Below are 576,716 nucleotides of genomic sequence, written 5' to 3'. Positions count from 1 at the left end.
GATCAGTTGAGTATTACTTAATACAGGCTATACGTTAGTAATTATTTTTACAATTTCCAAAAAAACAAAAAGCGATAATATTAGAAATCGAGTTGCCATTGTGCGTATATAAAAATAGATTTTTAATAGTTCTTTGTTAAAGATATGCAACTCATATTTTTAATACAAAAACAAGTCCTATACAGTTACTTTATTATATGTAAATAGTTCGTAAAGGGCTCGTGCGAAGTTTTTGCCCACAGATAAGGTTAAATGTTAATGCGATCTACGCATTATGATTAAACAAGTTTTTATAAGCGTATAAAAAACAAAACGTAATGGATGGAAAGTGGTGAATATTTAACGATATTTTTATCGTATTTCGTACCACTTATTGCTACTTAAACCTTTTTACATTGAACAATACAAGTTGCGTGCTTCAACGTTTTAAATAATTTCAATAAAATTCAACATTTTATTTTAGTAATTTCGAGAAAGTTCACTTCTGATCATTGTTTTCATTATGTTATTAAAAGTGAATTTATTAGCTGTGCTGGCTTTTTAAAACAAAACAAATGAAAGTCGTTAAAATAACAAGATTGTATTCAATTTTTAAAAGGTCAACAACGTTACATGGATCTTTCATTGTCCATTTTCACTTGGCATAAACGAAGTAGCTCTTGAATTTCACACATTCTAATCAATCAAATAATTATTTCCTAAAATACCATCTTTGGCGGACATAAACGTGAGATATATTAGACTATTTAGGTCGTTTTGAGTGCTTTTCAGTATGTTTATCTAACCTCACGTAAACTTAAAACAATAGATTATTAGTATTCGTTAAAATATAATTAAATTGTGTACAGATATTAACAGAATCTAAGCCAAAAAATACGAGAATTTTGGCCGTCACAGAATAAGTAGAGTATTGAAATGCGAAAAAGGTTTTATATGTCAAATGTATCAACATAGGAGTACCGATGCCTTTTCTTAGACCATGCTAAGCAATATTTCGGTTTTGTTCTAATGAAATCTGAGGCCGGAAAATAATTAAATATAAATAAATCATTGCCGCACAGACTTTTTAGGTCTGGGCCTAATATTTCTGTATCTGAATCATGATCATTTGTCAATCTAATAGGGAAGTAGGTGATCGGCCTCCTGTGACTGACACACGCCGTCGACTTTTTGGGTCTAAGGCTAGCCAGTTCATGTTTTCCTGCCCCGTTCGAAGGAATGTTAAATGCGTACATAGAAAATCCATTGGTGCACAGACGGGGAGTGAACCTACGACCAATGAATCGCACGCTAAAGCCACTAGGCCAATACTGCTCTGGAAAATAATTACGGGTTTTAAAATAATGTATTACTATTTTAAGTTGAATGTCAAAAGGCACGCATCACGCAGACCATTCACAGACACTAACTGAGCCCTTACTCCGTAATTTCCAAAGTGATATCCAGACGAGACAGATCCAAAGTTTTCATATACAAGGTCGATGTAGTTCTCCTAAATTCCGTAGCGCTGTTTCGCAACCTTAATAGCGTGCTATCAAATCGTCGCACAGAACAAAAACTCATTGGAATTGGTATCGCTAAAGCAAGTTACAAAGTAAAGGCCGATTTACATTATCTTAGTGTTTAGGAGAGTGCTTTAGTACAACTTGAAAGGTAAGTTCTTTAGCGTAGCGTTTACTAAAGCAAGTAGCGTTTACATGTTTCAACTAAAGTACTATCCTAAAGCACTCTCCTAAACACTAAGATAATGTAAATCGGCCTTTAGAGCTCTGATAATACAAATGAAAGACAGTCTCTTGTGCAGAGGCTGTCTAAGCGCATAGGAATCAGTCACCCACGTAGTCCTGGAATGCGTGGCTTCTCAACCAACAGAAATCCTGAGACGTGCCCAGCCAATTTCTGAGTTTCTGGAAGGAGCCAGGTTGGTTTAATTACACTGTACAAATAGAAACTTATATTAGTTATTTTGTATTTTTTCTAAGTAAGCAAAATTTATTTGTAATAGTCAAGATATTTTCTAAGTTCGTTCGCGTAATGCGTTCGTTTTGTAAGTTTTATAGCCATAATAAAAAAACGAGTTACGATACGAAAGCTGTTAAAAAGACAACCTTTTGATTATGTAAAATTTATTGATGCCATTACAGGTAAAGATAAAATAATTTGTCCACTTATCATGTTTATTTTACTAAAAGTATTAACTATTACAAATATCAGGTATTTAATAGGAACTTTCAATATATTTAATTTAAATTTAAGGAGCAAAGGACTCTTCAAGATGACCTGGTAATATAATATATACAGGTTCTCACACCATCTATGAGACCGAATTATGGTGAAAATAAAAAAAAACGTTTTTTAGATACGAATTTATCATGTTTCATTTGCAAGCTCAAAAATTTTAAAATATTCAACATAACTATCATGAGAATTGATCGCTATTCTTTACTAGAAAATAGCTACTCCTGCGCATTACAACAGGAAACAATGGAATTCGAGAAAGTACTACGCACTAATCACCTCAACTAAGCTGATGAATTTATCACGAACGGCCTTAATGTTTATAAGTGATCTCTAGCAAACAGTTCTACAGAGGTAAGAACAACACAGAGCAGTGAAGTAAAGAAGACACAAAACAATAAGAGAGATAAGATCCATTTAATAAAAAAAACAGTGGCACAACCCTTAGTCTTCTCCTTTAATTTCTGTATCTCTTTCGCGATATCTTTTTTTTAAAGGCAAGTAGGTGAGTAGTGAGAGGAGTAGTCTGTGCCTGCCACAGGCTATCTGATTTTTGGGTCTAAGGAATGCTTGTTGAATGTTTTTCATTATCGTAGGAGAATGTCAAATGCGCGCATAGAAAGAAATGATCAGTTTAGGTTACATTAACTAAGTTTTCACACGGACCTAGTCTCACACAAACTAGTATTTTCCCTAAATAGAAGAATGACAATTATTTATTTATAATAGTATATAACCGTCATTTGTTTATGTACTAAGTTTTTGTGAGAAAAATGAATAAAGATTATTATTATTATTACATTAACGAAGTTTTTACACGGACCTCTAACTTTTTTGAAATTCTATAGTCTATGTTACGTAGTCACGTCACATGCAACCTATAAATAGAAATCAATCATGAAAAAGATGAAGAAATCTAAGACTGATAAATAATTATAATGATGAAGGTTTCTCATAAAAAACATCTTATGTTGAAGAACTGGGTGATTAATCAAACGTATCTCGAGTACCCATAATGCCCTTGGCGTTAATTTTATCTGTAATTTGGTTTGACAGCTGACAGCTATCATACTTTTTAGCGGGAGATTCTATTAAATGTCCAATGTCAAACAATCAATTCACCTTTAACACCCACACAATTACTGAAAGCGATCAAAGTTCAATTTAATTTCGTGTCAGATTTGATACAGACAGACATGCATTGCAACCTTTTGCAACAATGCTTGTTCATTATATAGTGTTGTGTATCAAATTATCGTTTATTACGATAAGTCCGTAAAAGGTAGTAAGACGAATTCATCTAGATACATTGGAGAAATCATCTAGGTACATCCTAAAAAAGATTCACAAATATTTATTATCAATATGATTAATACCTAGTGGCTTCAGCGTGCGACTCCCATCTTGCAGGTCGGTGGTCCGATCGCCAGCTGTGCACCAATGGGCTGTCTTTCTATATGCGCATTTAACATTCGCTCGAACATTGAAGGAAAATGTCGTGAGGAAACCAGCTGGCCTTAGACCCATAAAGGCGACGAGTGTCAGGCACAAGATACCGATCCTACTTGCCTATTAAATTAAGAAATGATCATGAAAGAAATGCAGAAATCTGAGGCCCAGGCCTAAAAAGGTTGAACTGATTTATTTATTATTATTTACGAGATTAGTATTCCATTCCACCTACACTAATATTATAAAAGAAAGATTCGTTTATTAGAATAGGCTACAAAACTACTCGACAGATTTAAAAATCTTCCACCAAAGAACCCATAAACATAGGCTATAGAATATTTGCACAAAAGTAAGGAATATTTCAGTTTTTGAGTTTGAAAATATACCAATAAAAATACTTATATCGCTTACGCTGCGGAAACTATCCAGAATAGAGCAAAGGTATGTACTACAGTAATATGGAAGACATTGATATCTACAAAATGTCCAAGATATCATATGACTAACTATAGCAAGGCCGGCAACGCACCCACGAAAATAGGGTCCGAGGGCTGCAATGACTGTCCTTTTTGAGCGTCCCGTAAACTCGTTTACTTTATACTATAAAAAGCCATTAATATTAAAATAAATATCATAAATAGATTTCTTTATATTTAAGATAAGAACAGCATTTATGTGAGATATAATATACGTAGAATTGACATACATAACTAAAGTTTAACATAGCAAGACAGTAAGACTTGAATAACAAACAATCATACAATTCATAATTTATTAACGACTTCAGATATCAAGTAAATATATTATATCGGATAATCTTGTAAATATCGACAGACGTCACATCACTAACGCTTAAGCTCCAAGGCCCAAGGTGTTCGGAAATACTATCTTAGTTTGTCATGCCTCCGTAATTCTATATCTAATCATAATAAACCACTACTGCCTTTAATGTAATGCCTATTTATGAACTAGACTCTATCATTGTTTAAAACAAAGGGCCGACACTTAAAAGGCTTGTAAATTGCTCAACAGGGAAATAAACTCATTACGAAATATTTTTTTTTTAGAAGAGGCTTAGCTTATTCGAAATCTTTCCACACGAAAAGATTTTTTTTAATAGAACAGGGCAAATGGGCAGGAGGCTCACCTGATGTTAAGTGATTCCTCCGCCCATGGACACTCTCAATGCCAGAGGGCTCGCGAGTGCGTTGCCGGCCTTTTAAGAGTTGGTACGCTCTTTTAACACGATATGTATTTTTTTAAAGTAACAGTTAGCTAATGGGCAAGAGGCTCATCTGATGTTAAATGATATCGCAGCCCATGGACACTCTCAATGCCAGAGGGCTCGCGAGTGCGTCGCCGGCCTTTTAATAATTGGTACGCTCTTTTCTTGGAGGAATAAGTACTAAGTAATAAGAACCCTAAGTCGAATTGTTTCGGAAATACTTCAGTGGGCAGCTGGTTCCACACAGTGGTGGTGCGCGGCAAAAACTGCCTTAGAAAACGCTCAGTTCCGGAACGACGGACGTCGAGGTGTACGGGTGAATTTTCTGCCTCGGCGTCCGATGATGATACAGCTGCTACCTGCAGCATTAAATCTGATGAAGTACACAGATCAGATTAAATGAAATGCACCATGCAAAACTACTATCTTCGGTGGATTTTTTTGTATAACAAATAGTTTTAATTAAAATCTTCAAGCATCCACTTCATATACTTTCTCTTCTCAAACTTTCTATTTGATATGTCAATACGTTTAAACGTAAACAAACCTCATTTAATCAATACAAATTAAAGTCTTAAGAGATTGTTGATATACAGATCTGGGATAAAAAAATAAATAAATCAGTGGCGCTACAACCATTTTAGGTCTTGGCCTCAGACTTCTGTATCTGCTTCACGATTATTTGTTAATCTAATAGGCAAGTAGCCTGCCTGTGACTGACACACGCCGTCGACTTTTTGGGTCTATGGCAAGCCGGTTTCCTCACGATGTTTTCCTTCACCGTTTGAACGAAACTTAAATGCGCATATAGAAAGTCCATTGGTGCACAGCCGTGGATAGAACCTACGACCTCAGGGATGAGAGTCGCATGCTGAAGTCACTAGGCTATCACTGCTATAGTTGTGGGTTAAACTTAATTAATTTCACGTATTTTAGTACGAAGTATACTTTATACATAAAATAATCCAAAAAAAACGTTTGCGAAAGAAACAATTTTAGTCAAAGAAAATTTGTAGTGTGACATACAGTGACATCACTTTTTATTCACTTTAAAAAAATATGTTCAACACTCACCGTGTACATAAATATTTTTTTGTATACCAGTCACAATGTCTACAATTCTAGCCTGCGTGTGCGCATATTATAACATAACGAGCTGTCAGAAGACACCAAGAAATATGGCCAATTTGAGACATAACGGTAAACATTATTTGCGGCTACCTCAAATTACCAACTAGTTGAAAATGTTTTGAAACGATTCGTTGCTAAGGGAAATTACTCGTACAATGCAATTTAGAACGATGCCTTTAAGGTCGAGTACATATGGTAGAAACGTGTTAGTTTTAGAGAGAGTAGTTAGTTTACGTGAGAGTTTATTGCCAGTTCTTCTCTTCCGTTCTTCGCCCTTGATTTGAGAACTTGCAGTAAATGTAAAATAAGAAGCATTTCATATACATATATTTATTTTTTGACGTTCATAAGTGTATTTTTTTTTACATACATGAATAAATGATTTTTTTTTATTTTTTATTTATTTACACTTCGTTACCATAATATACAAAATCCATATAAAAAACAAAAAAACACGTTACGTAAGTTATTAGGTAGTAGAGAATTTAAATTTTTGGAAAAAAATATGGTAAAAAATTTGGAGCTGTTTTAAGGTGGAGCGACAATTTTACCAAAATTATTATTTAAATGATAATTTGTTTGAAACATTATAATTAATATTAGTTTGATAATGTAATATTATATTTTAATAATGTGATAATGTGCTGACAAAATAATAATGTACCTAATATGTAACTACTATGTAAAATTATTTAATTTGCGAAATTTAGATAGTTCCAACATTATTATGTTAATATTTTTGTTCCATATTCTTGCAATTAAAATAATACTACAACTAATCATTTCTCAACAAGGCCTCCTCCAAATGTCGCCATATTGATCTGTCCTTCGCTATACTATACAATTGTCTGAAATTAAAAGACAGATTTTTAGAGTAAAATAAACGAACGTATTATTTGCAATTTATCCCATTTTCAAGTTATAGAAGAAAACACTTAAAAGTAATTTTATAATAAATATGTTTTTTTTTATGTAATAGTAGGGCAGGAGGCTCACGTGATGTTAAGTGATAGCGCCCATGGACACTCATATTGCCAGAACTCGCAAGTGCGTATGGTATGTATCTATTATTTATTTATTTATTTATTTAAATATATTTATTCACAAAAAAGTTACACCTTAAATCAAACCATGCCCCGCAAAACTGCTTACGCAGTTTGACTGCAGGTGACTCGCCTTAAATAAACATAACTTCTAAATCACTAAATTACTAACACTGCTACTACAACTAATACTAATACACTTAAATTACTTATAGGTTACAGCATATTTAACAAATGTTTTTTTAATAAACCTCTAAATTTATCCAATGAAGTCTCACGTCTTATGTCCTCGGGTAAACTATTGAGCAAGTATGGAATCCGCTTCTTCAACGTTCTATCTCCATAATAATTTTGCACCATGGGTATTTCAAATTTACCTTTGGACATTGACCTTGTGTCAGTTATATGATGCACCAAACTAGTAAAACGATCCTGCTTGCCATGGTTATTTACAAGTACAAGGAATCTATGTTTCAGGCTAGCCGGTAAAATTTTACATATTTTGAATAGTTTATAATAATCTCCTTTACATTGATTCCTTGTCTTTTTATTTACTAGTAATTTTAAAAATCTTATTTGTAATGATTCTACTTTATCAATGTATGTTTTAAATGTTAACCCATAGCAGTCAAGAGCGTAACCTATTATGGAATCCACAAGTGCAAAATATAAACATTTTAGTATGGGCAATGAGACTTTAGTACGTAAATGGTAAAACTTTTCTAATAAAATTCTTAGTTTTCTACACAAAAATTCTATATGGGAATCCCAAGAAAAAGACGTATCTATTTTTACTCCTAGGTAATTTACACAATTAACTTTTTCGATAGGTTTACACGTACAGTTAATTTTGTTGTTATGAAAGCAATCAAAGCCGTGCGCAAAAAGAGGAGGTGGATTATCAATAGAACTTAAATACGGGGAGTGAATAATTATCATCTTTGTTTTGTCAGCGTTTAATATGATGCCGTTATCATGTGACCATTTAACTACCGCATCCACACATTAATGTATAATATGTCTTGATATTTAGTAAAACCATGTCAGATAGAAATTGTTATTCTTTCAAGCAGGGAGAGAGCTGATAGCGAATACCTAAAAGACGCGTGGAAAAAGTCTGATTCACAGTATTTTGATTATTACCTTAAGTGGCAATTTATTGCAAAGTAAACCAAACTAATTATCTCGAAGGAAGTGATTAGACGTATGGAATTCTCAGAATTTTCGTCAGAAAAACATGACTTTCCCGACACTTATTATCGAGGGAAACTTGACATGATCGCGGTAATAATGTCATTAGTTTTCCAAGAAATCGAGTTTCCCGAATTCAAATATGTATTACATAAGTACTAATAGGAGTATATGTAAATTGAAATTCAGGTAACACAATGTACACTTCAATAAAGAAATATTATTAAATGCTAAATGCTTCTAACGTTACATTTACTGCCAGTTCATAAATCAAGGGCGTAGAACGGACAAGAAGAACTGGCAATAAACTCTCCGCCACTCTTTTTAATCGCCAAGTTTTTTGTTTTACAAAATGTTTGTAAGGAGCAGCAACCATAAAACCATGTTCCATGTGTACATACTCGCAAAAGTAAATTAAATTTTTAAAGAACTGCACATCTCAAAGTAGCACGAAAAATTTTAAAATGTAGTTAATTATTTAATATAGAAGTATGTTGATTTAAAACTATAACTTCGGACTGTAGAGGCACTGTGCCATTAAAAACCTAATGAAAAGGGGTCACTTGTAAGTTTATTGATAAGTCATCAAACATGCGCTCTGCTCCTACCATCACCTTCGTGTAATAACACCACTACAACATTAAGCAAACAAAAGGTCCTCAAATATTTTCTCATAGTCATAAATATATGACCAGTATTTGTAGCCAGTCAAACATTAGTAGCCAATTTTACCATACCATATAACATGGACATGCTTTTGAAAAAAAACTTCTAAAAGATCGGCTTGTAGCCTATCGTGTCTATAAAATAGCTAATTGGTTTAATGTAGATAAAAGTTATCTGGAGTAAATATATTTTATGCGAATAGCTATTAAATACGTTTTCGATTGTTTAAATCGACATCTTTATTGTGACATCTTTGACACGGCATATCTTTATTGCAGTTAGATTTTAGTTAGAACACGATATTCTGACGGTTTTCAAATAAATTAACATTGATTTATGAGTTTATAACTGGTTGTCGCGTATTAACGAGGATTTAAATAGAAAAATATTTAAATAACGATGTTTATTCTATCTATTTTACATAACCGCAAAGCAGTCGAAGAACATAAGTTTAGACAAGTTATATGTTTCATTAAAATTACCACACGAACAGAAACAATTCCAGATCTTATCTGCACCACTTCGATGGCAGAATGTGTTCCACAGTCTGCTTTTCTAGGCATTCCCTTTTAAGATCTAGCGAGTTGTGGAATCGGTTTCCATTGATTTTCCTTGAGAGATACGACTGTCAAAATATTAAAATAAAGCATTCTCCTCGAGGTCTTCGGTAGATGTCTGTTATGGCTATTCCGTAGAATTCTCGTTTGCTTCCCTATCATATACAAAATTGTTACATTATATATATACTCTAGTATATTATTATATTTCTTAAACCTTCGTTTTAATAAGTTTTAACAATAAGGCTTCCAAAAATTGCAATTCCAATTTCATCATAAATTTTTCTTTCAAATACGGCTTTTTAAATATTTTCGAAAACTGATTCAGAAATGGGACGCGCGTACCATGATTGCCGTATGTCTTAATCATTTTTAACGGTAAAATATATTTCTCGAACACGGGATTTTCCCGTATGAACGCCGTGTAAACAATTTTTAAGTTTTCATATATATTCTGTTGTCACTACTCTATTCGATAAAATCTCGTATACGGTATATGGGAAAATAATCGCCGTGTGAACGTGGCCTTAGTCTTGTTTATACGTACCAAAAACAAAAGAAGATTTCTTTTGGTGCCTCTACATTACTGGAGGTTTGCCGTCAGTCCCTTAAAGCGTGTATTGTCCTGTGCCAGATGCAGCAACTCTTCCCAGTCGCATTACTCCTTAACTTTACGAGACGATGATTTTTTGTTAAGACTATTAAACAGGGTCAAAGAAGGATCATATATAGGATTTGGAAGCTATAGGGAAATTAATAAGAAGAAAAAAGAAGTCGAAGAACAAATAAATAGTTCTGTATATTGATATATCTATAATAAAATATACACGTTTTGTAAAATATTATTGGAAAATTAAAGATACTTAAAGCTATATACACAGGAAGTTACTCCGACATCACGATTAATGCTAATCTTAGTATTAGTTATGTTTTATCTCTGTCGACTTAATCGCTGCCATTCAACATATAGGTATTTTCCTAACGTGTATTTTAAAGATTAGATTTGATGTCGGGTAAAACATCAAAACGTATTATATATTTATTTAACTGCATTACAAAACCACCTAAATAATAGGAGGTCAACGGCCCCCAGTAGCTGTTTTGTGACTTCTCAGGTACATTTTACGTAAAGCAATATTAAATTATTTATAATGACAGATGACAGAAGCTCAAAAACGGAACCCAAATTGACTGGCCTAAAAGGAAAAAGAAACAAGGGAAGAACAATAGAGCGATGGGCCGACGTGATTGAACGGGTAGCTGGAAAAAATTGGATGACGACAGCACAAAATAAAATAGGGTGGAAAAGTTGAATGAGGCCAGGGGTCACATCTTAAAGTAAATAAAAAAATAGATATAGATATATCTATTTTTGTATAATGTATGTCAATAAGATGTGGATGAATGAATGCTTATTATTATTATTGTATATATACTGTAAGGTAGCTAAAAAATGTATGAGTAAACCAATTATTTCTATATTTTTCCCTTCATAGTTAAATACTTTTGACCGCGATTCTGAAATCGTTAAAAACACATTACATGTACATTTATTTTTCTTAATAGACAAGAAGATCAGCCTAGCAAATACCCCGAACAGCCCGCTTTCTTTCTTTCTTTCGTGCAATGGGCGGGCTGCGACCATATTCGTGACCCGATCGCAAGACCTTAGGGTTAAATGGCGCACGCTCCACTAGACAACCACTGCTGAAATTAGTAAGCGTTTCATTATTGCGTAGAAGATATTCTAACGTAATAAATGGATACATTAATTACGTGGATTTACCATAGACGTTTTTCGTGATAAAATATGTCCACTATAAAGCATGCAATAAGGCATATCTTAATTGACTTCACCTACTTTCCGTTAATGGGACAGTTAAGTGTAAGATCTTGACAGACTAAGAGACATAACAATAAATCAATTGTAATCGCCTTAATTCTCTACAGAAGCTGCGAGTGGCATATTCTTAATTTAGATCACAACAAACATCAAGTTTTAATTAAATTTAGTAGAAATAAACTTTGTCACACAAAGTATTTACACACATATAAACAAATTTTCTGGAACCGTTTTCTTTTAACTAAAGTAGCACCTAACTTCATCGTTTAATCGCGTTTCGTACTTTTTATTTTCGTTCAAATATTAGATAACATTTAGACTCTTTAATTTGTGTAATGGTTGCAGCTCCTTACAAACGTTGTGTAAAACAAAAACTTGGCGATCAAAAAGAGTGGCGGAGAGTTTATTGCCAGTTCTTCTTCTGTTAAAAAAAAAACATGGCGATTAAAAAAAGAGTGGCGGAGAGTTTATTGCCAGTTCTTCTCTTCCGTTCTACACTCTTGATTTGAGAACTGGCAGTAAATGTAAAATTAGAAGCATTAATATTTATTTCTTTATTGACGAATCACAAGTGTACATTGTGTTACCTACGTGAATAAATGATTTTTGAATTTTGAATTTGAATTTGAAGTTATACGCCCTTGATTTGAGAACTGGCAGTAAATGTAAAATTAGAAGCATTTCATATACATTTCTGTTTTTTGACGTTCATAAGTGTACATTGTGTTACCTATATGAATAAATGATTTTGAATTTGAATTTAATGTGACAGCTTAACAAATCCACTGCACCACGGAGGCTATGTGGTACTTACTTTCTATTACTATTGTGGTTGGTACTTTCTGAACATTCTCAGCTAATTTTCATCATCCAGAGGTATTCTTGACGGCATTTCTATTAAAACATCGCAGCCGTGGTTGTAAAAGCGGTCTATTTAGTGCACGTTTTATAATGAAACCGTAGGTGCGGGAGCTCTCGGGTCGCACATTCTACAGGAACATCGGAATTCTTCTTCATCTTATAGTGCACTCTCTTGCCATCTCTCATCATGGCTACATTAATTTTGGACGTCGCGCTTCAAAACAATGACTTAATGCGTTGACCAACTAGTTAATCTAATTTATAAAAATCTCGTGTCACACTGTCCGTTCCCATACTCCTCCGAAACGGCTTGAGCGATTCTTAGGAAATGTTTTATGCATATTCAGTAAGTCTGAGAATTGGCTACTATCTATCTTTCAAACCCCTAACTGATAAGGGATCCAATGTGTCCAGTCCAAAAAAATTTTTTATTTAAATATTTTTTTATGATACAGCATACAAAAACACATACAACCCCTAATTTTTACCCCTCTACGATCAACCCCTATTTTTTATTCTTGTAGATAGTTATTTTTATTCAACTTAAAAAACGTTTGCTAGAAATCATATACATGGCAAAACAACGTTTGCCAGCTAGTATTATATATTTTTATCGAACGTTTCTTGAAAAATACTTGTTGTATCAATTCTCGTGATATATTTTAAATGGATAATCCTCACGTTTCTTATTATATGTATATATTAATGTATTCCGCTAGTAAAATACGAGCAACATAGCCATAAAACTGACTACAACGCTTAAGATATAACTTTCACCGATATAAATTACCATAAAATAAATAAACTTAATGCGAGGTAGAATCAATTTTATGTTAACACATCGTTAATTATGTTTTCAAACCTTTAAGACTGTTTTTGGCCTATCCCTGAGTAGTGTCTTAATATTTTCCTATTGCATATTGCATATATAGCATTGAATAAATGCTCTTTTGGTATTCAATGGGTTACATCAGATTCAAAAACAACTTTACAGGACTTTTCTTTGTAGGAGACAAAACAGAGCTTCAGTAATCAATACTAACACACTTTATATAAAAATCCATATCCATATTACAATCAGTGAATAGAAAAATTTATTAAAGATACGTAAATAATTAAGATGTTCAAGGCAGTTCGGATATACCCATATACAGGGTGGTCAAAAAGTCGTGGATCAAACGCAAAAAGGGGATAGATGTGGTCATCAGCTGCAAAAAATTGATCTACGGGAGGTCTCTAAGCTCAACCCCTGCAGAGTTATAATATATAAAAAAAAAAAGAGTTTTTACTAATTCTTATTAAAATTCGAAAATATCTACAGCCTGTATATTTTTATAATATCCACTAGATTGGTACTGATGAGTTTTTGCTAAATATAAATAATTTATTTCCAACACTCAAATATATTAATAAGTATAATATACAATATTCTTAATTACTGAATTATCTGCTACATTGATTTTTAAAATACCATGCGCTTATTATATTTTAGTATACTAGTTTTTTTGTTCTAGGTACATGGTCTTCACATATAATTCTCAAATCAATGTATACAAGTATGCAAATATTTATGGAGTTTCTTTGCCCAGCATTCTCCACATGAAGAAAGATTTTGGAAGGCGCAGATAGAGTATTTTTTTTCATATTTTAAAAATTGCCTTATTAGCTTATTTGAATTAAATGATTTGACTTGAGTCAGCAATAATAATAATATGTATAAAAAGGCGTGAAGATAATTTACGTATTATTTTAGTGCATTATTACGCAACAAAGTAAGACAATATAATATATTGTGGAAGGTATTTTAAATATTACCGAGCGAAGTAAATCCTTAGTTTCGTATCTCTTATCGATACGCTACCGACTCGATAATCTAAATCGTGATAGTTTAAGACCTCACTCGAATACCGTTTGTTCTAATTTCCATAGAAGTGTGTTCAAGGAGCGTGTACACTTCCTATATCGATTTAGGCTAAACAGAAGATAAACATTATATACTGTTGAGTTAAAAACTATTATAATTAACTATATGACTTTTTAGTGTGTTCTTAATAATTTTTGGTTTGGCAAGGGGATGTTTCTGTACCGTTTAAATATTCGAGTCAATTAAATATATCCGTTACACAAAATAATATTTTTAGCAATATTATTATTATAATTATATAACTAATATCGATTTATTGATTTTCACGTTAGATAACGTTTTTAAACGAATATAAACACGAATTTACGATACCTATAAAACTGGGCGTTTCTAGTGCTTTTTAGAAATATTATTTTTTTCTAAGTTCTACGCCATACAAATACAATATATACTCCAAATAATGGCCAATGTCGGCTTTGCTTGTTTGGATATTTTTGAAGTGAAACTTCTTTAGGCGCATGAGGGTAAAACTTTTAAAGAACGTCACGAAGATGTGCAGCGTTTTTGTCGAAAAGGGAGAGACTGATTGAGATTTTTAAAATTAAAATTTCGTAAAGAGAATTTATGAAATATAAGTATTTTATATTGAAGTCTCAAATGATGAATTGTTAATTAAAATGCCACGTGTTTTTATTATCGAAGAAATAAATTAAAATAAAATAAATTTATTATTTGTATCAATTTTCGACACTTCATATTTTAATGACAATTAAATTCATTAAATTCCTTACATATCTTCCTTTTTCCCTCCCTCTAAGTCTCGGAAATCTTAAGTTTTAGATTTGTATAAATAGTTAAAAGAAGTTTCACTTCTGACATGTGTACTTTGTTCGCACGCACTTTTTTTTCTATGTATTGGAAATAAATACATCGCAAAGTACTCAGGAATAGTGTAACAATGCAACGGTGAAAGAATATCAGAAATCCGACGTTTTAGTTTATTCGTCCGATACATACAAATTTTGTTTTGTAATATTACTAAAGAAATAATACAATATTCAAGTGATGGGTGAAATCATGTTTTCTCATGCCGCCTACGCGCCTCTCTTAACGGGTACATGATGCATTGTTACGAAATATCTTAACTGGGTCATGTTTCTCTGATGAAATTTACGATAGTAAAATAAAAATGTGAACCACTGAAGTATTTCCAAACCAATTCGACTTGGATCTTTTAGGACACGAGCGTACCAATTCTTAAAAGGCGTGTCTATCAAAGTGTCCACGGGCGGCGGTATCACTTAACATCAGTCATAAGTCACACAATGTTCACTTATGAACGTCAAAAAAGAAATGTATATGAAATACTTCTAACTTTACATTTAGTGCCAGTTCTCAAATCAAAGGCGTAGAACGGAAGAGAAGAACTGGCAATAAATTCTCCGCCACTCTTTTCAACGAGCTGTAGCTGCAACCATTACACATGTTCCATATGACTTGTCCTCTATCAGCAGGAGGAATGGTGAAATAGGAGCACACACTTGAAATCTCGTGGGAAATACACCCAAATACATAGTCAAAATAACTAACATCACCGCATACACGAATTCAAGTACGACCAGTCACCACAAGTAGCACCCGTTCACGAGTATGACGCATGGCCATCGGCCCCCTCAGATGAGCCTTCTGCCCGTTTGCCCCTGTTTTATATAAACATATTGAACATTTATTTTGCTTTTAAGCAATATACTAGAGTATTGTCTTGTAAGTTTTGTAGTGGATAACCGACACTGAGGCTAATTATTTCACACACAATAAAAACGTTTCATAGACAAATTCACGTGGTCTATTTCGTCGATTAAAAAATCAATATGGAATTTTGTTTAATTTTAAACAGTTTAAAAGGTTATTTTACCCTTTTGAACTGTCAAAACAACAATTTACAGTGAAAAGACATTATTGTTACGTGTACAATTCATAGAACGAACCTTTTATGTTATAATGAATTTATTATCCCTAGATGTCTAAGAACATGGCGTGATCTGTAAACTACACGCCCGACTCAGTTACATGAATTGGCAACTTCATAATGTCATATAGATTACTTATCCGAGTAACCTATTGGTTAAACGATTCTCAACTCTGGGGTCGTGTATTCAAAGGGTTGTGCCAAGTTAAAATAATTGAATACCATCCGTATCACCTGCTGTATCAGAGCATTTCTTAAGGCAATTTCTATCGCGCACCACCACTATGTGGAACCAGCTGCCCACTCAAAATATTGCCGAACCAATTCGACTTAGGGTCTTTCAAGAAAAGAGCGTACCAATTCTTAAAAGGCCGGCAGCGCGCTTGCGAGCCTTCCGGCAGTGCGAGTGTCCATGGTCGGCGGTATCACTATGTGAGCCACCTGCCCGTTTGCCTCCTGACAGAAAAAAAAGATAGCTAACGCATCAGTGGGATCACATAATCTAAGATGTCTCATTGCAAAACTCCCATAACTCATAGTTTGAGATTCTCACGGGTTAGAACATTCCAAGGATTTGACGAAGGCAGCGATTCGCGAAGACCTGGAGTGGTTGTGTGTTGCTTTTTGGAACTTTCCATGTTTCACAACCATACAGCAGCACTGTCTTTATCTTGTATCGTAAGAATTTGAGCTTGACTCTAAATCTCAAGGGATCATAACTCCTTCGCCCATGCATGTTCTTTTAACTTATAATTTCCTAAGTATGCTTGTCTACTCCATAGTGAATAATAGTAAACCTTTTGCGTATTACAATGACAATTACGACATATTTTTGAACGTTCTTCCTACACGCGGAATAAAAAAACACCCACGCATGGCTACTACTGTCGGCAATAAAAACTGTTTTCATCTAGTAAGTTATTTACATATTAATTAATTTAACTAAAATAGGCTTTCTCGCATAACAATAAACACAATTTCCAAATAATATTAAATTGAAAAAAACCAGTGGCGCTGGTTTTAGGTTTGGACCTCAGATTGAATGTATATGTTTCAAGATAATTTGTCAATCTAATAGGCAAGTAGGTGATCAGCCTTCTGTACCTGACACACGCGGTCGACTTTTCACCGTTCGAGCCAATGGTAAATGCATAGAAAGGAAGTCCATTGGTGAACAACCGGGGGTCGAACCTACGACCTCAGGGATGAGAATCGCACGCTTAAGCCCTTAAAACATTAGAGATTCATATATGAAAAAAATAATTTATTTTTAAAAAATATTGAAAATAATTTTTTTTTTTTAAAGTATAATTCAGATTCGTCGTTTAAGCTAAACTGTTTCAAATAAATATCAGTTAAAACACATTTAAAACGGTAAGATATATTCTTGTAACTTTTGAACGGCTTAAACTATAGAAAATCATCTAAATTGTATTTATTTTACATTAAGCCATAATGAATATACATTATGCACCCAAACCTTCCACATAGGTATCTGGTGAGAACGAGTACTTTTGGGTAGATGGAGAAACATGGGGGACTTCATTTTCTAAATATTTTTCAAACTATAAATATTAGCTAAAATATGTTTTTTACATACTTGACTTAGTTTAGTTTTAATTTTGTTACCTTTATTACTTTAGAAATGCTTCTATCGAGAAAAGTCTTTGTCTTAAAACAGACAGATAATATTTCTTTGAAGTGGCTAACTGAACACTCTATTTTTCTCATATTTATAACGGGAAAATAAATATTAAAAATATGTAGGCAGTATATAATAATTTTATTGACCGGAAGGCAAAACTCATCAATAACTGTGAAATATTGCAAGTTGGCAATACCGTACGGGTACAAATGCGTCGGGTTGCCACAAGTAATATTAACTCAAATTGCCTGTTAAAATACAATCACCTGCGCATTAGTTGTAGAGATTGTAAGTTATAAATATACTCGCGACTTCATATGCGAGCAATTACGATAAAGTAATATCCATTTTTTTGGCAGTCAAAACTGCTTTGCTACTACGAACTAATTTACTTCATTTAAAATGTTTATAATTAAATTTTACATAATAATTGGGGCGTGTTGGCAACCAGTCAGTATAAAGACAATTTGAGATTGGGACGAGACAGTATATTGGTTAGTTACAATAATTAATGTAGGCTCAAGTTATTTCGCATCCCATATTTGTAGAATGGTCGAAAGACCTCGTATTCAGGCCGAAAGGAAAAGAGTAATACTCAAGTAAAGTGACAATTGACATTCGCATTTATAATATTAGAATGTAACTGTACCACATGATAAGTATCAACCTTTGAAACCAATTAGAAATAATCACAAACATCATTTACATTTAAATTCAAACTCGTTAACCAACCGGATTCTTCGTTCATTTAAATGAAAACTGTCTAATATTAATATTTTATTACGCAACTGTATACATTGATTCAAATATACCAAGACACTGAACTGATTTTGGTAAAATTGAATTAATTCGTATAAATGTATATGGTTGGAGTATTACGTGTTACATTTACGACATTTTTCATATACTCGATCATAAGTTTAATTTTGGGGCCTCATAGCCTAGCGGTCTTATTAAGTGGCAGCTAGGTGAGGGGTACCGGGTTCGATTCCCGGTTCGAGGGCAAGTTTTAATTTAATTTAAATTTGATCTCGGCCTTTGGGAGGGTTGTACGGTACCGGGCGAGTGCTTAAAAGCGTACATGGATGGTCGAGTTTCTAAAGACAAGCACGAATTATATTTAAAAAAACCTATACTTGGCTAATGCACAAATCGTGCCAGAGCCATAAATAAAAAAATAAAAGTTATATTTTTATCGATTTATAGTATTAAATTGTCAACCGATGTTTTTCACATTCACATGTTTCTGTCAAATACAACTTCTCTAACTTACTTTTATAAGATTATTTCCATTAGTTCCGTCACGACTCACGCAAATATAAATTTATTTTATTTATTTATTTAAGCGTTGGTAGAATATCTAGATCCGTAAGCAATCCTCAGTTGTGGCCGAAGGACGAGCCATTGGGTTGACGTGGTCCGTGTGAACTTCGAGTTAGTCATAAATTCGCTTAACTTATGACGTGGCTCAAGAAAGAATGCGATGGCGAAGCATTCTGGACACCCTCAGAGACCTAGGGGATATATGAAAATAAGTCATAATTTCTCCATTCTAAATTTTTACAGTCATTTTACAACATATTCGTTCACACCGGTGAAAACCAATCTTATGTGTGCGTTCTTATGAGGTTTTAGAAAAATTCATTTATTTTTAGTGTTTATTTATCCCGAGAATCCCCGTTTGGTGATTTTGCTAGAACAACAGCTGCAACTGACCCAAATGTTTTTCCATGTGATCCAAAGTCTCAGAATCGCAGGGCTGACCTCACGTTGTCAGAGCTATCATCAGACCTTCCCACTTTTTTTATTCAACGCGCTTTAAACTTGAATTAAAATTATAGGTGACATAAAAAAATCCATGTATGCAAGATTCAGTGTTTATTTTTAGAACTAAATTAACTCAAAATTAAGCTTTTAATATATTTGATATAACCCATTATACGTTATTCCAAGTTTCATCATTATCAGAGAGAGTCAATCTCTGGGGTCGTTACCGATTCATTTGGTTTGACCGTTCAATATAAATAAATTATATATCCTTTAAATAATACATATTTAAAGGATACATTTTATCACATAACACGGACACTTTGTTGTGTCTCACACGCAGTGCCTTAGTTCTGTTTCTGAAATAATAATAGATTAAAGAATTAAATAATCCAATTAGTTAATATCATTAAATGAATCACCACGGCCGTAAATATATTTGCACTAAAACTTTTAAACTGAAACTTTGACATACATTATTTATAAATTGAAACACATTACCTTCTCAGTATATTAATCTAATGTCTGTATAATTGAAGATAAATAAACCAAGACTATAAGATAAATGTATGAAAATATTCTATTTATTAGCGTGATTATAGACAGTTACGAAACAATATTAATTTAATGTAATTAAGAGAAATATTTTCTTTAACGATCACATGAAACATGAATGTCGTTTATTACTTGTAATGTATTTAATTTATCAGCTAATGCGATGATTTCCTTTACCGTGTAATTGAAAGAAATGCTACTCCCGTTATATACCACCATAGACAATTTACCACTTTGGTACCACTATTCCAACATAACTTAGTAGTACGAAATTATTGCTGTCAGCTGTTCTTCGGAATATCCAAAAATGTTCAGACAGAGTTTATAAATATATAACATAAATATTATCTATAAAAATATTTGTTATTAGCAATATAAAACACTTCAAACCCCCTAAAGGATATAGTATAATTCCCTCCTACACTTTAAAATCTTACAAAATTGTAATAACATTAATTAATAATTATCTAAAAACAATATATGTTATGTTTCTATATTATTTTAAAAGCTGGAACACAATATATTGTATTTTTGTTTATTGCACTTTTCACATTTTAAAAATCAAAGTGAAAAATTTACGTTAATTCCACTCCGATCTTGGCAACGTCCATACATTTTCCTACTATATCCGAACATTCTGTATATAGATTTAATGTTTCCTTCTGCTCCGTACAGATACCGGCAAACTACTTGAGCATTAAACAAGGGAGTGGGGGAAAATTTGCACATCGTACACATACGAGCAAAAAACTATTTTATTTAACTGAAGAATACTTTATTCATGCCATACCTGGAGAAAAATGAAAGAATATATTTATTTATGTATTTATTAATAACTAGCTGCCCTGCGATTCTGTAACTCACTTTTCGAACTCACACAGCGGTTTTCGCTTCGGCGGTCGATATGAAATCAGTCGTGAAGCAGTCATTTTATGATTTGGCATTCTGAAAAGGTGGAAGCTTGTAGTTTATTGCTTATCAGTTGTGACAACGGAAAACGGGTTTCATTTTTATTTATATAGATTGATCCCAGCCTCTATATGTCACACAGTGTACTTAGGAAGCAAAGGAACGTGGACGCAGCGCGGGTCACAAACGTCAACTGATTTACCAATCACGCGATCGACAATACACTCTCCCGCCGCCCCCCTCCGAGTTATACCTAAAAATCGCTTTTGCGCAGGCAAGGACATTTGTTCAAGATGTTTGCCGGTATCTGTACCCAATATATTAATTAAAAAACTGTATAAGTAAATTACCCGGCTCATTATTTAAATCCTTAGATTTCATTAAGATTATATCAAAACTTCGCCCTAAACATCGTTTTTAATTAATTTTTAATAGTTTTATGGAAATGAAATTATTTTTATAACTGTAACGAACATTTATTTATATGCTCTTGTCACAAAGCCAGTAGTTTTATTGAATTGATTATAGTTTAAATACCCTAACAGGATGCTACTAATACATGTTTTTAACATCTAAATTTAAAACAATGGAGCTTCTTTGTTTGTTTTGCTATCATAGATTATAACAGATTATGAATCAAGTAATAGAGTGCCATACTTGAACAAATTCTATATCTGAAATTTGTACATTTATTTTTACTTAACATTTATTACTACGTTTTGTAAGGGATTTATACCCAAATCTATAATATAAAAATGAATCGCAAAATGTGTTGGTAAGCGCATAACTCAACAACGCCTGGTACAATTTGGCCAATTCTTTTTTTATAATATTCCTTGAAGTACGAGGATGGTTCTTACGGAGGAAATTTTTAAAAAATTGTGTGAAAAAGTCTAAAAACAACACTTTTCTTTATTCCCATACAAAATATTCGTAATAATACTTGAAAGTCAATTTGAACTTTAATACCATATCATAAAGTTCAAGTGTTAGTGGAGGGGTTCCGGGAAGGTAAATTTTTATTTTTTGACATAATGTATTTGTTGTCTTATCAACTTTCTTTTTTTATCTTACTAGCTAGACCGGTGTCCCGAATTATTTGGTGTGCAGAATAAGTATTTAAGAAAAATAAAGAATCGACTGTTAGGCGGTACGTGTTCGCCAGGCCAGCTAGTTTATTATATTATTGACATAATGTTAGGTATCGAGAGTTCAACGAGAGATTGACACAATTTCACAGAGAACTAGATATTATAATTATAGACTAATTGAAGTGTTGCCATAAAGCCTTTGCTGTGAAGTTGGTAGTCTGTGATAATTGGCACCGTCGTAAATCTGACGTCATAGCAACGCCAAACAAATTGTTTGTTCTTGTTTGTACCCATCTTGATGCTTAATAAGTAATATTTTTTTTTATATATAAGTCTTTATCTTGCATTCAGTCAGCTAGACTATGAGCAGATGTATTGAGAGCTGTTAGACGTTCAGAGCAAAATCTCCATCGAGACTGCTCCTCTCTTTCAACCGTGTCTATCAAGACTTAGGATTTGTCGCCTTTTAAGCCTATTTATTAGGTCCGGTATGGTTAGTTGCGTGGCAAGCTTATTAGGATGCATTTCTAGCCTTTTTCTGTATTTCATACTCCAGGTCTTGATCTCCTCTTTGACAGTCCTGATTTACATATTTACATACATGAGCACCTCGCTCATGAAAAATATAAGTAATAATTAAAAGTATTATTTTTATAGCAGTGTGGGCCTAGTGACTTCAGCATGCGACTCTCGTACCTGAGGTCGTAGGTTCGATCCCCGGCTGTGCAGCAATGGACTTTCTTTCAATGTGCGCATTTAACATTTGCTCGAACGGTAAAGGAAAACATCGTGAGGAAATCGACATGTCTTAGATCCAAAAAGTCGACGGCGTGTGTCAGGCACTGGAGGCTGATCACCTACTTGCCTATTAGATTTAAAAATGATCATGAAACAGATTTAGAAATCTGAGGCCAAGACATAAAGAGATTGCAGCGCCACTGATTTATTTTTTATTATCTTTATGAACATTTGACAAATAAGAATTATACCGTCCAAACGTCACTGCCTCGACGGCGCCCTTTTCGCACTCCCTATTTACAATAATCCGCATTTTTATATATCGTGTTATATTTTATTGAAACGTGTAGCGAAAACCTTAGACAATAGTTCATGATCGTTTGTAATTGCCACTTTAAAGTAGATACAATATCTGTTTTGGCTTTTTGGCTTTCTGTATTGTCTAAGTGTATTGTTTTATGATATGTATGTTAGCTGTAAGGTTACTTATAATTAAATAAATAAAAAAAAGTATAAGTACAGCGAACATATACAGTATACTTTTCAATATACTAAACGATATTCTACGGTCCAGGGAAACTCATTGAGTAATTGGCAAGTAAGGATTAAATGTGAAAACGAGTAATTTAAACTTTGGCCCTGCGCAAATGCTTTGATATTATCATTTATCTTGATTAATATTAAATACCGTTATTGTACGACCTTGTAAATATTCACATTCAATCGTACCATTAAAACACTTATAGATTACAAAACACAATACATTTGACGCGTCCGTGAACATAAAAAGTTATTTAGAAAAATAATACAAAAAAACCTGTCAACAATATCTTAATACATAGCTTCCTAGAATTTCAGAAATGTGTTGAGGGATTTCCTCCCAAATTTAAGGGGAATCAATGTTTGGGAGGTTTTTTATGTGGTACATTTATTTCGGAGGATTTTTAGAGGGTAATTTACACAAGATTTTTTTTTAAATGCACGATTCTATGTAATTTATATTAAGCCTAGAACCAAACCAACAAACTACAGCGCAGCTAAAACTGAAATATCAAAATTCTATACTATTTAACACTAATTGAATGTATGTTCGAAATTACCTCTGAAATCGAAAACTAAAAACTAGAACTTTAGAGGGTATTAATCGGTATTTAGGTGTATAAGTTGGCATCACGGAAAGATCTTAGTTTCCAAGAATAATAATTAAATCTATAGGTCAGATCAAAGTTATATATTTGTTTCATTTATTTGCAAGAAAGTGGTACATTTATATCGATCAATTATAAAAATCCACACAATCAGCCACACAAAAATTGGCATGCAAATGACACATTATTTTTCAATAAGTCATAATAAGAACATCAGTCATAATAATAAGTCAAGCTATTTATAATTAATTGTTGTCAAACATATGGGCCAAATATTCGCCCAAGCTATAAATGCACCTTGACTTTAAAAACCTAACACCAAATCTATTGATTCCTATGAAAAAGTTTTAAACGGATTTACTACTTTGGTAATTCAAGGAGGTCGTATACAGCGTAAACAAACCGATGTGAAATGAACTCCACGTAAAAACAACCTCGGGCCACGATTTTCAATTTACAATCTCGTGGAACCCCCGGGCGATTGTAAAGGTTAATCTGTAATAGATACACATCTTTTCTGTGTCATACACATCAATCATAGAAAACGTCACTTGGCTAAATTGAATATTAATTACTTAAAAACAAAAAAATACAGTAATGTGCGAATTGAATAAATTCTTATTCATGAATTTCGTCAATTTTTTTCTCAAATATTACATATGTCTTGCGAAGCCGTAGGATAAGAATAATGACAATATTATCTTGGCGAATAATTGCCTGCATAACATTCACAACAATGTTATTTTTATACGTTAATTTATGTACGTGAATTATATGTAAATTGAAATACATAAGAACCTTTTAAATGCTATGAATGAAGCCGTTATTATTTGCGCTATAACACCATTTTGAGCAGATTGTTTCGTGTCGAACATGATGATTCCTTGTTGGAATTTTTATTCGAAATGTAAATGGTTATTTTTAATAGTCACTTCAGTCGTGGTTCGCAAAAATTTTGCACTTGGAACGTAATTTTCTCCTATGTAATGAAATTGAATATGAAAACAGAGATATAATAATTTTAAACAATAGTCCTTTTGAGAGAGAAAGATAGCCTTTGTATAAAAATGTAATTATTTTAGGACTAGATAGATAATAGGGGATATTTGTTGTTAACAATCCAAGCATTCCAATACAAATTACAAAACACAATTTTATTTATTTAAATAGAACTTCTACAGCTAAATCATGTGTTCATGAAAATAAGTTTATCAATAACAAATTGTTTTAAAACATAACACATATCATAATTAAAATTGATTTAACATACCAAACTTATAAAATATATAGATAGTTATTCTTTTTAACCTACAATAAGTTGTCTCCACCAATAAGTGAAAAAAAAAACAACGAAATTACTATTATTTTTTCTTAATTGTATTTCAACATGCACTGTACTATACGCATAATGGCTTTGCACGATTAAATAACAAACATATTGAATAATTTAATTGTAAAAGTACGTGACAGAAGAGTAAATCCGCGTGAAGAAGAAGAGTATATCTCATACAAATTCCCAGTGTCTCCCGCTACCTCAGCTTGCAGCAGCAGCCTTAAATCCATAATATTAAGAAAAAAATATATGATGACACAAAACAGAACACATCTTCTAATTATAGATAAAAAATGTCTAACAACATAAAAACAAAACACGTACTATAAATATCTGACTAGAAATTCGAATAATTCTCAAGAAAACAGGATAGCGGACATTAGGTGATTATCCTTGCATTTAAAACGCTTTGCAAAACGTTGCATTACGACATTTTCGGATTCCTATACGCTTTAGTTGAAATGTAACTAAATGGCTGCGCAGTTAGAATAACTGCACATAACATCAATTTAAGATTTATGTATTCATCTAAGATTCACTTAAAATAACTTGAGAAACCGCTTGTTTCCGTTGCTTTGTGTTACGCGCTTTGCAACATAAGTATTTACTATTGGCAAATAGATACGTGAATGGGTCAGACGGTAGTGTCTGTTTTCTTAAGCGAAGTAGGTGATCAGCCTTCTGTGCTTTCCGGACGGCATCCATTTTGTCATTACATTACAATCTTCACCTAAAATCAATCAATATTTTAAAGTTTATCGCGTTCGTTCTGACATTGCCGCGGCCAGATTTCAGTATAATTATTATTAATGTATACCTACCTCGCATTTGATACTAATGATTAAACTATTGGAAAATTAATAAATAAAAATTAACTAATCTTAGCATTAACTTTTAATAAAAAAGGCGCCTGGAGGTTTCGTAGGAGCTTTTCCTACCAAACCCTATGATTGATGAGTTTCACAAACTAAATGTATTATTTGTTCTACCATTTACATGGTGTACCTTATTTAAGGGCGTTTCCAAAAATAAACCCAAAACAAAACTAAAAAATGTGACACATATTCGAAAACCAGTCAATTTAAGATTGTAGATTATGTTTCTGAGATTTAACTTAAAAAACATAATTAAATAACCCAGAACCATCACCGCCCGTCCCTATCTAATATTAACTATCCTCAACACAATAAATTTTAATCCACAAATAAACCTATAGTGTAAACATTTTTCAATACAATTTCGAATATTCTGTTCCATCTGATCTATCGATGTTACTAAAACCAAAAGGTCCTAACAAACGTCGGCAAAGCAGTTCATACTGGCTTGATTTTACATTATATAGCAGTTAAAATAATTACCCACTTAATGATATTTTTAATTCAACTAACCATAAATTTATCTCTGTTGACAAGCAAATCGATTTTGATTTCATTAACCTTGGTCAATAAAAAGTGATATTATAAAATAATATTACAATTACCACACAATTTTATTGCCTGTCACAAGTATGAATTACGACTTGTTTTAATCAAGTTTCTTTTGATTTATTGCTCACTTTCAATGCCTCAATATATTTATGTAGGTATCTCACATTTTTTACTATTATGGCTCCGGTCCCATATATATCGTGATAATACAGGTTCTGAGATATGGAATGCAGTCAAAAATGCTTTAATAGGCATTAATTTACTGTAATGAAGACTTCATAAATCATAGTTGCCATTTTTAAACGCCTAAGAATTTTGTATAATTTTGGAAGTTATTTTTATAAGGCATAATTTATTATTCAATTAAATAACTGCCAATTAGTTATTGATTATTTTATTAATATAATTAATGCCATTCATTTGCTTTCATTATATAATATACTAGCGACCCGCCACAGCTTCGCACGGTATCTAATTGGATAAGTATTAATGCTGTATTGGTTAAAATCGCTTAGAAAATTAGCCATTATTTGTCGTTAAAAGTAAATGCCAAAAATTTCTATTGTGGGATATCCATAAGTGATAGACATATACCATCCCGGAGTTTTCTGTAGACCTTTTCAATGTGTACAATACTTAGTACATTATTTTGCTTAATCTCGTAGGGTTCAGCCTGCGTTTGCAATGTATGCGGAAAAAATGTAATTATTTACGACATCACATTAGAAACCTCAAAAATAACAGTATTTCTCCACTATTTAATGGATATTATTATGCATATAAACCTTCCTCTTCAATCACTCTATCTATTAATAAAAACCGCATCAAAATCCGTTACGTAGTTTTAAAGATTTAAGCATACATAGGGATATAGGGACAGAGAAAGCGACTTTGTTTTATACTATGTAGTGATATTAATTATTAATATATATTTGTTTGTAGTGCGTAGTTTGAATGTTGGTATTGCCACTTAAAATTATTTAAAAACTTATTCAAATTGCACTGTTTTAACTAAAGATTATTGTCATCACAGCGTCAATACTATTTCACAAGAAGTGACGAAAGAGAACTTTAGATAACAGTGGAATTTTCCTGATACGTAGATATTTGTTTTCAATATGTAGTCTATTTTCCTATATGGTGCGAAAACGTGGTCGTATGGTAGGAGATCGTCGAAAGGTTGATGCGCTGGAGATATAGTGATGGCTCCTAAAAATACTATGGCACAGCAATTCCATCCTCAAAGAACGTCTAATACACAAAAAGATTTTTGTCGCTTGTACAGATACGGATATTTAAGTTCGGTCGGCTTAAGTTTTCAAGGAATGCAAATTTTGAGAAAGAGTTCAAAGGAGTTGTTCCGATGAATACCTGCAGCTGAGGTTCATCATCGGACGTCAAGGCAGAATACAAAATACCGTCCGTGGTTCCAAAACTGAGCGATTTGCTGCACACCACTACTACATGAAACCAGCCGCTCACTAAAGTATTTCCGAGCCAATTCGACTTAGGGTCCGTCAGGAAAAGAGCGTACCAATTCTTAAAAGGCCAGCCAACGCACTTGCGAGCCCTCTGGCATGGAGAATGTCCATGGGCGGGTGTATGACTTAACATCAGATGAGCCTCCTTCCCATTTTCCCCCTGTTCTAAAAAAAACATCCACGTGACTGATCTTCGACGTGTTGGAGTGCTACAACTGGATCCACTCTGCAACAGTGCTGTCGAGATGCGGAGGATAGTAAAAGTGGAGATCTATAGTGTAGCAAACAGCGGTAACGAGCTAGCAACGATGTGAATGATGACCAGAAACCGACCACCACTCTTAAAAGAGTGCACGTAGAAGAGAAAATATCAAATATTGACACATAACAAGCCGGAGTGAACTGTTTATATTTTTTGTTATTTTCTCTCGTGTACTAGAGTAAATATGGGTTATTTTATGGATCGTCATAAATGTTGACATATTTGTAATTTTTCCTTCAACTCATGAATAATGAATCTACAACGAATAAGCGTTAAATTGAGTTTCAGTATAGTATAAACGTCACCGAAAACACGTTAGAATCACCGAACACACAATGATTTTAAAATGATGATCAACTTTTAAAAAAATATTAAAGACTATTACAATATAAAGCCTAGATGAAAGAAATAGCATTTTAGCCTCGCCAGTCGCCACTAACTTGGTCAACTCCAAGTCAAAACTCAAAACAATCAACCCTGGTGCTTACGACATCGCCGCACATGAAGCGAGCAGATAGGTAAATCAAACTTCATATATAATTACAATATTTGTTGCGTTTATACTTATATATGTATTTCGTACATAAGATCGCAATTTAAACTTGATTTTCAAGAAATATGTTGTTGTTAAAGTTGACATTTGTTTAAACGAAGCTTGTTTAAAAACACATTACAAAAGGTTATTTACGTATAACCGTAAGTGCGTATTATTTTTTGCAAGAAACATTTTTATTCGATAGGTTGTTTAGGGAGCGTTCAAGTATATCGTCACGCAATTTTTGGAGGTTATTGATACGCCCCCCCTGTAACGCGCCGTAACGTTTTTCTGTACCCACGTATAGTAAAACGTTTCGTGACCACCTAGTGACTCATTATACCTAAAAGTAACCATTATGCGAGGTAAACTCGACAGTCGAAAATCATATTAACAATAACGCTTAATTCAATCCCCGCCCCGCATCGTAACGTTGTACAAAAAGACCCCTCCCCCCAAAATTCGTTACGTAATACTTGAACGCTCCCTTACTAAGTACTACTTAATTTTGTTTACACGATAAAACCGAGTAACGCACCACTAAAGTATCGTGTGTCCACATCCAAAGAATACGCAGCATCCACTGATTTTCTAACAAGCTATAAATAATTAATTAATCGTGTGACTGTTAGCCGTATAATGAGGGCGGCGTGCGAACAAAAAGCTTGCTACGAGCGCTGAATCAAGTCTACTTTTTTTTAACCCTGCGGTAGGTATGTGATTCTAGTTACCATACTTCAACATCCGCACTTTTTGCCAAGTTAGTAGGAAAACTAACGGTTTTCTTTACGCTTTTGTGGATAGTGTTGCCATTTTTGGGGTAAGTTTTTGTTGTTGCCCTATGCGGCGCTTTCTGGAATCGTTGCGTGCTAGATAGTTTTATTACGTAAAGTGTATTGGTATTTAGCGTACAGGTTCTGGATTCTATTCGGAGAAGATTTATTTGATTACGTGACTGCTTTCTATTAAATGATCATGTGGTGTGTCTTATTAGAATGGCGTAAGAATACAGAATGTATGTTATTCTTAAGTACACTTAAAAAAAACAATCCAGGATTTTGTATGACCTACAAAATCTTAATAAAAATTCACTACTACCGACTTAGGTACCAGACTTTTGGAGAAATTAGTATCTGCGTAGAAAATATATCTATAATCTAATTTATAAAATTCTCGTGTCACAATGTTCGTTCCCATACTCCTCCGAAACGGCTCGACCGATTCTTATGAAATTTTTTATGCATATTCAGTAAGTCTGAGAATCGGCTACTATCTATCTTTCAAACTCCTAAGTGATAAGGGGTGTCCACCCCAAATACTTATTTTTTTATTAATACAAAAATACATACAACCCCTAATTTTCACCCCTCTACGATCAACCCCAATTTTTTATTACAGTAGATAGTTGTTTTTATTGAACTAAAAAAATGTTTCCTAGAAATAATTAAACTAAACAACGTTTGCCGGGTCAGCTAGTTTAATAATAAAATAGTATTTGTAATTACAAATACGTGAGTAGAACCTTAATAATAGGCCGGCAACACTTGTTTGTTATGTATGAATCTAAAGACCCTGCCGGCCCTTTGTCTCCGTTTCCTCTCTTAAATAAAAGTATAACTGTTAGGTAAAACTCGAAAAGGGACGATAAAAGGAAACAAAAGAACATTATACACGATTTGCTCTTTTTAAGGCGCTTGTAATTACGTTATTCAGGACAAAAAATATATCGTTCCTGGCTTCGATCTTGTTGAAAATTTTATCGATGTCTGAAATGGCTAAACATGGCGTTTTGGCATAGAAATGACAGTAATTTATTTAAATTTCTCTAAAACTATTCCAGAAAAAAAAGAAAATTAAAACTTTTGTTTGGCTTCATTGGCCAATTCATTAGGTATGTTGGTGACCAGACTTTTGTTCCTACCTTAAAAAACTATATGTTGTATAGTTGTAAATCGATTTGACTATGTTTTGTATGACATATACAAATATGTAATCTACACGGAGCGTATATTCATAAATATAAACGTGAAAAATAAAACAAATATAAACAATAGTAAAAATATTTATTCATGTCATTGCCATGTCAAGATAAAAAAATTCTAGATATTTCTAGATTTTTTTTCAACAGTAAAGAGTTTCTATTGAATTCGATACCGAAAACTTTACTAAAACCAGAATCCACAGACTGTATATGCAACAAAAATTTCATCTACATAGGTTATGTATAAAAACATAAATCATTGTTCACGCTCATCACGCGCACCTTCCATCATTATTTTTTATCATGTAATTATTTTTTAATAATCATAAATCGGAAATCTCTTGATTACTTTTTATTAATAAGATCTATTGACAGGTTAAATTGTCCCTTCTCCAAATCGCAGACAACTTGGTAACTCCACTTGTCCGTACTGTTTAGTACTTGTGGGTGTTTCTGAAAAAAAAAACCAAAGCCCCAATGAAGTATTTAGGGATAAATGCTTCATCAATATATGCGCTTTATCAGGACAAGGTAATATAAGGTATAAATGAGTGAATGTGACAAGATTGTTAGAAACTGCAATATATAGACCAAATAGTAATCAATAAAAGGACTATTCAACACAAACAGTGTTTTAATTCAAACCAGTAGTTCCTGGGTTATAAATGGGAATTTACCAAACTCGTCTCTAGTTTACCGCGCGTAATTAACTCATTAAATACTTTTAATGTTTTAAATACTTAAAATGGTACACAATATTTCAAAAAGTATTGAATTTTTTAAATTTTTAAAGTGAAACGTCTTTAGGCGCATGAGGGTAAATTTTTTACGGATGAAACGCAATAATAATAATATTAGCGTCACGAAAATGTGCAGCCTTTTTGTCGAAGAAAAGAGAGAGCAATAAGGGGGAATTACCTTATAGAAATTCTATTTTTAAAACTAAAATTTCGTAAACAGAATTTAAGAAATATTAGTACTTTATATTTTATGCAAAATAATTTATTGAAATCTCAAATGACAAATTGTAAATTAAAATGCCACGTGTTTTTAGTATCGAAGAAATAAATTTAAAAAATGAAATTTATTATTGGTATTAATTTTCGACACTTAATATTTTAATGACAATTTAATTTAACAAATTCATTAAATTCCTAACATATCTTCATTTTTCCCTCCACCAGTCTCGGAAATCTAAAGTTTTAGATTTGTATAAATATGAACAAGAGTTAAAAATTAGTTTGCCAACTTTGTCACTTCTGACATGTGTAACTATGTACGCACGCACTTTTTTCGATTTAAAAATATTTCATTATAAAAAGTTTTAAATATTAAAAAAAGTATTGATTATTTAATACTTGTTTAACTTGTAAATTATTTTAGTATTTTTTTTAATTCCACGTAAGTTACATTATTATGAAATATTTAAGACTATTTCAATTATGTATTTAAAACATTACATTGAAAGTATTTCAAAACAATTCATTATATAAATTATTAAATACTTGATATAGTATCAGATATTTAAAATGTATTAATTGCGTTATTAGTCACAAACTTTCTTATTAAAAAAAAAATATCTACCAATATCTTCACGGCCTGCCTCGTGTGCATGTCCCATTCCACGAGTTGGCCCAGCATTGGCACATCAGTTGGGCCGGCGCTCATTTGCTTGCCGCCAACTATCCACATAGCCCATATCGCAAAACCGTTTATATTGTGGCTTCCATCAGATGCATCTCTAAAAATATTTAATTATAAGAACAATATTGTGACAGTCTATATTTCATTTTTTTTATTGATAATGCAATAACTGTGATGTCATTTAAAAAAAAAATCGACTCGAAAAATCTAAATTATAGAATTTCCCCAAATATCTAAAAACGACTAAGTTTTGATGAAATTTGAACTATTTGAAATATTTCTGTTTCATGATCAAATGTCAATTTAATAGGCAAGTAGGTGATCAGCCTCCTGTGTCTGACACACGCTGTCGACTTTTTGGGTCAAAGCAAGCCGTTTTCCTCACGATGTTATCCTTCACCGTTCGAGCGAATGTTAAATGTGTACATAGAAAGTAAGTCCAATGGTAATGGCAATTAAATTAAAGGACCATTTTCCATGGATCCATTTTCATAATTACAAGAAATGTGTAGAGAACACACACACACACTTATTAAATGAACACACATGCTGTAAAATAGTAAAAAGTTTCTCAATCTATACGTGATTTATATGATAGAAATTGTTTTTCAAAATTTAATTTTTAAATTCTTTTTTAAGATCAATTTACTTCTGCTTGCGAATATTCTTTTATTTATGAATTATATATTTTTACACTTACACAATATCAAAGACGCCATCTCCAGCCATGGTAGTATTAAGGTCTTTGAAGTTGATCTCTGCCAGCTTCCGTGGACTTCCTCGGCACTTGCAAGGGTACTCCCATAGTGGCTGTTCTTCGATCTCGGCATCGCTTATTAATCGAGAATTCTGAACAAAAAAATGTTTCTGAATACTTGCTTGATATAAGCAAAATGTTCCGGATAGCTTGCATCTTTTAGCTGTCTTGAAGCGTCACGCGAAATCAAATTAATTTTTGATAAAACGCTCTTTTGATAGATATTAATAAAAAATTAAGTCATTGTAAACGAGATGTCATGTACTAAATATGTATTTCCATAGTTATAACATTACTGTATAGTCTTTATACACATAAAATTCTCGTGTCACAATGTTCGTTCCCATACTCCTCCGAAACTTTCTTTTGTAAAACGTTACGATGCGGGGCGGGGATTGAATTACGCGTTATTGTTAATATTATTTTCGATTTACACCACATAACAGTAACTAAAGAGTCACTAGGTGGTGACGAAACGTTTTACTATACTCGAGTACAGTATTGTACTTGGGTACTGAAAAACGTTACGGCGAGTTACATGGGGGGGGTTAATAATCTCAAAAAATTGCGTGACGTAATAACTTGAACGCTCCCTAAGTGACAACTGGTTAAGCGATAAAACTCTATTAATGAGATTATGTACCGCCTACTGGGTCCCCGCTCTGCTAAAACCACTATAAGTGAGAACCATTAAGGCTGTAAAAGTGACAGTCATTTTTCATGCGTAAAACCCCTAAAGGTGAAATTGATAGTTGAGATTGAGATTAGCTTTTGCTATTTAAGACTCATTCTCAAATTTCGAGGGAGTGTTATTTAATTCAAACCAAATGTGTGTCTGTTATTGTTTTCTATAGTTTTTTAGACCTCTATATGTGAGTCAAACCCTTCTGTAACTTTGTAACCTAGAAACGGGTAAGTGTGAGTAAATGAACCTCAGAGTATACGTTTAGAGTATTTTTTATATTAGTTTTTAAAGTATACCTTTTTTTAATGTAAATAAATGATGTTTATTAAAAACTTACCTCAACAAGTCCATCAAATATTGTCATGTCAATGCCCTCGCACACATTTAAAGGAACCCGAATTTTATGTAAATCATTAAATTCCACCGGCATCGCCCAAAATTCACAACCGTCAGGCAAACACACAGACTCCAACTTATATTTATGCAATAAATATGCAACTTTTAAATTTTCCCACGGCAATATCGCCGAACTGAAATTCGGGTCACAGATAACATTCGTCACTTCACTGAGAACATCCTTTGTAATCTCTGGTATTATTCTCACGTTGTCTATGGCGTTTTCTTGTATGTAATCATTTAGTATACCGATATGTAGCTGCATAGGTTCCAAAATGTAGACGAATTTTGAAATTTTCGCAGCGGCAACACCGAGGAGGCTGCTACCATTGAGGTCTAACACTATGGAATCTTTTGACAGTTCCTTTTTAATCTGTCCAAGGAGTTTTTTACTTCGTCTTCCGTCATTTAAGTATGAAACGTGTGTTCTCGATAGAGCCATATGTACACCACATTCGCATATTGGCCTTTTATAGTTTTTTGGTTGGGTTTGGTTGTTTTCTGCGAAAAATCTTGTTTTAATATTACATCGATATAAAAATATCGCGATGGGTAGAAGATGGGTCCTATTTTAAGGTATTTATCAATAAAATAAATGAAAATTGTTTTCCTTGCAAAGTAAAATAAAATAATAAATACTTTTTTATACTTAATACCGCCAAAGGTAAAATCCATTTTCAAAACTGATATTATTTTACCTTCTTGAAATCAAAATTGTGGATATATCTTGTCGATTCCAAACCATTATTTAAAAACGTTATTTCATTTAATAACATTAAAATAAATATGTTTAAAATGTTTGACAGATACGAACATTTTGTATTGTATTTTTTTTTCGTCTATATTATGTTTGTATAGTTATTTTATACATTGGATTCTGAAGGCTACTCCGGATAGAGACAATGCAACACATCGGTCCAGCCGTTCTCGAATTTGTAATAATTAAACATTTTTATGTTATTATTTTGTTTTGGTTACCTCATTGATTGATAAAGCTTTTACGGATTTAATTGATACTTTCGTATATGTCGAGTTTCGAAACCTTTCAGGTTTTGAGATGGGTTTTAAAAAAAAAAGTAGATAATTCTACAATAAAACACATACGTAAATAAAACCACAGTGAGTACTCATCCTGACATGAGACCAGGGTGACTTCCTGGTCTTTTGTAACTGCCATGGTTTGTGGAAGATAGTAGACCGCTTGCATCCAGTGGTCTCTCCAGGGTATGGAGTCCTGGGGCCTCTCTGACGACAGGTCAGCATCTGGGTGACCCCACCAAGGTGCACAACTAATTACTATTTTGCCTGAAATTAAAAGTAAACACTTTAATAAACCCTATGGGGTATATATATAAAAGTTATATTTAAATCACTTAATTAATCTTGGAATCCTTTAAGACACAATCTTTTAGAAGAAAAATCATAAAAACTATTTTTTTTTTCATTGACAGAAACATTTCTTTGTTTGTATAGATACCGGCAAACATCTTGAACAAATGTCCTTGCCTGCGCAGAAGCGATTTTAAGGTATTACTGGGAGGGGGGGAGGGCGGTGGTGCGCGGCGGCGACGGTGGTGAGTGACGTGTCGATCGCGTGATTGGTAATTCAGTTTGTACGATGCGCAAACACTCCCTGGTTTATAGCTCAAGAAGTTTGCCGGTATCTGTAATTATGCTATTAAATTATGTATCTACACACTTTTCGTGTTATATATTTGTGTGTTGCATACTATATATTAAATAAAATAAAATTTTTTACCCTCCATGTCCATATTAAGTTCCCACCACATAAACACCATTTGCGCATTCCCAGTTATCATTGAATTAAACTGTTGTTTCACAGTTCGCTTCTTATCAATTGCTGAACGACCGGACCAATCATAATAAAATACGGGTATCTGATCTGATATCTCCTTGAAAGCCTGACGGGGAAGCTGCGATAGCTGAATATCATGAACTGCTGCTGAACCGCCACAATCTTTCATCTGCAATTCAAAATTAAGCATTCTATGTAGTAAAGGGTTTTTCCAGGCCAAACATTTTAAATATCTAAATGTGACTGTTCATAAATTTCAGCATCTTCTTTTCTTAAAATAAAGTTCACAAAAAAGAGTGTGACTTTACATTAATTACAACCTAGCCTATACAATAATTATGGCCAATAAGTAATATTATGTTGACTTAATGTTCTACAATACTAGTGAATAGCTTAGCTTAAACTAAGGTCATGATCATCCCTCCCACCGCGGAACTATGTAGTTCCGCGGGGTCCAGCCTTGTCGTGGCGGGAGGGCTCAGTACCGGCGGCACGGGGCGTACGCCTGAATGTGCTGCTGGAAAGCAAATGGGACCACCACGACGTTATTAGCCGCTCCCGACAGGTTCTCATTAGAAGAACCACGCGAGATGCGGCCGGGTAGAGGGCGCTTTAGCTGTCCGGGCGTTTTTCGGCGCTTTGTGTTTTGTCTTGTTCGTGTCTCAATGTGTTCCCTGCTCCTCAACAGGCTGGTTTGTGGAGCGTTGTGTGCGTGCTCGTTATTTGTATTTCCCGCTTCCCTTTATCCGGCAACGGTGTGTACTTGTATCGGTGTTATTTGTATCTGTGTTTCCTCCTCCCTTGAATGGGCTGGCGGAGAGTGGTGTTTTACGTCCGTCTGTATAATGTTCTTGTGCTGCTTCGTTGCATGCGAAGCCAAGGTGGAGGACAAACGATTACTCATACTGTGCGTCCTATGCGTGGCTGACCCTTCCACGGCCTACATTGGTCTGCCGTACCCGCGCTTTTATTATTACTACAACGTGTATCTCTATGTATACTTTGTCCGTATACAGGTCACCTGAATCCCAAGTTTTGGTTCCCGGCGATGGGATGCATGACCGGGGGGTTTAAACCCGGTCACTAGGGCACCAAAGAGGGGAGCTACCCCTCCTTAAAATTAAAAGCACCTCAAAGCATGGAAAGTAACGGAAAAGTAAAGACTACCCCAGGAGGGTCAAATCCCTCCCATGACCAAGTGGTCATGGCATCCGGTCCGCATCGTATTCTGGGGGCAGACCACGACCATGCGATAGATCCCAAAAACTCACGACCTGGCAATAATACGGAAATAATGAACAAGCTTACGGATCGTAGCGGGCGGTTGGATGAGTGCTCAGGCGCTTTTGCAACACCTTCTACACAAGGAGAGATCGCAATAAGGGAAAGCAATGAGATCGTCCAGCGCACTTCATGTCCATCACCGGTGCGAAGTGCAACCTGGACCTTTCGCGATGGCTGACAATATGAGCTCAGACTCAACAAGCTCCATGTTAAGCATAAGCTCGACACACAATCAACAGAGTCCTCGAGGACTAGGTGAGGCTCCTTGCACCCCAGGGGAGAAGTCGCGCTTCTGGCGACCCCGAAAGAGAACGAGACAGGATGACGAGGAGAGTAGCTGCAGCGACACCCCTATTCTTTCGCACGAACGCACGAAAGCGGGATACCAAAGAGCCCGGAGAGTAGAGAGAGAAAGTGAAGCCGAGGCGGAACTCGCGGCTCTTAACGAGAAACCCACTGAGACAGGTACGGTTGGAAACGCCAGAAGACGCATCGAAGAAAACCTGGCTGCCGTAGAAAAAGTGGCCAGGTGTTCTATGAACCTAAAAGGTACCTTTGTAGCCGCTCTTAAAAAGGCAGTTGTAGCAATCAGAACGGATGCTGATAATCTGGCCGTGCAAACGCTGTCGGATGAAACTCAAGCTCTGCAGCTAGAAAATGAACGCCTCCGTGCACAACTTAATTTACTACAAGGCGAGATGCGCGAGCTGAGGTCGATCTTGCAAGCTCCGAAGGACCACCCAGCTGTCAATGTAGACGAACTGGAGGCTCGGGATCCTCCGACAGGTAGGTGAGCATATCAATGCTCAATTTAAGGATCACGGGTCAAGGCCCAACTTGGAGACGCCAGCCCTTCCCCTTCCGACTGAGAGTAAAAAGAGCAAAAAAGGTAAGGCGAAACCACCTTCCAAATCACCGAAGTCAGCTGCAGCTTCGAAAACAAAACGGGGAAAGGCAACCGTGCAGACGCTTGCCGTTGGAAAGAATGAGCAAAACCGTTTGGCAAACGCGCCGAGAATGGAAATGTTTGAAAGAAATACACCTGTCTCCTCTCCCGCTAGTGCCATTGTATTGCCACACTCCTGGCCCTCGCTGACCACCACCAATGAAGAAAATTGGACGATGGTTACTAAAAAAAGGCAAAAGGCGGCAACGGCGACGCAAAAAAATGTGAGAGCTCCAAAGTCGGCAACATCGAAGGCTGAAAAGCCCCCACCCAGGACACTGCCCAAGCTAAAGGCACCTCGTACCGCTGCAATTGTGCTCACTTTGTCTAAAGACGCTGAAGCTAAGGGTGTTACCTACGCCGCTGCCCTAAAAGAAGCACGGGCTAAAATAGATCTGAAGGAGGCTGGAATTGAGGGCGTTAAGTTTCGCCGAGCGGCAACAGGAGCCACGATAATTCAGATCCCCGGAGCCGGCAGTGGGGAAAAAGCCGATACCTTAGCCAACCGACTCAAAACAGTACTGAGTGACAGCGGAATCAAGATTACACGGCCCGTCCGATGCGCCGATGTCCGCATCTCTGGCCTGGACGACTCTATTACAGCGGATGAATTGCGCGAGGCGATTGCGGCGAAGGGAGAGTGCCCGGCTGATCAAATAAGGATCAGCCGAATACGACAAGATAGATCGGGTCTTGGCGCAGCGTGGGCTAACTGCCCCGTAACGGCCGCCAAAAAACTCTTAGCGGGGCGTTTCTTTGTCGGATGGGTTGCGGCAAATATTAGTGTTGCAAAGCCAAGAGAGCTACGGTGTTTTCGCTGCTTACAAATCGGGCACGTAGCTAGCCGCTGCATGTCCGATACTGATCGTAGCCAACTGTGTTTTCGCTGCGGTCAAGCCGGTCACAGGGCAGCCTCCTGCAGTGAAAAACCCAAGTGCCTACTCTGCGACGAGCCCGGTAGGAAAGCGGATCACAGGCTAGGTGGCAACAGCTGCACAGCTCCCAGTGTGAGGGTACCCAGGCGCCGCTCGTCACCAAAAAAAAAGACGCCCGCAAAGTCTCCGCGCAACAATGCGCGTATGGAGGTTATAGAAACCGCAGCAAAATAACATGGCCCTACGGTTTCTTCAGAGCAACCTAAACCACTGCGCTGCTGCACAAGACCTACTGTACCAGAGTCTGGCGCAGTGGAATATAAACATTGGTATAATTTCCGAGCCCTACACAATACCCGAAAAAACGAACTGGGTTGGCGACCTCGACGGTCTGGCCGCAATTATCGTTACACCGGCAGATGGCTCGCCCTTCATTGGCCCAGTTCGAAAAGGCCACGGCTATGTGGCAGCAAAGTTGGGTAGCAATATGTGTATCGCAAGTACCTACTTCTCCCCCAATCGCTCGCTGGCTGAATTTGAGGCCTTCCTGAACGAACTGGGAAGCCTGGTGCAATGGAGCCATCCGAGACATTTAATCATCGCTGGGGATCTGAATGCAAAGTCTGTGGCCTGGGGTTCACAGGTGTCCAGCCCACGAGGAATTCCGTAGATCCAGAGGAAGAGGCAGAGTGGTTTCGTGGCGCAATGACTTGCATCGCGGATGCTGCAATGCAAAGAAGACGCCCTGGAGCTCACCGGACCAGTGTATTCTGGTGGTCGGCAGAACTCGCCCAGTTGCGGATTGCTTGTGTAGCAGCTCGTCGAGGCTACACCAGGACTCGCAGAAGGCGACCAATTCGCATAGAAGAGGAAAAACAAGCATATAGCGTATACCGAGATGCAAAACTGGCGCTGCGAATAGGTATCGCCGAAGCAAAAAAGAAAGCATGGCAAGAACTGCTTGACACCCTGGAGCGGGATCCCTGGGGACGCCCGTATCAGATTGTCACAAACAAGCTGCGCTCGTGGGCCCCGCCACTCACGAAAAACATGGAGCCGGAACTGCTCAGCACAGTGGTTGCGGAACTTTTTCCTGAACGCGACGCCCTGAGCTCCCCACATGAGACGACCACGGAACACAGTGTCACAGTGTCTGAAGTATCTCCTTCGGAGCTGAAGACAGCAATAACACGCATGACCACTAAAAAAACTGCACCTGGTCCCGATGGCATGCACGGACGAGTGTTAGCTCTGGCCCTCGACGCTGGTCTTGACATGCGCTTTCGAGGCCTACTCACGAAATGTCTTAGAAATGGCCTCTTTCCGTCGACATGGAAGACTGGGTTGCTAGTTCTTCTAAAAAAAGGTGGAAAACCTACAGAGTCACCATCAGCGTATCGACCTATAGTTTTCCTAGATGAAGCCGGTAAGCTCTTCGAGCGTATTATTGCCGGTCGGATTTACAATCATTTGGAAACTATAGGACCAAACATACATAAGGCTCAATTCGGCTTCCGGAAACATAGGTCAACGATCGACGCAATTGCGCGCCTGCGAAGCGTCTGCGAGGAGCAGGTGTCACGGGGCAGAGTGGTTTTCGCGGTATCGTTAGACATCGCGAACGCTTTCAATTCCTTGCCATGGGACTGTATCGCGGACGGCTTACGCCACCACGGCTTACCGGCCTATATAAGAAAATGTGTAGCATCGTACCTCAACGGCCGCCGTGTTATCTTCCCGAAACAAAATGGCATAGGGAGTCACCTCATCAAGTGCGGCGTCCCACAAGGCTCGGTTCTTGGCCCCCTTCTTTGGAACATAGGTTACGATAGGGTGCTGCGAGCGAAACTAGTCCCTGGAGTGTCAACTATATGCTATGCAGACGACACCCTCGTGGTCGCTATTGGAGAAGATTTTAAGGAAGCGCGCCTCCGAGCGACAGCTGGAGTAGCTCGGGTGGTTTCTGAAATCAAGAAGCTCGGCCTTGTTGTCGCCCTTCAGAAATCAGAAGCTATATGCTTCTACGGCCACAGAAAAGCTCCACCTCAAGACGTAGACATCATCGTCAGCGGAGTAGCTATCCGGGTCGGTACTACGCTCAAATACCTTGGGCTGATTCTTGACCCACGGTGGACTTTCAGACCACACTTCGTGGCACTTGCCCCTAAGCTCACCGCCACCGCAAACATGCTCTCGCGCATAATGCCAAACCTCGGCGGGCCGAGTGGGGGGTGTCGCCTCTTATACGCAAATGCGATCCGGGCAAAAGCACTGTACGGGTGTCCCATATGGGCCGACAAACTGACCGGGTACAATCGCACAATACTCAGGCAGTCGCAGCGAGTGGTCGCTGCCAGGGTTGCGAGGGCGTACCGCACTGTGTCTTATGACGCAGTGTGTGTTATAGCCGGTACCGCGCCATGGCATCTCGATGCGGCTGCTTTTAGCGAAGTATATTGGAGGAGGGCCGAAGCTCGGGAAAAAGGGGATAACCCCACACTGGAACAATTAAACGCGTGGCGAGCCTTAGAAGACCAGGAATTGTTAGTAGAGTGGGAAAGAGAGCTGGCGGATGCGAGTGCCGGTAAATATACTACCGAAGCCCTCAGACCTTTGCTTCAACTTTGGGTAAAGAGGCGCTGGGGTCACCTCAGCTATCGACTTGTGCAGATGCTGTCCGGACACGGATGTTTTGGTAGCTATCTGCACAAAGTAGTAGGGTGTGAGGAGTCACCAACCTGTCACCACTGTGTCGGAGACAGCCGGGACGACGCCCTGCATACACTTAGGGACTGCCCAGCATGGGAAGCGGAAAGGAGACCTTTGTTAGATGCCCTCCAGGGCGAGGACGCAATACTGCCAAACGTAGTGAAAGCCATATTGAGCGCAGGAAATGACGGCTCGTGGAAAATCTTCTATAATTTCTGCGAGTCGGTCATGAAAGTCAAAGAAGAAGCGGGAAGAACCAGGGAGCTTTGTCCCGGAACCCGTCCGCGGCGGCGAAAGAAACCGCAGGCCCGTCAAATCCTCGCCACCTAAAGAGTGCCCAAGCGGGGAAGCAGGGGTCCATGCGTTCAAAAGAAGGGATGGTGATCCATCCCTGCAAGCACTGGACCCGATCTCCCCTAGCTATTCCTAAAAGCGTATGGCCCGATCTGTGAAGGATACTTGCTGTGTCAAGTATCTTCACAAATCAACAATGGGCGGGGAGAGGCGGACACAACCGCCGCATCGCATGTCGGGAAGCGGATAAGGCTCTGCTGTTACCGCATCCCGCCTAAGGCGATTGTTGGTGGCGCCTTGGGGTTTTAGTGGGTATGCACATTCGCGAGTCCCACATAACCTTCCCGCACTAAGCAGTCGCACCGCGGTGGGGTATGCGCAATGCATTTCCCCAAGTAAAAAAAAAAAAAAAAAAAAAAAAAGTCATGATCATTAAGTCTTAGTGTTCCATAATGTTTTGACAATATGTTTGTGTACCGTACTTGCACTTATATTCACTACACTAGCTTTATTAACTCAAAACATTTAGTTCTCTTTAGGCGTCTTGTTCCTGTTGAATCCAGAAGTTGGATTGCCTCAGCATTCACATGGTTAAGTAGCCTGTTTAAGTGAGCTAAGAAAAACCGTTTCACCGTAATCAGAACAGTATCCACATTAAGATCCATGGATACTTTCATTTTTAATGCACCATGGTACATTGACAATGTTCCGAAGCACTTTGTTCTGGAACCATTGTATTATTTCTCAATTGCTCTTTGCTGTCCACACAGGTATTATTACTTGTTTATGAAGCAGCTATATGTTATGTATTGACAGGGGTGATGGCCTTCCTATTAACAAGTCTATTTATTTGTACTTATACGTCTAATTCATCTCTTTTCTTTTTCACATGTTCTTTGTAATGCAATTTGGCATCTATGGTCATGCCCAAGTATTTAGCTGTATTAGGATATGAAATTTTTGTGCCGGATTAGTAAAATCAACATGAACAGATTTCGAATGGTTCAGCTTTAGTGAGCGTTCAAGTATTACGTAACGAATTTGGAGGGGGGTCATTTTGTAAAACGTTACGATGCGGGACAGGGTTTGATTTGCGCGTTATTGTTAATATTATTTTCGACTTTCCAGTCGAAACCACCACATGATGGTTATGTATAAAGAGTCACTTTGGTGGTCACGAAACATTTTACTATTGGGTACAGAAAAACGTTACGGCGCGTGACATGGGGAGGGGGGGGGGTGTTAATAATGTCCAAAGATTGCGGGACGTAATACTTGAATGCTCCCTTATTCAGACAATGCAAGGTCTGTCTCGTTACAAGAAAGCATTAATATAATATTATGTGTCAACAAGTTTAACTTTAATAGCTAGAACGGAAGCTTACCTTACTTGGAGCTCTCAGCATAATCTCTAAATCGTCATCTGCCAAATCATTCAGTTTATTCCACTTCTGAAGTGTTGGGCACTCAACCACTTGAGCATAAATCACGGCAGAGTCTGGTACCACAATACAATCCTCCTCCAATAGATTTTTATGTGCATGGTCAAATGTAGATAGAGCTCCTGTAAAATTTAAATGAATCAACAATAGTAAACTAAAAATATGTTTACAATCATTCATAACACATTATCCATATCACCTATATTCACGCCATATTCACACTTCAAATATTATAAAAAGAAAAATCTGTATTGGAGAAACACTACAATTACAAACCAATTTTTCAAAATTCTTTCACTTATATAAAGTAACATCATATTTCAAAAATATCAGCAAGTAGAAAATAATAAAATGCTACAAAGAATCGGGAAAAATTATTTTCTTTAGGATAGAAATACATACCTTCGCCAATTAATTCAGTATCAAAAACTTCAGTGACCAATATATTAGCCTTTTGATTCATATCTCCGTCTTCACCTACTGTTAGGTCAGTAGATCTTTTAGGTATTACTTTAATTTTATGTGAAACTCCATTCCTTTCTAATATCTTAAGGCAACACTCTGCCATTGGTTTAAATGCTTCACAGGCTGTGATAGTATCTGCACCACATTTTGCTGCCATTATAGAGAGGAGCCCGGTACCAGTTCCTGTAATTGAGATTATTTTCTTATTATGCAGTTGAGTTTAGTTGAGGATGAAACAGACTACGTACATAGAATAAATTATACAAATTAACCTATATCTAACACATTCGCCTTTTTTCCATCATTGTGCATCTTCTCTATAGCAAGTTGTAATGCTCTATAATACTTTTTATTTCTTTCAGTATCGTGAAGCATATCTGCAAAAGCCGACCTCGCTATTTCTTGGTGATAATCGTAATCATCGTGTTGAACATCCCATTCTGTACCACCAGTGAGGGGATTGCGCTTCTGAGTAAACACTTGCATTTTAATGCTTTGAAAACTGTAAAACCTAGGGGCAAATTTGTATAAATTAGTTTATGGTGAAATTTTCTGACGTTATATTTGAATTCTAGAAAAACGCCGGTCCTACCTTTTAAAGAAGGATGAAACTACTAAACTACAAACTTTTTTACAAATAACTGTTTGCATCTACAAGAACAAATACATCGTGTCTGTTTATACAAGTTATTATAATGATAACAAATAGTTTAAAAATGCATTAAGATAACCAAAACCCAAATGCTCAATCAAAATTGATCGTAGATATCTCATATGACCATTAGGCATTAACTGTTAAGATTAAAAATAACATGTTTTGATTAGCCAACAGTCAAATGTCAATCATAGAGTAAATGTCAATATCAACTCAAACTCATAATGTACTTATAAGCATAGATTATGACTTATAAGATTTTAGGGCGGTTTTATTTATATGAATAACATATTCTGATCTTTCCAACTACTATGACTGATGAGAGAGAATTTTTATTGTAAGATTAATATGTTTTTTTCATATATATACGAGTTTACAAATCTATTAATCATCTATAAAAAACAGCGATTATGCCAGGCGGTATAATCGCAAAAAATTTAATCCATGGATTACCGACGAATTTTGGTAGAGTAGGATAGTATCTCCTATTTTACAACTGTAACATTCTTCAAGTATACTTGATTTAGATTTTTCGCCAACACAGATTTTAAACGAACTATGTATCAGTTACAGACGATTGTGTTTAAGATACTTTAAACTAGTCTATGAGATGTAATTGTCAAAAAAATGATCAATGCGGTAATAGTTGTCAGTTGAATCGTCTTTCATTACGACGTTTAATATCATGGCGGCCGCCGTAGGCAGAATTTGTGGGGCACGACTTTTGAAAAATTATGGCATAGTTACACCCCAGGTACTAAAACAATAGCTGTAGTTGTTCTATTTGGTGCTAAAATTGCGACAAATACCGTTTTATGGGATCCGGGTGTGTCAAAAGTGAAACCAAAAATTATGCAGAACGATCTCGGGTGCCCGTGTATTTAACGTTTTTTGGGGATTACTCTTCACCGCAGTATCTCTTGGTGTATCGTGATCGCATAGTTAGTTTGTCTGAAGATCGTTTCAAAATGCCCTTTTATTAAATGGAACAGAGGTAACCTTCATAACATTATGTAATAAGTTTTCAAAACTAATGGATATCATCCCTTTCAGGTGTATCAGCTGTCCACTAGTGCTCAAGGATGGACTAAAAGTAGAAAATTGGTACGTAAACAGTTTTCCTACTCCTACATAAGTCTTATTGAATTTTCTCTTTGATAAGTAAATGAAATAAATATCATGTATCTGGAAATGATTGTCTCTAAAATACCAATTTTCCTCATTCTTATTACAAAAATGCATATAATATTCAAAAAAATATATATTTTTAGAAATTTTTATTTGATCAAAAAATAAATATTTGGTATTTAAGGTGTAGGTATCTATTAAGTTGAAATTAATAATATAAATGTAGCAAATACTAGGTTAAACATTATTTGTTAATAATATATTTCAAAATTTAATTAGTTAATATTGGATTCAAGAGCAGTTGTTATAATTCTTTTAGTGTAACATACTTCACAGGATCAATATTTCAGCCATTTATCATTTACCCTTTTGTTTTAAAATTCTATATTTCCTTAAACCCATTTTCAATTGGTTTATATGTATTTTTATTACAGTGGTTATCCACATTAGGTGTAGTTGGCGGAGGCGTAGGAGCATTACTTTTTGCTCTAGAGCAATCTGTTCAGGCAACAGGTTCCGAGGCCCACCCATACCATCAGCCATGGGCTCATGATGGATGGTTTAAGTCTCTTGACCATGCCAGGTATGAATATTGTGTTTGGTTTTACAGTTTGGTAGATCTGCTAGATAGGATCTGCTCACTATTATTAAGATTAAATTAATGATGGGTTGTTACATACTTGTACTTACATATATTTTACTTGACATATATTTTTCATAAAATTATTTTTTTTTAAATAAATAACTAGTATATAAAACTTGGTCCTCATAATCCCAATAAAAAATGTCTCTATAGGTATCTCCTTATCCTTAAGATAAAATGTAATGCATCAATGACTCCTGTCAACCAATGTCTTTGATTCACAAGGCTATGTAAAGTTACTATTGGATTATTACTTTCACAGCGTACGTCGAGGATATGAAGTGTACAAGCAGGTGTGCAAAGCATGCCATTCACTACAGTACATCTCGTACCGTAATTTGGTCAATGTGACCCACACAGAAGCAGAGGCCAAAGCGGAGGCTGCTGAAGTAAGTTGTGGAAGTGTATTAAATTATGTACTTAACAGGACTAACTTTTGTATTTACTCCTACATATTTTTTAACAGACCTTTTAATATTGTGAAGGAAGAGTTTTACAATTAATATGTTTTATTTAATAAAACTACAACAATACCATCTATGATTGAGAAATTATGGAAATATAACTATGCACTGTTGTGGTAGATATGGAATAAATCCTTTCTTTAATTTCCAGTATAAAATATAATTTGGTATAGAAATAACTTCAGCCTGCATGACTTAATAGATTGAGAATTTGCCAGGATAATACCAACTTACACAGAAAATTATTAGGGACAGAATGATAAGATATAAATAAAATTTCAGGTAATGATTAAAGACGGACCGGATGATGAAGGAAACTACTTTGAAAGGCCGGGCAAACTATCTGACTATTTCCCATCGCCATATCCCAATGAAAACGCTGCTAGGGCTGCCAACAACGGTAATTGTTTAATTATATTGCATTATTTAGGTTTTATCTTGCAAGCAGTTTCTACTAGGTCAAATTACCAAACTCTTTTTTTTTTTATTTACCCAGGTAAAATTCATTAAAAGCAATAATTAAAGATTAATTATGAAAAAAATATATTTAAAACTTCTTCAAATATAGTAATTAGTATCAACAGAAATGACAAGCATGCTTTACTAAAGTATGGAAAACATTCTGTAGTTTCTATTAAAAAAATGATTGTAATTTGTTGGCTTTTTCCTTAAAGTACATAAGTCAATATGTTTCCTCCATACTAAGTAAAGTGATCTCGCTAGATTGAAAATAATGGTTGTGATAAATGATTAGTAGATTCTGTTACAAACAATCCATTGAATCTGTCTTAATAGATATGTCTTGGATAGTTTGATGGAAAAACCACAAAAAAAATATTTTAACCTGATCAGACATTTTACTTGGTTTCCAACAAGCAAAGTTGGAGTTTGACTGAGATGTTAGCCATCATGTCAGTGATAATCAAAATGTATATATGTACTGCATTTATTTAACACTTTTTATTCTCAAATATAGTTTATAGCTTTGTCCTCTTGTTACATCTTGTCTAAGCATCACAACCTTGTTTTTGTGATGGAAGAAGAGCTCAGATGTTATTTATCTTTTAAATTTTCAGGTGCTTACCCACCGGACCTATCATTGATAGCATCAGCCCGCCATGGTGGTGAGGACTACATATTCGCTTTACTAACTGGTTACATGGAACCACCGGCTGGAATTCCACTCCGAGAGGGTCAGAGCTACAACCCCTACTTCCCAGGTGGAGCTATTTCTATGGCCCAAGTTCTGTTTGATGAGGTATGTTAAATTTAATTTATAAATATATTTCCAAGTTTGATACTCATCAAATATCTAAAATCTTTTAATTTTATTTAATTTGCCTGAAAATTTGCCTGTAAGCTAAGTAATTTTAGTTAATTAATATATTTATTATAACTTTATATAAATTTTAAAATTAAAAAAAAACATATATAACCTGGAGACTGAAAAATAAAATGTGTTGTCAAAACTGTATCTCATTTTTTTCAAGAATTAATTTTACTAAAAAGTTTTATCACAGGAGTATCGTAAACTTAATGGTTAAATCAGCTGGAATAAATTGCGTTTTGTTTTGTAGTTAAATATAATGTAATTACTAATTATACTACAATTGTCAGTAGTTAATAGGATATTTTGTTGTTAGGCCGCTGAATACACGGATGGAACTCCAGCCACAGCCTCCCAGCTGGCCAAGGACATTTCCACCTTCCTTAGATGGTGTGCCGAGCCAGAGTTAGATGACCGTCGCCTGATGACCATCAAAGCCATCGGCATGTTCTCCATGCTCACGGCCGTAGTCTACTACTACAAGAGACACAAGTGGTCCGTACTCAAATCACGCAAACTAGCCTATAAACCAGTATCTAAGAAATAAAATGTAGAGCTATATGTATCTATCCTTTTAGACAATTTTTTTCAATAGTACCATTACATTATGTTTATATTATTAAATAATTTATTTTATAATCTGGCGTTTATTTCCTTGGTTACCGAACTGTTGGTGCGTGATATGTAATTTATTGTTGAATGAAGCACAGGCATAATATTGTAGTGGTATTGTAATTGTGCTAAGTGATATTCCAGTATCAGCTGTAAACCAATGTACAGTCAATAAATGAGTTATTGAAAAATTGTTGTTTTGATTACAATATGATGTATAAGTGTATAGTTTTATAACATTCTATCTAGATATAGTGCTGAAGTAGCCCGTATTTTTTAGTTCACTTGACATGATGTAATCAAAATGAAAAAATAATTTTGCAATATTAGAAACGTATAATTACGTGGGGTAGGAGCAGAGGTCCTGGGTTTGCATTTTCGGAAAAACAATTTGGATTTCATGAGGCCTGATCACATCCTACTTAATATTGTATTGGATTTATAAAAAACTACTCAGTTAAGTTAAAAAAAATAATTTAATAGTAATCAAGTAGATGTTTATTTTAAAAACATTAAGCTTACGATCGAAATAGAATAGCGAGATTATGTTGAGTGCGTCTGTAAACGATATGTTAAATGGCTAAATGCCAATTAAAAAGGACCATTTTTATGGAGAGATATGACATAAAACTACAAAGATACAAGTTTTATATAGCGTATAAAGGAAAACCGCGAAGCTGAAGAGCATAAGTTGGATGTGATTTATTTATACGAGACTAACATTCCCGGTTCATGTTGAAGTAGTGAAACAAAATACTGCGCCCTTATATGAGATAGATGAAGTATATAAAATCGTTCGGTCACGAAGTTTTAAGACTACCTTATCATTGCACATTGAATCTCATAGAAATAGTTTGGGGTATAATGTTTTTGATAAAAATGTAAATAGACCTGCAAGTGACACAAAATAAAAGATCAAATTGGTGCAAATGATTGGCGAAAATGTTGAAAAAATATAAAGAAATTCGGAACTAAAAGTCATTTTTTAGTTCTGAATGAGGTTTTAATTTATTTGTATGAATATAATAAATTACGATTGATTTATTTTTTCATGACATATTTTCCGGGTTGGATTTAGAATTACGTCGCTTGAATTTGATGATACTGTTTATGTAGGTGTCTCGGGGGACCTTGATTAGAATCCAAGTGATTTTTGCTGCCGATGAACCCGATGTATAACAAAATTCTTCATACAAATAACTAACATGTTCATTAATACTAAAGACAAATAAAAATTTTACGATATGAGATTCCTGTAGAACTATGCGTTTTCCAATTACAGCACTAGAGCGCATTATGCGGCATAATGCTCAACGTTGAATGTTCCAACTACCAGCAACGCTTCGCACAATTGAGCACTCTCAAAACGAATGCTCTCCCGTGCTTCTCGCAATAAATACCAACACAGTGACAGAAAATTGACCAGTGTTTTTCTTTAAGTTGGCATTTATCGAAATTTTCGTTAGTAAATATTATTTATTGTTGAAAAATTTTTAAGGCTTTCGTTTCGTCGTAGATTTTAAAAATAATTAAAGTTATTTCAAACTGCTAAAAAAAATAAATATAAGTATGGATGAAGGTATAAATACCCAGTTACTTTTTTTATATTCCACATTTAAAATATGAATACAATTTTATTTAAAAATCGGATCTGTAAACAAATTTATTTTACAGGATTATACTTTTGTAAACATTGCAATGGTTTTGAAAAAGTATATAATTTTTTTAGAAATCATTTAAAAAAAATTACTCAAAACGTAAATGATGTAAACTTCTTACATGAAACTATATATTTTACTGTTAATTTAGCTTGTTAAAACCTTATATTCTTTAAAGGTTTTCTCTTATTTCAGTAAAAAAATGTTAATGAAATAATTTGATTATTAAAATAAGCGTAAAAAGTTTTCAACCAATTATTATTGTTAACCACATTATTTATACATTAATGAGGTTGCCAACTCTATTCAGAACATTTTTTTTTTTCAACACTGACTTAGCGCACTCTGCTGATGCATTTGAAAACTAATTCACGTTCCAATTAAGCTTCAGCATTATGCGGCATTGTGCGGCACTGAGTCGCATAATGCTCTGTAATTGGAAAACGCACCTAATAGTTAGGCGCATCAGCACATAGCAGTGTTCATAATATATTAAATATCTGTGGATTCATTTCATTAATAATAATGACAATAATTTTTTTGCCTAAAGGTAGATACCAGGCCTAGATACCAGGCCATAAACTCAAAAAAAATAAATAATGACATATGTCAATGTCAGCAGTTACTGCACTATAAAATCAGCTGATATATCAAATAAAAAATATAACAAAACATCAACTTAGACCTGAATTAATCAATATTTATAAATAATAGGTCGATGACATGGTTTTGTGCATACTATTAATAACTTTTATTAAAAGATAATGAATGCTATTATTGGTTTGTGTCACTTCTGTGAAGCCCATGGACCCAGGCCGCTGTTTTGTACTTTTACCACTGACGAAGAACAACACACCACAGAATCATCTAAGGGTCCAGTAGAATGCAGTGGTTGTACTTCTCTTGGTCCCGACACAGTATTAGTTACTAAAGATGATAATGGAATTATGTACTGCAGCAGGGAATCAGTGCCAAATGATGATGTAACTGCGTTTCTTCGACAAGCGGCTTTAAGAAGTATCACTTGCGAAGTAAGGAAATATCAATATTATTTATATATATTTTACAAAGTTTTTATAAAGTAAACTTGAATAAAGTTTTGTAATGCATAATGAAGACTACAGGTAATACTTTTAAGTTCTTTATGACATCAACCAGTCTTAATCGAATTTAGGAGTAATATAGACGAAGACATAACTTCGTCTTTTAAAATTATTTTTAGGTAAGCTGGGATAAATACAGTGGAATTGTATATTTTAGTGAAACCCAAGGACATGTGTTGAGCCACATGTTTCACATGAAAGATACTCGGGCGAGAGGTTTGAAAAGGTTATTTTCAATAGTTGTCCTTATGAAAGATAAAATGTTTTTACTGAATTTAACACCAGTCTTATCAGAGCATATGAAGGTAATTTTTTAATTAATCTGTAAGTCTTTAATCTGCACATAAGTATTTTGTAAAAGTGGCAGTTTAAGAGAAAAAATAAAATTCAATTAAATTGTCTAATATCAACTCAGAGAAATTTTAAAATTGAAGCACATATTTTTTTAGCTTTTACCTTTAATAATTATCTCAACTCATAAAATCTTATATATGTTTCACATATTTACTTTAACAATTAAAATACACAAAATAATTATTTTTGTTTTCTGTAACCTAATCTACAAAAGCATGTGTTATATTTATCTCCTTACAGAAAATATCAAACGAATTGCAACAGCTAGCTGAAACTGTTTACGATAATGAGCAAAGCATATGTTCACAAAGAGCCTTGAGATTAAAAACTGGAAGACATGATTTTGGGCAGTCTCGACCTTTAATGCAACTGACTAGTGAGTGGATATTACTTAAATATTCACTACAAAGAAATCAAAACTGGAGTCCCAAGTTACTTAGGAAGATTAATCTTTTCACTTTAACTTTAAGTTATTAAGAATATTTTTCTATACCTGACAAGATCAATTCAAAATTGCCATTACTATATGATTGCTATATAAATTCAGAAGAAAAATTTAACTATATGATATATAAAATAAATATAATGAAGTGATTGAAATAAATAAATTGAATTTTTTACTAAAATTTATGATTTAACTATAAAAACTTTTAGTAATATAATAACGGTGTTGTATGGTCAATGCTTTCAGATGACACTGACATATTTAAAAGACTACATACACATTTTACATGGATGTTGAAAACTGGAGCCTTAATTTATTCAGAGACTCTTTACACAAGTCGGGAATTGCTAAATAAGCTACAACCAGAAACAACTAGGAGGAGTATTTTTGAAGACACATGCCTTGTTGAAGATAGCAATGAGAAAATGTCTATAAGGAATCTAGCAAATGTATTGGCCACAGATGTGTTTATAAAAGTCTTATATTGTGTATTAACTGGCGTAAAAGTAAGTATTTATATAAAATTATAAAATAATTAAGACAAGCCAGGCATACCCTTTTATCTTGAGCTGCAAGGTTAGGTCTGATATTTTAGGGTGCTTGCCCATCCCAGGATCAAATTCTAGGTTGCCTTAGAAAATTCATAGAGTACTCTGACTTTAAACCGGAAAATATTTTTTTTAATATCCTTACAGATTGTTATCTCTCTAGAACAAAATAATTCAAAAGCTATATTAGAAGCTTTAAAATCACTTCTGCCAAAAGGAAACATACCTATTGAAATAAGTAAAAGCAACAGTCAATTAAATGTGTGTGTTTTAGAAGAATGTCAAAATATCTTTAGTTGCAAATGGAATAACCTTCCTTTCAAAAGTAAGTACATATTATGTTCGCAAAACTTAAATGCTTCTTGTTACTATAAATTTGATTTGACATAATTTTTAAGGTTTATACATTTGCAGATCCAACACTTATGAACAAAATATTGAATGCTATGAATAATGATAAATTCTGTGATGCTGTTTTGGTCCAGCATTTAAAATCGTTACAACTGGAATGGCTAGGGTAATTTATCATTTCACTTTCTAATATTGATTTGAATTTAAAAACATTACTTCTTTTCACAAACAAGATTTATGTTTCAGGATAGCAAAAACTATAAAATCATCAATTCTAGCATCAGGTCAAAATGCAGATGCTGTTAAAAATTTAAAGAAGATATTAGGGGTATCTCAACATGATGAAATCTTAGTTAACTATTGGATGGTAGCATTTTGTGAATAGACCAACTACTTCTGTGATATTAAAAATTTATAAGCAATATTCAATCATGTGTTTATATTCCAATAATGATAGTCAGAATAAAGAGAATGTTAACCCAAAAACCTAAATACTAATTTAATATTACATTAAAATCTAAATAAAGGTGAATAAAATAAAACAAAGATATAGATAGTAGTCCTTATATTAAGATTACTTGTTAGAACGACGATGAGGTCTAGCGCGTTCAAGACCCTTTGATCTAACATAGGGCTTCGTGTGCGAGCGTGGAGCACCAGGTGCTGGGCCAAAGTGACGAACAGCTTCACGAGCATTCCTGCGGCCTTGGACTAGCACTGTCTTGCGGCCAGTGGGTGCACGGAGCGCAAGTTGGTCAAAGGTTAGAATTTCTCCTGAAAGATTAGTTTGGTTATAAAATTTGTCAGAGTACCTGATTCAATAGCATAACAGTTGCCTATTATGGTGATAATGGCAAATAAACATTTTTATTTTGCTTTTTAAATAAAGATGTAATAGAATAATATACATAGTGATTTGCAAATACATTTTAACAAGGTGATACATTTTGTGATTTATAATAAAAATGTCTTTATAATTCTGAATAATAATAATTGATCACATATAACTTTTTAAATAATCTAATATGGTACTTGTCTCTTTTAATTATTATCTTATAGTCTAGGACCAATCAGGTTGTTTTAAAACTGTCGAGATATCATACATAAACTACATAAATAGTAAAATGAAATTAAGAGTATAGGGGTTAAATAAGGATTGTCAAACAACTCCTTGCAAATGATCATTATACATATAAATAACCAAAATATTTTTAATTTTGAGATAGTCAATTATGGAATTTATCAGAACTTTATGTTAATATTGAAGTAAACAAAGAACAATAATATGTATTTAGTAAGTAGGTAACTTCTAAGAATAAAAGTACATACCTCCAGCGGCCAAAATACGGGCACGGGCCTTCTCTGTCACATGGAGAGCAGCAACAGTCAGTTTGGGAACAGTGTAAAGTCTCACATCGTTGGTAACAGTGCCAACAACCACGGCGATCAGACCTTCGCGTGTAGGCTTCTTCATGTGGCGAACAAGACGTGACAAAGAGATAGGAGCACGGTTAATACGGCTCATGAATAACCGCCGCAATATAATTTGGTTGAACTTAGCATCAGTACGTCTTGCCAAGTATCTGTACAGCTGAAAACATTGTATAGGTTAGGAATGTGTTTACCATATAAATTAAGAGTTAGGAAACAATAAGTCAAAGAAAATTTGTTATTCGTGTTTAACTCATACCTTAACAAGCAATCTAAGGTAGACATCCTTAGATTTAACTTCCGTGCGCCGTACTTTCCTATCGTGTTTATGGTTGATGTCGACACCCTGAAATATATAAGATAACACATCTTTATATCACTCTCTAACCATAATATCACTTAAACAATTCACTTCATTAAAGAATTACTGGGATTTTTATTGATAAAAATATTTTTCGTCAGACGAAACCCACCATGTTGACAACCGGAGAGAAAAGAGGGACTATAGATAATAACAAACTTTGACTTCTAGTTCTGTCAGTCCATGTTATGACAGCTGGCGTTTCAATCTCATTCAAATAACGATGTTGCCATTTTGCCTTATACCTACCTGCCTATTGACTATAGAACAAAAATAACTGGCATTAATTCTTTAAATTGGAATAACTTTTATTTAAATTAAAAACAAAAGAATTATAAATGTCGCTAATTTGTCATCGCGACAAATAAACAGTTTCGACCGCCGTTTTTTCGAAAGGGATGGAATTTAATTCGAAACATCGAAAATTATCAAAAAATAAAAATTTCGTTCGTACTTTATCTACTAAGCCCAGACTAACAAAAAAACGAACAGTTATCCGTAAACGAAAATGTGTATGTCTGCCAGAAAATTATTCAGTTGTAGAGTTTCCTTCAATTTGGAACGAGCTAAGGTTGAACGGCCAACTTTGCGATGGCACAATAGTATGCCGAGACATGAAATCAATTCGAGTACATCGAGCTATTCTTTCTGCCGTGAGTCCTTATTTTAAAGTCCTCTTTATAAATTCTCTGAAGAAGGGAGAACCAGAAGAAAAAGAAATATTTGTAGATGTACCGAGTTACTATATGAGTCTCATATTAGATTACGCATATACGGGTACATGTACAGTGTCGGGTGATAACGTCCAATACCTTTTACCATATGCTGATCAATTTGATGTAGTTGGTATTGTACAGTTATGCTGCCAATACCTTTTAAAAGAGTTACAGCCCCACAACTGCCTCGGAATATTCAAGTTTGCTAGATGTTATTTTTGTAATGATTTAGAAAAAAAGGGAAAGCTTTACATAAGACAGCAATTTTCTAAAGTTTTGAAAGAATGTAGTGAATTTAAATCATTATCAAACGAAGAATTGGAAGATGTTTTACGTGATGATGAACTGAACGTTCGAAACGAGGAAGTTGTATTTCAAGCAATCAAAACATGGGTTGAGCACGATTTAGATAATAGAAGAAAGTATTTGCCTTCGTTGTTAACGTGTGTGCGATATGGACATATCAGTTATAAATATTTTAAAACGAAAATTTTACAGTGGCAACCGGTCGTTGATGATGAGGTATGTGTATTGTTTCTAATGTCTGCTAGAGACTTAGAGGTTTCATGTTCAATTATTTTTTTATCTTCAGAAATGCCAAGAAGCGTTATATCCAGCAGTTGTATTTCTAACAGTGTTAGATTCAAGGCCTGAAACGGAAGCTGATCTTAATGATCCTTTGGCAAGACCGCGTATACCATACGAAATACTTTTTGCCGTTGGAGGTTGGAGCGCTGGAAGTCCCACCAGTTTTGTAGAAACTTATGATACAAGGTTCATTTTTTTAAAATATTTACCATAAATGTAAACTAAAGCAATAATCGACATTTGCATTAGCATTAGAATATAAATACCGTATGTTCTATATACTTATGAAGTTTTATCGAGTGAGGTTCACACGAAAATTTTTAACATACTTTACAAGGAGAAAGGAGAATAGTAGTGTTATGAATTTACTCTTCACAGGGCCGACAGATGGTTCCTTTCGATACACATGGATTTGTCACCTCGCGCCTACCACGGCCTGTGTGCCCTTAACAATTTAATATACATGATTGGCGGATTCGACGGCAGTGACCATTTCAATACTGTGCGTTGTTATGATCCAGTTACCAATACTTGGCACGAACGGGCCTGCATGTACCAAGCGAGATGTTACGTCAGCGTTGTTGTTCATGGTTAGCTTTAACTCTTATATCTGGCAACTTTACTGGAATTTAAAAAACAAATATGAAATAATTTACTCTTTATTTTCGTAAATTCTAAATAGTTCTACTCTAATAATCTTAATATTCTAATATAATTTTCTTTATTTATAGTCTACTCAGTAGCCTAAAAAATATCTTATAACGTTACCTTAATACGCGAGTACACATTTATAAGTAAATTAAATAAAACTTCTTTAACGAAAATAAACGCGTATTTATAACCTTATTAGTGAGCAAGATTCCAGTGTACCCGACATGATTGCTATAAAGCTCCCGTTCATATCCGTTAAAACTTTTTTACCTTACACTTGATCGCAGTGTTAAATTGCACTTTTTTTTCTTAATACTAAGTAAACTCAAAGTAACTTTATTCATATAGGTAACCAAATACACTTATGAACGTCAACATCATCATTTAAATTTTAAATAATCGTTAGGTTTATAGAAAGCTTTGTTGAGTATAGTCGCTTGAAACAAAACACACGTATCTACCTATAGTCTTCGTCGTCTTTAGTCGGTTCGTGCTGTTATAGGATATAATTTTACCTTTCTAGATGCTCTTATCTACGCGTTAGGGGGCTATAATGGAAGAACTCGGATGTCGTCGGTAGAGCGTTACTATCCCGATAAAAATCAATGGGAAATGACCACGTCTATGAATAAACAGCGGTCGGATGCTAGCGCTGCTTCTCTCGGCGGAAAGGTACTTGTTTACACGAATCCAATAGTTTAGAAAATTACGACGGCAGAACTTGCAATTTCTATTAAGTCAAAACAGGTGAAATTTTAAAGGAGGTTTTATATTTTTTCTCTGGTTACTCGTACGACGTCGTTATATATTTTTTCCTTTCTTTTTCTCATATAATAGACATGAATCTTTTATAAGAATTAACTTCTTTGAATCTAATACTTCTTACGTTAGTAAAGGTATTTCTTATACGAAAGTAGGTACATATTTTAATAAAAACTTTAGCGAATTATCGTGAATGCAACATGATATTTTATTTCGTTTTGAATATGTAAAAATTTGGTATAATATTTTTTATAGTAAATGAATACCAATGCAATGGAAAACTAATTACTTATACAATAATTAAACTTAAAAAAAACACATGTTTGTAACAAATTTTTAATTTCTATAATCATTTATTATGTAGGTATTACCTCAAACAACGATTTAAAAAATCAATATAGGGGGATGTTTTTACAAAAATCTACAATATATAAATTTATTTCTTCTTTTAAAGGTCGGCAATGTACTTGCGAGCTTTCTGGCAATGTGAGTGTCCATGGGCGGTACCACTTAACATCAGATGACGCTCCTGCCCGTTTGCCGCCTGTTATATAAAAATCATTAATAAAAATGCCCTTTTGTATAAGGTAGGGGGCAAACGAATTTACGGGACAGACATAAAAGACACTCCTTCTAGTAGATGCGTTGCTGATCTTAAGGCCTCGGCATTCACTTTGATTAGTGATTAGTGCAGGTGATTAGTGATTAGAAGAAAACAAGTGTGGACAGCAACTGATTATTGCAGGTGATTAGTTGGCTGTGTAGTAAAGTGATTAGAAGCGTGTTCTATTTTTTTGCGAGTTGACTGCGTACTCGCAGTTCACTCGCAGTAACATCGCGTGCGCCCTCCCTTCCCCCTCACTCGCAGCGTGCCTGCCAAACTAATGACAACTGAATTTACTTAACAAAGCCACTAAACTATAATTGGACACTACTTGCACTACACAACTGCACTAATCATCCTCAATTACTAATCACTTGCACTCGCACTTATCAAAGTGAATGCCGAGGGCTTTAGAGGGAAGAGTAGGTCTTTCTTAATATAACAGCTCGTTTGCCCCCTCTTATATAAAAAAAAAAAAAAAAAACATTTTTTAAGATTTATATCGTTGGGGGTTTTAATGGACAAGAAGTGCTGAGTTCAGCGGAAGTCTTCGATCCTGAAACGAAGCAATGGAGTTTTATCCGATCGATGCAAAGTCCTCGGTCCGGTGTCAGTCTCATTGCGTACAGGGACTCGTTGTATGCTCTTGGTGGGTTTAATGGATACAGCCGGCTTAATACTGGTAAGATTGATTGATCAAGTATCATTTATTCTTGTAGGAATTTTAGAAAAACATCACAAAATTTAAAGTTCTCAAAGTAGAAGTTCGGGACAGAAAGTCTACTGCTCTTCTTTTCTTTAATAATGAGTTTCGTGCTCTGCGCTACATTTTGGGGAAATTAGTTTCGTGCAAGTAATTTCATAATGTAATTTCGGCATAAGATCACGTGCATTTAGATGCTAATAAAAGGTTTCTACCTAAATGCTCTGACCATATTCGTTGATTTTCTTTGAACCTTTATTATAGTATATATTGTTGTCAATAATTATTTTAAAAATGTCTTAAAATGTCCTTGTATTATATTTAAATAGATAGAACAAAATAGTTTATATGTGGGGTGTCTGAAAATCTATTAATGTATTAATTTTAAAATCACTTACGGCGGTAAAATCCTTAGTTTTAGCCTCGGATTTCTGTTAGGAATCTTCTGTATTATATAGAAATAGAATAGTCGATTTGTAGCCGAGTCTCGAAAACACGACCTCAGAGTTAAGCATCACTCGCATTACTAAGTTGCTCTGAAACATTGTGTTGTGTCGTCCAATTCACCTCATAAAACATTAATATTTGTCAGGTGAAAGGTTTTGCCCCCAACGTGGTGGTGAATGGCAGGAAGTAACGGAAATGTTCAGCGCCAGAAGCAATTTTGCGACAGTTCTGCTCGATGATATGATATTTGTTATCGGAGGATTTAATGGTATGGTATCTAATTAAATAATTTTTCCAAAAATCTAATCATTACAAATCTTAACTATATATTTAACAATTTTAAGAAAACAAAACTATAAAATAGTATAGTACGTAATACTCAAACATGTGCACACACACAACACACACATATTTATGAGTTTTCATTTAATTATTATTAATTATTATGTATATTTAGTTTTGTAATTTATAGAAAAACTGGTGGCCACCTAAATAAAATAAATAAATCTGTGTTTAATTTTTGCGTTAAGATTTATTTATTATTTATTAATATACATCATATATCACATAATTCATCTCATTAATCGTATATTCGTTCATATAATTAAAATAATATTAGATAAGTATACTAAAATGGGGTGACAAAGTCATTATTATTATTTATATTTTTCTCTTAACTTTACATCACGCCTGCAGTGCTTGTACTCTGTAACTTTCAATCGGTATGATCACGACGTTTTTGTATGCAATTTCGATGAAGTTCTCTCAATATGCATAGATGTCGTAAGTTTGGCATCGCGGGGAACAAAACTTAATATTCAAGTGGAAATCGTTTATTATTCGAATACCTGCAGCTGAGTTTCATCATCAGTCGAGGCGGAATACGAAATTCCACCCGTATCACCTCGACGTCCGTTGTTCCGCAACTAAACGTTTTTTTAAGGCTGTTTTTGCCACGCACCACCACTAACTGGAACCAGCTGCCCACTGAAATATTTCCGAACCAATACGACGTTGAAGGTCTTTTAAGAAAAGAGCGTACCAATTCTTAAAAGGCCAAAAACCCACTCTCTGGTATTAAAGTGACCAGTGTCCAGACGGCAGTATCACGAAACATCAGCTGAGCCTTCTGTCCTTTTGTCCCCTGTTCTATAAAAATATCGCTATTGAGAGTTGCAGAATATCGATGCAGGGTTGTCAATAGTTTTTGTTTCTCCAAGGTTCCACCACAATTCCCCACGTGGAGTGCTATGACGCCGATACAATGGAGTGGTATGACGCGGCACCAATGAATCTTACTAGATCAGCTCTCAGTGCTTGCGTCCTGGCTGGATTGCCCAATGCCAGGTCTTTCTCATACCTCGCGAAAGCTGTTCCAGCTGCGGGAGCCGACCAGGCGCACAATTCCTAACTTTGGGCTGAAATAATTAAACTCTCCTGTCGTTGTCCTGGATCGATCTCGAAAAATCATAAAATTTCGTGGTAAAACACACCTTTTATACAAATCGAAATTACTATAAGCAACCCGGGTAAAGCATGTTTTCCCTAATTTTTTAACTGGTGTACTTAGATTTTAAAAATGTAGTTGTATATAAAATTGTTTTGAATTTTATCAACTCGTCTGTGATATTTTGAATTTGTAAGAGTTTTTTATAACTGAAATCATGCGAAACATATACATTTATTTGAAATTATATCGCTTTATATGCGTTTTTGTACGATACTAAATCAAAATATTTTAGATGTATTTTATGACAATTTTGAAATTATTAAGTTTTTCTTTACATTGATATGTTTTAATCGACTGTGAGAACATTTTTTTGTGAATTTTGACATGAATATATTGCTTGTAACATCCAGTCAGATGAGAGGAGTCGAAAAAAGCGAAAAATTTACGTGACAAAAATTTATTGTAATCGAAATAGAGAAATTGACAAATAAAGCAAAATCAACGGAAATTGCCTTTTGATTTATATAACCTTGAAGTATACTATAAGTGACACGGCTGAAACACTGAATCGAACGTCGTAGAGTAGCGTTCGTGCGTATATTTACTACAAGGGAAATAGGGGAGAAAAGGGGAACCTCCCCCCCTCAACCCGTGCCCCTTTTCACCCGGCGCGATCGAAACACAACGGTTCTAGTGGCCGCCGCATTTGGGCGCAGTCTTTTCTTTATAATGGAGTTAAAAGGACAAGTAGCTTTAATCACCGGTGCAGCCGCCGGTATTGGACTCTCCTATTCGGAAGAACTCCTCAAGAATGGTGCTAAGGTCAGTGAACTTTGATTTGATTGCCCAAATTTTACGTGAATATTGGAGCTTTTACAAATACTTTACATTGTTAACTGTTAATTTTTCGAAATCGGAAATAGAGTTAATTATTTAAAATTAGAATATAAAGCGTTTCACGACGGCATCTAAAATTGTTATTGATTTGTACCGGCGCTTGGTTGCCCCAACTTTCATTGAGTTTCATTTCAATGATTCACTTATATTTACTATACATAATTGTAGGTATATAAACTTTATTATACGTAGAAACTGTTTTTATTGAAGGCAGCCTAAAATCGCAATAAATTCGATTAATTTGACCAAGACTAAAATCCTTAAACATCGCCGAGATAAAACAAAGATTGGTCCAATCCTCATTCAAACTGATATTTTATATAAGTAGATACGTATACGTTTAATTTCAATTTTAAATTTGTTGTAACTACGTATAGACCGTCCGAACAAATAGGTACTTACTATATATATACGTAAAAGATAACCTAATTATTCGATGAAATGTTATCTAATAACATCTAAATCTTAATCAATACCTAACGAAAAATTATACAATAAGAAAAAATATTATTTGTTTAAGCATTTTCAATTATGTACAAAAACAATTTGTTATAGTTGTTTATAATACAGAAAAATAGAAATTAATTTTAAAGCATCACCCATTGTACTAGTAATGAAGAGATTCGAATTAATCATAAAAATATTCTACGCGTTGGTGCGATACCCTTTGGTACCAGATTGACACAAATATATTTAAATCTGGTCATCGACACATTACAGGTTTCCCTGTGCGATATTGATTCTGAAATAGGGGAGCAAATTGCTGATGAGCTCGGTGTAAAATATGGACGAAAAAACGTATTATTTTGCCAATGTGATGTTACTGATTATCCACAGTATGAAGGTAAGGTTAGGAATATCAAATACACGTAATGAGTCAACCATTCTCCGTCCAACTTTTAATTCATGAAATATTTTATCAGTTATTTATTGTAAATAAAAATAATGACGATTTAAACGACGAGCTTATCCGGAGCTGGATATATTCGGTAGTGGGCTGATCGGTTTTAGAGAAAGCATTGCCTTTCTCGAACCTAATTTCGCTGTTTTGCTGATGATTGTTCTTTTTTTTCTGCTCTAAGTGCCAACAAATTTCTGTAATTTTATTTTATTGTGTGCTTGTATAATCGTACTTATATGTTTTAATTTTTAATTTCTATTTAATTTTGTTTGTGAAAATTATGCTTACATTAATTGTCACACATTTTAGATGTAAGATTTTGTAAAATAATTAGTAGATTTAGTGCTGTGTGTGATGTCGTAGGCTTAATAACTAAATAAAATAAATAAATAAATAAAGTTTTCATGACCTCTGTGGTTTGTTCTTAACCCACGAGGATCGAGTTTGACTAAAATAATTGATTGGAGTTGGATGAAGTTTTAATTCCAGTTTAACCAGACATTTTCTGTTTTAACAGAAGCCTTCGAGATGACAATAAAAGTATTCAATCGATTGGATATAGTAATAAATAATGCTGGGGTGATGAACGATAGATTTTGGGAGCTCGAAGTTGATGTCAACCTGGTATGTAATAATGGATTGACTTATCGAAAATTGTTCGGAATTGCTAAATCGTAAATTACAAAGGAAAGAATTGAAAGATCGATCTGCAAGCGTATTGCAAGTAAAAGTGTGCTGCGTGATAAAACGCATCATCACGACAATATGTAGGTATAATTTAAACATATACCTACCTATTATAATATAGGCACATTGTATTTAGAACAAAGCCTTATTTATGGGAAAAATAGTATGATGAATTTTCTTTTGATAAATCTACGTCTCGTAGCAATTAGTATAAAGGTGCAGTTTTACCAGAAGGTTACCACACAAGGGTACCACGCTTCCACTATGGAGATCCACTCCTGGGCGTCTACCATCGGTACATTCAGCGTAAAATACTTAAGTCTTGTCCGTGTCAGAAAAGAGCGTAATTCTTAAAAGGCCGGCAACGCACTCGCGAGCCCTCTGGCATTGAGTGTCCATGGGCGTCGGTATCACTTAACATCAGATAAGCCTCCTGCCCATTTACTACCTGTTCTTTAAAAAAAAATATAAAACACGAAGACATAAATAAATAGACCCGGTTAAAGTATACTTTTCGCTATTATTGTATAAGACATTCAGCGAGATTAATAAACCGCATAGCATATTATATACGGTACTAAATTGAACTATTCGTTGAAAGCGTTAAAAACTAGTCAATACGTTTTAATAACCTCTTATGGAACAAGCTAAAAGCAGATACAGTAAATATGTAATTTCACATAAGTAATTGTATAGGGACTGCGATAAAATACGTCTTAAGCAAGAAGCGTATATATAATAAATTGTATCAATAGTTTTAACTGTAACACTTTTCAGAACGGCGTTATCCGAGGTACGCTCCTAGCATACCGTTATATGGGCAAAGACCGTGGCGGGCAGGGTGGAACCATAGTGAATACAGCCTCCACTGCCTTCGCCAAACCACAAGTGTCTACCCCCATCTATACGGCTACGAATTACGCAGTTGTCGGGCTGACTAGGGCCTATGGGGTATGTATTAAGTGCAGATTCATATCTGCTTTGTTTGAACAAAAAACTGTTGATTATGAAACAGTGCGCAAACACGCAAATGTAGTCGTAAAAGTTATGGCTTAGTTTTTATTCATCTTAGAAGTTTTTATATTAAGTGTTTTGTTCTAAAATTGCAAAATTAATATATATTCCGGTTTATTTGTTTTTTGCGTTTGATTATTTTAATCTTACACATTCTTCACATTCATTTTGTTGGAGGAGGCCTTTGCCGACTGGCAAACAGATCTCCAGAAAACAGGCAAGATCCAAATATTAGAATATTTATTTCAACCTTCTAATACCTAGTTTAATATAATGAATGTTTACGTGTGTAGTGTGTACCTAAGTCGATCTGAATAAAAGGCTATATATATTACATTCATTTAATTGACGACTGAAATGACGGGTCATTTTCACATCGCTTATTTACGTTAGTCATACTTATCCCTTCACTTCAGGATCAATACCACGTCAACCTCACAGGAGTAAGGAGTATAGTTTTGTGTCCGGGATTAACGGACACTGGACTAATTAAGGACATCCGTAAGCAGTTGATGTCTTCTGAATATGAGGCTGCGTGGCAGAGAGATAATGCTAACTCAAAAACTCAGAGGTGACATTGCAAATAATTTAATGTGCAAAAATTATTTAACAACGCAGAATCTATAGTTTACGGAATTAGGACTCGCTCAATTTTATATCATAAATTAAGAATAGCTTACAAATCTAAAAACCAAAATCTTTTTGGTTAAGGTAATATTTATCTACTCTACCTCACGATGTTTTTCTTCACCGTATAAGCGAGTATTAAAGAATTATAGAATGAAAACTCTTTTTGTGCACAACCGGGGTTCGAACCCACGACCTTTGACGAGTCGCGTGGTCAAGCCCAAAGTCACCGATCATACCTTACACTGTATTATTTATTGCAGCTCTGAACACGTCGCAAGATCTTTGATTGAAATCCTATTGAAAGCTCAAAGTGGATCAGTATGGGTCGTGGAGAACGGTCAGCCGGTGCGCGAATGGCGTGCTTAAACTCTTTTCTACTTCTTTTCGTATACACTTTTGATACGTTTATGAATATTTACTGAACGTCCTTAGATAAATAATTTTGAACTAAGTTTTTATGTAGTTCAAGAGAATATTTTTGTGAATCATCCCTATATTTGTCGCGAAATTACCATTAACAAATCTAATATTAGGGAGCGTTCAAGTATTACGACACGCAATTTTTGGAGATAATTGGACCCCCCCCCGTGTAACGCGCCGTAACGTTTTTTTTGTACCCAAAGGTTTCGTGACCACCTAGTGACTCTTTATACCTAAAAGTTACCATAAGTTGTGTAAAGTACTAGAAAGTGGAAACCCCCCCCCCCGCATCGTAACGTTTTACAAAAGGACCCCCCCCCCAAACTCGTTACGTAATACTTGAACGCTCCCTTAGGTTCTTAGACATGCATCCAAAAAACATCTATTCCTCTAATACAATTCTAATTTACAGTACGTAGGAAATCAGCGTTTTTTTTATTTTGATACATTGGTAAGGCTCAAATTGTAACGCTTCTACCTTTTCTCAAGTATGTATGGTTACATGGTTGTGTAATTTTGTTTCCGTTTAGTATATATTTTTAAATAGGTATAAACTGCTTAATTTTTAAGTATTATTAGCTTTAAATTGTTTTGTATTGTTGCTAATGCTTCTTAATAAAGGTTTAGGTCATATTGTACCAAAGTTCACCGTTTATGGTTCGGGTAATAGTGACAGACCAACAATTCACTAATTGAGATTATCAAGAATATTGATCATCTTCTCAATTTTGGCTACGGGATAAATTATTCCCATGAGTATTATATAAAAACTATTTTATATTTACTAAACATATGATGTACACCAATATTACTATCAGCAAAATCAAGCATTTTACCAAAAATATCTTGAAATCAATTTATTAGTAAGATCTTACGCATGAGACAAACATGTTTTGTTTCATGCTCTCCACAGGAATAGACACTTTCCAAAGGAAACATTATTTTAATAATCTATTATTTTAACATAGTTCATAATGATTAATTAAAATCATATGTCGTATTTGCTGATAGTAGTAAAAGCTTTAAGTTTTGGTTTGCAATAAAAGAATTGTTTAAATACGAAGATGTTTTAATAAAAATAACCAGTTAAGATTTAGAAATGTATATTTTTTAATACAATCCAGGTACACCAGCTTTTAATTTTTAAAAAAGGTTAACAAGTCCCTCATAACAAATGACAAAAAAAAGAAATGAGGAAGCAGTCCTTTAAGAATCATACTAACTGTGATACACTGGATAAAAGCTCCGACTCCTGTGACACATTTAACTACAATATTAACAATACTTAAGAGAATTCCAGTGTTCGGTCACAGGGGGCAGCCCCACGTTTTTCACTGTCAAAAATTATCCAAATCTGTCCAGCAGAATCGGGGCTGCGACTGCCTTTGAAAAGGAAAATGTGCAACAACAAAAAAATATCTATCAATAGGCACATTTTTATCTGACAAGCTATGAAAATATACGATTCGATCGGGCTCACTATTCCACAAAGGCGCATGAATTATTACAAATATAGAATTCAGTTCCGTAGTTCCACTTACAAAATCTCAATTCCAAAACACATTTAATCTAATGGAAATTATAAGGAATGGAATCTCCCCCTTAATATCCGACAACCTTCGACCGCGCTCGCCCACTCGCGCGCATTTGTGGAACGGCTACATAAATAAACTATAATCTATGAGTGATTTGTCAGCCTCAATGATCACATTTATACATTTTAAGCCTATAGTGACATTTAAGGCCTACGACAAGAAATCTTGGAAAATATCACAAGCATTTGAGACTGCACTCAAAATATTAACAATCTAATCGTAGAGTCGGTCCATAGTCATTTCTGTAAGTCGAGAAGATTACCGGCCACCGTTCGAAAGATTGAGTTCCGACTTAATACGTTGAGTGCTCATCTCTAAGATCAAGTTTTCTTGCCAGGGGCACCTCGGTGCTGGCCACGGGCCGGTCGCACGCACATCTTGGACGAATCAATTTCGTTCACGGGAGTTTCGTAACACTTCCAAATATAGGATACAACACTTGTCACTCCAGAGCAATGTCCGTCACAAATCTCTAATCGAACCGATACATTCCCGTGAGTGAGTCCATTTAGACACGTTTCTATAAACATAATACACTTTTCCACTAGTTATAAGTCCTCGCGATAATAAATTAAGATTCGGCTTCCGGTGACACTTCCACCTCTCCTACTTGGCTGAAACAAAATGGTATACATTAATTTTTAATATAAAATTTAATAAATTATTAAAAAATATTAATAAAACGAATTCGGTTCGTTAAATTTGTAAGAATCATTTTTCATTTATTCAGAGTAAATGTTTGAAAAGTGTACATTTCAAATATTAAGTGCTGCCAACTTTCTTCCTTCAATTATAAAATTACCTTCTTCAACTAGATATTTCTTTAATTGTGACACCATTTAGTTAGATCTTTTCAGAATGTAGTGAAATAAAACTTTTCTCGAGAAAAAAACCTTACTTCGGTAGTACAACAAGTTTTTGTGTGTCATTTCATAAATAAGGTTTTAAGATTGTGAGTATTACCGGTAGCAGCGGGTTGCGGGGCGGGTGGCGCGGGCGTGTTGTTCGGGCGTTGTTGGCGGTTGTTGTGATTGTTGTGAGCGTTGTGGTTGTTGTGAGGGTGCATGTTGTTGGGTCGGCCGCGTCCGCCACGCATCGGCCGCCAGCTCGGGAAGTACATCCTGGAATAACACACAACAATGAATATATGACAAAATACGATTTTTACGCATTTCTATTATATGAAAATGCATATTTTTTGTATATTTAATGATGAAAGAAACACGAACAATAAATATTGTAACAGTTCTCACTCCTTCAAAAAAATAAAAAGTTTAAATTAAATTGTCCAAAATGAAATCTCCCATAGATTAACCAGTAAGGTATTTACTATTCTATGGAAACAATTATTAAGAATAGAGATTAAAGACTCACGGATGCTGGTTGTGCATATTGTGCATGTTGTGAGGGTTGTGAGGGTTGTGGAGGTTGTGTGGGTTGTGCCTCCAGGCAGATCGACCGCGCCAAGCCCCGCGACGAGCGGACGCTACGCCGAACGTCTCAGAGTTCAGCTTACGCTCCGTCCGCCAGTCCGTCCGCTGGCTGCGGCCCTTTTGCCTGCACAAGGTTTAAAAACAAACAAACATTAATACTAAGAAACAAATAATGCAAATCAAAACTCATCAACTTAATGTTTTAAATACTGAAATATGATTTAACTATAAAAATCTCCTCAAATAATTTTTAACGATCGAATTTTTGAAGTTATACTTCTTTAGGCGCGTTATGAAAAATTGATGAGAGTGAAATTTTGATGCGCGCGCACCTGAACCACAAAGGGTATGTTCCGATATACACTGCGAGTACTGTATAGTGCTCCCACTGTTCAAAAATTCGTTCCGCTATGGACTGCCAGGATACAGCCGCAGCGTCCTAGGGAAATATATGACGTCACAAATCCCCGCTATACTTCTACTGCGAGCACTGGCGTTTTCGAGGTAAGGTACTCGCAGTGCTTTGATCACGTGATCAATCAAAACCACTTGAATGCCTAACGGCTGATATAACTTACAGTTTAATGACAAACATTTAAAATTCTAACTTACTTTCTTTGTAGTATTAATTCAATTGACAGTTAATATTAATATAGATTTTTTTAATGCGATAATACTCCAATAATAGTTTTTCTTGTTGAATTGAAAAACTTTGATGCACTCATTTGAAAACTGTGTCGAAAAACGAAGCTGACTAGTATACTGGACTGCGTTCCGTTTTAAATTGTAACCAGTATAGCTGGCTATAGAGAAACGGTTTCACAGTATACTAAGTTGACGGTACTCTGTACAGTGGTCGCAGTGTATATCGGAACATACCCAAAGTTGTCAGTGTGATTATAGCCGGCGCGAGCGAGATGGGAATAAGACAATCTACAAGTAAAAAGAAATAGAATATGCGTGAAGTTAGCAGCTATGCCAAGAATTTTGAATGACCATAATGACATTTACCTTTTAAACAAATAAAGGAGTTTTAATTATATTTTCAAAGATATTTAGCAATGTTTTTACTTAGTTAATAGGTTATGAAACATACAAAGTTATTAAATTGAAATAATAATATAATAAAATAATAATAATAATTGTTATTAATATCAATTAATAATTGAATAATATACTACATATTAAATATTATTAAATTGTTTACGTTAAATATTAATTATATTTAAAAAAAAAAAAGAAAGCCAAAGAAGTATAACTTCTTACGCGCGTACATAAGTACACGCACCCTTTTTTTTAATTAAAGTTATAATGCAGGGAGTGCAAGACAAACACTGACCTCTCAACAGCCTCACAAGAGATGTTATCAAAGAAGCTTTTCTTCTTGTCGTAGCCGGTGAAGTCATCCTCAACATCTGGCTCTCCAGCTCCCGTCTCGTTGCCCGAGTCGTCCTTCTTGTCCGGCTCACCCTGTTCAACATCAGGCTTCCAATAGATTGATTAATTAGTTATCCAAACAAAAACTATAAACTTTTTAAAATTCAATATAAGTAAGATAACTAAACAGTCTCTGACGAATGAATTCTCTTTTTGTTATATTTAAAGTTTGCTTTATTTCTGTTAATCTTTACGTGTTATTAATCTATTGATCGTAAGACTTGAAAGAATCAATAGAAGAACCTAAAGGGACAGCAATTCAAACTATTGCCTAACGCCAACCAACATAAACAGTAAATCAAAAAACTACTTTTACATGCATTTGTCGCGCTCCTAAACAATACTACTATGGTTACATCAATACAAACCACCGCGGTTTTGTAATGTAACTTATTATGATTGTATTATATTATGTTGTAAAATAAAGAAATTAAAAAAAATAGATAAGTCTCGAGATGAACCCTTAATAAAAGTTTTTATTAAAGTACACAAACTATCAAATCTATCTCTAAATATGCAACACTACTTAACAATCAAAGCTACTAAATAATATTTACCTCCACTTTAGTTTCACCGTCGGCAATCTTGGCCTTGGCCAGTTGGGTCCTCAGTTCCTCAAACTCGGTGTTGGCTTGCTCAAAGTCATAGTCGTTGTCGAACTTCAGAGTGTTCTTGTTGCGAGGCACGAAGCCCCCGCGACCGCGGCCGCGGGATCTGCCTCTCCAACCACCTCTGTTGTAGCCCATACCTGGATTCATTACAAATATTTAGGGAGCGTTCAAGTATTACGTAACGAATTGGGGGGGAGGGGGGGGCTTTTGTAAAACGTTACGATGCGGGGCGGGGATTGAATTAAGCCGTTATTGTTAATATTATTTTCGACTTTCCAGTGCTTTACACCACATAATGGTAACTTTTAGGTATAAAGAGTCACTAGGTGGGTCACGAAACATTTTACTATTGGGTACAGAAAAACGTTACGGCGCGTTACATGGGGGAGGGGTCAATCTCCAAAAATTGCGTGACGTAATACTTGAACGCTCCCTTAGCACGTTACAGTTTATTAAAAAATATAATGTTAGTAGGAAATTATATTTAGTTATTTTAAAATAACAAAAAAATATAGTAAAAATTTAGCTTCCATGTCAACAAGAAAATATAATTTCTATAAAATAATTATTAGTTATTTAAAACAACTAAATTATTAAATGTTATTCAATTGCAGCTCTACTTTACAAGATAACAACTAATTTGTATAGGAGTAAGTTACGTTCTATTTATTAAATACATTAATTTCTAAATATTTTCTCTCATATGAAGCACATACATATTTTTAATGCAATTAAAAATTACCTTTTAGTTGACAATAGTTAAGTGACAAAAAGTTTGTTAGCGATAATATTCAAGCTCACATCATCAAGTCCCTCGATCAAATGTATGTGCCTTACTTTCAACAAGCTCACCAGGTTGGTGGTGATTATGGTGCGGCTGAGATTGTGGCTGATTCTGCATCTGCTGCTGGGACGGCGGCTGCGATTGCGATCCGCTGGATTGTCGCTGGCGACTGCGGGAGCTCTGACGACGCACTGGTTTGGATGCGTTGGCGCCACGACGAGAATCACGCTGCCCGGACCCACTTGCTCCAGCCTGCTGATTATCATCTGGTTTAGTTTCTTGCAAACCCAAAGCTTGTCGATTTGAAAAGCTTTTCGAAAAATTCGTTAGATATTAATAAGATTAGACAACACTGTTTTCTACTTTACCTGTGTACCCTGATCTGCAGTCGGGCTCTTCCTGTGACCGACAGCCGCAGGTGTTCCTGAACGTGAAGCATTTTGTTGGGAACCTCCACCGATCAAATCTAGCATGGAACCTAAACAGATTAGAATAAAATTAATTATATTCACCAAGAGTTAAAAATGATTTCATTTTGATACTAATTAATTTTATACATCTTTAAAGCTTGCCAAAATATTAACTGTTACAAGTTTGATATCTCCAAGTAAAGTTTATACTACAAAATAGCAGGAAAGTTACATATAGATTAATAAGACAAAAGAAGATACACTAAGACTGAATTAAAAATGAAGCCATATTTAATGATTAAAAGCATGGAACTATGTAATGATAGACTCAAGTACAAAAATACAAGAGGTAATATAAAAATGTGCATCAAGCAGTAGACCAAGGAATGTTCAGTATATTGCGATTTTTTGGGTTAGTAAATATAAGCATTCAATTAGCACTAATATTTAAAAAGCAAAAATAATATTTTTTGCACAATTACAAAGGGAGTTAGTTACATGCTTTGGTAGTAAAGATTAAAAAGGCTAATGTTGGAAATAAAAATAATATTAAGGAGGGTATAGGACTCTAGTTATGGCATCTTTGAGGTCTTTGGGTTATGGATTAAGAAAATGAAGATCAAAATACATTAAAAGCTAAGGCTTTTGTTACTTCATACTAAATAGCAAAAGCAATACATACAGTTACTACATAATAGAATATATTTATGGTATATAATAATGTTTAGTAAACAAGTTACTGGCAGGCATTTTATTTTAAAATTTACCAAAAATACACAATATTATTGTCTAAAATACAGAAAATAATATTGTACATTTATATACAAAAAAACTCTTTTCTTCATTGCACAAAATACTTGCCAATAAGAAAAATCGCAAGATAGCAAATGAGAAAGCAGGCCTACTTATGTTTTAAAAACCTTGGTCTTTCACTTGGTGCTGGACAACTCCAGATCCTATTGGGGCTTTGACAGGCTGCTGGGGGGCTAAATCCACTGAAGTCTGAGGGGACAACTCACTCGTCTTGTTGAGTTGTGTGTGCATACTGCCCGGAAAACCCCCCATAGGGTGATATTGTGGGTATTGGCCCTGACCCACAACTGGATGGCTGTATTGTCCCACAAACTGTGCTTGGTTTCCACTCCCGATGGATGGTGGTACAGACATCTGCACAATGGCAGGGTCGTTTGGCAAGGAGGACACATTGTTAAGAACACGGATATCCTTGATGTCAGAACCTCTGAATAAGATGTAGTCATAGACTTGGCTTTGAGGAGCTACCGGAAATTGAGTCTCCCTATCCTCAGTACCAAATGATCGCACTGCAAAAATAATAAAAATTGTGTCAAGATGTTATCATAACAATGAAAAGTAATTTTTATTTTTCTCAACTAGCTTTTTATTAAAAATGTTGTCAAATATTACATAAATTATTGTTAAGCTAATCACAGTTGAGAAAAAAAAAGTATTTTACAAAGGTCAAAGAACTAGATATGCTGTGACAGTTTATTCAATGAACTGGGAATTATTCAAAAGAAGGTAGGAAGGTCATTGAACTATTGCTGAATCTTGTTTTTACTTTACTACTTGTACTTTACTTTATGATTCCTTTTATTCAATACAATAAACTATCAATTACGACTAATAATTATACAACAAATAGAAAGTTTCCACTTCGATTTCTACTGAATAACGCAAAATAAACATTTTCTTACAAGACTATCGCATATCACAAGATATAAATAATTACTGACGTATATAATCTTGTGATATCTCGTACCGTATATTCCTTTAGAGCATTTCACAAGAGACTTGTTTATAGCTAATAATCGTTATCAACGTCATCAAAATGCAATACGATTATAACGACTATACAAACAAAAGTTTGTTAGGAAGGTAGTAGAAAAACAACGTGGTTTTCGGGCAAAACTTAATAAAACCAAATCAATTCTTACATAAGTACAAATAAATCTGTTAGTTTATTGTGATTTAAAGTACATAACAACTTTGGGAACATGAAATAAAAAGAAAACGACAGAATTTTTCTCGGAAGATTATGTTTAGGCCAAGTAGATCACGTTAATACAATATATAAGTTTAAAAACCGTAGTAATTACCGTATACGTTGACAGAAAACATTATATATCAAAGTATTAGCATCCATTTGTCAACTTACCGCTAGCCAGAGCAATGGTGCATTCTTGAGGATCAACGGTGAATAGTCGACCTTCATAGCGGATATCGGCTTTAGATATTAGGCTTATCTTGGAGCCTAATTCAGGCATTCCCGAACTCATAGTGACACTTTTTAAAAAGACTCTGGATGATTAAGATTTTTATCGATTTCGTTGACCGTAAACCCAACAGCCACCAAAGAAAATGATCACAAAATGACTGACGGGAAGTTGGCAACAAGCGACAAACAAAGACAATAGATTGTGTTCATGACGTTTAGAAACAGCTGTGTGGACAGATAAAAATACCCTAAGTCTTGTTACTCAAATTTTTAAATAAACTTCACCTTCATTGTATTTATTTATTAATATCTACACAATTACCATTGGATAGTTATGTAACTTAATTAGGTATTTTACTAGAACGTAAATATTAAAAAATGCTTTTAATGTTCCAAGCATATGCATGTTCAAAACAGTGTCATAGGCAGCAAGTGCTACTGAATATTATAGTGTATAAAATTTAGCTTCATGAAATTCCACTTCACTTGATTTTTTTTTTCTTTCGGTTTGCTCCACCTCGTCCGCCTCAGGTCTGCACACTCCTTGAGTCCTTCCCAAACAACTCATCTATCACAATTTATTCTTGCATTGAAAGACATACTTTTTGCAAATGCTTAAGTGTTTGTGTATAGTGTGTAATATCCAATCGCTATAGAATTTCAGATCTAAAATCATGGAATTCCGAAAGTAGGATAAAGTTGTATTTTGCAAGATGTATCGTCTTCTGCTCTTGGCCTAGCCCCTCTCTTTAAGTGTATGGTTCTAACACCTGGAGATATTTGAATTAGATATATTATATTATGCGATCTTCACCGTAACATGATTTCTACGTTTAGACATTTTGATAATATTTTCGAGTGATTAAAATTAAAAAGAACAACAAAACGCATGTTCACTGAACAGCGAACGAAAACTGTAAATTCTTCTTTTTATTTTTGTCCGGTGCATTTGCTTTCAGAAAGCACTCTTTGATGAAGTTTTTTAGTGTGTTTTGAAGTCGATTTATCTATTTTCTATAATATATCCACCGTATATGAAGGAGTAGTTAGAGTTTCTCTAGGAACTTGAGACAAAAACACTTTTTTACAGGCGTGACCCACTAACGCTAATTTTTTGAAAATTGAAAGAATTTGTATAGGAAATTTTTGTTCGGAGAATTTATAAAATATATATTACACAAATAAGCTTAAAAACATACACAGATGGTCTTATTGAAAAATTTCCGAATTTTTTGAGATGGTTTTCAAAATAAAAATCTAGACAATAATATGAAATTTTGCAGTTGCTTATGATCTGTGTAGTGAGTAGTGTGAGTAGTTTATGTGATCTGTGCCGAATCAGATTTTTGAAATGCCTAATACCGTTGAGTTTAATTTTGTAAACATTAAAGCTTTACGGTAAAATTTACTTAAAAATTTAATATTATTGGAGTACGTTCTCCTTAGGTGTGTCAGGTTTTTCATAACAAATGTAAAGTTTATGTAAAATGGTGCTCCAAAACATTATAACGTCGACCCCACTAAACACCAGAAAAAGCCTTGGCGGGAGTTTACTTAGGCGACGGAGTCTTAATCCTCAAAGTAGAATAAGTGCTGTCCGTTATCAGGTTAGCCGATTTTTACAAAGAACTTTGGCGTTTACGTATCGTTACTCACAACGAGTTACGTTTATACCATAAGGGCAAGTTCTTAGTCAGTCTCCTTTCAGGAAAGCAATGATGATGACGCGGAAAGGTCCTCTTTGGTGGCTTCAGAGAAAGCAGTGGCCCCATCTACTCCTCAAGGATCACCTAGAAGGACTAGAGAAACTATGACATCATCCCCCATGAAAGAACATTTTCAAGGATGTCTAAAATTATATGCAGAGAATGTATGAAGTGTTGCATAAGTATTTTGAAATCTCACTTGTAGAGTCACGATTTAATATTCTAATCATAATTGTTAAATGTAATATTCAGCATATTTATCGATCACATTGCACACCTGCAAGAATTTACTCCTGTTCTTTGATTTCATTTAAACAGTTTTAATTTCAGAAAATCAATAAAGACAATGCGTGGAATCTTCAATTGATTGATTTTATGACAACTATGATGCACCGGCATGATGCAAGGATGGATAACTTTCAAACAGCTTCCACATTGGTTGATGCTTCTTCAAGAATTTACTCATTCCGAGTGGATGCTGTCCACTATGATGCTTTGAAAGTAGCTGGAGGCTTAAGTAAAGCTGCACAGGTAGGCTCTGAACATTAAAATGATTTTGCAAGTTTGACTGTATTCATTTGGGATATGATTGAAGCACATTGTTCATGCTATAATAACTTTTTAGAAGCAAGGAGATCACCCTTTAAATCAGCCTTACTTAGGAATTCAGGGTTAATTGCTCTAGCATTTGACACAAAAACTCAGTACATGACTATGGTGCCATAGATGCCTTTATGTTACGTTCTAAATAAGATTATTAATAATGAATAGAATATTTTGTTAATAGAAAATTTATACAACAGTATATTATAAACAGTCAAAACCGTTTAGAACAACATGCTGGTTATATTGACCGAAATCAAAGGTTTTAATTATATTATACCACATTATAAAAAGCACCACTTTTAAGGACATTGCTTATTACAACATAACTCTTTTAAGCGACTACATTTAACTGATATTTTCGGAGAGTTATATCTGTCTTTGTATTAATCAAAGGTCCCGGTTGAATTCTATTAGACTGCCTCCTAAAAAACACCCCTTTTAAGGACATCTCTTATTACAAAATAACTCTTTTAAGCAACTACATTTAACTGATATTTTCGGAGAATTATATCTGTTAGAATGACCAGCCCTATTGTAAATTGTTGAGTTATTCGTGAAACTTTTAAAATGTCACTAAGAAAAAGAAAACAAATTACTATAGAATAAAAATTGTGTATTATATCAAAGCTTGAGATTGGAATTCAAAGACTTGGCCTCGAAGTATGGTGTATCACACTCGACAATTTCACTTTGTGCACCAGCTACGGAAGAAGATTGTATAATGTTCAAGAGGAAAATAACAAACAGGAAGAGACTGAAGAACAATTACAGTGCGAACTTTGAATGATGGTCTCAACGCTGTCAATGTATTACGAAAAATCTTTCTTTTTTAATGAACAGTTTTACATGCAGGGCAATACTTTATCAATTATGACAATACTTTAATTAAAATTGAGCGTGAACTACAAAGTGCGTACGTACTATAGAAGTGTTTCAAACAAACTAAAATAACAGATTTTGTTAATGTAGAAAAATTATAATTACATGGATGTAATGTCTTTTTATCATTCATGTGAAATAAATAAAATGTAGTTTTATTTTATACATGAGTATATTAATAACACATTCAATAATATGTATTAGACCCTTAATAACAACGTCATCGGCTGTTACGACTATCGGTTTTTACGACCAAATATGAGTAGTCGATGTTGTTATAATAGAACTTGGCTGTATTTAGTAAACCTGAGATATAAGATTTCTTTTATCCTTTTCTATTATTAATTTCATTATCTTTTCTAATATTTTATTTTATTGAAAAGTGAATTATTTATTTCCCCTTCTCCCTGTTAGTTTTTGAAATATTATTACTTAAAAATTCAAACAGTGTACATGTTTGCCCTTTCAAACAATATTAAATGATTTTTTCCCATTGGCCCATTACTAATATAACATTACCAGATAGTACCTGTTATGAATTGTAAGTTTTCAAATAATTATTTTTTAGAGTAAGCGAGGTAAGAAAGATGACATGGAAACTCAAGAGGAGGGCATGGAAGAAGGAAATGCAGCTGCACCTAAGAAAAAGAAGAAAAAATCTAAAGGAGTTATTGTGGCCAACCTTGAAATGTTAAACGGAGATTTTGAGGCAAATGATTGTGTTGGTGAGTATAAGGCTCTGTTTATTACATATTTAAAAAATAATATGTTAATAATAAATGCAACTTAATTATATTATAAATAAAAGAAACAGTTTCACCGTTGTCCAATCTTTTTCTAATTAATTAGCTAAAGTAAGTTTCAAATAATTTCATAACACGATGTACATAACTAACTAACTTGCTCTAAATTTTCTCGCTAAGTGAATGTAATTCTTTGAGAAATAAAGTATCTATGAACCGAAAGTAGACTAAATGATAACTGAAACAAATATGGCCAAAATTATTTCTTAAGTACATATACCTTTCGAATAAATATGTATGTATGTATTATAATTGCGAAAGTTTGATTTTCCTATTTAGGTAAATAAATCATTTTGTAGGCTATATAATACAAATACATAGTACAAATACTTCATTTTAATGGTTCTTACACATTCCAAATTAGAAACAGGAACATAATGTACTGTGATACAGAGAGATAATTTACATACACACGCACTACACGAAAAACTCTGTTACTAACTAACGTAGAAAGTCTTTATTTGAGTTTGATTTTGACAAACTTTTGTTTAGTAGTAAGTAATAACTTCGTACAATGTTGTGAATTCGTGACATCATTGTTTTCATAAGATCATCATCGAAGTAAGTCTGAACAATCACATTGACCGTTTCCGCAGGCTTCAGAGAGAATTTTGGTGGTATTGGTGTGTAGGTTGTGTATACAAAACATAGGTTGTGTAATGTGTATATTATCATAATTAATGATCGCTATAAGCAGTTGGTGGAAAGAAGCATCTTGAAGTTGAGGAGAATTAACAAAATCCGAAATGTTGACATACGCAAACAACAAAGCTGCACTTAAACACGTTCTAAGTCTAAAATGGAAATGGGCAGGTCATATTGCTAGAACGTGAGATAGAAGATGGTAATAACAGAATGGACTGGACCTACTGGAAAAAGATGTATGGACAGATGACATTATAGAATTAGCGGTGAAACACTGGATGAATTTTGCACAAGAACTAGACCACTAAAAAATAAATCTAACATAAATAATACTAATATTAAGGAATGAATACTAACCAATTGTTGTATGGATTAATAAAGTTTTAATAATAATAATAAGCAGTTGGTCGCTTAAACTAGAGTCGCAGTAAACGGTTATATTTTCTCAGTCCTAATTAAAATTATTATTAAAACCGGTTAGTCATTACAAGCGAAGTCATTGTACATGAATTCTACTGTATATTTATTAATGTGATATTCAGATCCATTCTTCGAACGATTGGCGGCAACTAGTGGTGATGTGACATCCTCTAATCGAGCATTCAATGCAACTTTACCTGTCCACGATCGAACGCTGGCGTTGATGTTGAGGTTGGTATGTTTTTAAAAGCTATAACTTATTTGAGGTGCTTATGGTATAATGACAGGTATAAATATTATATATCGCGTGTATCTCTACCATATATATATAAAAATAAAATAAATAAATAAAAAATGTTTATTATGGATCATAAGATACATGTATCACTTATTCCACGTCATTAAATTTGAATTTGTAGGCATCCCTACTCATCGGCAAAGAAGATAGAGGGTGTAGGCCGAGAGAAAAAGCCGGCGTAAAAAACTCTCGGTACTCTTTTAATATAGCAAATCATCAAACAACACTTATTTTAAAACAGATATCGCAAATTATTTAGAAGTAGCCTGTCTAGCACTAGTCCCAGCCCCCAGGGACCTTTTATTAACTAGATAATCATTAACTTTATAGTAAGCCTTTTTACACAGCTTTTCTTGAATATATTTCTTAAATTTATTAAAAGGCTAGAGATAAAAGAGCCTCTGGGATTTTATTAAAGAAGATTATCCCTTTTCCCAAAAAAGAATTACTAACTTTAGATAGTCTAGTACGGGGAAATTGCAGCCTGCGTTTGTTCCATAGTATATTTTATGTTTGCTTTAAGTGTAAGTTATAGTAATTACAAAGGTAATTTAGTCTCTTGGACTATACATATTTCACACATATATAAGCGCAAATTCGGCCCACACGGAGTACCCACCTATGGGCGGGAACTCCCCAGTACCAGCTCCTTCCGCTTGACCGTATTCAACGAAGAATGAGTCGAATCGTCAACGACCAGTCACTTTCCGTACGGCTTGATCCCTTGGCGTTGCGTAGAGATGTGGGGTCTCTCTGTATCTTCTACCGCATTTCTCACGGAGAGTGTTCAGAGAAGTTGTTCAGACTACTACCTGAAGCTGAGATTCATCATCGGACGTCGAGGTAGAATACAAAATACCATCCGTATCACCTCGACGACCTAAGGCAGTTTTTACCACCACTATGTGCAACCAGCTGCCTACTGAAGTATTTCTGAACCAATTCGACTTAAGGGTCTTCAAGAAAAGAGTGTACCAATTCTTAAAAGGCTGGGAACGCACTCGCGAGCCCTCTGGCATTGAATGTCCATGGGCGGTGGTATCGCTTAATACCTGTTCTATAAAAAAGTTACCCTTCTATTCTTATATATTTTTCTGTGATACTTAAGTACCAATAAATACAATGCCCTATCAACGGGGAGTATGTTTTTATTTTTTTTACTGATTTCAGAACGGATTTACCATTTTTAAAATCCAATAAAGAGAATATTCCCAGTAATGTGAACTGGAACGAGAAATATAGAATACCCAAGAAGTTACCTCCCTGGAGAAAGGAGGATCATATTTGTGAACCGTTCGCCGGATTTTCTATGAATAATTGGGATCCTGATACGGAAGATACGTAAGTATTATTTTCATTTCTAGAAAATTATATTTCTTAATATGGCTATGTATATTGGTCGGAACTTAAACCGACTTTAATATAATTAAATTTATTGTAATTTTGTTTTTAAATTAAAAAAAATAACTTATATTTATTATAAGAAGTAGGCTTTTAGTTTCCAGAAAATTTCTGGAATTCCTGGATTCCTTATACATATTATTGAACAGTCAAAAATTAATTAATCAAAATTTGTTGTTTTATTTTTTTTATACTTAAAATTGGTCAAAACATGTTTATAAGATTACTAGCTCACCCGGCGAACTTCGTTCCGCCTAACAGTCTTATAATATCGTGTTAACTTTAGTTAAACTTAAGATTTCATTAAGATAATAATACAACTTTTTTTGAAAATACCGAAATGTATTATTGCTTGCCATTGCGAAAGAAGAATGGCAGTTTTACACATTAGGCCTCTTCTCTTTAGCTCCATTATTGCGATACTGCATGTTAAAGCACTTTCTGATATACAATTTTTTTTGTTTTGTTATCCGACGCAAGAACAAAGTTAGGTAGGTAGGTTTCTTTTAATGCGTAATTTTGCCAACAGATGGCACCACATGCCATTTGCATTCGTAATTAATTAATTTATTTTTAATCGATAACTTATGCGATATTTTATTACTTATTCTGCTATTCGGAGCGGAGAAGAATCCACCAAAAACGAGATAACTAATATCGGTCCAGCCGATCTTGAGTTATAAGTGGTTTAACTAACACGACTTTGTTTTATATATTTAGACTAGCAGACCGGCCAAGCGTTGCTGTGGCTAAGGTTTTTGTTATATTAAATAGTAGCAAACTATTCAAGGGAAACGGTAGGAGAACACCAGTCTTGGGAACCATCATGCTTTATTGGTGGTTATGCCATTAAATTGTAGCTTATGTAAAACGTTGGTACTTTCAACACAGCGCCATCTGTTAGAATTGTGAATTACAAATAATTTGCAATAAAATAATATTGCGGGTATAAATTAAGATTAAGTTTTATTGGTATTAAGTAATTAATCTATCCTATCTTTTAAGTTGGATCAAACTACACACGGTGTGCAAATTTGATTGATATCGGTTTGGTAGTTTAGGAGTCCATAGCGGACAAACAACGTGACACGTAATTTATATATATATTAAGATTTTGTAAAGTGTAGTATTTGATTAAAAAATATCTATTTTATAGAGAACCTCGAGTTAATAACTGGGTGGAGGATAACAGGCTGAATCTGTCCCAACAAGCGTTGGCCATTGATGTTAATGCAGAAGTGGAGCCCATACCGATGGATGAACCGAATAACGATCTGTTAGGTGAGCGGCCTATACATATTACATTTACATTAATACAAACCACAGCGGCGGCCGTCATAGCGGTGATAAACATTAGTTAAACGTTTTTGGTATGTAGCGGTGCCCATATTTAATTAATAGCGAAAATGATGTTTTTTTTGCATTATGCTAAAAAGTAAAGACGGCCGTTATTAACAACCGTAAAATGACGGCCGTTAGTTAACGGCACCGCTTTTCTAGAAAACCTAAGCTTTAATATGTTATCAACAGAGGACGAGCCCCTCGGCGGCCTCGAGAGCGAAGAAGAAGCGGATGTAGCTGTCGCAGCGTGTGTCGCGCGACTTCCGGCGACGAGTGTCGCGCGACTCACGGATATGAGGCCGACGTTGCCTCACCACTCCAGGTTGGAGTACTCCTACTGTGCCATACGGACGGCCTGGGCTGGGCCTTCGCATTGGAGGCTGAAGACCAATAGAGGTATACTGGTTTTTAACCGACTTTAAAAAGGAGGTATCGGATTGAGTTTTTAGTACTATTGGCTGAAAAAAGACGAGAATTTTTGTAAGTTCGTCAACAAATTTGTCGGAAACTAAAAGTCAAATTGATGATCTTCATATGGTATATTCTAATATAGTGAACAGCACAAGTTTCATAAAAATTGGTTAAGTAGTTTTAGAGATATGAGTACCCGTGATGTTCCCACGAGAATGTCTTGCTCTTATTTCACCATGCCTCCTGCTGATAGAGGACAAATCTTTTGTTTTTAATTTATTTTATTATTATTTATTACTTAAGATGTCTTGTGGAACATGGTGTAATGGTTGCAGCTCCTTACAATCGTTGTGTAAAAAAAAACGTTGCCGATTAAAAAGAGTGGCGGAGAGTTAATTGCCAGTTCTTCTCTTCCGTTCTACGCCCTTAATTTGAGAATTGGCAGTAAATGTAAAATTAGAAGCATTTAATGTATATTTCTTTTTTGACGTTCATAAGTGTACATTACCTATATGAATAAATGATTTTGTATATTTCTGCAGGAAATATTTGTTATATGGGTGAATAATGTTCTCAGGTGTTAAAATCCAGGCGATTTGTTTTTAAATTTACTTATCTAATAAGTTCAGTCAGTGAGTACTCTTTTATTAATTGGAAGCTCTAAAGGTATCTAGCTCACTTCGACTTAAGGTACTTCATGAAAAGAGCGTACCAATTCTTAAAAGGCCGGCAACGCACTTGCGAGGCATTGATGAAGACCGTGGACCTCCTGTTTGCCTTTTTTCTGTTTTGTGTAGTCATTGTTAACTTTTAATTTAAAAAAAATATATCTAAGGAAAAACTTACGATTTTTTAAAGAAAACTTCTTTGCACGACAATTTGTATATTTTTATATGTTGTTTATAAATAATTAATCAACAGCATCAAAACCGGACCGCACCCACTCGACAGCGGCTCGAGTGACGGTGGAAAACAAGAAGGCACGGACGAAACGACAACTCGACTTCATGGGAGCGGGTCTCGCATTCGATTCCACGGAGAAACCGTCGGAGGAATACGAACCGGCTCAACCGGCGAAGATCGCCATCAGCAGGAAGACATTGGCCACTGGGCATACGTGGAACGAAGCCAATTTCAAAACACCTGTTGATCGGTGAGTGTATCTCTCGTCTATGCTCTTGTCTTTGATATATATGTCGCAGCCAACTAGATTAATAAGCCGTTTGATTAATAGTCTAGCCTCTTAACTCTACGGCTCCGTTTAACTAGGGGCCTGAATTATATTCAGCCGTAGCGTATGTTATAACATTTAATAAACTGGCTATGGTTAGGCCATTCGTCCGATAGAGTGACCATGTGGTAGAAATAAAAGAGACATAAAAAAGTGCGTGCGTACAAAGTACACGCCAGAAGTGAAACTTCTTTGGCAAACTAGAGTCTTGTTCATATTTATACAAATCTACAACTTTACATTTCCTAAGAAGGAGGGGAAAAGGAAGATATGTTAGGAATTTAATGAATTTAATTGTCATTAAAAGTGTCGAAAATAAATACAAATAATAAATTAAATTTTTTTTTTCGATAATAAAAACCTGTGGCATTTTCATACAATTACAATTCGTAATTAAAGATTTCAATAAATTATTTTGCACGAAATTTTAATTTTCAAAATAGAATTTCTATAAGGTAATTCACCCGTCTCACTCTCTCTCTCAATTGCTCTCTCCCTTTTCTTCTACAAAAAACGCTACACATCTTCGTGATGTTCCGTAAAATTTTTACCCTCATGCGCCTAAAGAAGTTCCACTTCAAAAATAGGCCGCCAAACGGCTCCGTCCCTCTCGCTCACACAATCGGACGTGGCTGTGACCAATGTTGCCATTATAAAAATTGGTTGTCTCTGGTCCACAGAGTCAAAATAACTTAATGCATTCCACAGAATATTGAGATTATTAATATTTCAGAGGCCTCGACGAGACCCACTTCCTGAAGCTGTGCCTCCGTAGGAACGTGATGCTGCTAAACAAGCGTCACGTGGAACAAAGCAAAGCACAGGAGCCGCTGACGGTGGAGCAGCACGATTACGACTACAACAACGAGAACGACGCCTCGTACTGTACTCAGGCTGTGCCGGTAAGATATGGGAATCGCTGTTTACGTACAATTTTTATATATTTAGTTTATTGAAAAATAATAAAATGAGGAGTGATGGCCTAGTTCAGCGTGCGACTCTCATCCCTGAGGTCGTAGGTTCGATCCCTGGTTGTGCACAAATGGACTTTCTTTCTATGTGCGCATTTAACATTAGCTCGAACGGTGAAGGAAAACATCGTGAGGAAACCGGCATGTCAGACCCAAAAAGTCGACGGCGTGTGTCAGGCACTGGAGGCTGATCACCAACTTGCCTATTAGATTTAAAAATTATCATAAAACAGATTCAGAAATCTGAGGCACAGACCTAAAGTTAACCTTAATTTTGCCAGTCTTTCTATATTAATAAATGATACTAAGGCTAATTCAAAACCATTCCAACCAACCATGTATATAGAAATACCACCTTAAATATGGTAACAATTACCGAATAATATAACACATTCATTATTATGATAATTGCTTAGACAAGTGGGTCTTAGCAAAAAGGTCTTGTTTCTGTGCCCTTATAAAAATACAAAACCAAAAAAAAAAATGGTAATTTAGTTACTATTATTTAACTAAACTACTTGCCTGTCTCTTTTATTCACAGCGAAAACAATTTTATAGAAAGAGACGAAAGAGTAATTTACTTAAATAATTATTAAATATTTGAAAAGTTATCGCAAAGAGACTAAATATACAAGGAGGATGATGCATACACACATACATACATAGACAATTTTGATATTTTATTCAGGTTCATTAAATAATTTTCAGGAGAATAATGAATGGGGAAACGAAGATGGCTTAGCGGCGGGCAGTCCTCACGCGCAGGCTGCCTTCGAGGACAATGGGGAACTTGGGGAAATGCTGGAACCACCCACGAAGGTACGCTTTTTTAAAGGGATATTATTGGTGTTTTTTCTAAACGTGTTTTTAATATATTATTGTTAACTTTCAGATACCAAAAATCTTCATACCCTACGCAATGAGGGCGAAAAAAGTCGACATGAAACAACTGAAGCACTGTACGTGGAAAATGCTGACGCATCAAACGCCACCTGGCGAAAAGGAAGATGTCACCGAAACTACCTTCTTCTCTCTATATTCGAAACTACCCGCAAAATTATCAAACAATATGCGCGAATCTCTCAGCGTACCGCTTGCTTTATTATCAGTACTACATTTGGCGAATGAAAAGGGACTAGTGCTAGAAAAAAGTGCCGACAATAAGGACTTTAATATTCTTGGCTTAATAACGGAAAAATAATTTAAGGATAGCATTTTTGGTGTTTTTATTGCTGATAACAAATTAAATATCCAGAAATTCTGGTAATTTCCTTTCTAGCAATTTTAGCTTTGGTTTACGCGAGTACTACACTTTAATAAAGTTTCGTTTAACGTATATAAACGCGAATGAAGTTCTCAAAGTCGCGTATACATCCGTTTAAGAAGTTTTATCTAAATGTATTTTTTATATTTATATAATTAAAAAGAACTATATATAGTTAAAGTAATTGAAAAATATTTCAAAATTTCATTCATGGTATACGTAAACACAACACTGACTATTATACTCACTTAAATTTAATAAAATATTTGTATATATTAAGAATATTAAAACAATATACAACGCATACAATAGATAATCCTTTTCTATACAAAAATGTTTTTTTTAAACAAATTATATATGTGTTGCGGGTAGACCTTGAAACAATCCGTGTATTACCGTCATTTTTCTTAAAATGTATAAAGCTGTAAGATTGGTTCCCCGTTTGGTCAGAATTTAGTTTTTATTGATGTATCTTTGTAATTGCTATATTATCTTTTTACTTTTAAGATACCAGGTGTAGTACTTTTCATATTTTTAAGTGGTTCACAAATATTGTAAATATTTTTCGTATGTTTTTGCCATATAGTGAACAGAGGTGTATTGTTTGATACAATTTTTGTCAGATTATAATTTCTTATTAAATCGTTGTTTTATTTTTACCTAGTAATCTAAATATATAAAACAAAGTCGTGTTAGTTACACCACTTATAACTTAAGCTCGGCTGGACCGATGTTAGTTATTTCTTTGGTGGATTCTTCTCCGCTCCGAATAGCAGAACAAGTAATAAAATATCGCAAGTTATCGAATAAAAATAAATTAATTAATTTTACGAATTCAAACAGTATGTGGTGCCATCTGTTGACAAAACTATGCATAATTTTATACCGAATTCGTGTCAGATCAAGAAATTCCGATCTTGAGGTGAATTAGGAGATGCATAACAACTGATCGTGACCGAAGACGTGTTACCTCATAAAAACATGTTGTAGGTATATAAGAAAGTGCTTTAACATGCAGTATCGCAATATTGGCGCTAGGGAAGCGTAAAACTGCCATTCTTCTTTCGCAATGGCAAGCATTAAAACATTTATGTATTTGCAAAATAAATTGTTGTTGTTAACCTTAATGAAATCCTGAAATAAGTTTAAATTTTAAGTTAACACACTATTATTGGACTGTAAGGTGGAACGAAGTTCGCCGGGTCGGCTGGAAAAAAACTAACTTAATAAAATAAACTTGTAAAAACCAATGTAGTAGTAACGTAAACGTTGTCGTACCTCAATTAATAGACCTAAACGTATATTACTTTATCTGTTTTCTTTTTCTTAATCTGTAGATGGTTTGCGACTGAGTTAGACACATGTATTTGTTTCATTGATAATTATTTAAGTCTTGGTTTCGCCGGGTTCAAACCTAGAAGGGTTACCTAGGGTTACATTTACCCCAAGAGCACGAGGGCCAGATAAGGCTAAGTTCAGATGACCGCGCGTAGCCGCGCGTCGCCACGCGGTAGGAGCATTCACATGATAGTATAAGATCCCGCTATACAACGACCTTCACCGAGATGCTTATTTAATGAAACATATTTTATATTAAATTTAATATGTCAATAAATATAATCCATATGGGTTGTCTAGCAAATTTCAGTCCAGAGTATGTTTAATTAATAATTTAAAAAAATATTTTTTTTAACATTTCACCGGTATGATTATTAGATAAATTCTATACCAATCGAAAGTATGAAGCCCATAGAATATGCAAACTTTATGCTGCCCATTCTTTTCCGGTCACAACTATCGGGTTGCCAGGTATAAACAGGTAAATCTGTACTAGTATTTTGCAACGGTCTGTTTATTGAATGAAATTTAAATGAAATTCAAGATTATTTTATTCTGAACACGGTGGTATAGGGTTGTCTGCGAAAAATCAGTCCAGAATTGCGATTGTCGAATTTTAAAAAGTAAAATATTGCTCCAAGTGAATGTGTGCGACTGAGAGGTCCCAACCGACCATCCCATGCGATAGAAGGGGACACAGCATAGCAGCTGTTTAAAGTCCGCCCACTTAAAGAATGAGAGTGCGCATGCTATTTGGGCTTGGAAAAGAAAAGGATAGCGATGGACTCGTATAATTATGCATCATTTTGGAGTAGTTTATTATTTAAATAGAGAAATAGTTATTTAATATTTTTTTTAATCAATTAATTATTTATGTGTATATTTTTTATGTGACACTAAAGTATATATACATCTTTAGTAAAAAAGAAGGTTGTAGTGATTCATATATAATACTATCCTGATTAAAAATATTTATTGAAAAAAATTAAAAAATTTACTACATGCAAATTATAAATCTATAAATGTAAACAGAGAAATTGAAATCAATTGAAACTATTGGAAAAAATTCAAAACCCATAAAAGTGAATTTTTGAAGTTATACTTCTTTAGGCGCGTTATGAAAAATTTATGAGAGTGAAATTTTACGATGCGCGCGCACCTGTGACACAAAATTGTGAGTGTGATTATAGCGTGCGCGAGCGAGATAGGAATAAGACAATCTACAAGTAAAAAGAAATAGAATATGCGTGAAGTTCGTATGCCAAGAATGTATGTATGAAGAAGTAATGATTAATTTAAAATTACAGACCGAAATACATACAATAAAAAATTTCATAAATAATTTCATCGGCCCTCACAGCTGCTTCACGCAGTGTATTTTGAGATGAGGGCACTGTTGGTAGTGAGGGCAGGGTCTCTTCATCATCATCAGAGATAGGTTCCTTTTTTAAATCAATGGTTATATTGTGTAATACTGCCAAAGCTACAACACACATCTTAGTGTTTGGTAGAGATGTTCTAAATATATAATAATATATACTTTTAACTTAATAGAATTTATTATTATTCTCTTATACTTAATGTAAGAGAATAATAATAAATATTTATTTATTTAATTTTTCAAATGTAAACTGAACTTTATTGACTATAATGACTCCTTTTCCAGTCTTTGATTATTTAATTTTAATTAATTATTTGCATGCAATCAAAAACTATTTTTAATAATGCCAAAGAAGTATAACTTCTTACGCGCGTACATAAGTACTCGCACCCTTTTTTTTTAATCAGGGTTATCTTGCAAATTGTATTTTTATTATAAGACAAAATAAAAAAACAACAATTAAAAAATTACTTCTATTTATTGTAAAAAATTAAAAATACATTTTTTTTTTAAATTATTCAGAATCCGAGTCATAGGACATAAAACTACGATCTTCAACTTCTGAATCTTCTTCGTCATCACTTTCTGTTTCACTTTTTTCGACAATGTCTTCTATCTTTAAAGGTGTATGATCGCCAATGAATCCTACTGGTTTTAAATATTCATCTAAGAACCGTCCGCAGTTCTCAGGCTCAAATTTCACGCACAGCCACATGGAATTTACGAAAATAAAATATATATTTTAATATATATTTATATTTTAATATATATATTATATTTTAATATAGAAATATAGAAGATGTATTAGCTAAGATAATGTTAAATAATAATAATTTTAGCAATATTTTACTTTTGAAAATTCGACAACCGCAATTCTGGACTGATTTTTCGCAGCCAACCCTATACCACCGTGTTCAGAATAAAATAATCTTTAATTTCATTTAAATTTCATTCAATAAACAGACCGTTGCAAAATGCTAGTACAGATTTACCTGTTTATACCTGGCAACCCGATAGTTGTGACCGGAAAAGAATGGGCAGCATAAAGTTTGCATATTCTATGGGCTTCATACTTTCGATTGGTATAGAATTTATCTAATAATCATACCGGTGAAATGTTTAAAAAAATATTTTTTTAAAATTATTAATTAAACATACTCTGGACTGAAATTTGCTAGACAACCCATATGGATTATATTTATTGACATATTAAATTAAATATAAAATACGTTTCATTAAATAAGCATCTCGGTGAAGGTCGTTGTATAGCGGGATCTTAGACCATGACGGTATATGTACGCGCGTCAGTGTGGCTTCAACAATGATTGACAATGGATGAGGAGGAGGCAATTTGCTTATGGATTTTATATAGAAAACTGAGACGTCGCAGAAGAAGACAAAAACGATACTGGGTGCATCCAATTTTAAGTGACAGACTTTCATCCAGCCTGTTTGTCACTTTGTATCCCGACTTGAGGTTACACGAAGATAAATTTTTTAATCTTCTTTTTATTATTTTATTTGAATAATCTTTAGAATTGAGATTCCAAATTGCATCTCTTTCCTCGATTTCGTCGATAAGCAAATCGATAGGCACAATTTCATCTTCGGTACTCATTTTGCATCTTTCCGTCTCAAGCCATATACACATACAGGTTTGCAAAACTTGTGCAACACGCGGCCGCGTGGAAGCGCGCGGTTCAAGATCTTGCGCGCGGGTCGGAGCGCGCCGCGCGTTGGCGTGCGGTAATGTAGACGATAATTACCGTTTATATTGATCTTGTACCGCGCGGCCTAATGAACTGAGCCTTATTGTGGCGGTTTTGATAAGAAGCCACAACCGTACTAGTAAACAATTATCAATAATAGGCCTTTAGGGGTGAATAAGTAAAACACTCAAATATATAATCATTTTTATAAAGCAACAAAAGGACAATTCAGACAATATCGCTGTAACTTAAACATACAATGTCTTAACACTATCCTTATTCATAAAAACTAAAGCACTGTTCTGTGACAGATTTCAACGTCATCTACTCACGTCAAATCACTGTAATTTTGTTTTTTATAAATAAGAAATAAAAGAGGTTTAAAAGAGGTTTTAAGGAGGCAACAATATGCACACCGTTTGAATATTAAAATGAAACAATGAGTATTGACACGAATACGTCACGGGTATAACATGTTCTTAATCTAAAACAATAAAAAAATTCTATCCTCGCATTAGATAACAAAAAGATTACGCGAACGGTGCATATTTAAACACTTTTAGTATTTAAGAATATCAACGCAAATAAAGTTTAACTGCCACAAGTTTATATCACAATCAGATAACGCATTCAGTCAGATATCAAATGGTTTTTTATATACTCTAAATGTAATTGTTACTTATGTATGAAATGAAACTTATATACAAATGCTTCGCATTTCAATGTTAATTTACGGTTCGGCAGGAGCACCATCAGTTTGTGCCTTTTCAGGAGATTCTTGCTTTTCATTGCATTCTTCCTTCGGCTCTGGCTCTAAAGTTTTTTCATTAATTTCCTCGGACTTTTCACTGACTTTTAAATCGTTAGTTTCTTTATCTTCGGAAATATCATTCGTTTTGTCAGTAGCAATGTCCTCATTTGTAATTGTTTCCAGTTTAGTTTCCGTTTCTGGATGATCATTTTCTTTGTCGTCAATTTCAACAGTGTTTTCAATTACAGTTTTCGCACTATCCATACTTTCATCTAAATCTGTTCGAGGTGACCCAAAATCGTCGGCCGCGTTTGTTTCTTCGGCCTTCAGAGCAACGGGTAATTTGATTTTGTTCTCGGAAAAAAGTAAGGATATGACATCTTCGCCATTAAGTAGGAGCTTCACTAAGGACGGTTCGGTAGTACTATCTAGAAACTCTATTTGGAATGTCGCTAGATCGACGACGTAGTCTTCCAGTTTCGCTTTGGCGGTTTCGTCCGTCGCCGACTCTTCAGTGAGACCGGCCAACCGACAGCTTTTAGCGAGGGGCTCAATCGTCGATAAATCTTCAGGAAGCTGCCGGAAATCGACGCATTTAGACTTATTTCCGTAGTCGATAAACTGCACATGGGCGCCGACGTCGCAGAACTCTAGAATTTTCGCTCGATACCATTTCGCATCTTCGACCCAAAAAGCGGCGCAAACCGATCCAACTTTCAACTCGGGAGCGGCTTCGAAAGTCGCTCCGTCGTCTAAGCTCTCCGTCACTTTGTCTAATTTAGTTCCAGAGTCGTCCAACTGCACATAGAATTCGTTTAACGTGTTCACGTAGCAAATCTTCCCGTTGCTGAGCAAGTCCTGGCCGACGGGAGACGGTCTCTCCGAGGCCGGTTGCTCTTCACAGAGGCCGACCAGTTCTTCGGTGACAGACTTTCCTTCCAAAAACAATTCTATAATGGATATGTCTCCCGACGCTATGAACTGCACATTGAAAATGGTAGCGCCCTCTGCCGCCAATTCGTTGAACTTAATCTCCGATCGTCGCGACCAGGACTTGATTTCTCTCGGCTTCTGTAAGGCACATTTTCTCGATAGCGCCGGTCTGGTTTTGAGATCGTCGGGAAGGCTGCGGAGCTCGTTCGCCATGGACGCGTTTCCATAATCCATAAAGAGCACTTCGGTGCCCTCGGAGCCGTCTACTATGACTTGGGCTCTGTACCACGCTCCGTCTTCCGGGTACTTAGCGGCGCACAAGAGGCCCTCCTCTTTAGATTCGAGGGGCGGGAAGTTCTCCGCGTCGACCATTGCGGCTTCCATCGCTTGCAACTCTGGGGTGGCGGTCTCCAACTGGATCCAGAACTCGGAAGGGGAGTTGACGTGACTGGCGAAGCAAGACGGGAGATCGCCGCACTCGGTCTGCTCCGAGCGCGTCGCGTGGCCGTCGGAGACCAGTTTATCGGTGATATTCTGGCCGTTGACGAAAATGTCGACGTATGTGGTGACGTCTTTGAGAACGATCAGCGCGTCGACCGGCAGCGACAAATCGCCGACGAGGCCAGTGAAGTAGTCCGAAGACGGCTCCGACCACTGGCCGGTTCCCGTCGGGACGGCGTTGACGCTCGATTTGATGGCGAATCGCTCGATCGCCTTCAACTGTTCCGGGATAACTTTAATCAGGCCGGGTTGATTATCGAGAACGTCCGTGTTTCCATAGTCGACGAACCTCACGGTGGTGATGTCGGAATCCGAGTCGAGTATTTCGGCCCGATACCATTGGTCATCAGCGGAATATTTCGCCACACACAAGGTACCGATTTCTCTACTCTCGATTTCGGGGTAGCTTTCGATATTGGCCTGCAGTTCAGCCTGGATTTCCTCAATTTTGTCGACTCTGTCCGCCATTTGAAGCCAGAAGTGGCCGGGGCTGTCGATGTGGCTGATGTAAACTTGGGCGCATCCTTCGGGGAGGGAGACCGGTTGAACCGGTTCCGGGACCGGTTGCACCTCTTCGATCGGGGCGGTCTCCACCTGAGTTGCCGCTAGCTTTTCTTCTATGAGCTTAAGTGATAAGTCGACCCCGTCGAGGTTTAAATTGGCGAGCCAGCCGTCGGAGCCGAAGGCCAAAGTGACCTGTACTTCTTTATCGTTTGTCCAGTCTTGGAGTTTGGCGAGAGTGTCGTCTTGCAAAGCCACGAGGCCCAGGCTGGCCACCAAAGCCAGGCAACACGGCTCATAGAACTTAGGATCCATCTTCTTGATGAATTGTTTTTGGACAGTTTCGGAGTTGCCATAGTCGGAGTATTGCACCTTGGCTTCATCTTCGGTCGCACTCAGTACGTTCGCTCTGTACCAGTTGCCATCTGCAGATTTTGCGACACACAAAGTGTCGGCTTCGAAACTTGTAAGAGATTCGGGAGTTCCTAAAAAACAGAAAATTTTTGAACTCAAGAAATGCCGATATCAAAAACACAAATGTTGCATAATATGTTGCATAATTTGCTAAATTAATTTTCTAGAATTTTATTATAGCAAAGCTAGAAGTAACGCAAACTATAGGGTTTTACATTTATTTATCTGTTTATTAGCAATCCGCAGATTAAAAAAAATTATTTTTAGATTTTAAAAATAAAGCAAAAAGAATTACACATATTTAATATTGACACAGTTTACATACCTTCTTCATAGAACTTGTAAAGCTGATCTAATAACTGGGCGATCTTGTCGGAATCCGACGACCGCTGCAGGTAGAACTCGTTCAGATTCTCCAAATGCGAAACAAAGGCCATTCCAAAGTTGTAATTAAATACGGCCCGAGTGCACAGAGGTACTACTTCGTCATATGCGCCTTCGTCTGGTTCGAAAATGGCCACCTTTTCACCTGTCTTCGGCTCGTATAGAGTTGATATGAGGCTGTAAACATTTTCTAAATTCAGTCAAAACCGTTATATTGACCAAAATCAAAGGTCCCGGCTGAATTCTATTGTATTAGGTACTTAATTTTATTATTATTCATTAACTATTAATTAAATAATATTAAATAAACAATATCGCTATTTTTAACTCGCGAACATATAAAGTAAAACAAACCAAGTCAACACAGTTCTACCGTATACAGTCGTGAGATCCGTGTAATACCAAGTCGGTCAATTTATTCAGTACTTAAGAGACCTTCTGTCATAGGTTATTACGTAATTAATCTAACAACATCTTATATTAACCATAACAATACTAAAAATCGTTTTTTTGCCACACTCGTCAAACGATATGCAAAGTTAATCATTATGTTCCATTATTATCTCTCACTATAAATACTCTCAATGTCCCCAATAGAAAATTAAAACAATATCGTCAGGAAACCGGCTTGCCTTAGACCCAAAAATTCGACGGCATGTGTCATGCACAGGAGGCTGATCACCTACTTGTCTACTAGATTGGCAAATCATGAAACAGACACAGAAATCTGAGGCAAAAACATACTCTGAGAGGAAAAACATACCATATTCCATCAACATCATTGATATAAATGATGAACGTGTTCCCAACGAGTCGAGCCTTGAGTTCCTCTGATGGGATGAGTATTTTGGAGTCCGCTGTGTAGTTATTTAGAGAACATTGCAGGGACTGGTAGTAGTACACACTCAGCTCGGGTGGGAGAATCATTATCTGAAAGAGTGGTTGAAAATTATTATCCAATACATTATACTTACTCTGATTTTTCATTCCGTAGGATTCTGACATTTCATAAGTGTTGCTACTAAAAAGTTTTCCACGGAAAAAGGGACAAATTTGACCCATTTGAGGGAAATTAAAAATAAAATGCTACGTATTTTTATGTTTTACCTGCAAAATGGTAAATCTAAATATTTACTTTAAAGTGACCTAATACAAACATAACAAATATTTCAATATCACGAACAATACGTCGAATTAAGTTTAATTACTTTATTTTATTTTTAGCTGGCATCACTGCCTACTAATTCCAGGTTTAGTAAACCTTTGAAAATTTTTTTTAACTTTACTTGTGCGTTTTTTACTGTTTGTGATGAAAAGGGACTTAATTATCACTTGCCGTTAAATCACTTTTAATGTGAGGCACCGCACTTAATAAAATGTATACATTCACTAACAAATAAAATGTAGGTATACACTCAGATGTTCAGACCCGTATTGAAATTGAAAAATGTGCCCGACTAAAAAGGTTTGTAATCTCTGACATGTCAAAAAATTATAGCAGTCAAAATTCTACAGAATTAAAAATCAGAGTTCAGGCAGCCATTTTTAACTAAACTAATGATAAAAAATTTGGCATCACTATTATCGAGTACTACTTAAGCAATATAGCATTTACTTTAATAAAAATGTAACGCAATTATCTAATATAAATAACATCCAATTGACATACAGGAATATGTCAAACCCTATTGACATACGGGAGTCATAGATCGCACAAAATTTCGTGTCTGTAGTTATTACAAAGAGTATCAACGTGCGGAAAGAGAACCAACAATAGACTTGACGTCGCAGTGCCAATTCTAATTCCTATTATCTTGACAACTGTCATTATAATTACACAGTAATAATAATTGATACTTAATTGAAACCTATAAAATCCTTCCTGGCCACGATAAAGTTCCAGGAATTGAGAAGCTCTTTATTTTAAATGACAACAAACATTTTAGTAGTTCTCTCACCACTCAATACAATACAAATTCCCTGAAGTACTTTCTCCCAAAGTAATGGCTGACTCGAATAAGCTTCCGGAAAGTGTAATTAGTGCATCCTATTTTATTTAATATTAAATAACTCGTCTAAATAACGTCTTCCTGATACCATCCGACACATTTTCAGACACGATATTTTAAAAAAAACTCACATTTTCCGCTGAAGTCCTAATGGTTTTACCATAATCTGGCAACACAGCCTCCACAGACGTACTATCTGACACATCACCCAATATGGCCCTGTATATTTTTCCCTCGTGTCTAACAGTACAATGAATACCGTCCATTATTCTATCTGCTATGGGTGTGAGCTGAAAATATTTTTTTAAATAACAACAAACCATTCAATAGCAAATACCTATTACAATAGGTAATGTGACTGCCACATTTTAATGAAACTTTCCAGTATTAAATAGAAAATAGGATTTTCTGATATTTTTACAGGTAAACCATTAAAATTATTTGGGGCTGAAATCTTTATGCAAGATGGTAAGTGTCAAAAATCACGAAATTTGTGGTTCATAGTTTGGTGTTTAGTGAGTTAAACTAAAATCTTAATACAAAAAAAAGAAAAAGACAAAAATTCCAATACAATTTTCCATGGATTTAGTAACTGTCAAAGATGATGATACCATCCCATCGATACGGAAACTCTTCCCTTACTACACGTTATTAAATCTGTGGCCATAGGTCAGAATATGATAAATGAAATTTTATTACTTTACAGGACAAGCAATTAAATTATTAAGAAATCTTGAAGCCACTATTAAAATATGAAACACTCGATACATTAATGAATGTACTTATCATTGTCTGCGATTCGTGCGAATGTTAAATGTGCACATAGAAAGAAAGTCCATTGGTGCACAGCCGCGCATAGAACCTTCGACCTCATGGATGAGAGTCGCACACTGCTCAACTAGTATTATATGTAATAATAATGTGTATTTACCTTGTTAACATCAAAGTTCGCGATGGCACTCTCAACTAAGTCGGCCTTATCCAAATCAAGTTGTACGTAAAACTTCTCGTACGACTCTACATGAGTCACACGACACAGTATCTGTTGACCCACGATTATCGTGAGATCTATCGCCTCGTCTGAAAAAATACCATGGCGTTAATAATATGAATATACAGTGGCAGTTTTTAAACAAATAGCTATTGATGAAATTGAATAACTATTCATTATAATGTTAATATTTTATTTCCAATCTTTACAAATGTTAAAATACAGTATACATTTGTTACATATACATTTTTTTCCTTGATCAATCAATCAATGAAAATACGTTAATTCAGTTTAGATGCGTTTTAGGGCATGCTTATGAATGTCAAAAACGTTTACGAAATTCGCGAAAGAGCAAGACTACGCCATCCGTTTGCAAAACTACCAGGAGGCCTTGTTCTGAGAAGAACGGGCAAGAAACTTAGCAAGTTTTACCCTCTACTGTCTCTTGTTATTCGATATCCTAACTGCCTTCAGTACCATTGATGTCTCCTTCAAAAGGACTTCCAAATTTATCTATCCATGGCTATCTTTCTCCGTTCGCTTCCTGTTTCTATCCACCTCTTTCTAGGGCGCCTTTTTTAACCTTCACTTCCAAATAGTTGTCTTTGTCCATCTTTTATCTGCGCATCTTGGTAAATGCCAAATATTTATTTTATTAAATACTAGCGGCCCACGGCTTCGCACGGTGTTTAATTGGATAAAGATTAATGCTGTATTGGTTAAAATCGCTTCGAAAATTAGCCATTATTTGTCGTTAAATTAAATGACAAAAAATGTTATTGTGGGCTACATGACAGGTAGACATATACCATCGAGGAGTTTTCTGTAGATCTTTTCAATGTGTACAATACTTAGTACATTATTTTGATAAATCTCGTAGGGTTCAGCCTGCGTTTGCAATGTAAGCGGAAAAAATGTAATTATTTACGACATCACATTAGAAACCTCAAAAATAACATTTTTCTCCACTATTTAATGGATGTTATAAATACATATAAACCTTCCTCTTCAATCATCTATTTTAAAAAAAAACAGCATCAAAATCCGTTGCGTAGTTTTAAAGATTTAAGCATATCCCTATATAGGGACAGAGAAAGCTACTTTGTTTTATACTATGTAGTGATGTCGTCAATCATCTAAGTTTCTTCTTTTCGGTATGTGCCGTATTTATTATTTATTTATTGCCAGTTCTTCTCTTCCGCTCTACACCCTTGATTTACTGGCAGTAAATGTAAAATTAGAAGCATTTAATGTATATTTCTTTTTTGACGTTCATAAGTGTACATTGTGTTACCTATATGAATAAATGATTTTTGATTTTTATATGTAATTGATGTACATCCATGCTTTGTGATTTTCATACATTATGAAATAATAAAACGTCTTGTTTGTTTGTATTATATTCATACGTAGTCTCGTATGAGATTATCAATTTAAACCATTTTCAGACATAAGTGGAACAGATTAGCTGATAATTGGATCGGATTATGAAGACTTAAGAATAAGCTGTCGTTTTAACATAAATAATTTGTCGGCCAGGGTCTCGTGTGAATTGTGTCATATGATATATATGGAAATCTATTATTTAATTAAAAAAATGTATCGAAGGCTGTTTACATTTAAGGAAATTGCCAGTTTATCAGTATTTAAAAGTAAATTAATTATTATTATTTTTATAAATAAAATTAATCGCATCGAAGAAGGCAAACCAATTTTTTTATTAACAACCGAGTATTTTCTTAATTATTCCTTGAACTTTCAGAGTTTAGTTTTAATTAGGTATTTTAACATAGCAAAATGTTTTATAAGTTGGTATGTAGCTAGTATTGTCTTTTATTTATTGACATAACTTTCACACATTTATAACATAAAATTATGGAAAACAATTGTAAATACATAACTTCAATCCGGTAAAAATTGTTTTATTATAAATGGTATGTAGCTACTAAAAAGTTAGGCTAAGTAAAAAGAACATCAAGGCGAAACTAATTTCGCGGGGGCAGCTAGTTATTCATAGATTTAATAAATTAGAAAAAGATCTACCATAATTACTGCACTTAACATTTAGTAGAATGATTTCTACCATAATTATGCGCACTTATCGCTATTAACCACTTTCAGGCAACCCCAACCTCTCAGTATAGTTCTAACGTCTAATGAAGAGACAAACCATACTATATAAAAACACATACATACAAACCAATTAATAAACTTAAACGTACCTTTTAATGTAACAGACGACTGGTGTTCAGATAACGTCGCGAGTCCCTTCTCCACAAGAGAATCAGCAATATTAACGCCATTATTCCACAAAGACACTTTGTATTGCTCATCCACAAACTCTTGGAAGATGCACTGGTATCTCGGAGCGTTGAAACAGAGATCTATCTCTGGATTCGCCTTCCATTCACCATCCGTAGGCGCCACGCCCACTAAGGCACAATGAACCGCCATTTTGGGCAGCTCCATCAGCTCTCTGTCCAGCTGCCAGATGTCTTTAGCGTCGACCAGCTGCTTATTCCCGAAATCGATGTACCGAACGATAAATTTCGAGAACGGCTGGACACCGACCACGGTGGCTCTATAGAGGACACCGTCGGCGGGATAACGAGCCAATACTGACGCTCCAACGGGGACATCACCAGTGTATGACTTCACGCCTTTGTATAGCTGCGGTATTTTGTGCATCATCTCGAGGAATTTCGCTTGCAAAGATAGGATTTGAGTGTAGAAGTTCTCGGGCGATATAATCCAAGTAACGGAGACCTCTTGTTGTGAACCGATCTCTACGGATGGCTCAGTGAATGGGGTGTCTAGAGATACTGGGTCGGTCAATTCCTTGTAGGTAAAACTACGGTTCTTGTAAGGAACGCGGCCGGCGCGGTCATCGTTGTACGATCTCTTTTCGAATCGCTTATCGTCGGAACCAAAAGACCTTTCAGACCGATCCGCCCTATCTCTAGGACTGAAATTACTTCTACCCCCGTATCGATCTCCTCTGTTTTCTCTATCACCCCTTTCACCTCTGCCCCCTCTACCCCCTCTGTCTCCTCTTTCTCCCCTTTCACTTCTATCTCCTCTTTCACCTCTGTCGCCTCTATCTCCCCTTTCACTTCTATCTCCTCTTTCACCTCTGTCTCCTCTATCTCCCCTTTCACTTCTATCTCCTCTTTCACCTCTGTCTCCCCTTTCACCTCTGTCTCCTCTATCTCCCCTTTCACTTCTATCTCCTCTTTCACCCCTGTAATCCCGATCTCCCCGATCTTTAAACTCCCTGTTTTGATGCCAATTTTCCTTCTTGTCCCCCCAATTGTCGCGTCTGTCACCTCGATTCTCTCTTCTGTCAAACTTTTGAAACCTATTGCGTTCTTCGGGCTTATTATCGTCATCTTGTTGATTGAATCTTTCACTGCAAAATACAACATTCAATAACTTAGTTACATAATTATGATTAAATATTAGAATTTTGGGTTATATGGATGAGTTAAATGCATTATTTTATTAAAAAGTCGTCAATATTAAACAATTCGAACTTTACTTTAGTGTGATTAAGATAAGCCAGGATCTAAGGAAAGTTCTGAGAATTAAAGCTACACTTAGAGCCACTAACCATCCACAAAGCTGTGTGATAGTTTTGTTAGCATCAGCTGATATTTAGTTATTAAATTTCATAGCTAGATTGATGTTAGATATATCTATCTCATCATTCGTTAACTAAAACCTCTTTATAAAATCGTGTTAACGCGTTACGCGTGTGATAAAAAAAGGACAGACATAGTTCAAACGGTGCAATTAATATTTTACTTTAGTGGTGACGAAACTGAAAGCAACAATTTAACAAATGAAACATATATCATACAGTGAAACCGAGTTCCGTGAAATTCGCTAAAGGAATAAATGAAAACGTTAATAATTATACAAAAATGTAGCGTTCGATATTCGTAAGCCAAGCGTGTCGGCAAACAAATGGTAGCGAGCGATTTCGGCCAATACTTTATTGAATTTAAAACTTTTGTAAGCTATACAATTCAGATTAGCCAAAAAGTTAAAAGTTCTGGACATAATTATGTGTATATAACAAAATTTTATAAATAATTTACCTACATATATATTTAAACCAAACCAGACGAAAATGAACGTGATACGATGATTTAATATAAAGTAATTTAATGAAATCGTAGGTGAATCATTAGAAATTGTAGAATCAACAGATTTATTATTAAAACACTTTTTAAGGCAAATATTTGTATTTGGTATGTTATTGTGTAACGTATAATCACAAGTCTGATCCAATTTCTCAAACTTTTTCACCGGAATACACATTAGGTACATTATTACCGAGTTACATTTTTAAATATAAAATAGTATTTGCGTGTGTAATGAAACTCCTCGGTGGTCAGATTTTGAAGAAATTATTTGTTTTCTATAGTACAGAAGGCAAACGGCCAGGGGTCTTACCTGAGGTTAAGTTTTTTTTTTTTAGACAATTCACACCAATTGACCGAGTCCCATGCTAAGCTGGTGAAGCTTGTGTTATGGGTACTAGGCAACGGATATACATACATAGATAGATAGACATATTAATACATATTAAAACACCCAAGACCTATGCAAACACCAAATGCTCATCACATCGATGTTCGTCTTAGCCGAGGATCGAACCCGGGACCCATGGATTCGCAGTCAGGGGTACTAACCACTAGACGAATGAGTCATTAAGTGACTGGATACTCCAGAGGACTTTGCCGGCCTTTTAAAAAGTGGTACGCTCTTTTCTCTTCCCCTAAGTCGAATTTGTTCGGAAAAACATACATACATTAGGTTTAGATTTTACAATTCGATAATTTTTTGTTCGACGTGTACAGAGCAACGTGTATCGATTCCACTATTCAAAATTTATATCAAAATACTTCAAAGCAATCATGAGCCACTACATAAAATTATCTTGTTTTTCAAAATTGGGACAGCAAACCCTAATAGCTCAGTTTAAAGCTACAATATCATCAAATTCTTTATAAGAATCGTAACATTTTCTGAAAGTTAACTGCATTCATAATTATGTTCAATTGAAGCGTAACAACACACATCATTAGCTATAAATGTATTCCAAATCAACGACCTCGGATATTGTAATTGAAATGTAATTATTATCGAAGCATAAAAGGTAACAATTAGTATAAATAATTACGCGTTTCTCTATTATACACAAAATTTAAAAAAGTCTTTTAATATAAATGAAACTGTAAATTGGAACAAAAGAGACAGTGGGGAAGGATTGGAAAATAGTGGCGAGGATAAGTGAGTAATGTTGTTCATATCATATCATGTAATCCTGATTATATATTTGATGATGTACAATTTGAAGGAAATAATTTTTACTATGATTTTCGAGTAATAAATTAATTTGTAATATTTTTTGCGAAGAGTTTTATATCAGGAATTAACTTCGATATATTATATTATTTTATTAGTTAAGCCATTTGTAAAACTATATTTATAAAGCTGCAATTTTGTAAACGCCAAAATATTGAAAGCTCCTATCAAAATTTGACGGAAACGTTCAAAAATAATAAGTGTCAACTATCATAGCACCAGAAAACTTTGTTTAAAATATATCAAAAGAATAGTTTTATATTAAATAAATATATATATTAAGACATAATAGATCATTGTGATTGACGAATTATTGAAAAAAAAATTTATATTTTATTTATTTTTATAGAAACATATGTCAAAGAAAGTTTGACTTAAATTTCAAAACTAGAATAGAAATAGAAATAGAAACCTCAAACAAAATTATCGTTCTTTCATTCGGTCTTGCGATGCAAATACGTTTCCGCTAATAGGCGGTCGTGGTACGAAAAAATGCTATAGGTACCTAAACTCAACTTCATCTCAACTGGATTGTTTTAAGACAGTTCATGGTAGGCCCCCTGGGCCTCAGATTTCTGTATATGTTTCATAATCAATCCAATAGGCTAGTAGGTGATCAGCCTGATACACGCCGTCGACTTTTTGGGTCTAAGGCAATCCGATTTCCTCACGATGTATTCCTTCATCGTTCGAGCAAATGTTAAATGCGCACATATAAAGTCCATTGGTGCACAGCCGGGGATCGAACGTACGACCTCAGGTATGAGAGTCGCACGTCTAAGCCTAGGCTCTCCAAAAACATCAAATAATAATAAGAAACGTCAACAAAAACTATTCCGATATAACGAGATTTAAATAATGTTATTTACAAGATATAATTAAAAAGTCAAACCAACACTGTGAAAGAAACAAATGACTGTACAAACTTTTTAGCTGAAACACAAAAACTATGGAGCCAAAAATACAAAATTCAGATAGAACATTAACAGTGCAATATGAAATTAATTTGCGAATGAAACCGTGTAAGTAAAGCGAAGAGGTCTTTTAGACAACAAGACCCTTTTAGCGTATAAAAGAAGATTGCCCATACTTGTATAGAATTAATAAAAAAAAGGGTGCGTGTACTTATGTACGCGCGTAAGAAGTTATACTTCTTTGGCATTATTGAAAATAGTTTTTGATTGCATATAATTAATTACAATTAAATAATCAAAGACTGGAAAAGGAGTCATTATAGTCAATAAAGTTCAGTTTACATTTGAAAAATTAAATAAATAAATATTTATTATTATTCTCTTATATTAAGTGTAACAACATAAATTCTATTATTATTCGAATGTTTTTTTTTAATTATGTCCAATGCCGTAGCATCTTCCGTGGGCAACTTCATTCTGTTAATTTTGTGTCACGGTGCGCGCGCATCGTAAAATTTCACTCTCATCAATTTTTCATAACGCGCCTAAAGAAGTATAACTTCAAAAACTTTTAATATATTTTACTCCGAGCGTAGGGCAATCTCCTTTCCAAAGTGATAGGTGTTGATACAGAAATTTGGTGATTAACACAAAAGGACAAGGCTTTTGTAATGCTTCTGTACCGTTTTAGTCTGTCCTGAATATTTTTATGCGCTTGCGCCACTTCTGTCGCTTGCCGCAACCGTCGACCGACACTCGACTCCTTTTTGTGGCCTTTTTGTCTCTCGTCTGGCCGAGACTTTCTTCTGTTAATACCGCACGTAAAGCAAATATTTAAAATACATATACATACAATACTTGAATATTTAAAATAAAATATATATATATATATATATATATGAACTTTTCGCTTGCCCCGGGGAACAAAGTAGTAAAAAAAAGTAAATATGTTAAATCTATTTTGTTCAGGAAAAATAAAAGAAGGTAATGCTATTATTACAAAGATACTAAAAACTTTTTTTATGTTATACGAGGCAAACCGGCAGGTGGTTCATCTGATGTTAAGTGATAGCCCATGGACACTCACAATGCCAGAAAGCTCGCAAGTGCGTTGCCGGCCTTTTAAGAATTGGTACGCTCTTTTCTTGAAGGACCCTTAGTCGTATTGGTGTGGAATATTACATATACAAAATGATAAACATTGTTGTTATGTATATTATAGTGTAAATGGTCAAAAAATAACTAAATTTTTATTAAATTAAGTTATCTAATTAGACTGAAGAGCAAAGGCCTATACGATGTTTCACAGTTTAAACATACGGACGACACAGTAACCGCACATTACCACTGCACATTTTGACGAATGTCTAGAACGTAAAAACCTATTACCACTATTTTCTCGGAAATATTATGACCTTGGTGAAACAGGGATATATTATTACCAGTCTTTATTCGTTTATAAACTGTCGCTAACTTTTTTATGATTATTTGGTAGAATTATAATAACGAAAACCATCTTTATGGTTGTTTCTCTCTATTTCAGGAAAATAAAATTAGGTAAACAAGTATTACTAATATTGTGACACAAAATAATTTCCTTAGAATAAAAACATCGTCGTGTTTTATAGTAAAAGTTTTGCAAAAATTCTGAAAAAAAAATTGCAGTTATATCACCTAAGGAAGTAAAAAATTAGAAAACATTAAAACAGTCTTAATATTCCTTCACGACTCTATTCCCCGTTGCAAGCGTTTTGTTCTACATATTGTAAATTACGTACTTATCTCTATGGTTCTCTCTGTTCTGTCTGAGCGGCGGCGACTGAACTGACGGAGTTGATGAGTCTTCCCAACTCTCTTCTGCTGACGCTGGTTGCGGGGAGAACTGGTTTTCACGTCTACCACCTCGTCTGAATACCGTTTTAATTTAAATAAAATTGTTACAACTTTTTAAAGTCTAGAATAGCAACTATTATAACACCAATCAGCCATCCATGACGCTTATAAAGTTTCCGCCACATCACATCAATTTGCCTCTAAAATAATACTAAATTATATTAAAAGCAATTTTGCCTTTTTGGCGTACTGGCTGCGTTTAATTCACGTCGCTATTTATAGTAAGCTTCCTATTCTATATATCCAGTAGAAAATAGGGGGTAATTTTGAATATTTTAAGTTTATATTTTCTTTCCATGTATTTCAGTATTAAATCTAATTAAGTAAATGTAACAAAGACCCCATGAAGTACTATCATATGATTTATACGTAAGGGGAGAGGCTTCTCATTTGAAACTAATATTGTTTAGCCAGAAATCAAATCCAACATCCCCTTCAGGTTAGGCAACATAACATACGCAATACGTTACAAATATAATATATTTAAAGAGCTAGAGCTGGCTATTAAATACAAAGAATGTTGTGCATTGTATAATATATCTTAAACCAGTAGCACTGCACCATATTAGGTCTAGGCCTCAGATTTGTGTATCTGTTTCGTAATCATTTGTTTTTTCTAATAGGTTACACAGCCTTCAACTTTTTGGGTCCACGCCAATGCCATGCCATGGTGAGGAAACCCACAATGATTTCCTTACGTACGAGCATGTGCGCATAGAAAGTCCATCGGTGCACAGCCGGGATTCGAACCTACCTCAAAGATTCGCACTAAGCCTACACGCTCTTATAGAAAGACATTCCAATTCACAACAACTAGCAAATAATTTCTGCTTACCTATCACCTCTATCGGGCTTAGAAAGTTTATCGCCGAAGCGTCCAGAACCGGCCCTGTCGAAGCCATCCTTCTGGTCTCTAAAAATTATTTTAACACTCAACTATACAGCAAATATATATTGTATTATAATTATTACCTGTAACGACGTCTAAACATGTTACGAGCTTCGAATCTCAATTCGACTGAGTTTAAGACAGTTCAATGACCCATAGAGATATTACGAAATAGAGGAACTCTCAAAATTCGCTACAAGACGCAGACAATATGTGTGCAGCAATTTCATTTGTATGATTTTCAACTGTTTTTTTTTGTTTGCTTATAAAATTACTAGCTGACCTGGCAAACGTTGTTTTGCCATGTATATTATTTCTAGGAAACATTTTTAGTTCAATAAAATAACTATCTACAATAATACAAAATAGGGATTGATCGTAGAGGGGTGAAAATTAGGGGTTGTATGTATTTTTGTATGCTGTACCTATCATAAAAAAGTAAACACAAAAAAAAATCTAAAAAATAAAAAAAAAATTTTTGGTGTGTACACCCCTTATGACTTAGGGGTTTGAAAAATAGTTGGTAGCCGATTCTCAGACTTACTGAATATGCATAAAGACTTTTAAGGGAACGAACATTGTGACACGAGAATTTTATATATTTGATTTTCCTAAGAAACCAATGTATAATAAAGAACTGCTGTTATATAAGGGCATTGATTGCAATAATTTTAGTCTGTTCAAAATCCCAAAATACATAAATATGTACTAGTAAAAACCAACCAACAGAGAATTACCCATTAATTTATTTGGTTACCCTTGTTATACCACTTGTCTTAATACTCGTTTATAAATAAAAGTCTCCATTCCTGACATTTTTAATTATCAATTCTACTTTCACCTCGCAAAACATTGCAATTATTTATCATTAACTTCGTTATTAGTACGTATTGATAAAATCGTAAAATGGCGTATTATTTATATATTATAAATTCTTAATAATAATATTTATTACTCCTAGTTGTTTCTATACTTTAATAGTAACAAGTTCGAACTGTTTATAATGTAATACGTAATAACTGACTAAAAGACGACTCTATTTCGTAATAGCTCTATAGAGGCTGTGGATGACTCAAATCAATTATTTTTTGCTGTTCGTGAAAAAGTTAACTGAATTCGCTTACGCGCGTAAAGTATGACTCGCTATGCGCTAGTTTTAATTGCAAATCGAGTTGATATCGTGCAATATATCGTCTATAACGTAATTGTCTTGGTCACTTTCAAATAAACATTTTAGTTTCTTCTAAAATAATGAGTACAATAATTTTGCCTACAGCTATGTTACGAAGATTACTTTGCCATTTTTCGAAACTTGAGGGGCATGGAACACACACATTTATGAGTATTTTATTGATTATTATTTGAGTATTACGTCACGCAATTTTTGAAGATTATTTCCCCCCCCCCCATGTAACGCGCCGTAACGTTTTTCTGTACCCAATAGTAAAACGTTTCGTGACCACTTAATAATAATATAGCCTATAAATTCCGAAACTCTGTCACTTTATATATCTGAACTTTAATATATTTTCACTCCAGTATATCTCGGAGTTCGGTTTGCCTCATGGCAAAGGCCTCCTTCTTATGCTCAGCATGCTTCTTTCCATGGCTCTTTGGCAGTGTGATAGCATATTCCTGTGCTGGTTAGATTGTTTGCCCAAGTTTCGCAGCCATAGGTAAGGCAGGGTAGCATACATGTGTTAAAGACTTTTCTCTTTATTTTCTTGCTGAAATCTGTTGTTTTCATGATCTCCCTCAGTGACCAATATCTTTTCCATCCATTTGCTATTCTTCTTTTGATCTCTTTGGTGGTTATATCAGTTAGAGAGATAATTTGCCCCAGATAAATGTACTCTTCAACATATTCTAGAGGTTGATTATTAAGTTTTATTTCGTATGGGATTGAATTTGATAGTAGCTTTGTTTTGCTTGTGTTCATTTCCAGGCCTACTTTCTCACTTTCTTTGTTTAAGTCTTGTATCATTTCTTCAAGTTTATGAGGGTTCTCTTCGAACAATACAATGTCGTCTGCAAATCGAAGATGATGTAGTTTTCTCCCATCTATATTTAGTCCAAATTCATTCCATTCTAGTTTTCGGAATATGTTTTCGAGCACAGCAGAAAATAGCTTTGGAGATAATGGGTCCTCTTGTCTGACACCTCTTTCGATTTTAAATGTGTTTCCATTTGTATTCTTGCATTGCAGTTAGCATATGTTTGTTTTATGATGTTTATATAGGCCCCGGATACTCCTTGGTTTTCTAAGCTTTCCCATATCACTTCATGTTTGATGCTGTCAAAAGCTTTGGTGTAATCTATAAAAGCCATATACACTGTTTTGTTATATTCACTGTATTTTTCTATGATTTGTTTGACTGTGTGTATATGATCTATCGTTGCGAAGTTTTTCCTAAATCCAGCCTGTTCCATGGGTTGGCTCTCGTCTAATGTGGTGCTTAATCGATCTAGTAATATCTTGGAGAAACCCTTATATATGTTTGACATCAGGCTTATTGGTCTATAGTTGGATAAGTCTTCCTTTGAGCCTTTTTTGTATATAAGAATTATGTGCGAGGTTTGCCATTGTTCAGGTATCTGTTCTGATGTTAGGATGTCGTTAAAGATTTTCGTCAGAATGGGCACCAGTTCTTTTAGGGTTCCTTTCAGTAATCCGTTCGTGATCTTGTCTGGACCTGGTGCCTTATCTGACTTTTGGCTTAATATAGCTTTCCTGACTTCACTTTGTAATATATGGTTCTGGTTCTAAGTTTGGAGGGTATATGGTCGTTTTGTAGTTGTTGCACTGTTCGTTTCCTGCGATAGCTGGGTTGGAGTATAGATTTCTGTAAAAATCTGATGCTGTCTTTACTATACTTTTGCGGTTCGTGATGTTAATTTGATTTCTTTTGAGATAAGGTACCCAAGGAGTCGCTTCACGAAGTTCTTTAAGAGCTTTTTTGGTTCCGCCTGATTCAATTATGTGTTTTTCGAGTGTTTGTATTCTTCTTGTTTTCCTGTCCTTGCGTATGCCCTTCCTTATTCCCTTACTTATTTCGGCTATTTCTCTCAGATTCCGTTTGCCGTTTTTGTTCGCAATTAGACTTTTTCTTTTATTTATAAGCTGCATGGTAGAATCACTCAAAATATATTTTTGTTTCTTCTCTTTTCTAGTATTAGCATAGCGAAGTTGATTTTGAAATCTGGTGTATTTGTTTCTTATGTCAAGTCCTTCTGTTTCTTCGATTTCTCTGGTCTGAGTTGCTAGTGGGTATGATGTTGTTTCGTTAGTTTCCGCGATATGGGTTCTGCTATGCAAGTTAATGTGCTTTCTACGGATCTTAGGAGGCGTCATTTTGAGCGATGCTCTAACCATGCGATGGTTAGTATTGAAATTTAACCTAGAAATGACTGTGGTGTCTGTAAATAGCTTTGGGTGGCTACTTATAATATAATCTATTTCATTTCTGTACTTTCCATCAGGGGAGACCCATGTCCATTTGTTGTTTTTATTCTTCTTGAAGATGCTGTTCATAATTGTAAGATTATGTTCTAGAAGGAGATCTATTAATCGTTGGCTATTGATGCTTCTTTTTCCGTAGCCGAATTCGTGACCACTTAATGATTCTTTATACCTAAAAATTACCATTGTGTGGTTTAAAGTACTGGAAAGTCGAAAATAATATTAACAATAACGCGTAATTCAATACCCGCCCCGAATCGTAACGTTTTACAAAAGGACCCCCCCTCTCCAAAAATTCGTTGCGTAATACTTGTACGCTCCAAAAGATAAGAATTTCGTATTAACCAAAATACGCACAATCTATATCTTTATTCAAGTAGGTAACTAAAATCTTTATTCAAGTAGGTAACTAAGTACACTTTTAAAAACAACGTTACGTTTTTCTTTTTAAACCGATTTAGCTGTTTCAGCTCAAAACAAAATCATATACAGTGTAACCTCCATGTAACGTCCCTCGATTTAACTTTCCTAGAAATCCGTTCTTATTTTTTACCAATTGCGCATGCTTGCATATGCTTTATTACGAAGATGCCTCAATATTGCAAGATATGAATTAAATAAGTAAAAAAATACAACATAACTACTGGTACATTACAAAAATAACAGACAACGCAATAGCGTTCAAATACGAATTGTTTTTATATAATTACCAACACAAGACTGAAATAAACTTTCTTTTTATAATACGGATTTTTCTTTCCATTTAACGGCAACTCGTTGTAACGTCAAAATAGTGATAGATAGTGTCGTTATATAGAATTTACACTGTAATATGTAATTAATAAATTTCTATATAAATCGTAAATAAATAACATACCTCCCCCTAAAGCTGCCACCTCTCTGTCCAAACTCTTCATCGCCATCTCGTTTCCTTTCGTCTTTGAAACTCTTTTCCCTTCGGAAACTCTTCTTACGTCCATCATCAGGCACGCTGCCTTCAGGCGAACTGAACTCTGGAGCTTCTTTACGTATCGGAGGCGACGCCTTCTGTTTTAATAAGTCTACATATAATCTACCAGTCAAATAGTTATAGAATAAGTCATATTTTATTCAAATGACTTCAAGAAACAAACTTTTTATAATTATGTTTATTAATATAATTAATTTAAATTTCAAAATTAAATTAGTTAATATAATATATGCTACCTGCATTATATATATTTGTCACGTTAAAACTCGAGAATGGCTGGACTGATTGGGCTAATTATGATCTTGAAATATTTGATAAATACCGGGAACATTCAAACGTTGAGAAACTTGAATAATATATGATAAAAAATAATAATAAAAAAAACAAAAACAAGCCTGAATAATTAATTTTCTAAATCAATTCGTTATTAGTTTTAAAACATTTAATGTCTGTAATGCGTAGTTTTCGTATAAATTTATTTATAGATAAATGCAACAACTAACATAAAAACTAAGTGTCCAAACGTAAAATGCCATGAACAGCCTACCCTAGTAATAAAAGGCCTGATTTTTTTTGTTAGATCGTCTTCTTTTTACTGGAGAAAAGCTATATGCTATGAAACGTCGTGCTGCTATTTTCGGCGGTTAAAACTGGGGGCTGGCTTGTGTTATGATAAAATATAATTTTGACATTTATAAGTAATAACTGACAATAGTTTAAGCTTAAAAAATGCCTTATTACATAATATTTATATTTAAATTACCTCAACATTTCCAGTGCTTCGTGGTTGTGATAGTTGGTTCATCCGCCTGGCAATATCCAAAGGTGGCGATACTGTATCATCAACCAATGTTACTAGCATTGTATCATGAGAATACATGCCAACCACATGAATCATCAATGTTTTTTCTAACGCCAACATCTCCAGTTGGTTTGATGTCTTGCTTTCTACAGCTTTGTCTTCATAGCCCTGTGTTTATAATAAATTAAAAAACCCGAGATTGAAGTAGGCAACCGAGGCCCTATTCTAAGGATAATTTAAGAAATGAAACATAGTCTGTGACCAATATGTCAAAAATGTGGTAAAATTTGATCGTAAGCTAAGAATAAATTTCAAACCATTTTTTCAATATAAATATTATACTTCTTAAGACAAGATTTACTTTCACTTAAGGATACAAGCCTAAGAATAATTTAGAGAAAACTAAAATTTCACCAGCGTTACATTTATCTTTAAAACAAACTTTAAAAAAATACACTAAATAGACTAAAAATAAATATCTTAAGTGTAACAATTTAAGTTCCAAAACAATATTTTTGTACTTACTTTTAAGGCACATTTCATAGCTTGGGCTGGCAACTGGATTAGATCTGGTGTAATTGTCCTAATATCTGCTACAGCTACTTCCTGTTCATTCCCGTAGTCAACATATGCAACAATTATTCTTTCTCCTTTGGTGTCCCTAACCATTGCCCTGTACCAATTGGCATCCTCTGGAAATCTTGCACAGCAAACGGATCCAATTGGCAATGGTCCAGGTGAGGATGTATTTTCACAGTGATTTTTAACTGCTTCCATTACAGCATTTAAGGTATCTATGTTGTCAGATAATTGAATGTAAAATTTAATGCAACTATCAACATAAGATACTAATACTGATTGTTTACTGTGCTGTGGTAATGCATCCAGCCACTTAAATTGTAACTTATCTTTCATGTTTGCCATCAACAAATCTAAGACATTTCTATTATCCAAGTACAGTTCTCCATACTGAATTAGAGGTGGCCCTTCAGGTGCAACCACTCTCAATGACAAAAGCTTTCCATTCACAAGCTGTTTAAATGCCTCATTTAAGTGTGGTCCTTTCTCCAAATTCTTTACACCAGACAAACAAAACCTCATAGCAAATACATTTGGCTTAACAAACTCTTCTGGTATATCAAATATATCATAGTATGACACCATCTCTGTATCACCAAAGTCTACGAAGAATAGTTTACATTGTGATCCTGAAAGGTTCATAACTATGGCTCTACAAATTATTCTATCTCCAGACATTCTTCCAAGACAAACAGTACCGATCATTGGAGGCTCTGTTAGACTGCTATGTGGTCGCCTGTTTATGTCGTCCATCATCTCTTGTAGTTTATTAGCATCCACTGCAAGTTGCACAGCAAATAACTCTGGTCCTTCTTCAGCATATGATACAAAGACCTTATGTGTTGAGTTAATTTCAAGAAGTCTACTCTTGTATGTATTTGATTTTTTTGGAGAAGGAGGAGTTTTGGGTAAACTCATAATTGCAGATGTAGAAGAAACTGCCCCTACAGCCCCAGCTGTAGAAAAAGGTTGTTGTGGTTGACGAATAGGTGCTTTTAAATTTACAGTATTCCTGGCAGCTCGATTTACTAGGAGTCTTTGAGCTACCATAGATGGAGGTGGAATAGTAGTGGAATAGGAGACAGAAGCATTTTGCCGCATAGCTGTTGCTGGATTAGGGAAATTCTGATTAAGTAAAAATGGTACATGTTCAGGATAAGCTGGAGAGTCAGTCATTAATGTTGGAGACCAATTAGGAATAAGTTGATTCTCAGGTACCTGCAATAACAGAAATTCTTGTTTCTCTAAAGGTAAAGCCATACCAAATTTGTTAGTTACAAGATGATTTGATAAATCATTTCCTTTGAACTGAATTGATATTACAGGAATTGTTCGTGTATTAGCATCAATAGTAGCTGGATATTCTGCATAACAGAGAAGACTTTGTAGTTTTAATAACAGACGCTCATCCCAACGTCCAGACTCATGTATAAGGCGTGAAAGATAATAATCAGAGGCTTGCCCAGGTATTTGTAGTAACATTGGATCATACTTATTTAGATATCTAATGGTGCTGAGCGAAATGGTATCTTTATTACCATAGTCAATAAAATGCACTCCTACTAAACCGTTAGCAATGTTTTTAATGCTTGTAATTTTAGCTCTATAATATATTCCATCCTTGTATTTGGCGGCACACACGACGCCCTCGGGTACCGGCGTTCCCGGTGGGATTGCTCCAATTCCACTTTCGAGGTTTTCAACAGCCAGCTTAAGTAAACTTTCAATCATCATAGACGATTGCTGATCAAGTTGTCCGCTTATTTTGAGAAAAAATCCCTCTCCATCCACATGGGTAACAAAAAGGCGAAAGGACCGCTGCATGTCTGGTGGCAAAGCCATTTTTTGCTGTTTATCTCAGGATTTTTTAAAAATACTAATTAAAACACATTACGCATTAATAAACTAAACACGTTACTAAATTATTATGAATTATCCTGATCACTGATCACCATTCAAATTTGCTTTAAAGATTTTTTTATATTTTCTACAGTCTACACTCTACACTTTTAAAGAACTTTTTTTTTTTTTTTTTTTTAATTTTATGGCCTGGTAACGAGACCTTTAAGCCAAGTCTTATTTTCGGTCACTAAATTTCACTTATTTTCCTTCATTTAATTTCACATGTTATTCTTATTCCAACATTCCACTTGTTTTCTTAAATCTTCCCTACAGTATTTTTAACGTATTTATATAATGCACTATAACACTTTTTGTTTTTGAGCAAATCACACAACTGGCGGCGGGAGGGATCACTAACTTCCATTATTTCACTTGCTAATAGTAGTCTATTAAAAATGAAAATTTGGTTTTGGCATTTAAAAAAAATATGATTCATATCTGCGATCTCGTTAGTGCAGAAAGAGCAAACATTGTTATCTATAATATTAAGTTTAGCGAGGTGTGCGGGTGTAGTGTTGTGACCAAAACGCAATCTGTTGATTGTGGTAACGAACTCACGACTAACTGTATCCAACTCATAATCTTCATACCAGGGTCTTCTCAGTAAATTTTCTTGTATACTTCCATACCATTTTCCTTTAAGTTTTTGATCTTCTTTCCATAAATTTGCCCATATATCTTTTATTGAATTATTTATATTATAATAATAATCGGTCATAGGAACATGTACCACATTTCTGACATTAAGAGTGTTAATCCCTTCATATGCAGCTTTGTCTGCTATTTCATTACCAGTAATACCTTTATGTGAGGGTACCCACATAAAGGCAATAGTTACATCTTTCTTATACAACCGCAAGACAGTATCTTTAATTAAATAGAGAATATAATTGGTTTTAAAATTATTAAGAGTAGCATGCTTAAGACTATTTAAAAGACTCAAAGAGTCTGTCAAAATTAGAAAATATTTACAATTGTTTATAGAAGTAATCGATTTTAAAGCTGCAAAAACTGCATATGCCTCTGCTGTAAATATGGAGCAGTTTTTATCTAGAACAAAGCTTTGAGCAACATCTTTTTGGGAATCATATACCGCACTTCTTACAAAATCATTGCCTTTACTGCCGTCAGTATATATAGTATAGTACTTGTTATTTTCTTCTTTGAAAGCCAGTAAGTCTGAATTATTTTCAATTGAATTTGATAGAATCGTAATAGGATGTGTGATACAACTGTATGAATGAGTGTAACACGACCAGTGAGAATGTTTTTTGATGTTTGAATAATGAGATTGTATTTCTGTAAAGATCTGGCACAAAGTTGGAGATGTACCTGTCAGAAGATCATTTGGTGAAGTGAGAGGACCATCTATATTGATTGGGTGAGGTATTATCCTGTTTATAATTTGTAAATTATTTGATGATAATAGTTTCAGACAGTATCTTTCTGTAAGCATAAGACGTCTCAATATCAATGGCATAATATTAGTTTCGACTTCCATGGCCCTTATGGGAGTCGAACACATTGCTCCTGATATGATCCTCAAAGCCCTGTTCTGCAATATATCCAATTTATGTGTATGAGTGCTATTTAAATAAGCCAGAGAACTGTAATCAAAATGACTTCTTACAATAGATTTATATAATATAGAAAGTATTTTGGGATCTGCACCCCATGAAACACCTGCTAAACATCTTAAAATGTTAACACCTCTTAATGCATTTCTAGATACATATTTAATATGTTCTTCAAATGACAGCTTCTGGTCAATGATAATACCCAAAAATTTGTGTGAGGTGACTCTTTGAATGACATCACCATTATATACAACATCCACTATTGGTGTGTCCTTTCCAAATATCATGGCATTACTTTTGGCAGCATTTATTTTCAAATTTAATCTGTGTTGATAATAATTACTTAACTGCTTTAATCCAGTGTTAACATTTTCAATGGCTACTGTTAAATTTACATCAGAACTATACAACACTAAATCATCTGCAAATTGAAGTATATTTACATTTTTAGTATTCACATATTTACATATCTCACAAGTATACAAGTTATATAACAAGGGCGATAATGTTGCACCTTGTATAGTACCCTTTGATGCAGTTCTAGGTCCATACAAGATATTGTTATGCCTAACATATAGTATTCTGTTATTAAGGAAATCATAAATCCATTTAGATAATTGTCCTGGTATACCAGAATTACTGAGTACCTTCACCAGTATGCCAGGATCCACACTGTCAAATGCACCTTGCACATCTAAAAATACACAAACTGTGTGTAATTTATTGTTTTTTGCATTTTTCAGGTCGGATATCAGAGAAATGAAGCTATCGGCACAGCTTCTTCCTTTACGGAAGCCATATTGAATATGTGGTATGACATTATTGGATTCTGCATACCAGTCAAGTCGAGATTTTACCATGTTTTCAAATATTTTTCCAATACATGATGATAACGAGATTGGACGATAGGAACTAATCTGTTCAGGTGACTTATCTGGTTTTAATATAGGTATTACACATTGAGTTTTCCATGAACTTGGTATGAGTTTTTTATGCCAGAGATTATTAAGAATATTCAAAAATATCTTTTTTACGGATTCAGATAAATGTTTTATTAATAAATATGGAAAATCATCTAAACCAGGACTAGTATTTCTTCTAGATTGTATACTCATTAAAAGTTCAGACCATGAAAAAGAATCCAGTAAAAATGTTGATTGAGGATTCTCATTGTTAATATTAAAATAATTGTCTAATGAATCTGAATCAAGTAAATTGTTATTATCTGATAACTTATCTAAAAGTGGCTGTACAAATTCATCCCTATATGATTTATTACCAGTTCTGATTCCCTTAAAGTTTTTAATGAGATTCCATATTTGACTGATGGGTGTAGTTCTATTGAAACTATTGCAAAAACCAATCCAACTGATTTTTTTTTGCTCCTTTATAGTGCGTTTTTTTAAAGCATCTAATCTTTTATAGTTGATGTAATTATATTCTGTTGAATTGTTTCTATACAATTTCAGGGCTTCATATGATTTTATAACGGCTTGTTCACATATACTGTTCCACCAGGGGGCTGGTGGTCTACTCCTAAAGTTAGTCCTAGTGAATCTAGGAACTACCATTAGTTTGAGTTTATTAAGTCGACTACAAAACTCATCATAGGATTTCATTGGATTCTCTTCACTAACCATCATGTCATGGAAGACCAAACCAGACAATTCGCTATACTTTGTCCAATCTGTTTTATCATATAAAAATCTGTCAACATGTTTATTAATTGTGTATCTTTCAATGCACATTGTAACGTTTGTTATGGTTGGATAATGATAACTACCCATAGCATCATCATGTACATACCATTCACAAAGTGGAGCCACCTGTGGACTAACAAAGCTTACATCTATTGCTGAGGGGTTGCGTGTAGGATAATTTACTGTAGTAAAACTACCATTATTCAAAATATATAAATCACATTCATCAATTATATTATATAAGTTATTGCCTCGACTTTTCGTAGACAGGCATCCAAAAGCAATATGATGTGCATTGAAATCACCACTAACAAAAATAGGTTTTGGTAATCCTCTTATAATATTGTGCAATCTATTCATTCTTATATTCCTACTGGACGGAGGACAGTACACACAAAGAATAGATATACTAGTATTTTCTGTGTATATACTTATGGCTATTGTCTGTATATCTTCATAAAAAGTAGTATTTATGACATTATGTTTCAAATATGGTTTAATTAATATTCCTACACCATTACGAGGATTTTTTGAATTTTTATTGTAGAAATTATAACCAGAAATATAAAAAGAATGGTGTTCTTTTAACCATGTCTCATTTAGTAAGCAAATATCAATATTTTTTTCATTTAAGAATTTTGTAAGAAGTTGTTTTTTATTATTTGCACCTTGAACATTAAATTGCGCAATACGTAGAGAGTGTGTTATATATGGTTGTGTATCCATTATGTTGACAGATTCTTAATAAGTATATCTTTTATATAAGTTGCAGTGACGGGTTCATTATCAATCTTATTACCTATTTGAACCAGTGTTTGTACCAGGGCCATAAGTACATCACTGTTTTCAATTATTTGTAATTTTATATCATTAATACTATTTACAGATTTATTTACATGTTTTACATTAGGTTTATTATTTACATTAATTACTTTTTTATTTATAGGGTTGGAGCGTGGTGGAAGAGGAGGGAACTCATCATTATCTTTTGTAATGGCAACGCTTGCATAAGTTATTTTATTTTTCTTTTCTAATGTTTTGTTCATTTTAATGGGACACAATTTAGAAATAGCTAAATGAGGTCCGTTGCAATTAGCACAGCAAATCTCATTTGGCTTATTGCAGTCTTTATAGGAATGTTCACCTGAACAAATAGAGCAACGCTCTTTGCCATTACATATTTTTGCAAAATGATTGAATTTAAGACATTTAAAACATTGTTGCAGAGGAGGAACATATTCAAATATTCTATAAAAAAATAAGTCGTATTGTACACTTTCAGGTAAAGTATTTGCCAGAAATGTGATACTTACAGTTTGTGTTCTGACTAATTCATTACCTATTTTTTTTACAAATCTCCTAACTGCTATTATTTCATTTGTAGAAGTCAATTTAGCAAATAGTTCTCTATTTGTAATATTTGTGGGCACAAATCTGATAATACCAGTTTTCTCAATTTGAGCTGCTGGAATATATGCTCTCATTTCGTGTTTATCAAGAAAGCTGTTATTATTTATCAAATTGTTAGCTGTATTATGTTGTCTGAAGATCACAACAATTTTATTTGCGCCAATACGCCTTATTGCCACCACACCTTTAATATCGGAAAATATCTGATTCAAATATATTGGGCTTTTATTTCCCAGCTTGTCTTGTATATTTTTGCTCTGAATGAAAACCTTAAATTCTGTGTTAATAGAATTTTCAGGATATAACCTTTTATAATTGGGCTTGCGATATGCCATATAAGAGTCTTTCTCACCACCTCCGCCGCCAGCATCAGAAACATCTTGGAGATCTTCTAACCGCCGTCGTGGTCTCTTTTTTGAGGTGGGCGGGTCAAACCCGCCCCCCTCGTTTCCTTCCATTTTAATTATTTATTCACTATATTTATATTTAATTTGCCAATTTATACTGTTATTTACAAAGAAATAATATTTATTTTAATTAAAATACAATTTTGAAAAAAAATTGAACCGCGCTTTTTCAAATTCCCGCCAAGAATCCATTGAAGTAATTCCTTTTAAAGAACTATAAAGACATATAGAGAATAGAGATACCGTATAGATAACAGAAATCTGAATCACGGATCACGGATTCTATAAAATACTAGTCTTGACAGTAGACGCTAGAGTAGATAAAACGCACAATCCACAGAGTTATTAGCCAGAGTAATAGTAATTTACGGTATTAAAATTAAGGATTTTATCAGATTAACAAAAACGCTATTACAAATTACAGTAGTTCAGAACCAAGTTAAAAATCATTTGCACGGAATATCCATTGGTCGTAGGAAGTAGATTACAACAATGCTAAAAAGTAATAAGAACCTGTGGAATGAATTACACATAGTTTTGTGATTTGGCCTATAGGTCTAGATATCAGAATTCAGAACCAGGCCATAAACTGAAGGGTATGTTCCGATATACACTGCGAGTACTGTATAGTGCTCCCACTGTTCAAAAATTTGTTCCGCTATGGACTGCAGTATACAGCCGCAGCGTCCTAGGAAATATATGACGTCACAAATCCCCGCTATACTTCTACTGCGAGCACTGGCGTTTTCGAGGTAAGGTACTCGCAGTGCTTTGATCACGTGATCAATCAAAACCACTTGAATGCCTAACGGCTGATATAACTTACAGTTTAATAACAAACATTTAAAATTCTAACTTACTTTCTTTGTAGTATTAATTCAATTGACAGTTAATATTAATATAGATTTTTTTAATGCGATAATACTCCAATAATAGTTTTTCTTGTTGAATTGAAAAACTTTGATGCACTCATTTGAAAACTGTGTCGATAAACGAAGCTGACTAGTATACTGGACTGCGTTCCGTTTTAAATTGTAACCAGTATAGCTGGCTATATAGAAACGGTTTCACAGTATACTAAATTGACGGTACTCTGTACAGTGGTCGCAGTGTATATCGGAACATACCCGAAAACAAAAAGAAAGTTATTAATGGCAATGGCAATAATTGGCAGTTTGCCAGTTTACTTTTTTGATAGTTACAATTCTAAACATTATTGGCATTTCGCAATAATAATATAAAAAATTCAAGATTAATTGAAACCTTTACTACAATAGACTCATAGGTAGATAGAGAGTTCATAGATTTAATTTATTTTCAATTCTAGTTCCAAAGTTTTGAAATAACTACTTTCGATACGAAAATTATTTTATATAGATTTCGACAAAGAATAGTGACAAAATAACAGATATGATTGAAACATGTTCCAAGAGATGTATGTTGTTTGGCACAGTTTCTTTAGGGATGTAAGTACTTAATTTGATTCTTTAAAAACAAATAAATTCTAGATCACAATTATTCAATAACAAAATTTTTATATAATCAACTTATTAGGTATGAATTTCTTCCAGCCTTACAATTGTAGTTCTTATATTAGAATCACATCTTGCGGACACTTTAACTGGTAGTCAACGAAGAAATAAAACATTTCCAACAGAAAATAATTCAACATGTTGGTTGTCACAACCTTATACAGTAATCAGTGAATGTCATCCCTGTTCTGGTAATTTTTATTGCTTAATATATTCACTTAAGTGTTGATTTATTTATTTTAATTTATACCTATATAAAATGTGATTTCAGATTTTGAAATACGAAGCAAGAGCATAGGGGTGTGTATACACACTAGCTTTAAAGAAATATTAAGATGTGAAAATGGTGAAACAGTTACCAAAAGGTAAAGCACATTTTATATTTCCACTTTAATATCCATTCGGTTCCATTGTTTATAATGGTAATAAATTATTTTTGTTTTAGCTGTGACCGTGTTGCACATTTAGAAGAGAGAAAGTTCTGGAAGTTTACTATCTGGTCATTCTTCTTGGGGTCTGTGTCCTCTTTGGCTGTGATGCTAAGAATGCGTGTTCTCAACCATAGGGCAAAAAGACGGGCCAGACAAGTTCTTGCTAATGGAACAATTTAATTACATTTATTTTAACTGACACATGAGCATAAAGCATGAGAGGCAAAATGAGACCTCAGAGTGCGGTTTCTGTATTAGGAGACGTAATATTTGTTTTTCTGTTGTCCATGTTTATTTAGCACTACTTTTTCCAACTGATTTTTATTAATAAATATGTCAAATATAAAAAATTACTAAATAATCAGCTTTGAAAGCATATAGCTATATAAATAAAACTTTCAATAGTTCAGTTATTACTTTAACATTAACACTATTCCCTATTAATCTGTAACTTTGTTTCATAGTAGTGCCATCAGGTATGACATAGTCTTTAGGAAACATCATTATTGCCAAAACCTCTTTTGGGGTGAAGAATCTTAATTTTAGCTCCTTGAGTTTTGCGATATATTCATCACTTCCAATGTCAAACTTATTTGCTTCAGAGTAACAATTTTTTACAAATTCTGGGCTCATTTCAGTAAAAACTGAACCAGTTCCATCCACATAATGGGAATATGCCTTGGTAAAACAACAAGACCTCTTTGAATCTTTATAGCATATATCCAAAACTTTTCCCCATTTCAATACTTTGTCATTCAAGTAATACACCTCAAGCACAGTTTTCTCTAAGATATCCCGTAGAGGAAATAGTGATGTAGATTCAAATGGTGGTTCAGATATCTGCAACAAACATATACTAAATAAAGGTACACAACCAATTGTTATAAATATATAATTATTTGTTAACATACAATTTCTTCTTTCCTTTTATAGTGCCACTTGGATGACTTTCTTCTTGCTAAACAGTAGTACCGTAGTCTTGAATTCGGCACTCCAATTTGACTGGGACATAAAAGGAACTCTTGATAGTCAAAGTTGCATTCTTTTAATTTATCGATAAATAATTTTCTAACTGTGGAACATTCAAAGCCTTTAACATTTTCCATTAAAATATTTTCAATGTTTACTAATTCTTTTAAAATGCTAATTATATAAAGGAAAGAATTTGTTCTTGGATCACTATCATCAAGATATTTGCCATTCCTTGTAAATGGTTGACATGGTGGAGACATCAGAATTGTATCAACTTCAAGCTTGTTTATCTCTGACACTGTTAATGATTGAATGTTTTTAGTTATTAGGTATGTATCAGGGAAGTTTTCACGATAAACCTCATTTGCAACTGTGTTAATATCTATTGCAGCTACTATATCACCCTCTAAACCTGAATCTGAAATTATATTATTTTTAGAAAGGTTATAAATAAGTGAGATGTAATAATTTCATAGCATGGTTCTAAAGATTTTATTAAACATATAACAACAACATAATAATTTTGGTACCCTTCCATGCACAGTGCATTCCTCCAATACCACTATAAAGTTCCAATATTTTGTGCTTCATTTTGTAGATATCTAAAAACAAAATTGCTGTTGTCTTGAGTTTAGATAACAGCAGCATAAACTAAAAATACTGAAATTACATGTGATATACCAGTTTGTATTTAGGCGTAGACGGACTATGGTATAGACCAGGCATCAGCGTACAGCGTGTGAGATAGCGAAATGCGAATGATTGACATAACTTCATAGGGTATGTTCCGATATACACTGCGACCACTGTACAGAGTACCGTCAATTTAGTATACTGTGAAACCGTTTCTATATAGCCAGCTATACTGGTTACAATTTAAAACGGAACGCAGTCCAGTATACTAGTCAGCTTCGTTTTTCGACACAGTTTTCAAATGAGTGCATCAAAGTTTTTCAATTCAACAAGAAAAACTATTATTGGAGTATTATCGCATTAAAAAAATCTATATTAATATTAACTGTCAATTGAATTAATACTACAAAGAAAGTAAGTTAGAATTTTAAATGTTTGTTATTAAACTGTAAGTTATATCAGCCGTTAGGCATTCAAGTGGTTTTGATTGATCACGTGATCAAAGCACTGCGAGTACCTTACCTCGAAAACGCCAGTGCTCGCTGTAGAAGTATAGCGGGGATTTGTGACGTCATATATTTCCTAGGACGCTGCGGCTGTATACTGCAGTCCATAGCGGAACAAATTTTTGAACAGTGGGAGCACTATACAGTACTCGCAGTGTATATCGGAACATACCCATAATGTAATAATGTATATCTATAATCTATATGCCACTAATATTTCCATGAGAAAAAATTTCCCTATTTTGTGGGGTAATTTTTACTATAGGAAATACCCCACAAAAAATTTTTTCAGGGGGTGCTCACTCACTCCACACGCATATTAATCAGTTACGTTAAATTAAACCACACCCGAGCACTCTATACAACCGCTGCGTAGTAACTGTTCTACCTACTACACCCCAGACTTCCATTATAGGAAGTGTGTGTAATACACAGACGTCGTTTTTGTACACGCACAGCTGTGTGCGTGAAGTCTAGGACTACCGACTACACTGTGTACAGTGTACAGTAGGGTGGGCCAAAAAAAAAAATCTAGTTATTCGTACAGGCACAGCGTCAAAAAGGTGCTAAATGGCGTAAATGATTGATACGTAAAGTTGAAATATAATTATTTTAAATTTTACTGCCTCCGGATTGAGATGGAATTTATTCAAAATTGTAATTTTTGAGCCCATGTTGAGATATTTTTCTTCACTTTATTTAAATCTTTATTAGCGCTTATTTGTTTTTAAAGAGAATAGTGCATCTTTTGTTTTGTTTAGTTCGAGGACAAAAGTGTAAAGAGGGGTTGGTACCAGTGTGGTGTGGTGTTAGATTTGACAAGAAACGCACGACATAGCAAAGACAATCTATGTCTGCACGCATTACGTAATTAAGTGCAGTCACTTTTTAACGAATTATTAAGAATGAAACGTACGAAAAAATGTTGGAATTATCCGTTATTTGGTAGTCTATATGATTTGAAAGACAACATAATATTGCCCACATATGAATATGTGATGAATTTGTATGGGTGAAACCGACACAAGCTAAAATTCGGGAGATAAAGAAATTGAGGGTAGTGTGATTGCAAAACTAATAGAAATATGGGCGAAATGTTCTATTCCTACAGTTGAACCTAAAAAAATGAAGGAAATGCTGGAATCATATCATTTAAAATGCTAAAATTTGCTAAAATCTCACCCAAAAAACCTAGATTTAAGATCGAAGATTTTCGTCATGGAATGACGTCTCGACTTGCAAGTGTCGAGATTAGCCCCTTTTTGGGGTAAAAAGTACCTGCAAGAAAAAACAGCTTCATAGTAGATCGATGATCCGCGAGAAAAATGGTAATTAGTAGTATAGATGTCGACACAACAAAACAGATGACAAAATTAGTTATTTCAACATATTGACGGCAGTACGTCTGAGCCCAAAACATTTTCAGAAGAATTAGTAAGCAGCTTAAAATCTGTGAGAGGGTTCCATAACTCAGTTTACAGCTCCATCAAGCTGGAACCCGCTTTAGAAAAAACTTGATTTTTCTAAATTTACTTTTATCTACAAACGATGCTAGTGAATGTAGTAAACTTAATTTTTTTGTAGTATCATTAATTGCGCCGAAAAAATAATTAATACCGCGCAAAGCAGGAAATATTACAAATAATTCAATACAAAACTTTGCAACGGGTGCTAAATTGTTTGTAGTTTATTGTAGTGACAAAAAAAAATTTTTTTTACCCCACTTTATTAAAAACTACGGAATAAATGCTAAAATAACGGAACTATGCAAAAAAAAAGACACCGACTCAAAAACTATAAACGATGCTCATAAATGTAGTATACTTTATTTTTTTGTAGTATCATTAATTGCGCCGAAAAAATAATTAATACCGCGCAAAGCAGGAAATATTACAAATAATTCAATAAAAAACTTTGAAACGCGTGCTAAATTGTTTGTAGTTTATTGTAGTGACAAAAAAAAATTTTTTTACCCCACTTTATTAAAAACTACGGAATAAATGCTAAAATAACGGAACTATGCAAAAAAAAAGACATCTACTCAAAAACTATAAACGATGCTCATAAATGTAGTATACTTTATTTTTTTGTAGTATCATTAATTGCGCCGAAAAAATAATTAATACCGCGCAAAGCAGGAAATATTACAAATAATTCAATAAAAAACTTTGAAACGGGTGCTAAATTGTTTGTAGTTTATTGTAGTGACCAAAAAAAATTTTTTTTACTCCACTTTATTTAAGGACTACGGAATAAATTCTAAAATAACAGAGTTATGAAAAAAAAAAAAAACTAACTCAGAAACTATAAAGGATGTGGATGCTTGTAGCAGTATTCGTATGCTTGTGAAGTCTGTTAAACGCTTCTTATAACTGCACAGAGTTGAATTGTTAGATAAAGTGATACATTTTCAACAGTTGATGCTTCAGATTATATATACATATATACACTGATAAAAAATTTAACTTGACTTAAGATCACGAATCTTGAACCAAGAACACCATTTTGAAGAAAATAAAACTCTTGAGTCAAGAAGAAAAATTCTTAAATCAAGAAAATTTTCTTGAACCAAGAATTATATATTGACTCAAGAAATTAAAAAAATAAAGTATACTACATTTATGAGCATCGTTTATAGTTTTTGAGTCGGTGTCTTTTTTTTTGCATAGTTCCGTTATTTTAGCATTTATTTCGTAGTTTTTAATAAAGTGGGGTAAAAAAAATTTTTTTTGTCACTACAATAAACTACAAACAATTTAGCACCCGTTTCAAAGTTTTTTATTGAATTATTTGTAATATTTCCTGCTTTGCGCGGTATTAATTATTTTTTCGGCGCAATTAATGATACTACAAAAAAATAAAGTATACTACATTTATGAGCATCGTTTATAGTTTTTGAGTCGGTGTCTTTTTTTTGCATAGTTCCGTTATTTTAGCATTTATTCCGTAGTTTTTAATAAAGTGGGGTAAAAAAATTTTTTTTTTTGTCACTACAATAAACTACAAACAATTTAGCACCCGTTTCAAAGTTTTTTATTGAATTATTTGTAATACTTCCTGCTTTGCGCGGTATTAATTATTTTTTCGGCGCAATTAATGATACTACAAAAAAATAAAGTATACTACATTTATGAGCATCGTTTATAGTTTTTGAGTCGGTGTCTTTTTTTTTGCATAGTTCCGTTATTTTAGCATTTATTCCGTAGTTTTTAATAAAGTGGGGTAAAAAAAATTTTTTTTTGTCACTACAATAAACTACAAACAATTTAGCACCCGTTTCAAAGTTTTTTATTGAATTATTTGTAATATTTCCTGCTTTGCGCGGTATTAATTATTTTTTCGGCGCAATTAATGATACTACAAAAAAATAAAGTATACTACATTTATGAGCATCGTTTATAGTTTTTGAGTCGGTGTCTTTTTTTTTGCATAGTTCCGTTATTTTAGCATTTATTCCGTAGTTTTTAATAAAGTGGGGTAAAAAATTTTTTTTTTTGTCACTACAATAAACTACAAACAATTTAGCACCCGTTTCAAAGTTTTTTATTGAATTATTTGTAATATTTCCTGCTTTGCGCGGTATTAATTATTTTTTCGGCGCAATTAATGATACTACAAAAAAATTAAGTTTACTACATTCACTAGCATCGTTTGTAGATAAAAGTAAATTTAGAAAAATCAAGTTTTTTCTAAAGCGGGTTCCAGCTTGATGGAGCTTCAGTTTACTCCTATTCCTACAAACCTACTGGAGCTTTCTGTTAGTACAAACCAGAACTACTTGTACAGAATAGTCGAAGCAGTTTCAACAGGCACATTTCCCAGCAATTTAGCGAACAAATCACCAGGCATAATGTCTCATGCCCCATGGTTAACCAACGAGACAATAAGATTTTGCGTCTGTATGCTAAAGTAGAGACTCCTTCTCTTTAAACGAATGTTATGAATGAAGCACTCTTGCAACGTAAGCTGTTAAGTTTTACGCGCCGATATGGTTTTCCATAAAAACTCTTTCAAGCTGTAATGATGGATCGAGGCCTTTCTATAAACTTATTGAGTAAACGCAATATGCACCAATAGCATTGAAGGCTGTTATTGACGCACCCAGAAAATGCTTGAATTGTTAACAGACCCCAGCGGAAAATTCGCGAATTAGCTGCACGTCGAATTTTGAAAGTTCAGCTCATGTTAGATCAGCAATATTAAAACCACTGTGTCTTTTTCACTTACCAAAGATTAAATTTGACGCAATAGCATACTACGACCTTTTGAATGGGCAGAAAAGTTTTACTGAACCACTGCTATTAAAATCTGTTACCGATAAAAATTATATTATTTATTGAGCAGAAAGGAGAAGGAGAACCGGATTTACTACGTCTATCTTGTCATACTCAAGCAGTAGAAAGAGCCGTTAAAGCCGTGACAGAAGTTCAGCCACTATATTCGATAAAACATCAAATGAGGGATTCATAGACGCCCAGCTAGATTGAAGGAAAGCGATGCGAAAATTCGACAGCAAGAAGGATTTTAACGGCACCTAAACATTTCAATTAAATAATAATTTAGCTAATGAGAATTGTTATTACTCTATTTTAATATTCTTCTATTAATAAACAAAAGATTCTTATGATTTTCGGTCTTTATATTAAAAACAAAAGATCTTTGCTTGTCAATATGCAATGGCCCTTTTTTACTATATTTCTTTAATTTTCACATGACTCCGGAGGCAGAAGATTAATTCCGAATGCTATCAAACTCTGTATTCTATTTACAGTCACCATTTAGCACCTTTTAGACACTGTGCTCCTATAAAAACCAAACTTTTTTTTTCTTCATATATATTTGACCCACCCTAGTGTACAGTCTATATTGGTTAGGTTAGATTTTAATATTAGGTATAAAAAGTGTAGGTATCGCACATGGTTGTAAAAACGTTTTATTTTTTTTTCTTTTGAAAACAATTCATTTCAAAGTGTCTTGAGCATATCCGGGCGTTTTGAGTTGGATGCCAGTTTAATCTGCCCGTACACTCAGTCCATTTATTATTTAAAAAACGGTTAATTCGGAAAACTGAAAAAAGTGGAAAATTTATTTAAGTGCTGGTAGCCCCAACGAGTATACTCCAACTATTTACAAAGGACACGAAGTGTGGCAACTACCTGACGTAGGTAACATGATTCGCAATTTAGTCGGTTAGCACTGAAAAATATGTTTGGAATTGTCGTATTTACAGTTTTAATTCATTGAAGATTGCTTATTATTGACCAAAATACACATTCGAATGAATAATTCTTGAACAAAGTTACTGAGTCGTGACAAAATAAGCAACTTATTTTGTCACGACTCAGTAACCACCAAGGGCTTGGTGGTAAACAAATAAAACCCGATACGCAAATAGAGACAGAAAAACTGATACTCTGTTTCGCTCGCACTAAGTATTTCACGCTAATGCCTTCTCTCTTTAGTTATTATTGTTATTTTAGAAACTCATCTAGTTCTATACTCTATCTACGTAATTAGGTTATTTTTGTTGTCATCAAAGACAGCCGACTTAATATTTAATAAGTAATAACTTATTATTAGTTATTACCGTAGGTTATTACATAAAAATTATGGGACAGACAAAAGTATTAGTGTGAATCTGTGGAGACACTATCATTGTCAAAACTCAAAGATCATAAGTCATAACCATATAATATTATAATCGGTTATTAAATGACGGGAAGTAATTATATAAGATAATACGACAGACCACATCCAAAAGCGATAACATCAAACACTATTTATACAATTATTATACCATCTCATGCGGTAAATAAGTCTAATAATTATAATGTATATATGTATTTAATCTAAGCATTCATCATCTAGATTACGCTAATAGTCAGTTGTCATTTCACAAAACATGACACTTTAGCTTCAGCATGAGAATTGACTTCATTATTGACAGTTTTTCAATTTTATTTCCAGAGCTCGTTTTGTGAAAATGTAAATACAAAATTATTGCAATTTCAGTTATGGCGGATTCTGAGTTGCGATTAGACGTACTTCATGCAATGGGTGATGAAAAAGCCGATCCTAAAGAGCAAATCTATCTTGAAGAAACATTTTATATTCTCTCCAAGATGAAATCTGTGTTTCGGGTACGCCTAACGTCGAAAGGTTTATCTTTAATAAAAGAAACAGACGATAGTTCTAAGGAACAAACAATTTTACTACGCGATATAATAGGTAGTAAATGTATGAGAAGTAAAAGACGTCGTGTCGGTGGTGGTTCTTGTGTGTGTACCTCTCTTGTTGGTAATCAGCAACTAAAAGTTGTTGATGAAAACAGCGGCGATCTTGATGAAAATGATATAAGTGCGTATCTATATATTTATGCTTACGTTTTAAAGCAAAGTCGCCGTTCTTTAAAGCGAGAACGCACAACAATTACATTGAGGTTCCGGTCGTACGACAAGTACGAAGATAATAACAAAGAAGCGCAGAAATGGAGAAATACTATCAAATGTTTGTTGATGAATGAGCCAGTTTCAAATATCCCTTCAAATATTGAAAAGAAATTACTAGTACTGTTAAATCCAAAGTCTGGGTCAGGTAAAGCAAGAGAATTATTTCATACCAAGGTAGCTCCAATTTTGCAAGAGGCTGATGTTCCATATGATCTCCATATAACCCAATATGCCAAATATGCTAAGGAATTTGTTCGTAACCAAAATGTTTATAATTGGAGGGGGATAGTTGCTGTAGGTGGTGATGGGGTTCTTTTCGAAGTTCTAAATGGAATGTTTCAGAGATTAGATTGGCAGCAAGTATTTGCTGAAGTACCATTAGCTGTATTACCATGTGGGTCTGGCAATGGCTTAGCTAAGACTATCTGTCATCATTTTAAGTAAGTGGAATTTGTTTGTTGCAATTAAAAGCATTTTAACATTAACTTGCCTACTACAAAAATATAATTAGTTTAGTAGATTACAATTTACAAAACATAATCTTATCAACAAACTTTTTCATGGATTAATAAGCATTTTTGTTATCATGCTTGTAACAAATGTTTTATTAACAAGTTCAATAACTTATTTTCAAGCACTACCTTGTTAGCTGCACAGGTTTTAAATTTGATAAAAAATATTAATGTCTTATGATTTAATGAAAATTGTTTTTGCGCCATTTAATTAATTACTTATTATCAAAATTACTTTATTACTTCAATATGTATATGGTTCTATGTTACATTAATACATACGTCTTTAATTAATATCAAGCAATAAATCACATTGTGATTGACTTTTAAACTGTGAAAAATTCAATGAATGTAGAATCAATTATTGCATGGTTTAGTTCCAGTGTAAACTGTTTCATTTGCATTGCATGCATGAATATCCAGAAATTATTCTGAATATTCAGGAATTATTTTATAAAAATAACCTTAATTTAGATAAGAATATAAATTGTTATATGTGAGTATTTGGTTTATAGTAATGATTTTCTTACAAAAACTTTTTATAATATTTTCTAATCTAAAGCTGATCTTTAGTAAGTTTAAAATTTGTTAATTGTTGGATTTAAATGATTGCTTTTTGGGACATTAACTTAAATTATGATACATTAATTAATTCTTAATTGCTCATGACATTTAAAATCTATTTTAAAAAAAAATAGGTTTTAAAATCTTTAATAATTATTATTTTTAATTCGTAAGTAAGTTTGTTACTCTATCTTATGCTATTGAACTAGCTATGTTGACTATTCATCTTCTGTATACAAAACTGTCTATCTTCCCATATCAACACATCTTAAACCAGAAGGGTTATAGCTTTAAAAACATGTATTTTTGAGATTGGCAACACAGACGAAAGTAATTCTTCTATATAAAAGGTTTCAATAAGTGAAATTAGCTTGGTATCACTATGACCTATGGACCAAACAAAACAAAAACTGATATTAGACTAAGGAATAATATTACAAAAATGAACCTTAAATGAATTATTATAGAGTCGATAACAGTGTTTGGGTTAATCATTGTTGTGGTAATTCCTTGAAAAAATACGTGATTATTAAATATATATATAAAATATAAATTACAAAGGAAATTAATTATTACTTAAATAAATTGTTTATTTGTCTATATCCTTATAGAAATTTTACTATATTTTAAGTATAAACTTTTAAAGTTCATTGACTTCAGGTTTCCGAAATCCGACGGAGCTAATATTTTGTTACGAATCATACTTTCTCTTGTTCCAATCCAAAAGTGTAACACAGATCTATTAGGAAATAGACTTCCGTAAACTCGCTTATCATTGGATTATATTCCTAAAAATATTATTTAATTCACGTTCTAAAATTGAATTATAAGAAAATACTACATGTATTTTGTAGTCGAAAGAAAAGAGCGTACAAATTCCCGAAAGGCCAGCAACGCACTCGCGAGTGTAGATGTCCAAATGGGTCGATTATATAAAGTTTATTTTCCAAAATTCCTCGTTATCTGTATACACAAATTAATCAGAAAAACTGCGGCAGGTGTAAAGATAGATTTATAAACTAAAATTCTTTGACAAGTTCAAAATATCGTCAATATAAATTTAAATTTTCTACAGTGCTATTGACCGTAAAATAATTCACAATAGGACTTTAAAAGCAATGACGCAATTCCGAAATCAGTAAGAAAAAATATACATTATAATTATATCTGCAATAATAGTTTTAATTGTGTTGGCTCGGTGAAAATGAACGATGATTACTTCAAGGTTTACACAATGATTGTGTTTCGAAAACAAAAGGCGGTTAAAACACTAAAATGTTTAAATTGCACAAACATAGAAAATTCCTAAAATGATATAACCAATTTTAAACTTCACTACCAAGTAAATAATCGTATTTTTTAATTGATCCAATTATAAGAGAATTGTTTTAATGCCGCTATCATAGAAACAATAGTTGTTAATGTATAACTTACGACGTATATCATCTTATTTTATGAATGATAAAATTTTACAAAGAGAATTAAGGCCGTATTGTTTTCCATGTCGTTCATTTTATAGCTCACAATCCCGGTATTGGTGATTTATTGAAATGTTTGAATTAGTATCCAAAGGCAACTAATAAAAAAAAAACTGGCGCTACAATCTTTTAGGTCTGCCCTGCGATTCTGTAACTCACTTTTCGAACTCACACAGCGGTTTTCGCATCGGCGGTCGCTCTCAAATCAGTCGTGAAGCAGTCATTTTATGATTTGGCATTCTGAAAAGGTGGGCGCTTGTAGTTTATTGTGATGATTGAAAACCGCTGTGTGAGTTCGAAAAGTGAGTTACAGAATTGCAGGGCTGGGCTAGATTTATTATCTGTTTTGTGATCATTTGCTTTTTCTGATAGGCAAGTGGTATACCTGTGTGTCTTACACACGCCGTCGAATTTGAGTTTAAGTCATGCCGGTATCTTCACGATGTTTTCCTTCACCGTACGAGCGAGTGTATAATGTGCTCAGTTGGGGTTCGAACTTACGATCTTAATGCAAGTTGCACGACAAAGCCACTAAGCCTAGCTGTGTTGGAGATGTTAAAGAGTTTATATAATATAAAAAAAGGGTTTTAAAGTATACCTTTCCATGCTTTGTATATGATTTCGTCTGGCGACCAAAGTTATGTTTTATGTACACACATTTTTAATTACGTAATTCGCGTGGGACGAAAATTTATGCAACCTACACAACTGGTGGTTTCCACTATTGTAACTTACTCTTTACATTTATAATCCCAGATTATGTAGACTAGCAATTGATGGTGAAAATACATTAAAAGAATTACAAATAATTTTTCAAATAATTTTTCTGAACAAAACTGGCGCAGTAGTTAAGGGTACAGAGACAAATGCGTGATCTAAAATGATAAAGATTTAAAGGAATTGTTATTGTTTTAGTGAGCCATTCATTCATCAAAACATGACGGGGCTATCTCTGGCATTAGCAAGAGGAAAATCATCCCAAATTGATGTGGTCAGAGTTGAAACAAAAACGGATGTAAGTATCTTCAATATCATTTTTGTATTTAATATGCAAATCATCGTCATTCACGAAGTTAATTATAGTACTCGCGTAAATAAAAAATATTGCTATTGAATTTATTCTAACTTACCACATACTATTTTTGGCGGGCACTACCTTGTTTACAACCGGCACCCAATACCACTAGGTTCTCCAATCCAGTAGGCGTAAAGGACGGTAACGCACTCGCGAGAAAGGTTCGGAGATTCTTCAATAGGCACACATTCTGTGCCTACTTTTGTATCCGTTCTATGTTAAACGGGAAACAAAAAAATTATTGATGTGCCTAGAATGTTTTGAGTTTGTTCAAAGACACTTAAAAGATATCGTAGAATCAACACAATAATAATATTGCGTTTTATTGTTTCGGTAAAATACTTTCGACTACAAATCCCTGGCTGATATTATGCAACATATCTTTAGTTGTTAGGAATTCTGGAAGAAAGTCATTTTAGTAGTTAATTAAATGAAATGTGAGTTTCATCTCGTTCTGGAAGATTAAATAACTTTTTTACTGTTGCGGTTTCGCGTTCGGACGGAAAGGCGCCGCCACTTCTAGGCTCGTTTCCTTGTTTAACCACAATAGACAATAATCATCTGAAACTAGCTTTTTCGCAATTTCGTGTATTTTGGCAAGATTTTTTTACGACTTCTCCAACGACAATCGTTATGTTTTAGGGAGCGTAGTAAGTAAGTACGAACCAAAATTTGTTACGTAAGTATTACGTAACGAATTTTGGTTTACTTTTGGTAGTAATTTTGGGGGGGGTCCTTTTGTAAAACGTTACGATGTGGGGCAGGGATTGAATTACGCGTTATTGTTAATATTATTTTCGACTTTCCCGTACCTTACACCACATAATGGTAACTTTTATGTATAAAGAGTCACTAGGTGGTCACGAAACGTTTTACTACACTTGGGTACAGAAAAACGTTACGGCGCGTTACATGGGGGGGGTCCAATTATCTCCAAAAATTGACGTAATACTTGAACGCTCCCTTACTCAATTCAGATAAAGCCATAATGATCTTCTATCCACCTTTTTTTAGAGTGCCCTCTTCTCCATCATCCCCTCGATCCATATAGTTGTCTTTAAAGTCCACCTTTTATCTGTGTATCTTGCTATATGCCCCCCCCCCATTGCCACTTCTGTTTTAGGGCATAATGTAAGGCATCTATAACTTTTTTAGGTTTTTACTTTATGTATTCTTTTATTTTTAGTACGCTTCTTTCTATTGCTTTCTGGCATGCTACTAGTTTGGTTTTTATTTTAGTATTGTATGTCCACGTTTGGCAACCGTATGTGAGGGTAGGTAAGATATTAGTGTTCAAGACAATTTTGGTGAGGGGGAAATTGGCTTTTTAAGGTTTCCTTTAGGGACCAAAAGTCCCAGTATCTTCAAGTGATAGTCGTTTACCTAGGTATATGTAATTTTTTACATATTCAGATAGCTGACCGTATTTATGTCGATGTATCGTATGCATTTTTTATGTATTAAGTAACGCTTTTTACAATCCATTATTAAACCTAGACACGTCGCCAAATGATTAATGCCAGTTATAAAAGGATTATCATTTTGACTCACGTATCTGTTTTGAATACAAAGTTTTAATTATTTCTAATTTGTTATCACTAACCGTTAATCTACCAAATAACGTATCAAATGGCCTTTCTGATAACTACGATATTACGCAAAGGATTTTAAATAAATACTATTTTTACTATAATAAAGAAAGAAAGAAAACATTTGTTCGATCTCTTTATTTCTGCCTCTATCAAAGAGATGTAGATGTACTGATTAAAAAGGTACAGTGAAACAGAAATCATCGCTCCGCATACTATTTAGTACGGGTAAAATATACAAAATTCTGTTCCGAGTAAGATACTTGATGCGACCCTATTACAATTTTCCTTTGTTATACAGAGCGATAAAACCTAGTTTTATACGGGGAGGTCAAGGTTTTATGCAATGCTTTTGTTTTTCAAATATATGTCTCAGCTTTCAACAAGTACAATTGAAATATTTTTATTATCATGATGACTTTGTCTATGAACTCAGAACTAGGTATATATTTTAACAAGAAACAAATAAAGTTAATCAATGTAATGCGTTGTGCAAATCTGATTGTTTTATTTATTTATTCCGTAATCCTACAGCTAACATAAATAATATATAATAAATAGTTATACTGAAAATATAGTCAGAATGGAATAATACATTTAACTACAAAAAGGCCCAACATTTAGAAAAGGACACAAACAAATAAAAATTATTCAATACTAATACCTAATTTGCTTGTGTTCTGTGATAGTGTGTATGTGGGGTATGCTCATGAGGCAGGTGATTTTGCGCTATGGATATTCGTAATACTCCTTTTAACCATATTCCGCGATAGCTTAAACAAGTCAAGGCTTTAATATTGGTTATCGTTTTATTCGTTGATACCCAACAAATGTGCCAAATTAGTCAAATGTATTTGTTTGTAATAAATGACATTTGGCAAGCTTTTGTACCATTATTAAATGAATTTATTCTATGTATGCAATATATATTCGATTATGCCGTCGAATGAGGGAACGAAGTTTGGGGGAGAGGTTATTTGTTCTGCTGTTTCACCTTCAAATATAATGTTACTATTCAATTGCGTTCATCCGTACTAAGTGTTATTAAGTCATAACGTTCCTTCTATGAGCAAGCGACATGTGTTGTGCGGATACCAATTATTCTCCATTGATCCTATTACATCCTCCTCTCGTGCTAATCTAACGCATATTTATTGCGCTGCTCTTTATTTACTTCGTGGAATACGAAATTGAAACCGTATCACCTCTCATCCGTCGTTCCACAACTGAGCGTTTTTTAAGGAAGTTTTAGCCGCGCACCACCACTATGTGGAACCAGCTGCCCACTGAAGTATTTCTGAACCAATTCGACTTAGGGTCCTTCATGTTAAGAGCGTATCAATTCTTAAAATGGTCGGCAGCGCTCTCGCGAGTCCTCTGGCATTAAGACACTCTCACTCTCTGGGCAGTGGGCGGTGGTATCACTTAACTCCAGTTGAGTCTCCTGTCCGTTCTCCCCCTATTCTATTTAAAAAAAAACCTTCATGGAAAATGTACAGTGCGGACTTTTGATTCTGTTGATCGCCTAAGGATTAATACCATGTAGTTTCGTTTCAAATTTCAATAAAATGTCGTGTCGGTAGTTTCCCTGTATTTGGGTACTTCCCCTTCAATTCGAAAAATTACGCACCATAGATTAATTATTCCGGTAATAAAATACTGGTCTTTGTCGCTGTTTCCATTGACAAACATTGCTTGCTTGCTTATCCAACGTATCTGTCTGATAATTAAAACCGTAAACGTAGATATTTGTTGTAATCTACCGCTATCTTTTTTTTTCAGATAATGTTCTCCTTGCTATCGGTCGGTTGGGGATTAATTTCGGACATCGATATAGAAAGCGAAAAACTTCGTTCAATAGGAGGCCAAAGATTTACATTGTGGGCTCTCGCGAGAACCGTTGCACTTAGAAAATACAAAGGTGTGCTTAGCTATGCATTGATTAAAGATATCGGTAATCTACCTAAACCCAAAGCAACTATCTTCGGTCGAAGTATAAGTCAAGATGGCGCCCTGGATTCCCCTGAAACTGAAGCGTTCTTCGACTGTGATGAACAAACTGAAACGTTTATGAGTACAGAGAATGGAAAGAAACACCACAGGGTAGACTCTTGGTATTCTGTACATTCGAGGAAGACGTTTTACAGCGCTCGCGGTTCTGATTACCATAGTATGACAAGCGCTGGATCGGAATTACGGTCGCCTGTCCAGGAACGAATGTACGGGCCGGCTTCACACCTACCTTCACTAATGTCAGAACTACCCACTCATTGGGTGCAAGAAGATGGCGAATTCGTCATGGTTCACGTTTCCTATCAATCTCATATAGGCGAAGACTTTTTATTCGCGCCGCACTCCCGACTCGCCGATGGAGTTATGTGGATGCTTATAATCAAGGCTGGCATAACGAGATCGCAAATATTTTCGTTTCTTTTGAAAGTGTCTCAGGGTAACATAGCGGATATAAACAATGAGTACATAAAGATGGTTCCAGTGAGTGCATTTAGAATAGTTCCCGAGGGTCAAACGGGTTACATTACAGTAGACGGAGAACTGGTGGACTATGGTCCCATTCAAGCCGAAATATTTCCAAATATAGTAAATATCCTTGTACCCGATACCAAATAACCTCTAGTAGTAATAGTAGAAAGTAAACTCGACTGAAACAGTCGCTGAGAAAACCGAGCCGACGCGAAACTGTTGTGCAATAAGGCATTTGTTTCATATATACCTAAAAGGTTGTGCCAGATGTTATATCAAAATTATGTCGATGTTTTTCTATGTTATTTAATTTTACGTTAAATAACTTGTGATATTGAGAGTACATTTCATTTTTGTCTATCTAACGACTAGTCAAAAAGTGGTGAATAGTGCCAAATTGTGCAGCACTTTAAATTCGTATTAGCAATTATCGTACATATAAATGAACAGCTGAGGTACAATTATTGTTAATTATTGTGTACACGTTTCGTAAGTAGAGCAAACTTGTGCTAGATTGATAATCAATAATTATGTACAAATCCTAGTTTCTATATAAAGGCATAAGTTCTTGAGAATACTTGTCTAAGAATTCCGCAAATAAAATATCACAAATAATCTTTATTCAAATAGTAGATTATAAAATTGATTTTAGGTGTACAAAACACCGGGGTTCATGTTATGAAATTGTTAAATTTAGTATCGTCTTATAAGGTGAAAGATAAGCTTTATTATATTTATTCCAACTACTATAATAATAAGAGTATGTACCTAATTAGATTAGTATTGTAAATGGGTAGCTTGGTTCTTGAATTATTAGATAATTTGGGGTTAGACATATACTTAATTTTTTAATTATTTATTCCCTATATTAGGCGGTATTAGAATAATTTAAAGTTTTCTGTGATAATGAAGATTTATTTATGCCATAATTCAATGTGTTAAAATCCCCACTTATGCCTAATATTATATAGTTTTGATGAATTCTTTTTGATAATTTTTACAACAAAATTAAGATTAATGATAATAACTCAAGGTATCTAAACAAGGCTGTAATTCGCATAAATATTGCTTTGATGCTTAAATAAGTTAATATTAGGATTTGTGGTTTAAAAATGTTCAAATTGTTCCGAGTCAAATTTTATTCACTTTTACAGGCCAAAAATACCATTTAATCATACATTTGAGTATTACAATTGTCTTGTTTTGTTTTTTTAATTGTGATAAAAACATCACAATGCTATTTAAGAATATATTTTAGGCTGTAAGTTAAAGATATGGTCTTAAATTGATTAAACCATTTTCGACAATAACTACATCATTGTCCATTTTAGATAATGTTTTATTTTGGCAAAAAGCACAAAAATTGTCCAAATATACATATTTAATGTTGCATTTAATTTTATGTAAACTATTTTAACATTCCTAATTACTGTTTAAATTTTGAAATTATTTTGAGCTCTATTATAGTATTTTATTACAAATTTGTTCTAAAGTTTATTAAAATCTATAAAAGGTAACTGAATAAACTTTATGATTTTAATGTTTTTTTTTGTTACTGGTATAATTATGAGGAATAGTTTGGTAGAAATGAAATAAATAGTCTTGATTAAATCATATAATCAAAAAATGATATTAACTTATAACAAAGTTTTTTTAAACATGCTATATTCAATTGACCAATTGCAAAGAAAATGAATTTTTATGATAGAGAATCAATTGTAGTTTTGTCACCAATCTAGATAATATTGTCAAGTTAATTTGTTAGTGTAAACTTCTTACACAATAATGAAATTATTAATGCTAGAATCTATTGTATTAAAAAGATAAAGTAAACTGATATCCAAGTTATACAAATAAACTGTATTAAACCCAGGCTAAAACATTGGTTCACATTGTTGCCTGACATTCTGCAAGTTCTAAACATGGCTTTCATAATTAAAACAGTTAAAGAAGGCAATCCTTCCAACACCAAGTTTATCTGCATTACAATGTTCATCTTTAGTATTGAAATACTAAGCATGTATATAAAAAAGTTATTAGACCATTATAGCAATAATTGGTTTGCTTTTCTTATAAAAAATTTCTTTCAAGAATTACAAACAAAGTAATTACTTATTGAAACAACAAGTAAACTGCTTGCTGTGGTTAGACATTAAATAACAATACCAAACAACTCTTATAATAATATGTATTATAAATGTATAAAATTAATATCTAAGACTATTCTTTAAAAATAAATTACCTTTTACCTTAATTTTAATGAATCCAAACTATCAAGTAAATTTTGAACTTCAGAGTCAACTTGCTCCCTTGTACTTATATTTTCTAACCTTTTACAAACAGATTCTAATTCTCCTGAATCTGCTTTTTGAATTTCCATGTACTTCAACATCATCTCAACTATTAGACGGATTTCACTGAGCAGTTCCTGAGTTGCATGAAACCCTGGCCTCATCTTTATGAGCTTCAGTTTACTCTGTGCAAGCTGTAAAGGAGTACGGCCATTTTTATCATTAGAGCTAACATCTGTTCCTGCACCCAGTAAAGCTGTGACAACAGAAATGTGGCTTGTACAAGCAGCTAAATGCAAAGGTGTATTTCCAAGAGTATCTTTTATATTTGGGTTAGCACCATATTTGATAAGAATTTTAACAACATCAGTGTATCCACGGCAAGCTGCCAAGTGTAGTGGACTCCTCAAATGTTTATCTGTGTAATTAGGATCTGCACCTGCTTGCAAAAGCTTCTCTACTAATTCTGTATTGTTTGTGCCAGCAGCAAACCTAAGCTTTTTGTTTTTAGGAAAGTATGATAATAGATTGCAGTTTCTATATTTGCGACGACAATGCCTCGCATTTGTACAAAACTTTATTTTCCCAATATGATCATGCGCTTCACCAAAAAAGTCAATAGGCATGGGTAGCCCAGCAATGTTTATTGGTATTGGTGGAGGGCTGAATTCGAAAACTTGATGAGGATGATCAAATACTGTATTGTCGCTACTTTCGTTGCCAGTATCGACTCCTGAATCGGCCATTATATCGCGTTATTCTTTTAAGATTACACAACTTGAATACACGTTTAAAGTAATATGAGGGCAAGGCGAATAAACATAAAGAAAACTCGAAAACAACATGAATTAAACCTGAAATGAAACCATAAACTTTCACTTTTATTAAAATCAATATATCATTTGTCAATTGTCATTTAAATAATAATAATAATGACAGTTTTTTTTTGAGCTTATGGCCTGGTATCTAGACATTTAGGCCAAATATTTGACAGTTATATTTACGTACCACAGATAGAGATAGATAGACATTGGTATTTTTTACAGAATATCACCGACTGATAATATAGATCTTAAAATATGTTTACCACAGAAAGCTAAGTAATAATTATAAATGAAAACGTCTTCGTCTACTTTTTTTTAAAATTAGGCTTTCATTATTTACTAATATGAATTTACCCTAGACGAGGCATAACCATGCCTAAAATGTGAACTTTTTTCAGATGGAGCGTAGCAGAGTATTGAGAAATGAAATAAAATTTAAAACAGCAATATTTAAATCCTATCTTGTTTATTTTTATAATTTTTAAATTTTCAATAGGTATTCAATTTTTTTCATGAAACACTTTAAAAACTTTATCCATAACTGATATTGCAAAATCCACATCTTCCTTGTTGATGCACATAGGTGGCTTAATTCGTAGCACCTGCAAACAAAGTATTAATGATATTTATTTATATTTTAACAATTGGTAAAATTAACATAATACTAACATTATTCCATCGACCACCGCGACCGATCATGACTCCTAAATCCTTTGCCATCTCCAAAATATCTGCCACATCTTTAACTTCAAGAGGATCTTTAGTACCGGGCCTGACTAATTCTACACCCAACATTAATCCTTTTCCTCTAACATCTCCAATCACGGGATACGACTTTTGTAATTCCATTAATTGCTCAATAAAATATTTTCCAACAATTTTGCTATTCTGTTGTATATTTTCTTCTTCAATCACCTGCGTAAATATGATTAAATTAAATGTCTTCTTTTGATTTCGGAATTAAAAAAGAAAAGGAATAAGCATTTTAATAATATTTTCTACAGTCTCCATAAAATATTCCTATAATGAATCTCTTTTTTTATTGAAATCACTTAAAAGAAAAGCAATTGCAAAGAAATGATTAAATGAATTTAAAGAAAGAGAAACGTACGTCTAATACCGCCTTTCCAACTGAAGCAGCAAGAGGATTCCCCCCAAATGTATTAAAATACGAAGCTTTCTGGTGTGCGTCAGCTATTTCTTTTGTCGTTACAACAGCGGCTAGCGGAAAACCGTTTCCAATGCCTTTAGCCAACGTAACAATATCCGGCTGAATACCATGATCTTGGAAACCCCAGAAGTTATCACCTGTTCGACCGAAACCAGTTTGTACCTGTGGAATGTGTTTGACGTTGAACATTAAATATATTTTTTTACCTAACCTCAAATACATAACATTTTTGTTATTTTTTTTGACATTGACATTTTTGCCCAATGCGAATTCATCACACAATTTAGCTGAAACTAACTAAACATAAATTATTACTTTACCTCATCAGCTACGTATAAGCCACCATAATTTTTAACCAATTCCCTAGCTTTTCTAAGGTAGCCCTTAGGAAATTGTACAGCTCCATTAACTCCTTGGATTGTTTCCGCGAAAAATGCCGCTATGCGGCCCTTTGGCACCGAATTTTCTAGAAGCTGAAATTAAGTGGTGAATAATAATAATAAGTAACATGGTCAGAAAGACCTTTAATATGTTTTTATATAATACTTTGAAATTAGGACTGCTTATTAACTAATTACATATGTATGATTAAAAACAGTTTAGCTTTAAAATTTCAATATTTTGTAATTATAGCAATTAATACTTACTTCATTAAGTTGATGTATATATTTGTCTGATGTCACACAATCTCCAGGACATGAGCATGCACCAGGAACTTGAGATAATGAATCTCGACAGCCTCCCCAAATTCCCCGTAATGGATCCGGTAACATAGCCTTAAAAAACCTATATTTACTTTTGTGTTTAACGTGATTCTATTACATTAAGAAATGTGATTACGAATGTTTTACAGAAGAACTCAAAATGCATCATATTGGCGACACTTACGTGGTAAAATCCCGATGGCGCTGCCATCGGAAACCGGTATGCCTGAGTAGCGGTTAGCCCTAGAAGGGAACTAGCGTAACCATGGTAACAGCTTTGTAGCGAGATAACATCATGATTCCCAGTATATGCTCTAGCCAAAAGAATTGCCAAGTCGTTCGCCTCACTACCGCTGTTCACCAAGTAGACGACCTTTCACAAAATATTCGGATATGGTAAAATACATTATAAAAATATAAAATGTAATCAAGAAACATTTAACACCTTAAGATCTCCAGGAAATTTGGCTGATAACTTTTCCACGTATTCGTAAATCTTTGGGTGTTTATAAATACTTGTCGTATGCCATAATGTGTCAATTTGTTGGTGCAAAGCCGCCGTGACTGTCCTAAAATATACAAATATGTTGATTGAGGATAACAGAACCTAGTGAATGTTCAAGGTATAAGTACAAGTACAAGTACGATAAGTTTGCTAAATGTTTATATTGTCAATATAATAATTGATCCTGTGAATTGGCTATCTCGCTAAAACAACTTAATTATTAAAATTAATGACAATCAATATATTTTATAATAGTCTTCGTATTTATCGTAATCCTTGTGCTTAATGAGCTTAAGTCTTTGGTTAGTTTAATGTTGCGTTTTGCGCTGTCTTACCGATGTTCTAAAATTATTGATGTGTAAGTATGTGTCTAAAATTTGTAATGTCATATTTTTTTCGTATGCTTAAAGCATGCATGTTGAAACTTAAAAACTTATAAATAAATTACTTACGGATGACAATGCCCAACAGATACAGTTACAATGCCAGCAAAGAGATCCAGGTACCTTTTACCCTCATGGTCAAACAACCATTGCATATGCCCTTGGTGGATCACTAGGGGCTTTCTATAGAAATCTTTTACTACTACTGAAATATTTTCAGATTTTAGCTTGTTAAGTTTTTCAATACCAGGACCCTGAGAAAAAAATATACTGAACATAAAAATTTATTACAAAAATTATAATTTTATCGCCGTAGAATTTAAAATTATTTCTTATTATTTTAATGTCCGAAAAGTGTATAAGTTTTCATTAGATCAGCATCATAATGATTATGATTAATATATTTTAACAGTAAGAGTATGCAAAACTTTCCCCCACTTTGACAAATCTGCCCATGTAACGCCAAGACTATTGCCTATATTAATTAATTTAATTTGAGTTACATTTTTAGAAATTTTACAAGAATAAATGATATTTGGTAAATTACTAACACAGTATTCTTTAGGTGAAACGCTACATTTTGGAAGCACGGCGGTGCTTAGGCCCCTTGGTATACGCTGGTATAATTGAAATAGTTCTGTAATTAATAAAACAATTTTAGATAAATTTAAAATATAATAATTTTCTCTCTTGAATCTATATTTAATAACATAAAAATAAGTTCAAATTAATATTAAATCAGTCTCAACAATTAATTTTAAATCGAGTTGCAGTCGTTATCAGCAATTTATATTAAGAAACAGATAAGATATAATACCACATAACACGTACCTCTCTTAGCCATTGTTATTCAAAAATGTTAAACAATACCGGGCACTGAAAATGACCTTTGACATTCGAATAAATAACAATATTAAGGAAGGTTTAAAATGCATTACATTGTACATTTAACTTATAATCGATTGGACGATATAAATTCTTAATTTATTAATAACTACTAAACTAACGAGGCTCGTTAAAGCTAAATATTCAATGTTAAGTTGAATGTTACAATTATTATGAGTCATTATGATTGGAGTTTTAGTAAAAATGGTATCTAACCATATTCGGCCTTTTAAAATGTAATCAAAATTAGATTTTTTTCATAAGTAATCATCATTATATGGTATATGCATTAATTGGCGCCTACTGACTCTGTCTTCGTACCCCACTTTATACAAATTTCCTCTTAAATTATAAAAAAATCTTAGACTTATAATAATAAAATTATTTAGAAAGGCAAATTTTTTTATAAATATTGATTCAAATTTAAGATTTTTCATAATTCTACCGAAAAAGATCGCACTTTAGAACATATTATTTTAATGGAAGGTATGTTCACATTTTCTTGTGAATTACTCATGTTGTTAATCAAAAATGCAAGTACTTTTGATCTAATTTATACTAGCTCATTAAATTTATATAAATAATTTCTCCTTAATCCTAATTTAATTAAATGGATCCATACCCATTACCGGTTTTTTGAGTCAGTATAAACGCTACAGCGGCACATCACTATTGACAGTCTTACCTTCCACGTCAATCGAGTTGTAAGAAAAGTGGCATTCGTGAACACCGAGATTTTGTGGTGGCGGCTGCAGATTTATTACGTGAAGTGAATTCCCCTAAGCTGGCATTGAATTAGTATATTTCTTTAATCTTAGTTATATTTAGAAAAAAATCAAAATGAAACTCATTTATCTAACACTTCTAGTACTACCTGCCGTGCTTTTGTGCTTCCAAAATGGTAAGTTTATATCAAATTATATATTTATTTTAGAAAGTAAGCTTTATTACGTGGCACGTTCACTTTTATTTAAAAATTGTTACATAAAATATGTGTAATATGAACAATATTGGTGATTAATACCCTATAATGTTCTTTTAGTATTTGACCAACCTTTCACATTTGAAATTACTCAAGGTGTTCTCATTTAATGTTTGCTAAGTAGTAAACAGTAGATTGAATGAGCCATTTTCCTTTTAGTTTTAAAATTTATACTATACTAAAGGAACATGATGTACATTTAAAAACCCATTATTATCTTACATACTTTAATTTTAAAATTATACTATTTTTTTAATGATATCTTGTATTTTAAACTAAAATACAAGATATCATTAAAAAATAATGTACCTGTAACCTATTTTATTTTTCATTGACCAGTGTCATTTAAATTCTCTTATAACATGTACAACTTCACTTTCATCTGTGTTACCATATATATGAGATTTTAGTTATGTCTTGATAGAAGTTTCACGCAACCACTGAGTGTACAGATTTTAATTACTCTTTTCAGCAAACTCAGTATTTGCAAGAGCAGAAGAAGATGAATTAGATGATGTAGTAGACATTGAAGGTGAAGATAGCCAAGTGGTTGGAGATGATGTTATTGAAGATGACGAATCTGTAGTAAAATCATCACAAGATATTGATACTACCATATTGTTTACTAAACCCATCACCACCTATGGTGATGTTGCTTTTGGTAAGATGTGAATGTAAATTGTTAATTCTAAAGCAATTACATCACTTTTTGTATTTTCTTAAATATATGAAATAACAAATATAATTTTAAATTGTTTATTGTAGATCTTCAAGCCGGTAATCCTGTTGAGTTCCTTGTTGGTTTTACCAATAAAGGATCTGATGACTACCTGGTTGAGACAATGGAAGCCTCATTCAGATATCCAATGGACTACACTTACTATATTCAAAACTTCACTGCTTTGCCGTACAACCGTGAAGTAAAACCTAAACAAGAGGCTACCTTTGCTTATTCATTTATTCCCAATGAAGCATTCGCTGGACGACCATTTGGTCTCAACATTCAGATTAACTACAAAGATGCTAGTGGAAATTCATACCAGGTACATAATATACAGTTTCCTAATTGGTATACAAGTACAAGTTAGATATACTTTATGACCTATCTTTTAAATACATTAAGTGAAGTGTACCATATCAAAAATGATTAAGCACATGATAAACATATATATGTGTCCTTAAAGGTTTTAACCATTTTTTGGTATTACTTCAAATGGTTGTTAATGAATTCATAGTAAATATACTAAACATTTCTGGACCTTACCCTATTTAATTTTCCAGGAAGCTGTCTACAACCAAACAGTAAACATTGTTGAAATCTCAGAGGGGCTTGATGGAGAAACATTCTTCCTCTATGTCTTTCTTGGTGCTGCATGTGTTCTTATCCTTGTGGTGGGCCAGCAAGCTTTATCTTCTCTTGCCCGTCGCAGATCACCCAGATCAGCTCCTAAACCCCTTGAGACTGGAACTGCTAATGATGTTGATTATGACTGGCTCCCTAAAGAAGTTGTTAATCAGCTCAGTAAGTAATCATTTAATCATCAGTAATCATAATAAATATAGAAAATAAAGAATTACTTTAAATCAAATTTAATTTTGATAATAAATATTTTTCTAAGCCTTTATTGAAGATATACAGTCTTTTGAATGAGGAACAAGTATGTAATTTACACAATCTTTGTGTTACTTTCACTGTTTTGAGGTTATGTAACTGAAGCTCTCAAAGGTTTTTGGAACAATTTCCATTTAATTGATGCTTATGTAATACACACATATTTTATTAAAATTCCAATTGAATTTAAGCTGTTTCAAAGAATAGTGCATTCAGCCTAGTATTATATATAAGTATAGACAAGACTTGATAATATTTACTTAGTAATGAAATTATTTTGTACTAAAAACATTTTTTATTTCAGAAAAATCACCTAAGACACCAAAACAATCTCCACGTATGAGGAAGGCGAAGAGATCAGCCGGCGATGACTAATTTAATTAGTGAATTTATTTTAAGTTCTGAGCTCAGCCAACAGGCAATACTATAGTTTGTCAATTAAAATAAGAATAAAATCCTAAAAAAACTAGAAATTAAGTAATAAATTCAATAAACATAATGCAACTACATATTGAATATTAGCCTTCTTTAAAAATACATAATTGTGTTCAATATGCATACATTAAGGCCTAAACTGAAATAACTGTTATGTACTAAGTTCTTGTAATTAATATGATGATAGTCAAAAATGGGGAACATTTCATTCTTATTTTATTTGATGTAAACAGAACAGACTGTGTGTTTAGTTTAAGTGTGAGAGTAAATTATGGAACAAACTGTGAGGGGTCCTCGCAATGAGCTGCGGATATGAGAGACATTAAATAATTAATATTAAAAATGTTAAATTTTTATACAAAATTGTTTGAATTATTATTTACTAACTAGTAGACACCCTCTTCACAACTGTACCTACTGCTAATCAGCTGGTGGGCCACTAGATTCCTCAGGAGCTGGCTGTTAATAATTGTTTCCATTATTTTGGAGAAGGTTATAAGGGACAGATCTGAGCGATCGCCTTTTTTAGGTATCGAAATTGAAAATATAGGAAACACAATTGAACCTCAATTTACAAATACTGTATATTTGCTGTAGGTTATCAACATTATTTGTAAAGAACCAATGAGTAAAATCTTTTCTATCGGGTTAACTGCTCAAAGGTGTCAAATTTCCTATTCTTCTCAGCTTATGATTTCATATTATAGTGTGCCTAGAATGCCGTCCAGCGTGTTGCGTTAGCGTATTAAGTATTTATTACATTTCGTTTAAAAAAAACGGTTAAATAAAGGTGAGATTAGTAAATTTTATAAAGCATAACAATTAGTTATCTACATTTATGAGAAAGAATAATTCATTTAATCATAATTTATTTATTGTTACTGCCAAATATAATCAATAATGTATAATTTGACCTATAAATATGTTTTAAAATAAAAACCGAAACTATCGATTAATGTTTAATGGGCACAGATTATGCATATTTTTTCTGAAAAGTGGCAACACTTCGTAACAAACTTGTCAAGTTATATCTGTGACCAATTTCTTTTTCGTACACGCTAAATTGTGTTGCACGTGTATTTAGCGATTCCGCTTGATATCTATTAAACATGGATAAACCTAACGTTCTTGCCCGTGTGGTTAAAGTTCTAGGTCGTACCGGTTCCCAGGGACAATGTACCCAAGTTAAGGTCGAGTTCATCGGAGAGACCAGTCGTCAAATCATCAGGAATGTTAAGGGTCCAGTGCGTGATGGAGACATTCTGACGCTACTGGAATCTGAGCGTGAAGCTAGAAGACTAAGATAATCAGGTATATATGATGAAAATTCGTTCTTAAATATCATTAAAAGCTAAAGTAATGTGTTTTTGTGCATAACCTATCGAAATCATTATTGTGGTGTGTGTGGTGGTGTAGGTGTTGAAACCAAACTAACTTGCCCATTTTAAATAAATTTTAGTAGCCATTTAATAAGAATGCTCAATATTTGTTATCTCAATAAAGTCATTTAATCACATTAATGTTTTTCTTGTTTCAGATTGCTAGCACCTCTAGGTTAAGGCTTTCTATGTATCAACTATGTAATCCAAATTTTAAGTGAACTACAAAACCGTCAAAGATACCATAATTACTATTCAGCTTGTTAAATAAACCTTTAAATACATTTGTTTGTTTTCCTCATCCTCAATCTTATTACATTTCTTCATTCATATCTGCTTTCACAGCAGAACAAATTGTAAGTATTGTAATGACATGACAAACAACAGACCTTGCTCATTCTATTGTGAGTTTTTAATAGCCAAACAAAAATATTTTGATTTTTAATTTTAGACCCAAATATGCATGCAAACTTGAGAAATATTTTTAATATCATGCAGGCTGTTATTATTGCTACATATTATATTTACAAATGGTGATCATGATTGCTAGAAATTGCACGCAAAACTATGTTAAGGGTTGCTCTGGAACGAACATAGATTAATTCTTACTTTACAAGGCCAAAGTCTTAAATACACCAGTTTTTATGCATTATTATCAATAATTATATAAATAAACACTTTGATGTGAAAGAATGTATGTTGCCTATGTGTAAGTCCTTCCTACTAATCTATTTCATATTTACTAACTACATAATCATAGCAGCAGCATTTACACCACTCCCTTTAAATACTTATATTTTAATTTTTACAATATTATTTTGTCCACAAAACATTGCATTAGTTTTGTATCAAGTTTATTAAGTGATTGATTCCACTTGTTTAATCCTGGCTTTTGTAAGTCTTAAATGGGATTTGCATTGAGATTGTAATTGAAAACTAATAACACAATATTATGTACATACATACACTTTAATTGTTCAGTTATCTAATAAAAAAGCAAATATACATTTTGATAAGAATTTTATTTAATACTTTATAAATCTACTTAGATTGCTGTATTACATACATAATGAGGTTAATATACCAAACAGAATTAATTTTCCATTTACAAGAATCATTGTAGATAATGATTTATATAAAGTATTAAGGAGAAGTCAATATTTAAAAACATTTCTATGTGAAATTGATATCTATAGATAGTAATCACAATCCATATACACCTATTAAATATAACTAACAATAACTGTACAATAATCACATATTATTTAATAATCAACACAACAATGTTAAATAAGTACAAATCGGCACATATCCACACGGGACTCAAATAACAATTTTTAAAAAATATGAACGAAAAATACCTTTATATACAAAAATATTTGTAATAACCCTGTTGGTTAGCGTGATATCACAAGAAGTATTTGGCTGAATGTTTACTTCGCTCACCATCTGGAATACTTGATTTTATGCACATCGGGATATCGTAGTTGTAGTTTTTACTAAATTTCGTACTTCTCCGATTCACACTGACTGCCCCAAAATAAACAATTACCAATGCCACTGTAGCAAATGAGAATTACAGCAGCCATAAACACTACGCTACATACCGTGCAAGGTTTCCTCTCAAGAAAAAATCCTATCAAATATAACACCATAAACATGACGTGTGTATTAATTAATGCAGGGTTAACAGGTTTTGGAATTAAGAGCACAGGAATTAGCCATTGTAAGCAATACATTTTGCCGGTGTCGTATACACGATTTCAATTGATTACCTCACACGTATAGAATCACAAATAGGTGATATTGATATCGCAATCAACATATTCTGTAAATAGGATACAGTTGTTTAATGAACGCAAATAATGCTAAGGCTCAAGGTACTCATTTCATTTGCGTAGGAACTAGAAAATTACTCGACAATAATAAATAATGTTTTACGGTGACAATTTTGACATTGCAAACTGGTGTCAGACATCACTATTCACTGTCAATCATTTTAGGTGTTGCTAGTCGTAAATGTATCTACTATAAAAGTATCCCCAAGTTATAATCACTGCATACGTATCTGTGTGCGTTTTCCAATTACAGAGCATAATGCGACTCAGTGCCGCACAATGCCGCATAATGCTGAAGCTTAATTGGAACGTGAATTAGTTTTCAAATGAATCAGCAGAGTGCGCTAAGTCAGTGTTGAAAAAAAAAATGTTCTGAATAGAGTTAGCAACCTCATTAATGTATAAATAATGTTGTTAACAATAATAATTGGTTGAAAACTTTTTAAGCTTATTTTAATAATCAAATTATTTCATTAACATTTTTTTACTCAAATAAAAGAAAACCTTTAAAGAATATAAGGTTTTAACAAGCTAAATTAACAGTAAAATATTTAGTTTCATGTAAGAAGTTTACATCATTTACGTTATGAGTATTTTTTTAAAAAATGATTTCTAAAAGAATTATATACTTTTTCAAAACCATTGCAATGTTTACAAAAGTATAATCCTGTAAATTAAATTTGTAAACAGATCCGAATTTTAAAATAAAATTGTATTCATATTTTAAACGTGGAATTTAAAAAAAGGAACTATTTATACCTTCATCCATACTAATATTTATTTTTTTTAGCAGTTTCAAAATCTACGAGGAAACGAAAGTCTTACAAATTTTTCAACAATAAATAATATTTACTAACAAAAATTTCGATAAATGCCAACTTAAAGAAAAACACTGGTCAATTTTCTGTCACTGTGTTGGTATTGATTGCGAGAAGCACGCGAGAGCATAAGTTTTGAGAGTGCTCAATTGTGCGAAGCGTTGCTGTAGGTGGAACATTCAAACTTGAGCATTATGCCGCATAATGCGCTCTAGTGCTGTAATTGGAAAACGCACTGTATGCAGTGATTATAACTTGGGGGGTTTCCCCCTAAATTATGTGGGAATTAAGATGGAACCACCAAATAAATATAAAATCCAATCAGTTATAGTTAATATCAAAAAGTTATAATACTCCAAAATCGAATTTTACTTTTTTATACTACTGGAGTGTATTTTTGATGCACATTTGAAATTATAGGTCTACCGGAATGTCTGCGCCCTTATATGAGATAGAAAACTACTTCATGAAGCATGATATAATAATTGAAATGCTGGAAGAGCGATTTATAATAAACACCTCTTTATTGTCATCAGTTGATGAAGAACTTCTTCTTACAAATAACTAATAATCTTCATGTTCATTAATACTTATGACATAAATAGAAAAATAAACAGTATCAAGATTCAATTAATCCAATTTCCCCATTATTGCCTACAAGAATTGTTTTATTTCCCTATTGGCCATGAGATATCGGTAGAACTATACCTTTCAAACCGATTGTACTACAAAAACAAAAGGGGATTTTAATCGATGTTTAGGGGTATTTGTAGTTGGTCTTAGGGGGAACATTCTGTAGGAGTTGGTAAGACAGATTGTATGGCTTGCACTGCAGACGTCCAAATAAAAATGTAATCTTGTTTTAACTTATGAATATAATAACTAACTTATGTACCAACTTAAAAATTCTTAACATGAGTTACATATAAATAATTTTTAACATTTGCAATAAAAACAGAAAAGTCAGAAAATAGAAAAATTTCTAAAGCTTTTTAAATTGTTTACAAATTTATTATAATAAGGATCTAATAATGCAGTAGCGCAAGTATTCGTCTAAAAAATATAAATAAAGTTATTATCATTTAAAAATTACTAATAAAATATAGTAAAATCGCTTTATTTACTTTCTCACACACAATTACTTACACACACTTAACATTTATTTATTTCGACATAATTATGACTACCTACTTTGTTTTGTTTTTCTTTATGAGTTGATCTCCTTGAGTTGGGCACATAATAGATAGTACTAACAGTAATAATAACTAATTAGATTTAGTGTTCTATTGATTTAGTACTCCGCAGGTTCTACGACCCAAGATAAAGAAAATAACGTTTACATGCATTGTTGAGGCATCGAAGGGCCAATTATGAAATAACTACGCTTACAGACATTAAAGTTGGTCAATGTTTACTTATGCTTTCTAAAACATTATATAAGCCCAAGTCTATAATGTTATATATAATAGCCCGGATAGATAATAAAAAGGCTACAAAACTCTCGTAAAATGACGTTAGTTAGCGTCCTGGATCATAATAGTAATGTCTTTTATTATATACCATGTGACATGTGCTATTAAGCTACGACAGCTAAAACTAATGGTTTCAATACCGATTGAATAACCTTTTATACTCCATAAAAGCCTTTACATTTGCGCATGCGTCATCGACTCCTATTGCCATTTTAGAGATTTTCCCGCCAGTGACAAACGGCACATCCTATCGTCAGCACTCGCGAAAAATAAATCAATAATTAGCAAAAATAGTTATAAGCCATGAAACGTTGTAGTGGAAAAGCATAGTGTTAGAAGGTATTTAACCAAAAATGATTCGATCGATAGAGTTACGAAAGTTCATTCACTTTGTAGTAAGCGCCGTCGTGTTCGTGTCTCTTATAATGTGCCATGACGATGATGAGATTGAGGTAGCCTGAATCAAAACACTATCCAACTAAAATAGTTAAAATGGCGAACACAGCACAATTAATCCGCCGTCAAAGCTCAAGGGACTTGTACGCCCAACGCTCCTTGGAACGGATGGAAATGAAAGAACTGCGTGGTCGACTTGTTACTTTAGAAAATGGACACTCGCATAGACCTAAGGTTATGTATGGCGCGACTAACCAGGCGTTTGAAGACACCAGCCCCAGGCAGTCTTCCGAAACACCAAGTAAGGAAAGCTCTGTAGAAGAACGGGGTGGTTTTAAACCAGAAAATGGAGAAGTTGAAAGAGAATCGTGGGACAGCAAGTTGACGTTTCTGTTAGCTACGGTCGGTTATGCAGTGGGTTTGGGTAACGTGTGGAGGTTTCCATATCTCGCGCAGAAGAATGGGGGTGGCGCATTTCTGATACCATACTTCGTGATGCTGGCGATTGAGGGCATACCAATATTTTATTTAGAACTGGCTATTGGGCAACGTTTGCGAAAGGGAGCCATTGGAGTCTGGCACCAAGTATCTCCCTATTTAGGTGGAATTGGAATAAGTTCTGCAGTGGTTTCCTTCAACGTAGCGTTATATTACAACTCGATAATAGCATGGTGCTTATTCTACTTCGCTCAGAGTTTCCAAGCTGAGTTACCATGGTCGGAGTGTCCGAAAAAATATTTTAACAATGGATCATATACCGCAGAGCCTGAATGTGCTGTAAGTACAGTAATATCTATTACATAATATTGTGTGGTATCTATTTATTTATCTATTAGGCCATACATAAGTATAAATAATCGGTAGATATCTTATTAATTAATTATTCGAAACCTACGGAATATGTAAGATTCTTTATTTATTTACACTTTTTTAATTACACAAAAAACAGGTTACATAAGCTATTAGGCAACGGGCGGCCTTATCGCTAACAAGCGTAATCGGTAGATATCTTATTAGTTAATTATTTGAAACCCACGGAATATTTAAGATTATTTATTTACACTTTTTTAATTACACAAAAAACAGGTTACATAAGTTATTAGGCAACGGGCGGCCTTATCGCTAACAAGCGACTTCCAGGCAACCCTAATATGGAACAATAAAAAAAGAAACACCTACAGAGGGTAAAGTACCTACAAGAAGTGCATAAATAATTAACGAAAACTCAAACTCAAAATAACATATAACCTATAACTAAAATAAAGTAAAATCTAAACAAAAAACAAATTAATAAACAATAATATGTAACAACAAAAATGTAAAAGCTAATCCAAGGGTTAATTGAGTCACAATTAATATAATATATATAAGTAGTGGCTAATTACGAGGCAGAAGAAAAATCATCAAAAAGAAGATTTTTAAATAAATTTAAGGACTGATATCAATATTAATAGGTAAGGAATTCCATAGCAGGATACTTTGCACGGTAAAGGAGGAGTGATAGAATTCAGTTTTATGAGTAGGAGTTTCAAGAATTAGGTTGTCTAGAGAACGCAAATTAAAACCACCGCCAGACAGGAACGTAAAATTTTGCTTTAACTAGGAGAATTAGGATTAAAAAGAAGAGAGAGAAGTTGTAAAATGTGCATCTTACGCCGCAATCGAATGGGTAGCCAATTAAGCTTTCTACGGATCTCCGAAATATGATAATCTCTCCGATTACCTAGATAAATAGTTATTTACGAGTTTAACTGCATTGTTCTACATACAGTAATGTTTTCGTCCAATTATATCATATTAAAAATTTAATATGTCGCTAATACTGTATTAGTTAGATAACATTTTTAAACGGTGGAATATATCCCGTCTAATCCAGTACTAGGTGATCGGGAATTAAGTGACCCGCAGTGACTTAATTAAGACATTTAATAAAATAATATTTTTTAACTATAGTAAAACTGTCTTGTCAAGATTATAAATTAAGTATTAATCTTGCCTCTTTCATTCACTTAAAAGCTAAACGTTGTTCCATTATTTTTATAATTATATATGTAAATTTAAATCGCATTCACATCCATACAATATATTTTAGATCTTGGAAATATTATCAAAATTTAAGATTGAAGCACAGACTAAAAACTTATCATTAATTAAACTGTCAGTGAAACTTGTCTGCAAAAGAAAGAATTTTAAACCCCAACTTCTTTAAGTCTTATCAACCCGAGCCAGAAACTTATGAATGGATATATAATGAATCTCGCAACTTTACGCCTGATAAAAGCTGTAAATTGGAAATTCTCGCTCGTATTGGCTCTATAAATTTAATCCTTGACAGGGTAAAGGAACCATTTCGTTAAATTTAAAATTATAGTAAAACCTTTTTCATTCGAATTCCCTTTTTAATTTGTTTTTTAATGAGTTTGTGTAAGAGTACGATTGAATGACAGGAATTCCTTGCCTCCTCCTGGGAATAGCACTATACAAGTAAAACTACTCGAAAAAATAAACCTAACCTACTAGAAGTCGATAGAAATTTTCGTCTCATGATACTGAAAATAGTGAACGTTTGGGCGATATTATCGTCGGTTGGAAGACATAAAATGTTGTGTTAATTACTTAAATATAAATAAATTATGTAATTATGATTGTCAAAAATGATTAGAGTACATGTTTAGTAATAATAATAAATAAATATAATTATTAAATAAGTTTCAAGTTTGGTCTCTCAGTCAGTGTACTTTAAAGCATTTCCTCGAAAACTCAAGCTCGTAAGTCAGGTACTGACTAGGCGCTTCTTCCAACAGCCCAAGAGTCTCTATTCCAAGGGGAACAAAATCAAAGTTAGAATTATTGCTTAGCCTTGTATTATTACAGTTTATTATTTTTCATCTGCTGTGCGGAAGCGCTATACAACGCAGCGCAGCAGAATACTAAATTCCACCCGTATCACCTCGACGACCGTCGTTTCATAACTGAGAGTTTTTATGATTACTATGTGGAACCAGCTACCCACTGTTTGTAAGTATTTCCGTACCAATTCTACTTCAAGAAAAGAACGTACCAATTCTTAAAAGGCCGCAAAAGCACGTGTGACGTGAATGAAAACGCACAAGAGTGTTCATGGGAGGCGGTATCAGCCAAGAGGCCGATTTCCTCGTGTTCTATAAATAATAATAATAAATAAACATAAAATTTGATGTATATTTGTTAAATACGTTTTCTTTTGCCTTTAATATAAATAAAAAAAAGTGCCTGCGTACAAAGTAGTTCTTTGGCAAACTAATTTTTAAGTCTTGTTCATATTTATGTATACAAACTTTAGATTTCCGAGGCTTAGAGAGAGGGGAAAAGGAAGATATATTAGGAATTAAATAAATAATAAATTTATTTTTTTAAGAACACGGGGCATTTGAATCTACAATTCGTCATTTGAGATTTAAATAAATTATTTTGCATAAAATATAAAATACTAATATTTCATAAATTCTCTTGACGAAATTTGACTTTTGAAAATACAATTTATATAACCTCTTTCATCCATTCACCCTTCTCACTCTCTCTCAATCGGTCTCAATCGCTCTCTCCCTTTTTTCGACAAAAACGCTGCACATCTTCGTGACGTTCCGTAAAAAATTTACCCTCATGCGCCTAAAAAAGTGTCACTTTAAAAATAGCCGTTTCCCAATGAAAAAAGAAAGACAGCGATTTGAATATTAATTCGACACGTATCTGTACTTTAGAATCTCTCAAAATGAATTAATAAGGATTCGATTATGAAACTCAGAATAAATTTCCATTTCATTGCCTTTCAATATGATACACATATTTTATTAAATTGGTTTCGCTTTATTGAAAACCACTTTAAAACGGGTACTTGTTGTTTCTTTTATTTTATATTTGCTTAATGGAATAATTGTATTTAATATAGCCGTAGTACTTGGAGCTTTGTAAGTCTAGCGGTGTGCAAACACCATCACCACCATTCCACCAAATCTAATCTTCTACCATTCCACGAATTCAGGTCCTAAATTCAAATTCCGGCGATCCACCAATGTGTACTGTGAGGTCAATATCGTGACGAGATGGCACGTCACTGGATTTTTATTACTAACTATTTGAAACTTTTATTGACAGCCAAGTTGATGAAAAAATATTTTTAGAATAAAAAATAAAAATAAACCTGGCGCTTTGTCTGCCTTAGATTAAATAGAGGAGTCTTCTTTAAGAAACTAGTTAAATATACATCTAGCATACAAACCTACGCGAACGTAGGGAATGTCAATTAGTATTTGGAGGAATGCCAAGGGTCGGTGCAATCTCGTATAGAACGATTAGAAGCGTAGGTGGTGCTACGTGAGCTACATACATTGTAGTCTACTTGCTATGTAGAGGCTAGCTACGCACTCGTAGCTTATTGGCTACGAATTCGTCATAAGTACGCTACGAAATTATAGTTGATAAATTTTTTTATACAATTTAAGAAAAGTTATTTAGTTTAACTTTGTAACAACACAATTGAAACTAGTGCAAAGCTAACTAATAACTAATTATGGACTTGACAAATCGTTATAAATTTCACACTATAGAAATATAACTTGAGAAAACTCCGCGTTATAGGGGGTAAATACCCTTTTATATGGGGGACGGAAATAGCGTTATACGAAAACGCAAATGCAAATTTATTTGCAATATTTAAAGTGCAAAACGTAAGTTATACCACGTATGTTGTAGAGTTGTAGTAGAGTTGTTGAGTAATAGAGAAGAAAAACCACATAACATGAAACGTGTGCATTTCGATTCCATAGCAAACAAATTCCAACTAGTTAATATAAACCTTTGTAAAACTTTAACCTTCAAAAAAAGTTTATATCGTTATTTAATTAAATAAGCTGTTGTTAATAGGAGCGGAGGCGTGTTGACTTATTGATCGTGAATAAACGCCTTGAAGCTTCTAAAGTGGAAACCGTGTTGAAACTTAACGACTTTATAGTGTATCTTGTTGGGAAATTAAATGGGCTTCAAGTTATAAATAAAATGAAACGTTTATTTCTAAGATATTGGTACAATTATATAGATTAAATATAAATCCGCACAATCAGTCATATATAAATAGGCATGAACGTGTCATATTAATTTTATAATGTCATATAATAAGTTAAGTTATTTAGAATAGGTGTCAAACGGTAGCGTGGGCGAGTATTTATGATCTAAATACTCGCCCACGCTATAAAGGCACCTTGCCTTTAAAAATCTAATCACCTTCGCCATGAAAGATATATATTACCTTATACAACTTACACATACTTGTGTGTCTGTGTAGTAAATATAGTGTCGTATACTTATTGCTAGCCACGACTTACTACGCTAAATCTGGTTCTAGGTGATATCTATGGTGGTTCCATTTTAATAAAACTCTGGGGAACAATACTAAAATCACAATTTTGATTTCATCATAACTATTAGCTGACGGGCAGATTAAAATTATTTGTCTATATGTCTGTGTGTGTTGTATATTACTAGTCCATGTGTGAATGAGTGTTACTTAAAATGTATATATGAGGCTATATAAGTATTTATAATTTTGGCCGTGTTTAATATAAGTTAGATACACATAACAATAGGTATAAATGAGTGAATATGTACTCGTACGTTAGCACGTAGAAGTAATACGAACTTATGGCCCATTAAGTAAAATTGCACATTGGATTTCCATTTCCTTTAGCGTGGGTGTAGGTTTCATTGTTTGCACGTGTACAGTGTATTGGTGTATCGATTTTCCGTGCCGGGCTGAGGATACTTGCTTTCCAGTTGTATTTATAGATTTATTTATTATAGAGAACTACTGAGAATTGATTTGTACAATATATTCTTCGCATTTTATTTTCTTTATATATAGTAAACCTTGCCGCGGCGCAGCGATTTCACCTAGGGATATTACTTTACAAAGTTTAAAACTAACGAAAATATAATTTCGGAGGACCGTGTAAGTAACACTGTGACCCGAATTTTTTAATAAATAGTTTTTTAAAACAACATAAGGATTTAAGTGTTTAACTGTGAATTGGCAAGAGAGGTTGATTAACAAACAACTAAACTATTTTTGAACTAAATACGGCAGATATAATATTAAAGAGCTGATAAAATAACACATTATTTCTGAGGGGAACGAGTTAGCGTTCCCCAATATATGGAGAGGTTACCCTCCATATATTTCTTGCCCTTGTCTAATATCTAATAAGGTCGGCCCCATAGCGATCATAAGTTATACCGTGTGTATCTTTTGTTTCAGGTAAGCAGTCCCACTCAATATTTTTGGTACCGAACAACTTTACAAATATCAGAGGATATTAACTATCCAGAAACATTCAATTACAAGATAGCTTTAGCCCTTATCGTAGCCTGGATCCTTGTGTATATGTGTATGATTAAAGGGATTGCGTCTTCCGGAAAAGTTGTATATGTCACCGCTACTTTTCCGTATATCGTGTTAGTAATATTCTTCTTCAGAGGAATAACTTTAAAAGGAATGGGCGACGGTCTGATCCACTTGTTTACTCCAAAGTGGCAGAGGATTTTGGACCCTGTTGTGTGGCTTGAAGCAGGGACACAAATCTTCTTTTCCCTTGGCTTAGCGTTTGGCGGTCTGATTGCTTTTAGCTCATACAATCCAGTTGACAATAATTGTTATAGGGACGCAATAATGGTCTCTATGACTAACTGTTTAACGTCAATGTTCGCCGGAATCGTTGTTTTCTCGATTATTGGCTTCAAAGCAACTATGGTATATGAGAAATGCTTGAGCGATAGAAATCAGACGCTTTTAGAGATGTTCGGATCTGGATATAGGGATATGGTGTTTCCGGAGGCGGGACAAAATATTACCGTTGGATTAAATGGAAGTTTGACTCGTTTAATAATGCCGCATTTACCTGAGTGCGATTTACAAAAGGAATTGGATAATGTAAGTATTACGTTCTTTTGATTAAACTGGTTATTATAAGTCAGGATTATTATGCAGATGCCTCCTCGGATGCTTAGATAGTCAAACATCATACATCAAACATACATACATCTTAAAACTCTAATGTGATTTGATTTTCAGCCAAACGGCATTTCTCTTAACTTAGAAAGAAGATATCTAATTGGAAGATTACGGGTAAATTATTGAAGTTAAAAATACGTTTCAAAAAGGCAAAAATAACAAGACAGTAAAGCTTATTACGTATAAAAATATTTCAATTAAATTGTAAAAATCTCAATTCAATACTGCGAAGAATTTTTCTTGCGGTTGGCTGGTTCCCAAAGCAAAACTTAAATTAAAAGCTTTCATAAAACACGACCATAATATGTCCCCACGAGGCTCTGGAAATTTCAGCTCTGGTATATTAGATGAGTTTCAACTAAAATTTGTAGATGTCACCGTAAAATTGTAAAAACCGTTAGATTGTAATCTATCTCGCGAGATTGTAAACTGTCGAAAGATTGTGAACCTCAACGAACTGCTTACAAATTAACGTATTATTATTCGGTAGTTATATGAAATTGTTGGGAAGTAAAATTAATCTGTAATTAAATTGAAGTTTGAATGATAACTAAGTTAGTGTAGTACAATCTACCGAATAATAATACGTTAAATTGTAAGCAGTACGCTGAGGTTCACAATCTTTCGACAGTTTATAATCTCGCGAGATAGATTACAATCTAACGGTGTTTACAATTTTACGTTAACATAGACACTATAGGGAAACAGTTTTGACATATTCTTTGCGACCGCGAGCCACTAGTTTTGTTTTGCCGTGTATATTATTTCTAGGAAACATTTTTTTAGTTCAATAAAATAAATATCTACTATACTAAAAAATAGAGGTTTTTCGTAGAGGGGTGAAAATTTAGGGTTGTATGTATTTTTTAATGCCAGATAATAAAAAAAAAATTGAGCTGGACACCCCTTATCACTTAGGATTCTCAGAATTAATGAATTTGCATAAAAAATTTCATTAGAATCGGTGGAGCCGTTTCGGAGGAGTATGGGAACGAACACTGTGATACGATGATTTTATATATTAGATAAACAATATATGTTAATATCGTAAAGAGGAAAGATTGGAATTTTTGTATGTTTATATTTACATAATAGAAATAGACTCAATAACTACAGACTGATTTCAATCTGAGGAACATATTAAAAAAAAAACAGCTCCCATAAAAATCTTTTACTGAGGGAAACGGGCAGGAGGCTCACCTGATGGTAAGTGATACCGCCGCCCATGGACACTCACTTCAAGATCATTTAAATAATCATCTTTACGTTTAAGGAGAGTTTTGAATTTATTCAATGATAATACTCTAATTACGCTTGGGAGTTTGTTGTAAAAACGAATCTATATTCTAGTACATTTCTTTTTATACAAGCAATTTAATCCTTAATAAAACAAACGCATTCTTCATTTGCAGACAGCATCTGGTACGGGCCTAGCATTCATAATATTTACAGAAGCAATCAATCAATTCCCGGGCGCGCAATTTTGGTCCGTACTGTTTTTCTTAATGCTGTTCACATTGGGAATCGACTCACAATTCGGGACCTTAGAAGGAGTGGTCACATCGATTGTTGATATGAAACTATTTCCGAATCTAAGAAAGGAATATTTGACGGGTGGAATTTGCTTGTTATGTTGTCTATTATCTATGGGATTCGCGCATGGAGCTGGAAGTTATATATTTCTGCTTTTCGATATGTATAGCGGAAACTTTCCATTGTTGATCATTGCGCTGTTTGAATGTATTGGGATCTCGTATGTCTATGGAGTGAATAGGTGAGTTACGTATACTGTATATAATTACTGTCTATTTCTAAATTTAAATTTGAAGTTTCTATGTGGTTTTTCCTTTTTCAAAGTTAGACAGACTAAATATTCAAAAGATGCCGTCATCCATCGAAACTGACACGCGTTTAATTTCATATAAGAATAAAATATTTTATTTAACTCTAAAAAGCAGTTGTTGGCCTAGTGGCTTCAGTGTGGACTCTCATCCCCGAGGTCGTAGGTTCGATCCCCGGCATATAGGTCATATGCGCATTTAACATTTACTCGAACGGTGAAGGAGGCTGGCTTGCCTTAGAACCCAACACGACAGCGTGTGTCAGGTACATGATGCTGATCACCTACTTGCCTATATGACAAATGATCATCAAAAAGATTCGGAAATCTGACCTAAATAGGTGGTAGCGCATCTGATTTTTTTTTTACTTAACTATATCTACAAACTAAATATAACTGTATCAAGTAAAATGTGTTAACGACAGAGGGATTAGATGATACAGTTTGTATATGTCACCGTAAAATTGTAAAAACCGTTAGATTGTAATCTATCTCGCGAGATTGTAAACTGTCGAAAGATTGTCAACTCAACATACTGCTTGCAATTTAACGTATTATTATTCGGTAGTTATATGAAATTGTTGGGAAGTAAAATTAATCTGTAATTGACCAAAGAAGTTTGAATGATAACTAAGTTAGTGTAGTACAATCTACCGAATACCGATAACCGATAACCGATAGATTACAATCTAACGGTTTTGACAATTTTACGTTAACATATACATATCTATTATCTAAAGCTTGGAGCGAATATTAATTCACTCAGTGCATGTTAGATTTAGTTTTAAATCATTAATTCAACGGTTAAACTTTAATTAAATTCGTTGAAATTCTGAGGTATATAAATAATTCTGTATAAAACGAGGGCGTACTATCCCTTTGAAGATAAATTAATTTTGTATACTTTGTACGTGGGTGTAAGTTGCGGTGAAAGGTTCTAAGTAAATAGGGCTTTATATTGGCTCGTTCTTTTAGTACTAACTTATGTCGTCATTTCGTACACATATACATATACATATTGCTGTTTTTTAAAGTAAGTTATTTTAATTATGTCTTGAATTGAAAGGTTATGCGAAGGAACAAAATATTCATTGCTTATCTTATTCAAATCTAGCATTCACTTTCAGTAGTTCCTTTCAGTAGCAAGGGTATACTTTTTGTTTTGGAACACGGTACCGTAAATCTACTTAATAATATATTGATAAATTACTTTATTACCAAAATAAAAACTAAGGTTTACGTTAACTTACTAAAAACCACTGTTTTGCACCAAATTATATTAAATATAGACCTTAATGCTTCTTCGTTCGTGTTATATGATTTAGATTAAAGAAGTTTTAAAATAAGTGTTGTTTGATGATTTGCTTTTCTTTTCTTTATTTTAAAAGAGTACCGAGAGTTTTTCACGCCGGCTTTTTCTCTCGGCCTACACCCTCTGTCTTCTTTGCCGATGAGTAGGGATGCCTACAAACTCAAATTTAATGACGTGGAATAAGTGATACATGTATCTTATGTTCCATAATAAACATATTTTATTTTTCAAGCATAAACTCGCATTGTAACTAATATACCTATTGATAATTAATTTAATGTTTTAGATTTGCAGACGACATAGAAGCAATGACAGGCCAACGCCCTGGAATCTATTGGCTAATATGTTGGAAGTACCTTTCACCACTGGCCATGATATCTATCCTGATATCCTCATTTGCGGAGCTGGCTGTGGAAGGCTCAGGATACGACGCCTGGATCAGTTCTGAAGGAGACACAGTAAGAAAGCCCTGGCCGGTGTGGGCCATACTTCTGGTATTGGTTCTCGTTTTGGCTTCTGTCCTGTGGATACCAGGATTAGCTATTTGCAGGTGAGACTCAAATCAGTCCGAACATTATTTTTGAGTATCATTTAATTAGACTACGAAGGTTCAAGTAATTTATTGATTTTAAATAGGGTTTGTTTGAATTGTGTACGAGGCCATTTAGACTACTAAAAGATAATTAAAACCTTTTATGTATGATTCAGCAGTGTTGGCCTAGTGGCTTCAACGTGCGACTCTCATCCCTGAGGTCGTAGGTTAGATCCCCGGCTGTGCACCAATGGAATTTCTTTCTATATACGCATTTAATATTCGTTCGAACGGTGAAGGATAACATTTTGAGGAAACCGACATGTCTTAGACCCAAAAAGTCAACGGCGTGTGTCAGGCACAGGAGGCTGATCACCTACTTGCCTATTAGATTGACTTATGATCATGAAACAGATTTAGAAATCTTAGGCCCAGACCTAAAAAGGTTGTAGCGCCACTGATTTTTGTAAGTACGATTATATATTAATCCGTGGTGCGAACACAATCGATCGTTTTTCAAACGCGTAAACTTTATTTCCTTCTGATGTTGGTATCGCCGTTTCCTTCAGGACACAGAACAAGTACCAACATAAAAGATTGCTTAATAACAATTTCAGGTACTTCGGCATCCAAGTGATTGATGACGAGGAACGCGCCTGGTTTCCCGCAGAGGACCTTCGCGTTTTCCACGGCATAGAACCGCACCCCGTAACTTCTCTGCAGACAATACTCTTTTGTACCAGGCCCGATGGCACTGAAGGTTGCTGCTGGCCTGGATGCTGCGAAACTGATGATGAGGAATAGCATATCAGTAACAGAAGATAGGCTTGTATATCTTGTTTCTTGCGTACAAAATAACATACAATACAATACAATTTGACAATAATCAAGTATTGATAATACAAATTTTTGGATGTTACCTTTATTTAAGTAGTAATTATAATGACTTACTGTTATGCATATGTCGCAGCCAACTAGCTTAATTAGCCGTTCAATCAACAGCCTAGACGCTTTAATAAAAAGCGCCGATAAACGGCCTGTATGATTTCCAGCCGTAGGATTTGTAATGTAACATTAAACAAAACTGGCTGGCTAATGCTTAGGCCTTGTGGGTGACCATGTGACATAATAAAAAACATCTGACGAAAAGAAATATTTATTTAAGACGATTATTTTTGGAATTATTGTTTGAAATCATGAGCGACGCCAAATTTACAAAAAGTGGAACTAAATATAAACAGGCTAGGCAATTAATTAAACGTCACTTTCTTTCATTATTTGCCTAGCTGTATCAAATTAGGTACTGAAATCTGAATAACATTCAGGCCGCTTGTAAAACGGCGCTGTATAAGAGAGCGACTAGGTTGCTGATTGGAAGGCTAATTAAGCTAGTTGGCTGCGACATATACACAATTCGCTTGAATGAAATATAACGTAAAAGAAGACGCACAAGTTACAGTAGTTTTCAACTATTCAAAGTAATTAATGAGAAGATGTCATGATATAAATGTGTTTTTCTTTCGAATACACATATCAAAATATCTATGCGCAAATAATTTGTTCTATATGTTTTTTTTTATAATATTTATATTCACTGAAATAATTTCGACACGTATCGTAACAATTTACGATTTATTAACCTAAACAAAACTTTTGCATTAATATTTTCTTGTAATTTATAACTTTTTGAAGCTTTTTTTGATATTTCCATATTTACAATTGTTTAAATCATCGTTGAATGAACATTATATGACAATAATGAAAATATTTTTATCGTTAAGACAATAATACGAAATATATGACAATAGTAGTTACCTATAAAGTATTCTATTTATTTCCTTTTAAGCATAGATTTTAAGATTAAAGCTAAATTTTAAGTCAAGTTTCGATAACCAAATATTAAATGACACTTCACGACTCTTTGGGTAAGATCCAGCTGTCATGATCGCATGTGTCAAATCCATTACGTTTTTGACATACAGGAGGCATACTTACGCTAAGTCTCGATTCTGAATCTTACCCATTGAATTTAGAATAGGAATTGTTCTATTTGTAGAACTTTAGCATAGTCGCCATTCGGGCTTAGTCCTATATATCCATCCGTAGATGGAATATTGTATATGTTAATGTGGTACACCCACACTGAAATCAGTCTTGATAGATAAGATTTTTTTTTTGTCCATAGAGTATTGTATCTACGAATCAAGTGGAGTACATACTCGTGTCTTTATTATCTAAAAGTCTTAAGTATATCATTAATAAACAACGTTATGCTCAGCTCATATCCATTACGGCCGAGCTACGCTCGCCAAAACAGCTGAGCTGTAAAGGCCTTAAAGCCAACAGCGAATTTCTATTTCAAAAAACGACGGGTTGCACTCCCGGAGTGCCGGCAGAAGTGAAAACTTGAATATGAACGTTGTGCATTTTTGATATTTTTGAATGGTCAGAGAATAATTTTGCACGAATTGCTTTAATTATCAGTATAAAAGTACTATCATTTATGTGATAGAATACAATATTTATTTATTGCGCTATCGTACACAAACATGAAAATTTATATTACATTAAATACGCCGCGCACGCTGTCTACTCTCCATCCGTCTTACAAATGTTCGATCAGGTCACGTGTCCTGACGCGAGTTTAACATTATTTACCCATTCCAAAAAAAGTGTACAACGCCGCTAAAGAAGTTTTCACTTCAAAAAAAAACGTGTGGCACTCAGGGACTGGCGCGGTAAAGTTATTGCATAGCATTTTTTAACAACTTATGCAATTAGGCTGCACCGGCCGCGCTTACGCTACGTCACCGATCTCGTCAGAGAGATGTGAATACGCAGTATGCGTTCTGTCCCACTCTAACGTACCTGCGCTACGTCACCGATCACGCGAGACCGATATGAGACGCAGTAGGCGTTCTGTCCCGCCCTAACGCGTATTGGCCGCACCTATATTACTTCATCGTGTGTTAGGTTTTTATTTTCGTTACGGAATTTCTCGATTCGGTCGCCGCGCTCAAAGCCATGCAATAGCTTTAGTTATGCTCAAGCAAAATACTCTATCAAAGTAAAAATAAAAACTAAGATCACATAGGAATAAAGCGACGGTATGTGTGTATCACGTGATCCCAATGTATTGCGAAACGGATATTGCAAACTATATCGAAATGGGGTTGAAAAATCTCAAGTTAGCTATTGCTCAGGTAAGGCTTAGATGATGTCAGTCTTAGGATGAATGGCATAGGTGCAGAGACTGATTAAGAGTTCTGACCGCCCTAGGCTATTTATCAGGATGCGCCCCCGCCAGGTGACAGGTGTATTACGGCCGGTCTAAAAAGTAGTATTTATATTAGTTTTGACTTTGTTTACTAGTGTAAAAATTTTAGCATGGTTCTATAAAAATTTACAGATCTGCAAGCGAAACAAACGCTGTCCTTTCATTTGCACGACTTGTAACCATTTTTAGCTGACCGTACACAAAAGCCAAGCACCTCACAAATTATACGACCAAAATCATGACAGGCTACCAAGTTGGAAACCAAATCAATGTCGTATTTGGCCACATTACTCCTATTGGCTTAGTTTCTATGGACAACTTAGTTGTTGTGGTTAATAACTATAGACGTGGTCATCTAGTGTGTGATGTTGCTTCGACTTTAAGTTATTTTTAAAATATTTACACTTCTGTTGCTGTCTTTAAAAAAGACGAGAGGTATCAAAAAAGTGAAACATTTTGTCAACTGTTAAAAAAATTAAGTAACAAATTATTATTAGCTTATACAAAAGGCATTTTTCTTGCTTTGGCGTTATCAAAATTTTCCACAATTTTTCCAAATTTAATAGCTTGTAAAAAGTCACTTTTCCGACGGCGGAGTGTGGAGCGCAAGTAACTTTTTACTCTTTTAAGTGCTGAAAAAGACCTTTGCCGCTGCAGTTGGTCACTCATTGTCAAAAAAATCTTGATATTATCTCCACATTCGGGAGCATATCTGAAATATTAAAACTTTTTATTAACTGCAACAGACCCTTTGGGGTTCTGGCAGAAATATAGGCCTTGGTGTTAGACTTTAAAAACTGTGCCAAATGGACGCATTCTTCTGCAAAGGTTTCTCCTAAATCATTTAGTTAGTTGTTTTAACTCCTTTGCTTCTAATAAATCCACTATTGTCTAGTTCATACAGTTACCTTAAGAAACCAAACGTTGTGTTTACTGTATTATGATTTTTGTACGTGGTCACTTCGCATCTCTTGATTGCCTCTGATTCAAAATTTTTAAACTCTTTTTCGCCACGCAACGTATTAAGATAAGCAATGTCTTATAAAGAGTAACAACGTCAGATAAATCATCAGAACTTGCTTGTAGCTGTGTACTAACGATTTGAAATTTTACGAGCATAGAGTTCCAAAGGCACAACATATTTTGATCTCTTTACTTTGATTTTTTTCGAGTTTTCGACAGATTTTTAGTACCATCGATACTAAAATTTGCCATCTGCTTGTAGATCCAGTTTACAGTTTATTTAGTGTGTTGTCGACACGTTTGTGTAGACACGATTTCAGTGCGCCCCCCTAGATCGTCGCGCCCTAGGCTGCAGCCTAATTAGCCTAAGGGTTAATCAGGCCCTGCATAGGTGATGGCAGTCTATTTGGCAGGATGACAAATTGACCGAGCAAATTACGCACTACAACGCTTTCACTGTGGGTGTACCTAAAAATAAAATGCAACTGACTGCATCATAATCTAAAGCCTATATGTAGATTTTTAGATACTATTTGATGTGATAAATTTATTGTTGTTACATTTTTGACTAATATTGCTGATCTAACTTATATAACATGTTGAAATCTATTAGTTTAGTGTTTACTCTATAACATAAAGTGCCGGGCAATAACGAATATGTTTATGTTATAACTACGTGACCGACGTTCAGTGTTAATAAATTTTTGCTAATATTGTATTTCTAAGCAGTGTTATTCTATAAAGTATATTTCTGTTAGCGACGATATTTCACAATATACCTAGCTCTCGGCTATACGAGCTCGAAGCAAAGCCTAAAATTCTTCAAGCTTTCGAATTTTCTAGAATTTTTGAAGTTGGTAAAAAATATATTTAATTCACGAGCGATGCAATTTTGATACCTATTTTTAAAATTGTATCTATTACCCATATCAAATGATTATTATAAAAAAACTTTAACATATCTTTTTGGAAAGCATAAATCAGTGCATATTTTGTTAACAATGTTTTCGATACAATATTAAAAAACTGATTGTAACATATCAAACCGAATCATCAAAGATGCATACATATCTTAAACATTAACTGATGAATTAATAGTTTAACTTTATACGTTTTTTTTTAATATTTTGAATGTCAATTAAAGAAACCTGTGGTTTGGATGTGAATATATTTGATTTAAGACGCAAATAATATAGAATTGAAATATTTTTAAGCGAGTTAATATTTATTTAAAAAGGTTGTTATTTTCCGGTTTAGTTGAAATGTTTTCAACATTGTAAACGTCAAGTTATATAAATAATAAAATTAAATCGCGTTTGTAAAACCATATATCGATTTTAACAATTACTTTGCCGCTATAATAATTACTTTGATACCCTATATCGCGCTGTCATAGTTATTCCCACCGTTAAGGCTACATACAACTCGATAACACTACTACTACTAACTACTACTCATAATGACCTTGAGCCAAGTCAGAGGCTAGACTGGTCAAGGATCTTTCCTTTAGGTTGAGAAAACAGCAGCGCTTTTCTTCCACAATATGTACAACGTCTATAAAAGAAAAAAATTGCCCTCGTGTCCACCGCGGGACAACTTAACACTCCTCAATAAATATGCGTTTTGCTAACGTCAGTTTAGTCCGCTTATGAATGAGTCCTTTTAATAATCCCAGTTTGTATAATGTTTAACATATCCCAGATTGTCCTATTGTAATCATATAATGTTAAACCTTATAAAATGGTTAACCAATTTGATACCTATTCAAGAAAGATGATACTATCGTTTGGCCATAGGTTCTAAAAGGTGTATGCAAACAACAGAGTCTAAAGCTGGATATCATGAGAAAAATACGTTTCAAATTGGTTGATATATTTTATGGGTATATAAATCTTATTGTCTGTCTATAATATATTGAGTGTTGATGGTAAATAAACGTTTAAAATGCAATTTGTCTTATTATTTTAATCATTAAAGCAAATCATTTAAGATCTCTTTTAACCTACTATTCGAACTCGACGATGTAAGTACAACCTATTCCATTTCTACAATACAAAATCGACCGCCTTCCTGGCTTTTTGCTATACATCACTCTTTTATTTTTTAAATTACAGTACCCTAACCCTTACTCATCACAAATTGCGAAAATTGTTCGACTCCGACGTCTAGCAAACTATTGAGAACTTGTTGACGCTGGACTGTAGGTACGAGTAGAAAACTCAGCAAAAAGGTTATCTTTCCGGAACGTACAATCTCCTATTATCGCAAGTAAATAAGCGCTTTCCGTCTAGTTATTGAGTATCTTCAAACCAAATTTGATTAAAGTTAAATCTAGTAAGTCATACAAAACTTCTTAGGGTAAAGGTAAGGAAAGAAGTTGCACTTTCTTTCATGTATACTAAGGTTCTAAGGAACTTCTTTTGTACCTTTTCGATCTTTATCCTATAGTAATATTGCACGGACTGGTTACAGTTTCCGGCGAAACAGAAAATTTTTAGGATTATAAAAGGTTGACAACATTTTTCTATATATTTTTTTACTTTTGTATAAAACATACGAAAAATGAAATCCTGAAAACCTCCCAAAAAAATATTCTCACAGTAAATTTTAAATTAAAAAAAAATTGTTTTAATAAAACTATATAAAACAGAATATCTTTGCTTGCTCACTTCATTGAAATTCAGAGTACCTTTATACGTTATTTCAAGTAAACTAATAAGGTAGTAGGTTAAATAAAACACCAATAATATTTTATTTTTAATCCAGTCATAACTATTACAAGTACTGTCAGGTACAAAAATAACTATTACAAATACCTATCTAAAATTACAGTGCAATAAAACATTTCATTTTCTAGCTATTTCATACATTATAAGACATAAACCACGCGAAAAATCACGGATTATTTGAATGAACATAAAATTAAAAAAAAATCAGAATAGCTAATCAAGTTTTCAATGGAAAGTGATGATCGTTTTTTTATGATAACTGTCCCTAATCCCAAATAATTATGTTATATCTCACCACTGAAATTGCACCGTTATAACTAAAGTACTCAACTGTCTCTTTTCATCACAGCATAGAATTAATTTGACAGAAAGAGACGAAGTAGTTTAGTAATTCGGCGGGTTTTTCATTAAACAAAACCTAATTTACTTGTACGCTTATACATATACCTGGTTATCATAAACACAAAGTAGTAAAAATTCCGAATTGCTCAAATAATAACTTTTTTATGGAGATTTTCATAATCTTACTAAAATGTTACAATCGCTTGAAGGTTGTCGACGTATTTGTATATATTAAAGAAATAATTGGTACTCGTTTTATAAGAATAAACAAATAAAGTTATATGCATAAATTAACCTACTATACTATATTGCTTTTAAGAACACAAATTTGTAGGTTTACCTCAGTCAAAAGTTTACGATTGGTGTTTTAAAACTATTAGCAATTTTAATAATTACTCTAACAATTAACTAAATGTTCTCGGTAACCTCTAACAGTTTGTCAGTTTCGATTTTTTTCATTTTCTTCGCTTTGATATCTGCCATAGTCTGTTCAATGGACCTTTGATCCTTCTTATTTTCACTCGGGACTTCGCCGTAACTCTTATTGACATTCGTCTTCTGAGCCGCGTCGAGAGCTGCCTCCTGGCCAATAAGATGAGCATATTTCTGTTTATAGAATGTTCCACTCAATTCGTCATTGTTTTTACGCTTCTTTCCCCTTTCTACTACGTCTTCTTGCTGAGCAAGTTTATCGTATTCTCGTTTTTTTGCCATTTCCAAAGCTTTTTCCTCATCCCAAACACCTCCATTTCTCCTCACCGTAAGTTCATCCTCAGATGGGCCCTTGTCTTTTAGATAAATAACTGAATATCGGTCAATTCCCTCTTGACCAAAAGAAATAACTTGAACACCCGCCGTTTCAGCAACATCTCGTATCATTGATCTGTACATTTGATCCATTGGATCAAATTGTAAGTGTGGTTTTGTACCATCTTTAATGAAGTTACTGATCTTGTCTTCTACCCGCTGTCTAAATTTATTAATCATTACTTTTTCTTCTTTGTGTTTTCTTTCACATGCTTCTTTGTGGTTTCGCATAGCAGTTTTTTGGGCCTCACTCGCAGTTGGTGGCTTTTGCATAGAATTTAAGATAGATCCTAATAAATCCATTATGAAATGACGTTATCTTGACAGAAAGAAGTGTAAGCAAGTATTTCAGGAATTCTTTTATTCCAGGGGGTTGGGAATTTAAAGTTATCCACAAAATGTGCTGTTTCTAATTGTTTAAATGATAGAACCGACAAAGATGTCTCTACTTGAGCAGTGACTTGACCGCCAAATGTAACTGATTCTGTTGAAAACAGCAATATTTGTTTTAGAGAAGGTTGAAGTGGTGTTCCTCGCACTAAAGGTGTTGTTTGATTGAAGTCAATAGTCCTGCAACTTTCATGTAGAATTTTGTTTTTGTGGCAGAGTTTATCAAAATTTTCTTCTAATATTGAACTGAAATGAAAAAGTTTATAACTTAAGTATTTTAATTGATCCAATTTTTAATGTTTAGGTGAATAGGTAAGTCTTAATCCTAAAAAAATACTAGGAAGAAATATAAACACTAATAAAATTCACTATAAAACAAATTCAACGCAGAAAAATGGAACTAAAAAATATTTGAAAAAAAAAATACAAATGCAACAGATTTTATAATAAAAAGCATTATACAATATCAGAAAATTAGCTACTTCAGAAGTATAACAATTTATTATTCTGTGTGTAAAATGAAATGTTTACCAGTTTGGTTATCTTTCGTTATTATCATTCTCATTCAAGAGTTTTCGTAACACTGAATACATTTACAGAATTAACTATTTTTTATAAATATTAAATATCCTATTAAAGAAACCTAAGATTGCAAGTTAACATTGTCAATCTTGACATGTTATATCTGTTGATGTATTAACTGTTTACATTTAGGCTTAAGTGTTAGTGCCTTAATTGAATATGCAATTATTATTTCATCACATTTACGTTTATATATATTTTTATCAAATTTAGCTTGACCAGACATAAAACCCATTATTTTTTCAAGTTTCAATAGACATAACTTTGTAATACCTCTTATGTTTTAATAACAGTTTTTGTAAGTCACAGCTGAGTCCAAGTCCATACATGTACAAATAACATTATAAATATATTGTGATTTTACTTACTATTGGTTTTGAATTTCTAGAATTTCAATATTAATAAAATTATGAAGCGTTGATAGCAGTTTCTTTTGAAGTCCCACAAATTCTTCCAAAGGTGTATCTTTAAGTTGTGCTCTGGAATTATTACCAATAAAATTGAAAACATGCATTTAATCTCGATGGAAGGGTGTAAATAAAGGTGTATGTAAATTGTAAAGATATCATGGCAATGTTAGGAATTAAAAACATCGTTTTTTTTTATATATTTACTTACTCTTTAATATTGGTGCAGCGACGAATTATTTTATTTATGGAAACAGCGTTGCTTTGGCAACTTTTCAAACACGTTTTGGATGTGTCGTAAAAATCTTCTAAAAACGAGAAGAAGTCAATAATTTGGTTTTGTATCTTAGCTTCCATTACTATTGCCCAAAAACATTCTGCAATAGAATATGCAGTTATTGCTCTAGTTAACTATATAGGTATATTTATAAATGATATCTATATGAAAGAAACTGAAATAGTGATAGGAGTTTTTTAGAATAACGCTAACGAAAACTATAAACAATTAGCGGCGACCATTGGCCACATGATATTTGACAATTAATATTTTATGTTCAATATGACAGATCTTTTACTGCCAACTTCAATTGTCAATAACTATCTCAATATTTAATGCCAATGTCAAACATTTCTACGCAGCGATTTATAAAATCTGAAATTAAAATCCAGTCTGTATTGTCTATCTCCGTGGTAGTGCATGTCGAATGTTGCGTCGGATTTCTCTTTTCAAAATAGAACGTGTTTTTTTAATTACTTTACAGTGTATTTTTGTTTTTACCGTGAAGGAATCGAATAAAATGTGTTTTTACTGTGCATTTTAATTTATAAGAATTTAAATCTATCGCGTATTAGTGATTTAGTGAAAATGAATGGTAAAAAGCGCTGTGAAAAGGGAACTTTCTCGCCAGACGGAATGCGAGCCGAAATCTTAAATCCATTTGTGCACAAGTTGGAGCTAGACAACGCTTATGATAAAATACGCGTAAGTTAATAAAGTATTATTATATGATAATTGAGAAAATCCTGTGCAAATATCAATGCAATAATATTATTGTTACGATGTTCCGCACGCGCAATGCGCAAACTCGTGTGAGAGAAAATAAAACGTAGGAAATTAATCATGTTATAATATAATATATATTTCACGTTATTATATTGATGATCGGACTACTTTTCATTGATAATCATAAAATTATAATCTAGTTGCCTATTCAATATTTCTAGTCGGTGATTATAATAATTTGTATTGTGCTAGGTAATATTTATCTTCAATCGATCTTCAAGATTAATCTTTCCTTTTTGTACTTTAAGAAGTTAAATCTTTAACAAATACTAAAACGTGTTTTGGCTATGAAGTAGACTTCTTTTAATTATTAATAAAAAAAAATCGGTCTAATTTTGCTGCTTTCATAGAGTTATCATTTCTCTGATACTGACAGAACCGAGTATTAATTAAGGGCGGTGTAAATATTAGATTTATCTTTTAATTCACAAGGGAATGCTTAAAATTCAATTAAAATAAATACTGAGTTCATGTTTACTTACAAGTATTTTTGCGGCATAATCTTGCCAAACAGGAAATGAATGCAAACGTAGTCAAGATCGATATTAACAATAAAGAAAACTATAAATAACTCTAGTTTAAGAAAATCATGTACATTTAGAACTAGACTTCTGTTACCGAATTACGCAAATTAACTAAATGGGTATTTTTTTTAAACCATTCGTTAAATTATCTGATACTACGTAGTAATAAACATCTTTTTTCTTTATAATAATTTCATTCTTCTGGCTCCTAGTCAATTAAGTTGTAGTTCTATCCACTAGTATAGTACAATTGACGTTGTATCCAGAATATATATTGTTCTATAAACTATTGACAGAAAATGCATCATAATACTCACCATTAAGGATATGGGTTTGGCTTTTACGTTCTTGACATTATAAGGGGTTGATAGTGGTACATACTCATAATGCATTTCACTTCAAACCACATTTCCCCTATCAACTTGTCATGACGCGGGCTTCTCTTTAGCTATTTCTCTTTAGTCTCTGTATATTGGTAATAGTGAGTTGCTTAAGGCATTATTTAATGGCAGTAGTTTCTAAATTCTCCCATAATTAAAAATAAAAATAAACAGTGACGCTACAACCCTATTTAGGCCTGGGCATCAGATATCTGTAACTATTTCATTATCATTCGTCAATCTAATAGGCAAGTAGGTGATCAGCCTCCTGTGTCGCTGTTGACGCTGTCGACTTTTGGGTCTAAGGCAAGCCGGTTTCCTCACAATGTTTTCCTTCACCGTTCGAGCGAATGTTAAATGCGCACATAGAAAGAAAGTCCATTGGTGCACAGCCGGGGACCGAACCTAAGACCTTAGTGATGAGAGTCGCACGCTGAAGCCACTAGGCAAACACTCCTGTCTCCCGACCTTATTGGACCATTTATTATCCAAATAAAAAATGTGCGACGTGGTTCCAGCGTGGTTCTTTTTTTTATATGGATGAAGTTCTGTCGGTACTAACTCAGGTTTACTCTTGCGATACAGGCGCTTACAAAAAGTATACCTATAATGATTGTACTTTAGACTTAGTTCTGCAGCCTACGCGGTTAAAAAAATTCGCTCACTAACTGATGTCGATACAGCTAGACTTGTTTATTTTAGTTACTTTCATAGCTTAATGACTTATGGCTTATTATTATGGGGTCTTCTGCTATGTCGAAACTATTTTCATCCTGCAGAAGAGGGCTATTCGTGCAATCTATAATTTAAAATGTAGGGAATCTCTTAGAGATAAATTCAAGGAAATTAATATACTTACCTTTCCCTCGCAATATATTTATGAAAATATTATGTATGTATACATAAATAGTGATAAGTTTACTAGATTAGAACATACGCACAATGTTAATACACGGAACAAACGCAGGCTGCAATTTCCCCGTACTAGACTATCTAAAGTTAGTAATTCTTTTTTGGGGAAAGGCATACTCTTCTTTAATAAAATCCCAGAGGCTCTTTTATCTCTGCCTTTCAATAAATTTAAGAAATGTATTAAAGAAAAGCTGTGTAAAAAGGCTTACTATAAAGTTAACGATTATCTAGTTGATAAAAGGGCCTGGGACTAGTGCTAGACAGGCTACTTCTAATTAATTGTCGATATTTGTTTTAAATAAGAGTGTTGTTTGATGATTTGCTGTTTTAAAAGAGTACCGTAAAGTAAGTAAAGAGTAGTTTTTGTTTTTGTTTTTTTTTTTTTTTTTTTTTTTTTTTTTTTTTTTTTTTTTTTTTTTTTTTTTTCGCGACTGGCAACTCTGGTAGTAGGTTGTAAGAAAACAACCTCTACATTTAATTTTAAAAAATAATAATTTTAAGGCTTTAAATTTAGTTAAATTAGGGTAATATAGTTAAAAATAAGATTTGTGTATAATATAAAGTGATTATACAGTGTTTTTTGTCGCGAGAACTTGGCAAAACAGGGATCTAAAACTGGCTGTCAACTTAACGCCTTAACGGTAACGTAGTTTAAAATATCGTCAAACCTGGGGAGTATTTTGTTCTATTTAAGTTATATTTACTGACTACATACGATCATAAAATACTGCTCAGTTTTTGGAGCTACGTCCATCACACATTGGCACGGTTTATGTCTCATTTTGCTTGACAACTAGTGGAAGCAAAATCGACGACGAAAACATTCGCCCAGACAATAATTAATACTACATAATTTACTTGACAAAATAAGAACATTTTGTGTATTTAGGTTTCATTATATGTTAATAGGTAATAAATAGTACAACCACCACCACTCACACATAACAGTTATATATACATACCTTTTTCGCTTGTTCATTGCATACAGTCCCTATTATACAATATGATGACTCGCAGAGGCTTGGCTTTGCAAGAAGAGTCTAAACTTAAATTAGCACTGACTGAATTGCAGTCTTGCAGGGATTTATGTACCCAGTTAACAAGTGAAAGAGAAGAAAATGAAAAAGAATTCTTAAGTGTGCTGGAAGGCAACCGAAAGCTCAAAAATGAAATGTCCTTGCTATTTCAAGAAAATAATTCACTTAAAGATCAGTGTGTTATGCTTCAGCAGGAATTAAATAAACTTGATAGTTATGGTAATGAGTATGAAGTTGCTTTGCAGCGCATAAGAAGTCTTGAAAAACAGCTATTGGAGGCTCAACAATATATTAATAACCTGGAGGCAGTCTCACAAAGTGTAAAAGATACACACACAAACATTTTATACAATACATTAATCCATGATTCAGGTTCTACACCAACTCATCATGTAAAAAGTTTAGGTAAAAACAAAATAAGAAAATATATTAAAATTAATAAATACATTAAAAAGACACAGAAGCTAGTAAAACAATATAGAAATGTAAACAGTGTGGATTTAAAAGTTCAAAACACAAAACTTCAAAATGAACTTGACTTGCATTTAATTGAAACTGAAAATGCTAAATTAAAATATGAATCTGACACATTAGATTTAAAAACAGAAATTTTAAAATTACAAGAACTTACAAACAGTCTCACTTCTAAATTTGAAGAATCACAATGTATGGTAGAAAAATATTCTTCTGCAATGGAAGATCTGCTTCAAATTTCTAATTACACCGCAGAATGTTATGAGCAATTACAGAATAAAACTTATGGTTGCAATTATAAAAGCCTCCAATTACCACAGACATCACAACACACTCACAGCCTCACCTACACCACAACAAACACTCAGTTAAAGGAAAAAATTAAGGCAAAAGAAAGGAATTTAATGTATTCCGATGAAATGGGTAAGGACATGGGTACTATTGTACAATTAAATGACGGCCAAACATTTATAAATAGCTGCTATCCCAATGCCACATTTAAAAACATTGTGAAAAATCATATAATCAAAAACAATGATAAATGTAATAATTTAATAATTTTTATAGGGAACAGGGGAAATGTAAATAAACATGATCTTTTAGTATTATATGAAAAACTTTGTTGTTTAGACTCTAAGAGGATTGTTATGTTTACATTTCCCTATAGCCAAAGCTTTCCTAAGGAAGAAAATGACACAAGATATATTCTTAATCAAACATTGCATACATTGGCAATGTATAATGATAAATTTTGTGTCATAGATACCAATAGGTATACAAAAAAGTTTTTTATTACAAAGGGTAGATATTATTACCTACCTGCTTTCTTAAAAAGACAGATAGCTGTTTCGCTATCATATTTTATAGAGATGACAGCCAAGAATTTGGCTAGACCCCTTGCTTCTATTGAGCAAGCATTAGATTATAAGACCTTGGAAGAAATTCCAAATAATATTTATTTAAATTAGATAATAGGACAACAGAGCACCACTCTTGCAATAATAAGGTAAGTATATTATGTGATAAAATTCATTCCCAAAAAATTATTGTGGTTCATCAAAATATACAGGGGATGAAAAATAAAGAATTAGAAATTGAACTATTCTTGAATAGTCAAAAAATAGACTTTTTGTGCATAACAGAGCACTGGCTAAAAAAATATGAAGTTTTGTTTAATTTTTGTAACCACAGGGTTGGTAGTGTGTTTTGCAGAGAAAATGCAATTCATGGTGGCTCATTAATCCTAATAAGTAAAAAACTTAAATGCAAAGAAAGAAAGGATATTATCAGCCTCTCTGTAGAACTAACTATTGAAATCTCCTGTGTGGAACTGGAGCAATTCATTGTTGTATGTCTATATTGTCCTCCATCAGCTGTCTATAATAATGTTGAAAATGTATTAGAGGAGATATTGTGTAAATTAGTAAAGTGTAATAAAGGGCTAATTGTGTGTGGGGACTTTAATGTCAATTTACTTTGTCATTCTAATTCAAGTGTACGCATACTTAGTCTTTTTCGTTCATACAATTTAATAAATCAATTTCATTCACCCACAAGAATAACAGCTAGCACCGCAACTTGTATAGATAACATATATAGTGACATAGCCCCTTTGAATGTTTGTATTTTCAATAGATTTAAATCTGATCACACTGGTCAATGGTTTGAATTCCAATTAAGGAAACAAAAAACATGTAAAAAGAAGAAAATTGTGATAACTCCTATTACAAATGACCGTTTGGACAGATTTAGAGAAGCATTGGTCTATAGAATGCCATTTCTGTGTGGCAACTCATCCCCTAATAATTTATACAATACTTTTTTTGGATCATTTATTGATGAATTCAAGAAAGTATTTACTCAAAAGACTTTATTGGTCTCTGAGAAAACAAGTTTCTGTGACTGGGCAAATGAGGAGTTACACAGGAAAAGGTTAAAATTATATGAAATCTATGACGAAATGCAATATAACACTAGTGTGGAATTTAGGGAATATGTTAGGTTGTATTCAAATAATTTCAAAAAAGATTGCAAAACTGCAAAGTCTCAATATTTAAGTTCAAAAATAAAAAATAGCATGGATAAAGTAAAAGCTACCTGGAAAATAATAAATGAAGAATCAGGTAAAACGTCTGACAAACGAACTGATTATATGTTAAAAGTTAAAGGGAAGTTAATAAAATCTGACCCAGAGGTAGCTTCTTCTTTTGAAGAGTTCTTTACAAATGTACCACTAAATACGACCAAGTCCCTAGATTCTTCACCTGCTGCTGCGATCTCATTGCTAGAAAAATGTGTACCTGAATGTAATATTAAATTTCAGTTTAAACATATAACTTGTAATGATATCGTTAAAACTTTTAAGCTTATTAATTTAAAAAAAAGTAAAGATATATGGGGTATGTCAACAGTCATTTTAAATTCCGTTATTAATGTAATAAGCTCTGAATTGTCTATAATTTTTAACAGCTGTATCGATTGTGGAGTCTTTCCGGACGAAATGAAATTAAGTAAGATTACACCGTTGTTCAAGGCAGGTAGTGAGTCTGATCCGTCAAACTTCAGACCTGTTTCCGTGCTCCCTGCGTTGAGCAAAGTTTTTGAAAAGATAATGCTAGACCAGCTTTCTTTACATTTTAATAAAAATAAACTCTTACATAATAAACAGTATGGTTTCACTAAGGGTCGCTCCACAATCGATGCCGGTGTGAAGTTGATTTCGGACATATTTAACGCCTGGGAAGAATCATATGATGGAGTCGGCGTCTTTTGTGACCTGTCAAAGGCCTTTGACTGTGTTCATCCTGATATACTCGTTGGAAAGCTTCAACACTATGGCGTTGATGGCAAAGCTTCCAGCCTGATGAATTCATATTTAAAGGGAAGGATCCAAAGAGTTCATGTCAATGGAGTTACCTCTCCGGGTTCGCAGGTATCAATGGGCGTCCCCCAAGGATCGATTCTCGGGCCTTTCTTATTTCTGATTTACATAAATGACCTCCCATTCTTTGTCAACGAAGTTCATGAGATGGTATTGTTTGCTGATGACACTTCACTTCTATTTAAAGTGAATAGGAATAACGTATTATTGGACGATGTAAACAATTCTATCTCTCGTATAGTTAACTGGTTTAATGTAAATAACTTATTGCTTAATGAGAATAAAACAAAATGTATTAGATTTACAACTACTAGCGTAAAGCGAGATATTGGTAACCTGAAAATTAAGGACAGTGAACTAAACTTTGTTGACAAAACTGTTTTTCTAGGCATAACAATAGATAGTAAACTCCAATGGGGCCCACACATAGAGACTCTTTCGAATAGGCTGAGCTCTGCAGCATATGCAGTAAAGAAAATCCGACAGTTTACTGATGAGGACACGGCTAAAATTGTGTATCATAGCTACTTTCATAGCGTTATGTCGTACGGCATTTTATTGTGGGGTGCTGCTGCAGAGGTTCAATCCATATTTGTGCTGCAGAAGCGGGCTGTTCGGGGTATTTGTTGTGTTTCTCCGAGGGAGTCGGTACGGAATAAGTTTAAGGAATTAAATATTATGACACTATCTGGTCAATATATTCTTGAAGCCTTGTTGTATGTCCAAAAAAATATAAACGATTTTAAAACAAATGGTGACTTTCACCAGTATAATACGCGAAATAGAACTAATTTGAGTGTACGACCAACCAGGCTCCAAAAGATAAATCACTCCTTATATGGAAATTGTATTCGTTTTTACAACAAACTCCCAAGCGCAATTAGAGAATTATCACTAAATAAATTCAAAGTCCTCGTTAAACGAAAATTAATCAACAAAGCTTTTTATAAATTTGAGGACTACTTAAATGATCCTAATCCTTGGGATTGAATTGCTCCAGTTCAAACAATTTGTATGACAATACTTGGCGATTAAAAAGAGTGGCGGAAAGTTTCTTGCCAGTTCTTCTTACCCGCTCTACGCCCTTGACTTGCGAACTGGTAGTAAATGTAAATTTACGATTAATTTAACTTGACTATTCAAAAGTGTACTTAGTTACCTACTTGAATAAAGATATTTTGAGTTTGAGTTTGAGTTTGAGTTTACCGAGAGTTTTTTACGCCGGCTTTTTCTCTCGGCCTACACCCTCTGTCTTCTTTGCCGATGAGTAGGGATGCCTACAAATTCAAATTTAATGACGTGGAATAAGTGATACATGTATCTTGTGTTCCATAATAAATATATTTTATTTTTTTATTTTATAATATGAATGATTTGAAAAATACGAAAACAAAGCTTTGAATTTCATACATGTCTCTTGTTCTAGTTCTTTGTTAACATAAAATAGTCCCTGATGTGTATTAGATGTGATCATTTCTAAAGTAATGGTCAAAACAACTTTCCCCGTTCGTGCCGTAAGTGAACAGTTTCCCTCGAGAACATGCAGGTCATGTGTACAGAGTGCGTGACATTGTTTTTATGACATTTCTTGTTTTTTAGGCTTGATTAGGTTTTTTTTTGAAGTGAAACTTCTTTTGGCGCATGAGGGTAATATTTTTACGGATGAAACGAAATAATAATAATATTAGCGTCACGATGTGCAGCGTTTTTGTCGAAGAAAAGAGAGAGTGCTATTGAGACCGATTGAGAGAGGGTGAGAAGGGCGAATTACCTTATAGAAATTCTATTTTTAAAATAAAAATTTCGTAAAGAGAATTCAGAAATATTACTATTTTATGTTTAAATCTATATATATAAAAGAAAGTCGTGTTTGTTACAACACTTATAACTCGAGAACGGCTGGACCGATTTCCATGGTTTTTGATTTGTTGGATTTGTTTCCGTCCCGAATAGCAGAATAAGTAAAATAATAAATAATAAATAAAATATCGGATAAGTTATCGAATAACAATAAATAAATTAATTAATTTTACGAATGCAAAAACCATATGGTGCCATCTGTTGACAAAACTACGCATCATTTTACGTCGAATTCGTGTCAGTTCAAGAAATTCCGATCTTGAGGTGAATGAGGAGATGCATAACCATGCTTTGATCCTGATCAAAAGATGTTGGATATCAGAAAGTGCTTAACATGCAGTATCGCCATATTGACGCTAGAGAGAAGATGCCTAATGTGTAAAACTGCCATTCTTCTTTCGCAATGGCAAGCAATAAAACATTTCTGTATTTGTAAAAAAGTTGTATTAATGTAATACTTAACATTAATGAAATCCTAAAATAAGTTAAATTAAAGTAACAACGATATTATAAGGTTGTAGGGCGGAACGAAGTTAGCCAGGTCAGCTAGTGTAAAATAATTTATTGAAATCTCAAATGACGAATTGTAAGTTAAATGCCACGTGTTTTTATTACCGAAGAAATAATTAAAAAAAAATTAAATTTATAATTTGTATTAATTTTCGACACATAATATTTTAACATTAAATTCATAACATATTATCTTCCTTTTTCCCTCCCTCTAAGTCTCGGAAATCTAACGTTTAAGATTTGTATAAATATGAACAAGACTTAAAAATTAGTTTGCCAAGATGTTTCACTTATTTTTTATCCCAAAATTCTTATGACCCCTATGGAACATACCTACATAATTTTTTATTTAAAAAAAAAATATTTACTTAAGAAAGTTTGTGGAAAAAATTACTAGTAAATTGTTAACGAAACACAGTAAGTATATTTTCAATTCATGAAATTCAAATTACAAAAAAAATTTGATACATTTTCGAATAGCCTTAGCAATCAAATTGCCCCCCTGTGGGGCGTGGGCGTTGGAACCCTGTATTAGACAGTCCTCAGTTGAAAGTTGAGTAATTTTTATACGAACATAAGTACGGTAACTTAGTCTAGTTATTTCCGTCAGTAGGCTAGTGGGAAACAGTTCAAGTTCTAGAACCTTCGAGGAAGCCAAGTCGAACACTATTACAACATAACTCCGATAGAAAATCGACGCGTACTTTCTTTTGTTGCGTAACGTTTACGTGATGAGCATACTCAATTCATACTTTAATACAAATGTGATAATAACTTCAATATATAAAAAAATCAGTGGCGCTACAACCTTTTTAGGTCTGCCCTAGATTTCTGTATCTGTTTCATGATTTGTCAATCTAATAGGCAAGTAGGTGATCAGCCTGTGCCTGACACGCTGTCGATGTTTTCAGTCTAAGGCAAGCCGGTTTCCTCACGATGTTTTCCTTCACTGTTCGAGCGAATGTTAAATGCGCACATAGAAAGAAAGTCCTTTGGTGCACAGCCGGGGATCGAACCTACGACCACAGGGATGAGAGTCGCACTCTCTTCTCCATTACGATTTCTAAGCCAAGTTAATTCTGGTCGTAACTTATTCTTTTAGAGAACATAACAAGTTGTTCTGATACTATTTATTTTGTATCGGATATTTTTATGTTATTTAAATAAAAACACAACTTTTTGTATTTGTAACGAGAATTATTGTTAGTAGTAAATAATGCATACATACTCCTGGGTTGATTCAAAATAAAAAATGGTACTATCACCGTTATTCCATCATTGTAGTACAATAATTAGTAAACAATAGTCGTCAATAAACTAAAAACTAACAAGTAGTATTTAAGCAAAGCATTTTATTGTAAAACCATAAAGAAAAAAATGTATATACAATAATATACTGTATATTAATAAAGAGCAGTGTTGGCCTAGTGGCTTGAGGGTGTGACTCTCATCCCTGATATCGTAGGTTCTATCCCCGGCTGTGCACCAATGGACTTTCTTTCTAAGTGTGCATTTAATATTTGCTCGAACGGTGAAAACATCGTGTGGCTTGGCTTGAGACCCAAAGATGAGTTGTGTCAGGCACAGAAGGTTCATCACCAACTTGCCTATTAGATTGACAAATGACAGAAGTCTGAGGCCCAGACCTAAAATGGTTGTAGCGTCACTGATTTATTTATATTATAAACGTAAATTGTTTAAAAGCAGCAAAGAAGTTGGCAAATTACTGTAATTTTAAAAGTGAAATACGTTGAACGTTGGCCGATAGTGCAGTGAAGCTTTTTAGTTTTACTTTTTCTTGGTATGTGAAATTGTTTTGAAGGTCATTACGTAATATTTTACACGATCGGAGTTGGATTGCCAGATGTTTTAAAAATAAAATGCATCTGAATATTGTTTTTATGTTAAATGTCACATTAATGTTATTTTGTGCATCAGAATGAGTTTTAACCTTAATAAATATTATATTTAAAAATTACTATAACAAAAAACAATAACTAACCCTAAAATATATTATTAAAAGGAGTCCCTTTAGGCAAGGTTCCGAAGATACTGGCAGTGTTCCCACTTTGAATAGTTAAGACTAATCCTTTGTCCGTGGTAGCTGCTTGCTCTTCGATCTCCTGTGATGTCCTATTGTTTTTGATTATATGGTACTAATAACGAGTCGACATTGTAAGGAAATAATATGAAAGTATTTTACTAAAATATCAAATTCAAATTAATTTATTCATATAGGTAATGTACACTTATGAACGTCAAAAAAGAGATATATATATATATATATATTAAATGATTCTAATTTTAGATTTACTGCCAGTTCTCAAATCAAGGGCGTACAACGGAAGAGAAGAACTGGCAATAAACTCTCCGCCATTCTTTTTAATCGCCAAGTTGTTTGTTTTACACAATGTTTGTAAGGAGATGCAACCATTCCACCATGGTCCACATGACATTTTAAGTAATTAATAATAATAAAATAAATTAAAAACAAAGATTTGTCCTCTATCATCTTTATAAGTAGGTAATCATAAAAATCAAGTGTACAGTATTTACGATTTCTTAATCTACACAGTAATAATAAAAATAATTAAAAATGAATAATAAAAAAAGAGTTTGGTCCCTTTGGTAGAGTACATATTTTAACGCTGGCAGCATTTCCTCGCTGTATTGCGATACTTATTCGTTGTGCGAGGAAAGCACCAGCTTTGGGGTCACCGGTACTATCTACCAGGTGCCAACTTAAATATTTAATTAGCCTAAGAGTTTCTACTCCAAAAGGAACATAATCGAAGTTGGAGAAAAGACTTATATTTCGACCTGTCAACATCATTTATCTAAAAAAATTTGAATTTGCCGCGCTTTTTCGATATCTTCTTTCATTAGCCAGACTCTAACAATGTTATACATGTCGAGGGTTGCCACCTTATTTGCAATTAAAGTACATTGGTACCTACACAAGAAAAAGTAAATAGTATAATTTATATTTTTTATTATTTTATTTAAAAATATATTTGTATTGCTTTTTTGCAGTTAGTGATAAATTAGTATCTCGACTAAATTGCACAGCATCTTTACAATCTATATTTTAACATTGATTCCGCGCCAATCGATAAATTCCGTTTAACGCAAAAATATTGACGACTAAAGAAATCATGCTGCATAAAGTATTTTCGTGTACTTTATTGTTCTCATAAAGTATAGAGTACCCGATACTTTATTAAAAAGTACGGGTGGCAACCCTATACATGTCTCCTAACCTAACCTAAAAATCGAGGATGCCCTTATCACAAAAACTACTAATCCGACTTTAGTCAAACGTGCTACCTAAGTTGGATAGTATACGTATAGTTAATAAAGGCCAATTTCTCTCTTTCAGACGGCAATTTTCACGGTCATCCTGCTACCGTTCCGTGTGATCGTCATTTGTTACCTGATCGTGACCGCCTGGTTCCTGGCCTGTGTCGGCCTGTACGGCCTCAGTGAAGACGACCTTAGAAAAAAACCTATGACAGGATGGAGAAGGTAACATTTTAATTTTAATTGTCATACGTTGACAGTTTTAAAAGGTATTACAGATACCGGCAAACTTCTTGAGCATTAAATAGAGGGCGCATCGTACGGGACTCGCGGGACACAAACGTCGACTGATTTACCAATCACGCGATCGACACGTCACTCTTCCGCCGCTGCGCACCACCGAAGTGATACCTAAAAATCGCTTCTGCGCATACAAGGACATTTGTTCAAGATGTTTGCCGGTATCTGTACTTAGATTATACTACAGACTACTAAAACTCTCAGAACATAATTTCTTAAGGTGATCAGGCCTCTGCATCTGATAGACCCATGCCTATAGATCTATGCGGCATGTGCTGTACGACCAATGCTTCTTCTTTCTTCACTGTACGAACTGATAATTGTGTACAAAGTACAAACTCGAATGAATTACCTCTGATCGCCTAACATCTTGGCGAATACAATTTAGAATGTACAAATAACGTTAAAACATAGAAATATGTTATGTTCACTACTTGATTGTTGTGAAAGTTAGATGCGGTCTTCCGGATAAAATATTCCACGGATGCTGGGGCACGTAACACTCTTCTGTACATCAGACACTTACCAAAGTACTATATAGCTACTACTACTACTGCTAGTGCAAGAGCAAAAATTTCTTTAGCAGACAAGTTAGGGGTCGTTCAAGTATTACGTATTATTATTATTATTACCATAGGGGGTGGGGGTTCTTTGATTTTCTTATTTGGTGATTACGTCAACAGTATGTCTAGTCAGTCTATGCTTGAAAACGAAATGCATTTTCAAGGATTCATATAAAAAATAATACGCTTATGTACTATTATTTTTGAGAGCTTTGCTTATTTTTGCTGACAAGAGGTGGGGAAGGATAAATTGCAGTAAATCTGATTACGCAATACTTGAACGGCCCATTAGAATGAGAATGAAAAATTTTCTAAGAAAATCTCACATATTGTTATTACATAATGATAACTTTCCTTCCGGTAAGCTATGCTCGCGTGTAAGTTATATTATAAATGGTTAAATGTCAGAGTTTCATTAAATCGACGAAATTCAATGCTATTTTGTTTGGTAATTGTTCTTTCTTAAATGCTACGTATGTCAAGATACAACGCACCCAACTGTCAAAGGACTATAGCTTTTTGACAGATGTGTTATTTCATTCTTATTGTCTCTGGAATTCCGAATAGAACTTAGTCTGATCTGTGGTGTAGATATATTGATTCTGCACTTTATTTTGGTAAAGATATCTATCTATATACTCAAGCAATCGTCAATATATTCATGTAAATACTAAATATTTTTCATAGAGAAAGCTGTTCGGTGTGTATGAATCATATCAAAGTATTATTAATTTATTTGGATTGTATGAAAATCTGGGTTTAGATTACCCTAAAGAAAGTTAAATATTTTTTCGCGTATCCAAGATGGCGCATAATGTATGATAAGTGCGTGCTTATTATAGCTTTTATTTAAATCTCGTGTTCTTTATCTTAAATAATGTACGTCATAAAATATATTAAGCACAGACTAACTAACGTATAATAAAATTGAAATTGGAACTTTTGAATTTACTTTATTGTCTATTGTACACAGATTATATTGCTATTGTCAATAGAATGCGGTTAAGCGATATCGAAGTTTCGATTGTGGCATACCTCAGGATTAAAGCCTGCAACGCTATTTTGATTACTCAATCTAACGCACTTGTAGCGAGACCTACAATGTACAGTTATGATCACTGGGGTAATTAGGTACCCCGAACGGGTATCAACCTCAAACTTAGCCACTGGGTCTACACCAGTTAGTGGTTAGACCGGTCAAGGGAGGATCCCTTTAGGTCGGAGGAAGTGCAGCACCTTTCTTCCTCCTCACTCCTATTAAAAGACTATTTGATATTTTCGAAGAAGGTAAATGTCTGGCAATTTGACGGCTCATTGGTCTAGTAGTTAGTACCCCTGACTGCGATTCCATGGGTCCCGGGTTCGATCCCCAGCTGAGACAAACATCGATGTTATGAGCATTTGGTGTTGTGCTTAGGTCTTGGGTGTTTAAATATGTATTTATATGTCTATTTATCTATAATATGTATGTATATCCGTTGCCTAGTACCCAAAACACAAGCTTCACCAGCTTAGCATGGGACTCGGTGTGAATTGTCCAATTAAAAAAAAATGAGTAAAAAAAAAATATTGAAAAAAAGGCTTTTGGTAGTTTTGCAAATACATAGGTTATATTATCGTTTCGTCAAAACTTTGAAAGCTATCAATAATTATTAGATAAATTTAAATAAAATTACAAATAATTACAAATCTTGAACAATTGAATAAAGATTCAAGGTAAGCAACTGCATAATGCACCTTTATAAAGGTTAGGCATATTTCGTAACTATCTTAAGTTACCTACATATTCATAAAAAGTAAGTCTTATTGCACCGTCTCAATGTTACCTGTCTCTTTTTATCACAACGTAGACACATTTTGAGAACAGAAACAGACGAAATACTACTCTACGCTGAGTGCGAGTTTTGTTTTTACGAATAAGGGGATTTTCTTTAGTCTATCAAAGGAAATAAATTTCTCTTACTACCTTATTTATGGGTAAGATTCAGAGTCGAGAATTTGATTTTTGAATTTCGATACATTACGTTTGACCATTATTATTATATAAACAATATATATATAATATATATATATATATACGTATACTAGCGGTCCCGACAGACGTTGTCCTGCATGATATATCAAGTGATTAGGATATTAAACAAAGTATGCCAGTACCGACTTAAGCGCCATCTGCCGCGCTTATTTGTGAATCTAAACCATCCAGGGCTCCTCAATAACGCAACGTTTAAAGAGAGTTCAGTGACATACATACTTACAGTAGAATAATATATATATATATATGAAAGCTATCCTATCTTTTAAGTTAGATCAAACTGCAAACAGTGTGCAAATTTGATTGAAATTGGTTTAGTAGTTTAGGAGTCCATAGCGGACAAACAACGTGACGCGTAATTTATATGTATTAAGATATATAGAGTCTGTATTTTGTTCTCCGAAAAAAAAAAATTCAAAAATCATTTAATCATATAGGTAACACATTGTACACTTATGACTTGTCAGTAAAGAAGAACTTATCTAGTGCGGAAAATTAGTTCCATGGTATTAGTTTTCTGTCTGACCTTTAAATGACTAGGTCATAACACGGAGATTAATATTTTAAATTTAAATTATATCCTATTGTTATCTGTAATTTTTTGTTGATATGTATTATTACACCTTAATGATTTTAGTTTACGTTATCTTCTGTCAAATTTTTACTCTATTATTTTGGGCTAAAGGACTTGTATATAATTTAGATTTATATTTTTTTAAATATACTTACAGCTAAAACTAAATTACAGTCTTATATTTCAGATTAAGCAAAGCATCGGTTCTATTGTATCAATTCAATATGTATTTTCTATAACCCCCAAGGGAAGAAATGAACCCAAACCCGAAGGTGTCTTACAAATTGCCTGAACTCTTTTTGTCCAAAAAATGTTAAACTACAGAAATTTGACATATGTCATAACTTTTAGTGTAAGAAATTTTCTTGATAATTATTCAATATAATTTGTTTTTATTATTTATATACATGTAATACAAATTCTTCAAAAGGCTATACTTACAATCAAGTATACAGTATTCACAATTTTCTTAACCTACAAAGTAATAATAAAAATTATTTAAAAGAAAATCAAAACAAATTTAAAAAGTTTGGTCCCTGTGGCAGTGTACGTTTAACGCTGGCAGCATTTCCTCGCTGTATTGCGATACTTATTCGTTGATCGAGAAAACCACCAGCTCTGGGGTCACCGGTACTATCTACTAGGCGCCAACTTAAATCTTTAAAAAGCGCCTGTGCACTTGAACCCCACGGCCCAAGAGTCTCTACTCCAAAGGGAACAAAATCGAAGTTGGAGGAAAGACTCTTATATTTGTGCCGTTTATTATTTATCAATATAAATAACATTTACTCCACAAGTTGCGAGCCCTTTACAAAGCATTTGTCTCGCATGTGAATAGTTGTTGGCAATGACTGCATACACGTGAATGAAGGGGCAATTAATTATAAGAATCGTTGACCGTTCATAATATACTATCATTCATAGACACTCGTCCAACATAGCAACTTTCTAAAAAGTTAGGAAGCAGGTTCTTTTAATTTCACGTCACGAATTATCGTGTTATTTATAAATATATAGCTATTTTTAACCCAGAACAGCTTAGGATTTATTTATTTATTAACACTTCGCATTCAGATATATAATACAGTTGACATAATTAAATGAAAAGGAGAGCAACTGTCGGCCTTATCGCTTTCGAGCGATCACTTCCAGGCAACCCATGTGAGAAAAAAATCATTAAGTAAATAAATTAGATAAGGCAAGGGAAAGAAGTACAAGAATACATAAGACATATAGAAATTAAAACATGTAAACAGTGAACAGGACAATATTAAAAAAAAGGACACATGAAGAAAAAAAGTATGATTTTATTTATATGTATTACAAACGAGCAGGAGGCTCACCTGATGCTAAGTGATACCGCTCATGGACACTCTTAATGCCAGAGGCCTCGCGAGTGCGTTGCCGGCCTTTTAAGAATTGGTACGCTTTTTTCTTTCTTTAAGATCAGATGATGAATTAAAAAAAAAACTGACTTGAATTAAACTAAAAACTATCTATATTTATTTATTATTTATATATGTACCTATACTGTTCCCTCCGAAATCCGTGGATAGATAAATTACTGCCAATCAAATGTGCGTATTTGTCCACGTTCCGTGTTGAAAGCCTAAAGATCATACCTAGAGATTATCAAATTCCAAATCATAAATTTCAAACTGATAACCTTATTTGACATCAAAAAAAATCACCAATAAAGCCAATTATAAATATATTTTTTTTATTTAAACAACATACACGTACATAGAAAAGTTAGTTCCACTGCAAATATATATTATTCTTAGATTACTGTCGAGCCAAACTAAAGTTTCTTCACTATCATTAAAAACAATTGTATTTTAAGAAATATCTGTCCGCTGCACATGACCTTGATAGTTTAAGGTCACCGTTTGTAGAGCGTGCCGTGTCCGATCCACAATGCCAACATTTTGTTATGAAATTGTCTGTTGGGAGAAATCTGTTTACCGATTTGGCTTTACTGAAATTCATATTCGTTACAATAGTTCTCACCCGAAGTAATTATTTCTCTAGGAATATTCAACCGGAATTCTATTTATTAAGCTATTGCATAGATTTGGAGCGCGGCGAACGAATCAAGAAATTCCGTAACGAAAATAAAATGCCCCATACGCGTTAGAGCGGGACAGAACGCATACTGCGTATTCACATCTTCCTGACGAGATCGGTGACGTAGTGTAAGCGCGGCCGGTGCAGCCGGTACGCGTTAGAGTGAGACAGACTATATAGGCGTGTTAGTCTGAGTCCGGTAGAGTGGAAGATTGAATTAATATCAAAGAAAAAAATATTGCATAAATAAAAAATAAATAAATAATTATAATTGCATACGTTGATAAAAAATGCTATGCAATAGCTTTACCGCGGCAGTCCCCGAGTGCCACACGTTTTTATATGACCTAGATACAATTGCCCAATAAGCCCATAGGGTTTTTATAATCTAGACTAAAGCACGTCAAAAACGAATTTGTTAGGAACACAACAGATTAAAACTAATAGAACAACTAAACAATTTTACTGTACGTGCCTTGAGCTTTACGGTTATTTTCATATCGCAAGTGCAATGCAAGGTAGCATTTGATCTATAAGTGCACCCGCCAGACGTGAAGTATTTTTGTCCAGGAATTAAAACCGGTAATACAATAAACTACAACGTAATAGTTACGTTCGTTTTTTTTCCTTACGATTATTGCGTAACCTGGCTTATAGCTCACGTTAGTTCAATATGTGTAATATATTTAAGAAAAAAAAACTACATAAATAAAAAAAATATAAATAATTATAATTGCATATCTATATATATAAAAATGAAACCCGTTTTCCGTTGTCCCGACATAACATGAAAACGGCTTGACCGATTTGTCTGATTTTTTTAAAATAATATAACTACGAGGATGGTTTTTACGGAGAAAAATTAAAAAAAAAAATTGAGTGAAAAAGTCTAAAAACAACACTTTTCTATATTCCCATACAAAATATTCGTAATAATACTTAAAAGTCAATTTGAACTATAATACCATAGCATAAAATTCAAGTGTTAATGGAGGGGATCCGGGAAGGTAAATATTAATTTTTTGACATAATGTATTTGTTGTCTTATCAATTTTCTTTTTTTATCTTACTAGCTAGACCGGTGTCCCGAATAGCAGAATAAGTATTTTAAACAAATAAAGAATCGACCGTTAGGCGGTACGATGTTCACCAGGCCAGCTAGTAAGTTGATAAAAAATGCTATGCAATAGCTATAGCGCGGCAGTCCCCACACATTTTTTTTTATATCTAATACAAAATAAGTCTGTTATTTAAGCTCCGTTGAAATTAAGGCGTAAGAAGTCTGCAAGGTCATATTGATACGTAATTTTGGAACAAGGTTGAGGCATTATAATCAATGCGGCATTTCTAAGCAATTATAATTACTAATTAGTATTCAATATAGTCGTTTGCCTTATCAATTATGTTTATAAACGATGTCTATCAGACATATTAATCCTGTCAGGCAGGAAACTAAATTAAAAAAAAACAGATTTACGTGCTCTTAACTCTCAACACTGCGTGATTTTAGTACGGATACTATTTTCAATAAAAAAAATCTCTGTCATCGTTTCAAACTCTCGATACTCTTTTAAAATAGCAAATCATCAAACAACACTTATTTTAAAACAAATATCGCAAATTAATTAGAAGTAGCCTGTATAGCACTAGTCCCAGGCCCTTTTATCAACTAGATAATCGTTAACTTTATTGTAAGCCTTTTTACACAGTTTTTCTTTAATACATTTCTTAAATTTATTAAAAGGCAGAGATAAAAGAGCCTCTGGGATTTTATTAAAGAAGAGTATCCCTTTTCCCATAAAAGAATTAAAACTTAAATTACATAATTACAATTAATGATACGCCAGTCAATTAGGTCTTCGATTCGACATTTCCGTCCTTGTTTTTAGAAATTTTTCAGTGGCTCTGTCCTCCGTATCCAACTGTAACAGAAATTAATTTTTCCCACGAATTTGTCGATGGAATTTTTTGTTCTGAAATTCATTAAACAACTGAACTCGTGTGGAACGTGTTCAGTTGTTTTAAATTGTGTTAGTTTCAAACTTTGAATTTTGTATTCAAAATAAAACTTAGCAATGATTTTATAAAACGTTTTAGCTGCGCTTCGTTCATAGTGTGAATTTATAGTCTTCATATATGCAATTTAAAAAAAACACTTTATTGTTTTAGATAGTTTAGATATAGGTTATGATTACTAATAAAAATTAAATAAAATTTAAAAACTTTGGTCTCTGTGGCAGTATCCACTTTTAACTTGTTCATTTTCTCTTTGTAATTAGCTTTCTTTCTTTCTTTTTATTAACTTATGTAAATGTAATTTATTAAAATTCAAATTTATTTGATTCATAAAAACCAATGTAAATGTAAGAAAAAATACAGCTAAAACGACTCGCCGGAAAGTCGCCATTGCTGAAATTATTTCCTCAATAATTTTTCGTCACAGTAATGACACAACCGAAATTACCAATGCAATATTTAGAAAAATATGTATAGTTTTTTTTTAAACCGAGCAGTTAATTAAAAATGTTTCGCAACGCTTTAATTAACTGCGGTCTAATTGGAGTACACGTAGAAACTCGTGAAGTACTGGTAGCCGCGTTTTTATCGAAATACATTAGTTTTCTAACAAAACAAAAGCGAGCATTCTGGCAGTATGTAGTGCGGATTACCGTTAGTAATAACTTAACATCAGCATAGGTACTTTGTAACTTCTAATAGCGAAAGCGATTTCGACTTTAATGCTGACTGTTAACGCACGATTAGCGATATCAGCGCTACGGATATTGATAGAACAATATCAAATTTGCATAGTAGCCTCACAATTCGCTTTCGCTATAAGAGGTACAGAGTGCCTCTGAGGGGCGTCCTGCCCCCTTGCCCCCTTTTTATAAAAAAATAGTTTAAAGATATGTATAAAGGATATGATCCCTAATTTTCTCGTTCCTCTCCCACTTTACGATCAACCCCTATTTTTTATTATAGTTTTTTTTATTGAACTAATTTTTTTTCCTAGAAATAGTATACATGGCAAAACAACGTTTGCCGGGTCAGCTAGTATATATATATACATATTATGTCATATATGTATACAGTAAAAGTTTACATTTGCATATATTCACTCCGTCGGAGGTCGAATGTAAAACATAATGACATGGATTTAGTGTAGTTTAGTACTCAAATAAAGGCTATTTTTATTTTAAAATATTCCACTAACTTAATCATCTTTATATCTTTAATGAGCCAAATTTCGGTATAATTGCTTTGAGTATTCATAATATAAAATAAGTAAAATGTCATTTAATTTATCATCTATATCTATTATCTATTGATGATAACCAAAATGGCGCGGTACATACTAACCTAAACGGTTTCCCGCCATTTATTAGATGACAGCGAACGATAGTTCCGGTTCCGAAACATGATCGTTGATAAGTGATATCATGAAATCGATCGGCAATTAAAATCGAAACAACTGTTAAGATTAAATCTGTTCATAATTAAGATTAAAATTAAAATATGAATATCTTTTTGATTAAAAAAAAACAATTTAACCACATATATAAAGTCTACATGTACTATGATTCGAATTATCGCACATGATATTCAGGAAAATATAAAGGTTAATTCTTAATTTTCCTCAAAAGATTAATTACGGACACAGAGGCAAAATGTACAAAGTGTTTTTTGCCTACATTTGTGTAAAAAGGAAAAAATATTTTAATCAACAATGTATTGTATATAGCAAGAATAACGTAGCTTTTTGAAATCGGTTTAGTAGTACTATTAATTATAACTACAGTCAAAACCGGTTATAACGACATTGAAGGGACCGTATTGTTGCCGACGTTATATCCGATAGTCGTTATAAGCAATGTCATATATTATATACACACAAGTATAGTTCATATGTATGTACAATACATACAAGTTATATTATCATAGTTATCTTTCTAGAATAGGTAGGTATGGGTTATAATATGGTATGTTAATATTATAATATGTAAACGAGTCAAAAAGAAACAAAAATATTTATTACGAAATAATTAGGTACAAAAGTAATCAGTCTTTTGGTCTGTTTTTTTTTAGCCGTCTCAAATATTTTTTGCATTTTACGTTTCATACTCCTCAAGGTATGAGTATCACCAGTATCAAACTGTTCGTTAAAGGCAACAAATTTTTGTAAAATCGTTACAGCGTTAAGAGCCTCCGAAATCGTTGTTGGCTGAAACTGTTCGTTGGGAGAAAGTGCGTAGGTAATAATATGCCTAAATATTCATTCAACGCCTCTAAATAAGATTTAAAATCGTTTGTATTGTTTTGTTTTGCTGAGACAAGAAGCGGTTGGTCGTTATAGCCGATGAATATCGATAAAATTTCGTCGTTGTAAGCGATATGTCGCTGTATCCGATGTTGTTATAAGCGGTTTGTTTACTGAATAGTTTACTAGGGATTCAGACGGGACCGTACAATCTGGTTGTAATAACCGATAGGTCGTTGTAAACGATGTCGTTATAAACGGTTTTGACTGTATACAAATTTATAATGTTCATATAATCAAAAGAATTGCGTGTAGTAAAAATTGTCATTATACAAATACTTCAAAAGAGTTAAATTTAATCTCAGTACATTAATTAAGCCGTTGATGGGAAAGATAATTACAATTGAACGTGCGAATTTAAGTTATGACATATTTTGAATGCAACCTCAATATCATTGTCTTTAAGAAAACTTGTTTATAAGCTTAATAATGTAATTAATGAAATGTCTAAAGCTGACTTTATTAATTTTGAAGGTAAATAATTACAAAATACGATTGTCTGATATATGTGTAATGGTAATTAATAATATAAAATATGAGTCATGTCACTATTTATGTTGTTCCTGAATGTTTTTAATTTGTCGAATATCGTTGATCAATAATGAAATATACGACATAATCTAAAAATTGTTTTTATATAGCCGAAGTGTAAAAGGGAGGTCGCTCTCGCATTATACGGGGGCTATTTTCTCACACCTATCTATTATCTATAAACGTAATTAATAGCTGTTCATTTTTGAGCTGAGATTGGCTTGACTGATTTGGCTAATGATTTTGAAATATCTGTGGATGTACGGGAAGGTTTAAATATCGTCATATTTTCTTGTATAAATTTATGCATACACGTTGATTTAGAACTTATAAATGAATAAACGATGAGAAACGTAAGTAATAAGTAGTAAAATACTAAACAACAACAATTAAATTTTCCATATATCTTCAAATATATTATCAGAGACGAAATATGTATCAGGGGGCAAACTAGCAGGAGGCTCACCTGATGTAAAGTGATACCGCCCATAGACATTCACATTGCCAGAGGGTTGCAAGTGCGTTGCCGGCCTTTTAGGAATTGGTACGCTCTTTTGTTGAAGGACCCTGAAGTATGACATATATTCTATGTCATAACATACACACTATCCTTTTACTAAAACTATTCGAAAATGTCGAACAATTACAAAAAAAAAAAAAAAATATTAACAAGTATAAGCATATTCATCTTGTATGCCCAGATGACAGTCTTAAGTACTGCATGACTCTTTGGTTGAACAATTAGTGAGTGGTTTTTGTATAAATATTTTGATTGGTAAATAAAAAATGTAATAGCATCTTAGAAACACATCGGACACTGTTAATAACGTTTCTAGGTTACCTCAACACGTTGTAACGGTAACAACCTAAACAGTGGAATAACGCGTTATAAATCCATTCTAAATTTAACATACTTTTAATTATTTACGATGGCAACACTATAATTGTGATTGGGTAACTATAATTCGTGTAATTATTTATCTAAAAGCACGCGTTTTACTTGATAAAGAAGCCGTCTCCTCTGAGGGCTGGGCTTCAAGGGTTTATGCCATCCCCTCACCTATGATTCAGTGACAGAATCACTGAATCACAGGTGAGGGGTTCAATTGTATGTTTTTTTTAATGAATAAATAACAATAAATAAATAACTCTCACGAGAGTTATATTCTGTAAAAGGATATATGCACAAAACTTAATGATAAAATTTTCGCAAACATTTCTTATATAATTATTTCACAACAAAACAATTTGTGATACTCTTGTAAATGTGTGACTGAGTATTTCAAAATTAAACCTTTATTTTTAACGATTTAATTCAATGCAAACAAGTTTTGATAATTTAATTGTTTAATAAATGACCTTGAACGACTAACTGCCGTTAAAGTTATTCCTTAAGTTTACAGAACCTAAGTACGAAAGGTCAAATTTCAAGGAGCGCTATAAAAATTGACCTTATCCAAACGTACTATAAATCTTAATTAGTTTAAACTCGTACATAAAGTTTATGCATGCACTAGCGACCCGCCCCGGCTTCGCACGGATGCAATGCTGATACTAAATTCAAAGTACTATAAAGTATAGGGAGAACCGCGGCCTCCGACGCACTGCGTCCCGCAATTTTTAAATTTGTAATAGCTTCGAAAATATTCATATAAATCATATACTGTTAAGGGCCATATAGATCTATATTAAATGAACAATGTATTCATATTCAAGGTATTTAATTGGTTAAGGATTAATGCTGTATTGGTTAAAATCGCTTCGAAAATTAGCCATTATTTGTCGTAAAAAGTAAATGACAAAAAAAAGTTATTGTGGGTTATCCATAAGAGATAAACATATACCATCACGGACTTTTCTGTAGACCTTTTCAATGTGTACAATACTTACTACATTATTTTGATAAAACTCGTAGGGTTCAGCCTGCGTTTGCAATGTAAGCGGAAAAAATGTAATTATTTACGACATCACATTAGAAACCTCAAAAATAACAGTACTTCTCCACTATTTAATGGATGTTATTATACATATAAACCTTCCTCTTGAATCACTCTATCTATTAAAAACCGCATCAAAATCCGTTGTGTAGTTTCAAAGATTTAAGCATACAAAGGGACATAGGGACTTTGTTTTATACTATGTAGTGATGCGTTGCATGCACTATGCAGCATGGAACCCAAATCAGTCGTAATTTTGACAGCACAAACAATATTTATTTAATGAAAAATCTCGTTTTTAATTTAAAAGGCCCAAAGGCTAAAAAGGCATTTAAATTATCACAAAAAACTGCCCCACAAAGAATGTTTCGATGGTCGTTGATAAATAAAATAAAATAAAGTGGTAAGACTGAATACATCCCTCAATATGTCCTTGACTCGACCTTCATAACGAAATAAGCACAGTTGTCAGAAATAAGGAAAAATGAGTATAGGAACAATGAGAAAAGAAAAAATTCCTCTTTGCAAATCTTAATTCCAAAACTTATAAGGTCACACTTCAATAACAGACTGCGCAAGGTTGGTGGTTTTGGGGTCTCGGGAAGCCGGTCATTGGCTTACTACTTATCCTTCTCCATACAATAACTTCGCATTGCCATCATCAGCCTCCGCTTACGTACCGGAGTGTCCATATGTACCCTCATAAGTGTCGCTTTAAAGTCAGTAAGCCTTGGACACCATGGCCTACATTGCAAAAGAGTGCAGATCGTTTTTCTCGCCACGCCGCGCTCAACGACATCATACGCCGTTCTCTTGCCTCCGTCAATGTTCCAGCCATTTTGGAGCCAGCAGGCATTGCTAGAGAGAGAAAAAAATAATTGATCATACGCACAAATACTCACTGAACAATATAGGATTAATTACATTGAAAAAAAAAATCTACATAATTACAAATGTATCTAAATTAGCGTTATAATAAAACCACAGAGAATAACAAAGTAATGTAAGCAAATGTGACAATCGGCCATTTTTAAAAATATTGGATCACCAATCAACGCAACAAAAAGTTAAAAAAAATCGAACAGTGTATATGAATAATAACGGAAAGAGTTTCCCAAACATAACAATCCTAAAAAGCTTGAAATTATATAAAACAATAGTTATTGGAATCGGTATTGAGGTTATGGAGTGAGCTTGCTGTACCAAATTTGGTATTTTATGGGGAAAAAAGCTAATATAATCAGAGGCAGTGTACCAACCAAGGCTGTACAGTGTACATTTTGCTCACTCAGGCTTTCTTAGTTTTATAAACGTGGCTATTTCCTAAATCGTCGGACTTACGCCCCGAGTATAGCCAGACGTAGGCACTCTCTTCAACTGTTACATTGCATGCATTGGTTACATAGCAATTTACATTTCATTATTTCGCGTATGTTCTATTGTTGTACGCGAGTGGTTAATATAGAGTAAAAATAAGATGACCATTTTGGTCCTTCGAGCTATTCGGGAATAGCGGGTGTTTCGCAGTTGACGCGTTTTCCTGAAGATCGACGTCGAGGAAAACATCCTACTACTGGTTTGTCATGCAAGCAAAAAACCATTATCTGTATAAACAGAAAAGAAGAGCATAACATTTTTAAGGAGCTAGAAGGGTCAAAAGTATATCGTCGTCCTTCAACCCAGAACAGGGCAACGGACGCCAATCTTTGTTTAAGAATTTTATATCCTCTCGTTATGTCGTTGAATTAATATTTGCTAAAACATTCATAGATAAGGTAATTTATGTAACGGTGAAGGCAAACTCAGAAGTTTTGTCGAGACGAGGTCGTTCACCTTAATATAATGGGAATTAGGACCTTGACGTATTCAATTCTAAAAGGCCACGGCCCTGAAAAAGTACTTATTTTGATAACTACATCTCATTTGTATAACAATTATGAAAATTACGAATTCTTCTAAACCGAACGTAAGATGCTACTATTGTAATGAAGACGCAAATGGAGAACTATACTATTGGATATACAGAAAGCGAAACGGACTCAAAAAGTTTTAAAAATATCGGATTATTTTGGCCCGCCCAGATAATTAATAGCCAGTAATAGTGTTACGCAAAAATATTAAGTGGAAGTGGGCGGGTCATGTAGCGCGCTTCACAGATCACAGGTGGACGAAAACAGTAACTACTTGGCAACCAGGAAAACGCTACAGAGGGTGACCCTACGCTCGATGGGATGATGACATCAAAAAGATCTCGGGTCCCCCACTGTCCCCACATCCAAATAGCTCGGAATAGAAAAAGATGCCAAGCTTTGGAGGAGGCCTTTACCGGAGAGGGTTCGTGATACATGCTAACTGAAAAAAGACATTTACTAATACATAGGATAATTAGAATTAAGATTAGGTACAGTTTATTAAGTTATAAGTTGAAATGTATACCTAATGTCTCAGGAAATAAATTAAGGCTCAAAAAAAACTTAGAATTTTGAATAAAGGCTAAAATTTCATTCTAGATTTTTATTTATTTAGACAAAAAGGCCAGCGACGCACTTGCGGACATTCTTCGGAAGGATGTGCTTCGGAGTGTCTACGGGCGGCGATATCACTTAACCTAGATGAGCCTCCTGCCCGTTTGCCTCCTATTATATAAAAAAAACCCCAATTTTTTTTGGTTGTAATACTGTTTTCTCTTCGCTCACTAACATTTTTGGATTAATTTATCAAATGTACAGGCTAGGCTTAATATGAAGCTTAAAACTCAATAATAAAAATCCTTTATGCATCAATTTATAAAATATCTAAGTTGCCGCTGTATAACACAAAGGCCACGGTCAAGTTGAAATGTTATTAGAAAAACCCGCTAATGTAAAATTTATTTAATCTAAAGGTAATGATGTTCAATTCGTCTAATATTAGACTGACAAGTGGTCAGTTAGTCACCTACTTTCGTGGACACGATGACATACAAACGTCAGATGATGACAAATTACATTCAAAGACCGCAATTTTAGACATTTTCAATTTACGAAGAAATTCGTTCCGCTAATTTTGACTGTTTTGACTGACGTTATAAAATTTTACTATAGACTATTACGAATTAAAACAGATTCAGGGTCGCAACTTTAAGTTAGGCCGGCAACGGACTGGCGAGACTACTAGCATTGTTAGCCCCCTATTTAATGGTAAAAAAAGCTCAGAAGTAATCATATTGTTTGATTACCTAATTTATTTGAATTGAATTTTTTGAAGTTATACTTCTTTTGGCGCGTTAGGGAAAAATGATGAGAGTAAATTTTTACGATGCGCGCGCACACCGTGACAAAAAACCGACACCCTGAAGTTAGCTATAGTCAACATTTTAGTTTTTTCTATTGTTAGTGTTTTTCTACAAACGTAGAATACAATTTTTGAAAAGATTTTTATCTGGTTACGCCAAAGAAGTATAACTTCTAACGCGTGTATACACACGTTTTTATAGTAACATTACCGTTTTTATAGACGGACCACTGGTATACCATACTTCATTTTAGAAATGAGCATGTTTGTTGCTCAGCAATAAGTGGCATAGTAGTAGAAATAACTTCGGGAATCAGTGCAGTATTTTCTGTGTAAATTCGTTACAAACGTGCAAAAATACTTTCAAAGGAAAGCGTTAATTCAAAGTTCTTTTTTGTTTTGCTTCAACTTCTTTATTTAATTTAAATGTATTTAACGAATATATACCTACATACATAGTTTGATGATTGATTGTTGTTCAGCCTATTGAAATGTATTCTTTTCTATTATATATATTATACTCTATAAATGATATTTACATTATAAGCCTATACGTATATGCAACCGCTTTCTCTGTGTTTCTAAAATTAATATTAATAAGAATCATATAATTGATAATTGTTCTTGTTATAGCAAGCTACGTTTCTACATTCTATCTCTCATGAGGTTGGTGGTGGTAGCTGCTGGTTTCCATCGAGTGAAGGTGTTGGGGCTGGAGCGCATGGCCAGGGGCCGTGAAGCACCAGTAGTGGTAATGGCACCGCACTCCAGTTTCTTTGACGCCATTGCAATCGTGGTTCTTGGCGCGCCCAGTGTGGTTGCGAAAGCGGATACAGCCAAACTACCCTTCATTGGACGTATGTTCAAAGTGGCGTTCGATTTTTAAAATAACTTGGTTCATTATAGATTCAAATTTGTAACACGTACTTTCCAAACTTATTCTCTTTCCTCACCATCGCACCTCTGTTAATCTTATGTTTAGCGCGATTGAGCCGTAAACCTCTCTGAACCTGAAGTTACTGGACGGTTAGTAGATGCTATAACTGGCAGAGGCCTTTATATAACCGACATAACTCAAAACTTATCATTCTCACAATAATGTTTTACCGTATCACAAGGTTTTGTTTTTGTGCTAGCGGTCATCTCCGAAAGATGTAATGGAGACCGCGATACGCGAAAATTTCACTAAACAGGGTAATTAATTAAAAAAGCGCGCTTAATTTATTTTAATATAACTGTTGTATGTTGTTTATTTTAATATAAATTATTTCCTAATTAATTATTAAAAATGTTTATTACGTTTTGAAAAAATATATTTATTTGTAAGTTTATTTTTTAAACGTATTACGTAATTGTTTATTTTACATCGCTGATTTATTATATAATATTTAAAAAGGGCTAGTCGAATGGAGTTACGAAACGTATTCCACAACTAAAACAGTTACTGTAATTGTCATTAGTAAGATAGTTGTAATTAAACAGTGGCGCTACAAACTTTTGAGGTCTGGGCTTCAGATTTCTGTATCTGTTTCATGATCATTTGTCAATCTAATAGCCAAATAGGTGAGCTTCCTTTGACATACGCCGTCGACTTTTTGGTGCACAAGGGTTCGAAACTAGACCTCAAAGATAAGAGTCGCACGCTGAAGCCACTAGGCCAACACTGCTCTTAGTCATAAAAACAGTTAAAAACCGGTATAGCGTCTGTACTTAATCATAATTCATCAAACCATAAAATCTCGCATTTCACATACACATGAGGAATTTACACGAGATACTAACGGTGAATTTTCTTTATCTCTATTAAATGTAAATATAAAAGGTCTATTATATTTTAACGTAGAGTTATTACCGTCTTGATAAACTTTTGGTAATTTTTGCTGACCCTTCGAATAAAATCTATATTATAAAATAAATCAGTGGTGCTACAACCTCTTTAGGTCTTGGTATCAGATTTCTGAATCTGTTTCATGATCATTTTTAAATGTAATAGGCAAGTAGGAGGCCTCCAGTGCCTGACACACACCGTCGACTTTTTGGGTCTAAGACATGTCGGTTTCCTCACGATGTTTTCCTTCACCGTTTGAGCAAATATTAAACGCGCACATAGAAAGAAAGTCCATTGATGCACAGCAAGGGATCGAACCTACGACCTCAGGTATGAGAGTCGCACCCTGAAGCCACTAGGCCAACACTGCTCTAAAAAAACTATATTATATCAAGATATATTTGGAAATAATTTAAGAAAACTTATTAAACTTAAGAAATATCATCACTTCGTTGCAAGTATACAGAAAGTACAATTAAAATAATTAAATAAAAAGGAGGGCTGGTGAACATATCGCTTTAGCTATCTCTTCCAGGGAACCACAGGATAAAAATGCGGTAAACAACTATTTTAAATTTAATATTCTAGCTAGAATATTTAATAATAATATCCGAAATAACACTATCAAAATTAAAATACACTACTTATATTAATTCGATATTAACAGCTTTTTGATTGAAGTCAAAAAATTTCATTTAATTCTAAAAAGTACGTAAATTAAGTAAATTATAAGGTAACAGATTCTTGTCTATGATGAACCAAGTTATGTCAATGTCACGTTGACGTTTGCTATCGCTTGTTTTTGTGTTATAGCTCGTTTCGTTATTTTTGTGGCTATGACTTTCGCCTAACCTGTAAGCCGATGCAAATATGAACATTATTTTAGAAAATACTTATGTGGTTAGGCGATAGTGCTAATTGAAGTTTTAGTTTTGAGATTTGTCAATTGTCAAATCTTACGACTACATTGTAGCGTTATTTTGCTATTTGCTTGCTTGATTAGTGTCTTGTTAGTGGCTTGTCTAGTTTTTTGTTGGATTCCGTGCATTATTATTTTAACCTAGAAATGATTGTTTGTCAATCGCTTTCTCTGTAAGGTAAAGTAAACGCTAAACATTCTACACTTTTCAACCGTTAACCATGTCGTTTAATTTTTAAAGCGTTTGATCATTGTCTGCAATGAGTTCCCACAGACTCTTTTACTCTTTGTGGTGAACGAAAATTGTAGCTACAAATACAAAAATACTGCAAAGATTATTAATTTAGATATTCTAAGGGACTACCCACAACACAGGGACTCCCTAGTGTGGGGACTAGCGATATATTTTGTCACAACCTGTTTGTTTTATGATAGGTTTTATTACTATAGTCGAACAAATGCGTAGAACGGAAAAGAAGAACTGGTTCTCCGTCAATCTTCTCAAGTTCTGGTGTTCCAAAATATTTGCATAGAGCTGCAACTTGCATAATGTCCCTCGTTACATCTATTAATATGTCATAATGAAAAATAAGCAAAAGAAATGTTTAGTTTCTATCAGCAATAGGCTGGTGAATTTATAGGCGTAACATATTTATCAAGTCGGTGTTAAATCGTGTTATTCGTGCCCCATACTTCACTGGGAAAACACGCAACACTGCAGCCGTGTTTGTCTTTGTATAATGGGTAATTAAAATAAATAATGGGTAATTAATATAGCTTATTTACTTTCATGTTAACCTCATAAAAGTCTCTCATTGAATCTAGTTTAAGTTGGTGCTTAAAAGAACTTTAAACCCGTCTCCGAGAAATCCTTCAAAACAATTCTGGAACCTTTCCAACGTTTATCTTTACCTGAATCTTAAATTAATTAAAATTCTGGTAACATTTCTGCAATCTGCACGAAATACGGTGAAATTAAAAATAGTAATTAAATAAAAAGCAGGGCAACTGGCGGCCTTATCGCTTTTGAGCGACGTCTTCGAGGCAATGTAACTGTAAGGAAAAAATACATAATATATACAATAAGATATTACATTGAAATAAATAACTAACCTTAACAAAGAAAGACAAAGAATTAGTCTAGCTATTCAAAGAGGGAACACTGCCAGTATCTTTGGAACCTTGCCTAAAGGGATTCCTTTTATAATAGTTATTATATGTTAAGGTTACTTATTTATTTCAATGTAATATCTTATATGTATTTAACTTTCGAATATTATTCGAGCAGTAACTAATATATACAATGGAACAAAACAACGCAATCAAAACATATGTAGACATTAAAAAGGACACTTGAATCACGATAATTTCAGTTAGATCAATTAATACTAAAGGGATACGATGTGGACAGGTAATATGTAATCCGGCAACCCACCCGCCATCGTTAATAGGTTGTCCTTTATAACACAAATTACAAATCATTTCGTGACGTGGGAAAAACTGTCAAATTTATAAATGGTTTCTGTATGGTCTTTTAAGTTTTCGAGGGATTTATCGAAAATAATGCGTTAAATTGTAAGCAAATCATAATTTATTTAACAAAATAAGCTATCATCATAGATTACTTCAGTACGGGAATATCTACTCGTTCATTTATATCATAAACAATACATACACATAGAAAAAAAACAACAACTATTTCTTACAGTAAACATACATTTTTGACAGTATGGTTATTGCTGCATTTATTGCGAGGTGACATATATGAAAACTTTCTTCGGTATTTCTTACTTTGAATGAATTAAAACCCTTACAATTGAAGTCGATCTTTGGTAATTTTCCAATTGTATAAAAAAAGAGGAAAATTATAATACCAAGAAAATATCTTGTTTTTTCTAAGTGCTGAACAAAAGCGTACGATTTGGTTAATTCAATGTACAACGAAAAAAAATCTTAAACACTTTGGCTGAATACTAGAAAATCACCAAACAATTAATTATATAAATGATAGCGATGATTAAATCTAAACACGACAAGATGGATGGAATGTTTACGCCCACGCAAACTGCCACTTAAATTATCATTTCATTTGTATTATTATAAAACTTGTTTTTTTTTGAATTAATACATATATTATTTAATACATCTTCTAGATCACTGAAACCCTTAATATGCTTCATCGGCAAGATGTCGTACCTGGCTGGCGGCATGGCAATCTCCATTCGCGGGCGCCAAGCGAGTCGCAGAGAGGCACCAATTCTCGTGGTAGCACCACACTCGTCGTTCCTCGATAGCTGTATCGTGTATGCTACCAGAATGTCCTCGGTTATCGTGAGGAAAGAGAGCATGGACAATTATGTTGGAAGTAGGTAATTTCTGGTGGTGGATTTTGGGTTGGAGTTTGTTTGGTCGTAATGTGGTGGTGGTAGGTGGTTTCGGTATTTATATAGGTTAGAATTAAGTTCAAATTCAAAAATTATTTATTCATATAGGTAACAAAATGTGCACTTATGAACGTCAAAAACAGAAATGTATAAGCAATGCTTCTAATTTTACATTCACTGCCAGTTCTCAAATCAAGGGCGTAGAACGGAAGAGAAGAACTGGCAATAAACTCTCCGCATTTTTTGTTTTACACAATGTTTGTAAGGAGCTGCAACCAAAAAAAAAAACTAAATAATCCTAAGGAATCACACTATTTATTAGTATAAACCTTACAAACCTGTTAGGTAATGCTTACGTTTAAGACAGATAAACGTGGCTGGTACATTGTATACAGAGGTAAGGATAGATTTATCGTATATAAAATAAAATAAAATTTTGGGTCCAAGGCAAGCCGGTTTCCTCACGATGTTTTGCACATAGAAAAAAGTCCATTCGTGCACAGCCGGGGATTGACCCTTCGACCTCAGGGATGAGAGTCGCACGCTGAAGCCACTGAGCCAACACTGCTCTTAATATATCATATATGTATATTTAAAAAACTTTATAACATCCTAGACGACGCCAACATCGTCCAATTCATAAAGTGCAACAGGCTCAAGTGGCTGGGACATGTGCACCGAATGGCGAACGACAGAACCCCAAGGTCCTTACTAAACTCACAACCCGGTGGCAAAAGAAAACCCGGTAGACCGACGCTGCGTTGGTGGGAGTTGTTGTCAAGGACCTCGAAACAATAGGGAGTCGCAATTGGACGCGGGAAGCACTGGATAGATTGCGATGGCGAAGTGTAATTGAGGAGGCTAAGGCCCACAAGGAGCTGTATAACTGTTGATGATGATGATTATATTTAAAAAAAAATATTGGTTGTTTGTAAAGTAGGTTTACGATCGAGATGTTTACGTGATAACGTCTTATTGGTGATATAAGTTTTTGGGAAGTAAGGAATTAATGAAGATAACAATTTTTTCAAATTTTAAATTACATCTATCGTTTTATTCACACTTTTGATGATAAATTTCGGGTGTAAAATGACAAGTTTACTTATTCGACTATGATATACATTTTTCTTCATACATTCACGGAATGACTGGCAGCGCTCGAGATGAGACGGGAGATCGGTCCGTCTCTCTCTCGTTATACCTGCGATCGCGCTCGTGAGGTTTTGGTGTGACACAAGTTTCTGAACATGTCACCCGACTAAAACGATTTTAAAGACGTTATCACGTCAAAAGAACTGATTGCGTAAGGTTTTCGTGAACGGAAATGCCTTGTCGATATGCTTTGACATTATTGTCAATTTGTAAAGCTTCATTGTAGGTATTGTATTCTTTCAACGACGGATAATCCGTGAAGGCTTTTGAAAAGAAGTTTTGTTATGCAAATGAATCTTTTCACCGTTGCACATCTGGCAACTTTTCATGGGAATAAACTGTACTTACGTATAGTTACACCAAATTTTTAAAATACAAGACACGTTGTACTGTGTATAATTTAAAAAAAAATAGAATTGTGATACTTAAATATGTACTTGACAGTGTTCAAAAGCGACTTCTTATCCTGAACAGAATTAATCTTAAAATGATAGGTACATTTACGGGCCACTGTCTCCTTAATAAACATCTCTTTGTCCTTGGCCCGACAAACAGTCCCTTGAGCAGATGCTGTTTCGGCGCAGAGGAATCAGTCCTAGAATGCGTGACCTTGGCTACCCAACAGAAATCCTCGGAAGAGTGAGATCGCTCCGTGAAGACTACAAAGTAAATTCTGACCTTCTGAAGGCTGCCTTAATTATCCAGGACCTAACGCACAAGGGACCTAATGGACGTCTAAGTGCGGAAACTGAGTCCACACTACACTACACTACAAAGCGTATAACAGAAAATTACTAGAGATGGAGCACTTAAATTTTTATATGACATCGGAGTCAAAAGAGCCTGCAGGTCGGCCATGAATGGCAACTACCGTAGCCCATAGACACCCATAGTCAAAGGATGCTTTGCCGATCATATCTCCTTGGTAACACGTTTATTGAGAGCCGACCCAAAGTTCGCTAGTTAACCAAAGGAAATATTTATTTACCATAAGAAATTTATGGGACTATCTTTGCGGATCACAACCTAGTATTTGAGATGATAATAGTATAACACGAGAGCTGTAGCCAAGAACGACTCTTCAAAGAATGCTTTTAACACAAAAAGGGGGACACTTAGATAAAATTAATCAAATAGCGTAATATGATGTCGATATTCAGGTAGTTATATAACCTCTTTTCTCATGGAAACAATAAGTATGCAATACTCTTTGTATTGTACTATTTGGCGAATATCAAAGACAAAAGGAAAAGTCGTTTATTACGACTGTTCTGTTTAAATCAACTTTTTAGTCGTATTTTTAAGACAAATTATAGGCAAAAGGCCGGCATCACGTTGCCATGGCGGCTGGTGATTTCTTGAATATAGTGATAAGTATCCTAAAGACAGGAGACAAAAATAAAGACGGGACATCTTAAAGATATAAGACAAAGAAAATACAGGACACCTTAAAGACAGGTGGCAAAAAAAGACAGGAGATAAAGAAAATACAGGACACCTTAAAGACAGGTGGCAAAAAAAGACAGGAGATAAAGAAAATACAGGACACCTTAAAGACAGGTGGCAAAAAAAAAAAAAGGAGATAAAGAAAATACAGGACACCTTAAAGACAGGTGGCAAAAAAAGACAGGAGATAAAGAAAATACAGGACACCTTAAAGACAGGTGGCAAAAAAAGACAGGAGATAAAGAAAATACAGGACACCTTAAAGACAGGTGGCAAAAAAAAAAAAAAGGAGATAAAGAAAATACAGGACACCTTAAAGACAGGTGGCAAAAAAAGACAGGAGATAAAGAAAATACAGGACACCTTAAAGACAGGTGGCAAAAAAAAAAAAAGGAGATAAAGAAAATACAGGACACCTTAAAGACAGGTGGCAAAAAAAAAAAAAAGGAGATAAAGAAAATACAGGACACCTTAAAGACAGGTGGCAAAAAAAGACAGGAGATAAAGAAAATACAGGACACCTTAAAGACAGGTGGCAAAAAAAAAAAAAGGAGATAAAGAAAATACAGGACACCTTAAAGACAGGTGGCAAAAAAAAGACAGGAGATAAAGAAAAGACAGGACACCTTAAAGACAGGTGGCAAAAAAAAGACAGGAGATAAAGAAAATACAGGACACCTTAAAGACAGGTGGCAAAAAAAAGACAGGAGATAAAGAAAAGACAGGACACCTTAAAGACAGGTGGCAAAAAAAAGACAGGAGATAAAGAAAAGACAGGACACCTTAAAGACAGGTGGCAAAAAAAAGACAGGAGATTAAGAAAAGACAGGACACCTTAAAGACAGGTGGCAAAAAAAAGACAGGAGATTAAGAAAAGGCAGAAGACAAAAAAGGCAGGACACCTTAAAGACATAAGGCAAAAAAAATAGAAGATAAAAAATAGACAGGACATCTTAAAGACAGGAGACAAAGTAAAGACAGGACCTTAAAGATAGGAGACAAAAATAAGACGACATCTTAAAGAGTCTTAAAATCTATATGTATCCAAAGTTGATATATATTCGACTCCGCCGACTTCTCATTGCAGATGTGACGACTATATATGAAGTTTACAAGTTGACTATATTTCTGATATCCATAAGCACGTTGTCATGGCAACTGCGTTATTGATTTCTACTGCTGCCACGAGATTTCATTGCCATGTATATTTCATTGGAATACCCGATTGATATATTGTACATTTCCAATAACTTCGTTGCGTTAAGTACAAGTCAGGTAACGTGAATGATTAGAAGGGCCTTGCTAAGACAGACAACCCTAATAAGGAAAAAAGACAATTAAAAAAGGGAAAGAATTGTGTAACTATAACTAAACTAAGCAGTGTTGGCCTAGTAGGTGGTATCAACGTGCGACTCTCATTCCTGTGGTCGTAGGTTCGATAACCGTCTGTGCGCTAATGGACTTTCTGGCTTTCTGTTTTCGTGCGCATTTAACAATCGCTCGTACGGTGAAGGAAAACATCGTGAGATAACCGGCATCTCTTACACCCAGAAACGATTGTCGACGGTGTGTGTCAGGTACAGAAGGTTGCCTTGAAATGAGCACGGAATAGATAAAGATATCTGATGCCGAGACCTAAAAGGTTGTAGCGCCATTGGTATATATTAAACTAAACACGTTAAGGATTAATCATAGTAATTACAACATCTTAAAATACAATTTTAAAAAAACAATTTAATTGCTGTTTTTTTCATAATACCTGGGCAATTTTATAGTCATTCCATAGTCAATTTCAGTGATACATGGTGATAGACAGACATAACAATAATAATAATCAAAAAAGAAAAATAACTAAAAAATATAGAAAGAAAAAAAATGAATAAAGTACATTTTAAGTGTGTCATGTGTGTTTTGTGGTGGTAACTGGCCCTGGCTCAGCATTATGCTGTGGAGCAGACGTGTTCCACAGCGCACTGGTCATTCTGCTTGAGACCACAACAGTTAGTTTGCGCCTCAGATGCAACAAAAGAAAAATAATGTAATAATAATAATAGTAAAAAGCTCTTGTCTTGAAAGACAAAGCTTCCAACCATATTTAATGTAACTAATATTTCAAATATTATTATGTAAAGTAGGTTCATCATATTTTATGGCATTCTCGAAAAAGCCATTATGTAAAGTGGATAGACGAAACATGTCTAGAAATATATCGAAAACGCATTTGACTGGTTTATTAACGATTTGTATGATGCAACACAATCAACTTTAGAAACTTCGATGTAGAATTTTTAGAATTAAACGGTGTTTTGATTCAAATTACTACCTTGCTTTAGCGTGCGACTCTCATCCCTGAGTTCGTAGGTTCGATCCCTGGCACCAATGGGCTTTCTATGTGTGCATTTAATTCGCTCGAACGATGATGAAAAACACCGTGAGCAAACCGGCTTGCCTTTTACACAAAAAGTCGACGACATGTGTCAGGCACAGGCTGATCTACTTGCCTATTAGATTGACTAATTTGATTCAAATTAATCGTTGATGTTCGTTTTAAAATTGTCTCAGTGTTTCTTTTAGAGTTAAAGGTGGCCGTGTTAGTGTGCTACCCGCAAACTGCGTTTCGCCTTAATATGATTTTTATTTCGCCTACCTTCAAGTAAGCACTATAGGGGCACTATTTGATTTTCTTATTTGGTGATTACGTCAACAGTAGTTATTTACTTTTTTACACATATTACCCACACATTGTCTATGCTTGAAAACGAAATGCATTTTCGAGGATTCCTTTAAAAAATTAATACGTTTGTGTACTATTATATGTGAAAGTGTTGCTAACGTTTGCAAGGGGGATAAATTGCAGTAAAACTGCTTACGTAATACTTGCCCTTTAGTAGCTACATACCAATATATGGAACATTTTGCTATGCTACAGACTGTTCGCGTTCACAATTACAGAAAATAAAACTGGTTTTTAGTTCCGTGATATTTTTCTCTGCATAAAAATCTTCCTCAGAGTTCAATGAATAAATTTAAAAACAAATTATTCAAATAAGTCCAGCCATCTTCGAATTTTTATTTATATAGTTTAGACTTTTTTCAAGTAATATCTAAAAAAAATAATGAGTCCTATATCTATAAATTTCGTATTAAAACATCTAAATATTTTTATTTCATTTGAATGTCACGCAATAAGAGTATCAATCACTAGTATAACACAAGAAATATATATAACAACGAAACGAAGTATATTATGTTCACATATTCCGATATGACCTTTAAACGATTCCGAGTAGTACAGCATAAATCTGCACTCTTCTTGCTCTATCGATCGCCTGTTGAATGCAGCCTGCAGTTGAATGATTTCTAGGCAACATTTTAACGAGCTTTCCGAAAGCTTTCACGCAGTTGAATGTATAGCTTATGTATTGAAAATTGGCTTCGGTAATTGCGGCGTAAGTTTTGACAGTTAAAGTTTGTGTGCATCGTCGCTGTCGTTAGTAGAGAGAGTCTTTGGAAAAAAAGGAAGAATAGATGAACTTATTTATATCATTAACATGTAAAACATTATGTATTGAATTTATAATATACGTCATTCTTTAACTGGTTTTTTCCTCTTAATTTGGGCTTTCTAAAAGCTGAAATGCGTTTATAAGTAATGGGTTAAGTAGATAAATACTATTTTTTTCTTATAATAAAGTTCACAAAAAAAGAGTGCGACTTTACATGAATTACAATCTAGCCTATACAATAATTATGGCTAATAGGTAATATTATGTTGACTTAATTTTCTACAATACTAATGAATAGTTTAAACTAAGGTAATGTTCATTAATAGTCTTAGTGTTCTATAATGTTTTTATACCATGTTCGTGTGTCCGAGATAACGCACTTGCAATTATAATCACTACACTAGGTTTATTAACTCAAAAGGTTTCGTTCTCTTTAGGCGTCAAGCAATATCAAGAAGAATATCAAGAAGTATCCATTAACGCGAATCATAACCTGCATGATTCAATTGGTTCACTATAGGGCCAAGGGGATTCATTGCTTCCACAAATCGATAGAAATAAGATAGTGAGTAATGTTCTCTGTCTGGATATGGTACGGCATGAATCTCTGCAATCTTGATTTACGACATGTATCGCTTTATGTTTCTGACAAAAATAACGTAACAATACTGTTGAATATTGAATTGTGTTGCAATATATACTTCTGTGAGTGGTAATGGCTGTGTAGGCGCAGGCTCCTTGAATGGAAAACTCGGCAGAACAAAAGACCTTGCGGTCGCCCACCGACTAGGTGGCCTGATATCGTCAAGGAGGTTGCCCCCCAGTGTATGCAGTGATGCCAGTGCGTACTGGAGGAAAATGGCGGAGGCCTATGACCAGAAATATACCAAAAAGGGGGCTGATGATGATGATGATTACCTCTGTCTATAGTTGGTATCTTCGGGTTCCATACATTAGGGTACCATCATCATTTTGATGATGATCAAATCTCGCTAATCCGTGTTGAAACTAGTCATCCGGCCGTTTTAGATATTAATATTTAAAATTTCTAATCCACCTAATAGACATGAAAGACAAAGAAAGTTAAAAATTCAACCACTGGTCGTCAATGCCAAGTGTACGTCATACCTGATCGTTGCAATTGTTTTATATTAAAACCTAATCCCATAAAGAGTTTAATGGCTTCTCGCGTGACAATAGGGCTTCGAGAGAAGGTTACAAGTGAGATAAAATTACGTAACATCAGAATGAATGGATTTTCTACATTCGAAGTAACTTTTGTTCGTTTTCTACTGTATTTCTAATAAGTATTGTAACATGAGTAGTATGTAATGTATGGTAATATTTTAACCCGAATTTTCTTTCACGCAAGTGAATAAAAATTGAGGGTCAAAGTCAAATCAATTTAAATTGAAATTGAGAATAATGGAACACTTCTTACAGTCCCTATTAAGGCACTAACTCTTTTTATTTGTCTGTTTATTTCCTTTATACTACGAATACTTTTAGCTGGAAGCAATAGAGTGACACAAAGGTTCTTTTCATTTATTGGTAATCATACACAAATACTAACTAGAGCCTAAACTAACTAACTCACTCCGCTTGCTCTACGACCTAACACGTGTCTAGAACTCCGAAATGAAAATCGGATTAAAAGGATTTCATATTTACTAAAAATATTTCCAAGTAACACGAAATAGTTTATACCACTGTTATATTACAAAAAAAGCAAATTTAAAGTTGATTTTGTCTGTAAATTACTGTAAAAAGCAAAAAGTTCTCTACATAGCGAAACGAATTTAAAATACAAAATTACTGTTATTGAAATCAGTGTAAAAAATCATAACGTGATAAATAAAAACTACTTCATACAAATGGGTAATTCAGACAATTGGTTATAATAATAGACAAGTAGATGTAAAAGGACGGTCTCAACAGTTTTAGAATTTAGAATATTAAAAATACTATACTAAAAACACATGGGCGCTACAGCCCTTGGCTTCAGAGTTCGGTATCTGTTTCGTGTTTTTTTTTAATAGGCAAGCAGGTGATTTGCCAGCCTGTCTCTCATGACGCTTGCCTTCACCGTATTCACCGCAAGCGAGTGATAAATGTGCATATAGAAATGGACAATCCATTGTTGCACAGCCAGGGTTCGAACCTGAAACCACAGGAAATCACACGCTCAAGCCCATAGCAATACTTGTAGTCGATCAATAATCAACATGTGACAATGTACAATGCTCTCAAATAAACAAAAGTCGGGTTATTTTTTAAATTTTACAAAGAAAAATCTATTACTTAAAATTTAAATAATCATTTAGTATGAAATAAAAGATTTTAATTGTAAAATATTTGTTTATATACCGGTTTAATGAAGAAATGTATATTTTATCATGCATCTAATAACTTAAGAAAAATACAGCTAGAAATTCTACTGTTAATAGATTAACGATCTTATTGTCAATCATATGTCACGAGGTAGGTTACATTTCCGGTTGATGTACGATACGTCAATTAATCGTAAATGAGATTAATGCCTAATATAACAGACAGACAGATAGACATAAAATTTATTACTCACATATGGAAAGAAAAAAAGGAATAAGGTACACAGCACACACACATTACACACATAAAATATGTGTGTAATGTGTGTGTGCTGTGGTAGAATCTGGCCCTGGCTCAGCATTATGCTGTGGAGCAGACATATTCCACGGCGCTGGTCATTCTTACAGAGACCACAACAGTTAAATAATGTAATAATAATAATAGAAGTAAAAATTAACGGTGTATTAATTTGTAGTGTATTAATTAAGAGGTCTTGGTAGATTTGTGTGTAAAGTGTTGTAAATAAAAAAATTAAGAATAATTGTATAATATAACGTATTGCTTTTTGTTTAAGTATGTTATATTAATTTAATAGAGATTCTATTATTTACGAAGTGTTAGATGTAAAACCTTAATTTTAAAAACATGATCAGTTTTGCTTAAAACGTCGCCGTAATTTCACCACTGTACGTAATAACACCAGTAACATTTGGGAAGGTACGGATTAACAGGAAACTCATTAGTTTAACAAAGGTTTGGGTTTCTGAACCGAAGAGAAAAGTTTTCACACTATTTATTGTGTATACAGTTGTACGAACTTTGCCTATGAATTATGCTTTCGTTATTTACCGATCAGTTTTTTACATAGCATTAAAGCATTTCAAGATTAACAGACTAATATTGCAACTAAGCCAGGCTTAAAAATGCAGTTACAACTTTCACCCATAAAATACTGTAGATTAAATGTAAGTAATTATCATCTGTGTAATTGCTTTAGCCTATTGAACTTGTAATTAAAAACTTCGCTGCTAGTTAAGTTTATGAATTTAAGAACATTTTTTCCTTTAAATCTAAAAATTTGTACCTTACAACTTTATAAAGTAACTGAATATTTTGTCACGCTTTGTGAACGTATCGTAACACTGGAGGCGTTGCGATTGATTGTAATTTGTCAAACGATGTCAAAGCTGTAGACCAATCACAGTCGAACGGTGCGCACAATAGTTTCGTCTTTCGATTCGAATCCCATCGTAACTTTACTCATTTTACGAGTTTTATTTTAAGTCTTTCACTTTTTAATCTAGTTTTATCCTAATGTAGTAGCTTGGTATTTGCTTTTTTAAATAACGAAGTAGTAATTATGCATGTTAATATTTTAAAACGCTTTTGCTATCAATTACGCTTAACTTATTTACATAAAATCAAATGTCTAATTTCAGAATTAATAAACTACACCCAGCCGGTATATGTGTGGCGTGACGATCCCAACTCTCGACAGAACACGATCAAGGAAATCATTGAAAGAGCGACATCTAAGGAGGATTGGCCCCAGGTAATTTTACGAAAGGATATGCGTATTTATTTATACATAAATTTCACCACATTATATATAACAGTTATGGTAAACATAAATGTTACAAAAAGTTTAAATAATAAAAATATAATACACTTCCGGTTTTAGGTTTTACTAGTAATTTTTGCTTTAAGCATAAAAACACTAGAGAAACAGCGGATTAGGTATCAGATAGGTACTTAACGATGTTTTTTTTTTTAAATCTGCCCGCTACCGGATATGTCGAGCTCTGGTTAAGTAGTGTTTATTCTGTTATTTGAAGAATTCGAATGAGAGGTGCCTGAACTCCTGAATTGGTTGCTCAGACGGAATTTGCATATAATATGTGTAATAAGTGATCTTATTTTGCCAATTATCCATTGAAGACCAATATTTTAAAAGTTTCTTGTAAGCTCGGGACGAACCCGGGGATCGAACTTACGACCTCAGGTGGGAGTCGCACGCTGAAGCCACTAGGCCCACACTGCAGTAACTAGATTTAAAAAAAAATTAACAAATAAAAAAAAATGTGAATTCCTTTTTTCAAAAAAAAAAAAAACAGTGTAATTGAAATAACTGTGTAAATTAATTTGCCTTACCTAATAATAGTGTCTTTTATAATCACGGCGTAAAAACAATTTTTCATACAAAAAGACGAAAGTGTACTTCACTTACGTAATTAGAATGATTTAGTTTTTTTAAACAAAGGGGGAGAGTCGTTTATTTAATATTTCCCTTCATAATTGTAGAAACTTACATTTATGTAAAATTTGTTTTGATTTTGGATATCGCACTTTTGTTACCTACTTCAATACAACATTTTAGTATTGATCCATGATATACCTATGTAGCAGAATGAACAAAGACTGTTCAAACGAATTCGGGAATGAAAAATAAACACGGACGCTTTCACGAAGCTTATGAAAAGGCTTTTAATAACACAAAAATCCATATCATAATATACCATATTATTTTAATAACTACTTACTAGGGTGTAGTTATTTAAAATTAGCTTTATCTTCTTTACCTAAAACAAGGGCAGTACTTAATTACGTACTGCGGTTATTTTTATCTGATCTTTTTGATTGTGAGCTTACGTAACTCAGTTTTACAAGCCCTGGTTTAATGAATTCACATATAGTGCGCTTCTAAAGCGGGCCATAAACGGACCGCATGTTGCAGTCAAGACCGACTTCAACATGCGGTTTGCTCAGGAACTGCTCGAGCGGTCCGTGTATTGCGAATATGAATTTAGTATGGAAACTGCAGATCGCCGTGCGGCGACCGCATGTTGCAGTCGGTCTTGACTGCAACATGCGGTCCGTCTATGGCCCGCTTAAGGAAAACCGTACATTTTATTTGAATGAATCTATGATTTAAAAGAGGGAATTTGGCGATACATATATCATTATCATGTTTATTTGAAATACTCGAAATAAAGAAACATAGCGATATAATTCTTTATTTGATATCTATTTAATTTTACTTACAAAATTAAGAAACATTTACATGTGTGTAACGGGAGACATAAGCGATGTTCCAGATCGAACGAAAGATATTTTCAACGATCTTATTATTAATACCAGAAGTTAATACACTTGATATCTTTGCATTTGTTCATTGATAATTTATTTTTTTAGCTAAGTAAAAACCTTTCAGTTCAGACGTTGTGCGTGATAAACCTTATCGATACTTATAAAACACCGACGTGGCGTGCCATATTCAAAAAACGTGCCAAAACCACGATTAAGTAGAATAAATCCATATTATTCTTACAGGCGTTTAATTAACAAAAGTACTGAATACATTTCCAGGTGCTAATCTTCCCCGAAGGAACATGCACGAACCGGTCATGCCTGATAACCTTCAAGCCAGGAGGTTTCTACCCAGGTGTTCCTGTTCAACCCGTCACTATTCGATACCCTAACGCTAAAGATACGGTTACTTGGACATGGGAGGGACCTGGCGCGTAAGTTTGTTCAATAAAAATAACCGGATTGATTTTTCTAAGGCATTTTTTCTATTGGACGCCATGCTTTTTTTCAGAGGAAGATAACTATGGGCCCCATGTCTTCGGGTACATTCTAATAGTAATTTTACGATATCTCTTATGAACACAGGTAAAAAAATGAGACGGAAATACTTTTGGACATTAGCCGCTATAGTCAAGTCAGTCGAAAGAAATTTATATGTTAGAGAGATCAAGCATATATCTCTTTCATCAACAGACATCGGAGACAATTGAATTTTTATAAACATTTCAACAATTTCAGATTAAAACTCCTCTGGCTGACATTGACACAAGTACACAGCTCGTGTGAGATAGAGTTTCTCCCTGTCTACTATCCTAACGAAGAAGAGAAGAGGAACCCTAAACTCTTCGCCAGGAACGTTAGAGATGTCATGGCCAAGTAAGTGATAGCCAAGTTCAATACGAATTGTCGACAAAATAATTTACATTTAAACCGTTATAAGATCTGTTGGTTGAGTTTATTTATCTTGTTCTTTACAGTCAAAAACCAAATATAATACTTACTAGTAACACATACTAATGCTGTGTAGATAAAACTTGAAAATCATTTCTTTCTTTCATTTCACTGAACATGCTTTTAAAAATATCACGCTGAAGAATCTTCAACTAAAATCAAATTTTCATCAATTTAAACATATTTTATTTATTTTTATTTATTTGTGTGTTTATGCGTGTGTGTGTTTTTTAGTAATAAATGTTACGTCTATGTCTAAGATAGAGAAATCATGTCCTAAATGGACTTTAATTATATATCAACTTAATTGGATTTACAATTTGAACTGAAAATAATTTAAACTTCGTACGTATTCATTAATTTAACATTTATAACATTTGAATCAACGGTTATTTCAGAGCTCTCGGAGTACCAGTACTGGACTATACGTATGACGACTGCCGACTGATAGCAAAAGCCAAACAACTGGGCATTCCCGGGGGCGCTTCTATTCGGGAAGTCGCCGAATTGAGAGCCCAGCTTAAGTAAGTAAATTCACACAGTATAACAGTTAAAATACATCGAAATATAGAAATGACTAGCGGACCCGGCGAACTTCGTTCCGCCTAACAATATCGTGTTAACTTTAGTTAAACTTAAGATTTCACTAAGGTAAGGTAATAACATTAATACAACTTTTTTTTGCAAATACAGAAATGTTTAATTGCTTACCATTGCGAAAGATGAATGACAGTTTTACACATTAGGGAGCGTTCAAGTATTACGTCACGCAATTTTTGGAGATTATCGACCCCCCCCATGTAACGCGCCGTAACGTTTTTCTGTACCCAATAGTAAAACGTTTCGTGACCACCCAGTGACTCTTTATAACTAAAAGGTACCATTATGTGGTGTTAAGTACTGGAAAGTCGAAAATAATATTAAAAATAACGCGTAATTCAATCCCCGCCCCGCATCGTAACGTTTTACAAAAAGAATGGCATTAAATGTAAAATTAGAAGCATTTAATGTATATGTATTTCTTTTTGACGTTCATAAGTGTAGATTGTGTTACCTATATGAATAAATGATTTTTGACTTTGACTAGTTTGAAAGGACACTTTTGAGTTTTAGTAAATTGTATAATTGCAGGCTGGACGTCACAAACTACGAAGTGGACCTCATAGAAACAGGTCTGCAGGGCTCTCCTCGCTGGCTGACCCTGGAGCAGTTCGCCTTGAAGATGGATGTGCTCATCACCGTGCCTTGCTCTCGGCTTTACAAGATATTTGTGCAGGTCATTTTATTTATTCACATCGTAACAGATGCTCTTTAACTCTGTTCATTAAAAGTAAGTCAGTTTAATTTCACAGTTTTTATTAAAATAAATCATCCATCTCTTTCATCACTGCGTGATAACAATTTGACAAAAAGGGACGAAAGATTATTTTACTGCATTAGACTGATTTAGTTTTTATGAATAATAATATATTATAGCTAGTAAAATGGTCGCTTATACAAATTTATGCATCCACAAAAAATCATGAAAAAAACGTGTGGCACTCGGGGACTGCCACGGTAAAGCTATTGCATAGCATTTTTTATCAACTTAAGCAATTATAATTATTTATTTATTTTTTATTAATTTGTTTTTTTGGATATTAATTCAAGTTTTTTCTTTGATATTATTTCAATCTACCATTTTACCAGACTAAAACGCCTATATAGTCTGTCTCACTCTAACGCGTACCGGCTGCACCTATATTACGTCATCGTGTGTTAGGTTTTTTTCGTTACGGAATTTCTTGATTCGGTCGCCGCGTTCAAAGCCCGCTTAAAACATGTCTATGATAAGTTTCACAACCAATTACCGGCTGGTCCGGCTCGTTTGCCCCATCACATAAAAATATAAAACACAAAATATTTTTTTTTAATTGATAAAAGCTTGCCAACTCTCGCCACACTGATAAAATAACCACAATATACAATTTTTAACGTGACAAGCACCAATAGGCAAACATGACATACACGAAGAGATAATACTAAACAAAACAATTTAAATTACAAAAACTAAACGAAAATCGATTTTAAAGTGTGAGAAAGATATGCTTAGTAGGTAAGATCTATTCTATTATGAGTAACTAGCCGTTTCCCGCCCGCTTCGCTGGGCGAATTAAAATAGGAAATAAATAAAATTTTGTTTCATTATTTTTTTTTCATATTTTTATTATTCTTCTTTTTAACTTCCCGCTAAGAAAATTTTCGAAAATCGACACTCGTTAACAGATGTTGACGTTTGGAGGTTCTAGGAAGCCTCCACGAATATTTCCGCGGTGAAGTCCGTATGTATAAATTTTCATAAAAGTAAAACATCAATATTAAAATGAAGGACCGTTGGAATTTAAAAAATAAATAGCCATAAACCATGTAGGAAAAATTCGCATGAAAAGGCAGTAGTTTCATGTCGATACGATCAGTGGTTTAGGCGTGAAGGAGCCTCAAACGAACACCATTTTTATTTATTTTATTTATTTATTTACACTTCGTTGCAAAAAACAAAGAATGAAACACAATACAAAAAAAATATAAGGGTTGCAACGGGCGGCCTTATCGCTAATAAGCGATCTCTTCCAGGCAACCCTAGTTAAAGAGAAAAACTTAAAAAAAAGAAACATGATGCGTGCGAGAAGTGCAGAACCAAATGTTATATAAAAAAAATATATATACATAGTATCTTAACCTAAAGTAATACAAAAAAAAATATTAATAACAGACCAAAAACTTAAAAGCTAATCTTACAAATACATGGACAGCAAATAGTGATGTAAAAGGAAACATAAGATTTATACAAGTCACGATTGATCAGGATAGGATAAGGTTAAGAAATGATTATACAGAAGAGTTTTAAAAGATGACAGAGAGGTACCCAATCGTAATCGTATTTTTCTTATATATATATAGATGACTCTAAAAAGGCTACTAGAATGTAATAAATAAATTGTTTTAATTAACTTTGCAGCAACCCATAAACATGATGTACTTCCCTGACTATCTTCTTGCGACGCTTTTCATCTTGTATCAGCACGAACCACTTTCTCTGCTAATTGCCTATGGATTTAAGGTATGTGAAATCCCGATGCTGGGGTATGGGGTATGTACAATACATATGCGTAGGTTTCAAATATTATTTTGTAATCACAATACGTCTAATAATCTGTGAAGCACAGTCTATTTATATGACTATTCACTATTCAATAAAAAATACCACGTAGTAGGTAACATCATTCCTTATAATGAAAATCTCTATATACCGTAAGAATGAGTGAAATTTGTTTGGTTTATCTCAAAATCCATACATTAATTCATTCTTTATAACGCAATAGCCCTTCTATATTACGTAGAATTATTTTCATATTTAGACATCAACAACATACTTAATTGTAATTGTTTTTTATAATGAGCTTACAAAACTAACCTATTGAGATGCCGAAATTTCTAAGAAAGACACCTGAGGTCATAAACAGCCGTCTCGCCTTTGTTATTGTTAATTGCATTCTTGCCTCAGTTATTAAACGCAACACCGTCACCGTAGTGTGTTATATTAATTTATTAAATTGTTTATCTTCCCTCCTCATAACGTAAAATCTTGAAACTTGAAATTCGGTATAAAGAGTTCACATTGTAAATATTGAATTGTTTGGACAGTGGGCACATTTATTTACCTATTATGTAGTATCCCACGTGTACGTGTGTATACAGATCTGAACATTTTACTTCTAAGGAACTGTGGTTCCATAAGTTTTTTAACACTTTAAGTCTTAAACTTTAGGAGATAAAGAAAAGAGACTCTCGTAAATAAAAAAAAGCGTGTGCGTGTAACCTTTACGCGCGATTGAAGTAAAACATCTTTGGCGTTGACGACATATATCACTGAAATGATTAAATATTAACTTAAATAATAAATATCATATTATAATTTAATTATATTTATTATTCATGTGCTTTACAAAGATTATTCAAATACCAAGGTTAAATCAGCACATGTCAATATAACCTTGTTATTGAATATTATAGAATGTCGCAATCGTCAGAAAATTTATTATTAATTTTCTTATTTTAAAAGTAATAAATCAATAAGTATATTTAGAGATTTTCAAACAAATTTGCAATTTAAAACATTTTTTTTAACTGTTGAATTTTTTTTATTCACTTTTCTATTCTCTTATAGGTACAACTTGGTTATTTTTATATAAAATAGACCCAATTTAGTGGAATTTTAATTTGGTTACATGTTACTAGTATTGATTTTCATTTTAAATATAAATGTACTAATAATAACATAATTACAAGAATCAGTATCAAATAAAACGAATGAATGCTATCCTAAACCAAGAAACTGACTTTAATCAGTTCAAATAATGCACCTCTAGATGGCGCTGACGGACTTATAAAACGCGCTATCGTATTATTTTAAATAGCGGAAACTACGTTTAAGCGTTACTTCCGTCAGAAAAAAAATGTGAGTTACTCCCTAGTAATATATAGTCGCGCCTAAAGAAGTTTTACTTCAAAAACGTATGGGACACTTATCATTCGTAAGTATCGTTTCTAAATCTCACGTAAAATGTGCATTTACGAAAGATTTATTTTTAAAGATTTTCGATGGCTCTGGTATGGGGAGATTAGATCTCACAAGCTTCGAAGAGTTAGCGGCTCGAACTCTCAATCTTGGACCGGAGGACGCTCACAATCTCTTCAGAGGAGCTGACGTCGAGAAGAAGGAATATATCACATATGGTAAGTTTAAGAGATAGTAGAAGAATATTCTTAACTTTTGAAAGTCTCTTATCTCTCTCTATCTATCGTATGCTCTACTTTTAAGGTCTCTCCTTCAACTGAGTATTCTTTTCTGGGATTTTGAACCCGGGATGCCCGAGTTTTACTCTTCTTAACGTCAAACGAAAGTCACGGAAATTGTTAAATTAAAAAAAAATGGTTTTAGTTAAGATCTTTATTTATTTATTTCGTAATCCTACAGCTAACTTAAGTTGTATATAATAAAAAACAATTATACTAAAGTTATAGCCAAATACATTTAAGAAATTTCGAAAGGAACATTTTAATATGTAATACCTAATTCGGCTGTGATGTGTGATGGTGTGAAAGTGTGAGTATGTGTGTGAAGATGGGTGAGGTGTGCTCATGATGCAGGTGACTTAGCGTTATAGATATTCTTAATCTTTTAACCATATTACGCGATAGCTTAAACAAGTCGGGGCTTAAATATTGGTCGTTGTATGCCGAGTTTTTTTATATAGTCGTATTTTTAATTAGACGAAGCCAACTGACAGTAGCTTTGTAAAATAATGTTGCCATATTTCAAGTAATAGTGATGCGTTCAGTTTTTGTTCAATCAGATGAATGAAAAATGAGTGTGAATAGTTAATCATTTGAAACAATAAAAGAATAATATTTCTATTTCAAAATTGTATAAAAGTGCTCTGATATAAGTTAGGTTACACTACAATCAGTTTTTTGACGTCTTATTACAAAGCGCGGCGCGGCGACTAGTGCCATCACCGATCATTAATTCAGGGGTTTTTACTTTGTCACAACACTATTTTTATTTCATTAAAAACTGACAACACCGTAAACGTCAGTTGACTTCGTCTAATTAAAAATACGACTATAGTTGGTGTTAATATAATTCCAGATGAATTCGTGGCCTACGGAATGAAGAAGCCGGAGCTGAGCTTCGTGTTCACCAGAGACGGGTCTCAAAAGGTGAAGGTCCAATGAGAGTTGCAGGTTCACATCCCCGCCGTGTGCGATCTCCAAATGCCGGACTAAAGGCACGGAGACGAAGCGAGCGAGAAAGGGTAGACGATTTTTGTTCCTTTGATACTTCTATGTACCAAATACGTAGGAATTCTCTTTCGCCTATCGCATATTATATCGTATTGGTGATTTTATAATAGCGAAGTATTCCATTGTTGCGAGTATTGTATTTTATCCAATTTTTACACCCTTTTAAAGGCATATGGAATAATATCAATTTTTTATATTATAAGTAAGTTGTTTGATTGTATAATAAATATATAATTTGCTTACTCAATATGATAATCGAATATTAATATGATTAAAGTTCTATCCCTTTCATACATCGCTTGCTTATGGGGATTGTGAACGTAACTTGTAAATACTCATTATTTAATACTCTTTCAAATACACAGCAAAGCATGCTGTCTCTTTTTAATTAATACTTAGTGAAGGAGACCGATATACCGAGTCTTCAGTCGGGTATAGTGTTAGTTAAAAGCGGTTGGTCTAGTGGCTTCAGCGTGCGACTCTCATCCCTAAGGTCGTAGGTTCGATTCCCGGCTGTGCACCAATGGACTTGATCATGAAACAGAAATCTACGGCCCAGACCTAAAAAAGTTGTAGTGCCACTGATTTTTTTATAGAATAAAGTAGTAGCTTCTAAGTAGAAATTATATAAGCTTAGCTAAAATTGGCTTTACTGTTATAGTAGTTTATTGAATTACGACTTTATCACATTGTATTAAGGTGTATTTTACAATACACAATGATTTGAGGCTCATATTATGGTTTCTCAAATAGCAATGTTTCGAAATATTAAAGTTATAAAAACAGAATAGATATATAAAATTCTTGATGCATATAAAAATAAACAAATGAATGTTGCATATAAAAAATTGTCAAATTTAGTATATATTTTCGAAATTCTTTTCAAATATTTGGAAAAGTCTAGGTTACTTCCATTTTTAGAGTTTTTTAGAGTTTGAATCATTTACACAAACAAGAATTGACACCTACATAGCCATTAATTATGTGATAATCGTAAATTTAGATGCTATTGTAAATATTCTTGATAATAAGCTTAATAGGTATTAATAATCTGCAAATTAATGAATATAACCTTATTAAAATATATGACCCTCTCCTTTCACACAGCATAAATACAATTTGATAGAAAGAGACATAAGTGTATCAGTCATATTAGCAGGTAAAAATAAAAATATCCAAACTAGATATGTGACGGTGAACATTAAGATAAGTCTTTTGCTCACTAAATGCTCAGTGTAGTAGATAATTCATATCCTATATGATTGTACTTGTGGGCGTTTTAGACAGTGACAGATTGTCAAATGTCACATTAGTAATAATATTCATTACGTATTTTAAACAAGGGAGTGTTCAAGTATTACGTAACGCAATTTTTGGAGATTATTGACCCCCCCCCCATGTAACTCTCCGTAACGTTTTTCAATACCCAAGTATAGTAAAACGTTTTTTGACCACCTAGTGACTCTACTACTACTATTATGTGGTGTAAGTCGAAAAAAATATTAACAATAACGCGTAATTTTATCTCCGCCCCGCATCGTAACGTTTTACAAAAGGAAGGGACTTATTGGGGGGGGGGGGGGGGGGGTTGGCAAATACGTTACGTAATACTTGAACGCTCCCCAAGCATACATCTCGATTTGCTAAGTCTTGAAGCTAACAAAAAAGAACAGTATTATTTTTGTATGTCGATCTAAGTACGTAAATGACTTAGCAATTTTGAGTAATATATGTATGTAATTATAACCCCCAATTAACCGATTTAGTCATAAAAATAAATTAGTTACACTCGACTGCCTTTGTTTTTATAAATAAGGGGCACGTGACTTGGTAAGAGTCTAAAGCCGGTTGCAGACCGAAAACTAAGCTATGCCAAGCAAGCTAGGCTAAGCTAAGTTAGTTTAGCTTAGCTCGCATAGCTGACGCAGTTTTCCATACTTGTGTGCAGACCGCAAACTATGCGAACTAAGCTATGTGAGCTAACTAAAATATGCGAAGCGAAGTTAGTTGTGTATGCCGATGCGCAGCTACACGAGCTAAGCTAAGCCCCTCCCGCTACCCCGCACACCATTTGCACATCCTTCGCCACACTGACTGAGCTTTGGCTTAGCTGTTGGTGTGCACGCTATTTATTTCTAGCTTAGCTTAGCCTAGCTTGCTTGGCATAGCTTAGTTTAACCTTGGCATAGCTTAGTTTTCGGTCTGCAACCGGCTTTAAGCGCAGAAATGTTAAATTACCTACTCAGAGTCATTACTTATTGGATTTACAGAAAGTTTTAATCTATACTAAGTGCTCTAAAGTGAGCGTAACTCTTAATGAAGAGTAAAGTATACGACTCTGAGTACGACACTTAACTTTTTCTTTTGCATATTGTCAATTTACGATGATATAACTATCGTGTCTTGTGTTTGTTTTGTGACCTTTAACTAATTGAGGTTTATGTTATTAATAAATGAAACCTTTAGTATTAAAAATTCTAACAACATTTGTAGCATATACGATAGCTAATGATTATAATAGTTAATTATTTTTATAAACTCCGTTTCTTTGAGTAAACAGTAGATTTGTTTGTAAATATTATTTTTAAGTTATTTATAAGCTAATGAGGCAGACTCTTCAGTTGTTTTTTGATTTGTCGAAAACCTTATTTTTTAGAGTATTATTTTGTTATGTTTTATGCTCAGCATTCCGTTGTTTGTAATATTATTTTATTTATTGTGAAATAAACGTCGAATAAATTGTCTTTTGTTTTATTTTAACTACGTCAATGCAAGTTACACCCTAAAAGAGCATGGACCACAGTTCAGTCTATTTCATTGATATAGAAGTACTCTTTGGTCTCCAATGGGCTGTCACGGAACATACTAAGGATAGACTGGTAAGTTTTTTGTGTACTAATTTATTAAGCAAGCAAGATATTTAAAATTGTTGCATGTGCCTCGTACGAACACGAATTATGGGCTTAATTTGCAAATGTATCGGGTTTTTACAAACTACAATAAAATTTATAAAGATATATTTTTCACCGTAAAATTGTTAACACCGTTAGATTGTAATCTATCTCGCGAGATTGTGAACTGTCGAAAGATTGTGAACCATAACGAACTGCTTATAATTTAACGTATTATTATTCGGTAGATTGTAATCTATCAAAGTGAAACAGTCAAATTGTGAAACGGCCATTTTCTACTTTTCTATTGGTTATAAGAGATGTGACATTCTCGTTTTCTATTGGTTATAAGTGATGTGACATTCTCGGTAAATTAATCGAATCGATTATTCCCCAATTTGGGTTACCGATTTCAAAATCGTTACCGAGAAAATATTGTTACGTTCCTGATTTTTTTATTTTGATATATTTTTTTTATCATGAATAATAATAATGTCAGAATAAAAATACGTTAAATTGTAAGCAGTACGCTGAGGTTCACAATCTTTCGACAGTTTGTAATCTCGCGAGATAGATTACAATCTAACGGTATTTACAATTTTACGTTAACATATACATTTTCACCTTACTAAAGAGGGTGAGGAAATATTTGAGGAAGCGGGAAGAAATCATTAAGCTGTAGTAACAATTTCTTTTTTCTCTAAAATATTAAGTTGTTTGATTAATGTTTTATTTCAGTTTTCTGTTTTTTTAACCCATAGTTTATGTTTTCTGTTTCGTATATTTGGTTAACAGTGTAATATGTTTTCTTATGATGAGTAGTTAAATTTTAACCGCTGTCGCGCAATAACATTATACCGCTTGCTTGGAGTGGGACACAACACCGTCGATTGTAAGTACTAGTCTTAGTCTGATCGATTATTGGATCTCTTATATTATAATACTGACACGCGACAGCCGAACCAGCGCATAGTATTTTACAGAGGGAAGGGAGCATTCTGGATATAGCTTCCGTATGCCGGAAGTCAAACAATTTCTTATAAATAAATATGTATTAATTGCGAAAAACTACGGTTAGAACTATTTCAAACTAACATACAAACCAAACCAATTAGATTACCAGTAATCAATAAGTGTTTATATCAACAAACATATTCTCTCAATTAGGAAGATCCTCAACAATCCTAACATCTGGTTCACCGACCGGCTCAACTTCTTTATAATCGTCATCTTCCTCTTCTTTAAGCTTACCTTTGAATTTTTTCCTCAAACTAAATATTCGTTCTACCATATCATCAACATCCACATGCGCCTGCACAATACGTTCATAGATTACCAAATACCATATAAATTTTGTTTTATCTTTGAAGTTCTCCATTGTATTGTATAGTCTATCGAGTTTATATCGTATTTCTAGGACAGCTCCGTAATATATCGCCGTCTGGTACTCGGCATCATTTCGATATTTTAGCCTGTATTTTCTGGTTTCTTCTAATCGGTAACGTGTTGCATATATATGTTGTTGCATCAATTCTAACGCTTTAGCTGTATATTTCTCGTTTGGTGCTGCATCGGAGATTTCCCATCTGGTCTTGGACCGACGTTGTGCAATTGCAGTTCTGGTTATGTCTTTCAATCTTTCCGATTCGAGTAGTGGAAACTCTATATCGTTGGTGTTATTTCCGAATGTATAGTCGAGTATTGTTTCTTGGCTTATATCGGTTTGCGCAATATTTTTAATATCGCTTTGAGGCTTTGTTGTGTTGAAATTTTTAGTAAATATGGTGATTACTAGAAACGTAATGAAAGTATAAATTTATTATACACAAATACTCTTTTAATTTGTGATAAATATTGCTTAGACTTTTAAGACTTGGTAGCTTCCTAGCTGGAAAGACGGTTAGTTTCTAGAACTTATTATGAATTACTTACATAAACATTCTATATAAGATGGAAACAGTATGATTTTAAGCGACATGCTTAACATGTTTTGTGAATTACGATAACTCAAAGGTTACACTGTAAATAAAATGATATTTTCATGTGTTTTATTTACAGTTTTAGTATACTGTTTAATTATTTGATAATAAAATTGCTATAATGTACCGTGCACAGTAATTATTACTAGATAAATCTAAAATGGCCATACCATACCTCAAATTTACTGATCTACTGATTTTAACTATTCTAGACATCTCATAGTAATAAAAATTATGGCGCATGCTTCATTTATTTACACAATACAAGATATTTTTTATAAGAAATCATAACAATCAAATATACAGTAATTACAATTTTCTTTACCTACATAGTAATGTTAAAATTAATAAAAATACTCTAACTGATGATTAAGTGTTAACAAAAACACATAAATATTTAAATTTAGTAAAAATAGATTATAATATTATTAAATTCGTGATTAATGAATATTCTCTTCACTGACTTTTATTTGGCATTTTATCAACCAATTTATTAAACATTACATATTCTTAATGTAATTCATATTCTGTGCGAAATAAAACGTAATTTATAGAATTTATGGCATATATTTGTCAGGCACAACATTAGGTATCCCATGAGCTAGAGAATATTTCTCGTGTAACTTCACAAGCACCCACCAAAGGTAGAGGAAGTCTACATGGAGTTTCGCAGACTTGTGATGCAGGACGAGTTGATGTTCCATGTTAAGTGATTTTCTGGGAAAACAAGAGTTCGAGTGTAAAAACTAAGATCATATATGAATGTAATTGTTTTAAAGAAAAACGCTTTTTACCGGATTAAAGTTATGTATTATTATTGGCAAAAATGGCTCACGGTGTCCAAAACCCTCCATCTTTTAGTCGATACCAACTCCGGGGAAATAAATACGGATAATGCAACTTTCTCTGCAGCTGTGATACTTTTTGACATTCAACATCTTTTGTCTTCAGTCACCGTGACCACGCACGCTGTAAAGCACGCGAAACGTCGGATAAATTTAAAATTATGTCAAATAGTTGTAAATTTATAATAATACATAACCTTAATCCGGTAAAAAGCGTTTTTCTTTAAATGTGTAAGGGTTATGTTAATCAAAGACAATACTCTGTAATTATTTTTTTTAGCGATAAGATTTTTTTAAGATTAAGATTATTTACATGAGATAACTTTAAGTTCTTAAGTTTTAAAATAAATTAAAAATTTGACGTCCTTTTTATAACCACAATAGTCTTGCAAAATATCTTTTACACGAAAATGATGTTTTAGTTGTTCCCTAGTAACAACTAGTATTTGTACACACAATCAAACTAGTTGGATGGGGCATAGATTTTTGAATTTCAAGATGCACATATAATAAGTTAAACAATATATATTTTTTAATAAATATTTTTGAAGTTATACTTCTTTTGGCGCATTAGGGAAATGATGAGAGTAAATTTTTACAACCGATACCCTGAAGTGAGCTACAGTCAACATTTCAGTTTTTTCTATTGTTAGTGTCGTTTTTTCTGCAAACGTAGAAAAAAAAGTTTCATCTTGTTACGCCAAAGAAGTATAACTTCTAACGCGTGTACATAAGTACACACACGTTTTTTTTATACCTTTCTTTAAGCATGCACATAGTGCTATATATATCGTTCATCCTCTTAAAAATACGTATCAAACGTCGGTAAAGAAATGCGATACGATACGACGTATCTTTAGGGTTAAAATACCGCTCAGCTTCTAGGCGTTTCACTTTATGTCTAGCCATGTAGATGAATTGCAACATAAGGTCTAAAACCTTCAGCTTCACCTCGTACTGAGAGGCCTCCTGCCATTCGTAATAACCACCGTGCCAACCTAATCTCCTGGTATCGTTCACTCTTGGAAAATCAATTTTCACAGTCATATTTAATTTCTTTTTCAGCTTTTCAATGTCGATCTTTTCAACATCGATCGTAATATTTTTTATTATAATGTCTCCTTGTGGGGCAATATTCGAAGATTGGTTAAATGTTTCGAAGAGATCAGATATGTCTGGGAATATTTGGAGGTCTTGGCTACTCACTGTTGATAATACTAGAATTAAGGTCAGATTATATAAAATACTCTAACTATCTCTTTAATCTCGGATTATCGTTCGTTATCTCTATACATATTATATTCGGTTTTATAGTCATTTGTGAATAGCGGGTTCTTTAAATTACCAATTATTTAAAATAATTTTTGCAAAATATTGAACCAATTGCTAAATAATTATTTAAATGTATAAATACCGAAGCGGAATACTCACTGTTGAACACTACGAGTATATACATAGCTATAAAATTATTAACGAGTGTAATATTTATCACATAAAATAAGGAATAAATTTGTTTTTACGTGAGTTTAATATTTTTATTTATCAAGGAAGCAGTAAACTTAAGTATCCAAGCGTGTAATTAACACAAAGGTTACATGTCTAAGTTGCAATAATCGAAAGCTTACTATGTTCAGACACATAAAACTTATTAGACATAGACATATCATTTATTACAAACAAAAACACACAAAATAACAATAATCAAAGAAAATGAGAGATATCAAAAACAATAAAAATTAAAATGAAAAAAATTCCCTTTTCCCATTCGGTTCGTTTCAAGTATGTAATGCGTGTGTGCTGTGGCTGTAATTGGCCCTGGCTCTGCATTATGGTGAGGAGCAGAATGTTCCACAGCGCATTCTGCCAGAGACCACATCAGCTAGTTTGCGCCTCAGTCGCAAAAAAAAAGAATGTATTAATACTTAGTAGAAAATAATAATATTAGTAAATGGTAGCAGTGTAAGTAATGAAGTAATGTGTAAAGGTGTGAAGTAAATATAATAAAATTAAAAGTTAAAATTAAGAATAATTGTTAAGAATTAGATAAATTTTTTGGGCGGATTAAAAAATAGATTTCGTGGGGTTTTGTTGAGTTAATAGATGAATTTTATCAACTACTAAAATTAGACTTTGATTTAAGACTCTTCAGCGGCTATTACTTAACAGATCAGTATTTGCCCCATACCCTAGTGGGTGCAAAATACATACGTAGATAAACAATGAATGATCAGATACGTTGCTATACGTCACTATACAAATACGTTGTAGCATACTACAACGTATTTGTATAGTGTATATTGTAATGTTGTGATAATTTTAAATATAAATAAATAAACTTAATCCTTCACAAGATCGCCCTTATTCTTGAGATATTCTTTCATCTCCTGATCTTTTATCATTTCTGAACGATTATGGAAATCTTTGATCCACAAAATGGTGTCTTTCAAGTCGACGTCCATTCTCACAACCTTCTCGTAGAACCTCAATAACGCTGTCAGATTTTGCCAATTATCTGTATGAAGCTGATTTTCTGCCACCGTCACGATTTTCAATTGTTCGTACCTGTAAATAGCTAAAATGAATTCACAACAATAAAGCTGACGGGTTAGGGGCCTCATAGCCTAGCGGTCTAATTAAGTGGCAGCTAGGTGAGGGGTACCGGGTTCGATTCCCGGTTCGAGGGCAAGTTTTAATTTAATTTAAATTTGTTCTCGGCCTTTGGGAGGGTGCGCGGTACCGGGCGAGTGCTTAAACCGTACATGGAGGACATGGTCGAATTTCTAAGGCAAAAAGCACGAATTATAAAAATCTTATACTTGACGCTGGCTAATGCAGAAACCGTGCCAGAGCCATAAAAAGAAAGCTGACGGGCGTTCTGGTTTAGTAGTGAATAGCAATATTCATTCTTTTGACAATCTCTATTTTCCTCTTGGTCAGACAACTTAAGTGTTTAAACTGTCGAGGTTTGATTATCAACTTTTAGTTATAATTTAATATAAAAAGAGCACTTGAAGTATTTAAGTTTTCGTTAGTATCTGTTAAATCAATTCATTTCAGAATAAGAAAGAGTTAAATATGCCATTTACAAAAGTTGAATTAAATTCATCAGCGATCCAATGCGAAGAACACCTTTAATTTTATTTAATACAATTACGTGGCTGGTTTCTGCCGTTATATAGTTTAATTGACGACTCTGAAAACAGACCTGTAACATCATCTATATAGCAAATTGGAGATTGTTTGAAAATAAATATTTCAATGATATTCGTGCATGATTACAACAGCTATTGAAAAAATTGTTGCAATGTTAAGTATAGTTTTCTATTGTTTTTTTATAAATCACAAGTTTTTTTTAAACTACTTTGTAAATAATGTTAGGTAATCTGCTCCTTTGGTTTGGCATACAATTCTGTTTTTGTTAACTATGTGTGCGATTAAAAGTATATTTGTAGTAAGAGTGGCGGAGAGTTTCTTGCCAGTTCTTCTTGCCCACTCTACGGCCTTGACTTGCGAATGTAAATGTAGAAAAATTTAACATATTTTCTGTTGACGTTCATAAGAGTACTTGGTTACCTATATGAATAAAGTTATTTTGAGTTTAAGTGTGGCCATAGACGGACCGCATGTTGCAGTCGATACCGACTGCTCTAAGCGGTCGGAGCAGTCGCTCTGCGGTCGAGTTTCGCCGTGCGGTCGACTGCTTAGAGCTGCCGGTCCCACCATACACGAACCGCTACAAGCGGTTGCTGCCGACTGCGTGCCTCTCCCTCAAATAAAATAAAATACTAACTAATTCATCAAATGAAACCACGGACATTCTAAAGTAGTTGAAAAACTTTTTAGTGTCTTCTCTCAGCTGGGATACAAAGTATGAAATATTCCATGCTGTTCTCTTCATTGTAGTATTGCACCCACATACTACGGTGTCTTCTACGCCTACGCTTGCGTAATAATAGTACAAGTAGCAGTGTTTCTTCATCGAATTCCACCTTGTAAATGAACTCGCATCAGTATTATTTTGCTGTCGAACACAACTGCTCCAAGCAGTCGTAGCCGACTGCACTATGCGGTCGTGTTGCAGTCGTGTACAACTTCAACGCGACCGCTCTAGAGCAGTCGGTCTCGACTGCAACATGCGGCCCGTCTATGGCCAGCGTAAGTTTAAGGTTTTCAATTTGTTTTTAGTGTTTTAATATTTCTTAAATAAATCCTTATACTTTACCTGATACGTCTCAGTCTGTTGAACAGGTAACCGATTTTATAACGTGTACTTTTTCGAAATCTCGCCTTTTGACTCATCACTTTTCTGATAAGGTAACGGGAGTGCAACAGAAATTGTATAGCTACATTGTATAACCTGCGATTTTTCCGTATTTCATTCTCAAAATTTTTCTCTTTGTCATCTGGATCTGTGTAGCCGTACCAATAATAGTCATAATATCTGAACGACAAAAAGAATTATAATAAATAGACGCAATTACTTTTAATGGATCTTCATCACACTGATGACCACTATCACACATACACACACACTCACCTATACATACACAACACTCACACACACACACACAAACACACTCACATACGCCCATACAACTTTATTTGTACTAACTACTAATTAGTTGACCGTTTTGTTTTTCCTTCTTTATTTAAAACGTTAAATTTGTTTGCCTACCCATATATGTATGTACTTTTCGTGGCACATATATTGGCTAGAGTTGTAAGAATTTTGCTACTAAAAGAAAGAAAACACGCAAACTTTTCTACTTCACGCAAAATCTTACTAAGCTTCAAACCGAGCTATATGTAAAAACCTATGACATATCTCTCTGTGAAGAAGATTTAAATTACAAAAGTTACGAACAAAATAATATAGTTAGAATAAATAGTTGGAAAACACGTTCCTCTTTAGGTTCTAACTATTTACTTATTTATAAATCATGTTTCAAATCGAGTTTGGCTAATCAATTTGAAAGGAAGGCAACAGTTTTTGAAACAGAATTCGTATTTTTTTCTTAACTGAAACACGCTGTCGAAACGTTGTGTAATGTAATGTAATGAATTTGTGTTTGTCTATTAAAGACGTTTAAGTTATGATAATGATCAGAAAAAAATTAATACTTAGTACCTAATTCTACTTAAGAAAGTTGTTGGAGTGGATTGGGAGAAAAATGCTCAAAACAGAGAGAGATGGAGCCAATTGGAGGATGCCTATACTCAATAAGAGGTCCTTGGAAAAAAAAAATATATATATATGTATTTCATGTGTGTGTGTATATTTTATAACTTTTTGTAAATTCTTCAAGGAATAAATGAGGTTTAATTATTATTATTAAATATTATTATTATTACCTTCTAGTGATGTTATTTACTATTGGGTTCAAATTGTTAAACTCTAATATATCGAATGATGAATTTTGACAGGGAATTTGATCGTAATTAGCTGCCAACAAAATAGGTAGCGTGCTTCTTGTATTGAAAAATTCGTCACTTCGCCTTCGCTTTGTACTATTATCTCTATCTTTTATTGATGGCAAGTAGAAGTCAGTGAATAGAGGAATATCGCCGTTAATCAATTCATCTATATCTATAAAATTCGATGTGATAACCGGTTCCGGTCCGCCTTGTTCTAAAAAAAAACAATAAATTAATAGAAATAATTATGATACAACTAGCATTTTCAAAGTAACTTTTATCTGGTTAAGCTTTTTTGGGTATTAGATTGATAAATCCGTGAACCCTACGGCGCCTACTTAGATAAGATATATTTCTACACTTATTTAATTAAAAATAATTGATCATGGCGATAAACCGTTTGTGCTGAACCAATTATTCTTTATTAAAAAAAATACGAGCTCCTTCAACTAATCATATAAGGCAAATTGGCAGGTAGAAGGAGATCTGGTCGCAGACGCACGTCATGGTTTTAAAAACCTTATACAATGGTTTGGCCAAAGCACCAAGTCATTGTTTAGAAGCGCGGCATCCAAATTTATAGTAGCCATGATGATCGCCAACCTTCGCAAGGAGATAGCACTATAAGAAGAAGATCCTTTTACCAGCAAAGAACCCAGGACTTGTAGGTCATGTGCGTTACTAAGCTAAATGGTAGCGTTTAATAGAAATATTGTTGTTTTTATTAGAATTACCTGACATAATCTGATCACTAAGATATGTGCTGAATAAATAAAACAACGATAAAATAATTATTTCATACATTTTCTACTTGAACACTATAAGCTCGTAAAAGAGAATTAAAACAATTGGTAAACGAGCGTTAAATGGAAAATTTTATACGAATTAAGAAAAGATTATTTGCCCATATAATGTTTTTAGTATTGCAAATGCGAATCGTATTAACACACTGCAAATTTAGAGATATTTTTAATGATTTTTATATTTTACCTTTTGTTTTTGATAAAATATCTGTACTCCAAACTACACTATTCATTGAATTATATCTTGTTTTTCACCGTTAGATTTAATTTAATTATTTTTTTTTAATTTTTGACACTCGCTAAACACACTTTAAAAGAAAAAATATAAAAGTAAGGTTCTCATAAAATTTTATCTATATGTAATTTATGTTGAATTACGGAAATTCTTTAATTCTAGCAGAAAGACAAAGTTTTGTTAAAAATATTTTATTGATTTGTTAAACAAAAAATCTCTACTCAACAAACTTCCACGCATCTTTCCGATTTGTCATTACTTGGTTCAACATTCGCTTACAATTCGAATCATTTAACATTATTAAATCAATTAGAAGCTCAATATCAAACCATAAATCCAACTCCCTCTCAAAAGCCTCCAACAATTCCTTTACTAACAACCTCTCATACCTCAACCTTACGAAAAAGCATCCCATAAAAGCCTTATAAGTGTATCGAGCGAATGTTTTAACCGCTTGATCAGTTTTACTCATCAAGAAGCCCATTTTATAAAGGGAACTTTGTCTGTATGTAATCCTATACGTCTGCATGATGATCATTCTGTTTCGCGCCTGATAAATAGCCTGTTTCATGAGTTCAAGAAACCTTCGTTTCAGACTAAATCTATCGGATGTATTGTCTGATAAGCCTCCGGGGGGCTCCCATCGGCGTCCGTCTTTCCTCAATACCACTTTTGGGTCTCCATTCGTCACTTTTAAAGATAACAGTTCATCTGTCCCGTCGATACCGTTGTACATTCTATCGAATTCCTCGTTGTAAATGTGTCTTCTGGTTTTATTATTCATTGTTATCTGACTCCAGACATGTGTTGGTTTAAATTTTAATAAGTAGTCCTTGAATGTCCATGTGGTGGTTGATGTGTTGGTAAATATGGGTTTACTCTTATTAGAATAAGCTAAAGGGATTAATGATAGTATAATATGTATGAAACCTGAAAAAAAAGCATTTAAAAACTGTTAACAAACACTACGCTAGTATAGCAAGGCGGCTTTTAGAGGTACTTTTAATTAATTTCATGTACGACAGCCACATGGCTAAGTAACATACTTATAAAATAATTATAAATAAAAAATAAGTAACACCAATTAAACGCACTGTGTAGAGTCTACACAGTACATTTTGTAGAGTGCTATATAAAAACGTAAATGGTATTTGTGAAACAAGTTCTAGTAGCAATTGCAGCGATGCGCTACGAACGTGCTACGGCGTAGAATGTATTTTAAAAGTATTAGACTCACGTAATAGCAGCATTTGTAAGGAACTTAGTTATCTTTATAGCATTGCAAAATGTACATATTATTGCTTGTAATTGCATAGAACATCGTAAATTTTCAATGAGATTTTATGTTTTTTCTTTCAGGTAATACAGAAACTAATATATATAACAGGATATTAACCGATTACTATATTGTGGTATTTTTATTACGCTAATTGGACAGTGGATATGATCGAAGATTAGCACGGTAATTTTGATTGAATCATCTTTATTTTATACGACTATTAAAAAAGGTTTAACGAAATTATTGTAATTTACATTTAAATTACCCGCAAATATATAGTGATTTATATCAAAATTCTAAATTTAATACGAATTTAAAATAATATGCGTTAATAATCAAAACTTTAAAGTTACTTATGTATGTAGTATTTCATTTTTTTCAAGCTTTTGATAGTTATATCATTAAAATTTGCATAATAATTTTAAATTACGTTAAATATTCTGACGCATTTTCGATATTGAGGTGATCTCGGTAAATTATTCGTCACTGGCGACGAAGACTTTAGGGGTCTCATATTTTATTAGAACTGAAAGAAAAGTTGGTCAAACATGACCCCACATCCATTCCCCATGTCTCTTTTTGTTACACGCCTTTTAACGTTCTCCATCCTTGTCGCACCTACCCTACAGTGGACTAAGATTATAAAAATGGTAGATGTGAACTATTATGAAGCTGCTTAGTGAAATAAAGATGTATTATTAATACATATTAAACTATAAAAGAGTATACCAGTATGATGGTTTTTTCTTTTGTATAGTATTGTATTTTCATCTTTTATCAGTTATTGACAAAAGTTATCTTACCTTGGACGTGTGGTACGTTTCCAAAAAAATTCTATGCTGTAAGTATAATTAAATTATTATGATATTATGTTGTTTTAAGGCAGCTATTAATAAACGCACAATGTGAAGAAAAAGGCTAATAGTTGATAGGTTCGTTCATGTATTTTAATAATATTGACGAATCAGACACCAAAAATATAATAAAATTAGTGGCGCTACAGCCTCTTTAGCTTTTGAATCTTCCTGTTTAATGATAATTTTTCAATCTAATAGGCAAGTAGGTGATCAGCCTCCGGTGCCTGATGCTCGCTGTCGACTTTTTTGGGTCTAAGACATGTCGGTTTCCTCACGATGTTTTCCTTCACCTTTCGAGCGAATGTTAAATGCGCACATAGAAAGAAAATCCTTTGGTACACAGCCGGATTAAACCTACGACCTCAGGGATGAGACTCGCACGTTGATGCCACTAGGCCAACACTGCTGCTTTGGTTTTGACGTTTATTTACTACTTTATCTTTTATATGATTTATATTTTATCTTAACATTATTAAATTACTTATAGATACTTCTATAAATTTAGATAGAATTTGTTTATTAATTAAAAAATACATAACCACTAGGATTAGATTCGTGAATACTTTACATAGTGCCGTATCTGTTTCACACTTTCCTGTGCCACGTAGTATGGAAACGTAGAAATGTCCAACCCCTCAGTTTCCAGTTTAATGTCGTACGTTACGTAGAAAGCACGTGATCATAATATCATTTAAATAAACACGAAAAAATGTAACCAAAAACTGAACGCGACGCGGTCACGCGATACATTTTGAGCACGCCATGTTTGAAAATTAAGGAAAAACTATTGTTTTGTAATATTTTCTTTGTGAAATTGCTTTCGGCATTGGGTGTTACCTCCTAATTACAGGTGAGTTCGGGGTTTTTCATTACGCTCTTCAACTCAACCTTTTTAAATTGCTATAATCAACGAGCAACATTCTTTCATTAATTCATAGCTTCAAATGTAGAATTTTTAAGTTTTAAATAATTAATCTGTGTTTTTTGCATCAAAAAAGATTATTTATAAACTTCAACTCTTATATAAGGTATTAGAGGTAAGATTTTGAAATTATTATTTAAATGTCATAATTATTTATAATTTTTTGGGACAAACATACATATGTAATTAAATTAAACAAAACTATTATACATATATTAAAACAGTTCATAGTTTTTTATTCTCCAAGAAAGCTTTTATAAACATTTAAATTTTGGAAAGTTTGTGAACATACAAAACAAGATTCCAATTATTATTCATTTATACGTTTAGAACGTCTAGTAGAACATAAGTATTTGACTAAAAACAGTGACACGAGAACCCTTGTTTTCAGAATTGTCCAATACTTGTATATATATGTTAACATGTAAGTAGGTGAGCCTTCACGACTTATATATGTCGAATTTTTGGTTCTTACAATTTACATTTTTTACTTTATACTGCGAAAACCATAACATTTAAATCAAGTTATAAAGAAAGAACGGAATATATAGAAAAGGCAAAATTAAAATCACCTTCTTAGGCGAATGTAACTATTCAAATACAGCAATTATGAGCACAGACCCAAGCCTGAATAGTTTATAGAACCTCTGAATTCTATTTTTAGATATCTCTGCAGTATCTTCAATGTCACAAGGGATATTAAGGTAACTTTTTCCTATTTTTATTATAAATTTACGGTTTTATAAACCAAAAATATCTATTTGTTATTTGGTACCAGAGATATTAAAAATCTAAGAGGCTTTGCTATGCTGAACAAATGGTAAAAAGTAACGTTATGCGATCAAAATTCTGTTAAATTGTGTTATTCTTTGTGCGCCACCATTTGCCCAGCTAAGGAATAACATTAACATAAAAGGTATGTTTTTGTGTGAAACGTCATAATGATTTCCATGACATCTACATATTATATATTAAATGCGATTTTTTTTATACACAAATATTCAGTATTTCTAAAATCTTACCCAACATAGTTATAATATAATGAAAATTTGTTACATCAAAAATTTTAACAAATTCAAACAGTCCCTGTGGCAGTGTCCCTTTATTGCTGGCAGCACTTCCTGGTTGTATTGCGATACTTATTCGTTGAGCGATGAAAGCACCAGTTCTGAGTTCACCGGTACAATCTGCCAGCCGCCAACTTAAATCTTTAATTAGCGCCTAAGCACTAACCCCACGGCCCACGAGTCTCTTCTCCAAAAGGAACAAAATCATAGTTGGAGGAAATACTCTTATATTTAAGCCATTTATTATAAATTAAAATAGATTTAAAGTCTCTTGCAGATGTCTACAAGCTGTTGATTATAGCGGTTTAGTTATAACCATTATTTTCCCTTATCTTATCCCAATTTATTTATTTATTTATACTTCATTGCCATAATACACATAATTATACATAGAAAAAGCTAAAAGTAAGCAGGTTACATAAGTTATTAGGCAACGGGTGGCCTTATCGATAACCAGCGATTTCTTCCAGGCAACCCTAATAAGGAACAATAAAACTAAGAAACACACAACCCAATTCTTGATAGATAAGTAATGGATTCTTATACATTTTTCTTTTCATTTAAATAAAAAAAAAATTCTTTTAGTTTTAAAAAATCTTTGAGATAATTCGGTGTTGAATAAATCTGTTTTATTGGTGCCTCGGGTGGAAGGTTCCCACATAAGCTATAAAATGCTGGAATGTTTAAGTGTTGCCCGCATAAACAAAGATCTAGCGTATAAAAGAAAATTGAGTCTTGCAACCCTCAGGGAATTTAGGGTTAAGGATTTGTCGTTTAAACGAAAAGTTTTATAACCACGAGGTGCATAGCTTTAATGTAATACGAAATTTTATACAATCAGTGCATTGTAATTTTAAAAGACTATTCGGTTACAGGAGAGGAAAATAATAGTTTTTATTTAGAATTTTCTTTAAATTTTAAACGATAAAAAAGTTCACTGTATCTGTTTGAATTAAAATTAATTATTACTTACTACAGCAAGTAGCTACGATTTTTACTCATAGCAAAAACTGCGCGGATATGTTTGGTATACAAAATTCAGAACAGTATTTTATACATTTATTATAGTTTGATTTCACATGATCAGAAACTAGCAAATATTGGTCTTTGCAGGTGGAGAACACAAAACTACTACTAATTACTGTAAAACAGTTATTATGTGAAAAATCAAATTGTAATTTAATTGCTCCTCCATTTTTTTTATAAGACAGAGCTTTAAAAAACAAATAAGGCATTTTTTTATAATAAGACATTAAAACTAAAACGCATTTTTACAAATTCAGTCCTATACTCTTACGAAACGTTACATGCTTGTGTACAGTTGATTCTTAAATAATAGTTTTAACGTGAGCATTTTTTTTTCTATAGAACAGGGGTGAACGGACACTGTTCCTACCCACCTAATCTTAATTGATACCGCCGACCATAGACACTTTCAATGTAAATTGTAAAAATTTGTGAAAAATTATTTATATATATAAATTAATAAATTATGAGCTATTTAAAACCAACAGGGCGTCAAACCAAATTACATTTATTACCTAACGAATATAGCCCCAAGCAATGATAAAACTTTAATTAAAATATAAAGTCCTATAAATTCTATTACTCTTCAGAGAATTAATAAGGCGTGGATCTCTTCACGTAATTAATTAACTTTAAAATGGTCGAAGATTTATTCAATTAATATCTGCGCTCGTTGATTAAGGGCGTTTTTAATAATTGTCAAGTATTTTAGCTTAAAGTAATAAATTGTTTTCATAATAAAATGAAATAATTAAACGCCTCTAAAAATGGACAGCTCGATTCCATTGCAGTTGGGTTTTGGCCTTAGTTTGCAGCTATTTAATTGATGTTTAATTGACAAGTGTGTGTCAACTGTGTTTAGATTTTTAGTCGAGTATTCTAAATTATTATTGAATTGTCTACGCGAGTGCTACGATTGAAGGTTTGTTTGAAAGTATAATTGAAATAAACCTTAAATGGTGGTAAAACTAGAAAAGTTATGTAATTATTGTAATTGTTTCGCGTTTATATATGTTTAAAGAGATTTATATTGAAAGGTTTCTTATGAAATTGCGTTTACAAATAATTTTCGATACAAATAAGACGCCTTAGATATATTATTTATTTTCACTTCGTTACATTTATAGAAAAACAAATAATATAACACATAACAATTATAAGCAATGCAACGGGCGGCCTTATCGCTAAGAAGCGAACCCTTCCAGGCAACCCTAGTAAGAAACAAAACTTACAAAAGAAATATGATAGTAAGAAGTGCATAACCAAATTTTATTAAAAAATTACTACTTTTAATACAAAAAAATAATAAAACAACCTAAAAAGCTAATCTCACGGATTCATGATATTAATTAAAGAGACAGATTTAAGATATATATACACAGACTTAAACCTTACCATATGCCAGTATATCCTATACATACATGCTACCGCTGGCCTTTAGGAGTGTTTTAAGATACTACTACTACTTTCACTAGGATAGGTTCCACTAACACTGCCTTTAATGATAAACGTAGTAGATAATGAAGTAAACGTAGGATAAATTCAAACATAATAAATCATTGCAAACCACGTAATTGTTTGTTAAATTTAATGGAAAGTTAAATTATTACTAAACTTTTTGAATTAAAGTATCTCGAGTTTCTGTTACAAAGTTTCGACAAGTGTATTGAAATGTTTTGTGTTTACGTCAATTGTGCTTCAGCATTCTAAAAGCGTAATTGTTGAATTTTTATTTTATTTTATTTACGTTCTCAACATTATAAAGACTTATGAAAATATGTTATAATGACATGAGCGCTTGAGACGGCGCAGCGCTAACCAGGTCCGTGCAACTTCCACAGCTGTAGCCCGCAATATTGCAGCATACAATTGTATATTCTTAATAGGCATTTTCGATCAGTCCTCAGCCTTGGTTCTTGGATCTAAGACGCGCTGGTTTCCTCACAATGTCTAAACAGAAATATAAAGAAAAGATGCCATGAGTTCGACCGCATTTCTGGGTTTTGTGTGTATTATAAAAATGGGTTTATTCATTTGACAACAATTCATTATAATGAGTAAGATTTGGGAACCCATTTAAATAAAAAAAATACCTGTGTCAGGGTTCCCAGATCTTCCATAAGAAACTTAATAATAAATTCCATAAAAATATATATAATTCAATTACATCTTTTTTTTTTGATTTTTCAACTGTTATCAACACGCCTGAGTGAGTGAGTGAGTGAATGAAATTATATACACATATTAAACCCAAAATGTTTGTTTCGATTATGAAAAAGATGAATAAAGAGTTGAATTTCTCTCCCAAACTTGTTTAGAATCCAGATAGTTACAATAATTTCAAGTTACAGAATTGCTCAAATTGGCTTAATTGGGAGTATTGAGGTTGTTGCCTTTATAAACAACGGTCTAACTTTACTTATTCTATCTTACGATGTGTTTTTGCTTCTAACTTCTTTGATTCTTAAAATAAATAAATTTCATTTCTTATCCTTGGAATTCTGACATTTTTTAGACAAGAAATACGTACAATCAAATAGTAACAATAGGATGGAAAAATGAGTGTTGAGTAGCACTTCATAGATGTATTAGGAACTAAACGGAACAATAGTATTCGTTCGTTAAATCGAAATATTGCTGTCGAAAATTTATAATTGTAATCGTATACATTGTATACTAACTGCGCTGTTGCTTTGTAGTAACGAAACAAAAACGCGTATTGGTATTGCCTTGTACTTCTTATGTCATTTTGATTTAATGTCTTACCAATAAGTGGCGAAATTTGAGAAATAAATTGTTTTTGTTTATCTGTGTGTGACAGCTAAACAACATATTATCATTCTTATAAATATTTTATTGACATACCATTACGTGTGGCACTAGTAGTGCTGTGAATTGTGGCACTAGTATGGTCTCAGAGAAGCTGGCAATGGGGAAGTTTTTGACCTGGTATCAAACTAGGACTGCACTACTACGATGGACAGATGAAATAGCACACGGAAGGAACAAAGTAGAAATACTTGGACTAGCGTTTAGAAGGCTTTCACCCTTATTTGTGACCGCGTTTATTTAGATTTTGTAGGTTGTTGCCTCCTATGCTATAAAAATACTAATAATATATAATAATTAATAAATTAGTGTAATAAACGTCAAAGACAAATATAAGAGTATTTCCTCCAACTTCGATTTTGTTCCCTTTGGAGTAGAGACTCTTGGGTTCCCAGTGGTTGGGTTCAAGTGGACAGACGCTTATTAAAGATTTAAGTTGGCGCCTAGTAGATAGTACCGGTTGGCACTTTCCTCGCACAACGGGTAAGTATCGCAATACAGCGAGGAAATGCTGCTAGCGTTAAAGGTACACTGCTACAGGGAACTAACTTTTTAAATTTTGTTTAAGTTTTCTTTTTATTAAGTTTTAATGATGTTTATGTAGTACTATTTAGGTAAAGACAAATTAAAGTCTTTAGAATAATAAATATTTTACATTAAGCTTAAAATAGCACCATTATTAATGTTCTGTTTTGCTAACATATTGTCCACTTTCATAAATAATAGAACGAAGTTTTGACCTATTATTTATCTTTTTGGGTTACCCGACTCTCTGGCCTCACAAAAGGCGGGGTGATACTCGGTATTGTTCATTAATGCATTGCTATTATATGGGAAATGTCAAATGTCGTGCCAACTCATTCTAGAACAGGGTCGGACTCGTAATTTATCGTCAATTATCTTGATAGATTGAATATTGAATGCTTTTGTGACAAGCTAAAAAATATCGCATACTATGGTAGTGGTACCATGTGCCAACACCAAATTATATTATATTTGATACTAGCCGTTTCGCGCCCGCTTTGCTGGACGAATTAAAATAAATTTTATGTTTCATTATTTTATTTTTTTTTCATATTTTTATTATTCTTCTTTTTAACTTCCCGCTAAGAAAATTGAAATATTTCGAAAATCGAGTTTTTAACAGATGTTGACGTTTAGAGGTTCTAGGAAGCCTCCCCGAATGTTTCCGCGGTGAAGTCCGTATGGATAAATTTTCATAAAAGTAAAACAGCATAAAAAATGAAGGATTGTTAGAATTCGAAAAATAAATAGCCATAAACCACCTAGAAAAAAATTCGCATCGAATGGTGGTAGTTTCATGTCGATACGAGTGGTTTAGGCGTGATTGAGCCTCAAACGAAGACCATTTTCATTATATATATATATATAGAAGATATTAATGCGCAGAAGAGATGAGAACGTGGGGAAACTGATCGTGGTTGGTACACAGAAGGCAAAAGATAATCAACCAGATGGAACGTTAAGTGAAAGACTCATCGTTCTCAAAACTGTACACTGTTATAACAGAGGCGCTGGACAGAAATCGATGGAAACAGATTGTCCACTCCAGATGTTTGCTCGCTGATCACAACGATCAGACATGAATTACTGACTGATGAGAGATTGTAGAACTGATTTCTGTGAAATGCAATAAATGCTGCTTTAGTCTTACACTCATGTATGTAAACTTAAGTAACATTATATACTATTAATATAATAATAATATTATAATTTATTCAGACAGAAATTTTACGTAATTTTAATCTTAAACCATTGTCTCTGGTGAACTGAAAACTGGTGACACCGACAACCCATCTGTTTGCCCAACTTTGGCAAAGGGCTCCGCCATTTTCCACTCTGCTCTGTTCTGAGCTTCCTTGTCCATATTTTCCCAGTTACGGTTTTTATTTCGTCTTCCCACCTTTGTAACTGTCTATCTCATTTTCTTCTCTTATTTCTTGGGTACCAATCTATGATCTTTTTGTTCCACTTTTCTATATGTACCTCTTTTTATATGACCTGCCCATTTCCATTTCAATCTTCGTACCCTCGTAAGTTAAGTGCCTATCTGATACCTAATCCGCTGTTGCGTTACGCTGATATTTTATTTGCTTAACAATAAGCAAAATTTAATATTAATTATTTGTGACATTTATGTTTACCATAATTGTCATATTTTTTAAAAGATATCTTGTAATATTTACTAGCATTATGTATAATGTGGTGAACTTTAATTAATAAATGGTTTACTAGTAATGCAAAAATACGTTGTACCATAATAAAGTCAGTATATTATGTCAGTTCGTCCCTGTATAAAAACTGATCCAAATACAGGATGGTATAAATCGGCATCCATTAACTTTTTGCGGGTGCCATTACCCGACCCGAATGTTTTTCCGGACAGCCTGTATTAGCTTTTATGACTTAGCAATATGACTTTCAACTTAGGTTTTAGACATATTTGTTCACAATTTTCACTCAAAGCAGTGTTGAATTACAACTTCACTTCAAGAGTTAACATAACATTATTTTACGATTCATAAAAGACATTATCCTAGCCATTTAATATTAATTCCTATATACATTATACGTGTTTATAATCACGTCATGAAAATTAATGTAACGCAAACACAAACATTGCATTCCAAATATTCATAATGTTTATCTTAAAATTTCCACCGCAACGCATTAGAGCACGCTCCAAATATTGCACATAATAATGATCGTTTTCGGTGCATTTGTGCATTCGCAATGCACTCACTGTTGGGTGTAAATAAAATCGAGCCTCGGTTTTCGTATTTAGGTTCTATATGTGGTTATATATAACAAAACATATAGTACAACTGTCCCTTGTCTACGCGTTTCAAAAACGATGGCGTTCCGTCTTTTGTTTTTCGTTCTCATTCCTGGTTAGAGTACTTATTTATGCGACTTATTTTGATTGGATTTTAATTCTTTATTCATTGAGTTATCTCTTTTAACCAGATCTTTTTGAATACCGCAAATATATAGACAAAGCTTTAGCCATATAAACCATGTCGCGTGAGATTGGCATTCGTGACGTGATTTTTATATAATAGGAGGCAAACGGGCAAGAGGCTCATCTGATGTTAAGTGGTACCGCTGTTCATGTACACAGACATAGAAGGCTCGCAAGTGCATTGCCGGCCTTTTAAGAATTTTCTTGAGGGAAAGTCCCTAAGTCGAATGAATTGGTTCGGAAATACTTCAGCGAGCAGCTGGTTCCACATAATGGTGGTGCGCGGCAAAAACTGTTTAGTTGTGGAACGGCGGACGTCGAGGTGATACGGGATTAATATAATCTTTTTACATATGTACACTATTATCCTATTTATGAAAATATATATTTATATTTTTTTTACGTTATTTTTTTAAATTGTGTCGATAGGATTGTAAAACAGTTAGATTTATCTTAAAAACTCTATAGACCACTCAGAATCACAAAAATAAATACTTAAATTACGCTTCACTACATGAAATTCGGCTATTGTTATGAATAGTCTAACAAAATCAGCGTTCACCGTATTCTAGTAAATTAATGTTTCAGTATTTGTAATTTATCGCTCCAACTTCTAAGCCCGTAATGTTTCTGCCAAAATATAACATTTTTCACGTAGAAACCGCCGATAAATCATTGGACAAATGCTTTTGAGAATAATAAACCTCTTATCCTTAAGAGTCTCGAGTAACGATATTATTATAACCGATTGTTACGAGTACATAAAAAATTACTTTCTTTGATAAATTTGTAATTTAATTTTTTTATACCTTTCCATTAAGGAAGGTATAGATTGGGGTGTTCTCGGGGAAGATAGATATGTTAGCTCCATCTCACCAAAGTAAGTAAGAAAAGGCAAGATAAGTAAAGTAAGAGACGGCAAAAGTCAAAACCAGCTATTTGCGTTTGATCCACGACTTTTTGGCCACCCTGTATATATAACTTTAAATACAGATATACTCGTAGTGAGCAGTGTTGGCCTAGTGGCTTAAGTGAACGACTTCACCCTGAGTGCATTCGAATCACAGCTGTGCACTATTTTTATTTCTATATGTGCATTAAACATTTACTCCTACGGTGAAGGCATCGAGGGAAAACCGGCACGTCTTAAAAACCCCAAAATCACTAAGACCGCTATAGTGTTGTTACAACACCAGATTCTTTAGGTACAGACTCTTGGCCCATGGAGTAGAAGTAATTGCTTGCTAAACACTTTTACAGAGTCCTGGCAGTACTAGGAGCTTCAAAGCTATCGTTTTTTTGTTGTTTGTTGTATGTTGCCGGAAGCCTGCTTTGTATTGCCTGAAAAACAAATTTGGCTATAAGAGTTATAACAGTATTAACTTTGTCTCAAAGTTAAATAACAAAAAACTCAACTGAAATTGTTTGTATTATATTAATATAATAATACATCATCATATTTTAATACAAAGAACGACGCACCCTCTAGTAACTTAATTCAAGTAAATATTCGATTGAGAAATATTTGCATTATCATTTTTTCATATGTATGTAATACACCTGGTGAATTTCGTGTCACCTACATATATTTGTTTCAAAACTTAATTCTAAATTTTTAAAATAGACCAAAAAGATCGGTTTTTATAACACAAATTTCTGAAAATCTACAAATATATGACAACCGAGTGACAGGTTTTTCTTTCTAAAAAGACAGAAGACATCAAATGTTTCCCAGCTAGTAACAGTTTTTATTAAAAAATTCAATCGTCGTTGTAGTATATTTCTTTAGTTATTATTTATGTTTTACACCGTTTAAACCTTACCTGATCTTCCACAAATATTCCAAGATCATAATTAGCCAAATCGGTCCAGTCATTCTCGAGTTTTAGCGAGTCAAAGGACAAGCAATTCATTTATACATGAATAACTTCTCAGTCTATCTCTCGAGATCTGTCGATAGACATAGATAGAGATTCATAACTATAACAAAATTATCTTTGATGTATCCAATAGATTAATCTCTAATAATAGTTAATTGGAGATCACTCGAGGCTAATGGAGGACGAGATTTCAAATAATCGAGATATTGATGGTTATTAATTAATGCTTGGTCCCTCGCAGTTATTCGTAATATATTACAATAGATAACAACCATTTGCCAAAGGGAGTGTACATATTATCAAACCTAAAAGGATATATGGGAGTTATATATCACATTAGTTATTATATGCATATATTTTATATGTCTTCTTATTTACTGTAATTTTGTGGTTGTTGTTTTGATAAGGTGAAAGTTTTCATTTATTTGATAATTTATTAACTTTTGTCCACATTTTTCAATTTCTATATAATTTTTGTTTTATTATATGTTAATATTGTTTACGCGTGTATAAAACTTGTATTGTTATATTTTTCTCGTGATTTATTTCATATAATTTTAGAACTTTAATATATTTATATAAAATATATATTAGATAATTGTTACTTTATCGTATTACTAGCTTTTAAGCCTTTGTTCGTGTGGTAACAAGGCTGTTGATGAATGGAAGATATAAGCGCATTATCACATATTCTTGTTTTGGAATTATCAATGTTTAGATCAAAGACTTACTTGAACTTACTTGACTTGTCTTAATATCCTATGACCCCTGGGTGGCGCAGAGGGCGTACACAGTTACACCAATGAAGTACCAATTTGTTAAAAGTCAAAACTCATTGAGTCATGTAGGTAACACAATGTACACTTATGAACGTCAAATAAGAAATATGCATTAAATGCTTCTAATGATACATTTAGTTCCAGTTCTCAAATCAAGGGCGTAGAACGGAAGAGAAGAACTGGCAATAAACTCTCCGCCACTCTTTTAATTGCCAAGTTTTTTGCTTTACGCAACGTTTGTAAGGAGCTGCAACCATTACACCATGTTCCACATGACATCTTAAGTAATAAATAATAATAAAATAAATTAAAAACAAAGATTTGTTCTCTATCAGCAGAAGGCATGGTGAAATAGGAGCACGCACTTACATTCTCGTGGGAACAATACGCAAATACATAGTAAAAATAACTAACATCACCGCATACACGAATTCAAGTACGACCAGTCACCACGAGCACCCGTTCACGAGTTTCGGTCTTGATATTCGCATTTTACTTCGCTCCAAGTCTTACCAGCTCTCTCCGTCTCACTTGCAACAGTATGTCGCCAGGTTTCAATACTCATAAATTGAAAAATGTAAACGATGGAAAATTTTATTTTAAAGGAAAAAGGCGACAATTGAATTTCACGTGGAAAAAGCGGTTCTAGCGAGTGTGATCTCGTTCGATCCAGTTTAATCCGACTAAGACTTATTTGTACTTTTTACTTCGTGCGCTGCATTTAATATTAGTTCTATTTTACGCTTGCAAAGAGGTTTTAATGAAGCCATTTTAAATTCTGTCAACTAAATGCTTAATTACTTTTAGTACTAATTGCAAGTTTTTTTAACGCAATATGGTTTTATATAACTTGATAAAGCTTGTATTTGTTAAAGTTTTCAGGTTTTACTTGAAAATACGTACATTTATTTATTTATTTCGTAATCCTACAGCTAGCAAAAATATATATAACAAACAAAAAAATAAAAAAATAAATCAGTGGCGCTACAACCTCTTTAGGTCTGGGCCTCAGATTTCTGAATTTGTTTCATGATCATTTTTCAATATATATTCATTTTTCAATAGGCAAGTAGGTGATCAGCCTCCTGTGCCTGACACACGCAGTCGACTTTTTGGGTCTTAAGACAAGTCGGTTTTCTCACGATGTTTTCCTTCACCGTTCGAGCGAACGAAGCTACTAGGCCAACACTGCTAATAATAATTTAAAAAAAAAAGGTGCGTGTACTTATGTACGCGCGTCAGAAGTTATACTTCTTTGGCATTATTAAAAATAGTTTTTGATTGCATGCAAATAATTAATTACAATTAAATAATCAAAGACTGGAAAAGGAGTCATTAAAGTCAATAAAGTTCAGTTTACATTTGAAAAATTAAATAAATAAATATTTATTATTATTCTTACATTAAACAAATAAAACACTATTTATCTTTAAAACATTTTTATTTCATTATACTATTTATTTTTATGTGACTCTAATGTCTTCATCAGAACTTCGGTTTGTAATTTTAAATTAATCATTACTTGGTTGTGCATCTACGAGGCTTCTCCAAAACTAAAACTACTACTTGCTTTCTGCAACAAATAAGAGAATATTAATTTAAGCTCTGTCCATGCAAAACTTAAATTTTTTTATAATTCATATTATAAATTTTTTAACACATTTATATTAATATAATTATATAAATGTGTTAATAATATAATTTGTAGCACATGCTACAGACCTGGATAGCAACTTTCTTTTATTCTATTTAGAGATAGAGATAATTTAAATATAATACCGGTGTCTTCCTTGTAGGTTTCTTTGGAGTTGTTTGGGGATTCTTGTTGTTCAGTTCGACATGATTTTCTTTAACCTTTCTTTAATCCTACAAAATAATGAAATTGTTAAGTTATGTTGTCACTGTTGTGCACACCTTTGTTTGGCTTTTTTAGTATTCAAGTTATGTCAAAACTGATTTATTACCTTGTCATTGTTGGCTTTTGGGATATCAATTGTTTCCAAAATGATTTTATTTGTAATATCCTGAAATATATAAATAACATCTATTAATTTAAGTATCATGGTGAGTGGTTCGCACTCAGGTATTAAGGTGTATTATACCCACTGTCCATTATAAGTGGGAATGGGCTCACTTCGGGCTGGACAGAGTTTCGGTACTACAAATGCAACATGGATGTTTTGAGGTATTACAATATCTCTAACTACCCTGTAGGGGAATAAAGTACTGTTGTGAGCATATGCCTATGCTTGAAAGGTTGAACCTTGAACATCACCATACATCATATTTATAATTAACATTCCTACCTCGACACCATCACAATCAAATTCATTGAAATCTACTTCAAACCATTGCGGTATCATCTCTGCCATATCCATTGTGTCTGGAGAAGGTGATGGTGGCTTTGTTCCACCTCCAGTTTTTGATGTTTCACGGCGATAAGATGACAACTCTTTTTTTGTATTCAATTTAGTGCACTTCCACTGATTCATCAATTGTTTTTTGTCTCTTGTCCTTATATTTGCTAGATTAAATCCGAAAAATTACATGTTTTGATTAAATATGATCATTATAATATGTATATATGATATGGTCATTTTTTTGAGATGCAGGTACTTATTAAAATGTTTACTTCTCTGGTATATCGCTCCAAGCCTTCATTTTCTCCTTATTAGTATTTGTGCTTAAATCTTAGTTCTCAATTATTGATATATAGGGTCGTAGAATATTTCTAAAAAGTTGCTGTAACAAACGCAATAAACAAAAGCAAAGAATAATGGTTCATGTTTCAGTTTTAATCAACAATAATACTCGATAATACATACGGATAGTTAACCTCAATTGTATTGAAGCACTCAGGAAGGTTGGCACAGTTTTTTCACAAATATCTTATCATATTAATTAGTATTGATTTAGATAATACTTCTGATTATAATTCAGACGCACATATAAAATTCGCACTTGTATAATGAAAATAACTAGGTATATAATCTTTTATTGTATACAATAATTAAAACTCCTATATTTGTTTAAAAGGTAAATGTCATTGTTAGATGTCAATGTCATGGTCATTCAAAATTCTCGTTAAGCTGCCAAGCTAAGAAATAGAATATGCGTGAAGTTAGCTTCACGCATATTCTATTTCTTTTTACTTTTAGATTGTATTATTCCCATCTCGCTCGCGCACGCTATATCACACAGCCAATTTTGTGTCACAGGTGCGCGCGCATCGTAAAATTTCACTCTCATCAATTTTTCATAACGCGCCTAAAGAAGTACAACTTCAATAATAACAAACAATTACACAAAAAATATGGTCAGAATGGCATATTTCCATACAAACTGGTTCAAATATTTACAAAAGGGAACAAAACAATAAAAATTATTCAATACATTTAACTAAGTAACAAAAACTCTGTATATTCGATTTAAATTTCGTTACAAAGCAAAACAAGTAGCTGTAAAACAAGGGTTTAAATAATTATGGTCGTGGCGACCGCATATTATGTGTGGTCGGTGAGGAAATGTGCTGCAGTGTGCTTAATACAACCAAGCTAGGGTTGAATGTTAGGGTAGAAATACCATTTTAATTAAAATAAATTTATAAAGCAATAACGCTTTGTTTACGATTATGTGATAGCTATTTTTTTTTACTTAAGGCCTTAATTTATTTCCTTTTTTTTTATATATACATGTGTCTTTACTAAGACATCATGGAACATTACAATCTAGCCTAACTTAAGACTAATAAGTTATTTAAATCTAACCTAATTTACTAATAAGGATGTTTACATAAGAAAGTGTCCAATAACACTACTTACAGTCTCTATTAAAGGGAAGACACTCTTTTCTTGTGTTCTATTTTTTTCTTTCACTCACTGTGTATTTAGTACTGGACGTGCACTAACACTTATAATTTATTTCCTGATACACTTATTATCTAATTATTCTATGCGATTGTATCTTTTTGTAAATGTAAATTTACAAATGTTTTAACTTCTTTTCTGACGTTCATAAGTGTACTTGTTACTATATGAATAAAGTTATTTTGAGTTTGAGTTCAGTTAGAATGTATCAGGAGCTCTCTCCGGGAAAGGCCTGCTCCAAGGATTGCCATCTTTCTCTATCTTTGCATCTATTGGGGACTCCCGACTTTTTGATGCCACCATCCCGAGTCGATAGCGTTGTCTGGTGGGCCTCTACACGTAGTTACTGTTTTCATTCACTTGTGATTAAAAATATGATATCTAATTGGATGTTAATACTTTTGATTTTTTCAATTTACATTAATTGACTGTTTATAATTTTATATTAATGTTACTTTTAAAAATATATTATGTTAAGGCAACCAGTTTCGATTATAATAATAATATAATTAATTTGCAAGAATACGGTACAAACATAATAGTGCAATATAATGTTTGCATATTCTGCCACACATAATGGCGTGCAAATTTGTCTTAAAAGCAATTTTAATTAGAAGTTAAAAACATAACGAGTATTATTTATAGTTATTAAATTTTACATTCATCACATTAAACTATATTATTGCGATATCAAATTAATATTAATTATAATGTTTATCGCAAATAACCTTATCATATACAAATGTAACTATCTCCTCCGATCAGAATACCGCTAAAAACAGCCTTTTTTCCGTTATAAAGGCGGTTTTTTACATTATTTACAAATTTATATTTAATACGTGTTTCTAACATACGCGGTTGATTACAGGGCAGGCGGTAATCGGCCCGGTCCAATTACTCAATTTATATTCCTACTAATATTCCATCCTACCTTGAAAAACAAGCCTTTTTGTTAAAATTCAACAAACATTGCAAATAGCAACTTTGCAGCATTGGATGTCGTTAATATGACGTTTAGGTTCTTATTGTACGTGTTCTGGCTGTACATTTTGATCACTTGAGCGTGACGATTTCCTAAATCGTCGAAGTTACACCCCGAGAGCATAGCCAGACGTAGGCACTCTTTTAAACTGTTACATTACATTCATTCGTTACATAGCTATTGTTATACGCGAGTGCTTACTATAGAGTAAAACAAGAGTCTTCTATTATTTTAAGGACCCGATGACCCAAGAACTAATCATAATATCACTTATTATTATTAGCTATATGTCATCTTGTTCGCAGTCTCTTGTCAAACTAAACGGATCTAGACCCAAAACTTCTACAGAATTGAAGTATTAGCTGGCACACAAGCAAAGGTGTTACGTAAGTCGCTCAACTTAAATGAGTTGCAGAGAATATCCGGCGATCAATGAAACTCCCTCTCACTCGATCTTGATTTAAATTTCATTACAATATCTAAAATATCTCATTTGTGACTTGAACAGTATTTGCCTAACAAAACTCTTTAGCTGTCCATAAGTATAGATATTATTAGTTTACTGTTAACTGCTTTCCAATGTGAAACTGACAGTATACGAACGTTTACGAGGCTCATTTGTAGGTGTAATTCAAGTGAACATTAATCAAAAATGTATGCTCTTATCGTGAACGATGGCTCTTCGTGTTCTGGTTAAACTAAATATATTATGTTTATTTAAATTATTTTAATACCCTTCAAAATAATTTTTGGTCTCAATAACAGATGATCGTGATTTCGATTAAGAACATAGAGGTGCACTTAAAGTGGCTCTAGCGTGTGACTCAACTCTGAGGTCGTGGATTTGAAGCTGGGCACCAATAGATTTATCTTTCTATGTGTGCAATACGGTAAAGGCAAATATCATAAGGGAACCGTAAAAAAAATCTTTTAACCCAAGATTTTTTTAAGGGAAGACACACAGACACGTGTACAAAAAAAAACTACGGGTTGCACTCCGGGAGTGCCGGCAGAAGTGAAAACTTGAATATTAACTTTGTGCATTTTTGATATTTTGGAATGGTTAGGGAATAATTTTGCACGAATTGCTTTAATTATCAGTATAAAAGTACTATCATTTATGTGGTAGAATACAATATTTATTTATTGCGATATCGTACACAACATGACACAACTTAAATTGTTGCTTAATATAAATTATATTACATTAAAAACGCCGCGCCAGCTGTCTACTCTCCATCCGTCTTTCGTATTGTCGATCAGGTCACGTGTCCTGACGCGAGTTTAAAATTTTTTACCCATTCCAAAAAAAGTGTACAACGCCGCTAAAGAAGTTTTCACTTCAACAATAAAACTGACGCTTGCGAAACTTCATAAATAGCTAATAGACTCTAATCATCGTGAAATTACACTGTGAAGCGTAAATTCAACGTGCATTAAACTTTAAAGCATATTTTCTAGTTTGAAACAATTTTCCTGTAATGGATCATTAACAAAGAAACAACACGCAGTGTTCCGAGTATCATGGCTTGAAACTGCTTTGCACATGCAAAGCACTCATTTTAGACTCTTCTAGATGTAGTGCTGATAGCATGGAATGGGCTATGTTGAAGGATTTAGCGGATTTCATTCAACATTTTCAATTCACTAAAAATTACCTATATTATTAACTTTCAATTCGCCGGTCATTTTTCTTTACGTATGCTTCGTAGGACTTATTGAAGGTCAACTAATTCCTTACTCCCTCAGGCAGTTAAAAAAGAAAAAAAAGAGTAAACGTGGTCCCATGTCTAATTATTGATATATTTTGCATCAACCTTCCAATTTGCCGTAACTTTGTTTATCACGCTCTTAGTGAGGTTTAAGTTTCTATTTAGTTATTATTTTAGTTTAGTTAGTTATTATTTTAGTTTCTGCGGTTGCTTGTTTAATTTTTTTCCTTGCTAGCTTGCTTTTGTTCTAATATAATTTAGGTATAATTTTATGCATACACGTTGTTTTAGAACTTATAAATAAATATATTATATTGCGGTGTCGATTTTAATTATATTAAAAACGTACATTGTTACGTTTTTATCCATACTCTTACTATCTCTTTCGACTCGTCTTGGCAAATTGTACTTACACTGTGACGAAAAGAGACAGATGAGTACTTTACAAAGAAATACGAATAAATGACCTACCCGCTTTTAGCACAACACTCAAGCCCATTTTATCGACACTAAGGTAGTTCAAAATGAATACTTTGTAAATCCATTTTGCGAGCGAATAGCAGGCGTATAGTTTATATTCAAAACGGTAAAATGCTGGCACAATCTTCCTGGTTGGTAATATTTCTTCACGATGCTCTATATTGCAAATTCGATAATGCTATGAATACGGCAACTGACGTTTATTGCAGAAGTGAACACTGTATTGGTACTTAAATTGTTGCTTAAAGTCGTAAACTATCTTGGCCGTCTAGATTTACAGTTGCCGGCTTCGTGTGGTGAAAACTATCTTAGTTAACGATTTTAATTCCAGAAATAATAATTGTTAATACTGGAATTTAAAGCAAGCGGTTTTTTCAGAGTGGCATGTAAAGCTTGGACTATGTATTAGCAGACACTGACATGATTATTATTATAGCCTCTTTATTTCCATAATGAATAATATATTAAACAAGTATATCATATGATTAATAATTACATAATATGTGCATGCATTAAACAAAAAAATATTACTATTAATAATCCTTAAATTTAAATTCCAATCATAATTAATAATTTCAATGTATATAAATTTTAAATGATAAATACATTAAAGAAAATCAAAATTCATTTTTATAAATTATAAATCATTACTGATATGATCTGTCAAACTGAACGAGAGCGTAAAATAAAAGACAACGACGACTCATTGGTCTAGTGGTTAGTACCCCTGACTGCGAATCCATGGGTCCCGGGTTCGATCCCCGGCTGAGGCGAACATCGATGTGATGAGCATTTGGTGTTGTTCTTAGGTCTTGGGTGTTTAAATATGTATTTATATGTATATCTATCTATAATATGTATGTATATCCGTTGCCTAGTACCCATAACACAAGCTTCACCAGCTTAGCATGGGACTAGGTCAATTGGTGTGAATTGTCTTAAAAAAAAAAAATACAATACAATATTTTTTGTTAATAATTTTTAATTTGTTAATATAACGAGTGTGAAATTTAACAATTCTAAATTATTCCCAACTCAATGAAATCATCCACAACACCTTGAATCCTGTCTCTCATTATTTTATCCACTCTTATCGAGACGACCATTAAATCGTCATTTCCATCGCGTGTGTCCTCCTCTGATATATAGAAAAACGGATAAAAATACAAGGAAAACATCAAAGCGTAGTCTAAGCACTCGTTGAAACATTTGTCGAATGTTTCCTTTGGGTATACGTTTTGTACAGTCATGTCGAAATTGCTAAGAAATTTGCTAAAGGCGCTATAGTAGAAATCTTTCAGGTGATGGAGATGTTGCTTTCTGAAAGGCCTGTCGCTTGATGCGTATATGAAGTAAATTAGATCGATGATTGGATTCCCGTAGTATATTTGCTGGTAGTCGATTGGTAGAACGTCAATTAGTTTTCCATTCTGAAAAAATATATAAAGGTGTAATTCAGATATATTATCGCGGACGATTTTATTAATTATTAATTACACGTTTCTATCATGGATGTGATGGGTTATGTAATTATTATTGTTTATTTGAGTTTTAAGACTTTAAATGTCATGTTGTCAATCATTCATTAAGTATTAATTGTTATCAAAAGTATTAAAACAATATCTTCTGTTTTCAGATAAAGCAAGAAAAGGTAGCACTTTGATTAATACATTTTGACGTGATAAAGCGCGTTATTAAGAAAATATACCAATTAGGTTTCGTTAGATTCATTAGGGTTATTTGTTTTAATTAAGAAATTATATATAACATAGGATTTATATCTCCTATAATATTTATTTTATTTAACTATAATATTTATGCGTCAGAAACATATATACAGTTCATTTTAAAACAAAGGTAAAATAATATTAAATTTATTAATTAATATTGTAACTCTTTTATATTAAACTAGCTGGCCTGGCGAACATCGTACCGCCCAACAGTCGATTCTTTATTTTTTTTAAATACTTATTCTGCTATTCGGGACACCGGTCTAGCTAGTAAGATAAAAAAAAGAAAGTTGATAAGACAACAAAACATAAAAATTTACCTTCCCGGAACCCCTCCACTAACACTTGAACTTTATGATATGGTATTAAAGTTCAAATTGACTTTTAAATATTATTACGAATATTATGTATGGGAATATAGAAAAGTGTTGTTTTTAGACGTTTTCACTCAATTTTTTTAATTTTTCTCTCCGTAAGAACCATCCTCGTACTTCAAAGAATATTATAAAAAAAGAATTGGCCAAATCGATCAAGCCGTTTTCATGTTATGTCGTGACAACGGAAAACGGGTTTCATTTTTTTTTATGTTTTAAAGGATATAAACCCGAATTTATTACATTATTTTAAAAAAATGCAAAACCTCGAATTGTGTAAAAAATATTATAAAATTAGAGTTAATAATTTTTAAAACTCATCTAAAATTCAGTCTAATCAAAAAGCCTTGTACTAGTTTTAGTTTTGCATCGTATTTGCTCCATTAGTGCGTTATATCGTCAACGATTTGGAACAATACTGTTTGAGCAAATTCATCAGTTGTGTTTGCTCGTCGATAATTGGATTTTACCAACAATAGTTTATTGCAATCGAATTTATGTTCACAGTTTTTTAATTATTATTTTTGGGCCTACAGAGAGGCAATTCATATTTGAAATCAAAAAAACACGATGTTTGACTAAATTCTTTACAAGTGAAATAACACTACGATTATGTTGAAATTATTATCTAAACAATTTTGGGGAATTTATTTGCTCTCTACTGAAAAAATTCCCTTAAATCTATCAAACTCAAAATATCTTTTTCATATAAGTAACCAAGTACACTTATGATCATCAACAGAAAATATGTAAAATTGATTCTTAATTTGCATTTACTACCATTTCGCTAGTCAAGGGCGTAGAGCGGGCAAGAAGTACTGGCAAGAAACTTTCCGCCGCTCTTCGCCAGGTTTTGAGTTATATAAATTGTGTGAACTGGAGCAATCCCAGGGATTAGGATCATTAAAATTATAGTCAAATTTACAAAAAGCTTTATTGATTTTTTACGTTTACTGAGAGTTTTGAATTTATTCAGTGATAATTCTCTCAGTGACTGGTCTGCAATCGAGTATCAAGCAACCACTCTCCTCACTAATCTATTTTTTGAGTTTTATTAAAGCAGCTTGCAATATCATGTTTGTAGCTAACAAAAACTTCCACGCATTAAGAAAAATCACATTTTATCCTTTAAAAAAGCTATGAAAAGAATCTTAAGACGTCGTCAATTCGCAAACAAGTCAAAGTTGGGGTGATAAAAGTATTGTTTTGCAATGAAAACTTCTGAAGCGTTCACTGAACTCAGAGAAAAAGTTGGGTCGTCATTATGCCACTGATTACATGTCCTGATGATATCTTAAGAATTTCTTGTGAGTTGTGACAAAAGACAAGATTAGAAAATGGTAATTCTTTATATCTTTTATATTATTTGAGTTATTTTCAACATGTTCTAATCGGTTATTCTGTATCGTCCTGATTTATATAAATGAAATAATTAACAATTAACTTATTGTTAAATAAAACCCAAATGAAACCTTAAAGATGGAGCCGATTTCGATGTAGATTTTTTAAAATGCGCTGCGCTGCTTTCGCCACCTTTACGTGGCTCCAAATACCTAATATTAGGTTCGAAATCCTTACTGAAGTGACGTGGTGTAGTTGTAAATATCCGCTAAATAAGTTTACATGAAGTAAGTTATATACTTCGGTAGTGGCCTGATCACTTAAAAAAAAACTTTGTTAAGTTCCTACCTGATAGTTGATACCTAATCCGATATTTTGCTAGTGATATTTTGCTTAACAAAAAAAATAACTGATAAAATGTAAAATTGGAAGTGTAATATTTTTTTTGTATTTTTACTTTTTAGTTTTTTGTTTAGTATTACGTATACTAAACAAAAAATTAAAATATTAACGAACTTACCTCTTCTTTAATCATGACATTATTCATTTTATAATCGCCATGACATAAGCATTTGATAGAACAATTTCCACCTGTCATATACTGTGGATACTTAACTAAGGAAAGTGCAATAAACTGCCTGACTCGCTCTTTATCGCTTTCTTTTAACTCAGCAATAGACACATCACACATTTTCTTAACAAGTACGTTCCAGTATTCGTCATAAACAAACGATTGTTTAATGGTCTTTATTTTAGTCTCGAAGTATTCAGGTCTTTGTTTCTCCAAAACAAACGACAAGGCATGGAATTTCGCAAGTTCCCTTAAAGACCTTTCTCCAAAGTCAAGCGAAGTCAGGTCAAATCTTTCTTTCTGTTTATACCCTCGTTTTGTTATATTTTCCAAAATGATTGCGTTAACATTTGTCTCTTTATAACTTTTGGGGAATTTAAATTTAATATCCGACGGGATTTTGGTTAATTTTTGAATTTCTGTATAAATATCACTAAGTTCATTGTAAATAAATGCTTCCTTTTCATAAACTTCCGGTATTGAATACACTTTAAAGTCTTCGTTATTTATAATCTTTTTAACAAATATATTTGTTTCTTTATCGGCGCTTGTCACATCAATCTCAAATAATTCACCCATAAAGTTATTACCGCCAGTAGAAATATTCCTCACACAAACATCGTGTTTGGCGTGTCCTTCCGCTTGAATAACATTGTTTATACACTGTTTTACGTTTGTAGGCAGGTCGTCCAAAGTTTTCTTTTTGTTTTCCATAGTTTGGAACACACAATCTTTTTTACACTGTTTACTTTGAATTAATTATTATCAAACTTATTTTAACACTCGTGGCAACAGTAATGTAGGTAAATATTTATCAGGAATATCTCTGATAAAGTACGCCACGCCAATCACGTGGGAAACAACTGACGCGCGTCACTAACCTCTGTTCAACTGATAATTATAACGTCATCGAAAAATAACACGTATGACTACGAAAATACAATTTAGTTTCCAACGCCATTTGAATTCTAGTTGTTCATATGCACAGATTACTATAAACAGGTTCTGACTGCATATTTGACATTGGGTAAAGTTGAAATACTAACATTCCGTAAACATGAAATTTAGTTGCTGATTTCTTTTTCAATTTTACGTATATGATATAAATTTAGTGCGAGATTCTTAAATTAAGTTTTCGACAAAACTGATTGTGTACTTACAAAAAATCTTTTGTTCTAAAGAAAGACAAATAAATACTTATATTATATTAAGGAAGTTGCTAGAAAAACGTGTCTGATTAGTTATCATTTTTTTTCTTGATAAGCAAGTAGGTCAGCCTTCTGGGCCTGACATGCGCCGTTGAATTTTTAAGTCTAATGTTTTCACCGTAGGAGCGTATAGTTAACACTTAATTGCTTACAAAGAAGCCAAAGTCCATTGCTGCCGCCGGGGTTCGAACCTTCGACATCAGAGATGAGAGTCGACGGTCAAGGTACTAGGCCAACTGCTGTCTGTACTGTAGCAGTATTAGCAAGTAGTAGTAAGTGGTAGCTAGCCTAGTGGTTTTATGCAAGAAAAAATAGCTCTTTCATGTTATTGAATATCAATTCTCGACCTTAACGCCCTAAGTTTGAATACATAATATGCATCATTTGTTTTTTCATCGTACGATAATGGATATAGCCTAATACAGAGACTATTTTCTTAGCGCTTAGCATGGCTACCCCGGGTTGGATCCAAAGTTTTTGGTTCAACTCATTTGTTTATAAACAATATACGTTTTTATAGTCGTTTTGTGTTTAGGTTTGAACTATAATTATTCTATCAAAGGGCATGTCATGTATTAATATCAAAACAAATTGAATACGTAGGTTTTGGGAGTGGTAAGGGTCTTGTAGTACACAAAGAAACATCGTAAAATCTATTAGACAGCGGCGGTACCTCGGGGCATCGAGCATTGAATTGCCTTGCCCTTTGTGTACTTGCGGTCCCGTGTTTACGTATTTAGCGATCGAAATACAATACGTGTTTTCTTACCAAATCTCTTGGGGTTCAACGATTCCGACTAAAGATATACGATCAAGATAGATTTTGCTACGGTCTGTTATAATAAAACTCGTCTCAAAAGAAAATGTTACTTTCTCAGCTTGTTTTTTCAGTGGCTTCTTGAACTTGTTGAAAACTGCCTTGCGATTTTGTAACTCACTCTTCGAACTCTCACATCGGTTTTCGCAGCGGCAGTCGCCCTCAAATCAGTCGTAAAGCAGTCATTTTACGATTTGGCATTCTGATAAACAATAAACTACAAGCTCCCTCCTTATCCAAGCGACCGCCGCTGTGAAAACCGCTGTGAGAGTTCGAAAAGTGAGTTACAGAATCGCAAGGCAGATCATGTAAATGATATTACGTTAAATTATTTACACTTTAAAGATATTTTTTATCGCTTACCTTCTGATTTCATGCAATTGCATAGGGTCCTCTTACTTCCGACTCTGACGAACTTTATCGTCAACAGAATTTTATAAAGAAATCCATGAAGTATCCATAATTATCTTTATTAGATTATCTCTAGCTAGTTTTAGTTAAGTGTGAGTTGAAGTTTTTAAATAAAATCACGGCTTATTGATTAAATATATATTTCTGCAACATAAGTCATAAAAGCTATTAGTTCTGATTATGTTTTTGATTTTTGAATCGTTTATACTCGTCATATAAACCCGCCATCCTTTCTGGAAAACTTTTATCAACACAAATGTCTTGTGTTAACAGATCAGTGCCGGGTTCTAGCACATTAGATTCATCACTGAAAATTACCGGTAAAACAGTAAATGAACAAAAAAATCCAAAGTCTCGCATAAATTCATAATCTTTCTCAAAAACTTTTGTAGGAAAGACGTCTTCTATATCTATGTCGTAATAGCTTAGAAAATCGTTCATCGTAGCACGATATAGATCTTTTAGATCTCTTTCGTGGTTTTCTCTGAATTGTGTGTCACCGGAAGTGTACATAAAGTAAATGAGATCTGTGACTGGGGGACCGTAGAATATTATTTGGTAGTCGATTGGAAGAACTTCTGTTGTTTCACCATCCTAAAAGTACAATGTGATATATTAGAAATTATAATAATCAATGCCATTTAGTGCTTCAGTTTCTTAATGTTTGTTGAATTTATTAATTTGAATCTAGGTAAAATAATTACTGTTACAGATGGACTCATGTTATATAAGTTGATAAGGTCCTTTAAAAAATATCTATGCAACACTCAGGAATTTAATAAAAGTTATTTAATGGATATAAACGAAATTTTTTATATAATTTAATTCAATATAATGCTATATATTATAATATATGTAATATAATACATGTGTTATGTAGTAAATTCGCGATTATATCCGTTGAACAAGTTGTTCGCGGAGCAACTGAAATGTAAGTCATAAATGGGTCTGCCCCAATAGAATGTTGCAGATTTTACATAATTATACCTATAGTAAAATAGCCCTAGAATGAGCACATTCTATAAATAATACGGTTAAAAACTTATAGATCATACTTACTTCTTCTTTAATCAGTATATTGTTCAGTCTATAATCGCCGTGGCAAAGACAGTTTGCAGAAGTAACAGCTTCGTTTAAATACTTAAAAAAAGTATCAATTAGACCAGGTAAGTCGTTCATAATTTCTTTTCTTATGTCTTCATCATAGTGACTGACCGCCGCTTTAGTACATTTAGTGCAAATTTCAATATATTTATCAGTCAAATGTAATATAGTTTTTAAGTTTCGTATTTTCTTTTCAAAGTATTCCGGCATCTTCTTCTTTATAACAAAACTTAGTGAATGAAATTTTGCGATCTGCTGAATTGATAACTGTGCTAATTTGAGATCTACGATCTCCTTCCCGCATGGTGTTTTAAATCCTTTCTTGGCCAGATTTTCCATAATTATTGCTTCCACACCGGATTCTGGCCAACATTTTACATTTCTGAATCTTTCATTTGATGGGATGTTAGCTTCATTTTGTAGCTTATCCAAAATAATCGAAACGTCTGTATAGAAGAAGACTTCCTTCAAGTAAGCTTGTTCAATATCGACAAAACCGTATAAATTGTCACCACATACAGTTTGTTTTACAAACAAGTTTATTTTCTTTTTACCATTTGGAGCCTCATCTAAGATATCAATTTCATATAGGTTCGCTAAAAAATTGCCACCGTCAGGTTCAAGAGCTTTTACTTTCACTATGTATTTTGTAAACTCTTCGTCTTCTATAATTTTTTTAATAGCATTTTTAACACAAGGGTAGAGGTTGTCTTCAGGTTTGTTAGTTATCTTCTCTTGACTGCTAAAATTTTCAACATTGTATGTTTGTTCTTCAATTTGCATTTTGAAAAGACTTATCAAAGATACAACCAGAAATTATTCAATCAAAAGGTGCAACTGAATATATATGTAATTTTCAGAGATAACTTGTAGTTTACATTGTTTTACTAAATATTTGTTTAATTCATTATCTCACACAATGTTGAATATACTTAATTGTTAATTTGAAGACGGAATTCCATCAACTTTTTCTAAAACAACACAAGTAGCTAAAAATCTCTGTTGGTACTTATTAGTAAAATTTTATTTTAACAACACTGTTATAGGTATATTAATTGTTGGTACACAATACCTTGCTAGACTATTTTAAAGTTTGAAAAGTTATCCGCGGGTTCTTTGACCGCTTTGGATTTACTGGGACTAACATTGTCATTTATATTACATTTGTAAGAAAAGTAAAGTATAATAATAAGCTCTTGCTGGTACGGTGAAGGTAAACACCGTGGAAATCGGCATGTTTCTCCATACCTACTGTAGAAGACACGTTTTAGGCACAGGTCTTTAAGGTTATTAGTCATAACTAAAATTTTCTTCCCGAATACTTTAAGGACCTGGTCACCAAACTCCAAAAAAGTACATTGTTTCTTTTATTTTTCGTCATCGTTTCTTGAAGTAGGGCGAATGGAAAAAATATATGGTCGAGTTGAGTAGTTTATGTATCCATTTTGAAAGATCGATACACGATTTAAATAACTTGTAAGTGGCAATTTTTGACACTTCGAATTCATTTTATGACGAAAATGTATATAGAACATGATTTTGAAATTTACACGATATATTTTAGCGCATGCCAAGTAATTGTTATTACGGGCCGGCGCGCCTCAGTGCTCCAGCTCTCCACTGCGCCTCGCAGTCCACCCCGAGACAGCAATTCGTGCTGGGATAGGGCCTTAAAGTCATATATCATAGAAGAAATATTTGTATTTTTGTATGTTTGTAACGATTATCTCTAAAGGAGCGAATTAAAAAATCCTTTCAGCATTAAAATATTACATAATACCAGAGTAACTGTTCACCGTGTGAAGACGGGACATGACGCTAGTTTTGAAATAAATTCTTAGGTATTAGATAGGTAGGTGAGGTATTGAGATAAGTGTATTTATATAATTTTGTTAAGCTACCCCTATATACTATGTACATAAAAATTGCACAAGTATAAATATTTATTTACTTTTGTTTGTAAATAGAACATCATCGTCACTGTGATATAACAATTTTATTTATCATTTATCTTGTTCACACGAATATTTAAAACCTACAAATATTTTGTAGGAATATTGGCTTTCTACGCCGCGGACTTTATTACCATCCATTAATCTAATATTATTAGGACTGACTATGCTTGAAAGAATAATATTAGAAGAAACTAAATGAGATGCCTTTTCATAATCCCTTACCTGATTCCAGGTATTGTTACATCTTGAGTGGTAATTTAAGTGGTTACCTTGCTGTCTCTTCTCATCATTTGATTTCTCATTAAAATAAATTTAATTATTATACATGACTTCCAAGTTTGGATATTTTTTGAGACCTCCGGCGGCAACCAACATACTGTATGTATATTATGGCTATCATGGTATGGAGCAGACAAATTTCTACGTGTCTCATTGATAATTATTATTGATTCGAGTAGGTGCCTTCTGTGTCACACATTTTTGCATTCTTTACATGTCGAACGTGCGACCTTTGGTTTAATAATTGTATATATATATATATAACAACTAGTCTATATATTTTACTGGGTTCAGATGGAACGACTGAAAATCACGTATATGTTTGCCGTGTGGTGCGGCAGTGTGCCTTTAACATCCTTGTAAAAAAACCTGTTCATAATCTCATATTTAAACCTCAAATTAGGTAGAAAACTTTTGACTTATAATCAAAATGCCAAAGTGTTCATTATAAAAGAAATGTTTCTGAACATATTATTAAGATTTCTTTTGTTCCCAACCAGGGTGAAATAAAATAGTACATTCGCTAAGAGACAATAGACTTGTTTCATCTATAAAGTGGGCTCCTATCACACGGATACGAGCGCTTTTGGGGATAAGGTAGACTATGCGATCAATGCGACAGCGAATTACCGATTCAATAATACATCGGAGGTTGGGATAGCACTTTCTTCCACTTCTACATAGTGTATTATGTTACACGTGTAAAAAAACAAAATTCACGATCAAAATACAAATAATTAATTAGATAAAACGAAGGCAATTTAAATAAATAATTAATTGCATTAAAAATAAAAACTTTTTTGTCGTGAGAAAAAAAGCAAATCACGTTAAAAAATTATTTTCATACAACTTTTAAATAGACGTCTGTACATCATTATCAAAGAGACGATTCAAGAAAGTACGTTACTACTAAATCATATTATAGTATAGTACCTAGTAGTAATAATGTTTTTTTTTGGCAAGAGAGATCCTTGCCTGATACTACATATATATAAATTGTTATGTCTTAGGCGCGGTGAAATCTGAAATATAGGATTTTGAAATAATGAATATAATTTAAATTCGTCTTGTAACTTTATGGAAAAAGTTAAGTATTCTTTATTAATAACTATAAAAATAAAAATTATTCTTATTCTTATTCTTATTCTATGTACAAGAGCAAAATGATTAATTTTGAAATGTCAGTATTCATTTAGCTAAACTCTGTGCTTTCGAAGAGTCATATCCCTTGATATAAAACAAATATAACAGGCCAATCATTTGAAAACTATTAAGGTATCAAAAGATTGATGACTACATCAGGATCGGTTCCAGACGGAGAAGTAAAAAAATTTGCCAAGAATTGTTAAGTTTTTTTGACAGAGGTGTATGAACAAATATGTAGTATTTTTAATATTATTTTTCCCACTATTTTTATTAAACGCCACATTTATCAGTGAAATTATTTATTTATTTCGATAACATTGTCTTATTATTTACATTTGATTTACCGAATTATGTCGTTTGACGTGAAACATAATGTTTGACATTAAATATAAACTAGATATTATCATGCTAAATATATTTCTGGAGTATTTATTTGTACTGTTTTAATTTAATGATTCATTCCATGATTCTTCCATACATTACACGTGTAACTAACAAAAGAACAGGAACAAGGACATCCTAAATAAGAGCGCGTGTATTTTTAAATAATTTTTAAAACAAAAGACGCTATAAAAGATTGCGACGATTGTTTTTGAAGTTATAGTTCTTTTGGCGCGTTAGGGAAAAATGATGAGAGTAAATTTTTACGATGCGCCCACACCGTCACAAAAAACTGACACCCTAAAGTGAGCTTTAGTCAACATTTTAGTTTTTTGTTAGTGTCGTTTTTTCTACAAAAGTAGAATATTTTTTTTTTAAAGATTGTTATCTTTTTACACCAAAGTAGTATAACTTTTAACGCGTGTACACACACGTTTTTTTAGAGATCGAGCCATTACGGTGTTACAGAGGACCGCCTCGCACCGCTACCTCGACCTTGGTCGGATCGACCGCGGCCGCTTGCAAACGTTAGGGGACATTTCGCTCTTACCCAATATAAAACAGTACCGTAACCGTTTAATACAAATTGTAACAACTAAATTGAATCTAAGGCTTAAAAAGTTAATACTCGATTTTAATAGAAGATTTATATAATTGATATTGCAATTTGTTATAATGTTCTATTTCGCTAAGGGTAGATGTTAGGGATGCTTAGTTAAGCAAATGGCATCGTTCGTGTCGGTCCTTTGCTGCTCATAGGCCTCTCTCCTATATTTCGTGGCATAGAACGACTTAACCTATGTTAGTAAAAATTTTGTTTGATTAAAAGGTTCTACCAAAAACTGTCACGAGATGAATAAATAGAGTACACTTACGAGTATATAATTGTTAAATTTTTTTTCATGTAATAGGAGACTAGCAAGTCAAGTGATACCGCCCCGCCGCTCATTGACACTCAAATTGCCAGAAGGCTCGCAAGTGTGTTGCCGGCCTTTCAACAATTGGTACGATCTTTACTTTAAGTTTCAATTAGTTATTTATTTGACATATTTTACTGCTATATTTGAGCGACACAATGTGTAATGTGTGTAAAATTATAGTTTATATTACGCGAAATTCGGCCCTTTTTATTATTTTTATTTAAAAATAAGTTTGAGTACGATTGTGTTGTGTCCAGAAAAATATGATGAATTTTTAGATAGTTTTAACTGACTTCATAAACTCGATAATGACGTTTAAATTATTTGAAACTTATAAGTAGAATTTTTGAATACTGTATTAAAATAACCAAACTGTCATTGTAATGATACATTTAATTCAGTCTGTACTATCGAAGATGTATGTCTTGTACTAAAATCGATTTGTATAAAGGTCAGAGCCAGGCCAGCCAGCGCTGAACAGTCAATTAGCTCCCATTCGGAGAACTTGTTAACATATTCAATGGTTCCGTGACTTGTCATTGCTTTAAGCGGTATCATAGAGCTTATATGGATTGTTCACACACTGGTATTAGAACTTTGAACTACCTTTTGTCACATGAAAGGTAGGTACAAAATTGTATCGTGAAAATAAAAAAGGGAAAATTGTATGCCTTGCATTTATTAGTAACACTGTGACCAAAATATTTATATTTATTTGCTGCAATGTAGCGTGCGTAAGTTCGAAATGACGAAGAAATTTTTTTATTTTATTTTGTTGACTGTTCTGTAAATCAGATATCAATCATAAAATATAATATATATTTAAGATGTTTCTTTACATAAGACTGCCTCGTTTCATCACCGTACGAGCAGCAGTAACTGCAGATTTCATCTGCATCACCTTGATGGATAAGTCTTCCATGGTCTGCTTCGCTATGCATTTCTTTTGAGAACTAACGAACTGTGGAATCGACCTCCAACTGTTTAAAAAGAGAGCATAGTCGTGCCTCAAAGACCGGCCACGCACCCTCTAAATGGGTCTATGAGCTGCGATGACTGTCTATTATGGGCGTCCCGTAGACTATTAAAAAACAATTACAACAACAAAACAATTATCTTTCGCCTTATTCTACGTTTGTAGAAAAAACGTCACTAACAATAGGAAAAAAGGAAGTGAATACATTGAAATTTTTATTATAACGCATTATCTATTTAAATATCATAAGAAAGTAATTTCTACATAATTAAAGAAATGGAAATTTTATATTTTAAAATGTTGACTATGCTAACTTCATCGCATCGTAAAAATTTACTCTTATAATTTTTCTTTAACGCGCCAAAAGAAGTATAACTTAAAAAATCCGAGACACAGTGATACTACGTACATCTCCGTGTATTAATCAATCAGCCTTCGCAAACATGTTTTCCATCTAGCCTTCAAAAATATTTTCTAAGAGACTAAAAGATTACTTTTGCGCTCGGCGGAGGCCGTGTTTTAATATTGAGCCTCACAAAATACTTGTATCACCTTGCGATTCTTCAATAGTTCGTCATTGAGATGTATAAAGAATTTGTTTGATTTTTATTTATTTTTCACTTAATTATTCTACAGATATTCACACGTTCACAAGAAGCACTATATATAATGTTCACAATAGAAACGTACTCTAATATTTATATAAAAGATAGGCCTCATATTATTTATATTCCATATATAGTTCGTAAATTCAAACCCGGACCAATAATTTTAACTTTCCATGCGTGCATTCACTCGTACGGTGGAGAAAGGAATTAGACTAAAAAAATCAACGGCGAGTGGCAGGCACAAAAGGCTGATCACCAACTTGCTTATAAAATAAACATTACGAAACAGCCCTGCGATTCTGTAACTCACTTCACGAACTCACACAGCGGTTTTCGCATCGGCGGTCTCTCTCAAATCAGTCGTGAAGCAGTCATTTTATGATTTGGCATTCTGATAAACAATAAAGTACAAGCTCCCACCTTTTCAGAATGCCAAATCATAAAATGACTGCTTCACGACTGATTTGAGAGAGACCGCCGATGCGAAAACCGCTGTGTGAGTTCGTGAAGTGAGTTACAGAATCGCAGGGCTGAAATCCAATAGAATATATAAAGCGCTAATGTTATTCCGTAAATCAATATTTAATAAAGACTCAAAATTCTATTTATTTATAAGTTTAATTTCCGTGAGTTGTGCTTCATCAAAGAGCAATAACGCGCGAATGACCGCAATATAAACTGTTAATATCGATGAAGTTAAATACTGATTTAATGACGTGAAAATTTTCAGTATGTTATTCCAGTGACTATGAAAAATTAAATGTTTGTGAGTAGAATCAAATAAGCCAGTATTCACATTTAAAAAATCCAGAAAACAAAATAGTCTAACAGCAAATATATAAAATGCAGGAGAAATGTGATAATTCAAAAACTAAAACAGACGAATTTTTATATTTGGATAAACTCAAAAATTGCGAAAGCTACAAAAATCTGAACACCTGTTTATAAAAAATATTGTCGAAATATTAAACACACGTTCATAAATAATTAACACAAAGTAATAGAATTAATGATTTTAACGTGGAATAATTTAACAACTAGATTAAAGATATTGTTTGAAACGTGCTAAACCTATTTATTAAAAAATACACATAAGTTAATTAATTGTATTCCCAGGAAACTAATTTATTAATTAAGAATAAAAAGCGATTTCTTATCTCTACAAATCCGATTTAATTCGATTAGTATAAGTCAAAGCTTACTCGTTTTTCTTCTTTGTGCCGTTTCGTTTTAATTAATTTAAAGTTAAATATACTTGGAAAAGACATTCTCAAAAGGAATTAAATAGATTTGCTAGTTAGACTGCCAATACAGGCTGCGATTTTTATTTGCCATTGTACCAATTATAAGGACAAACTAGGTTTTTTGGGATATTATAGAATACAAAAATAGCACATGTCGCTGAAACTTTCCTATACTTGGCTTATAAAATATTTTTCTTGTTTCAGGCAAGCATGGCCGTGCAATAAGAATCATGAACTCAAAGCGTTCCATCCAACCCAAATACAATATGAACCGGTGTCCAATACACATTATATTACCTATTCTGACCATCATTCTCCCTTATATATCCACACTAAACCTTCCTAGTGGAGACCCTGCGCCGGGAAGATCGCCAGGACCCCCCTTTTCTGAGATCGAGGATTATGATGAAACCACAACCAGTGAAGTGACCACAGTGCAGGTGATAACTGACGCGTGTGAGTACGCCCGGATTTCGAGTGAAAGTGAGCAGATAGTGACGCTGAGTGAGACGGAAAGTGATGTGAAATTGACAGTTGGCCACGCCGTTTTTGATACTGCAGAGCTGGTTCGTGGAGTTGTTTATGATGGTAAGTTTTTCCTTTATCTACGGATACTGAAGTTTTATAATATATTGTTTATTAGTAATCATAACAGTCAAAAATAAAGTATTTACTTTCTTAACCTACATAGTAATAATAAAAATTACTTAAATGAAAATTAAAAAATATATTTTTTTGGTCCTTGTGGCAGTGTACCTTTAATGCTGGCATTTTCTCGCTATATTGCGATACTTATTCGTCGAGCGAGGAAAGCACCACCTCTGGGGTCACCGGTACTATCTACCAGGCGCCAACTATAATCTTTAATTAGCGCCTGTGCACTCCACGGCTCAAGAGTCTCTACTCAAAAAAGAACAAAATTGAAGTTAGAGAAAATACTCTTATATTTGTGCCGTTTTTTATTTCCCGCCTGCTCTGCGGCCGCGCCAGCATAAGTTTTAAAATTAGTTTTGTTTTTGCAAGTCAAAACTATTTTAAGAACTTAATTTTTTATAAAAGATGTGATTAAATATTAATATATAGAGGTAAATAGGCATCTCCTGCACAGGCGTACCCTCCAATAGGCCGCTATTATGCTATTATGAAATAATGATTAGAAAAAGTTAATTTTTATCAACGAATAAGTAACGCAATGCAGCGAGGAAATGCTGCCAGCGTTAAAGGTACACTGCCACAGGGACGTAACATTTTAAATTTGTTTTAATTTTCTTTTTATTAATTTTTTTTATTACCTACTAATTATTTAACCTACATAAGGTTAAGAATTTACTCATTAGATATGATAAGTATTTATGTTTAATCTTAATTTTTTAATTGAAGTTATACTTCTTTAGGCGCGTTATGAAAAATTGATGAGAGTGAAATTTTACGATGCGCGCGTACCGTGACACAAAATTAAAAGAATAATGTTGCACACGGAAGATGCTACGGCATTGGACATAATTTAAAAACAACATTCGAATAATAATATAATTTATGTTACACTTAATGTAAGAGAATAATAATAAATATTTATTTATTTAATTTTTCAAATGTAAACTGAACTATATTGACTATAATGACTCCTTTTCCAGTGTTTGATTATTTAATTGTAATTAATTATTTGCATGAAATCAAAAACTATTTTTAATTATGCCAAAGAAGTATAACTTCTTACGCGCGTACATAAGTACACGCACCCTTTTTTATTTTCAAGTAAAGTTAAGTAACGGGTATCAAAATTTCCGCGTCACAGAAACTAGCGACAGCGTAATCAGGACAAATTAATGGCTTCATAAAACTTAAACTTCAACATCTCGGGTTGCTAACAAGTCTGGGTTTCGTGCAAAAATTCTTAAGTACCGCTTCGACGAACGACGAATACAAATGAGCTTAGGTGCGAGCCGATTGCTGTTTTGTTTTTGTAACAGGTTTAGTCCCAATGGAGAAAAGAATATGTATTGATACATAAAGTTGTTCAATTGTGTATGTTAATTCTTTTATAGTACTTGTTTAGCAGTTGGATACAAAATTATTTAAATAGCTAAAGCTTTTCTATAATTGTTTGTAGGTGATTTATGGTTTAATTCACGACTATCACCGAATTGCTATACTCAATGTTATAATGTGCATTGATTTATTGTGTATTTAAGTAACTTTATATATTTTCTTACTTTACAAAAAATAAATTTCTGAACGCACGCCGCATATTTGACAACCAATATATATGTCAATAATTTTTCATTACCGACATTATTCTACCTTTTTTGAAATGTAAAATACAAATATTAAATGTCAGATATGAAACCCATGAAGATTTTGTATTGGATTTTCTTTTTTATTTTATAAATGTTATTCTATTCGGGACGGAGAAAAAAAACAACAAATCAAAAACCATGAAAATCGATCAATTTCGATTTATAAGCGTTCGAACAAACACGACTATGTTTTATATGATATGGATGGATATGAGAACATTTAGCTTTATAGGCATTTATGTCTTGTTATCAATAAATAAGGTCTAATTTATCATGACGTCTTCGCACCTGAAAGCATACTCCCATGAAGTAACCAAAATATACCCAACGCGATCATCTGACCCAGGTCGGTCAGCGGTTGTGAGCCCTCGTGGCAATGGGACCATTCAAAAGCCAGATAATCTTCACTGACTGAAACTTGGTTGGAACTAACAAGGTTCTCGGTAGGCCCCTGTACACACGTTGTTAAATAATAGTTATTACTAGTAAAGTTATTTCCATTGCACTATTACCTAGTGAGTTTTAATAATACTCATAAGCCTACAATTAGCAAAAGAGCGTGAACCAGACGGAATATGAAATACGATGCAATCTACACTGAATTGCTAATTTCAATCATAGTCATTACAATATTCATAGTTACTGACTGTTATGAATAGGTATAGCGTGAAGTGAATTCATAAATACTAATAATACTATTTAAATGAATTAACTACTAACTGCCTAATACTATTTAAATGAATTGGCTTCAGTTTGTAGCGATAATATAAGTGTCCCTTTCAATGATACTTAGAGATACTTCCCTGAGACTGTTAATGTGCTTCTAAATTTACATTTACTGCCAGTTCTTAAATCAAGAACTATGAGCGAGAAGAAATAACAAAAAACTCTCCGTCACCGTTTTGAATAGCCAAGGTTTTTTACAAAATGTTTGTAACAATTATGCTCATCATACCATCTTGTGTCAATTACGTAAAAAATATTAATAAAAAAAATACCACATGGAATACTGATTCTGGAAAAGCAGCCAGCCAGCCAGCAGAACATCAAGTCGTGTAACCAATTCTCCAAGATTTTTATATTAAACAATAGATATTGATGAGCTGCAGCAAATCATATCCAAGTAGTAATATGATTTAAATAATCATTTACATACGTTAGAATAACTAAATGTAAAGTTAGAAGCATTTCATATACATTTCTTGTGTTACCTAAATGATTAAATGATTTTAGACTTTTAGACTTTTGAATAAGCTTTACCAGCTTTCTTTTATCGTGTTTTCTTATTTACTAGCACGCCAATGCGCGGCGGCGGTTTTTTCACACCTTGGGTAACATTATTGTAGTTTGTAGATATATTTTTGCAATTAAAATAGCTTATATTAATCAGTGATAATGTAGCATTCATTTGGTGAAAGAATTTTTTAAATCGGTCCAGTCGTTTTTAAGCCAATGCGTTACAAACATACAAATCTGTCCTCTTTATAATATTAAGTATATAATATTAATTAATTAGTATATAATATTAAGTATATACTGACGATGGCATTTAACCAAGGATTAGAGAGTTGAACCTATTAAGTCAGTGGACCGTTGAACAGTGTTTAATTAAATATATCCTTCACAACACTTTCCATCAAAATAGTTATTTATCGAACTAATTATATGATTTATAATAAGTATTATATTTTCTTAAAGCTACTGACCAACAATATAATATATATAGGCTAATACCTAATCTTTATATTGATACATTTGCGAATTTTTGATATGTACACAGGGACCAACTTTTAAAATTACCATTGCGACTTACATGGAAATTTTCCCCTTTTAAAGGACTTTCAAAGATTCAACAATAATTGCCCTAAACTACTGTTTTGATAAATAAGGAATACTGTTGTTTATGGGACATGAGGCAAACGAGTGCTTTGAATTATAAGCTAACCGCCGCACATGCACATCTGCAATCTTAGGGCGGTTACGGGTGTGCTGCCGGCCTTTGAGGGAAAGCACTACTGTTGTGATAAAAAGGAATACTGTTTTTTATGGAACATGAGGCAAAAGAGTGCTTTGAATAATTAGCTACCTGCGCCCACCGTTTGCCTCGTGTACCACAGTATTAAAGGTGTGTTGCCGGCTTTTGAGGTAAGTAAAGTGAGTATGCTGTTTTCTTGATGCTCTAAGTCGTATCGGTACAGAACTACCACTTCATTTTTATAAGTTTATAATGTAATGTTAATAACATGAACCATCAGATAAACTGAACTATAAATTCATAACACGATGTTTCCTGGCTTCCATAACTTCAAACTTTCAGAACTGATATTAATTCCAAACCACGCACTTCACGGATTATCCTAAGATGACTTTGCGTTAACCGAAATATACTAGAATATAAAATACTCGTGTAACAATGTTCGTTCCCATACTCCTCTGAAACGGCCCGATCGATTCTTAGGAAATTTTATATTCATATTTAGCTACTATCTACCTTTCAAACCCCTAAGTGACAAGGGGTGTCAATCCCAAAATATATTTTTATGTTTAGACTTTTTTGTTTTTTTTAAATTTTCAACCCTCTACGATCAACCCCTAAATTTATTATTGTAGATAGTTATTTTTATTGAACTAAAAAAATGTTTCCTAGAAATAATATACATGGCAAAACAAACGTTTGCCGGGTCAGCTAGTAATAAATAAAACAATGGCTCTACAAGCCTCTACTGTACTCTACTTTTTTAGGTGATCAGGCTTCTGTGTCACACATGTCGTCGAGTTTTAGATCGAGAACATCGAGAACTGGTTTTCTCAGATTTTTGTAGTTAGTTACACTCATGGAAAGAAAATTCCATTGGGTTTGAACGTTGCACGATTGAGAGTTGCACGCTCAAATTCGGTCCTTCTCTGAACCGAATCAATGGAATCCATATATCGAAGTACAAAGAGCGAGTAATAACCGACATCGTGAGATGCTTCTCAAAGCGAAATGCCTCAAATACTTAATAACAAGACACGCAGTGACTTAATAATACAACTTGCATTAATTAAATTCTAGAAAGCTGAAGTGGAGCTTAAGAATTCAGAACTATGAACACCTAATTATTTTATATTTAAGAACGACAAAAATCCCACGAATTCCGCTTTTTAAATAAAATATGTATTTATCTATTTCTTGTAGTAGTTTTAGCAACAATTATTCTTATTTTAAGTTATACTTCTTTAGGCGCGTTATGAAAAATTCATGAGAGTGAAATTTTACGATGCGCGCACCGTTACACAAAATTAACAGAATGAAGTTGCCCACGGAACTTCATTCTGTTAATGGGCATTGGACATAATTTAAAAACAACATTCGAATAATAATTGAATTTATGTTACACTTTAAATGTAAGAGAATAATAATAAAAATTTATTTATTTTATTTTTCAAATGTAAACTGAACTTTATTGACTATAATGACTATTTGATTATTTAATTGTAATTAATTATTTGCATGCAGTCAAAAACTATTTTTAATAATACCAAAGAAGTATAATTTCTTACGCGCGTACACGCACCCTTTTTTTACTATATACATTTACACAAGACATCTACTTACACTGTAAATTTTTACTATTATTATTTTCTCTACTATGTTTATTATTACTTTCTTTTCCTTTCCTGTTGTGGTCTCTGGCAGAATGACGTCACGTCTGCTCCACAGCATAATGCTGAGCCAGGGCCAGTTACAATCACAACACACACATTATACATTTAAAATTTTATGTTTCTCTGTGTGTGTTTCGTTAGTAATAAATGTTATGTCTGTCTATCTATCTTAATGCTATATACAAAAGCATATATAATAATAAACTGTACTTTAACTGAATAATTTTTTAATGACATGGTTATATAATCCCTCACTACGGGTGCAAATGGGTATCTTTACCAACAAAACCTATATCTTACCTTCATTCAAGTTGAGCAGACAAACGCCTTACTGATCCAAAAATACGAGATAGATGACAAAAGTTCTAATAGCTTCCAAGTTTAAGGTTAGCGTTTAAGTTCTATATAGCAGTCGTAACCTTTGAACCAATTCCTTTATTTAATATCATTATAAAAAAAATAAGAAATTAAAAAAAATATGACAATTCATTCACGTCGCCATTAACATGACGCTTTTTTTATTATTGACGTATTCTCAAAGCGTGAAGCGGATCTAGAATTTTAGAGGCAAGTTTCAAAGTCGAGACGAGTCAAAGGCGCTATGATATCCTGAATGTCCAAAGTTAGTCTTTTACTTACGGAAGACATTCACGCTACAGAGACTTTTAATTTATTAACTACAACTGGGCTTGGAGTTACTAAATGTCATCATGAATTTACTAAAATAGGAGTGCGGGGAGTATGCCTTGAAGATATTAGTAATTTTAAGCAAAACCTTATCCTCTTTTGAGAAACACTACTTAACTTTTTAAATCCGACGAGGCACAACGGTTACTGTGGTGTGTGGGGCTTGACTAATCAGGTGTTACGTGTGCTACACAAACAGCTGGGTGAACCGTACCCACTAAAGTCGGAAGTACCCCACCGCATTCTACCGGGTTATAATATATGCATTCATAAGCTTTATAGGCGTATCAGACAAATAACGGACGCTCAGCTCATTGTCTGGCTAATGGATTACGCAGCCGTGAGAGCTACGACCGGCCGTTACAAAGCATTTTCATGCCGGGCCAATCTATCTTTCACGAATATTCCGTATTATTCCATTTTCCATTGTATTCTGGAATATTTGAATTTGTTTATTTGTACAATAAACGACCTCGACTGATGCAAGTTTTGGATATATATTTTTATGGGACCAGAGGCAAACGAGCAGGCCAGACAAAGTGCATTTTGAATAAAGTGATAACTGCCACCCACGGATACCTGCAACACCAGGGGCTAGCGGATGTGTTGCCGACGCTTTTGTTGAAGGCCCCTTAGTGGTATCGGTTTGGAAATACGTCTGCTGGCAGCTGGTTCCTCAAAGACGTGGTGTGCGGCAGAAAGTGATTTATTTTATTTTTGTGTAAATAATTAACTATATGTTTCTATAAAAAGTTTTAGGATCAATTATTGTTTACACAAATTTATAAATAAAATTAAATAGCGTTACAAATAATTTAGTCTTCTAGATATAGTCCTCCAGTTGCTGTTATTTTCTCGCTGAATTGCGATACTAATACCATAAAAGGAAAGCTTTAGGCTCCCTCGGGTCAACTAGACTATTGCTCTCTAAGCGCTTATGCGGCCGATGAACTAAACTCACGAACAAAAAACGATAAATTTATCGAATCACGGCACCACCTTAAAACAGCTCCAATTTTTTTCTACCGTTCTTTACGACTGGTATGTCTAATTTAATTCACTGGGAACTGAGACAATATCATTTACATCATGCATGTAATATTATCAGTTTTTCAATTTTTTAAGGGGTCCAAAGCCATGCGCCTCCTTAATATTATTTGGGGTACATACTAGTCGTAAAAAACCTAACCTAACCTATTTTCTATCGTCCGTGAATTTTTGAGTCAAAGGTAAGTCGGTCTCCTCACGATGTTTTCCTTCACCGTTCGAGCGAATGTTGAATGCGCACATTCTTAAAAGGCCGGCAACGCACTCGCGAGCCCTCTGTCATTGAGAGTGTCCATGGGCGGCGGTATCACTTAACATCAGGTGAGCCTCCTGCCCGTTTACCCCCCGTTCTATTAAAAAAACATAGACAGAAAGTCCATTGGTGCACAGTCGGGGATCGAACCAACGAACCTTGGTGTGATTGGATTGGATGAGAGTCACACGCTGAAGCCACTGCTCCTCTTAACCTATCGTTCAACATTATTTCTTTTTATGTTTCGTCCTTGTTACTGTAATTCCCATAATTTGTTAACCTATTAAAGCCAAAATACAAACCCTGATGTTTTAATTAATTAATATAAGGTTAAAGAGCATGCGCTACCACAATATTCGATGGTACACCATTGCCGAGTGATGAAAATATGTAGAAAAAAAAATGAGCTGTTTTGACGTGGAACCGTGATTCGAAAAACTTACCAAAAAAATACACTATTGTTTTAAAAATCGTTAATAACTATTAAAGACATACATACATGAAATACTTAGAAACATAATTGAAATCTTTACTGACCGTATGGAGAAATAAAAAAAACCACATCCAATACCTTGAAAAATATTAGTGTAGCATCTGGAGTTTATAGCAATATTATGTAGATAAGGGTCACGCACAATCTAATAACACCACGTCAGCACTTTCTTAGCTCGATTTGTTTTTGTATTCTGTAATGCGATGAATTGTTTGGGTTGAGATAAGGGATAGTGGAGACAAATTAATCCTCTTCGTAGGTAATTACTAAGACTTGGAAAATAAATTTAGCGACGAATTTCTTTTAGAATTTCCAAAAATTTTTTATTGGTTTATCTAAAGCGACTAGCGTAAGTTTCATTAAAACCTTTTCAAAATACAATTAAGTAAATAGCTTTCTTGTACTTATTACTAATTACTACTACTGACTAGACCGTATCGTCTGACAAATAAAGAATATTATTATTAACTAGCTTTACCCTGCCACGCTTCCCTGTGGCACATTGTGATTGAATGGTTGAGAATTGAGAAACAAAACAAAGAATACATTTCATATAAGTTTAATTTTGCAATAATTGTGGAAAAAAATTAAAAAACAAAATTAATTATTAAAAAAAATAGATAAAAACACTCCTTGATGCGGTTTATATATTAGATTATATAGTTTGTAAAGCGTACACAAACCAACATAGCATTTATATATATATATATTTAGATTAAAGGTTTTTAAAGCTAAAATGTATTTATTTGTATCCAAGGATTCGTCGGAGTCTGTTTCATGTAATTCCAAGTGTATCGTTACACTTACATAAAAAAATATTAAATAATTCTAACTTATTTAAAATTACTTACTCTAGGTTTCATAGAAAATATAAGTCATTATAACATAATCGCTTTCTAGTATTTGCGATAAGCCATGTGTCTGGTGGCGACAAATGAGGGTAATCAACCAACCCCCAACCCATACCACGATTAACCCCCCCGTATACCTCACGCAAGTCTGTCACGAACAACGATAATTCTATGATATTACCTTAATCACTAACTTGAAACTAATGCGAGCTAAACTCGGCTCTAAGTATGATTTTAATAGGCCTTCTATTTTGTATCAAACGTTTTTATCCAACATTTATTTTAGAGATAAAAAGTTTGTGGAATAAATGTGGAATATTATGAAAATATTTTGCAAATCACCGAAATACACTCAACATTACTGTATTCCATTCCTTTATATAACGTGTTGATAAGCATTTTTTTATTTTTTTTATTTTATTTTTCTAGATAATTCCCGACTATATTGTCGTCGGAACTATTAAATAAATTATGTATGTGTTTAAATCAAGTAAATGGCATTTATAAATAGGATGACTCAGCACTAATTATTTCTATCAACAACTTTTTGTATAATGTTATAAAGTTTTAGAAAGATGTCTCTTAACCTATTTTTAAAAAAAATCAGTGCCGTGACAACTTTTTTAGGTCTGGGCCTCAGATTTCTGTATCTCTTTGATGATCATTTACCAATCTAATAGGCAAGTAGGTGATTAGTTTCCTGTGCCTGAAACGCGCCTTCGACTCTTTGGATCGGTTTCCTCACGATATTTTCCTTAACCGCCCGAGCGAATGTTAAATGCGCTCATAGAAAGATAGTCCATTGGTGCACAGCTGGGGATCGAACCTACGACCTCTCAGGGGTGAGAGTCGCATACTGAAGCCACTAGGCCAACACTGTCTTCTTAACCTATTGTTCAACATTATTTCTTTTTAATTTCGTCTTTGTTACTGTCATTTCCATAATTTGTTCAGTGTTATACCTGTCGTAGCCATACATTAGACAATCAGGCTCGACATGTAAAACCGATTTGATCAGTATTAAAATAAACAAACGTCGAAAATATCAAGCGATATTTATATTCACCAAATTGATAAAGTATGTCAAGAAACTGTACATTTGTGATAATAGAATAATTGTATTAATTTTGATGGAGGTTGAGACGTCGTCATAATCGAATTTTCATGTCGACACAATTTGGATTGGCTGCCTGACAACGGTAATAGAATCTAATTTTCATATGCTGAACTTAGCTATCTTTTGATCTTAATCCGAGGTTTTTTTATACCAAAAAACGGGTGTCTACTTATGTGCACGTGTTAGAAGTTATACTTCTTTGGATAGATAAAAATCTTTTCAAAAAATTTATTCTACGTTTGTAGAAAAAAAAACGACAACTAACAATAGAAAAAAACTAAAAAGTTGACTATAGCTAACTTCAGGGTTTTGGATTCTTTGTGACAATGTGCGTGCGCATCGTAAAAATTTACTCTCATCATTTTACCCTAACGCGCCAAAAGAAGTACAACTTCAAAAATACTAATGGTCAAGTGTTAATCGAGTATTTGCGTATTTTTGAGTGTGCGTGTGTTAAAACCCGGCCGTGGACGAATTTTATATATGAACATATCTAAACCAAACCATTGGTGATTTGCATAATCGCAGCGCAGGTAGCAAAACAGGAAAATTTTCTATGGAGCAGATGCTTAATCTATCATTTATAGAGATACTTCTTCCTTCACGAATATAATCTTTGTGTCCCCGCAGTCCAATTGCCAAGAGTATATAGTATTTTTGATAAAAAAAAATTTATCTGTACCGATATTCAATAAGAATTGCTTTTTTGTATGGAATAAACTCAAACACTACTGGACTGATTTAAAAAATCTTACATCATTAGAATGCTACAGAAAAAAAGAAAGGAAAAATTAGAGAGAAAAATAGGGGACAAATTAAAAACGAAGCAATAAGTATATTATACTCAAAATATTTCTTAATGTCACGTGACTATAAAAGCCCCTTTATACCTAACTAGCTGACCTGGCTAACTTCGTTCCGCCCTACAACCTTATAATATCGTTGTTACTTTAATTTAACTTATTTTAGGATTTCATTAATGTTAAGTATTACATTAATACAACTTTTTTGCAAATACTGAAATGTTTTATTGCTTGCCATTGCGAAAGAAGAATGGCAGTTTTACACATTAGGCATCTTCTCTCTAGCGTCAATATGGCGATACTGCATGTTAAGCACTTTCTGATATCCAACATCTTTTGATCAGAATCAAACCATGGTTATGCATCTCCTCATTAACCTCAAGATCGGAATTTCTTGTACTGACACGAATGATGCGTAGTTTTGTCAACAGATGGCACCAAATGGTTTTTGCATTCGTAAAATTAATTAATTTATTTATTGTTATTCGATAACTTATCCGATATTTTATTGCTTATTCTGCTATTGGGGACGGAAACAAATCCAACAAATCAAAAACCATGTCAATCGGTCCAGCCGTTCTCGAGTTATAAGTGTTGTAACAAACACGACTTTCTTTTATATATATAGATTAAAACGAAGTTCTCGAAAATAGTCGTTTGAATTCCGCTAATAGAGCCTGAATGCGAGATTAGGAGGTTTAATGAATTCAGAACGGCGTAGCAACGACCCAATGTAGTAATGAAGAAAATTTTATTTGAATGTGCTTGAAATAATTATTTAAATATGAGCGTGCGAATTTGCTAGTTTTCCTGAATGGAATTATAATAAGTTTAAGATCTGATCTAGTCCACTAACGCAGCCAGTTAACGTAAAAGCAGTATTGTGTTTTCTTGCATATGCATTGAAATGTTTAAAACACAATGAAAGTAGTTCAAGTAAGTAAAGCTCCCAAAAATAGTACATAAACGTATAAATTTTTGTAGGAATCTTTGAAAATGCATTTCGTTTTCAAAGATAGAAAATGAATGACAATGTGTGGGTAATATGTGTCGCAAAGTAAATAATAACTGTTCACGTAATCACCAAATAAGAAAATCAAAGACCCACTCCTTTATTGTTGAAAATTAAATAGTTTTTGATACTTAAAACATTTCTGCATCCATATAAGAGGATGTCCACCACCTGTGAATAGAAAATAATTATATGTCTCTCTTAAAATAACATTGAATTTTATTCTTTTTTGTACAAAGTACATAACGTGCAGTCTTGTTCAGTGGCATAAAGGTGCAACTCTCATTCCCAAGGTCGTAAGTTCGATTCCCGGATGTGAACCAATGGATTTTCCTTCTATGTGCGCATTTAACATTCGCTCGAGCGGTGAATGATAACATCGTGAGAAAACCGACCCAAAAAGTCGAAGGCGCGTTTCAGGCACAGGAAACTAATCACCTACTTGCCTATTACATTGACCAATTATCATGAAACTGATAGAGAAATCTGGAGCTCAGAGCTAAAAAGTCGTAGTGCCACAGGTTTATTTTATTTTTATTGAAGTAAATAAACAACAAAATGTTTAGTTCAAATATAGTGTAAACTTTTAAAACTATTAAATTATTGTCTACAAACTTCTAAAACGGATTATTCTGATCCCCAGTTGGACGGATAAGTGGCGGAACGGGCAAAATTGAATAATTCTCCTAAACAAACCTTTTGAATCGCTTGACCTTTTTCATTCAATCAAAATTAAATTTATTCGATGGCCCTTTTGATATAATAATTTTAATTTGTGAAACCGTCACGGCCAAGGAATATTATGTTATTATTACGTAAAGACGCTTTAAGAGAAATAAATGAGAATTGAAAACAATATTAAAAGAAATACATTTTCCTAGTATTCGTAGATGTTCGTTTGTGAAGAAATTTTTATATTTATTGCTATTAATACTTTTGGCTCATATTTCTTTGATTTTTTGTTAAAAACACGTCTGTTTGTGTAGTATATTTACCAAAAATCAATAACAGTTAAAATCGTGAATTCTACAACAATGTCAGCAGGAATATTTTCTTATCTATCTATTTATAGAACAATTTTTTTTTCTTTGGAAATCTGAATTCCAAATCTTATAAGGTTACATCTCAATTACCGCGCAAATTTGGTGGCAGTGGTGCCTAACACTGGCACGCTTTTGGACCCTGAATCACTTCGCATTGGTATCAGCCGGAAAACAATAGAGTCAAATATAAGAGTCTTTCCTCCAACTTCAATTTTATTCCGTTTGGAGATACTCTTAGGCCGTAGGTTTCAAGTGCACAGGTTAATCAAAGATTTAAGTGGTAGATTGTACTGAAGACCCCAGAGCTGGTGCTTTCCTCACTCAAGTATCGCAATACAGCGAGGAAATGCTGCCAGCGCTAAAGGTACACTGCCACAGGGAAACTTTTTAAATTTGCGATAATTTTCTATGTATCAATTTTTAATTATTATTATTATTGTGTAGGCTAAGAATATTGTAAATACTTTGTATTTGTGTGTTGGAAATAAATAAAACTTTCATAAAACATAATTTGTCCATTTGTAGAAATAATAAATTATGTTTCTATCCGTGGAAAGTCAAAGTTGTCAACGCACAGACTTAATTACTAAAACGAAGACATTCAGAGTTTTTAAAACTAAAATAACAAAAAGTAAATCCGTAAATAGACATGACATTGAAAAAATGCTTTCAATTTATTTGAATACGTTCAAAGTTGGTCAAGTGGTACGAGAAATAAAATGCACTACCATTTCGCGGTCTCTCCTCGCGCTAACTAAAATGTTCAACCTTCTGCCGGAAACTGCGCAAATTAATTGTACCAAACAACCAACTGTAAAATTTAAATTAAGTTTTTTAAGTGTTTTTGAAGCGAGACTCCAACGTTCCGTGAGAACTAATCCGCGTGTATTATTTTAATATGAGAAATTGTTCTACAAATTTCCGTAATTTTATAAGAAGTGAGAGATTTTTTATTCAAATTCGTGATTCTGTGTCGAACTAATATTTATTATATACTTATTTCTCAGAGTTATAACACATGCAAGCACTTGATGTGGTTCCAAAACTACACACCATTTGGGATTATTAGTAGTTTAAGTAGACGGTAGAAGTACAATCAAAGGAAATTAGGAAATATCTATTGTACGAAAGAATATTTCTTACAAATAAAAGAACAATTTAACCATACATTATTTAAAACAGTCCTTAATAATTGTCTTGTTAAGAACCAGTAAACTTTGGAATTGTGTAGGCTTCCCGTGGAGAGCTTCTTAAGGATATAAGTTACAACTTGCACACTCATACATTTTCTAATAATGAAGCCTATATATAGGATGCCCTTGTTTGCAATGAAAAGGTTTGAACTAAGTTTCATCTTAATCTTTATATATAAAACAAAGTCGGCTTTGTTTGAAAACTTATAACTCGACAACGGCGAGAACCTACTATAAAAACATTGGAAAATTAAAAAAATCAAAAAAGACAAGCAATTCCAATACAAATGTTCATGGGTTTTGAAACTGTCAAATATTTAATGTTTATGCCGTCGATATGGTAAGCTCTCCCCTCATTTAATAGAACGATAAAGCTTTTGAATCAACACGATATATACACAATATTCAGATAACGTATTTTATGTTTAAAAAATTTAGAATAATGTCAGCAATGAAAACGGGTTGACATATATTGGTCGTCAAATATTTGGCTGCGTGAAAAAAAATTTTTTATTATGGAATATAAGATACATATATCACTTATTCCACGTCATTAAATTTAAATCGGTAGACATCCCTACTCATCGGTAAAGAAGACAGAGGATGTTGGCCGAGAGAAAGAGCCGGCGTAAAAAAAATCTCGGTACTCTTTTAAAATAGCAAATCATCATACAAAATTATTTGGAAAATTTAAATCATCAAAGCTACTGCTTTAAAAAATACTTTTTTGAAAATCATTCCACACTTTACATGACGAAAAATATTAGCATTTAGAATAAAATATTAGGCTAGATAACGGTACCTGTAACTCATAAAATAAAGGGGTAATATTCAAAGTGTTACCCTTATCTACGAACTTTCTGAACTCTAGAGCGATAAAAGCTATAAGTTTTCCAAAACCTCCAAAGCATATGTAATCCTACTTCAGCCCTATGTTTCTAAATTTTAAGCGGTCGTTGGACTGGTTTAATCTTAAAAGCTTGAACGATATATTTGCTTTTTTACTGAATAAGCTTTAAGATAAATCGCTAAAATAAAAGATGATTAAGAGATATTATTAGATATTCTTTTAAGAATCAATGAGGAAATTGTAGCAATTTTTGTTTTATACCCTGTACATTTATTATTATATTAAGTGAAGGTATAAGTTCTGTATATTTTTTAATAGTTTTAAATATTTAGATGATGGTTTCTCTGTGTGGTCTGGAAGTAAATGCTTTTAGCAGATAGTTAGTTCACATCTTTTGTTTTCTTCTATTTCCTGTTTTAAAATATCGTTTGCGATGTAAATAAATTGTTTATTGTAATTAAGATTCTGCCATTATAACGGTGTACTCGTGAATTGTAACGAAGACCAAGACAAAGAAGACGAAGACAATGACTACAAATTTTAAGTTGTATTGCATTTTGAGATATAAATGAAAGTCAAGGTAGACTAAAATATTAAATTAGTATATTTTATCATACTACATAATGTAATTACTACGTTTTTGATTTTTTTATCACACATAGTAATATACAAGTGAGAAAATAACTAACTTTAAATTATAATAACTAAAATATATTATTAAAAGGAAAGTCTCTTTAGGCACGATTCCGAAGACACTGCCAGCGTTCCCCCTTTGAATAGTTAGACTAATTCTTTGTCCGATGTAGCTGCCAGCTCTTCGGCCTCTTGTGATGTAATTAGTATTAATTTTGTTAATAAAGTTCAGTAATGACAGTACAATACGAATAAACGACTAAAATTTATAATTTGTTGTTTTTGTTAAGTTTGACTTTATTTTAATATTTCGTTTATCCATCTTAAGCCAACTAACCCGAAACGATTACTACTTCAAATCAATACTCCTTGCTACGGGCATTATACCTATCTTAAATACCCAAGGCAGATCTTAAAGAACTGATATAGCCGTCATTAAAAAGAAATTTCTATAACGTAACTAAAATGGTTTTCGGAGCTCGAAATACCGCACAGGTTTACCGGAAACATTCAGTATAGGATATGAAAGTACTATCCTATTAAGGCCAGTCGATACGGGTGCAATGACCGAACTAGCGAGCGAGCTTGCATATTTTATTTCGCTAATTTCAGCCAACGTGTTCGCTGAAACGCGAAACCTTTGTGGGTTTGAACTAGAGACCCGATTTTGAAATGAGTATTAAGTTTTATTCTACTGTCACCGCTTCCTTTAGTCGCATGTAATGAGTATGTGTTAGCGCGTTCATCGTGGGATTCTGAAAAAGCCTACTATTACAGCTGCTTATTACTAATAATATAGAAAAGATAAATCAATCAAAATACGTTTATTCAGTTTAGATGCGTCTTAGGTAATGTTTGTATGTCAAAAACGTTTACAAAATTCGCGAAAGAGCAAGACTACGCCATCCATCATCTATCAGGAGGCCTTGTTCTGAGAAGAACGGGTAAGAAACTCAGCAAGTTTTACCCTCCCTCTACATAACAATTATTCAAAGGAAAATGTCATAAGCCATAACGTCATTTCAATTCACAGATTTGTTTTTTTTTTACATAAGTAAAAAAAAACAAATCTGTTATGTGATTTACCACATTCACCATTACACACGTATACACAACACTTCAAGAAACAAAACAAATTACAACAATATAACTAGAACTATTGCCACGCGTTTTTGTTTTCTAGGTAGTCATTAACGGTGTAGTAACTTTTACTGTTTTTGCTTTTGCTTTGTACTAATGTTTTATAAATAAAATGTTTAATTAAGCAAAAAATCACTAGTAAAACAGCGAATATCAGATAGGCAATTTACAATGCTTTTTTTAAATTGATATGTTCATGCATTTATCAATGAAACAGCTGTAGAAATCGAACGACAGGTTTCATGGACGTAAATGGTAGTGGACACACAAAAAATTGCGACGAACCAAGTGTTCAGTTCAAGAACTACGGATCTTCATACCACTAAAAATAAAATGGAAATAAATCAAATGAAAACTGAAATTCTTTATAAATTCATACAAATGGTGTCATATACATAATGGGTAAGATATAATATGCATGGAAGCAATAACTGTAAAATGGAGCAGAGGTCATAGAAATATGCATTTATCAACGTCTTAAGTTACGAGGGGGCAGAGAACTCATAAAGTTATTGCCAGGGTTGGCGAAAAAATATTTTTTTTATGTTTAATAAGTTGAATCGTTTTTTCAATAAGTTTTGTCCGCCACAGAAGTTGTCTTAAGATAACAGTCTTCTACTTAAATAGTATTATAATTTTAGATATATTATCCATGGAAATACAGGATTCAAAAACAATCTTCAGGCCCTTAACTTCATGATCCGGGAGGAATATGACACGTAGTACTTTGCTATATTACTTAAGTTATAAATTTAGATAACGTTTATTAGTTATCATAACAATCAAATATATTATAGTTTTTACAATTTTCTTAACCTTATTAGTGATAATAAAAATAATTAATAAAAATAAAATTAAAATAATGTATAAACGTTAAAGTGTACCTTTAACGTTGGCAGCATATCCTCGCTGTATTGCGATACTTATTAGTTTTTACTTAAGTTTAGATTGTGTTTCCTCTAAAACATATTGTACCCAAAATCTGAGTTAAGATGAATAAAAAAGAAAATGTACTGCCTCTAACCCGTTTGTCTCTCTTTTATTTTAAAATATAAAAGCAGTTTTGTGGCTCCAACGTGAAGTCGTGTGTAAAATTGCGGCTGTGCACCAATGTTTTTTCAATAGAACTGGGGGTAAACGGGCAGGAGTCTCATCTGACGCTAAGTGATACCGCCGCCCTTGGATACTCAATGCTAGAGGGCTCGCGAGTGCGTTTCCGTCCTTTTAAGAATTGATAATTTCATGAAACACTTGTGTTAAGACTGGTCACCAATGACAATTATCTTACAAACAGATGCAATTTGAGGTCAATACCTTTATAGGATTCTAGCACTACAGGATTATTATTATGTATTAACTAAAGCGTCAAAAATTTCCGCTTATAAAATATGCATTTAGTACATAGTGCTGGCAACCCTAGCGTAAGAGCACATAAAATATTTGTTACGTAACAGATCGATATGGATGTGTGCCAATTTATCAAGGGCGTGTAGGATTAGGAAAAAAATTCAAAGTCTTTTTATTAATCGTGATATATAGGCCTGATCTTGGATGCTAAATCACCATGAACATCGATCGTCAGCTTTATACTGCTTTGAATACATTTTTAAGATTTTCTAGTTAAGAATGATGGAAATTTGGCCTTAACCCTTAGGCCTTAACATAACACTTCAATCAATATTTATGGCCCAGTCGCAAAAATAATAACTTTTTAGGATTTTTTTTATTTTATTAAAAATTATGTACCACGCGGTTGTGAGAGCCGTGATACACATACACATACCTTAGGTTATTTCTATAAACAATAAATCTTAAAACCTAGGCACACGTTATATCTTTGATTTAACTTAAATAAACGAAATATTGGAAAGAAACATAATATATGATTCCTTCCAATATAATGACAAAGTACCCAACACAAACACTAACGAAATAATATATTAGTACATTATTTATTTATTAAGGGGTTAATAAGTAATAAATTCGAAAGCACTGAATATCAAAATAATTAGTGCGTCTGACCTAGCGATACATCAAAGCAAAAGAGAATGTGAAATAAAACGTTGCGATCAGCCTTGTGAAAAATTAATTAACTACATCAAAATTGACAAAAATAGTGTAATACAAATAGTTTAAAAATTAAATTTGTAATTAATTTTGTAGGACGAAAATTATAATAATATACAATAGTTCTGTTCTTACGCTTTTCAGTATATTTTCGAAAAAGCTCTTTGCCCTCCTAATTGTTGTATGTTTTCTTATTACTCATTTTAAATATTGATAAAGCAGAATAAGCACGATCTTTATCATTAATTATTATGGAATGTTGTATTTCTATCTCGTTTATACATTGTAACGTTAATTTAGAATACTTGTACCACAAATGAGACTTATAATAAAATGGTTTTCGTTCAATATAATATATAAACTATGGGTTGGGGCTTAATATTCTGGTCACTTAGTTAAATGACTAAGTCCAGAACTTTCTCTTAAGTGCGTTGTGCGTGCTTTTCGAAACAATTGCGTGTCAATTGTTTCCATTTGTTATCGGCCTTTCACAGTTGGTTTAAGTTATTATTTAGATAATTCTAACTAGCTGACTCGGCGTACCGCCTAACGGTCAATGAATGTCGTGTTACAGATTAGCTGAACTTAATTTAAGATTTTATAAAAGTAATATAATAAATACAAAATAAATATTCAATTCACTACTATTACCGAATTGCAATACTTATTAAAAATAAAATAAAATATGTTTATTATGGAACATAAGACACAGGTATCACTTATTCCACGCCATTAAATTTGAATCGGTAGACATCCCTACTCAACAGCAAAGAAGACAGAGGTTGTAGGCCGAGAGAGAATACCGGCGTAAAAAAACTCTCGGTACTCTTTTAAAATAGCAAATCATCAAACAACATTTATTTTAAAACAAATATCGTATATAAATTAGAAGTAGCCTGTCTAGCAATAGCTTATTTCTAACTTCTAATTTCCCAGGCCCTTTTATCAACGAGATAATCGTTAACTTTATAGTAAGCCTTTTTACACAGCTTTTCTAAATTAATTCTTTTTTGGGAACAGGGATTCTTTTCTTAAATAAAATCCTAGAGGCTCTTTTATATCTGCTGTTTAATAAATTTAAGAAATGTATTAACTCAATCAAAACGACAAAGTTTTATTACGATAAATCCTCACCTATTTGGTTGAAGGAGATACTGGTTTTAGCACTGAGACGTCCCATTTGCATCCTTTCCTATTTGTTTACCTGTTTTGAGATATTGTTAGTGATAAATAGTATATTTTTATTATTAATTGTATAAGTAATAACAATTAATCAACACCGTTACTTCATGTGCCCATTTGTTTTGTTTTTCCTAATTCATTTCGTATGTTTGCTTTTTTTGTTTCGTTTGTAAATTTTATTCACTTATTGTTCACTTTTGTCAATTTAGGCTCGCCTGTTAGGGCAGGAGTGTTTTTATAAATAAAATAAATAAACATTTAATGTATGTTTTCGTTTATATAGTCCACATACTTTTGTTAGGTATTCAAATATAATATATATTTCCGAACCGTTGATGTCTCAAAGTTTGTCTCTGCCTAAGTCAATTTTCATTAGACGACTGAATTTTTAATATATTATTATTTTCCTCTCCAGTGATTTTATAATGAATTTTATTCAAGAGAGAAATTGTATTTTCAAATACGCTCTCATTCAAAAACCGGCGACTTTGCTTTATCGAAAAATGCCAATGAAGATTTTAGATCAGTTTTTGTAATTTTGTTAGTAAGCCTATTTAAATAAAACTTCTTTAACTTAGTGAAATAAATAAGAATGGCAACATTGCAACAAAATAACATTCCTGTAACTCTGGTTAATCTTGACAGTTAAGCTGTATTAAAAGAGGTTATTATTGTTAGTTTTTCTTTTATCTTTATCCTTCTATTTTTACTCCACCGTAATAAACCTTTCTTTTTAACACAATGTGCCTGACATTTGCTAGGGTTGCCAACGATGAGAAATTAACGAACAATAAATAGTTAATCAGATTAAAACGAAATTGCCGTTGCTCGTTATTATAATGTCTTTTTGCCTTATTTTTCGTTAAATCCTATATATAAAAGAAGAATTATCTCTTAAATACAATTTAATTTAAAAAAAATAGACCCCACACATATAGCTCAGGTTAACGCTAAAAGCCTCTAAACTCAAATCAATTAAACTTTTCTATTAATATAATTCAATTATTATATGAAATCGCCATCGAGGAAGCTGTCAAAACCAACTCGAAAAAGGGTCTCACACAATGTAATACTGATTGGAAGTCACTCATACAATTCATTCATTTCATTGATGTTATTCTATTAATATTTACGACACTTTGGCAACCCTAAAGATGGCGTCAAAACGCCTAGAACTGAAAGATTTCTTTTGTTTCGATGTTTACGTAAACTGTCCACCAACGTATTGTGTGCGTGAATGTTCTACATTCCTTTTGTCTTCATCATGTCTTAATAAGTAGTTACACAAAGTAACTTATTAATAATGTTACATTATTACAATATTACTTCATAGATTATTATGATATTGGTTAAATTTGTCTAGCATAATCAAAATAACAAATAAAAAATAAAACAGAGGCGCTACAACCTCTTTAGGTCTTCGATGATTTCTGATGTGATGAATCTGTTTCATGATCATTCTTAAATATAATAGGCAAGTAGGTGATCAGCCTTCAGTGCCTGACACACGCCGACGAATTTTTGGGTCTAAGACGTGTCGGTCTCTTCAAGATGTTTTCCTTCACCGTTCGAGCAAATGTTAAATGCGCACATAGAAAGAAAGTCCAGTGGTGCACAGCCGGGGATCGAACCTACGACCTCAGGTATGAGAGTCGCACGCTGATGCCACTAGGCCAACACTGCTGCATCAAAATAACAGTTTTTTTTATATAACAGGCAGAAGGATCCTTTACCTTAACCTGATGTTAAGTGATACCGCCACCCATGGACACACATTGCCAGAAGGTCGAATTTGTTCAGAAATACTTCAATGGGTAGCTGGTTCCACAAAGTGGTGTTGGCGGCAGAACTGACTTAATACGCGTACACAGTGGTGGAACGACGGGCGTCGAAGTGATACGGGTGGAATTTCGTATTCTGTCTTGACGTCCGGTAGTGAAAATGAACAGTGTTGCCCTTGTCGTGCGTTCGTATGCCTGTGCAGTGTGCACCAATGGCCTATTGTTTCTATGAGTGCTTTTGACAGTGCCTTTTTGCCTATTAAAAAAAAGGGTGCGTGTACTTATGTACGCGCGTAAGAACTTATACTTCTTTGGCATTATTAAGAATAGTTTTTGATTGCATGCAAATAATTAATTACAATTAAATAATCAAACACTGGAAAAGGAGTCATTATAGCCAATAAAGTTCAGTTTACATATTTGGAAAAATTAAATAAATAAATATTTATTATTATTCTCTTACATTAAGTGTAACATAAATTCTATTATTATTCGAATATTGTTTTTAAATTATGTCCAATGCCGTAGCATCTTCCGTGGACAACTTCATTCTGATAATTTTGTGTAACGGTGGGCGCGCATCGTAAAATTTCACTCTCATCAATTTTTTCATAACGCGCCTAAAGAAGTATAACTTCAAAAAGATGAGAGGAAGAGTGATTAAGAAACAAATTTAGAATCTGCGGCGTTTGACGTGCGATGACTGCTCTTTTTGGGCGTCCCGTAGGTTCGTTTACCCCCCTATAGTATAAAAAAGCTCACTAGACTGACACTGGCTCAGATACAAGTTTAATACTTTCTAAAAAAACCTCACACAACCCTAAAAACAAGATAATTACGAATGAATGTTTGTTAAAATCTCCCTAATTTCAAGAAAACGACTCGTATTTCTACCCAATTTGCTATGCTAACGAAAAAATTACCCAATCTGGGAGTTTATTAGGGTTGCCTCACGTAATTTCCTCTGTTTCACCCACTATTGGTTACGAAATTAAATTCATATTTAACGAGAGAGGTCACGGGTGTTTGTATGCAAAATAAATGGATCTGATGTCTTGTCTTGACCTACTTACCTTTGTGCCGGGTAAAAGATGAACGCTGTTTTGACAGAGAAATTACTTATGGAGAAGGTTTGCGTTTTACGGCTTACCAGACGCTACAATTTCAAATTAAATATTTTGTACGTCAAAGTTGATGTAATTGCGTAGTTATTTATTCAACTTTTGGTGATTTTTCTTTTATAAGCTTTTCTTTAACATTACACATTTATTAGTATAATATTTGTGTGTAACCATTTTGCCTACGACACATAACCAAGTACTCTTATGAACGTTAACAGAAAAGATGTTAAATTGATTCTAAATTTACATTTACTACCAGCTCGCAAGTAAAGTGTGTAGAGCGGGAAAGAAAAACTGCCAAGAAACTCTCCGCCACTCTTTTTAATCGCCAAGTTTTGAGTCATACTCGTACATAAGGTCTCTTCTTCCATCACTCAAAGTACCATATCCTACCAGATTGCTACTAAGCAATCTGGTAGGCAGGTTAGTTTTCTTTTCTTAAGACGATTATAAAAATTGTCTACCAATTCTCTATCACCTACTAGAATAAATTCTTTATAAGCAATACCACACTTTACCGTCCATTTTCTATTATTTCCCGGTAAAAACATCTTGGGTCGAAAAAAGGGCCAGAAACAAGAAATCTGGGTCGGCTGAGCCTATTTATTTTGCAACACATCGACCCTAGAGATTGAAGATATATCTCATTGCACACCTTAATAATTTAGTTAAGTTAAATATTTGTTACTAAATTCGATATGTATTGATTTGCACTAGTCTTTAATGCACTGAAGTATCGTAATTATTAATGGGCAGACATTTCCGCATTTGTGTCATTAATCATTTTTCGTTTAATAATAGTTTGTCGATGAGTAATTCAGTTTTTTAATTTAAACACACTGTGTCGATTATTGTAAAATTAAACATCGGTTTCAGCACCTTAAAAACATTTTATTAAGCAAAAGCTTGGCGATTAAAAGAATGGCGGAGAATTTAGTTTGCCAGTTCTTCTCGTCCGTTCTACGCCCTTGATTTGAGAACTGGCAATAAATATAAATTATAAGCATTTATTATCTTTTTTCTTAAGTGACGTTCGTAACTGTACATTGTGTTACCTAAATGAATAAATGATTTTTGGATTTGAATTTAAAAAGTGTTGGTTACACAGATAGATTATCTATGGGACAGATGGGACATAACGCATGACCTCAGGGTATATATAATATATATATTACTAGCTGACCGGGCAAACGTCGTTTTGCCATGTATATCATTTATAATAAAAAAATAGGGGTTGATCGTAGACGGGTGAAAATTGAGTATTGTATGTATTTTTGTATGTTGTATCATAAAAAAATAGAAATTAGAAATTTTGTCTAAAAAATAAAAATTCAGGGGTGGACTACCCCTAACATTTAGAGCGATGAAAAATAGATGTTGGCCGATTCTCATAGATACCGGATAAGCACAAAAAATTTCATCAAAATCGGTCAAGCCGTTTCGGAGGAGTATGGCAACGAAAACTGTGACACGAGAATTTTATATATTAGATATATATTACATGTATAGTGACTATGGGCATTAAACACCGGTCACGTACTTGAGATCCCTCTGGTATGTAAGTGTCTATGGGCGGAGGTATTACATGCCTCGTGCGCGTTTGCCCGCTGTTACCTATATAAAAAATCGCTCTTACGAAAAGTAGTGTACATTAATTCGTGACAAAACATTAATTAATAAAATGAGAAACGCTGTATTTTATTTGTTTTCTAGTTCCGTACGACATCATTGAAAATTCAAATTTAAAAACCATTTATTCATGTAGGTAACAAAATGTACACTTATGAATGTCAAAAAATAAATATATATGAAATGCTTCTAATTTTACATTGACTGCCAGTTCTCGAATCAAGAGCGTAGAACGGAAGAGAAGAACTGGTAATAAACTCTCCGCTACTCTTTTTAATCGCCAAGTTTTTTTTTTGTTTTAATTCATTCATTATTCAGGTAAAAAAAATATTAGTCAGAATTTAATGAAACAGCTTTATGTTGAGGCCAAGAAATTGAAACTGCCGACTTGATTAATTACTTTTCGAGTGGAAAATTGTTATTCTAAAAAATAATCAATCAGCCGACGTTTAATCGAATTTGTAATTAAATTGGATTATTGTAAAGGCTCTATTGCGAGAAGTACCTAAAAAATTAGTCTCTTAGAAAGAAAGAAAAGAGAACTTTATTATACACAATATACAGGATATTAAGGTAAAGTAAAGTGCACTGGCACACACTAGGATTCCCTGTGTTGTGGGCAGTTAATGTGTTAATAAGTTTTGTTGTTTTAAAAGTATTTTATCATATACAAATGAGTGACAGTTTCTTTACAACGATCGATCGCTTGCGTCGCGGTCGTCATGATTTGTCAGCAAATCATGAAGGCATAAAATATTGTGTACAATTATTCTAATTATTTTTGTTGCAATAATTTTTTTTATTTTTTTATTTTCTGCGTTTATTTGCAATCAGCCCCAAGGCTATGAGCAAATTTTTTCTGTGGTGCTGTCATGTGGAGCGACTTCCCATTGGAAGCATCTACTCATCTTCTGTCTAGAGCTACTGCCGGTCTTCTAGCTCTAGAACATAGTGACGTTTTAGTCGACTCACATACTGTCTAATGGTGAGTTGGCGAGCAAGTTTATTCGGGTGACAGCTTAACCGCTCTTTGTATTTAGCTGCCAGTCTGCGGATTTCCTCTTTGATTGTTCTCATGTTAAGGTGCTCGTGAACTTCATTGTTTGTTATGTACCAGGGTACTTCTGCAACTGCTCTTAGGATCTTGTTCTGTTGTCGCTGGAGTATGTTTATGTTAGTATCACTTGCGCTGCCCCATAGTTGGAGGCCATATGTCCAAATGGGCTTAAGGATGACTTTATATATAAGAAGTTTGTTATCTAGAGAAAGTCTTGAGTTTCTTCCTAGCATCCAGTAAAGGCTTTTGTACTTTAGCTGTAGCTCCTGCTTTTTACATTTGTTGCAATAATTAACTTAATCTTATACGGTAATAAGAGCAGTGTTGGCCTAGTGGCTTCACCGTACGACTCATCCCTGACGTCGTAGTCTCTATCCCCGGATGTGCAATTAGCATTCGCTCTTACGGTGAAAGAAAACTTCGTGAGGAAACTGAGACCCAAAAAGTCGACAGTGTGTGTCAGGCACAGGAGGCTGATCACCTACTTGCCTACTAAATTCGTTGATAGATACCTAAAAAAGTTGTAGCACCACTGATTTTTATACGCAATGTGACTTAACAGTTAAATATTAATAGGTTGCCATTAATGTGTTAGCTATTTAAGTTACTGTGGGTACAATTGTTCATAGTTGTAAATACATACTCACATGAAAGTTCGTTATGGATGAATGTTCGCAATGAAATTTGCTGAAAGCGAAAAAATCTGAAGCTTAAAGTGCAACTTTGACGTTGATTTCAATTGGATCAATACTAGAAGTTCGCTGTGTGTAGTCCATTAAAGCATTTAGCTGAACAATCCCCAGTGTTGCCAACTTGTTGATAATTGCTGACTCCCACAAATGTGGTAAATTACAACAGACAGGTTATATTAAATGTTTGGCTGTTATTATTCTAAAATTATTTTAATTAAAAGAAATCTATGGCTGGATCTTTAATGTTCAAGTTTTTTCTTTAATATATTTTAATAAATGGACAAAATATTATTATATATCATCTATATTTTGGCTCGTAGCTATTAATAATTCTGAATTGTATGTACATTAATATAAAAATTAGTAAAACAATCAGATTTTATTCAGAAAAACAACCTACATTACACTCATTTAGTATGGCTAAAAACTAATCATCCGTTGATAATTCGAATTTTCTAGATTTTAATTTAAATCTTCAACGTTACCGCCTCAATGATCTAACAATGCATTTCATTACCTCAATTTCACGCCTCAATCCACCACGGCTTGCCATTTCAATGCAGTCGCAACAAATGACCTACACGGTAAATATGATACTTAAAATATTTTTAATTGTCACGTGCGAATTATTAATGACTTATGGAAACTCAAGAATCATTACGCTGCGTAATTTAGATTTTAAAACAAATGGTGTACCTCAACAACTAAAAATAGATGAAACGCCTCATGTTAATTTGACTGAAAAACCTGAAGATCAAGCTTCTAGTAAGTCTCAAGAAGTTTCCATAAAGGATATAAGTGAAGAGGTGAGTCGAAAAGAAAATGATTTACATGATGATGCTATCCAACAAGATTTAAATGATATTGACACTGTTATACAACCAGAAGTTACAAGAGTCAACAGTGGGCCAAGTGACGCACAGAACTTGGAAAAAATAAAATTTATGTTAAAGGAAATAAAGAAAATGTTGAAAAAAGAAACGAAACAGACGGGAGTAGAAAATGATTATTTCAAATCGTACGTGCCGATAAGTGAAGATGTCGACAATCCAGAGCCTCGAGGTATGGCAAGGACCTCCATCAATTTTGTGGATGGATTGAATCTTATTAATAGAGGCAGGAAGATACACGATATTGTCTAGACTATTATTATGTATTAATAATGATAATTACATGTAGGTTTTATTATTTTTTAACATGTTCAAATTATAATATTTATTATACTTTTTTTTATTAAATAGGGGATTATTATTTTTACTATGAATATTTTTATCACACGAGCTGGAGCTGGAGTATCCATGGGCGGCGGTATCAGATGAGCCATCTGGGGCTTTTGAAAGATAGATAGTAGCCGATTCTCAGCATAAAAAATTTCATAAGAATCGGTCGAGAGAGACACGAGAATTTTACGCATTATTTTATTTCCATTTATTTATTACAAGGCCTTTGCCAATAAAAGGAGAATAGCGAAACCAAAATACGAATCACAAATTTTCAACCTCAAGTTATTTCAACAAGGTTTTTGATAAAAGCTTGACTTACATTCTCATTTTAATAAAAGATTTCAATAGTTCCAATATTAATTTGTCGGATAGCTCGCTCGGTACCTGCTCGAGTATTTATTGAAACTGCAATTGTAATGATTTTTTATCTGTGTATGTGCTGTTCAAATATTATGGAGAAGGGAAATGATACACCAAGTTCTTTATCTGAAATAATATTGTTGTCGTACCTTCGAATCGTTGTGTTCTCACTATTCATTTTGGTTAACCTCGTACATAAAGTAATTCTATGAGCACTAGCGTTTAAATTAGGTCTAGCCTGTATCTTAAACGCTAGTTTTGTCAAATTGACAAATTGGTTAAGTAGTTTGTCATTAGATGTTAATTCGGGTTATATTTTTATTGTTTATTAAACTAAATGAGGGTAGAATCTAAAAAGTAGATGTCAACTTCGACAAAGATTTTTTGTTTTAATTATGGAAACTAAAATTTAGGATAAAGGTTTTCTATTTAAATTAATTTTTGAACACTCTTAGGACTGAAGTTAGATATTTTAAATTGGAAAATTTTATTATTTTACATTAGCAAACAAGTTTTCTATTTCTTTATATTTATGTAGTTTTAGCCGTTCAACCAGTGTTATTTTACATTCATAGATATTAAGGGGATAAATATTCCGAATTTTATTCAGTCTATTGTACAACATGGGGGCCTGTATAACATTGACATTTTTGTAAATAACTTGTTTTAGTTTGAATGGTGGGACAGACTCTATGTGTTCGTCTATTTGCGATGGCATCATCATAAATGAATTTTTGATGTTGATAGATAATTATATTTTTATGTATAGTTGTCTGACTGTTATGTGATGTGTGATGTCGCATTCTGAATAAAGATCGACTGTAGGGTTCCTGAATGGTTTAAATTTAATTTAAAAGTAATCTTAGTTTAAATTAATGCTACATATATTTATAATATTTAAGTGAAAAAAAGCGGTATAAAATTTAGTTTTCTTTCTATAGAGTTGTTTATTCTAGACTTTGTGTGTTTATTGAAATCAAATATTGAAACTAAGACACAATTGATTTCTGGAATGTATCCAACTTCGGAAGTCAATTGTTCTATTATTTCTCAACTAAAAACCGTCTTGTTTTGTTTGGCAGTAAACTTGCTTTCAATATTTTGCTCTTAATATGTCAACGGAATCAAAACTATTATTTTAAAGTCTATTTTTTTAAGCTGGTTCCTAATAACATGAATAAATACAAAGTGTTTTAAAACAATTTTAATGGTAGTAAAATTATGCAAAGCCATTCAAATTTTACTTCGCAAATTGCCTGAAATAGTTTTTATTTTATTGTATTTACAAAAACTCGCCAACGCTCGGCACACTAGTACATTGGTACATAAATCTTTAAGGTAGTTTTTGCCGTGCACAACCACTATAAGGAACCAGCTGCCCACTGAAATATTGCATTACGTAATGTACACAGTTAAACATAATACATAAACAGCAGATACAGTAGGTTATTAAAAGGTTTAATAACTTTAAAAAATGGTGCGTGTACTTATGTACGCGCGTAAGAAGTTATACTTCTTTGGCTTTCTTTATTTTTTTAAAATATTAAATAATTAATAATAAATATTTAGCGTTAATAATTTAACGATATTTAATATTTCGTATATTATTCAATTATTAATTAATATTAATAATAATAATTATTTATTATTTTATTATATTATTAATTCAATTTAATAACTAGGTATGTTTCATAACCTTTTAACTAAGTAACAATAGGTCTTTGTGAAAAAGCATTGCTAAATTTCTTTGAAAAAATAATTAAAACTCCTTTATTTGTTTAAAAGGTAAAGACAAATGTCATTATGGTCATTCAAAATTCTTGGCATAGCTGCTAACGTCACGCATATTTTATTCCTTTTTACTTGTAGATTGTCTTATTCCCATCTCGCTCGCGCACGCTCGGCGCCCATACTGATAATTTTGTGTCACGGTGCGCGTGCATCGTAAAATTTCACTCTCATAAATTTTTCATAACGCGCCTAAAGAAGTATAACTTCAAAAAATAATGACTATTTATTTAATTTTCATGTGACAAATTTACAAAAAAAGCAGCTAACAAACATATTAGAACGTAAACTTAATGACATATTATCATGACAACCATTTATTTTAAATGACAAAAATCGTAGTATGTAATAAACTCCGTACTTTGACCACGCTTTATAAGAAAGCCAATAGGCTTTCACTTCGCACTTGTAAGCCTTCTGATACTGTATTTATCTTTTCTTGTCTACTTGTTTGTCCTATAAATTTATAAATACTTGAGGCAAGACGTTATTTATTTACATAGCACTTACATAGCATTTGTATAGATCGACATCATTATAATCATTCAGGGGTCTAGGCTCCGGATATGATTTTGTCCCATTCGGTGTCTGTGGGGTCCTAGCGCTGTAAGGCGTTAAGGAAATAGCAAAAAGATTAGTCGACATCATAGGAGACCGAAGAGCTGGCAGCTACCTCGGACCTAGAATTAATTAGTCTAGCTATTCAAAGGGGGAACGCTGCCAGTATCTTCGGAACCTTGCCTAAAGGGACTCCTTTTAATAATATATTTTAGTTATTATCTTTTAAGGTTAGGTATCGTTTTTAGTTAAGAAAATTGTTAATAATAAAATCTTACATCAAGTAAATCATTAAATATGTCGAGCAATACGTTCGTGTTTTATTATCATTACCACGATTATCATTAAAAAGTAATGAGAATATTCATTCCTTGTATACCATTATGACCTTCAAGTAAAGGATATCATTAGCGTACCACCACGAGCTATCTCACAGCAGCAATAAAACAAATCCGAACAAGGGAACATTTCGAAGTAGGTTTTGTAATGTTGTGGCTTCTTTTAAAATTGTATCAATTATCTGTATAAACAGCTCTTAGCCATATCTTTTTTTATTATTATTTTTATGAATTTTAGAAGCTGGCATCGTGATTAGGGCTCTTAAAATTAGTGTAACTTTTTTTTTTTTGATTTTGTACTTGTTGAATTTAATTATGCGCTTTTTGCACTTTACCCTTAGTATTTCTTGTTTTATTTTTCCTTACTAGGATTGGAAGAGATCACTTGTAATAAAGACGCCCGTTGCCTCCTTAATGTATGTTATCTGAATGTATATCTATCAAATATGGTTTGTAGGTCAGGTTACAATGCCGAATTGATTTAGCGATGGTATTTACGGTAATTTGACTACAAATCAACCTAATTTCATATATACGATTGAACATAGATACAGGATATGTCAAATAATATCATAGATATAATTTGTCTCTGGTTTGTTTTGGGTATCACTACAGTTGGGCGCTACAACCTTTTAGGTATGGGCCTAAGATTTCTGTTTCTGTTCCGATCAACCATTCTGTGCCTGGCAAACGCCGTCGACTTTTTCGGTGTAAAGTAGGCCGGTTTCACGATGTTTTCCTTCACAGTACGAACGAGTGTTACACACAGCCGGGGATCGAACCTACGGGCCCAGGGATGAAAGTCGCGATTTGAAACCACTAGGTCAATACTGCTCTCACAAATTACATTGATACAAATTAATCAGTTAATATTAATTAATTAATAATATCATTAATATGTTACGACTCACTTAAAACATACATCTATCTAGTATCATTAAGGCAATCTTGTAACGGGTGATTATGCTGTGGTGAATATCTCTTGAATCTTGGAAATGTTGTAACGTAATGTTTTGAAATTAATTAGTTAATTTATTTGAAGTCTGCCAACTCGAGCAAAATAGTGGCAAGGCAAAATAACAAAAAAGCAAAAATCCATTTCTCGTAGCAGTTACGGAAATTTTCGGCCCCCTATAACTTCGTTCTGAATTATATATTTTTGATTTGACTTGGCAATCGCACTCAACAATCTAATTTAATATAACGTATATTACTTGTAAGATACATTATGTTTCGATGCGAGGGCCATATAGTAAAAGATTTGCAATATTTATATAGTCACTATAAGATGTTGCTAGGTTAACTAATTACGTGTCCATGGGCGGCGGTAGCACTTAACATCAAGGAGGCCGTTTGCCTCCTGTAACATAAAAAAAGTTATGTTTTAAAGATGAAAAAGATCTCGAAAATATTACAATATTCCTTTAAATGACAATAGATTTAAACTTAGAACCTATTTGAATTGTGTACACAGCGTGTGTGCATTCACCAAATACTCTCGATTAACATTTATTTAAATTAACATTTAATTCTTAAGGGGTTTGGCGACTGCACACTATTTACAGTATTAGGCGAGCTATTGCACAATTTAAAAAAGAACTATATAAATCACTGCTTAGCTACCATTTATTCTGTTTCTTAAAACCCGTTTCGTAAGAGTAATTGTAGTTCGCAATAGAACGAATCGGTACGCCACAAGGAAACGTCTATTCAAGGCTGTTACACAAAGTTATAACTTGTTCAACTATTATGCGGTTCTGACGTATTTTAATAATTTCTTTGGAGCTATGAAGATGGAAAGTTTTCCTTTGTTCTATAATAAATTAAATAGATTAAGGTAAAACCTATAATTAATAACACGTGTCGACAATGAAAATCGCTTGGTTACTTGCTGACTGATATTTAATGAGATTGTCTCAGTAATTTACGTTTTTTATATAGTAAAACAGTGTTTTGAGAGATAAACAAAGAGAAAATTCACATGTATATATTTATTTTACACACTTGCTCCTTAATATTGCAAATTTTTGGCCCAATATTTGGGTCTAAGACATGTCGGATCTCCTCACGATGTTTTCCTTCACCGTTCGAGCAAATGTTAAAATGCACACATAGAAAGAAAGTCCATTGGTGCACAGCCGGGGATCGTACCTACGACCTCAGGTATGAGAGTCGCTCGCTGAAGCCACTAGGCCAACACTGCGTCTTCAATGCTGAAAATTGAGCGCACCCAACGTGCCATTCTTAAGATCTCATATAAGAAACCTTTCCGCTACTCAACTTCAAAATTGTACAATGAAACTAAACTTTTAACTGTGAGACAATTATATTTAATAGCAATATGCAGACTTTTTTGGAAACAAACACCCACCGCACCGCATCAAACAAAACGCAAACTCATATTTAAGCAACCCAAAACTCGCACTTTCTTCGCCCAACGCTTTTTCTCCTTCCAAAGCCCTTTCATCTTTAACCACTTCATTAAAAACAAAATTATCACTAACATTTCAAAAATCACATTACATACATTTACTAAACATCTCAAACGATATCTTATTAACCTGTCGTATTCTGATACTGAAAATATTCTTATTGTACAAAAATAGTTTTAATATAAATGTGTAGAAATAATTAATATAACTTATAAAATACTGTTTTCATGTAAAAAGGAAGAGACTGGCTGCCCACAACACAGGGAATCCTAGTGTGGGGGCCAGTGCACTTTACTTTATCTAAATATCTTGTATATTGTGCATAATCAAGTTTTTTTCTTTCTTTCTTTCTTTCTTTTAAAAATAACAATTTGTTTTATTTATTTATTTTATTTATTTAATTTTAAATTCCGCTAATCAGATGCGTGAAGATATTTTACTCTCACACATTATCTAATTGTGTATTGTATAGTGCATTTCGCATTCTTATTTTAATACTCATTAGGCAAGCATTTTACTTATCTTAATTGATGGAAAACAAAACCCAGTTAAAGTAAGGTCACTTAATTACTCTACTAAAATTACTCTACCTTATTTAACCGGTGACTGAATCGGTTAAATTTGTCTCCTAGATGAGGGCCATATCCACATAACACGCAACACATTTTTCAGTCTTTATCACGATTTTTACTTATATTTGGTTTACTTCGAGTAACACAACACCGTGTTAATGAAGCCTGAGTTAGCCCTAATGGATTCGCATTTACAGCCAGTCTGATTAATAGCACTTTTCATTACAAATACGCGTATTAATATTGCCATTCAATATTTATCGTACCACGCCTTTCGACTGTAAATTCACTCTGGATTTTATTGATTGATGTTAGAACGATGTGTTCCCTAATCTCTAAATCTATACTAATATTATATACTCACTAAAGTCAAACCTGGGTAAGTGAGAACTGGATAAGTGAGAAAACTCTATAAGTGAGAGTAATAGCCGGGACCCGTCATTTTAAGCTACCAAAACCTCTATTAGCGAGAAACAGAAACCTCTGTAAGAGAGAGAGTCGTTTTTCCCTCATCCACCTCCGTAAGTGAGACTGCTACTTATCTTTACCTCTATAAGCGACAGTCGGGCTTTATTTATTTATATTATGTACTTTAAATGCGTTGGAGACGGTCCCCATCAGTACTTACTTTGAAAACGCGGCGCGGCGGTTGTTGATCAAACAATATTCGACAAAATTTATGAGTTAGAGATAAACATTCAAAATACAAAAACAGAAACCCAAACGAAATTGACGGTTTTTTTAAGTGTAAATTAGTTCTAAATAAAATAAAATATATATGTACATAATATGTTGTGCACATTATGCACATAATTTTAGCATGTTACATATTTACTACATTCGTACTTGCTCCTCCTTACCTCTATAAGAGAGAAACGCTACCCATGTACCTGTATTAGCGAGAAACTCGGGTTAGTGAGAAACCTCTATAAGCGAGAATGAGATTGTGGTCCCTTGAACTCTCGCTTATCCAGGTTTGACTGTATATCTATTATAGATTAAATAGGCTGCTTAATATCTACCCGCTCACCATCTACAATCTAAAAATACGATTACAGGACTAGCTTACACCTTATGCAGTGTTGGCAGATGCTCCTGAGACCTAATATGCAGTTACACATTTCATTCACTCACTCACTTACTCATTCACATGCACCCACACACTCACTCATGCACTCACTCAGGCGTGTTGAAAAGATGCAATTAAATTATACATATATTTTATGGAATTTACTATTAAGTTTGTTATGGAAGAGCTGGGAACCCTGACACAGGTATTATTTTTACTTAAAAGGGGTTCCCAAATCTCACACATATTTTTATTATTATAAAGATGTAAAGTTGGGAGGTCATAATCTACTGAGCTGATTTTGATAATTATTTTACTAATAGAAAGCCGCGTTTTTTGTGACTGTTATTAGCTATATATAACCTAGACTAATAAAACTTATTCATGGTAGTCGAATTTGCAAAGTAAGAGAAAAAATTATCGGATGACAAGGTTTTAGATCACCGTTACCCGTGCGAAGTCGAGGTAGCGGCCCCAGAAACTGTCATCGTAGAGACCCATATCAGGTATATTATTCTATTTTTAGAATTAAGTTTAATAACCCTATTTCTCCGCGTTGTATAGGCGCGAATTAGATTATAAATTTTGGTAAAAATTATACTTTGATGTTCGGTAATCATTCAGTAGACGCAGAAATATATGACGCGTGACTTATGGAGCATTACGAAATTTGACAAAAATTAATACAAATGTGATTAAAAGTATCACTTAAATTAGCGTAGAACAGATGAAGCTAATTTGGAGGTACATTTGGCAAGCGGCTTCTGGCGGCTCTCCAAACTGTAACGAGCGTTCGTGACTTCTGTATCAAGTGCCATGTATGATTGAGGGCACCCCTAAATCTGAACTATCTGAAAAGGACTGATTACAAATCCTAAAACTCTATACATCAAAAACGATTTCAAATTTTTGTGAGCCCATAGCTATAGCTTACGCTCTTCCGAAAACTATATCCTTGAAATTCCATGTCATAACTCTGTCTTTCTTGGTGAATCCTTTAAGGTCTCCGCAGTGAGGCTATGGAATTCACTACTCGTCCCATTCGCTTACCTCCTTCTCTATCTTCCTTTTAATCTCTACTGTATTAGTATTACCTGCCCACATAGTAACCCTAACTTTTGTACTAACTGATCTCAAATTATCGTGATTCATGTGCACTTTTTCTTTTTCATGTGTCCTTTTTTTATTATTGTCCGTTTCACTGTTTATGTACTATATTATGTCTTATGTAGTTTTGGCCTTCTTGCGCTTACCTTATCTAATTTCCGTTCTTTTGTTTTATTAACGGCAATATATACTGTAATAATAAAAATATAGCTCTATTTTATTCCATAAAAGACAAACACATATACGGGATAAGATATTAACAATAAGTAATAAAATAAAATGTTGAACTTATATTTATATGTACCACGGGGAAAAGCCTTCTTCAAGGCATTCAACAATTTTCTATTTTAGCTATCTTCAGGAATCTTTCGCCCTCCGTCATCGCAATTTCATCTGGCACAATCGCCGGCCTCTCCCCTGCCATTTTGCCAGTCTTATTTTATTAGCATTTGCATATACTATACTAACTGTGCCCCACGATTTCCTACCTGATTGATTCGGACGTAGGATGATTTTATATAATATATAATAAATGGACCATAAAAATAATTCAATTCAAACCAGTAATACCTGAGATTAACAAGTTCAAACAAGCACATTCTCCAGCTTTTTAAGATGTATTTATATTTATTTCAATTGATTTTTTACTGGTATTGCACGCCTCGCAGTGCTCTACTCTCGACATGTCAAAAAACCCAGTCTTTCGAAACTTGAATGACTTTTTTCTCAAGAATATAACACTTACAGGATAATATGAGTGCACTAAGATCGAGTTTAATAATCTATCAAGCACATATGGTATTTTTTATGAACAATTATTTTGTTTAACATAGTAAATAATAACATTAAAATCAATCATTCTTGGACGTCCGTCAGTCTGTGATCCATAAACCATGTATGTGGCAGAGAAATTGGTCGAATAATTTATCGTACCAGAATACTTTTTTCTTATTAATATAAAGTTATAACCTGGGCTGATTCCTAGTTAATATTAGCGTTCTAAGTACTGTCGTTTAATTATAATTTGTAAAAAACTAAAATACGACTGTGTATTTGTATATCTATATATATACATTTATTTTAGTATATTTTTTTTCCTTACTAAGGTAAGGCGAGTTATGGCGCCACTATATATTTTTTTATTATATTATTGTTTTTTTTCAATCATTCATTTTCATTAATTTTTTATTTTTTTTGTTATTTTGTTTTAAAAAACTTGAGTTTTTGTTTAAAAAATTTTTTTTAATGGTTTCTTATATGGAGCAATTTAGGGAAACATTTCCAATTGAACGTATTCACTCACTCCACTGGTTCTGGCCTCCGAAACGAGAAACTTCCAGTGCTCTGTCCTGTGCTACCTCCCGTCAATTTCTAACTTTCAGCTGCAGCAAATCCTCTTCCACTCTAGATCCAGCGGTAAATGAGCCGCCCTACTGGTGTTATTATAACTTATATTTACGGTTATGCTACCTTCTTAAATAAATATATATACCTTGAAACGTGTAAATCCATAACATAGCGAGCTAATTGATTAATGAATACCATAGCGCACGCCACACCCAACGTCTGAGGACGGTGCTAGTCATGACTTTCATTATTGCCATAATTAATTTCCGTTAATGTCGTTGTTGGTGACCTAAGGTAAATATTAATTTAAAAATGCTTACTTAGGAAAAAATATGCATTTTAACATACATTGTTTAACCTCATTTGTAAATTACACAATATCATATCCGTGTGTTGTTTCAAAGAATATTTATATTCATTAAGAAGTTTTATAACTCTAATATAATATACGAGCTAAGGGATTCCTGGACTGCAAAGTTTAATAAAACAAATCTGCAATGTTCCTGGTATTTGTCTGCCAACTTGGACATTTGTTCAGGTAAGTTGTATGAAACAAGCATGAATAAGGTCGTCAGTTTTGTTTAGCTTGATTTGATTTATACGCTTATATCATAGAACCTGTATACAAATTCTTGTGTCCATATAGAAAGTGTGGTAGAGGAGGATCACATAACTCATGAGATGACATTTACAAACTTGATGGGAAAATTATGGCGTCGCGTCATGTGTAAAAGCGAATGAGATCAATGGGGGAGGCCTTCGCCACTTGGCAACTGGATGAGGTGGTGCTGGTGGATACAACATCAATAGAATAGACACAATATGAAAAATACTCTATTATCGGAAAAAAAGGCTTTATAATAATAAGGTCAGTTGTTCGTATCATCATAATACGAACTGACCATAACCCAACAAAGACGTTCATGTGTGTACATAATTATCAATATGCATAAATAAATTTAGATTAGATTTTTTGGTTGTTACCATGGTAAAGATATAGTATATATTTAATTAAAACTTATTAAACAAATTTAAAAAACAGGCTCGGTCCCTTGAAATTCGTTATAAAGAGTTTACAACGTGTATTTCAAGTTTATTTATTGTTACATATAAATAACATATACAAGAGTGCACTTTTTACAAATGCACACACACTTGGCACTGTCTTTAGTCCACTTTATATCCGTCAAAATAAATCAAATATTTTGCCACTCATTTTACAATCGGGACGATGCGAAAGTTTATGCAGACTGTTAAAATACGGAAAGTTGCATATCTCGAACACGTCTTAGCTCGAACTTGTGTCAGCTTATAATGATGGGCAAAATTCAAAGCTAAAGACTAGCTGGTAGGAGGAAGAAGTCGTGGTAGCGAAAGATTTTACAACTGATATGTTTTGTAAAATAAACTTTCTGATTTAAACAGATATAATAGATGCTTTGAGCAATATTAGACTCGTAGTTAACGTGCAACGTTGCGGATTCGCACTCCAGTTCACCAATTGTTGATTGTATGTTGAGCACCGTACAGAAAAAACAATAACATAAATTGAGCCGTGTTACAGACATTAAAGGCTGATAACGATTATAAATATTAATAAAAAGACTAATTAATATATAGCGTATTAAATAAAAAATACAAATAAACGTTAAATTTCAATCTGAACTTACGAGAGTAAAGCGATTTCCATAAATGGGACATTGTATATAAAAGTTGTCATTTCAACAAAAAAACAAGCGATTTCACCTCTTGACCTTGCTACTAGAGTGGGCGAAAGGGTAACAAAAGTAAATCACGTTTTTTATTACATTGTTCTAGTATTTTATATCAAAACTCAGAAGAAAGGGTACTTCTATATATTCATCTATATTCTATCATTATTTTCATTAATAGACAAGTAGGTAAGTAACCATAGATTATTGGGTCTAAAATAGTCTATATTCGAGAACAATAATAAGTTTATGTTATTATTGTAAATATTAGTCCACGACGGAGTAAAGGCCTTCTGAAAATTCTTCCATATATCTCTCACCTTCGCTACTATTTCCCAATCACTCGATATTCAAATGAGCAAGGCACAGCACCGGCTCAAACCAAACTGTTCGAGTTCATACTATTGGTATTCCCTTTTGATTGAAGGTAAATAGAAGCTATGTATTAGGACGTACTTTGTAACTTGCATCTGTTTTTCTATGTTACGCTAAATATATCTGCGCCAAACAATTGTATTCAATATTGGTTTATTTGCTGTAATAAACTAAAAAAAACGCCACAACCTTTTAGGGACTTAAATTTCTGAACCTGTTTCTATCTCTTACGATATCAGGCATAACAGTCGCACGCTGAAGCTACTAGGTCAAAATCGCTCTTGCAGTCCGATTGTTCTCACTAATACAGGAGGCAGACGTTAGCATTTACTAGTTAAATTCATGGCAGACCTACTGAATAATACAATATTTTACATCTACTTTTTTTTTTCTTTTTTTAAATGAGGTGTAAATGCACTTGCGCCTAGATGTCAAGCTTGACGCGGGGCCTGTGGGGCTGGGTCTACACTCCCTCTTCTATTCAGAGGGGTAGCTAGACCCCACCCACTAAATACACCTCAGCCCTTCACATGTCCTTAATATGGTTCCTCTGGGTTCGCCAGGCTTTCTACCCAAGGATCTTACAGCTACCTAAAACAACACGCTGTAGCTCACATGACCGATTCTTAGTAACACAATGTTTTTGTTCATCCATACTTATAAGCCTTCAAGCGAATAGCTCTGATTTGATTCACCGCAGAGACCTGATCACCAGCTTATCCTCAAAAGTTACATAAACTCAAACTCAAACTCAAAATATCTTTATTCAAGTAGGTAACCAAGTACACTTTTGAATAGTCAAGTTAAATTAATCGTAAATTTACATTTACTACCAGTTCGCAAGTCAAGGGCGTAGAGCGGGTAAGAAGAACTGGCAAGAAACTTTCCGCCACTCTTTTTAATCGCCAAGTATTGTCATACAAATTGTTTGAACTGGAGCAATTCAATCCCAAGGATTAGGATCATTTAAGTAGTCCTCAAATTTATAAAAAGCTTTGTTGATTAATTTTCGTTTAACGAGGACTTTGAATTTATTTAGTGATAATTCTCTAATTGCGCTTGGGAGTTTGTTGTAAAAACGAATACAATTTCCATATAAGGAGTGGTTTATCTTTTGGAGCCTGGTTGGTCGTACACTCAAATTAGTTCTATTTCGCGTATTATACTGGTGAAAGTCACCATTTGTTTTAAAATCGTTTATATTTTTTTGGACATACAACAAGGCTTCAAGAATATATTGACCAGATAGTGTCATAATATTTAATTCCTTAAACTTATTCCGTACCGACTCCCTCGGAGAAACACAACAAATACCCCGAACAGCCCGCTTCTGCAGCACAAATATGGATTGAACCTCTGCAGCAGCACCCCACAATAAAATGCCGTACGACATAACGCTATGAAAGTAGCTATGATACACAATTTTAGCCGTGTCCTCATCAGTAAACTGTCGGATTTTCTTTACTGCATATGCTGCAGAGCTCAGCCTACTCGAAAGAGTCTCTATGTGTGGGCCCCATTGGAGTTTACTATCTATTGTTATGCCTAGAAAAACAGTTTTGTCAACAAAGTTTAGTTCACTGTCCTTAATTTTCAGGTTACCAATATCTCGCTTTACGCTAGTAGTTGTAAATCTAATACATTTTGTTTTATTCTCATTAAGCAATAAGTTATTTACATTAAACCAGTTAACTATACGAGAGATAGAATTGTTTACATCGTCCAATAATACGTTATTCCTATTCACTTTAAATAGAAGTGAAGTGTCATCAGCAAACAATACCATCTCATGAACTTCGTTGACAAAGAATGGGAGGTCATTTATGTAAATCAGAAATAAGAAAGGCCCGAGAATCGATCCTTGGGGGACGCCCATTGATACCTGCGAACCCGGAGAGGTGACTCCATTGACATGAACTCTTTGGATCCTTCCCTTTAAATATGAATTCATCAGGCTGGAAGCTTTGCCATCAACGCCATAGTGTTGAAGCTTTCCAACGAGTATATCAGGATGAACACAGTCAAAGGCCTTTGACAGGTCACAAAAGACGCCGACTCCATCATATGATTCTTCCCAGGCGTTAAATATGTCCGAAATCAACTTCACACCGGCATCGATTGTGGAGCGACCCTTAGTGAAACCATACTGTTTATTATGTAAGAGTTTATTTTTATTAAAATGTAAAGAAAGCTGGTCTAGCATTATCTTTTCAAAAACTTTGCTCAACGCAGGGAGCACGGAAACAGGTCTGAAGTTTGACGGATCAGACTCACTACCTGCCTTGAACAACGGTGTAATCTTACTTAATTTCATTTCGTCCGGAAAGACTCCACAATCGATACAGCTGTTAAAAATTATAGACAATTCAGAGCTTATTACATTAATAACGGAATTTAAAATGACTGTTGACATACCCCATATATCTTTACTTTTTTTTAAATTAATAAGCTTAAAAGTTTTAACGATATCATTACAAGTTATATGTTTAAACTGAAATTTAATATTACATTCAGGTACACATTTTTCTAGCAATGAGATCGCAGCAGCAGGTGAAGAATCTAGGGACTTGGTCGTATTTAGTGGTACATTTGTAAAGAACTCTTCAAAAGAAGAAGCTACCTCTGGGTCAGATTTTATTAACTTCCCTTTAACTTTTAACATATAATCAGTTCGTTTGTCAGACGTTTTACCTGATTCTTCATTTATTATTTTCCAGGTAGCTTTTACTTTATCCATGCTATTTTTTATTTTTGAACTTAAATATTGAGACTTTGCAGTTTTGCAATCTTTTTTGAAATTATTTGAATACAACCTAACATATTCCCCAAATTCCACACTAGTGTTATATTGCATTTCGTCATAGATTTCATATAATTTTAACCTTTTCCTGTGTAACTCCTCATTTGCCCAGTCACAGAAACTTGTTTTCTCAGAGACCAATAAAGTCTTTTGAGTAAATACTTTCTTGAATTCATCAATAAATGATCCAAAAAAAGTATTGTATAAATTATTAGGGGATGAGTTGCCACACAGAAATGGCATTCTATAGACCAATGCTTCTCTAAATCTGTCCAAACGGTCATTTGTAATAGGAGTTATCACAATTTTCTTCTTTTTACATGTTTTTTGTTTCCTTAATTGGAATTCAAACCATTGACCAGTGTGATCAGATTTAAATCTATTGAAAATACAAACATTCAAAGGGGCTATGTCACTATATATGTTATCTATACAAGTTGCGGTGCTAGCTGTTATTCTTGTGGGTGAATGAAATTGATTTATTAAATTGTATGAACGAAAAAGACTAAGTATGCGTACACTTGAATTAGAATGACAAAGTAAATTGACATTAAAGTCCCCACACACAATTAGCCCTTTATTACACTTTACTAATTTACACAATATCTCCTCTAATACATTTTCAACATTATTATAGACAGCTGATGGAGGACAATATAGACATACAACAATGAATTGCTCCAGTTCCACACAGGAGATTTCAATAGTTAGTTCTACAGAGAGGCTGATAATATCCTTTCTTTCTTTGCATTTAAGTTTTTTACTTATTAGGATTAATGAGCCAATAGAATGTGCCAGCACGATGGATGCTGATAGCATAAACATATCCAGGAGTATCAAGCTTAAGCCACAGACCATGAACTGATAAATTATCTGCCGTACATGGATGCTATCAAGGAAATTGAGGGGAAATCCAGATGCCATTAAACCAATACGTGACTTCAACTATTGTAGAGAAAATGCTGATTGTATGTCTAAGAGCGTTTAATGGATTTGGAGTTTAAGAATTTGTTTAATTTACTTTACTTTAGTTTATTAATGTATTTGATTACGTTATAAGAATTTATTTTAGATTGCTATAAAAGAAATATTTGCTGTAATTTTTTCGAAGGTTGAAGGTTTAGCACGTGCTTTCATTAAAACATATAATTGGGTGCAGAAAGTGTGGATGTAAAATGATTGTAAAATGGATACGATTTTTTATTTACATTCCCCGTAACTTTTTGAGAACGCGCCAAGTATGCGTATTTATACTCGTACCTGCTCGATTAGCCGGAAACGGCTCGTAACCTTTATTCAAATAGACCATAAATTGCCCCTAACTGCCCGTAAAGTAACACGATCCTTTATCAATTATTATGGATTAAAACTATTCAAGACTTAAGCGTCACGTTAGAGGCTTTAGCGGGCAGAAACTCCATATAACGTCACGAGATATAACGTTACTAGATTTAACGTCTAGCTCTTCAAAAGCAGCATTGCCAGCAGCAGCAAATGTCGAGCAGACCTCATTTAGCGTCATCACCGACAGTGGCGTAACTATACCATCTGGGGCCCGTGGCAAATTCTTTTCATGGGGCCCTATGAGTAAAAATAGTCACGTTATACTGTTTAATTTTAATAAACTTCGAGATTTTCAGCGTACTCAATTACATGTTGTACATATGTCCCACTAATGGCCATAGGCCTCCTATTATAGGCGAGAGGGAATGGTATGTAGTCCCCACGTTAGTCCAATGCGTATTTGAGACTTCACATTCATCCATAGAACATAATATCTACTGGGCAGGGGCCCTCATGGGTCGGGGGCCGTGGTACCTGCCACCCTATTGTTACGCCACTGATCACCGAAGCTACATTCCTTTAATGTAATTTTATATGATTGCTTCGAAAATTGTAAGTATTTTTATTTAGAGCTATTAACCTGAAATAGAAAGTTATGGGCTTAATAAATTTCTTCTACTTCTTCAAAATTTTGAAACTACTCGACTTTCGTCGGGTTGCCTTGTTCTTATAAAAATTTACGCTGTATTGCGATTTATTTCTACCATACTAGGTATAATTTACTTTAATATTTAGTTAAAACTGATTGATTTGTATGAATAAAGCGAGTCTTTAATAAAGAATGTCATAATTAACTTAGACCAAGCCACTTTTGCTCTAGTACCCTAGTTTGGGTCGGTGCGTGCCGAAAAGTATTACGCTCGTGAGAGTTCTGATAAAATATTTTGGTAATTAATCCTACGCCTACAGTGTATGAGATTTTCCCAGATTACAAAAGAAATATTTGTGGAGGTTTTTCGTTCATAAAGTAAATTCTATAATTATTCATTGTTTTTCATCTTATACATCTTTTTTATTCTCCTGCATGTCTGGAAATACGGTATTGTAGGCGGATGCTAAGGATTTCTTGGACAGCTAAGAAAACAAACGTGTCCACTGTCCATAGTAAATGTAATAACTCGTCTTTCGACACTATGTTACCAAGGGAGTTTTCTGAGTTTTTCTAGACATGCAGTAGAGGTCCACAAAACTCATTATCACTGGCACGGTGGAAGGCACCAGATCTTGAGAGCGGTCTCCTACCGATCGCTGGGCTGATCAAGTTAAAGCCCTTACAGGTCTTACTATCAACCAGGCGCTGAGATTTGCTTAAGACAGGGGGGATGGAGGAAATTGTGCGGCGTCAATAATACGCGCGACTAAATTTCTTTAAGTAGTTTAATTCATTTGTTTTTCTTAAATTCTCTCGTGACATTCTCTTTTTAATTACCTTTATTCGCCATGAAGGAGTTCTTCAAGGGAGCATACTTGGCCTATTACTGTTTCTTCTGTACATTAATGATTTGCCGAATTTGTTTAGTAATAAATGCGTTCTGTACGCGGATGATATTTCAATTGTCGTGTCCGAAGATACTACCCGTAACCACGAATCGTTATTGAATGAAACAGTAAATGTTACGGAATGGATGGAGAGTAATAATTTAAGTGCAAATTAAAAAAAAACTAACTATATACATTTTTGGAATTATAATAGCAGACCCAATAAGATCAAAATTACTTATAAAAACGAGTCAATTAAGGAAGCCGTATCAACTAAGTTTCTAGCCAAAACACTACAACAAAATCAATCTTACTTGAAATCAACACATTTTATCGATACGCACCTTAATAAACTTGTGTTTGCTTTGAGTCGAACTCGCAAAATGGCTTCAAAGTACGTATTGCTTATCACGGCAATGTTGCCTCAGTTCTGCGCTATGGTATCATTTTATGGGGAAATTGTGTATGTAGATGTAATAAAGTTTTTGTTACTAAGAAAATGAATTAAGGCTATTATGGGCGTTGCCCATTTTTTTACTAACTCAGTATATTGATAGTACCAAGTTTATATATCCTTGAAGCAGTTATTAATGTAAAAAGCATCCAAATTTGCCTGTATATACCGAGGGATTCCACATGGCTGTGGGTGCCCGCATGTTGCACCACAATGTATTAAAAAAATTGTTACGCCGTGGCTTATAACTATTTAATCACCTTCCTAGAAGTTAGATCACTGCCGTGTGATGCTTTCAAGAGGAAGGTGATTATATTTTTAAAGGCAAGGTGCCTCCAAAGTAAGTTTGACAACAATTATAAATAACTTATTTTTATGTCATTATGATAACATTCTTATTATATGTCATGATAATAAAAATGACTTTTGCGTGTCTATTTTCATATGGCTGATTGTGCAGATTTTTATAATTAATCTACCTTAACGTAACTTTCTTTGCAAATAAATAATTTATTTATTATTATATAAATCAAACATTTAAAAAGAGAACACTAGAACAAAAAACAACAAAGCTATCTATGCTATAATTTGTACACAGCAACAGCGACAAGACTGGAATATAGTTACAGAGATTTAGGATAAAATATGCTTCTCCTTAAGAGAATGCCAAAAATGCTAATTCCGCCAACATTGCAATTGCCTCATATAATTTTTACGAGTTCCTTAAGTGCTAATTAGTACACTTGCAACACTTAAAATTCAAAACATCGTTACAAAGATAGCGGGTATTTAAAATTCGAACTGCAGTCGGTGTTGCCAGACTATTTGGAGGGTTGCCAACGTTGAATAAATGAACGCGGATGAAAAAACATTTGTTGCTGAGCTATTGTCCGTGTTTTTTCCGGCCGCACTGACAAGTTTTCTGGTCCATTACAAAATAGATAGTTACGCTTTTCAATAGTTTTTGCGTGATACATTGTGAATGTGAACGGGAAAACTTTTCAAAAACGATTCGTAGCTCTTAACTTCGTTCGCAAAAATGCAATTTAACTAACTCAAGTCCTCGCTTATTAAGGTGAATTAAGGCTCAATTTATCAGTGTTGGCCTAGTGGCTTCAGTGTGCGACTCGCATCCCTCAGGTCGTACGTTTGATCCCCGACTGTGCACCGATGGATTTTCTGTCTATTTGCGTATTTAACATTCGTTTAACGGTGAAAGAAAACATCGTTAGAAAACAGGGTTGCCTTATTCTATACCTTAGTCGACGGCATGTGTCAGACACAGGAGGCTGATCACCTACTTGCCTAGATTGACAAATAATCATGAAACAGATACAGAATACCATCCGTATCACCTCGACGTCCGTCGTTGCACAACTGAGCGTTTTCTAAGGCAGTTTTTGCCGCGCACCACAACTATGTGTAACCAGCTACCCGCTGAAGTATTTCCGAACCAATTCTACTCAGGGTCCTTCAAGAAAAAAGCGTACCAAACCAGGCCGGCAACGCACTTGCGAGCCTTCTAGCAGTGTCCATGGGCGGTATCACTTAACATCAGGTGAGCCTCCTGCCCGTTTCCCTCTTATTACATAAAAAAAAAACAGAAATCTACGGCCCAGACAGTAGAATACACATTCGGTCTATTACTTTCTAGAATAGAAATACTATAATTCCATCTGGGAGCATGGCAGTACCTTGCTTTTTCGACCCTCTTAACTTCGTTGTAGACAAAATTAGAAGTCTGATGAAAAACTTGATTAGAATGAATTTATTAACATTTTACGGTAGAAGAACTGCGTTGCAAGACTTGGTTTTTAAACGGTTTTATTTAGCTCACCCCGTTTGTTTTATTCTTGGGTCAAATTAAGTAATTCAAATTTCACCCTCTTCCTGTCAACCGATTAATCTGAAATTTTGTATACACTTTGGATTTTGGTGACAATACAATTATGTTTATTCATTATCATTATAAATTCAAGATGGCCGCCGCTACAAAATGGCGGATAATTTATGTTTTATTAATCCCATCAATATGGGTATCAAATGAAAGGGCTTAACAAGCAGAATACAATATACTATAAAAAATTGAAATCCAAGATGGCGGCCGCTACAAAATGGTGGATAACGTAGGTTTTATCAATTCCATCAATATGGGTATCAAATGAAAGGGCTCAACAAGCAGAATACAATATACTATAAAAAATTGAAATACAAGATGGCGGCCGCTACAAAATGGCGGATAACGTAGGATTTATCGATCCCATCAATATGGGTATCAAATGAAAGTGCTCAACCAATATAATACAATGTACTATATAAAATTAAAATCCAAGATGGCGGCCTCTACAAAATGGCGGATAACTTAGGTTTTATCAATCCCATCAACATGGGTATCAAATGAAAGGTCTTAACAAGTAGAATACAATTTACTATGCAAAATTGAAATCTAAGATGGCCGCCGCTACCAAATGGCTGATAACAATTTTTTATCAATCCCACCAATATGGGTATCAAATAAAAGGGCTTGACAAGAAGAATACAGTGCACTATACAACCTCAATATTTAAGATGGGCGCAGCCACCAAATGGCGTATAATAATAAGATTTAAATATAGAAATTGAATCTGTAATTTAGGTATCTGATTAATCCAGCCTGAATCCACCACCCAAGTCAAGATTTTGTATCGTGTTGAGGACTGTGTGGCGTTAGGGTGGCTAAAAATGATACGTCGTTAGCGGTACACCACCCAAGTTAAGGTGAAAGGTTAAAACGCGCCGAGAACTGTATGGCATTAGGGTGGATAAAAATGATATGTCGTTAGCGTTTTCCCCTCAAGACTCAGGCGCATCTTGTTGTACATAGCCTTGCCCCTTTATTGGACCTCTGGGGGGGTCGACCGTTTAAATGTCCATTACTCGTGGGAACAAAATGGTAAAAAAAAATATAAAAAATACAAACACAAATAAAACAGAAACTGCAACACAACGTAAACGAAGGCTTCAAAAAGCGAAAGAAAAGTATAAAGCAAAACGAGCTAAAGAAAGTGAAGGTGATAGAAATAGTCGATTACAGAAACGACGGGAACAATTAGCGTCAAAAACACCTGAGCAATATGAGGCCAGGTTAAAAAAGCAACGTCGGCGATATACACAAATGACGGCGTCAGAAACGCCTGAAGAATATGAAGCCAGGTTAACAAAACAACGGGAGCGATATACACAGATGGCAGCGTCAGAAACGCCTGAAGAATATGAAGTTAGATTAATACAAAGCCGTGAAAGACAAAGACAGCAGTTGGGTTCAGAAACGCCTGAACATCGCGATACGAGGTTAAATAAACAACGAGAGCGTACCCAGCAATGCAGAGCTAATAATCTGCAGGCATATGAGAATGCTATTAACACAATTTGTATACATGTTTGTGATATTTGTACCAAACGTTGTTATCCTAATCAAGTTCGTACAGTTCGGTACAACGCTGCTGCATTAACATACTTACCTGTGGAGTTAACTTCGAAAATATCATTGTTATTATGTTCCCGCTGTCAAACACATGTTACTAGAAATAAAACCACAGCACCACCAAAAGCTTACTGGAATAATCTGGATCCAGGTTCTATACCAGACGTTATTCAAACATTGACACAGGCGGAACAACGTTTGCTGTGCAGAATAATTCCCTTTGTTAAAATCGTGAAATTTAGTGGCCTCTATGGGCAGTACGGTTTTCGCGGTCAGGCAGTTTTATTTGCCCAAGATATCTTTGAAGTCAGTGAAAGACTGCCTAGTATGCTACCAAGATCTGCAAGCCAGGTAGGCATTATTGTAGTAACCGAACGATTAGAAAATTTGAACATCACCAGGGAATTCACAATATGTCGCGAAAAAGTCTATAGTGCTTTAAGATGGTTAATCAGAAATAACCCGCTTTACAAAGATGTACGTATTGACGATAATGCCCAAATTAGTGACCAGGAGTTACTACGACTTAGTGTGCCCGAATTGTCTGAAGATGAAGCGTCCGAAAGGAATGAAAATGAAATTCGAAATGCATTCATTCCAATTAATAATGTTGCAAGAATTATTCGAGCTTCATGGCATCAAGGTGACTACAACGTCTTTACTTCGCGATATGCTGGTGTACAATGTAGTGCTATGTCGTTGGCGAACATTGTCCGAGCTGCAATCCTAAGCCCTAATCAATGGGACGTCAATATTCTGAATGCTAATATGTTAGCGGGTGACTCCTTATATTGCTGGATTCGTACCCAGCTTGATCCTACTGAACTGGATGAAACAGGATATTTAGAGATACGAAACTTTCATATCGTCAGGCAAAGTTTACAAATGTATGAATGCCGATTTTCTATAGAATATGATGAAGACACTCTTTTATTCGGGAGTCTCCAAGATTCTGTAAATACCAATAATATCGGCATTACATTACATACAGCTTTAAATAGATTATTTGATAGTCATTCTTCAGGAATATTGACAGCGTCAAATAAATCTGTTAGCGTATTTCGCGGTGAAGACAAATACTATCTTGCTGACTCCCATTCTTGTGGCCCAAAAGGAAAACCAACACCAGAAAATGGCAAAGCCTGTGTTATAGAATGCGACAACTTACAAGAACTACGCCGCATCTGTAAAAGATGCCTCGGATCCCGTAATATCGCGTACACCCTTACACGCGTAGACGTACATTTGAGGGAAAATATTATCACTCGTCAGGGTGTTCAAGTACAGCAACAGGAAGATGCCATCACTCATCAGGATGTACAAGTACAACAACCGCTTTCGAATCTGAGATCTGAAACTATACCTATACAAACATCTGTAATGTTGCCTATTGATAGCGTCCAACCTGATGTTGAAGATGAGCTAGAGGTATCTGAAAATGTAAACGAAATCAGACGAAAGACGAATAATAATATTGTGAATGAAGCTTATGAGTTAAAAGCAGAAGAGTTCGCATGGTATCAGCTTTTCCCGTATGGTAAAAATGGTTTGAAAGAACAACGGCCCGTAAATATAAGTCCTTTGGATTACTATCAATTTCGTTTATTAGGTGCTGATGTTAGATTTCAGCGCAACGATTACCTATTCTATGCTCTATCAATGTTTGAGTACTATCGAGTTAAATTAACCATTGCAGCTTGTGCTAGAAAAGTTGAAGGTGAAAACGGCAATCGAGTGGAAGACCTGCACTTATATTTAAAAAATCTAAGAGGTTCCGCTGCTTATTGGTGTAGTGCTCTTAGTGATCTTATAGCACAAATCAGATGTTTAGGACCTCCCACTTATTTTGTTACATTGAGCTGCAATGATCTTCACTGGAAGGATATGAAAAGAGGTCTCCTTGTTAGTGATGGTAAACAGCACATTGACCCAGATGACTTAGATATTCAGGAAACTCAGAGACTCATCGAGATGTATCCAGTTGTTGTGAGTAGACATTTTATGGTACGTGTTAATGCGCTAATGCAGTTTCTTAAAACTGATACTGAAATATTTGGCGGTAAAGTTAAAGGTCATTGGTGGCGAATCGAGTTTCAGAACAGAGGAAGTCCTCATTTGCATATGGTTGTTTGGATCGAAGATCACCCGTCTGTTGCGACACCTGAAGGAATAGCTCGCATTGATTCAGTCTGTAGTACTGCCATTCCTCCAGAAACTTCAGAACTATATGAATTAGTTAAAAATTGTCAAATACATCGACACACTAGTACCTGCACGAAAAATAATTCTGTTTGTCGTTTCAACTTTCCACGCTCGGAATGCTTAGAGACACATGTTATTGATCCTTCATGTAACGAATTCATCTACAACGGTGGTCGCATTTGCGTTCTGAAAAGAAAAAGTGAAGATGGTTGGGTAAATAATTACAGTCCTGCTTTGCTAAAAATGTGGAAAGCCAATATGGATATACAACCATGTGGTACAAATGAGTCGATTGTGTATTACATCGCTAAATACGTGTCAAAATCAGAACCTACAAACCTAGATGGTGAAGTATCTCGAGCTATTCAACAAATTAGAAGAGAAGAAACTGACGTCTCGCGTAAGCTGTTTAAAATATGCATGCGCATATTAAGAGAACGTCAAGTTTCAGGCTATGCCATTTGAGTATGCGTGACAGCTCGAGAAAAACAATTTTTGTCAATACTCGTAAAGCGGAACAAAGGTATAAAGTGTTGAAGTTTAATGAAGCTGGTCAAGCAGCAGGATATTGTGCCAATATTTTCGAACGATATGAAAAGCGACCAGCAGAGCACCCCAACTATGATTTTAACAATATGTGTCTCATAGAATTTGCGATGTTATTTGAGCCACACTACAAAAAACCGCCAGTTATAAATGAAGAGAGCATCGATACCGATGCTTATGCACCGCACGAGCAAACAACAAGAAGGCGTCTTATAACTTTAACAGACAACACCAAAATGACTTTAATAAAACACTATTTTGACCGGATTGAAGTTATGTATTATTATAAATTTACAACTATTTGACATAGTTTTAAATTTATCCGACGTTTCGCGTGCTTTACAGCGTGCGTGGTCACGGTGACTGAAGACAAAAGATGTTGAATGTCAAAAAGTATCACAGCTGCAGAGAAAGTTGCATTATCTGTATTTATTTCCCCGGAGTTGGTATCGACTAAAAGATGGAGGGTTTTGGCAAAAATGGCTCACGGTGTCCTCTATTTTCGCGGATTGTGTTTCTTTTTGAGATTTTAATTTGGATATTATTGGATCCCAGGTGTTTGACAATTTTAGGCCGTCTTCTCTATTGAAATTGGGGTGTTTTTTGATTTCAATGGCTTCGCGTACCAATCTTGGGAAGAATCTTTTCTCTTTCGCAAGTACTTTCGGTTGGTCAAAGCGTATGTAGTGATTAGGCCTATCTAGTATGTGTTCACAGACTGCTGATTTTGTGTGTCGTCTATGTCTTATGTCTGCAATGTGTTCTTTGAGTCTGCTGGACATATTGCGTTTAGTTAATACATAACTTCAATCCGGTCAAAATAGTGTTTTATTAAATGAATAAAAGTTATGTCAATCAAAGACAATACCAAAATGACTATTAGAAACACGCCAGCTGTAGTACGGGTACCTAACTTCGTAGCAGCTTCTGATCCAGAGTCATATTATTACAGTTTACTAATCCAGTATATGCCGTATCGTAATGAGGCCGAACTTTTAGGAGAATTTAATAGTGCCAGAGATGCGTTTCTCGCCAACGAAGAAAGTTTAAGACAAACAAACGCCTACTTGGAAATATATCGTGAACGTGATAGGCAGCTTAAAAATGCATTCGCGCAAGTACACGCATTTCAGATACTGGAACACGCAGAGCCGATGGAACTAGACCATGAAGAAGAAGTTCCTTATTTGCCAATGAATGAAGACCAGTTCTTACAGGCTAAGCAGTCTATGAATGCAGGACAAAAGGAAATTTTTACATTAGTTACACAGTCCATACAAAATCAAATGTCAGGTGCTGAAGAACGTTTAAAAATATTCTTTACAGGAGGAGCTGGTGTGGGCAAGACTTTTCTATTAAAGTTATTACGAGACCAAATTAATAGGTGCTACGCAAAGGATGCGGTTAAAGTCTGCTCACTAACAGGAGTTGCAGCTAGATTAATAAATGGAGCTACGATACACAGTACTTTAAAATTGCCTGTACAGAAAGACGGTCGCATAGCAGGTATGTCACCACTGTCCGGAAACTATTTGCGAATAATGAGGCAACAATGGCATCAGACAGAATTTTTGATTGTCGACGAGATTTCCATGGTGTCTTATCAAATGTTATGCATGATGGACGCTCGATTAAGGCAAATTAAGAACTGTGAAAATGAGTTTTTTGGAGGAGTAAACGTATTACTTTTCGGTGATCTTTTACAACTGCCTCCTATAAAACGATCAGGAACACCTGTTTTCAAATAGCCAGAACATCTCCAACCAGCTACAAACCTCTGGCGTTTATTCACGCTGTGTGAATTAACTGAAAAAATGCGTCAGCAAGGTGACCAGACTTTTATTGATATTTTGAATGCTTTGAGAGTCGGTGAGCTAACAACCCAACATTTTAGTATTTTAATGGGAAGACTTCTTCAAGACACGAGTGATGAGTTTGCAATAGAAAAAGCGTTAAGGGTATACCCCACAAATCAACAAGTTAACGACCACAACTCTGCTGTATTGAATTTGTACAGAAATAATAGTGCTCGCATTTACAAAATAAAAGCGCAAGATCAGCTAGTACACGCCACACGAAATGCAGACAATGTGGATATAGCTACTAAAATACCAGCTGATATCAACAAAACTGGGGGTTTACCAGCGGAACTGCAAATATTTGTGGGGGCAAAAGTCATGCTACGGTCCAATATTGACGTTTCAAAGGGATTAGTAAATGGCGCTGTAGGCTACATCAACGAAATCGTTTAGCCTCAATTTCGTCGAACTCAGATGTATGCAACAGATGTACCTTCCGTCCGAATTGATTTCGCAAGAGACGGAGTACATCTTATACACCCGAAAGCCATACAGTTTCCAGCTAAGTACAATTACGGGACGGCTGAAAGAAGAATGTTGCCTTTAATACTATCATGGGCTTCTACAATACATAAAATGCAGGGCAGCACTGTGGATCACGCAGTCGTATACTTAGGTTCGAAACTGTTTGAAGAAGGTCAAGCCTACGTGGCTCTTAGTAGAGTAAGATCTTTGCAGGGACTACGTATAGAGGAGTTGGACTGCAATAAACTAACGGGCAAGAAACCTTGCAATAATGAAGCACTAAATGAATTAAACAGAATGCGAAATAAAAAACTAAAAAACTAGAAAATAAAAATAGGTAAAAAACTTTTTAAGTTAAACGGTTTTATGTTTAACATACATTGCAATGTTTAAGATAAATGTACTAAAAACCAAAAAATAATAAAATAGATACAGTCGTGGGAATTATAAACATATGCATAGACTAGACTAAAATAAAACCGTAGGGCACGTCAATTGTCTACAAATTATCGACTTAATGTGCGATAGAAGAATCGTTTAATTCGTCGTTAAAATAGGCAGCCAACACAACAACTGCCTAATTATAGTGTAACATTACAAAACAAACATTTTAATCAACGATTGTAGACAATTGACGTGCCCCACGGTTTTATTTTAGTCTAGTCTATGCATATGTTTATAATTCCCACGACTGTATCTATTTTATTATTTTTTGGTTTTTAGTACATTTATCTTAAACATTGCAATGTATGTTTAACATAAAACCGTTTAACTTAAAAAGTTTTTTACCTATTTTTATTTACAAGTTATGATTTGATGGTTGACAAAAATCTTTTTATTGTAATCATTGTTGCATATGCTTAACGCTATCGAAGTAGGATGGTTCCTCTTTCGGCATCCTGTCCCAATTTAATTTCTTTATATATGCTATTAAGTCTCGTATATCTACATCCAGCCTCACTATCTTCTCATATAGCTTAAGATGAATGTACAACGTTGTCCAAATTTCCCTATTACGCCGTAACGCATCGAACAGAACAAACTGCTGATTTCGCAAATTCGCCAATAATGAAAAACAGTAGCCAATTCTATACCTCGGCTGCAAAATGTATTTCTTCCGCAGAACTTGTACATACGTCAACTTATACTGAGTCTCATATATGAACTGTTCCATCAACCGAATAGTTCTGTTTTTACGAGATTTAGCTTTATCGCCATAATCATCTTTTGTGTAATACCAGTATATTTCTCTTAAGTATTCATCCTTGCGCTTTAGGCTATCTTTACGAATGCTATCAAATCTCCTCGATTGCACATTTAATTCGTCAATTTCGAAGTTTGGCGGCGGATTATTTTCTGCTTTTAGTATGGCTGCTACTTTTTCGTTTTGCCGGTTTTCTAAGAACTGCGATTTAGTTAAATTGAAGCGAGCATTTTTCACGGGATGTTTGGTTGCGCGATATGGGCGCTTGCGTGGCGATAATGTGGTTTCGGATATGAAATTTGGAGCTGGGTTTTGTAACGGAGAGTTAAATCTGGATCTTATTGTGTAAACATCCACTAGGTACTTGTCCATTAAATCGTCTGCCTTTTCGTCGAATATATGTATGGTGTAAGTCGGTAGGACGAATAATACTGGAATAATGGATGGGTTTAAAAAATGTGAGAAAAATAAAATATTTTAAATTTTAAAAGTTCATGGAAAGTAAATTTTAAAATCCGGGGATCGAACTTATGATCAGGCATGACAGCCGCATATTGAAGCCATTTATTAGGCCAATACTGTTGTCCCCTTTTCTCTTAAATATAACTACATAAGCTATAAGGTACATGAAACGTGTATATTCTAGTTAGTGAAAAAACAACAAACAAATAATTATTAAGTAATTTATAATTTTAGCGTCTTTCAAACAAAGTGAGATAGAATAGGCCCATTTAAATTCTTTTAACTACTAAATTCACACTTACATATAATAATGTGTATGAAATCCATGTTGTGCATTATTGCGGCATATTAATTAACGGACTATGAAAGTAATAACAGCTTTTAATTAATTTTTATAGCTGGTTCAACACGCACAATGTACAATGGAAGTATACTTACCTATTACGGCAAAACTGAAACACGTTTTGTAAGTATTCGGGTGAGTCGAATACAATCAGCCGTCGGAAAGAAAGATTTTTTTTTTAATATACATATATACATTTTCTACCTAATTCCCTGACTATGATGTCGTCGGAGGTACTAAATAAGTTAAGTATATATTGTACAAGTTAAGTAAATGGTATTCCTTTTAAGAACTTTTTGTATAACATTTACAGCAAACTCTAGAAAAATGCCTCTTAACCAATTGTTAACATTATTTCTTTTAAGTTCGTCTCTGTTAATTCCCATATAAATATATGTTCATAGTCTGTGGTTATCTATGGTCATCGATGGTCAATTGTCAAATAGTTAAAAATCCATTTTGTCGTCTGCGTCACTCTAAGTTATACACAAGTAATTTGTAATAAACACAATTATCTTTAACTCTAGCTATAATTATTTAACATCCACATGTATAGCATAGACTGAGACATCTATTTTAATTTATATTGAATACTAGCGGACCGACCAAGCGTTGCTGTGGCTAAGGTTTTTGTTATATTACATAGTAGCAAACTATTCAAGGGAAACGGTAGGAGAACACCAGTCATGGGGACCACCATGCTTTTTTGGTGGTTATGCCATTAAATTGTAGCTTATGTGAAACGTTGGTACTTTCAACACAGCGCCATTTGTTAGAATTGTGACTATCAAATAATAAACAAATATTTTGCAATAAAATAATATTGCGGGTATAAATTGAGATGTAAGCTATCCTACCTTTTAAGTTGGATCAAACTACACACGGTGTGCAAATTTGATTGATATGGGTTCGGCAGTTTAGGAGTCCATAGCGGACAAACAACGTGACACGTAATTTCTAAATATTAAGATATACATATTATGTTCAGTTCCAAATACACCGACAGCCACGGCCACAATTGTATCTGCAGCATATTTTGATAGGGAGTCAAAAGATGCTTGCCAAAATAACGTCTGCGTTTTAAACTCTAAAAGGTTACTAATAAAAATAAAACACCCACGGAGAGCTACTCAAGTTTTCCATATATCAATTTATTATTACGTTATTCCATTTTTCGTAGCATACATTCTGACGGCGTAAAGGAAAATGATAAATGTATGTACACTAGGGGTTACGGCTTGACAACCGCCTGGCGCGATAATTAAACTAAATAAGGCTTCTTAAACTCCCTCTGCTTTGATGAATTGTTTAAGAACCGCATCCGCGCTCTGTAGCAAAATTATTGCCTCTCTTGATAAACTGCCATTTAGCGTGATGAATTTCTGCTTTAATTAAGGCTTTCTTAGTGCAAAATTCATAAATATTACGGACTCGCTCTATCAGTGTAAACTTACAAGTACTGAGACAAAATCTTGAATGCATATTAATCGAACGAAGCATGTCTATATTAAAAGAACTTAGGGGACGGCAAATGAATTATGTGAAATGGGATACGTCGTAATACAAAAACAACTTTAGATTCTTGTGTTGAAAACTTAAAGCACTCCGTAACCTAATAACAAAAGCAGTAGTATGCATCATATAAGCAGAATACATGCGTTTAAAATTAAATTATTGTATTAACGAAAATACTTGACGAAACACTAGGTACTTATTGATACAATAATTAGTTTCTGACAGTATAAATATAGACGCATAGACTTTCTTATAATAGTAGACATAGACTTTTGTATAGTTATTTATATGAATACGACATGCCTTAGACCCAAAAAAAATGACGGCACAGTAATCCGGTCAAATTAGACTAAAAAATAGGGGTAAGGTTACAATAATTCGCACTTGGCTGAATATTGGTAGGATTGCTCAATACACTATTATAAAGGAAATGTGAAAAGTTCTCATCGATCCGGCACGTGCAAAAAATTTTACTCCGGGTAAAAGATCACAAAAATGGGTTTTTCGCGATTTTCAGCAAAATGGTAAGTATGTAGATCAGATAATTATCTATAAAAAATGTTTCAATACATTTTTTCCTAAGAGCCACCGTTTTTGAGATATCACGATTCAAAAAGTTGAAAGAGTTGTAATCGTCATAATATGTATAAGTAAGTATACACCACGTATATACATCACTGAAGCCGTAATACAAGCAAAAATATCGTTCTATCGGTCAGTGTGACTTACACATATAAAATACATATAGACTTTACTTCCACCTGCACCAGAAAAACTACTAAACACCATTTTTTGCAACTGTAAAAAGGGATGTAGTGCTAAATGTGGTTGCAAAAAAGTTGGACTGTTTTGTTCTGTAGCGGTCATGCTCCAATGTTGAATTGCCAACAATTGAAGATTCATTTGATGTTGACGAAGAGACATGCGATGTGTCATTATTGTGACAATTTATTAACACCCAGAATGAAGAAGATAAAGAAGAAGAAGGAGAAGAAGGAGAAGGAAGAGAAGAAGACCAAGAACAAGAGAAAGCAGAAGTTAATGATGATTTAGATTCAGACGGATAAATTTTCTTATTTTTTGTAATTTACACCCCTTTCATCATTTTCAACCCTTGTCAATATCTACAGTTATTCAATAGTTTCAAATTAAACAGAATCATAAAAGATCAGTGGAATAGGCCTACCGGGGAAACCACATTAAAAAAAAGCGCTAAGTACACTACCTCAAAGGTGGCGTGGAAACGTGTGCATATTATGACGATTACAACTCTTTCAATTTTTTGAATCGTTATATCTCAAAAATGGTGGCTCTTAGGAAAAAAGTATTTGGACATTTTTTATAAATAATTATCTGATCTACAATTTTGTCTAAACTATTTTTATGATAAAACTTACCATTTTGCTGAAAATCGCGAAAAACCCATTTTTGTGATCTTTGACCCGGAGTAAATTTTTTTGCACGTGCCGGATCGATGAGGACTTTTCACATTTCCTTTATAATAGTGTATTGAGCAATCCTACCAATATTCAGCCAAGTGCGAATTATTGTAACCTTGGATGTCTAAATTGACCGGACTACAGGCTCATCGCCAACATTAGAAAAAAAATATGATCATTGCAAACTTGAAACGAACCGAATGGGAAAAGGATTTTTTTTATATCTCTCATATTATATTTTTTATTTAATTTTTTCTTTGATTATTGTTATTTTGTGTGTCTATGAGTGTGTGTTTTTGTTTTTAAACAGATGAAGAAATCTGACCTTTAAAGCTTGTAGCGGCACTGTTTTTTCTTATAATTGAGTGATTTATATTCAAGCATTTATTTAGATCCCTTCAATACAAATTACGTAAATACATGAAGACGTGGTATTAAGTAATCTACGTATTATATTATTAGGTTTCGCATTATGTAAATCCGATATTATATTCTTGAAATTGAAATAGAAACTTGAAAAATACTTTATCCATAAAAAAAGGTAAATCTTTTATTTTCATAAGCTTAACTTCCTATAATATTACGATAAGATAAAAAAATATAAACAATGCTAATATTAGCTTCATTTTGGCCAACTAATTACGGACAAGGAAAAATAATTGCGATCCAAGAAAAACATCGTGTCTTTAATTCACGGAGGATAACAATGAAATATACTTATTAAGCCAAACAAACATTTATGTTTTCGCTTTGTTTTTCATAATTATTAGTGTTCCGTGTTCATGTTAAGTTTTGTAAAGGATCGAGGAAAATGACATTTTCATTGTTATTAAAAGCTATTTAAGCGATATACAGGCTGGCCAAAAATTCGTGGATCAAACGCAAATAGGGGATAGATGAGGTCATTAGCTGCAAAAAATTGTTCTACGGGAGGTCTCTAAGCTCAACCCCTGCAGAGTTATAATTTATTTTGCGTTTTTAAAAGAAAATTGACTTTTTTTACTAATTCTTATAAAAATTCGAAAAAATCTACATCCTGTATCTTTTTCATAATATCCTCTAGATTGGTACTGATGAGTTCTTGCGTTAGATATATTATTTATAGTTGTTTATTGAGTGTATTGAAGATAATATTAAGTTATACGATATACATTTTTATAGCCATAAAGATAGTTCCTATTATTTTACGTATCGGCAACATTTAATAACAATTTTAGCAGTGTTAGTCTAGTGGATTCAGCGTGCGACTCGCATCTCTTACATTGTAGGTTTTCGAACCTGCACAAATGGACTCTTTGTCTATGTACGCACTTAACATTCACTGGTATGAAGGAAGACATAATGAGGAAACAGCCGTAAAAGAAGTCGACGGCGTGTGTCAAGCACAGAAGGGTGATACTTGCCCATTGCAAAAAGATTGTAACGTACGACATATAATAGTTAAGTACACATGTTTTTTAAAGTCCCGTAACTCTTAGTCATATTTCCGTCCTAAACATTGGTAATTTTTGTAAAGCATGTCCGTGAACCTTTTGTGCCTTCAACACGCAATAATTTGTTTTGCTGAATATCGAACCTAAGACAAGCAATCTCCAGCTGTTGTAGAGTCACAGTTTCTTTACGAAATTACATTTTTCCAAAATATCATTTGAATTAATTTACTGATACTACTTATACTAAGTTGGGAATGAGCTAGGGCGGGAAGTATATTTTGTTAAAATAAAAACGTAAATAAGAAGAAACAATTCATATTATGAAGTAGGCTTTATGGCTAGTATGGTTCATGGTTGGTACAAAATTTATCGAATTTAAAATATTAATGGACAGCACTCGTAAATATCTTCGTACTTTAAAAATATTTTCATAATCTTCGAATTAAAGTGTAGTTTAATTTTAGTTGAGCGCTTTCGATGTCAACTTTTAAATCCCCGCATAAAACTAGCAAGCGTCGAAGCTTGTTATAGAAGGATTACGTTTTGGAATCTTTTATAAAATAAAGAATTTATATTTTGTATTATTTGCATAGAAATATAACTTGTTAAATAATATATATATAAGCGTGCCAAGCAATCTGGTATTGAATTAATAAAAAAATTGAACTGACTCCAAAATGCACTAAAAAGTATTAAAGACAAATATTTCTCACTTGTATTACCGTGAAAATGTATTAAACGTTTTAATTTATTATCTAGTCAAGCATATCAGATAAAAGTCCTATTACAAAACTATGGCTCCAATCTTCACTAGAATTTACATAAAGCTGTCTTATAAATATGAATATTAAACTAATATAAGATATATATACATTACTTTTACACCAATTCCTGGTTTAACATCTATACTAAATATAAATTTCCATAACTTCAAAAATACAAGACTTAATTTTTTTTTTTAATTTTTCTGATAACTGGTGTGGCATTACCTATGAGAAAATTTCGACTTGACGTCGACTTTTGGGACACCCTGTATAATGTATATATGTAATGGTTGCAGCTCCTTACAAATGTTGTGTAAAAAAAATATATATATATTGGCGAATAAAAAGAGTGTCGGAGAGTTTATTGCCAGTTCTTCTCTTCCGTTCTACGCCCTTGATTTAAGAACTGGCAGTAAATGTAAAATTAGAAGCATTAATATCTTTACTGACGAGTCATAAGTGTACCTACATTATGTTGTACCTGATTAAATGATTTTTTTACTTTACTTTTTATAGCAGAAATAACTCAGCTTAATACAGTAGAGTAACTACATTATTATAAAATCGAAAACGTATTATACTCTACACAACATGTCAAACCGATATTCAAAGATATACCTATAAATTAACCTAAATTTGTCACAGATTATAGATCATAACATGGGTGTGCCCTAAAACTGTCCGGCCGAACCAATTTCCGACAGGATATGGGTTGCCTTCAGTGAAATGTTCACAGCGCTATCGCGATATCGGAGATATTGATAAAATCCATGTAGCATTTGGAAAAACATACATTACATGTTAGACATGGAATTACCACCTCGTCATGATCGTAGAACAATGTCGGATTTGAAAAAAATCCAAAACCCACTTTTTATCATATTTGGATACTACATTGCCTAAATATTACGTCTACATTAAAATAAAAATTCTATGTGTTTTAAATTTCAAATTAATCAGTCGGTAAAGTGACGGCTTTGAAAGAAACATGTGATGTTTCTAGAAAACTATGTAATTTAATGTTATTATTTTTATTTTGTTTCAAAAAAACCCCTTTTGTTTGCTTGTATGCTAATTTTTATAATACCAGAATATGAATTAATGCCCATAACCTGTAAATGATACGCACAGAGGTCGGGTAACAACTGTCAACTAACACTTTATTGTAAAAACAATATTAACACATAGTCTACTGTCTAGCAGATGGCGCTAGCCATATACCTAATATGATATTTTGTTAAACATTTCAACAAATAGTTATGTCAAAAACTAAAATGGTTATATTATTTTGAAATGGCTGCCCTGTAAAGTTTACTATTTGTGAAATCCGTCACTATTCTACGACTATGACGACCTTTAAGGCTGGCGGTAGGCTATGGACTCGAAAACTGAAATAAAATAGCATTTCTGTTAGTAGACACATAAACGTTGATCACATATTTACCTGAACATTGATTAGCGAAATAGACAAATAATATCTGCATTACATATCAAGGACGACGAAGCACAGCGTGCTGAAAAGCTGCCGTAAATTTTTATATATGTAAAATGATATGATAGAATTGAAAGCAGCGATGCTGTTTTAGTAGAAAACTCGTATAAAACGTTCTAACCGTAAATATCTATATCGGAACATTCTTCGGAATTTCGTCTTAAAGGTTAGCAAACGCTTATCTTTTAAACTTTAATACATGTTCGTGTTGATTTTTCTTAAACGCAAAAAGTCCTTAATTATAATCGTTATTAAAGTGCTTACCCAGTAAATCGCGTCTTTTTGAGTAATTAATTGGATATTTATTTTATACATTATTGATAAACATTTTATTTCCATCGTGTAGTAATAAAGGTAGGTATAAATGGACGATCTTAATGTTAAGAACAGTTTCTTCCAGACAATTATAAAAGTATAAAATAGTAATAGAGGCACGTCTGTATGTGTGTGAGGCCGTGTGTTAGTTAGTCTTTAGCGGCTGACTCTCATCCCTGAGGTCGTAGGTTTGATCTCCGGTTGCGCACCAACAACATTCGCCCATACGGTGAAGGAAAACATCGTGAGGAAACCGACTTGCCTTAGACCCAAAAAGTTCATGGCGTGTGTCAGGCACAGGAGGCTGGTCACCTACTTGCCTATTAGATTGACAATTGATAGTAAAACAGATACAGAAACTTGAGGCCCAGACCTAACGAGGTTGTAGCGCCACTAGTTTTTTTAACCGCGATTTTCACCTATGGCTTATTTCGTATCTCCAGTTGTTACGTTAATATACGTAAGGTGTATTAATCAATCCTTTCTTTACAGTGCACCTGCAGTTCAACGCGCCATTCCTCTGGGACTACGCGCTTCACTCAATCGTCGGCTCCAGCATCAAAGGGAACTTCACGCCAACAAGCTTCTCCGAGAAGGCCTGCCTCGCTCCTCCCTACTTCATACCGAAAAGAAACACTCGTGCGCACATGTGGTCTAGTGAATTTAGGACGAAAAGTGTTTACTTTAAACCGCGGAGAGTTCGATCGTTACGTAAACGGTTTCATAGATTTCTGCCAGCGCTGGTGGTCAGTGGCCCTCTGGAGGGGAGAAGCGGTGTTGCATTGAAGTGGTCCATCGATGCTGTTCATTTAGATAAAGAGGAAACTAGTGTTGTTTTTAGGTAAGTTATACTATTTTATGTATTTAAATCTAAACTATTACTACACACCTGTAAACTTTGGGCAAGGGTAAAACGGGGAGGGTCAACTGATGTGGAACCACCTATGGACATTCTCTATTAAATAACCTTTTTTTTAAACACTGTTTCGATTACGGCAAAGTAATTAGTTCCGACCTCGAAGTAGCCTCTGCATTTGAAGAGTTTTTTACTAACATTCCTTTAAATACAACCAGCGTTTTAAAGTCTTCACCATCAGCCGCCCTTTTATTATTGAAAAAGAATGTTCCTGTATGCAATCATAAGTTTGTATTTAGCCGCATTAGCTGCAATGACATTATAAAAACATTTAAACAGCTAAAAATAAAAAAAACTAAAGATCTTTGGGGTGTATCTGTTTTCATTTTACAATCAGTAATCAATACTATCAGTTCAGAGTTGGCTATAATATTTAATGAATGTATAGATTGTGGAGTCTTTCCAGACCAGATGAAGATAAGTAAAATCACACCGTTATTCAAAACGGGCAGCACTTCAGACCCCACAAATTTTAGACCCATATCTGTGCTGCCGGCTTTGAGTAAAATCTTTGAAAAAATCATTCTTGAACAATTATTGACACATTTTAATAATAATAAAATTATGCATAGCCAGCAGTTTGGTTTTACAAGAGGTCGCTCTACAGCAGATGCTGGCATTCAATTAATTTCCGAGATTTTAAATGCTTGGGAAAATTCTCATGATGCCATTGGAGTTTTTTGCGACTTATCAAAGGCTTTTGACTGTGTCCATCACGAAATCCTAATCAAGAAACTTCAACACTATGGCATTGGCGAAAGGGCGCTAAATCTTGTGGAATCATACCTGAGCGATAGAATTCAAAAGGTAAATGTAAATGGAGCTATATCACAGGGATCCTCTGTTACTATGGGAGTACCGCAGGGCTCCATACTTGGTCCCTTCTTATTCCTTGTCTATATAAATGACCTGCCATTTCTTGTAAAGGAGCTTCACGAGATAGTACTGTTTGCTGATGACACTTCGCTTTTATTTAAAGTGAAACGACAAAATCCATCACTTGATAACGTAAACAGTGCCATCTCCAGTGTAGTTCACTGGTTTAATACAAATAATCTTAAGTTAAACGAAAAGAAGACAAAATGTGTTAAATTTGTAACTACAAATGTAAAAAGTAGTCATTCTCAAATAATAATTAAAGACGAGGAAATAGACTTTGTTGATAATGCGGTGTTCTTGGGAATTACTTTAGATAGTAAACTCCAGTGGGGCCGACACATAGAAGGTCTTTCGAATAGGCTAAGTTCCGCAGCGTTCGCAGTTAAAAAGATACGCGATCTTACGGATGAGAACACAGCAAAGCTTGTTTATTTCAGCTATTTTCATAGTATAATGTCATATGGTGTTATTTTGTGGGGTAATGCAGCTGACATTAAATCGATATTTGTAGTGCAAAAGCGGGCTATAAGAGCGATCTGTGGGTTGTCCCCACGGGAGTCGGTCCGAAGCAAATTTAAGGAATTACATATTTTGACTCTGGCAAGTCAATACATTTATGAGAATATTTTGTATGTGCGGAAAAATATAGATATCTTTAAAAAGAATAGTAGCTTCCATAATTATAGTACTCGTAATAAAGACAAAATTAGCGCACCAACCAGAAGGCTGCATAAAACGAGTAATTCTTTCCAAGGCAATTGTATACGTTTTTTCAACAAAATCCCTAGTGAGATACAAGCGTTGTCAATAAATAAATTTAAATCGTACATTAAAGTAAAACTGCTTACTAAGGCTTATTATAATATAAATGAATATTTAAACGATCCTAGTGCTTGGATATGAGTTGCTCCAGTATATGTTATAGGTAACACGACTGAATCTCTCGGCTGCATTTCCAGACTCTGGGGCGATCGTCAACATCCACGACTGTTTTAATGTAAAGTGGGAACAAACCGTGATCCATGTGGTATCCAATTATTTCAGTATTATTATTATTTTCTTATGTAGCCAAGTCCACATTTCAAGGATCGTCATGCTCGCTTAAATGTCATTGCTTGTGGCGGCGTCCATGCGTCGGGTTGTCTCTCTCCCTAAAATATGGCGAGGGGGCCGATGGCTGGCCATGCGTCATACTCGTGAACGGGTGCTGCTTGTGGTGACTGGTCGTACTTGAATTCGTGTATGCGGTGATGTTAATTATTTCGACTATGTGTTTGCGTGTTGTTCCCACGAGAATGTAAGTGCGTGCTCCTGTTTCACCATGCCTCCTGCTGATAGGGGACGGGTCTTTGTTTTTATTTATGTTCTTATTATTAATTACTTAAAATGTCATGTGGAACATGGTGTGATGGTTGCAGCTCCTTACAACCGTTGTGTAAAAAAAAAAAAAAAAAAAAAAAAAAACATGGCGATTAAAAAGAGTGGCGGAGAGTTTATTGCCAGTTCTTCTCTTCCGTTCTACGCCCTTGATTTGAGAACTGGCAGTAAATGTAAAATTAGAAGCATTAATATTTATATCTTTAATGACGAATCACAAGTGTACATTGTGTTACCTACGTGAATAAATGATTTTTGAATTTGAATTTGAATTTGATTGGAAAAGTAGAAGTTGTCTTCTCAATTCGAATGGATTACCCGACTTCTGTTAGTTAGGAATATTTGGTTGAACGCGCTTTCAATAGAACTGCCTTGCGATTCTGTAATTAGTCGTAAAATGACTGCTTTACGACTGATTTGAGCGCGACCGCCGCTGCGAAAACCGCTGTGTGAGTTCGAAAAGTGAGTTACAGAATCGCAGGGCTGGTTCGAAGTCTTGATTATTTTCGTTTTGGATGACTATTGATTTTTTGTTAATTTAAGACCATATGTTATTAACACAAAGTATTTATCTAAATAATAAATAAATCGTCATTATATATTTAAGAAGGCGTTTGTCGGTATAGTCTGATACTAGAACTGATTTCGCATAAGGGACCCCATTTATTCGAACCTAAATCAGTACAATTACACCGTTTTAATTAAAGAATAGATCTGTCTCATTTCATAACAATTTAAACATAATGTGAAAAAAAGAGACAAAAGAGTACATTAGTTAAAACATACTGATCAAGAATCCGACGTTGTTAACAAAGAAATAAATAATTTAATAGTTGAGAAGAAGGAGGAAGGTAAAATAAAAAATGACAGAAGAATAAACAATAAAATAATGGGCTTGTCACTCCCCATGTGTACCAGGGATGTATGGGTACTGATGAATATTTAAGAATGTATTCAAGGGCGTAAAAGGTGTTCCTTCATAATGTTTACATATACGCTTTGTTTAAATTATATACTTTACTTTATTGATACTGAAACTCGAGTCGAGAGTCGTTGGGTTGTCGTAGATTTTTCGAAGCAGCCCTGCAATTCTATGACTCACTTTTCGAACTCACTCAGCGGTTTTCGCATCGGCGGTCGCTCTCAAATCAGTCGTGAAGCAGTCATTTTATGATTTGGCATTCTGAAAAGGTGGGAGCTTGTAGTTTATTGTTTATCAGAATGCCAAATCATAAAATGACTGCTTCACGACTGATTTGAGAGCGACCGCCGATGCGAAAACCGCTGTGTGAGTTCGAAAAGTGAGTTACAGAATCGCAGGGCTGGAACTGCGTGTCCAGTGTTACATTTTCAGACACCAATAACATTTGATTGTTGAAAACAAAACACTTAGTTTAACGAGATAACTTTTCCATTAAATTAAATCAAAGTATCGTTTATTATCACAAGATTAATTAGTTTTCACATCCCTCTTAACTTGAATTTAAGTAAAACGATGAAATCTATATCTAAGCTTAATTAATTTATATTGTTTCATCGAAGTAGATTATTAATTATCATTCTTACTTGTTTTTAAGTGTTATCAAGGCAGTTTTTGCCGCGCACCACCACTATGTGGAACCAGCTGCCCACTGAAGTATTTCCGAACCAATTCGACTTAGGGTCCTTCAAGAAAAGAGCGTACCTATTCTTAAAAGGCCGGCAACGCACTCGCGAGGCCTCTGGCATTGAGAGTGTCCATGGGCGGCGGTATTACTTAACATCAGGTGAGCCTATTGCCCGTTTGCCCCTGTTCTATAAAAAAAACTCAGTTTATTTGACAAACAAAATTGTGAAACACACATTATTATATGGATTTTTTTTACATTATTTGAATAAAAGCATGGAATACCAAAAGCTGGAAAAGCAAACAAAGGAAACTTTCTGGCTTCATGTTTACAAATTACATTTCTAGCTTAGGCAGTATGTAAACGCCATAAACCCCAAGGCTATATTAGAATAAACGTGATTCAACAGCTGCAGTAATTACTAATTATAAAGTTAGCTTTTTGCTTATAAAGTGTTGCTGTATATGCCTTACGAAAGTGTTTCGTTATTTATATTGTATTTTTTTAATGAACCAACCTTAAATAAAGTCATCTTTATAATAGAAAAAGCATCTAACCTCCCTTTAGTTCTTAAATAACAAAAATAGTGTTGCCATACCCATTGAACCGGTTAAATTTGGAAAAAATAAATTTATTATAAATACTTCTTACAAAGGACTCGTAAATTTTCTCTTTGAAAGTGTTTTTTTTTCAATTTAGCGTTGTGTAGTTTTAAGTTTATATGCTGTTCGATAATCGCATCTCCGAATCTTATAACCAACTATAATAATATGTAGAAATTAATATGCAGCTGGGATCTACGTTGTAATTGACGTAATTTTTACTCAATTAAAAACTTCATCTTTTTTTTTATGGCTCTGGCACGATTTGTGCATTAGCCAGCGTCAAGTATAGGATTTTTTATAATTCGTGTGCTTGTCTTTAGAAATTCGACCGTGTCCTCAAAAACAACGAGAACAAATTTAAATTAAATTAAAACTTGCCCTCGAACCGGGAATCGAACCCGGTACCCGTCACCTAGCTGCCACTTAATAAGACCGCTAGGCTATGAGGCCCCTAAACTTCATCTTTATCTTTGATCAGACAAAGGAGGACGTATAGGCATCAAACATAATGGCACGCATATTCAATGAATAAATATTAATTTAATAAGTTTTTCGTTGTCAATTATGAAAACGCAATTTCGTATAACAAATCGCTGAAAGGAGGATTTATTTAAACTCATGAACGGTTTATATTAATCTTTGTAAAACAATATTCTTCAATTATATTTGACACGACTTTCTAATTTCATCATCCGTGTGGGCCCAGCTCAAAGGATCCTTCTGACACATGAAACATGTGTAAAGGAAAAAATAGACTTTTACGTAAGCTTGATTTATTTTATTTATTTCATATGAAACACACAAACAATTGGCAATACACAAATAACCACAACAGTGATTTACATAAAACACACAATTCTCGTGTCATATTTAGAGTGTGCCATACTCCTCCGAATCGACAGATTCTTATGAAATTTTTTATGCATAAGTAAGTCTGAGAATCGGCTACTATATATCTTTCAAACCCCTTAGTAAAGGAGTGACCACCCCAAAAACATTTTTTTTATTGTTTAGACAATTTTTATTTTTTTATGATACAGCATGTATGTAACAACCCCAAATTTTCACCCCTCTACGATCAACCCCTATTTTTTATTATAGTAGATAGTTATTTTTATTGAACTAAAAAAATGTTTCCTAGAAATAATATACATGCCAAAACAACGTTTGCCGGGTCAGCTAGTACACTATACAAAAGAACTAACTGAATAAAAATAATATACAAATATCCATTACAATATAAATAATCATTATCAGTGATTATTCCTAATTTAATTTACAACATTAAATGGAGGCTACTGTTTCCCGAAACTAAAGATCCCGGACCAGTCGGATTGGCCCGTAGGACACGACTGCCTACGGTCGAGCTTTATATAGGTATATCTGATCGGTTAATAAATTTGTTAGCGCAATTCAGGAAGTGAATAAAGTTAAACCTGTTCTCGATATCTGAGTATATGAATATATGATCCTTAAGCTTTTCCGCACATTGATCTTTCCTTGCCACAGTTTCTCGTCCTATTTGGCAAGCTCTCTTGCAATCTACCTGCCAAATAAAGAAACTGTGCAAACGAGCCAAATGTACGCGATGCCAATAAAATTCCAACTTTTTGATAACTTACTTTTATTTATTGCTCTAAACTAGTTCCAATTGGCGGAAAGCCTTTTTATAGTACTATTTAGTATATAAAGGAAGCTATATAAAATACGATAAACATATAGTCAATCATTAAAGTCAAAAGTCAAAAAGCATTTATTTATTTAACGTCAAAAAGAGAAATATACATTAAATGCTTCTAATTTCACATTTACTGCCGGTTCTCAAAACAAGGGCGTAGAACGGAAGAGAAGAACTGGCAATAAACTATTATTAAGTTCCCTTATTAACCCCTGGAACTATAAATGCCGAAAAACAATCCTCAGATCACATTCTATGCCTAAAATTCTGCAATATTGACCATTTGCTATTTGACTGACACTGTATGTATAGGGTACGGGCGTTGGGTGCACTTATCTCTTATCTCTTCACCCAACACCTACTATCGATTCCCGGAAACTGGTTAAGGGTTGAACACTTGTGTTGAATGTATAGGAAGCTTATAAAAGTTAATTAGCCACAAATCCTTTCTTGAAAGGGTTACGTCCTTAGCATATTGCGAAGATTTTGAAAGCCAAGATGCGCAGAAATCGATCTAGAACTCTTGCTGTTGATTTCTCATTATTTATTAAAATAAGTATAACTTTGGTCAAAAAAAAAGGTCAAAACAAAAGAAGGTCAATGTTATGTTTCAGTTTTAGGACATACTATTCAAAAGCTACAATCATGAGGCAAACTTGAAATTAATATATACAGATCTGTACACAATAATTACACCTCTATTAAGTTTATATGCGTGAATCATCTACCAACCATAACAAAGCCAAGCCTAGTATATATTATTTACATAAGGGCCCTTACGATAAGACCCTTAATAGGCAATCTAATGAATAACTTTAATTCATTAAGCCTTCGGCCTCGATCTGTCTAATCAGCTTGATGGATGGTTTTCTTCAACACTTGAACGGATTTAGGGAAACACGGTATTTTGGTGATTATAGTCCTGATGGATGAGGTCGCAATCGTACGAACTGGCCCATTTATCAAACTTACCTTACGCAGTAAAGACGGGGATGAGAAGTGCTACTCAATCTATACATGAGGCCGTATATCAAAAGGTATTACAGTGATATTAGAGTAGTGTTGGCCTAGTAGTTTCTGCGTGCGACTGTCATACCTGAGGTCGTAGGTTCGATCCCCTATCGGCTGTGCACCAATGGACTTTCTTTCTATGTGCGCATTTAACATTCGCTCGAACGGTGAAGGAAAACATCGTGAGGAAACCGACCTGTGTCAGATACTGGAGGCTGATACTTGCCTTTTAGATTTAAAAATGATCATAAAACAGATTCACTTAATCTGATGCCAAGAACTGAAGAGGTTGTAGCGCCACTGATTTATTGATTATTACAATGATAATAAAAATGTTAACGGATTTAAAGAGGAATTTATTATATTATTTTACTGAACATTTAATAATTTCACTATTAAACAATTCAAAATATCTATAAATTAAAACTAAAATATGAAGTGAGCTTCCCGTAGTGTTAGTATAAGTATTGAAAATAAATATTCTGCAGAATTTACGTTAGAGAATTAGATCAAAATGGAAAATGTAGAAATATTCCGTGACATACGTGTTGTGATCGTATTGTTCATGGTATAACATGATGCAGGCGAATGTTACCATTGGCAATGGTTAAAGGTTGGAGGACTCAGTTTCCGCACTTATACTCTCACTAGGACCGTTATGCGTACATTGGTAAAAAATGTTATCGTAGCGTTTATTTATTTTAATATGGCCATACATATTGGTGACTGGTCGAACTTGAATTCGTGTATGTTAGTTATTTCGACTATGTATTTGCGTGTTATTCCCACGAGAATGTAAGTGCGTGCTCCTATTTAACCGAGCCTACTGCTGATAGAAGACAAATCTTTTTTTTAATTTTATTTTTATTATTAATTTACTGTTTATTACTTAAGATGTCATGTGGGACATAGTGTAATGGTTGCAGCTCCTAGCAATAAAATTGGCGATTAAAAAGAGTGGCGAAGAGTTTATTGCTAGTTCTTCTCGTCCGTTCTACGCCCTTTATTTGAAAACTGGCAGTAAATGTAAAATTATAATTTAGTATTTAATGAAATAAATGTTTTTTCTTTTAATTTTGTTAGTCGGAGCTAGGATTTCCCATTTTTTATAAAAATACAATTACTTTACGTATGAATTTTAGTTCCAAAAACGACCAAAGGCAATTAATAATTCTTTACAACATCGCTTTATCGCCAGCAAACATTTTTCAAAACGTCCCCTTACATTTAACTTCCTTAGATAACAGGAAGATTTCTTCTCACTGTGAGATAGCTGTGACAAATTACTTAACGCATTATTTACTTGTCAAACGAAAAGAAACCTTATCACCCCAATTTAGAGACTCATTTGCATAGGTGTAATAATAAAAAATAACGTGATCAGTGTGTGAATAAATCGCATCATTAATCATAGATTTATTTGGTTGTGTTGCTTCTATATATACATTTTTTATAGGGAAAATAGACAGAGGAAACGGAAATGAAATTTCTTTTGCGTCATTGGGTGATTTATGGATGTGTTACAAAAAAGTATTATTTTAAAATATTATGAAGAACATAGTAAACGAAAACGTAACGTACCCCTATGAAACTAATTTTGTGGAAGTTTCGTATTTTGTGGACTTTTACTTCAGTATTTATTATTTGTACGGTTACTAAAGTTTTCTGGAAGAAATTGCTTGTTGGCTATAAGGTGCACTGTTTACCAAAATATTTAAATTTGCATATTGTTTAGATTTAAGCAACGAAGTATTTAAATAATTCTATTTCATTTCATTTGTCACAAAATCAAAATCATTTGTGTTTGCGTGTGTTTGATCCTACTGAACTGTATTATATATTTTTATTACCATTAAATCAAGATATTTCATCGCATAAATTGTTGAAGTTAATAAGAAAGGAAGTTGTGAACTATCCGACTGAACTCGAACCAGGATAAGTTAAGTTTCGAGCTCTAGATTTACGACGCCAATATTCGGTACTTTGAACTCAGTTATCCCGTATTTATTTAACGATCTAGCTTCACACCGTAACTATGTATTTCTAAACCTATATAAGGGCTGTCTATTGAAAGTCTAACATTACAAAAAATAAATCCAATAAGGGGATAAAACACATGTCTCAAAATAAAAATAAAAAATCAAAATTCAAAAATCATTTAATCATATAGGTAACACATTGCCATTGCCATGTTTTTTTATTTTACACAACGTTTGTGAGGAGCTACAACCATTAAACCATGTTCCACATGACATCTTTAGTAATTAATAATAATAACATAAATTAAAAACAAAGAGTTGTCCTCTATCAGCAGGAGGCATGGTGAAACAGGAGCACGCACTTACATTCTCGTGGGAACAACACGCAAACACATAGTCGAAATAATTAACATCACCGTATACACGAATTCAAGTACGACCAGTCACCACAAGTAGCACCCGTTCACGAGTATGACGCATGGCCAGCCATCGGCCCCTTTATAAGGCAGTAGATTTTCAAAGCAAATAGTTACTTCGCCGGAATAGAATAAATTATGCAACTGTCAACAGAGTCACGGAGATAGATTTCAGCAGTATTTATTTTAATTTATGTAAACGAAATAAACCTAAATTCTAAGAGAAATCCCATGCACGAAGTATTGCCTTTTAAATGATATATTTTCGGGAATACGTTTTTTCTACACAAGCCTTAAAATCAGAAGAAGTGTTTGTTACTGTCCCAATCATTTAAAATTAATAACCCGGGAATGTTACTAACTGTTTACGAAAAGTTAGAAAGCTTATACTGTTAATACACCCTACTATTTTTAGAATTAAATATTATCGAATGTTACCTGTGTAAAGTATATATAAAATATATTTTTTTGGTTTCAGGTTACGTTATAGGACGACAACGAGTGCCACCATTTACCAAGTGTTCTTTACTAAAACTTTAAGATTAGGTAAGTATGCAATTTAGTTCGTTTCTGTATTACTAAACGTTTTAAGCTTCTAATATTCATATCTTAGAAGTAACTCTTACATTTCTTAACACCTATCTACCTTTCTATACATTTCGAAGAACATTGATTACAGATTTACACATTTAGTTTACGTTGTGTTCGCCTTGTGCTTAAACATGGTACTCTCAACACAGATGCTGTTCATTTGGAAGCCGTCTGTGAACCAATGGATTTATCTACCAGCCCACTTAATAAGGGCTTAGCAATGAAAAACAGCGTGAGGAAAATGGCTTATCTGGCAATATGGTGTGTCAGAGTTACTTGTCTATAGAAAAGAAATATCAATAAGAGCGGATTCTCAAATAAATGTGTCCATATTACGGGAGTCGATAGGTATTTTTACCTATAAAAATTGCTATAAATAAACAAGAACCGTGAAGATACATAAAAAAAAATATCAGATTTCTGAATCTGTTTCATGATCATTTTTCAATCTAATAGGCAAGTGGGTGATCAGCCTCCAGTGCCTGAGACACGCCGACTTTTTGGGTCTAAGACATGTCGGTTTCCTCACGATGTTTTCCCTCACCGTTCAGGCAAATATTAAAGCGCACAAAGAAAAAAAGTCTATTGGTGCACAGCCGGGGATCGAACCTACGACCTCAGGTATGAGAGTCGTCCGTCCGTACCGTGAAGATAGCGCGTCATATTTCCGTCAAATAGTTATATTTTGCAGAGAGTGTAACCCAATACCCCTAAAATAATAGTACTACCAAGAGTCCATCAACTAAACTAGAAATAGCCTTTATACATAGAGGGACATCATTTATTATACACATAGTAATTAACACACGAAAATCATACGTAAATGTCATAAGTCATGACCTTTTCTCTCAAATTTAAGTCAGAGTTGGAGTCTGAGGTGTTACGCACTGTATAGACTATAATTTCATGTTTGTTTTAAGCTATATTATGATTTTATATTCGGTAACTAAATGTTTTCATTAATAACGATTTGGATAAGAATAAAATTCTAGAAAAGTCTAGTTGGTAGATTACAACCAGTGGGCCAATCAAACTTCTTCGCATGAACGTGACAAGTTCTGATTGGCTCCTTTATTTGTAACGAACATATGTAAAATGTTTTAGATATTTTGTAATTCGTTGTTGGTAAATGTTAAATGAATGTTTTAGAAGTATATAAAAGTTATCTTATCTTTTTAACTGTTTTAGCAGTGTAAGTGTAAAAACTCTTTGTGCTGCTCTACGGCGTAGAATCTTGGACGCTGACAGAGACTATGTCCAAAAAACTGGAAGCGTTTGAGATCTGGGTTTATCGACATATGCTTAAAATATCTTAAACAGACATCCGAAATACTACCGTGCTGGACAGAATGCAAAGAACAGAAGTGCAGAAGAACAAAGAAGTGCTTATGACGGTTAAGAATAGGAAACTTGAGACACGTTTTACGTAACTCCAAAAAAAATGAGCTCCTTCAACTAATCATACAAGGCAAAGTGGCAGGTAGAAGAAGAACTGGCCGCAGACGCACGTCTTGGTTGGAAAACTTAAGACAATTGTTTGGTCAAAGCACCAAGTCATTGTTTAGAAGCGCGGCATCCGAAATTAAAATAGCCATGATGATCGCCAACCTTCGCAAGGAGATGGCACTATAAGAAGAAGAAGAAGTGTAAAAAAATCACTACTCTTGAAAACTGAAATCGATGACGTGTGACGCATTTGATAACGACATCACATTTACGTAGATTGCGAGGCTGTAGGAACAGTATCCTCATTACAATTTGTGCGTACGCTTGTCGGCTCTGAAAGACGAGTGTACTGCGTAGCGTAGACTGTTTATTTATTTGTTTCCAATTTTAATTTGTGTTGTCGTTGATGTTGGTAAAATTAGCTGTCAGTAGTATTTACTCTCTAATTGATAATAATCTAGATTTTTGTTATGTAATTGGAATTAATAATTGTTATTATTATTAAACCAGGGTGGGGGATAAGTGGTCTATAAACCTTTAACTAAAGGATTGACTCTTGAACTCGCCTCGACTTGATTTATTGTTGATTGATTTATGATTGAAGTTTATTTTAGAATTATTTTAATTATACATATTAATAATAATCTTTATTTATTTTTCCCACAAAAACTTCGTACATAAACAAGTAACAGTTATATATTATTATAAATAAATAATTATACACTGATACATTATTTCATAAGTAAGTTCAGAGACACTTAACAATAAATAGTCTAGATATTTCAAGCAGCGAATATTTCCGCTTCCTGTTTTTCTATTCTATTTTTATAAGGTTATTGCAGTTTTCACATTCCTGTACTGCTAACTGTAAAAGGAAAAATATTTTTTCGAAATTATATTCGTAAATCCACTCAAAGTTGTGAAATTTCAGCATTCCAGTTTTTTACAAGTAACTTTGTACATGAGATCAAAGGCAATTTATGTTGTAATTTTCATGTCGGTTTTAATGTTCGTAATTGTTACTGGCTTACATGTAGCTACTACTTCCAACTAATAATGTAGGGCATTTTGCAAACTCCTCAACATTAATCCTTAAATTCTAATTAATTAATTATACAAAAGCCTCTTTACAAATAATTCACATAATTATACAGAAATAATTTATTTTTAAATTTCCAAGGACCTCTTATAGAGTATTGACCTCCATAATGTGGCTTTATCTCTCTCTATCTCCACTCTAATTTCTTTAAGATCATCAGCCCACCGTGCGGGAGGCGATTTCTCTCTTTTCCCTGATGGCCCTTTCCACCTTGTTGTTCTTCTGCCATTTGCAATTAACAATATTCTAGTTAGTCTGGGAAAATAGTCGAGCTTATTTTTATTTTATTTTATTGGTGTTTATACCCAATAGTCTTGTTCTTGATTAGAATTCTATCGAACAATATTTTTCTACGTCAGAATCTAATAAACTTAACATATTGTGACAAATATCCTATTGAATTAGCTTATTGTACCAGTTGATATTGAATATGGTTTTCACAAATAAAATTGTATATTGTGTACCATTTCAGATCAGGGCAAGTGCCAGAATTTGAATGAGTGTTTGATGAATCGAACTTGATGGAATCAGAACACCAATTTGTCAATAGAAGGCCTGTAGACTAACAATCATAACTCTAGTATGGGATAGACGTTGATTTAGTTGGTATTTGTTTTTTTAACTAGTATGTCTTTTTGCCTTTTTGCCATGGCTGATAGAGGCTGAATAATTGGTTTGTTATTAAATCGACACATTCGTTATCATATGATGGGTGTAATATAAAAAATGTAGAATATTTAAAATCAAAATATGCATAACCAAAACAAACTCGTCAAAGTCTAAAAATCATAAATTACAGACCTATCGTCCGTAACTGACGTACACAAAATAAATTGTTCAATTCAGATCTATATTTTGTAGGTTATTTTTATGCAGTTTCTATTTTCGGGTTGCTCTCGAGTGACCTAATTGCTTTGAAGTAGAAATCAGATTATACTGTTATAGTTTTAGTGAAATTTAATTTGAAGATAACAAATTTTATTTTAGTTCAGGTAGGTATCGTTTGATAAAATAACAATAAAGTCTTCCCTATTAAAATTATATAAACAATTCGTATTATCATTGTAATGAAATCATTTAAGAAATCAGTTTAAGATTTTTTTTTTTTAAACACAAAAAATGTTTTTGCAAATTTTGCCGCGGCCCTGAATTTTCTGCACTAAGTTTCAGCCTAGTTAGCGATCTGGTGAATCCACTATAAAATATGGTTATGTCATCTGCATCTGCACATATTTTCCAAATACATGGGACACACATATTAGATTAGGTAATAATTAGGCATTAGCAGTGTTGGCCTATTGGCTTTAACGTACTATTCTCATCCCCGAGGTCGTAGGTTCGATGCCCGGTTGTGCACCAATGGACTTTCTGTCTATGTGCGCATTTAACTCTTGCTCGTACGGTGATGGAATACATCGCGAGGAAACCAACATGTCATAGACCCAAAACGTCGACGGCGTGTATCAGGCACAGGAGGCTGATCGCCTACTTGCCTATTAGATTTAAAAATGGTCATGAAACAGATTCAGAAATCTGAGGCCCAGACCTAAAGAGGTCGTAGTACCACTGTTAATAATTAGGCGTATGCAACTTTTTTTTAACTATAATTTACGTAAATTATAATAGTTAGATTAGTTTTAGTTGTAGAAATGTTGTGCGAAACCATCCCTCGTACCACTCGATCGGAAAACAAATGAATTAGTATGCTCTTCAACCGGGAATGAAACCCCAGACGTCACGTTTCTCTTAAAAAACCGTTTAGCCACGAGGTCATGCTCTAATTAAGTCTAGATATACTTGACTACGCTTTATGGCAAGGATTTTATTAAAATATTGGAATACGAAGAAAGAGCAATGCTAGATAATATTTTGATACGAAATAGAACTTTAATAGGAAAACAAATGTTTGCTTTACAGAGGCTTTCACTTCGAGCTTATTGATTCAAGGGATTGTCAACAGAGAGAACTTAGAATAATAAATAAACGTTAGTGAAAAGTGGTCAGAAAATCATATAAATACAGTCTATTATATAAACGGATCTTTTGTAATATACGCGTCTGATTGTTGAATCGATTTCAGAGAGAGAGCCTTTTAAATGCCACACACCAATGGTTCTTTGTAACCAATTTCTGCATTAATTTCAGCGTTTATTTTTTAGCGAAGTAGGTCAGGATTCTGTGCTTACATACACACAAATACATACAGCCAGTGGCGCTAAAAGCCTTTGTGGGCTCGGTCCACTGTCGTCTTTCATCCAGTTCGTATTCTTTACCATCACTCTAAAGTCATCATTTTTTCCTGGGTCTGACTTTTGACCTTTTCTGGTGTGACCACTGAGTCATACTTTAGGTACCCTTCCGGCATTTGGTTTAAGTGGCCTGCGCGTTTCAGTCTCTGGTTTCTGTGCTGATTCGTGGGTACAATATATTTTTATTCACCCAGTAATTGTATATGGCAAAAATAATCCTTTGGTGGTGGCGTTCATCAATGCTCTGGATGTGATCCTTATGAATGACAGCGTAGAAATTCAAGTCCCTGGTCCCTGTTTTCCAATAAAGCACATAAGCGCATTCTATTTTCCGTTACTAACACAACATTCTGTAAAGAAAGTTAGATTCTGATTCAGAACTCAAACAGAAATAGGCGATTTTCACTTGAAGCTTTTTGTAAATGCCTTCGAATTACGAATGTTTGTTGAGAGAGGGCATCCAAAAGCAAAACCATCCTGATTGGCAGCTCTCTTAACTTCACTTCACATCATTCTAGCTTTCTTCGCCTGTGCAATAATGCTTCGTTGCCAGATCTGCTCTGCGATTCTGTAACTCACTTTTCGAACTCACACAGCGGTTTTCGCATCGGCGGACGCTCTCAAATCAGTCATGAAGCAGTCATTTTATGATTTGGCATTCTGAAAAGGTGGGAGCTTGTAGTTTATTGTTTATCTGAATGCCAATGCGCAAGGCTGTTTTGGCCAGCCACGTCTCCTTTTGCCTTGAGGATTCAGTCGAGGGCTTGCTTGGCAATGTGACATGGATCTTTTCGGAGCGTATAGTTATAATTATTCTACGAAGCGCACAATCCGTACACGAATTCTAAAACCAATATCCATTAGGTGCGCGTGCAGAAAGTGCATCGTAATAAAAATCGAGCGTATTAAAACGTTTTATTCCAGTACATATCGCTTGTTGTTAAATTTTATGAGCCCAAGCCAATAGTTCTAGGTTATAAAAACATTCGAGGTCAATTCGGACTCGTTCAGGTACAAATAGGGCTGCCAGAGGCAAAAAAGTGAATAGAAAAATTAATCCATTATTCGAATTTCACGGAGAAATGTTCAGGGCTATTCGCTTTTACTGATCTAGAGGTAAAATAGGTAACCTAGTTTTTGTTCTACGTATATACTGCGACCATACTGGTTTTTTACGCCTATGTGTATGATGATATTCTTAGTAAAATATAAGCATTTTTACTTGAAGCACAAGCCAGACACATTTCTTAGTATTTTTACGGAATATTTTTAACAAAATTCTACTAGTTGATAATCAAAACAATTGTTGAGTTACGGTGACGGACGGGTATTGTGACTGCGAAAGAATTGCTGCTTCTGGCTCTGGACAAGACACGCTTCACGACACTGACGGCCAGACTCCAGTAATGGAGAAGCACCAAAAGAAGAGAAGAAGTGATAAACAGGAAATCTTATATATTATAAACGTCAGAGTAAAAACAATACTACAAAATACTATTATATTTGAAATTATTATTATTTTTGCCTGGCTTAATTCTTTCTCTAACCCATAGCCCTAACTACAATTAAAAAAGTTATTTCATTTATTATTTTCTAATTATAAACAACCCTGCGTATATCATATATTATGTAGGACGGCCTTTTGTTTCAAATAACAACGGTTTAATTGAAATTTTTTGATTGCTTCATGCTTTCATAATAAAAGTGAACTGTTTCAAAACTCAAACTGTGTAAATTCGCCTTGTATCGTGGCATGGAATTACTTGTATATTCAATAATATATCTTTTGTGTTAATACACATATACGGTCTTACTAATAAAAAATCACTATACATGCGTTATGACAAGGTGATAGTAATTCAGTGAATAGAGCTTGTACAGGGCATAAACTCCTCTTTGACCAATAATCGATGTGTATTGGTTGAATAACAAAACGACCCTTATTTATTGTTACCCTGGCAACCCGCCGTGTTTGATTGACGTTTGATTTAATAATTTTGATACGACTCATAATTCTAATGTAAGTTGTATTTATTTTATCAACCAAAGCAATTATATACACATTTACTCAATATACTAATAACATTTTATTATTTGCAGCTAATAGAAACTCCAAAACCTCAGACAAAGAGGACTAGAATTTTACATAAAAAGCCGCGTTCTGCAGTACAAAAGTTAGAAGAGGTTAGTATCAATGTGATAGAGAAAGGACTATTTCATTCAAAATCCCTCAACGATCATACTTAAATTTTTTAGGCATCTCAAATAGTGGAAAGTGCCAAACTCCGCAACACGGTAGTGTTCCAGTGTTTCCAGGAAGAGCACGAAACAAAACAAAGGCAGATGGCTGAAACACATGAGCTCAAACAGAAGCGACTCGCCGAAGCTCACGAAAGGGCTAGACAGAAGCATCTTCTAAGGCTCAAATTGTTACAGCAGCAATTAAATAAATAATTATATACTTATAAAAAAAATAAAACCCCCGTTTTAAATGAAATATAACTTTTTATTTATTTCAAGTCCTTAACTATCCACACCTATGTAAATAAAACAGCCTTAAAAATATGTTTCAATAAAAGCAGCTCTAGCAGCTTGTCTAGCCAGATTGCTTGGGGGCGTCTAGGTTGGCCTTGGTTCTTCTGGTGCATTCTCAGTGTCATCAAACGTAACATCCAGGATGTGATCTTCTTTGATATTAATAGCAATATTGTGGAGGATTGCCAGTGCTACTATATATAATTTGGCATTTTCTAATGACACTGAGAAGCCATGAAGAAGACACCTAAATCGAAAACCCTCCACCTCTAGTACTCTTTTCGACATCAGCTCGCACTCTGTCACAGATCTTCATAACATACTTCTTTGAAAAGCGGTATTTTGTTTTGAAATCGCCATGCGAAAGTAATAACGGATTGCACCGAGTTTGGTATGTTCTTTGACTTTCCTTGGAGGCGGCAAATCTTCAATCGTATGTATTAGCTGCATATCAATATTATCTAAATCTTCTATTTGATCTATAAAATCTATTTTCAACAAACACAAATATCTACTAACTTAAATCTTTCCTTGAACTAAAAAGTCAAAAAATGCTGTCAAACGCGAAATCAGATGAAATTACGCAATTTTTGTCTTATTCACCCGTTAAACTAGGCCTCTGCGTTGTATAAGCATTGTACAAGTCTTCATACAAACCAGACACTTGTTATAACAGCAGTATACATCAACCTTGTCAATTCAGACATTATTAGTAACATTTTTCTTATAACAGGCTTATACGATGTGCATAAATCTTTATTAGTAAGACCGTTAGTATATTATTATGCCCTAATTGTGGTATAGTCCCAAATATAACAGTAATCTTCAGCATCGTTGAAGTGTTGGCCTTGTAGCTTCAGCATGCGACTCCCTGAGTCGTAGGTTCGAGGCCCAAAGATTGTAGCATAAACACTTGTATGATTTGGTCTGAAATGATGTCTTACGTCAAGTCTTAAGTTTTTCAATCGTCGGATTTGTACACAATTGATTTAGTGTAAATTTAAATTTAAGTAACACTTATTTATTTATATATTATTGAGTAACTAAGAACAGAAGAGTTACATTAATATGGAGTTACTTATATCTGTCAAGTATATTTTAATATGTAGTAGTAGCAAAAACAATATTAAATATTGAACAAAAAAAATATCTTGTTTTACAGTTGTACATTATGTATGAACATCTTGGCACGTTACGTTGCTTCGGAGCTCTGTCATATACTTTTAAGCTCCAACAATGATAATGCAAAGTTGACAGCTTAGCTTTACAAGCAGAATACAAATTTGATCTTCTCTAGAGCTTAGTGCACGTCGGATAAATTCTGATTAAACTAGATGAGATCGCTATTCGAGAAGAACTAAATTAGGCATTAGAAAGATATTTATATACCTATATACTATCTGGTACATAGTACCGGTGACCTCAGAGCTGGTGTTTTCCTCGCTTAACGAATAAGTATCGCAATACAGCGAAGAAATGCTGCCAGCATTAAAGGTACACTGCCACAGGGATACTTTTAAATTATATACATATACGGTCTTACTAATAAAAAATCACTATACATGCGTTATGACAAGGTGATAGTAATTCAGTGAATAGAGCTTGTACAGGGCATAAACTCCTCTTTGACCAATAATCGATGTGTATTGGTTGAATAACAAAACGACCCTTATTTATTGTTACCCTGGCAACCCGCCGTGTTTGATTGACGTTTGATTTAATAATTTTGATACGACTCATAATTCTAATGTAAGTTGTATTTATTTTATCAACCAAAGCAATTATATACACATTTACTCAATATACTAATAACATTTTATTATTTGCAGCTAATAGAAACTCCAAAACCTCAGACAAAGAGGACTAGAATTTTACATAAAAAGCCGCGTTCTGCAGTACAAAAGTTAGAAGAGGTTAGTATCAATGTGATAGAGAAAGGACTATTTCATTCAAAATCCCTCAACGATCATACTTAAATTTTTTAGGCATCTCAAATAGTGGAAAGTGCCAAACTCCGCAACACGGTAGTGTTCCAGTGTTTCCAGGAAGAGCACGAAACAAAACAAAGGCAGATGGCTGAAACACATGAGCTCAAACAGAAGCGACTCGCCGAAGCTCACGAAAGGGCTAGACAGAAGCATCTTCTAAGGCTCAAATTGTTACAGCAGCAATTAAATAAATAATTATATACTTATAAAAAAAATAAAACCCCCGTTTTAAATGAAATATAACTTTTTATTTATTTCAAGTCCTTAACTATCCACACCTATGTAAATAAAACAGCCTTAAAAATATGTTTCAATAAAAGCAGCTCTAGCAGCTTGTCTAGCCAGATTGCTTGGGGGCGTCTAGGTTGGCCTTGGTTCTTCTGGTGCATTCTCAGTGTCATCAAACGTAACATCCAGGATGTGATCTTCTTTGATATTAATAGCAATATTGTGGAGGATTGCCAGTGCTACTATATATAATTTGGCATTTTCTAATGACACTGAGAAGCCATGAAGAAGACACCTAAATCGAAAACCCTCCACCTCTAGTACTCTTTTCGACATCAGCTCGCACTCTGTCACAGATCTTCATAACATACTTCTTTGAAAAGCGGTATTTTGTTTTGAAATCGCCATGCGAAAGTAATAACGGATTGCACCGAGTTTGGTATGTTCTTTGACTTTCCTTGGAGGCGGCAAATCTTCAATCGTATGTATTAGCTGCATATCAATATTATCTAAATCTTCTATTTGATCTATAAAATCTATTTTCAACAAACACAAATATCTACTAACTTAAATCTTTCCTTGAACTAAAAAGTCAAAAAATGCTGTCAAACGCGAAATCAGATGAAATTACGCAATTTTTGTCTTATTCACCCGTTAAACTAGGCCTCTGCGTTGTATAAGCATTGTACAAGTCTTCATACAAACCAGACACTTGTTATAACAGCAGTATACATCAACCTTGTCAATTCAGACATTATTAGTAACATTTTTCTTATAACAGGCTTATACGATGTGCATAAATCTTTATTAGTAAGACCGATTAAGTTTAAATTTTCTATTTATCAATGTTTTGTTTATTATTCATTTTAGAATATTTTAACTGTAATTAATGTAATTGAATTTATATATAACGAGAATTGTAATCATAGTGGTTAAATTGCTCCATTAGGCTACTCCATTTTGAAAGCACATATAACACTTGTATCAACAAACAAACGAACAAGATATTAAAGATACCGACGTTACACACCCGATACACAAAGAAAATTAAACATGCTAAAGAACTTTCTCCCAAACCGTGTAGTGGCCGACTGGAATAGGCTTCCGGAAAGTGTGATCACTGCACCATCTGTGAACACCTTTAAAAATAGACTGGATAAGTTTCTCCAAATCCCATAATACACGCGCATCAGCTTATTAAAAGCTGCCAGTTGTTAAGTAAATAATAATAATAATGCTTCTTTGGGGGGTTACGAGACTTAATTCAAGCCAGTCACAATAAACGGAAAACTAACAGAAATATATGTAAGAAATAGAAACAAATGAAGCAAAAATCGCAATTATCATAATCATGACAGTAGAATAAATGATAACGCGAAAACAGCAACATTATCGTATAATGGTACGAAATGTCTTCGCAATTTAATGTGATTTGATGTAAATTTTCCATTATGCAAAATTGTGATTCGCTTTTGCGTTTCGAGTAATCTTAATGGCTGAAATTTGTCTTGTTTTTATTCAAAACGTCGCGTCGTCAGGAAACTTGTGAGTTTCAAGAATTTTGAGCTATTTATGAGTTTACTGCGGTATCGCTGCTTAAGTTTTAAGAGCAATTAGCTTATTCAAGTTGAACTTAGCGGTTATATTTTTACTGTTTGCGGTTTTACGACGGTTTGGACTGTTAAAAAGTTTTATAAAGGGTTATTCGTTCATACATATGTTCATGTATTATGCCTAAGCACACACAAAGAATCTTGTGCGTTAGAAGTTATAATTCTTTGACGTAACAAGATAAAAATCTTTTTAAATTCATTCGCCTTATTCTACATTTGTAGAAAAAACAACACTAACAATAGAAAAAAGGTATTTAATATATTGAAAGTTTCATTATAACGCATTATCTAGTTAAATAAAGTTTATTTAAATATTAATTTTAAAAAAAAAAATCTACATAATTAAAGAAATGGACATTTTAAATTTTAAAATGTTGACTATGATGACTAACTTCAGGGTGTCGGTTTTTTGTGACGGTGTGTGTAATAAAATTTACTCTCATCATTTTTCCCTAACGCGCCAAAAGAAGTATAACTTCAAAAAATTTAATGCTTTACACTCTTTCACACTAAGCTCTTCCACATTAAAGAAAATATTTTTTTAAATTTATTTAGCAATATTGTACATAATATGTGCTTAAAAGTTAAAAGAAAGACCGCTCAGCCTATAGTTGGTGCAATTGTTAAGGACTCCGACACTAAATCAATGAAGAGATAATAATTTATCTATTCTTTTGTTTCAGATTGTGCTATAAGAATTCGTAACCGCTCTGGACGCATACATTCCGGCCACCTGCCTCGTACACATGGCTGCCACCTCACATTCCCTCAACCCTCGCCACGAAACGCCCTCCTCGTAGAACTACACAAACTCAATGTACCCTGTTCTTCAGGGTATATCAGGTTCGCTCCAAACACCCCCACCATTTGTGGGAAACTGGAACAAATACCCTTACAATCCAGAAGGTATCTTTATCAGTCTTCGTCCAAACCAGAACTAGAACTCCACGGTCGACCTACGTTCGCCGCAATCTACCGTCTAGTAGACCACTGCCATGATGTCCTACTGACGGCCAGAAACGGCTCGTTCGACGTCGGCCCAACTGTCAAACTCCTCTGCTCGTATAAAATACATTTACCATATGGAAACCGTGTTGCGTTGCGACTCCAAATGGGCACAAAGCCCAATGAAAACTCTAATGTTGCTCACGAGGAGTCCAAAGTTTTTTGCAAAGGAATGGAACTGACCCTTCAAGATGGAGATTCCAGATGGAAGCATTGTTCCCAGCCTGGTGATCCTCTACGAAGTGTACAGATTATATCTGAAGGGAATTCGATTAGACTCAACGTTAGTATACTTGCTAAAAGGAATTCTTCGGCCATGTGGTTAAAAGTTTGGTGGATGGATAAGCCAATGGAAGATATGGTTGGAAATTGCGAGTTTAGTTGGATTGCATCTGGTGACTTCTGTGTATCTGCTATTAGGGATATTAAAAAGACTTGGAGGCAAGCGGAAGCAGAGTGTGTGAAACTTGGAGGGCATTTAGCCAGCCTGGCAGATGAGCACCAGCAACAAATTTTAGACCAACTGTTATCCCACGCGTAAGTTAAATATACATTTTGCTTCTAATCAAAATATTTAAATGGAAACACTTAAATAAAGTATTTGTTCAAAGGGATATTATAAAACGAAGCGCGATTTAATTATATTTATCCGAGTTGATAACTTTGAGTGGCAGACAGGAATATTAAGTTCTGCTCAGATTTTTAGGACAGAATTTATCAGCAGCCCCTAAACAGAAATTCTTTATATAAGAAAACATACATTTACAACCTATAAACCTTATAATTACATATATATATAATTTAAACTTATGCTATAGTATTGTATGCGATTCAATGCAGAGATCCACCATGATATGTATGATTTAATCAATTTACTTTAATAAATTTTATAGTAATAACACTCGATATCTACCACATGTTAAATATTAAAAAAACTTATATTAAACTTATCAGAACTTGTGTAAGTTAGAAAAGTTATTGTATTTGGCAACTAGCAAGAAGAATTTATCACGAGTTTAATATTTAGTATGGCATAAAAGTCTATAAGCTGCTATGATCGAAAATAAAATATTTCTATATTGGTTAATATCTAAGTATATAAAGGATAATGTAAAAAGATCTCGATTTTTTTAAAGAAACTAAGTAACAGACATATTTAATATTCGGAATAAAAAATCTCAAACATTTTGCTAAACAGAAAATATTGTTCGTGATAAGCTAAGCTTATGTAGAAGTGTTTAGTATAAATAATACGCCACTACGTCTTGAAAAAAAAAATATTGTTGCAGTTTTTAAATCCACCTATCAATTAATCTTAGACGGTAAAGAGAGAAGACATTTAACTCATATCAAAAATTGCAGGCCCGGAAGCCACGAAGACGACGTCTATTGGATAGGAGCTACTGACTCTGTTCACGAAGGGGAATTCCGGTGGTCTGACGGTCTACCTTTCTCTTACGCACGTGAGTTTTGTTCGTTATTTTATCTTCCTTAATTATATTTTATTCCCGATATATTCTAGTCTTGATTAGTGAGGTTAGAATACCTACATCTTACTAATATTATAAACGCGAAAGTTTGTAAGTATGGATGGATGTTTATTACTCTTTCACGAAAAACTACTGAATGGATGTCAATGAAACTTTACAATATATATAGCACATAGCTCAAACATCAGATGAACAGATAGTCTACAAGTTTGTCCAAAATATCAGGTAAGTAGGAAACAATCTGATAAAAACCCATACCAAACAAAAAATTGTCGTGCAAAATACACTTATGTCAAAATGTTAGTTTGTTTCTACGCTACGCTAATATAAGCTACTCGAAATACTAATACTAAGTCGCGAGCACCAGCTAGTACCCTATATTTTTCCAAAAAAATAAAATTAAAATTGTATTCATTTAAAATTAGTTTCCAGTACTGTATGAGGCAACAGAAAAAGATGTATTATTTACAAAATAACATTAAAAATTCCTAGTTATCGCAGATTCTCCCATATATTAGTCTAATTATTTTATTTAAACAGCGTGTTGTTCCCACAAGAATTTAAGTGCGTGCTCCTATTTCAACGTGCCTCCTGCTGATAGAGGACAAATCTTTGTTTTAAATTTATTTTATTATTATTAATTACTTGATATGTCATGTGGAACATGGTGTAATGGTTGCAGCAACAAACATTGTACACATGTAAAACAAAAAGCTTGGCGATTAAAAAGAGTGGCGGAGAGTTTTTTGCCAGTTTTTCTCTTCCGTTCTACGCCCCTTAATTTGAGAACTGGCAGTAAATGTAAACTTAGAAGCATATAATATATATTTCTTTTTTGACGTTCATAAGTGTACATTGTGTTTCCTAATAAATGAATTTTGACTTTTATAACAACTAAGCAAATTATATCAATCTTCGATATAGATTATGTCTTAAATAAATATAGCCTACTTTTCATCCTAACCTACGCAGCAAAGCAATTTGAACAAGTTATCCGACAATAGCACTGTTATACGACTTCTTGCACTTAGTTAATTGTATTATGAAGTGCATTTCAAGCGATTAACTCTATAATTTCAGTCTAGACTTAGGCACTTGTCAATATTGAATTATCTATCACGTTATTGAAGCATCGGCTATTGACGTGGCTCCGGATTATCTTCAATTAAAAATTAAAGTAATAATTATACTATTTTAGATAGAATATAAATAACAGAGCAGTGTTGGCCTAGTGGCTTCAGCGTGAGACTCTCATCCCTAAGGTCGTAGGTTCGATCCCTGGCTGTGCACCAAAGGACTTTCTTTCTATGTGTGCATTTAACATTCGCTCGAACGGTGAAGGAAAACTTCGTGAGAAAACCGGCTTACTCTAGACCGAAAATGTTGACGGCGTGTGTCAGGTACAGGAGGCTCATCACCAATTGGCCTATTAGATTGACAAATGATCATGAAACAGTTGCTGAAAACTACTAATTAGCCCAGACCTAAAAAAGTTGTAGCGCCACTGATTTTTATTTTAGATGTGTAGTTGTGTGGTGTAAGAAAATTAACATTGGAATTTTACTAATAGAAAGATAATTATTTAAATTAAATTTAAGGCAAATAGGTAAAAATAATTTTACCACGTTATATGTATTTTTAAAACTAGAGCGATAACGAATAAACCATTAATATTAAAGAAAATATTCAAATTACTTGTATGACGAATTAACATATACAATATACATATTTGTATATAGCTTGCTAGCCTTGTGTCTATCTTCTATACAAGTATGATTATATTCTGTCTACTTAGTCGGAGGCTTTCATTAGCATTTAAAACATATTATGACTTGATGTGCAGTTTATATAGAATTTAAAGAAAAGTATAATTATTCTGAAGTCAACCGAAAATCACATCAAAATACTAGCTGACCCGGTAAACGTTGTTTTGCCATCTATATTATTTAAAGGAAATATTTTTAATTAAAAAAGGGGTGGTACATAGAGGGGTGAAAAATAAGGGTATTATAAAAATGTAAAACAAAAAATTTTGTCTAAAAAATTAAATAAAAAATTTAGAGGTGGACCCACCCTTAACATTTAGGGGGATGTAAAATAGATCTTGTCCGATTCTCAGACTTACTGAATATGCTTAAAAAATTCATAAGAATCGGTTGAGCCGTTTCGGAGGAGTATGGGAACGAACATTGTGACACGAGAATTTTATATATTAGATTCTACAACACATAATGGCATGCAGATTTGTCTTAAAAGGCAGAATATTTCATAGTAGTCACATATTACATAAATTATAAATCAATCATATAGTGAACTCTCATATTATTTTCACTACATTTATAACATTATTAAAATATATTGTCAAATTCATATTAATTATAATAATAAGAAATAATATTAAAAACAGCATTCAACTGATTCAGTTTTAGCTTACATCACCATAATTAACAATGGTTTATACAAAGCTCTATCCCAACGTTAATTCAAATGCAAATTGCTAGTTTACATTCCGAAATAGCCTCGCCCCGAATCGAGATTATGATGAGTGACACGGAATAATTACTCTAATATATTGATTCTAGTGTAGTATAAATAACCAACTACAAATGAAGAACATGATGATTGAAGTAAATGGGTTTATCGTGACGTTTTGAATTCATTTAAAAAGCAGTGCCACTGTTCTCATGCTGGTCGATATTTTTAACAAAACAACCTTGCGATTCTGTAACTCACTTTTCGAACTCTCACAGCGGCGGTCGCGCTCAAATCAGTCTTAAAGCAGTTATTTTACTATTTGGCATTCTGATTAACAATAAACTACAAGCTTATAGTCAATAAAGTTCAGTTTACATTTAAAAATTAAATAAATAAATATTTATTATTATTCTCTTATATTAAGTGTAACATAAATTCTATTATAAAAAGAAAAGTTGTCAAAGTGACAACATGGAAAAAATATTTATGAGAATTTAGAAATAAAAATTGATTAAATTAAATGGAATATGATGCAAAATGATGATATTGAATGCGTAAAAAATGGAAATAAACAAAAACAAAATAAAATAAAATTACGTAAAGTCTAAGAAACGGACAATTTAATAGTGGTCAGACAAAATTTGCTTATGCCTAAACCTGAACCCTTTTTTCTCAGTGCTCTTGCTTGTGCTCTTTATGCTTTTGCTTGTGCTCCTGCTTCTTCTTGTGTTGTGCTCCTGCTTTTGCTTGTGTTGTGCTCCTGCTGATGCCTGTGTGTTTATTTTATTTTCATCCTGTGACGAAACGACGAGTTACCAAAACCAGCAGCCTTCATTTTTATTTTTGATCTTGTCCTATTTTTTGTTATGTGTCCTTTTTAAGTTACTTTTATGTGTTTTTAAATTTGTTTTAAGTTATTGTTTTTTTTATGTTAGTTTATTAACTGTTGTGAATGCAGGCCGTGACCCTATCTTGTGATGGCACGTCGATCGCGTCCCATACATGTACATTTTGCAACAAGTCTTTCAAATCTTTGAAAGGCCTCAAAATACACATTTCTAAAACACACAGGAACTGTATTAGCCAACCCAGTTCACTTTTAGACATCCATCCCATTATTCCGAGTGCGCCTACTTCTGTAGCCAACACTACAACTCCTTTCCATACATTACTTAGCCATTTGAAAAATAGTATACCAATTGTTAAAAGAATCCCTCGAGGAGCTCGATTAACTGTTGCTACACATTTGTCAAAATTAATCCAGAAATGTTATGTAAGCAATTGTACTCAAGACTGGCAGAACTTATTTTTATTTTCATACAGTACTCTACACATAATAAAAACTGATGAACCGAATTTATCCCTGACACAAAAGATAAAAAATAACTGTGCTGTAAGTTCCTCACCTTCACCCGCACCTCTAATTAAACATGATGCCCCTTTTAATCGCAAAAAACTCATCGAGAACAAAATTTGTGACGGAGATCTTAAAGGTGCCGCTCGCCTTTTGTTCTCCAATGACGTGCTATCGCCAGATACCCCTGACACCCTTGAGGCATTACGGACAAAACATCCCCCAGCTCCAGTAAACCCATATTTTCTCGACCCACCAACAGCAGGGCAAGCATGCCTTAAAATTCGAAACAAAGATGTAACTGATGCAATTTTATCTTTTAAACCAGGTTCGGCTGCAGGATTGGATGGAATCTCACCCCAACATTTGAAAGATTTAACATCGCATTCTGTGGGTGATGCAGGCGAGCAACTTATTAACTCGATCACAAAATTAATAAATTTTATGTATTCCGGGGATGTCAATACAGAAATTGTTCCCATTCTTTTCGGCGCGAACCTCATTGCCCTCACTAAAAAGGACGGAGGGGTGAGACCAATTGCTGTTGGATCAACACTAAGACGTCTGGCTTCCAAAATTGCTGTTCGACATATTTTACCAAAATTAAATTCAGAATTTGAACCTGTACAGTTAGGCTTCGGTGTGAAAGGAGGGTGTGAGGCAGCCGTCCATGCCCTACGCTCTTTCCTAAGTCACGGACAGCCAGACGTGTTGCTCAAAATTGATGTGAAAAATGCATTTAATTCGGTAAATAGGGATACCCTGCTGACTGAAATAAAACAACATATACCGGAAATATACAATTATCTTCTTCTCAGTTACGCTGATCCAACTAAATTGTTATATCGTTCTAATGAACTTTCCTCGGAAGTAGGTTGTCAACAGGGTGATCCCCTTGGGCCTGCAATTTTTAGTTTGGCTATAAATCCGATAATCAAAAATTTAAATTCTAATTTCAATGTTTGGTATTTGGACGACGGAACCCTAGGAGGTGATGTGGATACTGTGTTTTCGGACCTTCTTTTAATCAAAAATAAATTTGAAGCCATTGGTTTGGAGCTTAATTTTAACAAATGCGAACTTTTCATAAATAACTGCGACTTAAATTTAAATGATGTTAAAAAAAAATTTCAAATGTTGGCTCCAAATATTAAAATAGTTAACAGGAATTCCCTTTACCTTTTAGGTTCTCCAATTTTTAATGAATCTATTTCTGATTATATTCATTCTTCAATTACTAAATTTCAAAATTCTGCTGACCGTCTCCTTGAAATTAGTCCACATTATGCACTTTGCATCTTAAAATTCTGTCTTTTCCTCCCAAAATTTACATATGTGCTCCGTTGCTGCTCCTTTTGGAATCACCCAGATCTTTTAACACCATTAGACGACTTAATCAAAATTAGCTTAGAATCACTTCTTAATATGCAGCTGAACGAGCAATCTTGGACCCAAGCTTCCCTACCCATCCGTTATGGTGGTTTAGGGATTCGCAAAATTTCCAGTGTCGCTTTGCCAGCTTTTCTATCTTCTGTCCATAGTTCAGCAAATCTCATAAGTAAAATTTTAAGGGCTTCCCCTTCAAACTTTGAGATTGCTGGCTTGGAAGAAGCTAGAAACGCTTTCTTGATTGCATGCCCAGGTCAAAATTTTCCATTATCTCTAAATTCACAGAGGAGCTGGGATGACATACACTGCAAACTGACTTTTGACGATCTTTTGAGTTGTAGTACAGGTTCGGCGCGTGCTAGGCTTTTGGCCGTGGGTACGCATGAGGCCGGCTACTGGCTTCACGCTTACCCATCGTCAAATACAGGAACTTTTCTTGAGCCTGACACGCTTCGAATCGCAACCTGTCTACGGCTTGGGGTTCCGGTCTGCGCTCCTCATAAATGTCCCTGTGGCAGTGATGTCGACAAGTTAGGACATCACGGCCTGTCATGCCAAAAAAGTGCAGGCCGCTTCTCGAGACATGCCGCACTTAACGATATCATACGCCGTTCCCTTGCCACCGTCAACGTGCCAAGTCTACTTGAGCCGAGTGGTATTGCAAGAGACGATGGCAAGAGACCGGACGGTATGAGTTTGATTCCATGGAAGATGGGTCGGGTACTGGTATGGGATGCAACCTGTTCAGACACGCTGGCCCCTTCCCATCTACATGGAACCAACTACAGAGCTGGTGCGGCTTGTGAAGCGGCTGAAAAAAATAAAGCATGCAAATACAGGGGTCTGGGCTCAGAATATGATTTTGTCCCATTCGGTGTCGAGACCCTTGGTCCGTGGGGTCCTAGCGCTTTAAGGCTTTTTAAAGAAATTTCAAAAAGGTTAGTCGACATCACAGGAGACCGAAGATCTGGCAGCTACCTCGGACAAAGAATTAGTCTAGCAATTCAAAGGGGGAACGCTGCCAGTATCTTCGGAACCTTGCCTAAAGGGACTCCTTTTAATGATATATTTTAGTTTATGTTAAGTTTAGTTATTTATTTCAATGTATATTATTTTATTATTAGTTTTATGTATAATTATTTCCTATATTTCACATTAAATCAAAATTCTATTATTATTGGAATGTTGTTTTTAAATTATTTCCAATGCCGTAGCATCTTCCGTGGGCAACTTTATTCTGTTAATTTTATGTCAAGGTGCGCGAGTAAAATTTCATAACGCGCCTAAAGAAGTATAACTTCAAATTTTAAATACGCAATAGTGCTAATAATAAATAAAAATACGCTATAGCTATTTTACATAAAACATATTTAAAATCACATTCCTTGTACAGACTGCATCTTTGAATTATTCAAAACTCTAGCTTTGAGAACTTATTCATTTTCCCACGAGATTATACAGCTTTCGTGGAAATTTAAAACTTAAGGTTTTTACTTGCTATCTGGCATACGAATACATGACTTCCTTATAACTTGAATATATGGAGACAGGAGAATTGTAAGGCAAGGATTAACAATTTAAACCTTTAATAATTAATGTGTTTATCTTAAATTGGCACTCAATTAAAACTCGTAATAGGCCTCCTTTTCATTCGCTAAAATTTTACTGAAACATAAGGGCTTCAAAAAGATTAGTAAAGTAAAACAAAGATGATTTTATTATCTATTATTGTCTTCTATTGGTCTTAGAATAGAACTGTATGCTGTGCTAAACATTATCAAAATACTAATAGTAATGTGAAAAAACTTTCACGTGCAGCCTTGCGATTCTGTAACTCACTTTTCGAACTCTCACAGCGGTTTTCGAATCGCGAGTTACAGAATCGCAAGGCTGAATTGTATTTTGAAAATAGGCATTCATTGACATGGAGCACTTTAAAAATAGTGAAAGTGAACTAGAGAACGTAAAATACGAGGCGATATATAAAGGTTTTACGCCCTCAACCATTCTCAGTCGTCAATTGTCACCAACGACAGTTTAAAAACTATTATAATTATATTTAAACCGAACTGAGTCAACTGTGAATTGAGCTATTAAGTTTTGTATCGGATTAATTAACGATTGATATAAGCCAGCATAGCAGTAAAAATCTGTTTTTTTTTTAAAGTAGTACATTTTGGATTGGCTAGAATATATTGTTTCTAAACAGTAATTAGTCGTGTATAATTCCTTTGCTTCGTGCTTAGTGTCCCTTTAGATAGACCCTAGTGCGTTTCTAAAATAATAAGTAAAAATATTCAAACATTACACAGATATGGAAACCTCTTTGAATGTTAAAACGATATGAAAAACGTTTACCTTAAAAATATTATTAGTATTAACATTTTTATTGATATTGTTTCCGCTATATATAAAACAATGTGTAAGACAGTAGCTTGTATATCGACAGGCTATCCGCCTTAATTTCTGAGGTGAACTTTGAAAGAATTTTCAATTTATTCCATTGGGATGGGGGAAGCGGACAAACGAATACGCTATATAGGTCACTCTCCGAGTTATACATTCCCGCCATCCACGAGCTCCATCACTTTGCACGTGCGACCAGAATTCTTTGTGAATAGTTCGCCGCAATATGCCTTAGTTATGAACAGTATATAGATGAGCAAGATTTAATTTGGAGGTGGTGAGCATCTTGAAACAACATATCTTCTGTTCGTATTTTAGTACTGTCAGTAAATATAAATTTGAACCGTTTAATAATTGACGTCCATAAGTGGAAAATGGTCTACCATGTGAATAAATTATATTTTAATTATTAAAATGATAACCCTTACCTACTGTCCACTGACTCTGGTTATGGAGCTCGGCTTGTATAACCGGAAATTCAGAAATCTCGGATATGAAAGGATTTTTCCTTTTATAAAATGGTAATTGTTTCTAATCACTTTCCTATAAAACATGCACCAAACTAACAAAGAAATGTATTTATTGGGGGATTTGAACACTTCAAACACAACTTCATGATGTCTCGTGGAAAAAAATCATAAATACTTTTCTCAGTAGTTTCTAAAAGAGATCAAAATTTCAGTCGGAAAATACTAAATATATATATAATAAAAATAGCTTATATTTCAGACAAGTTCTTTTTTCCAACAAAAAAAAACTATAGTTTGTTTGCCGATCCCGACAAAGGCCTCCTGCAGAACCTTCCATTCAGCCCTTACTCGCCCCACTCTTGACTAAACCTTGCCTGCAACCAATTTCATTTCATCTTCCAATCTTTTGTACTATCCTCCCTTTTTCCAATTTTTGGATACCAATTTATTATAGTTTTACTCCTCTTCTCAGCTCTTCGCAAGGTGTATCCTATCCATCTCCTCTTGTCCTTTCGAATACTCTCTGTTAAGTCGGAAAGTACTGAGTATAAATAAATATATTCAAGTGCGACATGCAACTCTAAAGTCAATACAGAATTACAAAATGAATAAATGTTCTGTATATTACATTTATTGCATCATCTGCTCGTCTCTTAGAATGAATTATCGAATAGGATTAGCCATAATTATCAGACCTATTAAACCATATTGTCATAGCTTTATCGGAAATTTGTCACTGAAAATGTTAATGTTGCATTATAGTAAATTCTGATGTTACTAAATAACTAATTAATTAATCCAAGATTATACTGGTGTTGGTCATTTTGTAAGTAAATATTTTTGATGGTTTTTGTTCTTAATTAGTACACTACCTTTAATTCGATGACGTGTTATTTAAAGGCGCTAGTCGTGAAGTTTCACGATGTTTCATTATTTAGAAAAATAATTATGTTTATAATAATAATAATTGAAAATTAATAAATAGAGAATTAAATTTTAATTTTAATTTCATTTAAAACTTTGGTCCCAATGGCATTGTACCTTTAACGCTAGCAGTATTTCCAAGCTGTATTGCGATACTTATTCTTTGAGCAAAGAGCTGGTGCTTAGCTCTGGAGTCACCGCTACTAAAGGTTAAAGGTACACTGGCACAGGAAACTTTTTACATTCGTTTTCTTTTTCTATTTATTAATTTTTTATGATATGAAAATTGTAAATACTGTATATTTGTGTGTTGGGATTTAAGAATTATGAATAATTTAATTTCATTTGTCCTACATAAATTAATCTTAAAACGTAAATTAAAAATCAATTTCAAATTACTATTAATTTTACAGACTGGTTTCCTGGATGGCGAAAGCATGCAAGTCAGCCGAATGATGATGGGACATCTGGGCAAGATTGTGTGGAAGTTCGCAGAGCGATGCCACCACGACCAGCTCACCCCACATTCTTATGGAATGATAGAAGCTGTAGAGAGCATAACTACTTTGTGTGCGAGCGGCCTCGAGCAAATGGTAAGTAGAAACGTTAATTTCTTGATAATTTTGTTAAAATTGCAGTAAACATTCCTACCACTCGTATCGGTAACACTTATAGAAATTATAAACTACAACGAACATTAACATAATACTCGAAGTAGAGACCCTTTGGCCGCGCGGTTCAAGTGTACAGGCGCTTAAAGATTAAAGTTAGCGCCTGGTAGACAGTCACCGGACCCCAAAGCTGGTGCTTTCCTCGCTCAACGGTTGAGTATCGTAATACAGCGAGAACATTCTGTCAGCGTTAGAGGTGTTTTAATTTTCTATTCATCAATTTTTATTATGACTTTGAAGGTTAAGAATACTGTAAATAACTCGATAAGTCTTCCATTCTTGGCGAATCCTTTAAGGTCTCTGCAGTGAGGCTATGGAATTCACTACTCGTCCCATTCGCTTAGCTCCTTCCCTATCTTCCTTTAAATCTCAACTGTGCAAACATTACCTACCACATCCCTAACCTTTGTACTAACTGATGTGAAACTGATCTATAATTATCGTGAGTCCTGTTCACTGTTTACATATGTTTTAATTGCTTTGTTTTGTTCCATTAGTTTTGTCTAAATGACTATATGTCTTACGTATTTTGCACATCTTCCTTACATATATCTAATTTTTTATTCTCACAGTGGTTGCCGAGATTGCTCAAAAGTGATAATACCGCCAGTTGCCCTCCTTTTCATTTTAATTATGTCAATTGTATTATATTTCTTTACATGCAACGATGTGATAATAAATAAATACTGTATATGTGTGTGTGAAGTTAATTTTACACCATAATTTATCGACTTTAAAAGTTTCTAATTGGTATAAAAGTTAACTAACCAATATATGTACTATACAATAAAAGCTCTAAAGCGAGACGTATTTCACGGAGTAGACAATACAATATATCAACGTGAATGGTGCTAACTCTATTGATTGTAGCCGTAAAGTGCAAGCTTTAGTGCTGGCTTCTAATGATTGAGTATAGTACCGGGTGTGGTTTGACTTATTTTATTTACAAAAGCTTGCCAACGCTCGGCAAACTGATACATTGGTACTTAACATTAACAACAGCCTTTATTTCTAAAACTTGTAAAACATTGAAGTTTAATTTATTTGGATCCTAAAAAAATAACTTTTGACATTTAAGATCCATCATATGCTTGCATTGTCAGGTTTTGGTGGTCCACCGTTGGACATAGCCAGCCGATTACCACTCATGTCTGAAGTGGGCCAGGTGACTTTTAGACACTGGTTTTAATTCGCTGTATTATGTTATTATATTGTTCTTGGATATTCTTAGATTTCTCAGTGTGTTGAACCGAAAAAATATTCTTGAGTGATTCTTGTTCTAGTGGGTTCTTTCTGTCTGCCTTTAATTGTTTTCTACTTATAACTTTTGCTGTAATTGTCACTGTTGCACGAACCATACGGTTTTCTGTTGGATGACTAATAGATTTAATTAATACCACATAAAACATAGACCAGTGCAGATAGCCTTTAAAATAAATAAAAAGTGAAAAAATTACAGTAGGATGAAACCCATTGGAAAAGGAGGGGAATATGATCAAAATGAAAGGAAAAATAAATTACGGTCGATCTGAGGTCGGGAAGGGGCAGGGGGGGGGGCGAGTTTTCTACAACTTAGAAACTTACTTACGTAAGATCTACAACTTTTGTATTTGCAGATTTTTCACATAACCTCAAAATTTTGGTGAAAAATTCAAAAAACCATTTTTTTGGTTTTTTATTTCTCTTTTACAAAAATTTATTTTTTAAACGAAATTTGGTGAAAACTTACCTTATTATGTCCCAAATATACTGTAATTTATTTGATTAAAAATATTTATTTTTTCACCTTCTTTTGAATTAATATCGAAAAAACATCCTAATTTTCAATCGAAAATTCTGACGTCAAAATTTCTGCTTTTTTCAAAAAGTTGATGTGCTTTCAGTGCGTTGAAATCTCTACTTTCCTATGGTAAAAAAATATATATATATATATATTACCATGGTAAATCTTCTCAGAAAATGCAAAAAATCGTATGCAGTAACGCCCAGACCCGTCATCCCCTTCCCTACGTCTCTATGAAATACGAAAATTTTAGCCCATCTAAAGGCAAAAAAATTTCAAAGGTCACTCAGGTATATATAAGTTATCTTAAAATAGTAATAAATAGGCATCTAATTATAATTTAAAGAAGATTCATAGGGTGCAACTATGGATATAAAGGCCTAGTTTGTTTATCATAGGATTACATAATATGATAGCGTTATAGTAATCATTAATTAATGGGAACTTCTGCGTATTATCTGTCGATAATTTGTTTAATTTATTTTATAAACAAACAGGATTGAAAGAGTACTTACAAACATGTTCTTTGCTTGAGGTAATAGACGGTATCAAGGTGAGGTAATGCATGGGTTGCAGAAAATTCATTTAAGTTCACCGTTTACTGTGCTCGAGTCGCTCAGAGTTGGACACACAAAATATCCTCTACTTTGTCAATACACTTGTTATTTGAACTGGGAAGTGTATTCTATTGTAGAATTATTTACTGCCATTTATTGGTAAACCACGATTTCAAATAATCTAAGCCTTTCTAAAACTAATAGATTTGACGTTTTATTGATATTTCCATCAGTAATTATTTCGACTTACGGTCCTTCAAGAACAGAGCGTAAAAATTCTTAAAAGGCCGGCAACGCACTCTCGAGTCCTCTGGCATTGGGAGTGTCGGTATCACTAAGCATAAGATGTGCCTCCTGCACGTTTGTCTCCTGTTCTATAAAAAAAGAATAAAGTGCAATCTGGTTTTACAATCATGTACATCATCTTTGTATGACAATGCATTGTGGAATATAGTGCAAATTTGGCAAAATATTTTGCACAATTTTGTCAATATCCGCCAAATTAGCTGTCTGATCTAAAAAGATAACTTACCGGGTCTCATTAGATCATTATTAAAGTTATATATTCCAGGTTTAGAGCAGTGTTGGTTTTAGCGTGCGACTCTTATCCCTGAGGTCGTAGGTTCGATCCCCGGCTCTGCACCAATAGACTTTCTATGTGCGCATTTAACATTCGCTCGAATGGTGAAGGAAAACATCGTGAGGAAACCGGCTTGCCTTAGATCCAAAAAGTCGACAGCATGTATCAGGCACAGGAGGCTGATCATCTACTTGCCTATTAGATTGACAAATGGTCAAGAAATAGATACTGAAATCTCAGGCCTAGATCTGAAAAGGTTGTAGTGCCACTGATTTATTTTTACTTCAGGTTTAAATTGCAGACTTCCACATCAATATACAGTTACTGAAGTTCCTTTGACTTCATGATGGCATTTTACTCTCATACGTTATTATAGTTATTAACTCGTTTCGGTAATTTTTAACTCACTGAAAAGTGATGTGTTACTGAGAAATTTCAATTTTCAAAGTTTATTTCGCGCTAAGCTTCACATCGTCATGAAAAGGTAGTTTCTTCATCTTGAATTAATTTCTCTAAATTACTTTTATTAAAACAAAATAATAATAGAAGCCATCATTAAAATTGGCTTACATAAGTCTTAGGCAGCGACAAAGGCTCCAGCTTCTTCCGTTTTGCACGATCTGCGCCGTCTTTGACCAGACTTACATGCGGCTTTTATTTGACCCTTCTTTTGCACTTTCCTCCCCTCTGGCCAATCGCGGGTACCAGTACAAAATTATTTTACTCCATAATGATTTTCGTTACGCCTTCAAATACCTACAACGTTATATCCCTAAGTTTGAAAGTACCAAACACAAATCATTTCCATCGATTTGATCGGATCATATCCTTAAATTACATTATGGTAATCGAAATTGGTTTCTTTCAAACACGTCAAATCAATTCTCATTTGTTTTTTTTTTGACGTGACAACGTCTTATAATTCGATGGAGCCGGCTGCACGCACGAAAAAACATGACTCATGCGGCGTTACCTCGCTCTGAGGCTCTCCATTTAAGGCTTGAAGTGCAAGCGAGAGCGCGAAGCGACACAGAGGCACAATCGGACTCCGCGCTCTTCAGCGTTCGACATCTGTCTCTCTCCTACTTGAGTGAGCGATTCGTGACGTTGTCACGTTCAACTATCGTCAGTTAACCGACTTTACAGACAACCGATTTTTTTGGTTAAAAAGAAGAGCCGAAAGGTTTCTAAATAGCCGGCAGAGCTTACACTTCGACGCGTCTATCTTTAACAGAACATAATCCCATTTGCAAAGTTAATGTTAGGATCTGAGAGGAGATCTGAAATGGGCACTTAAATGTCTATTAACCCGACAGTCAGGCGATAAACGGCCTCCCAACGACCTGTCACGTGGTTGCACGTACGGGCACAGTTTAAAACTGGTAATAATTTAAACCTAAAAGGAATATGTTTATATTATCGTGTCGTAGACAACTGAATATTATTGGTGGTTTATTTCTTAAAAAAAGGTGGATAGAAGAAATAGAAGCGGTAGCAGGAAACGAATGGAGAAAGAGAGCCATAGACAGAGTCAGTTGGAAAAAGCTGGAGGAGGGCTTTACCCGTGAAGGGGTTCCCATCGACGGTACTGAAGGATATAGAATATCTAGCAAATGAAAAAAAATGTATAAAAATGTAAAATAATGTAAGCTATATATGATAATTTGTTTTTGTCATGATTGGAAATAAAACGGGCTTTATTATTATTTCTTAAAAAAACACCTTTCGTTTATTTTCGTGTGACTAGGATAAAAACTCTTTTCGATTATAAAAGATTACTACAAAATTTTAAAAATACTGAAAATTGTTATTGAAGGCTAAAGATAGTGCTTTGCTAGTTACTCAGCAGACCATTATTTTTACAGGGTAGTAACAGATTAAATATTTATTTATTTATTTTATTTGCTCAACGGTATTCCTACAGCTACTTACTAAACAATATTCAAACAATTACACTGTACACAAAAGCCAAAAACGGAATACACATTTAAACATACACAAAGCATAGTTTCACCTATACAAATACAAAAAATATACAAAGAATATATGTATTTATAATAAATTCTAAGTTCTAAGATTAATTGTTCATTATAATATATATTTAAAAAAGCGTGTCGCCTAGGTACGTTCACGAAACACTCAGTAGTAATTATTGTAGTCTATCTATATATATAAAAATGAAACCCGTTTTCCGTTGTCACGACATACCATGAAAACGGCTTGACCGATTTGTCTGATTTTTTTTTATAATATACCTTGAAGTACGAGGATGGTTCTTACGGAGAAAATTTTAAAAAAATTGAGTGAAAAAGTCTAAAAACAACACTTTTCTATATTACCATACAAAATATTCGTAATAATACTTAAAAGTCAATTTGAACTTTAATACCATAGCATAAAGTTCAAGTGTTAGTGGAGGGGTTCCGGGAAGGTAAATTTTTAATTTTTGACATAATGTATTTGTTGTGTTATCAATTTTCTTTTTTTTTATCTTACTAGCTGGACCGGTGTCCCGAATATTATTATATTATTAGAATAAGTATTTTAAACAAATAAAGAATCGACTGTTAGGCGGAACGATGTTCGCCAGGCCAGCTAGTTGTAAATAAAAATGAATCGCAAAATATGATGCTAAGTGCAAAACTCCAAGACAGCTGGACGAATTCAAGTATTTTTATTTGATTTAACTCTGAGGAAAAATTGGAAAATGTGTTTGCGGTATTAATCTTGAAAATGCATGTTTCTCGCATGGCCAATTGTATGTTCCTGTGAAGAAATATTTTCAGCTATATTTATGCACCAAATCATCTAACATAAAAATGAAAATATAATTTAACACAATGTTACTAAATGTTTTCAGTGTATGAATTAAACATTTTGCATTAAATAAACAGCTACAGTCTCTATGGGGTAACATAGCAAAGTGTTTAATATTGGTATGTAGCTATTAAAAAGGCCAGCTAGTTCTAGAATAAATAAAGTGTGTGCATATATCAAATATATATATTTCGCGCGTAGTCTCTTTAAATTTAATTTTTGTCACAACGGATTTAATCTAATATATAAAATTCTTGTGTCACAATGTTTGTTCCCATACTCCTCAGAAACGGCTCCACCGATTCTTATGAATTTTTGACGCATATTCAGTAAGTTTGAGAATCGGCTACTATTTATCTTTCAAACCCCTAAGTGATGTGACCTTCCCAAAAAAATGTTTTAATGTTTTTATATTATTATGATACAACATACAACCCCTAATTTTCACCCCTCTACGATCAACCCCTATTTTTTGTGATTGTAGATAGTTATTTTTCTTGAACTAATAAAATGTTTGCTAGAAATAATATACAGCCGGGTCAGCTAGTGTTATTATATAATATATACAAAAAACGTTTAATCCTGGAGTGTTGGATGTTCCGAGATATAGAAATTTTGCCTACTCATCATTTTACGATTAGAGCTTGTTTTTGCTAGTAGGCGAAGTGCGGTTGAATGTACCTAGGAATGCGAACAATCCAATTGTTCTCAGATAATTGGAATAGTCCTTATATAGGTCGAGATCTAGATTACCGCTAGCTTTTTCGTTCAACTTCATTTGCGTAGAATTAGAATGAGGTATTACATTAGACAATTTCTATTCTCTATATTTGCCTGAAATTAAGGCAATATTATGTGACAGAAAATCATAATAAAAAATGTGTGCGTGTACTAGGTGTACACACGTAAGAAGTGAAACTTCTTTATGACCTTATTTTTCGAAAAATGATCTACTATATTCAACTTTACAGAAATTGGTTAAATAAAGTTAAATTAGATAAAGTTTAACAAAAGGCTTTTATTATCATAGACATGAATACAAATACAATTATTTCATTTTAACTTATTACTGTACTACTATGTAGTACTAAGATTATTACAGAATTTCATTCATTGTAATAGAATTATTAGTATTACTATCATTGTTATTGTTATTATATATTTTTTTGTTTCTAATGGCTTCGAATCTCTTCGAATCAACCGTGGTAGGGACAAGAAAAAGATGGCGCTTAACCGAAAAATGTGACAAATGTGTGTAAATTTTTTTCCAACGCCGATAAAGAAGTTTGACTTCAAAAGCAACATGGCGCGTAACCTGCTACAAAATTTCTCCCATTCGTCGATAAAGAAGTTTCACTTCAAAACATGGCGCGTAACGGAAAAATGTGACGCGTAACGAAAAAATGTTACACTAAATTTTTTTCCAACCCCGATAAAGAAGTTTCACTTCAATAATGTGACGGTAAATTTTTTTCCAAGGCCGATAAAGAAGTTTGACTTCAAAAAGGAACATGGCGCGTAACCGAAAAACGTGACGCGTAACGAAAAAATGTTACACAAATTTTTTTTCCAACCCCGATAAAGAAGTTTCACTTCAAAAATTATACAAAATATTCTGTCATCCCTTTTCCATCATTGCAAAGTTTTGCATGTTTCACGTAGGTTATCTTATAATCTCTTGTAATCTTTCAACCCCTGAGACGTAGCAGATTTTTCGGTCCAAATACTCTGGGGTTCTCACTATGTTTCTTGCGAATTCTAGCGAATGTAGAAAAGAAAGCTATTGGGTTCACGCTCAAAGAAGAGTCGCATGTTTATCACATTAGCTTAATTTTGTAATGCATAGTTATATTATTTATATACTATTTTGTGAAAAAAGTTACCTTTGTAATAGATTTCAGATTACAACTCGTAGGATCGTAATATTCATAACTTACAACTACTATTGTGGGAATATAAATACATCTATTGTTACCGTTCAATACACAGATCATTATTATTACTTTATTTTGTGATTGCTTGTTTAATTTTTTCCCTTGATAGCTTGCTTATGTTCTAATATAATTGATATTATTTTATGCGTACACGTTGTTTTAGAACTATAAATACATAAGTTTGTTGATCCTTTGTTTTTAATCTGGATTAAAGTTATGTATTATTATAAATTTACAATTATTTAACATAATTTTAAATTTATCCGACGTTTCGCGTGCTTTACAGCGTGCGTGGTAACGGTGACTGAAGACAAAAGGTGTTGGATGTCAAAAAGTATCACAGCTGTAGAGAAAGTTGCATTATCTGTATTTATTTCCCCGGAGTTTATAATAATACATAACTTTAATCCGGTTAAAAAGTTTTTTCTTTAAATGTGTAAAGGTTATGTTAATAAAAGACAATACTAGGATCTCAGTGTGTTGTATTGTTTTTCTCCGTTTATTCTAAGACACCTGAACCGATTTGTTAGTATATTTTATTGAAAGGGTACGCTCCCCAGCTTTTCCTATGATATAATATTCTATATTTATTCTATATTATAATAATAATCTACAGGAGTAGACTCAGTGAGTGAATTCTTTTGAAATTTATGGGCATACTTAATGCAATTTAAGTATTTCTTATACGATTTCTCTAGTAAGCAAAATATTATTTCGAATTAATTTAATATAAAGCTATAGACAACAAAATTCTGTTCGCGCTATAATAATCAGTGCGTGGTTTTATTTCGTGACCATAAATATCGAAACCAAACTAAACCTTCCTACGGCCATGTACGTGACTATGAAATAATAAAAATTCTAGAACCTGTTCAGTAAAAATATATTCAAACGAGACTATTACACAACAGTTTTCACTCGTGCATGAATACACGTCAAAACAATGAGCGTGTAAAATAGGTGGTTTTAAATGCGCTGCTTTCCATTCAAAAGGCGCAGGAAGTTGTTACTCGTCATACCCACCGACCACTGTCACCCGGTTGTAGGGCGACCATGAAAAATAGAAAATTATATGACGGAGAGATAAGAGATTAAGGAATTACAATATTCACAGACAAACACAACAAAGGGTAAGATGACAGCTGATAGTAATGAAACTATCCAAGCCCTCAATTTTTTTTAAAGACGAGATCAGCTATTATTAAACAACTAAAATATTGCCTATATTTATTACAAGTCTTAATTTAATTGAATTATTGTGATTTCAACAACTATAAGTTATCGTAAACGAAGATGGTACATAGCTTCGGTAAAACAATAATTGTTTCGGAATGTTAATAGTACTCCAGTTAGTATTTCAAGACACTAATTCCAAGGAAATTGTATTGTTATTAATGAGCTTGCGGTTTCATTTAAGGGCCGCAATTTATATACTGTAGTAACGATTCCTGTAACAGTCTGTACTGTCATCTCATAATAAGAGGAAATCTCTAACATTAGGTTAGCGCACACAACAGAATACATGGACAAATGTCATAGTTTTTTAATAAGGATTTATATTCATAATTAAATTTATATATCTATAGTCAAAAGTTCATACAAACAAAAGTCTTCAAAGGACATATGGATCTCGTGCTTGTCCCTCTCAAAGGCAAATTTCCAGCGATATCTGAGCCCGCCGACGGTCCATTGGTATTCTCTGATATGCTTTCTTTACACTTCGATCCTCTCCTATTCTCTCAAGGTGGCCGGAGTCTATTGACTTTGGCATTCCACATATGTTGGGTTGGGGTACCGTCTCCTCATTCTCCTCCAACTCTTCATCCTGCATTTTTATTTTTAATTGGGCCAGGTATATTCAGTAGTTTCCTTTCGGCTACCAATTATTTCGCCTTTTTTTCACTTGATTTTAAATTTGATTCAGGAAATATTTTATTCACTAAAAATCATGGACACCGCACACACGTCTGTCGTCGACCTAGATGTTGAACGGACTATTGTCGTGAGTCAAATGACAGTTTCACATATTAGGTAACTACTCGTGATACTATAATTAGAAATGTTAAGCAATATTAACCATTGTTAGAAAACTTCATAAAACCTAGAACAGAAATCGAAATTGAATCTATACTAATATAACAAAGAGGAAATAGTTTTGTGTTTGTTGAATAAATAATCAGTGGTTGTTTTAAAAATACTGCTAATAATTACGAGAGTGATTGCGTAAATTCATGTTAATATTTGCAGAAAATTATGAATTGTACCTACTATATTTTAACCCGTATACATTACCTCTGTTCATATTCGAAAGTCACTCATTCTGCTGGCACAATGGTGAGTGAGTCTTAGCGTCCGAGACAAGAGAACCTTCGACGATCGTACGATGCCTTTTGCCTCCCTCTAAATGGCAAATTTCCAGCGATATCTGGGCCCGCCGTTGGCCCATTAGAATTCTCAGATAAGCTATCTTTACACTTCGATTATCTAGCATTCTCTCAAGGTGACCAGACCGGCCGGAGTGTATTGACTTTGGCATCCTACATATGTTGGTTAGGGTACCGTATCCTCAATCTCCTCCAACTCTCAAACCTCCATTTTTATTTTTTTGAGCCAAGAATTACCTTCAGTACTTTCCTTTCGGCTACCAATTATTTCCCCTTTTCTTAACTCAAACAACTAATAGATTACTTTACCTTTTGAATCGGTTAATACCTGCTTGTTTGCGTCATGCGATTAAATTAGGTAACGTGCTGTTTTTGTGTAATATTTACGTAAATACTTCAATTTAAAGGCCGGCAACGCACCGACTGAAAATGGGTGTCTATGACTGCCCTTTTTGGGCGTCCCGTAGACTCGTTTAACCCTATTATAATATACACATATAACCCTATTATATATACATATAAATTAATATAATTACAATAAAATTAATAATAATCATGAACATATTAAAATACTTATACAGTAAGGTACATTTTCAAGCAAATATCCAGTAAAACGTTTTAAAACGAATAACTTAGACTTTTCTCCTACGAGCACATTACTTACTTAAATAAAAGATGGTCGCTCTATTTATTCCTGTACAGTATACTAGAATTAGTCATGTCTAGTACATTGTGAATTAATTTTGTTTATTAGAACAGAATGCTAAGAATGTCTGTGTATTGCTTGTAATTAGATTACATTGCGTAATTAATGTAATCTATTAATAACCCTTGATTTGAGAACTGGCAGTAAATGTAAAATAAGAAGCATTTAATATGTAGTTCTTTAATGACGTTCATAAGTGTACATTGTGTTACCTTAATGAATAAATGATTTTGAATTTGAATATACATATAATATCATAAAACTGTGTAAGAATAGGGTTCTAGAGCTCGACTTATCATCATCATCATATATTATGTCTTTCCTCCAACTTCTATTTTGTTTCCTTCAGTGTAGAGACTCTTGGGCCGTGGGTTTAAAGTCCACAGGCGCTAATTAAAGATTTAAGCTGGCACCTGATAGATAGTACCGGTGACCTCAGAGCTGGTGCTTTCCTCGCTCAACGAATAAGTATTAAAGGTTAAAGGTACACTGCCACAGGGACCAAACTTTTTAAATTTGTTTCTATTTATCAATTTTTAATTATTATTAATATGTAGTTTAAGAGTACAACATGTGCGTAAGGTAATTTCAAATCATTTGTGACTAACGACCCAAAATAAATAACGAAGACTGATTACATATTTATAAAGAAAACTGCGTAGTAAAATCGACGCCGAAATGTATCTGCCCCATACCTCTTTTGGTCAATGGTAAAGGTAATGTAGAAATTCTCTTTAAAGAACGCGTATTGTATTATACCTTTAATATAATCTGTAATTAACGGGACTACAACAGGAAATAAAAGCAATCTGCTAATGAGAAATAACTTTTGCTTAAACTCGTCAAAATATGTTAATAATTTAATAAAGTGGCTTTTTTATACGCACGAAGACTTATAAATGTAAATAATATTTGCATTTTCTAGTTTTATACAAATACATTTAGTTTTTTCGTCGTTTGAACGTTTTGAGAACCAGTTCAAAAAATATTTTGTTATCGCCCTAAAATGGTTATAATAATTTTATTTAGTGATCTGACCTTTTCTCACCCAACCTTATTATCCTGACCTTACAGTAAAGAAAAAATAGTAGCGCCCCTTTTAACACGATATAACAAAACTCTTTAAATCAGACAAGTGAGCCTACTGCCTTGGACCTCTGTCCTATAAACATACAGAATACTACATAATATGTAAGACTACGTACCTAAGTAGTATCTATGTATCCGTGACAAAATGAGAACTCATTTCTGTGTTTGACATTAAATTCAATACATTTTTATCAAACTAAAAGACTATTTTTATAAGTTCTAAAAATAACGTGTATGCGTAAAGTTATACAAGAAAATATGACATCTAAATTTTACACACATACACATCAATTATATTAAAACATAAGCAAGCTAGCAAGGGAAAAAATTAAACAAGAAACCACTAAATAAAAAAAAAAATAGCAATAAATGGAAACTTAAACTTCATTAACCCATGCTGTTCTGGAATAAGTATATGTTTAATAAAACTATAAATTTTATTATATATGACGCGTTCAAATACTTTAGCTAAAGTGTTTAAAATAAAAATTTGCCTGTAGTTGCATAAGTCAGATTTGTCTCCCAATTTATGTACTGGTATTACATGTGCAGCCTTGCGATTCTGTAACTCACTTTTCTAACTCTCACAGCGGTTTTCGCAGCGGCGGTCGCGCTCAAATCAGTTGTGAAGCAGTCATTTTATGATTTGGCATTCTGATAAGGAGGGACTTGTAGTTTATTGTTTATCAGAATTTGAAAAGTGAGTTACAGAATCGCAAGACTATTCTCCATGCATGAGGAAGAACCGAATGATAATGATTTATTGTAAACAATTGTTAACGGCAGTGACAGAACATCATAACACATAGCATTTTGCGAAGTGTGACGAATTTCCATCTGGGCTGGGTCCTTTATTTGGATTTAAGAATTTATATCTGTACTGTTAAGGAAATTAGCTGATTCATAAGAAAAGTCAATATTAGGCTGAGACATGGATTCATATACAGTGGAAAAATAACCCGCAAACACGTTACAAATAGGAGCACCCTCAATAGCCACTTTATGGTTAAACCTAACATGCAGGGATATAAGATTATTCTATTTTATTTAATATACATTTTTAAATAAAATAATATTCTAAAATAATTTACAATTTCCAAATTTTTTTGATTAAAAACATATCTGTTGGAAAGTCTAAAAGCGCTCTTGTATGGATAATATTTATTTTGCTGAAAGCTTCGACTCGCGTTTTGTTACGATGTTATGTGAATTAGATTTTCCATTTCATAATTTGATTGCAAGAAATATAATAAGATTTTCATATATTTCGCTTTTTAGGTAATTCTTTACGTCCAACGGTTTCATGAGTTCATTTTGTATTTGTAAAAATTTATTCGAAAATTATAGTTTGTTTTTTATAATGAATATCTATTTTTTATTTTTATAAAGGTATCTAAAAAGACATAAGCAGTGTTTGCCTAGTGGCATTAACGTGCGACTCGCATCCGTGAGGTCGTAGGTTCGATCCCCGGCTATGTGACTTCCTTTTTATGTGCGCATTTAACCTTCGCTAGAACTGTGAAACTTGCCTTAGACCCAAAATGTCGACGGCTTGTGTCAAGCACAAGATCACCTACTTGCCTATTACATTGCTCATTAACCAGATACATAAATCTGAGGCCCAGACCTAAAAAGGTTATAGCCCTATTGATTATTTTATTTATTTATCTATAAAAGACAGGAAGGACAGAATGATAGTATACTAAAGAAAATATACACTAAAAATTTTATGGAACTTCCGTTATTTATAAAAGACAAGATTTTTGTATATATGCACAATTTACACGGTGCGTTCTCGGCCGTCAAAGATCTCTTTTTTCCATTTATGGCTCTCGTATAAAGTTCCCATGAATCCTTTTACGTTTCAATACTAGGTCAAAACCACTAAAACAGACCGATCACGTATTGACTTAACGGGCCATATAAAACACTCGATTACCATTCAGTATATTAAGCCATTTCACACTAACCGCTTTTACGACCGTTTTTATACCTTTAACAAGATTTTCGGGTGCTTGAGATAAAACGTTAAGGATTTTTGATGTCTGTTATACTTTTGATGGGGTATTATTTTTATACTATCAGTGTTGGCCTAGTGGCTTCAGCGTGCAACTCTCATCCCCGAGGTCGTAGGTTCGATCCCTGGCTGTGCACCATTGAACTTTCTTTTTATGTGCGCATTTAACATTCGCTCAAACGGTGAGGAAAACATCGTGAGGATCCCGGCTTGCCTTAAACCCAAAAAGTTGACTTGTGTGAGGAGGCTGATCACCTACTTGCCTAATAGATTGACAAATGATAATGAAACAAATACAGAAATCTGAGGCCCAGACCTAAAAAGGTTGTCACAATTTTTTTATTTTATTTATTATTTTAATACTGCAAAATACTACATCAGGTTCATGAGTTATAATGTAAAACCAAAGAACAAAAGAGTGCGCATTACGCTTGTAGATAAATATACCATCTCTTCTCCAATCACACACGCGGAACGAGGTAATAAAATTCAGGCAAAACATAACCAGGTTTTGTGAATAGATAACAAACATAAAAATATAAATGCGTAATAATGATTTTCATTTAGCAAGTACTTTGCCTTTAAAACGCAGAATATCTATATTTTTTAGCTGATCAATAACTTGGTGCTTTGACAACATCATATTGTTTTATTTACATTATTAATATCTCGAGTAGACCAGTCATAGTCAGGAAGAGCCAGCCAATAGCTCACTGTCAATTTGTTTCTTCCACTAATACGCTGGTGAAGCTAGATTTTAACAATGATGTATGGTTTATTCATTACCTTTCCATTATTTTACAAAGCATAAACCATCTTGAATTAGTCTTCTATTGAGTTCTGCAAATATGTTTCGTTATTTTAGATTTACAAATATGCCTTTTACAGATCTTTTTTTTACTCATCAGAGTTATTATCTGTAAAACTACTAAGGTAGAGTTCAATTTTAATAATGAAAAATTGAAATATAAATTTATTCTACATGACTCACTAGTCGTGTCGGCCAGTCTCAATAGAGGCACAAGCCGGGGCGAACTGCCCTGGAGGCTATTAGAAAAGTTATATGTCGATAGAAAGATCTGCATAAACTGCACTGGACTAATGAAAACTACTATATCTCTCTATTTTATGATCCATTAAATATTTTAATCGTCCGTTAATAGTGTTGTGCATAAACTCAGCTCCGCCATTAAAAAAGTGATAAAAAGAGTAATCTCATTGTATTTAAAGCTGATCCTTTGAGCTTTAGGATATACTCCATAGGAAGAGTTATGAGCGTGCATTTTTACCGCATTTTTACGATTATAACCGCAGTTAACGAGTACAGGGGCACGCAGTTTCGTACTTTGTTGGTTTTGCGGTTAAGCGAAATTTTTCAGTAACGACAAAGAAGAGCAAAAATTTGATTTCTCTCATTTGTAAGTAAGAGTAATTTTTAAATGTAATTAAATATTTATTTTTGTTTATACTAAAAGAGTATAGTCTGATTTAAATATAGTTTAGTGACACTTTGAAGCTCCAAACTTCATATATTTTTACCGACATATTTAACAATTATTTTGAGTTAGTAGGCGTATTAAACTGATATTATATTTATTTTAAAACATAAATTGATCTGCTCTCTAAACATGTAGATACTTCTATACTATTGTATATACACATAATGGTATCAATCGCTTATATGAGTACTGGGGATAAATAAGGCGCAACTGCGTTTCTCTGTGAATACAAAATATTTATTTACAAAAGAAATATCTATTAATTTACATTTAATGAAAAATATATATTTACAAATTATTCACTCACCTGTGAATACAAAAGAAACAACATTTAAAGCCTATATTCAAGGTTTTATAAAATAAAATAATATAAAGAAAAAATTAAAACATCTTACATCTATTATGTCAAGTGACAAATAAAACATCATCGATCAGACGGCAAAGAAGAAAAATAAAACATAAAAAGAGTTTGTATAGGAAAATATGTTTTCCTTACATACATATAATATCTATACATAGAAACAGATACATCGCTGTCCTTAAGGCATAATGATTATATTTTAAACCATGGAATTGTATCTAAAATCTCTGAGATAATGGCATTGTATAAGCCAGGGGCAATTGAGTACCGAAATAGTTTTCTCAACTGTTACATAACAAAAAGTTTGGGTAACATTTCTCAACATACCTGAAGACGCTCACATAGTTTCATATAAACCGTAGAATGTCGTAGCACTATTGTAGCAAATCTGCTGTAATAGAAAACTTGACAGAGCTTTGGAGCGTCTCGAGGTTAAATTTTACAAATCTGATAGTGAATTGTAATATTTTTCAATTTTGTAAGTGTAGTACATATTCGTTGTTGATGTTGTTCTATGGAAATGACAAACATAAGTTGCCGTTTTACATGAATGTTCGTAATTATTGCTAAGCACCAGGTCCGTTCAAACCCTGATTTTACATTAATATATGTTTTTACTAAGACATAAGTTATGAGGATCATATTAATTTTATGGGCCTATTTGATGACATATTTGAGTTGACGACATATAAAGCGGGCCATAGACGGACTGCATGTTGCAGTCAAGACCGACTGCAACATGCGGTCGCCGCACGGCAATCTGCAGTTTCCATACTAAATTCATATTTGCAATACACGGACCGCTCGAGCAGTTCCTGAGGAAACCGCATGTCGCAGTCGGTCTTGACTGCAACATGCGGTCCGTCTATGGCCCGCTTAAGACACAGTGACACGTTCACTTATATCGGTTGTGTATCTGCACCATTGGATGGATTTATTGCTTGCTGCCCCCGCGAAATTCCTTTCGCTTTAATATGATATATATACTTACTTACTTAGCCTACCTTTTTAGTATCTAAATTCCTATATATGGAACATTTTGCTATGCTACCCTATAGAGACTGTTTGCTTTTCCGCAATAAAAACTGAAGTACTAAATAAGACTAAATATTCTTAATTTATAGTTCAGAGTTCAAGGAATTAATAAAAAATACTTGAAAATGTCCTGCCGTCTTAAGATTTGCAACAAATTTTGCGATTAAGTTTTATTTATATAGATTTAATTAAATCAGGACCAGACAACTCTTATACTACAACTTATCACTGCAATAAAGAAATATTGTTTCAATTATTCAAATCGCATAAGCCCATAAAATTCGCAAATAAACACTGAAACAAGATATGGTAGCAAACCGTTGAATTGACTGAATTGAATTCATTCGTATGCGGGACTCGTCATCCGCGGTTACTATTGCCTCGTTACACTGACATACAATATTTATTACGTCGTATTTTATCCAATCTGTCTGCTTACAAATTACTTCCAATAAAGGTACCCTTTCAAATAAAAGAAAAAAAAACGTGGATCCAATTATAGCTGTTTTAATAACATACGTTTGATATGTTTTGCGGTTGAACTTAATGATTATTACTGTAATACCTAGATAATATTAAAAATTATAATAAATATAACACATTAATTTTTTGTTTGTATTCGTGTAATCCTGTAACTTTTCATGAGGTATCTGGTTTATTAATATTATTTGAAAATCACACTGCTGTGCCTGCCAACACGGTAGCTACATATATTTTGTTTTGGTTAAGAGATCGTATATTAACACATGTTTAATCCAGAAATCGAACGCAGGTTCGTGATTTACGTTATTTTACAACGAAGGTACGTACCTGCTCTATGCTTTTCTAAATTTTATTCAAGTATGCGGGACTCGTCATAAAATATAAAAACTGGTGGAACATTTAAATGAAAACTCGTGTAAAAACTCTGTGTGTCAAGCAAATTATTTATTTCAATTAGGGCTATTAAAAGGCAATATAAAATAAAATAATATAAGTTAAAATATTTAAAAAACATCAGTCTAGTTGCCCCTGCCAAAAAGTAGTTTAATATGGAGAAGAATGGGCAAAAAACTCCATACTTACTATTTTAAAATAGTTTTTACAATATGTATGAAGTACCTACAACAACAAAAAACAACTATATACTAAAATAAATAGGCGCATGGTGTTATAAAAAACATTGCACCAGATAACTAAATTATTATGTAGATATATAGTGCTTTCATAACACACTTACATTTATGGCGCTTCTAAACGGGCCATGTTTTGCTGCAATTGATGGCTGCACTGTTGGCAACTAATTGCCCGGCCATTACAAAAATATTTTAATGCAGCTGATGGCCGAACAATCTATGGCTGGGCAATGTGTTGCAATATGTCTGCAATAGTATGTCCCATGATGCAGACGGGCTACACAAACCGGCAACAATGGCTGACGAAATCACACTTGTCGCAGCAGCTTATATTGTTTTAAAAAAGAAGAGATTGTGGATTCGACCTTACTTAAATAGGCGTGAAACTGTTGACAATTTGAGTCTAGAAATAAGCCTTGATTAATAAATTATTCAAGAACTTTACAAGAATGTCAAAAGCAGTCATTTTTACGTAGTAACCTAACGTCAAAATGCAGCTGATTGCAAAACACAGAATATAGCAACAGGCACACTTCACTCATAGCAAACTTCATGTCGCGTAGAAAAGGATACACTGTGCCATAACGAAGAGAGTGACTGAAACAACAATAGAACTGGCTGTGCAATATTGCAGTTGAATTCAATAGCCTAGCGATCGTCCGGCAACCCATTGGGGCAACATCGGCCATATGTGGCTATACAAAACATGTTTGGCTATATGGCCGGGACATTACTGCAATATTGCATAGTGTGGCTGCTATTGTTTGCAATGTTGCCGGCCACAGTATTGCAGCCATCAATTGCAGCAAAACATGGCCCGTTTAGAAGCGCCATTATAATTAACAATATCAAGTAATACAATAATTTTTTTTTATAAAAATCCCATAACTATGAATACCCAGCTTTAACAAGAACAAGAAAACAAGAACTATTTGTAGTTAGCTTTATCGTATGTTTGTGGAAGCCTTGCATCTCGGTCAAAGTATGTAACAACAAAATTAGCCGACTTCCAGCACTACCTACGCTTAACCACTCAATGTTACTTCAGAGAACGCGTTAGTATAATTATTCACAGCGGAGAGCAAATTATAGAGAGCTAAATAATAACTTTAAATTACTACTTTTTTCATTCAAACTGATGTCTCAGTTGCGCTTTCAAATTTGACTATTTAAATTTTATTATTACTAATATTTGAAGTATTATCATATATAAAAATTCTCGTATCACGGTGTTTGTAATTAAACTCCTCCGAAATGGCTCGACCGATTTTCGTGAAATTTTGTGTGCATATCGGTAAGGTTTTTCATCACCCAAATGTCTGAAGTTTTTTGTTTTTTTTTATGATACAGCATACAAAAATACATACAACCTTTAATTTTCACCCCTGTAAAATTAACCCCTATTTTTTATTATAGTAGATAGTTATTTTTATTGAACTAAACAAATGTTTCCTAGTAATAATATACATGGCAAAACAACGATTGCCGGGTCAGCTAGTTATAAATAAAATACATTTTAAAATTTACAGTACGTAGCATTATAGTAAATGTTTTATTTAATTGATTTCTTAAATTGGACTAGGAAACCTTGCAATATACTCTCCGCTTTTTAAATCGGCAATTTGTTTATTTTACATGATGTTTGTAAGTAGTAAACCATGATATGTTTAAATCTAACAAGTCTGAATCAAGTAAAGATATCTATCTTAAGAAATATATCTAGTGTATATTTATTTGAGCACAAAAAAGGGAGTACAATATTATTCCAAGTACGTTATAGAAAGCTCCAATACCTTTCTTGAGATTAAAGTTTTTCCATGGTAAAGTATCAAAGACATCATAAATAATGTATAGATATTGAATAAAGTTGTATAACAAAAGATGGAACAGAATACAGATTTCTTTGAATACGTCATATTGTGTACCGATAGTGAATAAATGAATTTCAAATATGTTACGAGTATTATATATTTTGTTGTTCCTAACTTGTTGACACATCATAAACATTGGAAAGATAAATGTTTAATTGACCGCGGTTTTGTCAGCTTAAATTTGAATATAATTATTAATCCAGTGCGCAACAACCCTAATGGGTCTGGGCCTCACAATTATTCCGTTTCTTCGATAATTTTTATTTGATAGATAGATAGGTGATCAGCCTTCTGCACCTGACACACGCCATCACGCTTTTTTGGGTCTAAAGCATGCCTTTACCGTACGAACGAGTGTTAATAGCGCACTCTGTAATAGATAGACTGTAATAGACATTACTATTATTATTATTAGAATGTAATATGATAGACTGAAAGATCAATGGTGTAGAGACAGAGATCGAACCTAAGACCTCAGGCATGAGAGTCGCACACTAAGGCCAACACTGCTCTTGTAACTAATATATAATAACAGTATATTATCAAAGAAAGGTGATGTATGGGGTGTGACATATCCGAGTGATAGATCATCTAATTTTCAAATAGGTGTATCAGATTTCTACCCGAAACAAATCGTCATAGTCGTAGAAGTCGTCTCTCAGAAAACCGGCGTGAAGTGATGCAATAAGTTCACCTTATTGTACTCGCGTTTCGTGCGGTGAGAGAGACTCCCGGAGCCCATTCCCCCCCCCCCATGAAATATGAAGGTGCAGAAAAAAGAGAATCTACCCCAGGGGGGTACCACACGCGCTCGCGGTGGAGAATCCCCCTCTGGGCGTCCAACACCAGGACACTCTGCGCCCGGTGGACGCACAGGCTGCCCTTCGTATTCTGGGGGGGGCAATTCTGCGCTCGGTAAAAACATTAATCGTTCTCGGGGCAAACGGAGCAATTTAACAAAGGCACCCCCGTCCACACTCGCCGTGGACTTCACAAATGTTAGGGGGCTCAATTCCAACATCAACGCTGTCCACTACCACTTAGAGACTGCGAAGCCGGCCTTGCTCTTTCTTACCGAGACTCAGATATCCCCCCCGGCTGATACTTCCTACCTCTCCTACCCGGGGTACAAATTGGAACATTCATTTGTGCCGCGGGCTGGAGTTTGCGTGTACGTCAGAGAGGATATCTGTTCTCGTCGCCTCTGGACGCTTGAAGGAAGGGACCTATCTAACCTCTGGCTGCGCGTAGACTGCGATGACCATCCGCGATTCTACGCATGCCTGTATAGGTCCCATAGCGGAAATACCGAAACTGACCGACTCATTGAGCACATCCAAATGGCTACAGATTCCCTGCTCGAAAGGGTTCCTACCGCTGAAATCGTGATACTTGGCGATTTTAACGCCCACCATGCCGATTGGCTCGGCTCAGAAACCACCGATCATGCGGGAAGATCCTTTCACGACTTTGCTTTGGCTTACGACTTGACGCAAATGGTCCCTGCGATTACGCGAATACCAGATGTGGATGGTCATAAACCCTCTTTGTTGGACCTTCTGCTGACTTCACATCCGGAGAACTACCAAGTCTCTGTTGAACCGCCATTGGGTTCATCAGATCATTGTGTGGTCCGGAGCATTGTGCCGTTCACGCGCCCTCTTCGGCCTAGCTTCACTGGCTGTCGCCGCGTGTGGCACTATAAGTCAGCAGATTGGGATGGGATGCGGTCTTTTTTTGCGTCCTACCCTTGGGGGCCCATTTGCTTTTCATCGAGTACTCCAGATGCCGTCGCTGACTCTGTCGCCGAGGTGGTCCTGCAGGGTATGGAACTCTTTATTCCATTCTCTGCGGTGCCGGTCGGTGGCAAGTCCCAGCCTTGGTTTAGGCGTTCTTGCAAAGCGGCTTTGCGCCGTAAGCGTGAATGCTTTAAAGCCTGGGCAGAAGCGGTGACATCCTGTGATGTGACTATCGGCGAACGTAAAAAAGCATACAATTCAGCCTCCAGGTCCTTCAAGCGAGAAATCGCTAAAGCAAAGTCAGAGCACATTGCCAGATTTGGTGAGAAATTGGCCCACCTCCCTTCGGGAACTCGAGCCTTCTGGTCTCTTGCCAAAGCTGTCCAAGGGAATTTCTGTCTGCCCTCAATTCCACCACTGCATAGGGAGGATGACTCACTGGCCCATACCGCGAAAGAGAAGGCCGATCTTCTAGGCTGTCTCTTTGCGTCGAACTCCACTTTGGATGATCAAGGGAAGGAACCACCGACATTATTGCGGTGTGATACTACGATGCCCGAAGTTATATTCCGGCAACGTGCTATCCGTAAAGCTTTGTCTTCCTTGGACATCCATAAGTCGAGCGGACCCGATGGCATCCCTCCAATTGTGCTGCGTACTTGTGCTCCTGAGTTGGCTCCGGTCCTAACGCGCCTTTTCCGGTACCTTTACACGCTCGGCACTGTTCCGAAGTGCTGGAAGATCGCTTCGATACATCCGATCCCTAAAAAAGGCGATCGCTCTGATCCGTCCAACTATCGCCCAATAGCTATAACCTCCTTGTTCTCCAAAATAATGGAAACCATTATTAACAGCCAGCTCCTGAGGTATCTAGAGGGCCACCAGCTGATTAGCGATTCTCAGTACGGCTTTCGTCGTGGTCGCTCAGCTGGTGACCTCCTTGTATACCTTACACATAGGTGGGCAGAGGCAATTGAGTCCAAGGGGGAGGCGCTGGCGGTAAGTTTGGACATAGCGAAAGCCTTCGATCGGGTGTGGCACAGAGCACTGCTCTCGAAGCTTCCAGCCTACGGGCTCCCTGAGAAATTATGCAACTGGATTTCCAGCTTTCTCGCTGATCGGAGCATCAAAGTCGTCATCGACGGAGCATGCTCCGACCTGAAACCTGTGAATGCTGGTGTCCCACAAGGCTGTGTCCTATCCCCGACCCTGTTTATTCTGCATATCAATGATATGTTGCAGCTTAGCAACATTCATTGCTATGCGGACGACAGCACTGGGGATACTTTTTACACTGGCCGGGCATGTATTTCTCGGGCTGTTGTCGATGAGTACCGGAACAAACTTGTGTCTGAAGTCGAAACTCTTCTACGTAGAGTCTCGGACTGGGGTAGACTAAATCTAGTCCAATTTAACCCCAAGAAGACACAAGTATGCGCGTTTTCCGCTAAAAAAACTCCCTTTGTCGCTACTCCCCTCTTTGAAGACACTCTCCTTAAAGCCTCAGCTAGCATCGGAATACTGGGCGTTGACATATCGAATAACGTTCAGTTTCGCGGTCATCTGGAAGGAAAGGCTAAATTAGCCTCCAAAAAGCTTGGTGTGCTCAGCAAGGCGAGACGGTACTTCACTCCGGGCCACCGCTTGCAACTATATAAAGCTCAAATTCGGCCCCATATGGAGTACTGCTCTCACCTCTGGGCGAGAGCTCCCCAGTACCAGCTCCTTCCACTTGACCGTATTCAACGAAGAGCGGTTCGAATCGTCGACGACCAGTCACTTTCAGTGCGGCTTGATCCCTTGGCGTTGCGTAGAGATGTGGGATCTCTCTGCATCTTCTACCGCATTTACCATGGAGAGTGTTCAGAGGAGTTGTTCGGTCTAATACCTGCAGCTGAGTTTCATCATCGGACGTCAAGGCAAAATACAAAATACCATCCGTATCACCTCGACGTCCGTCGTTCCACAACAGAGCGTTTTCTAAGGCAGTTTTTGCCGCGCACCACCACTATGTGGAACCAGCTGCCCACAGAAGTATTTCCGAACCAATTCGACTTAGGGTCCTTCAAGAAAAGAGCGTACCAATTCCTGAAAGGCCGGCAACGCACTTGCGAGCCTTCTGGCATTGTGAGTGTCCATGGGCGGCGGTATCACTTAACATCAGGTGAGCCTCCTGCCCGTTTGCCTCCTATTACATAAAAAAAAAAAAAAAAAAAAAAAAAAAAAAAATAGTGACGGATCTGACAAATAGTAAACTTGACAGGGCAGCCATTTAAAAATAATATAATCGTGTTAGTATTTGTCATAACTATTTTAATTCATACTCTGTTATTATGAAAATTGGCATACAAGAAAACAAAAGGGTTTGTTTTGAAACAAAATAAAAATAATAACATTAAATTACACAATTTTTATAGAAAAATCACATGTTTCTATCAAATCCGTCACTTTACCGACTGATTAATTTGAAATTTAAATAATAGTTGCCGTAATATTTAGTCAATGTAGTATCCAAATTTGTTAAAAAGTGGATTTTGGATTTTTTTCCAACTCCGACATTGTTCTACGATCATGACGAGATATTTCTTTACCGGGCATCGATCATAAGACGTCAAACATTAACGCTATTCATGACCCCTAACGTCTAACGATGGGCTTAAAAGTTTGAAAACTGACACATAGATGGCGCTACTAGTATGAAATTAATAACCCCAACCTTCAAAAGGCAGGTGTATAAATTTAACAACTGTCGGACTATTAGCTTGTGAGATATATTTTGAGTGAAGGAACTTTTGTTTGGAAGGATAATTGAATATATTAATTGTTCTTACAGACCCATACAAGGCCTCGTATATCCAGTGCAATGAAACCATAGTCCTGTCTCACGCCTACCAACACGCTACCGTCTCGAGCCCCGGCTTTCCCCGACCGTATCCAGACGATGCCGAATGCGTGACTGAAATCCGGGCCCCACCACAGCATTCGATAAGGCTGCACTTTGAAGAATTGCTGACGGAACATGAACCTCAGTAAGTATTTATACTAATGTTTAATTTTTAAAGAACTTTATTTCTCATTATAAAAAATGTATTTTATTTACATGAGAAACTTAATATGTATATACGAACGAGATACACGTCGCCATCAGGCGTCCCAATTTTAGTCTAGGCTCATTCTGATAAGTATCTTTAATGCCCTTTTGAATTGGTTAAACGAGCTAATATTACGAATTTTAGACGGTAATTGATTAAATAATTGCACTCCCTCATACTTCCTAGACTTCTTCAAATCATTTGTACGGTGTTTCGGCAAGATAAGCAAACTCGCTCGACGAGTATTGCGTGTAGTGGTGTGTTTGATTTTTTTAAAAGATAAGCTACTATGGAGAGAGTTATTTTTTTTTTGTAAATTAAGATACAGGTACATATAGTTGTTTAATCTTCATAATTATATTTGTATTTATACTAAATTTAGGTAATTAAAACCTTTACAATTCAGCAACGTCTGCATAGGTATTCTGAAACTTCCAATAGTAATATAACGTTATTGTATGCAATTTCGATATAAAGGGTCTTTCATTAAGGGCTTCCTATCTTCAAATTTAAATAAAACAAAATTTGTGTTAGATATCATCAACAATTTTTATTCGTTTGAAAGGCCTATCGATGCCATTGTGTGTGGAATATAACATCGTTCAAATGTCCGCCCCGGCTTCTCTGGGTAGCGCGCATCCGAAATGTCCAAAGAAATATGGACCGATCATGCCGCCAGCCCAAAATCCACACCAAACGGTGACTTTTTCGGGATGCATTGGACGCTCTTGGATCTCATGTGGCTGTATCGGCCCAAATTCGACAATTTTGTTTGTTCACGTACCCATTCATTCAGAAATGGGCCTCATCGCTGAAGATGATTTTTCGATGAAAATTAGGGTCAGTTGCCAACTGCTCCAGAGCCCATTCAGCGAACACAAGTCTTTGTCTATGGTCGTTTACCTTCAGCTCCTGGGTCAGTTGAATTTTGTACGGGTGCAGGCCAAAGTCACGACGCAAAGTTCGCCAAGTTGTGGTCTGTGAAAGGCCGAGTTCTTGTGAGCGATGCGAAATCGACTGCCTCGGATTCTCCTGCATGCTCTCACGGACAGCGGCGATGTTTTCGGTAGATCTTGCGTTTCGTCGACGTACGGGTGTTGGTTGATCGTTTACTGAACCAGTGGACTCAAATTTATCCACCACACTGTGAATAGTCCTCTCGGTAGGACGATTATGGCGCCCGTAAAATGGGCGAAGCGCGCGGAACGTTGCCCGAACAGAACACCCATTTTGATAAAACAATTTTATCATTTGCACGTGTTGTTGAACGCTATATCCATCCATGGTGATTTGGCAAAACAGACTGAATAAATGACAGCCAATTTGACAGGTGTAGCTTCAACAAGATGACCGCTATCAACTGCAAAAGTTCGGAAGTCCCTATTGAAAGACCCTTTAGTTCTCTCAATAACTGCAGCACTGATATCGCAACTTTGAAATGACACGGTGCAAACACTTAACATTGAATATCGCTATGGGTTACTGATGCTGCACTTGCTACCTTTTAAAAAGAAGTATAAGAACTGTAAAAAAGAGAGTGTACTCGTTGCGCAGTTATGCACAATAGTTATTTCTCTTAATAAATGGTCCATCCCAATAAGGACTAGACGTTACGCCCATGATTAATATAACCGAGGAACTTTATTTATTTACCGCCTCAATTTGTTAAAGAATCTTTTAAATAAGTACTGTATCTAGTAATAGAGAATACACATTTGATAGATATTTAATGTATATTTGAATTTTATGAATGAGGAACACAAAACGCTTTAAATCTTTACGTATTTCGCTTGGTTTTAATCTGGTAAAAATAATCACATATGCTAATCATTATTTAGATTTTAATATAGCATACTAAACAGGCCCCTTCCGCCCAAAGCTGTATTGGTTATTAATGTGGCACTGAGTTTATGTTTAGAAGAAGCTTAATAAATGCTGCACAAATATTTAAACTTCCAATCTAGGATAACTATTAAGATAAAAAAACTTTCATTTCCAAGCATTAGCCAATTGGCCATCTAATATCATGATATATCATCATCAACGGTGGCAACTACCAAAACCCCGTTGTCATATCAAAAACGGGTGAAACACTTTCAGAACGATGGGTAGGTATATCGGCAAGTAGAACGGCAACGCACTTGCGAGCCCTCTGGCAATGAGAGTGCCCATGGGCGGCGGTTTAACATCAGATGAGCCTCCTGCCTGTTTGCCCCCTGTTCTATAAAAACAAAGAACAAAAACGGTGCCAAAGCTAATTACAAACATGTAAACAAAGCTCACGTTAGGCAATCTGGCATAGTTTAAATAAACAATACAAAATTAAAATTACCCACACAGCGTGAACAGTTTTATGACGTGGATTATCGCACAAACAAATAAATCGCGCACAAATCCAAACAAATAGCAGTACATCATATTTTGTTTGTTCGTAATTACAAAAGTTTGTTGTTGGATTATTTCAGTATATTTTACATATACAACGTTTATATAATATTATCTTTACATATGAAATTGGCGTTTTGTATGTGAGAAACAAAAAGTAGTTTTTTTTTAAAATAAAATATATTGAATTAATCGAAGTATTTACCATTTTTATCTATGCGTACTTTTGCCATCTTATAGGTAGGTTCATTGATCCTTTTACTAAAAAACCATTCGGACGGGAATCAATGATATCTTTGAAGGCAGTTTCGACTACCCCATCAGAGTTGAATTTTTTACATTGCAAGAGATAACTTCTTGAAAATGAAAATTTGTATTATTTCGGAAAAATGGTTATCTGTTGGAGCAGGGTCCGGGGACTAATACGAAGACAAGGACCTAATATTATACCACTTGTTAAATATATGTTATTTATCAAGTCAAAGCCAAAATTCATTTATTAATGTAGGTAACACAATGTACAATTATGAACGTCAAAAAATAAATATCTAAAAGCTTCTAATTTTACATTTACTGCCAGTTCTCAAATCAAGAGCGTAGAAAGGAAGAGAATAGCTGGCAACAAACTCTCCACCACTCTTTAAGAGCCAAGTTTTTTGTTTTACACAACGTTTGTAAGGAGCTGCAACCATGCGGTTAGGGTTTGGGTGATTTCTTCGACATCTGGCGAAAGCAAAGCGTTTTGTATATTTTTGTTTTAACTTTTTTTGTTTGAACTTTACACTACTTTAATATATAGTATATTAAGTAAAAGGCTTATATTAATTTATGTTTAATTGAATGTTACCATTTTGCCGTCTAAAGAGTTTTTAAACATTAAATCTACGTAATTCACAAGACAACCGCAAATAATGCGATTAACCCATACATTAATAACAAATGAATACGTTGACATCAATCGTTGTAAAATGTAACCGCATTGTTAAAGCCAGGCTTATCATAATGAGAGCGCTATTACCTGCCTATTTTGCATTACAATCATATGTATAGTGATTTTTTGTTATAAAATAATAATAAAAATCTGTTTATTCATTTTAAGTACATATGCATTACAATGTGTAAGATTTGGGAACCTTTTAAGTAAGAAATACATGTATCAGGGTTCCCAGCTCTTCCATATATATCCGTTCTATTGCAAGAAATAAAAAGCCTTTTTTTTTTATAGTAAATCTATAAGTGTTCTAGCCAGTTTTCATAGTTTTGCTAGAAACAACTTGGACCTCGGTCTACAATTAATTTAACTTCTTTTTTGACATTCATAAGTGTACTTGTTTACCTATATGAATAAAGATATTTTGACTTTGAGTTTGAGTTTGATGTATGAAATGGATTCTTCATCTACTTAAATTAATAAATCAGGGGCGTTACTACTTTAGATTTGGGCATCAGATTTCGGTATATGATGACAATTTGTCAATATATTAAGCAAGTAGGTGATCAGCCTCCTGTGACTGACACACGCCGTCGACTTTTTGCGTCCACATACAAGCCGGTTTCCTCACGATGTTTTCCTTCACCGTTCGAGCATAGTTAAGTTCACATACAAAAAGAGTCCATTGGTGCACAGCCGCAGATCGAACCTTCGACCTCAGGGATAGGATGGAGCCACTAGGCCAACACTGCTTCATTACTTACATATTTTCTATTTAGTCATCAATTAGTAATAATAATAACACTTTACATTTAAATACATTTATATTTCTATCACCTTCATTCCTAGATATCTTTGTTCCCTTTTTATGTCAAGGGCCTCCTCCAAATCCTGCCATTTCTGCGTGCACTGTGTCACTCTCTGCCATGATCTGGTATCTATATATATATAATGAAAATGGTCTTCGTTTGAGGCTCAATCACGCCTAAACCACTGATCGTATCGACATGAAACTACCACCATTCGATGCGAAATGGCGAATTCCTAGATGGTTTATGGCTATTTATTTATTAAATTCCAACGTTCCTTCATTTTTTTATTGCTGTTTTACTTTTATGAAAATTTATCCATACGGACTTCACCGCGGAAACATTCGGGGAGGCTTCCTAGAACCTCTAAACGTCAACATCTGTTAAAAACTCGATTTTCGAAATATTTCAATTTTCTTAGCGGGAAGTTAAAAAGAAGAATAATAAAAATATGAAAAAAAATAAAATAATGAAACATAAAATTTATTTTAATTCGTCCAGCAAAGCGGGCGCGAAACGGCTAGTATCCTTATATAACTTTCTAAATTGCATTCCTCTTTTGCGTTTATTGTACCTTGGGCACTAGTCAATAAGTAAGAAGGCTTCTCAATTTAAGAACTGGTAGTGAATGCAAATTTTGAAGCATATTTTTTTTTGTTGACGTTCATAAGTCACTACCTACGTAAATGATATTTTGATAAAACTTTGATAAAGTTCTTTTTAAACATGTTACTTTCCAGCACCTAAATAAATTTGACATCGCAAATGTGTGGTTGTAAAAAAAACAAAACACTACTTCGATTGTTATTGATCCACCTCTCCAGCCCTAACACGCTTAAACAATTCTTATAATCAACTGCTTCAATCCATCATTCGTTTAATATTGTCACCGTGTGGCGTATCTATCATTGGGCTATAGTTTCATCTTTTGTTTTCACTCGCTTCAAATTCTACAATTAACTTAGCAATACAAGTTATCTAGTCAGTTAGTTGATTATTCGTTAAATAAGCGAGATCCCGATCAATAACATCAAAGATTGTATAGCGTTGTTAATTAAGATGCTGATCTAATCCGCTGCGAAGGCCTGGTTCTCATGGCACTAGGAAATTGAGTACGGATTGCCCCACTTTGTCGATCTTCATTTGATTATATCGGGACTTGGATTTTGTAGAGCGCCTTCATATTATGAATTAAAATACAATATTTTAGTACAATATGTAAAATACAAATTTTATGCAAAATCACAAATTATGTAACTAGATTTGTCTATGACATTTAATTTACATAAGGAATTTATGCATTAGATTTATACTTGGATTTCGTAATTTTAACCATATATCGGAATTCCGGCCATTCCGGCGTAAAATGCACATTTTACAACTTTTTTGTAATGTTATTTTCGTTCCTAATCTAATTCTTGAAACTCCTACTCATGAAACTGAATTCTACCACTACTCCTTTACAGTGCTTTGGAACTCTTTACTTCATGAAATCAGACGAACTCAGTCATTAAATTCATTTAAAAATCGCCTTCTTGATAATTTCTCTTCTATCTTGTAATTAGCTACTTATATATAATAATTCTAATTAAATAAGATTAACTTTAACTTTTTTAGATTGTTGAATTCTAGCGTTAGGTACTTGTAATTTTAGATTTTGTTAATATAGTTTTGCACTTCTTGCACTCTACCCTCAGTAGGTATTTCTTCTTCTTTACTATGCCTGGAATGAATAGCTTGTTACCAATAAGGTCGCCTATTACCTAATAAAATAAATCGAAAATGTAAATAAATAAAATAGTAGCTGATCCTTTGATATTGTCAAAACTACTAAAAAAACCTATATTCGTGCAAGTAATTATTCGAGTAAATACTGAAAATATTATTTACAAGACTTAAAAAAATCAAATTCATTATTTATTTAAGAAAGAGCTTATACGATTGAGTTTTGTAATCGATTGCTTGATATAAAGCCTATAGTTGTTAATAAATAATGCGTAATGCGCTGTCGACCGCTTTTATCATTATTTCTTGTTGGTTGATATCAAAAAAACATTCATTTGCTTAGTAATTTTACTATTTTTATAACTCTGTTGACGTTCGTAAGTGTACGTGTTTACCTATATGAATAAAGTTATTTTGAGTTTGAGAAAAAATTTCAACATAAAGTTTATTATGGCCTGGCCACTTAATGTGATCAATATTACTATTTTCAGTTGAAAAAAAATATATGTTAGCTATCAGGCATCAAAAAAGTTAAGAAAGGCCTGGAGGCTTTTATCGCAGTACATGTTCAATTACCTTAAAGTAAACATAATAATGAAAAACCAACACGCAGTTTGAACAAACGGAGAACCAATCTAACTAATTTATAATATATAAAATATCTAGATATGATACATTTTTGCAGCTAAGCAACCACACCAGGTTTTATAAAAATATATGTTCTGTTACACAGGGAAAGTTTAAGGAATCAAATAATTCAAAGTAAACTGATCATGTTTTTTATTTATTTCATAATCCTACAGCTAACAAAAGTTATATATAATAACACACAATTACACTTAAAATATAGCCAAAGGTGAAGTACATAATGTTTACCTATAAAAAGGTTCAAACATTCACAAAAGAGAAAATAAACAATAAAAAATATTCAATACATTTAACTAAGTAATACCTAACTTGGCTGTGTTGTGAAAAATTGATGGTATGTACGTAAAGGTGTGTATGCGTGGTGTGCTCATGATGCAGGTGATTTTGTTCTATGGATATTCTTAATACTCCTTTTAACCATATTCCGTGATAGCTTAAACAAGTCAAGTCTTTAAATATTGGTCGTTGTATGCGTGATACGAAACTTTACATAGTGTTGATGTAAGGAACATGAAACAACCAATATTCACATTTTATTGGTTACCAAATAATCTATAAAGCTTATTTCTTCTTTCAAAAAGAAATCTATTTAATTACGAAATAGTCCAAATATAAAAGAAAATGTCGTCATCACATCCATATTTTAACGCTCTTACAGGTACGTATGCCCTGTATGTATATATGTCCTGGACTTTATTGTTTATAAACTGTGTAATACTCGTACACTATTGTGTGTAGAAACCGTTTCACAGAAACTATTTGTCCTGCGTTTCTTACAATCTGTGAAACCTTTCTGTATTTCGCGATTTAGATAGTGACAAGACGGATTTGTTACATTCCGTGTGATACATCTATCCCATCTTCCCGAACCTTGTATGAGATTGGAGTGGTTATCGCTTGTATGTGAAAATCCTTTATCGTACTTTATTTACTTTTCTTTAGCTCAAAAGAAGCATAGGATTTATTTCATTGGTACCGGTTTAAAAGAAACCTTTTTTGGTTACATTTTGTAACGTAAATAAAATAATATGTATTTTTATATTGAGACAAGAAAAAATAAGGCTCAGAAGGGCTAGCCAGAATCTTGCGAAACTTTCCGTTCTAGTAAAGAAATTATACTTAAATCGAGTTATGTAACCTTACATTAGTAAGTTACATAAATATATTTTAGTAAATAATTAGAATCGTAAACCAAATATTGCCATCGTCGCACACACGGCACCAAAAACACATGCCCATGCGCAACAAGGAGCCTCATTATCGGAAACAAGAATATTGTATTACAATATTCTTGTCGACTTCACTTGTATTGAGGGGCACCATTATATTTTCTACGTACAGAAATTTACTGGAAATTCTAGATTTTTCTAGATAGCAAGATAAATCTAGAATCTGAAATCTACTCGTACATGCCAACCAGCTGGCCAAAAAAATACTCTATGAAATAAATGCATAAATCCATAAGGTGGCAATACGGTAAATAGTTATTATAACAACCGTCTTTTATTTAAGCTTCTATGCAAATATCGTATCTCTGGCGACACATTATATAAGTTACGGATATAATCCCACAATCAGACTTTTCATTTCATATAACGACTCTTGTGGGATTTAACTTCGCGAACACAAAGAAACAAAATGCATTTACAACTTGTGATTAAATAAAGACAATGCTTAAAAGTTATTAATATTAGGTTTTTGTTAAAGTCTCTCTCATTGATTATTTTGTATAAGTCGTGATTTATACAGTACATCATAATCTGAAAATAAAATTGAATCGCAAAATATGTTGCTAAGCGCAAAACTCTAAACTCTGAAGAAGGCTTTTATGGAGAGATAATTTTTAAAGTTTTTGTTAGGCTACGTAAAAAATCATATTAACATGGAACGATACTAGTTCGCGGGGGCAGCTAGTATAAAATAGAAGTCATAAGAAACATCTTTAAATGAAATTCGCTGTAATATTTTTAACTGTAACTAAACTGTTTCACAGATTAACACGCCTTTAATTATTAAAAAACGTAACAATTTTTTTTGTAAATGTAAGTTTATAAAATAAACAAAAGAAAACAGAAAAGAGTGTACGGTGTTTCGTAGTTATGCAGCAATATTCTAATTGTAATTGCTGCGTACATAACATATTTTATAAGAAAACTTATTACTCTTATTACCTATATCTATGAATTTTATCCGTTTTATTATTATTAAGGAAAAAATGTAAAAAATTCATCAGATTTAACACATTTTATCTCGAATCCACAGAGCGTAATGTTATATAGGTTGACAGTTAGATTTGGCAAACGCGATCATTTGCCTCGCCAAATGCCGTATCGCTGGCTCAGCAACTCATAGTCTAGACATAGTGGTTTAATACGGAAAAAGAATTTAACAAAATCGAACATTAAAATTGAAATTCTACCAAAATGTATAATGTTTCTATTTACTAAATACTTGTATACTATTATAGTGGCAACGTTACGTAGACAAAATAACAATAAAACAATTGCCGACAATTGAATTAACATAAAAATCCGAGTCTTTCATAAAAACCTTTTATTTATCTTTGAATTAGTCTAATTGAACCGTTTTAACATCACAGCGTAAAGACAATTTGACTGGAAGAGACGTACTTTAACTTAAAAAGGATAGAATCAGTCTGTTGTTTATCAATATCTTTGTTAATATCATCTCGCAATTCGGTGTGCGTTTTTTTTAACTATGGTCCAGTATGGCCCCAAGGTCAAGATGATGTCATCTTGCCATCGTGTTTATGGTCCCATCCCTTGAATACCTCTAAGTTACCAGTTTTCTCCATTTATCAAATTTGCATCTCAACGTGATGAACGTCACATACGTTCATCAAATGGAATTTAAAACGTTATTACATTGGGTATTTTAGGGGTTTCTCTAAACAAAGATTCAATATCATATTTTCCTACACCGATATAATTTATTAATTTTATTTCAAATGTTGGTCGTCGCTCCACAACTGAGCGTTTATTAAGACAGTTTTTGCCGCGCACCTCCACTATGTGGAACCAGCTGCCCACTGAAGTATTTCCGAACCAATTGGACTTAGTGTCCTTCAAGAAAAGAGCGTACCAATTCTTAAAAGGCCGCGCCGTCCTGCCTTCTGGCAGTGCGAGTGTCCATGGGTGGCCTGGCCTGCCCGTTTGCCTCCTATATCATAAAAACAAAATTACTCAATTTGGATTAAAAAATTATGAGTAAAAATAACACCCGATTATATTGTCTTATTTAGTTTCCTCCTCAGACAGCAAACTGTCTTATCTGCTATCATGATCAATTTTATTGCTTACAAGGTGTCGTAAATTATCGTATTGACGTACGATTAGTTTATGAAACTATCGTAAAGTTAGGGCTAAGGTTTCGCACAACTTAACGCCAGTAATTATAACGTAAGGGAAATTGTATTTTATATAACAGTGCTATAAGAAAAGAACTATTGATTGGAAAAACTCGAAGAGAAAAGTTTAAAATATAAGTTTCCCATGGACGTACCAACTTTCAACCGAGTTCATTTGAAATTCATTTTTAATATAAAAGCAAGAGGGCTTGTTTATATGTGAAGTGTACTAGAAACTTTGCACCACACTGAGCGAATGTTTTAAGAAACTTTACTTGAATTTAGAAGCCTTCTAATTCTTCAAACCCAAGCGATTTGACCGATCTTCACACGGCAGGGCGTTTTTACAACTACATGCAGTGTAAACTCTTTATAAAGAAAAACTCTCTATAACGTAAAAATACTTACTTTGTTTGGCTTGACACAAAACCCATACATTAATTCACTCTTTATAACCCAACAGTCAGTATCTATAAGGAAGAAATAATTTTTTCATATTTAGACATCAACAACATACTTAAGTGTAATTGTTTTTATAATCACTTTACAAAACTTACCTATAGAGGTGCCGAAATTTCTAAGAAAGACTCTAGAGGTCATAAGCAGCCGTCTCACCTTTGTCATTGTTTGGTTAAAAAAAAATTCTATTCACTCCCTATAACGGTATTTCTCTATAACGCATGTAAATGCTCGGTCCCTTAAAATTCGTTATAAAGAGTTTACACTGTATTTAGAAAAATCTTACTCAGGTATAATTAGCACTCTGTTAAAAGATTTTTTGAAAGCGGGCCAGTATTGTTTATGTTTATTTGTTACTAACACACAAAAAAACAAATATTTTATTTTTCCTCGCTATAATACTAATGTCACTACAGTAAAAGTATTGCATATATCGGTATTAATAGTAGTTATGTATGTCTTATCAGCGTAGAATGACAAAATTAGTTTTACAAACTATTTATTAACAACTCATCTCAATTATTCAAAACCGAATACTTTTAAAAGATTTGGATAGTTGAATCTACTAAGAAACAGATACACATGGGGCTAGAACTTTAACATATGAATTACCTCAAAATACCATATGCAATAAACAACAAGTCAAAAATAGAAAATGGTATTGTTCAAAGTTCTAACCTTTTGTTCTTTGAACATCGTAGCTTTGTGGATCCGGTAACATACGTCGCTACTCTACAAAAGATATAGTTTATAAAACCTCAAAGACCACTGTAGATAACAAACATATATAAAACTCTTTATGTATGATATTTTATTTATAAAGTATGCGTTTAATTAATTGTAAAAAATGCAAATGAAACGTAACAAGAACATTTTTTTTACTATTTCTCGATTTGTGCTACCTAAATATTATATCTACTGACTTATAGACGAAAGCAATAATTTCCCAAAGGCAAAAGTTCTTTAAAAATTTGAATGTTTTCAGTATAAGCATTTTCGATAAGTTACTAATGTAACGCGTGATTCGTATTCTTAAATGAAATGCAAGTCATGAACACATTTATTGAATTTTACAAATGCAATATACACAATAATACTCAGAATGTATGGCCAGAGAGCGCCGTACAAATAATAATAGAAATCGAATAATCAATAAAGATATAATTCATATAAAGACGAAAATTTTTATATTAAAAGCCAGACATTAATTAGACTTAGAAGCGCAATTTATATTTTGCGTCTCACAATTTAATCAGTACCTATAACTTAGACTTAAAGTCGCAAATCCAAAAAGAGCCACAGCTGTAGAAAAAATCACTGTAATTTCTCTTTACGAGCTGAGATCTGGAACAAACTATAAAAGTCGACTTGAACATCCGAACGGTGACGCACTTAATGCTATTTGCTGGTACCTGATACATCAACTTTCCAGTCTGGCTTCAACTTTCTCGGGTGAAAAGTTTATTACAACGAAGTGTGGACATACGAAAAACAACTTCATTCTTGACTATTTATATATCTATTGTCTATGTATAGTAAATAAGTATATGAGACTTGCTCGCACGAAGGTAAACATAGTGAGGAAACCGGCATGTTTTAGACCTCATAAACCGACTTGTGTCGGCCATAGAAGGCTCGGCGCAGAATCACCTTTTGTCTTTGAAAAAATTATAAGATATACGTGAGAGGTTTGAAATGAGATGTAAGAGTATGCAGTTCAGCCTTATACTGAGATATATACAGGAGTTAAGCAGAGATATATTCAGATATTAAACAGAGATACAGAGACAGTGAATCTAGACGGGATGTCTTAGATTTAGGACATTGAAACGGACACATATTAACACAGAAACAGCTCAAATTTAAAGTCAAAAATATTGTAATATCATGACGAAGCAAGGTAACTTTATCAGGATTGTTAGTGTTAGTCTATTCGGACATTTTGTACAAAAAATCCCCATGAAATGGTAGAAATGAAAATGTATATTTTTGTAATAATTTCTTAACGTTTCCACAGAGTAGATTACATAATGACACATTTAATCGCATAAGCTATGGACAAATACGTTACAAAACAACCGACACAGAATCAATATTGTAAATGGAGTTGCCAAATACAGGTGCTCACGTGGAGTTGGGCCAAGTTAAAGAATACAACGGAAAAACATTATAAATAATAAACAGAATATTTCAGTTCAATATTTTATATTTCGCATTCTTGCAATGAAAACTTCTTTTGTTTAGAACTATTTAATAAAATCTGTTCGATAATTATTACAAAAACAATTACCATTTAAATATTATAGAGACGTACATTATTAGAATACGTATTGTGTACGTACGTATTTGTATTGTAACTGTTTGAATCTATATATATAAAAATGAAACCCGTTTACCGTTGTCACGACATAACATGAAAACGGCTCGACCGATTTGTCTGATTCTTTTTTTATAATATTCCTTGAAGTACGAGGATGGTTCTTACGGAGAGAAAATTTTTAAAAAATTGAGTGAAAAAGTCTAAAATCAACACTTTTCCCATACAAAATATTCGTAGTAATATTTCAAGGCAATTTGAACTTTAATACCATAACATAAAGTTCAAGTGTTAGTGGAGGGGTTCCGGAAGGTAAATTTTTATTTTTTGACATAATGTATTTGTTGTATTATCAACTTTCTTTTTTTTATCTTACTAGCTAGACCGGTGTCCCGAATAGCAGAATAAGTATTAAAAAAAATAAAGAATCTACTGTTAGGCGGTACGATGTTCGCCAGGCCAGCTAGTAGTAAATAAAATTCTATTATATGAGAGATACAAAGTCATCAGTATAAATAACTCATAAATCAAACATAGAAGAATATCTTTCACTCAAAACATCCACCAAATAGCAATATTATTCGAGGGCAATATTGGGTCAGTCCAACGCAAAATAACATGGTATTATACGGGTCCGTTCCGGTGGCTATATTATTTGGAGGCAGGTGCAATTTATCGGACCGATCCCGTTTGTTTTTTCATCTGTCAGGTGCTGAAAGGCTTTTGGGCATGTTCAAAATGACGGGTCTGAAAACACTGACATTGCAAAATTGTTTTTGTATTGAATTATTGTTTCATGACTGCACAGATAAACAATATTAAGTTTTTATTAAAAAAAGTATATAGTAATTCTGGCTGGTTAGAAAGCTGTTTTTTTCTGGAATATTCTAAATTTGAAATGAGGTAGGTACGTCTATCAAAACTGCGCAGTTAGTTGTGGCGGACAATTTTAAAACTTTGCGTTCGTTTAGTTGCAGCTACGACTTTTTGGAGATCTTAGAGCCGAATATAGACAACATCACAGAACATGAAGATTGGTTGGGAACAGAACATCACTCTTACAGCTCGGAAAATGAGGTAATTATAATGTTTTGTTATTCAAATTTCCATTATCAGTGCCCATTTTATTTAATGAAGGCTTTGTTTTCATTCCTTAAAAAATCGTTATGAAAACAGAAGTGAAGAACACACTATGAAAAAAATTAATTACATTTATCGTAAATAAAAAAATAAAAAAGTAAATCAGTGGCGCTACAACTTCTTTAGGTCTAGGCCTCAGATTTCTAAATCTGTTTCATGATCATTTTTCAATCTAACTGGCAAAAAGGTGATCAGCATCCTGTACCTGACACACGCCGTCGACTTTTTGGTTCTAAGACATGTCGGTTTCCTCACGATGTTTTCCTTCACTGTTCGAGCGAATGTTAAATGCGCACATAGAAAGAAAGTCCATTGGTGCACAGCCGGGGATCAAACCTATGACCTCAGGGATGAGAGTAGCACGCTGAAGCCACTAGGCCAACACTGCACGTTTATTGTAAATATCAAAAACAAAATTTACGTAAAATACTTCGATTAAAATCAATATATAAAGTATTTACAATTTTCTAAACGTACATAGAAATAATAATAATTCAAACTTAATAAATAGAATCAAAACAAATTTAAAAAGTTTGGTCCCTGTAGCAGTGTACCTTCAACGCTGGCAGCATTTCGCTGTATTGCTATACATATTCTTCCAATATTATATAAACATAATCAAATATGTTTACCGCGTTTTCTCTCGATGATTTTCTTCATCGTATTACCTAGTGCTAAGCAGCACCATTTTTAAAAAGATAGCATCTTTCACCTCGACGTCCGTCGTTTCACAACTGAGCGATTTTTAAGGCAAATTCTGCCGCGCACCTCCACTATGTAGAACCAGCTGCCCACTGATGTATTTCCGAAAGAGCGTACCAATTCTTAAAAGGCCGGCAGCGCGCTTGCGAGCCTTCTGGCAGTGCGTGTGTCCATCGGCAGCGGTATCCCTAAACATCAGATGAGCGTCCTGCCCGTTTGTCTCCTGTAACATAAAAAAAAATCAATAATAATATTGCTAGACCAAAAGTTTCTTTGCAATATGTCTATCGAAATACAATATCAAAACAACCAATCTTTCGTACTAAAATTGTTCTTTAATATAATTTCAAATCTTAGGAACTGTTTTAAGAAAGCCTTTTTACAAATTGAATGGCGATCAAAGTCCGCTAATATTTCCCAAGAGCAACCCCGGGGGCGATTTATGAAATTCTCAGTACTTTAATGTGTAATTGACCTGTCAGAACCACGCCTGTTATTAGATTCGGCCTTTATACTACCTTATTACCATATTATTAAAAAGCTGTATGTGTATTCAATTCTAGTAAAAGCCTGAGAGATGGTCTAGGTTTAAAATATAGTTTTTAAAACTGATCAGGGTTGCCTAGCTAGCGATTTTCAACATTCAGTTCCAGCCCTAATTTATTTATGAAAATATATCACACATCGTGAGGAAACTGGAAATATGTATTATCTTCTATCTCTCTATAATTTAATAATAATAATAAATCCCGTTTATTTCCGATCTTTACAAATGTTGAATAAACAGTGTACATTAGTTATATACATTTTTTTTCTTGTTCGTGGATATGCTAACTTCAGTCTGTGCCATTGATCGGAACCCCTTCACGGGTATAGGCCTCTTCCAGCCTTTTCCAAATATCTCCATGGCTTTCTTTCTCCATTCGCTTTCTCCTAACTCTTCTATATCTTCTATCCACCTTTTTGGACACCCTTTTCTCCTTCTTCCCCTTGGTCCTTTCCAATATTTTTATTTAGTGAAATATTTTAAATTCTAGGTGTTTGAAGAACTAGAGACGCTGATCCCAGAATCTGACTCAATTAGCGCTGGTTGGTCACGTGATTCAGCAGTTCGCCGGCGTCGTCTCTGCGGGGACTGGGGTGGAAAACTGAAACTCTTGCGCTATCAGTCAAGGGGCCATATTTTACGAATTCGCTTCAGATCTGACCATTCAAGACACCACGCTGGATACCGGGCTAAAGTGACGTTAGCAGACTGTGAGTAGTTGTCATTTATTTACTTCTATCAATACTTATTTCTAAAGACTGTGGATCTGATTATCGCAAAGTATGACTGCCGTTTGTCCAAATACAAAACGTTTTTGACATATGTGAGTACATAATTAAAGCTTAGTCTCGAATTTGAGTGTTATGGAAAGAATAGTTCTGTATATATACCACTTTACGATAGTGTCGAATAAAAAATTAATAAGTTATTTTAATTTAAGTAGGATTGAATTAAATATAATGACAGTTTTACGGTTCACACAAAATAATGACGATCTATAGAACAAATATAACCTTTTTCTGTATCGGCGTTATAATGGTTTTATAAAACTTACCTATCTATATATACATCAAAATTAGTTGATGTTTGTTTGTTTCGCTAAAACTGGAGAATGGCTGGACCAATTTGGAAAAAGAAAAATACTAAATCCGAAAATTCTATTTTCCAATAAAACTGTTACTAGCAGGAAAATATTTGATGACCTTTGTCTTTTTAGAAATAAAAATTGTCAGTTGGTTGACATATTTTTGGATGCTATAAAAAAATATGTATTATTTTTTAAGACAAATATTCGTACAATCGTTCTGATTTTCTTAATTTAAATTAAAAAATAAGTCTTATCCAGAACATAAAGACGCTGATGTGGACTGGCTCTTTGACCATTTAAATATTGACTGCGCTTGAGACAGCATTTAGAAGATGTTGTTGTCATCAAAAAATACTCGTCCTGCTCGATGACAACCCATTACACTGAGTACTTGAGCTTTAAACTGAATATTTTAAAGTTATTTAACTATTCTAAAATTTTTGAAACGAAATAATACCTTTTCAAATATTATGTATACTGAACTATAGAAGTTGCGCTGACCATTCAAAGTGGCGTCTTTGTGTTTGCAGAACTGTAACACGTACTCTATTGTAACTAAGTTTATTTTATCATCGAGCTCGTCCTAGTTTTAATTAAATTTAAACTTTTTGAATATTCACGCTCCAACTCGCGCGCGAGTCAGTATTTCGGCGATACGGTATATTTATTCATGTGGAATTAATGTGTACTACTAAAGGTTGGTTATGTGGTGGAAGGATGGTGTACTGTTTCTCCAACCAAAAGCAAAGATCTTTGACCAGTCTAACCACTGACTGTCTCGAAGTCCCAAGTGGTTGGGGTCCAGAAATTCTATATATCCATAGCGGCCGGAATAACTTAGCGTATTTCAGAGTATATCGTCGCCATAGAGATTTGAAAGCGCAGATTGTAGATGTTTTAATATCTAGAAGCTTATTTTATCCATTACGATGAATGGGCTTTGAAATACTCTGAATGATGTTTATAAGGATCTTTACTCTGTAATTTACAATTTTATTTATTATTATTTCATTATTAAAATAAATTTAAATTCGACCGTCATATGGATCCCGACGTTTTTGTATGCAAGTTTAATTTAGATCTTTTAACATAGCATTGACGTCGCAAAACTCATTGAGGTCGGTATATCACTATTGAAAGTTACAGAGAAAGGGATGGAGACCTAACGCGATGAGTCACAGACATTTTTTTGATATATTTTTGCTGACAAGAAGATAAGACCTGTTTATCTGTAAAAATATCAATATGGTTTATACAGCAGATACAGCAAATCGATTGAGCATTGCCAAACAAACTTGATCCGTGATATGGGCTCAAATAAAAACATAATAATATGCCCCGGTACGTAGAACTTCACTTCGAAATGTAATTATAAAGAACATGGTTGTGAAGTGAATTTGTAGTGCTTGTTAGCCCGTTTCATTCATTCGAGCATGTTATGTGTAGCATCCGAATTTGCAGAGTTTTCTTGCAAAAATTCAATTTATACTGTTTCGTATATTTGCTATTGATGACATTTCCAAATTTACGTAGTATTTGCGAAGCTGACTAATGATTAATCTATATTAACTAGTACTAGTTAGAACTAAAGTGGAAATGGGCCGGTCACATTGCCAAAAAGACACTTGGAATGTCCCAGTTGTAAGAAAAAGAGAGGACGCCCGCCAGAAACCTGAGAAGTAAAAGAGACAGTGGGGAAATGGTTGCGAAGATGAGAGAGAGAGAGAAGATGAGAGAAATGGAAAAAATTGGAAGCCTTGACTCCGTCGGAGGTCATGGACTAATATTAAATATAATCCTTATGTTTCTCGAATACATGCTAGTTTTATTTTTTATTTACTAGTTACAACAAGTACACTTTACAAAGTTCAAATAATCTTTTGTGTGTAAGGAAAAAAGTAAAATAATATTTTATTTGCGATACTAATATCGTATATTACATTATTTATTGACAAGAGTATATGATTGGCGATTATCAGATAATTAAAAACATAATTACAAAACTATAAACATACTGAACTTAATGATTCTCTGTCACGATCATTAATTTATTTTTAATTTATTTAAATAAAACACATCAATACCTTTTTACAGTATAAGTTACAATCTACCTATTCTAAAATATATGACGGTTACAGTGAACATAAAATTCGCAAAAAAGAGTGCGACTTTACATGAATTACAATCTAGTCTATAGAATAATTATAGCTAATAAGTAATATTATATTCACTTAATCTTCTAAAATACTAATGAATAGCTTAAACTAAGGTAATGTTCCTTAACAGTCTTAGTGTTCTATTATGTTTTGATACCATGTTCGTGTGTCAGGACGAATAATTTGCAGTAAAAACAGACAATATATTTTATGCAAACGTGATGTAGTCATAAAGCCATTAAAATTCTCTTTTTCATGCAAATACAAACCAAGCCCGAATGGAAAATATTAATTGACAAATGTGATTTATGAATTTTCAATCAGTGATATTTTATTAAGTCAATGTATTTAATAGGAATTGCGATATAAAAGGAATCGATCGACGTGATGTAATAAATCTTGCAAAATGTATTTGCGTGAGTTTTTCCTTTGAGGAAAATGGTTTAGTGCCCGATAATCCGAAAAAGGGAATGTTTTTACACTAAGTATAGTTAAATCACGATTATAATGGATTTATGTGAATCTGTTAGCTAACAGCTGTAGAAATACTTATAGTATCGAGATATATAATTAACAACTTACTAAACATAATACATTTTTTTTAAAAATCAAAACGCCGATTATGGTATACAGACTAAACAATAATATTACAGAGCGAATGTGTGTAGGGTATGGGTGCGTATTTGTGTGTGTAGCTAAAACGTGTTTGTTAAAATAGGCTTGATTCAGTGACATTAAAAGAGTTTAAAGTTTGAGTGTAAAATTTAAAATAACGCCGAAACTTTCAATACAGAAAATCATTGAACAAATTTAACGATTCATAATAAAAAGTACTACTACTGCTATCGTTGACTTTATTTGCATAGAATTAAGATCAAATTTATCTTTTTTCGTCTTATATTTTATCTTTTTAATTAAAGCGGTCATTCGTCTCTTCCTGTCAAATTCTGTTTCTGTTTTGTTCTGTGTAATGAATAGAAAAAATTGAGTACTTTAGTTAATACGGTGCAAATAGACTTATTTATTTTTTTATGAATATACCCTATATTCATGAAATAATGATGAAAAATACTATACATAGTTTCATTAAAATATAAACAACCACTTTAAACTCTTAAGAGGATATAAAATCGATAATCAAAGTTTTAAAAAAATATTTTATCAATTGGATTTATTCTATTATGTAGTTCATTTAATTAAGTATCTACTTCCACAGCTCAGCCCTGCGATTCTGTAACTCACTTTTCGAACTCACACAGCGGTTTTCGCATCGGCGGTCGCTCTCAAATCAGTCATGAAGCAGTCATTTTATGATTTGGCATTCTAATAATCAATAAACTACAAGCTTCCACCTTTTCAGAATGCTAAATCATAAAATGACTGCTTCACGACTGATTTGAGAGCGATCGCCGATGCGAAAACCGCTGTGTGAGTTCGAAAAGTGAGTTACAGAATCGCAGGGCAGGGCTGGTTTTTGAACTGACCAACCAGTGACCCAAATGTTTCGGTTTTGTTCCACAGAACATATTGTTTTCGTTATGGCAGGCACAAAAGATTGATCTTCCTCACAACTCATACCATTCTCCAACTTCAAACATTTTGCGTTACTTCCACAACCTATCTTAAAATACTGGACAAAATGCCATTAATTAGTCATACAGTGTAGGGCTATTGAGTGGATGGTTCTCACTTCAACATCGCTCGACTTATCTTCAAGTAATCTTCTTATGATCCCACTTCACCAAAATGCTATAATAATATATCATTCAATTCGTTTGCTTTAACGAACTGTTAAGTATTTCTTACCTTTGAAATTTTAATTAAGTATTTTGAAGATATACCTCTTTTGGCGCGTTAGGGAAAAATGATGAGAGTAAATTTTTACAATGCGCACACCGTCACAAAATACCGACACCCTGAAGTAAGCTATAGTCAATATTTTAGTTTTTTCTATTGTTAGTGTCGTTTTTTCTACAAACGTATATATGAGGCGAAAGATAAAGTTTTTGAAAATATTTTTATCTTGTTACGCTAAAGATGTATAACTTCTAACGCGTGTACGTATGTACACCATAGTCCTAATCCATAATTAATTAAGAGGTATAATTAAATAATACATCTTTAACAGATATAAAGCGAGAGCCACTGCCAGCACACAATGCTGAAAGGCACAAACAACGTTGTGTTATTATGATGTAAATGTATTTAATTCGCGTTTAAATTGAAGTTTTGTAATATAATGTTCTGTTTTTAATCATCATTTTGTCAACAGCACAGTCATGTATGGACTCGAAGCAAATCCTCTTCAATGGCTACTGTTACCTCTTCTCCGGATACCCACGGGCCTCTTGGACTACAGCCAAACAGGTGAGTTTGTATAATTAAAGCTTTGCAGTTCCACGTTTTAGACGTACACCGACGTTACCGTTCGAATTAACGAGAATTTGCCTGTTTAATATATTAAACTATAGTAATTAATTTAAAGCTGTTGCTTTATCAAATGTACTACAGGATCTATTAAGATCTCGTCCATATTTTTAATTTATTTTACATATGTGACTATTTATTGATAATAACTTAAATACAAATATTAACAATTTTTAAATTTATGATATAGATAAAACGGATTACACTACACACATTGTACTAATAATTTGACTTTTGAATGTGTGGGATGGTGTGTATGCGATTTATATAGTCTTAAAAATTCATACAATTTGTTTTTTTTTTTCGAAAAACATCAATATTCCTGTGATTCTTGTTTAAATTAATCATATTATCTAAACTCGTCCTCTTCAAAATTTTAATATTATGTTTCGGAATGATACAAGTCATCACCAGAATACCAGATAACTTGCGGATGACTTAAGTTCAGCAATAAACATAAATAATTACCAGGCTTAACACGGTACATTAATGTGCTCCTAATTAACTAAGTACGCAAGGTTCACGAACAGTGCAGGTTCATGGCAATCCTGACCTAACGTTGAAACCTGTATAATAAATGTGTTATAGCTTCTACTACATCTTTAATACTACTGACACTTTCAGGATTCCAATAATTTAAATTAGCTACAAACACATTATAGTCATTTAGACAAAACTTTTGATACCTGAGAAAAATATTTACCTAGATACTATACAGATATATTATAGGTATATAAAAATACCAACTTATTTATTTATACATTCTAAAACAATGTGTATGCCCAAAAATACAAGAACATATGACATCACAAATTTAACACACATACACATAAATTACATTAGAACATAAGCAATCTCTCAAAGGAAAAAATTAAACAAACAACCACAAAATAAAAATCAAATAAAACAAAACAATTCTTTATTTATAATCGTATATTTTTATTATTTATTTAATACACGTAGTTTTATGTTTTCGCAACCAAAATATGAAGCAAACTCAGATTTTTCAATGACTTTTCCTCTATTTCTTGCTTGATATGCCACTGTATTTATAAATCATCTTAAATTATAAGTGTCTTTGTGAACAGATATTATTACTGACTTCATAAAATCAATAGCATCTAAATTTGTGTAACATACACATCGCAATAAAAAATATAAAAAATCGTGGCGCTAAAACATTATGAAGTCTGGGCCTCAGATTTCTGTATCATGATCATTTACCAATCAATCAAAATCAAAATACGTTTATTCAATTTAGATGCTTCTTAGAGCATGCTTATGAATGTCAGCAACGTTTACAAAATTCACGAAAGAGCAGGACTACGCCATCAATCTAATAGGCAAGTAGGTGATCAGCCAGACACAAGCCGTCGAGTTTTTGGGCAAGCCGGTTTCAGAAATTCGTGAAAACCCTTAATAACTATTAAACCTACTCTTACCAAACCTTATTTAAATCAAAATCATATTCAGACACCTTGTCATATATATCTAATAAGCCTTAAACCATATCATACTCATGAGTTACCCAATTTCAATAATATTGTTTTTTGTAAATCTTAAATATAAAATTCTCATGTCACAATGTTAGTTACCATACTCCTCCGAAACGGCTTGACCGATTTTTAACAAATTTTATATGCATATTCACTAGGTCTGAGAATCGGCTACTATCTATCTTTCACCCCCTAAGTGATAAGGGGTGTCCACCTCAATTTTTTTTTAAATTCTTTAGAATTTTTTCTTTAAACCTTTTTTTGTTTTTATTTTTTTATGATACTAGTCCGGTCAATTTAGACATCCAAGGTTACAGTAATTCGCACTTGGCTGAATATTGGTAGGATTGCTCAATACACTATTATAAAGGAAATGTGAAAAGTCCTCATCGATCCGGCACGTGCAAAAAAATTTACTCCGGGTCAAAGATCACAAAAATGGGTTTTTCGCGATTTTCAGCAAAATGGTAAGTTTTATCATAAAATTAGTGTAGACAAAAATTGTAGATCAGATAACTATCTATAAAAAATGTCCAATTACTTTTTTCCTAAGAGCCACCGTTTTTGAGATATAACGATTCAAAAAGTTGAAAGGGTTGTAATCGTCATAATATGCACACGTTTCCACACCACCTTTGAGGTAGTGTACTTAGCGCTTTTTTTTAATGTGGTTTCCCCGGTAGGCCTATTCCACTGATCTTTTATGATTCTGTTTAATTTGAAACTATTGAATAACTGTAGATATTGACAAGGGTTGAAAATGATGAAAGGGGTGTAAATTACAAAAAATAAGAAAAATTTATCCGTCTGAATCTAAATCATCATTAACTTCTGCTTTCTCTTGTTCTTCTTCTCTTCCTTCTCCTTCTTCTCATTCTTCTTCTTTATCTTCTTCATTCTGGGTGTTCATAAATTGTCCCAATAATGACACATCGCATGTCTCTTCGTCAACATCAAATGAATCTTCAATTGTTGGCAATTCAACATTGGAGCATGACCGGCCTTGACAGTTAGTACATGCTACAGAACAAAACAGTCCAACTTTTTTTGCAACCACATTTAGCACTACATCCCTTTTTACAGTTGCAAAAAATGGCGTTTAGTAGTTTTTCTGGTGCAGGTGGAAGTAAAGTCTGAACTGGCTCTAATGAATTGTCGACCAACTTCCAACCCCAGTCTTTTCCAACAGCACGAAATAGGTTAGAAAAAATAGGTTACAATAAACACGTGTTTTCACTCCAGAGCGATGTTGCTGAAGGTTACACTGGCGTAGAAAATAAAGGACTGGATTTTTTTTACCCGAAATTTTCATATTTTATATGTGTAAGTCACACTGACCGATAGAACGATATTTTTGCTTGTATTACGGCTTCAGTGATGTATATACGTGGTGTACTTATACATATTATGACGATTACAACTCTTTTAACTTTTTGAATCGTGATATCTCAAAAACTGTGGCTCTTAGGAAAAAAGTATTTAGACATTTTTTATAGATAATTATCTGATCTACAATTTTTATCTAAACTAATTTTATGATAAAACTTACCATTTTGCTGAAAATCGCGAAAAGCCCATTTTTGTGATCTTTGAACCGGAGTAATTTTTTTTGCACGTGCCGGATCGATGAGGACTTTTCAAATTTCCTTTATAATAGTGTATTGAGCAATCCTACCAATATTCAGCCAAGTGCGAATTATTGTAACCTTACCCCTATTTTTTAGTCTAATTTGACCGGATTATACAGCATACAAAAAATAGATACAACCCCTAATTTTCACCCCTCTACGATCAACCTCTATTTTTATTATAGTAGATAGTTATTTTTATTGAGCTGAAAAAATGGTAACATGGCAAAACAACGTTTGCCGGGTCAGCTAGTATGCATATATAAAAATAAAAGTAACTTATTTTTTTGAAGTCCATTACTAAAACATCGTTTTCAAGTTCCTTCTTTCATTTGTTGATAACATATTGATTACATTCCAACAAAAAATATGCTATTCCTATAGAACTTCTCCTTATTACTCAAAATAATATATGAACAAAACAACAACTACGTGTGTTTGATAAAAGACCGAAATTTTAAAACCACTTTTGTTACTTCATCTTAAGAAAACAAAACTCGTATTGAAATTCAACGTGAAAACAATTCAAAAGGTCACCTAATAAAGTACTTTGGAAGCAATCTCGAAGATATGAAGCGAAGTGTGAAATGGTGTTGCCAAATTTTTTGGTCCATTTCGCCCGAGCCGGGTGAAGTTAGGGAATCAATACGATCCGCTAACGAGCTTTGGGGAACTTCGGCTGATTTACTAAATCTACTGTTGATTATAGGATTTTGATTTGAGTTACTCGAAGTTTCAGTAATGGGAAATGTAAGTAGTAAATAACATCCAACTTTGGCCATTTTTCTTCAATGTTTAATTGTTTTGCTAGTTTCAAGCTGAATTGAGAAAGCTTTCAGAAAACTATTTAATTGAATTCAAATTATACTAAATCATGGGAGTTAAATTATCTGTTTTTTATATTATTTAATATATTTACGAATACGTAATACTATTAAATTAGAGAATTATCACTACATAAATTCAAAGCCCTCGTTAAACGTAAATTAATCAATAAAGCTTTTTATAAATTTGACGAATACTTAAATGATCCTAATCCTTGGAATTGATTAGCTCCGGTTGAAACAATTTGTATGACTCAAAACTTAGCGATTAAAAAGAGTGTCGAAAGTTTCTTGCCAGTGCTTCTTGCCCGCTTTACGCCCTTGACTTGCAAACTAAGGTAGTAAATGTAAATTTACAATTAATTTAACTTTTTTTTGACGTTCATAAGTATACTTAGATATTTTGGAGTTTGAGTTTAACTTTTGAAAACTTCAAGTTATAGAAGAATAAACAATTAATAATTTAAAAAATGCCTGTTTGAAATTACTTATTCTCTTTACGAAAACAAAGCCGAATGAAACAAATTTGAAAACAGTTAAAATACTCATTTAGGGGAAAACAAAAGCGGTTCCTTTTTTTACATTAACCAAAGCAAACCTAGCCAATTAATTAGAAATATAACCCTACATACTCCACTGAACACAAAACACAAAAGTTGTCGAGTTTATTTCACTAATGTAAATGTTATTCACACGAGACGGAGCTATTTCTAAAGATATCCCTTTATACAATACCCGTCGTGTTCTCTTATTTTGACTGAATGCCTCCCTAGGGACAACTCGTTCTTATTGTATTTTCTAGGAACGGTAGTATGGTTCCTTTTCCAACAAATTTTACTCTAATAGCTTAGAGAATATGTAGTACAGTAATGGTATAGTTGTTAAGAGAGCGACTCTCAACACTGAGATCATGCGTTTAAAAGTAGTTTTTTTTCTATAAGTTTATTAACCATAGATAGAAATATACATTGTCAGAAATCTGGCAAATATTTATTTATTTATCAATAAGGAAATATGACACATCACAAATACAAGGTATTTGAAAATTTACATATAAAATATAAAAGTGTCCTTAGATCGGGGGCACGAAAATGTAAATATTATATTACATACACAAAAGACAAAACAATGACAACAATGAATCTTAAAGGATGCAAGACTACTGCTCTCCTACTGCTTCTTGAAAGTAGTATATTTTATGTTTAAAGAACTTTATTTCTCATACCAAAAAATGCATTTGTTTACATGAGAAACTTAATATATAAGAACGAGATACATGTCGCCATCTGACTAAACTTAGTCTACTAGGCTTATTCTGTATCTTAATGCCCTTTTGAATTGTTTAAACGCGCTATATTACGAATTTTAGACAGTAATTGATTAAATAATTGTTACACCAAAAATCATAGAAAAAAATATCAAGTAACAATGCAATATGAATTCAATTGAATACATATACATTAGAAACATTTACATTCTCTAATTCTACAAATAACATATCACATATAAACCCGCGATAGGTTCGGTTCAAAGATACTTTATTTCTCTAAGAATTACATTCACTTAGCGAGAATATTTAGAGTAAGTTAGTTATGTACATCGTGTTATGAAATTATTTGAAAAGGTTCGAGTAATATACGAATGTTTCGAGACTTATTTTCCTTGGAATGTCTAAAAATTACAAGTTTCGTTTCTGTAAATTGTAACAATCGAAGATCGACACTATAACTAATTCCCTATCTTTCTTTAAATCTCTAATGTACATACATTATGTCCACTCTAACTTTCGTACAAACTGATCTAAAATTGTCGTGATTCACGCGCACTTTTTCATTTTCACGTGTCCTTTTTTTATTAATGTGCTGTCACATATATTTTAATTGCTTTGTTTTGTGGTGGTTGCCTGGAAGAGATCGCTCGAGAGCGATAAGGCCACAACTTTGCCCTCCTTTTCACTCAATTATGTCAATTGTATTATATTTCTGTATGCAACAGTAATTCTTAGCTAAGTTATTTATTTCTTATAAATAACTTAGCTAAGAATTACTGTTAGTAATTTTAAGTAAAACTTAATACAATTCTAGGTTTGCGAAGGCTTAAACATGCATTTAGCCTCCGTCCATACGTCAGATGAAGAACGATTCCTTGTGTCAGGCATCAGACAAAGCAGCGATTACAGCGCTGGAGCAATCTACTGGCTCGGCGGTAATCTAGCTAATGAAGAACTCAGCTGGGTAGACGGCAGCGCTTTAGGATACCAAGCATGGCCGCCTTACAACGATACGGAGGAGTTTGATGAAGCTTGCTTAGCTGTGCAGGTACTTATCTAATTTCTGTTTTTTTTTATGCGTTGCCGCCTTTTTAAGAATTGGTATCCTCATTTCTTGAAGAACCCTAAGTGGAATTGGCACGGAAATACTGGGCAGCAAAACGAACTTTTCACTTCAATATAACCAAACCATTCAAACTGTTATATGCAAGAAAAATATAGTATTCTAGTGGATGAATTATAAAAAATCTTTCTTCTTAAGCGAAACACTTGGTAGGCCCGTTATTACAATAAATACATTAAGGCATAATCACGATATCACAAATATCAATATAATTATTATTCTACATAACTTTCATCTGATCTCACTAAGGTGATGGTACACTGTCCTTGCCCAATCATAGGCGCCATATTTACTAACAAAGAAAAAATACAAATAAAATCCAACCAATAATAACATAGCACCTAAGACTTGCTAATCCATTTAAATAGATATATCAAAGGTTTGAGTTAAATTAGCATTTTTATTATATGTTACAAGTCATATAATCATCCTCATATGGATACAACAATCACAGACATAAATTAAGTAAATTATATTATTTTTATTTAGTGGAAAACATCTCCAGTGCCATCACAGCCCAGCGGGTTGTACTGGTCGCTTCACAAATGTTCAGTGACTGGAGGTTACGTGTGCAAACGACGTCTTAAACCCGAGTACTTAGTCAAGAATGAAACGGTTGAAGGAGCTTCTGGTAGGTTGAGTTTTTTGGTTTTCCTTTGGGGTTCTTTGTCAAAACAGGTGTAGAAATATGTCTGTCTCGTATGATTATATTTCTAATATTCCTAAACCCAACTTTTATTACATTACACCTGTATTTCGTAATAAGTAAAACAAAATATTTTCTACAAATGGATATATATATTTAATAGTATTGTCTTTGATTGACATAACCTTTACACATTTAAAGAAAAAACTTTTTAACCGGATTAAAGTTATGTATTATTATAAATTTACAACTATTTAACATAATTTTAAATTTATCCGACCTTTCGCGTGCTTTACAGCGTGCACGGTGACTGAAGACAAAAGGTGTGTTAAAATTATGTTAAATAGTTGTAAATTTATAATAATCCATAACTTTAATCCCGATAAAAAGTTTTTTCTTTAAATCTATATTTAATGTAATTGAACCATTCCATGAAATTATGAATTTTACTATGGGGCCAAGACACATAAATATAAGTCTGTGCCGAGTTTAATAGACACGTATAATATAATTGGTAATAGCTCAATTGCAGCAGTGGCTTCAGCGAGCGACTCTCATCCCTGAGGTCGTAGGTTCGAACCCGGACCGTGCACCAATGGCTTTCTACGAGTATGTGCGCATTTAACATTCGCTCGAACGGTGAAGGAAAACTTCGTGAAACTTGCCCTAGACCCAAAAAGTCTACGGCGTGTGTCAGGCACAGGACGTTGATCACCTACTTACCTAGATTGATTGATTTTTTATTTATTTAGAATATAATACTGTTCGTATTAATAACGAGCGCCTAGGTAATATGTCATTCTTATCAATTTCAATATGATCATAACCATAAAATAGATTAAACCAGTAGACAATAATAATAATATCAAAGCTGGTATTAGGTGTAATAAGCAGTCCACACCATCCGGCGCTGTACGACACAGACTTGGACCACTTCACCTTGATACGAGGACCTCCAGCCACGCGGCTGGTCTTCATCTTCCAAACCATTGATTTGGAGTACCAGGGAGATTGTCTATACGACTATATTGAGGTGATTTTAGTTTAAACTACAATGTGTATACTATTTTAAGAGCGGGCATTAACCAAAATCAATCATTGTAGATTTGATTTTATCTATGTGATGCTTGAATTAAAAACAATAAATATGTATTGATCCTTCACTATAATTTCAATGGTTGACTCTAATGAAAAGCACAATACAATATAAATTCCGCGATCCAAAAATAAACAATGTCACCTCTTGCCTAATTTCGTTTTTATTCAATCATGGCGAGTATATGATAGGCTAATGAAGCCAAAAAAAAATTAATTACAGAACATTAGTTTGGCCGAAAGCTGTTTGTTACTGGCGGTGTACTGTATACTGTTATTGTTTATTAACATTACTAGCAAACTCGGCGAACTCCGTTTCGCCACCAGATGGCTTCGTTTTATGTAACATTTCGTTTGGTGATCCCGCTTTTCTGTTGAAATTTTTCCTGAATTTTCTTTCCAAGACCTTTCCAACGAATGCAAAACCGTGGAAATCGGTTCGTGCGTTCTGGAGTTATAGCGCCAGGAAGGAAAACCCGACTTATTTTTATATAGTAGATAACTGTATCGTCCGTCTCATCTCACGCGAACTTCAGGCATACATTTGTTTTACTAGTGACTAGAGCGGGCGTAGGGAGAGACGGGGGTGAAATCATGAATTTTTCCTAGCGTAATGCGCGCTCCTTAACTTATATATGTTTTGCTGACATATAGAATATATATGTCAGTAAAAGATGATGATATGACTACGTTTTTTGGTAACTGTCCTTGCAATAAAAATCTCTTGTAGGTCTTAGTTATACATACGTATAACTTGAACATTTAACTTAAAAATTAAGAAATTTGTTTTAGCATAAAAGAAAATCTAGGATTTAGATTTATTACAGTCTAAATAACCAATCTTAATTAAAATTATTGCAGCTACGAGATACAATTAGTATGAAATCATCAAGATACTGCGGAACAGTGGAAGACGTTAGATGGGTCTCCTCAAAGAATGAGGCGCTTTTGCATTTTCATTCGGATTATAGGTAAACGAAAATATTAACTTTATATGACATACGTATCCATACAATCAAAGCTAAGATTAATATTCTTTAAAATAAAGTTTTCAGTTAAAATGTTACAATTGGTTTTTAATTTCAGCGTTCAAGGTTCGGGGTTTCTTGTTAAATGGCACGCGGTAGAGTTGTCAGGTTGTCCTTCAAAAACATTCACTTCTAAAGAAGGAGTAATCACAAGCCCAAACTACCCTCATTTTCTATTACCTGATCTGGACTGTACTATGGATATTCTTGCTCCTACAGGTAAGATCAAAAACAATAAAGTATTAGAATACAAATTTTGCACTTCTCTTATTTATTTAGATAATTATATACTTTGATCAATTTAACGAATATTTAACATTACAATTTATTAAAGTAATGAGAATATATCATTTAATTACAGGAAAGCGCGTATTTCTTAATATCAGTTACTTCGATTTTGGCTACGGATCGTTTTTAAATGGAATTCCTCTGAACATAACAAATCTTGTCCCAAAAGACAATTATCTGGAGATCCAAGTTGACCCACAAATAGACCCCATTCGCCCATTTCTGGAACCAAATGTTTTGACCAATGGATTGTTTGTTTCCACCTCGGAGGTGATCCGATTGAGGCTGAAAACTGGAGGAAATGTTACTGGAGTTGGATTTCTGGCACATTTTAAAACTGGTGACTATTAATTGAAATTATTCCTAGTAGGGTGTATCCTTTATTTGCCGGCTACGTGACTTGAGGTTTTACGTGCTTGGCATCTTAAGTTCGATGCCCGATTTTATGTGTGTTGGAAGTGTTGATATATAGGGCACATAGACTGTTATACTACTACAATAACATTCGTCATCTTAGCAAACTTTTTTTATTTAATAAGGGTTTTGAAGGATATTTTAAGGAGGAAGCTATTTTAAAGTACCTATAGCTTCTTTTTGGTTAAAAATTCCTACTTTATCACCTATACGTTTTCCTACAGTTAGCTTCCTCAATATATCCAACGTGGTGGAATTGGGTGGCGTTCGTTCTGGCAAGATCTCGTCTCCCAATTGGCCAAGCGCTGGTCCTTCGCGCGCCAGAGTCCGGACTAGACTAATCGCTCCACACGGATTTATTCTATCTGTATTCTTTGCAAGTACTGTACTCGTCCCCAACACTGGGGTATGGCCGTGCGGTGATGGCAAAGGGTGGATTGAGGTATGTTTTCTTAATTTAACTGAATTCTATTGTTTATTAAAAATACCTGTGAGTCTTTTGAGGCTCTTTTTGAGGCTTTTAGTGTAATTATTAGTAAAAATTGGAATGCTCATTGTTAGTTGAATTGGCTTCAGCCCTGAGATCGTAGTTTCGAGACCCGGCTGTGCATCACTGGACTTGATTTCTATGTGCGCATTTAACATTCGCTCGGTGAAGGAAATCATCGTGAGGATACCAGCTTGCCTTAGACCCAAAAAGTCGACGTTGTGTTTCAAGCTCAAAAGGCTGATCACCTACTTGCCTATTAGATTGAAACAGATACAGAAATCTAAGCCCCAGTCATTCCCACTGGCATTACAGGCCCACTGTTCTATTTTTAGTGGTATAAATTAAATGAGCTCTATGAGTGATTTAATATTTTATATAGTATATATTAACTTTTGAAAATAAGAGATTATACGAACACATTTTATTAGGTACAAGATAGTTACACAGACAACAATGGGACCACGTGGATGTTATGCGAGAATAATCGACTCACGCGCAGTTCAGAAGCTACTGTTCCTCTCGTTATCAACTCATATCTCCATACACTTGTTGTCACGCAGCATTCTGCCGACCGACCTGTTAACATTGATGTCTCTTTGATTGTTAAAAATGGTAAGTGTAGAATTATTATCTAATATATAAAATTCTCGTGTCACAATGTTCGTTCCCATACTCCTACAAAACGACTCGACCAATTCTTATAATTTTATGCATATTCAGTAAGTCTGAGAATCAGCTACAATATATCTTTCAAATCCCTAAGTGATAAGGGGTGTCTACCCTAAAAAAACCTTTTCACCTCTCTACGAACAACCTCTTTTTTATTATAGTAGATAGTTATTTTTATTAAACAAATTTTTTTTACTTAGAAATAATATACATGGCAAAACAACGTTTGCCGTGTCAGCTAGTAATTAATAAATTCCTAATCCAAAACTAGTTTCTTGTGACGTGTCTGTGTTTAGGTATCACAACATCAGTGGAGTTATATATGCAAAACATAAACTTCATAATTGCTTGTCTATCGAGATCGAACTATAATATCTACCAACAAAATATGTAATTTTTTTTTAATTAATTTAATTTAAAAATAAAATAATCATTATAATAAAATAAACAATAATCATAATTTAACACAATTTTATTTATTTTTCAGATCCAGAATACCACAGTAAAATTCTCCTTCTCCCAGATGAGACAAATATAGAGTCATGTTATCCAAACCCTTGTTTGCACGGAGCTCGCTGCGCAAACGATGACACCAAGAACTTTTGCCAATGCTCTGGATACTATACCGGTAAGTAACTAATCAATATTACCTAAATAACAAGTTAAATGCATTTTAATACTACATAAACTGCAGACACACCCTGACACACACACACACACACGGCACACTATATAAAAATCATTGACTCGAGTTAAGATAAATGAAACACTTTGTTTAAAGCTGGGTGTCAACTGGCTTCAACCGTTTAATGCATAAACTTACATAAAATTAGGGGTTGACTAAATCTAAGTGACACTTCTGTTACCTATAAAGAATATAAGTGTAGTCGACCTATTGGACATTATGGGCAATGAGAATACAATTCACGAGTGTGGGAAAAACCTAAACGGCCCATTTATTCCTATCAAAACTAACATTTTAAATTATTGACTAACATATACATATATGTAACTTAATTAAAGCTTACTTTCTTCTTCCATATTGTGACCTAATAAAGATACTTATATCTTTACTAATCAAAAGATATTTAATTTAAAATAAATACACGATTTATTTTTCAAATTTACCTGCAAAACCTTAAATTATCTCAATTTCTATTGAATAATATAGTGTACTTCTTTTACTCTACTCAAATTAAAAATCTTTGAGAGAAAGTTTATATTTTTCCGCATCTTTCCAGGTGTATTCTGTTTGATAACTGCCTGCGAGCGATCGCCTTGCGTGTTCGGAAATTGCTCTTTATCTGAAGACCCCGACGATGTCGGTTTCAAATGCGCGTGCGCACGTGGCTATAAAGGAAAACGATGCTCTGAACGAATACGTCCCTGCGCATCTAAACCGTGCAATCATAGAGGCGCTTGCCTGGAAAAGGATGGAACGTTTCTCTGTCAGTGCAATCCATCTTGGAAAGGAAAACGGTAAGTACCTCCCACCCAGAACAGAAAGGGGCACAGAAATTCACAGGATTCAGTAAAACCCCTCTGAATCCTGCAATCCAAGCCAACATTCTATATTTATGACCGGATTTTATCACAGAATTTACTTTTGATATTGTGTTGTCGGTTTAAAGTGAAGATATTGGACATTATCGGAAACGAGAATGTTATATTACAATTTACGAGTGTGAAAAACTAAAGGGCTCATTTTGGATTCAAGGGTGCGATGATTTGGTTTGGTTTACACTTCTAAATATTAACTTAAATATATGTAACATAACTAATGTTAGGTTACATAACTCACGTCAAAAGATTTTTTCTGTTATCCTACGAAATTTTCAGCCCACCTAACTGATATTTATGAGCAAATTCGCATAATAATATCCTATTTTACGGTAATTAAGTTACACAACTATGGCATTGGCTATTAGCTGTTAGAGAACTTGTATAGTTAAAAATAAATAAAAATTAGTTTTGTCCAGCATTAACATGCTCCCATTCCCCGTTTTCTTCGCCGGAGAGTCCTATTTGTGTAGGTATTATACTATGATTTAAAAATTTACGTAATGATTAACGAACACCAAATTGTTTATTAGTTTGCTAGGCTGAAAATAAATACATTTTATAAACCATTTCACAAAAATCAAATTTTTTGTCTTTTTTTATTATAATATTATTTGCATTGTGTAATTTTCAGTTGCGAAATGCCAAATCCAACACCGAACATCATCGGATTGGGAGCTAGAATGATGCAAGAGCCATTTTGGCTCGGCCTCTTCGCCGTGTTCTCTGTCTTAGGAATGGTTGGTTTGATTTGGTGTGCGAAACGGCATTTCCCTGAGAAAATTGAAAAATTACTAGCGGAAGAGGCGGACAGGTGTGCAAGACGTAAGTGAACATTCCAAGTTTTTGTTTCCAAAAGAGGTCAGCACTAATTAGCTTGGTACTTAAGTATTTCAGCAAATTTTAAAAATAGCACGAGTTCGTAGCTTCGTTTTGCTCAGTGCGTGTTTTGGACTTTTGAGCTACATGCACACGAATTCACTCTGCAATTTTTTGATAATTAAATAGTAAATTTTATGTAACGATTCATAGCTTATACTTAGAGTTGTTATGATCGAATATATTTGTTTTGAAAGTTTATGGAGGGAAAAACTTAAGGGAAATTTGGAACTTTTAATTGTCATTGCTATAGGTGTAATTTTTATATTGGTGTTAAATGTTGTATAGGAAATATGAAGGTTAAATGTTACTTAACGCTTAACGGAAAAACTAATGCGATCAGCCGCATAGTGCTCACGAATGTAGTCGAATAAGTATTTTCTTTCATTATCCACAATTGTTTGAATGCGAAAAATACTTTATACCGAGATTCTGATAAAAGAGTAAATAGTATGATGACAATGATAGTTGGACTACTGATTGCATTAGTGTTTCTGTGAAACAGCGTCGAGAGGCGAAAGGCAGCGGTACGCCGCGGTGCCCCAGAAGGAGCCCTAGGGGTTAGACTAGGCGGTAGTTGAGAGGTAGGTCCAAGAATAGAAGAGCCTGGCCGTCCATCGAATACCTCACGGGCTAATCTTCGCAACACTTGGTCCAATAAAGGAAGTCAGAAATAACTTTCGTAATAAATCCATCGTCTTTGAAATTTACTGTTATGTTAAACTTTACTTAAAAGTTAAGGTTTTAAAATTTAAGTTACATTTAAATATATTGGACACGAGGAGGATATCACAGTATAAGAGATAGTTAGTTAAGTATGCAATTGAATTCGGATATCGGTCAGTACTTGGATGTATAGGAAAACATAGAGAGGGTTTGGGTATCGGATGGACGGCGAGGTGACGGGCGGTTTGTCCACAGCGGCTGGCGTGGCGCGGGGCGGGCGCGGCACCGGCGAGGCCCGCACTCTGCTCACGCGGCTCGGTATCCGCAAGCCCTCCATTTCCGGCCTCGCCCAACCGCGGGCCGCGCGCACCTTTAGTTTGGACGATCTCTTAAAGCCGCCGCCCGGACGTAAGGACTGGAGCGGATCCGCGCACTCCGCACTCATCTCATTGGCTATCATCGTCATTGGACTACTCATCCGATGCTTGCCAATTGAAAAAACAAAATCACCCCAAAGGCCCCACGCCAATCATATTAACTAAAATTTGATAAATACAGAAAATCTGTAGTCTAATGGCGACTCTAAATTATAAAGATAATAAGAAAAATAAAATAATATTGTGTACGACAATCGTTTAATCATTGAAAATAACAAATAGTTGTATAATCCGTTACATCAGATACACACGTATCAAATGCATTACGTACATTGCAAGTATTCACCAAATCTTGCTTTTCTCCATTCACATCATTCAAAAATAGTCTAAAGGTGGGAACTGACCAAAGTTACGAGGTGTAATGTAACATGTAATGTAATGTTACACAGCGAGCATTCGTGCAGTCAGTACGTCGTGTTACGGGGAAACCAGCGAGCAACGAGCCGCTCGTTGCTCGCTTTGAGTGCTCCACCCGGCTGTCGGTTTTTTGGCGAATCCTTTGAGTGTTACGCGGTTCGGTCAGTACGCTCTTTGTCAAAAGTCGTCCCGAGCGCACGCGCGTAGCGAGTAATCACACGTCAATCAATCAATCAATCAAACATGGAGTGGGACAAAGAAAAATCTCTGTTTTTTTCTATAAAATGAGGAAGTGTTGTGGAACCCAGCTCATCCAGAGCAAATAAATTCAACAGTTCTTCAAAATCGATCGGATACATGCGTACAAAATTTTTATACTGTCTAGTAATCATTTGGTTTTTCAAAGTTGCTATCAATGACAAACCACCACATACGCCTCTGTTTTTAAATAAGTTTAATGCCCAGTAACGTTTTTTCTTCTTCTTAATTTGGATGAAACAATAATTAAGTAGAATCAAATATACCAGCGCGTCCTCGCTGTCAGCCATCTCGTGAACACTGGCGGCGAAAGCGGAGCACAGACGTTTGACGAGCATGTTACGCCGATTTTAAAACACAGCGTAACATGCTCGATGCGTTACACGCTCGATGCGAATGCTACATTACACCTCGTAACTTTGGTCAGTTCCCACCTTAAAGTAATGCGGAGCGCGCGGTGTAAATAGCTTTATTGGATGTTCACTTGCAACCTGAATGACACCTTGGAATGCCAAATTATACTCAGTGAAATTTTTGATGTTTGCACTTTTGACTTACTACACGCATTTCTTGTGTAGACGCTCCTTCCTTCGTTAGCACCTTTTTAGATCGTCCAAAAATTCTTCAGATTTTCCATTGTTAACTAATTCTTTAACCTTCTTTGATCTTTGCTTTTGAATCTGCTTTAACTCTATTCTGAAGCATAGTCCTCTTGGCAATGTTAAATCTGAACTCATTTAGATTTAATTTAGCTTTCATGCATGTGGACACTGTTCTTTGCCAATAAAAAAGTTTTCGAATATATTTTGTTTCAATTACTGCAAATATTAGTTTGTTTTAATTTAATAAAAAGATGACATTAAGCATTGTCCCACGGTAGTCGTACGTCATATACGTGCCCCATTTTAGTATTAGTAATTAATGAAATAGCAGTATGTAGTTAAGTAATAATACAAGCGAAAAGAAAATTTATCGCATACTAAATTATTTGAGAAAAAATCACTTTAAAATCCTTTAATTGGCCTCCATGCGCATCTTTACGAAATGAGAGTGCGATATGCATGTATTACCTGACAAACAACTTTATTTTGCTTCTGTAGTACAACATTTATTTTGAATTCGAACATTACATTGAACTTTTATATCCAGGATCACCATCACCTCGTAAAAAACGCAACAATTCAACACCAACTAAGAAAAATGCAGCTGAAAAGAAGCAAATTTTACAGCAGCTTATAAGTCCCGCGGCCGCCAACGAACATTCAAAAAAAATTACAATGTGCGAGTTAATACAGATGTCTGAAAAGAAAACTTTAAGCACAGTAGAGAGTGCTCCTGCTTTTGTACAATACGGCATAGAAAATAAGGATACGTCATTTGCAAGTGAAGGGTCCTCACCTTCTACATCACCGTCAATGCGCCAAATATCGGATCCAAAATTAGAAAAAAAAGTTACTTTCGCTAGATTATTAAATAAGGTTTCAGCTGAAATGAGTTCTAGTTCTGACGCAGACATGGTGAACACAATAGCTATACCAATGGCCGTTATTTCTAATAGAACTCTAAAAGCTAAGGCATCCAGTACGCCACCATCTCCGGGAGTTGAAATGAGGTCACCGCATAGCACATCAAGCAATCAAGGAAGTGACTCTATGTCCAGTTTAGATTTAACTGCTCATTCCACGCTGAAGAAGTATTCCAGGTATCTAACATTGACACGTTGCTAGGGAATATAATATTGTGTGTAAAAAAATAGTTTTTTGACAATATTTAACCGCACTTAAAACATATTTGCAGGACGCCGAAAATCTCAAGTGCAGACTCAATATTAGCGATGTTTCGAAACTTTTCATCATCAGCAGCTCTTACATCTCGCGCTTCGTCCGGTGGAATATCCATATCCAGTACACCAACCGCTTCATCTCCACAAGATGATACCATGGATGCTGATGATGTATCGATTAGTTCTTGTCACATACCTTCCTTAGCGCCTGACTCACCTATTGCTAGACCTCATAACACTATTGAAATTCAGGTAGTTTTATCATTTATTTGAACTTGATATTCCTTTTTACTCTAATATTATTGACTTCGTTGTTACTAACTTTATAATTATTGTTACTTTATAGGTTGTCGATCCGCTAAATGCTCACAAGCCATCATCATCCAGCAATTTGCTACATCCTCCGTCCATCCTCCTTGAGGTTCCGAGTTCTATTAACAAGTGCCTATCTCCAATTCGAGAGTTACCTACCCCTCTTCCTACTCCCTTACCCACCCCCCTTCCCACTCCACTGCCATCTCCAAGGATGCCAAGAGCCAAAGTAGAACCAGATCGTAAAAGCGAATCAACGTTAACGTGTATCTCACCTAGCGAAGACGAACTGGAGGAGATTAAAACGGAAAAAATTAGGCCATATCCTGATTTGCGTTTGAAGGTACGTACATATTAATCTTTCTTTCAAAATCGTATACTTCATTGTATATGATTTTGAAAGCAATTTTTATATATAACTTTTTTGTATACGATGTTAAAAAATCATATTATGTTTCAGCTTCGTCGTCCAGAAATATATTCAGACACACCAACTTCATCTACATTAATCACAGACTCTCCAAGTCCGAGTGTTACGCACAGTCAAGATTCTGAGCATGAGATGTCTTCTCCGTCTCCCGCCACAACATCTCTTCGAGTTCCGGTTCTTACAATAGAGAGACCTTCCCCGGGTTCACCTCCACCGAGAAGAACCCCACCACATCTAGAGTTTCATCCGCCGCCCTTAATAACGGTAACGTACAACGCAAGCGAAGAATCTGATGAACCACTATCTCCTAGACCTCCACCATCATCGTCAAATATGTGTTATTTGAGTCCTTTCTCGATGGCCGTGCGGGGCGAGCGAGCCCCATCCGAATCAAATCTGTCCTCGTCGGGCTACAGTTCCATGGCCAGCCCCGGTCCGTCCCGATGTGGTTCCAGCAACCCCTTATGTCCTTCGGAAATGGAGGATCCGGGCTCCGGTGGTGGTCCTTCGTGCTTTCAATCTAGACGGCGACCTCTAATGAAGACCAACTCTAGTCCGGCGACATCCAATGAAGGCAGTGACGATAGGCGGAGAGGTAGATCCGATTCTGAAACGTTATCTGATGATCCGTTATTGGAATCGAATGATGAAGGTATCGGGACCGATGAGAGAGTAGATGACGTGCCTTCGAGTGCGAAAGAAATGGAGACGCTTGTAGTTTTAAAAGAAACTTTAGATATTGCGTTACCGCCCTTGTGTCCGCTTGGTGTAACAAAGTGTACTATAGTTAAATGTATTAGTGTGGAACGTGGCTTAGACGAGAAGGCGTGTCTTCGACCCCCTACATTATTTTCTGACTGTAGTCGTCCGTTAAGCCCAGTCAGCTCTAGAAGTGAGAGTCCTCTAAGTGATAAGACAGGTATGGGAAGGTTTTCCCCTCAGTTCGGGCGACCATTACCGTTCACTGATTCCGATGGATTTTACGACTTTCCCAGTACAGAGAGTGTAAAGGGAAATACTTGTAAAAGTAGTGGCAGTTCACACAGAAAGGCAGGAAGAAGAAAAGATAAGAAAACTTCTAGGACGGTGTCGCATGAAGTGACGGGAGCAACAAAATCTACGCTACCTCATATGCCACATTCCATGCATAATTTGTTGGAGGTGAGTAAGTGACTTATCAAAATTAAAGGTACCAACAGGTTCAAGAAATAAAATAGAACTAATCTTATAAGGTACCCTGTTACAACCGAGGCCGCAAGGTCGGCAGAAGACGCTCCCGTTCCCAAGTGCCAGCACTTGCTTCTTCATCATCATCAGAGGAATCTGTCTCCAACGCCTCGGTGGCATCTATTGCATCGGCGAGGGAGCTGAGGCTTCCAGACTTGGACATGCAGGTCCACATGCAAATATCGCGACCTATTGCTTTACACGTAATGAGTTGCTGACTTGTACTTAGTATTGTGATAGCTAGAAAAGGAGAAGGTTTATCTAATGCTTTAAAATATCTATAAAAGAAATATTTATATATTATACTCTAAATTATTAAGTTTTAATTACACGTATATATGTTCCGTGTTAACATTCTTATCAGTCTTTATCAAGAAAGGTACCTTTTAAATATTCTTATTTATATTTCCTATTTTTTTCAGTAACTTAATACTATTGGAAAACATCCATCAACAATCCAAAAAAAACAAAAATCAAAAACCTAAACATATTTATAATTAATGCAATTCTTGTGAATTCAGCCATTGTTCTACTAAATATACTCGTATCCGTCTCACCTGCAATAATATACAGAGTGCGCAAGGCACGCGTAAATGGCGCTACTCGGAGTAAATTTGTACGCGATCGAGGCACTGCAAGCAAGTGCGACCGCTTACCACGTGATTATTTGACACCAGTCTCTCCAATATATAAAATATACTAGCTGACCCGGCAAACGTTTGTTTTGCTATGTATAATGTATATATATGTTTTATTTCTAGGATTTTTTTTTTTAGTTCAATAAAAATAACTATCTACAATAATAAAAAATAGGGGTTGATCGTAGAGGGGTGAAAATTAGGGGTTGTATGTATTTTTGTATGCTGTATCATAAAAAAATCTAAAAAATAAAAACTCACTTAGGTTTGAAAGATAGATAGTAGCCTCAGACTTACTGAATATGAATATAAAATTTCATAAGAATCGGTCGAGCCGTGTCGGTGGAGTATGGGAACGAACATTGTGACACGAGAATTTTATATATTAGATAAAAGATTATTTTCTTCGGACCTTTTTTCTGTATAACCCAACGCGGTTTTGAACCTTCTCCTTGAATATAAAATTTAGTTATAAATATTAAGTAATGTTGAACGTGTACATAACTTTCTTTAATATTTAACTATTTCGATATAAAATGCATGAAATAATAACACCCAAATAAACAATTAAGACACGCACATTTATCACAATTTTGTATCAGTGTTCACTATTTTATATTACTTTTAAAAAGAAATTGGACATAGCTATCAATTATATTGAATTTTTTACCAGCCTTGCGATTCTGTAACTCACTTTTCGTACACTCACAGCGGTTTTCGCAGCGGCGGTCGCGCTCAAATCAGTCGTAAAGCAGTCATTTTACGATTGATATTCTGATAAACAATAAACTACAAGCTCCCTCCGCTTGTCAAGACGTAATATGAAATTGCTAAACGAAACACGATGAGATTCCAAAAATGGAAGGGAGCGTTGTTAGTACGAGGTGAACTCATGGATTAACAGAATCGCACGGCTGAGATACAATTTAATATTGTCAATTCTGAATAAGCCTATGTCCATTTTTAATCGTTAGTTTGCTTGTTTGTTTATTTGTGGCTCCCGCACTAATTGTTTACAGTCAGAGCCGACACGTCTGAAGAAACCGCTCCGACGACAGAAATGCCGAAGTTCAGAGGTGATTTGTTTCTTAGATGATTTTGTTTTTCAATATTTCTCACCCAACAGCGTGCTTTATGACCTAATTAGCTTATTGTATGAATAGTTTCCTGTATGATACTAATAATAATATTTCTATTAAAAATTATATATAGCAGCAGTTTTGGCTTTGGCTTCAGGGGCCGTAGGTTCGATCCCCGGCTGTGCAACAATGGACTTTCTTTCTATGTGCGCATTTAACATTCGCTCGAACGGTGAAGGAAAAAATCGTGAGGAAACTGGCTTGCCTTAGACCCAAAAAGTCGAGGGTGTCAAGCACTGGGCTGATACTTGCCTATGAAAAATGATCGCAGGCGCAGACCTGAAAAGGTTTTTTTTAATGATTATATAAGAATTAAATATTTAAATGGAATTGGAACATAAATAACAAATTAAAATTGTAAATCTTATGTTTATCACAGGACACCACTTCAAAGATATCGTCTAGTTTAGATTTAACTGAGGGATCTCGGAGACCAGTGAAGGTGAACAAGTTGAGGACCATTAGTAATCAGATAAGGTAATAAATCAAATATTCTGAATATGAATAATAAAAAACTTTAGAGGTGTCAAGGGACACCCGGATGGAACGAAATTCCTTTCGATTAATTTATATGTTAATTGGTATCATAACAGTATGATAGATTTTCTCGACACCAAACCTCGACGAAAAAAAAAACCCAACATCACGAGGTGTTCCCAGGCGGTCACCCATCCAAGTACTGACCTCGCCCGACGTTGCTTAACTTCGGTGATCGGACGAGAACCGGTGTATTCAACGTGGTATGGACGTTGGCGATAGCTAAATCGAAATGTAAAATATAACAACTATAGCAAAAAAGTGTCGTGACAACTTTTCGTAAGAATTTTTTCCGTCTAGCCCCCTTTCACAACGCGCGATAAGGAATAATTCGTTCCAATAATTTTCAGTTCAGTTCAGGACAGTTAGGGATGCTGAAAATTTTTAATATAAATAATAAAGTTTTTCAGCATGTCCTCACTGTTCGACTGTGCCTACGATGGCGTATTGTGGCAAGTAGGTGATTCTTCTTCTGTGCTTACCAACCCGTAACAAAAATAGAAGAACACACGACCTTCATTTAAAAAAAAATATAAGATATCAAGCAATTTCTTCTGCCTTCGTTCGTATTTATCTTTGAATACAAAGTATTTAGAATGCACTGGTGAACTTAAATATAAAGCGTTTTTATTTGTGGATTTTATCAATTAAACAAAATATATTTAAACAACAAATTTTACTCTGTTACTAACAAGATTAAGTTCAAAAATTATGAAGGCCAAAAATTTCAGATTTCTCCGTCGTCTAGAAAGAAGTTTAAAAATGAAGGAAAGCTATCCTGTAATATCTGATGATGAAGGAGACGAGTCATCCAGCGTCACGTCGCCCTTACTCCAGGGCCGGAAAGACCACAACCGAATGCCGTGTCACGCGATATCAGCTCCTCTGTTAAGTGCCGCAAGACCCAAAATCACGAGGCAAAGACGTTACGATAAATCGTTCGTACACGATGAAACTAGAACGTTAAGTGCTGCTCCTGATAATTCAGACTAATCATAATATTATTCGTTTTGTGTTCAAACATTTACAATAGCAGGCATTGAAAGAAATAAATCGAAAATTCTTCTGATCCTTTAGATCCCAATCAGCTGGTTGAAAGTAGTAAGTCCGCGGCTCATAAGTCGGCAAGTCTAATAAAAAAAGGGTGCGTGTACTTATGTACGCGCGTAAGAAGTTATACTTCTTTGGCATTATTAAAAATAGTTTTTGATTGCATGCCAATAATTAATTACAATTAAATAATCAAAGACTGGAAAAGGAGTCATTATAGTCAATAAAGTTCAGTTTACATTTGAAAAATTAAATAAATAAATTCTATTATTATTCCAATGTTGTTTTTAAATTATGTCCAATGCCGTAGCATCTTCCGTGGGCAACTTCATTCTGTTAATTTTGTGTCACGGTGCGCGCGCATCGTAAAATTTCACTCTCATAAATTTTTCATAACGCGCCTAAAGAAGTATAACTTCATAAACTGATTGAAATGTGAATTCTTAAGATTATTTACTTGAGAACTATAATGTATATGTATTAATTTTAATAAATCCCTAAAATATGTTTTGGAGAGTCTGTAGATGCGGTTTCTCATACTAAGAGCAAATACATTCCCTTACCATGCAATGTTGCCAAGTTACGTACCGATATGTCCAAATAACCCATAATATAATCATCACCTCACAGCAAAATAACTCCTTTCCTGGGTCCCCAAATGTCATTGAAATCCATCCATATTTTCTCGTCTGTAATCTGTGTTGGTTCGTAACTTAAGGAGTTACGGCAAAACGTTTAAATCGTACAATTTTTATATCAACTATACTTTGTCAAGTCGCATTTGAAATTTTACAATATTCTAAGCTAATGTGATATGTAGTAAGTGACATGGAATTGTAGTGTTGTTATTGTAGACTATAGTGCCATTACCTTTATTTCGGCGTGTTCTTAGTGACTTTATCTAGTGAAATAACATTGTAAATAATTTTCTCATAGCAATAACTTGTTTTATAGATTGTACGAAGTATTGTAAGTTGAATAATAGGACATAACCCATCTTATGAAACGTAACAGTCATTGCATCAATTTGTTCATTAATTTTCGCACTCCGCTATTTTATTAATACTATCTATTGTTACAAATGTTTTTGTAAATATTTTTTAAACATATTGCTCAAATGCATATTTTGTGAAATTGTCTTTTGCGCACTTTTTGCTACTTTGTAAATAATTTACTTTATAATGTAAATACCGGGATATGAGAGAATTTTTCTTTCTTCGTGTATTTATGAGAAGACTTGTAAATTTTTAGAGTAAGTTGAAAAAACGAAAGGCCCAAAAAAATCTGTATACCAAATGCACAATTACTATATTTATCTAGGCACCATTAAGGACCGTAGCCACCTTGCATTAAAAATAAAGATATTTACGCACCAATTAGCATACCTTCATACCCTTATCATCATACTCAATTAAATTAGCCATTACCTTTTAAATTGTGTTATTCTAATGTAAAGTGAAATTACACAATTGTGTCAAATACGTTAGAAACATTGGTTGCCTACTTTTGACTCGTATTGATAATAAAATCCAGCAATACCTACTTAGATGTGATGATCATAATAAGACTGAAGTTCTTGATGTGCGTATTTCATGTGAAGCATTGATGTATCCGAAATTATTGCAACCTTTTAATGTACTCTCCTTTAAACCCCATTTATTCGTATTTATACATGTATTTAATAACTCATAGTACCTTATACGCCAGCATATTACTAACAATTATAATGTAGTACAAAAATGTATCATAATTGTTTGCATTGCTCGATGTATTTATACATTTTTACATTTGCAATGTCCACTAGTTGTTCTTTAAAATGACCAAGTTTACAAAAACCTGTAACTTCTAGGGACGTGGCTGCTTGTAGTTTATTAGTTTTTACTATTTATTTTAGCTTAAACGTGTTAAAATAGAATAACTAAAAAATATTAAAAATAATGGCCTGTTGTTGAGACTGATTTTCTTAAACTTATTCTTAATGTAACTTCTTTTCTGTTAAGCGTGATAGTTCTTCGCATTCTTTAGACGTAAGAGAATCACATACATTTTGTTAAAACGAACGTGTTCGTTGCCATACAATTATATAAGAGATACATTTATAATGGGGTGTCGCTTGTACGTGAGTTTTTGTGATCTGATATTTAACGCATTTATATTTTCAAATATATAAGTACAATTATATGAACGATAAAACAATTTTAAAAGGGAAACAAAAGGGGTTTTGAATTTGTTACTAACCAATTTAAAAGATATTGAAACCTGTCCTCGTTGTAGCAGATTTTCAAAAAGTCACGTACCCAAGACATCAAATACTATATGTAGATGACTTAGTGATTCATATAAAACGCAATAAAGTGAGTGCACTTAATATAAGCAATATTTTATAATAAGTCACAAAATTATAAAAGTATAAAAATGCTGTGATCATAACATTATTGGTGCAGCTCAATTCAAATTAATTTCACGTAATTTTCAATCTCGAATTTATTCGAAGTAAATCTAATTTAGGACCATTGTATAAACACCTACTAATTTACTAAGTGCACCTTCGTAGCTATAAGAATATATATTAAATAGCTGTATCAATTTGAAATTCAATTTCAATATACCTATATACGGTCGCCATCTTGCGAGTAGACTCGTGGCAGAGCGCATCATGATGATAATTAAAAAGGAATACACACAATTCCTAAATAAGTTTACAATTTATTTTGTGAGCTTCCTCAAATTATAACTAAAATCGTATCATACGTTTTCAAATTATCTTCCATATATCAATTGAACGATTAATATCTACCTGTCAAAACAATAAAATATATGACAGTCACAAGCAATGTGTTCTTTTCTAACATCAAAACACGCATACATACGCTCATTGAATAGTTATGCAATTAGCAAAAGTCGCATGTGAACAGTGAATGCTTGAGAAAAGCCCAGATTTGCATGAATTCTTAGAGTTACATATAGATAAGTCAAAAACGTATAGAATTTGACATATCGCTTGCCCCGGGGAACAAAGTCGTAAAAGCAAAATTCATTTTTCTCAGGAAAAAAAAAGACGTTAGTGGTTAGTGCTAGTATTACAAAGATACTAAGAACATTAAATATGCAATTATATGTATCAAATCAAAGCTAAGCTAGCTTTTTTTTTTATTCGACGATTTAAACATCGTTGTTATGTATTTAGTAATTCATCTAGGTAAGTAGAATGAAAAGCAAAAGCATTTACGATTGTTTTACAATCGTGAAACAGACATGTATTATTACCACTCTATTTTTGTTTCTTAACTGTCGCATTAACTTTATAGAATTACAACGTTAAGATCTATTTCAGGAAAGTAAAATTAGGTAAACGAGTATTATAACATTGTGCACAAAATTATTTCCGTAGAATAGACGTGAATTACGTGAGTGGCGTAAATTCCGTAGAATATCCGCGTGTTTTTCTCTCTTCTAAACTGGGAAAAATAGTTATGTACTCTACATGTAAGTTAAGGAAGCCAAGGAAGTCAAAAATTAGAAAACATTCAAAAGTCGTAAAAGTGCTTTACAACTTTGTTACCCGGGGCAAGCGATATGAGTGTTCACTTACCTTAGCGCAATCTCCACTCGTGACTTACCCGTGAACGATGTAGCCCACACCTCACGCTACTCGCCTCAATATTTAATTCTCGCTAGTAAAACCTCTAGTGATTAAAATTTAAAATGTTATTGCTATATGGAAAATTTTACGAAGATCTATGAGAAGGACATTTTGTTCCTACCAAGAGTCATATACATCTATTTATTACAGTTATGTCACAGTATGCAACATTCCGCATAATATTTTACTGATAGTTTATTCACCAAAGTCTTGCGCTATAAAATATATTTTCTATTCAAAACGCCATCACTTATTGTATTTGTTATTTAGAGAAAAATATTGTAAATAAACAAATTTTACACTACACATGTAACGTATGTATAAGTCATTATTCACGAACAAAATAAGAAATAAAATTTTGCTTGTTTGATGTATTTTATTTTAATCTCGATTCAATTACCATTTAGAAAAAATAATGCTACTATGTTGTTTTTCTAATATATTTTCTAAAGCAACAATCAGCCTATGTGGCTACGATCCAGAATTTATTATGGTTTAGCAAGGACTCAAACACAGCCCGTCAGTCAAAACGACCTGTGCCTTGAAGGATTATGGCCGTTGGAAGGATTTCTAATGAGTAATAAAAATCGCTTAAAATCAAAATCACAGTGTTTATTAAAATAACATCATAACTGATTTACGTAGAATTGTACATTACCAAATTGCACTTGCAAATTTACAAAAGACTTAAATGTAATCACAAAATATTTTCATAAAATAGCATTACATTAATATCACAAAACAATCATTTGAGGTTTATCTGCATTCAATACAAAAGTACAAAATTATACAAAAAAATCGGTTCAAAGCCAAAAACTATACAAAATAAAATCACACCTTTTGTTCGAGTTAAAACTAATATATTAATACTATGTCGCCGTATTATGCATTGATATATTATGAATATAGAGGAAAGCCATTTAAAATATACATATAACTGCTGTTGCAATGGTGCTGTGGAAATTTGACTCTATCAAATGGACTTAAGAGCTAATTTTAAGGAGAATTATACTACGCGTAATAAGCGAATTGAGATCATGCTATACAAAGGTCTACTATTGTAATATTCCAGGATTTTCCATAAAAAATACTTTACGTTATTCTTGTTAGTACTTAGTACGTAGCAAGAGACAGAATAAATATTTGGCCAATCATAATCGCACTGGTAAGTTTTTTTATAGAAGCACAGTTTTAGGATAAGATTCAGAGTACATACTTAGAGCTAAGTCCCGAAAATCGTACCCTTACACCTGTGACAGTGCTATACATTACCTTTGTAGTAGAGTTAAAACAAGCCCTCACAAAAAATTGTGTGACTACAAACTTGTAACTCGCAGACACTAGCGTAAACAAAATTTGAGACAAAGATATGATTATGCTTTAAAACAGTGTAATAAAACTGTATTTTTTAAAACGGAGATTAGACTACAACTATGAGATATTAAAAATTTAAACATTTAAAAGAGTAGAAATTTGTTCAACTTTTACTTATTAAAAATAATTTTAATCATCGTGACGTATATTTAATGTACTACTGGGACATCACAGAAACCTATACAATCATTACGCCAAATCTTTTAAAAAAATTGAACCGAAAAACTCCATCAAACATTTCCACTTATCAAAACATACCATCATGTATTCCAATCGGAACTAAGATCGCTAAAAATATTGCAAAATTCCTCAAAACCAGCCTCCAATCATCCGGCACAGCATACGGCAGTATAATACCCGTCAACTTGTGTATTTCGTGAGCCGTAAATATAAATATGTACGAAGTTAGGATTAAATTAAGTATCGGCGCACCAGGTATCAACACTAACACCCCGTGCGTATCAGCCGCGAGCCAAATATGACTTTGGCTCGCAAACAACTCTAGTGTTATACATCCGAACCACGCGAACAGACTAGAGTGACGCGTTCGAAGCGCGCCGGAGACGTTCCTAAGCAAAATATAACTAACTATTGGCAGAAAAGTTACGTAACTATGGATTTCGTTACAATCGAATGTGTTTGTGCAGAAAAATGTAAATGTTATATAACTACCGAGGCCTATGAACGCTAGAAGTGTCGCTGAAAGAGATATGCCGGGCGTGAACAAGTTGCTGTGATTGTTGTCGTCTAGGAGATTGTATCTTTGTGCGAGGAGGTACGCTATTGCAAATATTATACCGTAGGCCAAGGAGTACCTATAACAAAGGAAATTTCGTAAAAAAAACATGTGTGGGTACTAATGTACACGCTTTAGAAGTAATACTTCTTTGGCGTAACAAGATAAAAACCTTTTCAAAAATTTTATTCTATGTTTGTAGAAAAAACGACACAAACAATAGAAAAAAGGTATTTAATACATTGAATGTTTTATTATAACGCAGTACCTAGTTAAATAAAGTTTATTTAAATATCAAGACAAAAATATTTGTACATAATTAAAGAAATGGTCATTTTTTATTTTAAAATGTTGACTACTATATACTAGTGCCTGACTAAAAGAATCTATTTGAAATAAACAAAGTTTTGCATTATGTAATAGAGTAGATATTCTTTATTAATGATATTTGTACAAAGTAACGTGGTAAAGCTTGTACCAGATGTCTCGCTTCAGCGTCACAATTTTTTGTTTAAAATTAAAATAGAAACTTTATACTTTGAGTAAATAATATTTTTTAAACAATATTAAGCAAACGCGGTGCATCTATACATGTTGAGTGCAAGTTGCATTGACGGCCTATCAAGAATTGTTACAGTTATTAAATTACCATATTGTACTAAATAATTCGTTTTTACATATCTTTACATTTTATTCACAATATTTTTAAGGTTGTATCGACAAAACTCACCTATCCTGCTTCCAGTCCAGCCACCATTGATGAATATCATCATCAGAATTCACGAAAAGCGCTTTCCACGGTCTCATTACAAAGATCTTCTGGAAGAAGACCTCACTGAGGAATAGAACTGTCACCACCGAGAGCAGACCCACCACCTTCATCCCGATGATGATGTACTGGTACGGCTTGGACTCCGCCGTGTGGGTCGATAATGGCGCAATATGAGGTGGCAGGGCCAATATTGCATACATCTGAAATTTATATTTTTCATTTAAAACCCATACTTAGTGCAAAATCGAAATAAATCAGTATTTATTCCAAAACTTTTTACTTCATGTCTATATAATTTATTTTAAAGTTGGATAAGCGGTATTGGTCTCTTACCAATGTATACCAGAAAGAAACCAGTGGAATGAAGCTGTAGAACTGGTAGGGTCGGTTCATTGTCAAACAAAGTACTATTGTGAAGAAATTCAGACGAAATATCACACGAAAGTACCTGCAATTCAAGTAATACATAGTTCAGTGTATCTTCGACACGATAATATTTAGAAAACGTGTTCTAATTCTTTTTTTTTTAATTTATTATAAGTTTCTCAGACTTTTCTTTTTCTGTTTTGTATAAAAAAATTAAGTAAAGGATATATAGAAAGTATATGCTTGAAAGAGTTCAAAGACCAACCCTGAATATGGTCAAAGCAGAAAAAACCTTAAAATAAGAATCTGAAAGCACCTGATATTCCTGATTTAGGAAGTAGGCGATTAAGAGGAAATCTCATTGAAACATAAGGTATGCCACAATAATGTTCCAGAAATTGAGAAGCACTTTATTATAAATGAGAACAACATTTGAGGAGTTTTTTAAAACTGAAGACCACTCAATATAATACTTATACTAATTCCCAAAATTGGTTGACTGGAACAAGCTACCGGAAAGTGTTGTAAACCCTCTTTTGAACTCTTTTAAAAATAGGTTGGATAATTTCTCCTTTCTTTCTTATTGTATTGTGGTTTTTTTTATAGAACACCCCGCAAACGGGCAGGAGGCTCATCTGATAGTGTGATACCGCCGCCCATGGACACTCAATGCCAGAGGGCTCGCGAGTGCATTGCTATAATTGGTACAATCTTTTCTTGAAGGACCCTAAGTCAAATAGGTTTTAGAAATACTTCAATGGGCAGCTGGTTCCACATAGTGGTGGTGCGCGGTAAAACTGCCTTGAAAACGCTCAGTTGTAGAACGGCGGACGTCGAGGTGATACGGGTGGAATTTCGTATTCTGTCTCGACGTCCGATGATGAAACTCAGCTGCAGGTATTAATCCGAACCACTCCTCTGAACACATGATAAATACGGTAGAAGATGCAGAGTGTAATGCAGTTTATCTAAATATTAATAATAATAAATATGCTGTAATCATTTTAAATTTTCCATAGCCAAAACTCACCTAACCAATCCCGTGTCCCCAGTCTTCCACGTGTAATAAAAATGCCCGTAACCCGTCAAGAAGAGATAAGAGGAGACCAGAGCCCTCACCATCATGTAAATGGGTAGGACTTTACTCGCCCCAGTGACCTGATAGACCAGGATCACCAGCTGCATCCATCCCTTCCACTCGTCTGTCTGCTCCCGGTGCAACACTCGGGAATGGCTGAAGCGTTTATGTCTGTTTAAAATGTCTGCCCTTAAATACCTATGTATGTCCCAAGTCCCCACAATGGTATGTCCCGTGGGGCTTAATTGAGCATTATTGCCAGCAACGTCTATAACAAACCAGTTTCCTCACGATGTTCTTCGACACACAAGCGCGAGATTTGCGATAAAATAACAAATAAATAATAGTTTAAAAAAACTAAAAAACACGCTTTTAAAGCACATCAAAAAGTGAAAAATAATTCTCATTGGGTTGCTCTATAGTCGAAAAATATGGCACAGAGCGCCCCACGCTTTTTCACAATAATACCAGTATTTTTTGTTCATTACCATTTTCAGCCATTTTCAATAATTCCTAATTTAGGAATTATTTTTCACTTTTTAGTTTGATGTGCTTTAAAAGCGTGTTTTTTAAACCATACATACATACAGGTGAAGCTAATATAAAGCGTGTAAAAATTGGTAAACTGTCTGGGAACGAACCCACGACCTCAAGGTTCGAGGAGGTACTTAGCTACAACTGTTCGATGTATGCTTTTTGCCCGGATTTTTGCAGAGATGATATCACTTATAGTGTTTACGTGTTTGACAAATTTGCCTTCATAAATGCATTATGGATAGTAGCCCACAACCGTCAGAACAATTTTGATTTATGTACATTGTAAAATTAACTTTAACACAAATCAATAAAAAAGATTATAAAATACACTAGAATTCATGACAGCTGTAGAAATGTCCTTCAAGTGAAGCACTAGGTATTAATTGTGTGGGAAAAATGTCAATTGTTGGCGCAAACGAATAAAAATGCTCAATAATTTTACTCTAGCTACTGAGCTGAAATATCTGTATTACTTTTTTTTTTAAGAGGGCAAAGAAGTCTTGGGGACGCTCATAAAGGGCTGTCATCGCAGCGCATGAATACCCATTCTAGTGGGTTTACTATAAAGTCAACGATTATCTATTTGATAAAAGGGCCTGGGACTAGTGCTAGACAGGCTACTTCTAATTAATTTGCGATATTTGTTTTAAAATAAGTGTTGTTGATGATTTGCTGTTTTAAAAGAGTACCGAGAGTTTTTTACGCCGGCTTTTTCTCTCGCCTACACCCTGTTTTCTTTGCCGATGAGTAGGGATGCCTACAAATTCAAATTTAATGACGTGAAATAAGTAATACCTGTATCTTATGTTCCATAATAAACATATTTTTTTATTTTATTTATTTTAGTGGGTGCGTTGTGGCCGTTGTGTTAAAGATTTTATATTTAATAAGTTTTTCCCAACATTCCCCAAACCACCCGTACCTGGTAGATTTAGATTCATCCGTGAAGAACAATCCCAAAGCAAACACATATCCCACGGGTAACCAAAAACTCCACTCCGAGTAATACTTATTCTCCTTCATGAAGAAATTCGTTCTATCGCACAAATAGAAATATGCCATTATCATTCCGAGCTTCGCCAGAGCCACCATTGGTGACGGTTTGGTAATTGCCGGCTGATTCACAAGCGAGTACCCCTCGATTTTCTGTTTTATTGTCTGCGACCATTTCCATATTGATCGCATCAGCACTAACACTGCGCTAGAAAGATATGGTATGTTAAGTTGCTATTTTTTTATAAAAAAATATCAATCACAGAAACGAACACTGTGTTACAGTAATGAAATAAAGATAACATAATTCTCGTGTCACAATATTCATTCCCATACTCTTCCGAAACGGCTCGACCGATCCTTATGAATTTTTATGCATATTCAGTAAGTCTTATGCCGCATTTAAATTCAGCCGATATGTGTATAAAGTATCGCGCTTACACACTCGTCCTGCCCACTTCCCTACCAAGTTCCCTGCTCACTACGGCTGAACATAAAACTAGTATTATAATCGGTCAACAACTATTTTTCAACCCCCTAAATGTTAAGGATGCTCTCACCCCTAAATTTTATTTTTTATTTTTTTGACAAAACTTTTTGTTTTTATTTTTTTATGATAAAACCCTTAATTGTCACCCCTCTACTATCAATCCCTAACTTTTATAATAGTAGAAAGTTATTTTTATTGAACTAAAAAAAAACCACGTTTGCCGGGTAGTTCGTGTATAATAATTTGAAAATAAAAATTAATTGCACCGTACTCTTTTCATTACAGCAAAAACACAATTTGTCTGAAAGAGACGAAAGAGTACTTTAGTTGAAATGCACTGATTCCGTTTTTATAACTAGGTACAGGAATCCTATAATTACTTATAATTATATTTTAAAATGTGAACTTAACACAGATCAATAATATTATACGTTAATAAATGCTCATTAATATTCGAATAATTCTTAATAGTAGAGTTCAAAGTTCAAAAATTTAAACAAGAGAATTTTTTTACCAGATTAAATTTCTCATTTAAATTAACTTATTTGCGGTTTCTTCCTTTATATGTAAAAATTGCTGACTTTAAATTTGAATAAACAGTCAAACAACATTGACAAGGTTATAATTAATATACTGATTTATTATTAATTATTTAAATATTAATTTATTCTGAATCAAATAGAATAATGCAATTAATAGGAAGTTAATTAAAAAAAATTGTCAGTTTCATCATTAATTGATCCAAAACTAAGATTATGCCTCAAATAAAACCTAAAACCTTTAAAAATAGAAAAAAATACTTAACACTTGTAATTTTCCATATAAATTTGGCTGGAACTCACCATAGCAAGAAAAGAGCGAAGGTCATCAGCTGCAACTGAGTACAGGGCTCCGGCTGAGCACAGCAAGTGCCATCGTTGAAGTTCATGTGGTCATTGCAGAACATGTTGAGTAGTATTTGAGTGGAGTGCCGTAGGGCTGTGGCACTTAGGGACATGCCGTCTGGGGACGTCGCCCCTGATGCTGCCAGACGTGGGGAGTTCCACATTTTAGTGGCACTGTGTTGGAGTATCTAAAATTAATAAGTTTATTAAATTTTGTTGTATTATTTATAATGGAATCATTAAAAAGTAGAAAATTCAAAATTAACACCATGGCTTTACAGAGCTTAAGCCGCTTGAAATTTAGTTTATAAATAATTTCACAACACAGATACTGTATGTACTTAATAACTATACAATATTGTTTTCTAATAAAAAAATCAGTGGCGCCACAACTCAGATTTCTGAATGTGTTTCATGACCATTTTTCAATCTAATAGGCAAGTAGGTGATCAGCCTCCTGTGCCTGACACATGACGTCGACTTTTTGGGGCGAATGATAAATGCGCACATAGAAAGCCCATCGGTACACAGCCGGGGATCGAACCGGGGAACGAACTCAGGGATGAGAGTCACACGTTGAACTACGCCACTAGGCCAAGTCACTAGGCCAACACTGCTCAATATTTTCTAATACTTGAGATAATTTTTAATGCAAACCCAGACTACTAAATAGCAAAGACCTTTACCTCAACAGCTGCCCGATTATATGCATCAATATCATTGTTATTAATCTTGACATCATTATTTAGCTTTGCAATGTCAACACTTTCCAACAACTTCCAAAGAACCTGTGTTCCTCGCAGTGCCAATGCATCAATTGGTTGAACTAAACGTGTCAAGTTTCTCTTGTATTCTTCTAGATTCGCCTCAGTTATGTTTCGATTGATGATGAGTTTAAGACCACTACTTGCGACTATTACTGATGGTGGTCTGTCGGAAATTTGCCTGAAAAAAATATCTATATATTTTATCATGTCGTTGTCTTTTATGCCGTAAGAAATACATTTGCTTTATTGAATTTAGTATTAATAATTTAGGTTTAATGATAAGAATAACAATACAGTTTAAATTATATAATCAGTCACCACATAAACTACTAGACAAGTTATAAACAATAAACCATTTAAAAAACACATACCACATCCTAAACTTTTCCACCATAGTTTTAGATATGTCATCACTCCATATAAAAGTAACAGATAATCTCAATTTGTTATCAACATATGTATAATTGGGTGTGTGCTGGTCTATTGTTGAGTATGATGTATCTATATCTAGACGAGTTTTAAGGCCACCTGGAAAATATTAATTAATTAACTGGATCCTAGCTCATAGTGACAAAGTAGTTTTGAACACTATACAACTATTTGGTGTCTTTAGTGTGATTATTACCACAATTCGAAGATATCTGGTTATCTATATAAGTTCTACTCTAAACTTGGCTTGAAAAATATATGCTTTTTCCTTAGAATATTGTATACTATTTTCTGCATAATATGTATAAAATAATTTTACAGTGGCATTACGAACATTCATTCCTAAGTATGACCTTTAAACATAATGACTTATTGCATGCATAATTAGCAGATTAGACTATTGTATCACTTACTGATAAAATGCTCGTACAATTGTTCAAGCCTCGAGTCACCGATAAATGCAAAGCTATTGTATTTGCCCCAGAATGCTAAGTATCGTAAACATCTTCTTGCATCTCTGAAATGTATTTTTTTTAATGTTTGTAGTTAGTAAAAAATAGTTTTAGCATAAATTATTTATTATATGTTTAAAAGTAACAGTTTGTGTTTATTTATTTTCAAATTAAAGGAAATATAGAAAGGAGAATTTGGTAAATATTACTACATAGTCTAGATAATTGTATTATTGATTAATGTGTCACTTAGTAGATATTTTAATTGACTTAGCTATATTATGACTATTGTACCAATAATCATATGTTGCACCTAGTAGTAGTCCAAAAACCCTTAGATAATTCACTATAAGTAATAATTACAAATCTTTCCACCAAGGGCTAAAAGAAAATTGTAGTTATTATTATTGAAGACATTCCAGTATGCAATGCAGAGGAAGTAAGAAGCTTAAATTTTATTAAGTGGCAGCTAGGTGAGCCGGGTTCGATTCCCGGTTTGAGGGCAAGTTTTAATTTAAATTTGTTCTCGGCCTTTGGGAGGGTTGTGCGGTACCGGGCGAGTGCCTAAACCGTACATGAAGGACACGGTCGAATTTCTAAAGACAAGCACGAATTATAAAAAATCCTATACTTGACTAATGCACAAAATGCACTATTTGGCTAATGCACAAATCGTGCCAGAGCCATTAAAAAAAAAAGCTTTAATTTGACAACAGGAAATACTTACGTCTTGGAATATTTATGTAACATACAGCCATATGGTTGCCATTCATGATCACCCTTATATCTGCCAGATGACAGTAGCCAAGTGCATGAATCCGGGCCTGAAGTATAAAAACTTACACCTTTTATATCTTTAAAAACTAATTTTATATTTTATATCATATTTAATGTACATTTCATCCAATTTAAGGATTTATGAGAAATATTCTGGTTTTTCAGAAGATTTGAGTAGAAATTCAAAACGCTTACCATATCTCAAGTGTAATATTCCATGATATCCTATAAAGCCTAAAACAAGAAAAAATGCTAACAATTTAGCATTATTTACGTTTAGTTTTCCAATAAACCACTCCGCCGAGTTTTTCTTTGGATGGGACCCCATTAATGCAAAGATTTTCCTTATTGATATGATAATTATTATCTATTGAAGAACCGTTGCGGTGTAATATTTGTTCATGATAAACCACTATTTACTTTACGTTTTCTAAAGTAAACATAAATCTCGCTGAAAAAAATAAAAACAACATCCCTGTCTTAACAAGACGTCTTTACGATACAATATACATTTCTATTTTCTTTAGTTTAGACTTTAGAAGTAGAATGCCATAGTCGACAAATGATAGCTGACAGCGTAGTTGACATTTGATTAGACCTCTTACCACAGACTACAAATGGTGTCGAAGTGAAATGTGTTATTTAAGTAGCCTTTATCCTTCGACGTAGCGTTTATATGATTTACAAGCAGGTCTTACTTTCAATTTCTTAATTTTTCGCACATGGGTAATCTTTCCATAAAAAATTTATTTTGTAACTTTATAAATAATAAATCAGTCTGTAAACTGGCAAGATGCAACTGGCAACATTTATAAATTGTATTGGCAAATGGCGGCTATGTCCCCGTCTGAGGTTTGTAAAATTAATAAAAATAACATGACACTTATAACTTTTACCACTTATTTAATGAAATACGATCAAGCAATACGTTATCGAATAATTTCCTTTACTTAGTATAAAATTTATAACTTGTGTAATTATGTTAAATTTAAAGTTGCTTTGACAGTTCTTGTTACCACTTTCGTATTGTTGTTTTGTGTGGACGGTGTTCATCTTCTAAGTTAGATAATAATATTTATTGATCCATGTAACGTGTGTATAGAATTACATTATAATGTTACAGAGAAGATTACAAAAGGAACTCATGTCCCTGATGAAAGAACCTCCACCAGGAGTAACGGTAGACGGTGATCAGGCCAGCCAAAATCTTACGCTGTAAGTGACCTATTTTATTATTATCAATTAAATTTTATTTAATTTTTAATTCCCACTACCGTACCTTACAACAGTAAACAATGTAGAGTACTCTATACAATAATATCATGACTTCTGTTTAAAGGAAGAAAAGGTTGGATTGCCTTTTCTTGAGCTTACATTTACCTATTTTTACTTACCTACTTAAATAATGTAAAATAACGTAAACTGATTTTTGGTTACATATCTAGGTAGATGTGAAAATATTATTACTATAGCAGCCACATTAACCACACCAGATACATAACATATGGTGGAACATATGAATTGTCTTTAAACAAATAAATGATTTATTAATGTAATAAATAATTCTTTACTTGTGCTATATAAATATTTAAATAGGAATATGTTAATAGGTGGACAATTCACATGGAAGGTGTTCCTGGTACATTATATGAAGGTGAAAAATTTGAATTGCAGTTCAAATTTACAAATAAATATCCTTTTGATTCCCCTGAGGTGAGTTTCTTATATCTAAGAGTAATTAGCACTGAGCACAAATTAAAAACCAAACTATACATACATCATTATACCTTTCATACATCATTATACCTTTCAAATTACTTGTTGTACTGTGTTCATTTAAAATTTCTTAAGGTAGAATTAAAAAATCATATCTAGAACAAATTAAAGCATAAAAAATTCAAATATAAAAAAATCCTTTTAGAATTTACCTGATAACAATTTTTTGTCAGAAATTACTACAATAAAAGTAAAATTTTACTATTTGTTTAAGTTTTTGTGTAGTAAACTTATCTGAAATAAGGAAGGATAATTTCAATAAATTTAATTACTATTGTTGACATTAATAGTATTTATGACAATCTTGTTGTGAAAATTACTTAATTGTTGAATAAAATATATATTTTCTGGGAACATTAAAACCAGATTTGATAACATTGGTTATGATAATTAAAAATACATCTTATCTGAGGGTAAGATAGAGAGGAATATATACGAGTATATCCGTTTTCCTATTGCCCAACCAGCTACTTTAACTAGTACATTTTGTTAGGTGCTTTAAAGCAGATAATTAATTAATAAACTATCGTCTTGTCCTTGTTCATTATCTATTCGATCAGGCTTCCTCAACACAAACGATTGCGTTTGTAACTGATTGTTGCAATGGAATAACAATGGATAGATAACGTCTTAGGGTAATTTTGCAAATATCATTGCTACGGCGACGTCTTTGTAATTTATATTTTTATGTGAAATAATCAATCTTCATGTACCGCCGTTTCTACGATTCGATATGATGACGTATCGAAGATGGTGAATGAAGAAAGGAAAAAATTATTGAATTCTTTTGGTTTTAATACGATTCATATATGTAGTTAGGTATCAAAATTGAAAATATTTCAAGTATGTATTATTGTTATGCAAAAAAAACATTTTATATTTAAATAAAGTTTATAAATTAAATGTGGTTATAATTAGGAATGATAGAATTAATATGAAGTAGATTTATAAAATAGTTGAACAAAAGTAGACTTTTTCATTTTGATTTCGTATTTGAACGGATTTCGACTCGAGTTCACTTCAGTCGCGATGCTAGGTGAGGTGTGTTTTCGAGTGTATTTACAATCGAGATTTACAGAATACGCAAGAGCGAACGAATACTTGATGAACTGGCAAGGCCCTTTTTACCAACATCGAGATTCCGTAAAATCACTCATATTAATAACAAAATCAAATCCAATTTTGGCAACAGCTGAAGGACTTCTAATCTAATCAACTTAATTAAGTTTTGCGTCATCCCGTCCGGATTTGCTGAAATTCAGGTGTCATTATAATTCGTAAGAACTCAAAGCAATAAAGAAACAACTCTAGCTCTGCAACCCAATGGGATATAAGACACTGAATCACTACATAGTATAAAACAAAGTCGCTTTCTCTGTCCCTATATCCCTATGTATGCTTAAATCTTTAAAACTACGCAACGGATTTTGATGCGGTTTTTTTTTATAGATAGAGTGATTAAAGAGGAAGGTTTATATGTATAATAACATCAATTAAATAGTGGAGAAATACTGTTATTTTTGAGATTTCTAATGTGATGTCGTAAATAATTACATTTTTTCCGCTTACATTGCAAACGCAGGCTGAACTCTACGAGATATATCAAAATATCCAAATTTAACGCGTGCGGGCCACAGGCAGTAATGAATACATCAAAACTACTGGATCGATTTTAATCATTTTTTCAGTGAGTGTCATAGGCTATATATGTTATACCCGTGCGAAGCCGGGGCGGGTCGCTAGTTGGTTTATAATTCTGTAATCAGCCTTCTGGGGCTTCCAATTCGATACAAGACTCTTACGTTTTTTGTCGTATTCAAACACAAAACCTACAAATATGATATTCTATGAATAAATTTACACACTACAGAGCGATTTTTTCCTCTAATTAACGCTGATTACTCGTGAGGATCTAATTCTGACTGTAATTTGCGCGTTGGAGCACGAAACAAATGAACAAATACAACACTATACCTACTGCTATTATTATACAAATATTCTTTATAAATTTAATTGCACCCTTTTAACTAAAATACTCATGTCTCTCTGTCAAACCGTGTTTACGCTGCGAATAAAAGTCACATATGTCTGGTTGTTTTTTTGAAGAATAAGGTTTCAAATTCTCATTGAATATCAATAAATACATAATGCCGACGAAATATGTCGGTATGTTTCATATTTATCCTTAAATATGACTAGGATATAAGTGTAGGTCTTGAACTATATTATATGTCCATCAACAGAACAATCGAGGTCACATCCTGTCACTCTTCGTCTATTTTAATTATGAATTTATTGTTTTATTTCAACCTTATTAAAATTACCACTTATGTACTACGAACCGTGAAGGTAAACGTCCTGAGGTAACCCGCATGTCCTTAGACACCAATTTACGTATGTTAGGCGGAAGGCTACCTATTTGCCTATGAATAACGAAACACAAATGTGTGTATGAGGGTTACGGAACTAACCTTATTAAAAGATGTACTATTTTTCCGATGTACAAAAGTCATATACGCAACGTGATTATACGTATACAAAAACATTAACCTTATCTAGAATCAATATAGTATGTATTACACCATTTAGATCGCAAAATATTTTATTTACAAGGCCATAACGATTACACGCCATTTCTTCTATGAGTGCAATATTATGGTAGGGGAGCCCAAGAGGGGATTTCGGGATTTACTAAAGCGCGGCAGATTAATATATAGGGGGATACCTTGTACCCGGTTAAGTACCTGCACAAAATATGAGGCCCATATATAAAGCCGCACGTGAAGGAGACAGGATCAGTTTAGTAAAAAAAAATTGACCATCAGAAATTCCCGAGCGCGTCAGATTAAGGTAGGGTGAGTTAATTACATCCTAAAAAGTGTATATTCCACTAATCTGACAATTTGAGAGTGACGGAAAAAAAGGGGAGGGCAACAAAGTTGTAAAAAAAAAAACGTCATCTCGACATTCTCGAGCGTAGCTAATTTTTTTTTTATTTTGAAGGAAATAATTCAAGAATAATGAAAAATATATAATCTGACGATTTCCGCAAGCCGAAATAACAAAAATTCGTCGATAAAGTTAAATGCGTGCAGCTGCGTGATGCCTACATTTCCTTAAACCGATCGGAATCTACTAAACGGCGTTCTAAATATTTCCCTCAAAATTACATTTCCTGTGAATTTGAACCGATTCGGACCGATAGATTTTGAGAAATTTTGAAAAATCTTAAAAAAATAAGAAATATTTTTTTTTAAAGTGGTTTCTTTATTGATCAACTTCAAAAACTAATCCGCCTTTGAGCTTGAAAAACCACGTCGATCGCCACCAAGCTGGTCAAAAGCGGTTGATTCGTTCGAGAGATATCGTACACGAAAGAAACCCGAAAAAGTGTTTTTTCGGGATTACTCCGAAATTTGTGGTTCGATCAATTAAAATTGCAAAATTATTTATGAGGATGATAAAACTGCGTCGAATGCCGCCAACCGCGTGAAAATTGCTTGATCCATTCAAAAGTTATTGCGGTTTGAAAATTCCAAAAATAGTGTTCTATGAAACTTCTATCAGACTTTCGAGCTGGGAGAGCTCAAATGCATAGAAATGTTATTTCTTTGAACTCAGCGAGCTCAAAATATCAATTTTAAGCGCCCAGGAATGGAATAAGCGGGAAGTTGCAGGGATGGCCCTTTTTTCTATTTTTTTTTTGGCAGATCAGGCGAATCCCTCTAGATAATCGTCAGATTATGAGACAGTACGTTTAGAACATAAAGATGAACCACATATATCTTAATCTGACGCGCTTGAGTATTTCAAAATTGCGATTTTTTTTTGCAAATTAAGAAAATGGCTGTGGGTTTGCGTCCCATCGAAATCGTCAGATTAGTGAATGAGAGCTTTTTTTTGGTGCACTTAACACTCCCTTAGAAAATCTGACGCGCTCGATAATTTTTTTTTTTTTTTTAATTTTCAACCCTTAAATACAACCACCCGCATCATGCAAACGATCAGATTAACATACGTACATTATTAAAAATACGAAGGGCATAGATGCTATCAATATCTGACGCGCTCGAGGATGTCCATGCAACAGTTTTTTTTTACATATTTAACTATCTATAGCCGCTTCCCCCACCGATGAAAAGGAATTTATCATTTAACATTTTTTTCTTCTTTTTATCTAAGCTTTGCATCCCAATAGGTCTCTACGACGCTCGAGTAAATCCCCATTTAGCATCGTGGGCTCCCCTACCATTATGAACGTTAATCAACGAATCTCAAAGATATTATTTAAATGTTTGAAAAGAGAATAGTTATTTTTGAACATATTTTACCCTGGTATCGACGTTCAAAGAGAATAGTACTGGCCATCTAGAGACAATAAAAAAAAAGGTTTAGTTGATAATAATTTTACAGATAACAAACGCAAACATGCGATTCGATTGTATGTAGGGTTCTATAGTTGTACTAAGAAGTTCAATCACTATTTCTGTATATAGGTACATTTTAAGATTTAATTAGGAATAAATTAAGGTAAAAAAAGTATATCAGCTAGTAGATCGATATCAAAACAATATTGCCTCTACAAATGAACTGACCACGTAATACAGCGCTTAGGAAACCTTATGTCATTATGTGGAGATTACATATTTATTAATGCAAACATTACATCACTTATCGACGCGTGCATACTAAATCTTTGTATAATCTATAATTATATCATTTGGTTGTTTGTGTAAAGAATTTAAGTCAAAAATATCATGTGTTCTGTGAGTTAGTAAGGATGTTTTATATTTATCGATCCACACTTCGTATCGATAGGAGACCATGAGAGTTTATTGTATATTATTGAATCAGCTAGTAAATCAATGCATATGCTATTTTTTAAAAACCATACAAATGTACACATACAATCCGAGGCTATCACTGCGATGACGTCATACCCCTGAAACGCGCTAACGAAGTATTTTGAACTAAGCATATATACCTACGACTTGTCGATCTTATTCACGGTACCTTCGAGCCAGTTTGTGTTTAAACTTAGGAAAGTAGTTAAGATTAAGGATCTAATTCACTTGTTTTCTTTCAGGTAACGTTTATAGGAAATAACATCCCGGTTCACCCTCACGTATATTCCAACGGACACATCTGCCTATCTATACTCACGGACGATTGGTCGCCCGCACTTTCCGTTCAATCCGTCTGTTTGTCCATCGTCTCTATGCTTAGTAGCTGTAAAGAAAAGGTAAGCTATTTATGTAGATCAGATTATGCTTGATTAAAATAAACGCGAATTCTTTCTATCTCGACGTTTTTATGTTATAACAATCGTGATCCAGCACGGTTCAAGATTGTCAATCTTTAGTCATGGGTTTTAAGACATTTTCTTTAGCGAACTAGAGAACTGTAGAATTGGCTACCTCTGGAGATCCTCCCAGATGCGATCTCCAGGTTATAAAAAAAAAGCTATCCGAACCCCCTCATTAGCCCTACTTACTAACAATAAAACATACGTCCAAAAGGTATCCAATAAATTTATTATACAAAAAACAATACGGATTCAGACCTAAATCGAATACGTTATCTGCTACAATAGACCTAACAACAAAAATTAAACTTAAGTTAGATAAAAAACAAATAGCATTAGGCATATTTGTTGATCTTAAAAAAGCCTTTGATACCGTCTCTCATGAACTTCTCTTAAAAAAACTTAACGATATTGGCGTAACAGGAACAGCATTAAAAGTATTTAGCTCTTACCTTCAGAACCGCCAGCAAATAGTTAAGATAGGAACGTTTATGAGTGATGCTACTCCAATAAATTGTGGTGTGCCCCAAGGATCTATACTGGGGCCACTTTTATTTTTGATTTATATTAATGACATTAGCTACTTAGGGTTAAAGGGTGATGTTACGTTGTATGCAGATGACACAAGTTTGTTTTACTATGGTAGTAATATAGATACAATCGTGAAAGATGCACAAATTGATTTAAACTGCCTAAGTGATTGGTTAGAAACTAATTTACTCACTATCAATACAGAAAAAACAAATTATATAATTTTTGCGGCAAAAAATAAGAAAATATACGATTTTGTACCTCTTACTATTAATGGATGTAATATCATTAGAACAAATACTCAAAAATATCTTGGTGTTGTATTGGATAGTCGTTTAACTTGGAAGCCGCACATTGACATAATTAAATCCAAATTATCTTCTATTCTTGGCGTGCTGCGTGGCAGTGTGCGTTGCTTCCCAAAGTCAGTCCGACTCATTATATATAATATTATGGTAAAGCCACATATAGACTACTTAATCGAACTATGGGGCACTGCAGCGCCTACAAATCGTTATAAAATACAAATTATGCAAAATAAATTATTGAAGACATTATTCTATTACGATTATTTGACTCCAACTGAAAAACTATACAGTGATACCAAATTTATGAGTATAAACCAGACATACGTTTACAATACCTCAATTTTAATATACAAAATTATTAACAAATTAATTCATATAAATCTATCCTTTACACAAAAATCAGACACAAAATATCCATTAAGAAATATTGATACATTATGTTTAATACAACCAAGGACTAATTACGGAAAACTTAATATTATGTATCAAGGCGCACAAATATTTAATACATTGCCACCCAGATTAAAAGAAATAAAACCTTTTTACAAATTTAAAAAACTTTTAAAAGAACATATAATTAACAACATACCTATAAAATAACAAAAATATAAACAACCATATTCTATATCTGTGTCTGTAACAATCGTAAAAGTTTAATATGAATTAATGGAATAATTATTAATGTATTTACAAAACATCAAAAAGCTATTCTAGCATTTACTTATGTCTGCGAACTAGCGTCTTGTAACATGTTGTAACATCGATGCGACCTACCTGCACTTTTGTAACAAATATGGTACATATTGTTAGAACTAATATTTTTATTTTATATAGTGTATTTTCAAATAATTTCATAACACGATGTACATAACTAACTTACTCTAAATTTTCTCGCTAAGTGAATGTAATTCTTTGAGAAATAAAGTATCTTTGAACCGAATCCTTAAATGTCAAAATCGGTCAATAAATTACGTAGTTTAGTTGTTGATAAGTGGCAGAGAGAATTGTTATATATGTAAGAAATAAATGACGGATTATTTAAATACTTGATAAAATACTATATCTACAATTCTATTTATATAGACATAGACAATTACGAAAGCTTTGTATGTTGTATGATGTTAATGGTTATTGCATCTTCCATATTCATTGGTATTTAAAGCCCAAGACATCTTCTTGAATATACAATCGCTCCAACATAATTGCAGTTTAAGTAACATTTATTTATATGGTGACAGTAAATTATGTTGGCCTAGTGGCTTCAGCGTGCGCTTCTCATGCCTGACGTCGTAGGTTCGATCCCCGGCTGTGCACCAATGTACTTTCTTTCTATGAGCGCATTTAACATTTTCTCGGTTAAATAAAACAGGTTGAGTCAGACACAGGAGGCTGATTACCTACTTGTCTAGATTCACAAATGATCATGAAACTAATACAGACATCATCCAGACCTAAAAAGGTTATTTTAATCACTAAATCAGTTTTATATGATATAACTCAATAGTGACACGAATAGGCAATTAAAAGTGTCGAAGATAGAGAGAGCGTTCTACGCTACAATTTGAGAACTGGCATTTGATGTAAAAATATATGTTATACTATGTTTTTGGTTTGATATTTATATTTTAGGATCTTGATATTTGATTGTATGTGTGAATGATATCGAGGATTCTAATATTAAAACTTATTTTTATATTTACTTAGAGTGCGAAATAAAACATAAGAAAACAATAAATGGAGACCCGATTCGTAAACCTACCCTTGTCTGTGGTATCGTTTCAGGATAAGATTCACTTGTCTGTGAATGTTACCATTAGTGATTAGTGCAAGCATAGCTATCTATGGGTTCGCTTAGAATAGCAATGTTACCCTCGTTTATGTAATTTAAATTTAATTTGAACTTTTTTTTTTGCTGAAATCATAATTAAATATGAAAATACAATATTAAAAGACCGGAAAGTTCTAGAAAACCGAGGTCATTTACACCTAAAGGTCAGGAACTCGTGACCTCTTAGGTCTCAGTTTATAAACAATTATTTACGTGGCTTCTTGACGAATTTTAAATTTTGTACGTCACTCACCTTATAGGGTAAACGTGTACTTCTTTAGTCTATGATAATACGGTTTTTTACATGGGTTTAATTTGAAAATCTTAATTTAATAACATTAGCTTAATATTTTAGAAGTCATGCGTTATAAATAAAAGGTTAATGTTTTCCTACTACTATTAAAAATGTAGTTAAGATAAGGTTTTTATTAAAAAACGCACTTTGCTTTTATATGAGCCGGAACCAAGGATTTAATTTACCAAATTTATTACAATTTTCTTATGACCGCTAAAGGTTGAGATAATTGACTATTAAATTGTGTATTTATATAATTTTGTCGTTTTATTTTATTTTGCATCACACATGATACAAGGAGAAGAATCTGATACTTATAAATACATATATGTTATGGAAAGGATATACATTTGTGAAAACATAAGAACTTAAGAAATATGTGTGTTATATCGATTATATTCTTATTTCAGAAACGACCGCCGGATAATTCGTTTTACGTGAAAACCTGCAATAAAAATCCTAAGAAAACAAAATGGTGGTATCATGGTACGTATGACCTTATAATTATTATTACCAATGTTGAATCAATTAATTGTTAAGTGTCGAACGCAATATTTATCCGTGGCCGTCGCTATCTATTGTATCAATTGTTGATAATTATCTAAGTGTGATTTTAAGTATCACATTAAGTCTCGTGACATTTAGATATTTCTCATTTATTCTAAAATGTTATTATTACTCATCTAAGTCAGGTGCGGAAAAACGCAAAAATACAATATATTATCTGTCACCTCATCATTTAATATATTCTTGGCGATGTCGTCTCAAATCAAGCCATTTGCATTTCATTTATCAATTAAATTTAATACTTGAGATGCGAGTTACCATACTATAAAACTTATTTTTAAATTTTGCCACAGACACACACATTAAACTGACAGGTGGTATCAAAGTTTAAATTTCATCATCCCTATTGACATTGTCTATAGACTTTATTTTTTATTTTTGCCACAGACATACCCACATTAAACTGACATGTGGATTGTGGTATCGGAGTTTAAATTTCAGCTTCTTACATCCCTATAGACATTGTTTTTGATCTTCATATAAACTCCCTTACTCAGAAAAAACTGTATAGTAATTGCACGGTTTTAAATAGTGCTTCTTTATGTTTTTTCATCCCAGCGTTAACACAATTTGACTGAAAAAAACGAAATATTGATTTATTTGAGAATGAGTGGATAATATTATGCATTATAATATTTTATTTTTCAGATGACTCAGTGTAACACCGTTTGGTTGCTATATCGAGCATGGACGATAAAACGTGAACTTGTGATAAGTGTTATCGATAAAGTTAACATATAATGTTATGTATATACGGACAGACGGTGCGATTTTATAGGCGGCTGTGCTAAATTATTTTATCTGTTTTGCCGCCATGTGAACTGTCAATGTCAGTGATGTGACGTTATCTGTGGTTCGTTGCTTGAAATTATTTTGTGTAGTTATTTTGCGACTGGATATGCTTTATAGAATTATTCGCGTGGATGGGTGAAACTGAAAATCATTATTGTTCAAAAATTATGTGAAACTGTTTTAAAATGTTGCCATGTTATAGATATCGACAACCATCTATCGAAAATTATGGAGTTTTCCCCTTATTAAAAGCTAAACAAAACCTAAAAAGATGTAAAACTTGAAATACACAAATGTATTTAGTGTAATATTAGTAATAGCATTAAATACCGATTCCATAGATAAAGTTTATTTTTAGCCGAAACACCGAAGATATATACGTGAATTTTTTTTTATTAATTGAAAACTTCATAATTAACTGTAATAAATTATAAGATACAGGCCGAACTTGATCTTTTGGTGTCGCCCATCCTTATGAGAAAATTAAATAAAATGTATAAGTGAAGCAGTCATAATGTATTATAGGTTAAAGTTCAATAAATTATTCAATCATTTATTTTGTTTTACACTCCCCTAACGACAAGCAATAACATTTCTGGAATCGTGTAGGATATACCCCATACCTCTGGGTTACTTTTTTATATGCCTTAAAATTTAATTTAAATAATTAAGATAATTCATACCTTACAGAGTCTATATAAGGAAACTCATTTTATGATAATTTTCACATTGTTTATTGATTTTTAATTATTTACATTGTTAACTTAATAGAATAACTCAAAAAACCATCACCCAAAATATAATTTCAATATAAATAAAAAAATTGCTTATAATGTGGGTTGTTTCCAAAACATTTGTATCAAAATTTGATTTGCAACATTTATAAACATTTAAATATCCCAATATTCACAAATTTAAAAAACACCAAATATTTTTCCTGAGATCTTTACTCCTAACACCTACATAAAACTCAAACTTATCTTACAAAATATTATTATTGCATTAATAATTGCACCTTGGTTGTTAACTTGAACAAATTTATAATTGTAATAAATATTTAAACATACCTTAAGATCGCTTATATGGAAATGATTGTTAAAATTTATAATGACTATGTACTCTTAAAATACTTCGCTTTCTTTATCATTCATTTTCTATTATTTGTTGAGTCTTAATAATGAAAATAAACAACACAAGTCATAGCTTTACAAATAAACTACAAATCATTCTTAATTAAATAGCATTTTTTAGTTTATTTAAATAAAATTGATGGTCATACAAAGTAGCTAATATACCATCCGAGACTACAACATTACTACCACTTGAATAGTCTATGGTCTCGCCTTTAGTTGTAGTCATAGTTCCATTATTGGTCTTTAAAATTGCATGACCAGCACATAAATCCCACTTTTTAATTGCAGTTTCGTGTAAATAGACATCATTTGTGCCATTCAAAATACTAATAAATTTATTTCCAGCTCCTGCTGATTTTGTAATAACTGTTTTCTCTCCAAATGCATTTTTTGCTATTTCTGCAACTTTTCCTGGATGTGACCGGGAAACAATAACTTTTGGATGGTTTTTATTGTCCTCTTTCTGTAATTGAAATAATTTCATCAATTTAATTGAGTTGCCAAGTTAGTTTATTTTGTCAGATTCATTGACTAATGGAGTTTAACATTATTCACAGTTTATAATACTAAATATCATATTCATTTCTAAAATCAATGTTATACTTTTAATTTCTTAAGCAGATTTAGTTTATGATTCATTTAGCTCTTAAAGTTAAAATGAAGAATTTTGATATTAAAATTGTTAATGTATAACTTACATATAAAATCTTTGGTATATTACTAGAGGTCCTTTTCATAAGCCAGCCCCAATAAGTGGTTGGTGGGAATGGATAATGGATCACCCCAACAATTGGTACCCCATTGATGGCAACACAGACCATAGTTGTGACATAGGAATATAAACCCTCTGAAACAATCACAACTCAATTAACATAAACATGATTTTCTAACTTCTTCTTTCTTTCTTTGATAAGGTATTTAAAAAAAACATTTGACTATTATCTTACACTAATAACCTATGTTTCTAAAAGAGAAGGAACATTGATATAGATCTGCCACATTCTACTGGCAACTATTAGACTACTACTGCCATTCAGAGAAAACAAATCATTGTTATTAAAATTCAATTCATAGTTAATCATAACTCTAATTTCAATTTTAGTAAATAAATAAATTGGAAAGAAGTTTCAACCTGTATATTCTTGTGTTGCATCCAAAGGATCAATCCAAACTGTCACATCTTTAGCAAGAACATGTTCATCATTAATAGAATTAAGAATTCTCTGTCCTTGTGGTGTTGATTCCAAATCTATTGGATCTTGATTCTGGCATTCTGAGTTTCCATCAGAATGCTCTTCAGACACAATAGCTAATTTAGGAAATGCATTTTTAATAGTATAATACATGGCACAATGTGATGCGTAGTCTGCATCTGTTACAGGATCGTTTGCACCTTCTTTCGTTTTTCCTTTGCTATGCACTTTCAGTCCTTTATTTTTACCTTCTATCACTTTCACACCACCACGTTCGGCAGCATATATTGCAGCATTTAATAGTGACTTTATACTCACAAGATCACTCACATCAGTCGGGTAACCATTTCCACCAGATCGCCAATAAATGATCAAGAATAACACGAACACTAAAGTAAAACATGCGAATTTGTTTACTCTTAATGTACCTCCAAAATTCATTTTAATTATATATTTGAATATAAAGTTTATAAGTTTATAATCCTTATTAAAAGAATGTGAAAAAACTGATAATTTATATAACTTTAATTCATATTATTGTTCTTAAAAATAAATACATATTTACTTTCCAATTTCTATTTTGATAAGACACTTCACGTTTTGTGTCGATGTCGATTAATGCCAATTGCCAAATCTACAATTTGTGAGAATTTCACTGTTAGCCGAAAATGATTATGACAACACACAATAAACTGTACTACAAGTACTTATACATGTCTACAGTATTACTTGTTTCAACGGTCTCACAAATTACACTTTAAATAAAAACCCATATTTTAATATATTATATTTTGCAAAACTTTTAAAACTCTAGTTATATCTATGAAATATTCTAGTTCAGTTTTCTATCAACTTTATGATGTATTGATCGTTAAGATACAGTTTTTATAAAGGGAGAGTGTGTATAGTATTATAAATAAGACTCACCTAATATTTTCATTGTTGGATAAAAATGAATTGTGTACGCTGCAGAAAACTCTAATTACTCTCTTTACTTACATATCTTAAACATGAATCATACTTAAATGAAAAATTGTCAGCACTGAATAATGTAATAACAAGGTTCTTTTAACCGAAACATAAAGAAAATCGGTCATTAAATATTAGCCTAAAAAAAGAAATATAGGCGGATAGAGATTTTTAAATAAATAAAAAATTTCATAAATTAAGTCAAGTTTATTTTATTTTTATGGCAATAGTTTTAACCTATTTTTAGCCTGTTTTTATTTAAAGTTTAAACTGTGGTCTGCATTAATTATAACTGACACATCCTTGTCAATTGTCAACGTCTTTAATCAAATTTCTAATTTCAAATTTTCAAAAATTTACTTCTCGAATTATATTCGTATCGCACGGTTGCAAGGGCGGTGTAATATAAGTAAACTTTATCATATCAATTTAATATTATAATTATATTAAACAATTTAGTATTCTGAAACGTAAAATAGTAAAGTGAATATCGATAGTTAACTCAGAATGATTATTATGGATATGTACGAGACGGTAAGAGAAATCTTCATATTAGAAAATAAGTTTATTAACTAAATAAAGTATATTTTTTTAAATTATATTACTTTCTAGGCAAGTTGGTGGACGTTAGCTATCGCTGTTCAGATTGTTATCGGATCTATATTCTTATGGCGTAAAAAATTAAAAAAACCTGAAGTAATTTTGACTCAAGAGAAATTGTTGCAATGGAAACCTTTGCCTTTAGTAGATTGTGACATTTCTGTGGATGAACCTCCTATGATGGGTAAAATTGATGAAAATGTGCTTAATGTTGGCGCTACCAGCTTTCTGTGTCTGGATAAGGAGCAGTCTATCATGAATAGCGCTATTAACTCATTGCATAAATATGGAGTTGGATCCTGTGGACCAAGAGGATTTTATGGTACAATAGATGTGCATTTAGAGCTTGAAGAAAGATTGGCAAAGTTTTTGCAAGTAGAAGAGACTTGTGTGTACTCATATGGATTTTCTACAATTGCAAGTGCTATTCCAGCTTATGCTAAGAAGGGCGATATAATTTTTGCGTAAGTACATATACAACAAACATTGTATTATTTGTAATAAAGTATTCTGATAAGTAAAAAAAACTTTATAAAACTAGTAAGGTAAATTAATAAACATATTATTATTCATTGGGTAATAAAATTGAAGCATGAAAAACAGCTATGTAATGTATTATTGTGTATAAATGTATGCATGATCCACTCACATGACATGAAAAACAGGATAACTATTCAGGAAAAATAGATATGATTAGTTCATGTCAGTCATGAATATAATAAATACTACACTATCCTTAATGATAATTGTGAATATTGTTAGTCCGTCTTTTCTAAAGGAAATATCAATAATGCCGTACATACAAAATTATATCCAGAGAATATAGAAAGTACTAAAACTATGTAGGCTAAGAAAATTTTATTTACTGTATATTTGATGGTTATCATTACTAATAAAGATTTTAAGACTAAGAAATTTATAAAATAAGGAAATACAGGTTTTGTATTAAGGTACAACAATTTTAATTGTTCCGTCTAGTTGTAGTAAAATGTTTGGTTTAATTTTAGTTTATCCATTAAATTTGCAGGGATGAAAAAGTGTGGTTTGCTATTCAGCAAGGTTTTGAAGCTGCCCGTAGTACTGTCAAATATTTTAAGCACAACAACATGGATGACCTAGAAAGACTATTACAAGAGGCAGCTGACAAGAAACAATTAAATCCAAAAAGGCGAGCATTCCTTGTCGCTGAAGGGATTTACTTTAACACAGGAGAGATGTGCCCACTACGACGGCTGGTTGAACTTGCTAGAAGATTTAAGTTAAGGATCATATTGGATGAAAGCTTGACAATTGGGGTAAGTTATTAGTACCTCATTTTAGTAATTAATGAAGTAAAAAGTGTATTCAATGATGTCTCATTAGATATTAAACATTAAATTAAAATTGTGTTATGAAAACTCATTCCTGAAATTTGTATTAAAAATTCTTTTAAATTTAAAAAAAAACTTGGAAAACTTGCAGTTTTCTTCTACACATTAAATTTTAATTTATTTATAAGCAAGATCAGTTGTGTCCTAGGTACTAAATTTAGCTTTGCATATGCTTCCTGCAACACAGAAGTTTATGTATGCAAGTGATGCAATTATATTTGAATTAAAAATCTCCACAAGAAAGCGAGTTTTCACTAGATGCAATAAAACACAACAAAGTAATGATTAAATTAGCACATTTACTGTCTGTTAATATAATAACAATTGGCCTAATTTTTCTTTGTTCTAATGAGGTAAAATCATTTGGTATATGTTGGGAAAATTGTAGCATCTTTTGTCTTTCGTTAATGGGTGAACATTTTAATAAATCTTCATGCATAACTCTTATTATATATTATGTCACAACTATTATCTGCTCAAGTCAACGATTCAATTTCTTGAAGTATTTAGAAAATATAACTACTTAACATTTTGAATGCTCTACATTATTTGTAGTTAGTTAGAGATAGTTTTTTAGTATTTCTGGAGAAGCATAATTTTCTCTATGGCGATTTTAATAAAAAATAATTTTGCGTCTTACGTACTTTTTCCTAGATATTGCTATGATTATAATTATAACCCTAAGTTATTTGTTAGTCCGTCCACTAATAAGTATCTTATCATGCTTAAATTCCAAAAAACATTAAATCTTTCTTGAGATTTAAACTTCAAGAAACGCATTTTATAACCTAAGTCAGAGAAATAATATATACTGGGATCCTACCCTAATAGCCCGGTCATTTTAGACAATTGAAATAAAGAAAATTCCGACAAAGCCAAATCTTCGTAGAGACCTTAGGTTTACCACAAGGAATAAAGTGTCAAAAGTCCCCATCAGTCCCATGTGAGCTTAGGGACTTATTCGGGGTCCAAGGTCAAAATTTTAGGTTTTTTGGATTTTTCTCGAAAACGGTAAGTTTTATCGAAAAGTACCTCAGAGCAAAGTTGTAGATCTTAAATACTTCTTCTCCTCTTCCTCTTCTCTTCTTCTCTATAAAAATGGTCTCTATGATTTTTTCTCTAAGACCCACTATTTCCCAGATATTGCGCTTGTAAGAATCACGTTCTACATAATATGCACACATTTCCTCACCACCTGTGAGGTAGTGTACTCGGCGCGTTTTTTTTTAACGTGGTATCCCCGGTGGGCCTATTCCACGAACCTTTCTGACGTTATTTTCAGGAACAATAATTATTTAATAGTATGAAAATTATTGATATGGGTTACTGAGTTTAACTGTCGTTCAAACTTTTTTTTATTACTTTAATCTGACTCGTACTCTTCATATTATTCAACTTCAACAATTATGTTTTCTTCAATTTCTTTTTGTTCTTTTTCTCCTCCTTCCTGTTGATAAGCGCTTAGAAATTGTTCAAATGAAGATGAATCAGTTGTCTCTTCATCAAAATCACATGAATCTTCCTCTCTTTTATTTAATTGAACATTTGAGCAAGAGACACCTTGGCAATTGGTACACGCTGGAGAACACTGCAACCCTACTTTTTTACAGCCACATTTGGCACTACAACCTTTCTTGCAATTGCAAAAATAGTGTTAAGAAGTTTTTCTGGAGCAGGGGGCAGTAAAGTTCGAATCGGTTCCAAAGTATTATTTATCAATTTCCAACCCCAGACTTCAGGGTTCAGTTCATTGCCTTGCCATGTCTGAACTTGATAGTATACTCGAAACAAATGTTGACTAGCAGATGCCGATGTTGGAGGAAGACAAGATAGCTGTACTTGCTTTTTGTTTCGTGTATTTTTTACAAATGTTAAATATCTGTACGTATCTATGCAATCCATTTTTTTTTGGAGCTCCATAAACCGCAAGAAGAAACCGAATTCCTTTAGTAATTAGTATTTGAGGTAAAGAATTAATTTTTGTAAATACTTTTGCGCAGTCAATCAAATCATTTTTTTTTTCAAATAATTTTAATACTGAATTTTTGCCCCTTCTAAACATTTCTGACGTAGTATCGCATCCGGTCATCGCATGTAAAAATAAAATAAAGTTTTGGCATTTTGGATAAGCTGATAAACTTTTAGAAGAATATATTTCTGTCCGTTGCTGCGCCTTCCTAGGTTATACTAATAATGTATACATAAAAGAGACACGAGTAGGCATTTTTGCTTGCTTGAGTATCTAAATATGTATATACGTGGCATATGTGTGCATACTATGTAGAACATGATTCTTACAAGCGCAATATCTGGGAAATAGTGAGTCAGAGAAAAAATCATGGGAATCATTTTTATAGAGAATATTAAGATCTACAACTTTGCTCTGAGGTACTTTTCGATAAAACTTACCGTTTTCGAGAAGAATCCAAAAAACCTAAAATTTTGACCTTTGACCCCGAATAAGTCCCTAAGCTCACATGGGACTGATGGGGACTTTTGACACTTTTTTCCTTGTGGTAAACCTAAGGTCTCTACGAAAATTTGGCTTTGTCGGAATTTTCTTTATTTGATCACTATTTTTATGTCTAAAATGACCGGGCTATAAGTACCCAGCGATCGTCATAGCTTAGTGGTTAATAGGTGTGTTTATAATAATAATAATTTGTTTATTTAAACAGACAATCATAACTCCATATGTTTATTATTTTTAAAGCATATTCAATCATAAAATTAAAAAGTAAGACCTATCCGCTCTTCCCGCTGTTTCCGCCAGACTATTATTATTATTATCCACAGATCATGTTTGTTTTAAGCACAGATTAAAAAAAATCTAGCTGCCCCTATAAGCTATATAGCAGATTTCTCATTAACTTTACAGGTTATAGGAAAACACGGTCGTGGGCTGACAGAGTATTTGAATGTGCCTCGAGATGAGATCGACCTAATTATTGGCTCTCTCGAACATTCATTTGCAACCATTGGTGGATTCTGCGCAGGAACCCATTTCATTGTTGAACATCAGAGGTTATCTGGTTTAGGTGTGTATAAATCTTATAGGAAACATCGCTATTATGATTATATTAATAATATAAAGTCGAGTTTTGTAAATTTAGTCAAGAAAAAAATATAACGATGAAATCTGGTTATATTCTTTTAAATCTTGAAATCTTAATTTTTTTTAAAGAAATGGCTAGATCGATTTCCATGGTTTCTGATTTGTTGTATTTGTCACCGTCCCAAATAACTACTATACATTAGAAAATTCACGAAATTTTCAAGTTAAAAAAATCCTACACAAAATGTTCATGTATCAACTGTCAAACGTTAAATGTTCAATCCGTCGATACGGTAAACTCTCCCCTCAAATTAAAGAACGTATTTAAATAAAGGTTAACGAATCGACAAGATATATTCACACATTCGGAAAATGGCGTATTTTAGATTTCTTAAATGTAGAAAAATGTCTGTAATGAAAAACGATTGACAAAGATATTAGTTTTCTAATATTTATGCGTGCGTTCAGAAATGTATAAAGTGCAAGGAAAAGTATATCAAACCACTTAAATTTACAACAAATAAAGGCACATTTTTACGTTGAGTATTGGTTGTTGTTTTACGTTGAGGATTCGGTCATAGTGGGCTAAATATTTTGTATTCATTGTAATACTTCCATATAATCATAAATTACGTTCATCTAATCTGCAACACGAAATTAATTGACTGTTACTTGGTACGAAGTTCGCCTTGTCAGCTAGTATGTGTTGTAAAATTATTTTTGGCTATCGAAACAGTAAATTTCTATATGCTATTCAAAATAAAACTCCACCAAAATATTCAATTACTTTTGTGATTTCATACATAAATAAATCGTTTATTAGCAAAGCAGTGGTATATTCAGATTGATTAGTTATAAAAATCCGCACAATCAGCCATTTAAGTATATGGCATGCAAATGTCATAATCATAAGTTAAGTTATTTATAATTGTTGTCAAACTTATGGTCTAAATACTCGCCCATATAAAGGCACCTTGCCTTTAAAAATTCAATCACCTTTCCCCTCAAAGCATCACACGGCAGTGATCTATAACTTCTAGGAAGGTGATTAAATAGTTTGATAGCCACATATAAATAGTTACCTACATAATTTGTATACCTATCATTTAGCAAAAGCTCTTAACCTTATAGGATACTGCTTCAGTGCGTCACTCCCACCAATGCTGACGCAAGCAGCAATATCTGCCCTCGACATAATGGAAAAACAACCCAGCATTATGTCTGAACTCGATGATAACTCAAGGAAACTTAATAGGTGAGGTTTTCCTTAATATAAGTAATTTAAATTGTATGTTTACGTGAGCGTAACCAATAAACATACATTTACATACAATGCAATAAATTAACTTAATATAATGTAAATTAAATTTCTAGAGAGTTTTTACACTATAACGACTAATCGTCGGACAAATAAACGTCGCCATTTTGATTTGTCCCTCACTATTTAATACTATTCTACCCTCTTACGTCGTCCTACTGTAACTGCTGTAATAACCGAAACCGTGTGCATTTTAAATCTTAATAGAAAAAATTGTGGTTTATTAAATATTTATGTATCCTATGTGATGTGGTAGATATATTTAAAATACCTTTAATATCTGGCAGAATCGTGATTGACTTTCCCTTCATAAAAATCTTAATAATCTTTTGTTTTATTCTTTAAAGTTGCGTAGACGCTGTGATGAGATTAGCTATTAAGCTAAACTCATCGCAAAGAGCCACCAATTATGGTGGCTCTTTCTCTCTCTCTCTCTCTCTCTAAAATGTCTTTAAAATGACCTTTTTATTACATGCGTGGTTGGTTTGCCACAGCCCCCTAAGCATCGCTATATAGAGTTACACTGACCGTAATAAAAAATTAGTTTACGAGACAATTAAACTTACATTTTACTTAATTTCAGAGCTTTGGAAAACCTTAAACACTACACATTCCGTGGTTCGGACGTATCGCCAATAAAGCATATTTATCTCAAAGACAATTTACCAGATACGTTAAAGACGGGATATCTCCGAAACATAACGCATTACTGCCTCAATAGAGGAGTAGCGTTTGCAGTGTCGGCGTATCTGCGTGACGCGGAAGTCAGTTGTCCAGATCCATCTATTCGATTGGCCTCGAGTAGGAAGTTAAATGAGAAAAATATTGCTTTAATTTGCTCCTTACTCGATGAGGCATACGAAAAAGTTGGGCCCAAATCCGAAGAAAAACCAATGAATTAGGTAAGACCTGCGTATCAGATGCGAGACTTGCGTGATTCAAAATACAGCGTACGGAAGTAATAGCGCTACGCGACTCTTAATTCTTTCCCTAAATACGGGTACTATACACTTCTGGATATAAACGCGTAATTGTTATTTTATTTATTGGTCACCTTACATGTGTTATTTATAACCATTGAAGTATTGCTTATTAAAAATCCAAAATAAAGTAGTCAGAAATAAAAACATAATTATGTTATGGAAAATATGTATATCGAAAAAGATTATGTTAAAAATATAGGTAAGAAGATAACCTTATAAGAAAAATAAATTCATTAGTCAGGATTCATACTAGCGGTTAAATAAAAACTAAAATATATGATATTGTCTATAAATATTTAATATATTATTTATGCCAATTATTGACGTTAATATGGCAACATTTCAATAGACAATATCAATGTGTGCCTTTGGCTGCCCACGATTGCTGGAACTTACACGAAACGTCGAGTTATGTTATGTCATAAATTTACGTATATATTACAGAAGTTAATTATATATAATAATTTAAATAATTGCACTAAAAACTATGATAAATATCGTTTATATATTTTAACATTTAAAATGTTTCCGTGATTTTGACAAAGGAAAATTTGTCGGCGTACGTGGTAGAAAAACTTATAATGGTTGATTATAACACTAAAAGATTTTTCATACAAATCGTTTATGAAATTATAAGTAATTAATAATAATAATTAATTTAAGTAGACAAGTGAGGCCAAATCGTTATTATTGTGTTAAAGTAACTTTTTGTCTAAGGCATGGTCTACAGATAACTAAATTTTATAAAGATCTTTGGTATAAGAGTTAATTGTTAACCTTATCTGTAGATCGCCTTCATATGGACTATGAACCTTTATTAAAGATTATGAAGATATAAACAAAAGATTCGATAGCTATAGGTTTTAATACAATCTATGAATAAGAATAATCTTAAAATGTATTCAGAAAATCAGTAACCGGTACATATCATAGACATATGTTTATGTTGCATTTATATGATTATTTTGTCTCACATTTATTTTAATGTTTTTTTTATAATAATTTTAAGGTTAAGTATTTTTATATTATTTTTTTTTATATATGAAAATGTTTTTGTGTAATTTGTTTATATAAAAAATAGGATTAAATAAAAATGCCTTATGTACTAATATATTTAATGTGCACCAATATTGTGTTAAATAAATATTTTATAATAATCATTTTTAATATTAAATAACCACCTATCCTCGCGTCTATGTATCACGAGGTTCATTTGCCTAGACTAAATACTACAGAACATTATTTTTATAATACTAACTTGTTTTATTTATGCTCCAATCCGCCGTGCTCATGAGTTTCGTAAGTAAACATTTCAATAAATTTAAGTCTAACTCGAAAATATCACTGAAATATACAAAAAGCTATTAATAAATTGGTCATTAAATTTCGCTGTGCTATTTTTTATTACTTGTCAACTATAAGAGAGTAGGCCTATTAAATTTCACACCTTAGTACCAAGGCAGACAAGATCGAGCTGTTGGATCCTAAATTGATACTACTCTTATAATATAATGAACACATTAAATAGTATCTAATTATAAATTACACATTCGTAACATTTATAATATAATCAAGTATTTCAAAGCAATTCTAACGTTTTGTTTTATAAATAGTTTTTACGTAGTTAATCAACAACTTTATGATACGGGGGAACCACTTAATTAAGAATCTTCAAGCCCTCAATATATCTAGAGGAATCGAACAAATGGAGGCAAACTGTAAACTTATGGCAATGTTACTTGATCTTACTTTAGGCTCTATGAAACGTCGAAATCACGTCTCGACTCGTTTTTCAGATATAATAATCCTTAATCTATTTGATATATTAGAGATAATGGACGACCCAAAAGATAATGGATACCCGTTAGTGATTAAAGTGTAAATATAGACTCTTCCTAGTCTGTCACCAATTCATCACTCATATGGCAATAACCAACATTCCTTTGAAACTCGGTATCATCAGATCGATGGAGTGGTTTCCGAATCTCCACCAGCCGCCTGTCCGTCTCTAGAGCCTGGTTCTTGTACTGCAGGTCTTTGGTTACCCTTTGGTAATGGCTGTGCATGCCGTGGTATGTGGAACTGTAATGATTATAGTCTATAGATATCTCATAAGAGTAAGAATCAACTAAACGACGAAGTGGTTTCGATTGTGTCTGATAACGAACGTTCATAGTGATAAGAAGTTCGCATGATTAATACATTCAAGATCCTATTATCAAACTTGATGTAAGTATTTTAAAATACAGCTAATTGTATTTGTATAAATCATAGTATTAATAAATTTTTCATATGTATTAATAAATTTTGTCACCCGAAAGAGGTCATCGAGGAAGGAACGTAAAAAAAAATTTTTTTGTTTCGGTTTATACAATCAAAATTATCAGTAAATCTCTACATATTTTAAACGTCCAGTACGAAACCTACTTTTAAGTCAGCTAATTTTACAGTCTTTATTATAATTTAGTTAAAGAAAGCGAAACTTAAGTAGTGGAAGACCGGAGCCATGGGAAGATATATTCAGAAACATGATGGAAAATAAATGGTGGTGCGTCGCACGTAATTAAAGCAAAAGGTGAAGAGTGGCTTTGCAATTTGGCAAGCGGATGTGGAGCTGGTTCTAGATGTAAATCAGCAGAATTCAAATTAAAAATCATTTATTCATATAGGTAACACAATGTACACTTATGAACGTCAGAAAAGAAATAAACATTCAATGCTTCTAATTTTACATTTACTGCCATTTCTCAAATCAAGGGCGTAGAACGGAATAAACCCTCCGCCACTTAATCGCCACGTTTTTTGTTTTATACAATGTTTGTAAGGAGCTGCAACCATTACACCGTGTTCCACATGACATCTTAAGCAATAAATAAAAATAAATTAAAAACAAAGATTTGTCCTCTATCAGCAGGAGGCATGGTGAAATAGGAGCACGCACTTACATTCTCGTGGGAACAACACGCAAATACATGGTCGAATAAGAATTCATATTGTAAATACATTATTATCTGAATACAAGGCATTATTCTTAATTAGATATATTTAGATTAAAAAATCGTATATAGAAAAATAGGATTGAAATAGTAATTGTGGCATGTACTCACAGTGCATCTTCTAGTTTCTTCTCCAACGTACTGGTGCTTGTATGAACTCTCTCGTACTCTTCTATCAGACCACGCGTTGGCTTATCCTAGGAGCAAATATACACAATCAAATTATAACTATGATATTTATCCTTAACTAAGTAATTTTTAACAAATACTTCTTAAGGCAATCCCTTAGTTATAATTTTACAAAAGTCAGTGGCGCTACAACCATAGTTATAATTTTAAAAAAATCAGTGGCGCTACAACCTCTTTAGGTCTTGGCCACAGATTTCTGAATCTGTTTCATGATCATTTTTAAATCTAATAGGCAAGTAGGTGATCAGCCTCCAGTGCCTGACACACGCCGTCGACTTTTTGGGTCTTAGACATGTCGGTTTCCTCACGATGTTTTCCTTCACCGTTCGAGCAAATGTTAAATGCGCACATAGAAAGAAAGTCCATTGGTGCACAGCCGGGAATCGAACCTACGACCTCAGGGATGAGAATCGCACGCTGAAGCCACTAGGCCAACGCTGCAAGTTATAATTTAGGGAATATAAAAAAATATTAATTTTAGTATTTCATTTGCACCTTTAATGTAAAAAAAATATGTGTAAATATATAAAGTAATGTAGTACAGTTTTTAATTACGTATATGCAAACAAAACAGTTGTAACTTATAGGAAGTTACAACTGTTTTGCTTTTGGTATAGTCCAGTCATCCAATATTGAAAGAGCAAAAATATTTTTCTTGAAAATGAATGTATCGTAATGACATTAATAATAACGGATACCTGCACTCTCTCTAAAACAGGTCGTCTTGTTCTGGCTTCCAGGCGGGTTTCCACCAACTTAGTTGGATTTATTTTATCAGCAACGGCCGCTCGTAGAGATTCTATTTCTCGCTCTACCTTGGCGAGATTTTGCTCCAACTAAAATAACAGTCATTTTAATACCATAGATGCAAAGTTTTTCTTATTTCTGTTGTATTTACAGTATAAAATATTTATTTTATGGTATTCTTGAAGGATAAGATTTTTTATTATATTGAGATTTCTTATAATATTTTATGCAATATAAATAAAACATATTGTTTTCCTTACTAAATAGATTGTGGTTTTGAAAACCACATAACTACATTAATTTCGTTACGTTACGTTTTAATGAACCATAACAGTCCTTAAATCGCATAAAAATACAAGTTAAGCTACTTATATACCATTTTAACTAACTTGATAATAAATTTAATAAAATAAATAATATATAAAAAAAATTAGAATTCGCGAATTGCGCGATGTTACGTCTTCTTGCTGCTTGCTCTACGGCGTAGAATCTTGGACGCTGACAGAGTCTATGTACAAAATACTGGAAGCGTTTGACATCTGGGTTTATCGACATATGCTTAAAATATCTTAAACAGGCATCCGAAATACTACCGTGATGGACAGAATGCAGAAGAACAAAGAAGTGCTTATGACGGTTAAGAAAAGGAAACTTGAGTTTTTCGGACACGTTTTACGTAACTCCAAAAAATATGAGCTCCTTCAACTAATCATACGAGGCAAAGTGGCAGTAAGAAGGATACCTGGCCGCAGACGCACGTCTTTGTTAAAAAAACTTAAGACAATGGTTTGGTCAAAGCACCAATTCATTGTTTAGAAGCGCGGCATCCAAAACTAAACTTGCCATGATGATCGCCAACCTTCGCAAGCAGATGGGACTATAAGAAGAAGATAAAAATGGGACTCGAGTCAAATAACGTTGGAGACCAGGATTTACCTTCAGTTTCTGCCACTCCATTTCATTTCTGGCCCTCTGTATATCAAATACCCTTCTCCTCATCACCATCTCCACGTCCTGACATTGCGCATACAACTGGTTCTTGACCTGTTCACGACTTCTAAACATAGTCTCTCGTAACGATTTAGATTCTCTCATCAGCTGCTCAGCTATTTTTATAGTATTTTCTATGCAGTGAACGTAGCTTTCTTCTGTTATTGATCTGAAGTCGGGAGATCGTAATAAACTTATTAAATATGTTACTTGACCTATTTTGAAATGTACCTTATCACGATGTGAGTAGATTTGAGTCAGTTCTGCCTGCTTAAAATGACTGAGTACATCTTATTCCATCAATTTAATTCAATTAAATATTTTTCTACTAAAATACAATAAGTAGTAGTAATAATATAATGAATACAATTGAGAGTTGAGGAGTACTCGAAAGCGTTTTTATAGCTTTCTTCATACTGCAAACCTGTTTAAGCATGCGTTTCCCTAAGGTGATTCTTTGAAACATAGGTAAACTTGGGTTTTAAACGAAATATCTATATCATCTATCATCTAATATCGATCTACAACGTGTGTCGATAGAAAGCTCCTGCTTGCCTATAAAGAATACCAAAGAAATATCTTTGGTGGTTTTACTGGGCGATTCTGGGGTTTCGCATATTATGTTTTGTATAGATACTGTAGTGCAATATACATTGTGTTTTCAGCATATACCATTATACTCACTCAGGCGGTACCCTTGTAGGGTCGATCTTAAACGAAATATCAGAACTGTATCTGTCCAGCTGTTTCACGTGGCGATCTATGTCTAATGCGTCATCCTTGTTCTGTATCTCTCGCTCTAACCGACAGAAGACATTAGTTAATTCTTTTAATTTCTCCCAGCCCATATGGCATACGTCTGTTAGAACACGTTTGCTGTTCTCTAGTATGTGTAACTCCTGCAATTTGTGACTTAGCTTATTAGTATACCTAATTATAAAACGTGGATTAAAGTAAAGTGTTTGTTACTTTAATTTATTTTTATGATATAGTTATGGGTTTGGGACAAAAAATACCGATGTTACCTTATTCAACTCCTCTCCCAACGTATCCCTCGTCAACTCAGGTGGAAGTCTCTGGTCTCGATTAGAGAGACACTGAGAACTCACCATCAGAGGTACTTGGAGTGATTCCAGTTGAAGTTCAGTTGCGTTCTTCTCTTCTTGTAGCGCTCTACTCTCATCTCTTACCTGCTCTCGAGTGAATCTTTGATTTTCTCGCCATGACTCTACTTCGAATGTTCTGAAAATATTTATTAATACCACTTTTTTATGTTATTTCAATTCTTACTTAGATATTACTTTTGCGAAATAACTGAAGAAGTATAAAGCATTTCAAGTTTTTATTTCGTTCTTTGAGAGTAGAGTTATCACCTACCTATCTCTTAACAGTTCGTTATTAACATAATTGTCCCATCTAGTAGTCACTGAAGTCTCGTTTCGAAGTTGATTTGCCCTCTGACGTAGCTCATAAGATTCAAAGCGACGTAATCTCGCTTCGTTTTGCAGCCTTTGTATATTTCGAGTCCAATCTAGGACACTAAGGCGAGAATGGGGCTTCTCGTATACAGGTATTGAGGCATCCATAATAGATTTAAAAAGGGTATTCAAAAGTAATATTATTTCCAGTATTACAAAAGATAAGTAATTAAAAACTATTTAGTCTAGTGAAGCACCTTGGAACCATCTAAACTAAACTGTATATGGATCAGACAAATATATTGAACAAACGAAATGAAAGTTTAATCGATACACATCGTTAGAGGTAGGACGAAAGTCACGTTTTTCAAAAATTAAGTAAAAAAATCCACACAAAAATCTTAAGATTATTTTATATCTTAAGATTTTTGTGTGGATTTTATTATTATTTTAATATTTTGTAGGTTTTTTTGAACAGATAATATTTGCATTTCTTAGATTTTTGACAATTTATTTTGGTAACTCGATAGTAATATTGTAATTTGTATGCGTAAATAAATAAATATTATACAGAGTTCGTCGACCAACATTTCTATAATTTTTTTTTAATATTATGGCAATAGTTTCTATAAATTTAAAATTTTCGAAAAAATACATAGACGATAGAGACGCGACAGTTTAAACAAATTTTAGAGTGATTGTCATAAGTCAAAACTAAGTAACTGACATACAAAATAAATATGGCGGATGCATTTTAGATTTATGGACTTACCAATTGTCGGCGAAAATCATTATTTATTGATTAAGGCTATACCAATCTCAATAATATTTATTACTAAGTGTCTAGTGAAAAATTGGTTTGATTTTCATAAGTTTTAAATAGTGTTCAGCGAAAATGTAAGTACTTAGTATTTTGTCTGCCTTTGAGTTGAGTTGGCGTTTTTATTGTATCCTAATGCAATGCAAATTTTTATATCACTTTATCGTTAACAAGGTACGACGACAGACGCGGAGGACGCGGCGGTGGACGTGGTGGTCCCAGGGGCGGTCGTGGAGGCAGGGGTGGGTCTAGAGGTGGTCGTTCTAGTGATCGGTCTCAAGACAGGGGAAACAGATTCGGCGGCAGTCGAGGGGGACGAGATGGTGGTAGGGGAGGCAGTCGGGGATTCGGTGGACGCGATCGAGGTGGACGAGACGGCAGGGATGATTTCCGCAGCAATTTCAAGAACGAACAACCAGGAGGAGCGCTTCGTAAAATTCGCTGGGATACGATTACGCTTACTCCATTTCAAAAGAATTTCTACAATCCTCACCCCAATGTTCAAATGCGCTCGATGGCAGAAGTGGAAGCTTATAGAAGCCAGCACCAGATTACAGTTAAAGGGCGTGATGTGCCTCCACCAAGTGTATATTTTGAAGAGGGTGGCTTTCCTGACTATGCAATGAAAGAGATTCTAAAGCAAGGCTTTCCACATCCTACACCAATCCAAGCTCAAGGTTGGCCAATTGCTTTGTCTGGAAGAGACATGGTTGGGATTGCACAGACGGGTTCAGGAAAGACTCTTGCATACATTTTACCAGCAATTGTCCACATTATTAACCAGCCAAGATTATTAAGGGATGAGGGACCAATTGTTCTAGTCCTAGCTCCTACTAGGGAGCTTGCTCAGCAAATTCAACAGGTATTTTATTATGCTTAATTGTGTTTTGAATATTTTTTAACTGTATTCTTACTCTAAAATAAGGCATGCCATTAAAATAAATGGGTCAATTAAGTCTTACAGTTTTACATGAAGCTTTAATGTTCTGGTTCCTTATAAATAAGATAATAATAAAGTCTGCATGTTTAACAACAAATATACTAAAATAATTTATTTTCCATTGTGCCGCCAAGGCTTTGGTATCCATGAATGGGGACACAGTTGACCGAGACAGAATGCCAGGCCCCATGGACGTTGTAAATTGATTTATATATTTTAGTAGATGGTAGTCTCACAGGCAGGTTATGTTCAAGAACTGTTAGGAATGTTAATATTTTGAAAAAGAATGTATAAGTTTTCTGAACATATCCTAATTTGCACAGTAGTTATCTTTTTAGTTTCATGTTGCTTCCATTTATCACTCATATATTTCTTATTAATGTTCATGTCATTATTACCAATTACATTCATAACCACTTCATCTCTAAATTTAAGTAGGTAAATATAATTAGTACTATTATTAAGTTGGCAACTAACCTCTGACCTTTAACATGTGTGACCTAGATTTATTAATGAAGCACAAAATATACAATCTCTAAATAGCGACTAAACTTCCAAGTATTATAATTAATTGTTGCTAGTTTTGTAAATAGCCCTTTTTTCCATTCATACTTAATGAAATTATACAATTTCAATATTATCAATTTTGCATGATAATACTACATAGTTTTTTTACAATATTTTTAATTCACAGTTATTGTTTGTTCATGTTATGGTCGAGGCAACTTATGCAAGATAAGATATCTTCCTAATTAAATCATAATGTAATAACAAAAATGGCGACTATATACAGTAGAATCCACATATAACGACTTCGCTTATAACGACTATCCGCTTTTAACGACGATAATGTTAACTCAAGTTAGGTTTCATAGTTAGGTACTGAGAAAATGTAACCGTTTAGTGCGACTCCGGTTTAAGCGACCAACTGCTTATAGCGACCATTATTTATGATAATACGTCCGGTTAAAACGACGCGCAATGTTTTGTTTACACAACCTACGCACCAATACCTCGGCGCCCCAACTTCACCCCGCCCCGCGTGCATCCTTAGTGGCGTGCGTAAATCATAGTTAGTGTTTGTCACTTGTTATGACAAGTTCTTAAATCTCGACAAAATGAGTTCTGTGAAGCGAAAGTGTTTTACAATTGAAGAAAAAAGTGCAATATTATTCCGATTAGAAGCCGGTGAATCAAATGCAACCATCGCAAAGGAGTTTGGCGTATCTCATTCTACAATTTCTACAATAAAGAAGAATAAATATAAGATCGAGCCGCTGTTTAGTGCTAATGTTTTGAAATGCAAACGTGTAAGGACTTCTACTCATGAGCAGGTGGATAAGGCATTGTTACAGTGGTTTAAGCTTCAGCGCGACCGGGGAATACCCGTTAATGGGCCTCTGCTACAAGAGAAAGCAAACTTTTTTGCTAGACAGTTAGACATGCAAAATTTCACATGTTCGATGAGTTGGATAAACCGTTTTAAAGTAAGACACAACATCGTCAGTGGTAAGATTGCTGGCGAGTCTTTATCAGTTCAACAAGGTGATGTAGTCGATTGGTTAGAAAAGGTTTGGCCTATTCTGCGTGCGCAATTTAGAGATGATGAAATTTTTAATGCAGATGAGACCGGGCTGTTTTATAAATTAACCCCAGACAAGACTTTGAAATTTAAAGGCGAAAAATGTACAGGAGGGAAATTATCAAAGGAGAGAATTACTGTGACGGCCTGGCCACGGGGATCAGCGGTGCGAACGGCGATGCGGGAGGCGAGGCGACCATTCGCGCGGGGCCGTTTGCAGGCCACGGACCAGTCACGTTTGCCGCCGCGACCAGTAAGGAAGTTCGACACCGAAATGTCTTTATCGAAATCATCTCGATATTGCTTGGAAAGTAATAGCTTTTGGTGCAAGACCTAATATTTGGAGAAATTGTGGAGAATTCCACAAGAAGTATGAGAAATTCAAAGAAATAAATAGAAATAATGCAAATAGAATTTTAAGTGCCGCTGAAAAATTGTTTTTGAGATTAGGGTATATTAAATTAATGCTGTGGATGGCCAGACTTCCAAATAGCTGGTCTAGCCAGTATTTCAGTAACAAAAAACTCTGTATTCATTTTTCGCCGCGACCACGACTAAACTTATTTATTCCCTTCTCTATTCGCCGCGACTGCCGCTCGACTCCGTGGCTTGCACCGTACTGATTCATGCATTTGTTTCGCTCGCCCGTCGCGACGTCAATCGCCCGCGCGATTCGCTCGGTACATTTCGCCGGTCGCATCGCTGGTCGCCGTTGCGCGTGGCTTGATTAGTACATTGCTATGAGTTTATTTCAGTCGCTAGACGCATCGCGGTTCGCACCGCGCGAATATTCGCGTCGGCGAATGTCCCGTGGCCAGGCTGTGATGGTAGCAGCCAACATGAGTGGCACTGTTAAAAAAAAACTTCTCGTAATAGGAAAATCTCAACGTCCCAGATGTTTTAAAAATGTACGGCATTTGCCAGTGGATTATGAGAGCAATCAAAGAGCCTGGATGACTGCTGACATTTTTAACAAATGGATACGCGCATGGGATCGTGAACTTATGAAAAAGAAGAAGAAAATTCTGCTGTTAGTTGACAACTGTCCTGCACATCCCCATATTGAAAACTTGAAAAACATAACCCTGGTATTTCTGCCTCCAAACACAACATCAGTGTTGCAACCCATGGATCAAGGGATTATTCGAGCTTTGAAATCACATTTTCGTAAAAACCTTGTCCTGAAAATGATCCAGTTACTAGACGGTCGCGGAAGCAGTAGTGTTGATTACTCAAAGATAACTGTTCTTGATGCTATTCTAATGATTCAAGATGCCTGGACCCAACTCAAGCAAGACACAATTTTTAACTGTTACAAACACGCTGGTTTTGTCCGAAGCAATGTAGACTGTAGCGTAACTTCGAACGCAGATGATTTTAACGAAGAAGACGACGTACCGCTGAGCACTTGGATGAGGGCTATTGATAAACATCAGTTACCCATAACAAACGAGGAGTTTGAACAATACGCGTATGTCGATGATGCTGTCGCCACTTGTGAAGAACCGTCTGATGAAAACATTGTGGTAAATATCATCGCCAACGACGCGAATGGCAAGGATAGCGACGGTGATGATGACGAACCAGAGGAGATTCATCCTACCGTGAGTGTGTCTGAAGCTCTGAAGGCTGCGGAAACGCTCAATGAGTTTGTTCAAACTAACTTCGATGATGATCTTATGAAAACAATGATGTCACGAATTCACAATGCTGTACGAAGTTCTTATTACCGAACAAAAGTTAGTCAAAAACAAACTCAAATAACTGACTTTGTACGTTAGTTAGTAACAGAGTTTTCGTGTAGTGCGTGTGTATGTATTTTATCTCTTTGTATTAAAGTACATAATGTACATAACTATTTTTGTAATTTGGAATGTTTAAGAACCATTAAAATGAAGCTTTATGTGATTCCTACAAAATGTTTTATTTACCTAAATAAGAAAATCAAACTTTCCCAATTATAATAAATATGTATTCGTCAGTTAAGTACATGGAATATTTCTTAAGTACATACATTCATATGTATTCTGTATGTACTTAAGAAATAATCCGTTTTGTACGTCATCCGGTTAGTACGACATAGTTTCGCCGGTCCCTTGAAGGTCGTTATATCCGGATTCTACTGTATGTGTTTAAAAGTACAATACAAATATTATTTTACCATAATTTTTTTTTCTTCAGGTGGCAACAGATTTTGGTCAAAATGTTCAAGTGCGCAATACTTGTATATTTGGTGGAGCTCCAAAGGGGCCACAGGGCAGAATGTTGGAACGGGGAGTCGAGATTGTCATTGCAACACCAGGAAGACTTATTGATTTCTTGGAGAAAAGTATGTAAAATTATTTAAAATGATCTTATGTATTATAATTTAAGCTTTTAATATTTCTTCAGTTAAAATAAGATTTCTCAATTTTTGTTGCCGTTATAAAAATTAATGATTGTTATTAATTTATTATTTCAGACACAACAAATCTGCAACGCTGTACCTATCTGGTGTTGGATGAAGCAGATAGGATGTTGGACATGGGTTTTGAGCCACAGATAAGAAAGATCATTGAGCAAATACGGCCTGACAGACAGGTAAGCACAAAGTGTAGTTATGAAATGTAACTTTAAAGATATAAAACAATTTTTTTTTACTTGATTATACTAAATATACTTGAGAGCCAATAATGTATTTAAATTTAAATCTATCTATAATATAAAATGCGCCATTGCAAATTAATTATTATTTTGTACGAAGTCCTTTGACTTGAAAAGTTTTGGATTTTGATTTTTCTTCATCATACAGCAAGTGTTTATTTGCGCACATTAGTTGTAAGAGAAATTAATTTGTAGATGGTGTTCATAATAATTATTTTACCCTGGTGTTTCTTATTTTTGTGTCAAACAGGTTCTGATGTGGTCCGCGACATGGCCCAAAGAGGTTCAAAACTTAGCTGAAGAATTCCTCGTAGATTACATACAGATCAACATTGGTTCGCTTTCTCTCTCTGCTAACCACAACATTCTACAAATCGTCGATGTCTGTGAGGAATGGGAGAAAAATGATAAACTGCTCACTCTGCTTAATGAGATTTCATCAGAAGAGGAGACAAAAACCATTATATTTGCAGAAACAAAGAGAAAGGTAAGGTTTTAGTTTGGGATTGACAAGGTTCATAGTAAAAACTTAAATACAGTAGAATGTGTAAGGGCTCCCTTACACATTCTACTGTATTTAAGTTCAAGTATTACGTAACGAATTTTTTGTCCTTTTGTAAAACGTTACGATGCGGGGCGGAATTTGAATTACGCGTTATTGTTAATATTATTTTCGACTTTCCAGTTCTGAACTTTTAACTATAAAGAGTCACTGGGTGGTCACGGAACGTTTTACTATTGGGTACAGAAAAACGTTACTGCGCGTTACATGGGGGGGGGGGTCAATAATGTCCAAAAAAGCCATGCGTGACAACACCCGGTCACTTCTGCCTTAACACTTATTTTTGAATCTCACAAGGAAATACATTTTTTTCAATTTTATATTTGTATAGCATAAGATTTCTAATGTAGGTGGACGACATAACAAAAACCATCAACCGAGCGGGTTGGCACGCGCTCGCCATTCACGGCGATAAAAACCAACAGGACAGGGATTACGTTTTAGGACAATTCAGGCAAAACCCGGGTGCGATATTAGTCGCTACCGATGTAGCGGCTAGAGGACTTGGTAAGTGAAAGAACTTCGGGACTAAAATCACATAGTTTAAACGAAGAGTTAGGAAACAAGTTCAATGTGAAATTATTTCTTGTCTCTTACAAACACCGAAGGTCCCTTTGTTTTTGTTAATGAATTGTATAAATGTACTTGCCCAGAAGTCATTATCTTATGTTTGTGCCACCAACAATTGAATTAACAGGGTGGTGAAATAAATCCCGCCATAAATATAATATAGCATACTTTGGAATATCTGTAAACCTTTAAGGTGAGTAGCGTAAGGGCCAACGGTAGGTAGGATGTCAGAAGGTTTGCAGTATTTCGATGTTAAACAAGAGAGGCATCAAACAAAAGATTCTTATGAGAACAGTTGCGAGGTTTTTTACCCTTATTACGCCATCTAATTTCGATAAATCATCTCGCTCTGTACTACCGGGGTGTTATTCAGGTCAAAGAGGTGTCAGGAGCGTAGCGGGGATATTGTTGTCCATTGCTATACATAATAAATAAAAGAGGCCACAGTGTTGAGCCCTGTGATACGCTTGATGCCAATGAAGGAAATGAAACTATTTTTCTGTGGATACCTTTTCTATTGCTTTAACTTCTAATTATGATGAAACTAGTCTAAATATTTTTTGACAAAATATCTGTCAGCATCAGAAAGCAATAGATTGTGACAGCACATCGTCTGATTTTCATATCCTGTATACGTTTCCGCACTCGAGTCCACAGAAAAAATTAAGCTGAAGCTTTTTCATTGGTGCCAAAAACAAACCTTCCAGTATTTACCATTCAGTTATTTGATTAATGCTGGATACTGGAATGCGGTTGAAATAAAGCAATGGATCAAGTGAGCGTTGGGCTTTATCGTAAAGTTCATTGCGCCTCAAGAAATTTCCATGACTGACTCAGCATTATTCTCAATTTTCATTGCAGAGGCGCATGCGTGCAGAGAACATGGCTAAATTAACGGTGTGTTGCTGACTTCAGTTAGATTGAGAAATTCGATTATTGACAGCGTAATTAATCTGTCAGCGCACACTGTAGTAGCATGCTGCCTCTTAATGGATAGTGAATTAGGGTTCTTAAGAACGGTTTCGATTCAAACAGCCGAGCAATATGCTTTGTTAAATGTCATGCGAGATTTGAACCCTACGCCACCTGACAAAGTAGTAAATAAAGTCAGCACACCGTTAGTTGCTCTTGGCCGACAACACTCCGGACACTGCTGGGCAATACAATCCTCAGTCTTCGACTCCACGAGCACTGAGGTAATTATTTGCTTTGATTTTTAGTTTGGCTTGAAGGACGAGTTTTTCTATAAACGCATGATTATTTTTATATGAGGGTAAAAGGTAGCCTAAACTTGGATTCCTTTTTTTAGTTACCCTTAGAAAGAGAACCGGCGTGGCGTGCGAATTATTTATTTCCAAGAATTTAGTAACTTTTTCATATGAAATATCAAAACGATTCGACAATAATAAACTATGACGCAACAGTGTTGTCTACAAAATGATTTAGCACTGCAGCGTCAAACCCCACCCAGTTCTCTTTCCACACAGACTACAAAAATTTACACATTTACACAGCCGATATTAAGGTAGGTAAAACAGACCTACTAACCTTTATTGTAAATCTCTAAATTTCTCTGAAATATCTAAATTTTTATATTTGAAACTCTTCCTTCAACAACGATTTCCTATTTATTTACTATAAATTTAATAAATGCTGGGTCGGTTAGACGTCGAGGATGTGAAGTTCGTGATAAACTACGACTATCCAAACAATTCTGAGGACTACGTGCACAGAATCGGACGTACGGGACGCTCGCACAACACCGGGACAGCGTACACGCTCTTCACGCCGAATAATTCGGCCAAGGTGTGTAACATTCGGAAAATTGTTGAAGCATGTCGCATCCATCTAGTTTGTAAAAACATTATTAGCATTTAAGCGAGTTCCTTAAGCTACGGTTTCCTAGAAAAGCGTAATGTAAAGGTGATTTCACCCAGACGTTGTCTATAAATAACATCGGAGTAGGTTTTCTAGAGAACGTTGAGTGTCACCGTAACGTCAAATAGCGGTGCTGTCATTTGCATGACGGCCGTCATAGCGGTGATAAACAGTAGTTCAACGTTTTTCGCGTGTAGCTGTTCGCATATTTAATTAATACAATGAGTTGGACGAGCGAAAATGATGACCAATTAATTGATTTTCTTAAAAATCATGAAGCTTTGTACAATATCAAATCCAAAGAGTACAGACAAGCTCAGGTGAAGCAAAATTTGTGGAACGAAATTCGAATAACACTTCAAAAATGCTGTTGCACTTCTTTCTAGGAAACCACAGCTTGGCCACCGTAAAGACGGCCGTTAGTTAACGGCACCGCTTTTCTAGGAAACCGTAGCTTTAGACTAAAGAAACTAACTCTAGTCTACTTTCTGAATGACCCTAAGTGATATCTGGAAATAGATTTGTTTCCAAAACACTGTCTTTAGAGGACCTATTTTAACAATCACTTAAGAACTTGCGTTTTTATTAACGAAGGCGGAAAGGTATTTATTAAAAGGTAAAGTAATTCAGAAGTATTGACAATCATAATATATATCGCTTTCAGGCAAAGGACCTAATGTCAGTGTTGTCAGAAGCTAATCAAGTGGTGAACCCTCGATTGTTGGAACTGGCACAATGCGGCACAGGTTTCAAAGGAAAGGGATTCAGTAAGTCATTTCAAATTTAACAATAAAATAGTATTTTTTCCTTTCGTAAATGTTTGAACCTTGTATTTATTTTTTGGCTATAAATACAGAAAAAATCGTTCGTATAATTGTTTTTTTTCTCTCTATATACATAATTTATAATAGCTGTAGGATTACTGCTAATTTTAGTTATGTCATCGGCTTAAGAGAATTTGAATTTGATCTCATAGACGGCACACTCGAAACGAATAGTTTTAAAAGGTATATTCACAGGTCGTGGCGGCAGTCGGTACCGTGACCGTGATAGTGACTCTGGGCGTGGTCGCGGCAGGGGAAGGGATGGAGGCAGGGGGAGCAGGGGAGGTAGACCGGAAACCAGAGGTATATAAATAAATTTGAAAATCAAATATGAATTATGATATTGCTTGAATTTAAAACTTATCACGCAACAAAATGTCTATACTACACTACTGATATATACGATGATATATACTGATATATAGAATTATCTATATTTCTTTATATAAATATTTTTTATTTCATTGTTATTGTTTAACAGGCTCCAGATGGGACAACAATGACTCGAATGGCCAATCCAGCTTCAACAGGGAAGACGGTTTTCAGCGCCAGAGTTTTGGACGTGACCAGAGCCGGGAGTCATTCCGCGGGCGTGGCAGGGGGCGCGGTCGCGGAGGGTTCGGTCAGGGCTTCGACCAGGGACAGCAGGGCTTCCCCGATCAGACGCAAGGATACCAGCCGAGTAGCTATTATAATATGTACGGGCAGCAGGCTCAATAGATTCGAATTTCTAAGACATTTTCAAGAACTTGCCAAATGAAGTCCCGAAAACGGTGAGGGCAAATTGGTTTTATTCATAATTTTAAAATTTACGGGTTCCAATTGCAGAACTCCCGTTAATTTTTGTATAGAGAAAGGGACTGGCTAATGTGTTCTCTATAATGGACCCAATTTAAGGAATATCTATCTCTTATCTACTCTAGGCTTGGCCTATAATATAATGAAATGTAAAAAACATCTTAAATGAGAATATGTTTAAATATACATGTGATGTATGGGATCTGTATTGATGCCAAAATATTGAACATTTCGTAGATTTCTAAGGGTTGTACTTTAAAACAAAGAAAAAGTAGAAAGAGCTCAAGCTGTCGATTATTTTTTCTTGTATTAGTGACAATGTTCAAAACTCGATTGTATCTTCAGATTCATATTAGAATGTGGGCCTAGTGTAGTTTCATTTAGCACCCATTTAGGAAAGAATTTAATTTTTTTTTAACATTAGGGTTAGTTAGATACTTTAGATGTCATATTTTAATTCTCAATTCTCACATTAACAGTGTAATAATAGACATTCCTGCTGACTCAGTATTGATAATGTGCAATTAAATTAATTATACCGTAACAGTGTTTTATTTTTTGAACAGTTGAAAAGTAACAAAAAGTTTTCTATTTGCCTAGGAAATATATCTTACAGAAAGAAATAAAATAACAATCAAACTTATTATATCGTCATCAACCAGATGCCCTTTTAAAAGCCTCCACTGCTGGTAATGAGATAAACAGATTACAAGATACAATGGTGAATTGCCTTATCTTGCTGCAAAAAAAATCTACAAGACTATACAAGAGGAATAAGGAGACACTGCAAGCAACTAATACTTTTTTGCTTCTTAAGAAGTTATTTCCAAAACCACGTCCAAATAACTTGGATAGGTAACTCTGGAAATAACTCCTAATTCACCACTGCAAAGGCTGCGTTAAAAATAACTAAGAAGAATATGTTTTGTGACTTATTTTAAATAAATAATAAGCTACAGTAAATATTTTTCTTAAAAATAGTGTTGTATCTTAATTTGTGATGAACAACACATCTTAGCAGTATTCATGGAGTTTAATTTGTTCTACTACTTGCGAGATTGTAGTTCATAATCGCACAAAATTGCATTCCCTATTTAAGACTTATCATCATCATGTCATACTTCTACATAAATCATTAATAAAAACGCTTGATCTCAAATCATTTTATTCCTACATCATAAATAAACATGATCTTTACTGTTGGAAAATAATCTAAAAAATTATTTAATGAGCTGGTGCTGCCTTTGTGCCCTCTGGGTCAACATAGTCAATCTGGTCTTCAGGTTCGTGGGGCCAGAAGGTAGGCTTGTTGATGGGATCAAGAGCCAATTCAGGGTAAGAATCACGGAAGTCCTCCATTGTCATTTGATCGAATGGCAATAGCGCCTTGGTTTCACCAATTTCCTTTTCATACCTGAAATGTTTTATATAAATAAGTAATTATTTATTAATAGGTATGGATTTACGTTAGTTCAAAACATTGTTATAAGAATGTTATATTGCAGAATATGAACGAATTTAGTTTTAAGAACTATCAAACCATTTTAGCTCCTTTGATATTATTGACAGGATCAATATATTATATTAGGTAATATATTTAAGAAACTTTAACTTTATTTAAGTGAAAATAGAAGATAAAAAATTAACAACAATAATGCAAGTAAGAGGAAAATTTGAACAGTACACATACTTGGCAATGTTAGCATTAGATTGGCTGATAAAAGCTGCAATATCCTTTTGAATCTCAGCCCATTGACTATCAATCTGAGAGGTGTATGTGTCCGCAGGGTAAGGAATCTTCAAAGCTTCATATTGCTTCTGGAAGTTGTCTACCATACCAGGGACAGTGATTGCAGCTTTGTATTGTGACCAATTAATCTTAGGCGGCTCAGGTGGGTTAGCCAAAACTCTGAAATTTATAAAGAGATTAAGAATAGTTTAGTTACAGGTAATTGCCAAATTTGTACAGTAGATTTGGTACCAGGTTTATACTTTGTCAGTCTATTGATCGATTTGCCTATATCGGTCACTTATGTTTTTTAAATTATGTTCTATCTATATAAAAGAAAATAATGATAATAGTGTGATCAGAAAAATTATGTAACAATCCTGTCAAAACTAACCTTCTGAGGTAGGAGTCGGACTTCATTTTAAAAGCAGACAGGTTGACTTTTTGGTTAGGCGGCACTCTTTCAGCGATAGCAGCCCAGTTAACCGAGCTTTGGGTAATTCGTTTCGCCATTATTACAGAATTATAGTGCAATCTCAGGCATACACCAAAATTTTACTTTACTGACTGATAGTTGGACGTTGGTACTTGGTAGACGACAGGCATTAAGAAACTTAAACCCCGCTGTCAAAATTAAAAATATGACAAGTGAGTAATGACAATCAACCGCTGACGTTGACGTATTTCCACAGTTTAGAGTGGAGATGAAGACAAATCGAGATTTAAAGAATATAAACTTATGACAGATTGTAACTGTGATAGAGAACTAATCTTTGATAGTACTAAATCGGCTTTGAAAATTATTTTGCTTGTTCTCTGTAGATGTTACAATTTACAATTTTACGGTGACGTAGATATGATTCAGAGCCTAAAAAGTAAAAGGCCTATTTATGAGATTTAACGTAAATTATGTTTGTGTGTATGTCCGTCCAATACTATTTAATTATGTACTTATAAAGTATAATATCTCTTAATCTTTATTTTAATAATCTTAAGAAGTCATAAAGCAAGAAACATCTATTATTTTTCTAGTAACACTGTTATTGAAAGGCATTTAAATAAAATATACCAACCTATTAAGAGAAGGTTAAAGTAAGGTAAATAAAAACATCATAATTTCAATTGTTTTAATTGACTTTGGTATATTAAAAATATAAACATTGATTGATATTTGATACAAATAAGTTATTAAACATTTACATATTCATATTCATAGACGTGTAAAATGCAACTAAAAGTAATTAACTTCCTATTCAGTCTATCATCAGAATCAGCTGTCATAAATTTATCGGACTTCAGCCATCCTCAGTCAGATTTAAATTTGTATCTAGCAAAATATCACACAGTTGAAAGTGAAGATAAGTTATATTTTGATATAAAGTTAAGCACACACATGGTCCCATTACTCCATTATCCATATTCACAATCATCAAATCAGTTTACAAGGGAATGTTTTGAAAAACTTTAAATTCCAATTTCCAAGCCACTGGTGCAACCGTAACCATATTTTAATATATCTTACAAATAGTTTCATATTACGTTAATGAGTATAAATTATACCGATAAATAGACTTTGGTGCCCCATTGCTTGTAAGTAGATATTTACATTTAAAACTAATACACAACTAGATATATACATTTTCCACACTGCCATGAGCCATCTCTTAATATTCAAATTTAACTGTTTGTCTATGAATCTATTGTTACTTGTCAAAATCCGACAACTACTTGACAGATGGGAGAAACGTGTCTCTGGACGTCCATCAGTCGACAATTTAAATGTTTCATTCGTCGTTTTTTATCTATAGGATTTTGTTTATATAAATTTCAAAATATTCAGTTAAGCACAATAATAATCATTAATTGAAGATAATCGCAATTATAAAATATAATCTTTCATAATATGAAAAGATTTACAGTCCAAGTATTTAGCCACTATAGATTTTGTAATAGCTTCGACACGTAATTTGGCGCATCTTTCTTTTCTTTTCTTACTTTTCTTTATGGCAAATTTCTTTTGCCTGACAGTTTCATAATAATTGTTTATGTTATAAAAGATATGTCATGTTATAATTTTGTCGGTTTGTCTTTACGTTTTTCAACATAATGCGGAGAATTCGACGATTGGCCGACGGTTCGACTTCCCCAAGTCGTGCGTTTCGTCACAGGGTTATTTCGGCAAATTTTTAGAAGGTTGCCATACGCCGCTCTATATTGTCTATTCGTTGCTGCATATATTAGGGGATTTATGACACTGGAGGCCCATGCTAGGATAGATGCAATGATGTGGAGCCAAGGGAATCGGATGCCATCATCAGCGACATTCATGATCATGAGAGGAAGGAAACAGGCCAAGAAACAAAGGAAGATTGTCAGCATAAGGGTTGTCAGTCTCGAGTCTTCTTCCTTTTCTTTCGCTGTCTGGCCGCTAAGTTTACTGAAACAAAGAGAATTTAATTTAATGAACCGTATCATACTAGGCATATATAACAAATTATATTATTTATTAATTACGCTATTTACATCTTTAGAAAGTTCACGACATCGTGACGATGTCTTTACACGGAACAAATTCTGGGGATGAAAAAAAGAAGAACTGAAGTCAGAGATGCCAATATGCTTTAAGAAGAAAGTAGACACGTGTCTATTGCCTTTGTATTTTTCGGTAGCCAATGATGTATACGAGGAATTGAACTTAGTATACTAAATTTATGAGAAGTGATAAGAAGTACCAAAATAAAAAAAAACAAACATGGATAATGTTGCAAAAAAAAATCAAAGTGGACGAGTGCACAAGATACAAGGTAACAAGATGGAACGGGCCATAAGGGAAAAGAGAGGCCGCCCTCTTGCACGGTGGGATAACGAGCTTAAAGAAGTTGATGGAAAAGATTGGAAAACTGAAAATGCTAAAGATTAGAAATGGAGCCTGTTGGAGGAGGGCTTTACTAATAAAATTAGGGTATAACTAGTAGATTGTATTGTTTCAAGAAATAAATGAGGATAATACGTTATTTTGCGCTTATACCGACCGGACGACCTTTCTTTCTTTACCCCGGTGGGACTTTCCACCTTGTTACATCTTGTGCCCGGCCATTATTATTATAATATAATTTTTATTTTCTTCCTTTCTTACATTTTGATCTAGTTCGACACACTTTAAACCAAGGTGAACAAATTACAGGTAAAGTTATATAAAGCCATGCAATACACACCCACATACACACCTTCGTCCCTCCAGCTTCCTTTTGCTCTCACGTACGCGCCAGTAGATGCACGAGTATGATACAATTATCACAACACAAGGCAACGCGAATCCGAACACGAACAAATACTTCTTGGGACTCCGACCGTCCTTCGGGAGGATTGTGCATGAAAATGTGTTTTGATCTAATCCCAATTTACCCCACACTTCGAGTAATGATGGGACCTGGAATAAATAATTACTCATAATTAGCTTTCAAAAACTTTCTTTCGGAAACCTGTAGACTGGAAAGAAAGAAAAGCATCGTAAGGAAACAGACATGGCTTAGATCGCCTCCTCGTCTTAGACACAAAAGGGTGATCGATCACCTACTTATCTATTAGAAAAGAACCGAAATGATCACCAAAAATAGATACAGAAATCTGTAGGGGTAGCGCTAATGGTTTTTTGGGTCTTTTACGAACATTACATTTACCTATTCTTCTACTTAACCCTATATAGATTGTAGTATCATATATAAGTTATAACCCACTGATGTTCAACAGATTTAATAGTATAGTAATATATTTTAACTCTAATTTATTCAAAACTGTGAATATGTTACACAAAATTACTTTTCAATTAATTTCTTAAGTTTTTTGCATGTACGGCTATCTTTTTATTGAGCTTATATTAAGAACGAAAATGATGTAATGTTAATCTTAAGTATTATTCTCATGTAAGTGACATTTTTGTCTTTTTGAGAAATAATGTCTTTTAGGTCTTGGCCTCAGATATCTGTTCCGTGATTTTTAATAGGCAAATATCTGTTCCGTGATTTTTAATAGGCAAGTAGGTGATCAGCCTTTTTTGCCTCATACACACCGTCAACTTTTTGGGTGTAAGGCCTTCTTAAGGTTCTCTCAATGATTTACTTCACCGTAAGAGTGTTAAATGCATTGGTGCACAACCAGGGATCGAACTTTCGTACTCCAGAGAGTAGCACGCTCAAACTCAACACAGCTCAAAGTACCATACATTAAAAAAAAAATCATAATGTTTTATACAAACTGCAACAAATTCAAGATTTCATTTAGAAAATATTTGGACTATTTAAAGGCATTTATGGCCAATCCCAGTCTTGTTCGACTCTATCTACTAATAAACTAAAGTCCCACGTTTTAATAATTCATATCGGTTAACATCTATTAGACAGGATCCAAACTATTAAAGTTTTCATTCACTTGTAGAGTTGACAAAGGACCTCACATAGTTAAGTCGTTAACACGTAAACGCCCATTATATTAACACGAATAATAACTTGGGCAACGGAAACGTACGCTACGAATCGAATGTTTAATAATTAAATGGTGTCTCAAAGTAGAAGCGGTGGCGGGTGCAAAACAGTAGTTTTGACAGATTAGAGTAAAATGAATTGTTGGAAATTCATTTGTCAAAGATAAGATTGATGTTCGTTTGTTTTGAGTGCAGCTATATTTATTGACAGTTCACGAATGAAATATGTCCAGTACTGTCAAAAAATTAATTACATTCTGTAATAGAGAAAACCCAGAATAAAAAAATCCTTTTTAAAGGGGTTTGATTAGATTATCTAATAGAACCGACTTCAAAATGCACTAAAATGTAATATTTCTATTGATTGGTCTTTACTTGTCTTGTCTTTGTATATCATTGATCGTCCTTTTGACACGTCAAACCACATCAGACTGCGTAGGTATGTTTGAACATACACAAAAGGTTACATGTCTAGGTTTTTTGAAGTCAGTTTAAATTCGTTTTTACTGTTTATTAATGATTTGACAGTAAATAAATTAGATATTAAAATACCTTACAATAGCTCAACTAAAAGGCGTATTATATTAATGTCACCTATGAACTTTTTATAAAAATCGCTGGTCACCTGTGTCTCAAAGACGAAAAAATAGCGCTTCCTAATTCAGTACAATTAAACGTGTATCATAAATGTGGAAGTGCAATGAACTAATACTAATTTCTAACCTCGTAATCCATCATTCGTTTGCTGTTTAATTGTTTCGTTACGGCTGTTATGTATAATTATGCTGACACAAAATTATTGGTGCTTACAATGCTAGTGTAGATTTCAGAATAGTAATAGTGAATTATTCATTATTATTCATTTTTAATTATTATTATGTAGGTTAAGAATATTGTATAAAATGTGTGCTGGAAATAAATATTATGATAAATAATTCTCGCTATACGTATTTTAAAAACTAAACAAGCTTTTTAGATCTGCGCCTCAGATTTCTGTAACTGCTTTGTGATCTTTTGTTTTCTAATAAACATGAAGGTGATCAGCCTGTGCCTGTCACACCTGAGTTTTGGATGTAATGCATGCCACTTTCCTCACGATATTTTTCTTCACCTTCACAGCCGGGAATCGAACCTACTATCTCAAGAGTCTAAGTCACACGCTCAAGTTACTATGCCAACATAGATCTGTTTAATAATAATACATTATTGATTATTTTGACTACCAAACGTTCCCTTAGTTTAAAGTCTAAACAATAATTACAAGTTTAAAACAAGTTAATTTCACGTCATTCTGTTAGAATAAATAGTATTAATAAATAGTAGGGATCAATTATTTAAAACTAATAGTTTATTTTGTTTAACAAAAGAACATTAAATTTTAGATGTTTCATAAGCATAATTCTTAATCTCTTAATAAATCTGTTGGTGCAACGAACTAATTCTAGCCTCCCTCGCTTTTGCGTTGTTTGTTTGTGAATTATGCCCGCTACATGCATTCTGAATATATGAAAAGGGTAGCCATCATTTTAATAAAAGCCAGTTCTGTATAGTTTATAACTTACAGTAGGGACTTTGAAAGATCACATTTGACATCTGTCATTGGTCTGTCTTTCATATGACGTTCAGTTTGACGTTTCTGTTTTGAACATAAATGGTTTTTAAAATACAATTACAATAAATATGTAATTAGAATTAAACAATTGACAATAAATTATAGATTTGTGTGTTATTTGATAATATTTTTATTATTATTCATTATTGTTGTCTTTGTGTTTTATTTAGTTTTTTATTCTGTGTTGTATAACTTTTAAAAATTTGTAATTGCTGTATTTATATTTTATGTCTTTTGTTTTCTTCCTGCTTTTGTAAATATATTGTATATTTAGTCATATACGTGAATGTTGTAATGTCTTTAATGAGAAAATATCTTAAACCGTAAATTTGAATTAGTCGTTACTTAAATTACCGCTAAATAATAAAATAATCATCTGCCAATTTAAATCGCATAAAATTATGGACTTTGAAAAAAAATGGTAATAAATAATTTCATAATTAAGCAATCAAGATATACATCTAGCTTAATAATGAAGTTCTGTAAACACCGTATAATGAACAGCTACTCAAAATTGTATTTTACGTATTAACATAATATGTAGTTTTATTTCTACAGTAGTAGAGCAGCGTTTGTGAAAGTTAGAAAGTAAATTGGAGTTTTGATAATTACGGAAGATTTGCTGGAAACTTGAATCAAAATTGAGTGATAATCGCGATATGTAAACCATTTTTGTCTATTCTTTGAGAAATCGAAAGTGGAATTTATTTTTTTAAAGTTTTGGCATTGTACATTTTTTTGAGCGGTGTGGTGTGTTACTTTTTTTTAAGCTCAAGATTTGTATTTATTTCTAACCTAAATGATACGTTATTAAATTAAACATGAAAAACTGTTTAAAAGGATGTTGATATTTTCCACCTTACCGAAGAGGATGTGAGGAAATATTTAAAGAAGCGGGAAAACCTTGACTATGTTTAACAGTAACAATTTAGTTTTTTCTTTAAAATATTTTTATTATTATTGTCGTTTGTTTTAGGTTTAATTTCAGTTTTCTTTTGCTTTTGTCTATTAATGTACTTATGTTTTCTGTTTCATATATTTTGTTTATCAATGTAACCTCTAGTCTACATGTTTTCTTTTATAATATGGATATGTGTTAGCTGTATACAATGAATTAAGTGTTTAAAAATTAATTTAAATGTCCCATATTTTTATAAAATGGTGGTTCCTCTTTGCTTATATCAATATCAATGGATCTGTTGTGCGTTTCCTCGAACCGTAGAGCTCATACAAAATTGTTATTATCATGGTAGGGTTGAAACTAGGGCTGGCAGTAACATACAATATACTATTTGACAATATTTACAAGTTGATAAAAATGTACGGCCTTGATTCATCTACAGTAATATATTTTTTTTTTATTGGATAAACTTAACAACTGAACCGTAGCTACATCAACAAGGCTATATTTTACGTCATCAAATTAATTTCGTTAGTAATCTAATCAATTTTTTTACGTATCGTGTAGCCGTTTATAACGCGATATCAAAGAATATTGTAAACCATAACACAAAAATACGCTTTATTTGTTATATAATTGTAATTTTACCCTAATCCAGGATATGTTTTTTTGTCATGTCAACTTGCACAGCAGATAATTTTCACTTTAATTTAAAAAAAAAAAATGTTTTTACAGTAGGTATTATATAAGACTTCATTTTTTTCCTTTCCAACTCTTGACAAAGGTTTTTATGGAGGAGTCCAATACTCTTTAATATAAAATATAGTTTTATTATTTATTGATGAGTTAATTTAAAATTTATGGACGAATATTTCAAGGAATAAATTAGACTTAATTATTGTAATAATTGTAGGACTTAAAGATTGACTCTGAATCTGAGGATATGTGTATTCTATATGTACCAAATATGTATATACAGTGTAACGTCTTATAATATTATTTGTTATAACAAAACGCTCTCTATAACGTAAAAAAGATACATTTTGGTTGGTTTAACCCAAAACCCATACATTAATTCAATCTTTATAACGCAACAGCTACTATTACGGATAAATTAAGCTCTCTATTACGAATAAATATTTTCATATTTAGACATCAACAACATACTTAAGTGTAATTGTTTTTCTAATCAGATTACAAAAATAACCTTTTGAGGTGCCGAAATTTCTAAAAAGGCACATAAGGTCATAAATAGCCGTCTCGCCTTTTTTATTGGTAATTGCATTAACACGTGTGCCATTGTTTTTCTTAGATAACATTGCCTGTAGGAAATTTTGGTCTCAGTTACTAAACGCACCATTGTCACCTATATATTATATATATAAATTATTGTTCTTGGTTAAATTTGGTGTTTTTCTATTCTTCCCCTATAACGAAAACTCTCTATAACGAAGAAAAATGCTCTCTTGAAGTCTCTTGAAATTCCTTATAAAGAGTAAACTGTATATTCATATACTATATATACCAAAAACTGTATTTTTATAGTACGAAATAATCTTTAAATAAGGAGTTCAACCTGGCTTATACACAATAACAATTTATTGCCATAAACTGATTACATAAACGACATGTGTTCCAGACTGACGCAGTGAGTGTATTTCAGGAATCTATCCAGTTACATTCGATGTGTGGCAATAATTTAATTGTAAATTTATTTATGATTAGGTTATAATAAAATTTAAAAGCCAACCGAGTTAGACCTCTTTTTAAAGGGTACTTATCCCTATTTATCCCTGTGGTAGCCCTACACCCAGGATGCGTTGATAAGTTTAGTAACACATAATTTAAGAATAACAATGGATCTCGTCAAATGTAGAATGCATTTCTATTTATAACTTTAGGAATATAATATAAACATAATCATAGTGAAGCGATGTTATTAACGGTTTATTTATATTTACGTTAACATGACTGATATATCGTTTTACGCGGTTAAAATTTAAACTTAAGGTTAGGTTCGTGTGTATAACCATTTTTAATAATTCAAATTAAATTTTAGACAAATAAACAAATATAAAACAGGCAGGAGGCTCATCTGATGTTACGTGAAACCTATGCCAGAGGGCTCATGAGTGGGTTGCCGGCCTTTTAAGAATTGGCTCGCTCTTTTCTTGAAGAACCTTAAATGCAAAGGTGGTTCCACATAGTATTGGTGACAAGAACTGCCTTAAAAAACGCTCAGTGGTGCAACCACCGACGTCGAGGTGATACGATTTCGTATTCTGCCGCAATACGAAATTTTACAGGTGACTCAAAAGTCAAGGGATGCAAACCGTGCTCTCATACTTGAAAAGGTACTTATTTGACAGGTCTTGAATGTATTCTTACCATAAGTCCAAAGGAGACGAGCCATATGGTGATGAGCTGGATCCAGATCTTGGTTGTGGTGTAGATCTGTGAGTACATGTCATAGTACGCGATAAGGGTGTATCTGGAATAATAGAACATTTTTAACAATAATTATTAATATTACTAATGGCTAAGTACCGTAACATTTAGTAAATTTTTAGTAAAACTAAATTATAAAAATAATATCTTTCCGAAACTATATCTTCTCCTAGCTATATCGTCCACAAATAGACAAGGTGTAAGAGAGAACTTTCTATCTAATCTATTGATTTAATGATGTACAATTTCATCTATAATTCATCATACCAAGTGTTCTATACTGTTTTTGGTAATTGCGTGTTCAAGATATAATACGTAAACAAATGATTTCTATATATGGTTGTTAACATTTTTGAAATTAGAATTTAAAAATCCGCAAAAGCGTACGTGTAATCAGTGATCAGTCAAAGCTTATCAGCGTTTAAAAAGCACTCAAACCCTCGTGGGAAAGGACCGTTTGCCTATGATTAGATAAGATTAATATGATGTTATTATAGTGATTTCTCTTTCACAATATTTGGTTAATAGGATAATTACTGAGTGATAAAATAATACCTAATTGTTACTTAGTTGGTATACAATATTTTTGAAGTGAAACTTCTTTATCGGGGTTGGAAAAAAATTTTGTGTAACATTTTTTCGTTACGCGTCACATTTTTCGGTTACGCGTCACATGTTTCGGTTACGCGGCACATTTGACCGTTACGCGCGTCTTTTTCTTGTCCCTACCAGGGTTGATTCAAAGAGATGCTAAACCATTAATAACAAAAATGTATAATAACGATAACAATAATACTAAAAATTCTATTACAATTTATGAAATTCTGTAATAATCTTAGTGGTAATAAGGTAAAATGAAATAATTGTATTATTTGTATTCAAGTCTGTGATATTAAAAGCCTTTTGTTAAACTTTATCTAATTTTACTTTATTTAACCAATTTCTGTAAAGTTGCATATAGATAATTTTTCAAAAAATAAGGTCATAAAGAAGTTTCACTTCTAACGTGTGTACACTAGTACACGCACACATTCAATTATTTTTATATATAAGACCCCAATAGCCTATCCTAATCCTAAAAAAAAGTGACGGAGAGTTTATTGCCAGGTCTTCTCTTCCGTTGTACACCCTTAATTTGAGAGGCAGTAAATGTAAAATTAGAAGCATTTCATAAATATAAAATTTTTGACGTTCATAAGTGTACATTGTGTTACCTATATGAATAAATGATTTTGACTGTTGACTGACCAGATCAGGCCAGATTTTTGGCCGAGAAACTAGGCAGTAGGGGAGCGTTAAATCTCCCCTTTGCTAAAAATGGACTCATTTGCTTCTTCGTTTTCTTTTGCGATATTCAACGGTTACAAGATGTTTTATATTATTTGTGAAATTTCTGGCCCTCTATTTTTTGTAGTTTACTATTTATGTCGACTTAAAAAATTAATTGGGAGGTTATCAATGTTACGTATATTTCTTTACTTATTCAGTTTTTTATTGGTCCTAAGTGATAGTACAAAAATAGCATATATTATGTAAAATAGAAATAAAAACATTCTAGTAAACAAAATATTGAAATACTTCTAGTTAAGCTTAATAGAGGTCCAAATATTGTATTTAAAGATTGAAGATAAAGAATATTCCTCAATAACACAGCTGAATCTCATGAAAAGGGCATAACATGCAGGGCCACGAACAGTGCACCATTGTACTTCGGCTACTGACCCTGATATCGACACGGGAGTCGAACTCATTTTATTTCGTAAGTGATATCTTAAACACATACACGTTTAGTACATCTTTAATAGAGTTATTTTTAGTTAACCATACATAGTTCAAGACATGGGCTATTTGATGAGATGTTGAAAGGCATATCATAAGTGGAAGAACCAATAAAATTATATATTTAATTACGTTAAATATTTAACAATTCAAATTAAATATTATAATTTTAATAACCCGCCAAACCGCTTCTCTATGCAAGATGGAGCGTCGTACTTATGACGTACCATACTTGTACACATTTAAGCAAACGTCAAGTTTAGTAGGTCAATTGTCATTCAGGCATATAATCTGTGACCAAAGATCTGTGACTCTCAATAAGACTGTAGTGGTGTAATTATTGTTTATATAGAAATTTCGTAATTCCATTTGTAATATTGTCTACGCATCAATATTTCGTAATTCCACTTGCACGTGGATCATTCAGTCGCCCTATAATCGCCATGTAAGTCAGAGGACAATAAAGCTAGTCAATTCTGTTTCGGTTTTCATTTAGTGTACCTCAAACACTAAAAGACTTTTCATAGCGTCGAATAGCTCGTAGTTAGGTCTTAGATTTTATATAAAATAAACTGCGCTTTTATAGTCAAATCTATCACTCATTATAACTCGAAGCTGTTTAAAATCTTGAATAGACCATATTAAGGCATTCTGTATATTTGATGATTTTTAAAGTATCACCCTTCCGCTTAGCAACCTGTAAATTAGTTTCGCTGACAATCAAAACAAGACCTTCGAGCAATGCGACTTATACGTTGAAACTAACAAGACCGAAGTTAATTATGTTTCACCGCAACATGAATTCATAACATACTTATTATATTCATATTCTTTAAAGTAGATTAATTCAGATGAAACTTAGATTAGTTGTAATTAATCTAACGGTCTATGTAATAATTCATCTCGTCATACATTAGTGCACATTATAATTGAAGTTCTTTTATGTTTTACATGAATAAGCTTACGGTACTCTGTTCCGATGAAGCCATTATACGCACGTTACTTGATGGATATTTTCACCACTGGTCACAGGATGTTTTTAAACTTATGACACATAACACAAGGGCGTCATGGGGGAGGGGGGTAGAGGGAAGTAGGTACAGAGGATGGGAATATTATGAGTTCTAAGCAAGTGGTAATTTCATCACGGTCTTGACTGTATATTAGACAGTGGCTAAAGAATTTGGTGGTATATTAACAGCTCTCAGATAAGCAAGCTGTCGGTCCTTCAACTATATAATTATATACTCTGCTATTGTTGGACTCATTATAAAAGTTATCAAATAGACAGTGCTCACTACACACGTTATCATATTCCATATAATATAGAGTCAACAGGCATTAGGGATCATGGACAAATCCTTTTTTATATTGTTACGAAGTCTAAAAATATAGCTAAACTGTCCCGGCATTACGGGATTGGATATTTAATTTCTAAAACGTTTCGGTAATAATAGCCTATGTTACTCTGGGATTATGTAGCATTTTAAATTTGGAAAGAATTTTTAAAATCCAGATTTGTTTTGAGTTTATTCTTTAGGATATATAGAATGATGTTAAAAAAAACGCGTTCCAAAACGTAACTTTAGGTTATTAAAAGCTTTTTGAAAGGTGTAAAATCATCATAAACTCTCAACCAAGTGTTAAGCCGTGAACAAAGTGTTTTAGCACCTGACATATTCACACGAAATCACGGCCCCATTCAATTCAATTTTACGATTAATTGAAGGACAATAGTCTCTAGTTTTTATAGTCACAATTAATATGCGGGAATTTTAATTTTATTACGATCCTCTTAACTTATTTGGTTGGAGAAGAATGGTTGGTTGATTTATTAAATAAATACACTTTTAACGATTGCTTACGCTTGGCTGCACTGATACATGCAGTCGTAAAGTGAAAGTTATATGGGTCATTTACAAGAATATATATGTGATATGATTTATATGTACTATAATGTATAGTATGTGATAGAGGAATTAGATCAAAAATAGGGCGGGGAGTTTCTTCTCGTCCCATGATTTTATTAACTGGCAATTAATGTAATTTTTTTGGCGTGAATTAGTGAATCATATATAATTTTAACGTTTGATTGACAAAATGAATTTTTCTAAAAGTTTAAAAAGAGAAAAAGTAAAGGATAAGATAGTAAAAGATAGATAGTGTACTACCTACCTACCTAAGCTACCAGTTCAGTGTTAAAGAACACTGTACTTTTACTGTGTGTGTTGTGTACTTGATCAATTTTTAATGCCGATCTCAGCTACCTACTAGCCTAGTAGGCATTTAATGTATGCTCATTTTGTTTATGTAATAATCATACAATATCAGCACTTACCTATATTTAGTAATTTATGATTCTAAATATCTTTTCGCTGCAAAATTCTCTAAAATTATCTATCTAATATATAAAATTCTCGTGTCACAATTTTCGTTCCCATACTCTTCCGAAATGGCACGACCGATTCTTATGATTTTTTTATGCATATTCAGTAAGTCTGAGTATCGGCTACTATCTATCTTTCCAACACCTAAGAAGCCACCTAAGATAAGGGATTTCCACCTCAAAAATTTTTTTCGAAAAAAATTTTCACCCCTCTACAATCAACCCCTATTTTTATTATTGTAGATAGTTATTTTTATTGAACTAATTTTTTTTTCCTAGAAATAATATTGTAGGTACACGGAAAAGCAAAGTTTGCCGGGTCAGCTAGTTATATTATATTAAAATATCTTCGATAAAAATATTTATAATTTTTAAAGACATTTCACCGAAATTTGAAAATTTGTACGTTTTTTTAATGTTGAATAAAGTTCATTGATGGTATAAAATGTCGATCTATGGGCCGTATACGCCTGATTCTGCCACAGAGTTGAGAATCGCTTAACTACGCCATGCTTATAGATAACCTATATTTCATTCACTTTCCTCACAGATTTATATGAGTTACGTCAAAGGCACTCAGTGCGTTTTATTAAGCTTTTACGTTTTATATCTTCCGGGCGCTGAGTGGGACAGAATCCTGTTTTTACTAAGTGTTCCAAATTTTGCATATTGTTACTGTTTACAATTGTGTGTTTAGCGGGTTTATGTGATTTTTATGTTGATTTATATAAGCTGAAAATGTAGGAATTATGCTTGTTTGGTAGATATACTAATATGAGATAGCTGTTGAAATCCAGAGCCCGAAATCTAGCGATTTTTCTGCTCTTTTTTATTAAGATTGGTTTAGTGGTTTAGTAAAAGATCGATTCTGAGTTCAGATTCTTTTTGACGTTCATAAGTGTACTTGTTTACCTATATGAATAAAGATATTTTGAGTTTGAGATCCGGGTAACAAATTTTAAGTGCACCAATATCCCTATGATGAATTAAGTGAGTATTAAATTGGCGTTAGTGTAAGGAAATCAAACATTCTTATTAGGAAGTTCTAGTCTCACCTGTTAATTGTAATAGCCACCATAGACAGAAGAGAAACGGCCTCATTGCCGTAAAAGACGAATGCAAACATCTGGCAGAGGCGAGGACCCAACACCCATTCTTCATTTATGTACCTGCGTGATTAAATATATAACAATTTAGTTTTGTATTAAATGCGTTTTAGCGTTAAATATAGTAAGAGACAAGATTGTCGTTTAAACACAATTTGAAGGTCAATCTCCGATATTATGATCATCGCAAATTCAGCAGTCAGCAATTTGTTAATTGTGTCAATTTTACGTAATATACGCAATAAGGCATTATTAAGAAACCGATGTGTTATTGGATTACTTTAAAGTCTATTACAAAATCTATAATTATTCTTATATTATCTGACTCTTGGGCCGTCGGGTTCAACTGTACAGGCGCTAATTAAAGATTTAAGTTGTCTGTACCGGTGACCGCGTGGTACTTTCCTCGCTCACTCGATATTTTTTATACAGCGAAGAAATACTGCATCATTAAAGGTACACTGCCACATGTATCAAACTTTTAAAATTTAATTTAGTTTTCTAGTAAATTTTTCATTATTATTATTATTGCTATGTATGTTAAGAATATTGTATGTGTAATGTGTATTTATTAATTGATTTCATGATACATTAATTCAAACAGTATAAACTCTAACGAATTTCAAGCGACCGAGCTTTTTTCTTCGTTATAGACAGTTTTCGTTATAGAGAGAAATGACAATGGTGCGTTTAGTAACTGACACCAAAATTTTCTACAGGCAATGTAATCTAAGAATAATGGCACTAATGGCTGTTTATGACCTCAGGTGTCTTTCTTAGGAATTTCGGCACAAATTTCTAAATATGATTTTCTTCGTATTTTAAATATTGTATTTCGTACAAAGGTTACGACTGGATTGACCTGGGTTTATGACAATTCAAATATAAGTTTCATCCATCTTTCATACGAATTAACACTGTCAAAATGTAGTTGTTGATGTTATGATAACAATTAGTGGCACGCGCACAGATGTTCTTCGACTCGAATTTCATTCTTCTAACACATGTTTCTTTGAATCGATACAATTGATTACTTCTATGGAATGTTGATAAAAATTCGGTGCGACTTTTAACGAAACAATACGTAAATATATATGTATGTACAAAAAACCTTGGGCAACCTTGGAGTATTAGTAATTGCCGCACACTGGATAGCTTTGAAGATGTATGCTGACAGCATTATCGACGTATACAAATACCGACGAAACAATTGAAGAGTTTTTAAGGTTAATTTAGGTTAGGTTTGCGAGCAAGTGTTAAATGCGCATATAGAATGAAAAGGGCAACAGCCGGAGTTCGAAGCTTCGACCTCATGATGGGTTCACGATCGAGGCACTAGGCCAACGCTGTTCACTAATGTTAAATGGCCTGATGTCCTATCATACTTAAAACGTTTTCTATAAAACTCTGATGATGAAAGAAGGTAGGGTACCACTGCATCGCTGCTCTGATAATATAAAACCGATCGTCTTGCTAATTTGTATTTATTACTAAAATATTTGAGCTTTAAAGTATGTTAGTAAAGTTTTATTAGTTTATCATTATATGTATCCTAATATGCATTCCTTTTCAATGTATCATAAACCTAGTGATGTATGTGATTGTATAAGCCTCAGGAAGATGTATATTATACTGTCTTGTAAAAATCTAATATGTATATAAAATTCTCGTGTCATCGTTTTTTAAACTCCTCCGAAATGGCTCAACCGATTTTCGTGTGTCGGTTAGGTCTGCGAATCGGAGAGCATTCTTTTTTTCACCCCCCAAATGTTAAGGGTGTTAAGGTTTTAGTTTTAATTTTTTTATGATACAGCATACAAAAATACTTACAACCCTACCCCTCTTTTTTTATAGTTATAGTTAGTTATTTTTATTGAGCTAAAAAAAAAGAATAGGAATACTAAACATGGCAAAACTACGTTGGCATCTTTATAAAAAAAGCTTTGTGAACGACACTATATAATGGTTTAGAAAAATTGATTCGATATTTCCGTTAGACTGCATTTTTATTTCCGAAATCATTTATTCTATAATTGACACGTTCTAACATTGAAATTAATAATCAAGGAGATACAAGCTTATTTTATAGCATTGATAAGTATTTATTCTGTTTCTGAAGACAAGTTAATCTTGGTTTAATTATATTCAATGTTAGTTCTATAGGAAATATTATAATTCTTATTCTAAGTTAATGAACACGAAAGATATAGGTAAAGATTGCAATATGTATTTTATTTAATTCGTGTCAATGACCTTGTAACATGACTCATTCCACAAATTATGTATGTAACGCTCAGTTGTCCAAAATTACTTTCAATAGTTGCAATTATAAAATTTAGAAGAGATTGAAGGGAAATATATTAAAATTATTATTATTATTTATTTTTTAGAGAACACGGCAAACAGGCAAGATGCCCATGGACTCAATGTCAGAGGGCCCGCGAGTTATGCATTTTAAGACTTGGTACGCTGTTATCTTGAAGGACGCTGTTATCTTGAAGGAAGTCGAATATTATATCATTATTTTTTTTTGCGTCTGAGGCGCAAACTAATTGTTATGGTCTCTGGCAGAATGACCAGCGCTGTGGAACACGTCTGCTCCACAGCATAATGCTGAGCCAGGGCCAGTTACTACCACAACACACACACATTACACACTTATCTTTTTTGATTATTATTATTTTGTGTGTTTCTCTGCGTGTTTCGTTAGTAACAAGTGTTATGTCTGTCTGTCTGACTGAATTGTATGAGTCGATTGATCAAAGTATGAGATTTTTTTAATTTCAATTGGCCATTCAAAGTAGTTATATATTCCGATGTAATGCATCGTGAAGACAGATTGTGCGTATCCTATATTGTAAATAGACTCACCTGCTAGCTGTAAGCGGCAAGTTGATACTGCAGAAGAGAAGATCAGAGACACAGAGTGACAATACGAACATTGTAGTGACATGACCACGAAGCTTTGGATGCATCACGAGCGCCACAGTCGTTATAAGGTTGCCTGGAAAAAATAAGTGTTATGGGTGGGGGTTGTTATGTAAAACTAAAAACGATAGAGCTTTTCGGGACTAGACAAACTGATTATAATCAGTCGCCTCCTTGGAGATATGCCCATGTGTTCGTGGCATTCTTTAGATTTTAATAGAACAGGAGATAGGGCATGAAGTAAAACTTTAACGTAAATTAATCAATTAACCTTTTTATAAATTTGACGACTATTTAAATCATTCTAATCCTTGGGATTGATTTGCTCCAGTTCAAACAATATGTATGACTCAAAACTTGGCGATTAAATAGAGTGGCGGAGAGTTTCTTGCCAGTTCTTCTCGCCCGCTCTACGCCTTTGACTTGCGAACTGGTAGTAAATGTAAATTTAGAATCAATTAAATAACGTTTCTGTTGACGTACATAAGTGTATATAGTACCTATACGAATAAAGTTAGTTTGAGTTTGAAGTTCTGATGTTAAGTGATACAGTCTATGGACACTACCAGAATACGAAAAAAAATACAAATACATTTAGCAAATTTTGTTATTTGTACATTAACTATAATTAAGTACTTAGGTGTGGAAAATCTAAAAGCTAAGTTTGGCATCCATTTCTAATATAGAGTCATGGTTTAGATAAAAGTTTCATTGAATATAAATAATTGAATAGGGAATTCTACCAATGAAAGTGGGGGAACACATTTGGCGGTACAACAGATTTCTATGTCTTTCGTGGTATTTTTTTCTTAATAAGTTTTTAGTTAATCAGCCTTCTGTGCCTGACACACGCCGTCGATATTTTCACACATATACAGAAAAGTACAGAGATGCAGCCATGATTCAAACGACTCAGGGTTGATGGACACAAAACAAAACAAAAAAGGGGGGGGGGGGGGGGAAATCTAACTTTGTGTCTGGCAAAAAGGTCTCGCAGTACCGTCTTCATTAGAATTTTTTTTATAAACTGGGGGGCAAATGATCCTATAAAGGACAGTCATCGCAGCCCATGGAGACCCATTTTTAGTGGGTGCGTTGCCGGCCTTTGAGTACACCCTAACTTTGAATAGTTATAGGTCGTATCACCCACCGGGAGTCGATTCCACAGTTCGCTAGTTTATCTTCACGGCAACAAAACCGGTGGGTGGTCAGACATACAAACATCTATCTGCATAGCAAATTAAAAGCTATTGATCCCACGGGCAATTAGAAACGGGCATTAACTGGTTATCTATTACGTATCCATTTAATTCGTATAAGTGGTAGTCTGCCGTATACCACTCGACCGTCTAGTGTATTATGTAATGTGAATTTAGGTATTAAGAATAATTTAATTCTCCACAATTTTTCAATTGTTATGTAACGAATTTTTGGGGGGTTGGTTCCTCTTGTAAAACTTTCCAGTAGTTTAAACCACATAATGATATAATAAAGATCCTTAAAAGCATTTCGTAAACATTTTATTCAAAAGGTTGTATTTATTTTTATTTTATTTGATACTTGCTAAAAGTATTTACAACCGCGGCTAATAAATACCTACCTGGTCAGTTAACACTTGAACGCTAAGAAACTAAAACTAAAATAAAGTTAAAGAAATACTAATACATATATAAAATTCTCGTGTCACGCGTTTATAATGAAAATTCCTCCGGCTCGATCGATTTTTGTGAAATTTTGTGTGCAAATTAGGTCTGCGATCGATCGGTGGCCGGGTCAGCTAGTATTTTTATCTGCATTTGTCGCGCTTTTGGCATTAGACCTTTTATAAATAACTAGCTGTTCCCTGCCACGCTTCGCTGTGGCACATTGCGATTGAATGGTTGAGAAATGAGAAACAAAACAAAGAAAACATTTCATATAAGTTTAATTTTGCAATACTTGTGAAAAAAAAATGAAAAACAAAAAAAAACACAAAAAATTAGATAAAAACAATCCTTGATGCGGATTATATATCAGCTCGATCGGTGCAGAACTTTTTGAGTTTTTAAAGCGTACACAACCCAACATAACGTTTATATATATAAATATATATATACCTATATAGATTGTAATCGTAATTAACTCTCTCACATTTTCAGCATGCTTAACAGAACGATTGGCGCCGCTCAGCCTTCGAGTTATAATCAATCAAATTCGTCAGTATTTGTTTACATGCTATTAAACTTTGGAGAGCCAGGCCAATGACTCATGGAAACTGTTGAGCATTCATACCTAAAACTTAATGAGTACTTCAACCACTCAAAATTAAATATCCCTTCCGCTTGGAAATTAACAGAAAGATTGCTTATATTTTTCTTAGAACAGCCCTGCCCTTACTTTGTAAAATCATTGATCAATACTTGGTTAGTAATTCGAAATCTAATATTCGTTGCGGTTATTGAAAAAAAATTCGTATGAACAATATGTAGTATGTTATTTTAATTACAGTGTATACTCTTTATAACGTCATTGGTTATAAAGAAAACTCTCTATAACGTAAATATGAGTTTACTCTTTATACAGTTCTCTATTACGAAGAAATATATTTTCATACATATTTAGACATCAACAACATACTTAAGTGTAATTGTTTTTATAATCAGCTTACAAAACTAACCTTTTGAGGTGCCGAAATTTCTAAGAACCTGAGGTCATAAACAGACGTCTCGCCTTTGTTAATTGCATTAACACGTGTGCCATTATCCTTAGATTACATTGCGTATAGGAAATTTTGGTCTCAGTTACTAAACGCACCATTATCAGTCGTAAATTTGATTTGGTTTTCTCTTCCCTCTATATAACAAATCTCTCTATAATGAATAAAGAATGCTCGGTCCCTTGAAATTCGTTATAAAGAGTTCACACTGTATTTTTATAATGAGTTTGACATTGAGCTTTTATAGAAATAACCATGAAGTCCAATATATACTATACATTATACTACCCACATACAGACCAAAACTAACTTTAAAGGTTATTATTATAAAGGACAACGAACATTATTACAATTAAGTAATGCTGCATATAATTTATAAAAATGTTTAATAGTCTATTATGACCTTATAGGTTTCGGTTATTTACGTGTCCCATGTGTTATAAGCCCTAAGCGAACTAAGTTTTTCGACAAAATTATAAAGTTTACAAGTCCTCTTACTTAATTTAATCTACTACTACTTAATTTACACGTTTCACATATTAAACAAACAAAAGGTGATACTATACAAGAAATAAAAATAATTACATGTACATTGAACATTGTAAAATTCAACATTTTAACAATGTTCCATATAATATTTGACAGTTTGTAAAATAAGTAAACTATTTATTCCATTCTCTTTGAATCTAATTTAAACATCGAAGTTTCCGAGATTATCCCAGACAAGCTCAGCCCAGTTCAAGTGTATATGAATCACGTTGAGGGCATGAATGAGTGACGCAAAATAAATATATCTTAGCATAATTATTTTTAATCTGCGAAAAATGTCCCATTAATTAACACAGCTGTCAACACTTGACAGATTGCGTCCGGGTGAATGTACTTTAGAAAAATACAGATTATGTGTTTTTAATAATTCAATTCATTAATAAAAATATCAATGGATTTCGTGTACACAAAGATGCATTTTCAAAGGGATTTTGAGACTCTACCCCACATGTCTGCCCCTAAGCGTTATTGGCCTATAAAATTGTCACTTACCCCAAACTAATGGAGGTATCGATTTTCAAAATAGAGACCCTATTGATTGGGGTCACTTTAATTTATGAGCTACGACTGCGTATGGGAAAAAAGTTGCATCTGCTTCCTATGGTACAATTCAAAAGCCAGACTTTAGGCAAACCCACCACCATTTTTCCGGGATTACCGGGAGTGATATTAGCGCTGAGTTTATCGTTACTGTTTTGATGATATTGGATTTATTTATACAACTCAAGAGTTTAAATTAATATAATTTTCTTAGCCAAGTAGTAGCCACTAGGTGCAATCAATGATGTTTTCTAACTATATGCCCAAGAAATACATGTTCATACGGTGAAAGAAGGCATCACGAGTAAACTAAGTCTAAATTTCGATGGCATAAGACAGGGACAAAAGAAAATCATCACGAAACACAGATTTTTGAAGCCAGTAGTTGCAGCGCCACTGTTTACTTTTTTGAAGTGAAACTTCTTTACGATGATGATGTCACTAAGATGTGCAGCGTTTTTGTCGAAGAAAAGGGAGAGAGTGATTAAGAGAGACTAAGAAGGGCGAATTACCCCACAGAAATTCTATTTTTAAAATTAAAATTTCGTAAAGAGAATTTATGAAATAAGTACATATTGCAAAGTAATTTTTTAAAGTCTCAAACGACAAATTGTAAATTAAAATGCCACGTGTTTTAAGTATCGAAGAAATAAACTTAAAAAATTAAATTTATAATTTGTATTAAATTTGGACACTTAATATTTTAATGACAATTAAATTCCTAACATATCTTCTTTTTTCCTTCCCTCTAAGTCTCGGAAATCTAAAGTTTTAGATTTGTATAAATATAAACAAGACTTAAAAATTTGTCTGCCAAAGAAGTTTCACTTCTGGCATGTGTACTTTGTACGCACGCACTTTTTTAATTTTACTGGGTGTATACAAAATTATAAACAATATTCAATGCTAAAAAAATCAATCCCTAAGAGGTGCAATTAATAATTTCAATTAATATAGAAATTACTTTTATTATACATTATGTTTTACTGCGTAAGAAATAATATTGTAACCATTTTATATCAGCGTTTTGCGTAATCAGTTTATGTAGAATAAAGAACAGCAGTCAGCACTCACTATAAGATTATATTTATTTTAAAATGTTCAAATATTATTCCACAGTTATCGGGCCATAGACAAACAAGATGGCGTCCAATGAGGTGGTTAATTGCTTTCGATAATAAAACACGTGTGCATCGTTCTATTTGTCTCTGTCCTAATCTATCCTCTATGTATATTAGAATTAGGTTATCCGGAAACGACGCGACATTTAAGAAATTATAAATCAAACATCTGTCTAGTTTAAAACGGAAATAAAATAAAGTAAAAATAGCTTTTATTCGAGTACTACATAATGTTTAAAATCAGTACACGAACTCTGACGGAATGAAGGCTTTCTCCGAATTCTTCCACTTGCCTCTCATCCTCGCCTCCATTTTCCAATCCCTCCCCGCTATCTACAACTTAAAAACTTGGCGATTAAAAGAGTTGCGGAGAGTTTATTGCCAGTTCTTCTCTTACGTTCTACGCCCTTGATTTGAGAACTGGCAGTAAATGTAAAATTAGAAGCATTTAATGTACATTTATTTTTTGACGTTCATAAGTGTACATTGTGTTACCTATATGAATAAATGATTTTTGACTTTGACTGTAATTATTATAATGTGGAAAATGCGTCCTTAAAACCTCGTTTATTAGAATCTAAGGTAAAATTCGTATCAAAGCACACAAGTCAACTAATTCAAAGCAAAAATGCAATAGAATTCCAGATATTTTTACAAAGGAACACATCAATCGTTATATTTATGTTTTGTGTGCGCATCGTTTGAAGTGAAGTAACCGACCACTATGTTTGACCGATAGGAAACGAAACAATTTGGGGTTTTGATGGTTTGTGGTTAGAGAATGTTCAGTCTTAAAAGCAAATGAATTTCAATTAACGCGTCAAAAGAAATCGTTACAAAATCGTAGTAAACGCTAAAGCAGTTTTATGTTTATTTAATAGTACTCTATATATTTTATGTATATATATGTATATAAAATATATATTAATTGTGACTTAATTAACGTTTGGATTAGCTTTTACATTTTTGTTTATAGAATAAATTTTAGTTATAGTGTTTTGAGTATTTTTGTTAATTAATTATGCACTTCTTTTACTTTACTCGCTGTAGGTGTTTTTTTTTATTGTTCCATATTAGGGTTGCCTGGAAGAAATCGCTTGTTAGCGATAAGGCCGCCCGTTGCCTAATAACTTATGTAACCTGCTTTTTTGTTTTTTATATGTATGATTTTGTATAGTATGGTAACGAAGTGTAAATAGATACTCTACTGAGCTGTGTAGGCTTAGTGGCTGTGCACCAATGGACATTCTTTCTTTGTGTGCATTTAAAATTCGCTCGAACAGTAAAGGAAAACATCGTGAGGAGACCGGCTTGCCTTAGACCCAAAAAGTCGACGTTAGGCACAGGAGGCTGATCACCTACTTGCCAATTAGATTGATAAACGATCATAAAACAGATACAGAAATCTGAGGCCCAGACCTAAAAAGGTTGTAGCGTCACTGATTTATTTTGTTACTGAACAGGCACAGAAGGCTGATCTTAAAAATACGCTTGCCCCATTGCCCCACATGATGAGAAGCATGATGTAATAAATAAAATAAGGGCCGCCTGCCGCACCGCTGGCCCTCAACTTAATTTATGTTTTAATTGCTTTGTTTTGTTACAGTATTTTTGTCTAAGTAATGAGTTAATGTATGTCCATTTAGTTTTGTACTTCTTGCCTTACATATATATATTTTTCTCTCACAGTGGTTGCCTGGAACAGATCGCTCGCCAGTTGCCCTCCTCTTTATTTAATTATTTTAATTTTACTGTATTTCTGTATTATTGCAACGAAGTGTAAATAAATAATGTAGCATTGGTGAAAGAACTTTAGTATAAGTCCAGTAGTTTTTGAGTTTATTCGTCACATACAAAGCTTTCTCTCAAAGCTCTTTACAATACAATTATTATAAATATCCGTATGGCTGTTTTTATTTTTTACGACTTCACTCTCGATTGTTAATTTTGTTTATCACGTGATATTCAACACAAAAAAGGAAAATTTACGATAAATTTTACGTTTTCCCAAATATTTGTATAATATCGTGTCGATAACCCGACACAGGTGCAACGTTGCAACTCGTCACTATCAATTCTTATCAGCCATCATTACAGTTCAATGTTAGGGAACACGTTTTTACAATAATTAAATTTTATTAAAACACACTGGCATCTATAATACGAGATAGTTCTTGAGTTTTGACATACTGACATTATATGTGACAACAACATTTTCACATGTGACATTTGTAAATATTATTCCAGATTAACATAGGAAATTTCTAAAATATTTAATAACAATCCGCTAGTTCGACTTAAAGTCAAGAGAAGAGCGTACCAATTGTTTCAACCGGTAAAGCACTCGCGGCCCTCTGGTACTGAAAGTTCATGGGCGGCGGGCGGTTTCACATTACATCAGGTGAGCCTCTTGCCTTAGCCCCCTGTTCTATTAACAGTTATAATTTCTTTTTTTCTTTTTGGCAAGGGCAATATTAACAATTTTGCTACTAAATGTACGAAATGCAAACTAAATCACGTAAAATTTCGCTTACGCTATCAGTTAATGAAACTCAAAATTAAAAAAACTCTTATATATATAACAAGTGTAAAAAGATTTCGTAGCAAAAATAAAAATATATTTCCAGAGTTTCCGTTGCGTTCGAAAAGCTCTGAAAAAATGATGTACCTACGAGTATAACGAAATTTCTTACCTTTAAAATAATAGTCTTTATTTATTTCTCACAAAACTTCGCACATAAAGAAGTGACAGTTATATATTACTAGCTGACCGGGCAAACGTCGGTTTGCCATGTATATCATTTATAATAAAAAAATAAGGGTTGATCGTAGAGGGGTGAAAGTTAGGGGTTGTATGTATTTTTTAATGTTGTATCATAATAAAATAAAAAAACAGAAAAAATATCTAAAGATAAAAAAATATATTTAGGGGTGAACTACCCTTTACATTTATTTCTTTCATTCTTAGACATACCCAATATGCACACAAAATTTCATGAGAATCGGTCGAGCCGTTTTGGAGGAGTTTAACCACAAACACCGCGACACGAGAATTTTATATATATATTATTATAAATACATAGTTGTCTTGCTTCTATTTAGGGAAAATGCTTGTTTGTATGAGACTGGTTAATGATGCCTGCTAACGGTACCTGTGTTACAGGTCATCAGTTTAAAAGTTTTAAAAATACGTTATTGGCTCATTTTTCGTAAACAGATAAAGACATTGTCTACTTTCTGAAAAGAAGTAAGCCAGAGCTTTGGTTGAGTAATCCAGATTAACTCCTCTCAGTCTCTAAGGGCGGGCACAGGCTTCTAGGATCTCCGTCGACGATTCTGCAAAGGCTGACTAGATGGCGTTGTCAGTATTTTAAAACGCGGTGGCTTTATGAGTATAACTTAGTAAATAAAGAAACGTAGACTCGTAAACGAGTTACCTAACAATGTATAAACGAAACAATTTTTGGAAAGTGATTAATTTTAATAATCACTGTCATTGCCGAGAGTGGTCGTCTAACGACGAGTAGTAAATCTTAAATGTTATGTTTTCACGTACTAACTACGTTGTCTATATATATAAAAATGAAACCCGTTTTCCGTTGTCACGACATCACATGAAAACGGCTCGACCGATTTGTCTGATTTTTTTTTTGTTGTGTTTGTAATTGTCAGGAGAAGGTTCTTATAAAAGAAAAAAAGAAAAAAAATGCGCGGAAAATTAGAAAATTCAAGATTACTTAACCACCATACAATTCGAACTTTTTGGTGTAACCTTATGGCGTTTGACATAACACAACATTGACAGAATGCGTGCTGCTAATATCGTCAGAGGATGTAAGAAAAATTAATATCGTTCAAAATAAATGCTTCGATCGGAGTTATTATATTGATAATATAATAATATGCGAGCCAGAAAAACAAACAAAGAATGTTCTATAACATAAAGCATTAGAATAATAAACACTTTGTTTCTGAAATATTTTTTAATTCATTATTTGAAATCAATATTCATAGTTAAGACAGGACAACGTCTGTCGGGTCCGCTAGTGTTTAATAAAAGTAAAAAATCATTTAATTACATAGTTACCATAATGTACACTTATGACTTGTTAGTAAAGAAATACATATTAATGCTTCTAATTTTACATTTACTGCCAGTTCTCAAATCAAGGGCGTAGAACGGGAGAGAAGAACTGGCAATAAACTCTCCGCCACTCTTTTTAATCGTCATTTTTTTTGTTTTACAAAATGTTTGTAAGGAGCTGCAACCATTACACCATGTCCCATGTGACATTTTAAGTAATTAATAATAATAACATAAATTAAAAACAAAGATTTGTCCTCTATCAGCAGGAGGCATGGTGAAATAGGAGCACGCACTTACATTCTCGTGGCAACAACACGCAAACACATAGTCGAAATAACCAACATCACCGCATACACGAATTCAAGTACGACCAGTCACCACAAGCAGCACCCGTTCACGAGCATGACGCATGGCCAGCCATCGGCCCCCCCCTAATGGGTAGCCTCAGGGATAAGAGACATGAGTCGCATACTCAAACCACTGGGTCAACACTGCCTGATCGAGCGAAGCCACTTTTAACATCAGTCTAATTTTAACTTTTAACTCAAACTCAAAATAACTTTATTCATATAGGTAACCAAGTACATTTATGAATGTAACATCTTTCATTTTAAATTGATTCTAAATTTACATTTACTACCGGCAAGTCAATGGCGTTGAGCGGGCAAGAAGAACTGGCAATAAACTCTCCGCCACTTTTTTTAATTGCCAAGTTTTAAGTCATACAAATTGTTTGAATTGGAGCAAATCATTTAAATTGTACATACCAATTACTCCAACCATGCTAAAAATGCATGCGCACGCGGCGGCTAATATCGTCGCTTCACGCGGGTATATCGTCGCCAAAGTTGAGTTCACGTCCATCTTGAGAAAATTGACACTAACACATCACTAAACAAACACTTTTGTATAGTTTTTTTAGCCATAAATTATAGCCCGCTTAAGTGCCATCTGGATGTTGATGCGACATGAGTCTGAAAATAAATTGAAAACTGTTAAAATATTTATGGTTTTTGTTAATTTTATTGTGTTTAGATGTTAGGTTTAATTGCTTCCTAATGAATCTTGTCGAAATATCTTAATTATCCTTTACTAATTAAGTTCATGTAAAACAAATTATTGAACATGGACACATTTTAATATAGACTACTTTTTTGACAGCTGACGACTCTGCGTGTTAGCTATTCATTAAACTCAAACTCAATATAACTTCATTCATATAGGTACCTAACCAAGTACACTTATGAACGTCAATAGAAAAGATGATTTTTCCGACGTTTCGGAAAGTGTTTTCTTCAAATGTGTAATAGTAATGTTAATAAAAGACAATACTATGTTAAATTGATTGTAAATTTACTTTTACTACCAGTTCGCAAGTCAAGGGCGTAGAGCGGGCAAGAAGAAGTGGCAAGAAACTCTCCGCCACACTTTTTAATCGCCAAGTTTTGAGTCATACAAATTGTTTGTAAGCACGCATTTCCAATGCAAAAGAATCCATAGTGATCATATTTTAACAATTTCCATAAGAAATCAAGGACGTGCCAGACAATTTGAAAAACCGAAAAATCTAGCAAGAACATAACTTTGAATGTAAATTAACTTAGCCTAATAACAAACATGCACGAATATATAAGTATTCAAAAGAGCATTGCGTAGGCGCAACAAGTCACGCGTCCCATTACCATTAATTTGCATAGATCTCAGCACGCAAAGGATATCATGGTGCACAATTATTACCATACAAAACAGTGACACAGATACGCACAAACATTTAGAGCAAGACACACATTCTATCATTAAAAAAATACGGATGCAATTTAATGTCTGTAGTAGTAGAAAGTGCGTTTTACTTTTTATGCCCGAAACATTTCAATTTACGTTTAACTGTCCGTAATAATTACCGAATAATAATAATACTCTCTAATGTAAACCATAGAGACCTGTCCTCACTGGATTGTCACGGGTTCTTTTTTTAATTACAGCATTATATTCTAAGAAACCAACAAAAGAACAGACACGAATAGGGATGCATCCGATACCGATACCGATATATCGGCGATACTTTGGGTTTGCCGATATATCGGTATCGGCGATATTTTGATTGCCGATACAACGATACTTTTCAAATTTCGCGCTTTAAAAAAGTAATGTAAACGCGCATCTTGTTTGATCCGGGGCGTGGGAAACGAGGCACGGACTATCTATGCCCCTCACACCCGCTTAGTCTCCGCGTATTCCATTTCGCTAGACACTTTAGTTCGTTTTTAACTGCTATCGCGCGTAGTATTTTTTCAATACCAAATTAAATAAAATACAGAATTACAAAAATCTTATCAATGTTAATTTTAATTATGAACAGTTATTTATTTTATTTTAATTTAACTATTACTCTTAATTCTTAATTTTATTTACTAAACCTTTAATCTTATTCAAAGTTTGTGACTGTTTATATTTTATAATAAAAAAAACTTAAAAACTTTAATCAAACTTGATATATTTTACCTTAATTTAATTGTAATTCAATAAGCATTAGTATCGGTATCGGTATCGGAATCGGCAATATTTCTATAAGAGTATCGGTATCGGTATCGTATCGGCAAAAAGGCGTATCGATGCATCCCTAGACACGAATAATGAACCTTTTTTACCTTACCTAATTTTTCTTACGATCATAAACAATTTTAATTTAATCTACACTTTCGTTCACATAATAAATATATAAGTTTGCTAACATCTACTAATCAGCCCGTTTACTACACGCATGGATCAGGAATCAGGGATGGTCTAGACCAGTGTATCCCCTTATTATTATTACCTATTTTTTTGCCATGCCCCACCTAAGGGGCAATTTATCCCCCCCCCCCTTTGTCAGAAAAAGTAAGCAAAGCTCTCAAAAATAATAGTACCTAACATAAACGTATTAATTTTTTGTAGGAATCCTGGACATTTCGTTTCAAGCAACGTCACACACGTTATGTGTAAAAGAGTGTAAAAGAGTAAATAATTACTGTTGAAGTAATCACTAAATAAGAAAATCAAAGATACTTAATTTTTTGGTTTATTCTTTTTCCAAGAAAGACGAACTTATTTAATACATGGTTTTTCTACGTATTTATTTTTTGTCACAGACTAACTAACCTATAACGAGACATTAAAACAAATATAGACATTTTTAAAGTCAGATTGGGCGCTAAGTTTAGTTTCTTAAATATTACAAATTTTCCATTAGGCAGAAGTTTTTGGTATGTAAATAAGTTATGAACTGTAGCATCGAGAAAGAATTTAACCCACCACGACCACCTTCATGGCTGCAGTCAAGGGCAATGTTTATAGTCCCTTACAATGAGCACTGCCATTGAATAACAACGACGTATAATCAATGCGTAATCTACACCTTAAGTGTATGTTGTATGCTCAAAATACATACGAGAGAATGGTTTCTAGGTATGCATCAGCCTACCTCATAATATATACCTCTATTAATCATAATTATGTTGAAATATCAAATAGTGTTACACCCCTTGGCCATTTTTTTTATATAAACGTCAACATTTTGTTATTGGGAAGAGGAAATGCCGATTACCTCACGTTGTTTTTCTTCACCTTACTGGCATATACACGAGGAAGTCATTAGAGCATGGTCGGGACTCGAATACAAGACTACAGGTTTGATAATCACAAGCCTGGCGGTTGGAGTAACACTGCTGCTTTTGTATCGAAACACGATTATTTATATTGAAAAGAAAAGAAATTGATATTTAAATCATTAACAGATCTCAGTTTTTGTTTAAGAGTAACGATTTTCATAAGTTCACTATAGATTTTATCGATATCTAAATAGATTTTGTGTGTTAAATCCATCATTATTAATTGTTATAATGGCGTTAGGTTAATTTGTAGCGTTCTTTAGAAATATAATTAAAGTTATTATTAGCTACAGGATTTAATGGACGACTCTGAGTACAGTTAATATCACCAGGTAAATAATTGGTCGTTAATATTATATAGTCATATCCTCTCATATTACACGTACGTGTCTAACTTCACGTGCAGTCATCATTTCTGTTTTAGGGAAAAGACACGATGACTAACATAATATATATAATATACAATTTTTTAAATGTTTATCTGCAGGCTATAAAAGTCGTTATGTTCGTTTGTGTACGCTTCAAATACTCAAAAAGTTCTGCACCGATCGAGCTGAAATTTTAGCATGATATACAATCCGCATCAAGGATTGTTTTTTTTTCCACCTATTGCAAAATTAAACTTATTTGAAAAGTATTCTTTGTTTTGTTTCTCATTTCTCAACCATTCAATCGCAATGTTCCACAGAGAAGCGTGGCAGGGTACAGCTAGTTATACATAATTTATGTATGAAACCCTCAAAATCTAAGGAATCTCAAGATGGGTTGGGTCGGTGGGTGGTTGTTTGGATTGGGTTGACTTCGCTACCTCATTTCTCAACAACACCAAGTTGAAAATCATGAGATTGACTTCTGTTTGCTGACTTCCAACTAGGATTTCTATTGAGGCAATACACATTTTGGGTCGCAGAACCAGCTGGTGTTGGTAACATAACGCCTAAAAAACAGGTTACATAAGTAATGCGTAGGCAACCAGGAACTTATCTGTAAGACAATCTGTCTTAGGTCATACCGCCCACATATCTATAGATACAGTCACAAAGTCCTATTATTTAATTTTGTAATATTTAAACCGAGTATACGCTGGAAACGCATTTGCCTGCCCTGTCTTCGAAAGTAGACCACCCTCCCTTGGTGTGTGGGTCTCGATCCACACCAGAAGCTTTGCTGTTCAGAGATTGCATGAACAATACCCACTATAACTTCCTCAAGTTATTACAACACTGGGTCAGAGAGTTTCCGGGGTTACTCTCGCAATCTACATCGGCCGGTCTTATCACTGACTAGCCATATTTACCACTACTAGGGAAATTGTATATTTATCCTTAGCGGTCGGAATAACATTGTAAGCACGTTTTAGGGTATTTCGTCATCGTGGTGATTTGTAGCTCTTTGAATACACAATGTTTGTATTTTTTTGCCCACTGCACCTTCCTTTAACCTTGCTTACATTATTAAATAAAGTCTCCCAGCTGTGTTCGATCATCTCAAAAACTAAAGAACGGATTTTTGTACGGTTTACACCAATATTTGTGAGTGAGGTTGTTTTAAGAGTTTGTTATTTAGAGTGACTATATGCATGAAATATAAGGATTGTTACTATGTTTGGAGGTTTATTAATGGCAGACACAGCAGGCCTACTTTGCTATAAAAAATTACACAATTATAACACATACAGAAATTTGAGGGTAGCCACTAATTTTTAGTTTGCTTAAAAGTTACTTGAAGAACAAACAAAATGTGGTATTAAAATTTGGAGAGAAAGATGAGAGTGAAAGAAGAATGAAGGAAGGTAGAATGTGAGAGCCTTTTTCACGCGGCCATGTAGAAACTACCCGAGGTGGTTTTAGAATCCTCACCCAGTCTGAAAAGTGGAGACGTAGGTTGAGTCCCATATACCCGTGCTATATGCTTTCTACCTAAAATATAAAAGGTATGAGAGAGTATAAAAGCAGTGTTGGCCTAATGGCTTCAGCGTTCGACTCTCATCCCTGAGGTCGTTGGTTCAATCGCCGGAAGTGCACCAAATGGACTTTTTATGTGCGCATTTATCATTCGCTCGAATAAAACATCGTGATGGAACCGGCTGAAAACCCAAAAAGTCGACGGCGTGTGTCAGGCACGGGAGGCTGATCCCCTACTTGCCTATTAGATTGACAAATCATCCTGAAACATATACAGAGATCTGATCTAATTCATTTTTTAAGTGAGTAATATACGAATAATATACAAATTCCGGTAAAACGATGTCACGAGAAAGAGCTTCTATAAAACTTCCGTTAGCGATGTTTGTCAGCTATCAATTTAATTCCATTTAGCTGTTTACTTTGACCCATCATTAATTTGCTAAGAGCTGTCGAGAAAATCAATATGTACTTTATAGTCTAGTCGACAAGTTGAAAATGGAACAAAATAGAGATACTACTCTTAAAATTATGTGCGATAGCTCATTGGATCCGGAATGACGTCTAGAAAAATGTGCTAAAAGCGTGTATTAGCACATAAAAAATTGCAAAAGTTATAGACCATTAAAGATGAAAAAATAATGGCATTTAGTTTTTTGCCAATATTTAATAAACTATTAATATTTAAGAAATTTCAAATAAAGATTCTGAAAGAGGAGGAAATTTCTAATAAAAAACTCCTGACTCCCAGAACTCTATCTCCATTATTTATAATGTTAATTTAACGCTGAAAATAGGTCTGCGGGTGACATTTTTAGGATTCGCGCGTGGCGTCAAAAGCGACTACGGCACATTAATTAATTTATTTAAGGTATTGAATATTTTTTTTTAAATTTGAAAAAATTATGGTGTGTTCTGAACACTATAATTAATTTATTCCCGTTGAAAATTTTACTTAAAGTTAATTTTTCAACAAGTTAAATAATTGTTAACTAACGAAATTTTCTCGAACGACCGTCTTAATTGGAAGTGAAAAAAAATGTTTAAATAATGGTCGTAAAAATATTTCGCTTCGTAGAGCCTTTCTTACATACATACTTAACAAGATCGTGCCATAAAAGTTAAAAAAATATTTATACTTTGTTTATAACAATTTTTTTACTTAAACAAAAACTTAAAAATCCATGTAATGATGTTAAAAAAAATTTTTTTTTTCTAAATCATCATATAATCGTTTTTTTAATAATACAAGATATTTATTGATTTGCAAAAAAAAAAATTCCCGCCATTTGTTGATAAAATTTTTTTAAACAAATTGATTGAATCAATATTTTTAAAAAAAAATTTAACACAACTTTATTACATTAAAAATTTTATGATTTTAAAAAAAAAAAATTTTCCTTAATAACAATTTTTAATTGTTTATAATCGTTTTTTTTAATTTTCTATTGTTTAAATAATTAGTTAAGAAATTTTTTTTTCCTAAAAATCATAATTGACAGTCTTCTATAAAGTAACAGAAAAAAAATTTTTTTTAATCAACAATTCTATTGTTTATTAACTTACCAATTTATTATAAACAAATATTCAACCTTTGTTTATTTTTTTTCTAAAACTTCTAAAATTCACAAATTTTTTTTTTTAATTTCAAATAAAAGTAATATTCATGATAATCAAAAAATTTACAAAAAAAATTTTTCTATACTTTGTTATATATGGTTGTTTTTGTTAATTTTAGAAGTTTTAGAAAAAAAATAAACAAAGGTTGAATATTTGTTTATAATAAATTGGTAAGTTAATAAACAATAGAATTGTTGATTAAAAAAAAAATTTTTTCTGTTACTTTATAGAAGACTGTCAATTATGATTTTTAGGAAAAAAAAATTTCTTAACTAATTATTTAAACAATAGAAAATTAAAAAAAACGATTATAAACAATTAAAAATTGTTATTAAGGAAAAAATTTTTATTTTAAATCATAAAAATTTTAATGTAGGTAATAAAGTTGTGTTAAATTTTTTTTTAAATTATTGATTTAATCAATCTGTTTAAAAAAAATTTATCAACAAATGGCGGGAATTTTTTTTTTTGCAAATCAATAAATATCTTGTATTAATAAAAAAACTATTATATGATGATTTAAAAATTTTAACAACATTACATGGATTTTTAAGTTTTTGTTTAAGTAAAAAAATTGTTATAAACAAAGTATAAATATTTTTTTAACTTTTATGGCACGATCTTGTTAAATATGTATGTAAGAAAGGCTCTACGAAGCGAAATATTTTTACGACCATTATTTAAACATTTTTTTTCACTTACAATTAAGACGGTCGTTCGAGAAAATTTCGTTAGTTAACAATTATTTAACTTGTTGAAAAATTAACTTTAAGTAAAATTTTCAACGGGAATAAATTAATTATAGTGTTCAGAACACACCATAATTTTTTCAAATTTAAAAAAAAATATTCAATACCTTAAATAAATTAATTAATGTGCCGTAGTCGCTTTTGACGCCACGCGCGAATCCTAAAAATGTCACCCGCAGACCTATTTTCAGCGTTAAATTAACATTATAAATAATGGAGATAGAGTTCTGGGAGTCAGGAGTTTTTTATTAGAAATTTCCTCCTCTTTCAGAATCTTTATTTGAAATTTCTTAAATATTAATAGTTTATTAAATATTGGCAAAAACTAAATGCCATTATTTTTTCATCTTTAATGGTCTATAACTTTTGCAATTTTTTATGTGCTAATACACGCTTTTAGCACATTTTTCTAGACGTCATTCCGGATCCAATGAGCTATCGCACATAATTTTAAGAGTAGTATCTCTATTTTGTTCCAATTTCAACTTGTCGACTAGACTATTATAGTGTATTACTTTTGTTTACCCGTTGTTTTATTGTGTTGCTTGAATAATGTAATATATTTAAACTTATTTATGCCCTCGTAGGAAGTTGATTTTTAGTGGCAGAATGTTACTTATCCGAGTGATACCTACCAAACCAAACTATGTATTTTGTTATTAAGGTATTTCATCAAAATCGGACTTTGGACGTTCGTGTTATTAGTATTGTAACAAGGCGTTATTTGTAATTTAATTTAAAGTTAAGAAACCCTCTTAAAGTGTCTCTAAAAGCGTACTTTTAAACTGCTTTAACATTACCTAGACTTTGAACGCATTAAAAACCATATAAGAATTCAAAATTCAAAAATCATTTACAATAATTATTAAAAAATAAATATATATGAAATGCTTCTATTTTACATTTACTGCCAGTTCTCAAATCAACGGCGTAGAACGGAAGAGAAGAGCTGGCAATAAACTCTCTGCCACTCTTTTTAATCACCAGGTTTTTGTATACAATGTTTCTAAGGAGTTGCAACCATTATACCATGTTCCACATGACATATTAACTAATTAATAATAATAGAATAAATTAAAAACAAAGATTTGTCCTCTATCAGCAGGAGGCATGGTAAAATAGGAGCACGCACTTACATTCTCGTGGGAACAACACGCAAATACATAGTCGAAACAACTATCTACTGCATCCACGAATTCAAGTCCGACCAGTCACCAATTGATGTATATGGAATTAGAATAAACTAATATATTTGTTTTTATATTTTGTATATTTGTTTGGATACGAAGTAAGAATAACAGAAAATTAAAACAATTTCCCCTTTTTCTTCTTCGCTTCTCAGAAGCTACAAGCATCTCTATCATTACAATATATGAATAATTTAACGATCACTTATCAGTTTGATCAAATTCTTAAAATGAATAAGTATACAATATTATTATAGTTGTATTTTTTGTATGGAAATTAAAAAATAGTCAACAAAATATCTTGGTGCTGCCAAAAATTACATTACGTCGTGATCAATATGGGACTGTCGGTACAAAACCAAGGCACAAAATGCAAGATTTAAAAAATTATTATTATGATCACAGTCCAATCAAAGAAAGTGTTGCTCCGTCGTTTAAACATCCGTAAGCAACAAGCCAAGGGGAGTTTGACAAGGGCCGATTAACTTGAAGGGAGATGATCTTGGGGTGGAATCTGGTCAGATCACTGAGCAAGCTGCAAGTTTAAACGTAGGCTCGGGAACTTTTATCTTGTTTGTTAATAATTGAAAAGAATTCTGAATTTATAAACGAATTGAAGCTATATTCAAAGCTCTGATAGACATTTCAAGATGACGCCTAAAAATATTGTTTGGTATGTCCTTGAAGCAGAGTCGTCTTAGGGTGCAATAGGTTGGAGAATGGAGAATAAGAAATCATTTATTATCATTTAAAAGGCGCACAGCCGGGGTTCGAACCTACGACCGCAGGGTTGAGAGTCGCACGCTGAAGCCACGAGGCCAAATACATATTACAATCCTTTCTTGTATTATATAACTCACATTAAATTCATAACCTAAGTCTAAACCCGTTTTAAATCGTGAGAACTGAAGGAGTATGATTCATGAATACAAATAACAAAAAATAAATTCAGGAAATATAAAAACAAAATGCCCGATTGTGAAATGATGACGCATGCCGAGACGAGTGGCTGTATTTTAGGCTGAGCAATGTTGCGTAAATATCGATAGTATGGATTGATGCAAGTAATAACTAATAACTTATATTTGGAGTGCATGTCTTAAAATAATAAACAATACAGCAAGGAAATTAAGGGTTAATTTTTAAAATTATCGAGTTTTTATCTCCACTAGATGACCCGGAGAACTTCGCACCTACATATATTTGTGTCAAAACGTAATAAAAGATTTTATAACAGACCAATGAGATCGGATCTCATACTACTGCTATGAAACACAAATTTCTGTCCATAAATTATATGACAACCAAGTGACGATTTTTTTATTTCTAAAAAGACAAAACACATCAAATATTTCTTAGCTAGGGACAGTTAGTATTGGAAAATTAAAATGTCGATTATAGGAATTTTATTTACTTATTATTTATGTTTTCCACAGTTTGAAGCTTTAAACCTTCCCTAAACTTCTGCAATATTTCAAGAACATAATTAGCCTAATTCGTCCATCCATTCTCGAGTTTTAGCAAGACAAACGAACACCATAGATTTTATATGTAGTAATAGTAGAACAATTATTAGTAGTCCTATTTCACCATGCCTCCTGATGATAGAAGACAAATCTTTGTTTTTAATTTAATTTATTTTATTTATTACTTAAGATGACATGTGGAACATGGTGTAATGGCTCCTTACAAACGTTGTGTAAAACAAAAAAAATTGCGAACAAAAAGAGTGGCGGAGAGTTTATTGCCAGTTCTTCTCTTCCGTTCTACGCCCTTTATTTGAGAATTGGCAGTAAATGTAAAATTAGAAGCATTAAATGTATATTTCTTTTTTGCCGTTCATAGCTGTACATTGTGTTACCTATATGAATAAATGATTTTTGACTTTTGACTTTTGCCTAAATCGTTTAGAATTATAGGCATTTATATTGATATTATAGTAATGTTGCATTCTGCAAGGATATATTTTAATAGGATCAATATCAAGGATCGATTCTCATGCCTGATGTTTTTTTATATCAACCTGTATATTCCGTGAAGGAAAACATCGTGAGCATGAACGAAAATCGAAGAGGTGTATTGCTCGGGTTTTTCCCAGTAAATAATCTTGGTATCGGAAGTTTTATGGTTACAATTTTTATTTTGGTATTTCCGAGTTAGGTGAGTCAAAATTTTTAGCCAAATATTATTGCACTACTCGTGTTTAGATCAAGTTTATTGAAATATTTATATTTAAAACCTAACCTAAGTTTAAAATGATATTTAGCGTAATGACCTATATCTCTCTAAAATAGGAGAGTTTTAATAGAAATAGCTATATTACATATTCTGTGGTCGCATTTTTGTCGAATAAGATAAAGTTAATATTTTCATATTATAAATACAGATTAAAATTTATGAGTACATGACGTATTTAAATTTTTTCTATTGATATCAACAAAGCCATTTAGGTCTATTGATAATTGAATAGATGCCATTTTCAGTCTGACATTGAGAATAACCTCGAAAATTTTGTGTTTACGAAAATATTTATAGTTATAGGTGGAGGTCTTTTTTTGTATAATTGACAATAATACTGAGTAGAAAGAGTTTATTATTAACAAAAATTAAGCTAAGAGGTAATTAAGGTCGAACGAATATAGAAATTATTATAGACTTTCTTAGTCGCGTTAAAAGTATAACAAATAGGTCAGCTTTAGAACAAGAGACAAGAGAAAAAAAAAGTAGAGTTGCCGTATGTCAAAAATGTATAAGATTTAACTGTACTTATAGCTATCACGCAGTGAGCAGTGTTGGCCTAGTGGCTTCAGCGTGCGACTCTCATCCCTGAGTTCGTAGGTTCGATCACCGGCTGTGCACCAATGGACTTCTATGTGTGCATTTAACATTCGCTCGAACGGTAAAGGAAAACATCGTGAGGAATCCGTCTTGCCTTAGACCCAAAAAGTCGAGGGCGTGCGTGAGGCACAGAAGGCTGATCACCTTCTTGCCTATCAGATTAACAAATGTTCATAAAATAGATACAGATATCTGAGGCCCAGACCTAAAAAGGTTGTAGCGCCATTGATTTATTGAAGTGAAACTTCTTTATCGGGGTTGGAAAAAAATTTTGTGTAACATTTTTTCGTTACGCGTCACATTTTTCGGTTACGCGTCACATGTTTCGGTTACGCGTCACATTTGACCGTTACGCGCGTCTTTTTCTTGTCCCTACTAGGGTTGATTCAAAGAGCTTCTAAACCATTAATAACAAAAATGTATAATAACGATAACAATGATACTAAAAATTCTATTACAATTTATGAAATTCTGTAATAATCTTAGTGGTAATAAGGTAAAATGAAATAATTGTATTATTTGTATTCAAGTCTGTGATATTAAAAGCCTTTTGTTAAACTATATCTAATTTAACTTTATTTAACCAATTGGTGTAAAGTTGCATATAGATAATTTTTCGAAAAATAAGGTCATAAAGAAGTTTCACTTCTAACGTGTGTACACTAGTAAACGCACATTTTTAATTTTTTTTATTTATAGCTATCACGACACTTTGTTACCAACGCATCCTAAGTTATTTTGGACATAACACGCAGAGAACCAGAAAGTCTAGAAAACCTAATCCTGACTGGCAGAGCGGAGGGCAGATCTCAAGTCGTTTCCCTACTCGCTGGAACGATCAAGTAAAGGCCCTTATGGGTCTTAACAGGCGCAGAGGCTTGCCAAAGACAGGGGAGAGTGGAGGAAGTTGTGCGACGCCACTGACACGAACTTCAGAAATGAAGAGTTCAACTGAAGAAGATAGCTATCACGATGTTGCCATCCTCTTAAAATATTGAATGTGAAATCAGTTAAATTTTTAGCAACTACAAATATGGCGGAATAACCTGCTCTAAATATAAACAAAGCGGTATTAGTCAATGAGCAATTGCATGTGTAATTAGTGTATGTGGGGCATTTATCCCACCAGACAATTAGTGTTTCCAGCCTGACGTAACTACCGTAAATACGACATCTTATGACTGGTCATGTGGCTTGTGTGACCAATATGCTAATGTCAATCGATTATTGCCAGTACAGCCTTCAATCGAAATCGTTCAGATAATTTATTACAGTAGTATTTTCTAGCCCATTTTGTTAATGAAATATATATTTTTATAAGAGATAATTACGACCGTTGCCCTATGTAGGTTTTCTAATTGAATCGGGACACAACAAGTGTTATTAATTATTAAGGTTGATCCAATAAATTGTCTTTGTTTTTTATAAGTTCTGTACCTTTAAATATTCTTTTCAGACGTTTCAGCAGCATTGGCCTAGTGGCTTCAGCGTGCGACTCTCATCCCTGAGGTCGTACGTTCGATCCCCGGCTGTGCACCAATAGACTTTCTTTCTACTTGCGAATGTTAAATGCGCAAGGAAAACCGTCTTGCTTTAGACCCAAAAAGTCGAGGACGTGTGTCAGGCACGGGACGCTGATCACCTACTTGCTACTACTATTAGATTGAGTATCATGAAACATGTAAGTACAGAAATCTGAGGCCCAGACCTAAAAAGGTTGTAGCGCCACTGATTTATTTTATTTTTTGTTTACAACGACGTTTCCAGTGCTTTTAAACAATCAAGCTGAGTGAGAGACAGACAGACACATAAAAAACACGTTTCAATATCATCATCAAATGTATTAAATTATGTAAAGTAACTATTTGTATAAAGTAATTTAATTCGTGTTAATTGCTTAGGGTTTATTTTTAAATAGCATGAGAATTTATCTCATTGAACAAGGCTTTCTTTTTTGTATACCGGATATCCGTATCCGTCTTTACTTAGGAAAGGTTCCATATTTCCCATTTACTTAATTCTTATATAATAAAACATTTAATTTTTATTTTCGTTTCTCTTTCTCTGGGTTATTTTGAGTATTGATTCATTAGTACAGGGTTTTCATATACCCGTATCAGCGTCTTAAGAAATTTAATAATATCACTGTATGATCGGGGATCTTTAGCCGGTGTTACGTTCTTGTATAAATTGCTAAATAATCAAGTAGGTACAGAGCAGTGACCTCTTTCTAAGTTCCTTCTGCAAAAACCAACATAGGAGTTCAGGCACCTCGCAATCTTCGCTATTTTAATGGATTTAACTTATCCGGAGCTGGATATTTTCGGTAGTGGGCTGATCGGTTTTAAAGACAGCATTGTTAAGTGTCTATCTCGAACCGAAAACGAAGTTCTGCTTAAAAGTTATTGGCACGTTAGGGAAAAATGATGAGAATACATTTTTACTAAAGTTAGCATAGTCAACAATAAAACATGTCCATTTCTTTAATTTTTTTTTGTAACATTTATGGTCATACATTTTAGATAAAAGAGTTTGAAACACCGTATATTTAGTTCTATGTAAGATATGGTAAACTTTAATAAATAAATAAATATAATTTTTAATTATCATCATGGCCATTCACTATTATAAAACAAGGACTCAAGTTAGTGTTTGTTACGTCTACCGAAATATTTTCACACTTTAAATAAGTGAACAAATCCTTGAGTATTTCCCACACCTCAATTACACGCCCTTTGAGTTTCTAAATCACGAATGGTATAATTGAGTTAACAAAGATGTTACGAAAAGAAATCACTAACCAAATTAGCTGACTACTATCCCAGCAAGGCTATTTTCATATTGATATATTAGATAGTAAGAGATTTTTTTTTAAATTTTAATGGGGTTTAAAGCTATGCGCCTCTTTAATAGTACCTGGGGCACTACATACAAGTCGTAAAAAGCGATAGAACAAAAATGGTGATTGCACAAATTTACGACTCCACTTTACTAAAAAGAAGTCGTATAACACACTATTTTCAATTATGATATTTAACAATTAAAATTCATTACGACAATAAGACTGAATTCATTTACTTTTAGTTTAATTATTCGTACTAAAATACACATTTATACTTAGTTATTTTAGTAATAAAACAAGTTGGCACATATCGTGCAAATTAGGACGCGAGGAGAAAGATCGCGAGATAGCTTCCGACCTTTGTAGATAATTCATATTTTATAGCTAAATCGCACGCAATAATTTTATTTGATAAGTTATTGGTCTTTGTGGCTGCGTTGGATTTATTTCCTCTGACCTTAGTATAATTAAAATAAAAACGTATGTAGATGGCTTATTACAGCATTTTTCGACCAAATATTGCATTTTCCAGATAAGGACGAAAACAACGTAATTAATAAGTAAATTGCTTAATTTTTAAGTCATTACTGCACTGGTATTTTAAAAAATAGCTCAATTTTCCTTTTTAATAGTTTAGATTACATTTAATATTATGGATCAACGATAAACCAAAATCGTAGTCAATAGGTAAGCAAACTTTCAATACCTATCGGCTATCTATAAGAATCGAATAACGGCAGGTGGTCGGGACGCGTGCGCAGGGGTCTTATTATTTTTTGCGCGACATTGGGCAAAGGGGCTACAAAATTCGGTAAATTACAAAACAAGATTAGGAAGAGGGTTTAGTTAGCTGGATCGTTAATGCTATGGAATGATTGAGTTTGTTATTTATTTAAACGTTAAATATGAAAACTACGAAGTCAAACTGTGTATGTAGTTAGTGGGTACTCAGTACTTACTAAAGTGAAATAATAAAGTGGAGAAGTTTTTGTAACTTAGTTAATCTTTAAACTATAAACTGAATGCGAAAAATCAGTTTTCTAATAAAAATAATAAAATATACGGTGTGTAAAAAGTAAAAATTGTTGTGTTGTTTTGAGGTAACATTTCGTATTTTACTGGTGAAATATTAAACTTACATATTTTCTAGTGTTGTTTGCTGCAGTCTTTAATCTTGATATTCACAAAACTTAACTAATATATTGTTACGATAATGTACGCTAAAACTTAAAAGTAACTTCGGTACAACATATCCTACACAACTTTAGCGCGCCACTGGCATTTTTATTTTTTATTTAAGCTTGCACCACTCACCAGTGAGTGAACTCATGTCATGAGTCAACTTGTTATGATTGACATCCTGACAGTCCAAACTGACAATTGTGTTGATTGTGATTGACATCCACATTCTATATTCTGTATATAGTATATAGCAATTGACATAAATTTTCGTTAAGAGTACAGTAGATAAACGTCAAAACTAAAATAAATAATTGACGAAAATTAAAAATGCCAGCTGCATTTTCCGAAATTATTGACGATATCGAAGATTTAATATCATCTCAAGATATAACACCTAAAGAAAGATATGCAAGTAGAAAAAATGTTAGTGTACGGTCGAAACGGCGTGAAAATAAAACAGCAGAGCCTGCTGAAAAAATCATTTTGGAGAGTGTAGTACCAGGTAACCTAAAACTAAAAGATAGGCCAAAGAAATTTGTTGACTAATATAAATATTAAATATATATTCATTGTTATAGTTATATCTAATTTTTCCTGATGAAATATCATAACTTTCAAATTCACTAGGCATTATGCCTGCGATATTAATCACAAGTCAAATATCAATCACGAATTTCAGGAACACAAACTATATATGTAAAGACATGGGGGTGTGCTCACAACAATTCTGATTCAGAATACATGGCAGGTTTATTAGCAACTCATGGCTACAATCTCACAGAAGATAAATGGCAGGCGCAACTTTGGTTACTGAACTCTTGTACTGTTAAGAGTCCATCAGAGGATCATTTCAAGTAAATATTTATGTATTATATGTTTCATTTAGACCTATGAGAAGGGGACAAGAACAAGAAGCTGGTTTGTCTTGCTGACATCCACAAAGTCTATTTAAGTTTAAACACATTGAATATTCATTTCAGAAATGAGATAGAACTGGGTCAAAATCGTGGTATTCATGTTGTGGTTGCTGGGTGTGTGCCTCAGGGAGCTCCCCGGGCCAACTACCTCACCGGCCTCAGTGTTGTGGGTGTACAGCAAATTGATAGAATTGTTGAGATTGTGGAGGAAACATTAAAAGGTAAATAATTTAATAAGGGATAAAAGATTCCCTATGGCATTCAAGATTTTTAGATTAATGCTGAGATCAACTATTAACCAAGCAGTAGATTTATTTGCCTATGTTACACATTGCTGTGATTTTAGAGAGTAGACTATTCATTGTTCTTTCCTTTATATCTGATCCTGAATCCTATCCATCTCAGTGCATTTTCTGATTTTTATTGTTTTTGTTTTTAAATAAGTATGTATTATTATAGGTCACACGGTCCGTCTATTTGGCACTAAGAAAACTAGTGATGGCCGGAAAGCAGGTGGTGCATCACTATTATTGCCTAAAGTGCGGAAGAACCCTCTCATAGAAATAATATCTATAAACACAGGATGCCTTAATCAGTGCACATATTGTAAAACCAAACATGCAAGAGGAGAACTGGGCAGTTACCCACCGGAAGAAATTGTGGAACGGGCAAGACAGTCATTTAAGGAGGGAGTGGTTGAGATATGGTTGACCAGTGAAGATACCGGTAATAATATCATTTATTTTAATATTGGGAAGATTTTAATTTACCTTTTAGAACTAAACATTAATATTTCTTTTGTCATCACAGAAGTAAAACAGAAGTAAAGAGCAGTTTAGATAAAAGAGTCCAAAAAGACTGGTTTTATATTTTAATGTTTTTTTAATCTAAAAAATTTTTTTTTACTAATTCTGAATCCATACCCTAAAACTGGTCAGTACTAATTTTATAAATACCGTAATCCATATCACGCGTTTTCGTATAACACGATTTCCGTCCCTCATATAATACAGTATTTTCCCCTTATAACGCGGAGATTTCTCGAGTTATATTTCAGTAGTGTGAAATTTATAATGATATGTCAAGTCATTTTACTAAATTCGTGTTCCTAGTTTTTGATTTGTTAAAAAAAACGGTTGTACGAGAATACTCCTACAACGCGATTTATTATTACGCGGTCCGGGGCTACCGCGTTGTAGGTTACTAGTTAAGTAAGATCCTAGTAATATCAACCAATCAATTTTTTATAAAATAAAAAACAAAAAAGCCTTTTTCCTTTAAGATATTTTCTCAATAAAATTTTGTTTTCCTGATTAACATTATGCTGTGTAACATGTGGACGTGTGGGATACATAAAACCAAGAATAGAAAAGAAATAAACTATAGATTTTAGTCTATGTATATCTTCTCAAATTATTCTATCCTTCTATTTAGATAAATAATTACACTGTTACCGTTTTAAGGCACATATGGCCGTGACATTGGTACTTCTCTGCCCGAGTTACTCTGGCAGTTAGTTGAAGTGATTCCTGAGGGTTGTCGTCTGAGGCTAGGAATGACGAACCCACCTTATATACTTGAACATTTGGAAGAGGTCGCTCGAATCATGCATCATCCGCGAGTTTACAAGTACATATTGATATTTTTTTTTATAGAACGGGGGCAAACGGGCAGAAGGCTCACCTGAAGTTAAGTGATACCGCCCATGGATACTCATATTGTCAGAAGGCTCGAAAGTGCGTTGCCGGCTCTTTAAATTAGTTTTTTTTTTAATTTAAAAGATAGACTTTTTTCCTTCGACATAAACTAAACTAACTAAATGTAAAGTTAGAATCATTTCATATACTTTTTTTTGACGTTCATAAGTGTACATTGTGTTACCTATATGATTAAATGATTTTTGACGTTTTGACATATAATATATTATAATATTAAGTGTACTCGATACGGAATTTCAGCATGAGTCAATTCTCCATTCTAGGTAATTTAACTTAAAATAAGCTATATTACCTTAACTTATTTCGTTTTTACATAAAACTCCCTAGCGAAATTAGGGAATTATCCCTGAATAAATTCAAAACTCTCGTGAAACGTAAATTAACCAATAAAACTTTGTATAAATTTGACGATTATTTAAATGATCCTAATCCGTGGGATTGATTTTCTCCAGTTTAAATAATTTGTATGACTCAAAACTTGGCGATTAAAAAGAGTGGCAGAGAGTTTCTTGCTAGTTCTACTTGCCCGCTCTACGCTCTTGACTTGCGGACTAGTAGAAAATGTAACTTTAGAATCGGTTAATGTACTCAGTTACCTATATGAATAAACTTATTTTGTGTTTGAGTTAAACCAAATTGCTTTAACTTACACTTCATTTACAATTATTTGAAATTTGCTTTATATGGAAATTACAGTTGCATTTAGCTTGCGGACCGAACAAAGCTTTCTTTAACATTCTAGTGGTAAATTCACCTATTAAGTTTTAAATATAGTTCAAAGATGTTTCAGGCAAGCCGCACCAATGTCATGAATAGTTATAAGTAATCTTTGCTTTTTAGGTTCCTGCATGTGCCCGTACAATCGGGCAGCGACCAGGTGTTGGTGGATATGAAGCGGGAGTACTCGAGAGCAGACTTCCAAAGAGTTGTTGATTTCTTAAGAGAAAAGTTAGTTTTGGATATATTTAATAATATTTTAAATATATAGAAATAGTGCTTGTTTTATCATTATTAATAAAAATAAAGTAAACCAGTGGCGCTACAACCTTTTTTAGGTCTGAGCCTCAGATTTCTGTATCTGTTTCATGATCAATAGACAAGTAGATCAACCTCCCGTGCCTGACACACGCCGTCGACTTTTTGGGTCTAAGGCAAGTGGGTTTCCTCACGATATTTTTCTTCACAGTTCGAGCGAATGTTAAATGCGCACATAGAAAGTCCATTGGTGCATAGCTGGGGATCGAACCTACGATCTCAAGGATGAGAGTCGCACGCTGAAGCCACTAGGCCAAAACTAGTAGTATTTATCGATCCGGGGTTCGATTCGCGATTATTTCAGATTGCACAATATTAACTAGAAATAATAATTTTAGGGTTCCTGGAATGACAATAGCGACTGATATAATTTGCGGATTTCCAACGGAAACGGAAAAAGACTTCGAAGACACGATGTCTCTGTGTCGTCAGTACAAGTTCCCGTCGCTCTTCATCAACCAGTTCTTTCCACGAGCTGGAACGCCCGCTGCCAATATGCGAAAGGTAGGTTTTAGAACAAAACTTGTTTCAAATACATCTGAACTTAGCAATAAAGTTGTTATGTATACGTGATTTCACAATAATGATAATAATGACATTTATCTTATGTTATAATATTACTCATACAAACTATATTAGCCTTATTATATCATCTTACTCTTTTCATTAAATCGTAAATTACAATATGAAGGAAACATAATAATAATTACAAATAATTTCCAAAAACACTTAAAAGTTGTGTATATTCTGTGTTATTTCATTATAAATAGTAAAATAACTTTAAAATTGTTCTCTTTAAAAAAAAGAGGAACATTGTTCTCAACAAACTTTTACTTTCAAGATTTCTTAAGTTGTACAAAAATATGTTGCAAAATAATACATTCGAAGTTAAGTGGTTACACGTACTATTAGCGCACAATTTGTTAAATTTCTCGTGTAGTTTTTCTATTTTGATCTGTGAGAAATATTATTTTTTTATTACCATTGTGGCCTGCAAGTCTGATCGGATACCCCCTTCCAGGTCCCAGGCCAAGAAGTCAAGAAACGTACGAAAGCTCTCTCGGAATTCTTCCGATCGTACGAGCCGTACGGCCACAAAGTTGGAGAGACCCAACAGGTCTTAGTGACGGATGTGTCCCACGATAAAAATTATTTCGTGGCCCACAACGAGTTCTATGAACAGGTTCTGGTACCCAAAGAGCAGAGATATATGGGCAAAATGCTGAATGTCAAAATCATCAGTGCCACCAAATTCTCCATGATGGGAGAACCCATTGATAAACCAACGATGCCAGGTCTCGTGAAGCCGATGAAGAAGGGTCAGGTATCAGGTCTTCGGGAGAGACCTAACAAGATACCTATACCGCTTCTGGTGATAATTGCCGCGGTTTTGTTACGATTGTTGTGGATATTCTTATAGAATAAATTATTTTACTGTGGTTTTTTATTTTATTTTGACAATAGTCTTGAATATTTTTCAAAGAGATTTTTATTGAGCTGTTGCTACTAAACTAAATAAAAAATTGTAGGTAATTAATAACGCAAGGAATAAAAATAAATATGAACATTTTAGTTGGATTTTTATTAGTAACATTATTTAATGTCTGACATTTCAAAATGGCGATTGTAGTACCAATTTCAGCCGTTGGCCAAGAAAAGTATGTAGCACTGTAACTAAGAAAATTCAACTACATACCTATTTCCTATAATGGGTCACACATGTGCGTAATTCTTATTAAAGTTTAAAAAAGAATTAAAAGATATTAAGATAATTTCCTTTAACTTGAATATTATGGACTTAAAAATGCTAATTAAATATATTTAGAATTGATTCGTTTATATAAATGGGGTAAAAATATTTTGCTATTTTTGTATGATTGATCGGAGCACTTTGGTATGCTTGACGCATAAGTCCACAATACCCTTAGAATCTAAACCTCCGCCTTTTCTAAAGTCGGTTAAAATGTTTTCATAGAAATACTAAACTATTTGTACTTGTGTTTCAAACGTATCACGTTACCGAAACAAGTTTAGAACAAAGCGTAATGCGATCGTTTCAACTGGGCAGTTCTATTCAAAGGATATTATATAAGATTTACCGCCACGTATGGTGCATGGTTAGTGTCGAAATGACTACGTACAGTCAACCTGGTGGAAAGCGGCAGAAGGTGAAGGAGAGAGCTGATGCAGGAGACTATTTTCAGGGTGAGTTTAATTTTCCGTAATATGTATATTTATGCTTTTTTATATTACATATAGATTTCTATCCTTACACAGTAGAAGCCAATTTTAGAGTATTTATTAAGTATGTTATTTTTGTACAAATGATTGTTAAATCGTGTCATTTTATATATAAAGTTCACCTACATTTAACATTGTCTCAAAGCATGTGCGTATTAAAAACTGTATTTTTTTATAGGAATAGAAAAGATCGAGTACAATAATGCTGCGTCTGCGACCGATACATTGAATTATCGGTACTACAACGCAACGGAGCGCGTGCACGCTAAGACAATGGAGGATTGGCTGAAATACAGCCTATCACTCACTGAATTCAGGAATGCCAGTAAGTTAATATTCCAGTACTCCAGTTTACTATTATAGTCAACTCTAGTATTAACAGGACAGGATTTAGAAGTCTGAAGGCTTTGGGGTAACTAAGGCATGGAGGCCGCCTGGCCCCAAGTTATTTTCAAAAAAAAAAAAAAAAAATTAAATTAAATTTTTTCAGTCGAGTTTTTCAATCCATAATTTATTGTGAAACCAAGTAGATCCTTTTAGTATTTTACAAACAAATAAAAATATATGAAAAGAAATCTTGTTAACTATTGTTTTCTAGTCGGAATTAAAATTTTTTTGTTTCGAATGCTATATTGAGGATGGCTTCTGGTCTGTAGCCCCGGTTGCCCTCCCTTAAATCCCCGGCCCTGAGTAGTAACCTGGAGAAGTCTACTATAACTCTTATAACCCGATGCGAGCATAATACAGAGGTTATTCATGGTATTAAAACAGCTTCAACTCTTAACTTAGAAAGGTAGTTAAAATACATTACCCTGAATGTCATGATCTGTGGTCGAACATACTCGATCATAGTAAATCGAGAACAGAGCTCCGTGCACCTTTGCTTCATTTGTGTTTATTGGTCAGTCTGTGTATCAATTATGTATTACGCAGGGCCTAGACTATTTGCATTAACCACTAAGGGCACGACTTGGTTATACAGTCAAAACCGTTTAAAACGACATCGTTTTGAACAACATACCGGTTATATTCACTAAAATCAAAGGTCCCGGCTGAATTCTATGTATTAGGTACTTTTTTTTTGTTTTTTTTTTAATGGCTCTGGCACGATTTGTGCATTAGCCAGCGTCAAGTATAGGATTTTTTTATAATTCGTGCTTGTCTTTAGAAATTCGACCGTGTCCTTCATGTACGGTTTAAGCACTCGCTCGGTACCGCACAACCCTCCCAAAGGCCGAGAACAAATTTAAATTAAATTAAAACTTGCCCTCGAACCGGGAATCGAACCTGGTACCCCTCACCTAGCTGCCACTTAATAAGACCGCTAGGCTATGAGGCCCCCTATTAGGTACTTAATAACAACGTCATCGGCTGTTACAACTATCAGTTTTTACGACCAAATATGAGTCCCTTCGATGTCGTTATGACAGATTTTAAATGTATTAAACTATAGGTGCCGAATACCCGAAAATCAGCAACCATCGACCCTGGGATGACAATTCTCATTCCATGGACAACTACAAGCGATGCATAAGAGCCTTCTTCGATCTTTGTGCGAAACTCGGTATCAAATACTGGACAGCTTTGGATTCCGATTTGCTACCGATAACGGACAGTTGGGACGAGAATAAAACCAACTGGGATGATATTGTGGAATATGTTCACGAGTTGAGCCAGAGATACCATGTTAAGTTGCTCTGGTTGGCGCCTGATCTGCAGATGCATCCACGGTAAGAAATTTTAATATAATATGTTTGTATTATAAAAAATAAAAATAAATCAGAGGCGTTACACCCTCTTTAGGTCTTGGCCTCAGATTTCTGAATCTGTTTCTGTTTTGATCATTTTTAAATGTAATAGGCAAGTAGGTGATCAGCCTCCAGTTCCTGACACACGCCGTCGACTTTTTGGGTCTAAGACACGCGGTTTCCTCACGATGTTTTTCTTCACCGTTCGAGCAAATGTTAAATGCGCACATAGAAAGAAAGTCCATTGGTGCACAGCCGGGGATCGAACCTACGACCTCAGGAATGAGAGTAGCACGCTGAAGCTGCTAGGCCAACACTGCTCTTTTGTTTGTATTATACAGACCACAATTTACGGTTTCTGGGTCATCGAGCTGCTTTAAATAATTGAGGACTTTAGGTTTACTCTATTTTAACCACTCGCGTACAACAATAGAATATAAGCGAATAATTAAATGTTAATTGCTATGAAACGAATGAATGCAATGTAACAGTTTAAGCGAGTGCCTGTGTCTGGATATACTCTCGGGGTTTAACTCCGACGATTTAGGAAATCGCCACGCTTATAAAACTGAACTAAAGCCTTAGTGAGCAAAATCAACCTTGCCTCATACAATTAGAAAATAGTCCTTTACGAAATATCAATATATATTTTTTATGAAAAAATTGAATTGAATAATTTTGGTTTCACGCGAATGTTGTAGCTATTAAAAGTAAAACTTATTTATTGCCAATGTTTACATCTAAATTGATTTATGGTTCTTGAATATTGAGATTTGAAATAATTTATGAATAAAACACACAGATATTGTGGCTTTGATTCCCGGTGGAACCCTAAAAATAATCAACGTAACACGCAGAAATTACAATGATTTTTTTAATTAATTACTTTATTAAAAATTTCTTAGACTAAAAATTTGTAAAATGTATTTACAGTTACACAACGGGAGCAATCACAAACAACGACGCCAATGTGTTCGCACAATCCGCGTCGCAGATTAAAAAATGCCTCGAAGTAACACATCGTTTAAATGGCGAATGTTTCATGATATGGCCACACCGAGAGGGCTACGACGCAATATTCCAATCCGATGTTGCCAGAGAATTGAAGTTATTTGTGAAATTACTTAAAATAACTGCAGAATATAAGGACCGTTTGAATTCCAAAATACAATTGTTGATAATGCCATATTGTGAGAGAAAATTGAAAGAAATGATTAATTATTATATGTGGGATATTACAAGTTGTTTGTACTTCTTGAAGAACTACGGCTTGGATCGGCAGTACAAAGTTTGTTCTCCGCCAGGACACCACATGTATATGGCCAATGTGTAAGTATATTATTACTATCTATATTATATATATAAAAAGAAAATGGTGTTCGTTTGAGGCTCTTTCACGCTTAAACCACTGATCGTATCGACATGAAACTACCACCATTCGATGCGAAATTTTTCCTAGATGGTTTATGGCTATTTATTTTATTAATTCCAACGTTCCTTCATTTTTTTAATTTTTCCCGCTAATGAAAACAAAAGAGGCTTCCTAGAACCGCAAAACGTCAACATCTGTTAAAAACTCTATTTTCGAAATATTTCAATTTTCTTAGCGGGAAGTTAAAAAGAAGAATAATAAAAATATGAAAAAAAAATAAAATAATGAAACATAAAATTTATTTTAATTCGTCCAGCAAAGCGGGCGCGAAACGGCTAGTTACTATATAAGATAAACATTCTTGAAATTTTCTTTAAGTAGTAAACCTAACGTTTGTATGGTCAAAGTTTTGCTTTTATTTTCTCTGATATTTTAAATCCAAAAAGATTGATTGATGATTTTACCTAGTCTGTTTTGAAACACACAGTCGAGATTCAATTAACTATGTTAATTAAATATATTTTCAGATACAATATGCTGGGCGGCGTGTCAGTGTCAAAGCAGTTCGATTTGTCAAATAATAAGAATGTCACGCTGATGATGAAAAGTATCATTGATCAGGTATTTATGGTCTACATTAGGTTCTGCCTAAGAATAAAAATCATTTACTTTTTTTTAAGACGATAACTGCATGATTTAGTAAATGTATGATTAAAAAATATGGACACTAAAAAAATAACAAATTGTCTTGTGATAATTCTATTTGTATTGTCTTAATACTAGTTTTCTTACATTTATTAATTAAAGCTGTAGTGCTTTCTATTCTTCTCGTTCGTATGCTGTTTTGAAGATTAAAAAGATTGAGCAAATATTTTTCGTTATAGAACACAGGGGACAAACGGGCAGGAGGCTCACCTGATGTTAAGTGATACTGCCGCCCATGGATACTCTTAATGCCAGGAGGCTCGCGAGTGCGTTGCCGTTTTCTTTCTTTCTACAAAATATTTGTTACGTTCTAGAATTGCATCCCACCGGGCGGTATCAACTTAAAGGTATCGGTACCACGCGATACAGAATTACGAGACTTGGTTGTTTGTTACGTTAAATACATTGATAGCATCGCCAAGGGATTGCGAATTGCAGCCAATATTGTCGCTGAACAGATATTTTCGAAACATGTTCAGGTTAGTAGAAAATTCTACTTAACACTTACCTACCATAGATATAAGTTAATCTTACCTTGAGCGCTATCAAAACATTAAAAAATAGATTGGTTTGACAGACCCGTATCAATACTTATAAAAGATTTTTGAAGTTATACTTCTTTAGGCGCGTTATGAAAAATTTATGAGAGTAAAATTTTACAATGCGCGCGCACCTGTGACACAAAATTAGGAGTGTGATTATAGCGTGCGCGAGCGAGATAGGAATAAGACAATCTACAAGTAAAAAGAAATAGAATATGCGTGAAGTTCGTATGCCAAGAATTTTGAATGACCATAATGACATTTGTCATTTACCTTTTAAACAAATAAAGGAGTTTTAATTATTTTTTCAAAGAAATTTAGCAATGCTTTTTGAATTATAATCAGAAGTGATTTAAATTGAATATTTAAACCAATATTTATTAATATTTGTGAAAAAACTGTGCTCATCAACCTTCCTAAGTGCTTCAATACAATTGAGGTTAACTATCCGTATGTATTATTATTATCGAGTAATGTTTTGATTAAAAAAATGACCACATTGTTTAATCAAAACATGTAATTTTTCTGATTTAATCTAGCAAATATAAGGACAAGAGACAAAAAACAATTGATAAATCAGTGTAAGTGCACTAAATTGAATACAAAAAAAGAGTTGTCATCTTATCGCTGTGAAACATCAAAAACTGGAGGTGGAACAAAGCCAAACTATTTTTAATAATGCCAAAGAAGTATAACTTACGCGCGTACATAAGTACACGCACTTTTTTTTTATCTGTGATTGATATTTTTGACAGCGACAAATTTAAACTAAGAAAAAACTATTCAAAATTTCAATATAAGAATCAAATATATTCTAATTAAAGCGTATTTGTTTCCAGCAACGCTACATTACCTACTATAGTGGTTTTGGGTCTCGTGTTATCAGCAGTGACGTCACTATGGAGGAGTGCGAGGAGTATTACAAGTGAGTAGGGACAGGGATTATAAAACTTCGTCACTTTTGGTTCGCACATGGCGTGGCGATTTGATTTCGGACAAAACAATAGTTGTTTCGGGGCCACAAATATCTCCCATTGTTGTAATATTTGTTAAAAAACTTTTCATAGACGATAAATTAGGAGCACAAAGTTTAATCATTTCTCATTTTACAAACTTACGAAAACAGTGAAAAATAAATATAGACAGTTGTTCAACTAGAAAAAAGATTTAGGAGTAGGACCACGTAACAAATTAAAAAGCTCAGTATGTGGCGTACCTATGTGTATGTGTATGTGTGCGTTTAAGGTACAAATGGCAGAGAAAGAAAGTTGTGAATAGTTGCAATGTTGAAGTAATATTTGTAGTAATTTAACGTTTCTTTTCAGAAAAAATCAGCTCCACGAAGCGGCAAGCACGAAGCGCGAACATTTTGACTTTGTCTTCCAGAGATACTTGGACACTTGCGATCATATTTGACAACTTTTTGACATCGATTGTTGTAAACTTGAGTAATCATTTCTCACTTCAAAACAAGTTCATTCATATAAGCCTGCCTAAGAAAATAAATCAGTGTTGCCATTCTATAGTCAACAATAAAATAAAAAACAGTTTTGACGATGCTTAAAAAAAAATATTTAACTATTGTTAAATAAAAATGGTGTATAGTAATTTGACGTTTTGGTTATATTGCCCAATTAATGTCAGATCCAAATCAAAAATATTCCTTAAATTTGAGTTTCGTGGCTATGTGAGACAGAAGAAAAAATAGACAGTTGATTAAGTTACACAATCGATTGTCAAAATCAAATATTATTTTATAAGTATGTTAACCCAAAAAAATTAAAAAATGCCTCTAATTGTACCTTAACGACAACACCGGGGAGTGTACGTTTATCTAGTTGTAGTAATTTTTAATATATATTCACCATATTTAAAGTAAAATAAGTCGCAGTAAAGCTCCGCACTCTAACATAGGATATTTAAAATACTTGGCCATTGCAAGAAAAAGCGACAAGGATCTTTTGAAACTTAAAAAAGGTTGTTTATCCACTCGTTTGATTCATTTGTCTTAGGTTAAATTTCTTAGTACCAACTCTTTTCGAAAGTTGGCGATCATCATGGCTACTTTAATTGCCGCGATTCTGAACAATGACTTGATGCTTTGATCAAACCATTGGCGAAGATCAAACAAGACGTGTGTCAGCACCCAGGTCTTCTACCTTGCACTATATTTTTTTAGGCTAGTTTTTTTTGTTCAATTTGCAGGACATTAAAAACTCGGTATGGAAAACCAGACGAGTATCCTAGATCTATTCAAGATCCTTTTAGGTTTTTTTACTAACATCAATACCGTGATCTCAATGTTGCCATAATAAAAAACTAATTTTAGTTTTATTGTTTTAATATTTTTTTGTTTTTTATTCACAATTATTACATGAGTGTACGTACACCGTTGTTGTGCTTAACACGACTTAGTTGTAATGTATCAATTATATTATATTAATTATACATTGATTTACAAATTCATTTTGATAGCCATAGACAATGTATTGAGATATGTCAAATTTTGACGAGCGTTTGACAGCTAGTATTGAAAAGTTCTATAGAATTAACTATTGTCCAATATTTACGTGATTTAATGTTACAAAGATCATTTCTATAAAAAAAACAGGATTTTTTGATAGTTGGTTCAAAAAGCAAGGTATTTTATTTTATATTTTAATGTTTGCTTTTGTTTTGCATTCATTTATACCAAAAGTATAGAAAACGCTGCGTCAAAATTGCCAACAACTAAATTTTCTAATATTTCATACTCTTACTTTGCACAATACCAAAAGGCTAAATCTTTTAAATAATACTCAATACATTGTCAATGGCTCCTACAATACAAGACGACGATGATTTTTAATGTTATTCAATCAATTACATTAGACGTTGATCAATCGCACTTTTAATTGATAACTAAGTGCGAACAAACATCGGAATCTGTCAAAAATACCACATGTCATATGACACTTAGTTGGTACATTGACGTGTTCTGAATTTCGGCCTAACTTTGACCTTAGATCGTAGTTTTGACGTTGACAAGGAATGTCGTGTCATAAAATGTACGCAGATTTCATTTCAACGTATTTCTTTTTACTTCTTTCAAAATTATGAATAAAATCATGATTTATATTGCATACATTTATTCAACATATTCCGCTAATTCAAAGCTTAATATAAAATATACAAATATGTATATCATACAGTTCTACACGTGCCTTACTAATGTCCAAATATACCCTAAGGTAAAACTTGCACATCTGTATACAACGAACGTGTTTTTACATATTAACAAATCAATTTCTTATAAATAACTTACAAACTAAACCACACTAAATTACAAAATTGAGATAAAATTAACCGGAATGAGATGGTCTCTGCAACGTAATTTTGTCAATTTATAAGTCATTAATTAAAAAATATATAATTCAATAATGTATATTAATGTTAAGGTTGATAAATAATATATTTGATAAAAATAATAATTTTGGAGATTATAGACGAAAAAAAAATCTTAGAAGTTTTTAAATTTTATATTATTTTTTGGTTTACACACCAATTATTTTTATACTGTAAAAATTAAAAAAATTGGTCGACATATGGGATGCCAGAGACCTACCTGCCGGTAATAAATTACAAAAACCTAAAATTTTCAAGGGAGCGTTCAAGTATTACGTCACGCAATTTTTGGAGTTTATTGACCCCCCCCAGGTAACGCGCCGTAACGGTTTTCTGGACCCCCCCCCAAATTCGTTACGTGATACTTGAACGCTCCCTAAAAGCAGACTAACCTAGGATAAGTCTTATTACGTAAAGTAGACAACTTAATACTGTAAGAAATAGAGAAGCGATAGAGATAAAAATGGCAGCGTCGTGTCGGAATGAACGTAAACCTTACTGCCTTAGAAAAATAAATGCTAATTATTGTGTTATTTTGTAAAGTCATTTCTGAAATAAAAGCACCATTTTAGTCTCCGGTTATCGAGATTTCGCTTCTCATTTCGCCATTCACGTATAGAAAGGGATGGAGACATTGCACCGGCTATTGTAGAAAGCGAGTTAGTAGAAGACAGCTCAAACAAAGATTTCTTATATGTATAATTTTAAGTAAGTTTTAAGTTAAATGCACTGATTGCATAGTTTATATATTAGAGAAGTATTTCATTACAGGAACAATTTTTTATTAAGACGATTTAAGCACACAACAATCTAACAATGATTTTAATTTAGTTTAACCATACAATTGTATACATTTTAGTTAAACACATCAAACTTTAGGAATATAAATTAATTTAACCAATTCTTTGGCTAATTGTTCGCCATAAGTACAATTCACTAAAAACCACGATACACGCAGTACGATTGACATTTATGTACGTTTTTGACTAGATTAACACAAATGAAATAAATTAATTAAAACTAGTTTTTATTTATTTAAACCAGCCATAAATGTTTCGGGGCTCTCCCTAGCAGGATAAATAATATTGAAATCAAACGAAAGAGCGCCCTAATAAGCTAATGTTAAGATACATTTTGCAATGTAGTGATATAGTCGTGCCATAAGCGCTCAAACCCCGTTACCTGTGAAGCGTTTACAAATGGAACTGCTAAACATATTGCCGTCTCGTTCACTCGCAGCGCGCGGATATTTCTATCTCTCTCGCTCCTAGGTCATCAGTCATTCCTCGTCAGAGGGCTCCGTACCGAAGTAGCGGTCCCCAAAGTTACCGATACCGGGCAACACGTAGAACTTCTCGTTTATTTCCGGATCTAACGCCGAGGTTATTATTTTCACCTGAAACCAAAATACGTACGAATTGAAATATGGACTTTTAATTAAAAATCATGAATTTCTAACTATAACTTAATGGAAAGGAAATAACTAAATAGGTTAGGAAGTTCAAAGAATCCATCGCGTTCATGGTTTATTGAGTGAAATACTACAAGATTACAGTGTTGTATAGTTAAATTATATGTATTGTATATTAGTGTCAAATTTCTTCTATTATAGAAAATCTGTACAAATAAAGCTAAACGGTTTGTTTGATGGGTAAAAAGAAAATTGTTAGATAGTCCATTTATCGAGGGTAGAATCGAAAAAGTACAGTCTAGGACTGGCTTTTTCTTTTTCTGGCAATAAATTATTATGATTGAAATAACATAAATGCCATTAAAAAAACATTTTGTTAACTTTTAACTTGAAATAAATCTCACCCTGGGAAAGGCGTAAGCGATAGAATGCACCCCGATCTCAGCCATCAGCAGAGAGACCAGACTGATGTGCTCCTCGGGCACATCGTGGTCCAGCAGCACCCGAACGGCCATCATGGCCGCGGCCCCAGTCGCCACCGTCGCGTCCATCAGCACCACGCGGTAGTCCTTTATGTCTTTTGGGAGACGGAGGTAGTACAGCTGGACAATGGAAATTTCCTTAGAAATTCTGTGCGGGTACGTGAGTCTACCCTCATACATGTTACGTAATATTATTTCGCAGTTTTAGCACTTTAGTAGTACACAATAATTTTACAAAGGCCTATAAAGTGGCGCTACAACCCTTGGTCTTTATATCAGGCTTTGGTACCTTCTTTTAAGACCTGTTAATTAGTTAAAAATCATCCTGAGACTGACAGCTGTAAAAGTTATTGGATTTGACATACGGAAGTCATACTTAACGCTAAGTTTGTACTCTGAATGTAACATTTTGACATGCTTGAAATTAATCTTTACGTCTTTACGTTAGCTACTATTAATTGTACACATACAGTGTAAAGTCTTTATAACGAATTTCAAGGGACCGAGCACTTTTTTTCGTTATGTTGTTGATGTCTGAATATGAAAATATTTATTCGTAATAGAGAATGGATGTTGCGTTATAAAGAGTAAATTAATGTCCATACATTAATTCGTTTATGTTATAGAAAGTTTTTCATTATAACAATTGACGTTATAAAGAGTTTATACTGTACTAGCAAACTCGGCGAACTCCGTTTCGCCACCAGATGGCTTCGTTTTATGTAACATTTCGTTAGGTAATCCCGCTTTTCTGTTGAAATTTTTCCTGAATTTATATTATTTATAGCGTCAGGAAGGAAAACCCGACTTATTTTTATATAGTAGATATAGAAAAAAACATTGACGAATCAAAAAGTCTGAGACTCGCGCCTAGCCTTGAGGCTAATACAGAGCTTGGTTATGTGAAATGCTCACCTCCGGCTCGTCAGTCTGCTGGTTCGTCTGAATGAGAATCTTCCCGATCCGAATGTCCTTGCACACGTCGCACACGGCCTGCTCCATCGTTTCTCCGGCTCGAAGGATCGAAACGCCACAGATCTTTTCGACGTCGCATTTACGACCTGCGCGATACAATTAATTATACGTAATGCGTTATTAACAAAAGGAGTAATTTAATGGTGTACAAGGGATACGGATTAACCCATATTGATTAAACACAATTTAAATTACTTTCTTATACACTCGCCACCTTAGAGTAAGATTTAGAAACGGGCTTTAGCGCTAAGTCGGATTCCTGTACGTCAAAAATAATTAGTACTTTAAAATATTTAGATATTGTTTAAATAAGGGCAACAGGGGACGGCAAACAAAATATGTGTATAAAATAAGGTCTCACACCACAAGATCAGAAACGGGCAGATTAAGAAACATAAAAAAGCAACGTGCAAATAATTGACATAATTATAGCTGTAATGAGTGTTAATGTTATAATTACCAGTGTAAGTGAATCCTTGGGGCGTGTCCACTTGGTGTTCGGAGTACGGCAAGAGGGACAACGCGAACTCTATGACCAATCGCATCAAACGCTTCGAGTAGAAAATGAACTCATCCCTCGGCGTGTCCTTGTTACGAATGAATGTGTGGAGCCCTTGCACCTACAATAAGTTATATATATATTTAATATATTTTCCTATACAAACTATTGTCTATATTGTATTTTATATAAACTCTTTTGTAATGTTGTCTTGGCCGTCTGATCGACGATGTTTAATTTATGTCACTTGACATAATATATGTAAGATATTTTAATTTTATTCATTATATTATTTTACTTTATAATACCTAGAATATAAGCTTTAAATGTTGTTTCTTTTGTATTCACAGAGAAACGCAGTTGCGCCTTATTTATTTCCAGTATAAGCGATTGATACTATTATATATATATATGCCAGGGAATGTTAGGATTATCAGGAAATGCTAATGATCGGGTCAATTGACCGTTGATTTTTATTTCTACTTCATAATTGAAATTCCTTCTATTTCTTCATAATTTGTTATTATTTAATTAATTCTTAGATGGAATCATTACTTAACGAATAAAAGTACGAATATTGTTACGACCAATCAGAGCAAATGCCTCGAGTGGGAGGCGCCATCTTGACTTTGGACAGAGCGTTCAGGAAAGGCACTTCCGATTGAGTATTCAGTGGATCATTGTGGTGATGGGACGTTGGACCGAATTGGGTCTTTGTGATTTATGGTTGGACAGATTGTGATTAAAAGTGAGATCGGTGCCTTGAACCCGCTGCTCTTTATAATTTAAGCTAAAGTGTTATTTGTAGTGTTAGAAGGAGTCAAATTAAATTCAATATAGTACGATATTATTCATGTTTTGTGCTCGCACTTTACAAGACGCCCACTAAACCCGCTATTGAAGATGTCAAGATCGATGAAGAGAGAAATATTTTCCGACATACCTGCGGAGTATCCTTGAGTACGTAGAGCGAGTCCGGTACGGGCTGACCCACGTGCGCGATCGCTAACTTCTCACGGACTTTAAAGCCGCGCTGAAATATATTAAAATAATTTAATTTAATATAAATGAATAATTATTTTACATTTGATTTATAATAAACTCCAAAATGTACACCGGCCGGTTGTGAAAATAAATGAAATAGGAAATTTAAAAAAAAAAATAGAATCGTCCTAGGATTCGCAAAATTCGAAGTCGCTACAGATAGAAATATTTTTTTTCTCTTATGTTGACAACACTGTTACGTCATTATAGTTCGACTGTAATATTCTTGATACTTAGATAAAATATTAAAGTATTTGTGGGAATAAATGCATAGTCCTCATAACTGCCACGGTTATCTTTCCGTATATACTCTAGGCTTTGATACATGTCATGACACGTCGTGTCACGTGACCAAGCGTCAGCTAATTTCATTCTCATACAAATTCGTTTGGCGTTAGTGGGTCACACCAGTCGTAAAGTGAGTTTTTCCCAAGCCTCAGGTCATGGAAATATCTCTTTTGCATTAAATAATTTAATAAATTCACGTAAAGAGAAATTCTTCTTAAATGTTTGGTACACTTATATTCGAATAGTATTAGTGTAGTATAAAAATCCATAAGTTTATGCTGACAAAACTATCAATGTATCAAAGGAAAGATTCAGAGCCGAAACTCCTGTGTGTCAAAATATTAATTGACATTTTTGTTATTGGATAGGGGGGCAAATAAACCTACGGAACGCCCAAAAAGGGCAAATCGATGCCTATAGACACTCATTTTTGTGGGTGCTTTGCCGGCCTTTGAGGGAGGAGTATACTCTTTAAACAATTGGTGGTATCTCCCAAGGGCCCCACCGGGAGTCGTTTCCACAGTTCGCAAAAGAAAGACATAAAGTCATGCTTAACGCTAAGTTTGAACTCACCAACTGCAACTGTTTGTGAACATGTTGTACAATGAGTGAAATGGCGACTTTGTTCTCTCCACCCCTCGGAACAATGATATCAGCGTGGGCCATACAGGGTGCTATGTAGTTCTGATAGGCTGGCTTCACGTGCGTCATGTACTGTTTGAGAACCCCTTCTAGGTCACGACCGCGTTGGACTATATCCCTGAAAGAGATTTAATATAATTTTAGATCTACCCGCATTTATCACCGCTTATGTTACATCCTGATAATAAAAAACGTTGGATCTGATAATTTTGAAGTGAAAACTTCTTTAGCGGCGTTGTACACTTTGGAATGGGTAAAAAATTTTAAACTCGAGACACGTGACCTGATCGAAAATTCGTAAGACGGATGGAGAGTACACAGCTGGCGCGGCGTATTTAATGTAATATAAATTGTCATGTTTGTATACCATAGCGCAATAAATAAATATTGTATTCTACCACATAAATGATAGTACTTATATACTGATAATAAAAGCAATTCGTGCAAAATTATTCCATAACCATTCCAATATATCAAAAATGAACAACGTTAATATTCAAGTTTTCACTTCTGCCGGCACTCCCGGAGTGCAACCCGTCGTTTTTTTTTATTTTGTTCCAAACGAGTTGTGACTATACTCAAGATTTTTGTATGATCGTAACGAAACTCCTCCAAGAAAGAGTATATTCCTCCCACAAAGGCCGACAACGCCCCAAATGGGTGTTCATGGGCTGCGATGACTGTCCGGTAGGCTCAATTGCCCCCAAATACTCCAAACTACTCGACCAATTTTAAATTGTTAAATCCTAATTATTTATCAATTAGAAACCGGGACCAACCTAGTATTATTGATGTATTATCGTCGGAAATTAAACAAAGGCTGATTTATGGGACTGGAAGTAACCGAGGACTTAACGTCAAGTGTTTACCGCCCATGGACATCAAATAGGATTGCAAGTGCGTTGCCGGCCTTTAAATTTTATAAATGTAGTTTACGTATTAACTTAACTGACCTCCGCAAACGCCTCGCGAGTCGGATATCGGCATCCGTATCTACGAACACTCTCATATCGAGTTTGCTCAACACTTGTGCGTTGTAGAACGCTAGAATTCCCTCGAATATTATCACGTTCGCGCCGTACATCGTTTTCTGAAATTGTTCTAACATTATACCTTAAAAAATGATAACCATTTAATACTTCACATAAAGTTATTTTAAAAAGTCATATGGGGATATCAGAAAATAATATCCTCTTAACCATAAAAACAAAATCAGTGTAATCAATCTGTCATTTTTTATTACGCTGCGATAAAAAGAGATGAGAATTTATGAATAGCGACATCTATCTATTATTTATCTGCGCTTACAAATCGCTGCAATGATGACACCCTGAAACTCGCTAACGAAGTATTTTTAACTACGCATATATATATGTAGGTACTGGTACTCTTCCTTCAATCTAAAAGAATACATAATCCTTTCTAAATACTACAAACGCTTTAAAATACTCTTGTAAATTGCTACTACGGCAATAAAATTTATTCACCTTGTAGTCTAGTCGACAAGTTGAAAATGGTACAAAATTTCGCTTCGTAGAGCCTTTCTTACATACATACTTACAGGTAAATTAGCTTGGAGAAATTTTTGCGTTTGTAGTAGTGTATGGTCAGCAAATAAAAAAAAAAACAACATTTTATTTTTAGTTTTTATTTTTTTAAAGGTAATATACGTTTGTGGCTGGAGCACACCAAATGCGTACACGTCTACGCATACGCACTACGTACTAATACGGACGTGAAAATGTGTATCCACTGCATTGTAATCTATGGAACTGTATGAGGCAGATAAGCCAGTTCCAAATATTACAAGCAGTGAATGCCGGTTTTCACTTCAGTGAAGACGTGTATGAATTAGGTGTTCTCCGGCCATAAATGTTTTATTCTAATAATTCATCAACCCCAGGCATATCACAATCATCCCCATCCTCGCTTTCATCAGATGAATTATTTAAATTAATTATGATTCGTTCTGATATTGTGTCTAAAGCTGCGTCTCTACCCTGATATTTGTTTTCCTCCTCAATAGCATGCAGACAAACTTTTCTCCATTCCTCTACAGTTATGGCGTTCATTTTTTCTTCAGCTAATGACATTATAACCTTCATATTCATTGCGACATTCTTTTTTGCGACATATGTTTTCACTATCCCCCATATATTTTCTATAGGATTAAACTCCGGATGGTATGGTGGTAAACGCAGCACAGTATGACCGTGCTGTCGTAATATTTCGTCTATCTTGTACTCTACAAATCTCGCCTTGTTTTGCAGAATCAGTTCATATAATTGAGGCTTAAGCAACGTGGATGAATGCTCAATGTTTCGCAATGTCAGCCAGTCAATCATTTGCTGTTTTCTAGAATTACTATTCGGTGCAGGATTTTGTATTGAGTTATGATATGGTGCGTTGTCAACAACAACAACACTATTTGGTTGTAAGTTGGGTATTAATTGAGTTTGAATCCACCTTGAATAGTTGTCATAGTTCATATTGTCGTGGTAATCTCCACTTTTTTGGTTGGCTTTAAACATAAGCAATGCATTTGGTATAAAGCCATCCATACCACCGGCATGAACAATGATTAAGCGGTTGCCTTTCGATATATGTTGCTTCAAACCTGAAGTGCTTCCATCTGACCAAGATTTCGAGAGGGTATGTGATGTATGTATATATGTTTCGTCGGTGTAAACAATTGGTCGGCGTTGTTCACGATATTCAGCAATTTTCATCAAATAATTAATTCGCAAGTATCTAATTTCGTGTTTTTCCATAAGAAGTTTCCGGTTATCTTCTGTTTGCTTCCAATTAAAACCTAATGACATGACGTGTTTTCGTAACGTGCTGACACAACCTTTATAATCGATATCTTCTTTTAATTTTGCGTGCAAAGTTTTCAAAGTGGGAATTTCTTTATTTGTGATGTGGAAGTCATGAATTGTTCTTCTGATAACTTGCTGATCAAAGTTATCGATTACTATTGTAGGTTTACGATTCGGTTTCTTTTTAGGAGATTTAAATGTTACTTCCTGATCTGAAGGTCGACATTTGCTTTCTGATACTACCTTTCTGACGGATGCTATTGAAATTCCCGTTGATTTAGCAACTAATTGAGTGGGAGTCATAATACTGCTCGGGTTGTTATTACACTCATTTTCGAAATATTTGTACAAACAGTACAAAACTTCTTTAGTTTGAGAAGTCAAAGGCTTGCCTCGACCATGTTTTAACACTGGAGCCATTTTTAATTAACAATATAAAGTTGCAACACTTACACACAAATTAAACACTTCAACAAATATTATAACAATAATAACAAACAATAACAACAATCAACAAATACAAAATTTAACAATTAACGTAATAATTATAATTTTTGAATGAAATGTGTGCTTTATGTTCTAACAGTACCAAGCGACTGACGCCGGACTGCACGTGGCACCTGCGGACAGCGTAAACTGGTTTATTCTGGTTTTGTGCGTGTTTCCACTTTCCACTATCAAGTGACGATTTTTTGCTTTAGATTGAAATATCTCGGAAACGGTGCGTCCTAGGCCAAAAATAAATTTTGACCCCCCCGTAGACCCCCCGGAGTTTTAAAAACCTAGATGAAAGGAAAAAAAAATATATATCGGTCTCTCCTCTTTGAAGTTTCACTTCTATCGTGTGTGAATCGCGCACACACCTTTTTTTTATAAAGTCAAAACCTTTTTTTTTAAATAAAAACTTGTTTTTATTGATAACAAAAATCAGAGTGTTGCTAGGGATAAGTATAATATTAAATAGTAATGTTAGGATATCGAAACATTTTTGTATAGGCCAGAACGATATAGTGGAAACGCGCTCTAAGATCTGAGTAATATACACACCACTACATATGCAAAAATTTCTCGAGACTAATTTCACTGTAACAAGATCGTGCCATAAAAGTTAATAGAATATTTTTTATTGGAAATTTCCTCCTCTTTCAGAATCTTTTTTTTTAAATTTCTTAAATATGAATATTAAATATTGGCAAAAAACAAAATGCCATTTTTTTTAAATCTTTAATTGTTTGTAACTTTAGCAATTTTGTATGTGCTAATACACGCTTTTGGCACATTTTTCTAGACGTCATTCCGGATCCAATGAGCTATCGCACATAATTTTAAGAGCAGTATCTCTATTTTGTTCCATTTTCAACTTGTCGACTAGACTATTGCAATATTTTAGATAACAGAGACAGGAGGTAAAATTTCTAAAGGCAAGATTTACAGAGCAGTTCTTTGATTACAAGCTCTGATATACCTGTTAATAAACATAATAGTTCTTTGCAAATGTAATACTAAGGTTATGGTAGGAAGGAGTGATGGCAGAAGTTGGGGTCGATCCGTTGGTCTGACAAAATAAAGACAATTATAAGTCTCAACATCCCTAATGCCACAGAACCTGAGGATAAAGTGTGGGGACAGCAAGTCGTATCGGTTAGGGCTTTTCAAGATCACGAAGAAGATAAGGACGAAAGATTTGTAACAAAACTTCTTTCCAACGCTACATTATCCCTACTAACATATCAAGTTAGTTGTATACTTACAGTACGGTTCTCCCTCGAATGTGTAACGTAGTTGTAAATGGGAACTTCCACCTTCTTCCCTTCTTTTAAACGCTGGAGGACACTTTCCAGCAGCTCCATGTCAAACGCATCCGGGTGATCGAAGTTGTATTCATTCCGATTCGCCGCGTGATGCTGCTTCTCATTTAGCACCTGAAATAAGAGGTCAATAAACGGGTGTTGATAAAAAATCAGCGGCGCTAAAATGGTTCTAGATTTAGACCTCACATCTGTTTCATGATCATTTGTCTTATAGGCAAATAGGTGATCAGCCTCATGTACCTAACACACGCCGTCGACTAGGATCTATGGCGAGCCAGTTTCCTCACAATGTTTTCCTTCACCGTTCGAGCGAATGTTATATGCGCACATAGAAAGAAAGTCCATTGGTGCACAGCCGGGGATCGAACCTACGACCTCAGGGATGAGAGTCACGAAGTTACATGAGAGTCAGAGATGAGAGGTTTTAATACGTAGTTGTATTATTCAAAAAAAGGAATTTTATCATGACAAAGATTATTTGTTTTCGTTTAGAAAATTTCGCAGCGCGGTAAGAAAAATAGTAATTCACCATAGACTATAAATATTATGAACAGCAAAAATAAAACACCTGTGACCTTTATTAAATCGAAATTCATCATTGTATCATTATTTGAGCATTATTAGCTTTCGTTTCGGAATTCGACAAAATAAATATCATTTCTCAAATATATAATAACGAATGCTTCACGAATATTAATAAAATAGTTCCCTCATAAATGGCGTCTGAATTAAACGGCACACACCTTATAAAACGAGTCCATACTGACAATTGTAACCCAGGGTATGTTGAGAGATTCGATTATTTTGGCGGCCACTGTGGTTTTGCCAGAAGCGCTGGCACCACATATTCCTGTAAAGAAGTATCTTCGTAAAGAACTAGGGAAACAATTGTTAAGACCTTCTAAGCATGGGTACACATTTTTAATAGGTAATGTACCTTAAAACAAATTCAATTAGGGGGTAAATGCGAGTACCATAACTAGATTGACTTGTTATTTTGTGGTCTTTTACAATTTAAAAATAATTTTTACTGTGAATATTAAACATGTTTAGGGCTTTTGTTTGATGTAATTACTTATATTTAATTATGGATGATTACAGATTAATTCTCTATTGCATTTTCCCGGTGTAAAGGGGTAAATGTAAAAAATATGTTAAAATTCTACTAGTGTGGATGGTTACTAATCTGGGGTAATAGCAATAAAATACGCAAATTGAAATATACTTTGGTTTTTATTGCAACGAGATTGGTGAAAATCTGTCAATCCATCAGATTCAATAAGTTGTCAGAGTGTAGTGCAAGAAGTACTTTACGCGTATAAGAGATGCCGGCACTAGTTTATTTTGTGTGTAAACAGTTAAAGTTATGGTATTACATTTGCCCCGTTCATGCATTTATCCCACCTGACTATACTACTAGCACCGGATTCATGTATAAAGAAACAGAAAACAAATTAAGAACACACTCCAATCTATAACTAGATATTCAATCAGTTCAATTATATTAGTTTTAGTTCTTTGGGATTATATTTAATTTTCACAAACTTTCTCTTTCTACTAATATTATATAGTACAAAAACTTTTCTGTTCGATTTAGATTTGGTCAAGATTCATTAGTGCTTTTTAAGAAATATGAAGAGACAAAACTGATAAAAATATCTAAGTAAATCTGACCACAGGGTAATGTCAATAAGATGTGGATGAATAAAGGCTTATTATTGTTATAAATCTTACCAATTAGAAAAGGTTCCACCTCCTGTCCTCCAGTGCAGTTGTACCAGGGCGGTCTTCCCGCCGTATATATCGTTCTTCTGTCTGCATGCAATATACTCTCTGCCGTGGTCTTCTTATTTGGTTGAGACATTGATGTGGTTCGAACTCGTCTCCCGCGGGGAGACTTTAGGATATTTGAGCCTGAAGAAAATTCAAGTGATTTGTACTATTTCTTTGGAAAATATGGGGCCTGTTACCGGTTCTACAGAATAATATTTAATCACTAACGCATCTAAAAAGGGTCTATTCTTTTTAAGATCTTTCATATACCATTTAATAAAGTTACATATTTTAATGTGGTAAAATAAAATATAAATTTAAAAGTACGTCCTCACGTAATTGGGAAATGAAAATTAGTTTTTTAAAAGAATCAAATAATTAAAGGTAAAATAATCTAAGTACTAGGAGCTCAGAAGTTATCAAGAGCCAAAATAATAACATGTATCAGAAGAGAATAATAAATAAATGTTAATCTTATTTATGTCCACTGAACATGGCCTGTGATCCAACCGGCTGTATAACTGCCGAACTGATTTTGTGTTTAAGGAAAAGAGTACAGACATATTTATTTCTCTACATACAATGTTTTTGGCATATGGTACTATTATTTAATAATAATAAAGTTCATTTTAAAGCCATAAACTAATACTTATTTGTTTATTTGGGTTATATATCTACGAGAGTTTCGCATTCGTAACAAAAACGATGCAATCCTAAACCTAATTATACCAAAAACGTCATGAACACCGAATGAATAAAACATGAATACCCAGGTAATTCGATGCTCTATTGTTCATTACCTTTAGATACCTTTATTCATTGGGATACGGTATGCATCATACTGCGCCCTAATTGCACTGTATACATGAAACCAAAATTTCATGTTAAAACAATCAACAATTAATAATTTGTATGTTCTTATAAATTTGACAAGTTTACCAATTTGCAAATGGACACTCATAATAACATTAAATGTCCTGACCTATTAGTTAACATCTAACCAAAAACGCTAACCATGGTTATAAAACAAAAATATCAAAGTAAAATCTAATCTCATTTTTTGTCATTTGCAGTTTTGTCTTAATTGGGAAACCAATGTTCATGTAGAGACTACTACACAAATATTTCTTTAAAATCTGTAGTTCTTGATGAGAAATCCAGTGTGACAAATTTGATAAAACAAGACGCAAACCACATATATGTATGATGATTAAATATTTTCAAGTTGTAATTTTTCATGTTTCTTTAAATCATACTACAATTCTATAAATGCATTATTTAAAGTGTTAACAAGCAAATTTCCTATTACTTCACTCGACATATGAATAACATTTCATAAATAATAATTTGAGACACCAATTAATAAAAAGTATCAACATAATTAAAATGGTTTATTGGTATGTAGTTCAATTAATATGACACAATTAAGATTCGAGTGACGAACAGGAGCAATTCAATTTCGTATTACTTAAGCACTTTATATGAAACCAACACAATGCCATATAAATTCAACTTTATATTGCAACACAATCTTGTTAATACTCAAGTATAAAACCTTTGTAATTAGCTCTTATTGAGATGTTATTGTGTAAAGTTGAATGCCATTCTAGGTCAGTTTAAAAATAACATTTTATGACTTCAGCACTGTCTTTAGAGATTCAGTATTTTTTTTATGTTAAGATGTGAATACTAAGTATACACACATTTTAATGTCTTGGAATGGGAAGTTTGGGGGATTAGACTAACTTTGCAGATAAAAAAGCAGAAACAAATTGTACGTATCTAAAGGTCAATACAGGTAGGCAATTAAAAGTTAAAAACACAATTTGGTGTATCATATAAGTGACTGAGGCAGTTACATCACTGCCTAAGGTAAACAAAGTTTAAAATTACCTGTGGAAGGAGGTCTATATGACCTTACGTTGGGGACAGTGGTGGGAGAAGCTGGAGCCCGATTGTAATCCTCATCATCAATAAACACTTGCTCACTTATCTCCAATGCCAATTCAGAGTCACTGCAATTTATATTTTCATTACCATATAATATATTTTTAAGCAGAAGGATGCTCCAATTTTTATTGATGGATGTTTGTTGATCTATATCATACAAAGATTACTGATCACTTTTGTTAAAAAGTATGTAATATATAACTTTTTTTATGATTGTTTTGTTCAAATACTAACAATAAAATAAATGTATCTAAAAACCAAGGCTTTTCAATTTGTCCTTAATTTAAATGACAAAATTATAATAAAACAACAAACAAGTATACATTTCATTGACATTTAATTTTATTAAATAAAAAATTCAAAGTGCAAAAGTCATTCAACCTTGACCAATATCATTGAGTTGAAACATGAAAATAAGGTCAAGTGCACTTGATATATTATCTTTGACTTTTATTCATTAATTGAGAGATGGTGTTTGTTTTTGTTTTCCTATTACCCCCTAATTGGGCATGGGCCATCCGAAATAAGCTCAATTATTAAAACAAATTTCAAATTTGTATTCAGCTCACTGTGTAAAACAATTATTATTTTACTGGGAATAGAGCCCTTGGCATCTGGGTGTGTATGTGCCATATGGCATAATATGTGGCAACCACAAAAACACATAATAAATAAAGGTGTTACAATTATTATAAAATACTTTATATAGTCAGTTAAGTTTATTGAGTAAAATTTATAAAATTGCTAAAGGCTTATTGACAATTTGTGCAACATGTTACATAATCTTGGGAAAATTCATAATAAAGGGATTCACAATAGATGTTTCGTTTTTAAATAATATTAAAATAGAAGGTACTAGGTTAGTAGAAGTAGAAGGTTTCCTTAATTATATAAAACATACTTTTTTATCAGGATATGTAATGTGTATGTCTCCATAAAATTATATTTAATTCAATCAATTTAAAGATAAGAAATGCTTCCCACGGTTCATCACTAAATACAATACTAAGACATAATATACTAATTAATTTGTAAGAGCAACAAAATCAAATTAATATAAAATTATAGTGAAAATTACTTTTAGGTTTTAATTATCAGCCTATGTTATCTCTATATAACTTTTATTTTAGATTACCATCTTATCAAAAAGTAAAATATTGTTGTTTTTTATCTATGACTAATGTTTTTATAAGAAACAAATTATTTAAAAGACTGAATAATCTTATGTTATAATGAAAACATAAGATTATTCATAATAATTATTTGATAATATTTGCAACATGTAGTTGATATAAAAAGGCAATTGATCTTACACATTATTGCTAATCAGTGTAGTTTTCTCCATGTTTACTGTAAAATGCAATCAAGATAATTTTGTTTACGGTATCTTCCGGACACGTGTATGATTCACAGCTTGATTACACAGCATGAAAATTTGCTATTACGTTCTAAAAATAAGTCACAATGTGTACCCAAGAGGTTAGAAACCACGTCTCTCGGACAACGATCTTTTCAAATCTGAACACAGCTTGTTAAGGCCACGACAACACTGAACTAACGGTATATCGTGTGATTTTTCTCATGACCAAAATCAAACTGAATGGCTGAAATACAGCCTTCTACATAGCAAATTGTTGACACGACACAGCTGTACAAACAAACATAAATTAAGGTTAATATACGAGATTTACCTATCTGAGCTTGCTGAGCTCGGCGTTTCAAACTTGTTCACTTTCCCAGCCATTACTGGTCGTTAGTTATGGTGAAATTCTTCAAAATTTTTCAAAATTACAATAGCAATAAATTCGGCATAGGCAAAATGCAAATTCAATGTTTTTACATTGACATTTGGCAGATATATGACAATTGTCATTGTGATTGACATTAAACAGTCATAATAATGTCAATAGTCAAAGTCTTGCGGCTTTGCGTTTAGAAATTTGGTCGACACTCGACAGTCTGCACAAATCTAAACCACAATTTATTTATGTAACAAAACGTATAAATATTATAGTAATTAATTATCTCTATCTCAAAGATTTAACGTTTACATGAACTCAATTAAGTGCACTATTTCGTTCTACGCAATAATGATGGTTTTGTATTAATTCGCCAAGCACTTTATTTAGACAAGACAAATACACAAAAATACTTAATTGTTTACATTTTATACAATTATTAATTGTGTGTACACTATCTTCTGATCATCTGTAGCTGTAACATATTATAACAGAATAATATTGAAATTAAAATATTTAATTGAAGAATATTAGACCAATATAGACGATGTAAATATATTAAAGTTCATATATCACAGTTTCAGAATTTAAAGGCTATATTATTTTTATTATATATCATTTAGACGATTTAACGATAATTTAAATCTTTAAGAGATTACTTTCTTCAATTTATCTTCTTGTGCTTCTTCATTACTGCAGGTTGGTTGTCAGTCTCGTGAAGCGTGTCTTGTCCTGTACCAGATGCAATAACTCTTCCGCAGTCGTAATACCCGTCCACTCCCTAACGTTACAAAGCCATGATTTTATCCTTCAAAGAACTTATTTGATTATTAATTGAAGAAGGTGGTAGCGGTCAAGGCCCAGATACGCCGCCTTTTATCCGCTTAACCTCATCAGCTAAATACAAGTGACTAATGTTATACCTAAACTGAACTCCCTTTAAATTTACCTGACTAATAAAGGTCTGTTATACAATAAAAATTATATATTGGTAAGAAAGATTTAAAGTCCAACTCATGCTTGACCATCTTTCTAAAGTAACGAGAGAGTTTCGAGCAATTAGTTTGAAAAAATCTTACTTGATTTGCATAATATTGACTAAGTTCGTCTGGCTCGCAGGTTTTTTTGAAAATTAATATCTAAAGCGTTTTAAAAGTTTCACTGAAATTGAATTTTTAACTTCTTAAGTGGATTATATACAGCTTTCTTTATAATACATTTATCTTCTAAACGAGTTTGTATTTACGAGCTTATTTAATATATATCTACATGTGGAATAAATATTTTGAGGCTATTGACTTCTTTTGCGTTTCAATTTCTTAAAATCGGGGGTTCGGTTCCTGTGGAAACAAAATTAAGAACAACAATCACTTTATTTGCTAAGTTTACAAAAGGCCTTTATGTCTGTGGAATAAAAAAAAAATATAGCAGCAGAGAATATAAAGTCATCAATTTTTGTTATATGTTTTGGTACAGTAAATTTATATAAACGTTTTGTCACCATTGTCTTTCAATTATTCATTCGATGTAACATCAATTCACATCATGTGAAAATAACAGAAAACACAACACACATTTTGCTGTTTTGTGTTTTGATTAATCTAAAAATGCGAAATATTTCGCGACATCCAAAAGCAAGACTGATTAGAGGAAATCTTTAAAGTCAAGTGATTTTTATAAAATAAAAGAACAAACTGTCGAAATTAAATTTAAACTATGAATTAAACAAGTCAATTGACCTGATTTACAATCTTTATATATATAATTCTTCTGTAAGTGTGTATGTCACTGAACTTCTCTCAAACGACTGGACCGATTTTGATGAAATTTTTTGTGTGTGTTCAAGGGGATCTGGGAATGGTTTAGATTCACAAATCAGCCCACCAGATGGCGCTGCAGTCGGTACTTTCATACTTTGCTTTACTAATCGCTTAAAATATCATGCAGGACAACGTCTGTCGGGTCCACTAGTAAATATATAAATTCTACAATAGTTAATTTTTACTTTGTAAAACTTTATAAAACAGGTGGCTAACGTGCATACGGATTATCTATGTCTAGTGATTACCCCTGTCTATGGACCCTCACAGTACCAACATAACCTTCGTCATACGTCATACATATTAAAATAAATTATTTTATTCATAATAAAATACAAAGAAATATAGTGGAAAATAAATATGAAAACCTGTTAGGATATTTCGTTACACTAGGTAGGTACAAATAATTTCGCCACTCTGTACCATTGCATTAATAATTATAATTAACTGCTATCAGGAAATTTAACTGAAACTAATTTAACTTTTATGCATTTTCTATGCCTGAAAATATCACAACTTAAACATTTTAAAATCTATTTCAGCTTCCCATAGGATTTATTTAATGGCAGATTCAGCAAACCTCTACACTGAGGCCTGTTGATGAATAATAAACATCCGGCAACGCACCCACTAAAATGTGTGCGATGACTGCCCTTTTTTGGCGTCCCTTAGGCTAGTTTGCCCCGCATTTCCAAAAAACATAAACTCAAACTCAAAATAACTTTATTCATATAGGTAAACAAGTACACTTATAAACGTCAGAAAAGAATTTAAATTAATTGTAAATTAACATTTACTACCAGTTCGCAAGTCAAGGGCGTAGAGCGGGCAGGAAACATTCCGCCACTCTTTTTAATCGCTAAGTTTTGAGTCATACAAATTGTTTAAACTGGAGCAAATCAATCCCAAGGATTTTAGGATCATTTAAATATTCGTCAAATTTATAAGAAGCTTTATTGATTAATTTACGTTTAACGAGGGCTTTGAATTTATTTAGTGATAATTCTCTAATTTCGCTTGGGAGTTTGTTGTATAAACGAATACAATTTCCATATAAGGAGTGGTTTATCTTCTGGAATCTGGTTGGTCGTACACTCAAATTGGTTCTGTTTCGAGTATTATATCTTTTTTTCGAGGATTATTATTTGTTTTAAAATCGTTTATATTTTTTTTACCTACAACAAGGCTTCAAGAATATATTGACCAGATAGTGTCATAATATTTAATTCCTTAAACTTATCTCGTACCGACTGCCTTAAAATACCCCGAACAGCCCGCTTCTGCAGCACAAGAACTCGGTATAAACATAATTGTCGTACCTACCTACACCGCACCTAAATTCAATTTACCTGGTTATTTTATGCATCACGTCTACGAATCGCTAATCAAACGTCGCCAGAATCACGTTTATATAAATTTATTCAAAGTTCAATTTATCTCCAATTGGCCTTTTTTGAGGCTGAAGTCATTGTAAGGGATTTCAGACGTGCGGGAAATGAGCTCGCAGAAATATATCATTACTGGGTAACTTTCGGTTTGAAAAGAGTTTTATACGCCTTAAGAATATTTTAAAGATATCTTTGGATTGTTACGTTTTATTTCCTTAAATTCTGTTTCGCGAGCACGGCTCGTTGTCGGCATAATATTTGGTATTAAAATAATTCCGAATTCACGTACAGCTAAATTTTACGTTATTTAATTAATATATTGTTAAAACTGTCCAACGGTGTTATTCGCATAGTTAGATACTTTGATTTATTTGAACTGTAAAATAGTTTTTTTTATGTAAAATTCAATTCTATAACTTATATAAACTTTACAAATTGTGTGTGTGAGACAATTATTTTATTGTAAGCTATCCTTATTAAAAAAACAATGTCTGTGAAGATGGAGTTGTTGTTTTTGTGGGATTATACCAAAAATGAATAATAAAAACTATTCTTTTCATAAGTAGTATGGAGAAAGGATTGTGAACAGTTGCTCCGACCTACAGGGAGGATATTCGACCAGTTGAGTCACTGACTGGCCGACCCGCAGGCTCTTCTTAGCGGCCGAAATACAATGTAACTTCGTTAGCGCGTATCAGGGTATGACATTTTCGCAGTGATTGTCTCATTAATTATTGCTAGATGTCGATTTTTGTAGATATATATGGATCCTCCTTTTCCCACTGTCTTCGTCTTGGAAGAGCTTCAATAGGGATCGGTGCAAAAGTATGCCTCTTCCTCTTCTAAATAAATTGTCTACGAATGATGATGACGAAGTGGTCAGACCACTATGCAAGTTAGGCTATTCTCTACGCCAGTTATGCAAGCAAATAGCACATTTTATAAATAAAATACATTTAGTACGTGAAAACATCGGTAGGTATCGCTTTAGGCAAATCGATTTAGATCTTTATACAGAGGTCGTTAGCATTTAAATCCTAAATCCATTTCTCTAAGTACCAATAAAATAATACCTAATACGTAGACATTCCCAAACAAGAGCCAGGCTTTGCTCAAGCACTTAAACCTCGACTGTGCATTTAGGAGCAGACACAAAACGTATAAAACGATAGTAATTTCATTACACAGAGTGAATTCAGTAATTGCTAAGTTCAAATACGTCTATTATCACAGGTAGAACATATTTCGGGATCCGCTTTGCTTTGAACTAATTGTTGATATATGTAAATTAGAGTGGATTATTCTGACCAGCTTTACCAGATAATGGTATTGTTGTGATCTAATTATTATTTGCATGGCTAACATATTTGTGAGCGTGTTTGTTTTATTTAGGCTTAAACTCTTTTATTTCGGAATTCTATATATGTTTTAGTTTAAAACAAATGAAGTTTATTTCTAACCCACAAGTATACAGGTATACACAAGAACCTGTATAGTAATAATAATAATTATAAATATAGTTTAAAAAAAACTATAAAACACGCTTTTAAAGCACATCAAACTAAAAAGTGAAAAATAATTCCTAATTTAGGCTGAAAATGGTAATGAACAAAAAATACTGGTATTATTGTGAAAAAGCGTGGGTTGCTCGATAGACGAAAAATATGGCACAGATTCTTTATAAGTGTACAAAGTTTGAATTAAATCTGTCCGTTTAAAGTAGGTCAAAATCGAGTCCGAAGGAGTCGGTTACATACATACATACATACAGGTGAAGCTAATATAAAGGAAATTAAAATTTAAAAAGATTGCTCCCTATGTTAGTGTACCTGACATCTAATATACTTATTAGTTGAGAAATGAAAGCACCATTTTTTTAATTTTCTATCGAATTAGAGTTAAATTCCTGTAATCGTAGAATGAGATATGAACGCACACACTGCTCTATTCTCTTTTTACGGAAAATTTAGATATTTTTATTTTATCTACTAAAGACTATATATTCCTTAATTTAAACTACAAACAATAGTTTCTCGTGAGACAAAGAAGTTCTTAAGCCCCTCCAAGTGTTTATGTATTTGAAAGATTAACAAGATTCATCCACTTTACCATTGTAATTCGACATAAGAAATATAGTTGTATAAATCTTCTAACTTCGGCTTTAGTACGCGTTATTTTCAAAAGCATTATATTTAAATAAATTAGATAGGTATGAAAGACTGTTTTACGCTATATATTTGTATAACATCGTATTTCGACCGAAAAACAGTAAAGTGTTCAATAAAAAACGTTTTTACATGCCTTTATTATATTAATAGGATTGCGACAGCTGTTGTAGTTAACCTAATAAAAATATGAAGATAGAAAAGATATTCGGTCATATCTTTAAATAAGTTAATATCCTTTTAAGATTTTTAAATATACTAAAATGTGATAGCACTATCGAGTAGACTGCAGTAGTGGTCCAGGATTGTAGACAGACAAATATCCTTGAGCGGATGTGGAGGATGGGGCTATTAGAAATGTAAATTTATTTTTGATCTTCTCTAATATCTCTTTTTTATTTGACAAAGAATAGAAATAGGAAAGTATTAAATAATTTACATAAATGGATGTGTCTAGAATTAAATAATATTTCTTTAGACTCGATGATAAAACGTCAAATAAGTGTTAAATAATGTTGTTAATGTATATTTTCTATTAATCCCTTAAAGCAGTTTCATTTACACAAATCTGTTTATAAATTATCGCTTTGTGAATATAACTTTTTAACTTATCCTACATAGTAATTATAAAAATAATTAATAAAAAGAAAATTAAAACAAATTTAAAAAGTTTAGTCCTTTAACGCTTGCAGCATTTCCTCGCTGTATTGCGATACTTATTCGTTAAGCGAGGAAAGCACCTGGTCTGGGGTCACTGGTAGGTACTATCTACCAGGCGCCAACTTAAATCTTTAATTAGCACCTAAGCACTTGAACGGTCTCAAACTTATTATATTAAACAAGAAAATAAAGTTAAAATAACGCGTGTCGTGGCCGGACCTAAGCCGGGAATTTCATTGCAATCCGCGATCGAAAGGGATAAATCCCTCTCCGATCGTCTTTGTTATTTTATAGAAAGCGATTATAATAAGTATTTTATCTCAATTTATAAATAATCTTTATAAACCAGTATTTCAGCAACAGGTGAATATTTTACCAAGGCACGTCCATATTGCTTTGTTTGGTGACAGCAAAACAAAAGAAATTGTTTCCGGTCAAATGACGCTAAAAGCCGAGATTAAAACGGCATTTAAAAACGTTGTTACGAAAACGAAGTATTTTCAATTTATATAATGCTTCTGTTCTGCAGGGATTTCTATATGGCAGGCATATAGGAAGAAAACGGAAGTATATTGATTGCACCAGAGGTATGAAAAATCTATGCGTTTGTGTTTACAAAAATTAATTAATGTGTGGAGGAAGGATGGTGTACTGTTCCTTCAAACTAAAGTGAGGATCTAAGCAGTAACTGGTCGGCGCGTAGGCCCCAATGGTAAGGTCGAGGGTGCTGGCTGGCTGTTAATGCTGAAGGAAGGAATGATTCGTAGGCACAGATTGTTGGTGAATATAGGATAACAACACCTTGTCTTTGTCTATGCGCATGATTTCGTTGAAAAAAATAAATAAGGACGTGTCTCTTACGCACAATTTGGATCAAGATAAACCGAACCACGTAAGTGTAGGAAACAAGTGACTGTAATTGCTGCTGATATGACGTTAATTCAGACCACGTACTGGAGTGTCGACACGAAGGAGAGTTTAGCTCGCAAACTAGATTACACCCACTTACTTGTACGTTCATATTTTTTAAGGAACATTTTATAGGAATGACACGGTAATTAAATAAAACATAAAGAAATTGATAACTTATGATGAATGTTTAAAAATCGTTATTTATATTTTTAGTCTGTCCCGGCTTCGCATGGCCATCCGTATCACCTTGACGTCCGTCGTTCCTTAACTGAGCGTTTTTTAAGGCAATTTCTGCCGTGCACCACCACTATATGGAACCAGCTTCACACTGAAATGTAGTATTTCCGAACCAATTCGACTTAGGGTCCTTCAAGAACAGAGCGTACCAATTCTTAAAAGGCCGGCAGCGCGCTTGCCAGGTGAGCCTCCTGCCCGTTTGCCTCCTGTAACATAAATGACAGCATTTTTCTTTATGAAAATATATAGTCAATGTTACACAGGGACAATTGCGGAAAATCTTTTTTAAAATCATTAATTTATTCGTTACAAACATAGCAAAATACAAATATTTCATTTATATTAGTATGCTAGACTATACTTTGATAGTATATGCCATCATTGCGTGGTGTTTTTGAACCTTCCTCTGTGAATTAATTATTTAACAAAAACATTTCTTCACTTCCAATTTTCTTGAAATTGGCGCGTTTTCAGATAACCATAGAAACATGTTATAGCTTGATAAGAAACGCTGTAACGTTCACAAATAGCTAAGCATGAATTTCAAGATAAGCCATTAACAAGTCAATTCAGCCTCAAGTGGCCCACTTTCCTTGGAAGAACGCCAGCGCTGAAGCCTTCTTGGCGGGATGCCATAAAAATTAACACACCAGTTACACGAAATGTTTTTCAAATATGTAGACGCGAGCTTTACATTTTTAAATTTTTCATTTAAATCTTCAACCGTGGGTTATCTTTATTCATTGTTCCACAAATGGATTGCACTTTAATATTACAGATATTTTCTATTTTTCAATCTGTACGTCATTTAATTTATAATGGCTTAGTCAAGCTACATTTCATATATCTAATTGAAATATGGGGTACAGCATGCAAGAACAAAATTACTAAGATACAAACACTACAAAATAAATAGAAGCACTATTTAGATACAATTTTTTTATCACCTACTATTAAAATCTACCAAGAAACCAAGAGTATGACGATTAAACAACTATATGTTTATAGCACCTGTATCTTAATTTTTTTTAATAACTCTCTCCATAGTAGCTTATCATTTAAAAAAATCAAATACACGCAATACTCGTCGAGCGAGTTTGCTTATCTTGCCGAAGCCGCGTACAAATTATTTGAAGAAGTCTTTTAAGTATGAGGGTGTGCAATTATTTAATCAATTACCGTCTAAAATTCGTAATATTAGCGCCTTTAACCAGTTCAAAAGGGCATTAAAGAAACATATTAGAATGAGCCTAGTAGACTAAAATTGGGATAGCTGATGGCGACGCGTATCTCGTTCATATATTATACATATTAAGTTTCTCATATAAATAAAAATACATTTTTTGTAATGAGAAATAAAGTTCTTTAAACATTAGACATTATATTTTACGGCTTTTTACATGCATCTTAATCATCTAAATAGCAATACACTGCTAAATATGAAGAACATAATTAACTTAACATTAGAAGTTTCCTCAATTGCAACTTGATTGCGAAACGTCAATAAAAATGAAAATTGCCATTCGCAGCTTTCCCGCCAATCCGCCATTTTGATTAAACTTTTGTTACATTTAAACCGAGGACTGTGAGATTGGAACGCGTGCCATGAATACGCACTAGCTTCAATGCATTCAGCCTACGCTCAAATCGTTTTACATAAGATTCAAAATTCCGACCCACTGACTCGGATAATAGTAGACTGAATTCCGGAGGATCTCTTGAGTGAGTACTATAGTGTCATCTGTGATGAAACGAGCGGAAAATCGAATTTGGAACTTTAAAAATGGCGGGATAGAAGGCAATATGTCAGTCGAATATGATTGATTGTCAATCTCAATAGGTTGAGGGTTATTCGCAGGTACGTCGATAAAGTTGAGTGTCTGATGAAATATGCCTGTAATGTTCGTAATTTCCTTTGGGAAATTGCCTCCCAAAAGCGTTGGTATTGTTGTTTTTGTTATGAGGATTGTGTAATTTTTTTTTTAATGTAGAGGAAGGGGGGACCCGGATGTTTCTGGTCGTTAACAAAAAAATGTTAAATATAATTTGCGTGTACACATTCATAACTTGATTAATTTTACAATTTGTAAGAATACAGAAATAATTAAAACTCAGTATTTTTAGAATAATAATTTAAAGTCGTTCTGTAGGCGTAATTATCAATTTTTGAAGTTATTGGTACTTCTTTTGGCGCGTTAGCGAAAGATGATGATAGTAAATTTTTACGATGCGCGCGCACACCGTCACAAAAAACCGACACCCCTACACCTTCAAAAAAATCCCACACTCAGAAGTAAGCTATAGTCAACATTTTAGTTTTTTTGTGATATTTAAATAATACTTTATTTAACTAGATAATGCGTTATGATAAAATTTTCAATGTTTTACATACCTTTTTTCTATTGTTAGTGTCGTTTTTTCTACAAACAGAATAAATTTTTTGAAAAGATTTTTATCTTGTTACGCCAAAGAAGTACTTACGCATGTATATAAGTAAGTACACACACGTACTTTTTTTAAATTATTTCAGCTTTTCATCAATTAATCACGTCTGATAGCGTCACGTCACAAACTATTCCATAGTAAAATTGACAAAGAATTATCGGAAAATACTCGAGATTTTCATGGCGTTTCATAAACGACGACGCTTCAAGTACCATAGATATTGACTGATAGAACTTGATCTATGTTAAAGTATTTGGATCATAGACAAATCTTTGCGAGGTACTGGCACAGAGTAAGTAGAGAGGTCTGGTTAAGCTGGTTCGTTTCAAAAGACAAGTTACAATAGATGCCTGGAAAGTGCTTATAACATGATGCAAATTAATAATTAGGGCAGATGCTCACTTTCGTCCTTATACGTGACATGATTTTCAAGCAAAAAATGCACTTTTTAATAATTAGCTACAAAATCATCTATTGAGACAGTTTGAGGCGATTATGAAGTAAGTTTAAGTGCGATTGACTTATAGAATGCTGAGTTTTGTATTTACTAAATAAATTTTGATTTGAAATACCTTAGTGAAGAAAAAGATTTAATTGAAAAGAATAGCCTGAGTCAGCAGTTTTATAATCAAGTTCAACCCTAATTTCATATATTTTTATAATATATTATACATTTTTGTCCACGCCACGTTAATTTTACTATTTTTTTTTTGATTGGACAATTCACACCAATTGACCTAGTCCCATGTTAAGCTGGTGAAGCTTGTGTTATGGGTACTAGGCAACGGATATACATACATATTATAGATAGATAGACATATAAATACATATTTAAACACCCAAGACCTAAGCACAACACCAAATGCTCATCACATCGATGTCTTGTCTCAGCCGGGGATCGAACCCGGGACCCATGGATTCGCAGTCAGGGGTACTAACCACTAGACCAATAAGCCGTCAATCCACCAATCCTTATCAACCCGTAACAAGCCGTATCTACCAATATCTAATAAAAATCCAACTAAAATATATTTATTTTTATTCATTCCATTGTTAATTACAATGGCGAAGTTTTAATTATCGATCTGATTGATTTAAAGATATTGCATTAATAGTACAGGCAACAAAAAACATTTATTTAAGCCTAAATCTATATTTTCTAGATACTAGTATACATTGTTTTATTAAAACAATTCAATAAATTATTAAGCTAGTCTGACTTTAAATTATTCCCCTTGTAACGGTTAATTTAAAAATTTGGAAATACTAATCTTTGATCCTATATTTAGTTAATAACACTGTTCTGAGCCCTAGAATAATGCATTCTAAATTAACTTTGATTTATTATATTGCCAGCGTTGTTCTGTAGTATTTTCAAATGTACTTTTTTTTAATTAGTGTGAACATCTGTTTTGTCCTTTTCTAATAAACAGTGAGTAATAGCAGTAAAGCTCATTAGCACGAATCAATCAAGAGCCGCGTGTCCCTGAGTGGTCCACGTCAGCTCCTTATTGATGCTGCTAATCTGGTGCTCATTACAGGATGATGGATATGTTAATGTAGATCAAACACTCACTATTAACCACACGAAAATGTATAGGAAGTTATAAAAGGTTGTTCGAGGATACTTATTTTTAATATTATGTCATTAATTAATTTCAATTTCGCAATTTGTCTTTATATAAAAACGACAAAACGGCAAACGATCCTATGGGACACCCATAAAGGGCAATCATCGCAGCCCATGGTCACCTATTTTTAGTGAGTGCGTTGCCGGCCTTTGGGGGAGGACTACACTCTAACTTTGAATAGTTGGTGGTCGTATCTCTCAGGGAGTCACTACACCGCACCGGGAGTCGTTTCTACAAAAGAAAGAAAGTGCTTATTGTCAAAATTAGTTTCTTTTTTTACCACAAGCCAACTTATTACTTAACAACTAAAATATATTATAAATGCATAACATGTACACCAAGAAAACAATAGGTGAGTGGAATACAGTAGAAGAAGAATGAATTACGATATACCCCAAAATGAAGCTTTTATCGATCGATAATGATAGAAGTATTTTAAAAAAGCTGTTCTATTTAGGATATATTCCAAATACCATTCCTCCTTTCCTCGCTTATCTATTCTTCTAAGGAATCAAAAGTCAAAAGTCCAAATCATTTATTCATATATGTAATATAGGTAACACTGTGTAGGTACACTTATGAACGTCAAAAAAGAAATATATATTAAATGCTTCTAATTTTACATTTACTGCCAGCCTTGCGATTCTGTAACTCACTTTTGTCATTCTGATAAACAGTAAACTACAAGCTCCCTCCTTATCAGAATGCCAAATCGTAAAATGACTGCTTTTCGACTGATTTGAGCGCGACCGCCGCTGTGAAAACCGCTGTGAGAGTTCGAAAAGTGAGAGTTCGTAGTACGGATGAGAAGAACTGGCAATAAACTCTCCGCCACTCTTTTTAATTGCCAAAAAAAATAAGATAACAATGCGCAAAGGTAGTTTTCTATTGAAATATCTACGACTCGTAGACCTTCGGAATTTGTGAAACTGAGGTGACTTTGAGACACTTTACTTATAAAAATGTTTATTTGAAAGTAAAGACAAACTTTATTACACATAATAAAAAGGATTTTTAGTTAATTGACAAAATGCACTTGGATTTCCTGTGTCGTATACGGTTCTTGACGTAATAATTTCTACATAACACTTACAATTTTATAAATAAACTACAGTTTCACAAAAATAATTCTTTCCGTTTCAGTTTTGATGAATAATCTTGATCGTGTAATTATAAAGTTTTGTATCGTTAGTGATTTTGTATAATATGATTTATAATATTTATATATGTTTACTACTTAATCTACACAAATTCGTATAATTCTATAGTTTATTAAGTTTCATTTATTTGTAAACTCTGATAAATCGCATCTCTCGGGAGGCAATATATACATTTTTTAAGCAAGTTTTCCTGTAAGAGATTACTTATTAGCAATTAAGCCTACGCAATGTATACATGAGCTACGTAATGTATATCACTTTACATATCATTATTTTACATAAAACTAGCTATTTCCATATGTCACGAATTTTAATTCGTTCTTAGTGATATTAACAGTCTTCCTCGAGCAGTATTTCTCCTCAAGAAATGGATGGTCCTATACAAAACCAATTTTTCAATAGTATAAATTCAATCAAACAATCTTCTTATATTTATAATATTATGTATAAATCTGGGGGATAACGTGTAAATATATAAAGAAGCTAACTTTATTTACCAAACTCAAAGGGCATAACAGAATGTTGTCCAAAAGGTATAATTACAT

At 33.6% G+C, this 576,716-nt stretch overlaps 37 protein-coding genes, 2 long non-coding RNA genes and 1 other non-coding gene across 58 annotated transcripts; 20 read left to right on the top strand and 20 right to left on the bottom strand.

The window, feature by feature from the left end:
• Window positions 1–31,028: 31,028 nt before the first annotated feature.
• On the bottom strand, window positions 31,029–45,025 carry LOC125057119 (protein arginine N-methyltransferase 7). Of its 2 annotated transcripts, none has more exons than XM_047660599.1 (10): window positions 44,818–45,025; window positions 44,474–44,736; window positions 44,163–44,408; window positions 43,704–43,882; window positions 36,154–36,379; window positions 35,499–35,699; window positions 34,336–34,895; window positions 33,257–33,405; window positions 32,497–32,653; window positions 31,029–31,365 (listed from the first exon to the last, which is right to left on the bottom strand). In XM_047660599.1, the coding sequence occupies exons 3-10, from the start codon at window positions 44,380–44,382 to the stop codon at window positions 31,258–31,260; spliced, it is 1,800 nt and encodes a 599-aa protein (XP_047516555.1). In that variant the 5' UTR covers window positions 44,383–44,408; window positions 44,474–44,736; window positions 44,818–45,025; the 3' UTR covers window positions 31,029–31,257. The 2 variants fall into 2 exon arrangements, with proteins under 2 accessions (XP_047516555.1, XP_047516554.1); XM_047660598.1 differs by having other exon boundaries at window positions 44,498–44,736.
• Window positions 45,026–45,477: 452 nt separating this feature from the next.
• Window positions 45,478–49,245, top strand: LOC125057120 (cytochrome c1, heme protein, mitochondrial). Its single transcript, XM_047660600.1, has 7 exons — window positions 45,478–45,634; window positions 45,934–45,984; window positions 46,443–46,591; window positions 46,914–47,040; window positions 47,398–47,515; window positions 48,192–48,373; window positions 48,759–49,245. The coding sequence occupies exons 1-7, from the start codon at window positions 45,566–45,568 to the stop codon at window positions 48,987–48,989; spliced, it is 927 nt and encodes a 308-aa protein (XP_047516556.1). The 5' UTR covers window positions 45,478–45,565; the 3' UTR covers window positions 48,990–49,245.
• A 2,079-nt stretch (window positions 49,246–51,324) lies between these two features.
• Window positions 51,325–53,942, top strand: LOC125057530 (folliculin). Of its 2 annotated transcripts, none has more exons than XR_007118213.1 (7): window positions 51,325–51,743; window positions 51,935–52,120; window positions 52,410–52,545; window positions 52,861–53,120; window positions 53,310–53,487; window positions 53,561–53,679; window positions 53,760–53,942. XR_007118213.1 is itself a non-coding variant. In XM_047661280.1 (7 exons), exons 1-7 carry the CDS (start codon window positions 51,477–51,479, stop codon window positions 53,896–53,898), a joined length of 1,269 nt encoding a protein of 422 aa, XP_047517236.1. In that variant the 5' UTR covers window positions 51,326–51,476; the 3' UTR covers window positions 53,899–53,942. The 2 variants fall into 2 exon arrangements, 1 of the variants encoding a protein (XP_047517236.1); XM_047661280.1 differs by having other exon boundaries at window positions 51,326–51,743; window positions 53,577–53,679.
• A 121-nt stretch (window positions 53,943–54,063) lies between these two features.
• Window positions 54,064–55,484, bottom strand: LOC125057532 (60S ribosomal protein L18). The gene is made up of 4 exons (XM_047661283.1): window positions 55,418–55,484; window positions 55,204–55,290; window positions 54,843–55,104; window positions 54,064–54,287 (listed from the first exon to the last, which is right to left on the bottom strand). The coding sequence occupies exons 1-4, from the start codon at window positions 55,418–55,420 to the stop codon at window positions 54,088–54,090; spliced, it is 552 nt and encodes a 183-aa protein (XP_047517239.1). The 5' UTR covers window positions 55,421–55,484; the 3' UTR covers window positions 54,064–54,087.
• A 181-nt stretch (window positions 55,485–55,665) lies between these two features.
• LOC125057527 (kelch-like protein 10) lies at window positions 55,666–61,728 on the top strand. Its single transcript, XM_047661273.1, has 7 exons — window positions 55,666–56,543; window positions 56,614–56,795; window positions 56,988–57,199; window positions 57,784–57,932; window positions 59,122–59,308; window positions 59,922–60,044; window positions 60,997–61,728. The coding sequence occupies exons 1-7, from the start codon at window positions 55,704–55,706 to the stop codon at window positions 61,185–61,187; spliced, it is 1,884 nt and encodes a 627-aa protein (XP_047517229.1). The 5' UTR covers window positions 55,666–55,703; the 3' UTR covers window positions 61,188–61,728.
• Window positions 61,729–61,895: 167 nt separating this feature from the next.
• LOC125057531 (15-hydroxyprostaglandin dehydrogenase [NAD(+)]-like) lies at window positions 61,896–65,992 on the top strand. The gene is made up of 6 exons (XM_047661282.1): window positions 61,896–62,048; window positions 62,844–62,967; window positions 63,542–63,648; window positions 64,489–64,662; window positions 65,142–65,296; window positions 65,616–65,992. Exons 1-6 carry the CDS (start codon window positions 61,956–61,958, stop codon window positions 65,719–65,721), a joined length of 759 nt encoding a protein of 252 aa, XP_047517238.1. The 5' UTR covers window positions 61,896–61,955; the 3' UTR covers window positions 65,722–65,992.
• An 869-nt stretch (window positions 65,993–66,861) lies between these two features.
• LOC125057528 (protein LSM14 homolog B) lies at window positions 66,862–74,466 on the bottom strand. 6 transcript variants are annotated; one of them, XM_047661277.1, is made up of 9 exons: window positions 74,222–74,466; window positions 72,966–73,367; window positions 72,004–72,113; window positions 71,689–71,890; window positions 70,798–70,988; window positions 70,143–70,273; window positions 68,745–68,927; window positions 68,334–68,491; window positions 66,862–67,984 (listed from the first exon to the last, which is right to left on the bottom strand). In XM_047661277.1, exons 1-9 carry the CDS (start codon window positions 74,340–74,342, stop codon window positions 67,977–67,979), a joined length of 1,506 nt encoding a protein of 501 aa, XP_047517233.1. In that variant the 5' UTR covers window positions 74,343–74,466; the 3' UTR covers window positions 66,862–67,976. The 6 variants fall into 6 exon arrangements, with proteins under 6 accessions (XP_047517233.1, XP_047517230.1, XP_047517232.1 ...); XM_047661274.1 differs by having other exon boundaries at window positions 70,143–70,288; window positions 74,222–74,464; XM_047661276.1 differs by having other exon boundaries at window positions 70,143–70,288; window positions 71,704–71,890; window positions 74,222–74,464.
• Window positions 74,467–75,601: 1,135 nt separating this feature from the next.
• LOC125057464 (condensin complex subunit 2) lies at window positions 75,602–86,899 on the top strand. Its single transcript, XM_047661186.1, has 12 exons — window positions 75,602–75,888; window positions 75,990–76,151; window positions 76,318–76,518; window positions 78,041–78,197; window positions 79,463–79,571; window positions 80,809–80,979; window positions 82,196–82,320; window positions 82,570–82,776; window positions 83,713–83,944; window positions 84,756–84,924; window positions 85,702–85,812; window positions 85,886–86,899. Exons 1-12 carry the CDS (start codon window positions 75,769–75,771, stop codon window positions 86,192–86,194), a joined length of 2,073 nt encoding a protein of 690 aa, XP_047517142.1. The 5' UTR covers window positions 75,602–75,768; the 3' UTR covers window positions 86,195–86,899.
• A 3,978-nt stretch (window positions 86,900–90,877) lies between these two features.
• Window positions 90,878–114,064, bottom strand: LOC125057575 (maternal protein tudor-like). 3 transcript variants are annotated; one of them, XM_047661355.1, is made up of 13 exons: window positions 111,996–114,064; window positions 111,432–111,638; window positions 110,576–110,745; window positions 106,185–106,262; window positions 105,235–105,363; window positions 104,140–104,262; window positions 100,346–100,578; window positions 99,392–100,309; window positions 97,110–97,258; window positions 96,310–96,468; window positions 94,933–95,099; window positions 94,111–94,346; window positions 90,878–93,856 (listed from the first exon to the last, which is right to left on the bottom strand). In XM_047661355.1, the coding sequence occupies exons 1-13, from the start codon at window positions 113,889–113,891 to the stop codon at window positions 91,416–91,418; spliced, it is 6,906 nt and encodes a 2,301-aa protein (XP_047517311.1). In that variant the 5' UTR covers window positions 113,892–114,064; the 3' UTR covers window positions 90,878–91,415. The 3 variants fall into 3 exon arrangements, with proteins under 3 accessions (XP_047517311.1, XP_047517310.1, XP_047517312.1); XM_047661354.1 differs by having other exon boundaries at window positions 99,392–100,578; XM_047661356.1 differs by lacking the exon at window positions 104,140–104,262 and having other exon boundaries at window positions 99,392–100,578.
• A 6,203-nt stretch (window positions 114,065–120,267) lies between these two features.
• LOC125057574 (protein JTB) lies at window positions 120,268–121,417 on the top strand. The gene is made up of 4 exons (XM_047661353.1): window positions 120,268–120,511; window positions 120,617–120,768; window positions 120,849–120,942; window positions 121,023–121,417. Exons 1-4 carry the CDS (start codon window positions 120,456–120,458, stop codon window positions 121,186–121,188), a joined length of 468 nt encoding a protein of 155 aa, XP_047517309.1. The 5' UTR covers window positions 120,268–120,455; the 3' UTR covers window positions 121,189–121,417.
• LOC125057571 (tRNA (cytosine(38)-C(5))-methyltransferase) lies at window positions 121,166–122,740 on the bottom strand. The gene is made up of 3 exons (XM_047661348.1): window positions 122,511–122,740; window positions 121,920–122,398; window positions 121,166–121,848 (listed from the first exon to the last, which is right to left on the bottom strand). The coding sequence occupies exons 1-3, from the start codon at window positions 122,626–122,628 to the stop codon at window positions 121,390–121,392; spliced, it is 1,056 nt and encodes a 351-aa protein (XP_047517304.1). The 5' UTR covers window positions 122,629–122,740; the 3' UTR covers window positions 121,166–121,389.
• A 6,310-nt stretch (window positions 122,741–129,050) lies between these two features.
• Window positions 129,051–137,820, top strand: LOC125057569 (sphingosine kinase 1-like). Its single transcript, XM_047661346.1, has 3 exons — window positions 129,051–130,008; window positions 133,038–133,137; window positions 136,569–137,820. Exons 1-3 carry the CDS (start codon window positions 129,134–129,136, stop codon window positions 137,412–137,414), a joined length of 1,821 nt encoding a protein of 606 aa, XP_047517302.1. The 5' UTR covers window positions 129,051–129,133; the 3' UTR covers window positions 137,415–137,820.
• Window positions 137,821–138,867: 1,047 nt separating this feature from the next.
• LOC125057573 (ankyrin repeat domain-containing protein 54-like) lies at window positions 138,868–140,473 on the bottom strand. The gene has a single exon (XM_047661352.1). The coding sequence runs from the start codon at window positions 140,302–140,304 to the stop codon at window positions 139,513–139,515; it is 792 nt and encodes a 263-aa protein (XP_047517308.1). The 5' UTR covers window positions 140,305–140,473; the 3' UTR covers window positions 138,868–139,512.
• Window positions 140,474–140,831: 358 nt separating this feature from the next.
• On the bottom strand, window positions 140,832–144,073 carry LOC125057570 (alanine--glyoxylate aminotransferase 2, mitochondrial). The gene is made up of 10 exons (XM_047661347.1): window positions 143,977–144,073; window positions 143,697–143,782; window positions 143,215–143,399; window positions 142,703–142,826; window positions 142,442–142,630; window positions 142,201–142,329; window positions 141,874–142,026; window positions 141,494–141,715; window positions 141,052–141,297; window positions 140,832–140,984 (listed from the first exon to the last, which is right to left on the bottom strand). The coding sequence occupies exons 1-10, from the start codon at window positions 143,987–143,989 to the stop codon at window positions 140,883–140,885; spliced, it is 1,449 nt and encodes a 482-aa protein (XP_047517303.1). The 5' UTR covers window positions 143,990–144,073; the 3' UTR covers window positions 140,832–140,882.
• Window positions 144,074–144,740: 667 nt separating this feature from the next.
• On the top strand, window positions 144,741–147,422 carry LOC125057572 (translocon-associated protein subunit alpha). Of its 2 annotated transcripts, none has more exons than XM_047661351.1 (5): window positions 144,741–144,931; window positions 145,485–145,673; window positions 145,778–146,055; window positions 146,294–146,538; window positions 146,929–147,422. In XM_047661351.1, exons 1-5 carry the CDS (start codon window positions 144,871–144,873, stop codon window positions 146,939–146,941), a joined length of 786 nt encoding a protein of 261 aa, XP_047517307.1. In that variant the 5' UTR covers window positions 144,741–144,870; the 3' UTR covers window positions 146,942–147,422. The 2 variants fall into 2 exon arrangements, with proteins under 2 accessions (XP_047517307.1, XP_047517305.1); XM_047661349.1 differs by having other exon boundaries at window positions 144,742–144,931; window positions 146,294–146,534.
• Window positions 147,423–148,091: 669 nt separating this feature from the next.
• On the top strand, window positions 148,092–148,722 carry LOC125057271 (40S ribosomal protein S28). The gene is made up of 2 exons (XM_047660862.1): window positions 148,092–148,370; window positions 148,597–148,722. The coding sequence occupies exon 1, from the start codon at window positions 148,169–148,171 to the stop codon at window positions 148,364–148,366; it is 198 nt and encodes a 65-aa protein (XP_047516818.1). The 5' UTR covers window positions 148,092–148,168; the 3' UTR covers window positions 148,367–148,370; window positions 148,597–148,722.
• A 719-nt stretch (window positions 148,723–149,441) lies between these two features.
• LOC125057269 (bladder cancer-associated protein) lies at window positions 149,442–150,405 on the bottom strand. Its single transcript, XM_047660861.1, has one exon. It carries the CDS (start codon window positions 150,175–150,177, stop codon window positions 149,938–149,940), a length of 240 nt encoding a protein of 79 aa, XP_047516817.1. The 5' UTR covers window positions 150,178–150,405; the 3' UTR covers window positions 149,442–149,937.
• Window positions 150,406–152,798: 2,393 nt separating this feature from the next.
• On the top strand, window positions 152,799–166,081 carry LOC125057512 (sodium-dependent neutral amino acid transporter B(0)AT3). The gene is made up of 5 exons (XM_047661241.1): window positions 152,799–153,739; window positions 159,252–159,923; window positions 161,417–161,778; window positions 163,443–163,706; window positions 164,306–166,081. The coding sequence occupies exons 1-5, from the start codon at window positions 153,059–153,061 to the stop codon at window positions 164,490–164,492; spliced, it is 2,166 nt and encodes a 721-aa protein (XP_047517197.1). The 5' UTR covers window positions 152,799–153,058; the 3' UTR covers window positions 164,493–166,081.
• A 4,591-nt stretch (window positions 166,082–170,672) lies between these two features.
• On the bottom strand, window positions 170,673–173,725 carry LOC125057358 (sperm-associated antigen 7 homolog). Its single transcript, XM_047661009.1, has 3 exons — window positions 173,397–173,725; window positions 173,147–173,257; window positions 170,673–172,442 (listed from the first exon to the last, which is right to left on the bottom strand). Exon 3 carries the CDS (start codon window positions 172,107–172,109, stop codon window positions 171,408–171,410), a length of 702 nt encoding a protein of 233 aa, XP_047516965.1. The 5' UTR covers window positions 172,110–172,442; window positions 173,147–173,257; window positions 173,397–173,725; the 3' UTR covers window positions 170,673–171,407.
• A 117-nt stretch (window positions 173,726–173,842) lies between these two features.
• LOC125057159 (lysophosphatidylcholine acyltransferase) lies at window positions 173,843–226,604 on the top strand. 2 transcript variants are annotated; one of them, XM_047660658.1, is made up of 11 exons: window positions 173,843–174,167; window positions 186,206–186,351; window positions 206,625–206,836; window positions 216,730–216,842; window positions 218,657–218,811; window positions 219,116–219,253; window positions 219,727–219,852; window positions 220,460–220,604; window positions 222,327–222,428; window positions 223,963–224,104; window positions 225,021–226,604. In XM_047660658.1, the coding sequence occupies exons 1-11, from the start codon at window positions 174,051–174,053 to the stop codon at window positions 225,104–225,106; spliced, it is 1,482 nt and encodes a 493-aa protein (XP_047516614.1). In that variant the 5' UTR covers window positions 173,843–174,050; the 3' UTR covers window positions 225,107–226,604. The 2 variants fall into 2 exon arrangements, with proteins under 2 accessions (XP_047516614.1, XP_047516613.1); XM_047660657.1 differs by lacking the exon at window positions 206,625–206,836 and adding an exon at window positions 202,358–202,581.
• A 6,592-nt stretch (window positions 226,605–233,196) lies between these two features.
• LOC125057583 lies at window positions 233,197–237,241 on the bottom strand. The gene is made up of 4 exons (XM_047661365.1): window positions 237,040–237,241; window positions 236,243–236,519; window positions 235,113–235,331; window positions 233,197–233,452 (listed from the first exon to the last, which is right to left on the bottom strand). Exons 1-4 carry the CDS (start codon window positions 237,107–237,109, stop codon window positions 233,227–233,229), a joined length of 792 nt encoding a protein of 263 aa, XP_047517321.1. The 5' UTR covers window positions 237,110–237,241; the 3' UTR covers window positions 233,197–233,226.
• A 319-nt stretch (window positions 237,242–237,560) lies between these two features.
• On the bottom strand, window positions 237,561–238,267 carry LOC125057585. The gene has a single exon (XM_047661368.1). The coding sequence runs from the start codon at window positions 238,125–238,127 to the stop codon at window positions 237,561–237,563; it is 567 nt and encodes a 188-aa protein (XP_047517324.1). The 5' UTR covers window positions 238,128–238,267.
• Window positions 238,268–240,140: 1,873 nt separating this feature from the next.
• LOC125057580 lies at window positions 240,141–438,220 on the top strand. Of its 2 annotated transcripts, XM_047661361.1 has the most exons (31): window positions 240,141–240,329; window positions 273,275–273,658; window positions 336,619–336,967; window positions 347,073–347,140; window positions 359,027–359,885; window positions 360,711–360,811; window positions 370,270–370,449; window positions 394,848–395,043; window positions 408,719–408,824; window positions 410,627–410,846; window positions 415,652–415,746; window positions 421,839–422,072; window positions 422,637–422,778; window positions 423,675–423,826; window positions 424,750–424,859; window positions 424,975–425,135; window positions 425,278–425,544; window positions 425,843–426,060; window positions 426,537–426,720; window positions 427,265–427,405; window positions 428,019–428,256; window positions 428,972–429,162; window positions 430,138–430,290; window positions 432,084–432,636; window positions 432,732–432,969; window positions 433,064–433,372; window positions 433,490–434,620; window positions 434,692–434,889; window positions 436,344–436,400; window positions 436,843–436,940; window positions 437,732–438,220. In XM_047661361.1, the coding sequence occupies exons 2-31, from the start codon at window positions 273,301–273,303 to the stop codon at window positions 437,991–437,993; spliced, it is 7,569 nt and encodes a 2,522-aa protein (XP_047517317.1). In that variant the 5' UTR covers window positions 240,141–240,329; window positions 273,275–273,300; the 3' UTR covers window positions 437,994–438,220. The 2 variants fall into 2 exon arrangements, with proteins under 2 accessions (XP_047517317.1, XP_047517318.1); XM_047661362.1 differs by lacking the exon at window positions 430,138–430,290.
• On the bottom strand, window positions 258,979–262,894 carry LOC125057582. Its single transcript, XM_047661364.1, has 2 exons — window positions 261,971–262,894; window positions 258,979–259,435 (listed from the first exon to the last, which is right to left on the bottom strand). Exons 1-2 carry the CDS (start codon window positions 262,733–262,735, stop codon window positions 259,025–259,027), a joined length of 1,176 nt encoding a protein of 391 aa, XP_047517320.1. The 5' UTR covers window positions 262,736–262,894; the 3' UTR covers window positions 258,979–259,024.
• On the bottom strand, window positions 264,581–266,379 carry LOC125057581. Its single transcript, XM_047661363.1, has 2 exons — window positions 265,517–266,379; window positions 264,581–265,051 (listed from the first exon to the last, which is right to left on the bottom strand). Exons 1-2 carry the CDS (start codon window positions 266,342–266,344, stop codon window positions 264,626–264,628), a joined length of 1,254 nt encoding a protein of 417 aa, XP_047517319.1. The 5' UTR covers window positions 266,345–266,379; the 3' UTR covers window positions 264,581–264,625.
• On the top strand, window positions 298,402–300,840 carry LOC125057584. The gene is made up of 2 exons (XM_047661367.1): window positions 298,402–298,490; window positions 300,126–300,840. Exon 2 carries the CDS (start codon window positions 300,170–300,172, stop codon window positions 300,806–300,808), a length of 639 nt encoding a protein of 212 aa, XP_047517323.1. The 5' UTR covers window positions 298,402–298,490; window positions 300,126–300,169; the 3' UTR covers window positions 300,809–300,840.
• LOC125057587 lies at window positions 353,785–354,476 on the top strand. 2 transcript variants are annotated; one of them, XR_007118223.1, is made up of 3 exons: window positions 353,785–353,999; window positions 354,080–354,163; window positions 354,236–354,476. It is a non-coding gene; the product is annotated as an uncharacterized LOC125057587 (long non-coding RNA). The 2 variants fall into 2 exon arrangements; XR_007118222.1 differs by having other exon boundaries at window positions 353,785–354,163.
• On the top strand, window positions 356,050–356,740 carry LOC125057586. Of its 2 annotated transcripts, XR_007118221.1 has the most exons (3): window positions 356,050–356,263; window positions 356,344–356,427; window positions 356,500–356,740. It is a non-coding gene; the product is annotated as an uncharacterized LOC125057586 (long non-coding RNA). The 2 variants fall into 2 exon arrangements; XR_007118220.1 differs by having other exon boundaries at window positions 356,050–356,427.
• LOC125057612 lies at window positions 437,099–437,217 on the bottom strand. The gene has a single exon (XR_007118234.1). It is a non-coding gene; the product is annotated as a 5S ribosomal RNA (ribosomal RNA).
• A 9,372-nt stretch (window positions 438,221–447,592) lies between the features above and the next one.
• On the bottom strand, window positions 447,593–451,993 carry LOC125057481 (N-acetylneuraminate 9-O-acetyltransferase). The gene is made up of 7 exons (XM_047661205.1): window positions 451,544–451,993; window positions 451,299–451,395; window positions 450,533–450,636; window positions 450,062–450,218; window positions 449,610–449,868; window positions 448,882–449,111; window positions 447,593–447,752 (listed from the first exon to the last, which is right to left on the bottom strand). Exons 1-7 carry the CDS (start codon window positions 451,674–451,676, stop codon window positions 447,593–447,595), a joined length of 1,140 nt encoding a protein of 379 aa, XP_047517161.1. The 5' UTR covers window positions 451,677–451,993.
• A 94-nt stretch (window positions 451,994–452,087) lies between these two features.
• LOC125057107 (ubiquitin-conjugating enzyme E2 W) lies at window positions 452,088–463,304 on the top strand. The gene is made up of 6 exons (XM_047660581.1): window positions 452,088–452,200; window positions 452,472–452,563; window positions 452,959–453,061; window positions 458,211–458,366; window positions 461,802–461,877; window positions 462,607–463,304. The coding sequence occupies exons 1-6, from the start codon at window positions 452,177–452,179 to the stop codon at window positions 462,618–462,620; spliced, it is 465 nt and encodes a 154-aa protein (XP_047516537.1). The 5' UTR covers window positions 452,088–452,176; the 3' UTR covers window positions 462,621–463,304.
• A 156-nt stretch (window positions 463,305–463,460) lies between these two features.
• LOC125057105 (putative inositol monophosphatase 3) lies at window positions 463,461–466,125 on the bottom strand. Of its 2 annotated transcripts, XM_047660580.1 has the most exons (4): window positions 466,004–466,125; window positions 465,016–465,465; window positions 464,582–464,730; window positions 463,461–464,346 (listed from the first exon to the last, which is right to left on the bottom strand). In XM_047660580.1, exons 1-4 carry the CDS (start codon window positions 466,014–466,016, stop codon window positions 463,984–463,986), a joined length of 975 nt encoding a protein of 324 aa, XP_047516536.1. In that variant the 5' UTR covers window positions 466,017–466,125; the 3' UTR covers window positions 463,461–463,983. The 2 variants fall into 2 exon arrangements, with proteins under 2 accessions (XP_047516536.1, XP_047516535.1); XM_047660579.1 differs by lacking the exon at window positions 466,004–466,125 and having other exon boundaries at window positions 465,016–465,937.
• A 271-nt stretch (window positions 466,126–466,396) lies between these two features.
• On the top strand, window positions 466,397–474,381 carry LOC125057348 (serine palmitoyltransferase 1). Its single transcript, XM_047661001.1, has 6 exons — window positions 466,397–466,579; window positions 466,658–467,109; window positions 467,673–467,940; window positions 470,894–471,053; window positions 472,202–472,325; window positions 472,972–474,381. Exons 1-6 carry the CDS (start codon window positions 466,553–466,555, stop codon window positions 473,288–473,290), a joined length of 1,350 nt encoding a protein of 449 aa, XP_047516957.1. The 5' UTR covers window positions 466,397–466,552; the 3' UTR covers window positions 473,291–474,381.
• A 92-nt stretch (window positions 474,382–474,473) lies between these two features.
• LOC125057416 (tektin-B1-like) lies at window positions 474,474–480,068 on the bottom strand. Its single transcript, XM_047661101.1, has 7 exons — window positions 479,671–480,068; window positions 479,319–479,535; window positions 478,978–479,192; window positions 478,240–478,462; window positions 477,255–477,392; window positions 476,479–476,564; window positions 474,474–475,453 (listed from the first exon to the last, which is right to left on the bottom strand). The coding sequence occupies exons 1-7, from the start codon at window positions 479,877–479,879 to the stop codon at window positions 475,267–475,269; spliced, it is 1,275 nt and encodes a 424-aa protein (XP_047517057.1). The 5' UTR covers window positions 479,880–480,068; the 3' UTR covers window positions 474,474–475,266.
• Window positions 480,069–480,429: 361 nt separating this feature from the next.
• Window positions 480,430–490,872, top strand: LOC125057412 (ATP-dependent RNA helicase dbp2-like). Of its 2 annotated transcripts, XM_047661094.1 has the most exons (11): window positions 480,430–480,608; window positions 480,706–481,393; window positions 481,606–481,668; window positions 485,235–485,382; window positions 485,515–485,633; window positions 485,947–486,183; window positions 486,609–486,765; window positions 488,495–488,634; window positions 489,371–489,473; window positions 489,726–489,833; window positions 490,012–490,872. In XM_047661094.1, coding segments are annotated over exons 1-11 (2,004 nt in total). In that variant the 5' UTR covers window positions 480,430–480,606; the 3' UTR covers window positions 490,251–490,872. The 2 variants fall into 2 exon arrangements, with proteins under 2 accessions (XP_047517050.1, XP_047517051.1); XM_047661095.1 differs by lacking the exon at window positions 481,606–481,668 and having other exon boundaries at window positions 480,432–480,608.
• Window positions 490,873–491,476: 604 nt separating this feature from the next.
• On the bottom strand, window positions 491,477–492,670 carry LOC125057415 (ATP synthase subunit d, mitochondrial-like). The gene is made up of 3 exons (XM_047661100.1): window positions 492,452–492,670; window positions 492,019–492,237; window positions 491,477–491,742 (listed from the first exon to the last, which is right to left on the bottom strand). Exons 1-3 carry the CDS (start codon window positions 492,568–492,570, stop codon window positions 491,553–491,555), a joined length of 528 nt encoding a protein of 175 aa, XP_047517056.1. The 5' UTR covers window positions 492,571–492,670; the 3' UTR covers window positions 491,477–491,552.
• Window positions 492,671–494,121: 1,451 nt separating this feature from the next.
• On the bottom strand, window positions 494,122–534,801 carry LOC125057414 (protein trapped in endoderm-1). Of its 2 annotated transcripts, none has more exons than XM_047661098.1 (7): window positions 534,616–534,801; window positions 519,457–519,663; window positions 509,641–509,773; window positions 506,719–506,832; window positions 501,439–501,541; window positions 495,273–495,487; window positions 494,122–494,494 (listed from the first exon to the last, which is right to left on the bottom strand). In XM_047661098.1, exons 2-7 carry the CDS (start codon window positions 519,551–519,553, stop codon window positions 494,125–494,127), a joined length of 1,032 nt encoding a protein of 343 aa, XP_047517054.1. In that variant the 5' UTR covers window positions 519,554–519,663; window positions 534,616–534,801; the 3' UTR covers window positions 494,122–494,124. The 2 variants fall into 2 exon arrangements, with proteins under 2 accessions (XP_047517054.1, XP_047517055.1); XM_047661099.1 differs by having other exon boundaries at window positions 495,285–495,487; window positions 534,616–534,800.
• Window positions 534,802–534,923: 122 nt separating this feature from the next.
• On the top strand, window positions 534,924–539,767 carry LOC125057413 (threonylcarbamoyladenosine tRNA methylthiotransferase). The gene is made up of 8 exons (XM_047661097.1): window positions 534,924–535,160; window positions 535,338–535,512; window positions 535,639–535,796; window positions 536,035–536,301; window positions 537,039–537,204; window positions 538,134–538,241; window positions 538,667–538,832; window positions 539,350–539,767. Exons 1-8 carry the CDS (start codon window positions 534,986–534,988, stop codon window positions 539,746–539,748), a joined length of 1,614 nt encoding a protein of 537 aa, XP_047517053.1. The 5' UTR covers window positions 534,924–534,985; the 3' UTR covers window positions 539,749–539,767.
• A 630-nt stretch (window positions 539,768–540,397) lies between these two features.
• LOC125057111 (xylose isomerase-like) lies at window positions 540,398–548,053 on the top strand. The gene is made up of 8 exons (XM_047660588.1): window positions 540,398–540,533; window positions 540,748–540,894; window positions 542,023–542,299; window positions 543,251–543,646; window positions 544,217–544,310; window positions 544,709–544,873; window positions 545,776–545,861; window positions 546,262–548,053. Exons 1-8 carry the CDS (start codon window positions 540,443–540,445, stop codon window positions 546,350–546,352), a joined length of 1,347 nt encoding a protein of 448 aa, XP_047516544.1. The 5' UTR covers window positions 540,398–540,442; the 3' UTR covers window positions 546,353–548,053.
• LOC125057110 (uridine-cytidine kinase-like 1) lies at window positions 548,048–563,864 on the bottom strand. Of its 2 annotated transcripts, none has more exons than XM_047660586.1 (12): window positions 563,706–563,864; window positions 561,958–562,079; window positions 560,026–560,205; window positions 559,035–559,141; window positions 558,232–558,402; window positions 554,615–554,751; window positions 553,593–553,779; window positions 552,631–552,720; window positions 551,649–551,808; window positions 551,129–551,274; window positions 550,136–550,333; window positions 548,048–549,716 (listed from the first exon to the last, which is right to left on the bottom strand). In XM_047660586.1, exons 1-12 carry the CDS (start codon window positions 563,756–563,758, stop codon window positions 549,600–549,602), a joined length of 1,668 nt encoding a protein of 555 aa, XP_047516542.1. In that variant the 5' UTR covers window positions 563,759–563,864; the 3' UTR covers window positions 548,048–549,599. The 2 variants fall into 2 exon arrangements, with proteins under 2 accessions (XP_047516542.1, XP_047516543.1); XM_047660587.1 differs by lacking the exon at window positions 563,706–563,864 and adding an exon at window positions 563,328–563,669.
• Between the last annotated feature and the right edge of the window lie 12,852 nt (window positions 563,865–576,716).

This window comes from Pieris napi, chromosome 16 (genome assembly GCF_905475465.1).
Source record: "Pieris napi chromosome 16, ilPieNapi1.2, whole genome shotgun sequence".
In the NCBI taxonomy this organism is placed as follows: Eukaryota; Metazoa; Arthropoda; class Insecta; order Lepidoptera; family Pieridae; genus Pieris; species Pieris napi.
This window is presented reverse-complemented; position numbering and strand designations above follow the sequence as displayed.

What these genes read in the sequence shown, in the direction of transcription:
- LOC125057573 (XM_047661352.1), bottom strand. Translation starts at nt 140,304, where the DNA reads ATGGCCGATTCAGGAGTCGATACTGGCAACGAAAGTAGCGACAATACA.
- LOC125057348 (XM_047661001.1), top strand. Translation starts at nt 466,553, where the DNA reads ATGATTATTATGGATATGTACGAGACG. An exon ending in TTATGGATATGTACGAGACG is followed by an intron (nt 466,580 to 466,657) that starts GTAAGAGAAATC and finishes ATTACTTTCTAG; the next exon opens with GCAAGTTGGTGGACGTTAGC. An exon ending in TCAGAGGTTATCTGGTTTAG is followed by an intron (nt 471,054 to 472,201) that starts GTGTGTATAAAT and finishes TTAACCTTATAG; the next exon opens with GATACTGCTTCAGTGCGTCA.
- LOC125057583 (XM_047661365.1), bottom strand. Translation starts at nt 237,109, where the DNA reads ATGTATGAAATAATTATTTTATCGTTGTTTTATTTATTCAGCACATAT. An exon ending in TAGTGATCAGATTATGTCAG is followed by an intron (nt 236,520 to 237,039) that starts GTAATTCTAATA and finishes GTTTTTTTTTAG; the next exon opens with AACAAGGCGGACCGGAACCG. An exon ending in AACAGACTGAGACGTATCAG is followed by an intron (nt 233,453 to 235,112) that starts GTAAAGTATAAG and finishes AGCTATTTACAG; the next exon opens with GTACGAACAATTGAAAATCG.
- LOC125057527 (XM_047661273.1), top strand. Translation starts at nt 55,704, where the DNA reads ATGGAATTTAATTCGAAACATCGAAAATTATCAAAAAATAAAAATTTC. An exon ending in GTAGAAACTTATGATACAAG is followed by an intron (nt 56,796 to 56,987) that starts GTTCATTTTTTT and finishes TACTCTTCACAG; the next exon opens with GGCCGACAGATGGTTCCTTT. An exon ending in CTGCTTCTCTCGGCGGAAAG is followed by an intron (nt 57,933 to 59,121) that starts GTACTTGTTTAC and finishes ACATTTTTTAAG; the next exon opens with ATTTATATCGTTGGGGGTTT.
- LOC125057416 (XM_047661101.1), bottom strand. Translation starts at nt 479,879, where the DNA reads ATGGATGCCTCAATACCTGTATACGAGAAGCCCCATTCTCGCCTTAGT. An exon ending in TGGGAGAGGAGTTGAATAAG is followed by an intron (nt 479,193 to 479,318) that starts GTAACATCGGTA and finishes CACAAATTGCAG; the next exon opens with GAGTTACACATACTAGAGAA. An exon ending in CCTACAAGGGTACCGCCTGA is followed by an intron (nt 478,463 to 478,977) that starts GTGAGTATAATG and finishes TCCCGACTTCAG; the next exon opens with ATCAATAACAGAAGAAAGCT.
- LOC125057531 (XM_047661282.1), top strand. Translation starts at nt 61,956, where the DNA reads ATGGAGTTAAAAGGACAAGTAGCTTTAATCACCGGTGCAGCCGCCGGT. An exon ending in TCCTCAAGAATGGTGCTAAG is followed by an intron (nt 62,049 to 62,843) that starts GTCAGTGAACTT and finishes GACACATTACAG; the next exon opens with GTTTCCCTGTGCGATATTGA. An exon ending in GGCTGACTAGGGCCTATGGG is followed by an intron (nt 64,663 to 65,141) that starts GTATGTATTAAG and finishes CCTTCACTTCAG; the next exon opens with GATCAATACCACGTCAACCT.
- LOC125057481 (XM_047661205.1), bottom strand. Translation starts at nt 451,676, where the DNA reads ATGGGGTCCCATCCAAAGAAAAACTCGGCGGAGTGGTTTATTGGAAAA. An exon ending in TTACATAAATATTCCAAGAC is followed by an intron (nt 450,637 to 451,298) that starts GTAAGTATTTCC and finishes AATACATTTCAG; the next exon opens with AGATGCAAGAAGATGTTTAC. An exon ending in GTGGAAAAGTTTAGGATGTG is followed by an intron (nt 449,869 to 450,061) that starts GTATGTGTTTTT and finishes TATTTTTTTCAG; the next exon opens with GCAAATTTCCGACAGACCAC.
- LOC125057271 (XM_047660862.1), top strand. Translation starts at nt 148,169, where the DNA reads ATGGATAAACCTAACGTTCTTGCCCGTGTGGTTAAAGTTCTAGGTCGT.
- LOC125057571 (XM_047661348.1), bottom strand. Translation starts at nt 122,628, where the DNA reads ATGCTGCTGTTATCTAAACTCAAGACAACAGCAATTTTGTTTTTAGAT. An exon ending in AATGCACTGTGCATGGAAGG is followed by an intron (nt 122,399 to 122,510) that starts GTACCAAAATTA and finishes ATATAATTTCAG; the next exon opens with ATTCAGGTTTAGAGGGTGAT. An exon ending in ATAAAAGGAAAGAAGAAATT is followed by an intron (nt 121,849 to 121,919) that starts GTATGTTAACAA and finishes TGTTTGTTGCAG; the next exon opens with ATATCTGAACCACCATTTGA.
- LOC125057358 (XM_047661009.1), bottom strand. Translation starts at nt 172,109, where the DNA reads ATGGATTTATTAGGATCTATCTTAAATTCTATGCAAAAGCCACCAACT.
- LOC125057105 (XM_047660579.1), bottom strand. Translation starts at nt 465,517, where the DNA reads ATGAATTTTGGAGGTACATTAAGAGTAAACAAATTCGCATGTTTTACT. An exon ending in TGCAACACAAGAATATACAG is followed by an intron (nt 464,731 to 465,015) that starts GTTGAAACTTCT and finishes TGATTGTTTCAG; the next exon opens with AGGGTTTATATTCCTATGTC. An exon ending in ATATACCAAAGATTTTATAT is followed by an intron (nt 464,347 to 464,581) that starts GTAAGTTATACA and finishes TTTCAATTACAG; the next exon opens with AAAGAGGACAATAAAAACCA.
- LOC125057528 (XM_047661274.1), bottom strand. Translation starts at nt 74,342, where the DNA reads ATGAGTTCGGGAATGCCTGAATTAGGCTCCAAGATAAGCCTAATATCT. An exon ending in CACCATTGCTCTGGCTAGCG is followed by an intron (nt 73,368 to 74,221) that starts GTAAGTTGACAA and finishes TTATTTTTGCAG; the next exon opens with TGCGATCATTTGGTACTGAG. An exon ending in AATATGCACAACCAGCATCC is followed by an intron (nt 68,492 to 68,744) that starts GTGAGTCTTTAA and finishes GTGTTATTCCAG; the next exon opens with GATGTACTTCCCGAGCTGGC.
- LOC125057464 (XM_047661186.1), top strand. Translation starts at nt 75,769, where the DNA reads ATGGTGCTCCAAAACATTATAACGTCGACCCCACTAAACACCAGAAAA. An exon ending in TAAGTGCTGTCCGTTATCAG is followed by an intron (nt 75,889 to 75,989) that starts GTTAGCCGATTT and finishes GTCTCCTTTCAG; the next exon opens with GAAAGCAATGATGATGACGC. An exon ending in TTCAAAACACCTGTTGATCG is followed by an intron (nt 83,945 to 84,755) that starts GTGAGTGTATCT and finishes TTAATATTTCAG; the next exon opens with AGGCCTCGACGAGACCCACT.
- LOC125057412 (XM_047661094.1), top strand. An exon ending in TGCCAGGCCCCATGGACGTT is followed by an intron (nt 481,669 to 485,234) that starts GTAAATTGATTT and finishes TTTTTTCTTCAG; the next exon opens with GTGGCAACAGATTTTGGTCA. An exon ending in TGTAGCGGCTAGAGGACTTG is followed by an intron (nt 486,766 to 488,494) that starts GTAAGTGAAAGA and finishes TGGGTCGGTTAG; the next exon opens with ACGTCGAGGATGTGAAGTTC.
- LOC125057512 (XM_047661241.1), top strand. Translation starts at nt 153,059, where the DNA reads ATGGCGAACACAGCACAATTAATCCGCCGTCAAAGCTCAAGGGACTTG. An exon ending in CCGCAGAGCCTGAATGTGCT is followed by an intron (nt 153,740 to 159,251) that starts GTAAGTACAGTA and finishes CTTTTGTTTCAG; the next exon opens with GTAAGCAGTCCCACTCAATA. An exon ending in CCAGGATTAGCTATTTGCAG is followed by an intron (nt 163,707 to 164,305) that starts GTGAGACTCAAA and finishes TAACAATTTCAG; the next exon opens with GTACTTCGGCATCCAAGTGA.
- LOC125057120 (XM_047660600.1), top strand. Translation starts at nt 45,566, where the DNA reads ATGGCGGCCGCCGTAGGCAGAATTTGTGGGGCACGACTTTTGAAAAAT. An exon ending in AAGTCTCTTGACCATGCCAG is followed by an intron (nt 46,592 to 46,913) that starts GTATGAATATTG and finishes TTACTTTCACAG; the next exon opens with CGTACGTCGAGGATATGAAG. An exon ending in CCAAAGCGGAGGCTGCTGAA is followed by an intron (nt 47,041 to 47,397) that starts GTAAGTTGTGGA and finishes ATAAAATTTCAG; the next exon opens with GTAATGATTAAAGACGGACC.
- LOC125057530 (XM_047661280.1), top strand. Translation starts at nt 51,477, where the DNA reads ATGAATGCTATTATTGGTTTGTGTCACTTCTGTGAAGCCCATGGACCC. An exon ending in TCTTATCAGAGCATATGAAG is followed by an intron (nt 52,121 to 52,409) that starts GTAATTTTTTAA and finishes ATCTCCTTACAG; the next exon opens with AAAATATCAAACGAATTGCA. An exon ending in GAATAACCTTCCTTTCAAAA is followed by an intron (nt 53,488 to 53,576) that starts GTAAGTACATAT and finishes ATACATTTGCAG; the next exon opens with ATCCAACACTTATGAACAAA.
- LOC125057580 (XM_047661361.1), top strand. Translation starts at nt 273,301, where the DNA reads ATGAACTCAAAGCGTTCCATCCAACCCAAATACAATATGAACCGGTGT. An exon ending in CTCTTTGATTGTTAAAAATG is followed by an intron (nt 426,721 to 427,264) that starts GTAAGTGTAGAA and finishes TTTATTTTTCAG; the next exon opens with ATCCAGAATACCACAGTAAA. An exon ending in ACGCTGAAGAAGTATTCCAG is followed by an intron (nt 432,637 to 432,731) that starts GTATCTAACATT and finishes ACATATTTGCAG; the next exon opens with GACGCCGAAAATCTCAAGTG.
- LOC125057269 (XM_047660861.1), bottom strand. Translation starts at nt 150,177, where the DNA reads ATGTATTGCTTACAATGGCTAATTCCTGTGCTCTTAATTCCAAAACCT.
- LOC125057159 (XM_047660657.1), top strand. Translation starts at nt 174,051, where the DNA reads ATGAATGGTAAAAAGCGCTGTGAAAAGGGAACTTTCTCGCCAGACGGA. An exon ending in CCTATGACAGGATGGAGAAG is followed by an intron (nt 186,352 to 202,357) that starts GTAACATTTTAA and finishes TTCTTGTTATAG; the next exon opens with CAAGCTACGTTTCTACATTC. An exon ending in TAATTGCCTATGGATTTAAG is followed by an intron (nt 222,429 to 223,962) that starts GTATGTGAAATC and finishes TTATTTTTAAAG; the next exon opens with ATTTTCGATGGCTCTGGTAT.
- LOC125057413 (XM_047661097.1), top strand. Translation starts at nt 534,986, where the DNA reads ATGCCAGCTGCATTTTCCGAAATTATTGACGATATCGAAGATTTAATA. An exon ending in GTTGACCAGTGAAGATACCG is followed by an intron (nt 536,302 to 537,038) that starts GTAATAATATCA and finishes TACCGTTTTAAG; the next exon opens with GCACATATGGCCGTGACATT. An exon ending in CATCATCCGCGAGTTTACAA is followed by an intron (nt 537,205 to 538,133) that starts GTACATATTGAT and finishes TTTGCTTTTTAG; the next exon opens with GTTCCTGCATGTGCCCGTAC.
- LOC125057581 (XM_047661363.1), bottom strand. Translation starts at nt 266,344, where the DNA reads ATGCAAATTGAAGAACAAACATACAATGTTGAAAATTTTAGCAGTCAA. An exon ending in ATATACTGATTAAAGAAGAA is followed by an intron (nt 265,052 to 265,516) that starts GTAAGTATGATC and finishes TTGTACTTTTAG; the next exon opens with GATGGTGAAACAACAGAAGT.
- LOC125057415 (XM_047661100.1), bottom strand. Translation starts at nt 492,570, where the DNA reads ATGGCGAAACGAATTACCCAAAGCTCGGTTAACTGGGCTGCTATCGCT. An exon ending in TCCGACTCCTACCTCAGAAG is followed by an intron (nt 492,238 to 492,451) that starts GTTAGTTTTGAC and finishes TATAAATTTCAG; the next exon opens with AGTTTTGGCTAACCCACCTG. An exon ending in TCTAATGCTAACATTGCCAA is followed by an intron (nt 491,743 to 492,018) that starts GTATGTGTACTG and finishes AAAACATTTCAG; the next exon opens with GTATGAAAAGGAAATTGGTG.
- LOC125057574 (XM_047661353.1), top strand. Translation starts at nt 120,456, where the DNA reads ATGATTGAAACATGTTCCAAGAGATGTATGTTGTTTGGCACAGTTTCT. An exon ending in TGAATGTCATCCCTGTTCTG is followed by an intron (nt 120,769 to 120,848) that starts GTAATTTTTATT and finishes ATGTGATTTCAG; the next exon opens with ATTTTGAAATACGAAGCAAG. An exon ending in GGTGAAACAGTTACCAAAAG is followed by an intron (nt 120,943 to 121,022) that starts GTAAAGCACATT and finishes TTTTTGTTTTAG; the next exon opens with CTGTGACCGTGTTGCACATT.
- LOC125057584 (XM_047661367.1), top strand. Translation starts at nt 300,170, where the DNA reads ATGCATTTCATTACCTCAATTTCACGCCTCAATCCACCACGGCTTGCC.
- LOC125057582 (XM_047661364.1), bottom strand. Translation starts at nt 262,735, where the DNA reads ATGGAAAACAAAAAGAAAACTTTGGACGACCTGCCTACAAACGTAAAA. An exon ending in ATGTCATGATTAAAGAAGAG is followed by an intron (nt 259,436 to 261,970) that starts GTAAGTTCGTTA and finishes ATATTTTTTCAG; the next exon opens with AATGGAAAACTAATTGACGT.
- LOC125057532 (XM_047661283.1), bottom strand. An exon ending in ACCTTAGATTGCTTGTTAAG is followed by an intron (nt 55,105 to 55,203) that starts GTATGAGTTAAA and finishes CAATGTTTTCAG; the next exon opens with CTGTACAGATACTTGGCAAG. An exon ending in CCGTATTTTGGCCGCTGGAG is followed by an intron (nt 54,288 to 54,842) that starts GTATGTACTTTT and finishes CTAATCTTTCAG; the next exon opens with GAGAAATTCTAACCTTTGAC.
- LOC125057414 (XM_047661098.1), bottom strand. Translation starts at nt 519,553, where the DNA reads ATGGACGTGAACTCAACTTTGGCGACGATATACCCGCGTGAAGCGACG. An exon ending in TTGCCGCTTACAGCTAGCAG is followed by an intron (nt 506,833 to 509,640) that starts GTGAGTCTATTT and finishes TTAATCACGCAG; the next exon opens with GTACATAAATGAAGAATGGG. An exon ending in GTGGCTATTACAATTAACAG is followed by an intron (nt 501,542 to 506,718) that starts GTGAGACTAGAA and finishes CTATTATTCCAG; the next exon opens with ATACACCCTTATCGCGTACT.
- LOC125057110 (XM_047660586.1), bottom strand. Translation starts at nt 563,758, where the DNA reads ATGGCTGGGAAAGTGAACAAGTTTGAAACGCCGAGCTCAGCAAGCTCA. An exon ending in CTCGCGAGGCGTTTGCGGAG is followed by an intron (nt 553,780 to 554,614) that starts GTCAGTTAAGTT and finishes AATCTCTTTCAG; the next exon opens with GGATATAGTCCAACGCGGTC. An exon ending in TACTCAAGGATACTCCGCAG is followed by an intron (nt 551,809 to 552,630) that starts GTATGTCGGAAA and finishes AACTTATTGTAG; the next exon opens with GTGCAAGGGCTCCACACATT.
- LOC125057575 (XM_047661354.1), bottom strand. Translation starts at nt 113,891, where the DNA reads ATGGCTTTGCCACCAGACATGCAGCGGTCCTTTCGCCTTTTTGTTACC. An exon ending in GGTGGCAGCTTTAGGGGGAG is followed by an intron (nt 106,263 to 110,575) that starts GTATGTTATTTA and finishes AATAATTTTTAG; the next exon opens with AGACCAGAAGGATGGCTTCG. An exon ending in CGAACTTTGATGTTAACAAG is followed by an intron (nt 96,469 to 97,109) that starts GTAAATACACAT and finishes AAATATTTTCAG; the next exon opens with CTCACACCCATAGCAGATAG.
- LOC125057585 (XM_047661368.1), bottom strand. Translation starts at nt 238,127, where the DNA reads ATGAATAATAAAACCAGAAGACACATTTACAACGAGGAATTCGATAGA.
- LOC125057119 (XM_047660598.1), bottom strand. Translation starts at nt 44,876, where the DNA reads ATGCAAACAGTTATTTGTAAAAAAGTTTGTAGTTTAGTAGTTTCATCC. An exon ending in ACTTAATATGGACATGGAGG is followed by an intron (nt 35,700 to 36,153) that starts GTAAAAAATTTT and finishes TTTTAATTTCAG; the next exon opens with GCAAAATAGTAATTAGTTGT. An exon ending in CTCACTGTGGTTTTATTTAC is followed by an intron (nt 34,896 to 35,498) that starts GTATGTGTTTTA and finishes GATTTTTCGCAG; the next exon opens with AAAACAACCAAACCCAACCA.
- LOC125057570 (XM_047661347.1), bottom strand. An exon ending in ATATACATCAACTTAATGAA is followed by an intron (nt 142,027 to 142,200) that starts GTAAGTATTAAT and finishes ACTTAATTTCAG; the next exon opens with CTTCTAGAAAATTCGGTGCC. An exon ending in TTGGAAAGGCGGTATTAGAC is followed by an intron (nt 141,298 to 141,493) that starts GTACGTTTCTCT and finishes ATATTTACGCAG; the next exon opens with GTGATTGAAGAAGAAAATAT.
- LOC125057111 (XM_047660588.1), top strand. Translation starts at nt 540,443, where the DNA reads ATGGTTAGTGTCGAAATGACTACGTACAGTCAACCTGGTGGAAAGCGG. An exon ending in TGCAGGAGACTATTTTCAGG is followed by an intron (nt 540,534 to 540,747) that starts GTGAGTTTAATT and finishes ATTTTTTTATAG; the next exon opens with GAATAGAAAAGATCGAGTAC. An exon ending in GATCTGCAGATGCATCCACG is followed by an intron (nt 542,300 to 543,250) that starts GTAAGAAATTTT and finishes ATGTATTTACAG; the next exon opens with TTACACAACGGGAGCAATCA.
- LOC125057107 (XM_047660581.1), top strand. Translation starts at nt 452,177, where the DNA reads ATGGCGGCTATGTCCCCGTCTGAG. An exon ending in CGGCTATGTCCCCGTCTGAG is followed by an intron (nt 452,201 to 452,471) that starts GTTTGTAAAATT and finishes ATAATGTTACAG; the next exon opens with AGAAGATTACAAAAGGAACT. An exon ending in ATCCTTTTGATTCCCCTGAG is followed by an intron (nt 453,062 to 458,210) that starts GTGAGTTTCTTA and finishes GTTTTCTTTCAG; the next exon opens with GTAACGTTTATAGGAAATAA.
- LOC125057569 (XM_047661346.1), top strand. Translation starts at nt 129,134, where the DNA reads ATGGCGGATTCTGAGTTGCGATTAGACGTACTTCATGCAATGGGTGAT. An exon ending in ACTATCTGTCATCATTTTAA is followed by an intron (nt 130,009 to 133,037) that starts GTAAGTGGAATT and finishes TTATTGTTTTAG; the next exon opens with TGAGCCATTCATTCATCAAA. An exon ending in GAGTTGAAACAAAAACGGAT is followed by an intron (nt 133,138 to 136,568) that starts GTAAGTATCTTC and finishes TTTTTTTTTCAG; the next exon opens with ATAATGTTCTCCTTGCTATC.
- LOC125057572 (XM_047661349.1), top strand. Translation starts at nt 144,871, where the DNA reads ATGAAACTCATTTATCTAACACTTCTAGTACTACCTGCCGTGCTTTTG. An exon ending in GCTTTTGTGCTTCCAAAATG is followed by an intron (nt 144,932 to 145,484) that starts GTAAGTTTATAT and finishes TACTCTTTTCAG; the next exon opens with CAAACTCAGTATTTGCAAGA. An exon ending in CTATGGTGATGTTGCTTTTG is followed by an intron (nt 145,674 to 145,777) that starts GTAAGATGTGAA and finishes TGTTTATTGTAG; the next exon opens with ATCTTCAAGCCGGTAATCCT.